The sequence below is a fragment of the Oryctolagus cuniculus genome, chromosome 7 (genome assembly GCF_051225735.1).
Source record: "Oryctolagus cuniculus isolate XC-2025 breed Fujian yellow rabbit chromosome 7, ASM5122573v1, whole genome shotgun sequence".
Classification (NCBI taxonomy): Eukaryota; Metazoa; Chordata; class Mammalia; order Lagomorpha; family Leporidae; genus Oryctolagus; species Oryctolagus cuniculus.
Window position 1 is genome coordinate 109,189,825 of NC_142873.1, and position 525,310 is coordinate 109,715,134.

The window sequence follows — 525,310 nt, forward strand, 5'->3', positions numbered from 1 at the left end:
GTTTTTTTGTAAAAACCAACTCAGCAGGAAAAATAAATCCCCATGTGTGGTCCTTCTACTATCTTCTTGGTAATTCAGTGGTAAATAGCATGCAGTCTCAGGACAGACCTGGGCTTAGCGCAGCATACCTGCCTTTTATTAGCCTGTTTAGAAAGCCTTGAAGAAGTTACTTAGCTCCCCTGAGCGCACATTTCCTCATTTGTGATATGCAGCCAATAATAATAGCTCACAGATCATTGCCAGTATTAAAAGGAGTAACACCTGCCAAGAACTCAGTCACTGCCTGGCATGGAGTGGTGGCTAACACCTGCACTTTTCAAGGCCTGGGCGCTCAGCTCTAAGTGCTTTGAGGGAAGTCATTGCATCCTCAGAAACAACTCCATGAAGTAGGAGCTCCTATGATTCTGATTCACAGTGAGGAAATTGAGGCACAGAGACATTAGATAATGTATTCCAAGTTACTGGAATACAGCAGAGCCAGGATGCAAACCAGGGGACCTAGGTCCAGAGTTAGGCTGTAGGGGCCGGTGCTTTGGTGCAGTGGGTTAACGCCCTGGCCTGAAGCACTGGCATCCCATATGGACACCAGTTCGAGACCCAGCTGCTCCACTTCCAATCCAGTTATCTGCTGTGGCCTGGAAAAGCAGTAGAAGATGATCCAAGTCCTTGGGCCCCTGAACCCACATGGGAGACCTGGAAGAAGCTCCTGGCACCTGGCTTTGGATCAGCACAGCTCCAGCTATTGTGGCCAACTGGCGAGTGAACCAGTGGATGGAAGACTACTCTTTCTCTCTGCCTCTCCTCTCTCTGTGTAACTCTGACTTTCAAATAAATAAATAAATCTTGGGGGAAAAAAAGAATCTAGGCTTTAACCACTAGGCTATCCTGCCTCACAAATGTCTCATGTCCTAAGAAGAGAGCTCTATGGCTTCCTTGAGTAAATTATTGCTACTTTCAATCATTGATGGGAAAATCCTTGTGTATCTTTGTTAGTTGTTTTGACTGAATTTCTACCTGTTAGTTTCTTGAGTCTCCTGCTCTTTTTTTTACCTTACTAAGCTGTAAATCCTGAAAGCAAGGCCACTGTTGCATAAAATAGCACCCACAGCAGATAATGGCAGAAGTATCTGGGCCCTTGTCATACATGTGGGAGACCAAGGTTGAGTTCCCCAGTGTCTGGCTATTGGCTGGCCCAGGCCTGGTTGTTGCTGGCACCTGGGGAGAGAACTAGCAGTTGGGAGATCTCTGTCTCTCTGCTTTTTGATTTAAAAAGTGAAAATAAATACATATTTTTTAAAAATTATGCCTGGATTTCTTGGATTTCTTGAAGTGTTAGATTTTTATTTATTTGTTTGAAAGTCAGAGTTACACAGAGAGAGGAGAGGCAGAGAGAGAGGTCTTCCATCTGCTGGTTCACTCTCCAATTGGCTGCAATGGCCGGAGCTGCACCTATCTGAAGCCAGCAGCCAGAGCTTCCTTCAGGTCTCCCATGTGGGTGCAGGGGCTCAAAGACTTGGGCCATTTCACTGCTTTCTCAGGCCATAGCAGAGAGCTGGATGGGAAATGGAGCAGCCAGGTCTCGAACTGGTGCCTATATGAGATGCTGACACTGCAGGTAGCGGCTTTACCTGCTACGTCACAGCACCGGCCCCCAAAATAAGTTATTTTTAAAAGTACTCATGTACATATCTGTTAACTAAATGTGCATCTTCTCTTTTCAATTATAAATTCATTCAGCCCTGAAGCTGACTTCTGCAACTTATGAATATGAGGGAGCTTCAAGAGAGTCATGTAAAATGTGCAGTGTTATCTCTGTATTTGTTTATTGATTCATTTAAAAGACACAGAGAGACAGAGAGAGCACTTCAATCAGCTACCTGGTTTACTTCCCAAATGCTTGTAACACCTGGGGCTTGGCCAAGGAGCCCAGATTTCAACCTGGGTGTCTTACGTGGGTGACAGGGATTCAACTACTTGGGCCATCACCTGCTGCCCCCCCCCCCCCAGGTGTGCAGTAACAGGAAGCTGGAATCAGAAGAGGGACCAGGACTCAAACCCAAGCACTCCAGGGAGGGATGCCAATGGGCCACGTGCTGTCTTGATCACGAGGCCAAACATCCTGCACTACCTTCATTCCATTTGTCTACAAACGTATATTTGTCATATTCTGTGTATATAGCATATTTGTCATATTCTGTGTATATAGTTCAGAACATACTAAAAGTAAGGTTTTTAAAAGATTTGTGTATTTGAAAGGCAGGAGAGGGAATAATTATATTGCCCTTTAGTACTTCATATTTTCAAGTAGCGAGTAGATTTAATTGTCTTACTGTCTGCTTTTGGGGGGCTTTGTCTCACAGTCCTTTCCCCTACAAATCGGCTTAGGGGTGTGAACAGACATTTGCTGTGTTGTTCTTTTACCATAGGCGAAATTCCAAAACAGCCTCCAAGAGCCTTACTCTGCGGAATCCTCAGCACAGTGACTGCGGTGAACTTGGCTCTGTGATTAAGTCATGGGACACGTTTGCCTGTAAGAAAAGGGTCATTGTCGGGGGCTGAGCCTGACCCAATCAGATGAGCCCTTACCTGGGACTGTGCTCTTCGTGGATCATGCTTGAGAGGGAGTCCATGAGAGCGAGACTCTGCAGCTGGCCTTGAACATGGGGCAGCCTTTGGAAGCAGAGCGTGGCCCGGCTCATAGCCAGTGAGGGCACTGGGACCCTCCATTGCAAGGAACTGAGTCTGGCAGGAGCACATGAACTTGGAAAGAGTTCCGGATCACAGCAGGAGCCAGCCACCACCTCGTGAGGCCCTGAGCAGAGGCTTTGTGGGCTAGGAAAGGGGCACTGCGTAGAGACGAAGCCGGTGGTGCTTTGTTAGGCAGCAGTGGATAACTGATACAACTTCCTAAGTTCAGAGCCAGGCACTGAGACGAATTACGTGGGAAAAGTTCGGTCACGTCCTGAGCTGAGATTATCTTGATTTTGGTGAGAAGAACTTGAAATGCTGTGACTTCAGACGAACGAAGGGTCCCCTATGTGGGTACAAAATCCCGGAACAGGGAAACCAAAGTGAAGCTCACAAACTTTCCTCGTCCTGGCTGAGCGGGACGCTCACTCATTATTTAACATTCGCGCTGTCTCTGAGGCTGTTTCCTGCTTTCCCAGGCAGGCTGCCCCTCCCCCTCTTTTTAAAAATAAGCCTTTCCCTCGGGACTCACACAGCTGTTTTCATTTTGCCACAACTGCGAGACTGTTTTCCCCCTCCACCAGGAGTGTGTGCCGGTACAAAGTGTTAACCTCGCTTGGATTTGAACCCCCATCCCCAAGAGCACAAGACGGCGGAGCACCGCCGCACGTCAGCCCGGCTGTGAGAAATGTTTTAAATCATATTTTGACGTATGTTACGCTGTTAACCAGAAAATGAAGTGTAGCACACATGCTTCTAGTAACTCCGGTTTCAAATCATACGCTCTCCCCTCTGTCTCCCAGATCTTTTGATGTGCGCCCCCAATATTGAGTTTCTCTGCTTTTAATCATCTTCTATTCCTTCCTCAATATAAATGTCATGAGAAATACCGAACACTAATCTTCAAAGATCAAACAGGAAGAAAGAGGTGGGCAGCACAGTTCAGTGACTTGAATTCTTCAGATTTCCCAACTCAAAAAAAATTTTTTTTTAATTTTAGCTTGTAAAAGTCTCTGCTTGAGACATGCTTGCTTCCTCTTTGGAAAGCTGGGAGCTGCCTATGCGTTGTCAGGTTTCTGAATTGTGTTAGTTCCCAAATAATCTGGTCTGTCCTGGTAAGGCACCTGAGACATAGCAGCCACTTCACTACTTACAGGTGTGTTCATGTCTCCCTACAGAGAGGAGCTCAGAATCAATCATTGCTGGCTTTTAGTTCTCCATCTTCGCTTTAGCTAGGATGCCCCACAGCCCTAGTCTGCCTGGGACAAAGGACTTTTCACTGCTGGAACTGTTAGGTAGGAAGTCAGTTATGAGCTTATGTGTGTGTGACATGAAGGCCTAAAGAGAAGACATCTATGTCCAGCATATGCATCTGCATCTCAGAGTCATCCCGACAATGTTTCAGGGGCAGCCCTGCCCCCTTCTACCTGATAACCTGCCAGGTGGGGGTCCCTGCCCCTTCTGCCTGACAAATCTTCCACAATCTCCCAGATGCAGCCCAGTGTCTGCATTTCAAACACCCTGCTCCGGATCCCCATTCTCCAGGGGGTCCTGCTCACCCTTCCTCTGAACCCAGGATGGTGCCAGCTAGGCTTCCTCCTGTCTGATACCTTCAAGAGAAAACTCAGATAGGAGCTTCTTAATATTTACAGCCATAAAATCCTTTGTTTCAGGAGGAGATGTGTGAAGACAAAGACCCATCTCCTTAAAAACCCCTGGCCTCAACCGGGCAGCATGCTCAGCCCTCTGCCTCTCTGCTGAGCTGCCCGTCTGGCCTGGTCAGGTGTAATCTCTCTAGTCAACCATGTAACCTCGCTCCTCCCTGCCCCCCCCCCCCCCAGTCCGAGCCACTGGGCACTCTCTTAGGCTCTGTCTGGAGAGGTGCCCATCCGTCCTTATGGATGTCCCTTCCCTAATAAACCTTGCTATTTTACCTCCCACTACTCTCTGTCTCATGCCTGAATTCTTTCTTGCACAAGAGCCTTTCAAGGATGAGAATTGTGTGCACCACTTGGTAAAAGTTGTTTACTTGCTTTTGGAGGCTGGTGTCTGACCGGCAGGTGCCCAGACCCCTGTAACCTAGATTATAAAAAGTCACGCTCAGGGTTTGGCCAGGAGAGAGTCCTAGTAGTGTCTGAGATGAAGTGCAGGGTGGCCAGGGTCCTTGACATGTGCCAGAGTGTTCTAGAAGAATCGGGTCTCCTCTCATTTCCCCACGGGAAAACACCTGTCGTGGAGTGAGCCTGCAATTTATAATACCTAAGTACACGTGAGGCTGTTCGTGCGCGTAAGGATGCTTCAAAGGCGTCGTCGCTCTAGGCTTTCCTCAACAGCCATCAGTTTGATCTGCCTTTTCCTAGTGCTCTCAGCTGGCCCCAGGGGGAGTTGAGAATGTCGCGGTGGGGGAGGCTTTGAGGTGGCCATCAACTTGGAAGCAGGGAGGGAGGACATGTGGTTTAGGGATGGCTTAGGGATGTGTCTTGAAGCTGGTTTGACTTAGCGCATGTTTATTGGGGGTGGTTGAAAGGAGATGATGGAAATTATTGAGGGGCTAAACCCGCCCCCAACCTTGGCACCACTGCTGAGTGTTCTACACTGTGGCATACATATGAGCACTTAAATAGAATATTTTGTACTCTATTTGCTGCATTAGAAAATAATTCATCCTTTTATAAAAAATGCTTAAAGCACATTGAATAGTAGCACTCTTACTCTGTTTTGAGCACCTACTATCTGCCAGTTACTGCTCATGTATTTATATATATCCTCACTAAATGCTCATACAAATTCTGAAAGGGAGGTATGATAGAAAAAATATAAAAATATATAGACTATTTCTAATTTTTTGAAGATCTATTTATTTGAATGGCAGAGAGAGATTTTCCATCCTCTGGTTCACTCTTCAAATACCTGCGGTAGCTGAGGCCAGGCCAGGCTGAAACCAGGAGCCAGGGACTCCGTCTGTGTCTTCCATGTGGGTGGCTGGGACTCAAGGGTGTGAGCCATCATCTGCTGCTTCCTAGGCACTTAGCAAGGAGCTGGATCAGAAGCAACATAGTGCGGACTTGACCCAGCACTCCAGCATGGGACGTGGGTGTCCCAAGTGGCAGTTTAACATGCTGTGTCCCAATGCCTGCCCCTAGACTATGGTTTAAAAAAACTCTGTGGCAGGTGCTCATCTCTGCAGCTCCCCTGATTGGTTCATTTAAACCCATAACAACTCTATAAAATAGATACGCAGGTGAAGAATCAGCAGATCAGGAACTTGACTCTGGTTACCTGGTGCTGTGTTTTGGATGTGGCTTGTCCCTGGAAGGTTCAGTTGCTGGAAGTTTGGTCCTCAGTGTGGTGGTGTTGAGAGGTGGTGAAACATTCAGGGGGCGGGGCCTACTGCAAGGTAATGAGGTCATGGGGGCATGGCCCCTGGGGGTTACTGCTAGCCTCCTGAGCTCTCCCGAGAGTGGGTTGTTACAACGCAGGGCTGCACTGCACACCTGGCTCCTCAAAGTGGTCAGTTCCCTTTCTGTTTCTCCACCACAATGTGGTGCAGCCAAGGAGGCCTTTGCCAGAGGCCAGATGCTGGGGCCTTGCATGTTCAGCCTCCCAAACTGAGAGTCAAATAAACCTCTTTTCTTTACAAAGTACCCAGCTTCGGGTGTTTTGTAATAGCAACAGAACAAGGATCAACCTAAATGGTTATGGGGTGGGAGTGGGCAGTCTCATATTGAAACCCGTACTTTTAACCATATGCCATTTCATGGATATGGAAATACAGACTGCCTTGCTTCAAGGCCAGCCAGCTGATGTGCAGGTGCAGCCAAAAAAGACTGCTGTCTACTCCTGTTGTCTTCAGCCAGGTCCTAGGAAGAAGGTGGACCTAGAGCGAAAGGGTTGTGTGCTATGCCTGAGGAACTGATAGACTTCAAGGTAACTTTTCCGGTATGTTCTGGAGCGAGGTCTTGAGAAGTTGCCATTTGCAGACTATCCCCCAGACAATGATCATTAATGATCTAGTTTGACAGTTATTGCTCCAGCACAAGGCTGGCTAAAAGATTTCAGTCATTTATGACTGAATGGGAGGTTGTCCAGGCAAGGATGTTGAATATTTTCAGGCCAAATCTGAGCTCACCTGGGAAGAGCACCAACTAGTGATGTCTGCCATAAATTCAAGTGGGAGGGGTGGGAGGGGACACAGGTGGCGAGGATTATGGACTCTAGCTACTCAGGGCTTCAGCTGGAGGTGGGGACTGGAGGTTCCCGACTGTTTATCCCCTTCCCTGTAAGAGGATTTTATAGCTCTGCCCAGAGCTCTGTGACCTGCAGTGCCTTTCTTTCGTTCTTTTTTTTTTTAAACTGGAAAGATATTTTAATAAGTCAGTGAAGTTTGCTCTCACTGGTAGGAATCACTGATGTTGCTTTTCCTGTTTTTTTTTTTAAACTTTCATTTAATAAATATAAATTTCGAAAGGACAACTTTTGGATTATAGCAGTTTTTTCCCCCAAACCTCCCTCTCACCTGCAATCATCCCATCTCCTGCTCCCTCTCCCATCACATTCTTCATTAAGATTCATTTTTAATTATCTTTATATATAGTAGATCAACTTAGTATATACTAAGTAAAGATTTCAACAGTTTGCACCCACACAGATACACAAAGCATAAAGGTACTGTTTGAATACTAGTTTACCGTTCATTCACATAGTACAACACATTAAGGACAGAGATCCTACATGGGGAGTAAGTGCACAGTGACTCCAGTTGTTGATTTAACATTTGACACTCTTCTTTATGACGTCAGTAATCACCCGAGGCTCTTGTCATGAGCTGCCAAGGCTATGGAAGCCTCTTGAGTTCACAAACTCCGATCTTATTTAGACAAGGCCATAATCAAAGTGAAAGTTCTCTCCTCCCTTCAGAGAAAGGCACCTCCTTCTTTGATGGCCTGTTCTTTCTGCTGGGATCTCACTCACAAAGATCTTTCATTTAGGGTTTTTTTTTTCCCCCCACAGTGTGTTGGCTTTCCGTGTCTGAGAAACTTTCATGGGCTTTTTAGCCAGATCTGAATGCCTTAAGGGCTGATTCTGAGGCCAGAGTGCTGTTTAGGGCATCTGCCATTCTACAAGTTCCGCAGTGCCTTTCAACACATGGAGATTCATCCATATCCTACAGTCATGTTGGGCCTTGGAGTCTGTGTTGACCTAGAGGATGTGGCAAAGGACATTTCTAAGCCTAAGTTTTACAAATGGTTATGTTTCAGTTCTGCCTTTTGCTTTTGTCCATCTGCCATGAGAACAACTTGTCCTTCAGAGACCTGAAAGTAAGGCCCCCAGGACAGATTCACCTCAGCTGAAACACCCATGAAAAACAAACGTTTGCTCTTACAAGGAAGCCCCTGAGGTATTGGGGTTAGTACTATAACCAAGATGACCAAGATGATCAGCGTTGGTCAATTTGAAATCAATCGGTTGGAATCATTCCAGCAAATCCTGGAAATAAAAGAAGTCCTAAACTGTCATTTTCCCTTAATATTAGTTTACATCTTACTAGATTGGTTTTTGGTAAACTAAGATCTAGATCATGCCATTGTGGAGTTTCAGTCTCTTCCATGTGATTTTAATGTGTGTGGACTCAAAAGAAGCCTCTCAGGGAGTTGTATTGGAGGGGTCCTAAATCATTACTGGAGTCATTATTTTGGTGACCAAGAAATGAACTAAGTGGGGTGTACGTGCTGTAGGGTGGAGCTTCACTCAGACTACTGCTGATGCAAGATTTATGTGCTCCTAAGGCAAAGAGCTTGAACATTAATGCAATTGTTTATTTCATTAGTTCTGTTGCTTTGTGTGTATGCGTGTATTTGAACCTACAGTCAAGAGCATAGAGCCACAAAGAGTGACACCGAAAGTGCCTTTTGTTCAAATTGAATATTCCTTGCACTATTTTAGTTTTGCACAGATTTCCTTTTTAAGATTATAAGTGATGTCCTGTCTTATGTTAAAGGGGGGGCCTTTCTCCTAACTTGACCGTTCTTGGGGGAAGAATATTTACTAACATCGTCCCTTTGGTAAGGATCTGTCTGCCAAGCCTGGTTGGCCAACGTTACAGCTCTCATTTGTGAATAAGCAATTCATAGGTGCTTAGATCCAACTAGTCATAAATATGTCAGCAGACCTTCGCCCAGTATGTCTCCATGTTTTTAAACCGTCCCAGCTTAATTTCCCAGAGGATTACCTTGACCCTGAGTGCTTTGATGGTTTGTAAGCCTCTCCCTCCCTGGAGTTAACGGTGTCCTAATACTCTTGGCATTTATGGTAACAAACTTCAGGTGCAGTCATATTTTGGCTACAGAAACACTTTTTTCCGTGTGCTCCCTGGCTCCTTCACCTCTAAGCTAGCACTTCCTCTTTGGCATCTGAGCTATTGGCTGAAAATAAAGTTCTATAAATTAGGAGAGTATGAGCTTCACCTCCAGCAACTCCCTTGGATCCCTCTTGCTGTCTTCCTCCAGCGCTCTCAGCCTTCTACAGGCAGTGGCGAGCAAAGCCTGAGCATGGAGTTGCACACGGCCAGCCAAGGGCTGATGGGCTGCAGCTGGCAGCGGCCAACAGCCGAACAAGACACAGGTGACTGCATCAGCCAGCTGGGTCAGGAGGGCGGGGCGGGAGCGCAGTCTCAGAGCAGTTTCCTGCCTGATGCTTACTAGGAGCTGGGTCTTTTGCTCCTCCAAGAAAGACCAGCCTATTCTTGATCTTAACCTTGCTAAGCTGCAACACAGAACGGAAGTTCTTTCAGTTAGCTCAGTCACCAGTACAAGAGTCACAATAGGTGCACTAAGAGAACAAGGTTTCTTGAACTTGTCCATGTGAAGGGAAAAGCTTCTGGCCCCCAACCAGGAATGTGGCTCTCGGGTGAACCAGATGAGGAATGTGTTCCTAGTGAAGGCTAGGGGCCGTCAGTTTTCCATCCAAGTGAACGGTCATAAAATACAACCAGTTGTCAAAGGGCTAACACAAAGTTTTTAGTGTTGAATTTTGATTAGGTCAATCTTAACTTTCTCTAAGGGGAATAAAGTGGCAAAATGTTTAAAATGCTGATGAGGAAACTTTAAAAAGTTTGTGGAAGAGGAGTGAGATAAAATTATGTTTTTAAAATTTTATTTATATTTTTGAGAGGGAAATAGAGAAGGGGAGAGAGCAGTGTTCCCAGCTCCCATCTGCTGGTTCACTCCCCAAATGCGCACAATGTCTAGTTGGGGCTGGGCTGGGACAAATTTCAGAGGGGAAATCCAATCAGGTCAGCCACCTGGGTGGCGGGAGCCCAAGTACTTGAGCCAAGGGTGCGGCCTCCCAGGGTCTGCATGAGCAGGAAGCTGGAGCAAGGAATAGAAGTCAGGTATTCTGATGTGAGATGTGCTCACCTTAACCACCAGGCTATGCACCTGTTCTGAAAATTACTTTGGTGCAAAAATATGTGAATTCCACACATAGCTTTTTCATAATATGTATTTTCTACAAACTTTTTGAAGACCTCTAATTGACATGGATTTCAAATTTCAAAATAACCTCTTTTAAGGGGTCCTCAAAACATTTATGAAAACTGTGTATCATGAAAAAACTGTAAGGGTTTGAAATTTTGCACCAAGATATACTTACCCTTGAATTCTATTTTTCCATACACTTTTCCAATTGCCCTCATAAATACTACACTACTGAGACTGTAATCACCACCTGCCTCCACCCCAATCCATGCCTTTAAATTGGGTTTGTTCCATGTTTATGAATCTTAGGCATATCATAATCACCTGAGAGCTTGTGAAAACAAGAATTGTTGGCTCCCAGCCCCAGAATTTGTGATTGAATATTTGGAAATGGGGTGATACTTTGCATTTCTCCGAAGTTCTGGGTGCTGCTGGTGCTTTGCTTTGGCAACCACCCTCCGAGAACCAGTGGGATAGGGGCTCATCTTCGGAGGTGCGTGGATAGGAGGGCTCCTCTTGATTCAGTATTTAGCGGATTGCAGTAGGCACTGCAGGAGGGTGACGCAGGGAGCCTGCAGATGTTGGTGATTAGGGAATTAAGGAAGTCAAGGGGATCTCAGAGTTGAAGGGATTGCGGGTGGCGGGAGGGGCAACCGCCTGGAGAGACATGAGAGGGAAATGGGTGTGAAGGGCAGATAGAAGGGGGGATTCAAGTGAGACACAAACCCAACCTGACGCGGATCTCACTGCCATGGGAAGGGATTGCTTTATTGAGTTTGATCGCTGAAGTGGTGACAAGAGCCGTACCTAAAACAGATGGATCAGGCCCTGAAGGTTTCATTGTACTCTCTTCTGTACTAAACAGCAGAAATGGACAAGTTCTTTGAACTTTCATAATGACACTCATTTTCCTTGACAGTGTGTATTAATCGCCAGATGGGGAACTTTTTCTTTGGGGCAAATAAGGTCATAAAGATAAGCTGTGACAATTACATGGCCACGTTTCTTTTATTTTATCAATATGGTTGGCATCTAAGTTGGACATGATAAGATGTATGCAGCCTTTTCTTCTTTAGAGACCTAAGACTGGAATTGTGATGTCTAAATATGTATGGGAACATCAAGGCAGAAAAGAAGGAAACTCTACTCTGAAAATGCACGTTTTGCATCTCCTTGGTTGTGATAATTCAATATATTATTTTGATTTTAAAAATTCAAAACTTTCATATCTAGGTGTTGAATGGTACTGGGTTATGAAATCACTGGGGTTGCCTCTCCACCTGTGGTTGCCAGCAAAACAAATGTCCAAGTCAATTTCAAAAGCCTACTTGGAGAAAATAATTCCACAGAAGTGACGGCAAGTAGGAATTGTGATTTCTCTTTCTAGGAAATGTCATCATTAGGAGAACCAAGTTTAAAATTCGCACATCTCTCTAGGATAGCTGTATTCAGGAAAGATTGTATAGTAAACATTTTTAATAAACAGCAGCATACAATAATCAGTGTTTAATATCATCTCTGGTGTGTGAAGTACAAATGCAATATATCCTCAGTATAAGATAGCCTTTTTGTCATTACAATTCCATGCTTGTCTATTTGAAATGCCCACCATAATAACAAATCAAACATTAAGTAATACAGCGATTAAATGCATGCAGTGAAAATAGGAAAGATATGGTAGAGTGAGATATCTGAATGTTGCTATTATATATTTGAAGAAAATCTATTTTGAGTTAAAAACAAAGAAAACAGGGAAACAGGCCAGATATAAAAATGCAGAGATATATTTTCACTTCTGTGATACAAACCATAAACATAGTTTTGTGCAAAGAAAAAAAATCTGAAAATAAAGTCATCTTACAAAACATTGTCAGCAAAGCAAAAGATATTTTTCAGGTTGTGAAAAAATACTATTTTAATACAAAAGGAACTGTGTCGTGTAGTATCACAGTGCTATTATAAAACACATTATTACAAGTGGTTTCAAAATTTAGTTTCCTCACTCTAATGATTTCCATTATTATAAAATGTTTAAAATAAATGCTATATAGTTCTTTATAAAAAACTAACTTGGATTTATTTCTTAACCGTAATAATGTTTTTCCAGCGTATTTTACTGGCTCATGGAATGCTAATTTCCCTTTAAGGGACTCCTGGAAAAACTCAGATTCACTGAAATTGTGTTTATTTAAAATAATAAATATTCTTGGAAAACAATTGATTGTCATATGATATACAAAATTGTGGTTTGAAGCTTCAACATTAAACAGTTGCATAGCAACAAAAGGATACAAATATTCTCCTCTACCTAAAGTTAAGAAATGTCACTTCTGAGTCAGCTTATTTAGGCCACAAAAGTATGTCTTAATTTATCTCCCAGTAAGTCTGGATGCACCCAATTCCTTGAGTTCACAGTACCTATAAGTTCATGTTTGTTGTCTGAAGATTCAGATTTCTACAACACATTTTGGTAAACATATTTCCTTGATTTCTCATGCTAGTTTTATTTTTTAAAAATAGAAACATCAACGTGTTTCTAATTCTCTTACATTCTCCTCATCAAATATCATTTTCAAGAATTACTTTACATCCTGAAAGTCTCTTTGTGAGACTTTTATAGCTTTAAAATAAAAACAAGGCTTTGAGACATTGTTCTTAGAATAAAGGAGTTATTTTTTCAACCAGAGACAAATCAAATATAAAATTCCTTTCTAAATAGAACTTGAAACCCACAAGAATTCTAAACTTGGCAAAAGATAGTTGGCAGGTAAATGCCAGAAGATGCACATTTGATACCTCCTTCTAATGCAGGCAAACATGATCTGGTTGCTTCTATTTTACCAGCTGAAGGAATTCAGTTCTTGGTAACCTTTGAAATGAGAACTCAGTACATTTTTAAAAAGAAATACTGTAAAGTTTTGCAAAGTAGAATTCATTATCTTTGGATGCCAACTAACCTTATGAATAAAGTGTTACATTTATTGGGGCTGGAATAAAATCTGAATTATTTCCAAGACAGAAAAAAACAAGTGAGAGAGACTTGGAATTTAGTAGCTATTGGTATCATCATAGGGATTTCTACTTGCTTGTGTCCCTTGATGATAATAAGCATCAAGCATCAACACCTTGGACAACTTGTAAACCCAGGGGTTGCCAGGGTGAGGGTGTGCTTGTGCGCAGCCACACCTCTGGTTTTCAATGTTACTGGTCCAGGGAAGCTCCTGTGGAGGCTGTCCCTATGGGGAAACTTTGTACTGCTCCCATGAGTGCTCCTGGAGGGTGAGGTGCCATTTTCCTGTGCTTCCGTGGGTGCCTCATCCCTAATGCAGCGAAGTGAACTGGCAATCACCAATCAATTCCAGCATCCACATCTAGCCTTCTCAGGGTCTAATGCCCTGTGTTACTTCAAAGACTTGTGTAAACACTCTGTGAACAGGGAAAATGTGGACCGGGCTGTCATGATCAGAGGAGGAAGTTCACAAAGAGGCACACCCTGCACCTTCCTGAAGAAGCTCCCCTAGGTAAGGCTCCAGGGGGCGCTAGACTTGTCTATGGCTCATTTCCATTTGGCCTAAAGTTGCCTCATTGATTCTGAACGTTGCTTCCATTACAAACATGCATAGAGTCTACATTGAAACAATACAATTCCTGAACATCTGTCCTGAAGAAAAGACAGCAGGTAGACAAATGCTACTGTATATACATTTGGGGGAGAGACCAGTCGTGGCCACTGAAGGCAAATACACCAAGCACCATTTGACTTTCCTTTTTGGTTGGAGATTGAATCACAAGGTTCTTTTCCTCTCCACTGGCTTGCAGTTTTCATTACCAGAAACTGTAAGTTCCAATCCCAGTGCCTTATCAGGTACCCTGATGGAGTGTACATCCCTCTATGTGGTTGTTGGTGGTGGTTTCTGGCTAGGGGCTGTCCTGCTTCGTATGACACAGTTAAACTTCACAGAAGATACCTGTTGCAATGTCTGCTAAATGAGAACCTTACTTTCATAAAACCATTTGAATATAAATCTTCTCTATGGCCTCCTAGTTTGTCCTGCATACCACATTTACAAAAGTCGTGCATTTTACAGTTCTGCAGAAATCATAGATTCGGTGTGTCCATGAATATTGGAGTCTCCTAGCAAAGATGGTTGCTTGGAGTCTATTTTGTAGGGTTTCTGAGACTTGTTGCCAAAAACGGTGATCCCCATTCCACCGGGATGATTTGGCATTGACATGTGTGGTAGTAAAGGGATATTTGCTTCCTGATTGGATCCTGACGAGGGCAGGCTGGTCACATGACCAGTACTCGTGGACCCACTGGCGCTGCTCGGAGACCGGCTCTTGGGAGGCGGGCAGTGCTGAATCACCCTGGGAGGACCTGGGGGCTGGTAGTGGGCAGCTGGAAACGCTGCATATCCCGGAGGTATCGGGTATCCATTGATGGGGATGAAGCGCTGGTTCTGAGGTATCGGTGGGCCAATGAAACCCGCAATCTGGCCCTGTGGAGCAATCCCCTGGCTTGGGAACATGTAGTTGGGGTACCTGGGGTTACTGAGGTTACTCACTGGGCTGGCGCTGAGGGAGGTGGTCTGCGTGGTGGCATTCCCCCCCGAGGGAGTTGTCGAGCTGGTGTGACTAGAGAGCCCCTCCCAGGAGCGGAGGCGGACGTGAATATCTTTAAATCTCGGTCTCCTGGAAGGAATCTCATTCCAGCACTCCGTCATGAGGCTGTACATCCTGGGCGGGCAGTCCTCGGAGCATGGTAAGAGCTGCCGTTTTCTCACCATCTCGATCACTTCCTGGTTACTGAACCCATAATACGGCTGGAGTCCAAAACTGAAAATCTCCCACAAGACCACCCCAAAGGACCAGATATCGGAATCGGAAGAGAATTTGCCATACATGATGGCTTCCGGGGGCATCCAGCGAATGGGGAGCAAAGATTTACTCTGCACCCTGTAGTAATCAGCAGAGTAGATTTCTCTGGAAAGTCCCAGGTCTGAAATCTTGACATGAAGCTGCTCTCCGATTAAGATGTTGCGAGCTGCCAGGTCCTTGTGCACGAAGAAGTGACTGGACAGGTATTCCATGCCGGCTGCGATCTGAATGGCAATGTGCAGAAAATCGCCATGATCCAGGCTGGATTTCACCGTCCCGTCTTCGTCACTGCTACAGCCGACATCGGAATGTGGGGAGCGCATGATGAGGAACTCATGGAGATCCCCCTGGTTCATGTACTCGAAAAGCATGCACACGGGTTGGTCCTGCGTGACAGCCCCCAGGAGGCACACGATATTGGGGTGGTGCAGTTCGGCCATCAGGGAGGCTTCTTGTTGAAATTCTGCCCATTGCTGGGGGTTGTTAAAGTCTTTCAAGGTCTTGATAGCAACCAGCTGAGCATGGTCCATGCCTGGGAGATAGAGATGCCCCTTATAGATTTTCCCAAAGGCACATTCACCCAATTCTTCCATAAAACGTACAGCAGAGAGAGGCAGCTCTTTAGCCTTGCTCTGTGTGTGAAAGATAGGAAAAGTGTGGGTTAAAACATTTTTTAAAGGCAAGATTTCTCAGTCTCTGAAAGCAGGGGGTGGAGCATATAGAAAAAGATTCTATAAATAGACTGAATAAAATATTGCAGGTCAATATGTCTTTAACATTTTTTGGCTGCAACTTAAAGGAGGCGCATAAGCAATTTTCTGTCACTCCCCCATCCCTTGCCCCAACCCTCAGCCTCCCAAATGGTTTCCTGCTGTTGCCTAGAGTCTTGCTACTCTAAGTGTGGTCTGGGGACCAGCAGCATCAGCATGGTCCACAGCTTCCTGCAAATGCAGGCTCTTGGGGCCGCCTTAGACCCACTGAGTCACTACAGGCATTTTGCAGGAACGCAGGCGATGTTTGATGACTGTGAGGGTGCGAGAAGCATGACCGAAGGACACACAGCCCGAATTCTTGCCCGGCACTCCAAGTTCTTCTGATGACCCTAACCCCTCCCCTGGCACCATCCCTGGCTCCTCTGCTCTGTGAGAGCATCGCTTTCGTTAATTAGGTCTCCTCAAAGGTCCACCCCCGAATCATTCTTGCCCAGTGCTTTTGTTCTTCCAATGCTCTCCCATTCTTAAGATATGCATTGTGCTGAAAGTCGGAGAAACCACAACAAACGGTTGTCTTTTTGAGCCTGGGAGGGAAGGAGTAGAACATGTTCACCTCTACGTATCAAATCAGGTCCTAAGGAACCTGTTCCAGGCTGTACATTCCATGACCACACCGCCACTGCTGCACAGCAGTGCTTTGGCTTTGCGGTCTCAGTGCCATCAGGAGAGGCAGTGTGGTGGCTGGTTACACGTACAGCTCCCACAGCCAGACTACCAGAGTTGGAATCCTGCCCTCTCCACTTATTAGCAGTGTGATCCCGAGTTCAATGTTTACCACCCTGTGTCTCAACCCCCTTATCTATAAAATAATTGACAATAGTTGTAGTTACCACATAGGTGATTGTGAACATTTAATACATTAACATTTGCAAAGTACTCAGGCCCATGCCTGGTCCATGTTAAGAGCTATGGCACTTTCAAATAAACTATTATTACGTTGATATTGCTGTTCTTTTCATGCTTCTGTTTTGTCCTCTCAATCAGACTTTGGTTTCTTAAAGGGAGACAATGCACTTTATACTCATTGACATCCCTAGGGCTTCCTCAGTGGACTGACCTTAAAGCAGATAGGAAAAGGCATCTAGCTCATCATGAAAATAAGTCTTACATTGTAGCATATGATCTTGGCAATAAACGCCTGTAATGCTACGTGGTTTTACTATTTTTGCAGTTCATGTTAAATTTTGCCTGATATTTAAGCTAATTTGATAGGGGAAAAAAGTCATACCAGCAATATATTTGTACCTAAAATTATGATTTTTCATTTCTATTTTTCAGAAGATTTCTATATTTATTAGAAAGAGTTACAAGGAGAGAGACAGAGGGAGAGAGATCTTCCATCCTCTGATTCATTCTCCAAATGTTTGCAATGTCTGGGGCGAGGCCAGACCTGAAGCCAGGAGCCTGGAACTCCATCCAGGTCTCCCACATGGGTGGCAGGGGCTCAAGTACTTGTGTCATCTGCTGCTGCTTTCCCAAGCACATTAGGAGGGAGCTGGATTGGGAGTGGAACAGCCATGTGGGACTCGAACTGGTGCCTCTATGGGATGCTGGCACTGTAGGCGGAGGCTTAATCCACTGAGCCACAATGCTGGTCCCTAAAATTCTGATTTTTAAAGTAATCTCTACAATTTAAATCATTATTTCTTTTTTTTAGAATAAGACCATTATTCTGAGTATCCAAATTGAAACTGACAACATTCAAATACATACGAAATTCAGAGCTCTCTACAGTTTAAAACAACAGTTTAGAAAATTAGGTCAAAAATTTCTCTTGTCCAAACACTCTAATTTAGAATTCATGATGATTAGCTCTGTTCTAGACTGATATTTTTCCAGGGCAAAAAGCCAACTAACCTAATTATAAATGTAAATAAACTTACAGCAAAATGTCCACTTAAAGGGATAAAATGGAGTAGGGGCTTTGGGAACATTAATTGTTTGATGCAAAGAATATTTCTCATTATACATTGGTCTCATTTGTTCATCAAAGCAGGTTTTGCAGGGTTCATGTTTGGAAAAGCTTTATAAGAAAGTTACTTGTGTGGAAAGTAAAAGTAATGCATTGCTTTAAACCTCCAGTAATGAAAAAACTATTGATCTAGTCCTATTCATTACAGTACAGTACTTTGTAATAACAAAAGATTAGAACTCATCTCCATGTCCCCTAGACAATGCTGGCTAAATAAGTTATGGTGGAGCTAGTAAATAGACTAGTCTGCACAACTGCCCCCTGCACCCACAGGTTCTGCATCCACGGATTCAATCATGGATTGAGACTATCTGAGGAAAACACTGCATCTGATTGAGCATTTTTCTTGTCTTTATGTCCTAAACAATGCAGTATAGCATTTTTAAATGATTGATTGATTGATTGATTGGAAAGGCAGAGTTACAAAGAGAAAGAGAGAGAGAGAGAGAGAGAGAACTTCCATCTGCTGGTTCACTCCTCAAATGGCCACAATGGCTGGGGTTGGTCCAGGTTGAAGCCGGAGGCCTAGAACTCCATGCAGGTCTCCCATTGGGTGGCAGGAACCCACGTACTTGAGCCATCTTTTGCTGCCTTCCCAACCACATTAGCAGGGAGCTGGAACAGAAGTGGAGCCGGGGAACTTGAACCGGTACTCATATGGGATGCTGGCATAGCAGGCAACGCTTAACCAGGGTGCCGTAGCGCCAGCCCCGAGTATAGCATTTACATTGTGTTAAGGATTATAAGTAACATAGGGACGATTTAAAGTGTACAGGAGGCTGTGGATAGGTTATATGCAAACACTGTGTCACTGTATATAATGGACTGGGATATTGTTGGATCTCGGTATTTGCAACCAATCCCCACAGCTACTGGGGGAGGATTATAGTTGAGAAAAAGAAGATAAAGCTTTCTATGTATTGAGATGGAAAGGGGCACCAAAATCCTCTTGCTTGGATAAAAAACATGAGACCAGTTCATGCTATGCTAATGCTAATGCTGCTTTTGTGAAAAAATGGAGGAGAAAAGGACAAATATATTCAGATTTCTTTGCATACACATAAAGAAGCTATGAAAGGATCCTTGGCTAACAGATAGCAGTGGTTACTGTGGGAAATGGAGGTGGGAACTAGAAATACGCGGAAGAGTGGAGATCTTCTCACTTCCTGCTTTTTTTTTTTTTTTTGATACTTTACAATTTTTGAACCAGATGAATGTTACCAGTCTCTTCGCGCCCCCCCCCCCCATTAATTAAATATAAGAGTATAAGGTCACTTTTTCCATCTGAATGAATCTGGAAATTTCTTTTGCAATTACAGGTCCATGCACGGTTTCCCTTTTGGCTTTCTAGGGTCTGGATTCCTCTCGGAGCTACTGGAGTTCCGTTGGGAGAGCAAGGTGTGGGTGATGAGAGCGGGGGCAGGCTGAGCTGACCCTGCTGTTTTCTTCTGCAACACTCTGATGACTTTACTCATGCTAGCAAGGGCAACCCAAGGGGAACTTTTTCCTGCACGGTACGATTGGGCATTTCCATCATAACTTTTCCTAATGATATTAAAGAACCCAATTTATGTGACGGTCCCTTTATTAGCAATAGTAGGTACTTATTTTTTGACCTAAACAGAATCCCTAGGGTTTTGGTGATAGGGAACAAAAAGGAACTGAGTATTAAATTTCTTTTGGGAAAATAGGAATTAGGAAATAAATCCATGGAATGTTAGACTGATATAATGAGCTGGAAACTCAACACCCCCGTGGTTCAACCCCCACCCCCACCACTGGAAACTGAAATAACCCAGTGTGGTATAATTCAAACTAAGCAAGCTTTGGATGCCAACAAATCTGGGTTTGCATCTTGGAGCTGCTGTTTTCTATTAATAATCGCTAATACTTATAGGACACTGACTATGTGCCAGCCACTGGCCTAAACACTTAACAAATATTAACTTATTTAACACAATAACCTTATGGTAGAGACTCTATATATCAAATAATAATTTTTTAAAAAATTGATGCTGAGGCAAGTATTTAACTTAGCATTCGAGATATCTGTGTCCAATATCAGAGGACAAGACACAAACTGGTTCCATACCTGTCTCCACCTCCTGACTCCAGTCTCCTGCTAACGCAGGCCCTGGGAGGCAGTGGTAATGGTTCAAGTCACTGGGTTTCTACCACCCATATGGGAGGCCTGGATTGAATTGCTGGCTCCTGGCTTTGGCCACCTCGCTACTAGTCATTGCAGGCATTTGGAGAATGAACCAGAACATAAGAGCTCTCTCTTTCTTCACTCTCTCTGCCTCTCAAATATATAAATAAATGATTTGATCATGTATGTCTAAAAATAGAAATCCACGTGTATGTGGGGTCTTTAAAAAGTTGATAGAAAATATAATAAGAAACTATGCATGAATTTCAAATCATTGCATGCCAAACTAAGCTTATCTTTTATTTTTATTTATCTGAAGCATCTTTTAATTTCAGTTTTCCATAACCATTTTGAAATACTCACGCGTAATTTCCCCTGTGTTTAAAAACATTGTGTTTAATTTTCCTCCACAATCTTTCTTTGTTGTTTGATAGTTGGCTGGCATTAAAAAAAATTCTTAAACACACACATACACACACCAGAATTTGTTTTGGAGCTCTGGGGATGGGGAGGAGGTGAGTGGCCTGTAGCCTGCTTATCTGCTTGTGAATGGAGCTGGGGTGGGTGACGGTGGGGCAGTCAGAACTCGGTGGAAGGGTGGATGGAAGCAGAGGGGCCAAAGAGGCAAGAAGTCCAAGCTTCTGGGGAGGGGACAGGAGAAGAAGGGGGGACAGGACTTTGGCACTGGCCTCACATTTGGCCCTGGGGCCTGGAGGCCGGCCGCATTCCCATCCACTGAAGTAAGCAAATTAGTTCTCTAGCATTCGCCTTTGGGAGAAGAATCTCTACGCTTGCCAGTTTACACGTGGAGACAGAGGCTTAGGGATAGCATTGAGAATGTTCAGCAGAGCCAAAAGAACTTGCAAGGCCTTCTGCTTTGGGCCACACCACTCTGTGTGAAACCAGAGAAGCCTGCTGGCCAGCAATCCCGCTTTGGTGCAAAATGTCTCTCCCTCTGAGGGTGGGCCTGGGTCTGACACCTTGCTGGGCTGCGAGGTCAGCCTCCAGGGTGTGGCCGCTCTGTGCAATTGTAAATGTTCTCTCTGTGTGTGCACACCCATGCAAGAGTACACTCTGGCTCAAAGTGTGCCTTGTCCTAGCTCACCAAGGCTCGCACAGCAGAGTCCCAGGGGTTCTCCAACAAGAGTTTGCTGGAGCCCCCTGAAAAGCAAATATGTGCATTTCCCTGGGAAAGAAGCATGGATAGCATCTAAAATGGCAGATTTCACAAAAACTTTTCCTCCGAACACCTGTGCAGCAAGCAGCACAGAACTGTCCAGAAAAAAAAAAAAAATTAAAAAAAAAAAAAAAAAAGCTCAGAGCTGAGTTTCAGGGGAACAATTTACACAGTGATTTGCATTTTTAAAATGTTCAAGTTACTCGGTACAAATGAGTCTTAACTACAGACTCATTTTCAAATTTTACACTAATCCTGAACTAGTTAAAAAATCATAAAAACCCTTAAAGAAGCAGCCAGTAGACTGCACGGTGACGGCAGGAAATTAGCTGTATTGTTGAGGAACAGATGGTTTACATTAAACAAACCCTTTAGGCTACACTTGTTTAGGTCTGGCATACTGTAAATTATATTTTAGTAATGAAAGTGAAATGACCTCTGCTTGACCCCAAGTGGAGTTTGTCTGTTTGAACCAATGTAGTGGAAAACTATGAAAGAAAATGAAGTCATAAAGTTTTGGCAGTTCAATTTTGGCTCATTTCAAGTTAAGGGGTTATAAATCTGTTTAGTTTTTGTTTGACAAGTATTTGTCATACAGGGATGTACAAAATGTAAAGAAGTGTAAAATACACAGGAGGCATGGTGCCAAAGTAAACCAAGTACAAAGGGAAACTGGAATGAATAGGGTCCCGGGCTCCTATCTCTTTATCACTCCCTCCATTAGTTGAATGACAAGATGGGCTCGGTTTATTATATGCTGTAAGGCAATTAAGTACCTTAAGGCTGAAACAGGCTTTCAGTTTAAATGTTAACATTTTTACTTCTCAAAGTAAACACACATCTGCCTCAGCGCGGTTTTAAAAAATTATATAATTTCTGATGGAGGGAGGTGGGATAAAAGTTGATGGAGAAGTCGGTGCATTATTTGAAGATCTGATCGAGCCTCTTTCCCTTAGGGATTTTCGAAGAGCAATGTTTCAGAATCGACGTGGACTCTTCACGGGAGGAGCATGAAGGAGGAGCAGTGTCTGTGGGACTCGTGTGGGCTCCGGGACTGTTGTGGTGATGTGAGTCAGACCCCAGGACTGCTGCACTGTCTAAGATGCTGAGGTTGATGAGTCCTAGGTGGGGAGGGCCGGGCCTCTCATTTAGATATGAAAATAACAAAATCACAGGTTGCATTTTTTAAAAACTGGAAGTAAATGGGGAGCTATAGATGGGTAAGGAGGGCAGAGTCAAGTGCTTTGTCTCTTTGCACCTTGGGGAAGTTGTACCGCGGGTGATGTGACATTTGAAATGGCTCTTCCTGGTAAAAAGGCTTAACCTACTATCTGTTGCTTGCTTTACAGGTGTGAGTATCATAGGAGATGAGGGAGGACTTTGTGATGCTCTCCAACATTTGTGTGATTTTTTTTTCTGCCTCTAACCTGAATGGGGTACCATTGCTCTACTTTTGAGTCTAACTCGAAGTAGACACAAAGATAAAAACTAGAGTTTGTTTGACGGTGGAGAGAATTGGGCCCAGAGCTATTCTCTGGGACAGATGGGTCTCTAACAGAAGATGTACCAAAGGATTTAAGTTTACCTTCTTACGGCCAACCCCAAACCTCCCCCTCTAGGCCCTGAAGTCCCTATCAGTCAAGTTCAGGTCCCAGTGTCCGAGCTGCACTTTTACAAAATGTTTATGCTGATTTTGAAGCAGATTCTAGTTGTCCACAAGGAATTGCTGGAGAAGAGCAGGTTCTATCGTGGTATTGGTCCCCACCCCATCAGGGGAATGATGCGACAGACTCGGGCCCTAATGGAAATTAGAGGGAGTACTTTTGGCAGTAAGAGAACACCACCATGTCCTTTTTGCTCTTTGGAAGCACAGTTTCCTCTGAGATCTGTATTCCTTGGAAACTGATTTTCCTTTTGAATCTCAAGTAGTGATCAGTATAGTCTACATCAGCCTGGCCATTGGACCCACCCGGAGGTCTTGTTACAGATTACTAGGTCCCACTCCCCAGAGTTTCCTATTTTTGTAGATCTGAGATTCTCTGAGAGCTCCCAGAAGATAACAATGCTCCTCCCTTTGAGAGGTGTTAGAATAAATGGACACGGCTTTATGGACCAGACAATTTCTCAGTGATCTGGGTCCCGTTCCCTGCATGATAAATGACCACTGTGAATCTGAAGAACCTGGCTGAGTGGTTCTGATTTACACAAGCAGAGAAGATAATACTGTGCTTGGAAGGATGCTCTGCAAATGTCACGTGGAGAAAAGTACAAGAAGCGCAGAGTGGCACTTACTGGATTTATGCTGTGCATGGCTACTGTCTTAGAGACTCAAGGTTTTAAAATGTAACTCTGCAGCTTGAGCCACCTTATCAGTCTCTTTTTTTTTTTTTAACATACAGCTAATCATCTGGCATTTTGTGAAAAAGATTTGTTTATTTATTTGAAAGGCAAAATTACAAAGAGAGAGAGAGAGCTGGAGAGAGAGACAGATCTTCTATCTACTGGTTCACTCCCTTAATGGCTACAATGGCAGGAGTTGGGCCAGGCCAAACCCAGGAGCCAGGAACTCTGGGTCTCCCACATGAGTGGCAGAGACCTAGGCACTTGGGCCGTCTTCCATTGCTTTCCCAGGTGCATTAGCAGGGAGCTGGATCAGAAGCAGAGCAGCCACAACTCAAATTGGCACTGATATGGGATACTGGTGACACAAGGATGCTTGCATATTAGGCAGTAAATACTTTGCACATATGAACCCTGGTCATCCTTACAATAACTCCATGAGATTGTGAACTATTCCTAGTGCCCATTTTACAGATGGGGTGAACCCGAGGAACAGAGTACTTAAGCAGGCCCACAGCTGGTAGGTGGTCAGCTCAGGCTCCAAAGCCTGCCTTGCTAATGACTTAGCTGCTTGGCTAAGAACTTCATGCATCAATTCATCTAATCCTCATCCCAGACTAGGATTTCCCCATTTTACAGATCAAGACCTTCAGGCAACTTGCCTAAAGCAGCTTGACTATCAAGGGGTGACGCCAGACTTCAGATTCAACTACATCTGACACCAAAGTTGGAGCACTTTTCTGGGAAGAGACATCAGAGTTTTCAACAGATCCTCAAAGTGTTCCCCATTTGAAAAGCACAAGGACCACTGGCGTAAAAGTGGACGGCTCAAGGGGCAGGAGTTCTCTGGTGTCTGGTTTTCCCTCTGCAGTATACTCCGCTGCCTCTTCAGTTGTCTGGTTAATGAACAAAACCTATCAACGGCAGCTTTGCCTGAATTGGGCACAAGAGCCCTGGAGAGCATCAGAAAGCGAGCTTTCTTAGTATCTGCACTTGGCTATTGACACGAATCTGCTCAACCCCCAGACCGATTTTCCTTTCTTTTTTTTTTTTTTTTTAACTTTTATTTAATGAATATAAATTTCCAAAGTACGATTTATGGATTACAATGGCTTCCCCCACATACCGTCCCTCCCACCCACTACCCTCCCCTTTCCCACTCCCTCTCCCCTTCCATTCGATTTTCCTTTCTTATGTCCCCCCCCACCGCCCCCACCCATGGCACTTAGGTAAATAGTGTTAGGACTGTGGAACAATTGACTCCGCTCATAAATGGAAAGGATTACATTTTAAAAGCTGAGAGGGCACAGCCATTTTATTTTGGGAGGTTATGGACATCTTCAAAGACTACAGCAGAATCAAGCGCCCCTGGCTTACACGATGGAATTCTAGAGGGAGTTCCAACCACTGTGTTGCCACATTTGCTCACAGCTCAGCTGCACTTCTCTGCAAGTGATTTAACTTCAGAAGTATTTCCCTTCTCTATAACCTAACTTTCTGATACTTAGTTTGAACGTCTGGTGGTGACCAGGGTGACTGTGTGGTGGTTATAGGTCAGTGGGAGAGGGTCTATCCTGCCAGCTGCTCCATAGAACACATGCCAGTAATTTTAATGTCAGCGTGAGCCACTGTGTTCTCATAATTTGGACTCATATGTTTTAGCCTGAAAATTAAGGCAGGAGAGTGAAATAGGGAACCTGGCCTCTGGACCTGGGCAGACCTGTGTTTCAGTTTTAGACTTTCCATTTGTTAGCCATATGATTTTGGCTACACTCTTAACTTCAAGCCTGTTTTCTTAGCTCCCAAATCAGGCTCAAATTAGGACCTCCTTAGGGGCCAGCATTGGGACTCAATGGTTTAAGTCGCCGCCTGTGATGCCATCATTCGGTTGCAGAGTGCTGGTCCAAGCCCTGGCTGCTCGGCTTCTGATGTAGCTTCTGCTAGTGCACCTGGAAAGGCAGCAGAAGATGGCCCAAGTGCTTGGGTCCCTGCCACCCACAAGGGAGACCCTGGTGGAATTACAGGCCCAGGCCTGGCTGTTGTGGCCATTTGTTGGGGGTTGAGGAGAACTGAACCAGTAGATGGAAGATTCTCCTCTCACTGTCACTATGCTATTTAAATAAATTAAATAAATCCCAAAAAAGAATAATTAGTAGCTACCTCATAGAGTTATTATGAAGATTCTATTGTGGTGATGCGGCATTATCTCACTAATGAAGTATTCTAGCCCATTCATAGTACCCATTTATAATGCATCCATACTAACGCTTCTTGTCCCCAGAGGTAAATTTTCTATAGACATAGATTTCAGCTGAGATTATACCCCAGACAGCCTCTCAGCCATCACTCTCAGACCCTCTCCACCCTCATGGACTTCATCCAGGGTAACAGGGTATGGAGCAGGGAAATTTATGAGATGAGGAATAACGAGGAGATGAGGAATACCAGAGCCATCCGAAGCACTGCCTCCATAATCTGTGTGTCTGTAATCTATTATCTCTACAATCTTTGCGGGGCTGCTTTTGCCACTGTCCTCAACCTAGTTACTGTTACGGGCTGCCGGTTCCCACAGCTGCCTTTCCAAGCAACATTGTCCTGTGCACAGCATTTGGCTTCATGAAAAGATTTGTCATCACTGTAGCAAAAATAATAGTAATTTCTAGCTGTTGAGTGCTACGAGGCTCTACATACATGATTTCAAAGTGTCAGAAATATCCCTGTTAAGTATTACTCTTATTCTTGTTTTACAGGTGAGAAGATAAAGAAACCAGAACTTAATTATGTTATTGTGTAAGATCTCCTGGCCAGGAGACAATGAAGCCAAGATTAGTAATGATACTTCTTAGTCTCTACTCCTATCTCTTGGAAGTAGATGACACTAGCTCCCAGAGATGTGCTATGAGCTGGGAAGGTAAGTTAGGCCCAGACAGGATGGGCTTCTGAGTGACAGAATGGACATATTTCTTCTTAACTTGAGATTGGTCCTTCCAAACTGGAGACTCATTGTACTCAAGTGAGAGCTAAAGAGACAGCAGAGAATGAAATCAGCATAAGAGAAAGAGGAAAAAGTACAGACAAGCATTAAAGCATGCTCCATTTAGGGAATCAGAACTAGTGAGGGTCATTAGTGAGGGGGAGAAAGGAGGAAAGCCACGGGGAGGGGAAAGTATTTCAAGTTGGTGGTTCGGTTCCAGAGGGAGTAAAGAGGATGAAGACCTGGACAAGGTCACCAGACTAAATCACAGCACTGGCCACCCCCAGGAGGGGATGCTCCGAGCCTTGGAAGACAATAGCTTTAAGGAGTAAGTGGAAATCTCACTGAGGATGCTTCAGCGGGAACTGTGGTGACATCCGATAAGAACAGAGGTTTAAAATAGGTGACCAGGGGCAGGAATTTGACTCGATAGTTAAGCTACCACTTGGGACATCTGCATCCCATTTCTGAGTGCTTGGATTTGAGTCTTGGTTCCACTCTCCATTCTAGCTTTCTATGTTTATTTTTTTTTAACACTTTGTTTATTTATCTGAAAGGCAGAGTTACAGAAAGAGAGATAGATAGATAGAGACAGAGACAGAGACAGAGACAGAGAAGGAGATCTATCTGCTGGTCTACTCCCCAAATGACTATGATGACTAGGGCGAGGCCAGGCTGAAGCTAGATCCAGAGCTGCATCCAGGTTTCCCATGTGGGTGCAGGGGCCAAAAGACTTGGGCCATGTCCCGCTGCTTTTCCAGGCACGTTAGCAGGGAGCAGGATTAAAAGCTGAGCAGCTAGGACTCGAAGTAGTGCCCACATGGGATGCTGGTGTCACAAGTGGCAGTTTAACCTGCTGTGCGACAATGCCAGCCCCTCCTACTTTCTACTGAAGTATACCCTGGGAGGCAGAGGTGATGGCTAAAGTAGTTGGGTTCCTGCCACTTATGTGGAAGACCTGGATGGAGTTTGGGACTCCTGGCTTTGACCTGGTCCAGCCTTCTACTGCAGAATGCATCAGCAGATGGGAGATCGCTCTTTCAAGTAAATGTATATGTATATGTATATGTATATGTATATGTATATGTATATGTAGCCAGAGCACACACAGAAGGGCCTTCTAGATGGAAGCCCGTTGCTGGTGAAAGGTTCAGGCCCAGAGAACATCATCAAGTTTCAGTACATTCAGCAACTATTTTGGCTGGAAAGGAGAAAAGAGATGAATTGCCTGGAGGTGAAGAAACAGAGAAGCTGGCAATGTAAACTGAGAAATAAAATTTAGCCACTAGCTTCAGAAAGCTAGGCAAAACCTGGTTCCTCCAACTTTGCCCAAAGGCCCCCTCGATCAGCCCGGGGCTGCTAGAGCTGGACCCATGGGGGCCATTCAGGCTTTGACTGCACCTCCTGCCCCTGCCTGCCTCTGTGCTCCCTTGCTCCTCTAACCCCTTAACTTCTCTGCGTGCTGAGCCCCCAGGAGGCCCCAGCTGCACCTGCAGGGCGATCCTCCCCTGCCCCCCACCCCCAAGCATGCCTAACAAATGCTGTTTTTCAGAGTTATGAAGGTTTGAGGAGGCAGAGGCAGGGGAAGGAAGGAGAAGCAAAGGAGAAAAAATCAGACAGAGGGGCCCTGAGAGTTTTAGGCCCCTCTGAGATGGGGCATTTTCTGCACTACTTAGACAAAACACCCAACCCATTCCAACTGTGCACAGCGAAGGGCAAGAGAGAAAAATCCTGCCTCGTTCAGGCCATCTAAATCTTTGGCTGAATGAAATAAAAGAGAAATAACACACGGTCCTTTATGTGGGCGCAGCCTGCTCCTTTCCCTGAACGGCTGAGGAAACGAAAGGACCAAAGCCTGATGGCCGAGGCACAGCCTAAGGAGCCTCCATCGCCCGACCAAGACCACACGGCTCAGCGCTTGGATGCCTCCCTGCTCCCCTGGGCCTCCTCCTTCCCTGCTCGTCGGAAGGAAACTTAGGCCTCATCAAAAGCACCAGCAAGGTCCTGCCTCTCTGGGGACCTGAGCCAGGCCTGGTCCGCCAGTCTGTCTGCGGCCGCCTTTTGTCCTCCCGGAAGGGTATCGGTTTCTAATCTCCCAGAGGAGCCTCTTCTTCTTAATCCAAACACTCAGGGGAATTTTAGCAGCTCAGCCAGTGAAGAGAGATGGAAACAGATAGTTTAAACCCCCGAAGGGCGCATTCATTTGGATAAATAAGAACCCTGGGGTCCCTGCCTTTGAATTGGCCTGGGAGAAATAAGAAACCGTGAGGGCAGACCAGCTGTAGGCTGTGTTCATCTGCGCTTCCCAATATCCTGATTTTGCTTGGGTGCAGCTCATGTGTGTCCCTTCCTTTTAGGATTTTATAGGTGCGTGTAAGATTTATGTGTGAGCCACCTTTCAAAGGAGTTTTAGAGATTGACTGTTTACATTCAGGAATTTTCTTTAAGGTCTACAAAGTCCTTTGTGCTTTTTCCAGGAAAGGCACTCAGTAAGAACCAAAACAAACAACTGAATAACTCGAATTTGATCGGAGCCAAATCTCTTAGGAGAGTAAGAAAAAAAAAAGTTAGCATTTGTTTTCGTTGTTTCTTTTTCTTGCCCCTCCAACCCAGTCAAGTATTCGCACCATTCCTGCTTCCAGTCTGGCTCCAAAGTACCCGTGAGCTTTGTAAGGCTACAGGCTAAGCCTTCTATGCTGGAGAAAGCTTGACACTGGGAGATTTTGCAAGGCACACTTCAGAAATGATCCAGAAACTAGGAAAACAATGTTGACTTCGCCAAGTCTCTGGGAAACCTCAGGCCAGTGTATTTTACGTTTGTTCCTTTGACCAAGGAGGATGGAGCACTGTTAACTGCTTGGGCCAAGCTTCCCATGTCCCTCACAGGGCCAGGGCTGCGTCATTCAGAGCTGTGACTGCTACACAGGCCTCTCAAAGGTTTGTCAGAAGCCAGCGAGATGCCTGTGGTTACTATCATGCACAAACTGATCAAGTGGAATCTTATCTAGTTGTGTGCCTGGCCCAGGGGGTCAACAAGAGCAAGAGCTTAATTTAGACTTGAAACTCCTGTCTTCACATTTTATCTCTTCCAGTGACTAGCCCTTTGATCTTAGGTAAGTTACTTGATCTGTTCTTGAGTTTCAGTTGCCCTGGTTGTACAACAGTGATAATATCCCTGCCTTATATAATTGCCACGAGCAACTGAACGAGATAATGGATCTAAAACTCCTGATATAGTTCTTGACACTATGTATTAGCCAATAAATATTCAATTTCTCTATTTCTGCCCAAAGCTCTCTTAGCTCTCCATTGGATATCATGTGCTGCAAACAAACCCCCACTAAAATGTAATTAAGATGCAGATTAAGGCTAACCTACAAAACTGATCTGTTTTTTGCCTTTCAAAAAGTATTTTTAATTTTCATTTTATATGGAAGGCAGGTACAGAGAAAGAAATGTTCCACCTGCTGGTTCACTCCCTAAGTGCCCACAACAGCCAGGGCTGGGCCAGGCCAAAGCCAGGAAGGTGGAATTCAGTCTGGGTTTCCTATGTGGGTGGCAGGGAACCAAGTACATGAGCCATCACCTGCTGCCTCCCAGGTGCACATTAGCAGGAAACTGGACTCAGAAGCAGAGCTGTGACTAGAACCCAAGTGACCCAAACAGCACCTGAACCACACACCAAAAGCCCAACTCAAAAGCGACACTTTTTCCCAAATGGAAACAAGAATTTCTCAGTTCCTGCCACAGGAATAGGGTGCCTATCATCCAGGGTGGTGGCTGCCCTAGTGTGTGACCTCTGTCTCTACACGGAGCTGGGTCTCCAGGCTTCTGGCATTTCTAAGGCCTCTGCACATTTAATAACAGCAGTGATAGGAAAGAATCTCACGGAATACTGGCTAACTACACTAGAGGCTTGAAGTCATGGGGTACATAAAAAGCATCTGTAAGACCAAATAGGTCTTCACCCAGTGGCAATACGGAAGAAGGAGCAAGTGTTACATTATAGAAAAACCCATAATGTATGCCAATCAGCCAGCTGGAGACTGTCATTCAAAAGACTTGAACTGCAACCTCCACCCATCTTCAGAATCATTATGTGAACTCTACCATCTTCTGGGTCTGTGGGTTTTTTAAATTTGTTTATTTATTTCAAAGGCAGAGTTACAGAGAGAGAGAGAGAGAGAGAGAGAGAGAGAGCTCCCATTCCCTGGTCCACTCCAAAATGGCTGAAATGGCTGGGGCTGGACAAGGCCGAAGCCAGGGGCCTGGAACCCCATCCAGGTCTCCCATGTGGGTGGCAGAGGCCTAAGTTCTTGGGCCATCTTCCCTGGCCTCCCCAGGGACGTTAGCAGGGAGGTAGGTCAGAAGAAATTATCCAGGACTCCAACTTGCACTCATATGGGATGCCCACATCACAGGCAGCAGCTTAACCCACTACATCACAAGGCCAGCCCCTGAGAGGTTTTTGATGGTAAAAATTCATGCTTAAAGAGAACAATGGCTTGCTTCACTATTTGAAAATGAATTTTTAGCATTTTAGGCATCACAAATCCTCACTAACAATATGAATTAAAGTAACTAAAATGTTTGCAAGACTTATTAAAAAATCAAAACAGCAAAGCAAAATAAAATGAGGGCTATGTGTCAGTCTATGTATGCTACTACATTTATTAGGGTAGAGGATTAGTTAATGTAGACGTAAAAACATTTTTCCCCCAAATTTTATTCAAAGTGGTGCATCTCCTTTTTGTGAGGATTAAAAGAATAAGAGATGGCCAGTACCCCATAGAGAAGATAAATATGCGTTCAGTGAATGAATATTCCACTGGAATTGGAACAAGAAAAGACAAGATTCTAGATATAAGAATCCTAAGTTATTTAAACAAAATCTGTTTAAATCTGTTATGCTGAGAGGCCTGGCTGTGGGCTTTCCTGAGAGAAAGCCCTGCAGTGTTTCAGCTCCAAGTGAGGCGCGGGTGCTCTGTGTAGGGTGAGGGCCTGTGACCCTGGGTTCCTTGCTAGGACCTCCAGCAACCCAAATGTTGAAAGATGTGGAGGAAATGCGGGGAGGAAGTGGGTGATTAAGCAGAGGGGAAAGGCTGAAGTTGTTTATCCCGCAAAAAGCACCCACAGGTTGCTGGGCGGACAATGCTTCTCCAAAAATGCTTAAACCGAAGAGAAAGGGGTCTAAGTTAGGCCTTAAAAGGATTTTGTTGTTGTTGTTGTTGTTGTAGAAACAAATAATGTAAAACTGTCTTAATCATGTCTAAGTATGCAGTGGAGCAGTTTTAACTAGATGTACCTTGCTGGGCAATACAAAAGACTGACAGTTAAGTTTGTGAATGAATGTTGGCTCTCCCTTTCTTGCAGTGTGGTTGGAAGAGGATAGAATTTTTTTATTTATTTGAAAGGTAGAGTGAAAGGAGATTTTCCATCCGTGGACTCACTCCCCAGATGACTACAACAACAGGGCAGGGCCAGGCCAAAGCCAAGAGTCATGAACTCCATCTGAGTCTCCCACACAGGTGGCAGGAACCCAGGTACATGGGGGCCATCTTCCATTGCTTTCCCTGGGGGCATTAGCAGGAAGCTGAATTGGAAGTGGAGCAGCCAAGACTCCAACTGGTGCTCAGATATGGATGCCAGTGTTGCAAGCAGTGGTTTAACCCACTGCACTACCACACTGGCCCCTGGAATTTCCTTCTTTGGAGTTTTGAACAATAACCTCACAGTCTGAGTCCTGTGGGTTGGCTGGGATGGTCTCCTACAGATTCCTGTTGGCCCTGCAACTCTAAGGGAAGGCAGTGATGTGGCTGGTCCACCACTGTTGAGCACATACTGAGGGAGGTAAGTTCAAAGCACCTTGGGCAAAGTTGGGCTGAAAATAAACTGCAGCACTTATAAAATTCTGATTCCGTATTATTTCATTTCTAGGCTTGGGAAGGTCATAGTGTTTTGCTTTCACCTGAAGCCCAGGGAATATATGCAGCTCTGTACTGCTAACTTTACCTTGGGTTTATAAGCATTCAGCATTGACATCTCCACATTTTGACCTCTGACGTGTTTTGGTTGCCTTTGGACTGGTGGTGACGATGACTTCTGGTTATTGCGGCAGACACAAATGAAAAAGAAGAGTAAGGCAATGGCCAGGGGGATGGTAACACTTGGCACCAGTATGTACAGGATTTCCATTTTATTCTTCTCTTTGGAGTCCTTTGAATCTGGATGGAGAAACAAGAAAGAGCAAGAGTTCCACTCATTAAAATACCATGTATAATATTACACTGCACAGTTTAAAATGAACTTCTCTTCTTCTATACACAAAAATCCACTGCAAGAAAAAAAAGAATCCAATGCTTATTACAATTTGCTTCTATCAAACTTTCAATGTAATTTATTGAAGTTTAAAAGTTTAAAGTTCAAACGTTTAAAAATTTCAGAGGGACATTATAAAGACTTTGTATGTGTGTGGGTCCTCTCGGCTGTTGCCTTACTCTAGCAGCAGACCTGCATTTCTCCAACACCTTCAAAGTTAAACGCCACGTGAACGGACTGTATATATCCAAGAGCCTTAATGCGGATCCCAGGGCTCTTCTTCCATTGGCTGCCAGCCCAGATCCACCGCTGCAACAGGGTGTTCTAGAAATCATGCTCTTGCCTTGAGTGGTTTGGACTTACAGAGCCAGTCCTACATGTTCCAGAATCAACACTGCTTAGGAATCCTGGTCCTACCATCCAAAGAGTCACTGGCCTGGCCACACAGGGGCTGGAAGTCCGGTCTGACGAACTGTGTGACCTGAACTAATCACGTGCAGCTGTAGGCTTCACAGTCTCTCATCTACAAGAGTGAAGTGTCTGTTTCGGAATGGCATCTACGATTTCCTCCAGCACAGCAGCACTCTACAGCTTGACACTCTTTTGAAACCCTAGAATTCTTCTTAAATGGTTTCATATGAACCCAATAATTATAAGTGCTAACACTTTGAAGTGTATTTTTGAAATCTTAGACATCCACTTTCCCATTGCTTGGCAAAGAACATAATATACATAGAAGGACAGGAGGTATACTTTTCCTTTTTATTGCTTGGCATCTGACCATTAAAACCAAATACTTAGGGCATATATTATTAATGGATTATTTGACTGGTAAAACAAATAAAAGAGTTACGGGATGTGGGGCCAGTGTTTTCTGTGATGCCAACATTGCATCTGAGCGCCTGTTCAGGTCCTAGTTGCTCCACTTCTGAGCCAGCTCCCTGCTAATGTGCCTGGGAAAGCAGAAGATGGCGGCTCAGGTACTTGTGCCCCTGCCACCCACGTGAGGCACCTGAATGGAGTTCACGTTCCTAACCTTGGCTTGGCCCAGCCATAGCTGTTGTGGCCATTTGAGGAGTGAACCGGTAGATGGGAAGATCTTTCTCTGTCTCTCCCCTTCTCTCTACAACTCTGCCATTCAAATAAATAAATAAATCTTTTTAAAAAATTATGGTTTAGTAATTAGAGGGGTGAAATAATGACTTGCCCTGAAAACCAAAATCAGCTAGTTTTTCTTTTCACTTTTTAAAATTGTTATTCATTTGAAAGGATAGAGAGAGAGAGAGAGAGAGAGAGAGAGCTTTCATGTACTGGTTTACTCCCAAAATGTTCACAATAGTGAAATTTGGTCAGGTCGAAGCCAGGAGCCAGAAACTCCAGCCAGCTCTCCCACACAGATATCAGGGAACCAAATGCTTGAGCCATCATCTCTTGACTCTTAGGCAAATTAGTGGGAAGCTGAATAGCAAGCAGACGTGAGACTTGATCCCAGTAATGTGGTGCCCAAATGTTGACTTAACCTACTGCACAATGCCCATCCCAGCTATCTTTCTCTAAGAAAACTTAGGCTGGGGGGCTGGTGCTGTGGTGTAGTGGGAAAAGCTTACAGCGCAGGGTCAAGTTCCGGCTGCTCCACTTCTGATCCAGCTCTCTGCTATGGCCTGGAAAAGCAGTAGAAGATGGCCCAAGTCCTTGGGTCCTGCACCCATGTGAGAGACCTGGAAAAACCTGCAGGCTCCTGGATTCGGATCGATGCAGCTCCGGCCATTGTGGCCATCTGGGGAGTGAACCAGTGGATGGAAGACCTCTCTTTCTGTCTCTGCCTCTGTGTAACTCTGCCTTTCAAATAAATAAATCTTTAAGAAAAAAGAAAATTCAAGCTGTAAAAATTCAGATTGGCACAATATCCGGAGATGATTATTTACTTTGCCAAAGAATGAATCTTGCATCCATGCAATTATCCTTCTACTCTTTTACTAAGTCAATAAACACGTGTTAAGCACTATTCCAAGTCCTGGGGATGTAAAATCGAATATGATGCATGCTCTGCCTTTTTATTTTCTTAAAATTTATTTATTTATATGAAAGTCAGAGCTACACAGACAGAGAAGGAGAGGCAGAGAGAGAAAGAGAGAGGTCTTCCATCGGATGGTTCACTCCCTAGTTGGCCACAAAGGCTGGAGCTGGGCCAATCAGAAGCCAGGAGCCAGGAGTTTCTTCCAGGTCTCCCATGTGGCTGCAGGGGCCCAAGGACTTGGGCCATCTTCTACTGCTTTCTCAGGCCACAGCAGAGAGTTGGATTGGAAATGGAGCAGCTGGATCTCGAAGTGGTGCCCATATGGGATGCCGGCACTACAAGCGGTGGCTTTACCTGCTATGCCACAGTGCTGGCCCCTTCTCTGCCCTTAAGAAGCTCATGGTTGGTATGGAAAGAGAAAATATAATTACAGTATGTTACAAATGCTTCAATGGAAGTATGAACTGGATGATGAAAGACCCACAAAGTTCTCTGAAATAGTGAGCTTCCCTTGTACATGTAACCGAGAATATCCTTGAATATCCTTTACATAGTTTTGACTTGTCCACGCCTTCTTTGAGACTTCTGTTCAAGTGAGAAATAGCAGTGACTCAGCACATTTTTCAATCTTACATAAACAGACTCTGCATGAGATGTTGGAAAGGAGCAGTACTGGCTGGGTGTTGGGATTCTGCTCCACGGGTTAGCCCCTCAGGAGAGTTTGGGGAAGAGTTAAACATGGTGATTGAAGATAATAAAAACACTACATTTGATACTTATTGAATGTTTTCTACTGGTCAAAACCACGTAAACTATTACTGTTCCCATGGACCAGGTACTCTTCATGAACTCATTTTAGTCTCCCAACCAATTCTGTGTTATAGGTGACATCATTATCTGTTTTTATGGGTAAGGAAGCAGAAAGAACAGTGAGGTGAGGTAACTGCCTGTGGACATGCAGCTAGTAAGTCAAAAGCTGGGATTTTTCATGCTGCCCATTCTAGCTACTAAACAACACTGCCAGTAATTTGAGACTCGCTGTTTTCTGCATTTGTTTTCTCAAGGTTCCTCTTAACACTGAACAGGCATGCTGCTTATGTATGCAGTACTTTGACAGGTAAATCCATCCTCCAGGCTTTGCTGGAGGGCACTGTGATCACTGGTAGGCAGGCACTGTCTGCATAGATGTACACATAGTCAACATGTGCATAGATAGGAAGGAAGGAATCACGGAGTGGTAGCCTGTGTGTGTGAATGCAAATATGCATATTTATCTATAGTTGGCCCTCCAGATCCATGGGTTCTGCACCTGTGGATTCAATCAACCACAGCTAGAAACTATCTGAAAAAAACCTTTACTATTATTTATCTGAGATGAAGGTGGAGAGACAGAGTGAGAGTGCACAAGGGCTTCCTCAATCACTTGTTCACTACCCCGGTGCACACAATGGCAAGGACTGGAGCCAGGAGCCTGGGGCACAATGCAGGTCTCCTATGTGGGTGGCAGGAACACACTTACTTGGGCCATCATCACTGTCTACTGTGGTCTGCCTTGGAAGGAGGCGGGAGTCAGAAGGTGGAGATGGGCCCACTATGCAGAAGAGTGCATTGTAATCAGAAGCCTCTGAATGCTCCCTTTGTCACTCTCCAGGTGACCTTCAGTAGACAACCTTAGAAAGCTCATCTGGAAAAGCGGAATAATACCTACTTCATAGAATCGTTGTAAGAAGTGGAGAGTATCTATTTTAGTTCCTGTTACAATTCACTCACTCAACGTTTACCTTTAGAGTAGAAGAGGATTCAGGGATCAAAGTTTTGGGCTGGAAATTCTAAATGACCTTAAGCAAGAAACAACCTCTCTGATCTCCATTTTCTCATTTATTCAGCTGGGCTAAACCCTGCTCTACCAATCTGATTCAGTTCATATGATAATCAAATAATATTCATGAAAGAACCTTGGAAAATTGAAAATTACCATGCTGTTGTTGGATGCGGGGATTATTATTAACATTATAAAACATTTTCAAGTTTCATAGTACCCTAGGGGGTAAAAATCTGTGTTGTTATTCTTGGATTTTCAGTGAAATCATAATGAGCGTTAATGATCACAAAAGCAATGAGGCTAATTTAGTACTAATGTAACACAAGTCATTTTCCAGTCTAGATTTTAGCAACAAGAGAGAGTAGGGTCTCACCTGTCTGGCACATAAAGGACTCTATTCTGTATTCATTCCCTATCAGGCTGTTCGGGAAGGCCTTTCAAACCCCCTTGTAGGTCTGCAGGAGAACAAACTTCAAGAAGCTAAATCCTTTAAACACAATCAAACTTGGCTCCTTCTGATTACACAGAGGATATGCAAACGAGCACAAGGGGTGCAGTGTCTCCTTGCCAAGTGCAATAATCAAGCAGAACAATATGTGGTCATGTTGGAAGTGACAGAAAACAAATTCAGGCCCATTGTAAGTCTATGATAAAGCAGGCTTCCTTCCCCACACAGCTCTCCATTTAGCAAGCAGGAGATTCAATATCTGGTTAAAAAAACACTTACATAAAAATAGTCCATAGAACAATTAGCGTTGCTAATAACAAATTTAAAACTGGCATCTATCCAGTCTCTTTTAAATGTCCTACATTTTTATTTCTATTTTTAACCTGACACTTTGGTTTATCTTGATTTTACACATTGGGATGTGAAGACTAAGAAAGCACAAATAATTTGCCAAAGCCAGAAAGTAGTAGAGTCTAGGTTGGGACCCAAGCTTGTCCATCTTTAATGTGTCTATCCTTCTACAATTACACTTGTGTTACTAATAAAAATGACCCTAAAATATTACACAGAAGTATTTTTTCAATATTCTCCTTAACAGTCCAAGGTTCTCTTTCAATGAGGCTAAAGTTTAGTCAAGATCAGACTATCTTAAAAAAAAAATCTCGGAACAATGGGCATTGTTCTTGGTGTTCACTTGAAAGAGTAATGGGAAACTCTGATGCATTGCAGAGAAAATTGCTGAAAATTAGAATAGTGAAGATTTTTAATACTTTGTATTAACTGTTTAGAAGTTAAAATGCATGGCACTGGCACTGTGGTATACCTAATAAAGCCACCGCCTGCTGTGCTGGCATCTCATGTGGACGCAGGTTCCAGTCCCAGCTGCTCCACTTCCAATCCAGCTCTCTGCTGTGGCCTGATAAAGCAGTGGAAGATGACCCAGGTCCTTGGGTTCCTGCACTCACATGGGAGACCCAGAAAAAGCTCCTGGCTCTTAGCGCCATCTGTGAGTGAACCAGCAGACAGAAGACCTCTCTCTCCCTCCCCCTTTCTGTAACTCTGCCTTTCAAATAAAATACATAAATCTTTTTTTTAAAAAAAAGAAGTTAAATGCACACATTAGTTACATCAAGCTAAATATTTGGGATTTTTGAACCAACAATTTAGTCTGGATCACATAATTAATTTCCTTTTAAAAATCAACAATTTGGTATCACAGTTCACATCTGACATTCCTATCTTATTTTTACAATGACATTCAATACTTTGATTAGCAATTAAATATAATGGAGAAAATACTCCTTTCTTATCCTGGGGCTTAAAGCAAGGTAAACGTCATTTCTTACTCAGAAGGTTCTTGTATAAAGTGAAACATCATCTGGGATATTAGTTTGAATTGAAACAAAAACATGCTCTTTTTAAATAAGGCAAAGATAGGAAGAAATCTTACAGAATCTTCAAGTTCAAAGGAACTGACAATAGTCCAAAGTATGATCTTGTCTAAAAAAATTCAGAACCATAGAAAGTGAACAGGAATCACAAGCATTTATAATTTGAAAGCTATAAAACATGTTGGTGTGTAGCAGATAGGGGCCTGTATGCTGATATTTAAGCTATGCCTGGAAGCCAACGAGGAAAAGGTGGTAATTAGGCTCTCCGAAGGCATGCTGGGCTCAGGTATTCCCTCTCTCCACTTGATGATGGAAACATTAAGTAGATGATCTATTGCTTTATGTATTCTCAAATGAATTCTTCAGAGAACATGAAATAGGACTTACATAGTGATTACATTTTTTTCTCTGCAGAATTTGGTTTAACTATCATGAGTGAGGGAGCAGTAACTCATTGGTGAGCACTTGAGAGAACTTATCCTCACTGGAATCCACATCCATTCACTTCAAGTTTTATAAACTCGTAGGGCCTCAGTTTCCCCTTCTATAAAAGGAAAGAGTTTGGCTAGCCTTTTTTTTAATCCTTAAAAATTAACTTTTAAATTATAGAAGTATAACATAAAATTTATCATCTTATCCCTTTTTAATTGTACAGTTCAGTAAAGTTAAGCAACTTGCATGTGCAACCAATCTTTAAAATTTTTTCATCTGGCAAAACTGAAGCTCACCTTGAATAAGTCCCATCATCTGCAGCCCCTCTCTCCCACTAGCAACCATCAATTACTTTCCATCTCTGAATTTTACTACTGTAGATTCTTCTTGTAAGTGGGATCATACAGTATACATCTGTGATTGACTGCTTTCTCTTAGCCCTGCTATGCTAAGTCCTCAAGCTTCATCATGCTGCATCAAGTGATAGGATTTCCTTCCTTTATAAGACTGAATGATTCATTGTATGCAGGGGGCACTTCAAAAAACTGGTGGAAAATAGAATTAAAACACAAGTTTATTTTAGTACAGAAGTTTTCAAAACTCATGTATACTTTTTTCCTAATATGGATTCTTCACGAACTTTCTGAAGAAAACTCAATTTTTTTTTTTTTTTAATTTTTTATTTTACTAAGGGGCAGGCATTGTGGTGCTGTGGGTAAAGCTGCCTGCAGTGATGGCATCCCATATAGATGCTGGTTTGAGTCCTGGCTGCTCCAGTCTGATCTAGTTCCCTGCTAATGGCCTGGGAAAAGCAGCAGAAGATGACCTAAGGTCTTGGGCCCCTGCCATCCACATGGGAGACCTGGAAGAAGCTCCTGGTTCCTGGCTTCTGCCTGGCCTAGCGCCAGCCACTGTGGCCATCTGGGGAGTGAATTAGCAAATGGAAGATCTCTTTCTCTCTCTCTCCCCCACTCTCTCTTCAGCTCTGACTTTCAAATAAATAAATAAATAAATACATTTTTCCACCAAAATAACCACCTTTTAATTGCATTTTTCCATGAATGTATTGAAGTAGTCTTGAATATACTATTATTCATTCATCCATTGATGGGTATCTGGATTACTTTCACTTTGTGGCTACAGCAAAAAATGCTGCAATGAACATGGGTGTGTAAATATCTTTTTGAGATACTGCTTTCAAATCTTTTAGATAAATACCCAGAAGTGGGATTTCTGGACCATATGGCAATTCTATCTTCTATTTAAAAGCTTTCATAACAGATGTACCATTTTATAGTCCCACCAACAGTGCACAATGATTCCAATATCTCCATGTCTTCACTAGTACTTTTTTTTTTTCCTTTTTTCCTTTTTCTTTTCTTTTCTTTGATAGTGGCCATTCTCATGGGTGTGAGATGGTATCTCACTGGGGTTTGGATTTGCATTTCTCAAATCATTAGTGACACTAATCATCTTTTCATATGCTCATTAGCTATTTGTATGTCTTCTTTGGAGAAACGTCTATTCAGGTCCTTTGCTCACTTTTAATTATTTTTATTTATCTTTAAGATTTTATTTGAATGACAGAGACAGAGACAGAAAGGAAAGCTCTTCCTGGTTCATTCCCCAGGAGCCAGGAACTCACTCAAGGTCTCCTACACGGATGACTCCAATGCTTGAGCCATTACCTGCTATCTCCCAGAGTGTGCATTGGCTGGAAACAGAGCCAGGACTTGGATTCAGTTACTCTGAAATGGGATGTGGGCATCCCCAGCAGTGTCTCAACCTTGCTTGACCTTGCCCGCTTTTCCACTGGACTAGTATTTAACTGCCAAAATTCAATACAGTGTAAAAATTAAGTCTGTTTGGTGTTCGATAGGATTACTTCAGAGTGATAGGTAAGGCACATTTAAAACCTCAGCCAAATGTCTCATCAAGTGGCTCCTGATATCCATGTGGACAAAATGGAGGGCTGGATGATAATACCACTGGGTGGATTTGTAATTCACCATATGTCTTTCCCTAACAGTGTTAATCAGCAAATCAACGTCAACTTATAGAGGGCTATGCTTGAGGGAACCTGCCTATTCAACATTAACATTAAAATATCAAATTATAGAAGGTTCACATCTAGGAAAGATGCCTGTTTAACTTTAGAATTAAAATTTTACATGTTCATGCACCACAGATTAAAATAATGAACCCAAACTGGCAACTAAAATTTTAGAAAAGCTTCCAGTTAGGAGAAAAAACCTTGCTTATAAAATAAATGATTAGACAAATTCAAATAACTGTTGATGTAATTAAGCCAAACAACCTCAAAAGACTACCAATAAATTTTAGTGGAGGCTTGAAGGCTCAGTTGCATCCAACAAATGAATAATAAAATCTTCTGAAAATTCCATATATGGCACTTACAGCAACATAATTGCCTTCATTGAGAAACTAGGTAATGGTCAAAAACAGCAGTAGGCTTGTTCTGCTTAAAAACAAACAAACAAACAAACAAACACTGAAAAGTGAGGCTGGTGCTGTGGTGCAGTGGGTTAAGCCGCCGCCTGCAGTGCTGGCATTCCACATAGGCACTGGTTTGAGTCCTAGCTGCTCCATTTCCAATACAGCTCCCAGCTAGTGCACCTGGGAAAGCAGAGCTTGGGCCCCTGCACCTAGGTGTGAGACCTGGATGGAGCTCCTGGCTCCTGGCTCCTGGCTTCAGGCTGGCCCAGCCCTGGCTGTTGCACCATTTGGGGAGTCAACCAGTAGATGGGGGATCTCTCTTTTTCTCTTTCTCTCTCTCTGTCTCTTCCTCTCTCTTTGTAATGCTTTCAAATAAATAAATCTTTAAAAAACAAACAAACACGGAAAAGCATCTTCTCTGCCAAGAGTCACATTTTTAAGAAAGATTCTGAAAGAGCAAGAAATATCTAACAGAAGCGGATGAGTAAGGAAAAATAGGAGGAGCTTTGTGCTTTTAGACCAAAGAGAAAAATCAAATGAAAGATGCAACAGGCGTCTTCAAAGATGGTTGACAAATTGCAACACAGGTTAAAAATGGAATCTAGTCTATAGGTGTGCTCCACAGGTTAAAAACGGAATCTAGTCTATAGGTGTGCTCCTTATCAGAGTTTTTTTTTTTTTTTTTATCTGAATTAGTGGCCATCATTTAAAAAAATCAGATTTCACATTTAAGTTTTGATTTCTATCTTAAAAAGGCAGCATGTTTGAGTCCTGCGAGCCACCCCATAGCCACTAGGAAATGGAACATTTCCCCTATCTCTGGAGATGCCTGGTGATGTTCAGGCAGAGATCAGATATTTTCTATGGCTCCTCCCAAGGTTGTCTGGTTTCATAAACTGAGTTAGTGTGACTTAGGCCCCTACTGCACTTCTGCCTGTCCCAAAGCAATGTAAAGGTAGTGACGGTATTTATCCTCCTTGTTCTCAGCCCCGCAGACCCAGTCTTGGCCCTTTTCTGTCCAAGTCCATGCTGAAGCTGGTCTTTATGGATATTATCAATGAGCACTCTTGGGCTCTGGCTTCCGGTTAGGTTTAGCCAGTGAGAGTCACGGGAGAGGAGACGGAGGGCAGGAAGAGGGCACAGTTGACATATTTGTTCCCCTGGCTTCCTCCTTGCTGGGCTGCTGGGGGTTGGCAGCATCACTCTATCAAATGCTGTCACAGCAGGCCCTCCACTATGCTCTCCCGGGTGTGGGACTAGGTCTAGGAAAGTACTATTTCCCATACGTGGTGACTCTGGGCCCTCTTCTTCTTATTGGTTCCCATTCATTTTCCCCCCATACCTTTATAAATAATTTTTCAATAAAATTTCCCTTAGTCTGCTTGCTTGTGCCATTTGTTTCATGTAGAACCTTGATGGATACAGAGACTGAAACAAAGCCAATAGTTTTGTACACCAGTTGGTTAAGATGGAACAGGGCACCTCCTGGGTGGTGGGCCTGAAGCGTATCACCAGAGCAGCTTACACACTGGGACACAACACTTGTGCATACATATTGGGACAAATAATAGTAAAAATCTTTGAGAGAAAACTATTTTCTGGTTAAAAATGTTTAAAGAACATGACTTAGCTATAAGTTTTGGGTCACTATTGTTCTTTACTTTGGTGAAAATGTGTAAAGACTGGAATCTAAAATACATCTTGGAAATCTCCGAAGCACAAAAATAACTTTCTGCAAGCGTCAAACTGTACAAAGCAGTCCTCTATTCCCTCCTCCCTTGCCCCTCCCCATCGTCCAATTCTCTGTAATGTTCAATTTTGGTTTGAAGAAATGGCTGAAAGACAAATTGCCTTACAACAGGTCTTCTATGAAATATGGGAGAAGGCTGCTGACAGAGTGAGTTAAAAACTGCAGTGTTCGCAATCTGGAAAACATCTGCCTTGCCCCGAACTGTAAACCACCACGCTGGAGAAAATGGTTTGTGACAAAGCAGAACCCAGGGTGGGTGTCTGCAGGGTTACGGGACAAGTCAAGGCTATTCAGGCATAGAACTGGGCACCGTGCCCTTTGGCAAACTGTTACAAGCCCAAGTCTTAAAAGGAAATACAAAAGCAATAGGCCAGGTATGAAAACTCCAAATGGAGCCAAATGGTTCACTACTTTTCGTGTTAATGGGCACTCTTCAGTGAAGCTGATTTAGGAATAAAAGCAATACTGCCGCTTGCTCGTTCTGGTTGTTTGGTAGAGGGAGAAACCTGTTGCAGGAGAAACAGACATCCTGGCATGGCTAGCGAAGAAGTACAGTCTCAAGATTTTATCCAGTAAAATAAAGGGCCAAGGTTTGACTATGAAAACACCAGTGTAAAAGGGTTCTGCCTCCGCCTACAAACTGAGAAAGAAACAAATAAGGGCTCTCAATTGGCAGGGGAGGGAGAAAGAACATAAGTCATGAGGTGGAGGATAGCCAAAGCAAAATGGCCAGATCATCACACAAGGAGCTCCAGAGAGATTTCCCACAGTGCCAGCCCCTGAGCAAATCCTAAGGGCTACAGTGAAATGGTGACCCTGGGAGGTGTGACTAGATGACAATTGGAAAGAACATAGGCAAAATGTTTCCTTTCAATTGAGTTTCCCTCCAACCCAAGGTGGACTTGAGGAGGCCACAGTGATGAGAGGAGAAAAAGCATAGTTTCTGAAGCTGTGCACGGGATCTCTGAGAAGATGGCTGACTGTGAGCACTGGAGACCAGGGCTCCGGGAAAGCAAGAGAAATGAGACATAATGGGCAGAGGCAAACACCATGAGAAGCAGGTGGAGCTGATGGAAGAAGTGGTCCAGGCAGGGCTGAATCTAGGCGGAGCCCCCTGGGGTCTCAGAACAAAAGTCCTTGTGGCTGGGGGCTCCATTCCTGGATGCCTTGTCCTCTGAGGAAGAAAAATCAACGCACAGCATGTCAGAGACACAAAGAATTTGTCATGATCAAAGGGGGAGGAAAAATTACAAAGAAATCATTATTCCTCTGCAATAGCCTAGAATTTGTTCTTTAAATAACTGTGGCGTGGCAGAGAAGCACCTAGACCTGGAGTTCCATGGACTTGGCTTGAGTCTTGGCTTTAGTAAAACAGCACTACCTCTGCTCTGCCATTGGAACAACAGAGATGATACTTGTATCTGTGGTGATTGTGAGGATGACATTAATTAATTCAACACATTTTATTAAGTATCAGCCAAGTCTTAGGCCAGACGGTAGTGAAGAGAACTCAGCAGCAGCCATCATGAAAACACAAACTGATCGTAGACCTACATGTTGGGCGATCTATGATGGCACCTCATGTGATTCATGTTTTCATCAGACTCTGTCACTAGATTGTAAGGCATGTGAGGGCATGTTGTGCTCTGCTTTCTTCAGAGACCAAATGTGGGGAGCAACCGGACTAGACTAAGTTACTGGAATTAAGACTTATTCTATGCATCTGCTCTCCCACAATATGGCGCTGGGAGAGAAGTAAACAGCTTCCGCACAGCTGCCTCCAGTTCAACCAATTAACTGTAGGACTTGCTCCTGATTGGAGAGCAGCGTACTCGGCGTGTGGGCAGCCGAGTTGGGATTGGCGGAGGAGGACTATAAAGGAGGAGAGAGACGGCATGCACCAGGAACATCTATGGGGAACATCTAAGGGAACCCGTGCAGCCCCCGAGAGAACCGGCCGGCGGTGTGCCGCTCCCCTGCGGAAGTGGGGAATGCGGCCAGGGGGAACTGCCCTTCCACGGAGGTGGAAGGGATAGTAGCCAACCCGGGAAGAACCAGCAGCAAACCCGGGGAGGGCCGAGCAGACGAAAGAACAGCGCAGGGTCTTGTGTCGTTCCTCCACGAAGACGGGGAGCGACAACCAAATCATCAGAGACGCTCAGTACACACACACACACACACACACAGGTTTCAGTGAGTGACTGAATAAATAATTAATCATTCTAATTGTTAGATGCCTGGGACATCAAAGAAAGGACAGTGAGGGTGAAAGGTCAGGTCTTGCCCAAAGCATCTTTTGTCTTTTTGTTTTGTTTTGTTTTGTTTTTCACTTTCCAGTCAAGCCAATTCCCAAAATCCATAGCCATCCTATTTTTGGTTGTTCTTAGTTTTATGTTCTATTCTATTTGAAAGTTCCAAGATAAAATAATCTGTGGCAGATTGTTCTTAATTTTATTTTAGAAAATACAACAAATGTTCACATTTTCTATTTAATTAGGCCTATACTTCTTTTAGCCATACTTAGTTGGAACTAAAACAGCTGGGACATGAGTAACCCCATGGAGATGTAGAAATTTCCTCAACTGTGACTTAACTAAAGAATGCAGCAACATTCCTATGAGAATCCATCCCACTTGGGATAGAGGAGAAAAAGGACTTATTTCAAATCTGTGCCCCACTGGGAGCTGGTGCTGTGGCTTAGCAGATAAAGCCACTGTCTGCAGTGTTGGCATCCCATTTGGGCGCTGGGTTGAGTGCCGCTCCATTTTCAATCCAGCTCTCGGCTATGGCCTGGGAAAGCAGTAGAAGATGGCTCAAGAGCTTGGGCTCCAGCACCCTAATGGGAGACCTGGATTTAGAAGCTCCTGGCTCCTGGCTTCAGATAGGCCCAGCTCCAGCCATTGTGACCATTTGGGGTGTGAACCAATGGATGAAAGATCTCTTTCTCCCTCTCTCTGCCTCTGCTCCTCTGTAACTCTTTCAAATAAATAAATAAATATTTAACAAAAGTTTGTCCCACTAATTTACCACTTATTGTAAGATGAAAACCTTTTCCTTTCCTTCCTTTTTTCCTTCCTTCCTCCCTCCTGTGTTTCTCTCCCCTCCCTTCCCCTTCCTTTCTTTTCTCTTTCTTTCTTTCTTTCATGGATCCATCTCTCTGTCTGTTCATCTATGTATCATTATCATCTCTACACACACAAACACACAGCCAGTCACATACATAATAAATAAGCTGGTTATTAGTCTGAGTCCTGGATCCACTTATTAACAACCATGTGACCTAGGACAAGTTACTTTCCTTCTCATCTTTCCTTCTTGGGTGCACTGAAATTCTACTCAGAGAGGTATGGACCTACTTATACTCAGGAGCCAATGCATGAAAATCTCAGCACAGTTTTTGGCTCAGTGTAAGCAGGTAGTACATGCTGATTACTGATTAATGTTATTGTCATTCTATAGTCTTCAACTGAATAGTGTAGAACAAATGTTCCTCAACCCTAGGAGTGCTGCCACTCGGGGCTGGATAATTCTTCGTGCATTTGGGTCATGTGGGGTGTTTGCAGCATTCCTGGCCTCTCTGAATACATGCCAGTAGCACCCCCTGGCTCCACCTGGTTGTGATAAGCAAAGTATCTCCAGACACTGCCAAATGTTCCCTGCCTCTGGTTGAGAACCACCGGTGTAGAACAGACGTCCTAGAGATAGGAGACCTGGTTCCTGTTAAGGAAGCTGCAACCTTAGGTAAATCTATCAACCCCCTGGGCTGTGGTTTTATGATATGGTAAAATAGTCCTGGGCATTTCTGCTTTATCTTCCATGGGTTTTGTAAGGAAGAAATAGAGAAAAAAATGAAACGCTCTAAAGCAGTTATAGAAACAGGATTCCATGGATTGTGCCGCTAGAGGTGGGCTGCTGAGGGGTGACCCCAAGAAGCCTTGCCTGGGACAACAGCTGATGCTGCCCCGCGCTCCTGGGAGTCTCACACCAGGGAGCCACTCCCCGCCCAGCAGCTTCTTATCGATTCTGTGTCAAGGAGTCCCCTGGCCTGTAATGGATGTGTCCACGGCTTGGCTTGCAGAATGCAAGAGGAACTGTTTCCTTTCAAAAATGAAATGTTCTTTCTAAAAATTGTAAGTGGTGAAAACTGCCCTGTCATCTGTAGATTCAACTTTCTTCTAAATTTATCGCTCGTATGTCTAGAACCAGTCCTCAAAATTTCAGCTGCGTCTTCTGCAGATTGATATTCAGAAAGAAATGTCCTGTGGGTTTCCAATATCACTATACTGAATAATACTATAATACTATGATAATATACTGACACATGATAGGTTTTTTTTTTTCATTAGCAAGGGAACATTTATTGATGTTATATCACATAGTGGGAACCAGCATGGTAGAATCCAGAGGTGGGGCCTATTGCTGTTCTTGGATTTATTTTTGAAAAACCTTTAAATGAGAGGTAGCGGAGTGTCTGGTAAAAAAGTCAGAGCTGTATGTAGACAGATGAGGTTCAGGGTCCAACCCCATAAATGTGTAAAGCACCACACATCATGCAAGTGCGTGGTAGCTGTCCTCTAGACATAGGTGGGCTCTTTCCTTCCACACACTCTGAAAGACTTCTCAAGGTCTCCTTTTATCCCCTAGAGCTTGTATAGTATGCATGTTTCGAAGGATCATTGAAAGGACAACCAATACTTTTTAAGTAAAATCTCTAGTCTTTTTTAAAAAAAAAAAAAAACATTATAGTCTTAAACTAAGTGGAATAGAGGTTGAATCCTTGAATCACAAGATCAAATTATTTTCCAGTTTATGAGCAAATTACCTTCTGATTTCCAGTGGGCATTAGTTGGAAAGTAAGGGTCGGAAGTTACCTAAAGGACAATGGCATTGACCCAGGATGGAGTAAACAAAGCATTTCTTTTCCTTCCTTAAAACAATTCACATGGATTCCTTAAGAACACATACTGGCCGGCGCCGTGGCTCACTAGGCTAATCCTCCGCCTTGCAGCGCCGGCACACCGGGTTCTAGTCCCGGTAGGGGCACCGGATTCTGTCCCGGTTGCCCCTCTTCCAGGCCAGCTCTCTGCTGTGGCCCGGGAGTGCAGTGGAGGATGGCCCAAGTGCTTGGGCCCTGCACCCCATGGGAGACCAGGAGAAGCACCTGGCTCCTGCATCGGATCAGTGCGGTGCGCCAGCCACGGCGGCCATCGGTTCTGCTAGCTGGGTGACTTTGGGGTTTTCTGTGCCTCAGCTTCTTCATCAGCAAAAGCAAAGTTAGTGCTACCCATCACAGAGCGAGGATGAGTATAAATAAAGCTATGAAAATGCCTAAACCAAGCCCTGTGTGTGGTAATGCTTGGTAATGTTGCTTTATCCCAGGCTCTTTGCAGATCTTGTATCTTATGATTGAGAAGAAAGGATGGGACAACTAAGCAAATGATTGCAACCTACATTATGTTTCTATCCTTCTCTTATCAATGTGGAATCTAATGTGGAAAAAAGTAAAAAAGAAAAGAAAATCAAGTGCAAGCCATTGAAAAGACACAGAATTTGTGTGGAAGTTATCAGTTGTGGCATAGCAAGTTAGATATTATCCTGCACATGCAAGTATTTCAAGGTCTGGCCACACAAAAGCCATGTGGTCAACGTTCTTAAATTTGGCATGTTCCACCATCTGCAAAACCATTTTGTGACAAAAGACACTATGATAACAGGTAACACAGAAGAATGAAATGATAGAATAACAGTTTCTGGAATTTTCATCACTAAGATTATTCTTAATATTTTTAATGATTTTCCTAACGGACCCCTTCAGTATGCTTAGCTCTTTTTTGTCCCTAACAATTGTGCCAGCTTCCACTGTATCATTCATACTGCACTGTAATTGACATGCTTCAAAATCATAAACCAAAGGTTTTTCTTTTAATCTCCCTACTGCATTGTGGATTCTCAAATAATAGTTGCTGGGGCTGGTGCTATGGGGTAATGGCCAAGTCTCTGTCTGCAGCTCTGGCATCCAGCATGGGCACTGGTGCCTGTGCTCGCTGCTCCTTTTCTGATCAACGGGTGGGACGAAGAACACAGCCTATCCACAGTTTGCCCCGGATGACTGAGTCGTGGCTGCAGTTTCATTCTGCCTGTGGGTGTTCATGAGGACATATTTTCTGCTTCCAAATTACCTATTATGCTCAAAAGGTACCCTTGCACTTGGACCATGAGGAGTACCACCTTTTTCTGTAGGAATGATTGTGAGAAGCTGTCTCAACTGTGTCTCTGAAGAGCTGGGTCCCTGTTTTATTCACTACTAGTGAAATGGCTGCAGGCACAAGAGTGGCTCAGGCCTTGATGGGTTCTGGTGCCCCACAGGTGTTTTATGTAGAAATGCAAGGCTTATCTGCCCTAGAACAGCTTGAGATCAGATGCACACTATCAATCTCCTTGGGCCCCCTTTCAAGGATTGTCCTAAGTGAAGGGGAAGGGCGATCTTAAAGGTGATTGAAACCATTAGGAGCAATGACTTCTATTTACCACATGCTGGGATGTCACACAGGTCAGACTTGAAGTTTTCATCCAAGGTGAAGCACCAGGGAGCTTCTTTCTGGTTCCCTGGGTTGCGGCAGTAGGAATGGCCTCCATTCAGCTCTGGGAAGCGGAGAGCAGTGAAGGTGTGCGTGTGGGGGTACTGAGAATTCCAGGGCTGGCACTGGCGCCCTGATTTCGTCACACTGACAGTCCCCCGGTAGTCCACACCTGTGCTGTTATAGCACTTGTGATCTGAAAAAACACAGAAGAAAAGGCCAACCATTAGAAAGGAACAGATGAGATGCAGTTGGGGGTGGAGGGAGGAGAATGCAATTAACCTCGTGACCAAGGCTTCCCGCGGTCAGGGGCCATGCAGGGCAGTCTTCCTGCTTGCTGGGCTGGGACCCAGGACCTGCCTTGCAGTCACATTCCTGGGAGGATTTAAAGCTCATGCTTCAGGGATAAAACCAGTCTTCCACCAGCATTTTCAATACTGAACACAGAAGAAATCAGAACTGGGGTGGGGGCTGGGGGCACAGGAGTAACTTCCTAGTGAACGGTTCAAGGAAGGTTCAAGCCAAATTTTCCCTTTCTTCTGATTGATGGCCTTAGACGTGAATCATGTGATAAAGAATCTAGTTGGTAATTCACAGAAAATGCTTATCGAGGGCAGTGCATTCTGGATTCTACGAGGCCTTAGGCCTATCTCTATGGGATGAAGTAGCCACTCTAGAGAAACAGGTCCTATTAAGTTGGCCCTCATAGGTGACCACAGGGGCTGTAACTTGGAAGCACTGAAGGACCTACTGAATTGAAAGGAATTGGAATCTGGAGAGGTAACACTAAAACAGTCATAATCATGATATTGAGATCTTACTATCTGCTAAGTATGGTTCTAAGTGTTTAAGGTGCATTGGTTTTTTTAAACTAATAAACCAGTATTAAGTACCAAAAGGAAACCAAAAAATTCCCAGGGAATTTAATTCTAGATGAAAAGGAAATGTTTTGCTTTGTGGTGATGAGAAGACAGCTGCAGGCCTCCATATACATTTATTTCAACTTGTAGTGCGATACACTTACCATGAAATTTATCACTGGGGCATTTAGTCCATTATCAAGGTTGTGTAATCATCACCACTGTTTGGTTCCAGAATACTTACATCACACCAAAAGGAAACCCCTCATCCATTAATCTGCTATTTCCCACTACCTCTGGCCCCTGTCCCTAACAACCACAGAGTTACAGAGAGAGAGAGAGAAAGAGATAGAGAGAGGTCTTCCATCTGCTGGTTCACTCCCCAAATGGCCGCAATGGCTGGGGCTGGACCAGGTGAAAGCCAGGGGCCAGAAGATTCTTCTGGGTCTCTCCATGTGGGTGCAGGGGCCCAAGCACTTGGGCCATCTTCTACTGCTTTCCCAGGCACAGTAGTAGAGAGCTGGATCAGAAGTGGAGCAGCTGGGACAGGAGCTGGTGCTGCAGGCTGTGGCTTAACCTATTATACCACAGCACCGGCCCTCTACTTTCCACTTCTATGGATTTACCTACTCTGGATTTTTTTTCATACAAATAGAAATTTTTTCATATAAAAACATCTGGCTCCTTAGTATGTTTTCAAGTTTCATCCAGGTTGTAGCATGCATCTGTATTTCAGTTCTTTTTTTTTTTTTTTTTTTTTTTTGACAGGCAGAGTGGACAGTGAGAGAGAGAGACAGAGAGAAAGGTCTTCCTTTTGCCGTTGGTTCACCCTCCAATGGCCGCCGCGGCCGGCGCGCTGCGGCCGGCGCACCACACCGATCCGATGGCAGGAGCCAGGAGCCAGGTGCCTTTCCTGGTCTCCCATGGGGTGCAGGGCCCAAGCACCTGGGCCATCCTCCACTGCACTCCCGGGCCACAGCAGAGGGCTGGCCTGGAAGAGGGGCAACCGGGACAGAATCCGGCGCCCCGACCGGGACTAGAACCCGGTGTGCCGGCGCCGCTAGGCGGAGGATTAGCCTAGTGAGCCGCGGCGCCGGCCCTGTATTTCAGTTCTTTTTATGGACAAGTAATATTTTACTGTGTGGATATGCCACACTTGTTTATCCACTTATTCAGACAGACATTTGAATCACTTCCACCTTTGGCTACCATGAACACTGCTGTTACAAACATTCTCTACTGGGTTTTTGTCCAGACACTGTTTTCAATTTTTTTTTTTATTCTATCCCCAGGAATGGAGTCGCTAGGTCAATGGCTGGTTCGTTCTATGTTTATGCTACTGAGCACCTGGCCCCTATATCTTCAAATTATTGTCTTCATGAAGCTTCCTGAAGGTGCTGGTATCTGATCTCCTATCAAACGCTCATGCACAGTGGCTAACCCACTAGAAAGTAGTCTACTAACGTGAATAATGGCTGCAGGTCAAGGTCCAGGCCAGTTCTGCGCTGTGCCCCAGGGATGCTGGCCCTGAGGGCAGCACAGAAGTTCGGGGGCTCCTGCTTACTTTTATTTATAGGATCTGCCATAGGGATTCCAATCCGGATGCAGCTGGCAGCTTCCGGGCTTTCGGGCTGGGGGAGATCTTCACAGTTGGGCAGCTTGAGCCTCATGAGAATCATGGGATTGGACCTTGCAAAGATGTACTCCGTCTGACACAGGACGTTCTCCAGGATTTCACACTCATCGCGACACAGGTCGCGCGGCTTTGGGACAGCGGAGGTCTCGTCACAGTAGGGGAAGGCGTAGTGGCACAGGGAGGGAATGGCGAACTGAGAGCACTTATCCGACAAGTGACTGGAGGTGCCAATCATGGTGAAGGCAGCTGAAAAACAAACACGATTATTAACTCCGGGAGGCCAGGGTTTATCTTCCCCGGTTATCTAGTCAACAGAGACCAGATCTAAACACACACGGGGCTGGAATCTGCCGTGCTGAAACACAACGCCCGGAGAAGGAGATTCATTTCAGATGTCTACGCAGCTTCCTTTCGCTGGCTTGGAAAAAAAAAAAATCCTTTTGACTACAAAGCTAAAACAAACAACAACAACAAAAGGATGAAATTACATATGTACCATTTCCTAATAAAAAGAATTAATTGGGTTAAAGTACAATCTATTCTTCATTTTTTACTACAAAGCAATAGAACTTTGTGCTTCATCCGGTATGTTTTATTAGTTTTGTGAGGCTTCTAAAACATGACAGCTCCAGGGCAGAACTTGCTCTGTGCGGCGGCTGGGCCTGGGCGCGGGATTTAGTTCTGTGTCTTACCAGATGGTGAGAGCTGACGCATGGATTTGGGTTAACGTGCTCAATTTCTTTGTGGCTTGGATACTCTAAGCCCATCTTCTGAAAGCAAGGCAACTCCCTTGCAAATTCTCCAAGAGCATGCTTCGATTGTTCCAGCGTGCATCATAGACTCTGGGTGGCTCTTTAGCTTAGCTTCATATCTAGTAGGGTCTCCGTGAACAAAAACATCACAGGGCAGCCTGGGATACCTCAGCAGACAGGAGCTCACAAGGCGGCCTGTGACATCACCGATACTCTGCTTCCCAAAGTAGGTTCCTCCGAACTTCAATCCCATTCGAGAAACCACGACTACACAGCCAAACAAATTTGGGAAATGCTGGGTTAAAACGTTAAATAGATTTTTAAAAAATCATAATATTTTCCTATAAGCTGATGCCCACTGACAATCTCCAAGCGCATATTACTGAATGTATAAGAGCTCCTATGTATTTTTGTGACTACTTAGCTTATGCTAGAATTCTTATATTAGGTCAAAATGTGCCTTCTCCTCCCCATCACTCTGACTTCTGTTGTTCGGCATTTTAGAATCCTCTTCCTCTTGAAAGCTTGAAGACTTTAGCCAGTGACAACCACACGTGCCTGTGGCTGCTTCTCCCGGTGAAACAGCCCCCCTCCCCCCAGCCTCCTCGCAGTCCCTTCAAATTCCTCACAGGACATGGCAGGAGAACGTTGCAAAGTTCATGGAAACGGAATGAACAGTTGTTTATTTTGGTGCAAACATGTTGTGAACTCCATGCATACTGGGGGTACTGAAAACGTATACAGAGGATGCATGTTACGGAACAACTAGGCATAGATTTCAAATTTTTTGGTAACAATAAATTTATCTTTTAATTCCAGTTTCCACAAACTTTTGAAGCATTCTTGTCATTTCTGGACCTTTTCTGTTCTGTGTTCTGGCCTCGAGTTTGTTTCTGCCTCTCAAATCCTGGGGTTGACAGATAAACTATAAGACCAAGGTTACATTTGCATTTCAGATACACATTCAGGACATACGTATCCTAAAATGTTATTCGTTTTCTGAAATTCATATGCAACTCGTTACCCTGTACTTTTATTTGCTACGTCCGTAGGTATACCAGCCACTGTGACGGAAGGGCCACGAGGCTGCTGTAGCCACCAGAACTAGGTGTGCAAAACTGCACAAGGTGACTTACACCACTGTCTCTCACGTGTGCCAGACAGTGCTTCACTGTTCATCTCCATCAGAGGAGCCTTCCGAGGACGAAAAACGAAGGGTCCGGTGGTGGACGCTGTGGCAGGAGGAGACCTGTGGTCATCTGTTTCCTCACTCGTCTCGCAGATGGCGATTTTCACGGAGAGTGAGCAGGGTCCCCCACTCCGACGATGGCTCTGGGGTTAGTGTCCGGCGCTCTGGACTCTACACGCAGTTCCTTTCCACCCACATCATGTTGCTTTCTTCCCAATCATAAGCTGTGTGAGGGCAGAGAGCTACCTGGACACCCTCGTATCCCCGGCGCCCAGCTCAGTTCCTGGTGTGCTGAGAGCACTCACTAATATTTATTGAGTGTTAGAATGAATGTGAGACTCCTCAAAGCTTCCTTTTCCTCTCAGAGCAACTTGCAATAAATTATTTTAATGTAGATTCCAGAGCTCAGAGATCATGTCTGATGCCTCTTTATGTTCCTCCTCCCGCCCCCCAAACCTAGCCTCATCCTTAGTCAAGAAAGGAGCTTGATAAACCTTTTGGTGAGAAAAAGAGTAATTTAAGGGACAAAAATCGTTTCATTGGTGTTACCTACCCGTGATCTGATTTTCTATTTCTCCTTGCATGTGCAAAGACTCCATATAGACGGTGCGGTTGCCAATAAATCTTGCACACGCTATGCCTCTGTATGGCTGGCAGAATCCATCTTCTTCGTACTCGTCTCTAGAAACAAAGCATGACCGTTAGCCGATGCGCCACATACGCTCGGGGAGCTCTACCTGCGCGATGCCCACATAGTCACTAGGGGGCGCAGTCGCGCACAGTATCTGAAAGACCCCGCGAAGGAGCCAGGCTTTCCGCTCTGTTCTTCAAACATCACTTAAAACATCTGTTGGTCACGTTGGTCAAGTTTCCTACATCTCTAGAAAATCATCCCGAAGCACAAAATCATCCTGAACTATGGGAGAAAATGCTTTTATTTTCGCAGCTGGTGGTGGGCTGAAAGCTGATGTCGTTATAAGAGGAAAGAGTCGGGAATCTGGGCACATGTTCTACAGTTTTTTTGTTTTTTAAGCACAGATTATTTCTGCTTCATTTGCTACAAAGGCGTGGGTGCATGAGCCACAAGACCCACTCCAACTGACATGTCAATTAGGGGGACCCACAGGGCACGGAGCTAGGTGCAGCTGGAAAGAAACCAGAGAACAGCTCTGCTGGGAGTCTCCTCGCTGCCTCAGACGCTCTCTCTCTGGAGGAGAGGGCCGGGGACAAACCACGGACTGGAGAATCTCAAATGAGTCACTGGACCCAAGGCAATCTAGAGAAAATGTCAGGGGAACTCTTGCTTTCATGCTCCCCTAACGTTTGGAAATTTTACAACATAGTCTTACTTCAAAAATGGGGGGCTGGGGGGGAGTGCTGGGGGGTAGGCTTTTACCATGAAGATGAAGGGACAACAGAAAGTGACACGAGTCGTTACATAGTGGCAAGCGATCAGACCGGAGACAAGGTTCACCTTGGAGGCAGGTTCACCTTGAGAGGACAGAGGACACCCCCATGCCCCAGAGGACGGAGCATCCAGCTGCAGCCAAGGCTGCTGCCCAGGTTTATGCCTCGACCTCTCCCCCGGATGCTCCTTCTCTGTTCACCAGGCTGCGATCAATACATCATCTCAACAAAATATCCTTTCTCCTCTTTGGTTTCTGCTAGGCTAAAATAACTCAGAGCAAAAGGCAGAAGAACAAAGTGTCTTCCTGGGTCTAAGAGGCGGGCATCCGTAGGCAAGCTGTCTGTGCAGTCTGAGCCATGGTTTTATCTCCCAGATGGAGATCACAATGGATTGGCTACTCTCCACTGCGGGTGGAAGTCATGACGATCCCATCAGACCATGAAAAAGATTTCGAAATCACAAGCTACTGTATGATTATCATGAAAGTATTTGCAATTACCAAGGAGGACATGTATTTGAAAGAGATTCACTAAGCTCTTGCTTTGTTAAGTGGGCTCTGGTCAATGCCACGGTGCTGGACTTCCCCACTTGGGGGTTCAGTGCAAGAGACTAGAAAGCTTGAGATGGCAGCAAACCAAGTGAACGAAACAATCTGAGAGCACGCTTACGTTCCGTGGCGCCCCTCTCCCCATTCACCCAAGCAGTCATGGGAGGTGGAGGTGGGGCAGTATCTTGGGTTAGCCCCCCAAAATAGTTTGTACTGCAAAGCTCTTAAGATCTTAACCTTTCAGTACACGTACAAATGAATATATCATATACCTGACATAAAGACATTGAAATTTTAATGTTGCACAATCCTGCAAGCACTCCACATGTTTACTTTCATAAATCCTGGAGTAATGCTGAAGCCTTTTTGGCTTAAATTTTACTTGGGTTGTAAAATTAACCCAACTTTTATTGGGTAACTAATACCATAAACCTATGGGGAGAAAGAAGGTTCTCGATGACCTCGCCTTGATCGTGGAAACCTAAGTACAGAGACGAGCATGCACCCCCACGCTACCCCATTGCTATTTCAGACGATGATTTTCTATCCCGAGGCATTAGCAGACCCCTGGAATTTTAAGGTGTCATTATGAGAACACTCCTTCCTCCCCCACATTAAACTCGCAAGACCTCAATTTATATCTCTTGGGAGGACAAAACCCTGGAATTACCCCAGATATAAATCCCCAATCTACTGGGAGTTCCCATATTTTATGTGTGAGGCTTAGGCTAAACTTCTTACCACCTTTCCAGTTGGAGACCCTTAAAAAAGACTCTTTGAGTACCTTTTTTTTCCCCCTGGACTGTATGGAATGCAATTCCTCAGCTGCCCATTTCTTATCAAGGGCTTAGAGCTGCAGGTGTACTGACTTTTCCACCATGCCCGAATTCCCGCAATTCTGGCCACTCTCCTTGGGGACAGATACAAACAACATGGAACAGTATGGTCATGTCATCTGCTGGGAGTCATTCTCATAGAGCATCTCTTCAGGACACTGTGAAAACACCGTGTCCCAGCCCCACCTCGGACCTAGGAAACCATACTCTCTGGGGTCAAGGCTTAGGTATTTATGCTTTGGTTTTTTAAATTTTTTTAATCAAACATACAACCTAGAACCACAGCACAAAGTAAAACAAACGTGCCCTAAGTGTCTGCCTCTCTGCACTGGTGCTGTGCCAGGTGCACCCCCGATGAGCTCTTCTTATCCTTATTTTAGGGAAGCAGGAGCTGGCGCTTCTGGGAAGGTGAGTAACTCACTCTAACTCACAAAGCCAAGGAGTGGCAGGGCTAGGATTTAAACAGACATTTCAAGCTCAATCCCATACTCTGCCTTGTTAGATCTATAACTGTGTTGTGCTTTTCAATACTGCTCAATTAAATCAGTCTTATGATAGATGAGAGACTTGATAATGAGTCTTTATCCCACACCAAGCAATGTTTGAGCCAGAGCCATTAGGCAGGGAAAAGAAATCAAGAGGATATAAATCGGACAGGAGGAAGTCAAACTATCTGTGTTTTCAGATCACATGGTCCTCTATATAGAGGAGCTAAAAACTCCATTAAGAGACTGTTAGAACTCCTAAGAGAATTTGGCAAAGGTGCAGGATATAAAATCAACACATGGAAACCAATAGCATACTTATACAACAGCGTTCTGGCTGAGAAAGAACTTTTAAGATCAACCCCACAGCAACAAAAAAATTTAAATACCTTGGGATAAATTAAACAAGGATGTGAAAGATCTTTACAGTGAAAATTAGAAAAGATCAATGAAAGAAATAGAAAAAGACACACAAAAAATGGAAAAATCTTCCATGTTCATGGATTTGAAGAATTAATACCATCCAAATGTTCATACTATCCAAAGTCATTCATGGATTCAATGTGACCCTAATCAAAATTCTAGGGACATTCTTCACAGAACTACAAAAAGTTTCATATACTTTATAAGATAGACATGAAGTCATTTCATTCTGACAACAATTTTTTAAATTTATTTATTTATTGGAAAGGTAGAGTTACAGAGATAGAGATGGAGAGAGAGAGAGGGAGAGAGAGAGAGAGAGTCTCCCATTCACTGGTTCACTCCCCAAATGGCTGCAATGGCTGGGGCTAGGCCAGGCTGAAGCCAGGATCCAGGAGTTTCTTCTGGGCCTCACATGTGGGTGTAGGGGCCCAAGCACTTGAACCATCTTCTGCTGCTTCCCCAGGCACAATAGCAGAGAGCTGGATCAGAAGTGGAGCAGCCTCGTCATGAACCAGAACCCATATGGGATGCTGGTGCTGCAGGTGGCAGCTTTTCCAGTTATACCACAGTGCCAGCCCTGGCAACAATCTTGTAAAGAAGGTGGAGATGTGATTATTCCCATTTTACAGATGAGAATATCAAAGAGAGAGAGAGAGAGAAATAGAGAGGCAGAGACACACATACACAGAGATCTCTTATCCAATGATTCACTCTCCAAATGCCTGAAACATCCAGGATGGTATCAAGCTGGAGTCTGGACCCAGGAACTCCATCGGGGTCTCCTATGTGGGTGGCAGGGGCCCAACTTGGGCCTTCATCTCCTGCCTTCCCAGATGCATTAGCAGGGAGCTGGATCAGACATGGAGCAGCCAGGGTAGGTTGGGGGTGTCCCCACCCACGGGGCCACAATGCCCATGCTCGGTGATGGAAGTTTTGACACTGCTCCTGGAGGCTTTTTGCTGGGAGGCGGTGCTGGTGTATACTGGGTGGCAAAAAGGTTTTCTGTTAAGCCTGAAGTCACAATCACCTTTCACTCCTTTCCATTCCCCTCCCTCCCCCAGCCTCTGCCTTTGGCTGCAGGGGACCAAATGCTCCCTCCCACCCCCCGCATTCATCAGCTTTGTGCTTTTTTCCATCTCACACTTCTTTCATCATGGATGTCTTCCTGCCTCGCCCCGCGCTCAGTAAATTAAAAACATGAAGCAGCACAACAGCGAAAGTGCAAGGGCACTGGCGATGAGCATGCCCGGGGCTGCATTCTATGGAGAAGAAAAGGGCATTGTGAAAGGGCACACGGGATTGGGCCATTCATCAAGGCGGCTGGCCCCGAGTGCGCGGGCTACCTCGCTAGGATGTCAGGGTGCGGGGGGCTTTGTGTTGGAAACTCATGTTTCTCATAAAGGTGATTCAGCTGCCACCTTGCCAGCCTCGACAGCCTTCCAGATTTGCTGTCATGGGATGGTGGGAAAGGCAAGTATGGACTGCCTGCTGTCTCCAGGGGCTCCCTGCTCCCCCGGGCCAGCAGCCTATGCAGGGTACTGATCTGGTGCTAAGAGCCACCCAGGAACCACAGAGAGCAAAGACAGGAAACACTGCTCTGTGGCAGCGTCATGGAGCACTTGCTGATTTTTCCAGCTTCATTCCCTGCCTGACAAGCCCATGAACCTATTGAGTTCCACCACGCTCATGACCTTGGTGGTCTCCAAACAGCCTGCAGATGCTTCCACGGCTTGGCCTATGTTCTTCCTGAGGCCTGGAATGCCTTTCACCCTCTTCTTCACCTTGTGAGTGCCCTGCCATCTTCTGAAAGCAGTTTTGTTTATTTTCATTTTATTTGAGAGGGAGAGAAGAACGAGAAGGATAGAGAGCTCCCATCTGCTGGTTCTCTTCTCAAATGCTCCCAACAGCTAGGGCTGAGCCAGGCTGAAGTCAGGAAGCTGGAACTCCATCTGGGTCTCCCCTGTGGGTGGCAGGGATCTTGAGCCATCACCGCTGCCTCCCAGGTTGCATGCTAGCAGGAAGCTGGAATTGGGAGCCAGAGCCAGTAATCAAACTTACATACTCCATTTGGGACAGGGGCATCCCAAGCAGTGTCTTTGTTGCTATGTCAAATGCAGCCCCCTTTAATCCATTTATTTGCTTGCCCTCTCATCTTCAAGGTCTGGATGCTCCTAACTCTCCCAGGAAGGTTACTCACTCCCCCTACTTCCAGGGCCTTGATGAAGCCATTCCTCCAGATCTCTGATTTCATATGGCATTTATCTGTTCAGTTCTCGCCTTGCCACCAGTTGATGGGCAGAAGGGAAAGATGGAAAGACACGTGCAGACCATCCTAGGCTAGCCCACCACTGTGGATACTTCTCTGTAGCAGAAACTCCCTCCAAACTGGAAACCATTTTCTTCCTCATCACAATAATCAAGGGCATGGGCAGACCAACAGACCTAATCAGCACAAGTGATTCTTGCTAAGGAATTTGACCCCCAAAAGTTCCCTTTCGGGGTAATAAAGCCAGTTACAGTGCATGTCTTTCCTTAGTGGCAGAGAATGAGGATAGAGATAGTCTGCTATTTGCAGAAGCTCACTGAAACCAAAGAATTGAAAACAGGTATTCCGGCAAGTGCTCGCAGTCCACGTTCACAGCTGCACTATGCACAATAGCCAAAGGGAGAGATAACTCCCTAGTCACTCACAGATGGATGCATAGATAGACAAAATGTGGCAGGTATGTGTGATGGAAGCTTGTTCATCCATAAAAAAGGAACGAAAGGAGCTGGCGCTGTGACACAGAGGGTTAAGCTGCTGTCTGCAGCACCAGCATTCCATATCACTGCAGGTTTGAGTCCTGGCTGCTCCACTTTGGATCCAGCTCCCTGCTAATGAACCTGGAAAAGCAGTGGAAGATGGCCCAAGTCCTTGGTCCCCTGCACTCACATGGGAGACCCAGAAGAAGCTTCTGGCTCCTGGCTTTGGTATGGCCCAGTTATGGCCACTATGGCAATTTGGGGAGTGAACCAGTGGAAGGAAGACCTCTCTCTTCTCTGTCTCTGACTCTTTCTTTGTAATTCAGCCTTTCAAACAAATAAGTCTTTAACAAAAAGGAAGAAAGAACCTCAAAAACATTATGCTCAGTGAAATAAGCTGGGCACAAAAGGTCATGTATCATATGATTCCATTTATATGAAATATTCAGAATAGGTAAATCTGCAGAGACAGGAAGCAGATTGGTGGTTGCCAGGGGTGGGGGAAGGGAGGAATGGGAAGTAATTGCTTAATGGGCATGGAAATTCATTTTGGGATGATGAGAACATGTTTAACTACAGAGATGGTCGTTGTACAACATTTGAATGCACAACTACTGCTGAGTTATTCACATTAAAAAGATTACTTTTATGTTATGTGAATTTCGCCTCAACTTGGAAAACCTCATTTCTACACAAGGGCCAAAGTGGAAGGCCCTTGGGAGAGGGCCAACAGTTGCAATTCAAGCCTCAGAGTCAGGGTGAGGTTCTGGGGGCAGCTTTGTGGGTTGCTTCCAGGCAGACTGATCTGATATATGCATTGGCAATTTATGCAGCATCAGTAGGTTTCTTTGTTCTGATTCTCATGCTCTTCCAATGGAATGTCAGGGAGAGTGGCTCTGCCAGGCCACAGCGTGGCGGCTTCATGAGCACGGACTGGAGTGAATTAAGTAACCCAACACTTCTGTGTTCGCCCTGCAGTCCCACTTCTAGATCCTTCTCGGAGGCACAGAGATGAAACCACACCAAGACGCTTGTGCCCTTTCCTTGTGGGGAAGCCGGCACACAGCTCAGAGAGAGGTGGTGTCCCTAGGTGTGCATGGGCGAGAACTTAAGCAAAGTGCAGGCAATAATTTCTCTTTGCCCAGGCAAAAATAACTTACTAGTGCCCTCCCAGAAGACCATCACAGCCATAAATGGGTAAGTATCCCTTTTTAAAGTTTGGAAACCAAGCCACTTATTAGCCAATCTGGTTAAAAGCACAGCCATAAAACAGCACTCGTAACCGCAGGCTGTGTGTGACAGTTCCCACTTCTCAGGGAGCCTTCTCCCTGGTGAAGTGCAATCCGATCTCTTCAGGTGAAATTAAGCTCTGTCTTTTCATTAAAAAAGGAGAATATGTGATAAAATTAGGCATCCAATAAAAGGATGCAGAATTATTCCAAAGTAGATGGAAGACCGGAGACATAGTCACTTCAAAAGCAGTTTATAAATCCCTGTGCTCTGTAAGGTTACACCTCTCCAAAAATATCTCCCCTCTCTTCTGGTGAAGATGTTGAGTCTGGAAGCATCCTTGGTTAATTGCCACCAGGAAGAAGGTGTTTAATTTCAGTCCTATCAGCTTTAACTGTACACCTTGGAATGAGAACCCTTAGAGAAGGGATCTATGGACAGATAGGGCAGAGGCATGGCAAGAACAGAGCAGAGTCAGGTAGGGTAGGTGAATGTTGCAGAAGAGGGGCCATTGGGGGTCCCAGAAGCAGACTTGGCTGTAGTCAAGGGCTTACAGGTGAAATATGTGGTCCTGGAGTTACTGTACCAACTCTGCTTTCTTTTCTTTTCTTTCTTTTTTTTTTAATTATTTTTGACAGTTAGAGTGGACAGTGAGAGAGAGAGACAGAGAGAAAGGTCTTCCTTTTGCCGTTGGTTCACCCTCCAATGGCCGCCGCGGCCGGTGCGCTGCGGCTGGCGCACCGCGCTGATCCAAAGGCAGGAGTCAGGTACTTATCCTGGTCTGCCTGGGGTGCAGGGCCCAAGCACTTGGGCCATCCTCCACTGCACTCCCTGGCCACAGCAGAGAGCTGGCCTGGAAGAGGGGCAACCGGGACAGAATCCGGCGCCCCGACTGGGACTAGAACCCGGTGTGCCAGAGCCGCAGGTGGAGGATTAGCCTATTGAGCCGCGGCGCCAGCCGATACTGATGCTTATTAACATTTATTCCCTTAACTGAAAAGTGCTTCTCTGTCTCACACCACTTTTTTTGCTTAAAAGAATTAAATAAAAATTTAAACTTCTTTCCTTGGCTATGAACCATTAAAACAAACAGCTGAATAATGTTCTGTCATAGTTTTCAGAGCAGTGCATAATAGTTTTTTGTGTCCAGTTTAGAAATGGGAAGGTATTGATTTGCTTCCACGTGATGTTTGGAAACACAAGGGTTGTGTTTCACTTGGAAAGAGGGCAGAACTACCCAGGCTTGTATCTCACAAATGAATTTGAGGGAAAACTGTGTGTGTCATATGTTTTATTCCTATTTAATTCCACATTTGAAATGATAGGATTGCCACTAGTACAGTATTTGTAAGAGGATGAAAGATCACTAATAAAAAGAATGAGTGACTTTTTGCTGTCTTCAATGGATTGAGGTTTTCGTGGGAGGGTGGCCTCACACCTCCTAAGAATGCCTTGGATGTTTTTACTTTTCCTCCTGTAAAAAGCCTACTCTGCCCCTAAGGTTAGGCTGAAGCTGGGAATGCATAGGTGAGACTCAGAGCCCCCAAGTTCTCGTTAGAAGCCTTTTGGATGTGCTTGGGCAGTTCTCCAAATATCAGGCATTTGAACTTGCCCTCCATTTGCCCATAGAGAATACCAGGACCTTAGAATAACATGGAATTCACACATACCAATCTGGGTAGATTTTCTCCCGCAAATATTACTAAGATTGCTTTGATTTTCTTCTCGTTTCTTTTATGCCCTTGGCCATGGAATGAAAAAAGAGGAGGTTTTGTGGAGAGAGTAATAAATGGAATTTAGGGACTTGTTAGGAGAGGGTTTAATTTCATCTTACTACTCTGCAGTGGGGGTGAAACCCAATCTCTGCTTTGTTTCCCATTCCTTGGGCTGATGGCGCTGATGAAAGATTTCCAGACCCCATCCAACCAATGTCGAGCTGAATGCCTGGTCCACCATCAATGACTCCTACCCCACCCCCCCTAAATTATACAGAGGTGCTCACAACAAACATAGAGTCTTACAATTTGAAACATTGTAGAAGCAGAAGTTCATATCAAACTTAAGAATGGATCTGTGATGCACTGAATGGGAACACTGTAAGAGAACAAGCAATGCCTGTTAGTCTCAGCTGGAGCTGTGAAAGCCAGTGGGCTCTTTAGGAGAAATGAGGACTAGGGTGGATCAGAGGGGCCTTTAACTATGGTGGGATAGTGCAGAGCAGAGGACAGGGTGGCCCAAAATCCTCAGCGTTCAGATGCCGGTGATATCATCTTTGTTTATAGTCTAGGAGGAGAAACTGAAGTGGGACACATACAGCCTCTACTCCCCCGTCTCTTCCTCCTTCCCTCGCTCTTTTCTATGTCCAATTCACAGGTGTATTGAAGCTCAGAGCTGGGAATAAATGAAGAGGGTTCTGGGGGCAGGCATTGATCCTGGTTGTTGAGCCCTGGCAGGTAGATCATCTCTTTCCTACAACCCCCAATGCCTCTTCACTGCATAAAGCCCACTGGCAACAATCACAGGTCCCTGAATGACGGGCCCCATCCATGTCTTCAGCCCAGCCTCCTACCATTGCCCTGGGCCTCCAGGCCCTGGCACTAAAGAACAGCTTGTAGCTCTCCATCGTACTGTACCATCACAGACTTTTGTGACTTGGCTGTTTCCTGCCAGGAAATCCATTCCTGCCTTCCTTTACCTGGCTCATTCTCCTTCATCTGTCAGTTTCAGTTCACCAAAGTCTCCTTTAAAAGACTTTCCTAGAACCCCCAGATCTGTCCAGGAGAAGACATGTGCTCTCCAGCATCCAGCGCTGACTTCATCCACTACGATTACTTGTTAGAAGCGTGTTCCTTTCCCAGGCTGAATGATCCTGAAACGCAGCAGCTGTTCTTATTTTTCTTTGTAGCCACAATCCATCCCCAATCTCACTCCAGAGCCTAGAACACACAGCCTGGTTTGTAGAAGGCATGCAATGAAGGTTCATGGATCTGCACTCTATGCTTCTCAGTTATGGCGGCATAGACGTCCTCTAGACTCCAGCAAGACCTTGCCAGAATATAATCCCAAAGGTGGAACACGGCTGCTCAATTCCTATCACTTTAGGTACACTTAGCCAGCTCCCATGAGCCCTGCAGCCCCAAATCTGTTCTCAGAGCTGGCACTCTGAGAAGAGTGGGCAAGACCCACTGCTCCCCACCTCCTCCCACTGATTCCTCTAAGCAGAAATGAAAAGACTACACAATCCCAGTGGACCAGGCTGCTATTGTACAGGGCACAATACTGTACAGAATCATATCTGACTCCATGAGGCTATTATTTTAAGCATTACTAAACACCCCTCACCTATCAACTCCTGACTTTGTAGTCATTTCCAGTTGGAATGTTTTTAGGCTGAAAAAAAGACAGGTTTGCGAAAAGACATAAACATCTTTGGTGAGAGGTGACATATGTTTTCTCCTAGTGAAAGCAAGGCACTCCCATAGATTCTGCAGTTTCTGAATGCTGCATCAAATATATCTCTTAGGCAATTAATCTCCTGGCAGGCTTTGAGTGAAGCAATTACCCCTGTTTTTCTGTGTCATTGTTTGAAAGTTTAACAGTGCATCTATCTACTTTATTTGCATCTGGAAAGCCAAAAACAGCCTTGCAGCCTCTGCAGCAAACATATGTAGAAACGCTTAGTGTTCACACGTTTGATTTAAATATTGACAAATTTTTTCATTAGAACATTAAACCCTCAGCTTTATTCATCTTAAATGCTTTCCAGGAGAGTGACTTCCCCATCAGAACGACTCCCAGTAACTCAATACAAACTTTGCAAGCGAGAGAACCATGGAATATGGTAGTCTATTGTATTCACATTCTGTGGCATGGCAGCTGTAACTGGTTATGAACCAGTGCTGGAAATGGTATTTGGAGCTTTCTTGGCAGATTTCTTACATCGTTACTCAATATGAACTGCAAATCATATGCTCGTGGTTATGAAATGTCAGGAAACCTGTAGTGTTCAGGCTTTGTTTGACAAAGCTATTTTTGAGGAGTGTTGGAAGGCACAGGCATCCAGCACTTGGGACGTAGAAGGACACCTCCCACCTGCACCCCCAGCAGGTTTTGAGAAGTTGGTAATTTGGTCCTATGTGACACAAGCTCAATTCTGAACTGATGGACGTACATTTCACACAGTTTTGATTAGTCCAGGATGTGTGTCAAGGCTACTACGGGTCTGGAAGGAAACGCAAAAAACTTGTTCACTTCTTGCTCAGTTTGGATCAACTGAGCTTCAGATCAGGGATAGCAAATGGCTTGACTCTTAATCCTAGTGGCAGCTGAGCAATGCCCCTTGGGCACATGAGCAGGACTAAGGTAGAGCCTAGAGAGAAAGGAGAAAGCAGAAAGGGAAGGAATGAAAACGGGGTTGATGGAAAGCAGGAAGGGGAAAGAAGGCTGGACGAAAAGGAGAAAGTATTAGAGAAATCAAAATCTGCACGAACATAATATCTAACTATAAAATAAATGTATTCATAGACAGTACTAAAGTAATACATCTCCACATACATATTATATGTTAGATGCTCACTGCATTCTTATTCTACGTTTTACAAAACAATGGGGGCTGTCAGGTGCAGCGAGTTAAGCTGCCACTTGGGACCTCTACACCCCATATTAGTGGTGTGATTGAGATCAAGTCTTGCCTCCATATCCTATCAGCCTTCCTGCTAATGCACACCCTGAGAGGCAGCATGTAATGGTTCAAGTGAGTTCCTGACACCCATGTGGGAGATTCATAGGGGCTCCTGGCTCCAACCTGGCCTAGCCCTGGTGTTACAGGCATTTGGGGAGTAAACCAGCATATGATAGGTAGATTCTTTCTCTCTCCCTTTCCATTTCAAATAAATAAAAGTAATTTTTTTATAGATAGAGGAAGAGACAGAGAAAAAGATCTTACATCTGTTGGTTCACTGCTCAAATGGCTGCAATAGCCGAAGCTAAGCTGATCTGAAGCCAGGAGCCAGAAGCCTCCTCTGGGTCTCCCACATGGGTGCAGGGGCCCAAGCACTTGTGCCATCTTCTACTGCTTTCCCAGGCCATAGCAGAGAGCTGGATCAGAAGAGGGGCAGCTGGGACACAAACCTGTGCCAATATAAGATGCCGGTGCCATAGGCGGAGGCTTAGCCTACCATGCCACTGCACCAGCCCCTAAAATTCATATTTTAAAATAAAAAAACAATGAGGTAAGCATTTGGTGCACCAGTTAAGAAGCTACATGGGGCCGGCACCGCAGCTCACTAGGCTAATCCTCCGCCTGTGGCGCTGGCACCCAGGGTTCTAGTCTGGACTGGGGTGCTGGTTCTGTCCCGGTTGCTCCTCTTCCAGTCCAGCTCTCTGCTGTGGCCCAGGAGGGCAGTGGAGGATGGCCCAAGTGCTTGGGCCCTGCACCCGCATGGGAGACCAGGAGGAAGCACCTGGCTCCTGGCTTCGGATTGGTGCAGTGCGCCGGCCGTAGCGGCCATTTAGGGGGTGAACCAACGGAAGGAAGACCTTTCTTTCTCTCTCTGTCTAACTCTGCCTGTCCGAAAAAAAAAAAAAAAAAAAAAAGAAAGAAAAAAGAAGAGGAAGCAGCAGCAGCAGCAGCTACATGGGATACCCCCACTGCATATCAGAGTGTCTTGGTTCAAGTCCTGGCTCTGCTCTCAACTCTAGCTTCCTGCTAATGCACACCCAGCAGGTGATGGTGCAGGTGCTTGAGGTCTTACCACTCACCACATGGGAGACCTGGATTCAGTTCTGGGCTGCTGGTTTCAGCCTGACCCAGCCATGGTCTTGTGGACATTTAGGGAGTGAACCAATGGATGGGAACTCTGTCTGTCTTTGTCTTTGAAATAAAATAAAAATAGAAAATAAAAATATGATGGAAAAATTGAAAAACAGAACCACAAGAGAATTAAAGCACATTTAGAACCCATAGATAATTGTAGTTAACATGTAGCAAATACTTGTATGCATACAGATAAACACACAAATGAACTCTTTTTTACAAATTGGGATTATGACATACTTTTTCTTAATTTGATAGATATTTTCCACATTATTAAACATTCTAGAAAATGAGTTTTAGCAGATGCAATTAAACATTGAGGTTGTATGCAAATTTTCAGTATTATGAAAATGTTGAGATGAAACTCCTTGTATCTGAATTTTAATTTTCTTGTGATATTTTCCTAGGCTTACAGCAGTAAGTGGAATCATCTAAGTCAAAGGTATGCACATTGTAAGGATTTGTATACATAATTCTCCTTATAGTCCTCTAAGAAAACTGTTACAATTTATATTTCTATCATCAAATTAGGACAGTACCTATTTCTATGCACTCACTGCTAATGAGTACCTGCAAAGTATCTACTGTATAATCGCTTTTTAAGATCATAGCTTCTGTTTTATGCCTATAGGATTTAAACATCTTTTTTTATATGTTCACATTTGTAAAACATTTGTATTAGTTGTTACCTAAACTGTGCATTTTATAGATTTTCTGTGTCCTTTATGCTATTGATATTATCATTCTTTATTAGATAATGAGACTGAGATTCTGATAAATTAGTCAATTTCCCCAAGATCACATAAAGTGGCAAAAATAAGGGTCAAATGTGGGTGTTCTAGGTTGGCTTTTTACGGTCAGTTTCATGTCATGCTAGGCACAATATTTTTTCCTAAAATGCAAGAAATTGTAACTCCAATAATAATATCATTAAATGTAATATGTCAAAAACATATCCAATGAACACCAAAACAAATATGTAAGATTAAGAACATTTGCAGCAGTACAAGGCACACTGCCCTTTCATGAGGAGTAACAAGCAACTTGGTGGTCTATTTATATTAAAATATTTGCAGATACAGTGGTAGCCTATTAACCACTTTTATAATGTATTTCATCTGAATGATGTTTGGTTTCCCTGCCAGGGAGGCGGACTTGGGGTAAATCTGTAGGGATGTTGAGGATCTCATTGCGTGTGGGGGCAGTGTGCTGACTGACGGTGTATTCTACTGGATCCGTGAGGGAGTGCAGCTAGGGGCAGGCATTTCCATGCAGCAGGTTAGCTGCCACTTGGGACGCTTGCATCCTATATCATGATGTACAGGATTGAGTTCCACTTTGCCTTCTAATCCAGCTCCCTACTAATGTGCAACCCGGGAGGCAGCAGAGGATGGCTCAAGTACTTTAGTCCCCGCCACCCATGAGGGAGACCTGGATGGAGTTCCCAGCTCCTGGCTTCATCTTGGCTCAAGAATGGCTTTTGTGGGCATTTGGGCAATGAACCAGCAAATGGAAGTGTGTGCACTCTCTCTCTCTCTGCCTTTCAAATAAATAAAAATAATAAACTGAAAACAGAAGGCTGACTGACACTGGGGGCATTCCTGACTAGGAACGTATTCTCTGAAATGAAGGAAGAGCCTCCTGACTTCCTTCTATCGGGCAAACCTCACCTGTGGCATCAGGCATCACTCTGGGTACCAGATATATAGCCCTGATTACGCCTCTCTGCATGAACTGCCATTCACAGAGAGCAATACGTAAGCTAGCACTGCAGAATACAGAGCCATCATTTTGTACAGAATAATGTAGAAATTATCATCCATCGAACGCAAAGAAACCAGGTTGGTGCAGAAAACTATGAAATCGTATCACCAGAGGAGTGACTGAAGGAGCTAGAGATGTGAGCCTGCACGGAAGATGACTCCAGGGAATAACAGAATGTTCTACAAAGGCTTCAGGGGCAACTCTGCATTCTGTAAGAGAGGTGGGCTCTTTGATTTCCTCTTTACCTCCTTATTTCCAGTGACTAGCATGGTGGTCAACCAGAAAACATATTTATTGGCAGTGTTCTATGTACCAGTCATTGTTCCTGCTTTTGCGGATATAGCCTGTCTTTCCAGCTTCATCTTTTGTTCTGACAAAATGAGGAGAAATGGGTAGAAAACATCTGTCTGGAGTGAGCTAAGAGCAAGCCAAGGGCAGCAAGAAGAAGGCAGCTTTCTATGCACATATAGGTTCCTTTATTATTTATTATTTATTGAGCAGGATGATATGGCCAGGATGTGGTAGATAGTGTCCAATGGGCTCATGGTCTAAAAAGGGAGAAATGGGGGCCAGTGTTGTGGCATAACTAGTTAAGCCGCTGCCTGCAATGCTGGCATCCCACATGGGTACTGGTTCGAGTCCTGGCTGCTCCACCTCCAATCCAGCTCCCTGCTAATACACTTGGAAAATCAGCAGAAGATGGCTCAAGTACTTGGACCCCTGTGCCCTTGTGGAGGACCCAGATAAAGCTCCTGGCTTTGACCTGGCCCAGCCCTGGTCTCCCTCTGTAACTCTGCCTTTCAAATATATCAAATCTTCTTTTTTAAAAAAGAGGGAGACAGTGGCTAACCATGATGAAATATCATAAGGACTACTACCTGTTGAGAGTTACCTCCTCAGGGAGAGAGTCAGGAGCAAATGGCAGGGGGGCCAGCACTATGGTGTAGCGGGTAAAGCCGCTGCTCGCAGTGCCAGCATCCCATATGGGCGCCGGTTTGAGATCTGGTGGCTCCACTTCCGATCCAGCTCTCTACTATGGTCTGGAAAAGCAGTAGAAGATGGTCCAATTCCTCGGGCCCTTGAACTTCTGTTGAAGACTTAGACGAAACTCCTGGCTCCTTGCTTCAGATTGGCCAAGCTGTGGCCATTGTGGCCATTGTGATTTGGGGAGTGAACCAGCAGATGGAAGATTCTCTCTCTCTCTCTCTTTCTCTCTCTCTCTGCCTCTCTGTAACTCTGCCTTTCAAATAAACAAATAAATCTTAAAAAAAAGAAATGGCAGGAAAGGATAGATTCGGTTCAGTCTACAGATAGTGGGGACTAATTATGACCAGCCACTATCAGTGTGCCAAGGCTCAGACTATAAAAAAGGAGATATCCAGTATGCCAGGCGTTAAGTGGATGCAGTAACATAAATCAGAGGTGGGGAAGAGTGAGTATTGGTGTATGGGGAGGCTGCAATGTCACTCTTGCTCTGTGTCCTGCATAGTCCAGTAGGGCAGCCACTGACCATAAGTGCCTGCTTTTGAGTATTTGAATGTGGCTAGCCCAAACTTGGCATGAAAGACAAAACTGGAAAACAGCTCATTAATATTTTAATATTGTTATTATCTAAATATTATATATGATATTAATATTTTGATATTTATATATTGTAAAATATGGCTTATACATTGAAATGATGGTATTTTGGATATATGAGGTTAAATCATATATACTATTAAAATTAACTTCACCTGTTTTTATGTTTAAAAGTAGGCCCTTAGGGAAAAAAAACGACAGGCATGACTCCCATGCCTTCCTATTAGACAACATTGCTTTAGGCTCCCACAAGCTATCCCTCATGGTGCCCCCAGCCAGGCCTCCCCAGAGCTTGCTGCCTCCTCCGTTGCCTCCCCCAGTCTTCCCATGGACCGGTTCGTGGGGGAGAATCCTATTCTTTGGCTATTAGGGTTTATTAATAATAACCATGATCATCCAGCAGACTCCTTTAAACAACAGGGAGCCCCTCCACAGAGGCAGAGGACAGAGCTGTCCCTTTGGAGGGAAGCTGAGAAGCACCCAAAGTCTTTCTTTGTCAAAAGAACACACCATTCCCAACTGGACTGCCACAATACAGGAAGCTCCGCCAGGAAGGTTTGCCTTTATCTTAAGATTTCTTGTTTCTAGAAGGCTCTTGTCAAACAAAGTGGCATTTGAGAAGCCCTAACCTGCAGTGTCCAAGATAAGGGCTTTGGAGTTGGATAAGTCAGACCTCAGACACTAGCTCTGCTCACCTTGGCCATCTGGATTTAAACAATTCTTAGGCCTCCACTGCTTCATTCCAAAGCCAGGATACTACACCTTGCACAGCTGCTCTGATCTCCTGTAGTTCGTTCCACCTTTAACATGTGCGCCTTGGATGTTGGTCAACTCTCAGATTATAGACCTCAGGCCCCCAGCCATCCGTCTTAAGAAGCGCTCAGAATCAGGGAGAAGGATTACGAAACACGACCACAGGGGTTTGCATCACATTTGCTTCCACTGCCTCATCCAAAACATTCTGCCAGCAGGAGTGGGCTGGGAAACGCAGTAAAAGGGGAACCACATTCCCTCAGAGTACAAGCAATAAATGTCAAAATCCCTTGCATGCACATAGAGCATTCTACCTAGAGGTGAAGGGGTTAGCAATATGCTGAAAAAATTATTGAAATGGCTCTTCTAGAAGGAGAGACAGAAAGGCAGCTCTGGCACGTCCTCACTGCAGTGTCCTTTTCACACTGGCCCTCAGGTGATGCCAGCCACACGTGGATCATCAAGGTGCTGCTGTCAGAGCAAGATGGTGTCTCATGAATACTGTCACGCCACGACAGCACTTATGGATCCAAACGCTAGCCCTCCACCTGTCACTCAAACATAAATCTCACTTGAATTCACATAGCAAGAAATGGTTGAAATACCAACAGCTTTCATCTCCAGAGTCAGAAAGGGGACTAAGTGCATTATTTCTTTCACTCTCACCTCAATCCTGGGGGCTAGGTGTGTTTAACCCTGATTTACCAGGGCTCAAAAAGCCTTCACAATGTTGCTCTGATCTGACAGTAGAATAAGTGTTAGATTTGGGTCCATCTAATTCTTAATCAGTATGCTATGGGGCTAAAAATATAGAGAAAGACCAGGATTACAATGTTTACATTTACTGTGACATAGTGAAGACTTATGCATTGGATGGAATTTACTTCTACAGAGACAATGCTGAGGAACTAATCTCCTTGACTAGGAAGCAAGCTGTGAATGTGTTTGCCATTGAAAATATCATGGGAGAGCAGTCCAAATATAAGGGAATGGGAGAATAAATGTGGCGTTGTGGAAAGAGGACAAGTCTGGAGGAAGGCAGGCACTGCGGGCCTGTTAGAGAGACAGGCAGGCATTTTTCAGACGTCCCTGAGTCTCAGTTTGCTCATCAACAACATGGGCATACACATCTCTGCACTGCCAATTGCCCACTTCATGGGATTTTTGTATGACAACAGGGGTAAAATGCTTCTGTGAGCTACAGAATCCAACTCTCATGTAACAGACTAAGATTCAAGTGTGTAGCATGTTGCCGGTGGGCTGGTTTGAGATAAGAGCAAAATGTGGGAGATCTAACTTCTTCCATAACCTGGAGCAATTCTGGAAAATGTGATTAGTATCATTTCTTCCTTCTTTCATTGGTTTAAGGAAAGAAATTTTTTTTTCATAACCCAAATCAAACTGGAACTTGAATAATGAATAACGTTGCACAGTGGGTTCCTGCACACAAAGCATTTTCCATCTGTTATCTCATCAGCTCCTCCACATTGCACCATCAGGCAGGTACTTCAGAGCTGAGGGAATGCACTTGAAGAGATCAAGGAGTCTGTATGTGATGATCTGGCTCCGAAGGGGCAAGGTGAGACTAAGTGCCAGGTCTATTGATGTCTTTTCTTCTTTACACATTCCCTATGACTGGAACCTCCATTCTCCCACACCCTCATTCCCTTAAAAAATGCAGAAGCAGGAGTGGGTGGTGTTGTGCAGTGGGTTAAGTCACTGCTTGGGGCACCTATATCCCATATTGGAGTGTCTACTTGAATCCCACTTGCTGCTAGGGTGCCTGGGAAGTGCAGAATGATGGATCAAGTCCTTGTGTTCCTGACACTCATGTGGGAGATTCAGGTGTAGTTCCTGGATCCTGGCTTTGGCCTGACCCAGCCCCAGCTGTCACAGCCATCTGGGGACTGAACCATTGATAAAAGATTTCTTACTCTGTCACTCTGACTTTCAAATAAATAAAGTCTTTAAAAATGTTTAGCAGAAGATAACTAAACATCATTGATCAGTTTCTGTTCTTAGGTCTTGTCCGAGGACATATTTACTTTGCAGCACCATTCTGTATCTCCGAGGGTTTGAAAGACATATTAAACTTGGCCTCTGTGTTTTTGGAGACAAGACAGAAAATGTTGAAATAACTAGAGGGGCGATGTGTTAAAATCACACAACAGGGAATCTAAGTGTAGTGGATTCAGTATAGGAGATGCTACTGTAGGTTGGGGTAATCAGGGAGAACTTCCTTAAGGAGCTGGAACTTGGGCTTCCCCTCAAAGTAATGGCAGAATAGAGGCCAGAGGCCAGATCTGAGTCTCTGCACGTATTCTCCCTACTGCACGGACTGGTGACAAAGGGAAGAGTAGATGACACATTTCTTCCTCTCCCTCTCTCTCGCTCTCTCTGTCTTTCATATCCGTGGTTGCTGGATCTGATTCCTGGTAGAGGGCCTTGTGAATGCTGGTCTTCTACAAGGTTGGTTCCTTCTGTGGGTCACAATGATCATCACAGTCACGGTACAGCCCTGGAGGGGGATGCTTCAGAATGATGTGCTGCTTTGGGAAAAGAGCTATGCTCTCGGAGATAAGGCTCATTTTTTTTTTTTTTGACAGGCAGAGTGGATAGTGAGAGAGAGAGAGACAGAGAGAAAGGTCTTCCTTTTTGCCATTGGTTCACCCTCCAAGGGCTGCCACGGCTGGCGCGCTGCGGCCGGCGCACTGCGTTGATCCGAAGGCAGGAGCCAGGTGCTTCTCCTGGTCTCCCATGGGGTGCAGGGCCCAAGCACTTGGGCCATCATCCACTGCCTTCCCGGGCCACAGCAGAGAGCTGGCCTGGAAGAGGGGCAACCGGGACAGAATCCGGTGCCCCGACCGGGACTAGAACCCAGTGTGCCGGCTCCGCTAGGTGGAGGATTAGCCTAGTGAGCTGCGGCGCCGGCCAAGGCTCATTTTTAAAAAGGCATTCTTTCATGTGGCTTTCCCAAAAATGCAGCCTGGCAATCTGAAAGCCCATGTAGTAAAGCCTCCCCTTTGGAACCAGCCTGATATCTACCATGTGCGGATTCACCAGGCCTAACATGTAAGAAACTAGGACACAGAATCACGGCACCGTCCTTTCAAGTTGGATGCAGCCAGTTTAATGTTCAATATGACTGATCACAGAAATACTTTTTGATCTGAGGATGTATGAAACACAGCCATCCCACAGCTGGGATGTGAGGGTTCTACAGTAGAGCACGGATTAACTTGAAAGTGCAGAGGCATGGGCTGGTCTCGTTGCCTTGGTGCCCAAGAGTGCATGAGAAACTCCCTATCTGTTTCAACACATTGTAAATCTGTGTTCCTGGTGCCAAACTCCATGTCTGGCACAGAGTGCGGACTCAAGACATCATTGCTGAATGAAGAGCTACTATCTCTGATGATCCTGCACTAATGGTGCTTTGAAAATCCTTTTATAAACATCATAATGCTGACTAGATATAGGCATGTGTGTGTCAAGCGCTTTGTAAATCTCTCACTTGCACCATACAATAATCAGGAGAGGCAGACATTACTACTCCCACTTTACAGATGAGAAAACTGAAGTTTAGGGAAATGAAGCAAGTTTCCCAAGTCACTCACACCTAAGCCCATCCTGACATCCTGTTTATAAAGTCACTCAATCTTCGTGTGCACCAGACAGAAACAGAGAAAAGAGATACTAATTGTAATTTTATAAAAATAATACTAAGATCTTTTTAAAGATGAATATGTACTTTGATGTCATTTAATTGTTATTACATCCATATGGGGTAACTTCTATTTATTCCTTTATATAGGTGAGCAAACAAATATATAAGAAGCTACAAAACTTGTCTAAGGTCATTTTTTAAAAAGATTTATTTATTTATTTGCAAGTCAGAGTTACACACAGAGAAGGAGAGGTGGAGAGAGAGAGAGAGAAGAGAAGAGAGAGAAGAGAGAGGAGAGAGAGAGAGAGAGAGAGAGGCCTTCCATCCAATGGTTCACTCCCCAATTGGCTGCAACAGTCGGAGCTGTGCAAATCTGAAGCCAGGAGCCAGGAGCTTCTTCTGGGTCTCCCATGTGGGTGCAGGGGCCCAAGGACTTGGGCCATCTTCTACTGCTTTGCTGGGCCATAGCAGAGAGCTGGATAGGAAGTAAAGCAGCTGGGTCTTGAACCAGTGCCCATATGGGATGCCGGTGCTTCAGACCAGGGCGTTAACCCGCTGCACCACAGCACCAGCCCTGGTCATTTGGTTTAAAAGTGGTGGAGCAAGGTACTGGGTACAAAGCGGCATGTATTACTTCAAATTACTTTTCTTTAAAAAAAAATAAGAAAAATTAACCCAGGGGCAGGAGCTGTGGTGAAGCTGGGTAATTCACCACTTAGGACGCCTGCATCCCATATCACAGTGCTGATTCAAGACCTGGCTACTCTGCTTCTGATCCAGCTTCCTGTTAATATGCCTTGGAAGGCAGCAGATGATGGCTCAAGTTGAGTCCCTGCCACTCCCATGGGAGATCTGGATGAAGTTGTGGGCTCCTGGCTTTGGTCTGGTCCAGTCCTGGCTGTTAATGGGGATTTGGAGAGCGAATTAGCAGAAGGAGGATCCATCTCTCTGTTGCTCTACCTTACAAGTAGATTAAAATAAATGAACATTTTAAAAAGTCCTAGCCATCTTGTTTTAACCTCATTTGCCCCTAAATAACAAAAATTGGATTATAACAATATAGAAGGCATGCTATCCTGATTAAGTGAATACTCCAGTTAATGGAGAAGTCATTATCACACATTCGGTGGTGTCCTGAGCCTCAGCTTTCTTGCTTGTGAAAAAAGGAGGTAGGACATGAAGAAGATGATTTGTGGTGCCTGTAGGGATCCACCTGGACTGTTCTATGATCTGCTCATTGTTCACCACTTTTTAGTGGCACTGAAAGGCTGTGATACCCACTTGAGTTGTGTCAGTCAGAAAAGGCTTTGTGCCAGTTTTGCTAATGCCACCCTAAACAACTTCTCAGGAGATCTGTCAGCACTGTCAGGGACCCTGGGCCTCGGTGCCTCACAGAAAAGCCTGGAAAGGTGCTGCAGGGCGTTCTCTCAGTACCAGCCATCAGGAGAGGCCAGATTTGTTGTTCACACCTGCCCAGGGCATCTCTGCTCTCTCCACTCCCGTCAGTCACTCCTTTGGAAGCTGCTCTCTCTCCACTAAAGTTAAGCCTTTAAGCTTTTGCTTCTCAACATTTCATACCGATGGTATCAAGTGGGTGTTAACTGTGTAACAAGTGGCATAGGAGGCTGAAGAATTTCTGAGGGTCCGATTTGGACGCCCCAACGGCATGTCACTCATGCTGCAAGCTGGGGATGGCCTTGAGCTGCTCCAACAGGGAGGCAATTGTGCAAGAAGCAGCTGACACTGCCCAGCGTCAGTCATTAACTTGGCCTTTTTTTCTGTCTCCTCCCAGTAGGTGAGTCTCATTTTGGCCCCAGATGCACTGGTCATGGTCAGACATGCAGAAAGAGTTAATGGCAGAGGCACAATTCTGGAGCACAGGAGCCATGCCAAACACTTAAAAATTTCTTTCAGTCTGCACATGTCCCTTGTGCGTGAGGGCATTATTATCTTCATTTTTATAGATGGAGAGAGGGTTGTTAAATGTCAAAGCTGGGCCTCCAACTCACATCTTTCAGATTCCAAAAGAGAAATCCTTGGATCGTCTTGAACTTCATGCTGTTCTTTTTGGAGACTAAAACCTGCTACGCCCCAGAATAACTTGGTATCCGGGTGTTTTCCAAGGTGAGTTACTCTTAGGAGATTCAAATAGAGTCCTTGAAAACACATGGAGACTGGGTGAGTGGTGGTAACACCCAAGGTACCAAATACACAGATTTATAGTTGTTCCAATGCAAGTCCTCTTCCCCATCTAAGGTTCTCTTCTCGCTCTCCTTCATTTTTCTCAATCACGGTAGGAGGAAGTCTTGACGAGGCAGCTAACCTACCTTCGGGTTTAGGGTTGTAAGAATGGCGTGGCAACCTAACAGCAGCGAGATTCTGAGCCATTAACAACCACACCAACCTTTAGCTTCTCCATCTGTAAAATGGGCTAATGCCAACTATCTATCTTCTTTCTACGTGTTCAGTGGAACCAAAGCAATGGAATAAATGAAAGCTGGACAAACTGCAAAGTGCCTGGTCTACTTTTCCCTGTTCTTTCTTTCAGTAGATACAAAGTGTCTCTTTGTGGAAAGCACTGTGGTGCTTAATGGATACAAATGAATAAAATATAGTTTCCCTCTTTAAAGTATGTACATTCTTGAAAAAATACTTGCATGAAATTAACAGAACACGTAGAAGCATAGGCATCAGAATAAACTAATCACAAGGATCTATGGGTCTCGAGGGCAGGGTGAGAGGAGATTCAACAAAAGGGAAGGTAGCTTAGTGAAGAGCAATCTGGTAGCCTAGGTACTTGGGTTCCTGCCACCCACATGGGAGACATTGATTGAGTTCCAGGCTCATGGCTTTGGCCTGGCCCAGCCCTGGCTGTTGTGGCCATTTGTGGGAGTGAACCAGCAGATGGACAATCTCTCTCTTTCTCTCTCACTCTCTGTCTTTCAAATAATTAAATCTTTAAAAAGAGCATCCTGGAAAATAAAGCCTATCGAACATGTAACTATTCCACTACATTATGCATTCTTCTGCACATCAATCGTTTATCACATGCCCCTATATGCTGGCTACTGTGCAAGTTACTGGGTCAGTGTAGAAAGGGGGAATGGGAAATGCTGATGGGCTGTCCAGATGGAAATGTTCATTGGAAAGCTAGAAATACAAATCTTGAGTTTCAAAAAAGGGTCAAGGTTGGGTGACAAATTTTAGTCATTTGTAGAAGATGGCAATTGAAGATACAGGACTTGATGAGCTCATCCAGGTACACAGGTGGCATTAAATCATGGGAGAGGGAGGAGGTGCAGGGAGAGAAACTTGTGGGGCAGTCCACAAATACAAGGTTGGAAAAGGAAGAACCAGCAAATGCATTAAATAGTCTCAGAGAAGTGGGAAAAGGCAGTAAATGCTAATGAAGAAAGGATAACCAGCAGCACTTCATTCTACAAAGCACGTGGGTAACTGAGAAGAAACCGCCGGACTGATCAACTGGGAAATTTTTGCGCCCCTTGAGTCGGCAGCCAGCCCCCTCCAGGCCAGGACAAGTAAGTGCAATGGTCTGGTTCCTGGCTACTATACTCATGATAGGATGCCTGGTTTGGAATCCCAGTATTGCTACTTCAAAAATTACGTTAATCGGACAAGTTAGCTTTCCTTTTGAAAGTCATTTAAAGCTAATACCTTTACTACTTCCTGTGATTATTATGAGGATCCAATAAGCTTATCAGAATAATATGAGGCTTCTTCAAAAAATTCATGGGAAAATGGAATTAAAAGATCAGTTTATTTGGGTGCAAAAATTTTTTTAAACTCATGCAGTTTTTTTTTTCATAATAATTTCCACAAGTATTATGAAGAACCTGTGTCCTTACACATAATGGCATATGGAAAGCACCCAATAGGTGTCACTTGTTACAAGACACCATCATATAGAAAGGCCTGCTTGCAAAATGTCCTGGCCTCTGATTTGAGTCCCACAGGTCAGATCACCATCTCCATCCCTTTGTCAGGCTTCCCTAAACTCTGGGCTGGTGGACTTGGGAAGACACATCACGCAAGTCACACAATTTTCTGGAATGGCTGCTGCAAAGCTGATGAGCCTTGAGGAAACATGTAAGCCAGGCTTAAAATCCATCACATTGAAGGGATTCCAAGATGGCTGAATAGGAAAAAGACATGCTGATTTTGACCAGGGGAAGGTAACAGAAGAAAAGCATAGGAAGTGTATTCCCAGGAGAGAGCTTAAGAGAAGTTTGCAGTGGAAATTCTACAGATGGAAGAGGTGTGCTGTGGAGCAGCATGGGAGGTGTGGACGCTCAGCAGAGAGGTGTCCCCACACCACCCACAGCTCCAGCAGCCAGGAGCTAGAGGAAATGCCAGCTTCTGAGAGTGAGGTGAGAGCAAACTGCGGCAGCCCATGCCACTGTGAGCCCTGTGGACCACACTGTCTTTGGGTCTGGCCTGGAGCCCAAGCTGGGGACAGAGTACATACCTAATCCAGTGAAGGAAAAGCACATCTCTTTCTCCCCAAATGCCCCACAAGAGTAGCTGGTGACCGGCAGGGAGAAGGCATCATCTTGATGCCAGTGGAGGCTATAGTGGCTCTCACACGCACATGATGAAAGGATTTTGCTCGAGAGAAAAATCTGAATTCCCCACTGACTTTGAGTCTAGCTGGGAGGGTTAGCAGGGGGCTGAGCACCCACTGAGGACTGTGAGGCACTTCCATCTCCTCAACCTATCACAGGCTCTGGGGCTCAAACTGCTAAGGCAGAGAACTCAAAGGCAGCTGGCTCTGGGAATGTCTCTGCTTTCTCCGTGAATGGGGAAGGCTCGCAGGGCTAAGAGGGGATCCTCTGCATCCCACGACTGTGGGAATTCTGTGACTGCATGATAAGATGTGGGATGTAGCGGGATCTCTGGGTGATCACTGTGTCTGGCTTCAAGGGCTCAGAGATCCCTGACTGCCTGGGGTAGGGTCATTGGAGAGGGTTCTAAGCTTACACGGAGGATCACACAGATCCTTTGTGCAGTTCCTGCTCCTGTGTGGGTGGGGGTGGTACCCACTGTGGGCTCACTGTTGGCACTGATCACCTTGAAAGAGAGGAGGTGAGGTTGTGATCATACCAACAGATGTGATCATACGCTCCCCCTTGCTGACAATAGAGGAGATTTACCAAGCCCAACTTGGGTGTCACCCTGGATTCTCACTCCACTCTTGAGCACTGACCAGAGCTCCCTGGGACCATTTGGCACACACCTCTTGATATCCACTGAAGGAGCAGACACTCCACTAAGCCACAGAGGAATAGTTCAAAGATAAAACCCATCAGAGGAGGAAACCAACAAATGTTTCCATAAATGCCTAAAAATAAATGCAGAAATACAAGAAATAAGAACAAGGAAGACAACATGACTCCCCAAAAGGATCACAACACTTCAATATTAGAATGTGAAGACGAAGAGATTGATGAAATGCCTGAAAATGAATTCAAACAAATGATCATAAAATTACTCATAAACATAGAGAGATAAATTCATAAGATATTCACACATGCTATCGATGAAAAATTTTGCTGAGAGTTTGAGATATTGAAGAGAAATCAAACTGAAATATTAGAAATGAAAAATTCAATATGTTAAATAGAAAATATGGTGGAAAGCATTAACAACAGACTAGGTAAAGCAGAAGAAAGAATATCTGGGCTAGAAGACAAATCCTTGGAAATACATCAGACAAAAACAGAAAAAAGAAGGAAAAATTAGAAAAACTGAAAATAACTTTTTGAGATTTATGGGAAACTATCAAGGTCTTAGGAGTTCCTAAAGGTGTGGAAAGATGGAATGGATTAGAAGGCATAATCAGTGAAATAAAAGCAGGAAATTTCCCTGATTTGGACAAAGAAAGGGACATTCAAGTACAGGAAGCATATAGAACTCATAGTAGACATGATAAGAAGAGATCTTCACCAGGACACATTTTAGTCAAACTTCCAAAAGTAAAACATAGAGAAAAGACCGTAAAATGTAAACAAGAGAAATGTGAGTATACTTTCAGAGGATCCCCATTAGAATAACAACTGATTTCTCATCAGAAACCCTACAGGCAAGGAGAGAATGGACATAGTCCAAGTCCTAAAAGAAAGAAACTGTCAACCCAGAGTACTGTACCCAGCAAAACTCTCATTTATAAATGAAGGTGAAATAAAGGCCTTTTAAAACAAACTGAAATTGAAAGAATTTGTCACCACTTGCTGCCTACAAGAAACACATCTTACAAACAAAGATAAACACTGACAGAAAGTGAAAGGATAGAAAAAGATATTCCATGCTAATGCAAATAAAAAAAGAGCATGTGTAGCTATCCTAATATCAGACAAAACAGACTTTAACAAAAAATCTGTTAAAGGAGACAGACAAAGAAGCGCATTATGTAATGATTAAAGGGTCAATTCAACAGGAAGATGTGATTTAGTAAATGTATATGCACCCAATACCAGGCTGCCTGGATATTTAAAACAAATGTTAATGGATCTAAAAGGAGACAGACTGCAATACAACAGTATTGACTTCAACACCTCATTTTCATGAATGGGCAGATCAACTAGACAGAAAATGAAGAAAGAAACAACAGAGCTAATCTACACTACGGACCAAATGGACCTGATATCTACAAAACATTTCATCACAAAGTTGAAGAGTATACATTCTTTTCATCAGTGCACAGAAATTTCTCCAGGATAAACCATATGCTAGGCCATAAAGCAAGTCTCAGCAAATTTAAAACAATTGAAATCTGTCTACAATGGAATGACACTGGAAATTAACAACTTAGGAATGTCTATAAAATATGCAAACACATAGAGACTGAACAATATGCTCCTGAATGACCAGTGGGTAATAAAAGAAATCAAAAGGGAAATTAAAAGAATACCTGGAAATGAACAAAGATGACAATACTACATATCAAAACTTAATGGGATACAGCAAAAGCAATGTTAACAGACAAGTTGATATCAATTAGTGCCTTTATCAAGAAATTCGAAAGGCATCAAATAAATGAACTATCAATGTATCTCAAGGACCTAGAGAAAACAACAACAAACCAAATCCAAAATTAGTAGGAGGAAAGAAATGATAAAAAAATTAGAGAATAACAAAATTTTTAAAAATACAAAAGATCAGTGAAATGAAGAGCTGGTTTTTTTTAAAAAAAAAAAAAAACTAAATAAAATTGATATACCATTGGCTCAACTAATGAAAGAGAGAGAGAGAGAGATCCAAATTCATAAAAGCAGAGATGAAAAAGGAGATGTAAAAATGGATCCAGAAAGAAAAAAGAATCATCAGGAATTACTAAATACATATATATGCCAACAAATTGGAAAATCTAGAAGAAAGATATAGATTCCTGGACTCATACAATCTACCAGAATTGAGTCATGATGACACAGAAAATCTATATAAACCAATAACCAATAACCAAGACAGAGAATGAATCAGTAATAAAGGTTCTCACAACAAAGAAAAGCCCAGGACTGTATGGTTTCACTGCTGAATTCTACCAGACTTTTGAAGAACTAATTCCAATTCTACTCAAACTATTCAAAACAATTGAAAGGTAGGGAATCCTCCCAAACTCCTTCTGCAAGGCCAGAATCACTTTAATTCCAAAACCAGAAAAAGATAGAACAAAAAATGAGAATTATAAACCAGTATTTCTGATGAACATAGATGTAAAAATCCTCAGCAAAATACTGGCTAATCGAATTCAACAACACATCATAAAGATCAATCACCTGGACCAAGTAGTATTTATCCCTGGATGCAGGGATGGTTCAACATCCACAAATCAATGTGATACATGACATTAACTTTGAAGAATAAAAATCATATAATTATCTCTATAAATGCAAATAAAGCATTTGATAAAATACAACATCCTTTCATGATAAAAATCTTAAGCAAGTTGGATATAGAAGGAACAAGCCTCAACATAATCAAGGCAATTATGACAAACCCACAGCCAGAATCATATTGAACAGGGAAATGTTGGAAGCATTTCAAATAAGATCCAGAAGCATTCAATATAGTTCTGGAAGTTTTAGCCAGAGCCATTAAGCAAGCAAAAGAAATCAAAGGGATACAAACTGTAAAGGAAGAAGTCAAATTATCCCTGTTTGTAGATGGCATGATTCTACATAAAGGGGAATCAAGAGACTCCACTAAGGGACTATTAGAATTCTTGAGAATGAGTTTGGGAAAGTTGTAGGGTATAAAATTAACACAGAAAATAGTCTTTGTATACAGACAATGCCATTGCTAAGAATAAGTTGTAACATAGTCCCATTCATAATAGTTTCAAAAAAATTTAAATACCTTGGAATAAATTTAACCGAGGAGGTGAAAGATATCCAATATCTATAATGAAAATTACAAAACATTAAAGAAATAAATAGAAGAAGACACACAAAAAAGGGAAAAATCTTCCATGTTCATGGATTGGAAGAATTCGTATCATCCATACTACTGAAAGCAATTCACAGATTCGATGTGATCTCTATGAAAATATAATGACATTCTTCTCAGATCTAGAAAAAGCAATGTTAAAACTCATATGGAAACACAAGAGACCCTGAATAGCTAAAGCAACCTTAAACAACAAAAACAAAGCTGGAGACAGCACAATACCAGATTTCAAGACATACTACAGGGCAGTCGTAATCATGGTACTGGCAGTTGTAGCATGGTACTGGCACAAATAGACATGTAGGCCAATGGAACAGAACAGAGACCCCAGAAATCAATCCATACATCTTACTATCAAATGATCTTTGATAAAGGAGCTAAAATTAATCGCTAGGGCAGTCTTCAAAATATGGCATTGGAAAATTTGGATCTCCACATGCAGAAGTATGAAACAAGACTCTTACCTATACCTTAAGTAAAAATCAACTCAAAATGCATCAAGGATCTAAATCTATGTCCTGATACCATCAAATTACTAGAGAAGAACACTGGGGAACCTCTGTAAAACATTTGCATAGGCCAAGACTTCTTGGAAAAGACTCCAGAAGCACAGGTAATCAAAGAAAAATTAAACAAATGAGATTTCATCAACCAAAGAAGCATCTGCACTGCAAAAGAAACACTCCACAAAATTAAGAGGCAACTGACAGAATAGGAAAAAGTATTTCCAACTATGCAACTGATGAGGAATTAATATCCAGAATCTATACAGAGCTCAAGAAATTCAACAACATCAAAACAAACAATCCAGTTAAAGGATGGGCAAAGGACTTGAACAGGAATTTTTCAAAAGATGAAATTCAAATGGACAATAGACATATGAAAAAATGCTCATGATCACTAACCAACAGAGAAATGCAAATCAAAACCAAAATGAGGTTTCACCTCACCCCAGTTAGAATGGCTATCACAAAGTAATCAAAAAACAATAAATGCTGGTGAGGATGTGTGGGGAAAGGTATCCTACTACATGTTGGTGAGAATGTACACTAGTACAGTCATTGTGGAAGACAGTATGGAGATTCCTCAGAAATATGAAAATAGATCTACCACATGACCAAGATATCCCATTCTAGGGAATTTACCTAAAGGAACTCAAATAAGCATATGAAAGAGTTTTCTGTACCTCATGTTTACTGTAGCTCTATTCACAATAGCTAAGATAGGGAGTCAACCCAGATGTCTATCAACTGATGACTGGATAAAGAAAATGTGGTATATATACACTATGAAATACTACTCAGCCATAAAAAAGAATGAAATAGTGTCTTCTGCAACAAAATGGATTAAACTGGAAACCATTACACTTAGTAAAATAAGCCAGTCCCAAAAAGACAAATATATATTTTTCTTGATCCATGGTAAGTAATAGAGTACAAAAAATGTATATGAGCAAAATTAACATTTTGAGATTTGATTATTGTTTGCAGTCCTTGTCTCTACTGTTTTTTTTTTTTTTTTTTTAAGAATTTAGACTTTTGGGGCTGGCGCCATGGTGCACTAGGTTAATCCTCTGCCTGCAGCGCCAGCATCCCATATGGGTGCCAGTTCTAGTCCCGGTTGCTCCTCTTCCAGTCCAGCTCTCTGCTGTGGCCTGGGAAAGCAGTGGATGATGGCCCAAGTCCTTGGGCCCCTGCACCCACATGGGAGATCAGGAAGAAGCACCTGGCTCCTGGCTTCAGATTGGCACAGCTCCAGCTGTTGTGGCCATTTGGGGAGTGAACCAGCAAATGGAAGACCTCTCTCTCTGTCTCTCTCTCTCCCTCACTGTCTATAACTCTACCTGTCAAATAAATAAATAAAATCTTTAAAAAAAGAATTTAGACTTTTTAGAAAGATTTATTTATTTGAGAGGCAGAGTAACAGAGAGGGAGAGACAGAGAGGCCTCTGATCCGTAGATTCATTCCCTATATGGCTACAATGGCCAGAGCTGAGCCCATCTTAAGCCAGGAGCCAGGAGCTTCTTCTGGGTCTCCCACATGGGTGCAGAGGCTCAAGCACTTGGGCCATCCTCCACTGCCTTCCCAGGCACATTAGCAGGGAGCTGGATCAGAAGTGGAGCAGCCAGGACTCAGCCGAAGGCCATACAGGATGCTGGCATAGTAGGTAGAGGCTTAACATACCTTGCCACAGTGCTGGCCCCTGTCTCTACTATTGAGGAACAATGTTTTTTTTTTTCTTTTGACTTATGGTTCAATTCTTTATTTAATGGAGAGTTAAGCTTATGATTATTAAATAAACTGAAAGTACATCACTGAAAAATTAAAAGAAAGAATAGGAAAGGAAGAAGGGTGGGAAAATGGGTGGGAGGGAGAGTAGATTAGGAAATATCACTATGTTCCTAAATCTATATTTGAAATACATGAAATTCATTTACTTTATATAAATAAAAATTATTTAAAGAAAAACCTAAAAGATAGGATTTTATACTAAGAAGTATAAAATATAGACCATGGTTTGGCATTATACAATGTACACATTTAATAAAACATTATATTGTACCCCTGAATATGTATAATTGCACATCTATTAAAATTAAAAAAAAAACTACTAGAGTTAAAAATAAACAACCATCACATTGGACTTCTTTCCAAGTTGGTAGCAAGAGAGAAGAAAGAAGGAGATGTCATTGCTTTTAATCACAAAACTTTACTCCACGAGTTTTCTGTCAATGGGTTCAAAGAATTTCATTCCACTTTTTGCCTCCAGGTGGGACCTCACTTGTTACTCGTGTTTTACACATGGGGACACAGGAATGTGACGGACCAGCCCCTGTTGACCCCTCATAGCCCACTCCCAGGCCTATCCTGGAGTGTGTAACTGTGGGGCCTTGCACAATGTGCCTGGACAGCAGCTCCCTAAGGCCCTCAGAGAGACTAGTAGCTGTGCCCCAGCTGGTCGGAGACCCAAGCTCTGGAGTGTTATTGAGAATATGGGAAGATTACTAAAGCTGCCTTTGAAATCAGTTTAGATTGTGGGAATAGGAACCTGGGGAAGCTAAATTTACTTGCAAGTCAACTGGATTAGCCCTAAAGGAATTTTCCTTGTGTAAACCCAATTTTAGGTAATGCATGAGCTAAATTTGGAGCTGGGGGCTGAGACGCAGATTTCCTGTGCTGTCCGCTCGCACAGATCCCGGCAGATAACAAAGCTCTTGTGCTGGCAGAAATGGAAGCATCCTCAAATCCTGTCAGATGGCAGTGGCTGACAAAAATTACAACCAAATGTACTTCTACACTGATTTGCTTTCTGAAGTCTGGCTCCTCAAAGCCAAACATTCTCTTCCAGGAGAAGATTTAGTAAAAACAGAAGAATGCTGCCGGTAGGGCAATCCCCAGGGAATGCCGGCGCCTGACAACAGAGGATTTCTGACCAAAGAGACAAGGATTTGCAGCGAGTTTCTGAATGGCAGCATTGTCTTTTCTCTTTGCTCCACTCCCATCCCCGAGTTTCTTAGCATTCGTTCTGGAGGTAAGAATTCGCATCAGAAATTGCGCACTGACCTGGGCTCACAGAAATACAGTGTGAGAGTATTTTTTGTTAATAGTTCCTTAAAGCCCTTCAGCCCGTGCCGTTTTGTGTGTTTCTCTAATCCGTCTCCATTCCTGGCCCCTAATGCACTTCTTTGCATTCTGCTTCCAGGGAACATGAGCCTTCCAAGGAACTGGTGAGAATGTTAAAACTCCTTTGCCTGGATTTCTCGCCTGATAAAATGAGGCAGAACACGTCTCGACCCTCACAAGGATAGAAAAGGAGTATGGAGTTAATAAACAGTGGATGCTTTTCCCATGAGGATACCCTTGGAATATGCTGAACACTAACCTTGAAATTAACAACAAAAGCAGCTTTCCTTAGTTACCTTGATTATATGGACAGGGAGCAAGCAGTAGAAACTTGAGAATGGGAATTAGAAGACCAGAGCTCTAATGCCAGGCGTGACACTCACTGCTTGCCTGTCCTCAAAGTTCGAAGGAGTGCAGCTCCAGCTCTATGGCTGACAGATTGTGTTAGGAGAGTTTCTTGCCATCTCTGACCTTCAGGTTCCTCACTGTCAAATGAAGAAGGAAGTACTGGCCTCTAGGGAGTCTCTTTCCCCATATTACAATATATTTACACACACAAAATCTGGTTTAAAACTGACAATGTGGATGGATAAGGAGAGAATGGCTTAATTTTAGAATTGGCAAAGGAGAGAAGTGAGCTGTCTTTGTCACTTTGGATATTAAAAGGATTTACCAGGGTGGGCACTGTGGTACAGCAGTTAAGCCACCACTTGCAAAACCTGAATTCCATATTAGAATGTTGATTAGAGTCCCAATTAATCTTTCCAATCCAGCTTTCTACTAATGCATCCTGGGAGGCAGTGGATGATGGCTCAAATGCTTAGGCCCCTGCCACCCACATGGGAGACCTGCATGGAGTTTCTGGCTCCTGGCTTCAGTCTGGACCAACTTTGACTGCTATGGGCATTTAGACAGTGAACCAGCAGATGGAAGGTCTCATTCTCTCTGTAGCTCTGCCATTCAAGTAGATCAAAATAAATAAAAATTAAACATTAAGAAACTTTTTTTTTAAAAAAAGGATTTACCCACTGACTCTAATTGCATTTTTTCCTTCATTTATTCTATGAATATTTCAGGGTTATACAATCCTATCTGTACACGTGGAGACTACTTGGTCTCACTGAATAGACAGTCTCGTGTAGTGTGAACACAGATACGGAGCCTGGGGAGTGTGGGGGAGGGCATGCAACCTAGCAGTGGGCCAGCCGGGAGCAGCAGGGGGTTAAGGGAGAGGGAGGTGCAGTGAGTTTCCTGGGGAAGAGATGTCTAAATGGACAGTGATCTCTGTTCTTAGTTACATCTGCAGGGAGGGCTGGTATGGTAAGATCTTCTGAGATCAAAAGCCCCCAAAAGATAACATATTCCCATCCTATCCCACCCTACCATTTACTAAAGGAAGGGAGGGAGGAATGGGAGGAAAGAAAAGATGGGAAGAAGGAAAGCAGGCAAATTCACCACAGCTCTGTTTTCTCCCATTGTGACTACTGCAATACTTGAAAAAGGTTACGTTCTCTCCTAGGGTATGCCCCAGGCTCGCGTGGGTTGTTATTTCTCCAAGGAAATGCTTACTTTGCCTATTGGGACATCTGGAACTGATTGTCGAGACTTCGAATGCAAAGAAATCGCCCTCTTCAGAAATTACTTTCATTTACTATTTCACATCCCCAGCGCTGTTAAACAATTTGTCTGTTTCTTAATTACAGTGACCTAGTCCTAGTGATCTTTGTATATTTGGTGCCTACTACAGTGTTGTGCATATAGAGGGTGTTGCAAAATATTGTCAACTGAATACTTTCATTGATTACATTTTGTAGCAGCAAGTGACAGTAATGTAGAAAAGGGTATGGGCTGAAAAATTTCTAAAATGTTTATTTTCTATTTGTGACATCCCTGAGGGCTGGAAATAATGTCTCTTCATCAACAATGGGGCCTTTCCTGAACCCCTTCCTTAAATTGCCCTTAGTCTAATACATGGCATAAGGTAAAGAATATAAAATTTGTTGCCTATCAAAGGAGTTTTGTTTTTCCCTTGATAATAACATCAATAAATACGGCAGAATTGTCCTTTGCTAGTTGTGAATCTTCTAGAGCCCATGGTTGTGTTTCTACATTTGCAATGAGAACCAGAATTTGTGAATGTCAATATCAGATCCATCAATGGTTCACAATGCAACTCTGAATGAGTTGACACTGGCTTAGCATCATACCTGTGTGGCCTCCTTTCTGGCACTCTTCAGTAGCACGGAGGAAGTCCTGAGTGGGAAAGGGCTATGCAGACACAAGGGTGGGGTATGGAGCTCAAGAGCTGAATGGAATCCAAACTCTGCCACCTGCTCAGAGTGTGTGGTAACCCTAGAGACCTTACTTACCCCTTCTGAACCCCATTTTCTTCATTTATAATTCCAGCAACAGCCACTTTAGAGCATCAAAGGAAACAGAAAATGTGCCAATTCTGGGAAGGCTGTAGCATAAGCTGTTGTGATATCATTGTTGTTCTTTGGAGCTGATGTGCAAGCTGTAGGAGATTGGAATGCCTCTGTTTGGATCAAGCTCAGAAGTATACAGGGTTTAGTGCTTCTGAAACTAGTGTGTCCCTAAGATGTCCCTAGAGGGTTGGCTGTTGAACCACCCAAGAGATCTGATTCCTTGGTTCAGGATGGAATCCAAGAACACACATTTTTAATGATCAGTTCATGTGACTGTTGCATACGGGAGCCCTACAAGACAGAGAGGCAACTCTGAGGTGCCCAACACCAGGCTGTATCAGAACCAGCAGTGGAGCTTTGCCCACATTCCTTGTCCCTGGCCCCAGTCTGAGATATTCTGATTCAGCAAGTCTGGGCAGGTCTCAGATCCCTGCAGTCTTTTCAAAAATTCATTTTCCCTGGCTTTTCTGGAGATTTGGATTCAGTAGGACTGGGATGTGGCCCTAAACACTATTTTAAACAATTTCCCCAAGGGATACTTAGGCTCCCGCGAGGGTGACTCACAAAACAGAAGCTTGTGGAAAGTAGTCACCAAACAGATCCTGTCCCTACATCAGTTCCAGGATACAGGCTGTCCCTCCGACACCTCGTCTCCTTGATCTTTCCCTTCAAAACTATTATGATCAATACCAGATACACAGTTTTGCCTTTTGATGGCATGTGTATGCTCTGCTCTGTGTGTTTGTGTGTGTGTGTGTTTGTGTGTGTGTGTGTGTGAGAGAGAGAGAGGGGTGGTGGGAGAGATGGTTTGAGCAGAGGCCTACTTGCTTCGTAACTGCCCACAGCTTGAATGTTCAGGATATGTGAGATTTGACTAGATCACAGTGACCTCATGTTTTATGACTTAGCACTTAACAGCTAAGAAACGACTTCAAAAAAGTAAAAACAACCACAAAAACAACAACTGATCATAAAAATATGATGCCTCAATGAAAACCAAAATTTACACAACTGCAGAATCCAGTAGACATGCCATTAGGATGCTATGACTCCGCACAGGGCCAGCGTGGAGCCTCACTGTGGAATATTTATGGCTGGCTCCATCAGGACAGAGGCAGTTACAGAAATAGGCTCTGGCTCTATCCAGCCTCAACTTGATGAATGATTGTTTTACTTAGTAATACAGTGAGTGAGAACCAAATTGGAAAACACCTCCGAGGTGAAGCCCAGTAAAATCTATATTCATAAATATAGGTTAGGATAATCAGCTCTAAATGGAAGGCTTAACCTAGAAATTTAGAAAGTGAAGGATGAAAACACAATGCAATGTGTACTGATTAAGAAAAGCACCCAACTTGCTGGAACCTTCAAGTATTTTCTGAAAATTTACTTCAAAAGCCAGATTTCTTCTTCTTCTTTTTTTTTTTTTTAAGTGGCTCCTAATTCCCCTATTTAAAGTTGGAAAAGGAAAAAAAATGAACAAAAGGTGAAATACAATAGGCATAGAATACATAATGATCATGAGGATCACCCAGTGATAGAAACAGGAGAGGCAGGGACACCTGGCTACATCTGGATACAGCATTTGGTCACAGAAATTGGGGCCAGCACTGTTACTGGCATTCAGTGGGTAGAGCCCAGAGAAGCTGCAAAGAATCCTTCCATGCACAGGGCAGCACTACCTCAAAGGTGCATCTAGACCCTAGTGTTGACACTGTTGAGAAATCCTGTTCCAGATCTTAGCTCCTTGATGGATTTAACCAAACAATCAACAAACTATTTCAAAATGCAAGGTCTGGGAGGGTGCTGTGGAGTAGCGGGTAAAGTCTCTGCCTGCAATGCCGGTATCCCATATGGATGCTGGTTCAAATCCCGGCTGCTCCACTTTCAATCCAGCTCTTTGCTAATGGCCTGGGAAAAGCAGCACAAGATGGCCCAAGTCCTTGGGCCCCTGCACCTATGTAGGAGACCCGGATGGAGATCCATGCTCCTTATTTTGGCCTGGCCCAACCCTGGCCATTGTGGCCATTTGGTGAGTGAACCAGTGAATGGAATATCTTCCTCTCCCTGCGTGTGTGTCTCTCTTTCTCTGAACTATCTTACTCTCTGTAATTGTGTTTCAAATAAATAAAACAAATCATTGTACAAAACAAACAAACACAAGAAAAAAAGCCAAGAAAAACACAAAGTTCATCAAGTCCTGGTTTTCTGGCTCTGAAATACACGCGGCATTCTAGAGGAAGCCATTTCTCATCTGACAGTCTGATGCTGTCCCTCCCTAGACACCACAGGCCTTTGAGCAAGTCCCCATCACAGCCCTTGCACCACCAGCCCAGGACTCGGTGGCCATGTGCCATAAGTGAACAAAAGAGCAGCCACGAGATCCACCAGCAGAGCTCTGGGGCTCCCCGGCCCTCCCTCGCTGGCCATAGTCCGTGGAGGCCCCGAGGGACTCAGAGAGACTCCTTGTGACAAGAAGGGGCGTGGGCGTGAAGGAGCTGCGTTTGCTTGTTTCACTCTTCCGCTGTCTGCACCAGGAGCTGGAGTTTATTTTCCTTCTTTGCCTCACTCTGACAGGAATATAGATTTGGTTTCATTAAACATTTTACTTAATCACCCGAGATGAACAAACACATCTACAACGTGCTTTCCACACTCCTTCTTGTGGGGCTGCTAAGTGGAGCTGTTAAAACAAACAAGAGAAATGTGGGGTCGGGGTTCTGCTACCTGATGGGAGCCCAGTGAGCCCGCATCCTCTCCGTGCTCTCCCCAGCCCTGCTCTGCACCCCCCGGGAGCAGGGCCTTCTTCTCCTCGATGCCTGAAGACAAGAGGTGCTACCACTTTTAGTGAGCAGGCTCTTCAGGTCAGACCAGGAACGATCTGCATACACCTACCAGCAGGGGGGTCCAATAAGTTAAAAAGGAGTTGACAGGAGCTGGTGCTGTGGTGCAGCGGGTTAAAGCCCTGGTCTAAAGCACCAGCATCCCATATGGGCGCCGGTTCTAGTCCCGGCTGCTCCTTTTCTAATCCAGCTCTCTGCTGTGGCCTGGGAAACCAGTGGAAGATGGCCCAAGTCCTTGGGCCCCTGCACCCATGTGGGAGACCTGGAAGAAGCTCCTGGCTCCTGGCTTCAGATCGGGGCAGCTCTGGCCGTTGCAGTCATCTAGGGAGTGAACCATCGGATGGAAGACCTCTCTCTACCACTCTCTGTAGCTCTTTCAAATAAACAAAATAAATCTTAAAAAAAAAGGGAGTTGACAGTCGATATTCAAGCTTTACCTGATTACTTTCTAAGTTTGATTCTGCCAAACATGTTTCTGTCAAGATGCCTTTATGCTGGCTGTGCCCTTTACCTGGGTTACACCTCTCTCTCTCTTTCTCTCGCTTGCTCTCTCACTCTTTGGCAGATAAACACATGGCTCTCCCATTTCATTCAAGCCTTTGCCCAAATGCCACCTTATCAGAGAGACCTCTTCCAACCAAGCTACATAAAGTAGCAGTCTCCTACCATGCCACTCTACTTCCTATTTTTTTTTTTTTTTGACAGGCAGAGTGGACAGTGAGAGAGAGAAACAGAGAGAAAGGTCTTCCTTTGCCGTTGGTTCACCCTCCAATGGCCGCCGCGGCCGGCGCACCGCGCTGATCCGATGGCAGGAGCCAGGAGCCAGGTGCTTTTCCTGGTCTCCCATGGGGTGCAGGGCCCAAGCACCTGGGCCATCCTCCACTGCACTCCCTGGCCACAGCAGAGGGCTGGCCTGGAAGAGGGGCAACCGGGACAGAATCCGGCGCCCCGACCGGGACTAGAACCCGGTGTGCCGGCGCCGCTAGGCGGAGGTACTTCCTATTTTTTTTTAAGATTTAATTATTTATTTGAAAAGCAGAGTTAGGTGGGGAGAGAGAGAGAGAGAGAGAGAGAGAGAGAGAGAGAAAGAGGCAGAGAGAAGGAGAGATTTTCCATCTGCTGGTTCACTCCCCAAATGGCCACAATGGATGAAGCCAAGAGCCAGGAGCTTCTTCTGGGTCTCCCACATGAGTGCAGGGGCCCAATGACTTGGGCCATCTTCTGCTGCTTTCCTGGGTGCATTAGCAGGGAGCTGGATTGGAAGTGGAGCAGCCAGGACTTGAACCAGCACCCATATGGGATGCCCGTGCGGCAGGCCACCACTTAACCCACTGTACCATGATGCAGCTCCACTCTACTTCCTTTTATTCTGCTTTCATAAACCATTGTCCCCTCCTGATGTCACTGGGTTCCCTCTCAAGGATGGAAGCTCCATCAGCAATAGACCAAGATCTTTGTCTACGGTTTTCACCATCATACCCTCAGTCCCTAGAACAGCAGCCAGCGTTTGGTAGATGCTCAGTACCTGTCTGTGGACAGAAAGAAAGTCTCCCTCATGCACATGTGATGAGTTATTGAATGCATGACTTAATCCCTGCTCTTTTAACCAGTTCCACATGTCTGCCTCTGGTTATTACTTAGTATTTACCAAAACAGCCGAACTAGGTGCTTCTGAAGACTCCCGAGGAGCTGACCAAGATCACAGTGCACAGCCTCTGTGGCCCCCGCCCCGCCACTGTCACCCTCTCCATGTCCTCACACAGGGAGTCCCTGAAATCCTGGCTTAAGGGCTTTGCTGTATCTGGGAAGAAAACCCTTCCCTGACTTCTGCACACAGAGCAGCTGAACTATTTCTTCAGAATCCTGGCAGAATGTAAAAATAAAGGAAACCTCCTATCTTTAAAACTGTGTAAAATACCCTCATGGTTTTGTCTGTGACCCTGAAGCCTTTTTTTTTTCCCCTCCCCAAACTCCTTTTATTTTTGTAAAAGAATGTGCTACGCATTGGCATCTGGCTTGTAAAAATAAATACAGTGACTGGTTTTCCCAAATAACGTGGCCTAATCATCGTGAGCCCCTGAAAAGATGTCCCCCGAGACATGGCAATCTTGCGAGCGATCTGCTCCCGGGTCCAGGCACAGAGAGGGCAGCAACACAGGCTGAGTTACATGCCCCAGAGTGTCTGCCTTGGGAACACGAGTGACTCGCGACTCCATCGCAGTAGATTTTTCCAGGCCAGGGTGGACAGCCAGTGCTTGCTGCTGGTTTAAAACAGACTTGTTAGGACTCAGCTAGTGTACGTTTGATCATCTGAGAGTTTGTGCCAGCAAGGGCTGTTGACATTTGTCCAGATTGCTTTTATAACTTTACCTAAAGGCAGAATGAAGCTTGGGAGTATTTGTTGGTCAAAATTAAGCAATGTTGCTATGAAGTCACTGGATATCAATCTTATTATTCAATCGAGTGTCAATTAATGTTTGGAGATATTATTATTTTTTAAAAGATTTATTTATTTGTTTGGAAGGCAGAGCTGTAGAGAGAGGGAGAGACACACAGAGAAATCTTCCATCCACTGGTTCACTGCCCAGACAATAGCAACAGCCAGGATTGGGTCAGACTGCAGCCAGGAGTCAGGGGCTTCTTCCAGGTCTCCCACATGGGTGGCAGAGGCCCAAACACTTGGGCCATCCTCTGCTGCCTTTTCCCAGGTGGGGAGCTGGATCTGAAGTGGAGCAGCCAGGACACGAACCGGCACCCATATGGGATGCTGGTGTGGCAGGAGGCAGCTTTACCTGCTGAGCCACAATGCGGGCCCCTTGGAGATAATATTTTAAAGTACTGAATTAGGGGCCACCATTGTGGTGCAGCAAGTTAAGTGGCTGCTTGAAATGCTGCTGTCCCCTCTGGGAGTCACAGGGTGACTCCCAGCTGCTCTGCTTCTGATTCAGCTTCATGCTAACGTGTCTGAGAAGGCATTGAGTGATGGTCCCCTGCCACCCACTTGGGAGACCCAGATGGAGTTCTGGTTTTTGGCTTCACCCTGGCTCAGCCCTGGCTGTTGTGACTATTTGGGGGAGTGAACCAGTAGATGGAAGATCTCTGCCCCTCTGCCTTTCTAACAAAAAAACAAACAAATCTTAAAAATAAAAAAGCCCACTAAATCAAGAGTCTGAACTGAATTTGATTTAGTTCAACACATAATTATTATTTATTGTGGTAACATTAAAATTTTTAATAAATGTTTTAAAATGGCTCAACAATAAACTAAACCTAATTTATTAGGTATTGATTTTCAACAATAAACCCACAAACTTATTTAAGCAAAAGAAGCATGATTGAAATTTTAATTATTGTACAATTATTAACTAAATTTATTGTAGGAAAATATTGCTTAACATGCAAACTTTAAAGCACCAAGTCTGGAAACCAATTTATTTTTAATCATTACTTCACTGTTTACAACCAACTAGAAAATAGAAACACTTTCTTTTTGCTTTCAATGCCAGCCTCTGCTTTTAGAATTTTTGGTTAGAATGCAAATGCTCCAGGAGCTGGCACTGCGGCACACTGGGTCAGCTGCCACCTGTTTCGCTGGCATTTCATATTGGAGTACTGGCTCAAGTCCCAGGTGCTCTGCTCCCAGTCCAGCTCCCTGCTAATGCAGCAAAGGATGGCCAAGTGCTTGGAGCCCTGCCATCCAAGTGGGAGACCGGAATGAAGTTTCAGGCTCCTGGCTTTGGCAGGGCCCAGTCCCAGCTCTTGTGGCCAGCTAGGGAGTGAATCAGCAGATGGAAGATCTCTCTCTGTCTCTCCCTCCCTGTCACTCTGCCTTTCAAATAAATAACATTGATCTTAAAAAAGGAAACAAACAACAATAACAACAAAACATTGCAAATGATCCAGAGCAGACTGCTCTGCATTCAGATGCTCAAGTAACTGCCACCATCTTTCTCATTCAACAGTGAGGACAGAGCACTTAGTAGCCATTCATTTTTAAAAAAATATTTACTTCTCTATTTGAAAGGCAGAGTTACAGAGAGGCAGAGGCAGGGGCAGAAAGAGAGAGAGAGGTTTTCCATTCACTGGTTCACTCCCCAAATGGCTGCAATGGCTGGAGCTGGGCTGATCCAAAGCCAAGAGCCAGGAGCTTCTTCTGGGTCTCCCATGTGGATGCAGGGGCCCAAGGTCTTGGGCCATCTTCAGCTGCTTTCCCAGGCACATCAGCAGGGAGATGGATCGGAAGTGGAGCAGCCGGGACTTGAACCAGAGCCCATACCCAGCAACGGCCCCAGTAGAAATTCATTTTTACAGAGGCATTTCTATGGGCTTCCATGTGCTTTACAACAAACCAATATACCAAAAAGATCACTGGAACTGAATACAGATCTGTCATATCATTCTGTGGGGCTTTGGCAAGACTCCTACCCATTCGGAGCCTTAGCTTGCTGAGCCTGGACACAGGTCGTAGTTTTGTCTGTTGTGAGGATGTGCACTGTGCATGGAGGAGAGCTGAGCAGTGGAAGTACATGCTAACGTGCAAAACTGCAGGTGCATTTCTCAGCAACCTCCTTCCCTTTGTCATCACACACGTGCACTGTCAGCCCTGTGAGAGCACAAACCAGGCTTCTCCTCCCGGGGCCCGCCAGTAAACAGTTCTTGATTAAGTGGCAATATATGTGCAAGTGCCTTGCGAATTGTAAAGCTGGGTGAAATGCCATTAGTGGTATAACTTATAACGTTCAATTCTCTGCAACAACCCATAGCCCTGATATTTATTTCTCATCAGTGTTGGGGGAACACTTGACTCCTGAGAGAAAATTCTTTCAGGCTGATGAAGTCCTGAAGTTCAAAAAGCCTCTGCTTCAGTTCTGAACCCAGTGACAAGACTGATTCTGCCCCGTGTACAGCTGGGCTGAGGCAGTGCAGCCTATAGCCCTGAGTCAGGCTAGACTCTGCAGGATGGGTCCTGATCCCCAGACACATGGCAGGGTGATCGCCAAGCTACACAGGGAGTCGGACAAAGCCAGCCCTGCGCCTGGCAGAATGTTTTCACTTCTCCGCTGTGCTGCTTTTAAGGAGCCTGGAGTCCCGGCTAGGGTGTGGGCTCAGTTCTCCTGAGAATGCTGGCATGCAGAGGGGGACCAGCTGAGGGTCTCTAAGCAACCGTAGCACCTCTGGCTAAGCCAGGTCGGGAACACCTCCTTTCTATCTCCCACTGCTGGGGCGCACAAGCTGACCCCTTCTTCCCCATTTCTGAGGGCTTTGGGAAGGAGCTGGCAGGAGCACAGCGCATCTGAAAGCAGAAATGCTTGTGAAGAGGGCCTTGCCCCCGGGGCCACAGCACACACCTCCACATCCAGTAAATCAGGGGCTTTCACTTTTTTTACATCGCTGCCCTGGGACCTTCCCAAATTGCCTGGAACAAATTTGAAAGGGCCCAGAGCAAGAGAAATATTGCTTTGTGACAAGCACATGACCCAGGCTGAAGGTTAAATACAGGGAACAGTGAAACAGATACTAAGCCTTCTAGATGAGTAGCAATTGTGTGTAAACAGACTGAGAATTGCAGCTCTTCCCAAAACTATGTCTGTGGAGTAGCAATTACTCCCTAGTAACAGCCAAACCTTCCTGTCTCAAAGCTTCCACATTTGAAGCCCAAACTACCTACATTCTCAAACTGCACACCACAGCTTAGGCCTGGGAGGCTCCAGGTTTGGAAATCTGGCTTCTACTCCCAGCTCTGCCTTAATCACCTACAGAAATGTGTGCAATTTGCTTCACATATTTTGTCTTGGTAAAATGAGAATAAGCATACCTAGACCATAATAACTTTGTTCTAGGTAAATAATTGGTTTGAAGCTTGAAAAAGAAAACACAAAGGCAGGAGGTTACAGGTGCAGCAGGTTAGGCCTCGCCTGGGACCAGGGTGCACGGGGTCCAGTCCTGCCTCCACATCCAGCTTCCTGCCGATGTGCACTCTGCGAGGCAGCAGTTGATGACTCAAGCACTTTAGTCCCTGCCACACACAGGCGAGGCCCAGATGGAGTTCCTGGCTCTTGGCTTTGCGTGGTCCAGCCCTGGCTCACACAGGCCTTTGGGTGAACCAGCCCAAAGACAACTAGAGGATGGAAGATCTTTCTTTCTCTCTCTTTCTCCCTCAGCCTTTCAAATAAATAAATAAACTGTAAGGGGGAAAATGTTTCAGAAGAATATTAAATGACATAGTAAATGATGGTAAAATTAAAAAAAATATATATATAAACGAGTAATTTGAAAAATGCTCTAAAAACAATTGTTCGGGATAAACAGAATGACGGCCTTCTAAAGATGTCCATTTTCTAGAACCTTTAAATTAAGGTGGGATGGGATCAAAATTAGTAATCACCTGACCTAAAAATGAAGAGATTATCCTGGATATCTGGGTGGGCCCAATGTAATCATAAGCATGCTTTCAACATGGGAGAAGGTGACAGAAAATTCAGCACGCTGGTATGGTGCAACACAAGAAAGACCCTACTGGCTGTTAGTGGCTTTGAAGGTGGAAGAGGGCCGTGGGTCAGGGCACGCGACAGCCTGTAAGCTGGAAAAGGCAGGGAAATGGAGTCTCTTCCTGGAGCCCCGGAAGGAACTTCATTTTAGCCCAGTGCAGTGACTTATAACCTCCCCAACTGTAAGACAGATCTGAGTTGTTTTAAGTCACTAAGTTTGTGTCAGTTTGTGACAGCAGCAGTTAGGAAATGTATGTAGTTCTCCACAGTCTGTACCATTGTCATCGCCCTTTATGTTACCTTCTTCCTTCCCATTGTCCTCATTACCTGCATCCAAGCTGTATTCCTTAGAGAGCCTACGAACGAGGTTTCCAACAATGCATAATTTGACAAAAATTCTCAGAAAGCAAAGCAGATGGCTATCGCACAGGGGGATTTTTATCTGTAAGAATGCTATCATATCATTTCTATGCAAACACTGCTATACAGTGTTGTTGACATTATTTTGCAAACCCTTTGTTCTTAGTACAAAAGCACACTTCAGGGGCTGGTATTATGGCACAGTTCATTAAGCCATTGCTTCTGATGTGGCATCCTACATCAGAGGGCCAGTTCAAGCCCTGGATGCTCTGTTTCCAATTCAGCCCCCCTGCTAAGGCGCCTGGTAAAGCGGTGGAAGATGGCCCAAGCACATGGTCCCCTGCCACCCATGTGGGAGACCTGGATGAGGTTCCTGGCTCCTGGCTTTGGCCTTGCCCAGACTTGGGTTGCTGTGGCCATTTAAACAGTGAACCAGTGGATGGAAGATAACATTCTCTCTCTCCAGCTCACTTGCTCTCACTCTCTGTTTTTTAAATAAGTAAATACATCTTAAAAAAAAAAAAAAAGCACACTTTGGGGCAGGCACCATGGCTCACTTGGTTAATCCTCCGCCTGCAGCACTGGCATCCCATATGGGCACCGGGTTCTAGTCCCGGTTGCTCCAGCATCTCCCACATGGGAGACCAGGAGGAGGCACCCAGCTCCTGGCTTTGGATTGGCGCAGCAATGGCTGTAGCGGCCATTTTGGGGGGTGAACCAATGGAAGGAAGACCTTTCTCTCTGTCTCTCTCTCTCACTGTCTAACTCTATCTGTCAAATAAAAGAAAAAAAAGCACACTTCAGAGTGAATAGATTTTATCATACTATTAGGAAGTTTATTTAGAATATCTCTTAACATAGATAAAAGATATGAACTGATCATTGATCTTCCAATTATAAGCTCTATAATTTATAGCACATCACTTCATTTCTTTGCCTCCAATCTCTCTTTCTGTCAAACATCTCATGATAAAACCTAAGAAGTCTTTCTTAGATCCTTTCCAGTCTTAAGAAGGTTAAGTTTAACTTCTTATTTTCTATGAGAGACCATGACCTAGATGAAGTAAGTTTTGTGACTGATCTATAGTCATGCTGAATTTTGGAGGATGAGTGTTTACAACTGAAGCATAAAGTGCAGTCATACACGAACAGATGCTAATCACAGAGGTCAGTGAATGTCTACAAAGTGAACATCTCCATGTATCCCTGACCTAAGAAAGATGGAGACCATTAAGTGCCTGGACACCTCCCCTGTGGCCCTCCCGGCCATCCCCCTAAAAGGGAACTGCTATTCTCATTTCCATCACTTTTATTGGTTTTTCACATTTTTGAACTTTATAGCAACTTAATTATAAAGTTATACAACTTGTACTGCTTTTTCTGGCTTCTCTTGACATCATATTTGTGGGGTTCATCCATGTTGCTGCCTGCCACTGTAACTCATGACTGTTTGTTTCTAGACAGTACTTTATTGCATGAATATATAACACTGTAATGTATTTTCTTAGCCATTGTTGATGGAAATTTGGGATACTGCCATTTGGAGACTATACTAACTTAGATTTTGCTTCTCAAATTAATATGTATATAATGTAAGTATTTTATTCTATTTAATTGAACTTGGTATTCCTATCCTATGTATTCCAAATATACATAGTTTTGATTTTCTGTCCAGAAAGAAGTTTTAAAAAGAGGCACTTGGGCTGTAGCAGATTGGCTTTCTCTGGATCCTATACCTTAACTTGTGTGAAAAGAGGATTTTTAGAGGCACTTGTTTCCATGCCAATGAAGAGGACTGAACTAGTTGATGACAGAGGCCTCCATTAATGCCAGTCCAGTGCAGTTTACATGTGGAATTAACCTGTAGCGTGAGTGTTCCTGAAGAGTCCTCAAACCTCTAAATTTGGAAACAGAGCCAGTGGGACTGCTTTGTTGGCAAGTACCATAGACTCGAAGATTCAGGCAGGAAACGCAGACTCTGTGACACAGAACTGAAAGGCAAGCACAGGACCAGGATGCAAGCCGGCATGAGTTTTCTCTCCATTTCTTTGGTTCTCTCCACTGCTCAGTCTACCTGGTGAGCGAACCTCTTAGTTTTAGATCTTGACTCTCTTTCTCAGCCCTCATTCCAACATGGCCCCCTCAAAACCTAAAGTGACCCAAAATTAAAATTAAGTTTCTGCACGGGGTGGGGTGGAGAAGTGACAGAATGCTTGGTTAAGGTTTGGGAAAACGTCCTCAAAGGCGCTTAAAATACACACAGAATAATTGAGAGAGGAGCAGTCTCTGGTCGTTCAGAATAATGACACAGCATGTCATGATGCTGAGAGTCGGGCTTTAGGAGCCACGGCTGCCACGTGAAGAGAAGGCTTTATTCACGACAAGCAAGAGTTTGCATTCTTTGTCCTACAGTATGGACAGAAAGGGTGGCTTTTGAAACCAAATAGGCCTAGCTTTTCTTTAAAAACATTTTTTGGCTGGCGCCGCGGCTCAATAAGCTAATCCTCCGCCTACGGCGCTGGCACACCGGGTTCTAGTCCCGGTCGGGGCGCCAGATTCTGTCCCAGTTGCCCCTCTTCTTGCAGTGGAGGATGGCCTAAGTGCTTGGGCCCTGCACCCCATGGGAGACCAGGAGAAGCACCTGGCTCCTGCCTTCGGATTAGCGCGATGCGCCAGCTGCAGTGCACTGGCCACAGCAGCCATTGGAGGGTGAACCAACGGCAAAGGAAGACCTTTCTCTCTGTCTCTCTCTCTCTCTCTCTCTCTCACTGTTCACTCTGCCTGTCAATAAAAAAAATTTTTTTAAAGATTTAATTTATTTGAAAGAGTGACAGGAAGAGAGAGAGAGAGAGAGAGAGAGATTCCATCTTCAGATTCACTCCCCAAATGGCCACAAAAGCCTGGGCTGGGTCAAGCCAAAGCCAGAAGCCAGGAACACCATCTGGGTCTCCACATGGGCCATCTTCTGCTGCTTTCCCAGGCTCATACCTGGAAGCTAGGTTGGAAGTGGAGTGGCCAAGACTCACATCAGCAGTCTGGTATGGGATGCCGGCATCCCAGGTGGCAGCTTAGCCCTCTTGGCCACATCACTGGACTCAAGCCTAGTTTTCAGTTTAATTTCTGCCATTTCTATTTGCATTTCTTTGGGCAAGTTACTTAACCTCACTTTATCCATTTCCCTCATCTGTAAAATGCGTATAATAATAATGACCACCTCATATAGTAACTCTGAAAGCAGATGTACAAGAATCAAACACATTGTCTTTTTTAGGCTGAAAGGTGAGGTGCCACTCAAATCAGAGAGGAGCGGGGGATGGGGGGAGAAGATTAAACTAGAATGAGAAGCCTCGTGTCGTCTGTTTCTGACATCTCTAGCTGTAGGATCTTAGGCAAATACTGTAGTGCACTATGTCTCAGCTTCCTGACAAACAAGAAAGAGGGGTTCAGGATTGGACTGCCCTTGGGAGTTCAAGGTTCCCCATACGTACGTGTGTGTTGTGGGACCTGGGTATGGGAAGGGTCAAAAGCAAGGAAGTCCAATTTGATAAAATTTCTCCTGCCTCCTTCCCCCTCTTAATTTTGTCTGTTTTATAAATTGAGGTTTGGCCTCAGATGCATTTTGGGGAGTGGAGTGGAGACTCGCTGCTTAAAACACTGGAAAGCGTCTTGACAAACCTCAGGGGAGATTCCCTCTCTCGGCTTTTCTCACTCTACAACATGAGGCTCTGTTAAATGCCTTCCATTGTTGAGGCCGGGCCACCTTCCCAGTCAGAAGCAGCCTGGACATTTTCAGCAAACCGTTAAGTCATCTGTCTTGGGACAGCAGGAAAAACAAACCCGACAAAGGGGTGGCTCACACATACAGAGACTCATCCAACTTGTCCAGAAAAATAAACCCGACACACTCTCTCAGAATGCCTTATTAATAGCATGTAGGAAATGGCACAGGACCATAAAGATGTCTTTAAATGTGGGTGAACGGCCTGTGCTTTGCGTTGATTATGGCCTGAGATACCCCGGCTTTATCAGAGAATGGCCCAAGAGCACAGAGCTGTACTGACTGGTTGCCCTTACCCAAACAGTTGGCTCTTGGTGGAAAATGTGCAAACATACATGCCTTTCTCTCTCTCTCTCTCTCTCTCTCTCTCTCTCTCTCTCTCTCCCCTCTCTCAAGGCCCACCACTGATGGACGAATCTAAACAGAAGATATTCGCGGGGGATGACAGACCTAGCTAGTGAATCCTGTGCTGCCCTGAGCCAGGTAGACCGCTGCAGGCCAATATACAGATTAGTCCCTTCATTACAAACTTGTTCTTAGAACAACCACCACGGGAGGAAAAGAAAGTCTCCATTCTTTCTGTAAGTGAAGTTCACTTACATATTGAAGTCAGTGATGCCAGAAAACACCCTAAAAATGATCTAGTTCGTAATTCTCAGATTTGGAGTAGATTTTCTCACAGGAGCCAAAAACGTGATGCAGCGAAAAACAGTTTGACCAGAATGTTTATTCTGGTTGAGGGAGGGATAGGGGCTGAGCCCTGCCTATTCCACATACCCTCTCCCTTCTCTATCACAACAGGCCTCTTGGGACGGACCCCTGAGACACCTCCATGACTCTCTGAGAGCTCCCAGGGCAACTTCAAATTCACTTCTTTGTCCAATCTTCCCCACTTTGAGATAGCAAAACTAGGTGCATCGTAGCCAAATGGTTTACCTAAAACCCAGGGCATGGTGAAAAGGTGGACTGGAGCTAAAGCGAGGCCTGATGTTCAGTCCCATGTTCTCGCCATTATGAACTTCGGTATTCTGAGAAGACATTTAGACCATCAGCTTGTAGGAGGCATGCACTCAGATATAAACCGCTCAGACACAATGAAGGTTTTTTTCTTGGCTTGGCTAAAGAATTTCTAGGAGGAAGGAAGAAAAACAGGAAGGGAGGGATGGAATTAAAAGCAGGGACGGGGCCGGCACTGTGGTGTAGTAAGTTAAGCATCCACCTGTAATGCCAGCATCCCATATGGGTGCCGGTTGGAGTCCTGGCTGCTCAACTTCCAATCCAGCTCCCTGCTGATGGCCTGGGAAAGAAGTAGAAGTTGGCCCAGGTACTTAGGCCCCTGCACCCACGTGGGAGACCTGAAAGAAGCTCCTGGCTCCTGGCTCCTGGTTCTTGGCTTCAAATCAGCTCAGCTCTGGACATTGTGGCCATCTGTGGCATGAACCAGTGGATAGATCGCTCTGTCTCTCTCTCTGTAAATCTGCCTCTTAAGTAAATAAATAAAATTTTTTTAAAAAAGCAGGGGCAACTAAGCTCACCCTCCATAAAGTCACACTCAAAACTGTCATTAGTAATTAGAAAGAGAAAAAGAGAGCGTATCAACTTAATTATTTGTGCACTAAAATTAACGACTTCAGTGAGTCTCGAAGGAATGACATGGTCCAAGACCCCGTCCTTCCATCCCATCAGCAGTCCCTATTCTTACACATCCATGGCTGCTGGAAGACGGAGGCAAATGACCCCAGACTGACAAACTCAGTTTGAGGAGAAAAAGACATGGATTGATAGTAAGTATTATGTTGGGAACAGAGTTGGGGAAGAAAGGCAAGGGCAGTGCAGGGTGGGACAGAGGAGGAGAGGAAAGGAGACTACAGTGGGGACTAGTGGTCGGCAGGGCTGGGGTGTGGAGAGGAAAGAAGGCAGGTGGACACCTGTATGGGAGGAGTTCTAGGCCCTACACAGCAAAGACCAGACTGGCAGTCAGCGGGCTGAGAGAGAGACCCTTGGGATCCCAGGGAACAAGGAAACCACAGACGGTCACTTCCTTCCCCCCCACATTAGCTACCTCACCTATAAAATGTGGTTACAAATACACTGAATCTTTAATAAACAAAGAAGAGTTTATTGAGCCCCTCATAGTCTATAATCCTCGTATTAGGTATCTGGTCAGTTGTTTAGGTTTGTTAGTGCAAACTGTGGAAGAAACATGTTTTTGTTTTATGACCGAGCACAACCTGTATTTATACTCCAGTCAGCCCCTTTCACAAACATCCCACCACGCTAAAGGGTCATGGGCTGGGGTCTGGAGTTAACCCCCCCCCCAGCCCAGGCCCAATATCTTCTTAGAAAATTGCAGGTGTGCATCAGAACCAGCAGCTTTACATGTGTGGACTCTGTGCCACATGGACTTAAAGGTTAAGATGTGCCCATCAGACCCAGACAGACCGATGTTTGATTCCCAGCCGCTTCTAGCCATCCACAGCACCCGCAGAAAAGCACTTAACTCTTCTGTCTCAGTTTGGGGCAATAATGCGAATGGTATCGAACTGTCAGTGCATTAGGGCAACTTTGAGAATTACAATGCATACAAAAACAGTCATGCATACAGGGCCTATATGAGTGTGGGAAGTTGATGGTAGGCTCCTGGATAGAACTGAGGTCTCTAAGCTATATGTGTGTGTTTGGAGGGGTGGGGGTGGGGGGTGATGGTGGTGGTGATGGTGGCAGGGAGAGAATCTCTACCAAGGACAAAGGGAGAACTTTAGCGATATTGAAGGGATAAATAGGAGTCCTTCTCCCATCTCTCACTCCTTTCTCGGGCCTGGGAATAAGATTTCATCGTGCTTCTCAGTCAGGAAAACCATACTAAGCAATATGATTCTCACCAGGACAATGTATTTTTTCTTTCTTCTACTGTGTAATTAGGTGCAAACAAAATTCAGTTTCTAAAACACTTAATTCTAGAACATTGTGGGATCATTTCCTATCAGTCTGAAGACAGCATATCCCAATTTGTTTATTCGTTCATTTTTATTTTTTAAATTTTTTAAATGGGCCGGTGCTGTGGTATAGTGGGCTAGATCTCTGTCTATGGCGCTGGCATCCCATATAGATGCTGGCTCGTGTCCTGGCTGCTACTTTTTCCATCTAGCTCTCTGCTACGGCCAGGGAAAGCAGAAGATGGCGCAAGTGCTTGGGCTCCTGCTCTCACATGGGAGACCCAGAAAAGTTCCTGGTTCCTGGCAATGGATCGGCCCAGCTCCAGTCGATCTGGGGAGTGAATCAGCAGATGGAAGACCTTTCTCTGTAACTCTACCTCTCAAATAAATAATAAAATAAAATCTTAAAAAAACATTTATTTACTTGAAAGGCAGTGAGAGAGAGAGAAAAAAAGAGATTTTTTTTTTTGACAGCCAGAGTTAGACAGTGAGAGAGAGAGACAGAGAGAAAGGTCTTCCTTCTGTTGGTTCATTCCCCAAATGGCCGCCACAGCCGGTGCACTGGGCTGATCCGAAGCCAGGAGCCAGGTGCTTCCTCCTGGTTTCCCATGCGGGTGCAGGGCCCGAGCACTTGAACCATTCTCCACTGCCTTCCTGGGCCACAGCAGAGAGCTGGACTGGAAGAGGAGCAACCAGGACAGAATCTGGCACCCCAACCAGGACTAGAACCCTGGTGCCGCCACCGCAGGTGGAGGATTAGCCTAGTGAGCCTCAGCGCCGGCCTAGAAAGAGATTTTCTAAGCGCTGGTTTACTCCCCAAATGGCCACAATGGCTGGGCTAAGCTGAAGTCAGGAGTCTGGAACTCCATCTGGCTCTCCCACGTGAGAGAGCACTTGGCCATCCTCCTATGCCTTTCCAGGTGCATTAGCTGGGCACTGGATTGAAAGTGGAGCACCTGGGACTTGAAACGGTGCCCATATGGGATGACAGTGTTGCAGATGGCAGCTTAACTCACTATACCACCACACTGGCTGCTATTTTTCAATTCTAATTGCTGCTTCATGTGTATTTGACAGCAACCAGAGGTGCTTATGAACTGGCTACACAGAACATCAAAGAGCTTTTATTAACTAGCACAGCTTAGAATTCATCCAATAATTAATGTCTCAGTGAGTCCACTAAAATTCACCCAAATCTGACTTTTTTTTTTTGACAGGCAGAGTGGACAGTGAGAGAGAGAGAGAGACAGAGAGAAAGGTCTTTCTTTTCTGTTGGTTCACCCCCCAATGGCCGCTCTGGCACCGCGCTGTGGCCCACGCACTGAGCCGATCCGAAGCCAGGAGCCAGGTGCTTCTCCTGGTCTCCCATGCGGGTGCAGGGCCCAAGGACTTGGGCCATCCTCACTGCACTCCCGGGCCACAGCAGAGAGCTGGACTGGAAGAGGAACAACTGGGACAAAATCCGGCACCCCGACCAGGACTAGAACCTGGTGTGCCGGCGCCGCAGGCAGAGGATTAGCCTAGTGAGCCGTGTCACCGACCCCCAATCTGACTTTTGAGATCTGCTTTTTTCAGTAGATATTTATCTGTGAAAATGATTGTTTCTTCTTCCCCAAATGTCTACCACATAACCCACTGTGGGTATTGCTTGAATGGACCAGGAAATTACCCCCAGACTTGGGATAAATGCAGTTAATCTGGATACTGAGAACACAGCAGCCTGTGTGGCATGCTACATTTTCTTTCTTCCATTGTGAATATCATGTATTTTCCTGTGTTTAACAACTATGTTTTGGCCAAATTTTCACTTATTTTTAGTCATTTTATTTCTATTGTTTTAGCTGAGGTTTTCTTTAGTTTTTCCTTTCAAAATTTTTTTTCGTTAACATATAATACTTGTACATTTTTATGGGGTGCTGTGTAATATTTCATCACATGTATAGAGAGTACACTGATCAATTCACATTACAATTTCCTTATCTTTTCTTTATGTTTGGAGCCTACCAGCTCCTCTCTTTCAGATCTTTACATACTATGTAATTCATGATTGACTTTCTCACCTATTTTTTTTTTCCTGGCTTATGAAAAGTATGGATATAGAGAGATGTACCATGTTATTATCAACATTTTCAAAAAGATGAAAAATCAGTTCAATGTGTATGTTCCAGCCAGTTTATTCTCTGGTTCATGTCCCTTAACAGAGCTTGGCCAACACTTTTAACCTACTGGTTTGATTATTTAACTGTTCTTATCAAGGCCAGCTAAAACGATAACCATTAACTTAAGAAACAGTGTATCAGAGGTGCAATGTACCACAAGTTTGAATTCAATAATTTCTTACCACTTCTGGAGTAACACTCCAGGAAAATACCAGTAAGTCTTACAATGTTATTTATCTACCATGAAAAAATATTTTCAAACACAGTAAAAAAAAAGCGTTCTAAGAAACTACTGTCTTCAAAACCAACTGAATTTGTCATGTGAAAGCCTTGCTCCAGAAGGTGGGTGATGGATTTTCAGTTCTGCAGAAAACCTTGCACAGATTCGATCTCCCATAAGAATTACATTCCACACTCTGTATTTCTTTCCCAGGATTTCAAAGTAGCCCACATTGTCTGCGAATCCACTGTCTTTTGCACATGTACTCTTTTGTACGTCATTTAATTGATGGCTTGTCTGAATGCTTTCCCTAATTACCCGATTCCTAAGAAGGTCACATTTCTCTAGACTGATCTAATCATTTGGATCACTCTTGGCTCTTTTGGTTGCAAATGACAACATTCCAACTTGATCTAGATTGGGCAATAAAAAGAGATTTATTTGAATCACCTGTCAAGGCATGGGAAAATCAAGGGTGGAGCTGGCTCAGGGAAGACTGGATCCGAGGAATGAGATACAGTCACATGCTGTGGTCAATGATGGATTCATATACAATGGTATGCACCATACAGCCTAAGTGCGCAGTAGACTTTCCATCTAGATTTATGTAAGTACACTCTATGAGGTTTGCAAAATGACAAAATCGCCAAACAATGCATTTCTCTTGAAGGTATTACAATTGTTAAGTGACACATGACTGAAACCATATCTTTCTGTCATCTCGGTTTCTTGGTTTCATGGCCACAGGCACTTCCAGATTTATCCTACAATTTTACTACTCTAAACCACAGAAAAGATATTTTGCCAGCTTCATTATTAGAAAAGTTTTATGGAAGGATTACAACTGGCCAGGCTTGGGTCATCTGCTTACCCTTGGGCCATTCTGTGGTAAGAAGGCAAAACACTGTGTTCAGTATTCCCAGAAGACCCTAACAGTTGGAGAGATGAGAAGTCTCTCTTTTAAAAAAATTAAGTTGCTGCTTGGTGTGCCCACATGCCATATAAAAGCACACTAGTTCAAGTCCCAGCTACTCTGCTTCTGATCCAGCTTCTGCTAATGTGCCCAGGCGAAGCTTATGATGGCTCAAGTACTTGACTTCCTGTCACGTGTGTCAGAGACCAGGGTGGGATTCCTGGCTCCTCTCTTTGGCATGGTCCAGCCCAGTCTGTTATGGGGATTTGGGGAGTGGACCAGCAAACGGAAGATTGATCTCTCTCTCTCTCTCTCAAATCAGTCAATCTTTTTATGAAAAAGTAATAGAGCTGTTCTGGACACAAAACAACATGTGCCCATGCTCCCTTTACTAGATGTAACACTTAGAGAGCCCTCCTTGCTGGACCATTCCTTAGATTGCCTCCCTCTCAGCCCTATTGTTGTCATGTGCTTTTGAGTAAATACACTGAAATGAAATGGTGCCCACGTGCAAAAGACAATGGATTTAAACTCTAGCACATTTTTTTTTTTAAGATTTATTTTATAGATCTGGAAGGCAGAGTTAGAGAGAGAGAGAAGTCTTTCATCCACTGGTTCATTCCCCAAATGGCCGTAATGACCCAGAGTGGGCCAGGCTGAAGCTAGGAGCCAGGAACTTCTTCCAGGTCTCCCACATGGATGCAAGGACCCAAGCACTTGGGCCATCTTCCACTGCATTCCCAGATGCATTAGCAGGGAACTGAATAGGAAGTAGAGCAGCCAAGACTCAAACCAATGTCCATACGGGATGCTGGCATCACAGGCGGTGGCTTTACCTGTCACACCACAATGCTGGCCCCCTTGGCACAGAAATTTTAAGTCATGTTATCTCAAAACTCTGGAATGCAGCTAGGCAAGGTACAGTCACTCTTCCAACAGCTCCCAGAGAAAGCTAAGATCTTCCATCCACCAGCCTGCTGCTCTCTGATGGGACTCATGCAGAAGCCAAACAAAATCTACTCATACATCTAACAGGTTTGTTATCAAAATCTTCATATGCAGACATTATTTGGCTGCCTATTGACAGACTTACTGATAAGAATTCCAAAGGGACCAGCATTCCTTTTCTTCAAAAAAAATATATATATATATATATATATATATATCATCTTGGTAAAGTCTGGCATGCTGAAGGGCTCTCTTCCCTACATATTAGTGTCTTTTCATCCAGACCCTGGAACTGCCTGTAGATTCAGGGAGCACTGATTTTTATTAACATTATTGCTTATCACATGACTATAATAAATAGATTTATGGGTAGAATGAAGAATGTAATGAAGATGAAGCCCACATTACTTAAAGTGGAAACTATGTCACAGACACTGAAAAAAAGGATTAGGCTCTCCCTGGTTCCATGGACCCATGGTGGCTCCAGCTGGGTTTTATTTTTCAGCAGCTGGTTCTTGCTCTGGCTTTGAACCCTTCATCTCTTCTCACAATGGATGCTAACTGCTGATGGACTGTGGTGGCCTCCATCCCAACCTACTGTGCTGATATTTATGTTTTGAACAAGCCAGTTATCACAAGCAGGTGTGACTCACCCATCTCCCTGCTGACTTCAGTCTTGGATTTGACACCTTTCTAGAACATGGAGATTCCACCAAAAATTTCTCTATTGAAAAAATAGATGCTATAAGAAGACCATAAGATAGAGGGTGGAATAGGGAGCCAAAACACAAATGATTTTGCTAGGAAGGTCCAAGTGTCTGGGTGAATCAGCGGCTGGTAGACTTAAAGCGATTCAAGTGGTTGAACCTACCTTACATATCATGTTTATCATATAATAGGGCCTTCCGACATTCTTCATGTGTTTCAGGGATCAAGAGTTCCTTCCTTGCTCAGGCCTAAGTACATGGTGTGCAGAAACTGGGCTTTTGAGTCAGACCACCGTCAGGGTCCATGTTCTGCTTCTCACAGACTATAAGAACTTGAGCATGCTTCTTGGCATCTGTAAGCCACAACTCCCTCAACTGTAAAACGGGGCTTATCATTGGGTTGTTGCAACCTTAATGAGACAATGAGGGTATAATATTTAGCAAAGCGCCCAATAACTGAAACTGCAATGGCTAACTAAGCTCTAAATAAAACTAAAAATGGTCTGAAGATCAGAGTAACAAAGATTTTCTGCAGCAGAGAAAAGGCCAGATGCTCTTTCCTTTTTGGATTGAACTAGATGGAGCAGGAAAAAGAGAAGCATTAGATAATAGCCCTGCCTTCACAGGGCTTGCTGTCCAGTCGGGGTGCCAAAAGCAACACACACGCACAATTCCCCACAGCAAAATAAAATACCAACTTATAGACATTGAGTGTGCATGAGAAAGTAGCTTAGAAGAGAGAGCAGTTATTTAAAGCTAGGCTAATCCTCTTTAAAATAAAGGCTCCACTGGCAGGATTGGTTTTGTCCCTTGCTCTCTCTCCAGGACTTTGACCAGTGCTTGGTTCTTGGTGGGTGGTCAATATACCTACTGAGTGGATAGATAAACAAATTGTTTGAATAACTGGTGGAAAACAGCACTGGACCTGAAATATGAAGACCTGGGTTAGTTCCCTGCTCAATAACTGGAACAATGGAGAACTTTCTTAACCTCTCTGAATCTGAGGTGTCTTATCTATACAATGACTGTATTATCCTTGCCTTTTGCTTCTGGCTGTCACACAAATAAATAATACATTTTGTCTGAAAACAACTGATTCACAGCAGGTACTTGAAAAATGTCAGGCAGTAAAAATGTATTTGTAGGAAGAACTGGAGGCTTCAGGAAGGGTACAAATTCAGACAGGTGGAAAGAAGCACTTTTAATGTTTCATTTACCCACATGTCCCTTAACTTGGGCTCCCCAACCAATAATAGTGTCCACAGAATAGCAGGATGGATGGCTGTATTTTTTCCTCCTGCCATGGTAACCAACGGCACATGCTCCATTGCTGTTAACAAGATCAATAAACTTGCCACATTCAGAAATCGACAATTAACCCCTTTTACAACACTTAAAGTCACAGGCCTCTCTATTTTTTATGGCCAGGCAGGCTGCTGAGCACATGGTTTTTATTATTGCCCTCCACCCACTTAAAAAAAAAAAAAAACCTCCTAGTAATAATTTAGCACCTTCTAGAACCTGTCCTTTTCTTAATGATTTTGCAGGGAAGCTCTGGGCACTGCGGCTGTCTTTGCAAGGGCCACCTTCGGGTCTCCACTCTGTGCTGCTTGGGGGAACTCTAGCTAGTATCTTTAGTCCTGCTTACCTTTCTAAATGTTTTATGGTTTACAGCTGTGGTGAAAAGCATTTTGGGGTCGGTAGAGATTTATTCCCCTTTTTAATGTTTTTACTAGGCTGAATAAACACATTCTCAAAGAATGAAACCTCTGGCCATGTTGGGAATATGGAGAGCTGGGCTCCGCTCCGTAATGGCGGTGCTGTCGTGACTGACACTTGCTCAGAACAATGAGGGCCATTGTCCACTCTGAATGGGGCTGTGGCCAGGAGCCCCTCAGTGAGTTCCATGGCACCAAACCCAGGAGCCGTTCTATCACAGCCCCACCTAAAATCACCCTCCTCTTCACAGGATCCTATTAACACCTGTAGGAAAACACTGCCTTTTAATGGTTCTGGAGAGTCTGGAAGGCTGAGAATGTGTAACTGATGCTATTTCTTTGGCGCTTTTACATCCAGCATGTGCTCATTTAAATATTTTTGGCAAATGAGTTCAGATAAAGTGAGCCTTTCTCCCAAATTCAAGCCAACCCTTAATTTTTATGAGGTTTGTAAAACTTCACCAAAATGATTTCTTAAAAGGGGGAAAAATTATTTCCTTAAGCTTGCTCACTCCGTTGATTTTGGCCAAGACTGCTTGTAGAATTACTAATACACTATGAGAAAGATTATTCATATAGTGATTTGGAGCTGGGTGGAATCAGAAAGTATTATAAATCTCTTCTCATGACATTCCTGCAAACTTTGCCAGTGCTGGAATGAAAAACAGGCCCAGAAGTCAACAGACAGCACCTGCACAGCCCACTGGAAGGCCAAGCTGGCCTGTCATGGTGACCTCCTCAAGGTGTCTCCAAGTTATGCTTCAAAGTCAGTGGAACAAAGAGCTTGGCTAATTAAAAAGGGGACCTCATAATGTCACACCATGTCTCTGAACACTCAGGTTATAGCTGAGCTAGGAAAATTCAAGCTGTAAGACAAATGCCATAAGTTATTAGACCTCCCCTGCCAATTAGAGTCATGGTCCCTTGGAGCCGAACTTTCACAGAGGCCTACCTTCATGCCTTTCAGACAAGGGTTGTCCTTTGCCCCATCACATTTCTTAGGTGATAAACTTAGTATGCTCACCAGCTCTTATCAACCTTCTCTATTCTCTTTAAACCTTTCCCCTTCTCAATCTCTTACTCTCAGAGGTGGGCCTTGCCCCTTTGTTCTTGGAAGACAGACTGAGGATGTAGTTATTAATTTTCACCCACTATATCTCTGCCATTCCGGCTGTCTTCTTTCCTCCAAGTTCCAGAAAAGAAGTCTCTATCTCTTGCAATCTAACTGTTCCCTCCACCTGGGCTTAGTAGTCTTTTCTTCCCACTGCCAAGTATTTTATTCCCACAATAGCTATCTTATCTCTCTAGCACCTTTAAAGACCTCTGCCGGAAATGGTCAGTTAGGTCTTCCTAAACACACACACACACAGACACACAGCATCTTAGATGTTGCTACTCTGATTGCTCAATTTTCCTTTTCTCATTCACAGTCAAGCATTCCAGGTGTGGTGTCTACTGCTTGTTGCCTCCTGTTATTTCCCATGTAGTTTCTTCTTCATTCTTGAAGTTTGGCACTTAATTCCCCATTCTTTCCCTGAAATGATCTCTTGAAGGCCAACTAAACAATTTTAGTCACTAAAATCAAGATCTCAGTCCATGCTCATGGTTCCTTCTAGGACATCTGACCTGTTGCCACTTTAACTCTCTTCTATAATGCTTCTCAGCTTTATCATTCACTCACACTACAGGTTGTTATCTCACACTGATTGCTGCCACAGGCTCCTCTTCCTCACCTATTCCTTAACTCTGGAAGCTCCCTAGGGCTTCATCCAGGGCTCTGTTCTCTTCTCAGACTACAGGCTTGTCCCTAGATGACCTTATCTATTCATCAATCTGCTGAAACATCCATGACACCAATACTTCTATCTGTAGCTCTGTGTCTAGAGCTGCAAGTCAATGTTTGCTCATATTTGAGAGAGATTTATGCTCTGCTTTTAAAGGAAACAGAATGAGTGTATACCTAGCATCAAATTATTTAATTAAAGATGTTACACATATTTCTTTAGTAACAACAACAACAAAAAACCCCGAAACCAAACAACAAGAAAAGACATTCAGGTAATAACATGAAGCTAGTTAAAAGCTCTTGGTAACAGTGTGGCTTCCTTCTGGAATTTTTTACACATATTTTCTATAGCTGAGACCATTTTATGAGTAAATATATGTATATGTGTGTATTTATATGTGTGGTGTTATATTTTGCTTATTCTTCTCTTTAAAGCACAAGCATTTTTCTTCATCAAAGTCTGCCTGAGCATTATTTTTCATGGGTACATGGTATTTCTTCTGTAGATATGTCACAATCTATTTTATAATGGCATCTAATATTCAGTAATGAGCAATAAAAAGCCTTGTACATAAAGTCTTGTCTGTACTTGAGAGTATTTTCCAGAATAGATTCCCAGAAATGGGAAAGCAGATGTCTTCATTTCAGAGATGGGAAAACTTAGGTTCTGGGAGTTGGAATGGTTTTCCCAAGGCCGTCCAGCCTGCAGCATGTCAGGGCTGAGGGAGGGAACTGCAGACTTGGGTTACTTGTGTCGGGTCTGGCTACCAATGCAGGCTCATGGAGCATAGTAAGGGATGCAGTTCTCCCATTCTTCAGGCTACAGAACTGAAGCTGAAGGGCTAATTTATGATCTCATTCACTGAAACTGCAGTCTAATCTGATCTCGGAGGTGCAGGTACAAGTAGCATGCTCTGTGGAGTTCTCAGGAAGTCATAAGATTAGGAGAAATCTAGTCAGCCTCCACAAGCGTACTTAAGAAAGTTCATGGAAAAATGAAATTAAAAGATAAGTATCTGATGATACAAAAAGATTTGAAATCCACACATATGAAAGATCTTCAACAATTCATGAAAAAGTCATAGCATGAAGAAACTATGTATGGATTTCCAAAAATGTTTTCACCAAATGAACTTCCTTTTTTAAAAATTTTTTTAAAGATTTATTTATTTATTTGAGAGGCAGAGTTACAGAGAGGCAGAGGCAGGGAGAGAGAGAGAGAGAGAGAGAGGAGAGAGAAAGCTACCATCCACTGGTTCATTCCCAAATGGCCAGAGCAACTGGAGCTGTGCCAATCTGAAGCCAAGAGCCTGGAACTTCTGGGTCTCCCGAGCAGGTACTTGGCCTAAGGACTTGGGCCAATTTGTATTGCTCTCCCAGGCCATATCAGGGAGCTGGAATGGAAGTGGAGCAGCTGGAACTCGAACCAGTGCCCATATAAGATGCTGACAGTACAGGGAGCAGCTTTACCCTCTATGCCACAGTGCTGGCCCCATGAACATACTTTTTAAAAATAAAATTTATTTATTTATTTGAATGTGTGTATATGTGTGTGTGTGTGTGTGTGTGAGAGAGTGAGAGAGAGAGAGAGAGAGAAATAGTCTATCTGCTGGTTCATTATATAAATACCTACAACAGCCAGGAATGGACCAGGCTGAAATTAGCAGCCAGAAAGCCCATCTGGGTCTCCCGCATGGAAGTCAAGCACCCAAGTACTTGGGCCATCATCTGCTGCCTCCCAGATGCATTAATGGGAGCTTGGATCGGAGGTGGAGATGGACTTGCTGTCAGACGTTCCCATATAGAATGTGGGCATTCCAAATGGTGGCTTAACAAACTGCACCACGATGCACATCCTTGAACTTATCTTTTACTCCCATTTCTCCGTGAAGTGCTCTCATATTTCCACAGTCGGTATTTGTGCTGAAGTCCTATTTGTATTAGTATCACTGGCCCTTCCCGGGTTGGAGAGGCTGTAGGGCCCTTTCACAGCGGAGCTGTAACCCCATCTTTTAAATGCAGTGTCAGCTCTGACTCAAAAGCAAACACGGGGTACCACGCAGCTGCATGTGTAGCTTGTCTTCCACTCATGCCCTTGGCTCAGAGCTGTCGCCATTAGGAAGTAGCTGATGCTGTTTCCTGAGAGTTACGGCATCCCTGCCTGGATAAAGTTTCTTGTTTGCATTCTAACCAAGAAGTGCATTTTCTTGCCAAGGAAGTTAAAAATGTCCCTTTTATTACTACAGCATGAAGACAGTGATGGGCAGGGTATGCAGTTCACAAAGGCAGAACATTCATCCAACAACTTTTAAATTACAAAATGAAAGTCGGCATGTTGGGTTTTAGACTGTGTGAGTGGCAGCTGATCTAGAAGGACATCTTAAAAACATTTTCTCAGCGATAGTGACATTTGTGAGGAGCTGTCCCAGGCATTGTCACTTTGAGTAGCTTCCCTGCCAGCAGGAAGCCCCTCCCATCATGCCAGTCAAAACTGTCCCTGAGGGTGGGCATTTAGCCTAGCAGTTAAGATACTGGCATCTCGTAATGGGGTGCCTGGGTTTTATTCCTGGTTCTAGCTCTCAATTCCAGCTGTCTGCTTCCATGAGAGAGGCTTGAATTGTTTCAGTTCTTTGACTCTAGCTGTTGTGGGCATTTGGGAAGTGAACCAGCAGATGGGAACTTTATCGTTCTATTTCTCTCTGTCTTTCTGTATCTCTTTGCTTCTCAAGTTACAAATTACAATAAATAATGTTTTAAAAGTCTCTGGATGGGGCTGGCCGGCCCAAGTGCTTGGACCCCTGCACCTGCGTGGGAGGCCCAGAAGAAGCTCCTGGCTCCTGGATTCAGATCAGCCCAGCTCTGGCTGTTGTGGCCATTTGGGGAGTGAACTAGTGGGCGGAAGACCTTTCTCTCTATCTCTTTCTCTGTCTGTAACTCTGCCTCTCAAATAAATAAATAAATAAATAAATCTTTTTTTTTAAAGTCTCTGGACATGGTCAGATGTCCTCTGAGGGTCAAAATCACCTCTGGTTGAGAACCACTGAACTAAGATTCAGAGGTCCCAAAAGTAGACAATCTCAATGCAATGGGCAAATGGAAAGGAAGGTATGGGGAGATGTGTGGGACATCTTGGGAGAGCATGACTCCAGTGCAGACAAAGACAGAGCACCTGCTCTGGTCATTAAGCAAGGGTGCTCTTCAAATCCATAATGAGAAGGAACAGGCATGGATCTAGAAAGATGCTCTCTCCATTGTTGGCACAGGTATTACAGATACATCATGCCTGCTAACTAGGTCACATGCACTGTTCTCAAAGGTGGGACAACCTGTAAGAATGCTGGAACTGGCTTCCCTGTATTTTGATATTCCTAATGTCACACATCTATAAAATGGAGGTGCCAAAAGAGATTGAGGAAGCCATCTAAATAAGCTTGTTGAAACCCTCCATAAGGCAGATTATTCCATCACTGGGCAGCACCACTTACTTAGACATTTTCATGTGGGGGAGAGAATCTGCCTTCTGGTAATGACCACACATTAGACCTGGTCAATTCCCCAAGTAACATAGAACTTAGACCTCTTGTTCAGAGGTCTGAAGCAGAACCTGAAGTCCTCTATTACATCTTGTCCTCATCTTGTCTCCTCCATTCCAGTCAACATTCTCAACTGCTCTTCACAGGCCCCCCATCCACTTCCTCTGTCCCAGCCACCCTCTTCTTCCTTCGCTGAAACTCCACCCTCTGACTCAGGAGGGGCTCATGTCATTAGCAGCTCACCACTGACCACTGCCATCAATAATGACTCCAGACCCTCATCCTTCTCATCAAGGCTCCTAAAATGCCCATGGGCCTCTCAACTCTCCTTGCTGAACTTGTCTTTGACCTTAGAGAAAGAACAGGCCTCAGACAGGCACAATTCTCAAGGTCACATCCTTTCTGTCTACCCTCTCTTAATCTGTGTTCCCTCTCCCAAAACCTATTCTTACAAGCTTACCTATGTCTTCAGGTCTCTCATTGTTCCTCCAACTGGAGGAGGGCAAGGACCTGTCTCCACTAGTCTCACCCTCTGTTCTGTGTTTTTAATTTCTCCTTATTGTCTCCTCATCTCAGAAACCACCCAACCAACACGGCCATCACTCTTCACTTCAGTTCTGAATGTCCGTCCTCCACTTCTCAGTCCTGCTAAGAATCATCCACATTTGAAGGCTTATGCCCTTTACTCAGTGGCAGAGTCAGTGTTCTCCCCCAGGCCTATGCATGATCCCTTGTTTCACATACACCAAGGGATCTGCAAGTCCCCAGACAGACCATTTTGTTTCTTAGGCCAGGAATTATCTCCCCCACCTGTCTTGTTGGCAAATTCCTAGTCTTTGTTAAAAGATTTTCAGTTGCTATTTCCTTTGTCTACTTCTTCCTAGAGTGGTAGGAAGAGAATCAGATTAGTTTTGTAAGTGTGTTTTAAGGATTAAAAAGCTAGTAAACACCAAATGCTTAGCATGGCGAGTGGTGCACAGTAAAGTCTTAATAAATGATAACTATTATTACTATTAGCCCCTTAGGTAGACTCATTTTCTTTTCTCCAAGTCTCCTTATAGTTTCCCCAGATATTAATGTTCTATTTGCCTCAGCAGGTGACAGTTTCTCCCTGAGTCTACCCAATAGCTCAGGGCAGGGATATCTCACCTTATTTATACGTCCCTACCATGGAGTCTCTTGCCTGGCATGTAGAAGAAACTCAGTATGTGATGAATGAGCAAATTACTGCATAAATACAAGGCCATTATTGTATCTCCTAGTTAACAATGAGATCCCAGTTCAATGCTGATGGCTCCAGCCTTTACAGTAATGAAATCACATTCCAAACCTCCAACTTATTGCCATGGCATTGGAAATGGTTTACAGTGCCACAGGGGGTGGGGCTGTTCCCTGAGGCTGATCCCCAGTGGGGAGAACCACACTGTGCAGGATCTCAGGGCTTGAGTGAACGCTTGGCTCCATTGGGAGTTGTCTGCCCTTCTTGGGCCAGGGTTCCCTGAGCAGTCAGCAGTCTCTGGGTTCAGCTGAGGGCCAGACCCTGAAAGTGGAACAAAAGAGGCATTGATGCTACTACTCACAAAGCAGGCCCTTGGGCAAGGATCAGAGAACTTGCCTGTCAGCTTCTCTCCAGACTCAGCTCAGCTCCACCTCTGCCTTCGGGGCCTGGGGTAATGTCAGCCCTAGAGATTCAGGGAGAAAGGACACCTAGGCCAGGTGTGAAAGCACTCCAAAGAATTTTGCTTGGTAGTTACAAAATGGAGATTTGTCCTGCATACTTCATTCTGATGACAGAGTTGCTAATTATTTTGTTTATGTCATCAACATTAGTCATTAGTCGGGGTCAAAGAACTGGGAGTCAACCTTGTTTTAAGAAAGACTCCTTTCTTAAAAATGTTACAGCTCTCTGCCCCTAAGGACTCACAGTTTAAATATCTTTTTGTCTAATACTTACATCTGCAGATTTTAAGGGTAAAAATATTTATCCATTGCAGCCTAATTGGGTGCCAGGTACTTCCCCTCTATACTCTGAGCTTTGCATATCATGTCTTTTATTCCTTATTACAACCCACTGAGGTAGGAAAAGTATTTCTATGTTACAGATGAGGAAACTGAGGATCAGGTGATATTTGCTAACTAACTGTAGGAGTACTTTGTCAGCTTGCCTGAGGTCAAGTGGCTTTTAACGTGAGCTCCGTGAACTAACAGCAGGGTAAAAGCAGTAACTGCTTCCCTATTGCTATTAAAATAACAACTATTTTTTGTAAAATATAAGTTAACCCAAGCCTGTTAAGCTTTAATATACTCTTAAAAATATATCAAAATCTAACTGCCAACCTAAACTTCTAATGAAGGGTGAAAATGCAAGTTTTAAAATTTATTTGATGTCATTTGAAGCAAAAATAAAGAAATGAGTTGCTCTAGTTGTCCTGTGCTGGTTTACAACAATTACTAATAGTTGCCAGGCAGGACTTCTGCAATGTGATAAATGGCTCCGGAGCTTCCCATCATTCCTTCCAAGTGGTCTGGAGGTGTGAGACTTCCAGAATGGGGCCTCCACTTGCTGCATGCCAGTGTTGTTGCTGGTAGCCTTCTCTAAACTCAGGCAAGATTCCTTCTATTTGGAAGGCATGTGTAGGTCTTCCCTTTGACCTGGATGCTTATCTGGAGAAAACACAATTTTAGGATTTCCTCAAGCTGTTTGCATGATCCCTAACGGAGCAGCTCATAAAGATTTCAAAGGAATCCTGGGACCTGGAGAAGAAATGAAAAGCTCACCTTTGCCCTTAGCTTTGTGTGTCTGTCAGTCAGGGAATCCATGGGCCAGGCTTACTGGTGAGGCCAGGTGTGTGCAGGAGGGTCCGATTTCAAAGTCCTGGGAGAATGCTTCCTCTAAGACCCAAATAAGTGGTTGGGCCTTTGATTTGTGACAGAAAGACAGCCTCAAATTATTCTGCAGCTTCCTGGCTACTCTAAGAAATAAGATGCAGCAAGACCAGGGGAAGAGCTTCGAGCTCAGAGGTGTGGGCACTTCCCTTGCTCTGTCAGCAAAAAGGGCAAGGAGACTGAGCTGACAGAGACCCACAAGGAAACCACCTAAAAGGTGAGGCAGAGCACAACACATGGGAGGAATGCAAACATATAGAATGGAAAAATGACAATCACATCTTCCTCCAGCAACCCGCACACCAGCACAATCACAATTGGTCAAAGGCCTTGGCTAACTTGGGTTTCACTCATTCTCACTACTTTCTAAAAAGGTGTGGGCAGAACCATGATCTGAATGCAGTGTACAGAAACTTGAACTCTTAGAGTGCTAAGTATAAAGGTGTAAACTTCTGCATTATTTATAAATAAAAAAGACATGTTGACAAAGTGGCTTTAGGAGAACATATACCATAAATAGACCATATTACTTCTGGAAAAAGATCTAAATACCTATGACACAATCTTATATGAAAAAAAGAGGAGGAAGCAGCTGTATATACATGGTGACTGCAATCATATGGAGCACGTATGAAGACAAGGACTGAGCGGCATTAATAAGTGCTAACATTTATCGAATGTGTTTATGTGCCAGGTGCTCTATAAAACATAAATTATCTCACATAATCCTTACCAAAAACTCCACAGAGAAGCTTCTAGTGAGATCCCATGAGGATGGATAAGGAAGCTGAGGTTGAGAGAAATTTAAATAACTTTCCTAAGGTCACAGTATGGTTTACTGGTGACCTGGAGGCAGATACTTGTAACCCTCTGAGAGTCAGAAAACATGGTTGTATTATAGGTAGTGAAGCTATGTGCGCATTTTTTTTCTTTTACTCTATTCTGTAAATGTTCTGAAGTGTGGCTGTATGAATTTAAAACGTTTCAGAATGTACATTCAGAAATGAGAACTGGAATATTGGAAAACACCCAGATCTCACTGGCCAGTGCACTTGAGCTCTGGTAAAGCCTATTGTTGGAAGTGAAAATGCCATCCTCAACCAGATTCAGGAAATATTTTCGAAAGCACCAGCGACTGGGAGAACGAAAGGAGGTGAGGCCTGTCAGGAGCCCAGCGCAGTGCCCAGGGGACGGTCACAAGCCCTCCACAGAAATCACCTACTATTATCGCATGCCAGGTGCTGGGCTCCATGCTCCCCACAGGTTATCTCAATTTATCCTCACAAACACCCTGAGTATTTATCTGTCATTATCTACACTGTGCAGATGAAAACAGTTTGAGAATCCAAGAGGTTAACTCACCCCTTGTCACTCAGTGGTAAAGCCAAGATCAACAGTCCCTCCCTTCCCTGTATGAGCCCCAACTCAGTGAAACATAGTGCCGTAGACTTGCCTAAACCAGTAGCATAATCTGATGTAGATTTTCCCCATCTGCACAAAAGGCTGCCCTGCAGAACCGTCCAGATAAGTTCAAACTTCTCTTCCTGGGATTCTAAATCCTCAGGCCTCCATCTGTCCAAATCCACTTCCCATTTTTTGTCCATAGGAGTCCTCCATTTTCACGGAGTTCTCCCATTCTCCCAGTGCATCACGCAGGTACTGTCCTCTCTTGGCCTCACCTAATTCTAGCCAGACTGTAGGAACTCGTTCAGCTTTGGCCTCTGCCAGGAGCCCCACTGCCCCAGCCATTTCTCCCTCTCTTCACTTCCCACATAACTGATTTTCTATCTCACTTAATTATACTACACAGCATTGAATGCTTGAAATAGTTAATGTACCTATTCTACCTGGCAGAAACTTAAGGCAAAAACCCAAACGTGTGTGTGTGTGTGTGTGTGTGTGTGTGCGCGCGCGCAAAGGTGTTTGCAGGCTCCTGTAACTGACGAGTCTGGTGGCTCTGGGGCATAGCTGGACCCTCAGATGCACCAATGGGGCCGGGCTGCTCATGGGGTGCCCTGATCTGTAGAAGAGTCAGCACCACGTGCAATGCCAGCGGGCAGGAGGCAGATTTCCCCAGTGCACACTGGACAAACAACAGGAGCAGATGTCCTTTTCCCTACTGAATCGAATTCCTCAGGGCTGCAATAACAGTAGTGCTGGGCCCTGTCAGCACCAGGCAGCGGCCGCATCAGCAACAGCCTTGCTGCCATAGAACTCTTACTAACAGGAGAGGCGGGCGCGGGGCAGGGCTACGCAGGACGGCTTCCAAATCTCTGACACAGCATTCTCGTACCCCACGGGACACTTTTCCCTCTCCCACACACTGTGTTAACCCTTTGGGAGCACAGCGGAACCCCAGCGTGGAGGTCATTAGTGGCTTTCCTTCAGAGCTCTTCAAAGAGACCCGGCACTTGCCAACGTGATTTTTAAAAATACTGTGTAGACGGCGGGCTGATCTATCTTCAAATGATCTAATTGCATTTAAGTTGCTCTTAAGAAACACTGCATGGTGTTGCAAAGTCTTAATTGTGGGGTGTATCCCTAATGTCTTCAAGATTACAGAGCCAAGCTCTCACGCCAGAGCCGGGGAATTCCAGTGGAAACTTTCTGGGGGAGAGCAGCGACCGTCAATGTCATCAGGTCTGCCTCTCAGGGCCTGGGGTTCATCAAATTGCAGCGAGAGCCACTATATTCCTAGAGTTGTACTTATGAAATGCATGAAGTCTGTATTCCTTAAATAAAAGGTTTCTTTGGGGGGGGATAAAAAAATAAATCCAATGGGTTTAAAAAAATTGCAGCGAGGCTCCAGTTTGCTGGCTGAAAATTTCCATGCAGGGCTCGAGCTGGTTCTCCCAGTGCCCCCCACTCCATTCACTGTGGAGAAAGAGGGTCAAGTAAAGTGGTGGGTGGAGAGGGAGGGAAGGGGCGGGTGGAGTTGGGAAGGGCACACAGCAGGTGAGGTTGGTGTAAAGACCAAAAGTGAGCATTTCCTTTCAGTCTTGTTTATCTTGTGTTGTTTGTTTGGCACAGCTATCCTGAGGAGTTCAGGTGTTATCGGAATTTACATGTGGGAAAACCCAGGCTCCCAGCTGAGGCCTAGCAGAAGAGGGATCCAATCCTTGTCTGTTTCTGACTTCCCAGTGGACAGCATTCACTAAGGCCCTCCCCACACATGCCAGGGTGGGTCCTGGGGGCTGGGTCAAAGTTATGCGCAGGCCACCCCCACCCCCAAGGTTCCTGGCGAGTGTAGGTACAGATAACTCTTGCTCTCCCATTCTCTGCCAGACCTGGGGGAACTATTATTTTTACTAAGATGAAGTCATGTATTAAACACTAACATGGTTTTTGTCAGCATCAGGCCTTTAAGCTTTTGTTCTGCCCTCCTCACAAACATATTTATATTGGCCCCGGTTAACAATATTCCACTTGCCATTTGCATTCACAATCCCATTAGCCTCATCTGGTGCACAATTTGCTGGAAATCAGGCTGCAAATGAACTGACGGCAAACCTAAGGCACTTTATTAACTCCACTTTCAAGTCCCTAGTGATGAGGAGAACTGGTAGGGCTCATTCAGGTCCCTGCACCAGAGCCCTTCCTTCTTGGAGACTGGCCACACTCCCCTCTTATTCCAGGGTCCCCAAAGAGTCTCCATGGGCCATTTATCTTCAGCAACTCTAATAGAAGAAGCCACAGGAAGCAGAGCCCTAATCATTGGAATCACAGAAAACTTCTCTCAAGGGCTTGTTCCATGCCAGGCACCACGTGAAGTGAATGACACACATACGTCACCTAATCCTCATGATCTTTGTAGTGGATGCCACAGTTACCCCATTTTTACAGAAGAGAAAACCTTGCAGGCTCCTATACAACCCCAGAAGTCTGGGAACATCGGGGTTTCCAGCACTCGTGTGTTTGGATATTAATCAGTGTCCTCTGTGTGCCAGGGTTAGAGGTTACAGTGAGGGATCCTGCTTCAGGAACTAAGCTATGGACCACAACGTAGAGTAACACAGGGAAGCACAGACACTGCAGGGGAGCAGAGGACAGGAGCTCCCTGCAGGTTAGGGCCTGGCAGTCAAGGCAGGAGAGGATGTCCTCTTCCCCTAGAGTGCGGCCAACTGCTCCATCCCCAGGGTCCCGCTTCAGCAGCCCCCCTGAAGGCCACGGCTTCATTAGAGAACAAGCATCCCAGAGGAACTGAAGCCAGTAGACGCCATTACTCTCTATCCCACGAGAATCAGACACATCCATGCCCATCTCCCGCCATCCCCCTCCAGTGGGAAATTCCAGATCAGGATGGAATCCCTAACGTGCTTCCCCAAGGGGAAGGACATGAGGTAAACATCAGCTCTGACCTAAGCTCCATTAGGCATCTTGCAGGCATTTGCTCAGTGGCTTTCATTGATCCTGTTTATTTCTCTTAATTGAATTTGCCCTTTCACACCTGCCTCCTGCCCAAGCCACCTCAGCTTCTCTACAGCTCCCCCTCTCCTGCCCTGATCCAAGCGACCTGCGCAGCTGATTTTCACAGTTGAGCTGGTCCAGCCCCTTCATTACTGCTCTTCCAGTTTCTGCTTGGAGCCTCTCCCCAGTCCCTGCCCCACACAGAGGCTAGGGGGCTCCTCTGCTTGTGAATTAGGGCATGTCCCTCTGTTAGCTGAAATCCTCCCATGGCCTCCACAGCTCTCAGGACGAAGTCCAAAATGGTCACACATTCTGTAAGGTATAGCTCCTGCTTAACCTCTCTAAGCTCAAGCCATGCCTTCCACCCTTCGTCCATCCAAGTTCAGCAACAGGGACCTGTCCTGTTCAGTGATCATGATAAACCCGTCCTCACAGTAGAGCCTCTGCTTTTGCTGTTCTGTTGTCTAGAACAGTCTTTCTACTCCACCTCTCCACAAGGCTGGCCGGGTCCATTCCTCAGAGGTCAGATCAAAGGTCAGTCTTGGAGAAAACCTTTGTTCTCACCACGCAGTTAAAGCAGCCCTTTTCTTACCCAATCACTCTCTGACACACCACCCTAGCATCTCCTCATTTGTTTCCATGTTTCTGGACCATTTCTTCCCCTAGGACCAGGTTCCAAGGGGACAGAGAACTTGCACAACACTGCCCACCACTCCACCCTGAAGCCACGCAGAGGCTGCTCAGTATTTTTTGAATTAGCAGGTGACCCCTTCCAAATACTCAAAGCCTCATTGCTTGCATGTGGTAGCTCCAGCTCCAGACACTGAAGCCTAAAGGTGGGTGGGGCTTTACCCCCAGGTTGGCCTGGCTTTAACGTCAGGCACTTTGTTACTATGCCAGGAAGTCTCTCAGAAGCTTCCAAACACCAGGAAGACAGAGGCCACAACATGGATGGACTTTGAAAATGCCGTGCTTGGTGAGAGAAGCCACATTCTATATGAGTCTATCTATATCATTGCCATTGGCATTCTGGAAAAATGCTGCTGCAATCATTGGCTTTTGTATGTTCTCAATAGGCAAATCCAGGCATAGAAAGCAGGTTAGTGATTGCCAGGGACTGGGGACAGGGAGAGTTTGGGGAGTGAGCACTTAATAGGTACAGGGTTTCTTTCTGGGCTGATAAAAATGTTCTGAAACTGGATACTGGTTATAGTCACACAGCCTACACACTTTAGAATGCCTAAAATGGCAAATTTTATGTTCGCATATTTTTACCACAATAATAATAATAATAATAATAATAATAATAAAAGCAAGGAAGATTTCCCAGGACAGTCAGGTACCCGCAGCTATTTGCAGACTGGGCCAGGAGCCACAGCCCTCCCTGGCTGCTCCACTATGTGGGCTGCAGATATTTGAGCTGTGCTGCCTCCTCCCATTGTCATGAACCTCTGCAGATCTGCCTGCTAGAGCCATGGACCATTTCAAAATTAACTCTAATCTAAAAGAATAACATTTTACTTTGCAACTTCATGGTGTTTCTCTTTGCAATTTACCCTTTCTCTTTAATCAGGATGATCACCCAAACAATCACACGTGCATGTACACACACACACACACACACACTCATTTAATTCAAGAGGAAATGTAGCCTGCTGGATACTGCTTTGAAATCCTGACTGCTGCTCCTGTTTTCTGAATTTCTATTTTTAGCCCTAAACAGAAAACTGATTCAAACACGTCCTTTTCTGGAGAAGTTATGAGTTCTGTAGTGCTTTGGCCAAAGAAAATCCCCCCAAAACAGCGGAATAATGGAAAAAAAGAGACTGGAACAAAATCCGTGCCAAGTTTCATGATGAATATCAACTGGGTAGAGCCAAACAAACAAAAAAATGTTTGGTGTGTTAAAAAATTAGAAATAATAAAGTAGAAGATATTAAAGAGGTATTTTCAGTAAATACATAGTGATTTTGATGTAAAAAAAAATGATCCCTCTTAATAGTCAAAAAAGAACCAACGGGGCTGGGCACTTTGGTACAACAGGTTAAGTTACTATTTGCAATGTCCAGATCCCATATTGAAGTACCTGGGATGCAGTCCCTCTGCTTCTGATCTGGCTTCCTGCGAATGTGCCTTCTGCGAGGCAGCCGGCAGTGGCTCAAGTACTCCCACCCACCTGGAAGACCTGAATGGAATTCCTGGCTTCTGGCTTCAGGCTTCAGGTTGGTCCAGCCCTGGCTGTTGTAGGCACTTGGGGAGTGAACCACCAGATAGAAGCGCTCTCTCTCTCTCTTTCTCTGTTTCACTGTCTCCCCCTTTCAGATAAATAAAAATAAACTTTGAAAAAAAGATTAAATGAAACTAGTCACCTGAAGTCAGAATTAAATGTCCTACAAAAATATTTACACACTTTTAACAGAATCTAGGCTTGTAATATTGAACAACTATAAACTACTTTTACATGAAGAGATGGAAAGAGAAATGATTGCTTTAGGTATGGGTAGCTTATAGAACAGAAAAATTTTTCTAACAAATGAAAGATCAATTGATTCAAAGTTTGAAAAATTATAGGTACTTTTCCTTAGCTTTAGATGAGATAAAAGAAATGACTGGGGTCGGTGCTCTGGCGCAGCAGCTTAAGCTACTGTCTCCAGTGCCAGCAGCCCATAAAGGCGCTGGTTTGAGTCCCAGCTGCTCTACTTCTGATCTGATACCCCAAGTGCTTGAGTCCCTACACTCATGTGGGAGACCCAGAAGAAGCTCCTGGCTCCCGGCTTCAGCTTGGCCTAGCCTTGATAGCTGCAGCCATTTGGGGAGTGAACCAGTAGATGGAAGATCTCTCTCTCTAATTCTGCCTTTCGAATACATAAATAAGCCGGGTGCAGTGGCGCGCGCCTGTAGTCCCAGCTACTTGGGAGGCTGAGGCTGGAGGATCATTTGAGTCCAAGGAGTTCTGGGCTGTCATGCGCTATGCCGATCGGGTGTCCGCACTAAGTTTGGCATCAACATGGTGACCTCCTGGGAGCGGGGGACCACCAGGTTGCCTAAGGAGGGGTGAACCGGCTCAGGTTGGAAACGGAGCAGGTCAAATACATAAATAAATCAATCTTAAAAAAAAAAAAAAAAAGAATGACATACTTCGGGCACATTTTATTTTAAAATTTAGCTTCAAAATTCATAAAGAGGGACCAGCACTGTGGCATAGCGAGTAAAGCTGCCACCTGAAGCGCCAGAATCCCATGTGGGTATTGGTTCGAGTCCCAGCTGCTCCACTTCCAATCCAGCTCTCTGCAATGGCCCAAGAAAGCAGCAGGAGATGGCCCAGTGCTTGGGCCCCTGCACCCACGTGGGAGACCTGGAAGAAGCTCCTGGCTCCTGGCTCTGGATCAGCCCAGCTCTGGTAGTTTTGGCCATTTGGGAGTGAACCAGAGGATGGAAGACCTCTCTCTCTGCCTTTGCCTCTCTGTAACTCTGCTTTTTAAGTGAATGAATAAATCTTTAAAATCTGTTCCTGAACACGTGGCTCTCTCTCTCTTCCTCTCAGTCTCCTGACCTCTGTCTCTCTCTTACACTCTCCTTCTCTTTCTCCTTCTTTGCCCCTTCCCTCCAGTCTGCTGTGTTTCCTCCAATAAACTCTTTCCCTTAAAAATAAAGTAAATGAATAAAAATCCATAAAAATGTTAATTCTCATCCCACACCATCAGACTTTAAATCTTTTGTATCTTTCAAAGAATTTCAGCTAGGTATGAAAACAGTTTCTATCTTAATGTGTCATTTTCCAGTCAGATGAAAATTCTAAACTTAGTGGGATTTAAAATCAATATGGATGGCTCCCTTATTGCCATATTCTACTGTGTGACACATACTGACAAGATCTGCACTCAGTTTTCTGAAGCAGAGTTTGTGAAAAGTGCCATGGATACAGTTGTTAAAACTATTTCATACGAGCATCTGTGTGCACACAGAATCATTGCTGGTTTATAGAAATGCTGAAAAAAAATCAAAACAATGAACTCCATGAATTTTGTGTTCTTTTCCAGTGCTGGTTGACTGAATTTGGAAGAGCTTTAGAAAGATGGACTGTACTGTTAGCTCCAGTCCAAGACGAGATGCTTGCCAAACACTCAATCATGAAATACAAAAATAAAAGGCAGTCTGAGCTACGTTTTCTCGTTGATACCACATACTACAAGAACAGGCTAAGCCTGCAGGTATAAGAAAGGGCATAGCTTACTACTCTAATCCAGGTAGACACAACATAGGAATATATGTTGTGGTAGATGCTCCTCACAATGCAAATCAATAATCACAATTTTTATAGTTTAACTTGAATCAATATGCAATTATTTTAAAATTTGATAGTATTTTGTAATGCTGATAGTACAAGAAAAATTAGAATACTTAGTGTTGCTTTTCAATTTATGTAACATACCTTAAAATTTGATAGCCATAGTTTGGAAACTGATAGGTTTGTTATTCAAGCATGAATCAATTCTAAAAATGAGGAAGCAGGTTTGTCAATGTGGATGTGACTATTAAAGAAAAATGATGTTTTGGTATTAGATTAGGTTACTAGAAAACTGAGTATGTTTAAAACAAATTGGGAATGTGAATCTATGTTTTTAATCATTAATTTTATAAAATATAAGAACAGATCAAGTACTTCTGATGAAATTTAGCACTAAGATGTACTATAAGTACAAAATATGCACCAAATTTTAGAGAATTGCAAAAAAAGAACATAAGATATCTTACTATAACACTCACTTTATAATGTACATAAAATGCAAAACATTGTATACCTTAATAATATACAAATTTTCACTTGTCAATTATATCTCAATAAAGCTGGGAATGGATTTTATATTGGTGTCATGTTGAAATGACAATATTTCAGGTATGTTGGGTGAAATAAAATACATATTGAAATTCATTTTTACTTGATTATCTTAATTTTTAAAAATCTGGCTACTAGTGAGTTTACCATTATTTATGTGGCTTGCATTATGTTTCTAATGAATAGCACTTCTCTAGAGACACAGCCATTTTTATTCTAATAAGCTTTAGGGAAAGTTAGTGTGTGATGTGGACACATAGGACTGATACTTAGTCAGTTTTGCAATAAGTAGTGGATAAAAGGGATATTAGAAATTGGCCATAAAAATACCATACCTCCAGTGTTAATAGCAAGTATCTGCATTTGGGTTACTTCACTAATGTCCAAGTTCCTGACTGACAAAGTAAACAAGGCTAAGAGATCTGGATAGCATAGGTTAATCTCAGCTTCCCTGTATTGAACCCAAACTAACCTTCAGCACCACTATCCATTGGCAATCATTAAGAATACGTTTACTAAAGACACCTAGGAGTCTACAAGTTGTTTGGGGCAGGCTATATTGGCTGGTCAGCGTTAATTAGTAATAGTAATTGGATTTATGATTTGCATCTGGCTTCAGTGGAGTCTTTGGGGTTTAACAATTGAGGTGTGTCACACCACTGGGATGTGTCTATACAACCACTCTACTTAAGAGACCTCCACTACAAACTGATGTGGTACTGCTTGGAAACCAAGTGTTTCCTGTGCATGACAACAAGGATTTGAGATCCGCAGACAAACTATGTCCTGTGCAAAGAAGTTTGTTTTTGAGATCCTTGGGCCTCCTGCATTGCATATCTACACCTCCTGCTGTGGCTGTCCTATATTTCTTGCTGCTTGAGAGCTGAGTCTTTTCAGCAGCCAAACCATTAAGGTGATGAAATGTGCAATACATGTAGGACTTCATCAACTGATCACCTCCCCATAACAAGGGGAGACCATATAGCAGAGTGGCTAAAGTCTGAACTCAGAAGCCCACCTGCCATGGCTCAAAGCAAAGCTTCAATCCATTGCCAGCTTGCCCGCAGTGTCTACTTATGTGAGATGTTATATTTGTAAAATGGAGACCTAATAGTGCTCACTCTAAAGCATTCAACAAGGCCATCCTTGTACCATGTTTTATAAAGGTGCCTGGCATGGAGTAGCACTTAGTATGTGTTTACCACAGCATATTCTCTCCTTAGAGTCTCAAGAAGCAAATTTCTAGAAGTCTTCTGTGTTTAACTTTCAAGAGTTCATACATAGGGGCCGGCGCCATGGCTCACTTGGTTAATCCTCCACTTGCAGCACCGGCATCCCATATGGGTTCCGGGTTTTAGTCCGGTTGCTCCTCTTCCAGTCCAGCTCTCTGCTGTGGCCCGGGAAGGCAGTGGAGGATGGTCCAAGTGCTTGGGCCCCTGCAACTGCATGGGAGACCAGGAGGAAGCACCTGGCTCCTAGCTTTGGATCGGTGCAGCGCACCGGCCGTAGCGGCCATTTGGGGGTTGAACCAATGGAAGGAAGACCTTTCTTTCTGTCTCTCTCTCATTGTCTAACTCTGCTTATCTAATAAGAATAAAAAAAAAAAGAGTTCATACATATTGAAGACTAGATTCAGAGGCTCCTTCTATACAATTAAAAAGTACTTGTGATGGTAAGAAAGAGAGTAGGCATGATCATTTATCAACTTTTCCATTTTGCTAAACAGGAGACCAAAACATCAGGCTATCTTGTCAAAGCTATCAGACAGCTGTAAGATCAAAAGAGATAAGAAAAATGTTCTTTACATTACAAATAGCATTACAAATTTGAAATGACATCCTATTCTTGTTTCTCTTGGGGATTTCATCACCTTCAATGCCTTGCCTATCAACTTGACCTTTGCCCCAGGCCTCTGTTCCATACCCAAGCTGTCCACTGAATGTTTCCACCTGATGACTGGGCAGGGATAGCAACTTTGAATGTATTAGTTTTTCCCCCAGTCTGCCTCTATGCCTGACACTCAAATGACCTGAAAATCAAATTGGAGTGTTGGTGCTGGTGCTGGGCCTGTTTGCCCACAGATTCATGTCTTGCCATTCTTCCGTTCTGCTCAGCTCCCATAAGGGAGATGACCCCTGCAGGCTGCAGTTCACAGGCTCCCCATGTCATACAGCTTCTTGTAGGGTTCCTGTAGTGGGAGACAATGGCTGGCATTTAGATGTGGGGAAGAAGGCAGAGGCCAAGTTGTTTCTCCCCTTTATTTCTGCCTTGGGTGATGACCTCAGCATTTTTCCAAGGCTCCAGCTCACACAGAACAGATTTGCCATCATTCCAGGCCTCACAGATGATTGTACTTCTAGGCTTGGGTAAAACTATGTCATCTCTTTGTCTTTCTAGCCTAGGTGTTGCTTAGGTTCCTGTCTGTTTTTCTGATGTGGCAGCAATATGCTTTGATTGGATTTTCAGAAAATTTCATAGCTGACTGAATTATAACCAGTTCCCTACGTTAAGTTCCCTGTGTTAATAATCAAGAGGTGGTTCTGCTTTCCTGATTGGATCCTTGTTTCTGCAACTTCATATCTCCTGGTATCGAAAATATAGTGTTGGCACAGAGAAGCAGAACGGGGCAGCCTAATGCAAGTGCTGTTCAGGTGAGGAAGTGAGGAGGTGAGGAGGGGGAGGTGAGAGTATACTCCTGAAATTTGAAATCACTTGGAGTGGTCTAATAAAATACCAGGCCTGGGCACCACTCTATGTGATTCTGATTTAACTCATCTTGGGTGGAGCCTGAGCATAGAGAATCTACAGAATTCTCTGGGTGGTTCTAATAGACAGTTGAAAAGTGCTGCCCAGTAACAACCTCAGTTGTTGCTTTTGGAGCATAGGTGAATGTGTCCATGTGTGAGTACAGGGGTACTTCAAAAGGTTCACAGAAAATATGTATTATGAAGAAACTATGCATAGATTTACAATTTTTACATCAAAATAAACTCATCTTTTAATTCCATTTTTCCACAAACTTTTTGAAATGTCCGTGTGTGTGTGTGTGTGTGTGTGTGTGAGAGAGAGAGAGAGAGAGAGAGAGAAAGAGACACAGAGATAAAGAGAGCAAAGCAATGAGATGAAATTATCAACACTGACACTGATTATAAAAACCAGAGACTTTGGGGCTGGTGCTGTGGCGTAGCAGGTAAAGTCACCGCCTGCAGTGTGGGCATCCCATATGGGCAACGGTTAGAGTCCCAGCTGCCCCACTTCCTATCCAACTCTCTTCTATGGCCTGGAAAGCAGTAGAAGATGGCCCAAGTCTTTGGGCCCCTACACCTACTTGGAAGACCTGGAAGAAGCTCCTGGCTCCTGGCTTCGGATTGGTGCAGCTCTGGCCATTGCAGTCATCTGGGGAGTGAACCAGTGGGTGGAAGACCTCTCTCTCTTTCTCAGCCTCTCCTTCTCTATCTGTGTAACTCTGACTTCCAAATAAATAGATAAATCTTTTTAAAAAATGGTATCACACCACATCACATGTTACATGCGAAGGAAGACTCAACTGATGTGGCAAACATCAGATTTTCAAAAAAAAAAGTTGGGAGGGGGGAGAGAGAGAGAGACTTAATGAGACCCTGAATAAAAGGGGATATTAAATATGTCACCTCAAACTCTGCCATGTTGTCATACTGATTATTATTATATTTTAAAGATTTACCTATTTATTTTGAAAGAGTTACAGAGAGAGAAAGAAAAAGAGTTTATCTGCAAGTTCTCCAATAAAATCATTCTCATTGACTGACTCTAACAAGATCTTGCCTGAGATGGGTATGATGGAAACATGTGGCAGACAAAAGAGGACTAGCAACACCTCAGGACAGAGAGAAATTTTTCAGAGAAAATTGCATGACACTCAGAACAATGGGAGATCTTACCATCATAGAGAAAATGGTAAATGGACTGAATTAGTCATCAAATTCAGTCAGGAGAAATCTTAGAAGCCATTTAGCTCAAATTCCTCAGTTTGCAAATAAAGAAACCTGGGGCCCAGAAAAAAGTTAGCAATTTGCCCAGCATCACTGGCTAGTGACATGTTGAACCTATAGTAGAAGCTGATATGAAAACAACAAATGCAGGAAGGAAAAATATCAATGAAGCAGAATGAGGACTTTAAGAACAACTTAACCAAAAGCCTAGTACATAGAAAAGACTTGCTACAAATGGGTTAAGCGAATGAAGAAACTCTCATCTTCTATGTAGAAAAGCTTTCAGGACAGAGACTTTCACTGCTGATTTTAATACACATAGTAGATGTTAAGCACCTACTATGTGCTAGGTGCTGTGCCACGGTTGGAGATACACGCAGGACTAACACACAGACCGAGGAGCTCATGGCTGGCTGGACAAGCTTTCAGATGCAGGTCTTGCCAATATTCACAAGTGTTGGTGTAACTGGCAGCTTTCCACACCCCATTCATACAGAGGGGATTGTTGAGTGATGAGGGTGGATTGAGACTTAAGAGCTTGGCTTCTCAACCCTCAATACTTTGGATTTCTTCCCCCTGGGATTGGGAAATCCTTCTTATCTAATCTCTCTACATTCCCTAAGGCAGTTTGATGAAGAGACAGAGTTAGCTGCTTTGCTGGAGCAGTGGCCCTCCGCAAGTCCTGGCTCAGCAGCCCAGTGACCTCCTGGTCTCCTCCACACAGGATGCCTTGCCCCTGAACTGCCTGAGCAGCTGTGAGGAAAGTTACCCTGAGTTTATCTTGGGTTGAAAATTATATTATCACTTCCGGTGTTGGGCCGGCACCCAGCTATACTTCTTCACGGAGTCTGAGACTTGGAAACAGATAAAAGAGGGAAAAAATTCATTAGAAGTTAGTCACTGTTTTTTTATTTTTTATTTTTCTTGGTGGGAAGGGACTTGAGCCAAAGGCCAATGAGAAAAAAAAGGAAAGAAAAGTTTCAAGGTCTCTGGTTGGGTTCCCAGAAGGGAACACTGCCCAGCAGAAGGACTCGCTGGGAAGAAGCCACAATGAAGAGCATGATGATGATGTCAGCCACGTGAGTAAGCTGCTGATGTGTGCCAGGCATAGGGCTGGGGACTGTATGCACATTATCTTATTTCATTTCGTCATTTCAACAACCCTATGAGATGTTTTTACCACAGCCTTTCAATAGACTGATTATGCAGGAGACCTCAGAGGATGAAAGAAAACAAGTGCAACTTAAATTCATTCAGTTATAATTATAAACCAAGCCCATGCAAGAATTTCTGGTATGTCGTAAGACAGGTGAGAGAATGGACAGATAGAAACAATGCTGAAATTTGTTAAGAATAGCCTTGTGTGGCATTAAAAAAGATTTATTTATCCACTTAATTATTTGAAAGGCAGAGTGACAGAGAGAGAGAGAGAGAGAGAGAAAGAGAGAAATCTTCCATCCGCTGGTTCACTTTCCAAATGGCTGCAAAAGCCAGGGGTAGGCCAGTGTGAAGCCAGGGGCCAGAAACTCTGTCCTGGATGCCCACATAGCTGGCAAAGGCCCAAATATTCTGGGTCATCTTCCATTGCCTTCCCAGGTGCATTAACAGGAAGCTGGATCAGAAGTGGAGCAGCCAGTACTGGAATTGTTGCTCTGATATGGGATGCCAGTGCTGCAGGTGGTATCTTAACACACTGTGCCACAATGCTGGCACCATTTCATGACATTTTTTAGAAACGATTTTATTTATTTATTTGAAAGGCAGAGTTACAGAGAGGCAGAAGCAGAGGCGGGGGTGGGGTGGGGTGGGGGTGGAGAGAAGGTCTTCCATGTGCTGGTTCATTCCTCAAGTGGCTACAATGGCCGGAGCTGGGCTGATCTGAAGCCAAGACCCAGGATCTTCCTCCAGGTCTCCTATGTGGGTCCAGGGGCCCAAGGACCTGGGCCATCTTCTACTGCTTTCCCAGGTCATTGTAGAGAGCTATATGGTAATTGGAGCAGCCAGGACACGAACCGGTGCCCATGTGAGATGCCAGTAATGCAGGTGGCAGCTTTACCGGCTATGCCACAGTGCTGGCCCCATTTTGTGGCATTTTTATCTTGTCCTATTCCTATTTCTTCTCCTAAGTTCAGTGATAGCCTTTAAAACCAGCAGCCTGGCAGTCACTGAGGAGGAAAAGGGGGTCTGGAGCTTTGCAAAGTCCCATCTCCAGGGAATTAGCATGATTTGCCCGTCTGGCACTCTCTGGAAAAGCCCCATTCACAGGAATTGTCTTTGTTTGACTAGACTGGGAGCTTCTCAGTGGGAAACATCCTAGCCCCAGAACACTGATTGAAAAGGAAATCCTATTTGCCTGAGGTGTCAATACCAATTGGAGAACACAAGAGTCTGGTCCCACACCTCAAAAGCTCCAAGTGAGTATCTAAGGAATGAGATGGCCACAGGGGTCTGAAAACCTCTGACCCATTCCTAGAGATACAAAAGGGCATACTCATGAGCAGGCTAGGGCGGCTAGCCCAGGAAAGACTGGAGAAAGCCCCCATCTCTCCCCTCTGGCTTTCTTTGAAACTGCAATGGCAGGACGTGAAATCACAGGTAGGCCTGCAAACTGCTGGAGTTCTGAAGGCTTGCCCGTCAACTTATGCATGGATTCATTTTGACAAGGAGTGGGAGTCTTACCAGTGTGAGGGAATTTCTGTCCAATCACTGGCTGAGCATAACACTAACAGAGCAAGGACTTTACTAGCTGTTCAAGTCAGAGAATGTAAAGTATACAGGATTAGTTGAGGAAATTCACTCAAAAAATGAGGTCAACAACAGCATACAATACTGGCAAGATGGTTTGCAGTGTTGCCACTTTACATTATTTAAAAAGCCAATTTTTAACAAAAGTTAATTCTTTCAAGAGACTAACAAAATTGACAAGGCTTCAGATTAGCTAGTCTGGCTAGGGGAAAAGAGACACAAGCTACTAAAATCAGAAGGAAGAGATGGGATATCACTACTAATGTTACAGAAATTAAAAGAATAAGGGAAACTATGAACAACTATATACAACAATTAGATATTTAGATGAAATGGAACAAACTCCTAGAATAACACAAACTACCAAAACCAAGTGATAAAGAAATAGAGAATTTCCATTTCTAGTTTAGCAGTTGAATTAGTAGACTTAAAGCTTTCTACAAAGAAAAATTAGCTTAATTGGCTAAGTTATATAAAATATTTAAAGAATTAATATAAGTCCCTCACAAACTCTAACAAAATAGAGGATAAGGAAATACTTCCCAATTCATTCTAAGAGGCCTTTATTATCCTGATACCAGAACTAGAAAAAGATACCACAACAAAACTACAGACCAATGTCTCTTACAATATAGTATCCAAAATGTTGAACAAAACACAAGCAAATAGAATTAATAAGCAAATAAAACTGAATAATAACCACAGTCAACAGGGATTTATTAAGAATGTAAGTTTGATTTCACTACAAAAATCAGTGTACTACCCCACATCAACATAATAAAGGACAACCTCCCATCCCCATCCCCATGATAATCTCAGTGGACATAAAAAAGTATCTGACAAAATCTAACACCCTTTTATAATAAAAACACATGACAAAATAGGAGTAGGAGGGAACTTTGTCAACCTGGTGGAGGTCACCTACAGAAACCCCACGAAACAATATCATACAATGGTAAAGACTGAAAGCTTTCCTCTTGTGATAAGGAGAAAGGCCAGGGCATCTGCTCTTGCTGCTTTCTATTCAGCGCTGTATTTAATGTTTTAGCCAGGACAGACAGGCAAGAAAAAAAGGAACAAAAAATATTCAAATTGAAAAAGAAGAAGCAAAATAATTTCTATTGGCAGTTGACATGATCTTATAACATAAAAATCTTAAGGAATCCACAAAATAACTACCAGAGCTAATAAATAAATTTAGCAAGGATACATGAAATAAGATCAACATAGAGATAGCAACTATATCTCTCTGAATTAGTAATGAATAATATAAAATGAAATTAAGAAAATAATTATAATAGCATAAAAATAATAAAATATTTAAGAATAAATTTAACATAAGAGCAAAACTTGTACACTGAAACTTACAAAACATCACTTAAAGATATTAAGTAAATTGAAATATATCCCATGTTCATGAATAGGAAGACTTAATATAGTTTAGATGGCAATGCTCTCCAAATTGATCTACAGATTCAGTGCAAACCTTATCAAAGCCCTAAATTTGAACCAAATCCCCACCACTTGCTGTATGTGCCTTTGGGTTAGTCACCCAACTTCTTAAACTTCAGTGGTCTTACCTGCATAATCAGAACAACAGTAATTACTTCATGAACTAGTTGTGTGGACTGAGTAAAAGCAAGCACAAGAACATGTCTGGTGGGTTCTGGTAGCAAGTTGAATAATGGTCCCCGATGACATAAGGTTCTTTTTTTTTTTTTTGACAGGCAGAGTGGACAGTGAGAGAGAGAGACAGAGAGAAAGGTCTTCCTTTGCCGTTGGTTCACCCTCCAATGGCCGCTGCGGCCGGAGCGCTGCAGCCAGCGCACCACGCTGATCCGATGCAGGAGCCAGGTACTTATCCTGGTCTCCCATGGGGTGCAGGGCCTAAGGACTTGGGCCATCCTCCACTGCACTCCCTGGCCACAGCAGAGAGCTGGCCTGGAAGAGGGGCAACCGGGACAGAATCTGGTGCCCCGACCGGGACTAGAACCTGGTGTGCCGGCGCCGCAAGGCGGAGGATTAGCCTAGTGAGCTGCAGCATCGGCCGACATAAGGTTCTAATACCTGGAAACAGTATGTATTACCTTTCATGGGAAAGTGATCTTTATAGATGTGGTTATGTTAAAGATCTTGAGATGGAAAGATTATCCTGGGTGGGACACAAATGCAATCATAAGCACCCTTATTTTAAAAAAAAGGCAGAAAGGGATTTGACACAAAGAGAAAGCAATGTGATTAGTGGACACAGAGACTGGAGTGATAAGGCAAAAAACCAAGTGATTTCAGTAGTCACTGGAAGGCTACTGGAACAGCTAAGGAAGGACTTCTCCCTCAGAGCCTCTGGCAGGAGTGCAACCATGCTGACACCTTGATTTCAACCCATTGAAATGGATTTCAGACTTCTGGTGCCAGAACTGTGAGAAGCCATAGGACACTAATAGTGCTCAATGAATGTTTGTTAATTTGTTTTTTGTGTCTTTGAACAAGTTTTCCTTTGTCTTTACTTGTAATGCCCCACTGGGACTTTCATTAAATCCTCATCATTGGAAACAAGACATCATATTCCTTATCATATAATTCTGCAATACAACTCTTTCATATAGTTGCCATGGTTACTCAATACATTTATTTAGTGAAAAGAAAACTCACTGTGGCTTTCTGGAAGAAATTAATAAACTGATGATAAAGTTCATATGGAAGTATAAGGAATTGAGAATAGAAAGGAAAAATAGTGAAATAGCTAGAGAGTGAGTGAGAGAGAGAGAGAGTTATTTTTCACTCATTTGTTTACTTCCCAAATGCCTACAATAGCCAAGGGCTGGCCCAGGTTTGAAACCAGGAGCCAAGAACCCCATCCAGTTTTCCCACATGATCTGTCATCTGCTGCCTCCCATAGTATGATCAGGAAGCTTAATAGGAGCCACAATATAAACCAGGCACTGTGATATGAGATGGGGGCATACCACATGGTGACATGACTGCTGTGCCAAATGACCACACCGAAAGACTTTATTTAATAGAATACCACCAAGGAAATGAAGACAATCCATAGAATGAGGAAATATTTGCAGAACATCTATCTGATAATTGTACATATGCAAAATATATAGAGAACCCTTACAACTCAAGAATAAAAAGACAACTCAATTTAAAAACAGGTAAAGAATCTGATCATACGTTTCTCCAAGGAAGGCATACAACCAGCCAATAAGCTCATGAAAAGACACTCAACATCATTTAGTCTTTAAGAAAATGCAGGAGCAGGCATTGTGGCGAAGGGGGTTAAGCTATCACTTCAGATGCCTGCTTCCCATATGAGTGCCTAGGATCAAGTCCTACCTCTGCTTCTGCTTCCAATCCAGCTTCCTGTTAATGCTCACTGTAGGTGGCAGCAGGTGGTGGCTCATGTACTTAAGTCCTTACCACCCACATAGGACAACCATATGGGACTTTGGGCTCCTGGCTTCAGCCTGACCCAGCCTTGGCTGTTGTGTGCATTTGGAGAGTAATCCAGTAGATGGAAGATCTCCCTCTGTCTCTCTCTTGCTCTGCCTTTCAAATAAGTAAAAATGAATAAACATTACACATTTTAATTGTTAAAAAAGAAAATGCAAATTAAAACCATAATAAGATATCATGTTATGCCATCTTTTTTTTTTTTCAGATTTATTTTATTTATTTGAAATGAAGAGTTAGATACAGACAGAGATTTTCCATCCACAGGTTCACTCTCCAAATGACTGTAATGGTTAGGGCAGGGCCAGACCAAAGCCAGGAGACAGGAACTCCATCCTGGTCTCCCACATGGGTGGCAGCACCCCAAGGACTTGGGCCATCCTCTGCTACCTTCCCAGGCCTATCAGCAGGGAGCTGCATCAGAAGTGGAGCAGCCCAGACTCAAAGCAGTGCTCATAATGGGAGGCAGGTGGTGGCTTACGCTGTGTGACATATGTCGGCCTCCTATGTTATACCATCTAAGATGGCCATAATAAACAAACTAATAAATACATAATTAAATAAACATCTTTAAAGAGAAATAAGTACTGGGGAGAATGTGGTGAACCTGGAATACTACATGTTACTTCTGCAAATATAAAAGGTCCAGGTCCTCAAAAAGTTAAATAAGGAATTCCCATAAGCCAGTTCTACTCCTAGGTATAAAACCTGGAGACAGAAAACTCTTACCCCATGAAAACACACACATTGCAGCATTGTGCAGTATAGGCAAAATACAGAAGCAATCTAAATGCCCATTAACACATAGATGGATAAAAAGAATGTGGTATAGCCACGTAGTGGAGTATCATGCAGCCATAGCAAGGAGCAACTGATAGATGCTATAATGTGGACAGATCCCAGAACAATTATGTTAGTGAAAGAAGCCAGTAACAAAAAAGACAAGCGTGGTGGGATTCTAGTTGCATGGATTGTCTAGTATAGGCAAATTCACAGAGACAGAAGGTCAGTTGGAGGTTACACAGGCTGGGAGGACTTTCTTTCTGAGATGATGAATAAGTGCAAAAAGAAGATAGTAGTGAGGACTATACAACTCTGGGAAATTAGTAAAACCAACTGAGTTGGGGCCAGCACTGTGGTGTAGCAGCTTAAGCCACCGCCTGCCACACTGGCATCCCATATGGGCACTAGTTCATGTCCTGGTTGTTCCACTTCTGATCGAGCTCCCTGTAATGTGCCTGGGAAAGCAGTGAAAGATGGCCCAAGTAATTTGGACTTCTTCCACCCATGTGGGAGACCCAGAAGAAGCTCCTGGCTCCTAGCTTCTGCCTGGCTCAGTCTCAGTGGTTGTGGCCATCTGGGGAGTGAACCAGTAGATGGAAGAGCTCTCTCTTGATCTCTCTCTCCCTCTCTCTCCCCACTCCTCACTCTCTTTGTATAACTCTGACTTTCAAATTAAAAAAAAAAAAATCTTTAAAAAAAAAACAACACTAGGGCCAGCACTGTGGCATAGCAGGTAAAGCCACTGCCCAAAGGGCCAGCATTCCATATAGGCGCCAGTTGAGTCCCAACTCTTCCACTTCTGATCCAGCTCTCTGCTATGGTCTGGGAAAGCAGGAGATGACCCAAGTTCTTGGGCCCTTGCATCCATGTGAAAGACCCAGAGGAAGCTCCTGGCTCCTGGCTTCTGATTGGCCCCGCTCCGGCCGTTGTTGCCATTTGGGGAGTGAACCAGCACATGGAAGATCTCTCTCTCTCTCTTTGCCTCTCTGTAACTCTGCCTTTCAAATAAATTAATTAAAATTAAAATACTAAAACTTTTAAATATTAAAATATTACAATTAAAATATTAAAACACTGAGTTGTACATCTAAGTAAAACTGCCATTAATAAAAAGTGTGTGTGGGAGGCTGGCATTGTGGTCCAGTGGTTTAAGTTGCTGCCTGTAACACCAGCAGTCCACATCAGTACCTGTTCACAGCCTGGCTGCTTCTGATCCAGCTCCTTGGTAACGTGCCTGGAAAGGTAGTTGAAGATGGCCAAAGTACTTGGGCACCTGCCACCCATGTGGGAGACCCAGATGGAGTTCCAGGCTCAACTTGGCCATTGTGACCATTAGGGCAGTAAGCCAGAAGATGGAAGATACATCTCTCTCTCTCTCTCTCTCTCTCTCTTTCTCTTCCTCTTGGTCTATAACTCTGTTTTTCAAATAAATTAATTAAAAACAAGCAAACAAAAAAATCCACAAAAGAACAAACGTTCCTCCTTGGGCCCAAATACAAAAAAGCCACAGAAACGAAATTTAACAAGAGAAAAGAGTACACACAGGCCCTTCTGTCTCTTGGGATATGAAACTCAGAGCTGGCACAACATAATCCAAATCTTAACCACCTGCTCCTGGAACTAAAGCTGCTCTGGGACAGGGAACACCTCTCTGCTTCTCTTGCCCTCTGTTTGTAGGATGCAAGTTGACCACATGGTACACCATGAAGGCTTTGTGTGCTGTGGCCCTGTCTGGAATGCAGGAGCACAGCAGTGGCAGCAGCACTTCAGCCTGAGGACAGACACAGCTATGAACCTGTTACATTCCTCCTCCCAGTTGCAATGCAAGAGTTTCGCACAATAACCATCATCCCAACATCATCAAGCACCCATTTTCTGGTTTTCACTTATTTCCAATCAGTGCTTCTAAAAGTTCTTACCAGTTAGACGAGTTTCACATGGCTGAGACACATCATGCAATATTAAGATTATGAGTTAAATAATATCCCCCTCAAATTCATGTGGGACCAAATTTCAGAAGGGACCTTATTTGAAAATAGAGTCCTTACAGAGGTAATCAAGTTCAAATGAGGTCATGTGGGTGTTTTTTTTTTTTTTAATAAAAATGTGTACAGGGAGAATGCCATGTGAACATCAAGAGATCAAGTGATACATCTACAAGCCAATGAATGCCCAAAACATGTTGGCAATGCAAGAAGTCCTTTTGCACAACTTTTGTAAGATGCCGATCCAGTTAGCACCTTGCTGGCTTTCTAGCTGTGAGATGCTCGATTGCTGTTATTTTAGTCAGGCAGTTTACAGCACTTTGTCAAAGTAATCCTAGAAGATTTATACTGTAAACACTTCATATTACTCAATATTACACATACCGAGGAACATGAGTAAAGCATAATACTGATTCTTATCATAAAATTATATTGTGTAAATTATTCTATCTTTATGTTGGAACTTGACATATCAGATTCTAAGTTGATTTCCAAATTTAAGTGTTACTTCAGAAATTTTATTGCTAGCTATAGTTGCTACTGGCTTAGGGGAGGAAGTTTCTCCAAATTAGGTTTTTTAAAAGATTTATTTATTTATTTGAAAGTCAGAGTTACACAGAGAGAGAAGGAGAGGGAGAGGGAGAGGGAGAGGGAGAAGGAGAGGGAGAGGGAGAGGGAGAGGGAGAGAGAGAGAGAGATCTTCCATCTGCTGGTCCACTCCCCAGTTGGCTGCAATGGTTGGAGCTCTGCCAATCTGAAACCAGGAGCCAGGAGCTTCTTCCAGGTCTCCCATGTGTGTGCAGAGGCCCAAGGACTTGGGCCATCTTCCACTGCTTTCCCATGCCATAACAGATAGCTGGATCGGAAGTAGGGCAGCCGGGATTCAAACCGGGCTCACATGGGATGTTGATACTGGATGTGGTGGCTTCACCCATTATGCCACAGCACCGGCCCCCAAATTAGTTTTTTTTCTAAGATTTATTTATTTATTTTAAAGGCAGAGTCGCAGAGGGGTAGAGGCAGAGAAGGAGGGAGGGAGGGATGGGTCTTCCAATTGCTGGTTCACTTCCCAGATGGCTGCAATGGTTAGAGCTGCACTGATCTGAAGCCAGGAGCCAGGAGCTTCTTCCAGGTCTCCCATGTGGGTGCAGGGGCCCAAGGACTTGGGCCATCTCCCACTGTTTTCCCAGGCCATAGCAGAGAGCTGGGTCAGAAGTGGAGCAGGTGGGACTCAAACTGGGGTGTACATGGGATGCTGGCACAGCATGTGGTGACTTTACCCACTATGCCACAGCACCAGCCCCAAAATTAGCTTTTTTTTCCTAAGATTTATTTATTTATTTGAAAGGCAGAGTCACAGATGGACAGAGGCAGAGAGAGAGAGAGAGAGAGGTCTTTCATCCAATGGTTCACTCTCCCAGATGGCTGCAACCGCCAGAGCTGCACTGATCTGAAGCCAGGAGCCAGGAACTTCTTCCGAGTCTCCCATGTGAGTGCAGGGGCCCAAGGACTTGGGCCATCTCTCACTGATTTCCCAGGCCATAGCAGAGAGCTGGATCAGAATTAGAGAAGGCGAGACTCGAACCAGTGCCCATATGGAATGCCGGCACCACAGGCAGCAGCTTTACCTGCTGTGCCACAGCACTGGTCCTCAAATTAGTTTTAAAAGCAAGAATTACAGTGATTGAGAGAAGGTTGTATAATTTGGCATTATTAATAGAACATGCACTAAACAAAGTTGTGGATAAAACAACACAAGTAGTCACTCTGCTGAAATGGAGGAAAAAATTTATAGATCTAATATACAAGAATCTATGAACTATATAACATTTCTGGCCCATAAGCAAAACACCCAGACACACACACTAATGATTGAAGTAGACCATTTTGATAGTTCCCAGTTTTCAGTTGTAGAAAAACCACAGACTTGACATGTATTTTTTATTTTTGTCGTTATAAAGGTGTATCTGTCAATGTGGAAGGATAGAACATATTTCACTTAATAGTTTTGATTACTTGATTTATAACTTTCAAATATTTGGACATATGGTATGTGGGCCTCTGCTTACTCTCATGCCTCTAGCTTTCTAATTTGTTAGAAGTGGGCCAGGAACCAGCAAAACAGAAGAAATAAAGCCTGAAACTATGAACAGAAGCCAAACTAGAATCGTAAACCTGCTCCTGGTACAAACTAGCACATTATCTTGAAATCTTCACATGAAAACAGATGCAGTCTCAAGGGGGCGCAACAAGTGCCTCCCTGGGGCATAGTGCTGAGGGCCTCTCAGCCCACGCCAACTCTAATACACTGAACAGTTTTCACTGTTATATATTCTGAATCTCGGGGCTGGCACTCTGGTGTAGAAGGTTAAGCCACCTGTGGTTACGGCATCCCTTAAGGGTATTGGTTCAAGTCCTGGCTCTATTTCCAATCCACTTTTCTGCTAATGTGCCTGGGAAAGCAGTAGAAGATCGCCCAAGTGCTTGGGGCCCTGCACCCACGTGGGAGACCACGATGACATTCCTGGCTCCTGGCTTCGGTCTGGCCCAGCCCCAGCCATCGAGGCCATTTGGAGAGTGAACCAGTAGATAGAAGATTCATTCTCTCTCTCTCTCTCTCTCTCTCTGCCTTTCAATTAAACAAATAATTGTTCAAAACAAATTTCTGAATGTCAGGATCATGTCATAAGGTTCTTTTTATTTCCTTTTCAGTAATCTTGACTGTGTCACTTTCAGGTAAACATCCCTTTTTCAGAAAAAGCAGTGTACAATTTGACAACAGTCCTTTAGAAGGTTCCTCAATGTTATGATATTCCCGTTGCCCATCCCCCATTTATAAAGATTTTATTTATTTATTTGAGAGGTAGAGTTACAGACAGAGAGAGGGAGAGACAGAGAAAAAGATCTTCCATCTGCTGGTTCACTCCCCAAATGGCTGCAATGCCTGGAGCTGAGCCAATCTAAAGTCAGGAGCCAGGCTCCGGAAGTTTCTTCTGGGTGTCCCATGTGGCTGCAGGGGCCCAAGCACTTGGGTCACATGAAAAAAAAAAAGTCAAATCACTCAGTTCTAAGAGAAAGATAAAAAAGGTACCAAAATGCCAATGAAGAATGCCAGAAAGTGCATGGAGAATGAACTGCAGAAGGCCCTGTAGGATGTGCAACTTGGAGTGGATTTTATTGTAATTCCTTCCATACCAACACTGCAACTCTGTATCTCATGCCTCTACTCAGCAACATCACGAGGCAGGTGTTGTGGTGCAGCAGGTTCAGCCTCCACTTGGGAAGCCTCCATCTCATATTGGAGTCCTGGATACTCTGCTTCCAATCCAGCTTCCTGCTAAAGCACCTGGGAAGCAGCAAGTAATGGCTCAAGTGCCTGGGACCCCACCATCCATGTGGGAGGCCTGGATGGTGTTCAAGGTTCCTGGCTTTGGTCTGGCCCAGCACTGGCTGTTGTGGGCATTTGGGGAGTGAACCAGTGGATGGCAGATATCTCTCTCTCAATCTCTCCCCACCTCCCTCTTCCAATCCATCTTGCTCTTTCAAGTAGATGAAAATAAACCTTTAAAACAGCAAACAAACCAACAAACAAGAATCCAACATGAAGGATAATCAGAGATACAACAAGAAACAAGGGCCTCACACCAACGGATATTTTGAGCTGTGGTTGAGCATCATTAAGGACCTTCAATACCCTCTCCAAAGATGTCAGTTTGCAAAAATGGCATGTTATCTTTGTGTAAAATTGAAAACTAGGAGAGATTTAAACTGGATCCATTAGAAAGATGTCAGCAAAGAAATATTGAAGTAAGAGCATGCATTATTCCCTAAACAGAATAGTAGAATAACTATTTACATTGCATCTACATTGTATTTGGTCTATAAGTAATCTAGAGATGATTTTAAGTATACAGAAGGATGTGCATATATTTTATGCAAATGCTATGCCATTTTTTATAAAGGACTTGAGCATTCAAAGATTTCTGGCATCCTCAGTGAGTTCTGGAAGCAATCACTTTTGGACACCAAAGGACAACTGTATATTATTCTAGACTTAGAACTTAACCTTTTTATTGTATTTTGTGCTATGCATCCTATACATGCTCTAATATGGCTGTCTTATGAAATAAACTTTTTATCGTTATCCACTAAAAAAAGACATATAAGTGCTTAAAAGTAATTTTGATAATAGAAATGTAACTCTTTGAGGTAAATACAACTGACAGAAAGTCAACCCAGTACTTTACACTAAAGGCAGATTTGTGAACCACATTAATCAATCTGGGATATAGATTATCAACTACATCTGAATCATAGATTAACAGGAACAAATAGGCATCAGGGTGGAATGCATTTTTACAACAAGTAACACAAGTTTTAATCTTTGTTTAAGTAAGACTTCAAAAGGTTTCCACATATAACCAACTGTGAGACCATTAAAAAAAAAAGATTAGCTTCAAGAAATGCAAGGCAGAGAGACCAACTTCTGATCTGTGTAAGATCAATCAACATTTTCTACCTGAGCAAGGAGAATGCAATTAGCACTTGGGTGATTTTAAGGACTCTTTTACAGTTGCCTTTAACAGGCTGATGAAATAGCAGAACAGTGTGGCTGAAGGCCAATGTTTATTTTTACCCATTACCTATTTTATTAATGGGATTGTGGGCCCCTGGGCCTCAGGGCACACAAAAATGTATTAAAATACCCCACACTGTAATTAAGTGGCACAGAGGGGATTTGAGCAAATTAAATGGGTGTTCTATTTGTCATGGGTATAGTCTGGGCCACAGCAGTCATGGCAGAGCCTAGCAAAATGTACTTCATCAGCCTACAAAATATGGAGGATATTTTCATGCAGAGCAAGGGTTTTAATAAATGGGTCTTTCCTCCCAAATAAAAGTATATATAAAGAGAAAATGCTCCAACTGGGTACTCTTACAGTGAAAGATGAGAATCCCTTCGCCAGAATAAAAGACAAATGCACCAGTAACCGTACCAGCTAAAGAAATGGGATCTTTAGACTCCATTAGCAAGGGACTAAAAATGAATCAAATGTCTATGTACTTCTCAACCAAGCACGGGACTTTCCCCCTCTGTGTGTTAGAACTTCTGTCTCCAACTTCATTAAAGGGAATAGAAAGTGCAGTGATCACCTTACTCTTGCCCTGTTCAGTAAGTAAAGCACCTGACATGCTTGCACAACGGTAGAACAGTGACCTTTCTGCTTAAAGTTCCTAGAGCTGCACTCGATCTCTGTTGTTGTGGTTGGATTTCACCAAAGCTATTGTTGTCACTGAATGTTAGATTCTTTTTAAAAAGAGGAAATTTATGAAGCGCTTCACTTTGATCACTGAGATTACTGCCAATGCTGGTCTCTGTGAATCTTTATGTCAGAGGACAAGCAAAACGAAACGAGGCCAGGGCCACGTGGAATGACATCTGGAAACACAGTGTTTGGTCCAAGCAGGAGACAACACTGCCTTTGTCCCAGAAACCTAGGGAGAAAGGCTTAGAAATGGCAAGAAAGGAGACACAAAGTACTTACGAGGATCCTGGACTTGCAGTGGGAGGGGGGCCTGCAGAAATGAAAGACAAACAAAGGAAGCAGTCAGTCTGGGCTTGAGGAGGGTGAGTGCGGGTACAGTTGAACCATTACAGATCAAAGTTCTCAACCACCCAGAGGGGATATTTATTTTTCTGGGATTTAGTGTTTTGTTCCAGTTCCCCCCAACCACTTCTATGAAGAAAGTAGACCACTGAGACTGTGTCTAGATCCCACAGTTCAGGGACTGAGGAATGCTGAGACAAGTGCTGAAAATGGGCTCAATGGAACATGCATCCTCACACTATGCCAGGAGTTTGAACACATGTGAGTGGATGGACACGAGGCATGCTTGTGCCAAGTGGTCCCACATTCTCTGGACAAAGAGCATCCTGGTTCAGAAGAACTCAATAGGGTGATGGTTTGGAGTAGGGGATGCAGGGTCAAACAGCTCTGGGCTCCTCCAATCCTATTACTAGCTGGGCAACCCTGAACACAGCAACTAACTATCCAAGCCTTGGTTTACCTACTTGAAAAAGAAGTATAATTGTATCAGCTTTAGGGTTGTGGGTACCCAGTACGTTTTGATAAGTGCTCATTCCCTCCTTCCTTGCCCCCATGAACCTTTGCCACCCCACTGCACGGGGCTCAGGTAGGTCCAAAGCCAGCCCCAGTAGGAGGTACTTACCAAACTTGACAAACAAGACGCCAGTGGTAGAAACCACTTTCTTGCCATTTGTTGCCACACACTGGAAGTAGCCCGTGTCCGTGGTGTCGAGGTTTCTAATCCTCAGCCTAGAGCCATAGTTGGTTGCTCGAAAGGAGAGTCTTCGGGGCTCCTGGACTACTGGTGCATCGTTTTTGAACCAGCGGATGGTGGGAGGTGGGTTCCCAGAGACTTTGCAGTGCAGCTCTGCGGTCTGCCCCAGGGATGTGGTGATGTTATTCATTGGTTCATCCAGCGTCAGGTAAGAATCTGTGAGCACAGAGGAGACACAGGCAGGTGAGAGGAGCAGAGTTGGGAGCACTCCGCTCGTATCGCTGGGTCACAGAGACACTCAACAGGAGAGGCCAATGGAGGTGGACAAGGAATGAAGTGATCACATTTTCCAAGAATCCACAACTACTGAACAATCACTCACAGAGCCTGGTGCTTGCAAGGAAATTGGTTACTCTTCAGAGGATAAAATTCGAAGTCTTCAAATGACTTCATGACACCCGTGGGTAAATGTATTTCTTATATTAAGACAAAATGGGCTTCTGTGCTTCAAATCCTGAACACAATACACACTCCCTGCTTCAATTTCCAACAGTACAGAGAAGAGAGGAAAAGAAAAGAAAAGCAAAATTCACCTCAATCTCTCTACCCCAAAATAACACCCCTCTGGCAAACATCCTTTCCTCTCTTGATAACAGAGAAAATATCAAAACTAGAAAAGGCAGGAGCAACACATTTACAAGCACATGGCACAAGAGGAGGAAGAATGCCAGACACCTTTCCATTAGTGAAGACAGAAGGGTCGCAAAGACCAGATCCCTGGTGGATGAAGTGTCAGGGCAACAGACATTTCCACAATGTTCCATACAGTTCTTTCCGCTGTATACAGAGCTTCAGCTCAATTATACTCAGATTTTGAAATGTGAGTTACATTCTGTGCAAAGTACACATTCTAATTCTGCAGTTCCATGAGGACTGACAAATGCATATACCCATGAAACCATTGCCCTGTCCGGATAGAACATCACCAACACCCCAGGAAGTACCCCCCAAATCCTTTGTAGCTAATTCCTGCTGCCAACCACTCCATTCCACCCCACCCACAGGCAACTACTGTTCTGATTTCTATCATCACAGATTAATTTTACCTGTTCCAGAATCTCTTATAAATGAAATCACATTGTATGCACACTTTGCATTTAGCCTCTTTTGAGGTTTATTGCAGTAGAGTTTTATTTGAGCTTATTTGATAATATTTAAGCATCATATTAGTATTAGCTGTGGAATCCAGTTGCAGAGAATAGGATTTATTTTATTTTAAGAAAATGAAGTTTAATATTTTAAAAAATGCTCTGTTGTTCATACATATGGAGTTTTCTTTAGTTTTCATTTCCCTGACAACCTATCCTTGGGTAGCTACCCATCATACCCTCTTACTGTCCTCCACCTTCTCTAGCCCTATGCTTAGGATGGCTGGCTTAGCTGCTGTCATTACTGCACGGCTACAAGCCCTAGAACATCGGGCCTCGGAAGGTCTGGGTCTTCACTGACTGCATTATCAGGGTGTACTATTGTCCCATGGATCTTTCCTCAATGATAGAAATATTCTAAAATCTGCATTGTCTGATTGGTAGCCACTAGCCACACATGGCTTTTTGAGAAATAGGGCTAGAGCGAATAAGGAACTGGATATTTAAATAGCCACATGTGGCTAGCAGCTCCTGTACTGGGCAGCATAGGTAGAATACAGTAAATTTGTTGAGTTTAATGGAACCATAGTTTAAAAAGAGCCCTTTTCTGAGCTACTTAACCAGGAAATTTAACTAGCCAAATGTCTGTAAAATGAGTTCATAAATGTTAAAAATAAATGATTTATTATTTGCTTTCATTTCCCACAAAAAATTGGAAAGGGTATTGTTAGAGTCTGGGAAGCCACAGGAGGATGTCACATGTGTGAATGGCATTTATTATGTGTTTACAATAGAAAAGAGCGTCAGGATGACCATCACTCACTTTGTTACCATAATGCCACTCTTCATCTCACTTAAGTCAGTGAATAATTATCCTTCACAACAGAATCATGAACCCATAGTGATCCTGCAAATGCCTTGCTTCCTTACATTTCTGTTCTGGTTTCTATCTTTGAGCATGTTACTATAATCTACATTCATCTATGCTTGATCTGTGAATGTGTGTGCTCATGAATGCGAGCACATGTGTTCCTAAGATGTCTGTGGTATGCCCAGAAAGCAGGGAGATTAATTAACAGATGAATTTACGGAGCCACCATCATTGCTGCACAGCCACATCTCATGCCTTGAGAATGCGTAACTATGTCCCCTCTATAGATGGAAATATAGGAATAGCAATCATATAACACTGCGCTGAGTAGGTTCTGCAACTGGAATGCTGAGTTTGAATTCACCTCTGTTCTCACCCCACCCCTGCCCCTGCCTATCTGTCTGACCTACAACAGGTCATTTAACCTTTCTGTACTTCAGTTTAATCAATGAAAAATAGGAATATTAAACAGGGTTCCACATGGCAAAACTGTTAGAGGAAGATTAAAATGAAATCAAGTGGAGTGGATGTTTAGCTTAGCAGTTACCACATTCCACATCTGGGTATCTATTCCTGGCTCTGGCTCTGGACTCCAGCTTCCTGCCAGTGTAGACTCTTGGAGACAGCAGTGATGGCTCAAGTTATTAGGTTCCTGGTACCCAGAGTAGGAGTCCTGGGTTGCATTCCCAGCTCCTGACTTCAGCCCCAGCCAGGCTTTGGCTATTGAAGGCATTTGGGGAGTGAACTAATGGTTGTCTGTCTGTCCCTCTTTCACTCTTTCAAATTAATTATTCAATTAGTTAAACCAGGTGACACCAGTGAAGCCTTACATCAATGTTTGATAAAAAGCAAGCACTCACAAATGCTAATTTATGTTGCCACTATTACATTTATAATAACTTCAGTACAATGCTTTTCAGGCTACACAATGTTTTCGTGGCTTCTGACCCTGTCATCCCCAACAATCCAGCAAAGTGGGAAAGGCACATTAATTACCAAGATCCCCATTTGTAGATAAGGAAATTGTGTCTCAAGGGCTGGTGGATTTGCTCCAATGGTCACGGTATAAATTTCCCGAAGCTTCCGTCACTATTGGCCTTTAATTCTTAGGCTCGGCCTAGCCCCTAAACAAAGTCCAGTGGAGGTAACCAGCCAATCCAGTAGCTGGTTAACAGACTATTTTGAAATCTTATCATAGGCCAGGGCTTCACTTTCGTATTTACTGACACAAGGACCCTTGCAAGGAAGAAGCTTTTATGACTGTTTTGCAATGAGGAAAGCTAGGATCAGAGAGGTTACAGAACTTGCCCACGGCCTTGTGAGTGATATGTGGCCCGATTCACATCTCTCTGTTTCCAAAACCTAGCTCTTTCCATTCTACCAGATGATTTGATGTCTTGGAGCCCACCAAGGGCTGGGTATAGAGTTGGAATTTCTATCCCAAACCAGGCTGAGTCCTGGACACACAGGTACCCGTGAGGCTACGTAGTCCCCCTACCTCCCACCAGGACTCTCTTCTTAATGGGACTAAACTCTGGCCATGGGTTCTGGCTGGGGTTCGTTTCCCTCTGGAGACCAGGTGCCTCCTCTGACCTGTGTTCTCTGATATCTGCACAGCATGGATCTAAAAAGAAAAATGAAGAATGCAGGGCATCTTGACATCAGAATGCTGTCATAGAGAACAAAGGAAATGTAAATGTATCTTGGTGTTTACTGAATAAAGAAGCTTTGGCACCAACAGAGAATTTGGTTTCAACTTTTCACTAACATAAAAAGCAGGTTCAAATTTGTTTGCCATCTGTAGCTGCTCATTTAGTAAGCAGCAGAACTAACAAATGGTTTCGTCCTTGATTTGGCAAAGACCAGAAGCAATGGGGCGGCATTTTGCCTAACAACAAAAAAGCATTCTGCAACTGGAAGGGAATAAAATAAAATAAAAACGCATGTCTGTATCACTGCTATCTTTCTTGTTGCTAACAAGGCCCTGGCCCGGATCCATTCTTTTCCCAGAAGCAGCTGGATCCTTCCGTAGCAACCTCAGGGGCCGTGCTAGGGGACCCACTCTGGTCACTACATCCAAGGCTTGGTGGAACCCTAGCTAGCAGGTTCTACAGTATGCATCCAAGTCAAGGGACACACTGCCGAAGAAATTCTCAGAGTGGGCTCAAGCACCAGGTCTCCACCAAGCAGCTGTGTGCATCAGGCAGGCACTGCACCTCCCTGGGCTTTGGATTATCTGGGCCACAGGGGTCTGCTCTTTCTGTGGCAGATCATAGAGGCAGCTGTAGAACCACCGGATGGCAGGCAGCAGGTGCCCACTGGACTTGAATGCCAGACCAGGCCACGTGGCCTTGACATTTACACCTGCTGTTTGTAGTTCCTTCAGTCGTTTGCTTCAGCATCTCTGACAGTATGTGCTCCAGCTGTAGATTTCTCATCCTTTTTTTCCTAGACTACAAGGTTTGAGAAAGGAGACTAGGGTGTGGGATAGACTGTAATTTCATTTGAGAGAGAGAGAGAGAAAAAAATCCCGTTCTACTGACTCCACATCTAGGTCTTCATGCCTAATAAGCTGTCTCCCAGTGGTAACACGAGCAATAGCGACGATGATGACAGTGACTATAGTGAGTACATAATAATGACAGGGATAATAGCCCATGCCAAACAGCACTTACTATCATGGCAGGTATGAACATGTTACACCTGAGAAACCCAAGGCACAGAGAGAAGAAGGTTGTCCAGTAAGTAGAAGAGAGTCTCTACAGCAACAGAAGTTCTCAAACATTTTGGTCTCAGGACCCCTACCTACACGCTCTTTGACTACAAAGAGATAATTAGTTCATTAATTTATATAAAAATAATTCCATGACTTATATAAGTTTCTAAAAAATCTTATTTATTTATTTTTACTGTATTTGAAAGGCAGAGGGGGAGACAGAGAGAGAGGGAGAGAAAGAGAATCTTATATCTGCTTGTTCCCTCTGCAAATGCCCAAACAGCAAGGTTAGGCTAGTCCAAAGTCAGGAGCCAGGAGCTCCATCTGGGTCTCCCATGTAGGTGGCAGGATTTAAGTAGTTGAGCCATCATCTGCTGCCTCCCAGGTTGCCTATTAGCAGGAAGCTAGATCAGAAGTAGAGTAGCCAGGGGCTGGCATTGTGGTACAGTGGGTTAAGCTGCCATCTGTGACACTAGCATCCCATATGAGTGCAGGTTCGAGTCCTGGCTGCTCTACTTCCAACCCAGCTTCCTGCAAATGTACCTGGAAAAGCAGTGGAAGATGGTCTGGGTACTTCAGACCCTGCCACCCATATGGGAGACTTGGATGGAGTTCCAGTTCCAGGCTTTTGGCTTTGGCCTGGCCCAGTCCTGGCTGTGTAGCCATCTGGGGAGTGAATCAGCGAACAAAAGATTTTTCTCTCTCTTTCTTTATTTCTCTCTCTAACACACATACACACACTCACACACGGGTCTCAGTTGCTCTACTTCCAATCCAGCTCTCTGCTATGGCCTGGGAAGGCAATAGAGGAGCCCAAGTGTTTGAGCCCCTGCACCGTGTGGGAGACCTGTAAGAAACTCCTGGCTCCTGGCTTTAGATTCACCCAGCTCCGGCTGGTGTGGCCATTTGGGGAGTGAACCAGCAGATGGAAGATCTCTCTCTCTCTTTCTCTGCCTTTGCCTCTGTCTCTCCATAACTCTGTATTTCAAATAGATAAGTAAATTCTTTTTAAAAAACATTGTAGTAGCCAGGACCCAAATCAGGCATTCCACTCAATATGGGAGGTGGGCATCCCAAATGGTGATCTAAGCCACTGTGTCAAACGTCCACCCCAATACAAATATTTTACTGAAAAATATATTTTTCACCCACACAACAGGGAGAAGGTTAGTACTGTTTTATGTGGTTGTGAATCACTCATTTCCTTAAGAGTAGACAACTGGAGTCTCCTGTTTCAGCATCCAATCTGTTGAGATTGTTGTACTAGTTGAAGAAAATCTGACTTCCTACAGTTGGGAAAGGGAGCAATTTTTCAACAGCCTTTCAGATAATTGAGAATATTCTTTGATACCATATTAAAATTTAACAAATGATGGTTTCTTTAAGGTTAGCTGCAATATGAAATCTGAAACCCTATCAATGAGCTTTCCATAATCAGTTACATTGGAATGAACTGATTCACCTTGCACTTTGAATGATCTTCCAGGTATTTTTTGTAACACCATGCATTGCCCATTTAGAATACACTGGTTCAGGGGGGTGGACATTTGGTCCAGATGTTCAGAGTGTTGGTTAAAGCCCCAGCTCCATTTTCAATCTAGTTTCCTGCTACTGGACACCCTGGGAAGGTTGTAGATGATGGCTGAAGTACTCAGGTCCCTGCGATCCATGCGGGAGAATCAGATGGAGTGCCTGGCTTCTGATTTTGGCTTAGCATAGCCATTGTTGTGTGGGCATTTGGAGGATGATTCAATTCTTTCAAACAAAATGAAAATGTTATAAAAGTAAAAATAAATAGACAAATTATCATTAAAAAATAAAGCAAGCACTGGTTCATTCTGTTATGTACATTTGCCAAGTATGGCCACATTCAATTAAATAATATAATTTATGTTTATTGATTTTTTTTGACAGGCAGAGTTAGACAGTGAGACAGAGAGACAGAGAGAAAGGTCTTCCTTTTTCCGTTGGTTCACCCCCCAAATGGCCACTACGGCCAGAGTTGTGCCAATCCAAAGCCAGGAGCCAGGTGCTTCCTCCTGGTCTCCCATGCTGGTGCAGAGCCCAAGCACTTGGCCCCCCTCCACTGCCTTCCCAGGCCACAGCAGAGAGCTGGACTGGAAGAAGAGCAACCAGAACAGAATCCAGCGCCCCAACCAGGACTAGAACCTGGGGTGCCGGTGCCACAGGCAGAGGATTAGCCTAGTGAGCTGCGGCACTGGCCTGTTTATTGATTTTTACCACCAATCACATCAGTGAAGATTAGGAAGTTGTCAAGCTCATGGCAGTACCTGAAAGTTTTCCAAAGTTCTGTTTTTTTGTTTGAAAACTAAAATTTTCTCACATCCCCTATTTCCTTGAAGTGGCAGGCTCATTTTGATCACTTTCAAGAATATTCAAGAATAACTAAACACAGTTTGTTGGTTATTCTTTGAAGTAAAAAGTGGTGAGTTTAGCAACGAATACAAATATTTTTCTGTGAGATATTCATAGAGATAGTGCTTCAATATCCAGGAGGAGTGCTTCAAGGGTACTAATCAAGTGGTCATATGGACTATTAAAAATTACATGTTCAAGGACAATATTCAATAAAACTAACAATTTATACTGTTGCATGGAAGACATTCTTAAGTGTGAGAGAGACAGAGAGAAAGGGCTTCCTTCCATTGGTTCACCCCTCAAATGGCTGCTACGGCCAGAACTACGCCGATCCAAAGCCAGGAGCCGGGTGCTTCCTCCTGGTCTCCCACGCGGGTGCAGGGGCCAAGCACTTGGGCCATCCTCCACTACCTTCCTGGGCCACAGCAGAGAGCTGGACTGGAAGAGGAGCAACCCGGACTAGAGCCCGGGGCCCATATGGGATGCCGGTGCTGCAGGTGGAGGGTTAACCAAGTGAGCCACAGCGCTGGCCCCATGACTGACTTTCTTTTTTAAGATGTATTTATTTATTTGAAAGTCAGAGTTACAGAGAGAGAGCACTATCTTTTATCCGTTGGCTCACTCTCTAGATTGCCACAACAGCTGAGGCTGGGCCAGGATGAAGCCAGGAGCCAGGAGCTTCATCTGGGAATCCCACTTGGTAGGGAGTGGTCCAAGTACTAGGATCTTCTGCTGTTTTACCTAGGCCATTAGCATGGAGTTAGATCAGAAGTGGAGCAGCTGAGACTCAAACCAGCACCCATATGGGATGTTGGTGTCTTGGGGCTGGCTTTACAGGTTATGCCACAATGCCAGATCCTCTTTCTTTTTTTCTTTCTCTTTTTAAGTGCAAATGTTTGGCAATGAAGAGAATAATGACCACTGGTCAGTACAGCTTGGTGCCACTGTCTTTTTTTTTTTTTTTTTTTTTTTTTTGACAGGCAGAGTGGACAGTGAGAGAGAGAGAGAGACAGAAAGGTCTTCCTTTTCCATTGGTTCACCCCTCAATGGCCGCTCTGGCAGTGCGCTGTGGCCAGCGCACCGCACTGATCCAAAGCCAGGAGACAGGTGCTTTTCCTGGTCTCCCATGCAGGTGCAGGGCCCAAGGACCTGGGCCATCCTCCACTGCACTCCCGGGCCACAGCAGAGAGCTGGACTGGAAGAGGAGCAACCGGGACAGAATCCAGCGCCCCGACTGGGACTAGAACCCTGGGTGCCAGCGCTGCAGGCGGAGGTTTAGCCTACTGAGCTGCGACACCAGCTGGTGCCACTGTCCTGTCTTGATGTCTGGTAGGCCCCAGCAGCTTGTCGCATGACCACGGTTGTATAGTCATGATGGGTAAGATGCAGTTCAAGGCACTTAAAAACCTATCTCTGAGTTCACAGCTAATAAAAGGCAAATTTGGGGTTTGGACTTCAAGGCCATCACTCCCCACAGCCGCCCTCCTTCACTTCTCTGGGTCCTAGTCTGGTATGAGGCTCTCAGAACAAAGTGGTTCAACCCCAACCTTGAGTAGCACAAGCCAGAGGGCAGGGCACAGCTTGCATGCCTGTGTTCTATTCCTGAACAAATAAGTTGGGGGTTGGGAGGTCCCAAGTGGGCACATCAGATTTCGCCAATGTTTGGGACTCTGGATGAAAAAGGGTTTGGGGTTTTTTATGAAGCAGGAAAATAAAATGCCAATTTTGAGTGCCCCCCCCCCATTGTTCATAGAGAGGGCTACTCATAGCTAATATTTTTTTAACAAAGATTTGATAATTTGAAAGGCAGTGTGACAGAGAGAGAGAGAAAGATACACATACACAGAGATATCTTCTCTCCACTAGTTCAATCTCCAAATGGCCACAACAGCCAGGGCTGGGCCAGGCCAAAGCCAGGAGCCATGAAGTTCATCGGGGTCTCCCATTTAGCTCATCAGCTGCTGCCTTCACAGATACATTAGCAGAACTGGATCAGAAACAGAGGAGCCAGGACTCTAACTGGCGCTCAGATTTGGGATGCCCACCTTGCAGGCAGGGGCTTACCCCACGGTGCCACAATGCCAGTCCCTTGTGGCCCCACAGAGCTAGCATTCTTTCTGAGGATTTACCAGGTGCCAGGAACCATTCTGAGCATCCTACACACATCGACCTCCTTACACTTAAAAAGAATCCTGTGAGGATGATTTATGCTCTTTTACCCTCATTTTGGGATGGAGAAGACGGATTGGGTTAATCCAGAGAGGTGAAGTAGTTTCATGAAAACCACATAGCCAGAAAATGGCAGAGTTAGGACTCATACCCAGTGTTTTGGACACCAGAGAGCATACGATCATCTGAAGCTACACCCCGAGTGCACTTTCCAGTGGCCTTGCCACTGCCACAACCAGGGCTCCAGAACATTCCTGCCCTTTGTGTGAGTCTCTAGCCCAGGAAAACGCCCACTGGTAATGAAAACAATGAAGTCATGAGTTCCTTATGATGTAACTGGAAGTCATCATTGAGAAGGAGCTTTTAAAATACAGCACAGCCATCGCTTCTACTGAGGCTTAATCAACCTAAAAAGTGAACTGCAAGAAAAAAGAAGTTGGTTTATGAGCTCTCTGGGAATTGAGACTATTTCCGCCCTTTTCCCTTTTCCCATTCTCCCCAGCACTCCATGTGTTATTATGAACTTCGTAGGCCTTTAATAAATGCTGGTTGATTAAGTCAATGGAAGGCTCCAGTGAATTTCCGGTAAATTAGCTGCAGAGACACTCCATGTATCACTGACCCGCTTGACAAGATGTCACATCCACAAATCCACAAATCCCTCCCAACATTGATTACTTAATTTTCCTACTGCCCTCCCATCTCCCCGCAGGGAGGCGGGTAGGGCCAAGAGTTACAGTCCCATTCTGACAGGTGAGAGAAACTGAGATATAAAAAGTTTAACAGGCCTTTGCCATGGCAACCCAACCAGTCAGCCGAGGAGCCAGTCACAATTAGGTTTAGGGCCTGGGTCTCAGTATCAAAAGAGGCAGATGCCAAAATCCTAGCCTCCTACATGAGCGATCCTTTTTAGAAGAGGCAGGAGGCTCCCGACATGAAATAAAATGCTTAGCTAAACATAAAGGAAGGCTGCCAAACACAGTTAGGTCATCGCATTTGACTTTGAGAGAACATTCTGTTCACGCTATCAACCTGCATTCACTTTCAGCACACTTCACCATAAATACTTCTGACTCACTATCTCGGGAAATATTTTTTATCTTAATAAACTCAATGCAAAGCATAATCTAAATCAGCTTGCACATTCTTGAGTCAGAGCCACAAGCTGCGTTTAATAAAAATCAGCCGCAATAACAGGGACTTCTGAATAAGCACGGTTCATTATCAGATGCGGGGCTGGAGGCAGGAGCAGGAGGTAGGTAGGCTGAAGGCACAGACGAGGCGAGGACAAGGGGTGACCCACTTGCTGCACCTTGGTTCCCAGGGCACAGCCTCACTGCAGGCACGGTTTATGATATAGACTGTGGCACAGTAACTTGAGGTGTGCTGTGATGTCAGACCCCTTGGCTTTAGGGCTCAATACCACCTCTTACCAGCTGTTACTAAATCTTCGGAAGACCCAGTTTCCTCCACTGTAAAATTAGGCTAATTGTTGTACTGCCCTGTAGGGGTTAAATGAGACGATCAGCTCTGGAACAACAACAACAACAACAGTGTCCCAGGGGGCAGGTGTTTGACACAGTGTTTAGGTCACCACACCCTATGGAAGTTCCTGAGTTTGAGTCCCAACTCCCCTGCTTCTAATCCAGATTCCTGCTAATGTGTACCCTGGGAGGCAGCAGATGATGGCTCAGGTGCATGGGTCCTTGTCACCCACGTGGATGCCTCAGATTGAGTTCTGGGCTCCTGACTTCGGACCAGCCCAGCTCTGGCTGTTGCAGACATTTGCGGAATGAGCTAGCAGATGAAAGATCGCTGCCTCTGATTCCTTGCCTTTCAAATAAAATGAAAACAGATAAATAAAAATTTTATAAATGTGTTCTAGAAAACATACTGACATATGGGTCCTTCTCCCACCCAAAGATTCTATTTTAATTATGTCTCTTAAGATTTATTTATTTATTTGAAAGGCAGAAGGACAGAGAGAAATGCTCAGGGATAGAAAGATCTTCTAGCTGTTTCACTTCACAAAGGCTCACAACAACCACGGCTGTGCCAGGCTGAAGCCAGGAGGCAGGAACTCCCTCTCTCCTCCACATGGGTGGCAGGAACCCAACTCCTTCAGCCATCATCTGCTGCCTTCCAGGTGCATTACCAAGAAGCTGGATTGGAAGTGGACTTGGGACTTGATTCCAGGCACTGTGGTATGAGATGCGGGCATCCCGAGCAGTGGCTTAACCCTCTGTATTGCAATGCCTGAGTGATTTTAATTTAATTGATCCAGAGTGGAGTCCAGAACTAAGCCTTTTTTAGACCTTCCCCAAATGATTCTCTGGCACAGTCAAAAGGAGAACACTTGGCCACAGTAATTATAGCTATCACTTTCTGACCATTAGTTATTGCCTGTCTTCTTGCTAAACCCTGTAACTAATTGACTCCCCATAAATAAAATAAAAATGCAGTGTATACATAAGACTACTTTTTTTTTAAGTCCTCAGGATTGTTCCCCACTATCATCCTGGTTGTTCAGAAGAAACCAGAGCTGAGACATCAAGTCTGTTGCTGAAGGTCACGTTACCGACAAAGAGGAAAGGTGAAGGTCTGCAGGCCAGACATTTGCCTTTAACCCTCCAGTATCAAAGTGTCCTCTGGTAGGCACAGTGATGGCACAAGGAAGATAAACATTTTGCAGTTACGCAAAGCTGCCACCCAGGGTAGATGATGGTTAAAAGGCAAAAAGAGAGGTGCTGTGTTGGCCTGGGTCCTGGCCTAACACTCACATTTGAGAACACAGCACTAATGCAGCAAACAGCCTGGACTAGCGACCTCTGAGTAGCAAGAGTGGATCTGAAGAGCATACACTGGTTGGGTGGATGTTGTGGTGCATCACATATAGCCACTAACCGGGATTTAACCCCCAACCCACATCAGGGTGCCTGGGATTGAGTCTTGCCTCTGCTCTCTGATGTGTCCCCAGGAGGCAGCGCATGATGGCCCAATTACTTGGGTCCCTGCCACCCATGTGGGAGACCCAGATGGACTTCAGGGCTCCTGACTTCTGCCTGGCCCAACATCAGCTGTTGTAGGCATTTGGGAGAATGAACCAGTAGATGGAGGATCTCTCTCTCTCTCTCTCTCTCTCTCTCTCTCTGTGTGTGTGTGTGTGTTGCTCTGTCTCTCTTTCTGTTGCTCTGCCTTTCAAAGCAGTAAAAATAAATAAATGTATAGAAAAGAATGTTTCCGTTTAAAAAAAATAGTATTCACTGGAGCAAAGACATCATATGGCCAATGATATAGTTCCTTTTTGGGTAAGGAACACACATAACATCAGAAATAGTTCTGCAAATGTGCACTTAGAGCAAAACCCCCTATAAATCTGAACTAATGGGGAAAGACAGCTGCCTTTATAGGTCTTTCCTTAGGAAGCCTGGTAAGTACACACAGCAACTCAAAGGAGTTTGAGGAAACTCTGCTACCTAGAGGCTTGTTTAAATGAATAGGTCATTTTTATAAGTAGGCCAATTGTATGTAAATGGACTCTTAAAGCTCAGGGAAACTACTTTTTCCTCTTAAGTAGTTAAGATCCATATGCAGCCTAAGCATGGCTGGTCTCCAGCATTAGATGACGGCTCTGGATCCCTGCTACAATTAATGAGGGTGGGAGGAGAAGGAAACATGTGTTAAGAACTGATTCTATCAGGCACTTTGCATATATTGCTATATTTTATCCTCAGCAGGATCCTGTGAAGCGTGTAGTTTTTTCTAGCCACATTTTAAGGATGATTCAAAGGCATCTAGAAGTTTTAGTATAGCTAGGTCCATCACGGCTGCGACTGGAATTCAGTTGTACTGGGCACCCTTCTGCAACTTGTGCCCTCCCAACCTAGTGCTAGTAAGAACTGTTTCTACCATGCACTCACTTGAGTCTGCCCAGATGACACTTCTCACACCAAACATGCCATGATCTCTACCAGTCCTTGTTCTGAGCCTCAGTGCAGGCTTTCTAATGGGGTCATTGGCAATCACCAACAAGGTTTCTGGTTATCAGAACTGTGGATGTTATGGACCCAATGTGGTTGGCCTCCTGAAATTCCTATGTTGAAATCCTAACCTTCCATATGATGATGTCAGGAGGTGGGGACTTGGGAGGTGATCAGATCACAAGAGCTAAGCTTTCCTGCAAGGGATTAGGACCCTTATAAGAGGTACAAGGTGATGCTTTGCCTCTCAAACCATGTGAAGACACAGCAAGAAGACACCTGTCTGTGAATCAGGAAGGGAGCCCTCACCAGGACCTGGCCATGCTGGCCCCTTCATCTTGGACTTCCAGCCTCCAGGACTGTGGGAAATAAACTACCAAATCTGTGGTAGCTTGGTCTAGCAGCCCCAAAAGACAGACAGTGCATTTTTATGGTTTAAGTATTCCTTTTATTTCACCTTGATTTTCAACCACCTTTACTATGGAGGGGGCCATCGTTTTGACACTTCACATTTATCATGTGTGCATGTTTCATTTAAAATTTAAAATAATAGGAATACAGGGAGTTGTAAGCAGAAAAACCCCAACCACCAAAACTATTTGATTTTGGTACAAGCAAATTCTTTTTTAGACCAATTATAGTATTGTTAATGATTTTAAGTTTACAAAACAAAAACTGTGAGGTAGTAATATAAGTTCCCATATACCCCTCACTCCATTTCCACTATTAGCGTCTCATGTTAGTATCTTTGTCATAATTAATAAACCACACCCAGCTTCCTCTACCTTTTTAACCAAACTACCTTTATCCCTCCCACTCTTTAGTAATCAACATTGTGTGTTGAGATTGAGTTTTGTTTTCATTTTAGTTCCCACATACAAGGCAGAATGTGTGTTATTTGTCTTCCTGTGTCTGGCTTATGTTGTTTAACTGAAATTTTGTGAGACAAGGTTTCTGGCTCCAGACTTGGTCCCTGAGTCAGAGGAATATTCCTCATCTTGTTTCTGACTTTCTCAGCCTTATCTATCTTAATTTTAACTCACACATTTTTAAAACTCAATCCCCATTTTCAGCTGAATGCTAGGAGAATAAGTAAACTCTAGGAATCCTTCAGGTATTAGGAAGCTCCATACCATGAAGTCACTTGTAGCTTTTCCCAGCCCTGCAACACCAAACTAATAAATAATAACACCACCCCCATCTCTTACTTACCCAAATGGGAAGACCCTGCCCACCACACCACAGCCTGGACATTGCATCCTGCCTGTCTCTGGTTGAATTATAAGCCTTTGAAAAATGCTGACAGACCCTGCAGTTGCAGCAGGACAGGATGAGAGGGTCCGCATAATGAACTTTTAAATGACTGGAGATAGCATCTAGAAGGCCAAGCCTGAAACGCGTCTCTGGCTCGGGCTTTGTGCCAACACAAACAGAACACACCATCAGTCACCTCTGTGCTTTCAGTACCACGGAGATGCCTCGGTGTTAGCGTGGTTGGTGCAGGATCGTTGCAATGGAGGCCGCGGCGGCCTCCATCCTGAGCAAAGATGAGAGCTGTGCTCTCAGGTCCGTGCGAGAAAGAACCAGGCCTCGCTCAGGGCCTTCAGAGGCGAAGTCAATGTGTATTTTCACTACTCTGGCCTGACAATGTGCAGCAGCAGCTTGCCCAGTCATAATAAATTCTCAAGCATTTGATGGCTCTAAGTGGAGCCTGGGTAGCTTTCAAAATAAAAGTGTGTCATTCTGGTCAGTGAATTTCTACACCTATGTGGACCACACAGTTACAGCCACTCAGCTTTCTTCTTTTTTAAAAAAGATTTTTTTTTAAAAAAAAAATTGTTTGAAAGGCAGATGAGAGAGAGAGAGAGACAGAGAGATAGAGACAGAGAGAGAGAATCTTCCATCCACTGGTTCTGAAATGGCTGGGGCTGGGCCAGGCCAAGTCTAGGAGCCTGGAACTCTATCCAGGTCTCTCATGTGGGTGGCAGGGCAAAGTCTGTCCCTGCTTTCCCAAGTGCAGTAGCAGGGAGCTGGATTGGAAGTGGGGTAATGGGACTTGAACCAGCACTCATGTGGGATGCCAGTGTGCAGGCATAGGCTCAATCCTCCATTCTACTACACTGGCCCCAGCATCTCAGCTTTCTACATCTTGATTGAGCAGGACCTGAATCCCATGTGTTCCAGTCAGTATTCCAGCTCATTCCACAGAGGCTAACATTCCAGTTTTGGAAGCGGGCACAAACCATCTTTTCTTCCCTCCTTCACTCATGGTGCAGGATTTGCGTTTCAGAACTTGAAAGAATCTACTGACCTGGCCACATCTCAGGTCTCCTAATCACAGAGCAGTGCCTTGGTATAGTCTCTCACCTTGATGTTCTCTCTTACGAATGGGGTGGTTTTGCTCTCAACATTTCAAGGTAAATTCAGCAATACACCCAATCTGCTCTACTGTTTTTGTGAGAAAGCAGGAAAGCACTGAAGAACCTGGAGATTAAACTGAAGTGAGCGCTATTTTCTTGGTGCAAGAGGCAAAAGGCAATCCAACACTCAAGATTGTTAACTTCAGGGATCTGATCCTGCCCTTTTCATTGCTGAGCTACCTGAACCTAGCACAGGCCTTTGCGAAGGCTTTGCTACCTGAAACCTAGCACAGGCTTTGTGGATGTGGAACATGCTTAACGGACAGATGAATCAAGTCTCTGTACTCCAAGATCTCTTGTGCCACCTGTAGGGTCAAGCAGATAAAGGCAAAGTCAGAGTAGAGTGTGACCTGAGAATGTGCAAGGTGATGAAAGGCCCTAGAGGAGGAAAGCAACCCAGCTCCTAGGCCCAAAAGGAGGTGATATGGCCTCTGCCTTTCAGAAGCTCCTTAATATCTACAAGGATTCTGAACTATTCCACGGATCTCATTGGAATGTACCAGTCAGAATGAGAGTCAGAGCTGAGTGTGCAGTCAAGATGTTGAGAATTAAAGCAAGTGTGTGTGTGGGGGGGGGGCGGGGGGCAGGGAAGGGTGAGATCAAATGAACTGGCTGGGTTCACTGTGTAGGGGTGGCAGAGGGGGCCAGGCCATTCTTTGCTTACCACAAGGCCAAGTGGGCAAGACCCAGAGCAGAGTGGACAGGGAGAGAAAGCCCAGACTTCCTGTTCTGTTGCTGGAATGTGCAGGAACTCAGAGGAGGGTGCAAGTAGACAGCAGAGGGGAAGCAGAAGAAAAATAAGCAAACACTTATGAAACACCTGTGAAGCCACAGAGGGGATACCTGCCCCGGCTCTCCTGGACCTCACAAAACACTGATGACAAAGAAACCTATAATCAGAACAAGGCGAAGGCGATCAAAGGGCCGTTTCCTGCCCGAGATGGCGAGCATGTTCTGTGTAGAAATCAGGGGAGGCTGGAAAAGGAGGATATGCCTGGACTGGGCCTTGGTGGAGCAGAGGCACAGCCTGGCCCTGACATCAGTGGGAACAGAGCTGGGAAGAGGGGAGAGGGGAGGTTCAGGAGCTGTGCAGCTGCTGGGGGAGTATAGGGTGACCTTGGTGACCCTCTGACGCACCCCACCTGCTAAATGCCCCACAGTGCTTCTCCTACAGCTCCTTGCTTCCTCTGTCCCTCAGCAGAAACAGGGAAAAGCTTCCCCTCCTGCAGGAATGCCCTGCACATAGCAAGGATTTAATATCCGAAAGCCCCTGCTCAGTAAGTATCACCCCTAACTCCAGGGACAGCTGAAAAGAGCTCCTCTGGCATCCAGCCCCACTGAGGAGCCCTGGTGCCTCTTCCCATCATGGTCTTAGTTATGGTGTATGGTCATGTTAACCACACACCTCTAAATTTTGTTAAGAAGAAGCCACTTTGGGGGATATGCTCATGCACACTCCCAGCCCTGTCCTTTCCAGGTCAGATTCCTAAAGGAGGTGGAGATGGAGGAGATGGCATTCCATGGAGAAAGGAATGGCCTGAGCAAAGGTTGAAAGGTATGAGCATCCAGAGTGAATGAGGGCAGTGTGGAGCAAAGCGTCCACACTTGCTTTGGGGAATGGTTATGAATAGAGAAATCACGGGCAAGAAGGCCAGAGAGATGTCAAACAGTGATGAGGAATTCTGCACGCCCCGTGGCCAGCAGCTGGCAGTTTCCACACAATGTTCAGCAGAGGGGACCTTGTGCTCAGAGCTGAGCACCAGGACAGGGAGGCAGAGCTGGGGAGGAGCTGTGGATGAAGAAGGAAGTTTGTGAAGGTTCTGATTTTGTGCTCCCTAGCTTCTTCCCCAAGCAGGCGTGGCTGCAGAAATCCGGGGCGAAGCAGATCCAGGTGTCTTGTGAGTGATTTCCATCAGAGGTAGCAATAATCCAATTTTCTCAGTAGCTGAATATGTAACTCCTCATAAGCAGAGTATGCAGGGATTTCCAGGACTTCTTACACCACAACATTTTTTAAAATGTAATAATTTCTTTTATTTTATGTATACAAAAGGCAGAAAGACAGACAGACACACACGCACACACATCTCCCCCATCTACTAGTTCACTTCCCAAACACTCACAACAGTGGGGTAAGGGCCAGGCCAAAGCCAAGAGCCGGGAACTCAATCCAGGTCTCCCACATGGATGACAGGGACCCAAGTACTTAGGCCATTATCTGCTGCCTTCCAGGGTGCACATTCAGAGGAAGTTGGAATTGATAGCAGAGCTAGAACTTGAACCTAGGCCCTCTGATATGGGATGTAAGCATCCTAAGTGATGACTAGACCACTACGCCAAGTGCTGCCCCAAAAGAAACATATTTCCCTTGAATTTCTGGAGCACACTTGTATTTCTTTACTGTAAGAAAACAACACTTCAGTGTATACCTTTATGCATAAATCTTTTCTCCCCTTTCACATTATTTCCTTAGCTTACTCATCTGCAAGCACCCTTCGCCTTTTCATTTTTAAAATTTACTTATTTATTTTTATTTATTTGAAAGACAGCATGCGAGAAAAAGAAGAAGGGAGGAAAGGAGGGGGAGAGAGAGAGAGATTCCATCTCCTTCCATCTGTTGGTTTATTGCCCAATGTCTGTAAAAGCCATGGCTGAGCCAGGCTGAAGCCAGGTGTTCTGAATTCCATCCAGGTCTCTGGATTTCAAGGACCCAAGTACTTGGGCCACCATCTGCTGCTGCATCCCAAGGTGTGTATTAGCAGGAAGCTGGATTGGAAGGAGATATACTCACTGTCTATTTCTCTGGAGTGCCTAAGCACACAGGAAAGTGTGACCTGGTCCCTATCTACTTTCCCACACTAACTCCTAACTAACCCAAGGCCAGGGATAGAGTGTTCATTTCCTTACATATCTTCCAAGTGTGAACGCCAGATTCTGTCCCGGTTGCCCCTCTTCCACGCCAGTCCTCTGCTATGGCCCAGGAGTGCAGTGGAGGATGGCCCAAGTCCTTGGGCCCTGCACCCCATGGGAGACCAGGAGAAGCACCTGGCTCCTGGCTTCAGATCGGTGCAGCACACCAGCTGTAACAGCTATTTGGGGGGTGAACCAATGGAAGGAAGACCTTTCTCTCTGTCTCTCTCTCTCAGTCTAACTCTGCCTGTCCAAAAAAAAAGGCTTAGAGAGGCAGGTGTTGTGGCACAGTGAGCTCAGCTGCTGCTTGCACTGACTGCATCTCATATTGGACTTCTGGTTCTCATCCTGGCTCTGCTTCCAACCCAGCTGCCTGTTGATGCGCCTTGAGAAACGCAGGTGGTGACTTGAGTGCTCAGACCTCCACGTTGGAGACTAGGGTGGAGTTCCGAGTTCCTGGCTTTAGCCTGGACCATCTTCTGACTGCTGTGGGCATCTGGGGAGTGAACCACTGGACAGAAGTTCTCTCCCTCTCACTCTTTCTTTCACTCTCACTCTCACTGCCTTGCTCAGTCTTTCAAGTAGATGAAAATTTAAACAAAATGCTTATGGCTATCCCTCTGGGATCTATTAGCCAAGAGCTATCCTGAAGTCACCATGCAGAATACTTGGAAAGAGAGAGAGAGAGAGAGAGCGAGCGAGCCTGGAAGTCCCAGTTGTGTAAGCCCTCTCGGCCCAGATACAGAATGTTGAAGTCTTCAAGACAACTCCAGCCCCAGCTGCCACGTGACTGAGACCACGCGAGACTCAGCAAGAACACCCTACCTGAGCAGGCGCTTGAGAGAACCCACGAGAGATCGCAGAACCACGAGAGATCACACTAATATACAGTTGCTTTTTGAAATCACTAATTTGGAGTGATCTGTTACTTAGCAATAATCACTGATATAGTCTCCATTTAAGAATCTAAAGTGTGAATATTTATGTCCAGAATAGTGGACAAGGACTGGAGCTGTACCTTGTGAGAGACGCACTGCTAGGAAGTAAAGGTAAAAATTCACACAGAGTCCTTGCCTTTAAGGAGCTAACAAGAGAGCTATGATATAAAAGTGGATGAACACAGGTTTAGAACAGAGTGGTACGTGAGGGGCACAAAGAATATGCAGTGGAAGATTCTGAAACATATTCTGGCCAAAGGACTGGAAGGCCAGGGATCAAGTTCTGGCTGTGTGACCCCGGGTAAAGCTCTGACTTTGCATCTATAGTCTTCATTGTCTTTATCTGTCTAACGAGAAGACAGGGTCCAGCGATCTCTGAGGGTTACTCCCCACTCAAACCTTTTACGGTGCCAAAATGTGAGTGTGCACACCAATCTATGTTTACTTGGCCATCCCATAGTCAAACAAACTCTGGAGAGTCAGCCTTTGTTAAGACTCTTTGATTGCAAGTAACAGACATGAACTTGCCTATTTTTGAGAGTGAGAAGGGGCAGATAAGGTGAACAGGGAATTTAACACAGGATGCAAGGGTTTCTTATGGAATTCTGGCCATGTCTCAGGAAGAAGGCATCTAAGAATTGGAAAGCTGCCTGGAGCCAGGTCAGGAATTCCCTGAACCCACAATCTCTGACTTCAGAAATCTGCTTCAATCTCTCCTTGCACACCAGCCTTCTTTGCTGCTCCAGGCACATAGAGGAAGTTGATCATTCCCCCATTATTCCCAAGTTGTTCTCATGCCACTACCAGCTACTCACAAACTCTAACCAGCTGTGTGTGAGTCCCAGTCCCAGAAAAGAGACTCTAATTGGCCCAACCTGAGTAAGGTGTCATATCCCCAGCTCAACCAACTCTCAGAGGGACAGGGTTACATGATACAAACTTGGCTGTCGAAGGGCCATTTTGATGTGTCATAGGAGAAGTTTTTAGACAAGAGGAGGTTATTATTACATGGGCAGCCTTCCTGAAAGGTCTCTAACACTAACTCCAAAACCCCAAAAAACCATTTTTGTATGGATTACTGATAAGGATGAAATCTCTCTAACTTAAGCTTCCTCTTTCATGCTCGTTGAAATCCTTTCCAAAATCACACTGCAAACTAGCAAGTGTCAGGAAGACATTAGTTTTTAAACTCTTTTAGGTCCTACACATGCAACACTATTTTCTAGGACTTCTAGGGTGGTCCTCTAAACCTTATGACAATACAGACTCATGAGGAACCTCTAGCTGAGGGCTGTTCATGCAAAACCCCTTTATCAAAAACTAAATGCCTCCACTGAACTCCCATGCCTGTTCCTGAAAGCTACTGAGGATTTGGATGTCATTGTAGAAGCCATATTTGTGGACGGCCCAGCGAGAGAGGCAAGTCAAGCTATTAGGGAGATTCTACATAAAAAGATTTCTCATGATTGATGCTACTGAATAAAGAAAAGAAGCCACTTATTGATATTTTGACAATCACTTTAAGGTCTGGTTCCTATTAGTCCCATTTTTGCCTTTTAAGAGGATTTTTAGGCCTGAAAATGTCATGAAATTTGGAACAAAAACTTATAATAAAGCACGTCCCCTGACCCCCAATCTATCAATCTTTCAAATAAACAAAAAATACTGATATGTCTGGAAGAAGGCATGTCTTGGTGGTTACCTAATATTAGCTACTATATTGGGCATTACCTAGCAATTGCTTCTGGGAAATGGAGTAAAACAGAGGGAATGGGAGAGAACAGGAGAACGCAGTGTGTGTGTGTGTGTGTGTGTGTGTGTGAGAGAGAGAGAGAGAGAGAGAGAGAGACTCCATAACTCATTTTCACTATAAATGCTTTAAAATCTTACAGATGTCAAACAGGATATTCTCCTTCATATTTTTCTCCAATCATTCTATTTTGCAAGTCATATTATTCACAAATGAGATATTCAAGAAACACAAATTCTGAAATAAAAATGTGCACACCACCAGTGGAAAAGCAAACAAAAGCAGCTAATGTACTGTGGCTAAAAAAATGTTCAAACAAAGTGGCAGTAATTTACTGCTCTGGCTCTTAGCTGGACCCCGTGAACATAATCAGAACCCCCAGGACTGATGGGAAAGCGCGATCCACAGTAAGTCTCAGGATAATAAAAGAAAGTGAGAAAGCAAATTGCGCATGAGCATGAGAGCTGCATTTCTTCCACTTGCAGCAACTGAATCAAGTTTCCAGCCAGAATTTCAGGGCGAAATTTAGAAGTCCCTCGAGAAGCAAACTATGAGCTGATGAACACTCACACTCAGACACTGCTCCAGTCATCTGAATGACTTAATTAGTATCTAGAGATGACCACAAAAGATACACCGAGGAGCAGCAGAGAGGTTAGCAGACGTGGGCTTCATTCCTGGAGGCATCACTTGCTGTCAAGTGTCCTTGGGCAAACGGTTTCACAGTTTCAAGTTCTGCTACTACCTGTTGCCTCAGACTGCCACCTGGATTAAGTCAGATAAAGTACCTGGGAGGGTGTTTAGTGCATGTTAGCTTCAGTAAATTTCATTATAAAGTTAAATGAAAAAGAAATTGTGTATTTTGATAATTGAGTTCACTTAATTAAGGCACTTAGAACAGGACCTAGTATCCAGTAAAGTCCTGTGTAAATGTTTGTCATTATGATTACTATATAGTACAATTTCTGTTCATCTGAATGGTCAGAAAATCAGGTGACTAAATTTATTTTTACGTCAAAACCTCCAAAGTACTTCAGTACTCAAAGTTCTTGAAATTCTTTCTAAAATATACATCAACTTTCCAGGGCTAGTGAGTATAATATGTTAAATAGTAATTCACAACATTTTACACTGGCTTGTGCATGGCAAACACAAATCAGAAGCCCTGCATTCCAGTACCAAATCTATTACCGGTCAGCCCTGTAATTTCTGGCCTCACTTTGCTCATCTGTGTAATGGGGATAAAGAGACCTGCCTCTCTCCCACTTTTGGTGATGATCACATGAAATCATCCAGATGAGATGACTTTGAAGATGATAAAACATGAGGGAGATAAAGGATGACATGCATTTGTTGTTCTTTAGTGCATATCATGGACTATTTCTGGAGGTGTATGGGCCCAAGGGGTATGGAGATTCCAGATATATCAAGGATTCTGCTTTTTGATAAACTGTAGTAAAATACAAATAACAGAAAATTTACGATTTTAAGCATTTTCTAAGTGCACAGTGCAATGGCACAGAGTATACACACATTGTTGTGCAACAGTCACCACCATCCATCCATAGGACTTTTCTCAAATTCCCAGATTATAACTGTAGACACATTAAGTGATTAGCCATCCATTCCCCCTTCCGCCCAGCCTCTCCAATTCTGCCCTCTCTCTGAATTTGACCCCTTAGTTATCTCATACAAGAGTATTGCTTGAAATATACAGAGTATTGCTTGAAAAATAAATCCCTTGGCCATTTGATTTGAAAACTGGTGCAGAAAACAATGGCAGTTAATTGAGGATTTCAGTTTGTGGGTTCCCAGTCCTGGAGGCTGCGACAGGACTGTGATTAGGGAACTAAGAAGTACAGCCCAGGTAGCATCCTCCAGGCCCTGATGGGGCTGATGACTTAGTTCATTCACATCATCATTTTGAAAGACTCCTGGGAAGCTGTGATGATAGATGGCGTCGTGTTGGGGACCCAGGATGGGGTCTGACCTTTCTACTGCCACCAAGGTGCTCTGATACGGAGTGGATTGTTTTCTCTTGAGCACGTCTGCTGAACTCAAAAGGGTGAAGTGATCTCAAAGTAGTGTCTACTTCATATTCAAGTGTTCTGATCACATTTCTATCTTGCAAGATACTAAAAAGTATCATCCTTTCCTTCCCCTGACCCTCATCAAGAACAATACATTTTTGCATGATAGAAATGGAAGAGGAGGTTACCTGGAGCAGATATTTCGCCTGGGAAAACAAATCAGGGGCAAGACAAAAATTGTGAACTCTTTTTGGATGTTCCTGGCAGTAGATTCAAGTACTGCCATCTCTTTCCTCTGACCAAGAAAACAAAACAAGACTGCAAAGAAATTTGATAGCAGAAGATAAAATGTTTTATCTCTCTCTCTCTCTCTCTCTCTCTCTCTCACACACACACACACACACACACACTCACACACACACACACAGGCAGAGATTGTGCCCAAATTCAAGGCTGTGCCTTCACAACAGGAAAGAGAAATATTGAGTTAAACTTCTCACATTGGAAAGATAGGAATACATGATCATTTTAAAGTTATCTCTCAAGTTACGCCAAAATGTACAACAGCTCTAGAATGCTAAGGCTTACTTCTGTTGAGTGCAGAAAGCAATGTAGCCAAATCTAAGATGCCACAGACGAAAGGGGTTACGTACTTGGGGTGAACAGCTATACTTCACATTCATAAACTTCCCAACTGGGATGCATTTGTATGAGGAGACACTTCTGGTCTGATAAGAGCCTGGCTCTAGGAGGAACAAAATGACTTGCGTTCTTATGGAGGAGACACTTTCACACATGAATCACCCAAGAAAAATGGCAGTCGCTTTGGAACGTTGGCTGCTTGCCTCAGAATCTGACACGGCGGGGCTCCGTCTGCAGGGACCCACCTCTAGCGTGGAATGTAACCAGAACAGCAAGGCTAAGTACCTCATCCATCTGACTTCGAGTCAGGTGACAACTCACGCATATTAACAGTTTTCCCGGGACAGAGTAGCCCTTGGTTGAAAAGTAGGGCCTCTATTGGGCAAAATCAAGTCGATTTCAGTAGTATGCATTTCCAAAACAGGGTTCTCCAAATAGCTTCCTAAATACTAACTGAAAGAACCAATGATAGGTGAGTAAATATAATAACTTATAATAATATTGAGAGTTTATAACATATCTTTTCTACAAAGGGATGAGAAGGTGGATTTTATGGGTCAATTCCCATTCAACTGACGTGCAGGACTGAGAATTCCTGAGTTGTAGATTGTGGAGTTGGAAGAAAACGGAAGTACTCATTATGCTACCATGCCTAGAGCATTCCTGATATGGTATTCCTGATAGGTATTCCTGAAAAACAATCATGCACTTATCTCCAATTCTGCAAGAAATAGGGAGAAACAGGTAAAGGATATCAACTATGTGACCTTAGCTTTGTTGGAACCTTGATTTTCCTCATAGATATAAAAATCTGGAGCTATTCTATAAGAGTGTGTGGGAATAGAAATAATGTCTATAAAGCTGCAGTTTAGCAGTCAACCATCAATGAATGTTAGCTTTCTTCTATTTTTTTTTTAAAAGATCTTTCAAATATTGGGTTGAATCCTGCTTCTTTGTAATTTTTACCCAATAGTCAGAGTCCAAATCCCACAGCGAACAGGGAGCCATTTTTGCTTTCTTCTGTAAGGCATCACATCCAACCCCGGGAGAAAGTCACAAGGCTTCCTCTAGTCTTTTCTTGTCCAGCCTAAACCCATCCAGTTGCCTTTATCATTCCTCAGAACTAATAAAAGATTCAAGTCATAAACTTTACAGAGTACCACTAGCATGGGGAACAGACAAATTGGAGCATTTTAAGGCAGGGTCCTTGCTTTCAAGGAGCTTAATGTATAATGCAATAGAGGCCAAAAGGGGGCTGAATCAAAATGCAATGAAAATTATCTTTATTGTGTAGGAGAAAGAGCAACTGCATTTAACTGGAAAACCAGAGGGGGTTTCATGGGAAATGCCATTAGACTTGGATTAGACTGGAAGGATTCTGAGAGGCAGAAAATGTGCACTGGGAGAACAGCGTAAGTTAAACCAGAGAGCAGTGAGAACGTACTAACTGCTTCAAGAAGGGTGTTCTATATCAACTGTGTCCCCCCAGACTGCATATGTTGAAGCCCTAACCTCATGAAGCACTTGCAGGTAGAGTTTTTAGGAAGTAATTGAAGTTAAATAAGGTCATAAGGGTGGGGCCCTTAATCTTAGGAAGTCTTTCTGAAAAGAGGAGGAATCTCTCAATCTCTCTCTCTCTTCCCTTGTCTCTTCCCCCACTCCCTCTTGCCATGTGAGGCACAGCAAGAAGTCAACAGACACCTACAAGACAGGGAATCAGCTCTCCCCAGAAACCCATCCCTGTTGAGCCTTGACTTTGGACCTTGGACTTCCAGCCTCCAGTATTTTAAGGAAGTCAATTTCTGATGTTTAAGCCACTCCATCCGGGTATTTTGTTATGGCAGCCCTTGCAGACTAACAAAAAAAGGTAACCACAGAGGAGAATCAATGGATGAAAACCAAGGAGGAAAGCCGGTGTGCATACTGACCAACTGGCCAGAGAAAGAGACATAAAGGTTAGGGCTTTGGCAACAAAGAAACCAAGGTTCAAGTCTCAGCTTTGCTGTTTCATTGGTAGTGTGACTTTAGGCTAGTGATTCAAACTTCTTATCTTTTAATGGCAAGACATAATATACATATAAAGTACCAGAAATATGGAAGGTACTCCCTAAATTATTACTGTATTTTATTATCATTATAATTCAAGCTTACCACAAAACTGGTACTGGGGCAAGATCTCAGAGTGATACAGCATGTTCGACGATCTCAATATTTCTCAGGGATGTCCTCAAGCTAAAGCATGGTGAATATTCTTTCTTCTTAACATTCCTAGATGTCAACTGCATGTTCTAGAGTGCCAAGAATAGAAGTCTAATTCTGAACAAGCAAACATGGTTTACAAAACAGCAGGGACTATGAGAGAAAACGGTCATTTGATCTTGACACTTAGGTGAACCAAGGGGAGGGGATCTGAGACATGGCCAAATGTGTTCTTCACCTGCTTCCTAGCTAGCAAGTTCCCATGCACCCTGTGATGCCAGCTCAAATGACAGCACCTCCATGAAGCCTTTTTTAAAAAAATGATTGATTTATTTGAAATGCACAGATACAAAGAGGAGGAAAAGGGAGAGAGAAAGAGACAGAGAGAGAGAGACAACAGACAATGAATCTTCCATCTACTGGTTCACTCTCCGAGGCAGGGCCAGGCCAGAGCCAGGAGCCAGGAACACATCTGGGTCTCCCACATGGGTGCAGGGGTCCAAAACTTGAGCCATCTTTTGCTGCTTTCCCAGGCGCATTAGCAGGGAGCTGAAACGGAAGTGAGCAGCCAGGACTTGAACTGGCACCCATATGGGATGACGGCACTGCAGGCAGAGGCTTAACCTTCTACGACATAGTGCCAGCTCCTCCATGAAGCCTTATTCACAGTTCCCCCATGCCTCCTATTTAAAATATTTAGCTCTTCATTTATCTATTTCTCCCACTAGATGGTACACATCTTAGAAACAGATGCATGTTATTTATTTTGGTACCCAGCACCTCAATGTCTAGCACATAGCTCAACAAATGCTTATTAATAAATTAATGAGATAAAATAGTAATGATGCTCTTACAATTTTCAAAGAAATATAAAGATGCTAAAATCTTTATGTAGACTCTCAAAGACAATATCTGAACCATATGTATCTGTACATTTCTCCACACTAGCAATAAGAAAAGATATAATCATGATGATAATCAAATTAATAGCAGACAAAAACAACATTGATTTTGATTCTTCTCATTTCTTTCCAAAGTATTTGCAAATTTATCTAGAGTTGTATTTTAGCTTTCTTTCTTTATCATAAATAAGGCTATAAGACACTGTTTCAAATACAGCATCTGAATTGGAGCTTAGAACTGAAGAAAAACTTGAGTCACAATCAAGTCTGAAATGACCACACGCAACTGATAAGTGAGGCAGAGGTGATACCCATTTGCTCCTGTATTTAGGTTTAACTGTATCAAAATAATGCAGCAATAGGAATTTGTGGATCCCACTTTTATAGATGACAAAACTATGGCTAAAAGACAAATAATTTACCCATTTCGTCTACTGGGTGCCAGAGTAGAAACCCAGTCCAATCTGACTCCAAAGTCCCATGAACAGCCTTTGGCTTCCAGCCACTTCTGGGAGGAAGAGTGAGGGAGATACAGAAGTGAGAGAACAAAGACAAGTTGGTTCATCATAAGATTGACCTTCCTTACCTTAGGGCTTCTTGAAAAGAATAGATTAACCTTGGGGCGGGTACTGTGGCATAGTGGGTAAAGTTTCCATCTGCAGTTCCAGCATCCCATACGGATGCTGGTTCGAGTCCCGGCTGCTCCATTTTCAATCCAGCTCTCTGCTATGGCCTGGGAAAGCAGTAGAAGATGGCTCAAAGCCTTGGGCCCCTATACCTGTGTGAGAGACCCAGAAGAAGCTCCTGGCTCTTGGCTCCCAGCTTTGGATCGGTACAGCTCTGTCCATTGTGGCCAGCTGGGGAGTGAACCAGCAGGTGGAAGCCCCCCTCCCCTCTTTCTCTGCCTCTCCTTTTCTCTCTGTGTAATTCCTCAAAATAAATAAATAAATATTTTTTTAAAAAAAGAATAGACTAACCTTGTGTGGTGTCACTTAGCAAAGTGTTAGGACAAGCAACAACAATTTATGAGGCTTTTAGAAGAAGTGAGTCATATAACAGCTGGAAGGCTTGGATTAAATGACCTTTGTGGATCACTCAACCTGGAGATACTGAGTGCAGGTTGTGCACAAACATTGACTGACACTGGCTTCATTTGCTGCCCTCTCTATGGCTAGAAATATTTCTCAATTCAATCCAGACTTTGAAAAGGAAGTGATCACTTATAATACCTTCAAGAAGGGGCTGGCACTGTGGCATAGTGGGTAAAACCACCATCCCATGTGGGTGCCATTTCTAGTCCCAGCTGCTCCTCTTCCAACTCAGCTATCTCCTCATGTGCCTGGGAAAGCAGCAGAAGAGGCCCAAGGGCTTGGGCTCCTGCACCCATGTGGGAGACCTAGAAGAATTCCTGGCTCCTGGCTTTGCCCTGGCCCAGCTCCAGCCATTGCAGCAATTTGGGGAGTGAACCAGCAGATGGAAGATCTCTCTCTCTCTCTCCTCTCTGTCTCTCTCTCCCCTTCTCTCTCTATAACTCTGCCTTTCAAATAAATAAATAAATAAATCTTTAAAAAGAAACACCTTCAAGAAAATAAGTGACTACTATTTCTTCACTTGATCTTAGCTAAAAGGCCGAGAAGCAATGTGAAAAGAAAAGTCTAAGCAGGACACCAAAGTAAAAAGCCATAAAGGACAAAGTTGACAGATCTGGTTTCATAAAAGCACACTTCTCCATTGTTAAAATACACACATATGCTATAAACAAGATCAAAAATTAAACTAGAAAAAAATTGCAGATTTCTAATTGGTAACAAAAAATCAATACATTAATAGTGGAAAAAAAAGAAATGAGTATTCATTAGGGCAAAAATAGCCAGTAAACACAAAAAATATTTCAGCCTTAGTTACCGAGTATGTGGAAGATAACAATGACATGTTATTTTTGCTTTTAAAATTGACAATGACTGAGGAAATGAAAATACCTAGTACTGGTGATGACAACTAGTGGACTAGACATTCTGCTGCAGTTGCTGTAGACATAAATGTGCACGTAGATTTATGACAATATCATGTGGCAAGTACCTTCATGAGGCCAAGGTACTGCCCTAGGCCCTCTAGGCCAGCACAATATTATTTATAACAACAACAACGAAACTGGAAGAATTCTACTTTTTCAAAAATGAAAACTTTAATAAATTACTAAATATCTCTGCAATGGAAGATATTCAATATAGTCAACAAAAATGATGTTGTTAGGGGTGGGCATTTTGTGCAGTCTTTTTACCAGTTTTGGATGCCTGGATCCCTTATTGAAGTGCCCGAGTTTGAGTCCTGGCTCTACTTCTGGTGCAGCTGCACCTGCTGGGAGGCAGCGGAGATGGCCCAAATGCTCAGGTCCCTGCTACCCACGTGGGAGACCCACACTGAGTTCTGGGCTCCTGGCTTTAGCCTAGCCCGGCTCTGGATATTGCAGGCATTTGGGGAGTGAACCAGTGGGTGGATGTTCTCTTCGCAATCTGTCTGCCTTTGAAACACAAAATGAAAATAAATTAAAAAAAAAAAACTTTGAAGCAGTAATATTATTAAAAAACACTTAATGAAACAGGAAGATCATGATGTTATGATTAAAACTAACAAGAGAATGTCCCAGAGTGGTTTCATTTTGGTAAATCTATGTGTCTAACTATAAGCATAAAAAAGACAAAAAGAAAGTGAGTGCATGTTGGCAGTGACATAATTTTGGGTTAGTTTCATTTTCTGTAATAAATATATTTAAGTTCTATAAACATTTTAGATCTAGATTTTTTAAAAGCAAGAAAGTTATTAAGGAAAGGGGCAGTAGAAGGTACAGGAGATCGACCAAGTCCTCCTCACCCCAAGCGCTGAGCTGTGGATTCCTGTCTTCCTAACAGAGGTTTCCTACTTCTACTGACCCTGGGATGGAGGATTTGAACCACGTAGCTGCATTATTTGCAGATCCTCCCAGGGCTTCCCTGGATCTCTAACTCAGCAGGATGAGGGCTGTTGAAAAGAGAGGGCCCTGTCTAGCAGACCACCGGGTGAATGGCAAGAGGTTCCAGCACCCTTCTCCCACTCTGCACAAAAGCGGCACTCATTTGAAGGCCAGTATCTCACAATATGCCCGGGATTCACCTGTGCTCTGGGCTCTGAGTCTGACTGGACTGTCACCATCAGCCCTGGATCCTACTGGGAGCCGGCAGCAGACAAATGCTCAGCACCAGCACCAGCCTCTCTCTGAGCCATGGTCCTCAGCGTGTGGTTGCATCATTAGAATTTTCCATTGCCTCAATCTTCCCCCAGCCCCAGTCCCAAATACTCCTTTCTACCCGAATAAACTTTAAGTAAAAAACAAAAGCAAAAACCCACAAATTCAGAAACAGCTATAATAACAACAGAAAGGATGGCCTCTAAACATAACGTTACTGAGATTGTACTCCCTGCTCTCACAGTTCCTTTAAACACATGGTCTGGTGAGCAGTTAGCGATGACTGCTGATTATTGAGCATTCTTGATGTAAAACTAAGCATCAGAAAAACACACTCGCGTCACTCTGTTGTTTACAAAGCACATTATTAGGATCTGGGACAAACTGCAGTGATATTTTCACTCCTGTGTGACAGCTGAGAACTCAGAAGTCCAGAGAGGCTAAGTGACTGGCCCAAGGTGACTTCATTAGTTGGTGAACCTGCCAGGCTCCTACTTGGATTTGGGGCCACAGCACCAAGTAGAAGCAGTTAGTATTCAGATGTTAAACCCAGTTTTGTGGCCTTCACAGCACTAGCAGTACAAAAGTATAGCACAACAAATGCTTATCGATTAGAATATTTTATTTATTTAGAGTTTTCTCATTTTTGTTTATTTAGGCAAAATTCACATAAAATTAATCATGTTAAAGTAAACAATTGATTGGTATTTAGCATGCAATGTTGTATAAAGATACTTCCAAAAGTTCATAGAAACGAAAGAGGAAGATGTTTATTTCGAAGCAAAAGTGATGTACATGTTTGCATATTTCCATGGACTTTTGAAGACCCCTCATACAATACCCCTATGTTGTTCAAAGACAGGTCCTCTTCTCAAAAGGAATCCCCTCCTCCTCATTAAGTGGTTACTCCCTACTCAGTCCTCTATCCAGACCTGGCAGCCAGTCCAATTCCTTATTCAGCATCTTTCACATGATGAAATCATACAACATGTGGCCTTTTGTGACTGGCTTCTTTCACTGAACATAAAACGAGGCTCATCCATCTGTGGCACGGATCAGGACTTCCTCCCTTTGTACGGCTGAATAACATTCCACTGTTTGTCTCCACAACTTTGCTTCACCATCGTCCACTGATGGACATCCAGGTTGTAATCTATGACAATTTAATTTTGTACAAATCCAAGACTGAGATTTGGTTTAGGAATTATTTCTGCTAAAAACCTAAAAAATTGCAAAAGAAAAAAAAACTGACACACCTCTGATAATCCTATCAGTGTGAAAAAATTGGTATCAGCTACAGGCACTTTTTTTTTTTTTTTTTTTTTTTTGACAGGCAGAGTGCACAGTGAGAGAGAGAGACAGAGAGAAAGGTCTTCCTTTGCCGTTGGTTCACCCTCCAATGGCCGCTGCAGCCGGCGCACCGCGCTGATCCGAAGGCAGGAGCCAGGTGCTTCTCCTGGTCTCCCATGGGGTGCAGGGCCCAAGCACTTGGGCCATCCTCCACTGCCTTCCCGGGCCACAGCAGAGAGCTGGCCTGGAAGAGGGGCAACCGGGACAGAATCCGGTGCTCCGACCGGGACTAGAACCCGGTGTGCCGGCGCCACTAGGTGGAGGATTAGCCTATTGAGCCACGGCGCCGGCAACACATATTCTTTTAAACCAGAATATTCTTGTATTACACAATATCCATGCATTATTAGCAAAGTTCTAATAAGCTATTTTTTTAAATTCAAGACTATTCTAATTATGGCTGATGTCTAATTTAGTCAAAGAAAATTGAAAGAGAAGGAGTACTTGTTTTAATTCAGAGATAACTTACTAAACAGAAGAGAAAATAATGAAAGCTACCACAGCTGTGAAATTAACCCCAGACTTTTTTTTTTGGCAGTGCCCTATACCCAAATTCCATGTTCTTGTATCAGCAAGATTCTATTAAAATGCATCCAAATTAAAGAGTTTTAAAAATTGATTTATAAAACCACATTTTAGTGTTAGGCATTGATAAAGACAGTATGGAAGACACTTTAGTTACAATTAAAAATTTCTCTTTCGGTGGATCTATTATGTAGATGTAGTCATTCACTAAAATACATGGTTTAAGAGTTTGAGAAAAGTAATGACATTTTAAAATTTGTAATACTTTTTCAAGTAAAAATATAGCAGGTTCCTTCCTAAAAAATTTCTTAAGAAAACAAGGAACTTTACACTATGGAGTACTACTCAGCTGTAAAAAAAAAAAAAAAAAAAAAAGAAAAGAAAAGAAAACCTATATTTTGCAACAAGATGGTCGCAACTGGAAACCATTATGCTTAGCGAAGTAAGCCAGTCCCCAGAATACAGATATCATATGTTTTCTCTGATCAGAGGTAATGAATAGAGTACCCAAAATATAATGTATTGAAGTGAAATAGACATTTTGATAATCAATGATGGTTTATATTCTTGTCTCTTTTGTTGAGGAATTGCATTTTGTTTTCTCTTCATACTATCTGTTGAACTCTTTTACTTAGGGTAGCGTTAACTATACAAGCATTAAGCATACTTAAAAAAAAGATCATTGTAAAAATTAACAGTGGGAATATGAGAGGGAGGGGGAGGAAGGGTTGGAGCGTGGGGGGAAGTGCCACTATGTTCGAATAATGGTATAAAGGAAATATATGAAACTTGTATAGCAAATAAAATATATATCAAATATATATCAAAATATATATCAAAAAAGAGCAATACACTAATAATCTAACAAACTAGCTACCTCCAGTTACACATGCTGAAGAGAAGTTCATAAAAGAGAGCAGTGGATGAGCAACAGAATTTCCAATACTTATATATAAAGTATAACAATGCATACAGAATATAACCACACAAAACACAGCACAACTGGAAACCAAACAACTTTAAGTGTGCTTTCTTTTATAATGGCAAACCAGAGGAATCCTAAAGTAGGCTAATGTGTCATTTTATATCTTGTCAAATGGTTTTCATGAAAATGTTTATCAAATACTGTCCCGTATATATATATTCTTACTTTTTACATATTGTATTTTTTAATCTGACTAAAAGAGTATAGAATGTTTATTGAAGAATATGAGAAAACTAAAAGAAAAATCCAGTAAGAAAAACTATCTAAGGGTAGTCAAGAATATCCTGTTTTATAAGAAACCTTCTGCCGTAGTGGGTAAAGCTGCCGCATGCAGTGCCAGCATACCATATGGGTGCCAGTTCGAGACCTGGCTGCTCCACTTCCGATCCAGCTCCCTGCTAATGCACTTGGGAAAGCAGTATAAGATGGCCCAAATCTTTGGGCCCCTGCACCCGCATGGGAGACCTGGAAGAAGCTCCTGGATCCTGGCTTCAGATGAGTGCAGCTCTGGCCGTTGTGGCCAACTGGAGAGTGAACCTACCTCTCCTTCCTGCTATGTGTAACTCTGACTTGCAAATAAGTAAGTCAATCTTAAAAAAAAAAGGGATCTTCTATCAGCTAAAAGGCATATAATGTTGTTCCTTTTTTCCTCCCTATTGTCACAGATTATTAGTCAAGAACTAAGTTGTTGTATTAGATCATTTTCCGTTGCTACCACAAAATGCCCAAGGCTGGGCAATTTATAAAGAAAGAGGTTTATTTAGTGCACACGTTTGGAAAATGAAAGTCCAAGACTGGGCAGTTTCAACTGTTCAACTTGTGATGAAAGTCTCTGACTGGTTTCAACATGGCAGATGGCAAAAGTATGGTGAGAGTGGGTGCAAGAGGGAGAGGGAGAGTGCTCTTTTTAGAACTCATTCTTTCAAAAACTAACACACTCCATAAGACCAGCTTTAATTCTGTAGAGGGCAACATCCCCGAGACCTAATTACCTCCTACTCAGACATGCCTCTTCATGGAGCCACCATCTTTCAACAGCACTGGGCCCCAGGCTTCCAGTACATGAGTCCTTGGGGAACACACTCAAATCATAACAGTAGTCATGGAGAATACGGACTTGGAAGCCAGATAAACCAAGATTTCGACCCTGGCTCTGACATTTGGTAGCTGAATGACTTCAACTCAAATTTGTTTAACTGTCTGTAAAATGGGCACAATAATATTGACCTCCTAGGGGTTTTATGACAAATTACATGGTGTTCAGGAAGGGTTAGCTATAAGATAGTACTCCCCATACAATAATTAGCCAATTCTATCAGAAAGCAATGTTGTTGAGAGAGGAATTTTGTTTTGTGTTGTTTTTAACCACTGAGTCCTCAGTGCAGTGCCAGGTTCGTGGTTGGTGTTCACTAAATATCTGTCTAATGAATGAGTGACTGTAACTGCTGAGGGCGTGTGTTGAAATAAGAGACCTGGGAAAGATTTTGAGAAGAACCCAGTGCTCTGGGTTCAAAAGAGAAGCAGAGGTCATGAACAGGAAATTCTTGCAGGTCAATTTGCATTCTACACAACCATATTCCAATGGCCAAAGTTGGTCAAGTCCGACTTAAGGCTCACAAATAATGGGCTCATTTTTGCTGAAAATAGTTAGGAAATAAGCTAGCATTAGTTGCAGTAACTGATGGCAAAGCTAGGAGCCCTCTAAGGCATGTGGAGATTTGAACTTCCTAAGCTGCTAGACCAGTTAAGGCTTGGGGCATTTTCTCAAAGCAAATCAGCATTTGATGGAATAAACCCAGGCAACGAGATATTTAAGCATGGAGCCTTGACAGAAACTGCCCTAAAGTAATATTACTTGGAACTAAAGAGATGATTAGTGAGCTTCTCATGGCCTTACAGGAAATCTTGCTTGGCGCAGGAATGCAAAATTTTCCAATCTTGTCTAAAAGAAATTTCCCTACACTCCACTGAGTCATAATGATGTCTGTAATGGGTTGCAGAGCTCACGTCTGCTGAAGGCTTTACTGCCTTCCTCCTTTTGTGGGTCCTCACCCCCAAATAAGAGACTTGCCCTGTTGTAGACTAACTTTTGCAAGCTGCAGAAGGCTTACGTGGAATCACAACACCCAAGCTCCCAGGGAACAAACCAGAGAGAAGAAAGGCTGAGCCTTATTTCACATGGCCATCAGCTGCTCCAGGATAAGTCTTACAATTTTATACTCCTCCTTTGCAGCACCTATCACTGTGGACTAAAATGATTTTGTGTATATCCGTATATGTGAAAGTAATTTGAAGTCTCCCTCTTTTATTAAATTACTGAATGTCCAAAGGTAAGACTGTTTCTGGCTTGTTCATTATTGCATCTTCAGTCCCCAGAATAGGCCTCATCCAGGGTTAGCACTCAATAAATATCTGATGGGCATATGGATCTAAAGTACTTTATGACAAACTTCAAGTCAGTTCAGAGGTAATGTATATTGGTTAAGCACATGAGTCTGAATTCTGGGATCACTGCTTTGTGACTTTGGGCAAATAACTCAAATCTCTTTTATTAGCTTCCTAATGCTACTGGAACAAATTATCACAAACTTGGTGGCTTAAAAGAGCAGAAGTTTATTCTCACACAGCTGTGGAGGCTACAAGCCTAAAATCCAGCAGAGCCACACTCCCTGTGCTGGCTTCAGAGCAGAATTCATCCCTTGCCTCTTCGCCTGGGAGCTGGCCGGCTTTCCTGAGCTTGTAGCTGCATCACTCCAATCTCTGCCTCCACCTTCATACTGCCTGCTCCTTGGATCTGCATGTAGGCTTCCTTTGCCTGCCACTATCTTAGAAGGACACCTATAGGCATTTAGAGCCCAACTGAATAATGCACAATGGTTTCTTCTCAAGATCCTTCATTTAACGCATGTGCAAATACCCATATTCCTAAGGGTAAAATTCACAGATTCCAGGGATTTGGACATGGATGTAATTTTTTTGGGAGGTCACCACTCAACAGATTATTTTGCTCTAAGACTTAGTTTTTCAAATAAAAGGGATACATCATCTTTTTGACTTATGAGGATTAAGTTTGACCATCCATGTTAGTCACTTAACACAGTGCATGGTATCATTGCATGGTACAAGGAGATATTATTCCTGATGTCCATATAGAAAAAGTGATGGAGTTGTGCCAACCCACTCAGAAACTTAACAAACGTTAATCCCAAGGTCAATCACTCTATCTCTATATGCATTCAAACAGGGCTGGGGCCTGAGCTCAGCCCTCTTACATCTATCATTATAAATTCCACACTCACAATGATAGACAAAAACAACAACAACAACAACAACAACAAAAAACCTCTAAAGCTCACCTTTTAAAAAGCCTGCAGTTAGCCCAAGAGCTTAAATATAAACCAAGGACTTCTCACTCCAAGCCCAGGGCTTTCCTGTATTACCTTAGAAAATGAAGGACTGAGATGGAGAAAGTTCTAAGTACCCATCCCTAGAAAAACCACCTGTTAGAATATTACAGAAAGAGTTGAACTGCAGGACAGATAAGCCTGGAAGGAGTCCAAGCAGTGGCGCCCACATTTTGTTGCATATTAGAATCACTGGAGAGCTCCTAAATCTCTCAAAGCACACAAGTCGCCTACCACACCAGGAAAGCAGAGCAGGGGTGGGGTGGGGTCACTCCAGACTTGGGCATTAGTAACTTTTTATACTCTTCAGGTGATTCTGGTTGGAAGGTGTCCTCAAACTTTGGTGGTCATCAGAATCACTCGAAAAGTTGGCAAAAATCGAGACACCTGGCTGTCTTAGGTGATCCTAATAATTGTCAAAGTTTGAGGACAGCTAAGCTATAGCACCTTTCAGCTCTCATGTCCTGATTTTCACAACTCATCCACTTCTTTATTTATTCAAACACTTGTACGAGGTGTTGAAGACTTAGGGATGCATACATAAGATGTAATTCCTGACCTCAAGTGCTTACAGCCTGGCAAGTTATCCTAACCCTCCTCAGAGCCCTCTTCGTGGCTGATGCTCCTTCTAGAACAGGAGATCCACGAGGACTCTGCTTGAACTGAGGATGCCCAGTAAATGAGTCTTGTATGAGAGAAGAAGAGGAGGAGGAGGGACAGGAAGAGTGAGTCTATATGAAAATAAGCCCTGCCTACAGTGTGTGAGGAGCAGGGGTGGTTACCTGCGGGAAAGGTGGGGTCTCCTTGGAAGCAGAGAAGCATGAGCAGGGTCTGTAGGGGTGACAGAGGGCTGGCTGGGGAGGGTGTTCTCATCACACGAAAGTTTGTGCAGATGCCTGAAACAGGGTGGGGAATGTTGAGTAGTTTGGCTTCAGAGCATAACCAGTAGGGGTGGTGGAGGAGAAGCAGTGGAAACTGAGGCAGCGGCTAGATGGTAAAGCACTTCCTTAGGTTTCTCTTCCCCCGCATTAGCCATGAGGCATCTAAGTCTGCAAGTCTTCAGGCAAGGTTGGATCAAAGCCATGGGTACAGGGCGAGCAGGGCTGCCTGTGACCTTTAAGAGCACAACCTCAGTCTGCAGGCTTCTGGAGGCACCTTCAGCCTAGCTCCAAAGCCACTTCTGGAATGGCGACACGAGGCAGTTGCTTCAGCAGGAGGCAGGTTAAAACCCAACCTAAAAGACAGACAAGGAAAAAGACAGCCTGGGAAAGTCAAGACACTTTCTCGGCCGCTTCCTGATTTATGAGTCCAAAAATGTGCCCTGTTTTAGCTAGGAATTGCCAAAAATAGCACAAAGGGAGTAAGGAATCTGAGACCTATAACAGCTGGTAGATAAATATCTATCCCAAATCTAAATGGTAAAACCAGGAGCACAAAAATCTCCACGTTTGCTCCATTGTTCTTCTGTCTCCACTGGAGCTGTGATTGCTGTGGGGGAAGGTGCTGGGCTCTGTGCTTCTCACATAGCCAAGTTGGCCATTTGCAGAACACCCTAAGGGTCTCACGCCTGTAAGTTGAATGTCCCACTAACAGCAGGTAGGGGAGGTGAGGAATGATATGAGGCATTGAGTGCCAAGAGCTGGAACTGGGACGACCAGCTGGAACAGCCACCAAGTATAGAGGCAGACCATCTCTGTTCTAGCCAGGGTGCCTGGCAGCAAGCTCTCTCCAGTGAGCAGGCTTTGAAGAATCAAGGGGACCATGGAGTTGGAGTAGGGGCTTTCCTATTAATTCACTTCTACCTATTAATAGAGGATAATAAAACAGCCCAGATACTAACCCTATACTTAGGTGCTATTATTACCATTTTTACAGTCATCTTGCTCTCAAACGAAATGATACCACTCCCCCCAAATCATTGCATTTTCCACTTCAAGTTAATTAGGACTGTTAGAGTTGCCATTGGCATTAGCCAGCTACACTTAACATTTCTCCATATCTGTACACAAATGTTCTTCAAAGCATTTTATACATATGCTCTGGATCCATCATTCATAATCTCGATGGTGAACAAGCTATTCAAGAAACAGGAGGCTTATCGCAAGCCCTGCCCTATCCTACTTCCTCACTTACTACTGCTATCATTTTCTCTCTGTGTTCTGACAGATTCCGTAGCCTTGTCTTAGTGGGTCCTTTCCCTAGAGTGAAGAGACTTGTCAAGTACAGAGGATTAAGAAGGGCTCGAGAGAGAGCTGCCAGGTTGGAGGGGACTGAGTTCCCTGTCATAGGCTTCCAGGCTGCATTCCAGGCCAAGGGAACAAGAGCCAGTTGTCAGCGACGAATAAAGCAGACATAGCAGAGCTGGCAAGACATGCCCCAGTTACACCCCGTCCCCTGCTTTCCTAGCAAGAAGGTGTTCTTCTCACTGCTTCTAGGCCTCGACTTGGAAAAATGTAAATATTGCTATAACACAGGGGTGGGGGAACATCCAGCCCTCATGCTCTACAAGGCCCTGCCAAGGCAACTGCAGACAGGACTCAAAATGCAATAAATCTATAGCAGGCTAATTTTTAAGTTGATAATTTTATATGGCCCACAAACAGTGTTATAAATATCCAAAAGGCCCACGGCAGAATAAAGGATCCCCATTCCTACTATAAAGGAAGAAACAACTGACAGTTGTGCTTAACATTGGACTTCAGAGAAAGTTTCTCTGAAGAGATGCAATGACATCAGGACCTGAGGAAGGCAAAGAGCATGGAAAGAGGATTCCAGGCCGAGGGAAGAGCATCTGCAAACTGCCCTTGGTCTGGGAAAAACTCGGCTTGCTGGAAGAACCCAAAGGCAGCTAGCTGGTATGGCTGCATATACCCAGCCCAGGACACAATGCAAGGTGCAGTCCAAGAGATAAAGGCCACAGCCGGGCCATCAAGACCTTATAGGAACGTACTCAGCTATTACCCCAAAGCTGGATTCCCTGATATGTCCTGTGGTTCCCTTGCTGTCCTCCAAATAAAACATTTTCAAATGATAATCCCTTTGGGCTTTTGGCTTTAACCCACAAAATTCTTCCTCACAGAAGAGAAATTACTCCAGTTAATGCCATTCTCTGAAAATTAATGGTCAGATAATAATCAGTAATTATAAGCTGCTACACATAAAATACTTCACATACTTTAAAGCTTTATATATACCCACAAACATATATAATCTGTTTTTAGAAAAATGTCTTTTATACAAGGCAGCTCTTAGAATGTCGAAGCTAGAAAGACAAGAGACCATCTCCTCACATGGCAAGGAGGAAACTCCGGGGAGGAGAGCAAACCAAAGGCCCCAGCTATTGCTTCACAGGCATAGCACTTTCCAATAGAAGTACGGGGTGAGCCACAAATGTAAGCCACATGTGGGGTTTGTAATTGTCTTGTGGCCACATTAGAAAGGGGCTGGCAAATATTTTACTAATGTATCTCTTAATTAACTCAATATATGGTAAAAATATTGTCATTTCAACATGTAATCAGTGTAAAAATTAATCACATGAAATTCTTTTTTCATTAAGGCCTTGAAACAGTTTTTTTTTTTTTTTTTTTTTTTGAGAAGCAGAGAGAGAAAGAGAGACTCCATTCATCTACTCCCCAGATAGCCTCAACAGCTTGGGCTAGATCAGGTGGAAGTGGGAGCTGGGGCCTCCTGCATGGATGGCAGAGAAACCCAAGTACTTGAGCTATCACCTGTTGCCTCCCAGAGGGCGCTGGAATTGGAGGTGGAACTGATGTTTGAACCCAGGCACTCTGATATGGGATGTCAGTGTCCCAGCAACATCTTAACCACTATACCAAATGTCCAGCCTTCAGGGTATATTGTACATTTACACTATATTTCATTTCGGACTGACCACATTCCATGTGGTCAATAGCCAGAGAGAGCTAGTGGTTACCGTGGTCATCCATGCAACATTAGAGCCTCATTGGGTGAGGCAGCCAGAATAAGGATTGATGCCTGCCTCTTTACAGATGAAGACCCAAAGCTGGTGCCGTGGCTCACTAGGTTAATCCTCTGCCTGCGGCACCGGCATTCCATATGGGCGCCAGATTCTAATCCCGGTCGCTTCTCTTCCAGTCCAGCTCTCTGCTGTGGCCCGGGATAGCAGTGGAGGATGACCCAAGTCCTTGGGCTCCTGCACCCGCATGGGAGACCAGGAAGAGACTCCTGGCTTTGGATCGGTGTAGCTCCAGCCGTTGCGGCCATTTGAGGAGTGAAATAACGGAAGGAAGACCTTTCTCTCTGTCTCTCTCTCTCACTGTCTGTAAACTCTGTCAAAAAAAAAAAAAATGAAGACCCTGAGGCCCAGAGTTTAACAGATTGGCCACTGTGCCAGCAGGGGAGCAGAGTTGGGACTACAGCACGGATTCTTCTTCAAGTGCTGTCTCCTCAGATCATGTTGCCCTCCTTTATGGATCTAGAAAGAGAACTGAGGACAAGAGGACTGCCAATAGTGTGCACCTGTCTATGCTGCAGACTGATAGGGTTTCTCCTTTATTTAATCCTTACTACAACCCTTTGAGGTCAATAGCGCTTGTCTCATTTTCCATACAAGGTCACAGAGGTGCCAAGTGCTTTGGTAGTTGATGATGGTAAGGTGACATCCTTTAAAGAAAACGAAGCTATCAATATTAGACTTGCTTAGGGTCCAAACCTGTTCAACTTGGGCAGCCTTAAATGTCACATGGCCACCTCATGAATTCCACAAGGGATTCTTGCAACCAGCTACCACTTTTAAAGATGGACACAAGACAAGATAAGGTCTTAGTGACCCCAGTCTCTGGAGGTTTATTTGTCAGCTTGCCAAGCAGCAAGGGGCCCGATCTAGTCCATTCCTACCTTGCTATCCTCCCCTCTGCCACTGCTCCAAATATATACAATTAGGAGCACAACAAAATGACTTGGCTACACCATTCAGACTAACTGAGAATCAAGCTTCCAACTACAGGTAGTCAATACCATTGCAGCGGACTGTGTGCCAAGCACACATCAAACAACAGCGATGACGGACGAGAGGAAGCAAGCAGCCCTGAACTAGAGAACTGATCTCAGTCCCTGGTGGTGACGCTCTGAGGGAGGGAGTGGGCCCTGGGCTGGGATAAGGACATATCTCTTTTGTGCGACCCTCCAAAGAGCTATCACAACGTGGATGTGTGCCCCACAGACATACTTGTCAGAGATCAGCCCGTGGTGACAGGCAGGCCCGCTCAGAGCTCTGATTCAGGTCACTCTGCAGCCAGTGCTCGTAAGAAGCAAGCTGTGCTCTTGCCTACTGTGTGTGAGGCTGCAGTCAGGTCAAGACAGGCAGTTCTCCGTTTAGAAAAGCCAGCCAGGACCAAAAGACCCGCACAGCGAGTCTGCAGGCACAGAGAACTTGGTGCACTTGGAAGCAGGCCTCAGAAGTTTTTTTAAGCAGTAGGCTCCTCCCTTTCTGCTACCCACGGGTGCAATTTCCAGTCCTTTCTCCAAAAGAAACATTTGGCTTTCTATAGAGAGCCTCTGAGATCTCTTGTGCCTGAATCTGGAAGAGGGGGAAAGAGGCCCTCACCATACCCACCCTAACACCCCCTGGGGAAGCTGAGGTTGAGCCCCTGTAGATCAATTTATTTTAGGCAGTACAGGCCTCTGAAGCATTTGTTTCAGAAATTACCCCCAGGACCCATCAATAGTAGCTTTCAAGGGCTCTTCCCAGGTGGCCTTGTCTCTTTTAAAATTCATTTCCTGCTGGAAAGGATAAACAGGTAGCTATTTAATGCCACTGACTGGCCTCCTTTAACAGAAAACTGGGGGCTGAGTGAGGCTGGGAAGCCAAAGTCGGGTGGGTAAATGGAACAGCATGCCAATTAATGGATTTTACTTTGCTGCTACTCCTCCATGTGCAAAACCTGCCCAATAATAGGAAGGATATGAATGCAAGGGAGATAGTGCACTCAGCTGGCAGGTTGGCCCTGGATCCTTGGACTTGACCTGGAGGCCTTGGTGGGAATCCTGGCACTGCCACTCACCCTGTGATGCTCAGTCAAGTCCTTTCACTCTCGCTATGAGCTTCAGTTATTGATCTGTTCTACCACACTGCAGGGTATGAGTTCAAACAATGCATACAACATAGTTAACTGGCACACACAGCATTTATGAATTGACACAGCTGAGATTTGAAGAAAAACAACTTAGAAGCATATTTCTGGGGCCGGTGCTGTAGTGCAACAGGTTAACATGCTGGCCGGAAGCACCGGCATCCCATGTGGGCCCTGGTTTGAGACCCAGCTGCTCCTCTTCCAATCCAGCTCTCGGCTATGGCCTAGGAAAGCAGTGGAAGATGGCCCAAGTCCTTGGGCCCCTGCACCCACGTGGGAGACCGGAGGAAGCTCCTGGCTCCTGGCTCTGGATCGGCACAGCTCTGGCCATTGTGGCCAACTGGGGAGTGAACCAGCGGATGGAAGACTTCTCTCTCTCTGCCTTTCCTCTCTCTGTGTAACTGACTTTCAAATAAATAAATAAATCTTTAAAAAAAAAACATATTTCCTTCCATATGCCAGGAAGGGATTGTGTTAGGCAATAAAGGCACAGTGATAGATAAGAGAGATCTTGACTTAAGAGAAGCTGGCACCAAACAGATAGTCAATATCACATAGTAACAGTTCTGATCAAGATCGACATGCGTAATATGCATATTATGCATAATATGCGTAATATCTGGGGAACTGTTGATGGCATGGACAATGGGGTTATGGAAGGATTTGCCCATTTCTGACTATCTCTCCCTCTAGAAGGTTTACCATTGCAGGAATACTGCCTGTCTTATTTAGCAGTATGTCCATTAGGGCCACTGTAGGGAAAGAGAGGGGTGGTGAGGAGATGTTAAGGTGACATTTAAGTGAAGAGGGACTAGACAAATGAAGATCAGCAATAAGGATGCCCAGTCTGAGGAAACTGCATGAACCATGCAATAGAGAAGAAAGAGAGAATGACACATTCAAGGAATTGGAGGCAGAGATCAAATAGTATAAGGACTGGGACTGAAATGGAGTATCAAGCCCCAGGAGTAGGTCTCTAACCACGACTAGGTACGAAGAGTCAGTAGGAGTAAGACCATACAGAATCTTGTTTGATAAGTGGCCCTTGCACGGGTGAGTACTCAGGTGTGGAAGGCCAGAGTGGGCAGCTGGTAGCATGGGATGACTTAACAGGATTTGACTTCTCTGCCCCCAACCCTAAAATAAACCTGCCATACCAGATTGCCAAAGTGCCCAAGATTTGTTAACTATCAAGTCCAAAAGAAGGACTATATTAGCCAAAGCCAGCTGTCACTTCTTACTCTCCAATTACTTTATCAGATTAGCTAGTTAGATGAATTTTCTCAACAACCCTATGAGGTAGGTACTATTATTATCACATTTTTCAAATGAGAAGATCAAAGCACAGCAGGTTGAGTGATCCTCCAAAAGTCACACAGTTAATAGGTAGTAGATTCAGAATTCAAAACCAGTCAGATTCCTCGGATCAAGTCCGATCTCTAATCCACTGAATTTTCTCAAATCTATCTTCCAGTTCATTATGTCTCTTTTCAGCTGACTGCATCAACTGTTTAATCCATTTGATGAATTTTTACTTTTCCTAACTTTATTTTTCAACCCTAGAATTTCTATTCAGTTCCTCTGGAATCTGGCTACATTTTTGGCCATATTATTCTATATTTGTCCTATAGGTTACATTTTCTCTTTCACCCTGAAACTTTTTTTTTTTTTTTTTTTTTTTTTGACAGGCAGAGTGGACAGTGAGAGAGAGAGACAGAGAGAAAGGTCTTCCTTTTGCCGTTGGTTCACCCTCCAATGGCCGCCACGGCTGGCGCTCTGCACTGATTCGAAGGCAAGAGCCAGGTGCTTCTCCTGGTCTCCCATGGGGTGCAGGGCCCAAGCACTTGGGCCATCCTCCACTGCCTTCCCAGGCCACAGCAGAGAGCTGGCCTGGAAGAGGGGCAACCGGGACAGAATCCGGCGCCCCAACCGGGACTAGAACCCGGTGTGCCGGTGCCCCTAGGTGGAGGATTAGCCTAGTGAGCCACGGCGCCGGCCGAAACATTTTAAATATGTATATTCTCTCAAATTGGTCTGCTGTCTTCAGTTCCTAATTTATAAACCCCTGCCTGTGTTACGTCTGCTGACTCTTGCTAATGGTGGCTTTCTCACCTCTCTTGCATGCATAATAATTGAAAGTAAACTCCAGCATCACCAAAAGTTTGTCATACTTATTTTTACTTTTCTTTCTTTAAAAAAAAGATTTATTTATTTATCCGAAAGGCAGAATTTAGAGAGAGAGAAAAGGCAGAGAGAGAGAGGGAGAGGGACAGGGAGGGAGGGGGAGAGAGAGAGACAGGGGGAGAGGGGGAGGGAGGGAGGGAGAAGAAAAGGGAGGGAGGGAGGAAGAGGGAGAGAGATCTTCCATCCGCTGGTTCACTTCCCAATGGCTGCATCGGCCAGAGACTGGCAGGTCCAAACCAGAAACCAGAAACTTCTTCCAGGTCTCCCACATGGATGCAGGGACCCCAGTCTTGGACCATCTTCTGCTGCTTTCCCAGATGAATTAGCAGGGAAATTAATCAGCAAATTAGGTCAGAAATGGTACCCATATGGGATGCCAGTGTTGAAGGCACCAGCTTTACCCATTATGCCACAATGCCAGCCCACTTTTTTTTTTAACCCACTGGGTTACTGAGACATTTTAGGATTGCCACTGTCAAGTCCTCATTATGTACTTAATTCCACACCAGGCAGAGGATTAACCTACTGCACCATGGCACTGGCCCCGTACTTTAATTCTTAATTAGAAAAATAATGCCCAGGTGAAATTTGGCAAATTGGAAAAAATGATCATGTGTGAGGTATAGAGAAGGAATAGGTTTTTTTAAAAAAGTTCTTTTGCACAGCATGGTGAATACAGCTAATAGCTGAATATTGTATACGTCAATTTTGCAGAGAGATCTTGAATGTTCTCATCACGGGGGATGTCACATGTTTGATGGATGGGTTGGCTGGCTTGCCTTGGTCATTCCACATTGCATTAAAAAATTTTAACATACTTTGTACTCCATAAATATGTACAGCTACAATTTTTCCAATATGTAATTAAAAAAGAAAAATCCTAAATATATCCTTTGATTTAAGATGAAAAGGCATCTCATTTCTTCCTGCCACCCTAACATGCCTACTAATGTATAAGTAGCAAAATAACATGTCTCATCAGAGGGCAAGTACAATTTCCAGGGAATATATTAGCAGACAAAAGAGAGCTGATCATAAAAGGCAATTTTTGACAATAACTTTTCAGTTCCTTTCACCACTATAATAATCCCAGATCCAAGAATCAAGTCTGAACTGAAGTAGAAACTCTGTAAATGTGTTGGTCATATTTGCACACACGTGTAAGAGAGGCCCCTCACTAGACAAAGTATGACATAATTTCACACATATTTATTGAGGATGTCCTATGAACAAAAGTCTGCATTAGAGTGATGAAGAAAACAAAAAGCAACATAGAAATCCTACCTGCAAGGAACTTCCAGGCTCAAGAATGAAAGTGAGATAGACGGATACATGAATCACCATGGTGTAATATAGAAAATGCTGAGGGGAGAACAGAGAAAAGCAATATGGGAGCTCCAACGAGGAAAAGGCCACTTTCTGCTGAGGGATTGGACAAGCCCGTGGATAATAGGGAATTTATGCCCAGTCTGAAAGGGGCAGTCACTTACAGCCTCCCAGAAGAGAAAGAATAGGTGCTGGCACAAAAGGAAGGGCCATGCCAGGTGAGAAGAATGCCAACAAGGGTCGGGGACAGAGAAGCATGTGGATACCTTGAAAGCTTCGCGCAAAACTGAGTTAAAAAACAAGTTTATTTCGGTGTCCAAAAATTTGAAATCCACGCAAAGTTCTTTTCATAATAGACATTTTCCACAAACTTTCTGAAGACCCCGGGTATCAGAAGAAATAGAAATGTGGCTAGAGATACATAAAAGGCATAGCGAGGACTACAGGAGACTACAGAAAAATAAGACTGGAAAGGCAGATTGAGCCAGATTGCAGGGACTGTGAGTGCGATCTGATTGACCACTCCAAGATACAGGATCTCTGCAGAGTAGCCGATGCTTAGCATACAGCGGGGCCTAATTAATAGGAAACAATAACCTCGAAGCAGGAACCTGCTCCCCACGTGCACACAGGAAGCTGCCATCTGCACACACAGGCAATTACAAACATTCCAAATACTCGGTCCTGAACCCTGCAAACACATCAAATACTCATTGTAAAAGGTCACCCAGCAAACAGCTCTGATCAATCCTGGCTCAGGCTGAATCAAATCCCCTAAATAAGATCCACTAGAGGCAGTGTCAAGAAGGTCAGAAACCACCCTATTCCACATCTTGAAACATTTTTACCATGTGGAACATTTTAGAGGAAGAAGGGAAAGGAAAGGGGGGGAAAAAACTCTCTAGAAATAATAGAATTCCAAGTAATTAAACGTTAAGCAAAGTAAGCTAGGAATTTATTTTGGCCACCACCTCCCTGTAGTGGTCTGAAAACCAGCAATCGCAAAGAAGGCCATGCCAGGATTAAAAACGGAGTTCCTCACCTCCCTGCCCACCTGCCCTGTGTGTCCCCCACTGTGTATACCTTTGTCGAGTTCACTTGAAATGTTCCATGATGAGGTAGGCACTAACTCAGCAGTGACGGACAGCTCTGTTTCTGAAAGGAGAAAGACAAGGGCATTATTAAACATACTAACTTATGGGCTGTTAGAAACATTACAGGACATTTCCAAAGGGCCTGCCTTCAGAGAGAGACCACTGCGATCCCAAGGCTTATTAAATTGGATTGGCTGCTCCAGTTACTAGAGACAGGCGCCTGCATTTTAGAGACCAACCCATGGGTTACTAGACAGATTTGAAGACTCTACTTTAAAACACTGGTTTGCAAATTAAAATGACAAATATTACATTAACAAAAACAAAAACAAATTCCATTAACAAAGCCACAGAGCTCCTTTTCTTGTTAAAAAAAAAAAAAAATCTTAGACTAAGCATATGTTCAAGAGTCTAGTTGCCCAAAATCAGAACACCATTGCCCCTGCCATGGATTTCATTGGTGGTTGTCTGTGAGTGGGTAAGTATTTGAATGCAGGGAGTTGTCTGTGATAACTGTAAAAGTAACTTTCAAAAACATCATGCATTAAGACAAACATGCAAATCAATAACTTAAGGGATAGATAGTACTCTAAGAAGATTTTTAAAAATTTGAAATAGACTGTAATATATAATGTTTTGTTGTTTGTGAAAATTTAAGCCATGATATTATCCTATTAACATGTTTTAATAGGGTTACACTAACTTCCCTTTCAGCTATGTCTGTATACATACACTCCCACACTCACTCACTGTGCAAGTAATAGAGAACACAGTCATCAGATATATGGCACACATCCTCTCAATCCAGTGCAGATATCATTAATCAATTATGGCTCTTTTGGCCTATACACCTGAGCTCTGCTATAGGCTTTTGATTTTTTTTAACATAGTGTTCTAGGTAGCCAATAAAACTGGGTATGCTTTAGAATGCAAGATGAACTGTAATATGTGGAAAAATCAGAATTCAAATTAAGGTCTCTTTGACCCTACCACCCACACACTTCCAAGCAACCTACGCTGCCTAGAACTCAAGTCTACGACACCTGTATTTGTCTTCACTTTACCTCTGGCTTCACCTTTGTACAAGGATAAGCACATGTTCTACATTTCCTTTTTCACGGATGGTGACTCTGTGCCAAGTGCCCACAGAAACCACACATCTTCATCACTGACTGAGCTTTGCCAAAGACAAGATGTTTACCATGGAGACCTTGCAAATGCCCCTGCCTGGTCCGCCCACCATGCAATACTAGAGACAAAGGGGCTATTTGCTTTGTACAGATCTCCTAGGCTGACCTCTTCCCTTGGCCTACAAGCAGGTGGGGGAAAAGTGGACAAACTACACATACGCTCCCTATTCGTAAATGCCCCAGACTCCTTCTACATCCTGAACCCAAACCAGCAGAGATTCCTCTAAGGGCACCTGAAGTCAGATGGGCAGCACAGCAGGCATCTAAAAGCATATAACATTGGTAACCATGAGACCAAAGAGAAAAACTGACTCCATTAGGAAAAACTGCTTAACACAGAACTACAGGGGAAGGCAGTACTTCTGTTAGCAACCTGCTATGGTTCCAGTGTGGTTTGTCCTCCAAAAGTCCATGTGATGGAAGCTTGACCCCCAGTGAAATGGTATGGAGAGGTGGTGGAAATTTTGAGTTGCACAAACTATTTTTCTTTATAAAGGACCCAGCCTTAGGTACTCTATGATAACAACACAAAAGATTGTGACACAGCCCCATATCCTAGGGATGGATACTTCATGTAGTGACTTCACCTGTAAAAGTGAATTGTCCACACTTTGGTGTTCTCTGAGTATGACTCCAATTGCAGGTCCACCCTGACCCCTACCCTGCTGCCACTTCCCTCAGCTTTCTCCATAATGATAGCCCTTGTTTGCAGTATTCTGGACTATTGTGGCTCACCTTACACAAAGGCTCATCACATATTCTCCCTCCTAGACTTCAGGGAGCTTGGGAATAAAAGCAAGGCTGCTGAGGTGGCATTCCATGCAAGGAAGCAAAGAATGGGGAAGTGGCAGGATTAAGACAGACTTTGACAGCTTTTATATTCAATATTTTCATAGCTTCATCTCACTGCTGCTAACAGTTACATTGCCAGAAATACAGGTCTCACTTTACAGTATTAACTTTATAGAAAGTTAGCTTTCTGTCACTTGGTTTTTCCAACCTGAGTTTGAATTGCTGATTGAACATAATTTGGGACCAATGACAAATGAATACATTTTTGGCACTACGAACAGGGAAACTGTTCCCTGTGTGTCCCTGGACACCAATTACCACTCAGTTCTTGGTCAATAGCAAAGATAATTTCAATCTGCAAGTCCATTAAGCAATTATGCTGATTCTCAGGAATTTTATCCTCAGCTTCAAGATCCATTCCTTTAGATAACCACGTGTTCAGCTTCTTAGATAAAATGATAATAAAAACAGATAAAATATTTTGACATGTGAATGACTTTCCTGAAAAATATTATTTCTTGAGACCACTTTTTTTAAAAAAAGATTTTTTTTGGTGAAAAGTTTAATATGAGCAACTCCTCTCACAAAATGATAATTATTAATCTGTTGTGTTTCCCTGAACGGTGAGTGAGAACAATTAAGCATATCTCAACTTGAGCTCCGTCAGTCTCATGATCACCAGCAAATCTGGAGAGAAACAGACACTGGTCCTGACTCTGCAGGGTCTCTTCTGATGGATTCCATGCCTTTCCTATTCTCACTCTGGCAAAAAGATGAGACACTTCCAGGTAGGCTCACTACCGGACAGCAGCCTCTCTGTATAAAAGCATCGCAGTGATAGCAAATAAATATGTGCCAGGCAAGAGGCAGATAATCTAAATTAAAATATTAATTTCTGCCACTTACAAATATTGTGGTCATGAGCAAGTTCTCAAACAGCTTTTGACATCTGTTTTCTCCTCTGTAAAATGGAGATAATAAAAGCCATCTCAGCTTTCTATGAAGTTAATACTGTAAAGTGAGGCCTATAATTCTGGCAATTTAACTGAGCAGCCGTGAGAAGCAGCCGTGAAAATGCTGGATGTAAATGCTATCAAGGTCTGTTGGAGTCCCACTGCTTCCCCATTCTTTGCTTCCTTGCCTGCAATGCCTCTTGAATGGTCTTGCTTCTATTCTCAAGCTCCCTGAATTCTGGGAGCTGTACCACGTGAGCAGCCTTTTTATAAGGTGAACCGCGGTAGCCCAAAATCTTCCAAAGAAAGACCCAAAAGGCTCCTGCGTGGTGCCCAGCTTCGAGTGGAGACTCGAAATCTTCTGTGCCTGCTCTGCTGCCTGGTCAGGCGGATGGCAGTCATCCTCCACGTGGCCATACTCACAAGCAGACAGCTGCTTACTGTCTGCATTTACAAAACTGCATTCCCCATGCTTTCACATGCTGCATCAATCGAGGCAATCTTTTCATTCTGTGAGGTTTTCCTGAATTGGTCACCGGTTCTCTAAGAACTTAAGTGTTTATATGTGGTTTTCTCCCATTCAAGCCAATCAAGAATGTTTCAGGAAACTACAGACTCTTTCTCTACCTTGGTAGGAGGGCAAACCTCAACTGCTCTCCTCCCAGTGTGATCAACGGCAGCTATTAGCTCTGCAGTTTCTCTGGTGATTGACTTTTGGCATTGACTCTGTGCACCATAAGGTTTTGGTATTTAAGTCTGAACAGTGGGAGTATTATTTGGAAGGAAGAGGGGGGAAAAAAGAAACCTCAAAATCCTCCTCATTGATAAAAGTCTGTGCTCTCTGAAAGGATTGCTGGTTCATCTCAGCAGTTGGCAGGGAGAGACCCCACACTCACAGGATGCAGAAGTTCTCCCAGGAAGCAGTTGGTCATGCCTGCATCCTGCATGCCTGGTCCAGTGACACAGGAAGTAACACGGGCATCCCATGCACTCAGGAGACTGGTGACCGGCCCAGTGGCCTCAAAGGATGAGTGTAAGAGAAGCAGGTGGCTACGCCATTGCCCTTCGTGATCAGAATCACTGAATCCTATTGGGTGGGCCCTGAATACCCAGGACTTAATTATCAAATTATAGTCTTTGGATCTGTAGGATTTTTTGGGTATATCATTATGGGAACATCTGGGGGAGCAGAGGACAAAAGGACAAGGCTCTAGGCCCTCCTTCAAAAGAAACAACTCTACTTTTATCTGTTTTGGGTGTTTAACTGTTGTGAAAAAGGCCCCAATGCTTTAAGTTTAATTATGTTACAATTTCCTCATTTTATAAGAAAGCGAGACTTACTCTAGACAAATGGCTTTGCCAAAATCACAGAAGATCTAAGACAGAGCCAGGCCTAAGAAATGGCTTAGAAATAAACACAAGCTGACCTCTCATGGAGTCTCATGTTCGTCTGCCTGGACCCCTAAGATACAGTATGCATCCTCAGAGCTGAGTTCTGAGACACGAAAGCAATTCCCCAGCAGCCAGGGTCAGTCCCACATGTTCTTGCTGTGTCAAAGAAGGTCTCTGTGGGATCGTTCGGGAGTGGGTAAGGGGATGGGGAGGCAGACACGCTGGCGGCCCTGACACTTCTGGCAGGTAGCATTATTTTAGACATTATTTGGCAAAGGCTCTTAGCTTTGTTTCCTTCCTCTTGTTAGTGGAAGTGGAAATGCTCCTTCACCAACCTCTTCAGGACAGTAACAGTCTTCAATGCAAGCGCACTGCTCCAGCCCTGGGTTCACAAGCACCCCACATCCAGGGTCCTGAAAGAGGGGCCCTCTCCACTGTGGGGACTCTGCCTACTTACTGAGGTGAGGGGAAAGTTACAGCCCCCTCAGTCTCCGAGAGACTGTCAGGAGTAGCAAATGCCATGCTCAGTGTCTACAACGACTTCATAATCCTCCGTGATCTCAAATCCAGAGGGCTGACGTAATCTCTATAGGAAAGGATCAGTACAGTCACAAATGGCATGGCATGATCCTGCAACTTTGGCCCCCAGCTCAATTTCCCAACCACACTACCTATATTGTACCAGTAAATCAGAGTTTTTTGGAAAACACGTAATTAGTTTGTATGCAGCACAATGATCGTACATGTGACAAAGTCATTAATTTGAAGACAAATTTTAAGTATTCTAAAATATGTGCTATTCATATTTTGACATAGTAAGAACTGCAAGAAAAAAGAAAGAAGGAAGAGAAGAGAGGGAGGGTGGAAGGAAAAAGGGAGGGGAGGAGGGAGGCAGGAAAATAGGGAGGGAGGAAGAGGAGGAAGAGCATCTTGGTTTTTTCAATGTTTGAAAGGCTCTGCTTGTGCATGGAAATTTGCCCAACAGGGATGTTCAGGCACCTGGCCTTGCACTTGCAGGACTAGGAGTGAGGACTGAGAAGAAACCCAGGCAGCCTGGCAGCAGAGCACAGGGACGCTCCCTGTGTAACCAGAGGCTGTGACAGTCAGAACCACTGGCTCTCTGGCTTCAACCTTCCCTACCCCCACCCCACAGTCCCTTGAGAACCAGAATCAGAGGCCAAATTTCTTCCCAGGTCAACTTTAGGTTGACTAATTCTAAAACCCAAAAAGGTGGCAGAAGACATAGGCAAGAGAGGGGATAGTTCTTGAGTCACATTGACATACTCTTTCCTTCTTTAAATTTGTTACGTTAATCTTCTAGATAATATGTGGTTCTTGTATTTCAAGGAATTGTGCTACACAAAGCATCACAAAGATGTACATCTCCTTTAAAGTGAATAAGAACAGTTTGCATTCTTTTTTTAAAATATTTTATTTATTTGACAGGTAGAGTGATAGTGTGTGAGAGAGAGAGACAGAGAGAAAGGTCTTCCTTCCATTGGTTCACTCCTCAAATGGCCATAACGGCCAGAGCTACGCCAATTCGAAGCCAGGAGCCGGTGCTTCTCCTGGTCTCCCATGCAGGTGCAGGGGCCCAAGCACTTGAGCCATCCTCCACTGCCTTCCCAGGACACAGCAGAGAGCTGGACTGGAAGAGGAGCAACTGGGACTAGAATCAGCACCCATATGGGATGCCAGCGCCACAGGCGAAGGATTAACCTAGTGCACCATGGCGCTGGCCCCAGATTGCATTCTTGACAACTATGTAACTTAAAAGTCATCATACTTGGGCTCTCTTCTATGAAACTAGATTCACTTACTAATTCATGCTACATGTGCATGTAAAACCATGAAAAGTCTGACCTGGTCCCAAACTGTCCCTAAATGGACAGTCTAGTGGGAAAGAAGTGCAGAAACATGGCTGATTATAAACAGTGTGACAGAGCAGCATGGAACCCTACAGAAATGGCTTCCCCATCCCTCTAGCCAACCCCCACCCCCAACCAGGTTCAAAACACTGAGTGTACTAAATGAAATACCATGACAAAATATGGGGCATTGGTGGGATCCAAAGGAAAAAAAGTTCTCAGGCACTCAAAAGGACCAGAAAAGTAATTAGAAGCTGAGATGGAAGGTGCCCATGAATGTGGAGTGAGGGTGCAGTTTTATTGCTGATTTGAAAATCAAGGACATGGCCCTAGACCAGAGGGAGACTTGAGCTTCTCGTCCAAAGCCTTGTTTGAGCCTGGGAGAGCTGCCCAGTCTCCTTCCAACAGTCCTGAGGAGCAGCGAGAGCCTTGTACTCCATCCAGGGTGGAGGGGTGGAGGTGGGGTGAGTCTCCACAAGATATCAGAAGGGGGTGTAAAGACCAGAGAGACCCCATGTACCATTCACCTGGGTTCTTCCAATAACTACAGCTTACATAATTACAGTACATTATCAGAAGTAGAAACTTGATGTTGTTATAATACATGAATCTAGGTTTCTCATTTCACCAAATGGGTAGATTCATGTAGCCACCATCACAATCAATAAAGAATTATTTCATCACCCTAAAGATCTCCCTTAAACTGGCTCTTTATAGGCTCACCCATTCCCCACTTCCCAATCATCCTTATCCATGGGCAATCACTAATCTCTTCTTCATCTCTACAATTTTGTTGTTTTAAGAAAGTTATGAGACTGACTTTTTTCATATAGCATAATGCCCTTGACATCCATTCAATCTGTTGTGCGTGTTGACAGTTTGTTTCTAGGTAGCCTTGCCTACTCTTCCAGAGCAGGATGGACTGTACTTGATTTAATCATTCACTTGGATGTTTGGTGGTTTCTCTTTTCTAGTTCTTACAAATGAAGCTGTTATGAACTCACTCACAGACATCTGGACTGCACTACTTATTTCGAGTGAGAAAGAAACTGAATTCAGAATGAAAGAGTTGTTTACAAGGAAACCAGTAATAGGCAAATAGATTGGGAAATAAATATGCATTCTGAGGTACAACAGGGATAGGCAGAGGGGTCAAAGTTAGCCCAGAGGGAGGAGGAACCTCCAAGGACAGACATGGGGAGAGTTCAGGATGAGAGGAAGATTGCCTATTTGACTATGACACATTGGGGAAGTGGAAATAGATCAATAATTGTCATACTCAGCTATATCAATAGCAACTTTTCCCAACCTAAGGTCTTTAACTTATTTTTTCTTGAAGAGAAAAAAGAAACATTCTAGCTAGTTGAGGAGGGAGGATCGCCTTAGGAGCAGTGCAAAGACCAAAGAGAAATTTCAAACTGACTCAAAAAATGAAAGAAGAAAGAAGAGAAGGAAGGAAAGAAGGAAGGAAGGGAGGGAGGGAGGGAGGGAGGGAGGGAGCGAAGCAGGTAGACAGACCAAAAACAGTGTCTCTTCCCTAGGGAGAAGTTAGTGAGTGGACCCAAAGTTAGAATATATTCACTGACCTCCCTTCACCTGTTGTGCCATCACTATATAGTTACTCAACGGATGCTCAGGGCACTGAAATAATTAGTTTATTTCTAGCTTCAGGGCAAGCTGGCAAAAACAAAGTATACAAGGTTGGGGGGCAGGGGGTGAGGTGAAACACTGGAAATTGCTTAGCTCAGCAATCGGTCTTATTTCCCTGTGCCCGTACCGTTGTTGCAGACACCTCAGGTTTCTGGTGATACGAACAAGCTTCACTCTTTGATTATCTTTCCACTTGATTCTCCTTCCTTCTACGCTTTCCCCCTCAAGACTGCCTTCCAGCAATTTTTCCTTCTTACTCATCCTTCCGTGACCTCTATACTGGTCTTGGGGTGTTTTCCATTATTTTTCTCCTTTGTAGGGGCATGTGCATTCACTTTACATACTGTAATATTAAAATATATTACCTGGTGATTTTGTCTGGCCAATTAAAAGTCACCTGACGTTCAAATAAAGAGATCAACATAAGATTCTACAGCTGCAATGCTATGACAGCAGTTTGGAAAACTACATGGCTACAAGGAATTAAAAAAAAAATCTTTATATTCACCTTGAGTTCAATGATCATTCATTTGTTCATTGATCCATCCATCCACCCATCCACCCATCTATCCAACCAACAAATATTTATTGAGCACCTACTCTGTTCCAGGCTACCTCAGTGCTGCCTGGGAGCTAGAACACAGTGCTGAACAAAATCAAGACCCTTAGTTCTTGGAGCTCACTGTCTGGCAGGGACACAGAAAAGCAAACAAAGAACTAAAACATGGTATGACAAATGCTAGGATGGTGGGGAAGGGCAAGGGCTTAGCATGCTCCTGGAGGCTCCAGGCCTGACTGAAGGTTTTGGTGATGAATCTAATATAGTTCCTGGCAAGTCAGATGTTTAGCTAGACATAGGACTCTAGATAATTGAATGTTCTTGTTTGACTACAACAGGATTTTCAACAAGAAATGGACAATGAACTGAGACCTGGGGAGGATATCACCTTCGGTGAAAGCCTCCTGTCATCATGGGCAAGGCAGTCTTATAGCGGTATGTCTTCACCTGTTGGACTCACACAGCCATCATGGTCTGAAGAACTCCAGTGTTCAATAGATGCTTTTGTCAGAAAAAGGAAATGCCTCTCCCAGCATCAGTGATTTGATCCCAGTCCTATATACAAGAGATCTTCAAAAAGTTTATGGAAAATGTGCATTATCTTTTTAAAAAATATTTTATTTATTTATTTATTTGAGAGGTAGAGTTACAGACAGTGAGAGGGAGAGACAGAGAGAAAGGTCTCCCTTCCATTGGTTCACTCCCCAGATGACTGCAACAGCTGGAACTGCGCCGATCTGAAGCCAGGAGTCAGGAGTTTCTTCCCAGTCTCCCACATGGGTGCAGGGGCCCAAGTACTTGGGCCATCTTCTATTGCTTTCCCAGGCCTCAGCAGAGAGCTGGATTGGAAGAGGAGCAGCCGGGACTAGAACCAGTGCCCATATGAGATGCCAGTGCCGCAGATGGAGGATCAACCTACTGCACCAGGGCACCGGCCCCACATTATCTTTTAATTCTATTTTCCCACAAACTTATTGAAGTCCCATTGTACTTTTTAAATTCTTCCTCAATCAGGACTTTGTTTTGTGCTTTTTACCCTTCTAGCAACATAAATATCTTCTAGGGATGCAAAGTTAGTGTAATGTATTTGTCTAAGAGGTTTCTAATTGGCATGTGGCCCCTAAAAAAGAGAAAATAATGGTACAGTTTAAATGATTTCTGCTCCAGGCTATGTGGTTAGAGACTGATGATATAAAGTATATATAACAGAATATTTTGATGCATACATTCTATCAGTGTCTAGTGTTAACACTGACATCAATAAAATCTCATGTTGGAACCTCAGGAAAAGAATATTTCTGTTTCAGAATGATACTATTCAACAGGAAAAGCAAACAAGCCTGAGAATTCGGTGATATTCAGTTTACAACTGAACAAGCAAAACTAGAATTACTCACATTTTCTGCTTTACAGTTTTTCTAGTTAATTTGGCATCCCTTCATCCGTCAGTGAGTAGGCATTCTTCCTTTTCATTCTGATAAGACAGTTAACTTCCTGAGAGCAAGGATCAGCTCTTATGTGTCCTGTCTGATGCTAATGAATCCTGGAGATGGCAGGAAGTACTCCAGAGGATGAAAGGTACTGACTTTCAAGTTAGATAGGTTCAATTCCTGTCTCTGTCACATCTGAGCTTATGACCTTGGGCAAATTACTTCACATCCCTAAGCTCAGCTCCTCATTCATAAAAGGGGCATAACAGTAATGACCTTGCAAGACTGTTATGAGGCTTAACTAGGATAACATTTGGAGATGTGCCCATTGCCCAGTAAATGTTAAACCTCCAGCAAAATAGCAGCTGTCATATTGACTAACCATACAGACAACCTAATGAGTGTTCAATGCAGTGATTTGCAAACCCAGCTGGCGAGTATGTTAAACAAATACATCGATTTCCTGAAGCCCCTCCCCCATCCCCATCTCTAAACCACTGAATCTCCCTAGGTGAGTCTTACATGATCTATAGCTGAGCAACGGCTTTCTACAAACCATCAGGGTACCAAAACTCAAATAATGATGTGCTTGCAAGATAATGATAATAGAAACACAAAATGGTTGAAATGCATTTATGGGTTTAATTTAAGAATCCAGGGGTAGAGGGCTGGTGCTATGGTGCAGTGGGTTAAAGCCCTGACCTGCTGTGCTGGGATCCCATATGGGTGATGGTTTGAGTCCCGGCTGCCCTTCTTCTGATCCAGCTCCCCGTTATTGTGTTTGGGAAAGCAGTGGAGGATGTCCCATATCCTTGGGCCCCTGCATCCATGTGGAAGACCCAGAAGAAACTCCTGGCTTCGGATGGGCTCAGCTCTGGCCATTGTGGCCATTTGGGGAGTGAACCAGTGGATGGAATACCTTTTTTTCTGTCTTTACCTCTCTCTGTAACTCTCTTTCAAATAAGTAAAATAAATCTTTTTTTTAAAAAAAAGGATCTAGGGATAGGCAGTGGAAAACTAAAATTTTACTTTTGTTTTGATCATAAAATTCAGACATGGACAGTAACCTCAATAATGAGACAGTTGAGTGAAAATGAATCAACAACAAAATTAGTACTTCTTGAATATCTTTCAAAGTCAAATATTTATGCTCAACTTGAAGATTCTCTTAATTGGTTAAGCATTGATTTGGTCAAATAGATTTCAGATGGCATATTATTAACACTTAAAGAGCAGTGCAGTATTTTCTTAAGCGTTATCAAAGTTACATAGGATCTCAATGACTGGGATGTATATGGGGTCCTCCATTAAATGAGTAAATTGGACAAACTCTAAAAATGTGTAGCAATCGTCCTCTGCAAATAGAAGGAGAGAGAAACAAACCCCTTTTCAGCCTTGATTCTCAGCCACTTAAAGCATTTACAAAGAGAAGCCTGCTTTGGATGCAGTTGAGAAAGCTATTAAGATTCCAAGCACCTTACAGCAATACAAGTACCTTGTATTTAGGTAGCACTTTTCCTTTCAAGAAAAGTCAGTACACAGAACAGACATTAGCTCATGACTCCACATGCGAAGGATCAAGGCCTGAGATAATCATACCCTGGGTGGATTTGAAGAAACCCAGACCCGGGCAGAGAACTTGCCTACAGTCCCCTGACATGTCATCAACTGACAGAAGAACAGAACCACCATCTCCCCTCCCCCACGCCTGGACCCTGCAGGCTCTCTACACTACAGCCAGGGAAGCCCCTTCTCCAGTTTTAAGGTGGGTTTTTGTAACCTCCCCTAGCACAGTTCATTCAACCATTTCAATGTTCCTAAGGTTGGGGGGGGGGGAGGAGGGGAGACATTCTTTCAGAAAAATCTATTGAAAGTGTAATTTCTACCTTCTAGCTATCCCTGGAAATCAAGTGTTTAAGTTAATAGGGTTGGGGACTCCTAGTTTAGTAGAAATTATTTTAATCTTAGACGTCCATTTAGGAGTATTACTATCAATCTGCAACATAGTAGGATGGTTTTGCTCGAGCCGTATTAACCAGGGCATGTACAATCTAGGTGGCCGGTAATTTTCAAAGACTTAACTTGCCGCAAATTACTCCAGTTTAAAATGCTTCACCAGTCTGGACTGGGTTTCCTGCACCATGTCATTATTGATAGCCTGGGGAGATCAATAATTAAAATGAAATACAGGGAAACATCAGACAGAACATACGTTAACACCAGAATCCCTTCCCAGAGCATCTAAATTAACCCCCCCCTCAGAAATTCCATAGTAGTTCACCCATTCCTCTATTAAGACACTCTCACTTCCTATGATAACCTGCAATCGTGTCAGTATACAGCTGTTTTACTAAGATCATATGCTTCCTGAAGCTCAGAATTGAGGTTTCATTTATCTCTACATTACTCAGAGCATGAACTGATGCATTGAATACATAGGAGGCACTCAACAAATTTTTTTCTGAATACTTAGTTGATATAACGGCTGCACTCGATATTACCATATTTCTATAAGATAGTGTGGAAGGTTGGCAAATAGCCAGAATTCATTTCTCCATGTATCTCTATTTTTCGACACCTCCTCTAATGAAGAGACCATCTACCTCCCCACCACTGAATTTGGACTGACCTTGTAACTTGCTTTTGTTCCCAGATCAAATTGGCTCAGTCCAGATCAGAGAACTACTCCCAAAACTGATTTGTGAGCTAAAGAAATGCTTTCTGTTGCCAGCCACTACATTTTGGGATGGTTTGTAACATAGAATTATTTGCACATAATACATATCCATTTACAGACAAGAACACTTAGGCTTAACCAAGTTAGGAAACAGCCTAAAGCCATCGAGTGACAAAGCATGGTTTGAATCCAGTCATTCTGATTCCAAAGCCCATTGTCTTTCCATTTAATAAACTGACCAGATGCAAAGTCCTTGTGTATTCTAAGAAAAGGTTTAGAAATTAAAAGCAGAAGACAAGTGGAGGGCGACACTTCCTTTCATGACCATAAAGCATGAAAGGGGAGAACTGTGTCCTAGACTGGGTCATCCCCATCTGACAGGGTCCCCTGTTGGAAGCACATTTGCCAGATTTAAGAGAAGAGCAGAAGTATACACCTCTTTCCAACAGTGATCTGGAAACAGTGACAGTCTCACATCCATAAATACTCAGAGCTCAACTAATAGCAATAGCTATTCAAACTGGGTGATTTGGTCATGACCTTATCCAATGTATTTTTTTCATTCTCTTATGCAAAAGAAAAATAATTTTCCACATATTTAATTTCCTCTGGCCATCAATCTGCCAAGACCCTTTTGGTTTTCCAACGGGAATAGTTCCCAGGTGTTGATAACAGCACCCGCAATGAAACTGAGTTTTATCTGCAGCCTTTCAGCCGCCTAGGTGTCCGTGGCTGCAGGCATGGGAACTTCTCATAACAACACGGGGCCATGCTTGGAGCTGCCAGAGAGTCGCTCACATGTGACAAGTGAGGGGAGGGTCTGTGATCCTCCCAGCACTGTCAAAGGGTGGCGTTTGGGGAGGCCTATCCGGTCAACTGCAGCGAACAGGAGCGACCAATGCTACCGTGCACATGATGGATGGGGCAGCCTGCTCGCTCATGTGTGTCACCTACCAGGATAGGCAATTTGATCCATGGCTAGTGGGAGAACGCTCCTCACCGTTCCTCTGCTCAGAGGAGGTAGACACCTTCCCCCTGTGGAATGCAGTCTTCCATTTTCAGTCAGGGATGACCAAGGTATTTAGGGGACATTGTTGTGGCTGGTAGAAGTGCTTAGGAGACAGAAGCAACATAATAGGCTTTGCTTTCCTGCATCTCCTCGTGTTCAGTCTCTGCCCACACTTGGGATCACCCTTTCAGAGGACACCCTCTTCTGCAGGCCTCTCTTCCAAGCCGTCTCTGCTGTCCTCTCTTCCCCTGACCTGCTGTTTCAGGTTCCCCATTAAGCAAGTGTATCCCCAGCGTTGGGGAGAAATGGATTTAACAATCCTGTCGCACAACGGATTTTTCAAAGTTTGACAGAAAATCTGAAAGCCATAAAGAGAAAGATGATAAACTTCACATTCAGAGGATTCTGCAAGGAAAAATAGCAAAAATAAAGACAAATAATGTTAGGAAGAAAACAACTAGTGCAGCTTACAAGGCAAGAGACTAGCTGCCATAACACAGTAAGCAAAAGCATCCACAGATTAGTGAGGGAAAAAATCCAGGAATGTGACAGAAAAGCGGGCAAAGGTTGGGAAGAGACAATTTAGAGATAAGGAAACATAAGTGATTCTTAAATATGTGAAAACATGCCAACCTCACTGATAATACTCAATGCAAAATGTAAATTAAAACTGGAGTGAGATATGAAATACAAAGTTTGATAACTCACTATATTGAGATGGATATAAAGAAATAAGAGCCGGGTTATAAATTGATACAACTTGGCAATATCTAAGAAAACTTAAAATGCAAATATTGTGTAAACAATTCTCCTTCTAGGAATTTAGTCCTACAGACATTCTCAAAACATGTATGAAATATATTGGTACAAGATTTAGAAAGCAGTATTGTCTCTAATAAAGTTAGAGGTATGGGTATTATAGTGCATTGGGTTAAGCTGTCATTTAGGATACCCACATCCCATATTGCAATGACTAGTTTCGAGTCCTGGCTACCATACTTCCAATGCAGCTTCTTGCTAATGAGTCCAGGAGGCAGTGATGATGGCCCAAATGTTTGGGTTCTTGCAACCCACATGGGAGACCTAGATGGGGTTCCTGACTCCTGGTTTCAGCCTGGCCCAGCACTAGGTGTTGTGGGCATTTGGGAAGTGAAACATGGGATAAATGATCTGTCTCTCTCTGTGTGTCTCTCTCTCTCAAGGTCACTTTGCCTTCAAATAAATAAATAAATAAATAAATTCTTTTATAAAAGTTTGGAAGCAATGTACTTGTACAACAACAGATGATGTATAAAATAAATCATAGTTATCCAAAATTCACAAGGGAACACAGTGTTACACGAGAGTAAGGAAACTGCACATACTGACTTGGAATAATCATCAAAATATATCATTATGTTTTAAAAAAGGCAAAATACTGACAGTGTGAATAAAAATTGTGATTTGCAGAGGCTGGCATTGTGGCATACCAGGTACAGCTGCCAGCTGCAATGCTGGCATCACATATGGGTGTCCATTTGCCTCATGGCTGTTCCAATTCCGATCCAGCTCCCTGCCTAATGCACCTGGGAAAGCAGTGGAGGATGGACCAAATGCTTGGGCCCCTACATGTACATGGAAGACCAGGAAGCTCCAGGCTCCTGGTGTCGCTCCCCGTCTTCGTGGAGGAACGACACAGGACCCTGCGCTGTTCTTTTGTCTGCTCGGCCCTCCCCGGGTTTGCTGCTGGTTCTTCCCGGGTTGGCTACTGTCCCTTCCACCTCCGTGGAAGGGCGGTTCCCCCTGGCCGCTTTCCCCACTTCCGCAGGGGAGCGGCACACCGCCGGCCGGCTTTCTCGGGGGCTGCACAGGTGTTCCTTCAGCTAGATGTTCCCCTTAGATGTTCCCGGTGCATGCCGTCTCTCTCCTCCTTTATAGTCCTCCTCTGCCAATCCCAACTCGGCTGCCCACACGCCGAGTACGCTGCTCTCCTCCAATCAGGAGCAAGTCCTACAGTTTATTGGTTGAACTGGAGGCAGCTGTGCAGAAGCTGTTTACTTCTCTCCCAGCGCCATATTGTGGGAGAGCAGATGCATAGAATAAGTCCTAATTCCAGTAACTCAGTCTAGTCCGGATTGCTCCCCACATCTGGCTTTAATCTGGCCCAGTCCTGGCCATTATGGCCACTTGGGGAGTGAACAAGTGAATGGAAGATTTCTCTATCTCTCCCTTTCTCTCTGTAACTCTACCTTTCAAATACATAAATCTTTTTATATACATATATATAATTTGCATAAAAACAAAAAACTGTGTGTTCTAAATATATATGTGTACTTACATTATCAGCATATGTATACTGTGTGTATGTGCATAAATGTGTGTGGGTTTATATATCTTCTCACCTATATAAATATATGTTCTTATAAAATATCCATAAAAAGGATACCCCAAAATGGGAACAATGTCTGCTGAGAAGGGGAACTGGTAGTTGCACATCAGGGGTACATTCTTTTCTTTCTTTAAATTTGTATACTATGTACAAAGAGGAAGAACTAAAAAAAAAAAAAAAAAGAGTTCTCAATGATTCTCTTTCAAATGGCCAATGTGTGTTTTGAGGTTTGCCCAGGGTGTCATGGGACCCCCAAGGAAGAATATCTTTTTGTGGCATGTAGGAGGGGAGAAATTTCAACCTTTAGGGTGTCAAGGGCTGTTGACCCTTGAGTGAAGTCCTAAAGGATGAGTAGACACCAACCAGGGAGATCCCAGGTTTTTCCGTCTCAGGAAATTGCATTGTCCATTATGCATAATGCATTGTCCAATAATTGTCCATTATATATTGCTGTCCATTAATGTTAATATCTTTTTTTTTATTTCTTTGAAAGGCAGAGAGACAGAGATCTCATTTTTTCTGGTACACTCCCCAAATTTCCACAACTGCCAGAGTGGGCCAGGGTATAGCCAGGAGCCTAAATTCAATCTAGGTCTCCCACAAGGGTGGCAGGAACCCACTGTAGGGAAGCCATCACTGCTACTTCTCGGGGTGCACAGTAGCGGGAAGCTGGAATTGAAAGCAGGGGTGCTGGGACTTGAATCCAGGCATACCAAATGGCATTTTAACCACTGTGTCAAATGCCCACGCCTCACATATTTTGAATACTCATCTTTAAATGCTTCAGTGTCAGGCACTTATTAGACACCTAATATCTGCTGAAATTGAGTGACCCACAAGCAGAAGAGGACATGGATCAGGGATTCTCAACCTACTCTAATGGTTCACAGATTAATTGTGTGCAGTATCACAACATTAAGGAGCAGGAGGAAGAGAGGCAGTGGAACAGGAGGAGGAGGAGTTTAGTAAAGGCTCTGCTAATTAGCAGAACAATCACACTAATAATGGATGTCAAAAATCTGTCACAATTCTCAAAGCACATTTTCACAAATATTATGACCGCCATTCTGGGATAACGAAACCAAGGAGTAGAGTGATGTATCCAAAGTCACTGCCGACAAGGGGCCAAACAAGACTCATTGTTCCTTCCCCTGCTCCACAATGGCTTCTCTTTAAACCATCACACATTAAAGCCTTTTGCTAGGACGTGTGTATATGGTCCATCTCCTTCGATACAAAAACTTTGAGCAGAAGCCTGTGTGATATAATCAACACATGACACACACGTGTGCTCCATTCTCTGCCATTTAATGTATCACACTGCACTTACATTATTGCCTCTGTTTAACATATGTAACTGTCGTGGTATGTGCGTGCATGTGTGTGTGTGTGTGTTTGTGTGTAAGTTCACACCAAAAAAAGAAGTATAAGTTCTCCCCAAAAGTTACAAGATTAAAATATAAGCCAGAGAATTCTGGTCTCTCTGGGAAGACGTTACTCTTCACATCCACCTCTCCTGTCGTCCTAAGATCTCCATCCTGAGATGTGCGGTGTGCATCAAGCAGGCAAGACCCAGGAGAGAAGTGTCATTACATCTAATGACAACCACATTCATGATGGTGCATTGGTTTCTCTCATACCCTTGAAGGCTAACAGCTACTTTCTTGGTTGCAAAGGCCTTACCTTCAAGAAACCCAAAAGATTAACTCGTGATGTTTTCAAATTTCCTCAGGTGGCAGATCACAAGCAATTAATGTAACAAACATGACAAACCGATCACAGCTGAAATTAGACATGGTAGGCAATGGGGACCACATGGGCAAAGAAAATCTGCCTCTCCCTACCTTCCGCTGATGATTGACTGGCCTTCTATAGTGCCAGGTAATGCCTGTAGAGGGGTGTTCACCACCAGGCAGCATGGCATCCATCCAAGTGCATATATGTGGCCAACAGGCAAAGTGAGAAGGGATTACTTTGCCTTGACTTTGCAAACAGAACACCTGCGTATCAGCTCTCTGACAACTGCAAGTATTTGAAACATGGCTGTGAACTATTGAAAAATAGTTCAAGGTTTTCAGCCGTAAAAGCAGAAGTCATAAGACTCATGCCATAAAGTTCATGTATGTCAATTAGAAGTCAAGCTGCCAGTCCTATACTAAAGACAGAGTTTTTGGTTTACACATGGTTTTAACATGCCTTTCAACCACGATAGCATCTTATGTTAGGGAGACTCTGGGTATCCTATTAAAATGCCAAGAAAGTGACTTATTCTCACTCTCTTGCACTTTTTTTGTTTGTTTTTAAAGAAGGGAAGAGAATCTGGCTTTTACCTTTTTTTATGTAAACATATGACATGTGCTTGGGAGGATAATACATGAGGAACTGGGTTTTCAAACACACAGTTGATGAGCTGGGAGAACACTCCATTCAAATATTTTATCCTTGACAAAATTACAACTTCCCTTCTCAGGAAAAGAGGTTTGGGATTTTTGTTTTTAAGGGTAACAGGGTTCATAATAAAACCAAAAAGTCTTCTTGGATGTCAATGAGCTCATAAAGGAAAGACATTTAGATGAGTTAGGCATGTAAATCAGAAGCATGCAGAATTCTTCCAACTACTTGAGAACTTTCAGAAACAGCACTAGTATTTCCAAGACACCCTACTTACACTCCTAAGGGCAAATTTGGAAACTGGCAATTTAGCTTGGCATTGGAGAGTCAAAGAATTACAGGACAGGGTAGGGTGGGGTGAAGCCCTCCCTAGACTTTCATGTCTGAAGACCCAAGTTCAAAGTACACCTTGGAATTCCAGCCAAAATATCCTCCCATCCTGGCCTTCTCTTCTGGGGCAAGTCTTTAAGTGCTCATGTCAACCAAGAAAAAGGCTCAAACTGTACCCAATGCTCTCAGTGTTCCTGTGACCATGTCAGAAGTTACAGCTCCATGCCTCAGAGTGCAAGCCAATTTCATATAAAACATATGGCCCTCATGCCCCCAGATGAGGGCACCACAAGGAAGGTATATAGGAGTGGTATATAGGAAGGTATATAGGAGCCCCACTTAAGGAGCTGACAATTGGAAAAGAGAAAATAAAATGGAGGAAATTTGAGGTGATGCAAGACTGATTTTAAACTCAACAGAAACAACTGTATGGCCAAAAAGCATTTGGGGCAATGGGAAGGACAGGGGGCTAGGAGCACGGCAGAGTGCTCATTGTGTTAAGCTGATTCACCAGTATCCACATGTTAGTCCCTCCACGTGGACTTCACTGTTAAGCAGGATTGCCAACAGAATGGGAGAGACAGGGTGATATCCAGTTACCTCCTCCTACCAAACTGCTGTTCTGAGCTGGGTGATGTGCACGATGCGAGAGCCAGAAATGGCATAAACTGAGAAACTGTTGAGGGAAGCAAATACTGTTATGATTCCACTCATTTGCGGCACCTAGAGTAGCCACAGTCATGGGGACAGAAAGTAGATGTTGGTTGCGGGGGGCTGGGGAAGGAGGCAGAGGGATTCGTAGTAATAGGCACAAGAGTTTTAGTTAAGATGGAAAGTTCTGGAGGTGATCAGTGGTGATGGTTGCACAACAATGTGCAATGTACTTGAGATCACTGAACTGTATGTCTGAAAATGTTTAAGATGGTAATTTTATGTTATGTATATTTAACCCCAATTTTTTTTTCCCCAAGAAAGGGGTGGGATTCCCATGGCTGGAAATGTGCAGAGACTAGATGTCCCTGTGTCAGAGACTCTGAGGGAGGGATGATTATCCTGGGAAGGGCTGGGTTAAGTGAACTGCAAATCCCTTCCAACTCTAAAGTTGTATGACAAGATAAGCACGTCATCAATTACAGAAATAAAAAAAATTGTTTCATTCTTACATAAAAATACAGACTACCTTTTATCCTGGAGCTTCCCAGCCTGGACCCTGAGACAGCTGGGTCCCGGAGTTGATTTACAATCAGATTCTCTTATTGTTTGCAAAGCACATTACCAGAAAACCATTTCCAGCTTCATTTTAATGAGGACCAATTTGTTACCCTTTTTTTCCCTTTTTTGCAAACCCCTGACTTCCATTGTTATAGAAAAGATACAAGACAAAATCTCAGTCTTGCAGTTCAAGAATTAATGAAGGCCCTGAAACAATTATGCCTTAAATATACAGAGGTCTCCCTAATGTAAATAGACTGTATTTCACAGCAAATCTTCTCAGAACAAGGGATCCATTTCAGCATGACAGAGTGGGCAGTGCAGCAGGGCTATAGTCTGTGCTCAATTTGTGATTTTACTTCCGTTGACGTTGACTAATGTACAAATAGCCTGGCTTAAAGGATCTGGAAAACACTAGGTCACAGTGTGAAATATATGCTAATATAGCACAATTTATATAAAAATAAGGAATGTAAATAGCTAGCTGAAGCCAGAGGTAGTACTCCAGCCAAGTGAGGACTGAGGAACATTGAGAATGCAAAGAGAATGTTGTTCTTGCTTAAATCTCTGGGCACACTACCTTCATGTTCCCTTTAGCTTAAACGCAATGATAAACTGAAACTGAATTTCTGCAGCTCTCTGAAAACATGTGTATATTTCTGCATTTCTGATCAGAATGACAGGTTTCAATGATCTCAATGAAAAGTCAGTCTGATACAAAGATTAGCACTCTGTTCCCACAGTGGAGAAGCTGAGTCGTGAGGATAAGCTGAGTGCACACATCCCTTCAACAAGGACAACAAGTGTTCAACCAGCAGACAGCATAAAGAAGTAGAGTAGGCATGGGTAAAAGCAACTGCTGTTTATTCAGCGCTATGAGTCAGATCTATCTGAATTTCACACTCATGATCTCAGGTAATCCTCACGAAGTGGGTTCAGGACCAGTACAACCTGGGACTTCATGTAGTCAGTAATCTTTCACTGAAATCATTCCATAGTGAAACAATGGTTGAGTTGTTCATTAGCCCATACCCAGAGTCAGGTACTTTGCAGGTTCTGATTGGTTGAATTAGCATAGTAGCACTCAATGGAAAAGAAGAGCAGAGGCAGAAACCACACAAAGGCTGTTAAGAAAGTCTGGGTATGGGCACCATGGTGTAGTGGGTAAAGCCACCGCTTGCAGTGATGGCATCCCTTATGGGCGCTGGTTTGAATCCCGGATGCTCCACTTCCAATTCAGCTCCCTACTAAGGTAGCTGGGAAAGCAGTGGAAGTTGGTCCAAGTCCTTGGGCCCCTGCACCTGAGTGAGAGACCCAGAAGAAGCTCCTGGCTTCAGATGGACCCAGATCTGGCCATTGTGGCCATTTGGGGAGTGAACCAGTGGATGGAACACGACTCTCTCTCTCTCTGCCTCTACATCTCTGTAACTCTGCCTTTCAAACAAATAAATAAATCTTTTAAAAAAATGAAATTCTGGGTAATTAAGACAGAAAGCCCAGAAGTTAAGGTCTACAGGTAAAGTTGAAAACTACATATAATTTATTAGATACTGTGAGTTTGGTTCTCTGTTGCTTTCTTCTTTCATGCCACAATTCATCCATCACACAGCCTTGCTTTTCTGAGTCCCATGGTCAGAACCTTTGCTGGTTATCTCTTGAACAAGAGATAAAATTTGAAGTTCTCAGAAGAGCATGCAAAGTCCTTTCCAACCTCATCTCCCATCTTTCAGTGGTGCTAAATTATGGCTCACCACTCCAAACATGTGCTGCCCTTTCATTTAATGATTATCTTTATTGGGATGCCAATTCCCTCCCCTCTGCCCCTCCTCTCTATCCATTATTCAATATTCCAGTGAAAAGAGAGATCACATGTATAATATTCACTACTGTAATATGTATTGTATGGTTGGTGTCAAAAGAATATTTACTGAACGTAGAAATGAGAGAAATACAGAAAGATAGAAATTAAATAAAGGCAGGAACTAGAGAAATTGTCTCTTACTGTCCTTATCCTTCCAAGTAGACATCATTCCCTCTTCTGAGCTAATAGAACATAGTCATAACACTTTTACTGTGTTTTCAAGTTTATCTATTTCTGCGTTTTTCACCATCTAGACTTTGCCTCCTCAGGGCAGGGACTACATCTGTCTAGACAACCAATGCACAGCTCAGGGCCTGGCAGGAGACAAGGAATAACGGAATGAATCTTTTTTAAGTCCTTTTGTAAAATCCCACTTAAAGGAAGCACATGGGTAGCAGCAACTTGGACATTCCAATCAACATTTAGATTGTCTTCTGGAGACTCCAATTCAGCAGACTGGGTAAACAAACATCTGGCAAAATAGAGTCCCAGGTTAGGACCTGGGCTTTCTGTCCCGGTGACGCCAACCTAGATGAATGCATTGAAGCTCTCACTCCTTAGAAAAGCTCACAAGGTCTTATTCAGAAGCTGTTTATGTGCACTTTGCACAAGCTTGGTGATCAGATTTCCCAGTCCACAGCTGACTAGACACAACAAATGGAGAGCAGGAAAGGAGATGGAGGCAGATAAAACAGAAACTGCTCTGAGGCAAAAGTGCAGAGACCAAAGACGTGTAAAGCTGCACAGCTCAGGGTGATCAGCCCAGGGTTCAACAGCCCCTGGGTATACACCATTGGTAGCTCTCAATACTGATCTCACAGGACTGCGACCAGGTGGCCCTCCTGAGGAAGGCAGAGGTGTGTGGGCCATCCATTAGGACAGCTTCCATTAAATAGCAAGCCACTTGGCATTTAATGGGGAATGTCTTGACTAGCTGGAAAATTCACTTAGATGGAACAGTTAATGACCTGATCATGCCAAATAAATAATATGTTACTATAGAAACAAAGGAGACTTCATATTGTGCATGTGTCCATTTCCAGCTATCCAACACATGGAAAAGGATCACAAGAAACAGCAGAACCAAAAAACACAGTAAGTCAGAATCCTAAATACATCCCCATACATCCCCAAGCCAGCTTTGAAGGCCAACTGAGCCCCTCAATGGCCTTGTGCACAGGAACTCTTTAAGGGGCTATGTTTGACAAAAAGACAGTCAATGGGAAGACAACAAGAGCTATGAGCTCACACACCCTAATAATATTTATAGGAGTAGCCAGAGAAAATGCTCTGTGTGAGACACAAAGCAATCACTATGCACTTAATTCTATCCATGGGGTTCCCTTTCCAAGCATGGACTAACCATAAGCGTTAGATGTGACCGGCTGTGGTCTGGCTTAGAGGGGGTGGGGGAGACAGATATTTACTTGGAGGAGAGCAATATGCAGGCCCCAGAGCTCTGCTTCTCACAAATTAGATCCACTCTACTCCAATCTTCCATACAGGCTCTCTGGAATTTGAGGTTCCCAGGAAAGTTTTGGGGACTCCTCTAGAGGAAACACTACCAACACCTTGCTAACATGCCCTCATTCATTCCACTGATTTACAGCCCTCTGCATCTGCCCAAATAAATTGAGCAGAGTAGGGGTTGTGCTTGCTTTGGGGCACGGGTTGCAAAGGAAGGGAGGGAGTGCATGACTCCCACAGATGAAGTGCTAGAGCCTCAGAATAAGCAAAGTAGGTGGGAGTCTCTCTGACAGCCCAGGAGCCCTCGTTTCCATGCCACAGATCTTTGCTCTCTAAGCTGGACAATTTCACAGGGATGATCTCATTTCAGTGGCCAAACTGGGAAAGTCATGCTTCAATTTGGTCTTCATGAACCACAGAGGTCATCCAGAGAGAGAGAGAGAATATTAATAAATACAGGAAGGCCTGTTTTGAAAGGGCCATGCGTGTCTTGATACGAGAAGGAAAAGCAACCAATGCTTAATAGTCCCTTACTGGGAAGTACCCAGGCTGTGGGGTACTGTGCCTCTGCATCCCTTTGTACTTGACTTGAACTTCACAATCACCTGGCAAGGAGGTCTTGTTCAGTAGATAAGGAAACTGTGGCTCTAAGAAATTAACCTCAGCTCAAAATTGTGCAGCTGATTAATGACAGAGCCAAGATTCAGACCCCAGCCTGTAGATTTTTGGAAGCCAAGTATCCTTTACTTCAATCATCACATTAAAAAATCAGGATGTTGATCTTTTGGAAGTTTTAATACTGTAGGCTGATTTGATATCACTTTAAATCAACTCAGTTGGAAATTGGACCATTTCTGCAGTACTGCACGGTACCAATCCACACTCCAGGACTACTGAATATTCCTAAAGACTTAAAATCTGGTTGAAAGAAGCTTCAAGAATAGCTCTATCAGGTAACTCTAGAATACTGAAAAGGTATAGAAAGGCCAAGCCCAACTTGTCTAGCCATTGCTTCTAGAGAATTCTACATGACTTTCTTGCCCATCTCAGCAGTATAGGCTAAGCTCAAAACATTAGCCCATCTTCCTAATTCTCAGCCTCAGTCAGATTCAGGGACAGAGAACTTTTCACCAGCTGTCAGGCCCTGGGGGTCCAGAGAAGTATTACACAATAAAGAAATCTCAGAGAGCAATTCAGATTATCAAGGAATCCTCTAGACTTCAGATTCCATATCTGTAAAATAATCAGGGGTGAGGGATAAAATATGTTTCTGACAGTTGTTATGGTGATTAAAAGGATAATGCATATAAAATGAGATGCATAATACCTTGCACATCTGACGCCTTAATTAATAGCTGAACTTAATATCTTTAGCATTCTACTCCTGAATTATTCATGAATATTTTGCATGCTTAATAAACACAATAATAGCATGAGGTAACTTTTATCTAGTGCTCTCTATGAGCCACATATCATTCCAATTACTCAATCATGCCAACAGCCTCACAAGGTAGAGGCTATTATTAATTATTCCCATCATACCGATACGAAAACCAAGGCAGAGAAAGATTAAACAGTTCCCCAGCTCCTATCTAGTAAACTAGGACTCTGGTTGGATCATGGATATTCTTGACACTGCTCAAGATGTAACGTAATATAATTATATTATCATTCTGAATTATTATAGCTCCTTTGAGTACTGAAGAGATGTCCATTCACCTTCTTAAAAGCGGATCCTAGGGATAGTCTAACTTATCAAATGCATATATTTTCAACCCCCCAAATCTGTGAGAAGACATTTAATTCTCTGACACTTAATGCAGTCTCTTCAGTTTAACTTCCTGGCTTTTTAAAGACTTCTTGAGCTTGCTCCAAGTTTGCTGAGCCTACCCAGAAAACAAAACCTTCCTAATGGCTTTGGTTTTGTGGACTTCATAAACATTCTTAGAATGATAAAAGGATCACATGTGGTGTTATCTTATTGAATAATGGCCTGGTGTGTCTTCTCTTAAATGAAATGTTTGAGCAGTGTTTTTGTAGGCCAGTGATACATTAGAATAATACCATATATTTATATAGTGCTTTGCAATTTTCAAAGTGCTTTCCCAATTACTGTCTCATTTGATCCTCACCGCAGGCTTGCAAAGCAAGCAGGGCAACTGTTATTACCATCCCCATTTTATAGGCAATGTGGTCAAGTAGAAAGAATCCCTAGCTTTGAAGGAAAACAGAGTAAGGTTCTGTTCCCTGCTCCTTGATGTTCTAGCTAGGTGACCTTGCACTAGTTTCTTAACCTTTCCAAGTTTCAGTTTCTTCATCTTCCAGTTGGGGACAATAATTTATAATGCTATACAGACAATCAGTTAAGATCATCTCTTTAAAGCAACTACAATGGTGTTTGTCACCAATTATTATTAATAGTATTACTTTACTATTTCTTTTGTTTTTAGTACAATTTGCAACTAGGACGAAGCATCCCCAAAAAAGAGAAAAGCAAAAGGAAGGCAACCAGGGCAAAGTACTGAAAATAAATTGAGCAGAGTAGGGGTTGTGCTTGCTTTGGGGCACGGGTTGCAAAGGAAGGGAGGGAGTGCATGACTCCCACAGACGAAGTCCTAGAGCCTCAGAATAAGCAAAGTAGGTGGGAGTCTCTCTGACAGCCCAGGAGCCCTCGCTTCCATGCCACAGATCTTTGCTCTCTAGGAGCAAGTTTCAACCCCTAGGACCCGTGCAGCCCTGCTCTGCCTTTCACCACCTTTCACCCCAATGGACCAGACTCAGCCTCCTGGTGCAGCTAAAGGATTGCAGGATACCAGGCCCTCCAACTATGGTGAGGGAGCACCCCATCAGCCAGGTGTGCAGGATCTGTGTCCCTCCCGGCTGCGTGACTGGATGAACTCCTTCACACCTGAGTGGTCCTTTCAAAAGAGAGCACAGGAGTTCCATCCAAGCAAGGGGACAGCAACGCCAACGAGAAAGCACTGCTTTTGAGACAAGCTCCAGGTGAGCCTCAGAGAAGTTTCTTAGTCCCTCCTGGGAAGCTCCCACTGTTCTGGCTTCCACCCCGAGACCTGTCCTCATAGTGAGGGGAGGCTGGTGGACCTGGCTCACCTTCTGGCACTGCACTTGGCTGAGCGAGCTGCTCAACCTACTTGACTTCAGTCTCCTACCAGCAGAACACAAAGTTGTTGTGAAGAGCAAATGAGACCATGGTTTTCAAGCTTCAAGCTCTGTGCCTGTTATAGAGTAGGTAAACAAAAGGTGGTGGTAGATTTTTTCATTACTATGATAGGCTAAGTATGCCTTATCTGAAATGCTTGGGACAGAAGGCTTTTGGATTTTGCTTTTCTTTCGGGGCAGGGAGGTTGAAGTATTTGTATGTATATAATGAGACATTTGGGGGATGGGACCCAAGTCTAAAGACAGAATTAATTTATGTTCACATGTCGCTCCCCCTCTTCATGGAGGAACGACACTAAACCCTGCCTAGGCTTCATATCCGAGTCATGGCACCATTATGTCGCTCCCCGTCTTTGTGGAGGAACGACACAGGACCCTGCGCTGTTCTTTTGTCTGCTCGGCCCTCCCCGGGTTTGCTGCTGGTTCTTCCCGGGTTGGCTACCGACCCTTCCACCTCCGTGGAAGGGCGGTTCCCCCTGCCACTTTCCCCACTTCCGCGGGGGAGCGGCACACCGCCGGCCGGCTCTCTGGGGGCTGCACAGGTGTTCCTTCAGATAGATGTTCCCCTTAGATGTTCCTGGTGCATGTTGTCTCTCTCCTCCTTTATAGTCCTCTTCCACCAATCCCAACTCTGCTACCCACACGCCGAGTACGCTGCTCTCCTCCAATCAGGAGCAGGTCCTACAGTTTATTGGTTGAACTGGAGGCAGCTGTGTAGAAGCTGCTTCTCCCTTCTCAGCGCCATATTGTGGGAGAGCAGATGCATAGAATAAGTCTTAATTCCAGTAACTTAGTCTAGTCCGAGTTGCTCCCCACATTCACATACATCTTTTACAAATAGCCCAGAGGTAATTCTGTACAGTATTTTTTAGTGTGCTTATGATCTGACTGTAACTTGTCATACAAGGTGAGGTGTGGACTTTTCCACTTATTTTTATTTAAGATTTATTTTACTTATTTGAAAGAGCTACAGAGAGAGGTAGAGACACAGAAAGGGGTCTTCCATCCATTGGTTCACTCCCCAGACAGCCGCAACAGCTGGGGCTGTGCCAATCTGAAGTCAGGAGCCAGGAGCTTCTTCCAGGTCTCCCATGTGGGTGCAGGGGCCTAAGGACTTGGGCCACCTTCTACTGCTTTCCCAGGCCATGGCAGAGAGCTGGATCGAAAGAGGAGCAGCCAGGATTAGAACTGGCGCCCATATGGGATGTCGGCACTTCAGGCCGGGGCTTTAACCCACTGCGCCACAGCGCTGGCCCTGACTTTTCCACTTATGACATTCATGTTTAAAACTCAGGAAATCTGGGGATTTTTGGATAAGGGATGCTCAACTTGTACTACCCTGTGGTTGTTAAAAATCGCCAATTCGGATTTCGCTGATCTGGCAGTGTGAGCAGCCCAGACTAATGTGTATTTTCTAACAATCCCCAGAATCCCAAGCCTTGCTGTGCCCTTGCACAGTCTGCTAACAAGATCACTCTGGCTTGGTGGCACTGTTCCCATCCCTGCTGTCTCCTGGAAACCGAGCCTTTCCTCCCTTCCTAGCTACACAGGGGAAAGGAGTACGTCATGGGGGACACAGCACTCCAGCCCCAGAGACGGGGCTCCTTAGTCCACTTGTACAGAGCCCCAGTTTGGATAAGGCTACCACCACCTCCTTCCCTTCCAAAGCTCGGCAGCTGAGATCATGCTGCACCCTCTCTGGCTAAATCCAAACTCCTTTTCTAAGCTTCTAAATAAGCCGAGTGAGGCTCCTGTTGACTTATGTTAAAGGGAAGGAAAGCTACCTTGGAGATAACAGCTGAGGCTTGTCTTGCCCAGACCAACTAGACAATTACCTTGCCAGTAAAACGAGGCTATTTATAGAAGCTTAGGCTAACAAGAGCTACAAGGCCAATGGCAGTACTTTCCTAAAGTCAGTCCTCAAACTCAACAAGTGGCATGTCAGTATTTGGAATTCTTCTCTGGTTGCCAGGGAAAAACACAAAAATGATTACTGTAATTTGTGGATCAAGTGTCTCAACAAGGTGGGCTCAAGGCAGTGTCACTGAAGACAGAGGTCTACATCAGAATGTCCCTGGTCTCTCTTTTCCTCAAAGGATCCCCCACTACCTTCATACCATTGGGCTGGTTCCTCAGACTCCTCGGGCCTTAGCTGCTCCATCTGTAGGAGTATTGTTGAGTAATTAATGCAAACCATGTATTTTCTGTTTTACATTAAAAATTTTATCTTTTAATATTTTATTATTTTATTTATTTGAAAGGCAGAAAGATGGAGAGACAGAGAGAGAGTCAGAGAGATACAGAGAGTTCCTATCCATTGGTTCATTCCACCCAATGCCCACAATGGCCAGGGCTGGGCCAGGCCAAAGTCAAGATCCAGGACCTCAATACAGATTTCCCATTTGGGTGGTAAGCACCCAACTACTTGAGCTATCACCCACTGCCTCTGAGGGTATGCATTAGCAGGAGGCTGGAATTGGAAGCAGAGCCAGGATTCAAAACTAGGTACCACAATATGGGATGCGAGCATCCTAAGTGAGTGTCTTAGCCACTATACCAAAATGCCTGCCCTAAAGGATGGATCTTTGATACAGGGGATTCAGTTATCACTCTCCGATCGCTTAAATTTTGTCCACATTTGTAAATAGTACCTTCATGACTTTTTATTTTTGTCAGGTGAAATCTTATGAGAGTACCACCTCTTTCCTCTTGGGCACATATTTGACACACTATCTCAGAGTCTCAGAGTCAGCATCCATTAAATTTCATCTTATAATCTTGCAGGGATGACATGATGGTTAATTTTATGGGTCAACTTGGCTGGGCCACAGGGCCCAGATAATATGGTGAAACATTATTCTAAATGTTTCTGTGAGGCTATATTCAGATGAGTTTAACACTGAAATGGGTGTAGTTGGAACAAAGAAGATTGCCCTCCATAACATGGGTGGTTCTCATCAAATCGGGTGAAGCCCTAAGCAGAGCAGAGACTCAGCTCCCTGGAGCAGGAAGGAATCCTGCCAGTGGACAGCTTTCCAACCTGAGCTGCAGCATTGGCTCTGCCCTGAACCTTCAGTCTGACAGCCCACCCTGCAGATTTGAGACTTCCAGCCTCTGTAATTGCATCAGCCAGCTCCTTAAAATAAATTCTTACCACCACCACCCCCCCAACAGGTCCCATTGGCTCTGTGCCTCTGAAGGGTCCTGACTAATAGAGATGGGTGCCCAGATTGCCTCTAGTCCCCAGCAACCACCAACAATGTTGTGCTGACCACACACACTTTCCCTTACGGGACCACATGAGAATATCTTTAGTTTATATATCCAGTGTAGGATACTAACTTTTGGTGTTATAAGCACTGTGCTAAAATAAATTTCTAACATTTTACAATTATTTACAAAGGGTTCACTAAGTGCCAGCCACAGTGTTTGGAAACTAGAGGCAGAATAGCCTGCAAAATCAATGTGACCCACATTGAACTTTAAGCCAAAAAGTATATTAATGATCCGATAAATGGTTAGTTCCAAATAAAAGCATAACTCTTTTTGAAATCAAAATTATCTACTCCACACAGCTTACTGCCTATATTAATATGACTTTATTATTCCACTATCATAATCAACATGACTTTACTATTACAGGAATTTCTTGACCAGGGAGATAAAGGTTGCAAATAATTTCCTGAAAATCCCTGTCAAGAACCACTGAGTGGATCGATTTTTTTCCATAGATTCTTTGAACAGCCTATTTGCATTCCTCATCCCCTCCCTAGGTGCAGAAGTAAAGAGGTGGTTCAGGTTGAAGTTAAGAGTCCTGGGAGCTGATCTTAGCTAGGCTAACCAGATAACCTCTAGTGTACATCCATCACTCCAGCACTAGCAGAGGAGGAACATCTCCACACCTGAGTATTCTCACTGTAAAATGGGGGGACTTTTGCTGAAGATCCTTAAGGTACTCCCAGTGGTGAACCATATGGAAATCTGTGCACTGTAATCATGAGCGATAAAATTGGTGTTTCTTGGGAGGCTGAGCTTCAGTTTGAGTCCTGGCTGCTCCACTTCTGATCCAGCTCTCTGCTATGGCCTGCAAAAGCAGTAGAAGATTGCCCTAGTGCTTGGGCCCCTGCACTCATGTGGGAGACCCGGAAGAAGCTCCTGGCTCCTGACTTTGGATCTGTTCAGCTCTCACCTTTGTAGCCATTAGGGAAGTGAATCAGCGGACAGAAGACTTTTCTTTCTCTCTGCCTCTGGCTCTGCTATTCTGTAACTCTGCCTTTCAAATAAATAAATAAATCTTAAAAAAAAAAAATGAAGATACTGGGGCCAGTGACATGGCAGGTTAAAGTGCTGCCTGCAATGCCAGCATCCCATATGAGCACCAGTTCAAGTCCTGGCTGCTCCACTTCCCATCCAGTTCCCTGGGACAATACAACACCTGGAAAAACAACAGAACATGGTCCAAGTGCTTGGATCCCTGCCATCCACATGGGAGACCTGGATGAAGCTCTTGGCTTCAATCTGGTCCAGCCCTGGTCATTGCAGCATGTGCAGCATGCAGCATGGAAGATCTCTCTCTACCTCTCTCTCTCTCTTTTTCCTCTCTCTCTCTTTTATCTCTCTTTCTCCTCTCTCTCTCTCTCCTCTCTCCCTCTCTCTCTCTCCTCTCTCTCTCTTTCTCCCTCTCCCCTTCCTCTCTCCCTCTCTCACTGTAATTTTGCATTTCAAATAAATAAACAAATCCTTAAAAAAAGAATGAAATATGAAAAAGAAGATGTGTTTTCCTTCCATAAGAGAAGGAAAAAGAATTTTTGGTACAGATGTGCATGCAATAACCACACGGCCTGAGGGCTGTGCGTGTTACAAGCTGGGACAAGCAAGGCAGAAGCACAGGCTGATGATGGCAGAAGTGCGGAAGGAGCCAGAACAGACTGAGAATGCCACAGCACTAGCCCTGTACCTGGTGTCCTTTCTAAGTTTCATGCACTCACTTGGTTCTCAAACCCATCCTACAAGGCCTGCACTCTCACCATCTCTACTTCACAGATAAGGAGATTTGGTGAAGACAAACAATTCTCCAGAGCTGCAGAATGACAGCCCACTTGCTGGTGTTCACTGAATCCCTTTGAAGGAGGTGCTGAATAATAAACTAAGTGGCTGATAAAGGGAAGAAGAAAAAAGAAGACACTGAAAAATCAGGGATATAGATTCTCTTCATGCTAGAAATTTCCTCCAAATAGTGGAAAGTGGATGATGGTGTACAGTACCATGGTTTAACAACAGTGTGTGTGTGTGTGTGTGTGTGTGTGTGTGTAGTGTATATATATATATAATATATAATGTAGATGATATTGGATTGGAGAGATGTATATCATATATATTCCGTCAAATTGTATCTCTGTTTCTATGTATTTTCTGGAATACTACTGGCATAGTGATTTTTTTAAAAGATGTATTTATTTGATAGGCAGAGTTGCAGAAAGAGAAAAGGCACACACACACACACACACAGAGATGGTGGTGGTAGGGGGTGTATTCCATCCACTGGTTCACTCTCCAAATGGCTGCCCATGGCTGGGGCTGAAGCCAGGAGCCAGGAGTTCCAGGTTTTCCCTGTGGGTGGCAGGAACGCAAGCATATGGGCCATTTCCCCTGCTTTCCCAGGCACAGCAGTAAGGGAACTGGATTGGAAGTGAATTAGCTGGGAGGTTAACTGGTAGCCATATGGGATACTGGTGATGCTGCTGGCTGTGGATTAACTGCTGCTCCACAGAGCCAGGCCCAGCACTGTGACTTTTAAAGTGGGCAACTCTTTGGATCTGGTATTGTACAGCAATAGGTTAAGCTACCTGCTGTGAAGTCAGCATCCCATATGAATACTGGTTCAAGTCCTGGGTGCTCCACTTCCAATCCAGATCCCTTTAATATGCCTGGGAAGGTAGCAGAAGATGGTCTCATGGGAGATCCAGATAGAGATCCTGGCTCCTGGGTTATGGCTTTGGCTTGACCCATCCCCAGCCATTGGAAACCATTTGGGGAGTGAAGCATCAGATGGAAGATATCTCTCTCTCTCTCTCTCTCTCTCTCTCTCTCTGTTTGAAAGGCAGAATTACAGAGAGTTACAAGTAAATCTTTAAAGTGGGCCATTCTTCCCCATCTGAGTATCTGTAATTTTCTGAAATCAAATTCTATGCTTAGAGGAAACAGTGAAAAGCACACGAGGTGTTTTGCATTCAAGCCTCATCAAGGGTCTTCTCTACCCTTGTGCTTCAGTAACTTGCTGCAGGCTTAGCAGGAGTAGGGAAGGTTACCAACCAGACTCAGACTCATGGCATGGCTTTCTGTCGGTTCTATCCCTAGTGGTTTGCAGGCGTGTCTCGTTTTTGTATGTGTTGTTATTTAACTTACACATGCATGTATTGGCTCTTGAAAGGACAGTAAATTCCTTGAGGGCAAAAGTTGTACCATATACTTTGTTTTTGAAGCCATATAAAATACATTTTTTTAATTCCCTACGGCACTATTAGCCCAGTGAATGATTATAAATACTTTCCAAGTGAATGAATGTACCATTGCAAGTTGTAATTTACTCTTTAGCCAATAAATGCTGTGTGTTTCAGCAATCCCAGCATGAATTTTGGAAGATGGCAGGCTGCTGGGTGTGGACGGAAAGGATGGGAGTTTCTGACTTGATGCCAATCATAGGCCTCTAATACTGACAAGATGTCACTCACCGAGGAAGTGCCTGGTACAATACAATCTTAGCAGATTCGACCATACCGACCTCAAGCCAGCATCACGAGATCTCACAGCCAGGAAGAAATTACATAAGGCTCAGAAATTTGCTTTGGCACAAAGTGAGGACACTGTGGCACCACTCCGTGTGTGTTCAGCTATTTCAGCATCCCATGATTTTTCTGTTTTATACTTCCGGGCATGAAAAAAAAATAAGATTTCTGTATAACTGCTTAACTGGGAGACAGCTGACCCAAAAGAAAAATTGATTTCCGCAAGCTCACCAGGGTAGCTAATTATGCCATCTTAGGTTTCAATAATTCGTTCTTTCAAGATGGAAGATCTTCCACTTTAAAAATCCAGCTTTCCTTTCTATTTCTATGGGAGGAAGACATAGAAGCAATTTAATTATGGATCTGCCTCTCTGTTCCAGTGCTAGCATGATTCCATTAACAAGATATATGGTATGGTCAAACTATAGTCCTGTAAAAACATTATCAACTTTTATTCATTTGGAAGATATTTCTGGCTTGAAAGGAATCCAGATTCCTTGCTCCAGTGAATTCTTCTTCCTCTTCTTTGTACAAGCCATTTGGTTTAACTGCTCATCAGCACCTCCAAGGAGAGGTACCGAGAAAGGGAAACCAGTAAACTGGGCCCCTGCTGAGCAGTTCTGGCAAATGGACTACTAGGCTAAAATGATACTTCATCTTGCCCTAACTAGAATCCATTTATTATCGACAATGAAGAGATGGCCTGGATGCAAATAGCAATGTTGCAGTTGGGTGAAACCTTGTAACTCTTTCAGTGTAACCCTACTTCACTGATTTTAAAACTGAGACACAATGAGTTACAATATCTTGAACAACTTCACAGAGTCAGAAGCAGGGTACAAACACAAGTCTTCCCACTCCTAGTTCTGTACTCTCCCCCCTTCTATGTGAGAAAATAAGAGCGTTCATTTCTAATTCAAGCACTGCTCACCTACAAGGCTTTCATGTTCAATTAAGATTTTAGGAAGAGTCATGTTCATACTCAGCATTTCTTGACCACTATTATATGCTCTTTATGTTTTCTTATATGGTCTTCAGCGCAGCCCTGCAAAGTTCATTTTAGTGTTTCCATTTTGCTGACAGCAAGGCTAAGGCTCAGAGAGGCCAAGAGATTTGCTCAAGTGCACATAGCTCATAAGGATTTACTTCCAGATTTCAATCCAAGTTTTCTGGCTCGCTACAGAACTTTTTCACTGTTCTCATTGCTTTGTAAATGTTACTAATTCACATTCTTCCTTCATAGTTTTGGGTTCTAGATTTACTATTTACTTAACATTACCCTCTAAGTAGATTTAATATTTTTATTTAAAGAAAGGTAACCTTTACATAAGTAATAATATGCATGGAATGATGAGTTTAAACATGTGAGTTTTATATGTAAGTCAAACACAAAACTTAAAAAAGCATTTTTGTTTTAAGTTTCTCCATGTGGCTCCGAAGATACCAGTTGGGGACAGTGATATCCTACACTTTGGGCAACAGGCACCTCTTAGACATGGTGTAAGGAACGGACTCTTAATACCCACATGCACCAGAGTCCTGATATACTCATTAAAGCACCTATGATCAGATGCCATGCCTGGAGCTGGGCTGGGGTCCAGGAATGGATGTTTTTAAGAGAAATCCGGCCACTTTGTCGCTGATGCGCCTCAGATGGTATGTCAAGCAGCTCCGTGCTCCACCACAGGGGACCACACGACCTGCTGCAGCACATGTCACCTAGAACCACTACACTCACTAGTATTTTAAATGAGTACTGTTACTAATTTGTAGTCAGCAAATCGCAGAGCTAAAGAGAAACTTCCAAACGGGTTGTCACGGATTCTGCTCTCAGAGGTCTTGCTTTGGTTGCTCCTTTACAAATCTCTGTTTCCCCGCTGGGACTGGGTAGAGGTCTCCAATGGGTAGAAGTTCACTCTCCACAGGCCCCACATTATCATGGGTGGAACTTCCCAAAGCGGCAAAGTCATAAATATGCTCCCAGCGGCTCAGGGGGAGCGTTTGATCTTCTGCCCAGTGATCTCTGCTTGTCATCTGCCCAGCCTCATTCATCACAACAAAGACAAGGAGCTCAATTAGAGAGCAAGCTCCAGTGTCAGGGACCTCTGTGAAGGAGACAGCACAGCCACCACCCTTGCCGGCAGGGAGGGAAAGTGAACGGGCCAGGAGGGCCAGGGGCCGGGAGAGGCCTGCAGGTGAGCGAGACCTGCGTGGAAGACTACTGCCGCTGAAGAAGGAAACAAGGAGCCACCTTGGCCTCTCCTTGCAAACCGTGGTTCCATGGGCTGTGTGGTTAGCTCAGTTCTCAGCCCCTCAAGGTGGCAATCTAATCATGAGCCCTGAGTGGCTTAGCTGCAGCCTTCTTAAAAAATTAAAGTCGTTGCCAACATTGATGATAAGGAAATTGCACAAGTCTAGATTTCCAGTTTTCACTGAAAAAAAAAATATTGAAAACCCCAGCATAACAGGCCCACATTCCAATATGGCAACAATTGGCTAATGTTAAATTGTGGTCACTTCCATCAGACAGAATGTTGATGCCCAGTTAGCATGAGTTCCCATCACACCTCAATTGATTATACCTAATTTTTTTTTCTTTTTAAAATTTTTATTAACATAAAGAGGGCAGGTTTCATGTATTTCATAGGTACAGTTTTAAGAGGATAACTATACTTCCCTGCCTCCATCCCTCAATCCACCTGCCTGGACCTGGTAGGCATTTGGTGTGTGAAGCTTATGCCATTGATGTTGCTAAGGAAAACAGAAACCCTATAATCACAGCACTTTCTTTCTGCAATTTTATAAGCATCTCCATTTGTTTAATGCCAGTGTCCAAAACCTAATAGTTTGTAATTTGAAGGAAATTGAATGAATAGAGAAATTTATTGAGCCTAAAACCAAGTGAGGCATGGCGAGAGAGAGAAAAAACCATGCAAGATCTGCTGCTTGACTTCAAGGACGGTGTCTGGGGCAGAGAAGGCAAAGCTGAGGCCCTAGATTTGTGGTGTGACTTGGCTTTGTGGCTTTAGGCTAATCATTTAACCTTTCTGAGTCCTGGGTTCTTCAGCAGGGAAATGAGAATGTCTGTGATAACCACCATGTAGGCTGCTTTAAGGGCTAAATAAAAGAATGGATGTGAAAAGTGGAAATGTTGGAGAGCAACAGGCAAGAGGGGAAATCCCCTACAAGGACAGCAAAGTTAAACATGAGAGGTAGGCACAGGGAAGAGAAGGAAAATGTAGTGAAGAGGCTCAGAGAAAGCTTCTAGAAGGAATGGTTTAATCCAAGCCTTGAGATACAGACAGGTTCAGGCCTCACTGAGTTATGGGTGGAGAACAGTGCTGAATATACAGTGGAAAGGTGGGTTTTGACCATGACATGGGTTGCAATCAGGCCCACAAATTCCAGGCTATGGACTGAGAAGCAATGACATTCATCATACTGCTCTCCAAATGCTGGCATAGGCCAGACTGAGGACAGGGACTTTACCCTCTGCTGACTTGCCTTGAGCCTGGGCCAACCCCTCCTACTCACACCCATCAGGTCGGGAAAAGCCCAGGGTTCTGTGACCACACACACACCATCAGACACACTGTCCAGATGCTCCCTTTCCTGGCATCCCCATTCGAATGTTCACACTGAAGGGCTTTAAACCAATTTAAGCAGCGGTCTTTAAACTTGGCCCAACTTTTAGAAGATTTATGAAAACCTTTCAAGTGGGGTTTTGCAGATGATTTATTTTCATCTCCTTGGGTTTCATATTATATTTATGTATGCTTTTAAGCCTATAATGAGATGAAAAACCTGTAGATTTTAGCATCTCGACTGGTAGTCAAGCTATCTTGGTTATTTTTATTAAAATCTTATTTATTTATTTATTTGAATAGTAGAGAGACAGAGACAGACACAGACTGACACAGATCTTCCATTCACTGGTTCATCTTCTGAATACCTACAACAGCTAGGGCTGAACTTGGCTGAAACCAGGAGACTAGAATTCAATTGAGTCTCTCCAGTGGAAAGAAGGGGCCATCAAAGAAGGATGTAATTTTCTCTGAAGGGAGGAGAAAACTTCCACTTTGCAAATGGCCCTGTCTAGAAACCAATGGAGTTTATGGACTCAAAAGGCTTCCATAGCCTTGGCAGCTCTTGTCAAGAGCCTTGGGTGATCACTGACTTCATAAATAAGAGTGTCAGTTGTTAAATCAACAGCAGGAGTCACTGTGCACTTGCTCTCCATGTTGGACCTCTGTCCTTAATGAGGTGTACTATGAGAATTAATGGTAAAACTTGTCTTCAAACTGTACTTCATACTTTGTGTGTCTGTGTGGGTACAAATAGTTGAAATCTCTATTTAGTATAGAGTTGGTCTTCTGTATATAAAGTCAATTAAGAACAAATCTTAATGGAAAATGGAATGGGAGAGGGAGTAGGAGGTGGGATGGGAATGGAGGTGGGAGAGTGGGAATGGGGGAAAGAAACACTATATCCCTAAAAGCTGTACATATGAAAATTTATAGTCATTAAATAAAAATATTCAAAAATAAACAAATGAATTATATAAAGTATCTTGTAAATAAAAAAAAGAATTAAATCAGACCTCCCACATGGGTGACAGGGATCCAAGTACTCAATTCACCACCTGCTGCCTCTCAGGGTATACCATTAGCATGAAATGGATAGTGGAGCTGGGACTCAAGTATAGGTACTTTGATGTGGGATGTGTACATTCCAAGTGGGGTATTAACCACCATATCAAATACCTGCCCCTTGTTCTTAATAATCAAATTACCCCAATACCAGCTTTAGTAAATATTAATGAAATTATTTCAAACTGCAAAAATACTAATGCAAACTTAGCACTTATTATGTACCAAAGCCTTGTTCTCATTCTGTTAACCCATACAACAGCCTATTGGTTATGTAATAATATTATCCTCGTTGAACAGATGTGGAAAATGAGGCATATGGGGACTAAGTAATTTTCCCAAAACCATATACGTAGTAAGTGGCAGAGCTGAGGTTTGAGCCAAGGGAGTCTGAGTGCAGCCTTCTCTTTTAAAGCTTTATGCTGTATTACCTTACAACAATGAATGCAAATATCCACGCAGGAAATAAGCACAGGTTCATGGAGGGCTTCGACGTGAGTACTGACCCCATCAGGGCCAGGTCCTAGAGCAGCCAGGGGTAGTGGCTACAGGAGCGGAAGCCTCCAAATGGTGAATGCCTTGTTGACTGCAGATCTCTGCTTTTGAGAATCAAAGACAGAAGGCCCAAGATAAAGGTTCTTTAGAACTCACCTAGAGAGGCAACAAGTGTGGGCCCCAGAATCAGACTGGCTGGGTTGGTTCCACCACTCTCTCTGTTCTATGCCCTCAGCCTGGTTACTGAACTTCTCTGGACCTCAGCTTTCTCATAGGTACAATGGAAATCATGATACTTAGCTCACAGAGGAATTGGGAGGATCAAAACAATTCACATAAAGCAGTTATTGGGTGCCTGACATGTAAGAAGTTCTCAACAAATGTTAGCTATCATTCTTTTTTAGGCACCCCTCCTTTCTGAGCAGACTCTTACACCGCAGCCCTGTGTAAGATTATTTTTATTCTAGTGTATCAGTTTCTAAGTATGTTTGGTGTTAGAGTTCAGTCACACCCAGGCAAGGCCTAGATGATGACATGAGCAGAAGGCGGGGAGTCCAGTGGCAGGGAAACTTGACAAAGGAGTTAGGGTAGAGAGTACGGGGCTGGCATGGGCAATCTCTACAAAAGAGGGGCAGTCACCACAACCACATGGTTCACCGGATATGGAGGGCAGGAAGGCAGAGGAGCAGAGATCGCTGGCTTGCACACTGGGTAGAAAATGGGGCCATCATTGGAAATGGGCAGCACGGCCAGAGAGGTTGGCATGGGGAAAAAAGAGAGTGGATGACAGCAACCTGGCTTTGGGACGAGCCAAGTTTTCAGTGGGTATTTGGGTACTGGACTCCCAAGGGGAACTGCCTGGCTGACTCTTGGCTCTACAACTCTGCAGCTCAAGAGAATGCCAGAAGCTGTACTTACTGATTGGAAGCCATCACTTGTAAGCAGTACCTGGAGGCATGGGAGGAACCAAACCTCTGAACCTCTCGTGTGAGGCTGTGGGACTTATGGCAAGAAACCCTGGAAGCAAACCTTCAGGAACAGCAGCATTTAAAGCAAAACAGGAGTTGCAAAGAAATGAAATAACATGTCTGCATCTCTCTCCGTCCACTAAGGGCATTAAATTTCAGGAGGGCAGGGCCTTCACCTTGTTCGTTATTTTATTCCCAGCACCTGGCACAAAGCAGCAATTCAGTAAATAACTCTTGACCAAATGAGCAAGGTCACACAACCAGAAAGTGGTGCAGCCACCGTAGACTGGATGACCCCCCCCCCCACCACCAGATTTCTCCTCTTCCCCTGACCTCTGTAGGTTAAGAGGATTTCAGAAGAGGGGGTCCCTGCTAGCTTTACAACTGTGCTATTCCAAGGAAGTCCCTGAGTAACATTCCCCTTCATAAGGGAAATTAAACTCACTCATTTTATTATTACCTGGGTCTGCACCACCTTCTGTAAACACTGAACTCCACGGCGAGTAGATGCCTGCAGGACTGGATATACACTGGCTGTGCTGCCCTGGTCACCAGCGGCATGGGGCACAGTGACCCCCTCTCTCTGCTGCAACCTCAGTGCCAGGGCATGGATCCCAGCCAGGCAGCTCAACAGACAACACAGTTAGCGCCTTTCAGAGATGGTCCTGCTGCCAACTCCGAAACTACTGGGTGTGTACAATAAACCTGGGGACAGAATAGTTTGATTCATCTCACTCTTTTCTGGCATGGTAGTTCTCATGCAAAAAATCAACACTGCTGTTTGTAGTGTTCATTACAGGAATATCTATATGTTGGATAAAGTTTACATACAAAATAACAATAATAAATATGTTCATTATTTTAAAATCTTAGAAATGTTAATAAGATAATAAAAATACTTCATGATCCCACAATCTATAAATAATTGTGATCATCATTTGGGGTTATTTCCTCTACCTTTTATATTTGCTATTTTAAATAGCTGAGATTGAACAAAATATTTTTGTACATTGCTCCTTAATATTATATTCCATTTTATATACATACCAAATTTATATAATCAACCCTTAGTTGCTGAACATTTATTTTTTACCCAGGTTTTTGGTACTATAAATAAGACTGTTAATAACTTTATCCGTAAGTTTTTATCTACCTTCTAGGCTACTTTTTACAAGATATTCCTAAAAGTGAACTACTAACTCAGATACAACCATGTAACTTTCTTGATCTGATAGGAAAATTCTTACCATCTACATGTAAATTATGCATAAGTATGCACAGATACACACACAGAGATATACATACACATCCTACCAATTCCTAAAGGCCTTTCAGGGTACACAAATATTATGAGAACAAAATGTAATGAAGATTTTATCCATCAGTTCTAAGAGGAAGCTCTTAAACAAGCTATTATGCCTAATGCATTTCCCAGAATAAGAAAAACTTACATAAAAATATATTTCATCTTCAGTGAACATTTATACATAAATTGCTATAGCACACACCACCCACCAGTCAGCAGAAACTCAATTGCCAAATGGGATCACAAAATTTCAGAGCCTGAAGGGACTCAGGAGGAGCTCTGGTCCAATTCCCAGGAGCAAGATGCATCACTGACTTTAGTGCCAAAGTCACACAGTCATTGGCAACATCAGGAATGGAGTGGGTCCCTGTGGGTCAGCTCAGTGCTAGCTGGATGTCTTCCACACATTAGGTTCTGCAAAAGTGCTGGTTTGGTGATAGCTGGATGGGATGGAGAAGGAGAACTGACAGGAGGAGTGATGAAAGGTAGTTGTTGTCCTTGGTGAGATGGTACCTCTGAAAGATCACCTTCCATCAAATGCAGAATTTGCTTTTTCCCTCAATCTGGATTCTAATGATGTCATGACTCAAGAAGGAATGGAAATTTCCACAACTGGGTAGAGGACATAAATAACCGATCCACCAGGTTTCATAAACTGACGGAATAATGACAACCACCAGCACCACAATTGCTAACATTTATTAAGTGCTTACTATGTGCCAAGCACCATTCTAAGCCCTCTACTTAGAGTAATTCATTTAGTTTGAACTTCTCTTAAACCATAGCAAGTTCCCTTAGGATCTAATTTTAGAAAATCCCAAATCAGATGATGCCAAATAACTAAATCTCATTGAGCCTGCAGAATCCAGTCTGATGAGGCAGCACCTAATCAACATAGAGAATTTGTACAACCATGTAAGTGGGGAAGATAAAGGTCATGAAAAACCAGATGTGAAGGCCTCCTAGAAAGGTGATATCATCTGGCACAGGAAATTGATCCAAAGTCAGAACTTTTCAGTTCAACTGGTTCAGTGCTTGGTCATTTTCTAGTTAGGAAGATTAGCCTCACCTTATTCAACGCCAAGTTCCCTCAATTGAAACAGAAACTTCAAAGTTGACTAACCTGAAACAATACTATCTTATTTCTCATTTGGGAGGTTTTCAGAGACAGTGAAACAAGCAGAGAAATAGCTAATTACAAAAGGACAAACAGCAGAGGCTCCAAATTAGTAGCGCTTGGTTGAGAAGGGGAGAAAATAGTCCCTTGGATGTGAGAGCGGAGGGCACAGCATTTGGGCCTCATTGCAAGAGAGATACATTGAGCCCTTCCTTATTTCCTTCTGGTCTGAAATCTCACCTTAGACAAGGTTGACATTTTGGAGTCATCAAGTAGATCATACTGCTCATAACAGGTTGCCCAGCAGGGAATTATGCAGACCTTGGCATCTGTTCATCTCTGTGCAAAATTTAAAAGCTTCAGGATAGACTGGATTGTTCTCAGCAACAGCCACAGCAGTGGTGTTATGTCAACATGCAGTGCTGGGGAGTGTTCTGCAGGCCATGATGGCTGCCTGCAGGGGACCCAGGAGGCACCATCCTGCCATGCACAGCTGACAGTCAATGACTGTGGCTTTGATGAGTCTGCATAATTGAACCAACAGAGCAGCATCTCCCATCACTCAGCATTTCATGAGTGCTTGTTCAACAACTTCCAAAGGAGCTAACTGGTTCTAACCACATGTGAGACATTCTGTGACAGGGCCCAAAGATCAGAATGATAATACATCGTGAGCAGCAGGTCCTCAGCATAGTCTTAGCCTAGCACGTGCTGCTATAACAAAACAGCACACACTGCGTGATTTATAAATAGCAAAAACCATGTCTCAGGATTCTGGAGGCTGGAAAGTCCACTATCAGGCTGGCAACATCTGTGGAAGCCTTACTGCTGTGTCATCCCAACGCAGAAGGCAAGGCAGCAAAAGAGCAGGTTTATGTGCATGTGCACACGCATGAGAGAAACAGGGAGAAAGAAAGGGGGACCAACTCACTCTTTCATCAGAAAGCCACTCCAAAGATGACTAGCACTAATGATGGCTTATTAGTGGGATACCACCACCCTAATCCAACATTGTTGCACTGGGGATTAACTGTCCAACACAAGAACTTTGGGGGACACATTCTCACCATAGCAAGGGTTTATCCTGTGCCGGGCTCTGCACCTAAGCTTTAGCATAGGGTTTAAGTGTCACAACAGTAGGCTGAGGAGTTACTATCAGCAGTGGTCCTACAGGTATTGCCATTTTAAAGAGGAGTAAACTGAAGCCTATAGAGTTGCCCAAACAGGTAGTCGGAAGATAGAATCTAGGTCAGGGGCTGGCATTAGGCAGAGCAGTACCACTTGGGACACCCACATCCCATAGTAGAGTACCTGGGTTAAGTCCTGGCTCCTCAGCTTCCTATAAATGTGCAGACTGGGAGGCAGCAGAGGATGATTCAAGCACTTAGGTCCCTGTCATCCACCTGAGAGATCTGACCTCCTGGCTTTGCTGTAGCTCAGCCATGGCTTTTGCAGGCATTGCAGGAGTGAACCAGGGTGGCAGATTCTCCCTCTCTCTTTCTCTTTCTCTGTATTTCAAACAAAGTGAAAATAAATAAAAAATTGAAAAAAATATAATCTGGGTCTAACTCCAAAGCCCCCATAGCATTCACTGCTTCAATCATTGCTCCCATGTTTAGTTGAAGAGTTCCTAAAGCTTAGTCATTTTGTCGACTAATCTGAAACCCAATAGTCTCCAAGAAGGGGCTATCCTCTTTCACATGTAACTGATATGCGAAGGTCAAGCCCCAAGACACAGGAAATAAAACTCCAGGCTTATACCAAATGAGGCCCTATCTGCCCGATAGGATGAAATAATCTCTCTAAAGACTTCAGCTTCCCAGAGACCATGACATGCAACCATACAAGCCTCTTGTGGAAAGAACTCTTGAATCATCTTTATAGGCTTTTCAAAAAAGAACCCAGGATTTGATTTTTCTTCCTTTAAAGAAAATATTACAAATTGTGGTGAATTTGCTCAGAGGTTTCACAAGTTGGGTGTTTTCCTAAACAAACGTAATGTCTGGGAAAATGTTAAATGTAGGAACACTATTGGTGAGGTGGCCAATAACAACACTATTTGTGACAATAACCAGCCAGTCCCAGCCACTCTTGCCAAGAGCAAGTGCTAAGAGGAAGCGAGATGGCCTGACCCTTCCTGTCCAGCCTCAGTGGCAACAGATTGTGAGTGTGGCCCTGCATCTAAATCACTAACAGGGGCAGGAGAGTTCAGTGGGAAGCCTTGGAATCACTCAGAGCTAGATTTGAGCCCAAGCCCTGCCATTTACTAGCTGTGTTAACTCTGGGCAAATTGTTTAGCTTCTCCAAAATCTGTCTCTTCATCTGTAATATACAGATAATGATACTTCATGGAATTGTTAGAGTGGTCTTTACAGAGCATAGCATACTGTGAGGTGCTTACTTACTAACAGCATAATTGGAAATGTTTGTTTATGAACAGTAGCAATCAATAATGAACTCTATGTTTCCTGTGCCTGTTGGGGTAGACAGCCATGGCAAAAGTTAACATCCAAGTAGATCCTTAATGAACCCCTGGCCTAGGATTTCGATCATGAAGCCTCTGAAGGCCCCGCTTAGAAGCTTGCCCTTAGGCATCAAACAATTGCCGAAGATCATGTAGCTTTCAGCTTCAGCCTTTGGCTCATGCATGGTCACTCCTGTCCCTCATCTGATTGATGCCTGATTATTATTTCAGAAGTGGTTAAATCATCACCAACTCCAGAGGGGTCTTTCTAAGCCACTGTCTCACTTCCTGCCTCTGCACTGGAGGTAAATGCCCACCCTCTCCTGATCTCTTAGCAGCCCCTCTGCATACAATTTCCTTGTGCTAATGTCTCCCCATGGCAGTGAACTGTCCACCTTTTCTCTTCCAGATTTTGTCTTTTGTCTCCGCATTCCCAGTGCTGGGCACATCATAATAACATTCATTTCTTCACTCATTCACTTGAAAGGATCTCTACTAACAAGTTACATCCACCTTCTGCTCTCAGACCTTTTAATCTTAAAAGTGCCTAATAGAAATTAAAAGAAAAGGAATCAAGAAAAGAAAGGATGGAGGAGCCAGGAGGACAGGGGAAAAGGAGAAAGTTAAAGACAAGAAGAAGGAGGAATGGGAAGAAAAAAGAAAATGCTAGCTCAGCCATCTGGTGCATCAGATTGCTTAGCCTCATGATACTCCTTAAAATGTTTGAAAGCTGCTGTCATATTCTTGTGAATTCTCCTCTTTTAAAAATATTTTAGACTTTTCCTCCAACACATTCTCTAATGTTACTTCTACACGTACTCTCTTCATTTGGAAATCTCCTTGCTTCCCAAGGTTGGTCTCCTAATAATAAACATTTCTCCTAGAAAATCTAATCCGTTTTGTATTTTTTAGGAAAAATGAAACTTAAGCATATCAGCAACTGGCGATGAATGGAAAGGCTGGGAGTTCAAAGGTTTAAAGGAGCCTTCTGAGGGACTCTGTAACACAGGACCCTTTTAAGGGGCCTGCAGAGGAATGTTAATTACTTAAGCAAAGTCATGCATGACACACACTTACACCAAGTGTCTGGTCAAACTCTAACAACAAATGTAACTTGAGGTCTCCGGCTCATCTTTCTGCTAAACAGAGCTCTGGGATTCAAACAGGATTAGCGCCAAGGACCCATTCCTATTCAAAAATAAACCATTATAGAAAGCCCAGCATTTTATTCAAGTGGCTGGTAGGATCTAGTAAGCCCCTTCAGCTGCACAAACTACAGAACCTTCTCACTTGATGGTCTGGACCATGGAGTTTAATATAGAAGCAATTCCAAACAGGGTTGATGCTTTGGTGAAGGAAGGAGACACCATCACCATTATATGACTATGAGAAGCTCTCTCATCCCCAAAAGGATCAGCCCACCAGAAAAATTCGGCTACTTTCTCTGTGGATCTAAGCACCAAAAGGTGTCATTCATTCATTCATTCAACAACAAGAAACAAAGTTTCTTTGCCTAATAAATTCATTGTCTAGCCCTGGAAGAACTCAGGGTCCAGTCGGGTAGGACAGGCTCATACATTAAGACGGATGAGACAAACACTGTCCCAGCAGTGTATTCCAGGGACTCTGACCTTGGAAGAGAGGGGAATTAGGAACACTCCTTGGGAGAGGCAAGGCTTGAGTTCGGTCATTTAAACTGAGCAGCGTATGTCAGAACGAGTCTGCAGAGGAGAGAAGTGAAAAGATGTGGAGGACAGTCCAGGCCACAGGGGCTGCTGTGCAAGCCTCTGGACTTACGAAAGGATGAAGTAGAAGATATGAATTTGGAAATGCGATGGTATAAGAATTTGGACCAGGCAGAAGAGCTTACAGTTAGAAATCTTCCTCTCATTTTCCCCCTACTTTTCAGTCCTGTTTCTTAAAAGTCAAAATGGTTACCTGCACACCCTTCCAAATTTAAAACATAATGACTATGCAAATGTCATGGAATTGAACACACTGTCTTTCAGATGTGCTAAAAAAATGCAATATCTTTTATAATTAATTGATTAATGGGTCTTGCTCAGAGCTACCTCCTTCCTAGTTGGTGTGGGTCTGTGGAAGTGGGTAACAGGCTTGAATTCAGCTCTGCCCTTTATACTTTTGACATCCCCTGCAGTGAACTTTCCTGGGCTGTTCTTGGGCTGGTGTCTGTTAAGGAAGTCCACACTTGGGAACTTGTGGTAGTTCCGGTGGAAGCCTCATCCAAATCATATGTAGTATGCAATGCCACAGGGTAGGAGTAGAGGGGAGAGGGGATGAATATAGAAGAAATGCATGCAGAGTCAGAGTCATGCCCTCCCCATGTCTTTGGAACATCTGTGACCGCTCCCTTCCCTTAGGTCCAGTGTGTGCTGAAGCTTCCAAGGGCCTCAGACATCCTCTGGTATGAGCTCCATGCTGCATGGTGCTCTAGCAGCACCACCAACACAAGTCATACTGTCCGTGGGGTCAGACCAGCAGAGAGAGTCACAAGGGTGAAGGCAAAGTGCTGGGGATGCCCCTGGACCTTCTCTTCCCAGTCACTCACTGGGCTAATCTTCATGAGGATAATTCTGAATTCAGTGTGCAGGATCAACAGATGGCCCTCAAAACCTGGCTCAACTGTTTTTGTAACTAAAAGAGCCCTGAGCCACAACTCCCTTCTCAATGGACTTAGGATATCAAGAATTGGAAAGGTGGGTATATGACACAGTGGTTAACATGACACTTGAGATGCCTACATCCCATATTAGAGTGCCTGGGTTCAAATCCCAGCTCTGCTTCCAATTCAGCTTCCTGTTAATGCATACCCTGGGAGGCAGCAGAAAATGGCTCAAGTACTTGGGTCCCCGCTACCCATGTAGGAGATCCAAATTGAGTTTTGGGTGTCTCACTTCCAGCCCCAACTGTTATAGGCATTTGGGAAATAAAACACTAGATGAAAGAGATCTCTCTCTTCTCTTTCTCTGTTTCAATAAATTACATAATTTTAAAAGAAATAGCTATGCATGGATTTAAATTGTTTTGCACCAAAATAAACATCCTTTAATTTGATATTTTCCATGAACTTTTTTGAAGTCCCCTCAAGTGTCTGCCTTGTCCACAGCCTTGAACACCAACTCTTCACCTAGCTCAGCCATGGCAGGGGTGGCAGGACTGTGAGAAGACCACAGTGTTCCTCATTTCACTCCAGGTCTGCTAAGGAGGGAAGCTGCGCTAAGCTCTCTTCTGGTCCTGAGGGAAAGATGGAATTTTGGCATTTTTCATTTCCCTCCAAAAAAAAGAAAATGAAACACAAAAACAGGAAGCAGCTGAATTTATTCCTCCTATTTTGATTTACACCCCCTTTCAGCTCACAATCATTGTTTTTAAATTAATATTTTAACTGTCTCTCCCATGAAAAAGGAGGGATAACTTATCTGTTTTTAAAAAGAAAATAAGTCCAAAGGGCAAAGAATCTGCCCCCTTTGAAATAATTCTATTCTGAAAAGCTATAACTAAGATTTCTGGTTCGAAATTGAGATAAGATTATCTGAGAGAGATGAGGGGGGAGAGGAACTGCCAAAGAAACAAATTTATGCCCACATTAACAAACTCCCAGAAAGGATTCATTCCTTTCAGTATAAGAGGATTTTTTTTCTTTAAAAGCTTCTTCCCAATTAAAAAAAATATAAAAGTAATATCTGTAAACCCTTTCAGACACATGAACTTCACTTCACTCAACCTGGCTGGCCCCTGTGAATGCCGCCCTCTTCCATGTCCTCCGCCTGCTTAACCTCTCCCAGGTGACCCACACTGCCTGCACTTGGCCAGCCTCGCCCTCCACAGATCTGCCTGTGCCGGGTCCTCCCCAGGCTCCCCACGCTCTACAAGTTACTAATCACCAGATGCAGCTCTTCAGGATCTGATACAGCCAACCAGTGCTGCATCTCACAGCCCACATCTGCCGGTTTTGCTTACTTGTTGATCTTTCATGTTTTTCTTTAACTTCTTAGATCCTTCCTTTTACCACAACAGAATCTCATATGAGTCCAACTGATTATTGCTGTAACTTTTACTTCGTGATCTCACAAAGTAAGTCTTTAAGTAATAGTGCAGTCTTTATGTAATGGTGTATGTGTCAGAGACGGACAACTGTCTTGATCACTTATTCTTTGCCTCTTCAAAAAAAAAAAAAAAAAAAAAAAAACCAGAAATGCAGCTAGGAAACAGATTTCCCAGAATAAAGACTACATTATCCAGCCTCCCTTGCAGCTAGGTGTGACCATGAAACCAAGCCTGCAGGATGTGAGAAGTGGTAATTGTATTGTCTAAGTTGTGCCCTCAAAGAGGCTGCATGCACCCTGTTTTGACCCTGTTTGCCCTCCCTTGTGAGTGGAATACAGGCACACTGGACTGTTGCAATGAAGTCTACCCATTAATAAAGGCAGAGCAATAGGACAGGAATCAGAAACCCTGGATAGTGTGTGTTCTGATTTCTCCCTTGTAGAGTGATGATGGTACTAAACACGTATGCTTAGGCCAGGTCTCACCTGTCACATCTACTGTCTCTCTCCAAATCTAGAGATAACCTCCTTTGGCCGCCATCTCAGATTCCACCTAAACCATGATTTCTTTCTCAATCCACTTTATTTCCAATTGCCCTTTTTTGGGGAAATCTAGTTTCAGACTCCTTCCTGGTATCTTTCAGTATACTTCCTTCAGGTCTCACATGCCATTCAAAGGTTTTTTTTTTTTTAAAGATTTATTTACTTATTTGAAAGGCAGAATTACAGAAAGAGGGAGGGAGATAGGAGGAGGGAGGGGAGAGAGAGAGAAAGAGAGAGAGAGAGAGAGAGAGAGAGAGAGAGAGAATCTTCCATCTGCTGGTTCATTTGCTAAGTAGCTGAAGCCAGGAGCTTCTTCCAGGTGTCCCATGTGGGTATCAGGGACCCAAGCACTTATGCCATCCTCCATTGATTTCCCCAGTGCCATAGAAGCCATTACTCAAACCAGAGCCAATACAGGATGCCAGTGATGAAGGCAGTAGCTTTACCTGCTAAGGGTTTTTTGTAAGCCTCTCAAAACCACCTCCAGCACTACAGAGTCCACCTTTACTCCTACGAGGACCTTTATTGTGGCAAGTCTGCCTTGTGATAGTAACCACTTTCTGCCTACTGTGCCTCTCATTTATTGCAACTCCTTAAGAACCACCATCCATTGCACAACTAATGCCTGCATATTACACTGAACCACAACAACTAGTGAGGTAGGTGTTGGTATTCCTCAGATCAAGAAACTGAAATTCTAAGTGATTAAACAAAGCCTTTCCAAGGTCACACAGCTTTTAGGTGGTAGAAATAGTTTGGACACAGGAATGTCAGTGTTGCACTCTACCACTTGGTATGTTGGAGCAGTCAATAAATAAAAGTCCAGTGAATAAAAGGGTGAAAGCATGAATGAAGGATTGCCTCTCCACATGCATTGTTGCTGAGCTTTCCAACTCACAGCTTTTGGTCCACAATTTTCATTCTCCCAGGACAGAGCCAAGCACTAGGCCCCCATCATTATCATTGTCCCCTCTGCCCTTTATCCAAATAGGATTTCATCCAAATAAAAGCAGTGTGCTTGCCCTGCAATGGAGCTTCCCAGCAAGACCTTGAATCTTTACCACCACCTTCCCCTCCCTAAAGCCACCCCCAATGAACACATGATCCATGGAAAACTCTGGCTCGCTGGTTCTAACACAAATCCCCTGTACTTCCGCATCACTCCTACCTCCAACCAGACAGCAATCCTCCAAACACTCACAGACAGAAATTTTGGAATTCACCTCTATTCTACTCATGGCACCCAAGGATTCACATTTATAAATATTAAATTATAGGGTGGGTATTAACGCTGGTGTTTAAGGCACCTGTGTCCCACGTAAAAGCACCTGGGTCCAATGCCAGGCTCTAGCTCCTAACTGTAGCTTGCTGCTAACATGCAGTGATGGCTCAAGGAGTTGGGTTCCTGCCAGCCATGTAGAAGACTAGACTGAGTTCCTGGCTCCCACTTTTTGGCCTGGCCCTTCCCTATCTGTTGTGAACATTTAAGGAGTGAGTCTGTGGATAGGAGCTCTCTGGCTGTCAGTGTCTGTCTCTGTCTCTCAAATAAATATTTTAAACTGTACTTTAAAAACTACTAATGAATATCAAATTCCCCTCACTGACCTTGCTTCAGCTCTCCATGACTCAGGCCAGCTTGTCTTTGCAACTGCATCCCCAGTCCTCTCCTACAGAGTACTCTGGCTCCAGATGGTGCCTGGCCGCCCCCTGGCCCACAGTCAGGTCCCGTTCTCCGGCAGTGGCCCCTGCTTGGCCTTCTTTCCATGCTGAGCTCTGCCTAATCTACTGGCCCAATCTGAAGTCAGTTCTCCTCCCCTAGATTTCTACAGCACTGGTTGTCCAAAGGCTGCCCATTGCTCTTAGGAGAAAATTAAAACTACTTACCTAGAGCCTCCATAACCTCATCCTGCTTTCTTCTATATCTAGTACTTTTCTCAAAAAAGGCCCACATGCTCCGGTTTGGGGGCCTTTGCATTTGTTGTTCCACTGCCTTGAGTGTTCTTTTTCCACATGGACTACCTTTATACCTCTACCAGATCTCGGTTCTCCTGGGAACTAGGAGAAATCTTCCTTGTCCACCCCTTATAAAACAGCAAACTCTCCCTGTCCCACCCAACCTCTGACACTGCATTCCCTCCTGGCCTACTTCATTTTTCACCATTGCCACCTGGCTCATTATCTATGTGTTTATTTATTTTCTGTGTCTCTCCACTAGAATGGAAGCTCCATTTGGACAGAAACTTTATCTGCTTTTTTGAGTACCTGGCACTGAATAAATGAGTGCTGAATGAATGAATAACAAACCAACAGAAGAATGAATGAGCCAAGTTCCACACTCCATATGCAGCTCTCACCATATCAGTTTTCTTCTTTAAGTTCTTAGAATGCACCAAGCTCATCCCTGCTTCAGGGCCTTTGTACTTCACAATCTCATGGGCAGATTCAGGTTCTATGGGCCTGAAGCTTCATGGAAAAATGGAATTAAAAGATAAGTTGATTGTTGATGTAAAAATTTTGGAACCCATGTATAGTTTTTACAGAACGTGCAATCTCTGTGAACTTTTGAAGACCCCTCACATAACTCAGAATGGGTGGCGAGAAGAATGTGTCTTCAAGAAAAATTACAAATACAAAATAGCTAAGGTCCCTCCCAGGGCCTTGGAGAGGCTATGTAAGGTGAAGCCAAGAATATCAGCTTTATGGCTCCCTGGGAAATTCTCCTGCACACATCTCCAGTCCCTTCACTGCTCTGTAAGACTCCTCTCTCCCAGCATTTAACATGGCACTTGCCTTGCCAGCCAGGCCTCCATTCAAAGTTGTCCTCTGCTCAGAGAAGACAGACTAGACTCCCTCCAGCACCCTGTAATATTTTCTTCATATCAATTATCATTAACTGGCATGAACTTTATTAATATTTCATTCCCTTGTTTATTGTCTGTCTTTACCACAAGAATGTCAACTCTTAAGAGACTTGGCCTAGTTCAACAGTGCAGGGTGTCTGGAACAATGTTAGCCACATAGTCATGCTTTAAAAAGATTTGCTGCTAAACAAGAATGGGCCCGACAGCCACCTCCCACGTTCTCTGAAAATCCAAATGATAAACAGGATTAGGGCTTCTTCTCATTGCTTCCCTATGACCTCTGAAAAGGTGGGCTAGGATCATTGCTAAAGACCTAAGACAATGGCTCACCTATTGGCTTTCAAGGTGTTCCTTCTGGCTCTAGCTCTAAAAAGTTTAGCATTATTTGAAGAGAGCAAGCTTTTTGCTCATAAAAGATAGAGTTTGGGGCTTTATTTGGCATGTTATCTTTGGAGACACTAAGACTTTCTAGTAAATTCAGCAATGTTTGCTTGTTTGAAGGCTCTGGGTTGTACTTTCATCATTGTTTCCTAGGATGAGTGGTGATCTCGCCCTCCTACCTCCAAGGCTTTGATGAAATTCCAATGCTATTTTCTGCTTCCTTCACTGTGGTTTCAAAATTGGCTACCCCCCACAGGGCATCCCTCATTTATTTCCTTTGAAAGTGTTGGACAGCCCACTGGCTCTTGAATCCGGCTGCCCTCACTTTCATCTACAGTGCTCGCTATCAACAGACATTTGGGGCTCAGCCCTGGGTCTACTTCATCCAAATCTGTTCAGAGACTGTCAGGGCATCCCATGTCTAGTAAGCACCCCAGGGGACTCTGACCTGCAGTCAAGATGGGAACCACTGTGATTCCAAGAAATTCTGATAGTAAGGAACGAGTTAAGATATTTACAAGATAAAGGTCAAAACAAATGAACTGGGGCAGGATTGTGGCACAGTGGGTTAAGCTGCTGCCTGCAAAGTAGGCATCCATATGAGTACCAGTTCGAGTACTGGCTGCTTTGCTTCCAATCCAACTCCCTGCTAATGTGCCTGGGAAGGCAGTGGAGAATGGCCCAAGTCCTTGGACCCCTCTACCCATGTGGGAGACCTCGATGCAGTTCCTGGATCCTGGCTTCAGCCTGGTACAGTTCCAGCCATTGCACCCATTTGGAGAGTGAACCATCTGATGGAAGATCTTTCTCTCCCACCTCCCCAGCTCTATAACTGCCTTTCAAGTAAAATAAATAAATCTTTAAAATAAAAAAAAAATTCTCACCCCTCCCCCACATTCCCAATGTTCTAAGGCTGCAATGAGGAATTCAAGAAGGAGAAAATCGCAGAAGTCCTCAAGTTCCCATCCTGCCTCCTTGAGAAACTGAAGCCCTTCTGAAAATGGTGTGAAATCCTTGGTTTTGAGCGAGCCAAGCAGGTCACTGATGGGGTGAATCACTAAGCCCTTCACAGCTGGAAGAGGTCTAACACTAGCTACTGATCCCAAGAATGCTGTCTACTTGGAGCAGAGGGCAGCAGAGGAGGTGTGCACCAGAAACTAGAAGACCCAGCGTGCTATCGCCTGCAAGCTGCCCCAACACTCCAAGCCTCAGTGTCTTCGTCTAGAAAAAGTAACTTAAAACCAGGCTTCCTTGCAGAACAAAACAGGTTCAAGGGCATACATTCAACAGTATGCAAATGTGGCTTCTCTCCTCCAACCTATCCAAAGCTAGCCTCAAACCTTATCAGCTCAGGCAAAAACCTGCCTTTCTCTTGGGAGATGGAATGGGAAAAAGCAAACTTGCTGACCAGCGAGCAGGTCATCTGGAAAAATCACCTCATGAAATTAAACTTGCACCTAACTTAATTTACTTTAGCTTTCCCTCCTCCACACTCTTGCCTTGGGCCTCCTTTCTCTAGCGAAGTCTCCCTGCTTCCTGCATTATGTGGAATAGTTTTCCTGCTTGTGTAGGGACTGAGGGACGCACACCACATTCACTGAAGATTTGCCTACCACACTGAGCTATGCACCATTCATGAAGAGGAACTTGTGAGATGTGTTGGGCAAAGTCTCTAAACATAGCAGGAATTCTGGTGTAATTGCCCTAACCTATATATTACACATCTTAGTCTCTTCAGGCTACCATAATGAAATACCATACACTTCATGGCTTGTCAACAGCAAAAACACACTGCTCACCATTCTGGAGACTGAGAGGGGCCCCTCAGGCAAGGGAGTTCTCTGGGGCTTCTCCTACAAGGGCCCTGACCCCATTGGTGTGGGCTCCACTCTCAGCATCTGGGCACCTACCAGAGGCCTCACCTCCCAATACCAACACAACAGTGGATAAGATTCCAACACGTGAACCAGGGTAAAGGGGTGCAAACATTCAGTCTTTACACTTATGTGCGTCCACCTACGTTCCCAGACTCTCTCATCACCTTCTCTAGCAAATGTCTACTGGCACTAAGCCTCAATCTGGGAATATGCTGGTGAACAAATCAGACCAAAATATCTGCCTTCAAAGACCTAAAATTCTCAGGAACTATCAGATTTCTTATGACATTATCAATACCATCTACTTAGGAGGAAGAGAGTGGTTAAGTACAATACACTCCCAATTTGTTTGAACCAAGAGCAAAAAAAAAAAAATATTTCATCATATAAACCTCTATTATGAGGGTACTTGAAAAAGTTTGTAGGGAAATGGAATTAAAAATATGACATTATTAGGGCTGGGTTTGTGTCACAGTTGGCTAAACCATCACCAGCAATGTCACCATCCCATAGAAGAGTCTGTTCATGTCCCAGCTGTTCCACTTCTGATCCAGCTCCCTATTAATGTGCCTGCCTGGGAAAGCAGCAGAGGATGGCCTTAGTGCTGGGGGCCCTGACACACAAGGGGAGACCTAGATAAATTCCTGGTTCCTGGGTCTGGCCTGGCCCACATGGGGTCATCATGGCTATTGGGGGAGTGAATGAGCAAATGGAAGATCTCTCTCTCTCTCTAACTCTATCTTTCAAATAAATAAATAAATAAATCTTAAGGAAAAAAAAAAGTATGAGCTTGGAGCCAGTGTTGTGGCATAGAGGATAAAGCCACCTGTGAAAATGGCTTCCCATATGGGTGCCAGTTCATGTCCCTGTTGCTCCACTTCCAAGCCAGCTTCTTGCTAATGGCCTGGGAAAGCAGCAGAAGATGGCCAAGTGTTTGGCCCCTGTCACCCACATGAGAGACTGGATGAAGTTGCTGGCTCTTCGCCTCAGCCTGGCTCAGCTCTGGCCGTTGCAGCCATCTGTGATGGAAGATCTCTCTCTCTCTCTCTCTCTCCTCCTCCCTCCCTCTCTCCTTCTCTGTAACACTGACCTTCAAATAAATAAATCTTAAAAAAAAAAAGGTATGGGCTTATTTAGGTTGCAAAGAAAAATTTTGACACAAAAATTTTTTTCATAGTATATGGAAAATGTGTATTATAAAAATTATGCATGGATTTCAAACTTATACTTAAATAAACTCATGCTTTTACTTGCATTTTATGCATCTTTCTAAGTATCATCATATATAAATTCACATACATGAACTTCTAATCTATTATAATATATACTGTAAAACACACATAAATAGAAATATAAAAATGATGAAATTAAAAATAAGTACAAAAATAAGTCCTAATACTTTTCTTTTTCGTCATTATCCATGTGAATCACTTTACATAGCCCTAATCACATTATTTTAAAATCTCAGGTCAGCCATTTACAGCCTGTGTGATCTCGGACAAGTCATCTAACCAGGCATGCTCTCGATTTCTCTCTAAAACAGACATACAGCAATATCCATCTCGTAGTTATTACTAAAAGGGACAAAAGGAGATAATTTAGGTAAAGTAGTTAGTCCTGGCTTATTACGAACCTCATGATGGTGGCAATCCTTATTAACATTGGATTATCATTTCTAAGTGGTATTTGTTCACAAGCACGATTTCACACGACAGATTGTGTCCCCTGATACAAAACTCTAAATGGCTTCTTAGCCATTGGTATCAGGTATCAGGAGGGCCAAGGGTTCAAGACCCCGCTGGGGATCATATTCTCCATTGGAACAGATGCAGATAGGACATGACGGTATATGATATGGGTCCCCATTGTAAATCTTCTTGTTTTAACTCCCAGGAAGGTGCTCTAGCTGGGACCAGTTCACACAAGTCTCAACTGTCACCTCTTGCCTGCCGCCCCGCCTCCATCACAGGCAGCCCCACCCCTTGATCCATGGGGGGCCTGCCGTGGAACTGGCAGCCACATGCATTGCAGGCTATTAAAGGGCATGGAAAAGCGCTCAGGCTCCAACGTAGATCCAAGAGTAGTTTTCAGATTTGCCTGTTTGGATGGGAATGCTTTAAAGCTGAAGTATGTTTTCCTTGGCAAAGGTACCCTCCATTAGATGCAATTTCTTCCTGACATTTCAAGAATTGTTTTATGTCTGTGTTCTCTATAAGGACTGTCCATGGAGGTCAGAATGGAAATTATAGTTCTAAGAATGCTCACATTAGCATAGAGGGTAATACACAAGCCCCAAGCTAAATCTCTCCATCCTGGCCAGCCTGCCAGTGTTATGATTAACAAGTTGGGCTGCCACACAGGGGACTGCACTGGGCGTGCTCCCGGACTGCTGCTCTCCAGGCCAACACGGGCAACGTGTGTTTAGTCTATCAGAGTATTTATTCAGGACGCCTATCACCGTGGAACCGAGACAGCCGTCTGAGAGAGGACTCCCTGAATCCCCTGGAGAGTGCAAGAGGTAGATCTATTTTTCCACTAGATTCCTTTCCCAGGGTAACACAGCCTCCACTGCCAAGAAGGACTTGTATGTCGGTCAATCATGGCAGCCTCAGGCAAACTTGACCCCTAAAGATAAGGCTTCAGATCTAGTGAAGGGAGAGTATTTTCTGCAGGTGAGTCAGGCACTTTGGGGTACCCCTCAACTCTCCAACCCTTGCCAAGGTCATGGCTGGCATTAGTGCTTCTTTGTTTTTCCAGTCTTTTGATCTTGGATCCAACATGCTTTGAGGAAACCAGGTTCACCTGTGCCTATCACACACATGCCTGTACAGAGCCAGCATGTAGAAGAAAGGGACCATGACTTAGAAGGTAAAGACCTGGGTTCGAATCCTCCCTCTGACACTTAATAGCCATGTAAGTCTCACCATTTTCAGCCTCTATTACATCCCCTTCATATAGTAGAAACTATAGTATCTGTCTTTAAGATTGCTTTAAAAAATTAAGTGAGAATAACAAAAGCCAAGATGTGTGTTGAATTATGTTGAAATTTGATTTTGCCATTCCATAATGTGTTTTGTGTGTGTGTATATATACATATATGTATATACATATATACACACACATCAAAACATGCTGTATTCAATAAATACATGTCATCTTTATTTGTCAATGAAAATACAAATTACAATTGATTCAGTGCCATTGTCAAATAAAAGTAAAGTCAATAGAGCACAAATTAAGCAGACAAAAAATAGGCATTGGTGAAAAGCACTGGGGAAATCTTTTAGAAACAGTTGTACTAGGAAGAGAACCTCCCCATGGCAGTAAAACAGAGAAAGAAGCAGCAGGCATCTGATCAGGTTGAATGTTACAGAGTACATCCTGGGGGAGAACCACGAACCCTGTGCACCCTCCCACCATCACACTCCCCTAGCAGGAGCAACAGTGAGCCAGGGCTAAAGAATATAATAGAAGATGATTCTGGACTGTGATAGTGAAACTCTGTAAGGGTGCGGAGTCAGAGGCTGAGAATTCTCTGTAGCTGAGGTAACACCACTTAGCAACACGAATGGCGACAGGGACCAGAAGGCACAGAAGAGGAACTGGGCAGAACAAGAGGGACATGGGTCCCTTCAGCAAATCTGGCCTAGAATCCCCCTTGCCCCCCGGTCTCTAAAGAGGAGGAACTGGAATTTTCATCAGCACCACATTGCAGCTGGAGCTATCTATTCATTGTAAATGCTTGCATTTTTAGCAAAGAGCCTCTTTAGTAAACTACATAGGATTCAACTGGCAATGTGAGTTCAGTTTGTTTCCCAAACCCCATATGAGGTCTAGGTATAATGTACCAGATCTACCATTTCAGGGATTAGAATGTGGAAATAAGAGCAAGGCTCCAAATCACCCAGTGAAGAGCCCCAAATGAGTTCACGACCAGGCAGGCTCTACTGGGCATGTCTGACATGGCAAGCAAAGATGAAGGAAGAGGGCAGAAGGTGACCAAGGCTGGAGGAGACTCAGTCTGGAACAAGAAGGAATCAACACCAGAGAGTGGTGAGCCTGCGCCCAGACAGAGGCCAATTCTCTATAGGTTTTATTCCAGCTGTAGGTCAGAACTCACTCCCAGCTTACTAATCAATCCCATGATCCTCCACCAACATGAGGATAAGAAAAAAATGAGACTATTGGTCTAACAGGCGATGAAATAGCAAAGAAGAAAAAAGAGTGAATCAAAGAGAAGAAAGTATTGTTCTGTAAAGGCTGGATTTACATGAATTTCTTATTTTTGCTTACATGCAAATGAATATATTTAGGTGTGACTCACTGTATATACTGGCATGTGATTTTTTTTTCTTTTTAGGTTATTGTAATAAAAGTGTTAAGTCCACTGCCTTACCAGTCCTTTCCAGGTTTCCATGGGACACCATTTAAAAACCATACAGGTCCATACTAACATGAGTAGTTTTAATCTTTGCTTATCACTTGCTTTCTGAGGCTTCCCAACATATTATCTCCTTCATGTTCAGTGGTTTACAACCCTGATTACAACAGAAATTCTTAAGATATAAAAATTACCAACAGCCAGGTCCACCTCCCTAGATTCTGATCCCATTGGTCAGAATGCACTCCACAAAAGGTTTTTTATTTTTTTGCAGTTCCCTCCCTTCCCCAAGGTAATTCTAATGTGCAACCAAGGTTGAGAGCCACTGGATTAGGTCATTTGACACATAGAAGATCCCCGTGGGAGAAGCAGAGAAGAGATGATTATCCCTACTTTCCAGACAAGGAAATTAAGGTCCAAGGCAACTTGGAGATTTGGCCAAAGTTGTATCCATTATGTCAGTGTCAGAACTGGGTGAGAAGCCAGGTCTCCTGACTCTGGGGCCAGTGTGGTCTCTTCCCAGCGTACCATACTCACCACTTCATCCAATACCTCTCAGCTTCAAGTGCAGTTACCAATGAGAGCACAGAGGAAAAATGATTAGAATCTCAGTATGTCTTTGCACAATCATTCTCAGAAATGCATCAACAAATGCAAGCCCCTCCTTCCTGGAATAATGAACTAGACCACTTAAGTAAATCAAACCATTTGATGGAGGCCAAGAGAGCTATTGATACTAGTTTGCTTGTCTCCAAGGAACAAAATACTGAAAGGAAAGGGCTTAAAATGAATGAAAATGTATCCAATGCACAATCAAATGAAAATGTTGTGGGCCCATGGCCAAGGATCATCTGCCAATTGGATCTCTTTCAGCGCCCTAAATTTAACCAGCTGGGATTCTTTTTTCTCCCTCCCTTTTTTGTAAGTATCATCTTTTTCAACCTTCAGAAAGGAAGAGATTTTCCTTTTAATGGGAAATCTGTATTTCATCATAAATATGGAACACAACGTGCTTAGTTTTGCCAATCTCCTGGGAAGTAGGTTCTTTGTGTATTGTATGCTTGGCATAAAAGAAAGACTCACATTCCAGCAAGGTTTCAAGCACTACAGACCAGAAGCATGTATCTGTGGAATTCAAGGTGTAATCCCACCTCCATTCCTAACCTACTAATAATACTTTACATTTGTAGATTACTTGATTGCCCTCACAAATTGAGATAATCTCTAAATTTCCAAACCGTTCCAAAATACAGTGAATAAATGGAGGTAAAGATGTGTATGTGTGCATGTGCGTGTGTGTGCCTGTGTGTTGGGGAAGGGAGGAGGAGGTAACAGAAAGAATAGACCTAGGTGTTCACAGTGCTTAAGTATGAATAGGATTACTGATATTATTTACTTTCTTTTTGTTTGTTATTATCACAGCTTTCTTGCAACCAATACTTAGTACTTTACAATTGTTTTAAGATTTATTTATTTGAAAGGTAGAGTTATGGGGGGGGGATGGGGAGGGAGAGAGAGGGAAAAAATATATATATATTCTATGTGCTGCTTCAACAGCCAGGGCTGAGCCAGGCTGAAGCAGGAGCCTGGAACTCCATCCCAGTCTCCTACATGCATGGCAGGGGCACAAGTCCTTGGGCCATCTTCTGTTGCCTCTGTAGGCACATTAGCAGGGAGCTGGTTTGGAAGCGGAGCAGCCAGGACTCAAACCGGCACTTACATGAGATGCCAGAGTCACAGGCAGCTGCTTAACCTGCTATGCCACAATGCCAGCCCTATACTTTCCAATTTTAGAAGAAAATTGTTTTAACCAAAAAAGAATAAACATAAATCACAAGTGAAAGGTAAAAATGGCTCTACCCGTGAGCAAATGACAAGGTCAAGGTTCTCTTCACCTATGTGACCAGCCAGCTTGGGGAGCTGGGTAACAACATGTCTTCAAATCCAGCCTGCAGAGGCTGAGCCATCACCTGGTGTCAGTGTTGCTAAGGCCAACATTTACCAGAGGAGTTTTTTTCCCTCCATGCACCTGAGGAAAGTGACTTCCCAGGAAAGACTTGGAGAATCCATTAGGCAGGGGCTGGATCAAGGCTGCAGAGCTTACGGGTCTGCCCTGAGCAACATCCATGACAAGACCATCTGCTCTATCCTGAGCAGGGCATTTGGAGTGTGAGTGTGACGCTCTGGCTCCAGCTAGACCTCCATGGGCTCCTGCCCTGAGAAGCATCCACGCTTCCCACAATCCAGAAGCAACCTTAGTGGCACAACACGTACAGGGATGAGAGGAGTCCAGGAAGGGATGTGGCTACCTACCCGTTTATGTAGCAAACATTTCCCAAGTACCTGGTAGGCACGGCTGTCACACATCATCACTTAGTTGTGGACAAGGCAACATGATAAGCTGCAGAAATAAAGCTCCATTTGCCAGCAACTGGGTCCCCAGGGAGAAGACTAGTCCTCTAAGAAAGGGGTTTCTTCTTCCCCTGAAGGTATCTGCTGACCAACTGTGTCTGCAGAGCTGCACCTGGCTGGAGGAAGTGCCTTTTTTTGTTAGCAATGATCCTAAGGCCAGTGTACTGGGCAATAAGGATACAAATATGAAAATGGCACAGCTCTTTCCCATAGGAAAAATCAATATAAGTGGAGGCAGAAACAAATAAATAACTATAATAAAGGCATCACAATAATTATAAAAGCAGACATTTGGCTTAGTGGTTGAATTGCCTGTTGGGATGCCCATGTCCCACACCTGGCTTTGAATCCCACCTCCAGCTCCTGATTGCAACTTCTTGCTGTGCAGACCCTGAGAGGCAGCAGTGATGGTTCAAGAGACTGGGGCCCTGAAATCCATGTGGGAGACCTGGATTGAGCTCCAAGCTCCAGATTCAGCCCTAACCCAACCAGAAATCATGGGCATTTGAGGAGTGAACTGGTGGATAGGATCTCTCTCTGTCTCTGTCTCTGTCTCTCTCTCTCTCTCTCTCTCTCTCTCTCTCAAATAACTAAATTAGGGGCCACACTGTGTTAAGCTGCCGTTTGCAATGCCAACATTCCATGTCAGAGTCCTGATTTGAGTCCTGGCCACTGCACTTACAATCCAGTTACCTGCTAATGTGCCTGGGAAAACAGCAGATGATGGCCCAAGTACTTGAGCTCCTGCCACCCATGTGGGAGACATGGATGGAGTTTTGGGCTCCTGGTTTCAGCCTAGCCCAACATCAGCCCTTTTGTTCATTTTGGGAATAGCCAGCAGATGGAAGCACTTGCTCTCCCTCCTCTCTCTCTCTCTCTCTCTCTCTCTCTCTCTCTCCCTCTGTCACTCAGCCTTTCAAATAAATATTTTTAAAAATTAACTTAAAAATTTCATCATTTAAACAAATGGTAATATATAATAGAAGCCAGAGAAAGAGAACACCCAGTTAAAAACAATATTAAAGCTGTCTGCAATGAAATATTTAGAAGATAGGATAAGAAGAAACAGATGAAGGAGAGAAAGGAGGAGAATCGCAACCACTTATTGAGAAACTCTTCAGGGCCACAACTGTTCTCATCAAACATAAGAACTGAGGCTCAGAAATGTTCAGTGTGGATTCTAAGTCAAGTCCCAGTAGTTCCAGAGCCCTTGCACTTTCTAAAACACTTTTCTCCCAATACTCAATCTGCAGACATTTACCAGGCCTGGAGCAGGCCATGCCAGGTAGGATGCTGGGCACAGGAGAAGAGATGTCTGAAGTACTAACAGGTTCTGATTGAGAGCATAAACTGAGAGCAGCCTTTTGCTCAGTCCCCTTCTTGGTAGGATATAGTTAACAACAACAGCACAGTCAGCTCTCCCAGATCCACAGGTTCCCCAGCCATGGATCCAACCAATCAAGGACTGGAAATGTTTTTTTTTTCAATTGCATATGTACTAAACAGATACTTTTCCTTGTCATGATTTCCTAAACACAACAAAATAACAAATTTTTGCATAGAGTTTACATTGTGTTAAGTACTATAAGTAATCTAGAAATGATTTAAAGTATATTGGAGGATGTACATATATTATATGTGAATGCTAAATCAATTTATATAAGGGACTTGGCCATCCAGAGGTAGGGGTTTCCACAAAAAGATGACTGTCTCTACCTAATACGGTTTTTGTAAGGATTAAATGATAATAAATATGTAAAGTACTTGAAATAATGCCTGGCATACAGAAAGCAGTATAAATGTCATAGACTACTATAGAGGTGTTGAAGAGTGCAGTAGTAGTAGTAGCAGTATGATAACCTTATAATTTATAAGTTCAAATTACTGGCACTTAAGACAGAGGACCAGTGCCCCAAGATCAATACAAAGTCCTACAGGTTTGGGAGCATTTGGATTAAAATATCACTAAAAACATCTGAAGCTCTTTGCCATTAAAAAGCCTGTCACACACCTCAACTTTATAAAGCAGAAGGGACTTGTATCATGTTAGCTTCTTTGAAATACAAGAAAACGGAGGATTACAACTTCTCAGTTACTTGTCTAAATGAAGACAGATAAGTGGTGGCAGATGGGTGGATTCCAACTATTTACTATATTCCAACACTTTTCAGAAAGTTTTATTTTGAAATTATTTTAAATTTGCAGAATAACTTCAAGACTACTCCAGATGACTTGTGCAAGATTTGTCAATGTCAACCTTTCACCAAGCTATTGTATCATTCTGAGAACATGCGTTTAATTTTTTCTGAACTATTGAAGATTAAGGTATTTATGTATATCACTTCTTTGCATCTTAATATTTCAGCACCTATTAATTAATATTGCCATATATCTAACCCAGATACCCTGTTCCAGGGCTTTCAATAGTATTCTCCATAATATTTTCTTTCCAAAACAGAAGCCTAGTGCAGATCACATATTAAATCTAGTAGTCATGTCTCTCCAACTTCCTGTAACTGATTTTCATGGCATTGGCCTGTGAGCAGTATAGGCCAGTAATCACACAGAATGTTCCTCACTTGGAATTGCCTGATATTTTCTTACGACTATGTTAAGGTTATGCATTCCTGGACAGAAAACCACACAAGTGATGCTGTGCCCTTCTCAGTGCATCACAAACCCAGACCCAGACATCTTGATATTTTAGGATGTCTGTCTGCTTCTCACTGGTGATATTAATCTTATCAGCTGGCCGGCCATTGGAGGGGGAACCAACGGCAAAGGAAGACCTTTCTCTCTGTCTCTCTCCCTCTCTCACTGTCCACTCTGCCTGTCAAAAAATAAAAAAAATAAATAAATAAAAAAATCTTATCAGCTGGCCAAGATGCTGTCTACTTTGTCACCATATAGTTATCAGTTGCCCACTGTCAACCAAGGAGCAATGTGTGGTAGGACCACACCAATATCCTGTTCCATACCAATCCTTTCTCCCCCAGATTTAACATCTATTGGTAATTCATGCCCAAAAAATTCTAGGGTGGCAGAATGCCAAACTGACAACTTTTCAAATCTACTTCTGCTTCCATATCTATCAGCTGACACCATGCTATAAGAAAGAACCCTACCTTTCACCCCAAATGTCTGTCTATTTATCTATGGACTTTCCATCTATCATATCTACCTACCTACCTACCTACTTATATGCCTATCTATAACAGAATAGGGTCATGGATTCCTATTTTATGCAATATATTACAATGTATTTTGGCCCTTATTTATTTTATGATGCAAATTGTCCCAGATTTGGCCAGCAGGAACCCCTTCAAGATGGTTCCTTGTATCTTTCTGACAGCACTGATCATGTTTCAGTACTTTCTGGCAAAATAAAATGTTCTAGGCTTAATTTGTACTTTCCCTGCCCAAGCCATGGAACTGTTTTTCTTTTTTTTTCTCAAAGATTCTCTGGTTCTTTATAGTGGAAATGGTATAATCTGATACTTCTATTCTTGGTCTGGCACATAGTTATTTAGTGAATGACTGAATGGTTGAAAACCCGCCTTTCCCTTGGGGCTCATGAGTTGCTGTAGAACCAGAGAATTGTCATCTGACTCTTTGTGAATGACGGACATAGAACAGTACACTCCTAAGCCACACCTACTTCAGGGCACTCAGGTCCAACTCCTAACTCCTTCCCTTCCCACTCACGCTTACATATTTCACAAGACTGAGTGCAGAAGCCCACCAAATCACCGTAGTTATTCAGAAAGCACTCTTGGGGAATTAATCTTCTAAGCCTGAGATCCCTGCAGCAGGCCTATCTCCTCTGGTGACAAGTTTAGGAAAGGGAGCTGAATCCATTAACTCAAACCATGTAGGAAGGGAAGGGAAGGGAAGCCAACATTTAATACTAGGTCCTCCTAGGACACTACTTCTAATCTTTCCAACACCTTCCCATTTAGTTTTTTTCATCCATTTTCACATATGTAACTGAGAGAGGTATAATGTTCCCTGTGTAACGTCACACAGCTGGTGAGTTGGTAGATATTTTCCTTCCATTGGTATCTTTTGATTTTAACCTATATGGTTTTTATGACTATCCAAGTCCTCTTTCTGTTGCTATAACTAAATGCTACAGGCTAGGCAATTAATAAAGAATAAAGGTTTACTGGGTTCATAGTTCTGGAGGCCAGGAGGTTGAGGGGCCACACTGGGTGAAGGCCTTTTGCTAGTGGGGACAGAGTTCTCAGGCAGCTCAAGGCGTTGCATGGCAAGAAGGGTACATGCCAGGGACAAAGCCAAACTAGCTTTCATAAGAGACCCACTCTTTTTGGTTAAAATTTATTTATTTATTTGAAAGGCAAAATTACAAAGAGGAGATACAGAGACAGAGAGATCTTTCATTCACTGGTTCACCCCCCAGATGGCCACAATAGTTGGGGCTGGGCCACGCCAAAACCAGGAGCCAGGAGCTTCTACTGGACCTCCCACATGGGTGTAGGAGCCCAAACACTTGGCCATCTTCTACAGCTTTCCCACGTGCATTAGCAGGGAGCTGGATCGCAAGTGAAGCACTGGGATTTGAACCAGTGCCCACATGGGATGTTGGCACTATAGACAGTGGCTTAACCTGCTGCGTCACAGAACCAGCCCAGGGACCCACTCTTGAGATAACCCTTTAATCCATTCATGAAGGCAGAGTCCTCATGACCTGATCACCACTTACAGGTCCCACCTGGTCTCTTAATACTTCACAGTATTAACATGCATTTTGGTTGGAATCATTCAAGTCAGAGCAATGATAACATTTTTTTCTGATATGTTTGGATACTTTCTCTTTCAGTAAAATAGAAAGCAGGCTGTGTTCTCAAAAAATATTCATTTGAGTTTTCTTTCTTTATATTTCAAGAAAAAAAGCAAAGTTTGCACTCTTTAGTGATTATATATCTGATTACACTGCCTTCACAAAAATATAAAAAAAATACACTAGGATGCCCTAACTTTGTTGCACTTTGGGGTCACTCAGGATCCTTTAAAAACTGCTGATGGCAGTACTCCTACCCCCTGATATCTGATTTAATTGGTTCAATTTGAAGCTGACCTGGACATCGGGATTTTTTTTAAAGATCCCCAGATGATAGTAACATTCAGCAAAGGCAGGGAACTACTGCCAGAGACAGTAAAAAAAAAAAAAAAAAATGGGAAAAGCAAGCACTTTTCAATTCTTCAGGGAATGACCAGGCACTCTGGAAATCCACCTGACCCTTTTTGCTTTGGACAACCCAGGATATTCTAGGAAATGAAACTAAAGCAGAAATTTGCTTCTTAATAAAATCTTCAATTTTAAAAATGAACAAAATAAAAACTAAAGCAAACTTTAGAACACAGCTTAGTGAAAGATGTGATTATCATTGTGGGCTGATCTGAGACTGCATTGAAAAACTGTGCAATCCCCACTTATGGAACAATGCATCTTGTAAGGCACACACTTGGGGCCAAAAGGAGTCCTGACTAAAAAGACAATGACCATAAACAGCAGTGGGTGCTGAGGAAACTCACCAAGGGGAGGGACAGAAGGTTCTGAGAGCACAGAGCCAGCTATATTCCCTAGGGGAGTTCAGGGAAGGCTTTCTGAGGAAGTAAAATCTGAGCTGAGGCCTGGGGCAGGGATGGCGAGAAGCTGCTAGTTTTAAGTATTTTGGAAGAAGAGCATTGCAAGGACCCGCTGTGAGATTTCTCAATGTTTGCTCACCCTTGGGCCTGTCTAGATGGCAACAGGAACTACATCAAAACTGGAATAAGCAACTTGTAGTTTCATCCTTTGAAATCCACATCATATGAACACACCAACAGGGACAGGCACTGTGGCACAGTGGGGTAAGCTGCCACTTGGGACATACTTGTACCCCATTTTGCAGCACTGATTTGAGTTCCAGCTACTTCGCTTCTGATCCACCTTCTGGCTAATGCGCGTGGGAAGGAAGTGGATGGTGGACCGAATATTTGGATCCCTGCCACCCAGGTAGAAAACCAAGATGGAATTCCTGGCTCCTGGCTTCAGCCTGGCCCAGCTCAAGGTGTTGCAGCCATTGCGTGGAGTGAACCAGCAGACAGAAGATCTCTCATTCTGTCCCTCCCTCTCTCTGTATCACTCTGCCTTTCAAATAAATAAATCTTTAAAAAGTAAAATAAAATAAAAACACACCAACAGAATACTAACTTCCTCCTCTAACATATTTCTAGCCTCTAGGCTCAGATAATCCTCATGCCCCAGGAACACAGGGGACTCTGATTCACAACCATAGCCAGGTGACCAGTCTCTTCCTCTATGCAGGTTTAGGAGTACCCATATCTCTGTGCAAGCCACGACCCAAATGGAGCAGTTTGCACAAGGAAATGAAACACAGACACCATTCATGTGTAGGTGATACAGTCATGCGGTTTTTGGTCTCAAGTCTTCACTGACATCTGCAGAAGTTAGAGGACTGTCTGAGTGTGCAATCAGAGATTATACAATAAACATGTCCCAGAATGTGGAAGGTTCCACTTTGTGCAGTGTCGGCACTATAGAGTATCTGCAGAGTGGAGGAAGAGCAAATGCACAAACCTGTGGAAGTTCAAATCAGAATTCAGAATGGGAAGTGGCAACAGGTCTAGGACGGCAGCAAAGGGGTGGCCCAGGACTACCGAAATGCCACCCAAAAACATTTGCTCACTGACAAGAGCAAAACCTCATACTTGGCCCTGGTGGCTAAGAGATGGAAATATGAATGAGACATGACCCTGCCCTTGAGAAGCATGCAAGTAGAGTCAAGTAACAGAAGCAGAAAATAGATAAGATCTTGCCCATTTCCTGTGCCAATTATCAGGTGTTTCCTGATTAAGAGACTACATCATTTGCTCCTAGATTTGAAAACTATCAACCAAAAGCTTCAGGAAGGAAACTAGGCCACTGACAAAATGTGGTTGCCTACGTGCTGACTGCTTCATTTATTCAACAAATGGCCCTGTGTTTGACAATGGGAATACAGAGGGGCTGAAGCAGACACAGCCCCTGCCTGCAGGGAGCTTACATTCATGACAGTACATTTGCTTGACACTTTTGCTTTCTGTATACCACAGAACTCTTTTTTTTTTTTTTTTTTTTTTAAATTTTTTGACAGGCAGAGTGGACAGTGAGAGAGAGAGACAGAGAGAAAGGTCTTCCTTTGCCGTTGGTTCACCCTCCAATGGCCGCCGCGGCCGGTGCGCTGCGGCCGGCGCACCGCGCTGATCCGATGGCAGGAGCCAGGAGCCAGGTGCTTATCCTGGTCTCCCATGGGGTGCAGGGCCCAAGCACCTGGGCCATCCTCCACTGCACTCCCTGGCCACAGCAGAGAGCTGGCCTGGAAGAGGGGCAACCGGGACAGAATCAGGTGCCCCAACCGGGACTAGAACCCGGTGTGCCGGCGCCGCTAGGCGGAGGATTAGCCTAGTGAGCCGCGGTGCCGGCGGCCACAGAACTCTTTTTTAAAAATATTTATTTTATTTATTTGAAAGGCAGAGTAACGGGGTTCGGGGGAGATCTTCCATCTGCTGGTTTACTTCCCAAATGGCCACAATGGCAGAGCTGGGCCAATCCAAAGCCAGGAGTCAGGAGCTTCTTCCTGGTCTCCCACGTAGGTGCAGGGGCTCAGGGACTTGGGCCCTCTTCTACTGCCTTCCCAGGAGCATCAGCAGTGAGCTAGATCAGAAGTGGAGCAGCCAGACTCGAACCGGTGCCCATATGGGATGCCTGTGTTGCAGACAGTGGTTTTACCCACCAACCCACAAACTGACCCGATGAGAGAACTCTTATACACAGAACTTCCTTTGTTCATGATAGCAACCTTGTAAGGAGCTAAAAGAGGTGCTTATCATTCCACAAGGCACAGAGTCACATCACTTGTTCCACACCCCCTAGCTAGACATGGCATTGGTAGGCTGCAACGTTTCATGGCCACTTCTCGGCTCACTTCACAGGGGGTGTGACTTGCATGCACAGTAGCAGACAAGGAGAGAAGGAAGAACAAACAAATCCGGGTAACGCCAAATACAATTTCTTTCTTCCCAATTAACTTCTTTTCCAGTGTCTATAACTTAAGTGGAAAAAATGACGCTTAGTTGTGTATTGTACAGAATGCTAACTTTCCAGAATATTTTTTCAAAAGTAGTCACATTCCCCCCAAACTCTGTATTTTATTGTTGAATAAAACAAGGATTTCCTTGTAGGGAGGTGTAAAAGAAATAAAATAAAAAAGAATTCAGCAAGCAGCTGAATCCGGGGTATCTACATTTCCACTTTAAAGCATCCGTTTCTTTCTTAGTTGTGATAAGCTGAGGCAGGAAATTAATAGATTATGAGTGCTTTGTGATAATTCATTTGGAACCAATTGATTTTTTTCACTTATTTCCAAACAATACTAGATCAGCTGGAAAACACTGGTCGAGTTTTCCATAGCAACTCATGACACAAAAGGCAACCCATTGGAAGGCTGGGGCATTAATCCTTTCTCCATGATAGCCTTTCAAATCAGCAGTTGACACCACTGTAGTCCAAGTCAGTACTTCAATGGTCTACCCTATTTGATTCCTGGCTAATCTCCCTTTCACTCTCTCAGAAATGCCAGCAACATCCAACTGGGGCTTGTTACCAAAGCCTTCATAATTTATAGGACTTTTTTTTTCTTTTACATTAGAAACCACAGCTACCTCATAAATAACTCCTTTTATCACAAGTGTAGATGTTCCTGTAATGCTACCTGCAACACGTCAAACTTCTCCAAAGTTATCTAATGTGCTAGACAGAAACTGCTTTTGACCTCTGAGTTCAGCAAAGCTAACCAACAAATCTGGCTGCCTTAAAGGCTCCCTCCTGTCCCAGCTGCCACTGCAAGCTATAAATTACTGCCACTCAGGGCAGTGACAAGACAGGGTATCAGGACCTGTTCTGACACTGTACAGCTTGTGATTAAATATGACCTTGGCTTCCTGGCTCAGGCATCGAGTAGGTGAACATTATATATAATCCTGAGATGCCTTCTTGGGAACCTGACCACAGAAAACCAAGTAGCAAAGGAACAGAACAAAGTCATATTTTAACCAAGATGAGGGTTTCCATTGGAGAAACTTGCTTTTCCCAGGTCCTGACCACTTTACCGCGCTTACCAAGTGCCATGACGTCTCGTCAGCGGCATCTTGGCTCCGGCTCTGCCCCTTTCCCTTCCTCACCTTCCATGCTCAGTGTAAGTGAAACTTCGTTAGGAGACTGGGCCCAGCATTCCCGTGGGAAGTGAGCTGCTGTAGTTGGTCTTCCCGGTGCACCTGGGACATCTGTTTGAGCGCATACTACACTATATCCCAGTGAGCCCCTTAATGGGCTGCCTTAATCACTGGGTGGCATTGCATCATGGTTTGGAAAAGCAGAACTGAGTCTGAATCCCAGCTGATCTGCTTGCTCCTTTGTGCAGATTTGGGCAAATGCTTCCTATCAGGGTCCTTTCCTTACCATATTAGTAAGAGATTTAAAAAATAAAAACCTAAAAAAAAAATAAAAATAAAAAAATAAAAACCTACTATAACCAGGTATTCATGGTCTTGATGATTAAATAAAGGACAGAAAGTGACTGGCACAGGTGCTGCACAAATGGTACTTTCTTCTCCATTCCCTCCATCACCATCCTCATCATCAAGTCCCAAGACCCCATCAGAAATCCTGTCGTATACTCCTTATTGTACTTTCAGACCCTAGAATTTCAAATATAATATTAACTACTCAGCAGTGCTTGCTGAATTTTGAAGACAACACAGTTGTACTACTTGTTACCAGAGCCTGGTTTTTAAAAGTTGAAAAAAGGCTTCTTAGCCCATCTGAAGCTGGCAAATGATTGCTGGGCTTGCAGAGCTAAGTTATAAGCATGAAGTTCTCTCCAATCTGTTTCCTTAATTAGAGGCTTGGGGCCAGCGTTGTGACACAATAGATTAAGCTACCAAGTACAACACCAGCATCCCATATGGAAGCTGGTTTGAGTACTGGCTGCTCCATCTCTGACCCAGCTCCCTGCTAATGTGCCTGGGAAAGCAGCGGAGGACGGCCTGAGTGCTTGGGCCCCTTTACCCATTTGGGAGACCAGGATGAAGTTCCTGGCTTCAGTCTAGCCCAGGCCCAGCTATTACAGACATTTAAGGAAAAAACCAGAGGATGGAATATCTCTCTCTTTCTCTCTCTCTCTCTGTAACTCTGCTTATCTAATAAAAATAAAATAAATATTTAAAGCAAACAAAAACCCTAGAAGCTGAAAATTCATTCTTACTGTTTAGGAATATGGACATTATTTTTTTGTCTCTGGTGTATGGAGGTTGGAGAGATGGTGGATTATTTATGAAATTCACATTTCCACAAACAAATGAGTTACTTTTAAATATGAGTACACAAAAATTCTCCTCCTCCACCTATGCTCCCTGCCACTGCCACCGCTCCCAAATCACACAGAGCTGGAGATGGATGTCAGATTGCTAAACTCTTGCCAAGTCAAAATGTAGAAGACTCATGACAAATTGTTTCTTGGCTCCCTCATCTTTCCTTTGAAAAAATAATTTACAATGTGAGATGGGCTAACTCCCCTTTACATCATAAATCCCCAGAAAATCTATGGCAGGCTCTGTCTGAAAGGCCAATTTAACCTGGTAGGCCTGACTCCTAGAAGATTTTCTTAGCCCCAGACATTAGACACGGGCTGTCCATCCTTCAAGACCCTGGTTTCTCAAAAGCAAAAAGTTGTAAATAACTTTTGTGAAAAGGAAACCCTATCCAAAGCCAGCCCATGTGTTTTCTTACTGAGAAATTAAAATGCATGCTAAATCAGATTCTGTCCAGCAGTCCTTATCTATTTATGTAGGGGTAAGAAGTTAGTAAACAGATATATCTGTCAAAATCATCCCTCAAGATCCATTCAAGAAATAAGTTCAGAGTAGAATGTGACCTTTTGGTCATTGATCATCACATTGATAAACACTTGTTGTACATTTGCTATAGGGGCCGGATACTATGTTGAAGATTGTACTGGTCTAAAATAATTTTGATTCCACCAAACAAGCCAATGCAGTTGGTGTCAATATTGTTGCCACTGAATGGATGAGCAAACTAAGTCTTAAGGAATATAAGTCTCTTGCTTGAAGTCACATAGTATGTGAATACCAGGGCTAGTCCAAGTCAGGACCCTCACAGAGAAGCTTCAGGGTTCCTTGCTCCATAGCATCCACCTGGTTCCATACCCATAGAGTTCACTCATGGGATCTCAAGCTCATCCTAATCATTGAATCCTTTATGTCTGAAATCACTGATGCTTGCTTCCCCTGACCTTGCTCCTTGCCACCATCCTGAGCACAAACTGCATCTCCAAAGTTGCAGTTAAATGGAGGTAAAGGCTGAGACAAAGCCTGGCTCCCCAAAACTGGGGCTCCCATCAGCCCTCACCCTGCTTCTCTCACTGTAGCTCTATATGAAAGCCATACCTATCCCATATGCAGACACTAGAGTGTAGATCTTTATCTGGGTCTTATATGTTCAGGTCAGATAGATGGCATGTCTCATATGTGATATGTGGACCCAACACTCTCATCTAGTTTGCATTCATTGTTGGAAACACAGTCTGGAGTCAGCTCTGGATACAGATTCCAACTCTACCACTTAGGTGGGTGATCTTGGTTTTCTCACTGAACCTCTCAGAACCCTAACTTCTTAACTTAAAATATAAGAATAATGTTTTTCAGGATTGTTGTCATTAAATAAAACATGTAAAACACTTAGGAGCAGCTGGTGTCTAACAAATGTTAGACCTTTGCCCACTGAGAGGCAGGATCCTAATGGCCTCTTATCCTTTCTGTGATGGTGCTGAAAATTTTCTGAAAGAAAGCAAAGCAACCACATTCATTCATCCAACACATACTTCTTGAACATCTATTATGTGCTGGAAATTTGAATGAGGGTTTGAAACACACACTAGGCCATCAGTGTTCACTTCTGTGTATGGAAAGAGACATTGGGTAATTAAGCTCCTGCCTAGCAATAGGAATTGAACATGGAGGATCTTGCTAATGGTCACACCATTTGAAGCCAATGGATGTAACTGCTGTACAAGTATGAAAATTAGACTCTGAAAGGCCTGGAAGCTTGGCCAAGTTCCCACAGCTATGAGAAGTTGTCCCACTATTCAAGTTCTATTAGATGCCAGGTGCAGGAATCTTGGTCATTCCCTATCATCTAATCCTTCCCCAGTGTTTAATTTAGGGCAAATTAAAGAGAGGATCAGTTTTTGTAACTTTCAACACAGTTGATGAAGGCTGGCATGGTCCCTGGCCTCAACCTCAGGCCTTGCAACTGGGTGGTGAAGGCATTTTTCAGGACTCTTGGTAATTCCTGCAGAGATAAAGGGCTGCCAGACAAATGGACAAAGAAAGCTCAGAACTGTCACCACCCACTCCAACAGCTCTTTTTCTGGGTCCACATCTGCCCATCCAGCACCTGAGCCCAGTCTTCAAGCTTCAAGTACAAATCCATGGTGTGAAAACCCAGCAGACAGAATGAACACCCAGCGAGGCAAAAGGCAGGAGGGGCAAACACCCTGGCATAGCACCTGCTCCATGGCGAGAACTATCAAGTCAGTGGGATGAAGGTTCAAATCTTGTCATTGTTATTGCTGGCCAGAGGACTCAGCTGCCTTCTCCAGGACTGTAAAGTGATGAAGAGGATGCTGAATGATGAAGACAGCATCACCTGGGGGCCTCTACTGAGAAAGAGGCACAGTCTGCCCTCAGCAGAAAGCGCCATCAGAAGGCATTTTCCTTTGCTGACTTCAGTAGTGGTCAGAAATGCTACGGACCAGGCCAGGACAGTGGGGAATGCGTGATGTAGGGACTCACACTGCCAGGTCTCACCTTCCATGTGGTACCCTGCAGCTGGAAGCAAGGGAGGCCAGGCTGTCCCAGCCAACATGTCGGTGCCCCCTCTTCTCCCCACCTGCTGCCTAAGCAGGACTACCAGGACATCAGAACGCTGTTAGGCCCGTCACATAGTGGCACTGCCTAAACTTTACATGCAATGATGGCAAGTGGGTCTCAGAAAGAAGAGATTCCATGAGGACAAGAGGTTTATGGTGAGTTTTATGCTCCCTGGCTAACAAACGTACTTGTGAACAATGCAGCCCATATGACTCGCTTCCATTGTAACATGGGTTATACTCAACAGAATGTGACTGTAGCTGAATGCCCAGTGATTGGGTCAGTTCATAGTAGAGTCCAAGAAGTCAGAGCTGCTCCCTCCAAGAGGAGAACCCATTAAAAAGCCCAAAGCTCTCCCTGAAGTCTCCCAGGGAGATGCTGCCTAGTGTCATTGCTAAGGGACCAGCTTCTGAGTCCCATGGCCAGGCTGGAATTCCAGAGCGAGTTGTCACCTCATCTATAAAGTGGTGATACTGATTATATTTCCTCAGCCACTAAGGAGAGCACACGTGGAACAAAAGGAAGCCCTCGGTCAATGTGAGCTGTCATGCCGGCAGAGGGGAACAGGCAGTGCTGTTCAAGCACACAGAGGTAGCCCTCATTTTATCACTTGCCATTTTCTTTTATTCACTTTTATTTGCCATTACAAATCAACAGAGAGCCCAAGTACCAGGGCAGATGGAAACACATGAGAACTACCAGGTATCCCCTACACTGCTGCCCTCAAGGGGCTGCTGGTCTAACACATGAGTCAGAAAAACAGACAGTCACAACCCTAATAGGGTTAAAGGCCAAGGTGTTTGGGGAAGCAACCAGCAACAGGAGAAGCAGGAGGAGGAGGAAGTGAAGAGGAGAGGGAAAGGGAGGGGAGAGGATGAGTGGTGGGGGTGGGAGGAGGAGGAGGAGGAGAAGGAGGAGAAGGATGAGTGGTGGGGGTGGGAGGAGGAGGAGGAGGAGGAGGAGGAAAAACTGCCGGCTACATGGGGAGAATTCTGAGAAGGCTCCTAGTGGAGGTGATATTTCATATGGGTTTAGAACACGCAAATGGGACCTTGCCAGGCTAAAAGCTCTTCATGCTGCAAAATTTCCCAAGGTCAGGAACCACGATGGCCTCCAATGGATAGGTGCTTATTATTTAGCACTTACTGACAGACAAAAGAAGAAAAATTACATCACACAGAAAGAGGGAGAAAGAAAGCACACATTGATGGGCAGCTGTGAAGGGCAGAAGCCACACCTTTGTGAGGCAGGAAGTGCCAATCCACCCATTGGCGTGTTTGCCGGTCTAAACGCTAGTGTAATCCTTTTTATCTGGGACGGGCCAGCTGTGGTCAATTTCCAGACCTTTCTCTCTGACTTTTACAAGCTTCGCTCTCTAACAGGGGCCAATCTGAGGGCACGCTGTGTCCTCCCATTGTTAGGATGAGGTGAAGAGCTGTGGGCAGTGTGGCTCAGATTCGGGCGTGTCCCGACGGTTCTCCCAGGGAGTCTCCTACAGACCTCGCAGGAGCAAACAAGGGGTGAATGAGGAAGGCAAGATCTAGCTGCAGGTTGGTAGCAATGCTGAGAATCAGTCTGTTGAGCATGATGTGCTAGACACTCTTCCCAGCGCTTGACCTGCCTGGAGCCACTGATGACACCGCTCTACCAGGGACACGCCATCTAGGAGAACAGGGAACTTAGTCATGGGATCACACAGGATCCAACCACCTTCCCATGTGACTTAGCAGAGACTGACAACAGGTCTTTCTGGAAGCACGCCTATGAGCCAAGTCGTATGCACACATTAGAAGAAGGTGAGCTACGACGTCCATAAGTTGGGACTTCTGCAGGATGCTGGGTATATCAGCTCCACTTCCTCTAATAATCACATTAACATCTTGAATCTGCATGTCAGGCACTTCTGCCATGCCTGCTGTAAAATGACTAAGTTGCTAATAAAAGCAATGCCTCTCACTATGACCGATGCCAACTCCACTTCTCTAAGTGCCAGTGGCCTCTTGGCTTTTCCCACCAACTTTTCTGGATGGCCCTAAGCAGACAAACCACCCAGACTGCAGCAAATGTTACTTGGAGATGAGCATGTGCCAGGATCAACAGGAAAGAGGGGCCCACCCTCATTGCAGTTGGAACTTTCCTAAGTAAATCCATCCTCCAAAATAAGTTAATTATTCTTACTCGGGACTCTGACAAAGCTCGCAATTGCCAAGTACTTCAAGATCAATTTCATGAGCATTTCCCCAACCCCCTCTATAAAACCATATTGGCCATTTCACAAAGGTTTTGGTGGCTTGCATGCGTGTGGGATGCAGGTACTCAGAGGCAGCCTCCAGGTTCAAAACCACTCAGCTCCAGTGTGCCAAATCATTAGGCTGCCTGGCAAGAAGCATTCGCTTACATTTTGGTTTCTCATTTGCTAGGAGATTTCAAAGGCCTAGGGATGTTGAGACACTGTGTTAGGATGGAAAGGGGCATCAGCCAACTTTTTAACTCCTTAAAACCCGGAGCTGGCCATGTGGGTGGAAGAAACAAAAGCAACAGGACAGAATGGCCCAAACCTTAAATTCCTCACAGTCACATTGGGGCAACATCTCATACCTAGTACATGTGGGCGACTTTATTAAAAAGACAGAAAAAGAAAAAGTTGTCCTCTGGGTAAAAAAAATCCCAAAAAGCCAGCCCCCTTGCTGGCCATCCTGTACAACCTTGCCCTGGCCTCCAGGGATGAGTGTGAGAAGTCTATGAGAAAATGCAGGCAAAGTCAGGCATTCATCAGATTTACTTTAAGTGTCACTTCTTGTTTTAGTAAGTTTCTTGTTGCTATAACAAAACACCTGAGGCTGAAGACTCTCTGAGGAAAAGAGGGCATAGCAAGTTCATAGTTTCAGAAGCTGGAAACCCAAGATAGGGTGGCCCATCTGCCCAGCTACTGGTGATGGACAGATGTCAGGAGCACTCATGGATGAGACTGCATGGAGGAACAGGAAACCAGACAGGCTCTGGAGCCAGGCTTGCTCTTTTTATAACAATCCACTCTCACAGGAACTAAGCAGGGTCCCTCAAGAAGACATGAATACCTTTCAAGTGCACAACTCATTGAAGACACCATGAGACACCATGCCTTCAAGCTTCTACCACCTCTCAACATGGGCACACTGAGGACCCAGTTTCCAGCACGTGAGCCTTGGGGAACACTCAAACCATATATCCAAACCATAGCGCTCCCTTAGAGAGTGAACCTGATCTCCCAAAATAGGGCCGGCTACAAAATGCCCCCAGGATCTCCTCGTTTCCCTGATTAAATCCATGTGCTCATTGCATCTGGTAACGGCTGTGCTCGATGCTAGTCCCTGCTGCCCAACGAGGAGCTCGACGAAGGCAAAGCCCGAGTCTTTCCTGGTTAGCAGCTATGAGTTCAGCACACAACAACCTCTTGTTGATTAACTGAACAACGAAATCAAAGCATTTGCAGGCAGGGGTTGAACAGATGGCCTCTTGTGACACCCCTAATGCTTGGACAATGGGCTGTGCCCTACACCCACCCTTTCCCATTGGGACCATCCATGACCACCAGATCTCAAGCCACAAGTTGAAGAAAAACATTGAAAGTCTCCCATCTTCTTTTTTAAGACATGTTTATACTCAGGTTTACTTTAGAAAACTTATTATAAGGATAGCATTGATTCAGTCAAGCCATCTGTTTGCTGAGTGCCTCATGGAGGCCAGGCACTTTGCTCAGAAGCAAGCAGGAGCAGAGCTATTGCGTTCACCTTCTGGCTGGGAGAGAAGCACTACAAATAAACACAGGAAAAGACAGTTTCAGGCAGTGATGAGTACCTGAAGAAAATTAAATCAAGGAAACATGTAAGAATGTAATTGGGTGACAGTATGTGGTGACTTTGTATGGAGAAGTCAGCAGGCCTCTAAAAAGGACCATGCAGAAATCTTGGGGGAGAGTGTTCAAGGCCACCAGGACAAACAGCAGGGGCCAAGATCATTGGGCCCCTGGACTCAGTGCATCCAAGGAACAGAAAGAAGGTCAGCATGGTTGGACCACAGTGAATCTGGATCACAAGGCATCCTGGGAAGGTGGGGAAGTGGGCAGGAACTACAGCAAGTAGCAACTTGTAGGGTAAGAAGTACAGATTGCTTCTAAGTGCAATAGGAAACTGCTTGAGGATTTTAAGGAAGGGAATGGATGGTCCAGTTTATATCTTAATAAAATCACTCCAGAGGCTCCAGCATACATAAGTACAAGCCAGAGACCAGGTGGGAGGTGAGGGCAGAAATCCAGGCTTCAGATGAGCCTGGCTAGGACTAAGATGGTAGTTGGGCATGACATAGATTCCTTCCAAGTATAATTTAGAGGTAAATGCAGAATTTGGTGACAGGTTTTAAGGGGAAAGAGAGGGAAAGGAAGAATAACCAAGGATGATATAACCCAGAAGAAAGCACACTGCAATGATTCTCGTGGTTGTGTACCTACTGTGGATGGGGCACCACTGGGCCCATAAACCCCGCATCACTCTGAAAGGGCAGCTCTCTCACAATCCCCACCTAGATGAAAACACTAACCCTCAGATTAAGTAACTAGTCCAAGCCAATAGGACTTGGTGTCTGCAGTGCCATTCAAATTCACAGGATCTCACAGTGGGCCCCTGTTCCAGTGGAAACTAGAGTTACACGGCCCGCAGGATGCCCTTGTGGGGACCCCTATTACCTAGCTGGCAACCTAGTGATCTCTCCCCAGCACCATGCTGGGAAACCCAATGGCAGGTGTCACATGCAATGTGTTTTACATCAGTTTCCCAGGCTTATTTCAGCTCTGTGATCTCACACACTCTCTGATGTGATGGGATGTGACAGGGCCAACCAAGGAGGCCTTCCTAGCAGCAGAGGATGCTGGCAGGTGTTTTGATCATCATTATTATTACTAGTTTAAGAGCTTTCCATTGTGAGCCACTTCTAATTTCTAAGCCAAGTGGTCACTGACAGTGGTGAACCCACTGGGTAGGGTGGTATAAGGGAATCAGCAGGAGTGATGAGCTAGGAAAACCAGAACCACAGTCCAGGCTGTCCCACTTGGGAGGTGTCAGGCCTTGCATATGTCTCCTAACTCTCTATGTCTCCAGTTTCCTCTTCTCTTAAGTGTAGGTAATGGGGCCAGCACTGTGGCATAGCAGGTAAAGCTGCTGCCTGCAACACCAGCATTCCATATAGGTGCCACTTCATTTCCAGGCTGTTCCATACACCTGGGAAAGCAGCAGAAGACTGCCCAAGTGCTTGGGGCCCCTGCCACCCATGTGGGTGACCCAGAGGAAGCTCCTGGCTTCAGCCCAGCCCAGCTCTGTCTGGGTGGCCTTCTGGGAAGGGAACCAGCAGAGGAAGGATCTCTCTCTCCCTCCCTCCCTCCCTCTCTCCCGCTCTCTCTCCTGTCTCTTTCCTCTCTCCTCTCACTCTGTATCTCCCTCTCTCTGTGTAACTTTCAATAAATAAATCTTTAAAAATAAATAAATAAAAATGTGGGTAACAAAACCACCACTTCCTAGGGCTATTTGAGGATGATGTGGGTGATCCGTGCACATGAAAATTACTCAATAAAACCCCATCATCATCATCACCATCAGCACTTAAAAAAATATAAACCTGCTGTCTTTCGTTCCAACTCTCTCTGCTCTTAGGAGAGTTGCAGGACTCTTTTTGAAGGCCTGTGAGTTCTGAATTCAAAGAATTCTGAAAAAAAAAAAAAATCCTCCAATGCTGTGGCAAGAAGAGAAGTGGTCAGTGCAAAATTCTTAGCTTCACCTTAAGCTCATGATATTGATCTCTGGAATAACAGACAAATGAACTGTTAACCAGAAAGCAGAGGTTCTACCTTTATAGTCCTGTGAAAGGGAAGTAATCACAATGTTAGGGCTTCAAAGTTGGAGAGGCCTCCCTTTTACAAAGAGGAACCAAATGAAACTCCAGCAATGGAGCTTTATGTGCCTCCTCTGTGAAACTGGGGTAATACCTTCCTCCTAAGGGTGTTGTGAAGATTAAGTAAAATAACTCACATGAGGGACCAGTGTTGCAGTGCAGCAGATTAAAATGCTGTGTGCAACACCGGCATCCCCTATCAGAGAACACCGTGGCCCAAGCACTTGGGCCCTGCCACACACGTGGGACACCCGGATGGAGTTCCAGGCTCCTGGCTTAGGTTTTGCCCAGTTCTGGCCTTTGTAGACATTTGGGGAGTGAACCAGCAGATGGAAGATCTCTCTCTCTCTCTCTCTCTCTCTCCTTCTCTCTGCCTTTCAAATAAATAAATAAATCTTTTAAAGAAAGCTCTCTTGAAATGCTCAATAAATGTCACTTTCTCTCTGTTGGTGCCCATCCCCAGCTCTGAGCACACCTTCACTCTTCAAGCATTTGGTACAGGGAAGAACAAGCCATGATAATCTGGGGGTTTCTATTGGCCCAGCAGAGGTTAAAGTGGCCTGTTCTGGAATACCATCGAAGCTAGCTCCCCAAAAGCTGTGCATATCTCATGAACATAACGTATGTTGAGAACTGTCAAAACAAGACAAAACAGGAGACAAACCAGAACTCATGAGATACCCTCTGTCTCCTGCCTACTGCTGAAGACCCTGTACTCTTTCATTGTAGACTTGCATAGCTGTAACATTCCTTTGGTTTCCATGAGCTTTTGCACACCCTACCTGATCTACTAACCTCCACCGTCCTGGGGTGGGCAAGGCAGATGCTGCAAGTCTGCGTCACAGATGAGGAAAGCAAGACACAGAAAGGCTCAGTGATTTAACGAAGGTCACACAGCAAGTAAATTAGCCCTGACACAGACACAGGTTTCCCGGCTTCAGGTCTACTAATTTCAGTGCCCATCTCATAAATTATGTTTCAGGACAGCTCTCATTCTTCTTTTAGGAGTTATAGGCTGTGCCACTGGGCTTGGAGGGTGCAGTCTCTTAGATTCTTGCAGGTGCCCGTGGAAGTGACAACAATGAAAATGATCACACTAAGCTGAGATCATGGCCAAGTGCATGCTGGCTGCGCCTTCTGTTTTGAACATGACATTGTGTTTCTACCTTTTATTTTTCTTGTTTCCTTTGCTACTTATTTAGTTTTCTAAACACTGCTGCTTCAAGAGGTCCCTTGGATGTGCACCTGAATTTCCATCCCCTAGAGCTTGCTGGAAATGCAGGCGCTCAGGCTCCACCACAGTGCTTCCAAATCTGAATCTGCAGTTTAACACGATTCCTGGGTGGTTCATATATACACTAATGCTTAATAAAGCACTGTTCTCACAAACTCAAAATGTACTGAATAAACAAGTAGTCAATTCAGAGTGTGGGATGCTGATAAAGTATCTGTACTGGTAGTTAGGATTCAATTACTGAGTTATTCCAATCATTAATTTCCTGTTCATTAATTTTGCCAGCACTTAATAAGGCTGCCTAAGGGCCAGCATTGTGGTGCACTGAGTTAAGCCATTGCTTGCGCCAATGGAACCTCATATCAGAGTGCCAGTTCCAGTGCTGGCTACACTGCTTCCCGTCCAGCTCCCTAATAATGTGCCTGGAAAGGCAGCAGATGATGGCCCAAGTGCTTGGGGCCCTGCCACCTATGTGGGAGACCTGGATGGAGTTGTTAGTTCCTGGCTTTGCCCTGGCCCAGCCCTGGCGCTTGCAGACATTTCAGGAGTGAACCAGTGGATGGAAGCGCTTGCTCGCTCTCTCTCTTTCTCCCCCTCTCTCTGTCAACTCTGCCTTTCAAATAAATAAATCAATAAATCTTAAAGGGGGAGAGGGTAACTGGGCATAGAATAGGCTCTAAACAAATATTTATAGGCCTAATTGATGATGAATTATTCAATAAATCAATCTTTCTGTAAGGTCTATCCATCTCCCTTCACTCCTACTATGCCTCCCTTCTGGTGAATGAAATGAATTTGCACATGGACATATTAAAGGACTTAGTGCCCAGCACATAGTTAGTGCTCAACAAGTATCAAATATTAGTGTTATTAATAGGCTGTTGGAGGTGGCTGCATTTATGAGGGACCACGCTGGCTTTGAGGAATAGGGAACACAGGCCAGTTTGGAGTTGTGTGGGAATGCCACTTGGTTAAAGGAATACAGCCTTATCTCAAGGAACAGACCCTCTGAAGTATACTTAGCAATGCACAGAAAAATTATTCCAGTGGATTCCAGGGAAATGATTAAGTGTCCAGGAGAGGTGGGCTGACAGATTATCAGTGTTGGTATGTAAACTATGTTTGGCATAGTAGCGAAAGGCAAAGTACTTCCTCCTATCCGTATCTGCCTCTTGTCTTCCTTCTGATATGAAGATAAGAGACCCTGGGGTAATGAATCATGGTGGGAGAGAATGGCATGATGGACAGGTCTACTCGATCCAGCCAGCCAGCCACTTCTGGTTCAAAGGCAGTCGTCCATGTTAATGAGCCTTCACTTGCTAACCACTTTTCCTCCCTGCTGCCTTGTTCGTTCCCACTGCACCGACTCTGCTATTGCCATTAATCCACATCTATAACAAGAGGCTTTCCTGCTCTTTTCTACTCCTCCCGTAAACACCAGCACAAAACCATGGCAACTCCCATCACCGATGCTTCAAGCTCGGGGTCTTTCCTTCCCTACTCATTGGCAGCTAGATGTTATTATGCTATTTTATTTTTTCCATTTAATTTCCCAAGTTACACTGAAAAACCCACCAAGGCATGGATTGTATGGTAGATTTCTTTGACCTCTCCCATAATGCCTGTGCCCTTGCACCAAACAGGTGCTCAGAGTTTATGGATCAACCCAGCTATTTTCACAGAGAAAGACTAGAGATTCCAAAGGACTTCCTGTCACTGTTAATAAAATAACTGCATTTCTATACCATTTCAGAGAGAAAATCAGCTTTCGGTGTTTTAAGCTACATTTATTCTACATTTGTGACTCTTAACATTCGGTGGTTCTAGATAGCTGAACCTTCTTAACTTTCTGCTTACCCCGACCACCGTTGGATCATAAGAAGGCAATCTTCAGGGCTGGTGCTGTGGCATAGCAGGTGGGGTTGCTACCTGCAGTGCCAGCACATCCCATATGGGCACCAGTTTGAGTCCCGGATGCTCCACTTCTGATCCAGCTCTCTGCTATGGCCTGTTAAAGAAGTAGAAGATGGCCCAAGTCCTTGGGCTCCTGCACCCATGTGGGAAACCCAGAAGAAGCTCCTGGCTCCTGTCTTCAGATTGGCCCAGCTCCGGCCATTGCAGCCATCTGGGGAGTGAACCAGAGGATGGAAGACCTCTCTCTCTCTCTCTCTCTCTCTCTCTGTCTCTGCCTCTCTGTAACTCTTTCAAATAAATAAATAAATAAATCTTTAAAAAAAAAAAAAAGAAGGCAATCTTCGAGGCAAGCTTGAAGTTACATATAGCTGTGCCTTGCTAATATTTAGTGAATATTCAATAAGTGCCAAGGATCGGTTCTGAATTCTTTAGGTGCAGTAATCATTATGACAACATGACGACGCTGGCATGGTTACGATCCCCAACTGAACAAAGAAAAAGGCTCTGGGAGAAGAATTTACTTAAGGTCACAGAGCTAGGAAGTATTGGGCCAATGGAACTGATCTTGTCTTCAAAAAAAATCACAGAGTTCTCCCATTACATTCTGCTGTCTTGGTTTAAGTTTTCTTTATCCTTCTGAAACACCGAAAAGGTAACCTAATCAATTGATATTGGGTTGTTGTCTTATGCAAAAAAGCCAACTCAATGAACACTGCTCATAGGAAAACTCTACCTTTAGGCCAATTCAGCTCAGGCCATAAAACATACTCTCTAGGTTGATTTTTGGCATAAAATGTCAAGGACAAAATAAATTTTTTGCTGATTAAAAGAAAAAAAAAAACCTCTCAGTGGCGGCTATTAAATTTTACAGCCAAAGAAAGAAGGCATTCATCGGCATTGGCTCTTTTTGGTCCTTAATCATAATGCCTAAGCTCCTATTAGTTTTAGAAAAACAAAAAGTAATTTTTTCTCAATGTGTCAATATAATGCAGTCCTCCCCAGAACAATGCTAAATACAAATGAGGCACTTGAAGAAATGCTTGAAGAGAACCAGTTCTAGCCTTTGACCCCGTGCACTGAACCATCATTTCAAAGACATTTCAAAGCATTTTACTCTCGAGATACTCCTGCCCTTTATAGGAAGTGTCGGGTTTTTAAAAATCATCAAGATACGCATTATCAGTAGTTTATACTGACTTTTATTTCCTTAGCAAATTGATCTTTTTAAGATGATCTCTTCCTGCTGGTCACTGTCTCCTGGGGACAGCACCGTCCTGTCCTGACAGTGCACGGAGCCCCCCGGGCCAACGATGAAACCGTTCCACACGCTCAGCCTCATGCCTCACTACTTGTGTGGGCAGCACTTGGCCTTCTCTCTATTTACACAAACTCCCTAACGGTCTCTGGCACCACTGACGTCTCAGAGGGAGGCACAGTACACAGAGTGTTTCACGAGAAAATCTTTAAACAAAAGGAATTAAAGAAAATCCCTGTTTAATAGAAAGTTTTTACCAAGCTCCTAAATTCTCGAGAGCATGTGAAATATTAACTTTCCCCAAATGGGAGCACAGAGCCTGCCTTGTTTCCAGTCGTACTGTTGGGTCACTAACGCCCTAGAGAGCAGTATGACTGCTTCTGAGAAGATGTTCATACACAGTGGTTTAAAATAAACCACAGGGTCTGGATTCAGACAGACACGTGTTCAGATTCTGGTTTCTACACTGTCCAAGTCCCGGGCACCTAAGTATAAATTAGGGCTGAGGGCTCTAACTACTCCTTTGCTTTGTTGTGAGGCTGGTAAGAGTATAAGGTGGCAACTCAAGGATCTGATGCTGTTGGCGGGGAGGGAGGGTCACACGTTGACATGCAGTCAGCTTGCCCCCCCGGAGGGACAGAAAGCACAACACTGTGACCCTCGAACCCAGCTCCTAGAGCATATTCCTGGTGCAGTCACCCAAATCCAACCCACATCTGCCCGTGGTCCCGGGCAGGTGCCTGGGTGCCCAGTGAGGCAGAGCAGCCAGAGCAGCCACAAGGGGGCACTAAGCCAAACTCTCAGAGCCCTCCCTCTCCCCAGGGCTGGCTTTTTTTTCCCTCTGGGCCCCAGGACTAGGCTGGAGAGGGAGCGCTAAGGGATTCCCTCCCCTCCTGGAGTCACCACTCATCAGTCCCCCAAGCTCTCAGAAAGTCCCAAGGCAGCCACTGTGCTTGCTGCCACCACCGCGCCGGCCGAGGTCCTGCCACAATGCCCCTGCGGCTTTCCTCATAATATTTGCACCCCACCAGGAGCGGCTCTGTAATAGCCCCTCCACTTTCTGTGTGGCCAGCCACAGCCAATTCAGTGGCCAGGACTCTCCTCACGTGGTCTGTGACTCCCTCTACCACATGTCTCCATTTCCCTGGGCAGTCAGTCCTGACTTCACATCATCCATTCCTTTTGGATACGGTAAAGTTCTGATTGGGTCAGAAAATGGAACAGATTTTCTGATACTTTTGATATTTGGGACTAAGAATAAAGGATTAGTTAAATAGAATGGTAAAACACTAAGTGGATATTTAATCTTGTCCACATTATTGAGAAAGTCTTAATATTATTTTATAGAAAAGGAAAAAATTAGAAAATGTGTACATAAAAATCAGAAGTGAATTTTTTTGGTTGTAGGATTACTACATTTTTTTCTCTTTCTCTTCCTCTTGCTTATCTATATTTTCTAAATTATCTGTAATACATTCAATAATTCATTCACTGAACAAATACTTACTGAGTACCCATCAGGCACGTGCAAAATGCCAGGATCACCATGGAAAATGAAGTGGCTGTACCCTCCCATTGGCAGAAAGAGACATTCATCAAGAAATCACACAGATAATTCCAAACTGGCACAAAGGAAAAGGTAGGGGCATTGTAACCAATGTCACAGGTGACCCGATCTCCTGGGTGTGGGGCAGGTTCAGGTGAGCACCCCCCAGTGAGTGACAGACACGGCTGATTCGTGGAAAGACTTGAAGGGTGAAGGGGAAAGGAGGAGAAGAGCTTTTCAAGCAGAGGATGAGTAAAGGCCCTGAGGCTGACAGTGCACAGGAACAGCCCAGGAACCCAAAGCAACCTTGGGCAGCTACAGCTGAGTTTCTAATGAGAGAAGGAAAAAAAAAAACAAAAAAAAAAAAAAACCAGGCAGGGGTTTGGGGGAGAAACTCAGGGTTTCCGTCTCCACCCTTCATGTAGGGGGACACTTTGAAGCATGACAGTCACATGCTGTCCTCCAGCACGAGCGAGCCTTCCTCCTGGCCAACCATCTCTCCTGCCTGCTCAGTGGGCAGCCAAGGGGTCCCTAGGGAAGGCCTGGTAGCAGCAGCACCGGCTGAGGGAAAGCAGGTGAGTTCCCTCCTTCCTTCAAGCTGCTCGGACACCCCTATTCTGCTGCGGGGGACTGGTTGGGAACAAGGTGTACAGTCCGTGCCCAGGCAGCGGCAAATCATACTGGCGCAATGCTCAAAACTCTGTTTTGTCGGAAAACCTGTAAGTAGCACTTGGGAGAGCAAATGGCAGGTGTATTTACATTAAACACGAAACTCATTCAAGCCTGTGTTTGTGAAGCGCTGGCCTCTTTTATTCCCAGCGTCAGCGGGGTTTTGTGGTCTGTTATCTCCTATTACTGTGTTATTAGGCTCCCCTTCCACCCCCCACCCCCCAATCCCTCCTTTCAGACTCTGGGCAAGTATGCACCACCAGGTCGCACCTTGCCCAGCCCTGCTGAGAGCTACAGGGCCCCCTGAATGCTCTTTTCATCCTCTTCCCTATCACAAGAGTTGCCAGATCATTTTGCAGGCTTTGTTCAGGCAAAGAGGAAGGTTACAACAATCTACTTGGGCTGCCTTAGAAAAACAGGGTAGGAATTTTTATTTTCACTTCTAAGCTTTGGGAGCAGCTTGTCCTGGAGCCCCAAGGGTTAGGGCCAAAACAACTAGACCATCCTAGAGTGTCTGGCAGGGAAAAGGTGCCAGGGACACAATCGGGCTTTCCAGAGGGCCACTGCAGAGGCCGGGGGCGGGGGGGGGGGGGGGGGGGAGGCATGCTTCCCTGGCAGGCCTGACCCAACAGTGCAGGATATGTCATCCTGTGGTTCAGGAGGCACCAAGGACTGATAATAGCACACTCCTTCACACATGCCCCGCCTATCCCCTGCCACTCACTGTGACCATCAAAAATGTTTCCAAGCCCAGGGAAGCACTGGTACCCGAGGGGAGACATACTGGAAGGGTAGCTGTCCCTGTATGAGCCTGGCTACTGTCTTCTGTTATAAAGGGCCAAGGGCAGGGCCACAGGAAGGGCTGTGTAAAGAGCCCTAAGTCCTCAGTAATAACAGGAGTGACTGAAGAACCCCACCACCACACCCACACTCACCTACCCACACCCACACCTACACACCCATACACACACACACCTACACACCCATACACACCCACACCCATACACACACACACACCCCTCCACCTCATACGCACCCAGCCACACACACACACCTCTACCCCATACATACCCACACCCATACCCATACCCACACAGACACCCATACCCACCCACCCACCCCACCCCCACACACACCACTCTCCCTGCACTCCCCCAGGCCTCTACTCACAGCATTTCTTCCACTCCCTTCCAGTCTCCAACTCTGCTGTAAATTCCACAAGTACAGAGGAGGCAAGCACTGACCACAGGCATCTCGATGTCCCCAGGAATAACCCAGATCTCACATTGCGTGCACCTTTGGAGGGCCCCCATCCCATCATACTGCACACACCAGCTGGCAGTGACTGGATGAGAAGCTGGGACACCAAAGGCCCACGTCTCCTTCCCAGCCGTGTGCATGCCTGCCCTCTGGCCCCCTGCTCAACAATATGGTGTCGTGGGTTAGGACGGTGGAGTCTGAGCTGGGCTTAAATGCCAGATTCTCCACTGACTGTTTAACATGGCCTCCAGCAGCTGCTTCTTAACCTCTCGAAGACTGGGCTTCTCTAAAAGGAAGATGGCCATTAATACCTGCCTTCAAATGGTGGTTGGGGCGTCTCCAATAAGGGGCGTCAGGAACAAGTGGCTTTTGCACATGCTCCCACTTAAAACCCTGTGCCAGTTTCCTTCAGGGGCTCTCCCAGGCCCCATCTGCCCTCCACGCTGTGCCTGTCCACTCCAACGGCACTCACCAATCGAGTCAGTCACACAGAAGCAACACACGCACAAGACCGATTCTGCTGCGGGGGTGGGGGTGGGGGCAAGGAGGAAGCCGGCCAGCGTCAAACCAATTTCTTTTTTTAATGGCTGACTTCGTTGATCACTTCTGAACTCACCAGTAGAAGACTTGTTTGCAAAGTAGAGAAGAGAGCTCTGAGGGTGGGATATGAACAGACATCTGCTCTTGGCCCGGTTCACGGAACAATCTGGAAGAATAAACTGGGATCATCTCAAGAGAGCTCACCTATCTTCCTACCTCAGTTCTCAGCTTTGTCTAACAGCTCGCTCCTGCTCTTTCTCTCCCTCTCCTTTTCCCTTTCCCTTTCCCTTTCCCTCCCTCCTAAGAAGTCTTTTCTGACCCCAGGCAGGAGCTGAGATTCTGGGGCGGGTTGCGTCCTGAGCTCACACAGCAGTACCAGCGGATGCTACCTTCTCTCTGCTGCTGCCTGCCCTCTCTCCCAGGAAGAGGAGCCATCCTGTAACCGGAGCAGGGGTTTTCTGCTTCCCTCCACGGCTGCCGTGAACATTCTCTAAGTCAGCACAGCCCTGTGCATCTGCACCTATAATTTGTCACAACGAAGAAACCTGCTTCCAACAAGATATTAACACTGTGCTTCACTTTTGTGAATACGCAAGCTCATTTTAGAGCTTCCGGGTATTCGATCAGTGCTAAAGTGGAGAAAGAGAGCTAGTGAAGAATGATTTTTTAAAGCTTTTTCCCCCTTTCAAAATACCTATTCTTAAAACATGGATACAAGAACCTAACCTACAGCTCCTGCCTCAGGTAGGGGGCATCTCTGAGATTTATGTGCATTCCCAGAAACAACCAGAGCCTTCCCTTGAACTTGAGGCTGCCTAGCAAGGGAAGGCTGCGGGGGCAAGGCTGGCATTGAGAGGGCCGCTGCCCTGTGCAGACATGGCTTTGAACTGCAGATAATAAAGTGCTCATCGTGTGTGAAAAGCCATTAAGAACCGCCAGCAGGAGCCACCTTGGCCATGCCATCCTCCTGGGTTTATTATTGTCTTTCCCGGCTCTTATCCAAACAGCCTGGACGGTTTGTTTATGGAAGGCTCTGGAGTGGCCCCACAGGCACAGAGGCGATGACAGAATCACAGGGTGTTGTGGCCACACGGGGTCCAGCTAAGAAAATCTCAGGGAAAGCAGCGGGAACAAGCCAGGGATTGGCTTTCAGGCCAAAATAAGCCTGCCTAGAGAAGTGACTGGTTGCTGAGTAGTTGCTCAACCAATACCAGCTGAATGAATAATAAAGCAGCCGTGAGGATCCTCACCAATCAGCGAGAGTTCCCAACAAGAGAGAAGCCAAACTCTTTCCAAAACACACAGCCTACCCCGGATTCTACCTCTTCCCTTCCTCCCAAGAAATCTGTTTTTGTTTCTGAAGTTGAGCACAGGGATTATACTGGGAACTTCTGTTGAGATTTAAGATTTATTTGCTCTCTGGAAGAAAAAAAAAATGTGGAAAATAAAGAAGAAAATCTTGTAACCTAAAGGGTATTTTATGTTATATATGCATACATGGTTTTCCTTTTATGAAATTCAGAACATGTTGGAGATATGGTTTTGTGACCTACATTTACACACTATGCCCTTTATCAAGCACAGAAATATCCAGAAGCTAAATTTTTCTTCACTTTTTACCAGAAGTAAACCCACATTGCATTCCTGGAGATGAAGCCTTTTTTTCTGCAACTTACTGGAAATATAAGTTATTAAATAGAGGGAAGAAAGTAAAAATAAATGGCCCCAGCAAGTTAAGATAGGGAAGATGTGGGATTAACAGGAGCAGCCCCAGTAGAACTGGCCCACTTCTTATCTGAGGTGCTTCTCCTCACACCACTGGTGAATTTGCTTTGTCAGTCCCTACCAGATACAGGCTAGCTGTGCAGCCAGCAGGTCTTCCTGTGCCCTGTAGTAGCAGCAGTTCAACTCAAAAGAACAGAGAGAAGGCGTATATCAGAGGGGGAGCTGCCTACACTGTCCATTCCTTAAGAAGGGCCATGGCCTCCTCCAAACTCAAGAGAGACACTCCAACATAGCCAGCAGCACAGAGATCTGTCTGCAGCCCCGTGTGCTGTATACAGTCCCTCTGCCTCCAGCCATAGCCAATAGCACATCTTAGCATGTTTTATCTGCCATCCATCCACTTCACTCCCCAATTGGCCACAACGGCTGGAGCTGCACCGATACAAAGCCAGGAAACCAGGAGCTTCTTCTGGGTCTCCCACGTGGGTGTAGGAGCCCAAGGACTTGGGCCAACCTCCACTGCTTTCCCAGGCCATAGCAGAGAGCTGGATCAGAAGTGGAGCAGCTGGAACTCGAACCAGCACCCATTCGGGATGCCAGCACTGCAGGCAGCAGCTTTACATGTTATGTCACAGCGCCGGCCCCCAATGATACCTTAATTTACCTTGGCCCCCCCACCACAAACACACATGTGCATGCATGCACACACACACATGGCCTGTGGGAGGGACTCAGGAAATGTTTGATGAATGAGTAGAAAAAGCCAGTCTCATTCTTATGGCCCAAACCTGATTCTTGGAGCTTGGGCAGGAATTCCTTCCCCATTCCCCCAGCATATCCCTTGTCAAGGTCAAAGTGTTTCTTCTAATGTTTTATGGCCCAAACTTTGTATTCATTCAACTTTTTGTTTCTTCCTTTCCCTTGAATAGGAGCATTAGTGATTTCTTTGGTCTAAAGAAACAATGATCCAACACTACAGGTAGCAATGCCTACTAACAGACCTGCTATCCGAACAACAACCCTTGAGAGATAGCACCTGTTATATCTATTTTACAGATTGAGGAAACCGAGGCACAGGGCCAGCAGGCCATGCTAGAGGAGTGAGCAACAAAGTCAAGACTCAGACCTGAGTCTGTTTAACTCCAGAGATTATGCCATAGACTTCCTTGGTTTAAAAACAAACAAGCAAGCAAGCAGTACTTGAGGCTGCAAGTTTTGAAATATCGTGGTGAAGGAGAGTTTTCAAGTGGCTCTAATTTCACTCTTTTCCCCAAACATCTGAAGGCACCAGAGTTTGTAACCAGCAAATAACTTCCCTGCAGTCACCAGGTTGTAGAGAGAGTCAGAAACAAGCACGTGGGGAACGGCCCTGTGGCACAGGGAGTTAAGCCACTGCTGGAGATGCTAGCATCCTGCATCAGAGTGCTGGTTCAAGTCCTTGTTGCTCTGCTCCCCGTCCAGCTCACTGCTAACGGGCCTGGAAAGGCAGTGAGGATGGCCCTACTGTTTGGGTTCCTGCCACTCAGGTGGGAGATCAGAATGGAGTTCCTGGTTCCTGGCTCACATGACTCTGCCCTGGCTTTGATAGGCCATTTACAAAGTGAAGCAGTGGATAGATCTCTATCTGTAGTTTTCTCATTGAAATAAATAAGTAAAGCTTGAAAAAAGAATCACTTACATAAAATTAATTGACACCCCTCTGATATAAAACTCCAGAAGCTCGCAGTCCAGGGCTGCTGGGAAGGGATGTGCACCTGAAGTGATGGAGCCACTATTCAACCCACTGCACCGGATGAATGTCCTCATCCTTCTGAAACTCTGGGTTGACAGACACTCTACAAAGAACCCTGGGGGTCACACGGACACAACAGAAAGTGACCAGGCATCTGTTTTGGCACAGCAAGTGAAGCTACCACCCACACCATCAGCATCTCTTATAGTGGAGCACAGATTGGGAGTCCCAGTCACTCTGCTTCTGATCCAGCTCCCTGCTAATGAGCCTGGGAAAGCCGCGGAAGATGGCCCAAGCACATGGGTCCTATTACCACCCACTTGGGAGACCAGGATGGAGTTCCAGGCTCCTGGCCTGGTGCAGCCCTGGCTGCTGTAGCCATCTGAGCAGTGAACAAGCAGACAGAGATTGATCTCTTTCTCTCTCTGTGTCTCCCTGTCTCTGCCAGTCTGCCTTTCAAATAATTTAAATAAATTTTGGGGAAAAAAGAAAAGAAAAGGAAGAGGCCAGGCTACGTAGACTTTCCTTCACAGTCCAGAGAAGGCTACCAGGCAAGAACACAAGTGGCCCTCCTGGGGCAGAGCCAGGACAAAGGTCTCCCAGGGGCCACAGATCATAGGAGGTCCAATAACTGATGCAGAGACCAGGAAAAGCCTCCCAGAGGCCTCAAAGACGGGACCAGATTTCAAGAGGCCAAGACCAGCATTCAGTTTTCTCAGTCCATACGTCTACTGCTTCACACTCCTCCTTCCCTAGGGGACCCTGGACACCGCCTCCCTTCACCATTCCATCTTCACAGGTCTCTCTCATCTCTGTTTCTAGCTAGGCCAGCCAAGCAGCCTTTTCTGTGGACACAGAGCTCTGTCTGAAAACAGGAAGTTGTGCAAACAAGTACATCATCCCATTCACTAACTGTTCCTATATAAACCATGTTTCCACCATGACTGAGTCAGCCAACTGAAAAATTCGCCGTCTACTTCATCATTCAAAGAGTTTGCACAGGACCTGTCAGACGTAGCACTGCAGGAAAACACGACGGTGTGCAGGAGGATATCCCAGCCTTGGGAAACAAGAGGGAGCCAGGGGAACACTGCTCAGTTCATTAAGTGCCCTGAATTACGGACTAGATTAAGTGTCTCTTCGAGAGAACTGTAATCAGCAGGCAAGAGGCGGCTCTGTCTGCTGAGACCGGTCCCCCGCCCCTTCCCTGCCCTCCCACACTCTTGCAAACCAGGAAGCACAGTGTAAAAGTTCCCTCACGTTAGAGAACACACCATATTTTTTGCAGCATGCCAAACAACTCCTAAAGATTGCTCAAACTCTTTGAATGCTTTAAAAATAAGCCCAGGAAGTGAGACCAGAGAGAATAAACAAGTGCAGATCACTTTCTAGCATTTCCAACATATTTATTCCATTTTCTCCACGGTTTTATGTAGCGGTTACTCACACGGATTGACTTAAAAAAAAAGAAAAAGAAAGAAAACTGGAATAAAGCTGACCCAGATGTGTACAGCGCCTCGCCCAGAGAAAATGTGTGCAGACTTCAACCCTCCTGGCACACACACAAACACACACACACACACACACACACACAAGGCAATAGGAGGAAGAGGCTACATGGGTGAGGTTTATGTCTGAGAGTCTAACTGCAACAAGAAGGTCAAGTAGAGGGTAAAACAGCCGTAGCGAACTGTATCGCTGTAACCTGCACGACCCAATGGTGGCTTCTAGACCTTGAGGACAAGAGGGTAGGGAGGGGCGGGAAGGGGCTTCAAGGGGTCCTTCAAGCCACCTATCACCATGTGCTATCTGAAGACAACATCAAACACGACTCGCTTCAAGTGCATACAGATGCTGTTATATTCAATAAAACCCACCTCCGTTCAATGACTGCATTTTAAGTATTGCTTTTCATATGCGTTCACTGAACAGAGATATCATAAATGTAATGACCTACATCTTAGCTCAGTTTCCTTGGTGAAAATAAGAAAGGAAGGGAGGGAGGAAGGGAGGAAGGAAGGGAAAGAGGGAGGAAGGAAGGGAGGGAGGGAGGGAAGGAAGGAAGAAGAAAACAGAACCTGAGGAAAAGTATATATGCTAAAATTTTCCAAGAGGCAGGAGGGTGCAATGCAGGGTACAGGCAGTCAGAGAAGATGGGAGGTGAGGCAGCAGAGGAGATAAAACAGTTCCAGCACACTGATTTGGTCCCCAAGCTGCCAGAGCATCACGGAAACTGTCTGTGCCAGGTCACCAGAAGGAAGCTGTACAGAACTCAGCTGGCTCAGAACCACCTGTCCCTCCCCTAACTCATCTTGGTCACAGTTCACTCATGGGCCTTAAGTCCCTGCACTTCTGGTTGCATCAGCCAGCCCCCATGAAGACTGCTGGAGACGCCATGCCCACCCCCAGCACAGTCTTCATCGGAGACTAGCACAGTGGGAAAAGCCAGGGCTTCCATGACCTGGGGCAGGTCAGGCCTGGGAGCTGGCACTTCTGGGCCAGCTACATGGGAGCTATGCAGGCTGAGCTGCAGGCCTGCCCTGGGGAATAAGGTGGTAACAGGTGCCAGTAATGACAGCTCTCTGTCCACCAACAAGTGGCCAAGAGTCTGAGGGGTGGGCAGTTGAACCACTCAGGGGAGGCACAAGATTCAGGTCCCCTACAACCACCTGTGGGCAAGTAGGCATGCCATACACTGTGACTAAAGTGAGTCCCACGGAAGACAGCTTCTGAATACACATGCACATCATTCAACAACATGTACATTCATAAACAGGGCCTGGGGGAAGTATCTTAAAACTTACTGCACCAAAATATGAGCACTGTTTATCTGCAAGTACAATCAATTTTCAGTGTCTCCTGCACAAATATATTTTGCCTACATAAACAAGGAAAAATCGTTTCCTTGGAAAAATATGTCTTTCTATAAAAAGATGTGGGAAATCCCGGATCCCAGCTTCCAATCCTGTTGTGACCTCTGTCTGTGTCTTGCCTTGTTTATATACAAGAGCTCTGGCATTTCAGCAGGAGCATGCTTCAGTAGGAGAAATGCATGTTTCTGTAGCACAAGACCTGCATATGAACCCTGCATCTCACAACTCTTAGCCACCCAGCCCTCAGTTTCCTGATCTGTAAATTGGGGGCAATATTAGACCTATCCCGTAGAGTTGTTCTGAGGAGCAAGGGTAATAATACAGATCAAAGTACTCGAGAGATAACCGTGCACCACTATGTGTTAGATAATATTATCACAAAGGAGTCAGAAAGCTCCGATGAGTTAGAGGTACAGGAAAATATAGATTTTGGATATGGGAGGACCATATAAAGACTAGGGAGTAATAAAAGAGATTTCTTTCTCTTGCTTTGGTACCAGGATCAAGAGGACTGCCTGAGATGCCAGATTCACTCTAAGTGGCCCTAGAACACATCTTAACACCGTTCAGAAGATGGACTGCATTGAAATCCACAGGTGAGAAGTGTTTCCAGTTCTAATAGCCTCCTGGCAAGAAATAGAAGCTGAATTCTGGCAATTCTGCCCACTGCTAGGCATAGAAAAGACTCTTAGAGTAAACCAAGGTTTAACAAAACTCAGCAAATTTTACAATTAGAAGAAACTACAGCTCAAAATTTCATATTTTATACATGATAAAACCAGCATCCTACCCTGGTGACATATTTTATACATGATAAAACCAGCATCCTACACTGGTGACAAATCCGAAGTCACATATCTGGATCTTGGCAAAGCTATCTTCCGTAATAATGAAATATCAGCGACCATTTGAGTGCAAGGTGCCAGGCATGAACCAGACCATGTACACACCTTTAGTTGGCTTCTTTCCATCTTAAACCAACCCTAGGAGGTGGGTATCAATGCCAGAAGGAAATGTAGGGTCAAAAAGTTTCTTCTGCCCAACAGAATCCCAGTCTGGCACAAACACCCATGGCAACCTGGCAGCAACACCCATCTCCAGGGGCACAGCCAAGTCCCTCTCTGACAAGCGTCTACTGCACTACACTCCCGAGCAAGGGGGAAACCAAGTGATCTAGGATGTTCCATGTCCTTTCTAGCATAAGTGAGACCTAGAGTACTTGAGGGCGGAAATCATGCTATTTATAATCTGAACAGTTTAATACATTGATGTTTAAATAACTCTTATTTTCGACCCATCAAATTCAGCCAACAAACAACCACTGAGTTCTCATACCTGGGGCCATCATTTTATTTGTCTCCTGGTCTTCCCTGAATTTGCTTTCCACACTTTTATCTCCTGCCTATCACTCTGGATAAAGTAACATTTCAGTATTTACTTTTATTTAAATTTGGGAAAACTTGTGGCTTCTCTTTGGAAAAAAAAAAAAAAGAAAGAAAACAGAGAAAGAGGAAGAGGAAGAGGAAGGGGAAGGGAAGGGAAGGGAAGAGAAGGGAGGGGGAGGGAGGGAGGGAGGGAGGGAAGGAAGGAAGGAAGGAAGGAAGGAAGGAAGGAAGGAAGGAAGGAGGGAAGGAAGGAAGGAGGGAAGGAAGGAAGGAAGGAAGGAAGGAAGGAAGGAAGGAAGGAAGGAAGGAAGGAAGGAAGGAAGGAAACCATGTGTAACCAAAAGAGGATTTTCTGTATTTTGCCTATGCCTTGGTGGTGAGCAAAATGGAGAATGTTAATCCAGAACTTGAAAATAAAATGAAAGTGCATATGTTCTGTAAAAAGCATTGTTTGACAAGCTTGAATTACCACAGGCCAGGGAAGCAATTTCACTAACTGTGCCTCTTTGGCACATCTAAATCCCTCCCACCCCCTGGGACTCCACTGGAGAGAGTGGGGATGCAAGGGGTTAAACCCCACCCAGGTGCATCTGGGTAATTACCCTCTGGACACTTGTTGAAGAGCTGACTGCAATGCTTAACCTCCAGCAGACACAGGAGGGGTTAAGGGAACTGACACAGCTGGATTTGCGTTTAAGCAAAATCCAGGGAACAGGCTTGTACAGCCACAAGCTGTGTGAGAGTCTTGGAAAGGTCATTCAAAGGCGTACATAAAGTGTCTTTTATAAACATACGCATGCACACACACACAGGTCTCGATAGCACATGTGTGTTTCTTCCGTAAGACCAGATGTTTCCAAAATGATCCTTGCTTTCTACAAAAGAGGTCACAGGAGGAGTGATCACTCCTGTAATAGAGACGAAGGCATGGGTCTGGGGTTATCAGAGCCCCGTCTTGGAGGGGCTCGAGGGGGATGGGTTTTCATCACCAGTTTTTTTTGGTGGGTGCCCTAGAAGAAGATCACTAAGCAACCCCACTGGCCAAGGATCTGTGCTTCTCCATATTCTGAGTGTTGGGTTTCACCTGTGCTTGTAAAATGACTATAGGAAATGGCAATAAAAATCCTCATGGGAAGGCATGATCCCATTTGGCAGAGGAATTGGTAAGAACTGTGATAGTCCCTGATCTACATAATCCCCATAATCCCAAGAATATTACTGTATTCCAATTATTAGCAAGTTAAATAGCAACTTGCTATCCCTGTTACTTGAAGAATTAAATGGTAAATTATAGTGACATTTTCTCATTTTTCTTATGAGGTTATTTGGGTACAATTTCTGAATCGCGTTCTGTTTTTCCTAATTTTGAATTATACGCTTCGTCATCTTCTTTCCAAAGCCAAGCCAGAACCCCAGAATCCAGGAGAAACACATCATACTCAGGTTTTCTGTATAACAGCTTGTCACGTCACATTCCTCCCCAAAGACTCACACTTCGGTGACACAGTCAGGGCCCCTACATCCACACGGGGCCTCCCTGGGCTAGGCCCTCCTCTCCTCTAGGAATGTCAGGAAAAGCCCTCCCATTCCAGCCGTAACTCCCATTTCTAAATCCCTGCTGCAGTGCATCTTCCTTCCAGAGCCTTCCTTAAGCAGAGGTGGTCTCCCCCTTGTATTGGTTTTACCTTTTACAGAACATTTGTCATTTTCCCTAGCTTCAGCATTATTTCTTTTCTTAAAAAAAAAAAAACAACCTTTTAATTATTTATCTATTTATTTTGTTTTTTTTTCTTCTTATTTTATTTTATTTTTACCTAGAAACCTTTTATTTAATGTATACAAACTTCATGCATTTCCTATATACAAATTTAGGAACATAGTGATTCTTCACACCCTCCCCCCTCCCCCCATTTTCATTTGAAAGCCACAGAGAGAGACAGACTGATAGAGATCTTCCAGCTGCTGGTTCACTTCCTAAACATCCCACTCACAACAGCCAGGCTGAGCCAGGCCAAAGCCAGAACTCCATTCAGGTCTCCTACGTGGGTGGCAGAGACCCAAGTACTTGAGCCATTACCTATTGCTCCCCAGGGTGCACATTAGCAAGAAGCTGGAATGGGAAGCAAAGCCAAGACTAGAACTGGGCATTCAGATGTGAGGTGCAGGTGTTCCAAGTGGTGTCTTGACCACTGAGCCAAACTGCTGCCCCATTTCACTTCTTATAACTACCTATGCAGACCCTTGTGTGTAAGAGAATCAATCTATAGTATCCGACCTATCGTGTAAAGAAAAAAGGAGAAGTGAAGAAACTTGTATATCTAAAGCTACACAGAAAAACACAGGAAGGTTAAACCAGAGCTAATAAGATGGGCTGCCTTTGGGGATAGAGGAGAAATGAGGGGAAGTGGGAGAGTGGAAATAGAGTAAAGGGATATTTAGGGTGGAGATGTCTTTAAGTGTTTCTTTCTGTATAGTTCTGACTTAAAATCACATTCTTTTGCACATACACAGAGCAATACACAAGTAAATAAACCATTAAAAATGGGTCAGTAAACAAGCATTCTGCCTAGTGTTTAAGATGCTCACATCCCACATCAGAGTAGCTGGAAACAATTCCCAGCTCCTGATTCAGCTTCCTGCTAATGCAGACCCTGGGAGCAGCAGTGACGGTTCAAATAACCAGGTTCTTGCCACCCACATGGGAGACCTGTGGTGAGTGCCCAGCTCCTAGCTTTAGCCCAAGCCTGGCCCAGGGGCCTTTGTGGCTATGAGAGGGGGTGAAGCAGCAGATGGGGCACTCTCTCTCTCTCCCAAATACTTAATAGTAAGATGGGTTAAAATAAGCCTAAAATGGACTACAAACTAAACAAATGAACCCAACTATATTTCAAGTGAATATCACCAAGAGATAGGGAAAGAGGGAAAAATAACGCTGGCACTGGTATCAGGATTCCAAATACAGAAAATACACTGCTACCTGGGTATGGTTCTGTGAAGACTTAGTGGAGAAAAGGAAAGGAGGGTGCATTCAAGAAAAGTTAGGTGACCTCTGACTTAGTTCATTTAGATCCCAGCTTCTAAGCAGGACTCTGAGATTCCTTCCCAATATGCAGCTTCCCCTCTTCCTCTTTCTTAAGAGAAGTCCAATTCCACAGGTAACAGCGATGTACTAAATGAAGACATTTTCCCAGCTTCCCTTGCACCTGAGGGTGGTCATGTGACATGGTTTAGCCAATGAGGTGAACTTGGATGTAACTATTTAGGGTCTCTGAGCAAGCTTTATAAAAGGGCCTGGTTCAGCTCGGGGGCTCACACTGTTGTTTGCCCCCTTCTTCTTAGACAAGAGGCAGACGGGGACCAGCCACCTTCTGAACACAAGATGACAAGCAAACACTATGAAGACTGAGGGGAAAGACTAATGGTGCCTGGGTCCCAGAAGACATCATGAGATGAAAAATCTCTTTTTTTTCTATTACCTGTCTCATCCTTGCAGTACACAAGGCAATGAAATAACATGCTTCTCCAAAACTTGGTAAGGTAATATTTTTCAGTCCTCTATAATTCTCTGCTGGATACAGACTGTGACACAGCTGAGGCTACCGACAGAACTAGATTTGGAGTCTTCACCTCTGAACTCCCGGTTCACAGAACTTTCAACCACACGTGCTGCCTTCCAGACCCCAGTAATCCCTATGCTCCTGTCATGGATCCAGCACTGCACAGATCCAGCCTTCCAGTTCATCCAAAGAAAGGGTGGAAGAAAAATGGTCTGACTGCACTGAGATGGGGAATTTTCACTAAATGTTTATCTCACTAATTCACGTGAAACTCTGGATTTCATTTAAAACTGAGCATATGACAATTCTCCCCTCTTTATCTCTGGAATAGTAATAAACAGAATTTTTTAAGGTTGAAAAGAAGCTCTTTCCCCACACCTATGGAGTCAGACTGAATATATTTACAAAGGCTTTAAGGCCTAACCCTTGACTATATCATGGTTATGATGTTTCAACAACATCTCATCATAAAAACATGTTCTCCTATTCCCACCTTCATACTCAACCTTCCTCTACTGACCACTGCATTCTTTGTTTATCTTCCTTACTAGTTTATTAGGGCTTTTCCCCAGTATTTATTTATTTATTTCAAAGGCAGAGACACAGAAGGAAACAGATAAAAATTCCATCTGCTGGTTCACTCCCCAAATGCCCACAATGGCTGCAGCTGGGTCAAGCTAAAGCTGAGAGCCAGGAACCCAATCCAGGTCTCCCATGTGTGTAGCAAGGACTTGAGTAGCTATCGCTGCTGCCTCCCAGGGTCTGCACTGGCAGGACGCTAGAGCCAGGACCCAAATCAAGGACCAAACCCAGGTACCCTGATGTGGGTTGCAGGCATCTTAACCAGTGTCTTCACTGCTAGGCCAAATGCTTGCCCTGCTTACCAGTTTTTGGAGGTCAGGTCTAGTTTGTCAATGAAGAGCACAATCTCCACCTCAAGGGAGTTGTATACATTAATCAGCAATGGGAAGAAGTGCATATAATGCTTATAGAAGGGATTATGCTGGACCCTAGAGAAACAAAATACATAGTTAAAAAGCTTAATTTTGTGCCCTTCAGAAAAAATTTGTAACAAAAATAAATTTCACTCTAAGTCAGGAGAAGTATATTTACAGGTTTTTTTGGATGTAAGATATTCATTTTGAGTCACTGATTCAGTAACCTCTCACAGGAATATTTAAAAGTTTTTTTTTTTTAATTATTTGACAGATAGAGTTAGACAGTGAGAGAGAGAGACAGAGAGAAAGATCTTCCTTCCATTGGTTCACCTCCCAAATGGCCACTACAGCTGGTGCTGTGCCAATCCGAAGCCAGGAGCCAGGTGCTTCCTCCTGGTCTCCCATGCGGGTGCAGGGACCCAAGCACTTGGGCCATCTTCCACTACCCTCCTAGGCCACAGCAGAGAGCTGGACTGGAAGAGGAGCAACTGGGACAGAATCCGGCGCCCCAGCCAGGACTAGAACCTGGTGTGCCGGTGCCGCACACGGAGGATTAACCAAGTGAGCCATGGCGCCGGCCCCAAAAATATATTATTTTTATAAGCTTATTTTTAAAAGTTTTTACTTATCTATTTGAAAGGCAAAGTGAAAGAGAGAGAGAGAGAGAAATAGATATCTTCCATCCACTTCCCACAAAAGCCTACAACAATTGCTGCTGGGTCAGGCTAACACCAGGAGTCAGAAATTCCCACGTGGGTAGCAGGAACACAAGCACTTTTAGCCATCATCTTCTGCCTCCCTACATGCACATTTACAGGAAGCTGGATAGCAAGTGGAGGAAGGACTTGATCCCATGCACTCCAATATGGGATGTGGGCATCCCAAAGAGGGGCTTAACCCACTGAGCCCAATGCCTGCCCCCTAAAGATACTACTGAAATCTGAAAAGCAAGATTAATTTTTACTTAGCCCACTTGGCTAGAAATTCCAGAACACATCAAGGAGCACGCTGGGCCCTTCAGTATACTGGTGTTACATCCGCTATTACAGCTACTGACTTAGTAAAAGAATATAAATTGGGTTCAAAGGGAGTCATCCAACAACACTCCATGTTAAAATCTTTCTACACCTGCAGGCCAATAGCTGCTGCTTCATAATCCTGGCTGGCATAGAGCTCTGCAGGCCTAGAACCTTCAATGAATAATTCACAGTTCAAGTATGAATGACTAAATTCCCCATACCAGAAGGACCCGTTCTCATTCATCAAGTTAGTCTCCTAAACACTGACACTCATTCAGTATGCAGGGTTGCCAGCTTACTGCAGACCAGGCTACATCCCAGGGGACAGAGAAGTCACACAAACAACATGGGTGACTGTTCTGGCTCTGCCACTTTCTTACCATGTGACCCCATGGGTTAGGTGACCCCTCCAGGCTTCACCGTCCTCATCTGTAAAATGGGGATAATGGTTACAATTATGATTGTAAGGATAAATGAGTGACTGCTTATCATGTGCATAGAAGTGTGGCTGGTACTTAGAAAGAATCATGTTGAGTGATTGCTATCTCCATTACTTGTTGAAGACAGGAAGAAAGAAACAATAACATAAAGAAGTGTTCATGATATATTTAATTTTTTAAAAATTACATTTTCAAACAGGTATGTACAAAAAGATGTCAAATTTACATACAATGGACACAAATAAAAAATGAATGGACAATAAAATATTAACAGTGATTTTGTCTTATATGTGGGATTACAAATCAGTCTTCGTTTTTCTACAGTTTTGTATATGTCTGAGCATAAGAAAAACAATAAAATCCTAAGTATTAAATGTAAGCTTCAGTTTCCTAATCCATGGTATGGGTGCAGCACCGCCTGATCTCTAAGACGGCCCTTGCACCTCATTCTCCGATACAAACACGATGCCAGCTTCCTAGCCAAAGAAAATGAAGTCACATACACAAATTAACTTCTTCCTTGCCTGATGGGAAGAATGACCTCTTAGAAAGATCTTTTCTCAAACAGAATCAGTGGTAAGCATGGCAATGAGTATCAAGAGTACACAGACTTGCTTTAGAAAGTGAATTCCAGCAACGCCAGTCTCACTAACTCCTAAATCCCTCGATACCCTACTTCTCCCAGCCTGGGATTATGTGGTGACAGATGGTTGCCGAACTGGAGAGGGAAGAAACAGCACACTGTCTGCAAAGAAAGGGGTGGGGGTGGGGGGACCTGCAGGACAGTGTCTGCTCTGCTACTCCAGGGCTTTCCCCTTCCCTAACACCGAGACATCCTCCCCCACCTTCACCTGGCCCCATACTTGTTGTCAAGGGTAGCAATGAATGTGCGGTTTTAGCAATATTATAACCCTCCCAAACTGCTTTATCCAATCCCATGTAGAAATTGGAAGAATTCTGTAAACCTCAGGCCAGCACAAGAAGTTAGCCATATACAGAGCAAAGAATATTTAATTTACAACTCTGAATGCCAGTGTGACCCATGCCCACGAGTGCTCTTCTGAATCCACAGCTACATCTTTGAGAGCATGGTCTTAAGGCTCTAAAGAATTCAGACTGATAGGCTGGCACCGCGGCTCACTAGGCTAATCCTCCGCCTTGCGGCGCCGGCACACCCGGTTCTAGTCCTGGTCAGGGCGCCGGATTCTGTCCCGGTTGCCCTGATGGCCCAAGTCCTTGGGCCCTGCACCCCATGGGAGACCAGGAGAAGTACCTGGCTCCTGCCATTGGATCAGCGCGGTGCGCCAGCCGCAGCACGCCAGCTGCGGTGGCCATTGGAGGGTGAACCAACGTCAAAAGGAAGACCTTTCTCTCTGTCTCTCTCTCTCACTGTCCACTCTGCCTGTCAAAAAAATAAATAAATACAAATTTAAAAAATTAAAAAAAAAGAATTCAGACTGATGCGGGGCACTATGAACAAAGCACTGAACCTGTCTGAGCCTCAGCTACCTTATCTATAAAAATGGGCATGTTGATATCACCTTCACAGAACTGCTGCAAAACCTGGTGGAACCGAATGCAGTCTGTAAAAATGCAAATTTAGGGGGAACAGAGGGGTGACATGTGAAAGGCACCAAAGGAAACAAGGTAGAAGGTGGGACAAGGCTGCAACTAACCACGGGCTGGGGGTGTGGGTGTGGCCTCCTGTAGGCATCCAAGTACGGTGTCTCCATGCCCCAGTGCAGCCACCATCAATCACATCATGGAAACACAGAAGTGGATCCTGTGGACCAGCTCTATGGATCAGGAGCTAAAGAGGCTGATTAGGGAGGCAGAATAAGCACAATATTCTGGGGCCCTCTGAAGCCCTCGAGTCCACACCCCAAGTCTGAACAACTGCGTCTAGTGGTCTGAAACCACTGCCAGTTTCTGGGAGCCACCTTCAGAGGTGGTGGGAAGGATGCAGTGAGTTCCTGGCCTAGCTCACTCCTGCAGTGGTTGGTTCCCGCACTGTGAATACCCCACCTGAAACCTGACCCTGTCTTGAAGGTGATGGCCTGGACCATCACGTGCCTCCAGGAGCCAGCGGCTGCGCCTGAGGCTCTGCCCCTGCCGCTGCTTCTCACTGGGTGGCAGGGGCACTTGCTGTGTGTTTCCATAGAGAAGCACACACTTTGCGGGAGATTTATGCACTTCATCCGGGAGACATCTGTGGGCAGATCATAAAGTTGCAGAAATTAGGCCGAAGGGTTGGGACGGAGGGAAGCCAAAGCAAGAGCTCTCTGGGAAGCCTTCCCAGCCTCCTAGCTGGACAGCCCCGCCCTCTTTAGAGAAGCAGGGGCCACACAAGGGCCTCCTGTGCTGCCCCCACCCCTCATCTTCCTCCCTCTCCCTTTTCCTGTCTTCCTCCTTTTCCCACCCCCACTCTATCCCCCATCTCTCTCCTTCCGTCCTCCTCTTTCACCTCATTTCCTCTCAATTCTCTTCTTCCCCTTTCTCCTTTTCTTTCTTTCCTCTTCCTTTCTCTCTCACTATCGCCTTTTTCAATGAGTGTTCACGGAACACTTACCATGTTGGCATCTCATGCCAGACTCAGTGCAGCTTTAGATACCAACTGATTTCTTCCTCCTTTCTTCCTTTCCTTTTTAAAAATCCCTTCTGCTGCATCTATTGTGGTGTCAGGCACCTAACTGAAAAATGTTTATTTCAACTCAGAGAACATTTGTTGGACTGTTGTACCATGCTGGGAACCAGGAATACAAAATCGAGAGAGATGGAGCCTCGGCCTCCAAAGAGCTCACAGAGCATGGGAAGTACACCTGTGAACAGCAAATAAGTGGCATGCAGACTAGAAGGTAGGATGCCCAGCTGCCCACGTCCAAGCACCCATTTCTAGTTGCAGAGTTGTTACTTAGAGGTGACCAGCAAGGGTCTGTGTTTTCACCCCACCCACAACTGGTTATCTAAATGCGGTCAGGTCACACCCTGATCTTTGGCCAGCAATACCCTCTTGTGTAACCCTTCCTACTCTCCCTCTCCCCAGTGTCCTGGCTGAAGACTGTCTAAGGTAAGACAACCAGCAAATTCACACACTGTGATGGCAGACCCCCTGTTAGTCTGGGTCCCGGAATGGCTGTGTGCAGCAGAATCTCCAACCCACTGCAAATCGGTCCTCATAGGAGTAACAAATGCACATTTACTGAATGAATCCACTGGACTTGAGGATTTTCAATTACAAAAGCTAGTTTACCTTAACTAACACAATGTGGCAGTTCATTTGACAACTGACAGGAACCTCTCTTTGCCAGATCCTGTTCTTGGCTATATCTATGAGCAAGAGAGACAAAGACCTCTGACCTCCTGAAGCTGAAGTCTCCTGAGTACATGGCACCATGGTAGGTGCAAAAAAAAATACTGGAAGTAGAACTTAAAGACTCATGGAGCTTGCAGTTTAGACAAAAGATAGAGGAACTGCTACAGAAACATAAATAAATAGAATAAGGACATTTTCAGAACACAGCCTCAATTTCACAAAGCCAGAAAAGCCTCCCTCCTCCTCAATCTGTTCATTCAGAATAAACCCTGCCACTGGTCTGAGGATCCACAGAACCTGGCACGGTGTCAAGCATCTCATAGGTCTCAATAAATGTTGAATAAAACACAGTGTTATGCTTTAAAATGTATATAGGTTATGTCTATCCTTTTATTTTATCAAAGATTACATTTTTAAAATAGTACAGAATTAGATAAAAATATTAAAACTATCAACTTGTTGGGGAGAGCGGGGCTACCCAGGGGAAGAGTGATGAACACCACAGATGACTACGTGGAAGGGCCACAGGGTAGTGCCAATGGTGACTGTTGAGAAAAGAGAAATTCTGAGCTGCAGGAGCCAGGAAAATTTTACAGAAAATACCGTTAATAATAACAGTTCGATTTTTTATGACCTTGTAGTTTTTACAAAGCATTCCCACACCTATTACCTCATTTGGCACATTTAATAGCTCTCTGGGGGTAGTTATTATTAACCTCAAATAGATCAAGGGATTTCCCCAAGCTCAACAGCTAATAATTAATAGAAAGTCAGAACTCGAACTCTGGTCCTTCTATTCTGCATTGGGAATAAGACCCTGAGGGGCGGTGGAAAGTGCAAGGCCTACTGACAGAGCTCTGCAGGAAACAGCCTTCCTGGAGCACTCACCATTGCCAGCAACTGCTTCCCTCTGCTGTTTTCAGGCATCTCTTACTGAAATAACCAAGGGCAGGTCAGTGTCTCCCCAGCACCCTGAAGGCAGTGCAGGAGCTTCACCAACGTCACCATCTAAGCCTGATCACCTCATTAGGAAACAGAATCCAGCTCCTTGGTTGGATGAGGGAGGAACACTTGAGTTCCTTAGGTCCCCTGAAAATGATGGGGGAAGTGGAGACAGCAGTGCCTTCCCAGTGTGATGGGAATCTTTCAGGGTAAGAGGAGGGGAGTACCATTTATTTTGGAAAAAGCTTCAGAGAGCATGGATTCAAGCTATTAAACATAAATTGGAAAAACCTCGAGGGTTCACTGGTCTTTTTTCCAGAAACGCCATCGCAGTCCAAACAAAGCCCTCCTGACCCAGGTACCAAAGACATCACCTAAAGATTCCACCTGCTATCCAAAGAGCCATCAAACAATTTCAGAAAGAGCATGCATGTTATTTATCTGAATATTTCCTTTCAACAGTATTGCAGAAGTTGCTGAGTGAATAGGATATAATATGAATATATAATGAGAGTGGCTGCTTTGAGTAAAGAGGAAGCACCCTGTGAATTAAGGATTTGAGGTAAGTAGCCACCTATCTAGGACACGGTGAATAGAAGCACTCACCACAGAGGAGGTTGAATTTTGTGGTCTCTAAATCCAGTTAGAGACCTGCACACACTTTCCTGAACAGAAAGCATACAGGGTTCGCAGGGGTCACAGTTCAATCTCTGAGATGCCATCTCCAAGACTTCTCTGGATATTAGTTCTTGAGCAAAAAACACCAAGTCTCAAACAATAGAATAAAAATGGTGAGACAAAATAGAAAATCATCATGAATCTAGAAGCAAGAGAAAAAAGTCCTAAAATTTTCTAACAATTTCCAAAGGAGGAACAAGTCTACTTAACAGCTGCTAAATGCTCAGAGCCAGTTATTTCAACTCCCCAAGCCTTGTTTCCCTAGCAGTAACGGATGGAGTGAAAGCCTCGAAATTCACCCTTAGCTCAAATGGTCTGTGATTCAGCAACTTCCAGAAAGACTATTGATGCACTGTATACCAAATTGAGATGTGTGGATATCAAGCCTCAAGCTTCATTTTTCCTATTAGAGAAACTCAACCTGCTAAAACCTCTCTGACTCCATCAGCCTGAAACTCCAACTCGGTCAAGAGGGTTATCCCTTTCTAAGTTCTTCAACCATCTTCTTACTGAGATCATTTTGTTGAGTAAATGTTAGCCTTTCCCCAAAGATTCAACTCCATGAATCTAGCCAATCTAAAGACAAAATTATACCCATGTGGATAATTTGTTTGTATTTCTTCTATCTGCAAATCAATCCCATGTTCAGAAAAGAACAAAACATGTAACAAGAATGCAACACTCTACTAAGTCTGTCCAAGGATCTTCATCAGGCACCCGCCATGCTATTGAATGCCATCTCTGTCTCAAAAGATTATGAAATTTTATCTAAAAAGCTTGATAACTATTCCCTAGGCAAATCACATACTTAAACAAAATACAATCAAGCCACAAGACTCTTGTCAGTGTTATATGTCTCCCAAATATGGCATAAATAATGTGAACTAAAAGCTCCCATATTTCACATTCAAGAGTTTTTCTACACTGAAGGAAAGTAAGTACTACAGCATTTCCAACACCCTTGTCAAAGACTTGAGGGCCTTAGTGTACTTGGCAGAATGAAGAAAGTGCATGAAGATATATGGCTCTTGCCAGAGAAAAAGTGTGCTGACCTTCCGGCCAAGCAGATTCCAACCAAATGGCCAACTCAAATGAAAACCAGCTTTTATTCTACAATGTAGAGAATATTTGTAACTACCATTCTGTTCCTTCCATTTAGCCAGCTAAGAATCCAGTACCACGAGGCAGAGGTTTCTGTGAATGAACAGTAAAGAATCACATCCTTTTTGCTGTTCCTTCCTTATGTTCCTCTTCTGCACATAGCCCAAAACTTCCCCCTGTGCTATGGGAGCTGCACCTTGAACATGAATAAACCTCAGGCTCACAAAAGTTACATGTATGTGCTATGCAGAGAAGATGGGAGGCTGTATGTGTATGTGTATGTGTATGTAGAAAGGAGGGAACAAATGACAAGTGTTGCCACAAAGATGAACACAATGGCATTGCCATCAAATTGCTTTCTCTTATAAACTTTCAGAATACATCTTTTGGGAGCCAGAGTTATAGCACAGTGGATTAAGCTGCTGCTTCTGATGCTAGCATCCCATATCAGAGTGCCAGTTTGAATCCTGACTAGTTGGCTTCTGATTTGGCCTCTGGGTAATGTGCGTGGGAACGTAGTGGAAGATGGCCCAAGTATCTGGGCCCCCGCCACCCATATGGAGTACCTGGCTCCTGGCTTCCGCCTGGCCCAGCCCTGATTATTGTGGCCATTTGGGAAGTGAACCAGGGGATGAAAGATTCCCCCCCCCATCACTTTGCCTTTTAAATAAATAACTAATTTTTTACAAGACAAGAATACAGGGGCCAGCACTGTGGCATAACAGATAAAGCTGCCACCTGCAGTGCTGGCATCCCATATTGGTGCCAGTTCAAGTCCTGGCTGCTCTACTTCTGATACAGCTCTGCTATGGCCTGGGAAAGCAGTGTAGGATGGCTCAAGTCCTTGGGCCCCTGCAGCCACATAGGAGACATGGAGGAAGCTCCTGTTTCCTGGCTTCAGATCTGCCCAGCTCCGGCCATTGCAGCCATCTGGGGAGTGAACCAGCAGATGGGACCTTTCTGTCTCTCCCTCTCTCTCTCTGTAACTCTACTTCTTAAATAAATAAGTAAATAATCTTTAAAATAATACATCTCTTGACTCACTTTAGATATTACCACCCAGAGATGACCAATATTTTTAATGTCATTAATTCATGGAGAGACTGCTGCTTCCTTTATTTCCTAGAAACACTGAAGCCTGTAAATCCATGGGGAAGGGCCAAGCGAAAAAGAAATAAATATTTACATTGAATCCCTATTCCGTCAGTAAAATACAGAACAAAGAAGTTCACAAAAAACAAAAACCTTTTTTATCTAAGGTGGTGGAAGTTACACCTGAAACAGAATTTACATATCAGGCTTCTTCCATTCACTTGGCAGAAAAGCAATCCTTGAAACAGATTAATAATTGTCTTCCAGGCCAAACCTGACAGCTGTCCCTCCGTCTCCAGGAGGGCACCTCCAGGAGTTGCGCTGTATGCTGACTGCTCTGTTTCCCCACGTGTCTGAGCCAAGCTTGAGACGCAGACGCCTGAGCTGGGGAACCCTGGCAGCAAGCCCCTGACATCACTCTGGTAACAGGAAGTGCCACAGAAGGCTGAGGTTTCACGCCTCACTGCCGGCTCCATACAAAATCTTCCCAGCAACACTGTGTCCGGAAGATGTTTCCTGCCCAAGTGCACAATCGCCCCTCAAAGACACATAGACTGTGCCCACCACCGCAGAGACAGGGAACCAGACACTCCATGGCCAACGCCGTAGAAATGAATCCATCTGCAAATCTCCCCCTTCTCCTTTTTGCATTCACCTGCCAAGCTGGTCCTTCGTCAAGCAGCCTGAGGAACCCAGGCACGCCCAGTTTCACAGGCCTGGGAAAGGGTGGGATGGGGAGGTGAGGGCGGAGGAGAGGCCGTGCCTTGGGGAAGCCAAGCTGACCACAGAGTGAGTCTTGTTCTGTTTCCACAAAGCACAGAGGGTACAGCTGGGAGGGTCTCGAATCCTACTCTCTCCATGCTTCAGATGAGAAATGGGAAGTTCAGAAACTCTTGGCAACTTGTCCAAGTTCAGGGGGCTCATTAGTGGTGGCAGGGCTGGGCCAAACCCAGGACTGCTGGTTCTAGTCCAACACAGACTGGCCCAAGCACTGGTTTTATAGTAAGAAACAAATGACAGGGTTTAGTCCTGGAGATGTTACTCCCTAGTTGGTGGCCTTGGGGAAATACCATTTACCTATCTATGCCATCTCACCTGTAAACTAGACAATAAGTACAGCTACAGCGCATTTTATGGATGTGCAACTGTTAGATAACATGCTTCAAAGAACTTACAGGCATAAAAAAATATACTGCTGTTTACGCAAATCATACTTTGCAAACCCTACTCAACTTCTGGGCTTAAAGACCCAGTAAATCCCTGGGGCAGATGTTTCTTTTTTTTTTTTTCCTTTTTAACAGGTAGAGTGGACAGTGAGAGAGACAGAGACAGAGAGAAAGGTCTTCCTTTGGTTCACCCTCCAATGGCCACCGCGGCTAGCGCGCTGAGGCCAGCGCATTGTGCCAATCCGAAGGCAGGAGCCAGGTGCTTTTCCTGGTCTCCCATGGGGTGCAGGGCCCAAGCACTTGGGCCATCCTCCACTGCACTCCCTGGCCACAGCAGAGAGCTGGCCTGAAAGAGGGGCAACCGGGACAGAATCCGGTGCCCCGATCGGGACTAGAACCCGGTGTGCCGGCGCCGCAAGGCGGAGGATTAGCCTAGTGAGCCACGGCGCCGGCGGGGCAGATGTTTCTTACTCATCTTTTCAGACTCAACTTACTACTGAGAGCATCCCCTGTCCTACCAGATGTAGTGAGCTGTACACCCTATTTTTGCACTATAGAACAATGATTCCTTTTCTCTTTATCCTGTTTGATCGTGAATCTCAAGAAAATGGACCAGGTCCTAATCATCTTTGCATTTCTAGCACCTAGGACAATTCTTCGCCCATAAGAAGTGAATTAATGAATGCTTCTTCAATCAAAGTGTAAGTGAAGGGGCCAGTGCCGTGGCTTAGTAGGTTAGGCATCCACCTGCAGCACTGGCATGCCATCTGGGCACCGGTCAAGTCCCAGCTGCTCCACTTCTGATCAAGCTCCCTGCTGATGGCCTGGGAAAGCAGTGGAAGATGGCCCAAGTCTTTGGGCCCCTGCACCTGCATGGGAGACCTGGAGGAGGCTTCTGGCTCCTAACTTTGGATTGGTCTACCTCTGACTGTTACAGCTGTTTAGGGAGTGAACCAGCACATGGAAGACCTCTCTATCTGTAGCTCTGCCTCTGAAGTAAATAGATAAATCTTTAAAAAAAAATAAAAAAAGAAAGCATAAGTGAATAAAATCATGAAAAGAAAGAAACAAACTGAAGGTGACTGACTACCTTCGTCTGTTGCCTTGTTGTATTACTTAGGATTCTCCAGAGAAATGGAATCAATAAGATTTATACAGTTGTGGAAAAAGAGATTTATTATGGTAAGTGGTTCATGTGATTATGGATGCTGAGCAGTCCCACACTGTGGTGTCTGCAAAGTGAAGAACCAGGAAAGCTAGTTGTATGATTCAGTCCAAGTCCTGGAGCCCAACAGCCTCGGGTGGGGACTACTGGTGAGCATTCCAGAGTCTGAAGAGCCGGAAGCCAGGAGAAGTAGGAGCTCTGATGTCTGGAACAGGAGAAGATGGATAGCCCAGCCTGAGGTGACACTGAACCCATCGATCACTTGCTTTTCTGTTCCACGGGGTCCTCAGCAGGGGAGGGTGGACCTTTGTCATTCAGGATACTGATCCGAACATGAATCTATCCAGAAAACATCCCCATAGACGTAATCAGAAATCTTCTTTGAACAGCTATCTGGGCATCCCTTAGCCCGGTCAAGTTGGCATGGAAAATTAACTCTCACACTTAGAAATGCTGAAATGACATTCCTAGGCAACCACTCACACCTGCAAGTCTGCCTTTGCGGCACACATTCAAAAAGCAGATCTTCAACAGCTCGGCGTGCCTCAAAGGACTCCTCACCACCACCTGCAGGCAGGCAGCTTGTGACAATTCTCCCAAAGTGTTTTCACACATCACTCTTTTGTCATTCTCTAGCATATTTATAATTTATCACACAAGAAAAGAAAGACCTTTATCTTCCTATTTCTTTTAACCAGGAGGTGGTATGATGCAAAAAGATGGAAACCACAATGTAATCAGGCAAAGGAGAATCTCTTACCAAACTGGAACGTGTGTTTCTGTAAATCTCAGGAACCCCCAGAGAATCAGCATTTGGTGATTTGACTAACAAAAGTGGTTTGATACGAGAAGTTCCCATACTGGCTCATGGCGAGCCCATGTAACATGTCATAAAGATGTCCCCAAGGATCATGAAAAACACCAAGCAGAAAATGTGGTTTGAAATATTATTAGTTATGGCAATGAAAAAATAATAAACTCTGCCAATTTGAGTTCCTTTTCATGTACTGTATCTTTGGGGATAAATAATACAACTTTTGGAAAAATCATTCAACAGTCCTAGAAAAACCCAGCATTCCAACTGCTGAGAATGTGGAAGGTACTGGAACGATCGTCTCTTAAGGCCCATATAACTTGTTGTTCTCAAGCGGCACAGGCCACCTGTGCAAATGATTCCTTCTATCTGGAATTCCTCTACCACTATCCCAACCTTTCGTTTTCACTCCCTTGCTTATTTTGAGAATTCCTCCTCAACCTGCTACACTCCATCTGGGCATCCTCACCTCTGAGGAATCTTCCAGCACCCCTTGTCCAAGCAATGTGCTTCCTCCTCTATGACTTCAAGTAAACCAAAAGGTATCTGGGTTGTCAGCATCTTCTTTTGATTGAGGTTCCCATTGGACACTGAGGTCTCTGCAGGCAGAAAATTTGTTTTTCTTTTTATCCCCAGTATCTATTATGAAATTTTATACCTATTACTTCTAGCACATGTCTAAAATAAATGTTAAATGAATGAATAAGCAGATGAACAAAACTTCTCCTAACCTGGGTAGGACAGATTGGCAAAGTAACAATAAAAAGAAGGAAATGGTGACTAGGACTAGGAAGACGACGTATTCCTGTTTCTGTAAAATATTCCAAGATCTCTAAAGAAAAGGAGCTTGAGAAGCCTGTGTAATTTTTATTATTTGCTTGATATGGACATGTAGAAGTAGATAAATGTTTACATTTTTAATGGGCCAGCTAGAGACCATATAATCTCCCCCAATTTTCTCACTATAATGAAACTCACTTAAGTAGGTCATGACAGGAAGATTTATCTTAGTGGTCAGGTCCTCTTGCAGTAGAGGCAACTATAAAAACGCCCTTTGCTGGATGTGGTAAGCCAGGGTGGCTTGGGATGGTCTGGGAAAACACCATCTACACACTAGCCACCTAGATCTGAAATGTAACTAGACTTTCACATGGTTTATTAGTGTCCTTGTAGATCTCAAAATATTTTTAAGTGGGATATAATTGCACATTTACTCAAGCAGAGGAAAGTCAAATATTGCCTTGAGGGTCCTTTCATTCATGTGCAGTTAGAGTACTATTGATGTACTCTACTATCTGAACAGAGGTTTAGAAACACAGAGGGAAATAGGAAGATCTAAGCAAAAGTGATTTAAATATTGAACTTACGTAACATATCTGACATCAATTCAATTGGCAGGTCTTTGGTTGTACCCAGCTCCCTCGGGACCACAGTTATACAGGGTAGCTATCTATGAGGACACCCTCAGCGCACGGCAGGAAGCAAGCCATGGCAGGAGCAAGGCCAGACGCACATGTGGTTTGTTCCCACTTCAGGCTTCCCTGCACCAGGCATTCACTCTGGAGAGCATATAGGCAGTGCAGTTAACAGATCACTGTTCATATCCCAGCATACATCCTGCTCTTCACACCCTTGTGTGGTTCCCTCTCGTGTTTTACCGTTTCACAAGAGTCAACCTCTAGGACCAGCAGCAGCCACCAGACAAGACGGAGTGCCATGTCTAAGGTTAGGGTATAAAGGACAGTGCATCCGCCTCGGGCTCTCTCTTATCACTCACTCTGGAGAAGTCATGTCATGAGCAGCCCTAAGGAGATGCTCCCAGATCAAGGACCTGACACGTCCTGCCACATCACAGAGTGGGCCTGCAAACACAACTTCCACCCCTAATTAACCCCTCAGAGACCACAGGCCTGGCCAACAGCCTGACACACCCTCATGAACCACTCAGCTCAGCCACTCACAGTCACCTGTTCCTTAGAAACTGAAATGTTTCTTGCTTTCACCTGCTAAATTTTGGGATTGTTTGTTAGACAGCAATAGATAACTAACACGACACCCATTATGGACAGTTACAGTAAAGATTAGAAATAGTATGTCCGATACAGTGCATCTACTTGGCACATATTAGGTACTCAAATGGTAGCTATGAAAATTAAAATTATATTATTAATAATTATTATCTTAATCAATAATCAGTCTTATAATTAATTATATAAAGAAAAATTTATTGTAATCATTATGCTTTTCTGCTTAATGACAGGTTTTTTTTTTTTTTCTGTATTTCCTGTTGTTAGCACAAGGTCTAATCTTGACACCCATCATTCTAAGTTGCAGTGTCCATGAGAACAAGCATTCTGAGTAACTGCAGGCTTTTATCTATATAAATATTTAAACAAGGAAAAAAAAAGATGAAAAGGAAAACTGTAATTTCTGACCAATATAAGCTGTTTTTAAAATAATAATGCCCTCTTCTTAGCTGTGCCATTAGTTAACAAGAGCCCATCAGCCTAGGCCAGCTCTTGGTTAAAGCCCTGGATGCAAGGCTTCTGCTTTTCCACCACAAGTGACGGTTCTGTGGTTGAGAGTAAGTTACTTCACTGCTTCGAGCCTCCGTTGAGTCTTATGCAAAATAGGGAAACCAGAATTTATCTTAGGGTGTCGTTTTTGAGTCTTAAGTAAGATATAGAAGGAAAATGCTTAGAAGAGTGCAGTGTAGGAACCAGCACTATGGTGTAGCAGGTAAAGCCGCCGCCTGCAGTGCCAGCATCCCATATGGGCGCTGGTTCGAGTCCTGGCTGCTCCACTTCCTATCCAGCTCTCTGCTATGGCCTGGGAAAGCTGTGGAAGATGGCCCAAGTCCTTGGGCCCTTGCATCTGCATGGGAGACCTGGAGGAGGCTCCTGGCTCCTGGCTTTTGATCAGCACAACTCTGGCCATTGCAGCCAATTGGGGAGTGAACCAGCAGATGGACGACTTCTCTCTCTCTGTGCTTCTCCTTCCCTCTCTGTGTAACTCTAACTTTCAAATAAATAAGTAAATCTTTAAAAAAAACAAACAAACAAAAAAGAGTGCAGTATAGCCATCAATGAAGGCATACATGTATTATTACCATTATCTGCTACATGGTAGGAATTTTTTTTTTTTGGACAGGCAGAATGGACAGTGAGAGAGACAGACAGAAAGGTCTTCCTTTGCCGTTGGTTCACCCTCCAATGGCCGCCGCGGCCGGTGCACCGCGCCAATCGATGGCAGGAGCCAGGTGCTTCTCCTGGTTTCCCATGAGGTGCAGGGCCCAAGCACTTGGGCCATCCTCCACTGCACTCCCTGGCCACAGCAGAGAGCTGGCCTGGAAGAGGGGCAACCAGGACAGAATGCGGCGCCCTGACCAGGACTAGAACCCGTGTGCCGGCGCTGCAAGGCGGAGGATTAGCCTAGTGAGCCGCGGCGCTGGCCAGTAGGAATTCTTATTACACCCACTGAGAGATGAAGTCATCGAAGATTTGCTCTCGGGGAAAGCTGCCCCTAACTTGATCTTCTTGGTTTTCAAAACAGGGTCCTGAATGAAATGTAACCTTCACACATGTACACAGATCGCAGTGGATCTAAGTTTTTCAAAGTGGCCTCGTGTATAATCTGTGCTGAGAGAAGTTGGGAAGAGATGGCTCCTAGGTGAAGGTGTGGGAGAGGACTGCAGGGCAGTGAGGGGCACCAGAGAATTTCTGGAATGAAGAGAACATTTGATTGCTTGCTCCAGGTAGTGGTTTCACAAGTGGACACAAGTGTTAAAACAGATGGAACTAAACACAACTAATCCATGTTAAGGATGCCTCAATAAGGGGGTAAAAGCAAATAGAAACTAAAAATACCACCTTATATCGTCAAAAAAGTGTCGGTCTTCTTCATGACCTCAAACCCACTCTCTTCATCTTGTTCCTACAATCTTACGGGCAGAAAGTATAGTAGCTATAACCCGCTGCCCTTCCCAACACCCTCAAAACCCCAAAACAAAATAAGAAACAAGAAGGCAAAGGTAGGTGAGCTCCAAAACGAGGCCCTCAGACAAGTTCCTCTCTCTCCCTCAGAGGTGGTCTGTGCCCACCCTCCAGAGACACACTCCATGCCATGCATGTGGGCCATCACCCAACCTCTCCCAGTGGAGACAGAAGGCCTCCATCTCCTGGGCTGTCAATCTAGCATCTCCAGCAAACCGGAAAAAGCATGGAAGGGTCAGGGTCTTTCCATCCTTCTCTTCACTGGACAGAAAAACACCAGATCCCCAGTTAACTGCAACAACTCCGAGCTGCTCCTTTTCCACTCCTCTTCCCATCCCACTGGCTCAGAGTTCCCCATTTAGGCTGGAAATGGGCGAGAGTAGAGGCAGGTAGTTGAGTACAGAGGATTTTTTTTTCCCTAATTTTTTTTTAATCAAAGTGTCTTTTGGAGAAAGAGGAGTAACAGCCTTAGGGAGAAGATGGTTTCCGTCTCTAGATATGAGGGGAGATGGTGCAGCAGATGACTCTCAGCACTCTGAGACCTTCGCATCTCCAGGTCACAAATGCCACAAACAGAGAGTGCGGGTCAGGTGGCCAGCAAGGTTTCCTCCCCAGCGACATGACTCATGACTCATTCGTGACAGATCCCGGCCTCAGCAGAACCATTGAGGACCATGAGCCACAGCCATGCCGAAGTCCCCAGCACACGGTGAAAACAACGTGTATACAATCCACACTGCGGAGGCCCCCGAGAACAGCAATGTTAGATCCACTAAGGACCTTAGGAATCAGCCACTGCCACTAGCTCTTTTTCCAAAACAGAATGCAGCCCATGAAGGGATGGTCTTTCTAACATACATGAAGTTTCACATCCAGAGGACTCAAACCTGCCCTGCTGCATTGATTCTCTATCCCAAGGTATCTCTGGGCACCTTTTCCTGGGGAGCAGGAAAGTAGGTTAGGGATGCTAATGAGACCAAGAGAGACAACTGGAACCAGGTAACAACATCCTCCACTGTCCAAGGCAGCACCTCAGGTCACAGGCATCAGCAAATACACCCTCCTCACTAAGGAGAAAGGCTATTTCGGAGCAAGGGCCAAGGCCAGAAACCATCATTGGTCTCCCAAAGCACTACACACTGACAGTGCCCCCTGCTTGTCCAGTGGAATACTCCTCCTCTGTGGTCCCAACTTGGACAAAGCCATGAAAGGACTTCCTTCTTCCCCAAATCTCTCCAGGTTGTATCTGGCACTTCCACCCACATGCCTGGTTCCCTGGGAAGGAACCCCAAGCAAGACCACCACCTTCCTTGGCAACCATGCTGATGTTTCTGTATCTTTGGTCACCAGCGAAATATGCAGGTTGTCTACTACACAGCCTACTATGCAAATACAGCTTTTTGCCAATAATAATAATAACAGATGTTATATGAGTTTGCTCCCATAAGATCAAATACTTTTTAAGGGCTTTGCATATATTAACCCACTGAACTCCTGCAATAAATCTAGGAGATAAGTAACGACAAATTTTTCTACTTTCCAGAGTAGGAAACAGAGACACAACGAGGTGAAGCAATGTGCCCAGCAGGGCAGAGAGCTTGGACTCGAGCTCAGCCTGTCTGGTTCCAGGGCCCACCCCCTTGGCCACTCTGTATTCTCTTTCTGGATTAACTCGGTGCCTCTCTGTCCCTTCTCCCACAAAAATCAGCCAGGCCCTTTCTCCTCTATGCTCCCCTGGCACCCCCTTCTTCTCTCCATCTGCCAGCACTTTCTACACACAGTCAAAGCTATCTGCAAAAAGGTGTCCCCTCCCCTGAACTAGGAGTTGATGCACAGATTTCTTTTGTCTTTCAATGCATTAAATGTTTGCTGGATGTCTGAATAAACGGTTAAGCGAGTGAAATCTCCATTTCAAAAGGGGCAATGCTTAAACCCAAGAGAGAATACACACCCTCAGAGTGTGCATCCTTGGGCCAAGGTTTCAGGACCAGGGCCTGTCACCACCTTGCTGTGTGATCATGATCAAGTTCCTTCACTTCTCTGGGTAGGCTGGACAATCTCCAAGTTCCCTTTGAAGCTGAGACATCCTAGCACTGGGCCACTGGGGTGGGCAGTGAGAGGAGACGGGGAACATGCCAGTTTGTCATCTGGACGTACAAATTCCACCAGTCTGACTTTGCAGTCACCAGGAACAGAAGGCAGAAGTGAGCACTGGGAAGGGGTGAGGTGAGAGAGCGCAGACAAATCCGGTGGCACTGCCCTGCACATAGGAACTCCCAGAGAAGGGACATCAAAGCAAAGCAAAGCGCCCAACGGGGGCCGCTGGCCATCAGTGCGAAAAGAATGCAACCAGCCACTCTGTCTGCACCAAAGCCACCGAAATGCCTGTAGATCAGGAAGGGATTACTCCACTTGAGCAAAACCTATGATGTTCCTTTCACTGCCCTCCACCCCCTCCTTCCCTGCTCGAACCACCATCATTACCCAGTGGAGCATTCTTGGCAACAGTAACAGGTGATTACCAGGCAGGTTTTGGAAGAAACCAGTAGCAGGAGCTACACGGGTTGCTCGGGGTGTGCTTCTGCTTGTCCCTCCCCTCCGCGCTCTAAGAGCTGAACCAAGGATGGCCCTGGGGGCCCCAGTCATGCTGCCCCAGCAGCTGCCCAACCCTCTGGATGAATTCTTCTCCTGGGCAGGGGAAGGCGCCTCGTGAGGGTGGGAACCTCTATTCAGCAACAAGATGAACCTGGCATGAGCAATCAGACTCAGAATCGAGCCTGGCAAAGCCTCCGATGGGTGCTGGCGGCCAGAGACAACATCGCATGCTGCCCAGAGCCACAAACGGCTGAGAGCGCCAATCAGCCGAAGACTCTCTGTGTTTTCTGGCTGTTTCTCTGAGGCCAGCTCATTTCACTCAGTCATAACACAGGTTTTAACAAAACTTCTGAGTTGGGAAATGAGGCTTTTGTGTCTTGTCCTCCAGGTTATAGGTATTTTTACTGAAAGGTTCCTTTTCTTTTCTGGGCAAATACTTTATTATGAGATGTCTTTGAGTGAAGTGGCTCAGAAAGTAGAGGAAGGAGGAATTTTTTATTAAAAAAAATTAAAAAGAGGATGAGGACTCCAAGAATAGTACAGCAAGGTCTTAATAAAGGACAGGGCAAGTCAAGATACCTGTCCTAACCAGATGTCAACTCAACCAAGAAACTCAAAGGTTGGGCTCAAATTTATAGATTTCATTTCAGTAAAAACAATACAGTATTCAGCTATTTTTCCCTCTAAAATGAAAAAAAAAAAAATAAAGCTTAGAGTTGGAAGGGCCTTTTGGGCCCAAACACCTATCTGGTATATAAATCCCTTCAACAACATCCCCAAGCGCTAGCCGTTCCCGCATCTTCAGTTCTGGAACAGCAAACTTACTGTCTGCCCTTTCCCCCTTCGCAGAGACTGTCACCAATGCAGACTTCACCCAGAAACTGGGCTGAAATGTGCTTTCCAGAAATGTCCACCCAGCGTTCATCATTGCATACAACAGAAGCCTATTCTTCAAAGGTTGAACAACCTCCAAAATCACCAAACAAAATATCTCATCATCCCAATTGTTTTCCTCTGGACACATGTCACCTGATTTTTAACTTTTTTTTTTTAAGATTTATTTATTTACTTAAAAGGCATAGTTATAAAGAGGCAGAAGCAGAGAGAGAGGTCCTCCATCCACTGGTTCACTCCCCAAATGGCTGCAATGGCTGGAGCTGCGCCAATCCAAAGCTAGGAGCCAAGAGTTTCCTTCAGGTCTCCCACATGGGTGCAGGGGCCCAAGGACTCAGGCCATCTTCTACTAATTTCCCAGGCCATAACAGAAAGCTGGATTAGAAGTGGAGCAGCTGGGACTCAAACCAGCAGCCATATGAGATGCGGGCACTGCAGGTGGTGGCCTTACCCACTATGCCAATAGCGCCAGCCCTGATTTTTATCTTTGAATCCCTCAGAAAAATGAACATTCCTTCTATGGTCTGACCGTGACAGAAGTGGACAGGATTATTATGTCTTTTCTTTTTTTTCTTTTTTTTTCTTTTTATTTTTTTGACAGGCAGAGTGGACAGTGAGAGAGAGAGACAGAGAGAAAGGTCTTCCTTTGCCGTTGGTTCACCCTCCAATGGCCGCCGCGGCCAGCGCACTGCGCTGATCCGATGGCAGGAGCCAGGTAACTTCTCCTGGTCTCCCATGGGGTGCAGGGCCCAAGGACTTGGGCCACCCTCCACTGCACTTCCTGGCCACAGCAGAGAGCTGGCCTGGAAGAGGGGCAACTGGGACAGAATCTGGCGCCCCAACTGGGACTAGAATCCGGTGTGCCGGCGCTGCAAGGCAGAGAATTAGCCTAGTGAGCTGCGGTGCCGGCCTATTATGTCTTTTCCAGAATGTATTATGCCCATCCATCATAGCTGTTGTCTCTGTGTAGCCATACTATGCTGTGGACTGCTGAAGTTTGCAACCAAAACCTGATCCTTCTCATACATATTATTGCTAAATCAAGCATCTCTCCAGACTGTGCTAGTGCAAATGGTTCTTTGAGCAACGTACAGAATTTTACATCTTCCTCTGGTAGATATTCTCTGGTGGGAGTCACTCAAAGTACCGAGACCTCTGGTTCCAGCTGAAGTCATCCACAGGATCACAGATCTTCCAAACATTAAGTCTACTCATCTGTTGGTGGAATACAGCTCAGAGGTGGGGGCTCTGAAGACCACCTGTAAAAAGCCTTCTTTCCAGATCAGCATGTTTCCAGGAGCTGCTACTGTCTGTTGCTGTCTCATCCTCCTGCTGGGCTTTCCCATGCAAACCCCTCAGTGTGACCTGGCCTTGCAAGGCTGTTCATCTTTCCTGAGTAATTTGTCTTTCCCACACATATCCTGTGAGTCCTGACCCCCAGGAGTCCTTTGCTTCCTTGGCCTAAAATGCTCCTTACCAGCTTGTTCACCTGGTGAGCTCCTACTAACTTTTCAGGTCCCAGCAAAAACTTTCCCCTGCTCATGAAACCATGCTCTGCTCCTTGAGTACTATGTATGATCTCAAAGCTAAAATCGTTCATTGCAACTGCCTGCTTGTCTCCTGGAAGGCAGAGGCAGAACAATGACAGCCTATCTGCCATCCTTAGCCCTCTCCTAACCCTCAAGAAAGACTGTGCTAATCAATCGGTGCATCCACACAAAGCCTCAGAATCCTTCTCTACACAACCCTCCACGCAGCCACTACCAATTAACTGATTAGATCTGACACTCAAGTCGAAACTCTATGCTATTTTACATATTTCCTTAAGGGCAGAACCCTTTGTATTCCTAGGCCTCACAAAGTATCTGGCATAAAATTAACTCAATAAATGTTTACCAGTTAACATTTAGAAAAGGAGTTTCCCCATTTATTTATAACATCCTCATATACAAAATACTGGTAGTCACAGAAGGTGGCCCTTTGTATTGATTGTGATTACCACTGAAGAGGATTAACTGACACAGCCTAAGAGCTTGCCCTCCATCCCCCACTGCCCGACTGTGAGAAATGGAAGAGCCAACCTGATCAGTCCGGGTGTCCATAGCCCTTGTCTGATACACACACATGCAAGGCCTAAGAAGCCTGGAACCTATTTGAGTGCCTTCCCAGCTTCATGTAACCTGAACATCTATTAGTTGATGGTAATTTTAGGAGTCTGAATGCCAGGGTCGCAAATGCATCTGCCAAAGTTTTATCTATAAGAAATCTGTATTATGAAGATTGCTTCCCCATGGAACACTCTTCGGAGACAGCTGCCTGAACGAAAAGGAAAAATTTCTTGAGACTCATTTATTATCACATTCCAGCGTTGTTAAAACAAACCATTGGTGGGACTAGAGGCAGCCGTGCCCAGGTAAAGGTGACAAGAGGGCCGGCCCCACCACTACTATTATTCACCTAGTAAGCAGCCTTTGTATGGAAAGGAATTTTAGGTTTTAAGCTTAATCTAATCTCCAACATTAACTTTGCAGAATCACAATGTTCACAGAACAGAAGTGAAGACTTCAATTCTGTAACTTGCAGCAGCCTAAAGGATTCCTAATACTATATTCGGACCACATTCTGGGGCTTTGTGTGGGTGTTCTGTAACATGGAAGGGTGAGGAGTATTTGGCTACATAAATGTGTGTTGAATGGACAGATGGGTGGGCGGGGAATGCAACTTTGTATATGGAGCAACCAGAAAGTTAGACATCCTGTCTCTGGATTCGACTGCCTGGAAACCAAAAGGAACTTGGCATCATCAACAAGAAAGGCAACACCTCAAACAGAGCTCAAATTAAGACATAGGCAAACTTAATAGACGCAAATTCTTTTGTAGGCGAAGTCTCATTTAAGGCAACAATTTTAAAGATTATAAAGCATGCCCGTGGCTCCTGCTGTCGGGGCTAATGATGATTGCTGACTTGGATGTCCTTGCATGCAGCATGATTCCACAGCAGCGTCCTAAGAACACACAGTGTGGTCCTCTCTACTTGGTGCAGCCTCGTGTTTTGCTCCAGCTGGGAACGTACTTCCCATCAGCTTCTTCTAAACACATTATCACTCACCTCAAGCTGGAAAAGGCCCCACGAGAATATTTTAGCTGTCAGATGTTTCTGGATTTTGTTATGAGTAAAGGCCTCTGATCTTTCAATGCTGAATAATTCTTGGGAATTGTTTAATTGATAATACTATTAGCCAACACTTATTAAATTCTTGCTATTTACCAGACACCGTAAACTGCTTAGACAAGCACCATTGCACCAAAATCTTAGGAACATCATCACTATCACAACTCACATTTCACAGATGAGAGAGCAGGCACAGAGATGGCAGAAGATACCAGCTGAGACACGGAAGACCTGGATTCACACCCAGCAGCCTGCCCTCCTGACACCAGAACCCTCCATTAAGAGTGTGGCCCGCACCATCTCCATGAAAGGAAGACTTTGACCCCTCACTGCACTTGCCGGACATCCCACTCTCCACACCCCACTACCAGAATAAAGGAACAAGACAGAATTCTGTTTCAATGTCCTTCTTAACAAAGGAAGTAACTGAATCTGATCGAATGGTAGCGCTTTCTCTCCTCAACTCCTAAATGAACATTTCCCTAGGTCTGTTCTGAGGGATTCTGTACGGTTTCTGGGGTCCAATCAGTTTGAAGATGGTGGATCTGACTGCTAACCTACATCTGTTCACAATAAGACTTCTCAGGGTCTTTATTTGTAGCTGTGCATTACCTACCTTCAAGAGCAGACCAGGAGGCAGGCATGTGGCACAGCTGTTAGGATGCTGTTTGGGATGCCAACAGCCCCTATCAGAGTGCCTGGGGTTGAGCCCCAGCTCCACCTGTGATCCCAGCTTCTTGCTAATGCATACCCTGGAAGTCAGCAGGTGATGGATCCCTACCACCCTCACTGTGTTCTGGGCTCCTGGCTTCAGTCTAGCCTAGCCAGGGCTGTTGTGGGCATTTAGAGAATGAACCAGTGAATGGGAGTGTTTTTCCTTGCTCTCTCATTTTGAAATGAAATAAATAAAAATCTTTAAAAAAAAAAAAAAGAGCAGGACAGAATATAATATGCAATATTTCATAAACTTATCAGGATACTTTGAAGTCCCACAGAACACACATGAGAAACGCAGCCGGAAAGAGAGGCAGACTGGACCCTCATCTAAGGGCTCATCTCAAACCACAGCATGCCTCCAGAATTGCCTTCAGTTGTGTATAAATTATACACAGGCTTTCACCTCCACGTCATCACAACTCACTTCCTCTCACAAATACTGTCACTTTGGCAAAACCAAAACAGAAGACATTGTCCACAATGGGAGACAGAGGGTTTTGTTGGGGTTTTCCATTTGTTTGTTTGTCTTTTCCCTTATGGATTCATTTTTATAATTTTCAGGTCATATTTGGTGCCAGGCAACAGGCATCACTCCAGATGAGCTTCCTTTCACCAGATAACAGGTGCTAAGTAATCCAGTCAAGTTTCCTTTCTCTCCTTTCCTTATTACTAGGCAGCAACAGAAAGATGTAAGTACTCATATCTATGATATCAAAAGTTTTTGCACCAAAAGCTTTTTGTATCAAAATTGTATCTTTCTTAATGCAATTCTTCACAACAGCTTTGAAGTACTCTCATATAAATAAATTTATATAAAAGAAGTAGACAATAAGGCCAAGCATTGTGGCACAGAGGGTGGGATAAGTGGCTGCCTGTGAGGCTGGCAACTCATATGAGCACCGGTTTGAGTCCTGGCTGCTCTACTTCTGATGCAGCTCCCTGCTGATGCGCCTGGTAAAGCAGTGGAATGTGGCCTAAGCGCTTGGGCCCCCAGCCGCTCACATGGAAAACCCACACTGAGTTCCTGGCTTTTGGCTTTGGTCTGGCTCAGCCCTAACTGTTGCAGCAATTTGCTGAGTGAACCAGCAGATGAAAGATCTCTTTCTCTCTCACTCTCTCTGTCTCTTTCTTCTTCTCTCTTCTCCCTCTGTTGCTCTACCTGTCAAATAAAGCTTTTTTTTTTTTTAAAAAAGAAAAAAGTAAAGAAATAATACTTTCCTCAAATCTTGCATCCTGCTCAACTATAAGACCCAACTCATTCCAAGGATCTGTAGGTTCTATTTCTCCTTCCTCTGATGGTTAATTTTTTTAAACTTGTCCTCCCAACACAAGTTTTAATATTGTAGGCCGTCAAACCCTTAGGGAAAGGAGTCATTCACTAGTTAAGTTATTCCACAAATGGATGTTGAGGACCTGTGATGTGGCAGGCTTCCCATACTACAATGACTGAAGAAACTTTGGCCTCTAACCTCAGGAGTACACAGTCTCATGGGCAAGATAGAAAAAAAAAAATAAACACATGACTCTAGGAGGCTACTTTAAAAAGTTCATGGAAAATGGAAAAAAAATTTATTTCAGTACAAAATAAATCATAGAAATCTACACATAATTTTTTCATAATATGCATTAGCCATGAATGTCCTGAAGACCTCTTGTACAAACAGAATTCAAAAATTTTTGTACCAAAATAATTATCTTGCAATCCCATTCTCCCATAAACTTTTAGACGTTTACTTATTATTTTTATTTACTTGAAAGGCAGATTGAGAGAGAGATCTTCCATCAGCTGGTTCACTTCTCAGAAGGGAGCAACAGCCAGAGCTGGGCCAGCTGAAGCCAGGAGTCAGGAACTCCACTTTGAGTGGCAGAGGCCCAAGCACCTGGGGCAATGGCCTGAACCAGCAGGAAGCTGGATGGGAAGTGGAGCAGTCAAGGACTCAGACAGGCACTCTTAGGTGGGATGGGGGTGCCCCTATGCCTGCCTCTCTGCAAACTTCTTGCAGTACCCTCATACTATAAGGTACCCTCATCACAAGTTGTGATGAACACTTATTAATGCTTACACAGAAAGAATGGAAGTCATGAGTGAGAACAGGCAGGGCAGCAGAGGAGGGCAGAGGGCCATTCTGGTGAAGGAGGAATGATGAAAGTTGAGAAAGGCCATGTTATGAAGCAGGATTAGAAGAGGCCAGACCCACAGTGCTCTGTAAGCCAAGACGCAGGCAGAGTTTCAGCCCTTGGCCATGAACAAGAGTAAAGGAAGAAGCCGGCGCCGTGGCTCAATAGGCTAATCCTCCACCTTGCGGCGCCGGCACACCGGGTTCTAGTCCCGGTTGGGGCGCCGGATTCTGTCCCGGTTGCCCCTCTTCCAGGCCAGCTCTCTGCTATGGCCAGGGAGTGCAGTGGAGGATGGCCCAGGTGCTTGGGCCCTGCACCCCATGGGAGACCAGGAAAAGCACCTGGATCCTGGCTCCTGCCATCGGATCAGCGCGGTGCGCCGGCTGCAGCGGCGGCCATTGGAGGGTGATCCAACGGCAAAGGAAGACCTTTCTCTCTGTCTCTCTCTCTCACTGTCCACTCTGCCTGTCAAAAAAAAAAAAAAAAAAAAAAAAAGAGTAAAGGAAGAGTAAAGGAAGGTGGCTCAGGGGCTGGCGCTGTGGTGTAGAGAGCTAAGCCTCCACCTGCAGTGCTGGCATCCCTGTGGGTGCCGATTCAAGACCCAGGTGCTCCACTTCCAGGCCAGCTCCCTGCTAATTCACCTGGGAAAGCAGCAGAAGATGGCCCTGCACCCACATGAGAGACCTGGAGGAAGCTCCTGTCTCCGTCCTGGCCCAGCCCCGGCCGTTGTGGCCATTTGGGAAGTGAGCCAGCAAATGGAAGATCTCTCTCTCTCTCTCTCTCTCTCTCTCTTCTCTCTCTATTTCTGCCTTTCAAATAAATAAATATATCTTTTTTTAAAAAAAAGGCATTACTCTACATTGCCAATTAATTACAGAGAGACAACAGTGCTAGTTTCAGCTACTTAAAAAAAAAGGAAGATGGCTCATGATCAGATTTCCATTTCTGAAAAAAAATAAATCATGCATGTACAATGTGGTGAATAGATTAGGAAGGGACAGAGAAAAGTGCCTGGAGACAGCCGTGAGGCTGCTGCAATGCACCGTAGGGCTTCAGTTGTTCAGCCATCACAATCAGGTTTATTTCCAATCAGTGCTTCGTGGCCAAGGGATGGCAATGGTGTTTGCAAAGCCAAGGGTACACAGAGGCATAAGCAAAGGCCCAAGAATACACAGGTTGGTTTGGAAATTAAACATCCCCAGCATCTCACACACATCTCCGAGGAATCCCTTCTGCAGGCCGACCCTACCACACGCGCCCTGCTGCCTAGGATATGGGACCAGGACACTCAGCCGTCCTCAAGGTCACATGGTGAGGGTTGTGAGCAGGGCAGGAAGGTTCTCACTAAATCCACCAGAGTTTAGAAACTTTGGGCAGGTTCCATTCACTTACTGTCCCCCCTCCACCCCAAATGTTTAATTTATCATTTATCCTGAGTTTAGGAACTGATCAATTTTCCTCAAGATCCCTTAAATTTCCTCTAGAAACAGTAAAGAAAAATACCAAGGACTCCTCTGGCCTGCAGTAAGAAGCAAGGTTTTCCAGAGTCTTCAGAACACTTTGTAAACCTCGCCACACCTGCACCTCCTTCCCACAACCACCTCCACCACAACCCTTCCAGGACCAATCCTTCAAGGGTAATTTTACAAATGAAGACAGAGGAGCCAGCGCTGTGGCTCACTTGGTTAATCCTCCACCTGCAGGCGCCGGCATCCCATATGGGCGCCGGGTTCTAGTCCCAGTTGCTCCTCTTCCAGTCCAGTTCTCTGCTGTGGCCCGGGAGGGCAGTGGAGGATGGCCCAGGTCCTTGGGCCCTGCACCCGCATGGGAGACCAGGAGGAAGCACCTGGCTCCTGGCTTCGGATTGGCGCAGCGTGCCAGCTGTGGCGGCCATGGAGGGTGAGCCAACGGAAGGAAGACCTTTCTCTCCATCTCTCCCTCTCACTGTCTAACTCTGTCAAATTAAAAAAAAATTTAAAAAAAAATGAAGGCAGAATGAAAATTAACAATGCATTTGACTCTTACCAGGGTCCAGACTTCACAGTAGCGCCTTATAAGCATACACACTGTCACACTGTTAAAAAAAAAAAATCATCTGGTGTGCATTGCTATCCCCATTATACAGACGAGGAGACTGAGACTTGGGTTCAGCATTTTGCCCTAGTTACACGTTGAGCCGCAGAGCCACAATGTGAATCCTTGTCCATTTGGTGCCAAAGGTCAAGTTTTCAACCACTCTGACTTTCCACTCCGAGGAATGTAGTGCACCTCCAGGAGAATTTTTCTTTCCATTTTGGGCAAAGCTAATAGCTCTTTGGGCCTTAGTGACTGAATAAGAACAAAACAGGAAGCCACTGCTCTCTCCACTACATCAAATCTCCGAAGGAAAATGACCCTACTCTATAGAGAATGCAAAGCCAGACGTCTGAAATAGAAAAGGAAACACCAGTCCTGGCAGCCCTTCATATCCTAAGAATATTTTTCAGAAGAGAAAAAAAAATGCTACTTTCTTTGCAGAAAAGAGTCAATGCATTTAAGCCAAAGCTACCTATTCCCCCTTTTCTGGCAACCTCGGTGACAAGCACAAGAGCAAGACTTGAGATTCTCACTGGATGAGCTATGCAGTCTTCTACTTGGTTTATTTTGGGTATAGAGGGTGAAGCAATAAGACCTCATTTTTGGAAAACCAACCTAAAACACAGCCTTGAGACTACAGCAGAAGAGAAGAAGAGACAGATAGATCAGAAGAAAGAACTGATATAAACACAGGATCCCTCCCCCTCTCCTTTCTCTCCCTCTCTTCCATGGAAACAGTTTCCAATTTGCTTCACAATTGCTTTGCAGGATCTAGGCTAATATTCAGACCATTTCACAAATTCACTATGCCCCTTACACACAGGAAAGAGGCATTTAAGAAAATTTCTCTCCTCTCCAAATAATCTCTTTCTTTTGGGCAGTTAGAGGGAGTTTGAAAGGAGAGGGGGCAGAAATTTTTGGAAATCACAATTGATGAATTGCAAACGTGTGCAACTGATGCAACTGATGGGAGGGAGTAAAAAATGAAATTCTTCTGTGAAAATAGTGCACATGTCCTGGGAAAATCAGCCACACATTTTTTTACGAATCACTTTCTTTATATGTGCGCCAAACTGCATTTCTGGGTAACAGTTCCATGTCTCATGAGGTGTAAGCCACTTCACTCCATCTTATTAGAAACATTCAAAACAAGGCAAGGATTTTGAAACCCATAAAATTTATGGAATTCTAAGCACACCAAAGACAGAATGGACGAGGGACTCCTCTATTTAACTGGTTTTCATTTAGCAGTTTAAATCACCTTTAAAAACCAACCAAAATTTGAAAACATTAATAACTATAAACCATTCTTTAAAATAGTCTCCCACTTTCTCAACAGCCTCACAGCTCACTTGCTTAAACCTTTAAGGACACAAGAAAAATGAATCCCAGAGTCCCAGGAAAATTGGCTGTAACCTTTGTCACTCACCTGATTATTTACTTACCTCACAGGCCATTTCAAAGACCAGTGGGCAATGTATCTACTGGCCTCAATATTCTAGACAGCAATTAATGAGGAGAGAAGTGATCAAGCAAACCTCTTGATCCTGAAGTGCAAGTAAACCAGACAGGGCCCAATGGCCAAAAGAATACAGTGTTCCGAACAACAATGGAACAATCACAACCTTGTGAGCATACACTTTTAGGGAAGGGCAAAGAATTTCATTTTTCCACAAGACCCTCAAAGGGAAAATTCAATTTAAATATTTACTCTTTTAATTTAGCAGTGCCTCAGTGTCCCTTTCTGCAAAACTGGGGATACTTGTAGTACTTATGTATAAGGCTATTTTAATGAGTCGATGAATTAGCTTATGCCAAGTGCTTACAACAGTGCCTAGAACAATATAAATATGCTGTGTTAGCTTTTGTTGACCCTAACGATGTAAACCATCTCTGGCTTACTATCTGAAATTCACTGAACTTTTTTCACTGAGGTTATAGAATTGGGGCTATGTTTAAGTCCTAGCTCTGCCACCACAAAGTCCGGTGTAAGTCATTTTACCTTCCTAAGCATATATTTCCTCTCCTGCAAACAGGAGATAAAAGAATAAAATCATTTGGGCCAGCGCCGTGGCTCACTAGGCTAATCCTCCACCTTGCGGCGCCGGCACACTGGGTTCTAGTCCCGGTCGGGGTGCCGGATTCTGTCCCAGTTGCCCCCCTTCCAGGCCAGCTCTCTGCTGTGGCCAGGGAGTGCAGTGGAGGATGGCCCAAGTGCTTGGGCCCTGCACCCACATGGGAGACCAAGAGAAGCACCTGGCTCCTCCCATCGGATCAGCGTGGTGTGCCAGCCGCGGCGGCCATTGGAGGGTGAACCAACGGCAAAAGGAAGACCTTTCTCTCTGTCTCTCTCTCACTGTCCACTCTGCCTGCAAAAAAAAAAAATCATTTGAATGTTGAAATCCCCGAGGGCAATAGTCAAAGTTTATTCTTTGCCTTTTTGAAAAAACAAACAAAACAAAAATCCTCTACCTAGTATGCCCTGTGTATATAATCACTGCTAAATTAAAAGAGAAGAGAGTCGGAATGCAGAGACAGCTGAATTCAGGATGTTCTCTGCCACTCCACTGTCTACCTGTCTAAACCTGGTGGCCCCAAAGGTCCAGACAGTGCTAGTTCTATTAATAGTCCAACAACAATGTTCAGAACCATAAGCGAAGTGCTTGGCCATACTCTGTGCTCATCAGCCTGCCCTTGGAGCATTTCATTCCATTACTTTTATAGCATTTTAAGAAAAGCACTGGGTGTCCCAGGTGCTTGGGCCCTGCACCCCATGGGAGACCAGGAAAAGCACCTGGCTCCTGGCTCCTGCCATCGGATCAGCGTGGTGCGCCGGCCGCAGCGCGCTGGCCGCGGCGGCCATTGGAGGGTGAACCAACAGCAAAGGAAGACCTTTCTCTCTGTCTCTCTCTCTCACTGTCCACTCTGCCTGTCAAAAAAAAAAAAAAAAAAAGAAAAGAAAAGCACTGGGGCCAGCATATATGTGACATAGTAGGTAAAACCGCTGCCTATGATGCCAGCATCCAATATGGGCGCCAGTTCATGTCCAAGTTGCTGCACTTCTGATCCAGCTCCCTGATTATGTCCTGTGAAAAACCAGGGAGGATGGCCCAAGCGCTTGGGCCCCTGCCACCCATGTGGGAGACCTGGATTCAAGCTCCTGGATCCAGGCTTCTGCCTGGCCTAGCCTGGCCTTTGGGGCCACCTGGGGAGTGAATGAGCAGATGGAAGATCTCCCTTTCTGTGGCAATGACTTTCAAATAAAAATAAAATATTAAAAAAAAAGAAAAACATTGACAAATTGGGACTTGTCCAGGGGAGAAAAAGTTCTGAGAGTATGGGGCTGTTTTCTGGACAAGGCAACTGCAAGGGAACACATTTATAATCTTCTAAAAATGTCAAAATGGCCTACAGATCCTAGGAAGAAGTAGGAAGCAGCCCTGGGACCTGACTCATTCATCATTCATTTGCACATTTATTTACTGAATGGCCATGGAGGCCACTTCCCACGCAGGAAAGGCTCCCTGTGCTAAGAACTGCATTTCAGAAGTAGAAGTGCAGCTCACTTATCATCCTTTTTCTGGACTGTACCCAGCAGAGGTGAGCAGAACAGAGAAGAAAGCCCAGCCCCACAGGTGACCGGTGAGACCCTGCTAATAAGCAGCTGTGATGACCTGTCTAACTTGTCCTGCACATCCTCAGCCCAAAAACGCCCAGAAATGCTCATGAATTACCACTCTTTATCATCTTCAAAAGCCCAAAAGAAGCCGCTCCCCCATACTCCCCAAGAAGAAGAAAAAAAATCATTTTAAGTGGGTTTTACAACGACAATCTGACATTCTGGAGCACAGGGGAAATATGCCAATGTTTGAAAATAAGCCAAGATAAGAGAGCTCTAAAACAAGAGCAGATATTTGGAGGAAGACCCAATCTCTCTCTCCTACTTGCATTCCTCAAGCCCTCTCATTAATGAAGTCATAAGCACACCTCACCAATAACTGCACTTCGAGAGCATCTTGTTTGTTTATGTTTTCACTGACACACAACACTGCCATTGGCATGGAGCCTCCATGAATTCCAGCAGCAACGTATGCCCTTCAGGCCTGGACCCACCTTGCTGCAGTAGCAATCACCACAGGGTCCTCGAGCAAAACATCTTCCAGTGCTGGAGTCAGGAGAAACAGCAGAGGGCAAGATCCACAGACACAATGCAGAATCTGAAACACTTCCCAGTGAAAAGAACAAAAAAAGCAACCTGCAATGGCCTTAAATTTAAGCCCTGCAGCCGGTGTTATGGTGTAGCAGGTTAAACTGCCACCTGCAGAGCTGGCATCCTATATGGGCTCTGCTCTGTGTCCTGGCTGCTCTGCTTCCAATCCTGCTACCTGCTAGTGCACTTGAGAAGGCACTAAAAGACAGCCCAAGTACTTGGGCCCCTGCCACACCTCCATGGGAGAACCCAAAGAAGCTCCTGGCTCCTGGCTTTGGCCCAGCCCAGCCCTGGCCACTGCAAACATTTAGGGAGTGAACCAGTGGATGGAAGATTTCTCTTTCTCTCTGTCTTTCCCTCTCTCTCTCTGAAACTCAGGTAAATAAATAAATAAAATCTTAAACAAAAATTTAAGTCACACAATACTTCCTATGAACAGCATTCTTTGTTAAAATTAAGATCCACACTATTTTCAGTATTATTACTATTTTTAAAGATTCATTTATTTACTTGAAAGTCAGACTTCCATAGAGAGAGAGAGAGATCTTCCATCTGCTGGTTCACTCCCTAAATGGCCACAACAGTCAGGGCTGGGCTACACCGAAGCCAGGAGCCAAGTGCTTCTTCCAGATCTCCCACACGGGTGGAGGGGCCCAGGTCCTTGGGCCATCTTCTACTGCTTTTCCGGGCACATCAGCAGGGAATGGGATGGGAAGTAGAGCCACCAGGAATCAAACCAGCACCCATATGGGATGCTGGTGGGATGCTGGTGTCACAGTTGGCAGCTTAACTCACTATGCCACAATGATGGCCCCACTCAGTATTACTATTAATAAGAGACTTTTTTTGGTTAAATATTTTTAAAATTTCCTTTTTTTTTTTTTTTTTGAACAATGTATAGTGTGAGAAAGACGGGATAAAGATCTGCAGCTATTTTCGGGCATCATTCTAGATAAGACAATGATAATGATATTTTCTCCTGAACGAATCCTGGAAATTTTTAGGGTTACTTTTAGGGGTGGGGGTGGGGTGGATCTTTATCAATAGGACTGGGAGATTTCCATGAATCAGTCTAAAACAGTTGCAATTAGCCTGCAATCATGTGGTAATAGGATTCCACTGTGTCAGGAAAAGGCCTCCTCACTGCTTCTGGATGCTACTTTATTTGTTTGTTTTGTTTTGTACTTTATGGACTGGAATGGAGGAGCAAGTGTGGTAGATGCACTAAGAAGTGAAACATGCTCTCCTAGCAAAATTATCTTTCTCTGCAATTTACATTATTTGAAACAGAAACACCATTTAACCAGAGCCAGAATCACTCAACCCTGAATCCAGAAGCAAGCATATCAATGGAAGGCACAAGTCTTCTTGCAGCATTTGGTGAAAGCATGTCTAAGCATGGATCTCTTATCGCTCATTACCTTTCCAATAGAAAGAGAAAAAGCGGGGGCGGGGGGTGGAGAATGAAGTTACTTCTCTAAAGGAACTCCCTCTCTAAAAAAGTAAAATCATAACTATACCCTGATAATCTTGGACTGTAAATCACCTCTCAGATTATCTTCTCCCACCCTCTCACTATCTTTATCTGGATTGGGTGTGGGGGAAACCAAAACAGATCATAAAAACACAATAGACTCTTGCTCTTGTGGGATTCAAAGAAACTAAGAGATTATGACTAACAAAGTCTAAGAAGATAATTATAGCTTCATTAACACTGCTAATGAAGGGAAGATGTGAAAGATACATAATGGACAATTCAAAAACCATTTGTATTTGATCCTGCAGCAAGATAGATGGGATCTCTTATGGTAGGATTGCCTTCCGAAGTATTCCTAACCCCCTCACCCCCAAACTGAGCCATGATAACATCAGACTGCCTTCAAGAACACACACTGACAATGGCAGAGAAGGCCAAGAAAGGCTGGGTGGCCTTGGACAAATATGGGAGAAATTTAAGGGGGTGGAATGCTTGTCTTTAAATCTACCCTTTAGTGAATACCACCTCTGTGTCACATGTGTTCCAGCTACTTACATCCAAGAATTTAGGTAGCACAATCCTATAAATGCTATCACTCCCAGGTTTCAAGTAAGACAATCAAGGCAAAAAGAGGTTAAGGAATTTACTTGGCCACCAACTGTGTAAGAAGAGAACTGGAACCCACCTACATCTGTTTGGCACGTGCCTATAGTCTTTCCACTACACCTTGCTGCTTCCCATTTTTAAGAGACAATTCTCATAATTTATAATCCACAGGCAGATAGATCATCCAAAGACAACGTATACAGCAGATACACAAGCATGTAAATTTATCAGAGAAGGGTGATACATAATTGCTTACTGATGGCATCTACTATAGACCACCTTGGTAAAATATAAAACATTTTTACAATGAATTTCTTCATACAGATATATGTTGACAGCTTCTGTTGAAACTAAGCAGTTTGTTTGTTTCTATTTCTCCACCAAGTTTAACACACAGTATTCTGCAAAGCCACACTTCAGGTTGGATCTTACATTTTGGCAAACACAATATAAGGCTGGTGTTTAATCTTGACAGCAGCTCATTAGCGTAAATTAGTGACTCAGTATTAAAACTAGAAAACAAATGGTTAAGAGGCTCCACCTAAGACAAGTTTCATTAAAACAATGACTTAATACACCCTGTGCCTAGTTTCAGAAAGCTTCACATTCCCTAATCATTTTCTGGATGGCTTCCATTCCAACCAGCTTCTATCTTGATATAAACCCTTCAATTCCTAGTGAGGAGGAGCATGGGAAAATGAACATAATGTTAAGTCTACACAGACCTTGTTGCAATGTCAAAACTCAGTGACGTCAGTTTAAATTACAGCTTTAAAAAAAAAAAAAAGTACTGTAAAGACAAATGTCTCTTGGAGCCTGTCTGGCTGCCTGGAGCGAATGTTCTACCAAGCTGGGTAGGGAAACCGGTTTCCATGTGCCTGGCAGTTTTCTCACCGCTTTGAGTCTTCCAGGTTTTCTCACTGCCTCCAAAGTGCTTGGCAGCGTGTCACACTCTTCAGCGTCACTGAGCACCTGGGACTCCAAAGGGTGTCGGCTGCTGGTGCTTCTCAGGGCGATGGTCACTTGCAGCACTCAATCCAGTCTTGTGCTTGTAACACCCCTCTACTTACTCCCGCTCTTACTGGAAATCCAAGCTCTGACTTTTTTTCTGGCACCAAGGAACTCTTGTTTCTTTTCCCTCAACGGGTACCGTATGCTTACTATGATGACCAGCTACTTCTCTAAGATTTGGAAACATTGAAAGTTTATCACAGACCCCATTGCAGCCTGGCCCAGGGTTACCAGTATGGAATACAATAAAGTTATCATGTAAAAAGCAGTAAGTAACCATAATGTTTCACACTTATTGAGTACTTAACTGCTTAGGCCAGGCATTGTGCTCCGAGTATTGTTTACATCATCCAGTTTAATCCCCACAACCACCATGTTCTGTGGACACAGTCATTACCTTCCTTACAGGATTCAGAAACATGAAGTAATTTGCCCAAGGCCACCAAGCAAGCAGCAGAGCAAAGATGTGAACTCTTTCTGCCTGACTTCAAAGCCAGGGCTCCTCACCGCACAGGTTGCCCTGCCTCTCACTCCCAGCAGCGTTTCCAGCTCCTTTTGGGGAAGGTCAAATGCACTCTGCCCACATGGATACTTTCGCAAAGGTTCATCTCATCATCTCACCCCCCTAACGCCTCTGTCCCTGGTCCGAGAACCAATGCTGCTCATCCTCAAAGGACAATGATAGAGAGAGGGAAGGGCAGACAGAGACAGAGCCTGGAAGAACACAGAGCACCCAATGCTGTCAGCCCAAGGAGCAGCATTCCAGAATAAACCAAGGTGCTGAGCATTGTAGTCACTGTTTACCTGCACCTAACTTTCTCCTAAAACCAACAATGTAGGGTCCTTTCACCTCATGGACACCGCAGAGCCTTTCAAATACTTTCTTCTAAACTCTCTTCTTCGAACCTGAAAGGCGGAGTGGCTTCACTCTGACAATGTCTCCAGATGTCTGATGAAATTACCAAGACAACCTTGAACAATGAACTCTGGGCTTTCGTGCTACCATCCCTACTTCCTACACTCACTACAAGGAGAAAAGAAGGCACCTGAGTAGAAAAGGGGTGGGAGCTTCCTCTGGATGCTCAGAGTTCAAATCTTGAGTTTTCAAAGTATGGTTAAATGTCTGCATGCAGATACTAATTTTTGGAGATCACATGAATTATATTACAGTATGCTTGGCAGATGGACAGAATAACAAATGGTATCTACAATAAGACTTCCACTGACTGTAAAAGCAATGGATTCTCAGACAGAGATTATTAGTGAACCCAAAAATATATTGAAAGTTTGGTGTATACAAATGGTGAGCCCACACACACATTTTTTTCTTATGTTCTAAATTCAGTTTCTTTTGTAATATTTGTGCAATAAAGGATAATTTAAAATTCATATACAGAGTGTATGTGGCACGACTATAACCAAATTAGCTTTATAACATGGCAGCCAAGGTTTAGCCACTTTGGAAAATAATAGCCAGGCTGCCTATCTGGGGTCACTAACTTATACCTCTCCCTCTCTCAACAGGAACTAGAGCAGCCACAAGATTCCTGTCAAGCACTCTCTGTGCTTCTAGGCATAGATGCTGTGGACAGTGTTCTACCTCTACTAGGAGCCCAACAAGTGTTCTACAATAACAGAATGACTCTCAGAAAAAGACTAGCACGATGGCAATTACAGGGGATGCAAGGCAGGTTCCTAACAACCCAGCACCACAAAGCCAAGTTCTGGGCTGGGAAAGAAAGAATATTTGTGAAAAAGCAAGATTCAGATTAGGAAGTGCAGAAAGGCAAGAGCACTGAGAATCAGATTTTGGGGAGGATCTCCTGTTTTTCCTCGTTCTGAGTCACACATGCCCCCCACTTAGCAGGCCTAAAACGAGAGAACAAGGTGACAGTTATCTCAAGGCTTGATAGGCTGGCACAGAAGCTAGGCACACAGACACACAAACGGGTACAAAGGCCAAAGTTAGCCCAGCCAAAGGGAGCTTCTAGCCAGTGTGCAAAGACACTGGACTGGTGCCACTGTATTCAGACTCATCAAGGAGGAATTCTGGTGGCTGTAACAAACTAAAACCCTGGATTGTTCAAAGTTGCAGATAATTGATAAGAAATACAACCATCACTCTCCTTGGTAGGGCTTGTCATGTGTGTGAGGACATCCTGCTCCAGCATCATCCCCCTAGGCTGTCACCATGCTGAGAAACAAAAAAGGCCTTGGGGTCTGGACACCTGCTCCACAGCACCTCTGATTACAATGAGGAGCTGGAGGAAAACCCCGCTGAAATGCAGAGAATTCAACAGGGCCACATCACGAGTCTCTGCAATCATTCAAGTGATGCTGTCTAGAGAGGGACATGGAGGGATGGGGCAACAAAAGAAAACAAAAGAAATACACAGTTCCTTGCATTGGGCATCATAGCCAGACCTCATTAACCTCAAGATTTGATTCACAACCTGCAAATAAAATTGAGGCAAAATGACTGCCAACTAGCTAAAAACAAACCAAAGATGTAAAAATACATAGTATTCTTGAATAGTTTCTTCTCTGTTCTCCCTCACCATCTCCTACACCCTGCTCCTCCCCCCAGGCACAGATGTATGTCCCCCTTGAAGCTCCTGGTCCCTTCTCTGATCCTCTCACGCCTGTCCCAGTGGTCCAGGGGTGTGGAGACCATGTTCTGTGAACTCACAGTTCTCTATACCTTGCCAGAGACAACAAAATAAGAATTGCCATTTACCCAGTGTCAGCTCTGTGCCAGGTCTTTTTCTCACCTTATTTCAAATCCCATAACAACACTTCTAGGAAGATATGTATGAGAATACATTACAAAGTTCATGGAAAAATGGAATTAGAAGTACGAGTTTATTTGGGTACAAAGAAAATACAGTGCAAAAATTTTTTTCTTTAAAATATAGACAATGACTATTCTAAAAAAATAATGGGTATTTGTTTTTTGCACCCAAATAAATGCCTCCTTTTAACTCCATTTTCCATGAACATTTTTGAGTACCCTCATTATTATTCACAATATAAATATTTAAAAACTGAAGTTCAACAAGATTAAATAACATGCCAAAGACAAAAGAGCTAATCAGTGGTACAGGCTGGATTCTAACTCAAATCTATCAGACCAAAGAAGCCCTTTGCTCTACATACTATGGACTGGCTTCTCTCTGCCCCTACTTCTGTCTCTTACTAGGTAACAGCACCCTGGAGGACCAGACTTGTGTCTGAGTCACCACTCATTTATGAGCTGCTCTAAGTGAGCTTTCAAATACCTGGTAAACAGAACACACACTAGATACTTAATAAACACTTGCTGAGCAAATGATAAAATGACAGAAAACAGCTAAAAGGGGCAATCATCAGTAAGATGGCAACAAAAGACCACCCTCCTGTTTTTCTGGGTCTTTCATTATGGAAAATTCTCCTTTGCACTGGACCCAAGTTGATTTCTTAGGAACAACTACCTCTGCATTAACAGCCTTACTCAGCCACACCCAGGGCTCTCCATACAGAGAGAGTAACAGCCTGAGTTTCTAAAGGGGCCTGACTCCATTAAAGCCATTCTCTGCAGCAACCTCCACTCCCAGGGTTTTATATCCCCCAAAGAGCTGGATTCAGGAAGTGATAAACAAACCAAGAAAGGTGGAATATTTGGCCCCTGCCTGCCATGTACATTGTCCAATAGTAACCTATGAATCTTACACTAGATTTATTTTTTTTTGTCAAAACATAAAGGACAAGTGGTCAGGAGCAGGCCCATAAATTTTTTCTGACTTTTATTAGATGGCGAATATTTTTGCCTGAGAGGTCACCAAAACTTGGATGAAAAGGCAAAAAAACTCTCCCAAAGTGAATTACCATGATACCCCTGAGGTAACACAGTCCTGCTGGCCACTGACAAGTGAGTCATGTGATGTTCTGCACACTTAGAACTCCTTAAAAGTTATCGAAATGGGTTAACGTTTCCCATTCAGTGTTATCTTTCCCTGTGGTTCACATCTCATACAGATTCTATGTGGAAAAGAACATGACCGGAAGTATCAAGTAGCTAACTTCCTTAATGACCAAAGAAACTGGACTCACTACATAGACCATCTCATAAGATGAAATGAAGCAGTGAAAGACATAGGAGCAAGGGCCATAAGCCTACTCTAGGGCTTTATTTTGAAAAACCACCTGGTCTAACACTCAAATGTCTTATCCATTCATTTTTTAAAGTATTATGTGTCTAATGGGGTGCTATGAACCAGAATACAGGATTTCTTCAAAACCTCTATGGAAATGGCATATTATGAAAAAGCTATGTATGGACTTCAACTTTTTTTGTGCTGAAGTAAATTTATCTTTGAATTCCATCTTTCCATGAACTTTTTGAAGTTGTCACATACAAGGATGAATAAGCCTTTGTCCTGGTCTCCAGAAGTGCGCAGGTTGGCAAGAATGAGATTGTCTAGGAAAACAGATCCCATTCAGTGTAAGTGCAGGGCAGAAGATTGTACCAGCTGCTACACCACACCATTCAACTGCATAACTGCCAGTATAGCACACTGTAACTAAAATTCATTAAAATAATGGTTTTCATTATGCATACCCAGTGATCTTACCTATGTTATCTGATTTCATCCCCAATTAATCCATCACAAGAAAACATTCTCCTGAGGGGGAAAAAATCTGATCTATCAAATCCATTCCTTTCAAGTCTATGTAAAAGAACACCTGGAATTTCACAGAAAATAAATTTCTGTACAGAAAGGAAATAGTTTATGACAAACTCAGATATTTCATGAGATAAACCACAGCTTCTCCATAAAGCCTTCTTCATAAAATAGTTTCCAGCCACTGTGCCGGCCTACTCTAAATCAGTAGACCCCACAACCATAACTAATGAAAGATACCTTTTTATTTCAGAAGGAAATTTATAAGGAAAGGAAGGGAAAAAAATCAAAAACTAAGGTCACCAGAGCTTCAAGGGAAGGAGAAAACTGCCCTCTCTTAAATTTGACTGACAAGTGGAAATTCAACCAATTCTCATTTGCTCTGGGTATAGGAAAAGGAGGGTTCTTATTTTCAAAGGAAACCACTTATCCGAGATGATCAAGTGGAAGTAACATTCTACGTCATTTGGGGAGACGTGGTAGACACCTTGGTGGGTTCTGCACTGAGCAGTCACATTCTTCTTGCCCATAGTTCTTAATGTTTGATACTTGGATTACCCCAGCAGGAAACGAGCAGTCTTTGAATGGAGGGTTTTGTTCAGAATTCTAATAGCTTCCAGCATTTGCCCCAGACCACAAGAAGCACACCAAATTTACTTAGACATCCAGGCCAGACGTGAAGAATTTCTCTGTCAGATCTCGTAAGCTCCACCAATTTAACATTTTGGCTTCTCTTGGGCAAAGAGAAGACAGCCAAACAGCACTGGTGCCGGGGGGCAATCTGGTGACATGTGGCAGTTCTTGAAAGAAAATTAATGAACACAACCAGTAACCTTTCGGCCCCTCTCTGCTCTCCTCATTCAAAGGAGAGAAGCAAAATCTCAGCCACTGGAGGACAGGCAACCGGTGCTCCGTAACACAGCTTCAGAGCTGCTGGGCTCCCCAGCCCCGCCCCCCCAGACTTGCCATATTTCATTGTTTGCCTTCAAGATCACCTCACTCTGAAGTCTGTTGACTTAAAGGTAGAGCCATCATTTGTTCTCTCAACAATTTCCTCCTTGTTAATGTAATGAATAAAAAGCTACTGCTGGCAATATTGATTCAATCACCAGAGCTAACTGTATACAATCAAATCCCATAAAATGTTTGTAGAGTGCCTACAATATGTCAGGCACAGTATCTGGCATATTACACATATTAACTTGATGATGATTATAAAAATCAATAAAAACAGCATCACCTATTAAGTGTTTGTTCTGTAAAAGCAAAAACAGGGCTGAACCAACCTCGCTCCACCTAATGCCTTGAGCAACACATAATTATTACTTTCCCCTTTACAAGGAAAAAAAGGACTCCAGCAGATTATATATTCTTGCCCAAAGTCACACACTTTGTAAGTAATAGAGCTGTGATTTGAACCTGCATCTGTCTCCAGAGGCAATGCCTGAACTGTAATAAAGATTTCATGAAAGAAAATAGCATTAAAAGCTTCTTTGTAGCATATGACGATGAGATCGATGGGAAAAGATTGCCAGATGACAGCAAAAGAGACATGCTGGTTGTATTACTTATTTGGTCCAAATCATAACAAAACTACTTTGTAGTATAATTTTGTCATCTCTCTAATATTTGAGCAAGTACAATATGTGTGATCTATTTTCAGTCCCAAAAGGACCTACCAGAGTAATGAACTCAGAGACTGGAATAGATTAGGCAAGACACAATAATAAATTTGCAACACTTAAGAAAAAATTTTCCTTGTAGATACAATCAATTTCTGTGAACAGAAGGTAAACTGCCTTTGAGAATGTGTGTGTGTGTGTGTGTGTGTGTGTGTGTGTGTTTCCTGTGGATCTTCTAGTTTTAACACTGGATTCTTATGTTAGTATATGGTAAAACATTCTTTACAAGGTTTTGAAAGGACTTATCTTAACAAAGAAAACATTCATAAAAGTTAAATAGGAAATTGAACTCATGGACTGGATGAGTAATAAAAAGCTTATGAACGGCTGATTTCTGAATAAAACCAGTAAGGAGGAGGTACAACAAAGCAGAAGAAAAAACTTCCAAATGCTGAGGTTCCAAAATTTCAAGGGGGAAAAATGATTGAAAAAGTTGGAAAGCTTCAAGGAAAGAAAATGGCATTGTCCAACTGCGCTTCAACAGAAAAGCTCCAAAGAGCAGAGGGACATTTGGGAGGTCTGGTTCTTCCAGGTTCCCACAATCACTGTTCAGTGGGTGGCTATGTACTAACCTCCAGCCCCAGAGTACTCTTCCAGATTTAAGGCTGACAAGGACTTGTCTAGTTAGGATGGTGCCAGTGACAGCAGAGGGGGCCCTTCAGATAAGGCACAGGAAACCATCCGAAACAGCACACACAGACACATAAATACAATTGGCACACAATTTCCAAGGTTCATGAATCACCTGAGACATGGAATCCAGACCAAGAACACTTTTGCATAGTAAGAATCCTTACAGCTGAGAATCGGGCCAAGTGGAAAGCCGCAAGCGAGATGGTTCGGCTGCTTTCTAAGTCTGTGGCCTGCTCAGAGGCCCGTTTCTTGGGTTACTCAAACATGAGCTGAGAGCGAGCAGCTTTTTCATTTAGGAGCTGCTCTAGCCATTAAGGGCATGGCTGCCTGCAACCAAATCCTGCCTCTACCTCTTCATAGTTTTGTGATTTTGAACATGTTTTCATTTAATTTCTTGTGCCTCCATTGCCTTATCTCTAGAGTGGAGAAGATAATAACACATGGTTCAAAATGTTGCATTGCTTAAATAAGTTTTCATAGAGAAAGCACTTAGAGTGTCTACCTGGCTTACAGGCAAACACTAAATAAATGTTAGCTGCTAATAAGCTTACAGTCCTTTTCGGGGAAAAAAGGAAATTGACTTAATACAAAGAATCCCACCCAAAAGGCACAGCAGAACTGCAGGGGACAGCAGGTAAGGTCAGCATTTATATCACGCCCTACACTAAATCACCATCAGATGTCCATTTCTGCTGTTTCCAAAGTTCATCACTAAGTTAACTAAGTATGACCATCCTCATTCCAAAACAGTACAATACAATGCCAGAGTTGAATGTGAGAAAATGTAATTCGCCTGTGAAAATAACAATAAAGAATATAGGACACAGGCCAGCGCCACGGCTCACTAGGCTAATCCTCCGCATGCAGCGCCAGCACCCCGGGTTCTAGCCCTGGTTGGGGCGCTGGTTCTGTCCCGGTTGCTCCGCTTCCAGGCCAGCTCTCTGCTGTGGCCTGGGAGGGCAGTGGAGGATGGCCCAAGTGCTTGGGTCCTTGCACCCCATGTGAGACCCGGAGGAAGCACCCGGCTCCTGGCTTCGGATTGTCGTCATTCCGGCCGTAGCGGCCATTTGGGGGGTGAACCAATGGAAGGAAGACCTTTCTCTCTCTCTGTCTCACTGTCTCACTCTGCCTGTCAAAAAAAACAAAAACAAAAAAACAAAACAAAAAAAAAGAATCTAGGACACAAATAACTACGAGAATATCTCATTAGATGGATAACTTTCCTTCGCTTTGTGAAGGTCTGGCAGGCACACAGCTTTGTATTACCATAGACTCACAGATGATGACAAAGTAGAGGAGAACTCAGTGATGGCGATCATTTGGTATATCAAACCTAGGCCCTCACTGGTGCACTGGAAACACTGAGCTCAAAGACATGCATACTTGCCCAGAAAGACCTCATTTGATAGTAACAGAGCCAAGAACTCCAACTCTTGGATGCCTGTTTGCTCGCTTGTCTCCTTCCACTAGACTGTCAGCCCCCAGGGGGCAGAATCTAGTGATATTTATCTTTGCACCTTCTTGCCAGCTTAGCACATGTAGACACAGAAGGCTATAGCAAAGGAGGGTTGCAAAGAATCAAAGGAGTACAGCATTAATTTGCTTCTCCTATGGTACCATTTTTCCCCAAGAGAGGAGAGACTGTTGATGCAATGGTAAAACAGAGGATAAAGTGCACCTGAGCACCATGCTGGTCTACAAGCAGGGGAGCTGAGCCTCTATACCTCCACCACCCCGACGTGTTGTGGAACACTGAACAGGCACTTAACTCTTCTAAAAGGAGCTCACTAGGCAAAATGCTATCCTTGATAGAACTGAAACGAAGAAAAATTTTTGAGGTCACAAAATGGAATTCAATAACAAAGGTTATAATTAATTGTATGCCATTCTATGTTAGTAATTCTCAAAAGGCTTCTTTGTACATTACCACTTAATCTTCAGAGTAACATTAAGTAAGTTGGAAAATATCTTACAGTTCCATTGCACAGATGGTGATATTGAGGCTCAGATAGGACATAAGTTATATTAGAGTTAAATATGAGAAAAACCACCTACGCCAAGAGACACAATTCACACAAATTCACACACCTTTGGTGGTAAGGTAAGGTCCAAGAAGAGGCAGCACAGGGTTCAAGCTGAAATTAACCAGAAACCACAGGGCCTTCATCCTATTCTAATTTCTGGATTTCTTTACTCAAAATTCTACTTTCAAAGAGAGGCCTCTCCCACAGCCACAGGAAGATCAGATGGGTTATGGGAGATACAAAATCAAGACATTTGGTAGATAGATCAAACCTAGAAAGGGAAGACATCTTCTTAAAATGTATCCTATCTGCAATAAAGCAAAATGTATTTTTTAAAGATTTATTTATTTATTTGAAAGGCAGAGTTACAAAGAGGGAGAGGCATAGAAAGAGGTCCTCCATCCGCTGGTTCACTCCCCAAATGGCTGCAACAACTGGAGCTGCACTGATCCAAAGCCAGGAGCCAGGAGCTTCTTCCTGGTCTCCCATGTGGGTGCAGGAGTCCAAGGACTTGGGCCATCTTCTACTGCTTTCCCAGGCCATAGCAGAGAGCTGGATTGGAAGCAGAGCAGCCGGATCTTGAACCGGCACCTATATGGGATGCCAGCACTGCAGGCAGTAGCTTTACCTGCTATGCCACAGTGCCAGCCCCTCAAAATGTATTTCTAAGCATTTTATTGAAACTTCACAGGAAGAAAGATGCTGGAATGGGAGAAAGAATTATAAATGTGGGGCTGGTGCTGTGGCGTAGCTGGTAAAGCCACTACCTGCAGTGCTGGCATCCCACATGGGTGCTGGTTCGGGTCCCGGCTGCTCCACTTCCCATTCAGCTCCCTGCTATAGCCTGAGAAAATGGTAGAAGATGGCCCAAATCCTTGGGCCCCTGCACCCATGCGGGAGATCCGGAAGAAGCTCCTGGCTTCTGCCTTCAGATTGGTGTAGCTCTGACCATTGCGGCCATCTGGGTAGCGAACCAGCGGATGGAAGACTTCTCTCTTTCTACCTCTCCCTCTCTCTCTATGTAACTCTGCCTTTCAAATAGAAAATAAATCTTAAAAAAATAATAATAAATGGAAAGTATGTGATATTCATTATTTCTTCCTTAAGCTGAGTTAAAATGCCATTAATATTCACTTTCTTTGTAGAAGACACCATTTTAAGTCTTAATTTTAATAAACCTTAGCAAATACATACAATCAACCCTAGATTAGCAGGGAAGGGCTAGCCATCTCCAAAGCCCCTCATTATCTCAGAAAGCCAAGACTGACCTACTGGCTAATTGAAACAGACATTTGATTTTCAAGACGTCCTTAAACCTTTGAAAGACTTTCTCAATATCCTGACAGCTTGCTCCTTTATTGATGAATGCCATCATCTCAAGGTAGAAGCCTAGAAAACATTATTTCCCAGCATTCTGACAGTAAAACAACCATATGCCCCTTTGCAAACCATGGATGTAGAAAAAAGTAAAGCAGAAACTCCCTTCGGGGAGGCAGATCACCCAGCAAGCCCCACTGGTATCTTGTTCCTGAGCAGTGTTAGTGTGCTGCACACTGGTGTCATGACATTTTCTCCAGACCAGTTTCACAATGTTAACTAGACGTTGCTACAGAACGTTCTTAGTTATGTAGCATCCAAACCTGGCTTTCTGGGGTAGGCATTTGGCACAGCAGTTATGTCACTGCTCAAGAAGCCTACATCCCATATCAGGGCTCCTGGTTCAAGTTCCAGCTACTCTGCTTCTGATCCAGCTTTTTGCTGGTGCACATCTTGGGAGGTGGTGGGTTATGGTCCAACCCACATGGGAAACCCAGGCTGAGTTCTTGGCTCCTGGATCTGGCTTGGGCCAGACTCAACTTTTGAAGAACGAACTAACAGATGGAAGATCCCACTCCACCTGTCTCTTTGTCTCTCTGCCTTTCAGATAAAATGAAAATAAATAAACAAAATTTTCAATCAAAGGGGGGAAAAAAAACAGAAAGAAAAGAAACAAACCGGCTTTCTGGCCCCCCTGAAGATGTAGCACTCATGCAGACTTGACAGAGCAATACTCAAAATGAGAAAGAAAGAAAATCCAAGGGAAAAAAAAACCAAAGGAGTGACTATTAGCGAAATGGAAAATGTTACTCCCAATTTACATTTGCAACATTTAATTATTTCTCCCCAAAACACAAGAGAACCATAAAGATTAAAGTGCTGGCAGCCATGTCTCTTGGGCAGCTTTGTTCCATCACAGGCTTGTAATAACATCCTTTTTCTGCAAGTGAAACACTGGGGACAGGGTGGGGAAGGACGGGAGTTCTTGGACTCAGCAGCCCAGATTCCTCCTGGAAAGTTGTTCTCTTCCCCTGGAGTAAAGCAGAGTCCCTTCCCAGAGACTGAAAACGTTGGATTGTTCTGGACCAGCTATTTTCAAGCCAAGTTAGCCAAATTCACTCCAAACTTCATCAGGCGAAACAGAATCTGCTGGCTGTTACCAGCCTGGTGTCAAGGTCAAGCAAAGGATGACAGAGGACAGCTGAGACTGCATACCCTCCTAGTTGTTCATCATTATTGTAGGGATGGCCGGGGAATGGAGGCATTTGTCATCTCTATTTCTTTGCTCAAAAGCACTATCTGCCAGCAAGAACACTTTCAAATGCTGTCTACCACCAGACTGTACCCTTCAATTTGGTTCAGCTTCTTTCCAACTTTCCAATACAGAATTTCATTAACTGGTTTGCCCCTCTGGCTGGTATTTTCTATGTTCCTAACTTTTCCCATTTTATGAAAGTCTGCTAAGCATTTCCCTATACAGACAGTACAATCACCCACCTTCCCTTACACAAAACCCATAACCAATTAAATCCAATAAAAGTTTCTTGGACATATGACTCACTGTTAGTCATTATAGTAGGAAAAGGTATGAGTTTTAAAATAGCTACTATTGTGTGTCAGGGATCTCAACATGTTTGCACATGTGACATAGCATGATCCCGCAGAAGGGTAAGGAATGTGGTCTCTGCTCCCTGATGGGCCAGGGCCTCGATTCCTAATAACATGTGGCAACTCTCCCTATTATCCCCATTTGAAGAACCTGAAGGCGAGAGCTAGCACTGAGCGCAGCTGGGACTCAGATCCACAGAGACCCAACGTCAAAGCCCTTGCTCTTTCTCTTGCCTCCCCTCAACCAGGAACATTGAGGGAGGGCACACTGCAAGCCTGGAATCCAGCGCATGGGAGGCCATGCAAGGTCTAACCTCCCACCACAGCATCTCTGAGAAACTGACAGCCAACTGACCTTGCTGCTTGCACACACACTCACAGCCTCAACCATTTCTGTATCCTCAGACCTGGAGCAGCACCAACAGACATGCATGGTGAATGCATGGCTAAAAGCAATTTCAATGAAATCATTATAGCCAAGTATTGAGCACAAACTATGTGCAGGGCACTATTCTAAGGAATCAGCCTGTCCTAGAACATGTATTATTTAACTTAAAAATCAAGAAGGAAGGGGTGGCGGCATATTTTCATTGAAGAGCAGCTACTTAAGGTGACTTAGGGGACAGGAAGCATTAGACAAGCTTGTAGAAGAAGTGAAGTACATCCCAGAAGGGAACCCCATGAGCAAAGGCCAGGAGGTGGGAATGGTGAGCAAGGTGTCATCAAGGGCTTCAGGGTAAGAGCAAGGTCAGGTGAGAAGGTGTCTGTGGGGACATGGAAAGAAGTGAGAGCAGATGACAGAGGAGAGCCAGTGCATGCTCAGCCTCAACACCATGAAGGTAACCAGCCCTGACTCAACCAACACAGGGAAGCTCAGCAAGCTGCCCACAGCAGAAGGACTCAGCATTCTACTCTAAGGCTTCACAAAAACAGACAAGTATCTCCAAGAATCTGAATCGGATTCAGAGGCAGACAGAGGCATCACAAAAGAGTCCCAAAGACATGGAGGTGGCACTGTGGTGCAGTATCGGCATCCTACATGGGCACCAGTTCAAGTCCCGGCTGTTCCACTTCCCATCCAGCTCCCTGCTAATGCAGCTGGGAAAGCAGCAGAGGATGGCCCAAGCCCTGCCACTCATGTGGAAGACCTGAAAGAGGCTCCTGGCTCCTGACTTCAGCCTGGCCCAGCCCTGGCCATAGCTGCCATTTGGTGAGTAAACCAACGGTTGGAAGATCTCTCTCTCTCTCTCTCTCTCTCTCTATATATATATATATATATATATATATATATATCTACCTCTTGCTCTCTGTAACTCTGCCTTTCAAAGGAAAAAACAAATCTTAAAAAAAAAAGAGTCCCAAGACAGAACAGAAACACTGACTAGGATAAGCACAATTCCCTCCCCAAGAGCAGACAACACAAAAACCCATAAGGATCAGAAAACAAAAGACAGGATTCTCCAGACCATGGTGTTGTGGTCCTGCAGAAGAGCATACAATCCACAGAGCAATCAAGGACAAAAATAGACCCAGGACTCCCCCAGCTCACCAAGCATCGAGGCATGGGACAGCACACATCCAACAGAAGGGGCATCCTTCCAAATTGTACAAAACACACTGTGAAGCCTTTGCTTGTTATAACAAATGCAGCCAAATTCCTTATTCAATTAGTTCATCTCACGATCCAAGACACACACATTTAAACTAGTAACTTGGAGAGGCTTAAATCAATAATTATGTAAATATACTTATTTGGGCAGTCTTATATACATAAATTTTTAACATACAGGGTGCTATACTCAGTATAGTGGGAGACAGCAGAGTTTACCATCAAATGAACATAACTACAAGTATCATAAGTGATAGGGCAAAAGGGGGTGGGACAGGCATTTGGTGGGCAAGCTCCCATCCCATACTGGAGCACCTGCCAGTCTTGGCTCCTCTCTTGATTCCAGCTTCCTGCTAATGTGCACCCTGGGAGGCAGGAGATGATGGTTCAAGTTGCTGGCACCCTGTTACCCACATAGGAGGCCCAAATTGAATTCCCAGGCCCAGGCTAGATGGCCTAGTATCCTGGCCATTCTGGGCATCTGGGGGAAAGAACCAGCAGATGGGACCTCTGCCTCTCAAATAAATAAAGGAAAAAAATAATAGGGCAAAAGAAAATAAATATCTTAAGAAGCATGGTGAACAGCATCAAGAAACCTGCCACCCTGGTCCCTGAGACATTAGAGTTCAGGACAGCTCTACCAAGCCAGCAAGGAAAAAATTCTCATCTAAACAAGACAAAAGGAAAAACAACACTATCATCAGATTTAAACACAAAGTGCACTTGAAAGTTAAACTCAACTAGTAGTTTCAGAGGCAACACAGTTTACTGTTTAAGCAGAAAGTCAGATTTTTTAAAGTAACAGGGTCTAATCTTGGTTTAGCCACAGAATCACTGTGTCATTCTAGGAAAATATGCAAAATGCACCCAGCTTTCATTTGTGCACCGGGGAGAGGTTTAATCAATATCTGAAAAGTAGAATGAGAAATTGCTTAGCTAATGCAGAGTGTTCCTAAGAATTAAAGCCACCCTCTGCCTGGGTCACGGATTTGGGAGGAGGCTGACGCAGAGGATGGGGAAAGATGGCGATGTCTTTGAACACCTCTATCACCAGGCAAGAGATGTAAAAAGAAAGAAAAGAAAAAGAAAAAAACTTGTACCTTAAGTCAAGAAAATACCATTTCAGGAAAATAGGCACTTGGCCTCAAACCACACATGGATCTCAAAGGAAAAGCTGATAAGTCAGAGACACAGATAAAAATCACTCCATGTGTCTTCAATATTGGGAGCCAGTCAGTACAAGGGTCTTCAAAAAGTTCTTGAAATGCAAATGAGAGAAAAAACTGCATATGGATTTTGTAATTTATTTGCATCAAAATAAACTTTTTTAAACTTTTTTTTTTATTTGACAGGTAGAGTTAGTGAGAGAGAGAGACAGAGAGAAAGGTCTTCCTTCCGTTGGTTCACCCCCGAAATGGCCACTACCACCGGAGCTATGCCGATCCGAAGCCAGGAGCCAAGTACTTCTTCCTGGTCTCCCACGTGGGTGCAGGGCCCAAGGACTTGGGCCATCCTCCACTGCCCTCCCGGGCCACAGCAGAGAGCGGGACTGGAAGAGAAGCAGCCGGGACTAGAACCCGGTGCCCATATGGGATTCCGGTGCCGCAGGCAGAGGATTAACCAAGTGAACCACAGAGCCAGCCCTAAACTTTTTTCTTAATTATATTTTCCCATGAACTTTTTGAAGTACCTTACACATATCCGCTTGAGAGGCAGATGGCTATCTTTAATGTTATGTAGGTGGGAGAGGAAGGAAGAGACATTTCCTATGTGCCTGGAATTGTGGTAGAAAGCTAACATTTATTACTTCATTACTCCTCATAGCCATGTGGCAAGTAGATCTCACTGTCCCTATGACTCAGATGAAAATACTGAACACAAGCCGTAAGCCACTTTCATGATGACAACTGTACAGGATTGGGATATGGAGGAGGGGCTCAATCACCTTTGGAACTAAGAGCTGCGGAGGAAGTGGAGCAAGATAGTCTTAAAAGCCTTACCAAATATAGTTCACTCTACTGACTCTCAGAGATCCAAATATAGTATGAACTTGCACTTGATCATGGCCCCAGTGGCACATATCCTCTCTTCATTGTCTGTGGTTGGTTAGAATGCACAGACTCACAACTATTTGCAGGCCAGCTGCAGTCTGCTTGGATAAAAGACATCCAAGTGCATCCCACATGGAAAAGGCACTTGAGATCAAAACAACCCTCTCGGTAAATTTCAGATTTCGGATATACCACACCTGGGAGTTCAACAGAAAACAGGTAACCAGAAAGTCAGTCTTCATAATATAGTTATCCTGTTCTTAGTTCCTTCACTTCCACAAATGATTTCAAGTATCAGTTAGGTGGATTTTATTAGCCATCTTCTAATGAGATGATTCATGAAATAAACAGATTAAAAAAATAAACTAAGCCATCAAAAAAAATTGAGCATCTAGAATTTGAAAAGAGACATCAATCACATGTACAAAGATACACATTTAATCTCATTTCTGCTTAAAAAAAATGCTTTTGAGAGTTGTCCATAAACTCGTGTTTTGAAAATGGAACCCTATCTGTTCACTCATTCATTCAACAAATACCTATCGAGCAGCAATTAAATGCTTAGATTATGCTAGATATAAGAAATCCAGAGATAAAATAAGAGGAAAAACTAGAATAACAAAGCAGGGAGATGAGTACTGTGCTGACTTGCTGTGAGACTAGGTATCGTGGGAGACCAGAGAAAAAGCTCCTGGAGCAGGCGATGGTAATGTGGTTCCAGATGTCACAAATAAAATGGATCACTTCCAATTCTGGCCAAGGTGGGTAATAGGATGATTGTCAGGAGTAGGGTAACAGGTAATGAAACACTGATCCCTACGTGAAGGAAAACAAAGGACAGGAGTGCTGCGAGTTCCCTAGCTCACTGCCTCAGAGTGTGTCCAGGTCGCGGTGTACGCGGACAGGAGGAACGCAGGCAGAGCTCAGCGAACTCCCTGCATTGAGTAAGTGAAGCTACCAGTCCAAGGAGTTCACAAGACAAAGCACCAGCGAGGTGAGATTCCCACAGAGAGCTGTACGAGAGCCACACTCTCCTCAAGTATTCCACAGAGCAGTGGTCAGAGTGTGCACACGAGGCAACTGCCACAGGCTGGGGAAAGAAAGGATGTCTCCAAACTGGAAAGCCTCGCGATTGCCAAGGCCGTGGCAGAGTACAGGGAAGGAGTTCTTCTCTGTCCTAGCGAAGAATCAGCACCAGAGGGGCACTCTGTTCCACATCTGCGTCTGCAAGGCAACACCCACGAGGATGAAACTGCTTCTGGGCAACGAACTGCAGCCCAGGACAGAGTTCAAGAACATTTACAGAGATAACAAATACCCAGCACCTAACAAGTATAACTCACAACGTCTGGCATTCGATCAAACTACCAAGAAAAGCAAAAAGTGGGAAAATCTGACCCTTGGTGAGAAAAAAGAAAAAATCCTTTGAAACTGATCCAGAACTGACACAGATGTTAGAATTAGCAGACAAGAACATTAAAATTATTATAGAACATTATAGTTATTACCACTATATTCCATCTGCTCAAAAATCAAGTGGAGACATTGAATATAAAAAAAAAAAATCAAACTTCTAGGGGTGCAATTTACAATGTAGGCAAAGAAAAATGGTCTGTACGGGAGTAATATCAAATTAGACACCGCAGAAGGTAGAGATTCATGAAATTGAAAATGCAAAAGTCAAAACTATCCAAAATGAAACAGAAAAATGAGAAATGCTTATAAGAGAAATATGAGAAATGCTTATAAGAAAATAAGCAGAGCATAAGTGAGTCCAGGAACAACTTCAAGTGATCAATATACATGTAACTGGAGCCTCCAAAGGCAAGGAGAAAATTAAGTATGAAAAAGTAATACTTGCCCTTACCCTCAAAGAATCCACAAGCTGGATGAGGCAACAAATTCAAGTTTTTTAAAAGTCATAAAATATTTGAAAAGCAGAAACTATTACAAGAACACACAAAAAAATGTCATTAAGCAATTCATAATTAATCACCAAACAAACAGAACACCTAACTGTTGAGAAGAGAGGAAAGGATTACTTCATGCTGGGGAGGTCAAGAATGATAAAAAGAAGAAACACTTCAACTGTTTCTTTCTTTTTTTTTTTTTTTTTTTTTTGACAGGCAGAGTTAAGAGAGAGAAAGACAGAGACAGAGAGAAAGGTCTTCCTTTGCCGTTGGTTCATTCCTCAAATGGCCGCTACAGCTGGCACTGCGCTGATCCGAAGCCAGGAGCCAGAAGCTTCCTCCTGGTCTCTCCTGCGGGCACAGGGCCCAAGCACTTGGGCCATCCTCCACTGCCTTCCTGGGCCACAGCAGAGAGCTGGACTGGAAGAGGAGCAGCCGGGACAGAATCTGGCGCCCCAACTGGGACTAGGACCCGGGGTGTCGGCACCACAGGTGGAGGATTAGCCAAGTGAGCTACGGCACTGGCCTTCAACTGTTTCTTTAAAATGTTCATGTAATTTTTCATGTAACTGCTCATTATATCTACAACTTTCTTCCTTATTCATCCATTCAGCATTTATCGAGCAGCATTTATCTGCCATGTACTAAGCACAGACGTGTTGTCTGTACCCTTGGTGGGTTTATAATCCGGAGACACAGGGAGAAGTGGATACTAGCCACCATGCCGGTCTGACTCTGAAGGAACTACAGGTGGAAGGTCAGCAGGAGGAGGCAGGTAACTCCACTAGGGAAAGGAAATAGAGGAAAAATTCATGAGACACAAAACCATCAGCTATTGGTGAACTCTCCATGCTGTCCTGTTTTCAGATATGGCTGCCAAAAAGAGCCGCTGGGAAATAAATGGAGAAGTCTGTCCTGGGAGGAAACAGGAGGCCATGCAGGTTTTCTCTCTTGATTTCAATTCACTAATATGCTTGGGGAAGCATTCATCTTTCAGGGCAAGGAGCTACACCTCAGTGGTGCTGGGATTTAAATAAGCCCCAACAAGTTAAAGAATGCCTTAAATAGATGGGCAAGGTCAGGCGTTGGGGCACAGCATGTGAAGCCACTGCTTAGGATACCTGCATCCAATATCAGAGTACCTGGTTCAAGTTCCAGCTACTCCGCTTTCTGATCCAGCTTCCTGCTAAGGTGCCTGTGAGGCAGCAAGCAATGGCTCAAGTACTTGGATCTCGGCTACCCATGTAGAAGACCTGGAAGGAGTTGTGGGCTCCTGGCACTGGCCTGGTTTACATGGGCGTTGATGGAGTGAACCAATGGATGGAAGATCTCTCTCTTTCTGTCTCTCTCTCTCTCTCACTACCCCTTAAATAAACAAATACATTCTTTAAAAATCAAGGGCAAATGTCTCACTATGAACATTTCATACTGGGAAAATCTTCATTGACTTCTCGTTTACAATGAAAGATTCTTAATGTACATTGTTTAATGTTCAACTTACAGTCTATTTTTCCAAGAAAAGAAATAAATACAGGAGCAAAGCATGAGCTAAGCTGATTTCCTACACCTAAGATATATGCGCTTAAGTTAACCTCAGTGTTCTCACCTGTAAAATGAGGCTGAGCACAGTACTCACTTTCCAAGTTTTGAGAATTCATTGTAATCACTGATATAAAGCACATCACCAGATACATCACAGGAGTCCAAAAACAGTAGCAGCAGCATGGCTGTAGTGGTGACTCTGATGGCAAGGGGAGAGGACTGTTATTTTTATTTATTTATTTATTTATTTGACAGGCAGAGTGGACAGTGAGAGAGAGAGACAGAGAGAAAGGTCTCTTTTTGCCGTTGGTTCACCCTCCAATGGCTGCCGCGGCCGGCGCGCTGTGGCCAGCACACCACGCTGATCCACAGCCAGGAGCCAGGTACTTCTCCTGGTCTCCCATGGGGTGCAGGGCCCAAGCACCTGGGCCATCCTCCACTGCACTCCCGGGCCACAGCAGAGAGCTGGCCTGGAAGAGGGGCAACCGGGACAGAATCCGGCGCCCCGACCGGGACTAGAACCCGGTGTGCCGGCGCCCCTAGGTGGAGGATTAGCCTATTGAGCCGCGGACCATTATTATCGTTCATAGCTTGAGATTCAAATATAGTAGACAGCTTCTCCATTCTGCTTCTCAAAGAGAACTCAGGAAGATAAATATGCCAAGCTCTAACAACGTTATGCCATGTTGCTGTTGGGTGTCCTCTCCTTAAGAGTTTGTACCTTCCCATGAAGGTAAACCTTATATGTAAATAATAATGAGAGTTCCTTTTCTGAGCTGAGCAGGGCTGAGTTATTTGCCACCTTATGCTGTGAGTAGCAGGCTACGGAGCTTGATCATACAATGCAGGCACATCTTAATCTTCCACCTCTGTAATGTCCTTACACAAAGGCTGGGCTGTATTACAAGTGTCACCTTGGGTTTCCCATGGCTAAAATGTGTTATTATACTCAACTGCCTTGCCATGGATTTGTGCTAAAAGTAGACAGTGCACTCAACAACAATGTATAGTCTCCTTACGATCTGGTACATTTCTGACATTTTTTTTTTCTTCCATCAGTACCACTGGTTTGCATTAGTGAGTTTTTTCCACTTCTGGACAATTAATTTACATCATGTAAGACAAATCTTGGCACGCTGGGGCAAACTCAGCATGAGTCTAACATCCACATTTCCAAGGCATCTGTGAATAAAAACCCCTCGCCAAGCGTTTCAGAAAAGACAGCCTTAAGAGGAGAGGCGTAGGGAAAGGGACACTATCTTGCTCTACGCACATCTGAAGGCTGCCGCATGCCAGAGGGGGCAGACTACAGACTACGTGGCAGAGGCAGAGCAACGCGCAGCGGGCAGCTCCACGGACGGCAGATTCCCAGTGCGAGGGGACAAACACGTGCCTGTGCCAGTGGAGGGAAACAGGCTGTGGGGACGTCAGGCAGCACCAAGTAGCTCCTCACATGGGGCAAATTTCTTTTTTATTTATGCATTCATTTGAAACGCAGAGTTATGGAGAGAAGAAACAATGGAGAAATCTATCTGCTGGCTCACTCCCCAGATGGCCTCAATGACCACGGCTGGGCTGGGCCGAAGTCAGGAGCTGGATCATAAGTGGAGCAGCTGGGACTCAAACCAGAACCCATAAGGGATGCTGGCATTGCAGGCAGCAGCTTAACCTATGAAGCCATAATGCCAACCCCGGGGCAAATTTTTTAATCCATCTGCACTCTCAGCTATCGCTAGAATAGCTCCTCCGGCATCTCATAGTGTTCTCCAATTGAGGGAAGATGTTCAACATGTGGCAAACATTATAATTACTTCTACTCTTCTTATTACTTCTGAGTAAACAGGATAAATCTGTCCAGGGCCTTTAGATTAGGATCATCCACATGGCCTAATGGTTACAAATCTCCAGTTCTGCTTTCCACGTTCTTTTCTCATCCTAAAACCTAGGGAGAGAAGTTCAAGTTGAACTCTCTACTTTGCCGCTGCTTTGGTGCAGGATGACAGTCTAGCTGTTTCCGTTCTCCTTCGATCTTTGCAATAGCAACACATAAAGAATGACACTTAGCATCCACCAACTTAACTCGGGGAAGGATTACAAGGATTATCTCAGAAATTATTACAAATCACTTTTCATATACAGGTGTTCTCCACTTTGCCCAACATGTGTTTTGTGTAAATCACCTTCGTTTTTTCCTACCAAATGAGCTTATAATTGTTTGCATATGCTTATTATTTTATTCCAAGAATATTATTACATGGCCATTAAAGAAAATTTAGAAAACAGAAAACTGGGGCAATGATGGGGGTAATCACCCACAGTCCATAGACATTGTTATTATTTTTTCCTATCATTCCCATGCATGAGTGAAAGTGATCATTCTCTACATGATTTTAACTTAGATGGCAATTTTGAAGGTAACATTTTAGGATCTCTAAGTGCTGGTCACGTAGAGGTGGCTCCTGTATTCAGTGTCTTTGTTTTCAAGATAAAGTACCCAGGGGCATTGCCATTTACAAACATGGGATTTTTAAGCCAGAAAAGAAAATCAGCACCTGAAGATGGGAAGATTGAAGCAACCTCTCACGTTAGCACTGAATTCACTCAGGCCCAAGAGGCAGGTGAGCAGCAAGCTGCAGGAACAGAGCACTGGCCGCCTGTGCTGCGTGGCCCGTTCACGAAGCTGCTCTCATCAGGCCAGCGTGCCTTCGGCAGCCCACTCCCGATGCAGGTTCCATGGATTCAGATTTCCTATCTTCACTTGCCTTGAAAGGTACATAATGAATGCATTGTAAGCACGAAGCAAGCTCTGAGGATGACTTGACTCCATCAGAAACTCAAACCTTTCCTACTGCATAGATTGAATGGAAGAAAGAAAACATCTCAGTCTTTGTTCTAACATCTTTAATCAACTTTTGACATATGTCTATTCATCTGAATTATGATCATTTCATATCCATTACATAAACAAATATAAGAAATATTTCTAATGCCAAGAGTGGTGAAGAATGAACTGCAAGAAGCATGTATATACAGTTTGAGGATGCCCTAACGGAAAGCTCAGAAGCATTTTGGATCTTGAGATTTTTCAGACTTCGGTATATCTGCATACACAAAATGAGACACCTTGGAAATGAGACCCAAATCTAAACATGAAATTGATGTTTCATATATACCCTAAATGCATAGTCTAAAGGAAATTTTAAGCAGTATTTTTGAATAATTTTGTGCATGAAGCAACATTTCATTGTATGGAATTTTCCATTTGTGTGTCAGGTTGGTGCTCAACAAGTTTCAGATTTTGGATTTTAGACTTTCCATTAAGGATGCTCAAAATGTACGGTAGGGCACCAAGGAGCAATCTGCAACATCTAGGTAAGCAGAGGACAGTTTATTCCTAGATGTACAGCTTGGAGAGTTTTTTCCCAGGTGCTCACAAACAGGTCAAAACTTTACATAGCAGCACTGTTTATAACATAAGAAAAAATGAAAACAGAAGAATGGGCAAATTAATGGTGAAGTGAATAGTTACTGCAGAGGCTGGCACTGTGGCATAGCAGATAAAGCTGCCACCTGCAGTGCTGGCATCCCATAGGGGCACCAGTTCGAGTCCCGGCTGGTCAACTAACGATCCAGCTCTCTTCTATGACCTGGGAAAGCAGTGGAAGATGGCCCAAATCCCTGGGCCCCTGCACCTGTGTGGGAGACCTGGAAGAAGCTCCTGGCTCCTGGCTTCGGATTGGCGCAGCTCTGGCTGTTGCAGACATCTGGGGAGTGAACCAGCGAATGGGAGACCTCTCTCTCTCTCTCTCTCTCTCTCTCTCTCTATCTCTATCTCTTTGACTCTGCCTCTCTGTAACTCTGCCTTTCAAATAAATAAATACTTTAAAAAAAAAAAAAACATGTGGGTGCTGGGTTCTAGTCCTGGTTGCTCCTCTTCCAGTCCAGCTCTCTGCTGTGGCCCTGGAAGGCAGTGGAGAATGGCCCAAGTGCTTGGGCCCTGCATCCGCATGGAGACCAGGAGAGGCACCTGGCTCCTGGCTTCAGATTGGCGCAGCTCCAGCTGTAGTGGCCATTTGGGGGGTGAACCAACGAAGGAAGACCTTTCTCTCTGTCTCTCTCTCTCACTGTCTAACTCTATCTGTCAAATAAATTTGAAGTAAAAAAAAAAAGGATAGTTACAATAGTTTCTGCATACCAGTTAAAATAACTTCCTGGATTATCATGCTGTTCCTGGATTAACAAGATTGAATGTCAAATGTTGAGCAAAAAGAATACATACATATAGTATACTATATATTTTATATATCTTATATTTTATATAAAAATAGGGAAAATAATGCCATGTGATATTAGTGGATTTACATATGCATAGCCAAAGTATAAAGACATGCAAGAGAATGAAAAAAAAAAAAAACCATTTGGTTTGGTTGAATGATTACTAGAAAAGAAAAAAAAGATTAGGGAGGACAGCACTGGGCTTTAGCTGTATCTATAATTTTTTTTTCTTTAAAAAAAATCTGAAGCAGAATATAGCAAAATGTTTGTATCTGAAAAGGTTTTTTATCATTTTTGTTTGTTTTTCTGTAAAACTATAATATTCAAAGATTTAAAAAACAAAACAAATTGTCATGGCTTAGCCATGGCTTGGTCTGGGTATCCAGAAGTCTGAGAAGGAAGAAGTAACAAAGATTCATCCCCAGTTTCCGGTATTCTTAACAAACTTCATGGCATAAAAGGTTAAGTCGCCACCTGCAGTGGTGGCATCCCATATGGGTGCCGGTTCAATTCCCAGCTGCTTGACTTCTAATCCATCTCCTGCTAATGCACCTGGGAAAGCAGCAGAAGATGGTCTAAGTGCTTGGGCCCCTGCCACCCATGTGGGAGACCCAGAAGAAACTCCTGGCTCCTGGCTCCTGTCTTCAGCCTGGCCCTGCTTTAGCCATTGCAGCCATTTGGGGGGTGAACCAGCCGATGGAAGACTGATCAACATCTCTGTCTCTCTCTCTCTCTCTCTGTTTTTCTCTCTCTCTCTGTAACTCCACCTTTCGAATAAATAAATAAATCTTTAAAAAGAAAAAAATCATGGTCATCACAAACTCACTTGTGTCCCTGTGCCCACCACAGTGCCTGGTCAGAAGTGCACAGAGCTAAGTGTTGAGTGAGTGAACAAACACATGAACAAACAAACTGAATGTGTTGTTCTAGGTGTCTTTGATTAATAAAAATTGGATTATATAATTATTACTAATAATTTCTTTTTTATTTTTTGAAAGGCAGAGTTAGTGAGAGCGAGAGACAGAAAGAAAGGTCTTCCTTCCGTTGGTTCACCCCCCAAATGACCGACACGGCTGGCGCTGTGCCGATCCGAAGCCAGGAGCCAGGTGCTTCTCCTGGTCTCCCATGCGGATGCAGGGCCCAAGCACCTGGGCCATCTTCAACTGCACTCCCGGGCCACAGCAGAGAGCTGGACTGGAAGAGGAGCAACCAGGACAGGATCCGGCGCCCCGACAGAGACTAGAACCCAGGGTGCCGGCGCCACAGGCAGAGGATTAGCCCAGTGAGCCGCGGCACCAGCCTATTACTAATAATTTCAAACACTAATTATAAATATGGGCCCATGGAGACTTCTTAAAGGTGTCACTAACAGAAAAACATGTTTAAAACTAGTGGGCAAGGTAACCTTTGAGGATTTTCTATCCCTAAAATCCAGTGGTTTTTATTACAGTCCAGCACAGCACACTCATTCCCTTCTAGTTACCAAACAGAGCAGGGGTTCATCGGGAAAGCAGACCCCAGGACGTTGCCAAAGTCTGAAAGTCTTAGAGCTCTTCTAAGCCTCAAGCAAAGATAACTGCATTCATGCACTGTTCTCTCACAGTCATCTAAATGCTAGAGCACAACTCACCCAGACCAAAACTTGCCAGAATCATCCTCATGATTTCATATTCCTGACTGTTATAAAGAAACACATAGCTTTGGTAAAGCTCAGTAAAATTCTACTGTCATAGAGTTTTGCTACTCTTAACTTTTCACAAAAATTCAAGTGAGTTTAAAAAGAACCAAAATAAGATACATGATACATTCACCTAAGCTCAGCAATGAAATCCAAAAAAGCAGTTTACAATGGTTGAAGCAAAAAGAATAACTGTAAAAGAATACCCCAGGTCTCCCTCCACTATCTGAATGAAGCCAGTATTTTTTAGTTCCTTTTTTTTATGTTATCAAAATATTAATTTACTTTTAAATATAATCCTGAAGCTTCCTTCAAAATGCCCCCTCCGAGGAGGGGGCCTTAGATTTATAGTGTCCCTTTAAAGTTTAACAAAAGAAGGATTCAGAGGCAGTTAGCTCCACCCTGCAGCTCTTTTTCACACGTGTAATAGGATCTTACTGCAGTCACTCGGTCTGGTCTCCACACAAAGAAAGGCTGCAAAACATTTGTGTTGTGCTCCTGGAGTTAAAAATGAAGAAGTCTTTCCCTTTCCATCAGTTCTTTTTTATTAATAAGGTGGCCATTCCATGTCAGAAATTATAACCATCTGCTCTAGCCATTAAATGCAGATTCAAAGACCTAATGATAAAGCGACCTCTTTATTAATAACAGAGAGCGACAAGTGGCTTTTTCTGAGTGTTCAAGGAAATAAATCAGGCTGATGGCCCACCTCAGTAGTAAGGCCTCCAGTTTTTCTCTTTCTATCTGGGCTTTCTTGTTTTTACTCACAGGGGAACAAAATGAGCTCCCAAAGTACCTTTTGCATGGATTTTGTTCACCTCTGTTCTTGATGAGATGCCACTTACCACCTCACATAATTTGCAGTCAGTATCTTGTATTTCCCCATCACAAAGAAGCCTTGTGTGCATCATGTAACCCCTGAGTAAGACACATGGGACTTATTACCTGCAAGGGAGTATGTCTGACTGGGACAAAGGTACGGGAGAAAGGCAGGGCTCCAAAAGAGGAAACAGTCGGACCCCCACAGCTGTAGTCTAATATTGCAGGCACGTGGCCCCTTGCTTTCCCTGATGCATACATCAGAACTGCAATGATCAAGTCACTCAAGTATGTTCCACTGAAGTGGGCTTTACCGAACCAGCCTGGGAGGGCAGACAGAAGCCCTTTGTTGCAGTGCCAAATGCATGGAGGCTGGCATGCCACCCTCCACATCCTTGGCCTCTGAGCCTTCTGGCAGGAAGCCTCTGCCACCTCCTACAGCCCAGGCATCTCTGGGAGAAGACACTCCTTGGCCATTGTCCAAGGGGCTTAACTAGTGGGAGGACCAGAAAGACCTCTTCAGCAACCTGCTCTTCCTCCAATCCACAGGTTCATACCCAGAGAAACGGCAGAAGAGAGAACAGGAGGCCTGAGCCAGGTCAGCAAGGAAGAGTAGGGGTTTGTGGGTAGACTACTCAGTAGACAGAGTGTGGAAACCATTCCCCTCCCCCACCATAGGGGGAAGTCCCCAAGCCCACTTCAGTTTGAGCTCTTAAGGGGTCTACCAGCACCTCTACCCCCACACCACTGGTTCTACTCCCTTGCTTGGTTTCCCTGGCTCTCACCACAGTGAGAAGGCAGTCTCCACCTATCACATAGAAGGAGCCTGCCACAGGGCACAGGCAGGAACACAGGACAGGGAGCACAACCAGACACTGTGGGCGGCCAGCTGGGAGGAGCAGCAGGAAGCTCCTGTAACCAGCCAAATCCTACACATACACTCCATCGACTGGTGGACAGCACCTGGCTGCCCACCGGGCCTGCAGTCAGGAGTCTAGAAAAGAGACCAGATAGGGCCAGTGCTGTGGCATAGCAGGTAAAGCTGCTGCCTGCAGTGCCAGCATCCCATATGAGCACCAGTTCAAGTCCTGGCTGCTCAATTTCCAATCCTGCTCCCCGCTAGGGAAAGCAGTGGAAGGTGGCTCAAGTGCTTGGGCTCCTGCACTCCTGTGGGAGACCTGGAAGAAGCTCCAGGCCCCTGGCTTCAGATCAGTCCAGCTCTGGTTGCTGCGGCCATTTGGGGAGTGAACCAACGGATGGAAGACCTTTCTCTTTCTCTTTCTCTTGCTCCGCCTCTGCCTCTGCCTTTTTGTAGCTGATTTTCAAATAAATACATAAATCTTTAAAGGGGGGGGGGGGCGGGAGAGACCAGGCTGTGTGCAGCAACAAGCCATGAAGCCATGCAACATGCAGACTGTCAGCGAGCTTCAGGTGGCCTCACTGTTCGTCCCCGTGAATAAGCAAGCAGGGCTAGGTCGTGTCCCTGGAAGCTCTGACTTCTATAATGTGAAATCAGTTCCCTTGTATGTCAGCTCAGTCTCCTCAAGTATCAAACAGAGCGGTTGGAACAGATCAGTGCAAGGCCCTTTCCAACACCGAGGTTCTATGATCCACCTGATGACTCCAGATCACAAGCAAGGATTATTCTATTAATCTCAGCGGCTCTTTCCCTGCCAAATAATGATCGGAATGTGCTTCAGCTGAATGCCCCATCCCAGCTACCAGTGCATCTGGCTGGGAAACATACGGCTACTCTATCTGCCCGCTTGCCAACACGGAAATCTTCAAACTAAGGCAGATGATTAATAGCATCTTTAATGGGGCCCCCACCTCGACATTAAGTCTTGGGCTGAGGTTATCAAAAACAGCAAGTACACAAAGAACGTACTCAGGCCTTAAGAGCAAGCCAGGGGCCTTGCAGGTGGCTGGAAGGGAAACTGACATGAATTACAAAGAAAAGGTGCATTGAGTTAATAGAAAATAACTCTGCTATTGAGGGATGGGGGTTGAAAACAGATGTGAGAGGCTGGTCCCCTCATCACCACGAGGAGTTAAAGGAAAGCAAGAGCCACAAGTTTTCTCAATCACGAACACACACTTACATGCTTCTCTTCCCGCCCCCATCATTTTGTCTTTCAAATAAATAAGTAGGCCTTTTATAAAAATAAGTATCTATTAAGGTCAGTGTTGTGTTGCAGAGGGTTAAACCACTGCAACACATCCCATATCAGAGCTGGCATCCCATATCAGAGCACCAGTTCAAGTGCCAAGTCACAGCTGCTTCATTTCTGATTCAGCTTCCTGCTAATGCACCTGGGAGAGCAGCAGAAGATGGTCCAAGTACCTGGGCCCCTGCCACCCACATGGGAGACCCAGCAGGAGTTCCAGACTCCTGGCTTCAGCCTGGCCCAGCCCTGGACATTGCAGACATCTGGGGAGCAAACTAGCAAATGGAAGATCTCTCTTCCTCTTTCACTCTGCCAGTCAAATAAATAAATCTTTAATAATTAAATAAACAATGATGTTAAGGAGGCAAGAAACCGATTGCTAGATGACTAATAAAGGAAGACCTCATGTTGAGGAGGAGAGGTTATAGAGATATATTACAAATACCAATAATAGGTATGATTGCTAGGGCTATTTTAGGGTTTTTAGTTTAATTGTTTACCAATGTTTCCCAAATGATTTTATACACACACATACAGACACACACATAAACTCTGTTTTTTTCCTGTTTCAAAGGCAATAAAATCTGCATATTAAACATTTTAAAATATGCTGTTACAGTACTTGCTGTAACAGAGAACTTGAAGTCCTGGAGAAGATCATTGGCATTCTGACATTAAGGCTGTGTTCTAATTATTTGAAAGTTGTTATAACATTTATAGGAAATTCCCGTCGGTCCATAAACAGATAGGGAGAGCCTGCCTAAATCAAAAACAAGACATTAAACATTTCAGGGGGAAAAAATCCAAATTCCCAAAGAACCTCGATATTCGTAAAGGAATTAGACATGCTCACAAAAAATTGCAATTCCTCATGCAGGGTGCACCCGTGGGACGGTGAATCCAAACAGGGTGATCTGAGCCAGGCCTCGGAGATCTGGGGGACTCAAGGAGGAGGGGTATGATCACTTTCTGCGGCAGAGACAATTTAATTAAAAAGAAGCTCCATTGGACCCACTCCCCCAGGTAACAGAGAATTCATTGTCTTTTGAGGAACTGAAAAGCTTACAGGAAGTCAGATTCCATGACTTGCCATTTGCAATAGCTTCTTGCAGACAAAGGAATAATTAGGATCGCACAGAATGGGCCCACTTTATTTCACTGAGCAGAGAACTTCAAACAGGCCCACATGAGCCACACTCAACAAGCAAACTTCCTGTGCTGGACTCCTCCAGGGCCCTGCTTTCATCCCAGTCTGCCACTCACCAAGATTCCCTTACTGGTTAGCAAGCTGGTTAAGTGCTGCCTTCTGCTCATCCCCAGTCCCCAAATACCCCAGCAGATTGTCACCTCCTGGAATTCTTTCATGCACGCATTCACCACTTTTGTCAACACATGCTGTGTGCCAGCAATGCAAAGAAAAATGACAGCTCCAATCCTCAAGAAGTTGATGGTCTAGTCGCAATAACTGCCTCCTTTATAAACACCTAAAGCCGGGTGGCTGAGACATGGTGGAATCCAGCACAAGGAAGACAGGATGTGCTAAACTGCATGAACCCAGGCACTACGGACTGGGGGACATTCCAAGAAGAGGGGCTTGTAGGGACAAAGGCGCTAGCTGTCGTGAAAAGGGACACAGAGTGAGCAGAAAACCAAGTGGCCACATCCAAAAGTGGGGGATACAGAGTGGGAAGATACAAACAAAGCAGCCACAGGTTACTGAAGGTCAACTACATAAGAGCTGAATTAATTAATCTCACAGTTATCCCAGGAGGTGAGGACTATCCTCCTAACGTTATAGATGAGCAAATGGAGGCCATGCTAGTAACTTGGACAGTAACAGGCAGAACTGTTTCCGATGTGCTGCTTCCCAGGGTTATAGAGGTCAGCGGGGGCTGGGCTAAGAACCCCTATGGTGCCTGGGCTTTTTCCACAAAAAGGAGGCAGGAAATGGTTTTAAGCAGCACAAAGACAGAATCAGATCTATGTCTCAGGAAGCAACTCCAACAAGGTGAGGAAGACCAAGATCAAGAAAGACCCAACCAGAGTTAGAGAGATCAGTTAAAAACTGGTTTCAGGGGACAGCATGGTATAGCAGGTAAAGCCACTGCTTACAACTCTAGCATCCCATATGGATGCCAGTTCATGTCCTGCTGCTCCACTTCTGATCCAGCTCCCTGCTAATGCACCTGAGAAAAGCAGCAGCAGATGGCCCAAGAGTTTCAGCCCCTATCACAACATGGGAGACCTGGATGAAGCTCCTGGCTTCTGGGTTTTGCCTGGTCTGGCCCTGGCTGTTGAAGCCATCTGGAGAGCAAAACAGCAGATGAAAGATATTCTCTCTCTCTCTCTCTCTCTCTCTCTCACTCTGTGAATCTTTAAAAATAAATCTTAAAAAAAAAAATAAGTAGTTGCAATATTCCTGTGAGCAATGGCTCAGCCTCACCTAACAGCCTAAGGAAGGAGCAATGGGAATGGATTCAAGATTTATTTGTTGGGAGACAGTTCTTGAGTCTCTTCAGCTTCTGCATAGCTTGTGAACAAAGCACCTGCTGCCCTTGGTTCCATGTTATCTTTGCAAAGATGTCCATAAGGAGAACAGTCAGGAAAGAAATGATCTCTCTCAGGAGCAAAGGGAGAGCAGGTCTATGGCTCAGTATAAAAAAAAAATGGGTTCCTAAGCCCAAAGTTCCTTGTCCGTAACACAATTCACCGCCTGTGTAAGTGTCACCTGGCCCTCTTCATGACACCCTATGGAAACCAGTTTCCATGGTCTGGGAGAAGTAAGAAAATGCTGACGCTCTGGCTGTTGGCTGCTACTGCTGTGAGAAACAATGCCCTTTGTCTCTAACTGAGGAGTTTCTTATCTTCTGTCAGTGTCCACAAAATTACCACAGGCTACCTTGTTGTTTACAAGTAAAGTATCAAATCCTTTTGTTTAGGAGGAAAAACCAGCAGTATTGCTGACTGACTAAATGTAGAAGGCGAGAAGAACAAAGAATCGGATTATATTTAACGTCTTGGATTGGGTAAAGACGAGGACAATGGTGCCACCAACTAAGATGAAAGATGCAATGGGGCAAAGTGGAGGCACAGGTGTGCTGGGGCTTGGATGACAGGCTCAGTTTGGAAGTCTATAAGATATCCATGTGGAAGTATCCAACACAGAGCTGAAGAATGGAGTCAAAAGGGCTGGGTTAAAAATACAATGTGAATCATTAGCATCAGGGGTAGCTAACACCACAAGAGTGCAGAAATTCTCCTAACAGATAAAAAGTTTGCCAGGTCCTCAGTGAGCTAAGGGCAGAGCATTCAAAGGCAACATTACATCCTTAAACTTTAAGTGCCCTGCAGCAGGCTTGTCACAATGTATATGCCAAATAGTTTGTTAAACAAGTAGCCAAAATCAGATCTAGAAAATTAGTTAGAACCTTTGTTTAAATTAGAGTTTATCAGCAATCACCCATGTAATGATAAACCATATTTTCTCAATTCAGGGTCTCAAATACATGGTCTCTAGATTTTTATCATATGAAATACAGTCAGGCTCACACGCAAATCATAAATTTATTGTTGTCTCATATGCAATACAGAAGCAGAACACAGTTCCACAACTTATAATTCCATGGTCACTGAAAAGCAGTACTGCTGTTTTCTTATTGGAGAGAAGTTCCACATATCCATGGAATCATGTCTTCCTTCATTCATTTATTTAAAAATTGTTCTCTGAGGATCTACTATGCTGAAGGAATGTACTAAAAGCTGTAAGGGACCTAGAAAGTACCAAAATCCCCTCCTTAAAGGAACTGTTAAATCATAGAGGCAGCAAATTTGCCAGACCAGAATGTCGTTCCCCACAACCAAAATTAGCAATTTTATGACTTTGAGCAAGTTAATTAACCTCTATGACCTTTATTTTCCTCACTTGTGAAAGGTAATCATAAAAAAATGCACACCTCATCAACGGGATGAGACTATATTTTATACTAGAGAGAGCACCCGGCACACACTATTCGCTAAAAAGTGGTAGCTGGTATTCTCCCCATCATCAAGAGCCAGATAGGAAAAGAGTACTCAGAAAAGCTCTCTGAGAGACGGTGCAGAATACTACCAATGCCACTGAAGTGGTCCAAGGCAGTAGAAACTCAGAACTTTAGGAGTCTGGTGGTGAAAATAATAATAGTTAACAGTATTGAGTCATTCCTGTGTTTAAACTTATTTAAACCATTCTAACAAAGCTATGAATGAGTAGCATTATCCCCATTCTACAGATGAAAAAAACCCAGGCCATCCAGCAGGAAGCAGTGAAGCAGAAAATAAACCCAGACGAGCTCAAGTCCAATGCCAAACTGCCTCTTTGGAAAACTGCAAATGCATTTTTTATGACATATTTTTAAAGGAAGGGAGCAGAAATCTTTGGAAAGTTTTGGAAACCCACAATTACAAAAACCATTCAACTCAGTATTGAAAGATGATTCATAGATATCTGAACAGACAAACTGATAGATTTCTCTGAGTTGGCTGGGGTCCTATGTCACAGGGTAAGAGTACTGAGTTAGAAGGCTCAGTACTCCATGGTGAACAAGGTGCATCAAGGACTGACCCATAAAATGCAAAATGACTCAAAAGATTGGAGCTTCAAGCCTTGAAGCACCTTTATGAGACAAAATCCCTCCATTAATCTGTGGGCTGCTCATCAACACTTCCGTAATTTGAGTTTAACATACACTCCTCTCAAATGCAGACAGCAGTAACACAGACTGGAGAGGCATTGTGTTGAGTCACCCTGGACTTCAATCAAATTTTGTTCTCTTCAATTTTCTAAGACAGTGGAAGTGAAATAGCCTAAATATGCAACTAAATGGATTACGTAGGCTGTGACCATTCCATGTAATACCACACAAACATCTAAGACAATGTTTGGAAACGACTTGGGGGACAGGCATTTGGCCTGGCAGTTGAGATGCCTCTGTCCCACATCAGAGGGTTTAGGTTCAATACCTCCAGCTCCTGACTCGAGCTTCTGGCTAATGCACACATCAGCAAGCAGCAATGATGGCTCAAGCAACCGGGTTCCTGCCACCCACACAGAAAACCTGGATTGAGTTCCTGGCTCTTGCTTTCTGCCTCAGCCCAGTGCCAGCCTGTGGGCATTTGGAGAGTGAGCCAGTGAATGGGAGTTCTCTGTCTCTGGCTCCCTCCCTTGCAAATAAACAAGTAAATAAAACTTTTAAAGACTTGGAAAAAATAATATGTCAAGTTAAGTGAAAAAGCTTAAAATAAATAGCGTGTATATGATGATCACATTTATGGAATTTAAAAAGACGATGAATATAGCAAAAAAGCAAGGTTAGATGGAAAAATATCAAAATATTAAAAGCTTTTACTTTCATTTGTAATATGAGCCTAAGGGAAATGTAACAATTTTTCACTCAATATTTCTCTATTTTCTAAAGTTTCTTTGATACACATTATTTGTACTTCTTTTTGTTTGTTTGTTTCATTAAACTAATTTACAAACAACAACAACAAAAGGGTAATGGGGAGAAGGCCAGACTAGATCACAAGACCAACTCTAAAAACTTATCTCCACTAAACCCTTTCTAACCTCTTTCTTAAAGGATTGATCGTTTTCAAGATCTGTAGGTATTGTACTCTTTAAAAGTCCAGTGTGCTATCCATTGCACCTAGAACCTACTGATACTTTCTAAATATTGGAAATACTTGCTAGATTGACAGATAATATGGAACCAGCCATTGTTTTGCCATAAACATTCCAGAATATCTCCTCTTAGAAATACAGATTTTGCTCTGCCATCCAACTCAGTTGTCTCTCTTTGTTTTCTCTTTTTTTAGATTTTTTATTTATTTATTTGAGAGGTAGAGTTACAGACAGATAGAGGGAGAGACAGAGAGAAAGGTCTTCCATGCGCTGGTTCACTCCCCAAATGGCTACAACAGACAGAACTGGGCCAATCCAGGAGCTTCCTCCAGGTCTCCTACATGGTTGCAGGCACTTGGGTCATCTTCCACTGCTTTCCCAGGCCATACCAGAGAGCTGGATCAGAAGAAAAGCGGCTGGGACACAAGCCAGTGCCCATATGGGGTGCCAGCGCTACAGGTGGAGGCTTAGCCTTTCACTCCATAGCACCAGTCTCAGATGTCTCTTTCTTTAAACCCATGAACTGTCTGTTTTTTTAGGTCAAATTTGTTGACACACATTCTAGACATACATATCTGGCCTCTGAAATCCTGAATGGAGGATATAGGCAACCTATATATGTATGAACCAGTTACTCTACAAATGAGATGGGAAGAATAACTTAGCTCATGCACAATTAGATACAGCCACAATTAGTTTTCAGTACAAATCTTAATATGACAAAAATAAAGCTGCTTTTCACAAAAGGTCATCCAAATTTAATTTTGTTAAAGAAAAAAAAAACTACTCTGCTAGCCAGAAATTATTGAGTTGAGTCTGGTGAAATGAGTAGAACAGCGACACAAACTATGTAATGAACTTTAGTGGCTGTTTACATCTGGGAATGTACATCACATACACATGACTCCATATGCATCCAGTAATCCTTTAACCACTTTCAAAATACCAGGCATAACACAACCTAAAAAAGAATAATAGTATGCACATTAAAAAAAAAAGAATACAATTATTGGAAGAGCTTTGGGAAATTAACACAGCCCTACCGTGGAGGTCAAATTCATATGTAGTATAAAATGAAAACAAACCTGACATACTGAACATTTGTCATATGGCTCTCACTGCCAGAGCAAGCCAAATTTCAAAGCAGAATGGAAATTGGAATTCAGTGGGAAGTACAGATGCCTGACTACCTTTCTTTAAAAGGAGCAGAAACATTCTATTAGCTCCCTGCTGCTTTAACCAAGTTAAGCCCAGTCTCCCCTGCCACTCACCCAAGACAGGGCTCTAATGACCTGATGCTGGTTAACAGAAATTTTAAACACACTCACACTCTCCACTGCTGGAAGAGTTGCCTATATGTAGGCAAGCGACTGGCCCAAAAGCTTTTTACAAAATAAACATAAATTAATTGGAAGATAAGAAGGAGGAAGAGGAAGGGGACATTCTTAAAAGGTGGAAAGTCAATTGCATTAGTGGTCACAAAGGAACCAAAGGGTGTTTTTGTTTGGCTATGGAATAGCTAACTTCAGAATTTTAAGCTCTTTAAAAAGGCCTCAGTGACTTTGAGAAATTAACTTCAGGTTTGATCTGTGCCAAGTGCAAAATTCTGCAAAAACTGTTGTGGAGAACAGGAAAATTTACAGTGTCAGTTCCTCTTGCCTTTTACAACCTCTGGACTGTGGTGTCATTTCTTGGACTATCTGCAGAGGTCTTTTTATATTCATCTGTTCAGAATTCCCCCTGTGATTATGAATCCTAAGAAACTGGGTGTAGGAAAACATAACTTTCTTGATCGTAAATTTTTTTCCTCCTTATATCCTGATTCACTTGGCACCTATACGCCCTATTTATTGCTCATAAGGTCAGCTTTCCCACTGGTTCAGATATGCAGGCCCTAAAAATGATTCATAACATGTGTCTTTCCTTCAAACTGTCTCAAATCCTACAACAGCCTTCAGATACCACAGGGAGGGTACACTGTGGAAGGGGCACGGTGTCAAGGCTAAGAGCTTGGACTCTGGAATCAGACAGACTTGAGTTCAAATTCTAACTTTGTAGGTCCAGTTGTGTGACTTTGAGCAAATCTCCAAGGCTCGCAATGGTCCTAACTCCAATGGAGCTGTTGGGAGGACGGACTGAGATAATTTATACAAACTAAGCAGCCCATCTGAAATTTTACCTCTTGGGGCTCCCTAGGAATAATATTTTCAAATTATAAAATCTCTGCAGCTACTGTTGACAATGGGATCAAGAAGAAAGAGACAGCACTTTCAGCTGTAATCACTACCCAAATAGAAGCTGCTGTGTCTCAGCTTTACTTTTACCTAAAAATATATGAGGTATTAACCCTTCCAGGGCCCCATAGCTGCTGCTATAAAATGAGAGGGCTGTCGTGGTGAGGCTCTGAGTTTTGAGATCTGAATACTTGGAAAAATGCAATCCATGTTACTGTAAGCAGCCTAGGTTGACCAACATACAGTTGCCTCCTAACAACCAGATCTTTTGTCTTTCCATCCACTTTACCACGTTTAGATGTACCTCACTGTGCGGTGACCTTCAAAGGAAGGGACGGTATTGCGTGGTTTTTTTCTACCCACCATGCATGCACGTGTGTGTTTAACAATATCTGGTACTCAACAGACAGCCTATGAATGAATGAGTGATGGAGTCATCTCAGTATCTTCCCCAAGGGCACATGGCTTTTGCACACAGTAGGTTTCAAAACACGTTTCTTGATAGTATAGAAGTGACTAAAACTGGGAGTGCCTTTATAAGGAGCGGCTTCCTGTTCCTCATCTGTGCAACTCCTGGGCCTAGCACAACTAGGAAAAGCAGAAATCTGTGTTCTACAGACATGTGAATGGGGACTAAAGCAACTGACCTACCCAAGAGAAGCGGGGTGGCGGGTAAAGCTTGCATGGACTCCGGTTCTGGATGGCCTCCTGTGTGCCTAGCACTGCACTAGATGCTTCACGTGCTACTTTCTCAATGGTGCTGGTAGTTAGAGGTGATTGATGTCACTTTTAAAATGAGCAAGTGTTCAGAGTGATAAAGTCACGTGTCCCATATCACAAAGCTGATAAATAACACAGCTAAGATCTAAAGCCAGGATTCTGGAGCCCAGGCCCTTTCCTCTATGAGAGGCTAAGGAAGAGGGAAACTCACTGAGAGAGATGGGACCACCTTATCTGGAATTCTATGAGGGCACTTCCAAAAGTTCATGGGAAATGAAATTAAAGGATAAGTTTATTTTGGTACAAAATTGTTTTAAAGTCATGCGTAATTTTTTCATAATACACATTTCCCACGAACTCTTTAAAGACCTCTCATATGCATGGATTTTTTAAAAAATGTGCAAAGGAATAAACTTATCTTTTAACTCCATTTTCCCATGAGCTTTTTTTAAAGATTCATTCATTTATTTGAAAGGCAGAGTTGATAGAGATGTTGCATCTGCTATTTCACTCCCCAAATGGCGCAATGGCAAGAGCTGGGCCTATCAGAATCCAGGAGCCAAGAGCTTCTTCTGGGTCTCCCTAGTGGAGGCAGGGGCTCAAGCAGTTGGGCCGTCTCGTGCTGCTTTCCCAGGAGCGTTAGCAGGGCTGGATAGGAGTGGAGTAGGCATGCAGCGCCGCAGGTGGCAGCTCTACCCCCTGAACCACAGCACCGACCCCTCCCACGGACCTTTAAAACTGCCCTTTACGACTTTAGGGTAGGAAGGTGGTGGAAGCAACTGGTAGAAGAAACTCAAGAAGGGAGGCTGACCAACGGAGGCCACCTGCCCCAGACAATTAGCGAGCACAGGCTTGCCCCCTGCAGAGCTGGAGGGAAAGCATGCGGGTAAGAGCTGCTTTCCAAACAGGATTAGCCAGGCCGCTGGCTGAGAGTAACAGCAGTGCCAGTCTGATTCCCTCCTCATTCACTGCAAGTCCAGGCCAGCCCACCAGAAGGCCACAGGCCTGGAGCTCAGAACCACCGGTCCATTGCCCACCGGTCCTTAGAACCAATACACAGCACAGAGCTCCTGCGTGGAAAGACGATCCACTCTTCGGGCACAGAACTGGATGAAGAGGAGGCCAGAGCAGTTTGTCTCTGGGAAAGAAATGGAATGACTCTCGATTTGGGGATATATCAATTTAAGAGTCAGCCTAAATTTCATGTGCTTTTCACAAAAACAAAAAGAGGTAACATTTTCAAAGCACCAGGGCGGGAGAGCTGCCATTTTTAATGACATTTTGCTAAGTTTTGTAGAGCTTTGTTAATATTCAGCATGTTAAGCAGAACCTTTTCTATGATTAGAGGGGAAAACTAATTTAATGAAATCAAATATGTTTGAAACAACTTCTACTCTTAATAAAAACATCAAACAGAAACCTAGAATCTGTACATAAACAAAATACTCAGTATAATTAATTTTGAATGCATCCAGGGGCCCAAAAATAATCCTTGGATACCTCCAGCTTGCACACTCAGAGCATTCCATTTTAAATACTTGAGGCAGACCCAACCATTCCTCCCAGTGTCCTGTGCTTCCTGCTGCCTCTCCACCTTAGTGCTACTGAGAGAGTCTGAGAAAAAAGGGTCACATCCTCCTTATTACATGGACAAAAAGCTATTCGGGATGTTACAGAGAAATTAAAGCCAGATCAGCAAGTAATTGAGCTTTCTCCCTGATTTGAAAAAAACAAACAAAATCAAAAAAAAAGCAAAAGGGAAACAAGCACTCTGGATGGGAAACACTGATGTGATTTCACTATTCCTAAGTATGCCAGAAGCCATAAATATTTGTAAAGCAAAATCTTTATATTTTCAGTGTTCAAGGCCGTAACATAAATATGCACATGTGCTAACTATTCTAAAAGAAAAGGCAAGCGGAAGACCCAGGACTGAGGGAAAGATGGGGCTGTTTCTATCTGAAATGTACTCTGGCCAGTGCTGTAGTATCTAAAAAACCAGCAGAAGTAGGGGCCTGCATTGTGGCGTAGTCGGTTAAGCCACTGCCCACAACCCAACCATCCCATATGGGAGCACCAGTTCAAGTCCTGGCTGCTCTCCTTCTAATCCAGCTCCCTGCTAATGCATCTGGGAAAGCATCAGAGGATGGCCCAAGGACTTGGGGCTCTGCCACCCACTGAGAAACCCAAAGGGAATACCAATGGGTTCCTGGCTTTGGCCTGGCCCAGCCCTGGCCAATGTAGTCATTTGATGAGTGAACCAGCAAATAGAAGATTGATCTCTCTGTCACTCTGCCTTTCAAATAAATAGTCTTAAACACAAAAATAAAATAGAACATCCAAACCCAGCCTTGAGTCCTCTCTGCCTCTACGTCCCCAAGCAGCCAGGCGGAGCATGGAGAACAGAGAACATATCAGTCCTTAGGGAGCACTCAGAGGTTCTGGGTGCTGAGCAGAACCCTGGCCCTGGGAGCTTCTCCTGCCAGGCACTGAAAACCCCATAAAGCAAAGCAAGGCAGCCCTCTCAGTGTTGAAGCACATTCTCGTACCTCCTCTTTTGCTGCCTTGCTCTTTTCTGGACCTGCTACCCCAAGAGTGATCTAATCAGCAGATAGTTTAAACAGAAAAAACACCAAAACCCTTCTAATGAGGTACTCCATTTCACTTACATTCACAATCAAAGCCATTAAAGGTCTCAACTATGTGGATTCACATTGATAAAATGACAGCGACCTTTTACTGACTATCTGTACCTGCCAGGAACTGGGTTAGATGCCTTAGATAGCATCAGTTCTGTTATAACACCACATGCAAGTTCCAAAAACTCCCCCATACTATGCAAAACCATATGTAATAACGAAAAACAGAGCTTATGGAAAACTGAGATGGGGCATACCACTCAAAAACTGCATCCGTGACACAAAATAGAAGAATCGGATAATAATGGTAACATCAACTTATACACATTAAATGGTTAAGAAATAGGACACAAAATATGACACTTTATTTTTGAAAATGAACTGAAACTGCCTCGTGGAAGTGACCATCAGAAGAGCTGCAGCTTGTTGCTTATCATGAAGCGATAGAGAGTTCTCAGAAATCAGACCGAAAACTGTAACGTCAGATGAGGATGAATGTGGCTCCCAGTTCACAGGTGGCCTCAGGATGGTTCAGGTGTGTGTGTTCTATGCCTTTGCTATGCAGCTTGGTTTAGCTGGGTACTGACTTCTGAGTTCACCTATTGTTTGTCATAGATAAAATTGACCACAAGTGAACCCCAAATCAGTGTTATCCTCAAGTTTTCCCTCCTATATCAATCAAGTTAGAATAAATTTTATTTACAAAATGAGCATTAGAGCAGAACTGACTCTATTTACCTCTTTGAATCCTAGCAAGGCCAAAAGACAGGTAGCCTTAACTCCATTCTAAAGACAAGGAAACTGAGGCTCAGAGGGGTCGGGGGATTTCCAAAGCTGCATCACTGGAGACAAGGAAGTCACAGAGCAAGGACAGGGCCAAGGTCTGCTGGGTCTCCACTCCACCAGTTATACCCTAAGCTGCCATTGCTTCTTGGATTTGGCAACTAGCACTGGGTAATACATACGCTCACACCTCTGGGGCTAAAGGCAGATCAGAAAGTGTTCTACTCCTCCATTCTGTTTCTCCCACAGGGATGCAGAATATTGGTGCCTGCACTATGACCATGCCCCAGACCTCAAGCCATGAGCTATGCCCTCAAAGACCACTAAGCCTTTTTATGCAGAATTTTTCTTGCCTCTGGATTCACTGCTGTGACACTCACTCACTAGTCAAAGTCAAGAGAACTTCTGCAGATTTCATGGGGCCTAAGGATTCACGTTCTGGGAGCCCCTCTTTCTATTTTTACAACCTCCGTTTCCAGAGCTTGTTTGAGTTCCTTGGCGAGAGAAAAATAGCTGGCTCACTCTATAAAATGAGTGCTGTAAAACGAAAGACTGACCAAGCCACTGCTCCCCAGGATCCTTTCCAGGGCCCCATACTGCCCCTAGGATCAAATCCAGGCTCCTTGGCATGGCCTGAAAAGCTCCCCCTGATGGGTCCCCACATGTATCGCAAGCTACATCTCTGACCACTTCCCTGTCTCCACATGGATGTTCCAGACTGAATTACTTTCAGTTCCCCCTTCCTCCATGGCTCTCATTTCCAGGATGTGTGCTTGTTACTCTGGCTGCCAGGAATCCTCTCCACACCGCCTGTGCCTTCACCCTCCCTCTGCCTGCGAACACCTATCTATCTCCAGAGTGCAGCCCCCAGGTTCTTTCCTTCTGGAAGCCTCCTGGGGCCCTGTTCCCCAGATCTGGATTAGGAGTCCCTGGTAGGTACTCCCACAGCTCACTGTACCTTCCCCATGACAGCTGCTACACGATTTTTCTGACATTACTCAAACATTTGTCCAATCTTTAAGCTAAGCAAAGGCAAGGACTGTGACTGGTTGGCAAAATTAATAACTGAACAAATACACTGGTATAATAACATTTAAGATGAAAGAGCTTCCATGGGCAACACTGTATCCGATCCACACTTGCCATTTTATGAAATAAATGAAACTCAAAGGAAGGATTCAAGGGAAGAAATGCACTAGCAATTGCCACATAGCTAATAGGTGGCAGGACACTTATTTATTTACTCTCTTATTCAACCAAGTTATAGCAACGATTATGTTCTTGGAAGTGGGTATACAGCAATGACAAATGCCTGCTGTCATGGAGTTCACACCCTAGTGGTGGAAGGACAGACAATAACCCAAATTGGTTAGACAGTCCCTCGATGTACCAGTTTACCAGATGGTGATGATACTATGGATAAAAATAAAGCAAGGAAAGGAGATAGTCGGGCCTCGCCAATATAGTATAAATGGAGAGAAAATCCTGCAGCAGGTGAGGGCATGATCCATGCTACAAGTAGCAAGTGTGGAATCAAGAGCAGGCCTGGCAAGTTCAAGGAGAAGCAGCAAGGGCAGTGCAGCTGGAAAACAGTGAGCTGCATCTCGGACTTTGGGGGTGATAATAAAAATAGCTGGAACTGGGGTGAGCATTTAGCCTAGCAGCTGACACCAAATGGAAAGCCCATACCCCATAATAGAGTGCCTGGGTTATAGCCTGGCTATTCCAGCTTCCCTCTAATGCTCACCCTGGGAGACAGAAGATGATGAGGCAAGTGGCTGGGTCTTTGACAACCATGTGGGAGTCCTGGATTGAGTTCCTGATTCCTGCTCTCAGCTTCAGCCTGGCCCAGCCCTGGCTGCTTGGGCATTTGAAGAAATGTCCAGCAGATGAAAGTCCCCTCCCCTCCCCTCCCATCCCCTCCCCTCTCCTCTCCTTTCCACTCTTCTCTTTCATAAATAAAATCACTTAATTTTTTAAAATAGCTATAATTTTCTAAGTACCTACTATGTGCCAGGAGAACAGAGTAATGAACCAGAAAGAAATGCTCTCTGTTCGTACACGCCTTACAGCCTATCCACACAGGCTTAAACATGCTGGCATCAAAGGTCAACTCACTTTTGGTCTACGAGGACAGTGCTGAGCCCTTGAAGACTGCTTTGTCAGACCTCTTTCTGAATGAAGAAACAGGTGGTGAAAGTTGCCCCGTCAGTCATTTTTGGGCTGGCTTCTTTGGATGAGCAGGAAGTCATCCTCGGTCCATAAACAGTACCAGCAGCCACATCACAGGGGCTTGCGACTTGTGGCTTTCCGATCAAACGGATGAAATTAGCAGAAAAAATGTTTTAAAATGTATTATTGCAAGGAAAATTACATAATAAAGACAAAAGCTTCCTTACTACTTAAAGTAATGAAAACAAAAATCAGAATTTGTAAGCTTCCCAGCTCTGGCCTAAATTTGCTGTGCATTATTTTGCTACATCGCTTTCTGCTTTAGGAAAACCACTACTAATTGCATTCACATTACACAGTATCAACCAAACCTGGATTGGGTTTCCTCCAAGACCACCAACAGGCTCAAGTTACAGCGAGCTTATTAAATGGGAATTTTTTTCCCTCTTTTATGCAACAACTAGAATGAGGTTACCTTTTGGGGTAACTAAACAGATAGATGCTTGATAAGTAACATTTTAAGAAAATCCCAAACGTATAAATAAGGAGAGTATGCACATTTTTTTAAACTCACAAAATAATAAAGGATTTTTAAAAGCTTAGAGTTTATTGGTGGCTGGGAGCCTGGAGCTAATGGAAAAAACGTTTATGAGTTTGGTTTCCACAGCTTTTCTTTTGTGTTCTCTGAGTACAGACACTCCTGGCTGCACTCTGAGAAAACCTGGAAACAGAGAACGCAAGGAATCGGGGACAAGTTCAAGTTCATCCTGTTTCAACTTGGATGCAGGGAACAGCACGGCAGCTCACCCTCAGAAGGCAGCATGAGAATCTGTTACTTTCATGGCCATGTTGCTAAACTCTTGGCCCTAAACATACTGCCTGCCTCAGTCTTCCTTTCATAAGCACTACCCTGGTACTTCAAAGCACAAAACCTAGATGGTTTCCTGGTGCTTCAGTCACTGGGAGTGTGGGTCACAGGCACCCTGGCAAGTGCCCAGGTCAAGCACACCTCTTCCCACTCAGGCAGTCTCGTGACTAGTGCAGTGTCTCCTGAGTCCCCTCCAATCCCTGTCTCCTTTTGGGTAAATGATCCCTTCAGAACCCCACACACAGGTCTTACTGACTTCCCACCAGCACCAGAAAGGGGGAGGGTGCACTGGGGACAGGGCTAAGTCATCAGTCACTGGGCTCATATGTTGGTTCAACAAATCTTGTTACAGCCATGCCTACATTTTCTATTTCCATTCTCCCATCTCCTGGGCCCAGTATCTCCTTGTGTGCACCCCTCTTCTAGATTTTACAGAATGAAGTAACTGGGACCCATCCAACTGGAGGCAGAGCTGAGAGCAAAGGAGGTTGCTTGATGGCCACATCAGGATTCTTTCCACCGAGTCATCCTTATTGATGTCCAGTGGCTTAAATCTAACCTACTAATATGGATTTGGGTTACAAAGGAAATAAACCCTAAATATCTCTCCCAAATCATAAAGGATAAAGAAATGGGACATCCATGCAATGGAATGATATGACTCCTACAAATTTAGTTTTTAGGGGCAGGAATTGTAGCACAGCAGGCTAAGAGACCACTTGGGACACCTGTGTCCCATAAGGAAGTGCCAGTTTGTGTACCGGGTCCTCTGCTTTTGTTCCAGCTTCCAGCTAATTCTCCTGAGTCACAGCAGAGGATGGGGGCAAGTATTTGGGTTGCAGGCAGCCACGTGGGAGACCCAGATAGAGTTTCTGGCTCCTGGCTCCTGGCTCCTGGCTCCTGGCTTCTGGCTCCTGGCTCCTGGCTCATGGCTGGTGCAGGCACAGCTATTGTGCACATTTGAGAAGTGAGCCAGCAGATGAGAAATCTTTTTCTATCTGTCTCTCCCTCTCTTTCTGGTGCTCTTTCAAATAAATAAATAAAACTTTTCATAAATTCTGTTTTCAAAAAATATTTTAACAGTTAGATTGAAGTATAATTTACAAACCTTAAAATTCACTTTTTTAAGTGCACAGTTCAAGGATTTGGTGTATAAGTCAATGGATTTAGTAAACGTATACAACTGTGCAGTCATCGCCACATTCCATTTTTAGAACACTTCCCATCACCCCCAGCAGTTCTGCTGTTCCTGTTACCAGTCACTTACCTCTCCCCCTCCAGCAAAGGCAAACACTGACCTGCTTTCTATCTCTGGCCATTCTTTGCTTTTTCTAGAAAGGTCATGCAAATGGAACCAAATCACAGGTTGTCTTGTGGGCCAGGCTTCATTCCTTACCATCAGGTTAATGAGGTCTGCCCATGTTGTAGGTAATATCAGCATTTTGCTCCTTTTTATTACTAAATAGTATTCTATTGTATGACTCTACCATGTTCATCCATTAGCTGATGAATCTCTGGGCTGTTTCTACATTTTGTGATTATCAGTAATGCTGCTTTGAACAATTGAATCCACATCTTGATATGAACGCATGTTTTTACTTCTTTTGGATACATACCTAGGAGTGGAACTGCTGGATTCTATGGTGAATTTACAAACAATTTTCAAGAAACTGCTAAACAGTTGTCCTACATGGCTTCACAATTTTCCTATCCCACCAAAAATGAATGAGGGCTTCAGTTTCTCCATCTCCTCCCCAACACTTGGGACTGATATTTAGTTTTGATTATAGCCATTTTGTGGGTGTTCTGTGCTACCTTTTAGTTTTAGTTTATTTGAGAACATTCAAGAACACTGAGAAATACTCACAGTATAATATTAAGAGATAAAAAGCAGGATTTAACATTGTTTTTGTAGAATAACCTCACACATATGTGAACCATTCAGATATGGAAAGCTAAAAAAATATATTAAATATTGATCAAGGATGACAGCAATTTTTCTTCTTTACTCTTCAATGTAAATTTTTATATAAGTATATAATAAAAATATATTTTAGAAAAATAAAAAATAAAAATTAAGATATTGCTAGAACACCAAGAATTATGCATTTCAACTCATTAAGAGTCAGGTTGTACATACCTAAATTTCAGCTTGACTGTTATCTAGTTGTGAATTATCCATTCTGGGGGTTGTTTGTGGCAAATCTGCAAAAGCAGACTGGCTTCTCTATGCCACAAACTATGCTTCTGAGCCCCTACCCTAGGGGTTAGGAAACAATAAACCCCAAGCCAAATCCAGCTCCCTCCAGTTTCTACAAGCTTAACAGTTCTTATATTTTCATGACTTTAAAAATCAAAAGAAGATTTTGTGACAAATGAAAGTTGTAGAAAATTCCAATCTCAGTCCTATAAAAAATGTTTATTGGAACACAAGCCATGCTTGTTTACAAGTTATCTGTGGCTGCGCTCCTGCCATTACAGCTGACACGATGAGTGACAACACAGACTTTCTGTCCTGAAAAGCCTAAAATCTTTACTACTTGTACCTTTACAGAAACTGTATTGATCTCTGCTTACCCATCTCTGATGGGTGCTCAGAACAGACAAGCTCAATTTGCTATCCTAAGGAAAATGGATTGGGAAGGGGGAAAAAACACTTTGGATTTAAGATTCTGCATTAATATGTCCTTTCAGAAGTGTAAGATTTGTAGTTGACAATAGCAATATCAAAAATTTCCAAAGCACTATTTAAATGTAAAAGCTTTATATTTCTCTGCCTGACACCTAGTAGGTCCTCAATACTTATTTTTTAAAAAGGTCAACAAATAAATTAATGAATGGATAGAAAGGTGACTATGTGTATGTGTGGATGGATTGAATTAATTCTTATTTGGAGCTAAATTTGGGCAAAATGCCATAGCAAGTCCTATCATGGGTTGGGAGAAAACAAGAAAAAAATATTTCTATTCAGAAATCTGAGTAAGACAATGGATATAAACCAGTAATTCAAAATGAAAAGCTACAAATAATTAAAAAAATGAAAAAGATGTTTAACGTCATCAGCAAATCCAAAGTATATTAACTTAAACAACAGTATTTTCTTTTTTAACCTAGAAGATAGTCAAGTATTTCTCTTTTTTTAAAGATTTTATTTATTTATTTGACAGGTAGAGTTACAGACAGTGAGAGGGAGAGACAGAGAGAAAGGTCTTCCTTCCTTTGGTTCACTTAGCCAGAGCTGTGCCAATCCAAAGCCAGGAGCCAGGTGCCTCCTCCCAGTCTCCCATGTGGGTACAAGGGTGCAAGCACCAGGGCCATCCTCCACTGCCATCCCAGGCCACAGCAGAGAGCTGGACTGGACGAGGAGCAGCTGGGACTAGAACCCGGCGCCCATATGGGATGCCAGCACTGCAGGCGGAGGATTAACCTAGTGCACCACGGCGCCAGCCCCAATAGTCAAGTATTTCAAAATGACAATTTACAACATCAGCATACATGGGTACTTCACAAAGTTTTTAGAAATAAGTTTATTTTGGTGCAAAAATTTTTTTTGAAATCCACACATAGTTTTTTCATAACACATATTTTCCATAAACTTTTTAAAGTCTGGTAGGAAAAGAAAAAAGCCTCTTTCTTTCAATAGAATTCAGAAAGAGGTATACATTTTCCCAGCTTCTACTGTGGGCACTATGACTATATATCAAAAGCCTTTGCCCTTTGACCCAGTAATTCCACTTCAAAGAATCATTGCCAAGAAAATAATCATGGATATGTACAGAAAGTTATAGGTAATCACAGCATTATTTATACTGGGGTAGGCGGAGGCAGTAGATTAAAGGGGGAAGAAAAACCCAAATGTCCAATGATGGGAATTAAGAAAATTGTGATCCAATCACACACAAAGTTAAATGTGTAATGATTAAAAATTGATGATTCGAAAATTATGTATTTTGATATGAAAGCTGTTCACAATAATTCTAATAAGTGGGTGCAGGGAAGCAAATAATTAAAATCATCTTACAAGAATACATGTTTTTTTTTTTTTCTAATTTTTTTTAGTTAGCTATTTGAGATGCAGAGACAGGGAGAAGGAGGGAGCTCCTATCTGTTCGTTCGCTCCTCAAATGTCTGTAACAACCCTATCAGGCCCGGAAGCCAGGAACCAGCAAGCCAGGTCAGGGCTCCGATCTGGGTAGCAGGGAACCAGTCGCTCAAGGCACCACTGCTGCCTCCCAGGATCTGCACCAGCAGGATGCTGGCGTAGTCAGGAGCTAGAGCTCAGAATCGCCATGATACTCCAGTGTGGAACACAGGTGACTTAACCCTTAGGCCAAATGCCTGCCCAAAATGCTGGTTCACTTCTTAACAAAAGGATTCGTCACAGCCAGCTTCCTAGTACATTTACTACACATTTTTTTATATTCACCCAGAAAACGTTTACACTAAAAACAGCTTTTCCCATAACTGCCTAGTGTGCAAAGCGGGGCGAACCTGGAATGCTAAAATCCAGTATGAGAACACAGATTCCTGGGGCAATTCTGACTCAGTCCCCAGCCACGCCAGGAGAGGGGAAACTGTCAGATAATATTTCATGAATAGCTGGGCTTAAGTTACTTGAACCAGCTGGGACTTTTCTTAAGCTACATTTTCCTCTGGCCAAAATACGCTCACGGCTGAAGCTGCCTGTTCAGTATCACGCCACAGAGAAATGGCTCTCTCTGTTTTCCTCATAACTGCAGGCACGGCTGCTTTCTCAGCAGAGGGAGACCCACAGACCTGGTATTCAGCTTATGTAATAACCGGCTCCCGGCTGAGGGAAGCCACTGAGAGACCTGCACTCAATTCCAGAAGACAGATTTCTCTCCTATTGGCCGGAGTCGTTCATGAAGTATTGACCTAGAAGAAGCACACAAGGGTGCCTTGGGTTTCGTTTCCCAGAAGCCCTGAATCACTAACACGTCAACTCGCTGCGATCTTTTTCCCCACAGGGCAGCAGGGAAAAGTTTTGGCAGTTTCCAATGGATACTGAAGAGATCAACCATGCAACATGTTAAGGGTCTTTGAAATCAAAGCCACAAACCCCATCCTGTGACTGTCAGGTAGAAGTCACTGAAAACCCACCAGGGAGGCATGCTGGGGTACTGAATCTCATTCCCTCCCTCGGCGAATTTAGGGGACATGGAACTTGTCTTCCTGAAATTCATCAATAAAATATGGATAGTGGTTGGCCGGCGCCGCAGCTCACTAGGCTAATCCTCCGCCTTGCGGCGCCAGCACACCGGGTTCTAGTCCCGGTTGGGGCACCAGATTCTGTCCCGGTTGCCCCTCTTCCAGGCCAGCTCTCTGCTGTGGCCAGGGAGTGCAGTGGAGGATGGCCCAAGTCCTTGGGCCCTGCACCCCATGGGAGACCAGGATAAGCACCTGGCTCCTGCGTTCAGATCAGCACGGTGCGCCGGCTGCAGCGCGCCGGACAAGGCGGCCATTGGAGGGTGAACCAACGGCAAAGGAAGACCTTTCTCTCTGTCTGTCTCTCTCACTGTCCACTCTGCCTGCCAAAAAATTAAAAAAAAAAAAATATGGATAGCCGGCGCCGCGGCTCACTAGGCTAATCCTCCGCCTAGCGGCACCGGCGCACCGGGTTCTAGTCCCGGTCGGGGCGCCGGATTCTGTCCCGGTTGCCCCTCTTCCAGGCCAGCTCTCTGCTGTGGCCAGGGAGTGCAGCGGAGGATGACCCAGGTGCTTGGGCCCTGCACCCCATGGGAGACCAGGAAAAGCACCTGGCTCCTGGCTCCTGCCATCGGATCAGCGCGGTGCGCCGGCCGCAGTGCGCCGGCCGCGGCGGCCATTGGAGGGTGAACCAACGGCAAAGGAAGACCTTTCTCTCTGTCTCTCTCTCTCACTGTCCACTCTGCCTGTCAAAAAAAAAAAAAAATATGGATAGTGGCACTGTGGTTTAAGGTGGGGGTTATGCAAAGCACCCTGCTTTGATCCAGACACAAAACTAGGACTCAAAACACAGCAGCTGGGGCCATGGCATTGCAGCACAGCTGGCTAAACCACTGCCAGCAAAGCAAGCATCACATGTGAGCGCCAATGGGAGTCCCTGCTACTATGTTTCCAATCCAGTTTCCTGATAGTATGCCTGGGAGAAGCAGCAGAAGGGCCCCTGCCACCCAAGTAGGAGACCTGGTTGGCGTTCCTGCCTCTTGGCTTTGGCCTGACCCAGATCTGGCTGTTATGGCCATTTGGGGAATAAACCAGTGGATGCAATCATCAATCAATCTCTCCCCCCGCCCTGCCACCCCGTCACTCTGTCTTTAATAAGTAAATATATATATATATTTTTTTTGACAGGCAGAGTGGACAGTGAGAGAGACGGACAGAGAGAAAGGTCTTCCTTTGCCGTTGGTTCACCCTCCAATGGCCGCCTTGTCCGGCGCGCTGCAGCCGGCGCACCGTGCTGATCTGAACGCAGGAGCCAGGTGCTTATCCTGGTCTCCCATGGGGTGCAGGGCCCAAGGACTTGGGCCATCCTCCACTGCACTCCCTGGCCACAGCAGAGAGCTGGCCTGGAAGAGGGGCAACCGGGACAGAATCCGGCGCCCTGTCCGGGACTAGAACCTGGTGTGCCGGCGCCGCAAGGCGGAGGATTAGCCTAGTGAGCCGTGGCGCCGGCCAATAAGTAAATATATCTTTAAACAAAGGGAAAAAAACAACAGCAGTTGCAATGCTTCTTCTCCCCAATGTAATTTTTTTTTAATTATTTGGGGCTGGCACTGTGGCATAGTGGGCTAAACCTCCCCCTATGGTGCAAGCATCCCACATGGGAGCCCATTGGAGTCCTGGCTGTTCCTCTTCCAATACAGCTCTCTGCTTATGGCATGGGAAAGCAGTGGAAGATGGCCCAAGTGCTTAGACCCCTGCACCTGCATAGGAGACTGGGAAGAAGCTCCTGACTCCTGGCCTCAAATCAACTCAGCTCTGGCCGCTGCGGCCATTTGGGTAGTAAACCAGTGGATAAAAGAACTTTCTGTCTTTCCCTCTCCCTGCCTGTAATACTACCTCTCAAATAAATAAATAATCTTTGAAAAAAAGAAAAAAGATTTATTTATTTATTTGAAAGGCAGAGTTAGAGAAAGAGAGAGGTCTTTCATTTGTTGGTTCACCTCTCAAATGGCTGCAATGGCCAGACCAAAGCCGGGGCCAGGAGCTTCTTCCAGGTCTTTCATGTGAGTGCAGGGGCCAAGCACTTGGGCCATCCTCCACTGTCTTCCCAGGCATATTAGCAGGGAACTGGATCATAAGTGGAGCAGTTGGGACATGAACCAGTACCCATATGGGATGCCAGCATTGCAGGCAGCAGCCTTACCTGCTTGGCCACAACGCAGCCACCACCACCACCACCACCACCCCACGCTGCTCCTCTGCACGCGGAGGAGCCACACTGGATCGGACGCTTGTTGTTCCCTTTTTTTACAAATCTTTTCTATAGTAAAGTAAGAATAAGCAAACAGCGAACTCCCAAAGCAAGAATGAGTAGAGAGAAACGAGAAAGAACGAAGCAACGAACTTCCCTGCGAACTCTCCAACACACTCTCCAACCAACCCACACCACCGTGCCGTCTCTCTTCTCCTTTATAGTCCTCTCCACCAATCCGTGCTCCGCTTGTCCACGTGTCGAGCATGCCGTTCTCTTCTACTGAGAGGATGAATTGGCTCCTGCGGCTTCTAGTAGTCAAGATGAATCAGCTGTGTAAGAGCTGGTTACTCCTTATCAGCGCCATATTATGGGAGGCGGGCTCCGCCTTCCGCAGGAGACGGATTCTGCCTCCCACACTCCCCCCTTTTAATTTTTATTTGTTATCATTTTATTTGAAAGGTATAGAGACAGACGGAGAGATCTTCCATCAGCTGGATCACTCTCCAGATGCCCATAACAGCCAGGACTGAGCCAGGACAAAGACAGGAGCCCAGAACTCCACCTGGGTGGCAGGGACCCAAGTACTTGAACCATCAACCACTGCCTTCTCCCACGGCATAATCTTAAGCATGAGGCCTGTATGGATGGAAATGGAGCAGTAAGCTGTCTTCCTCTTCCCTTGCACCCTGGGGCTCAGTGTGTGGTAGCAGCACTGTTTGCTCTAACAGCAACCCTGGCATGGACAGAGCCTATTCTTCCACCATTAGGAGGAAGGGCTGTGTGTCAGAGATCTGAATCCAAACCCGTCTCTGCTGCTTCCTAGCTAACCTGCCTCATGCAGGTTGTTGAACCTCTCCATTCCTCATCTGTTTCCCCACCTGTACAGCAGCAATTAAAAAATGACCTATAACAAAGGTTTGTTCCGAGGATTACAAGTAAATACTTATAAAGTCCCAACACTGACATTACACAACCACTGCAAGCGGGACATGCATCCAGAAATGTATCTGACCATTGAATTTTACTGTCAACTCCTGGGATGTTTGCATTATTGTATCCATAGGCTCCCCAAGGCCATAGAAGAACTAATTGTTGTGACACTCAAAATTCACATGACACCTTAATGCCTACACAACAAAGATGCATGTGAGTTAGCAGAGAAGAAAGAAAAGGCAAAATTCACCCTTTCCAGGTCCCAGACCAGGACTTCAGTTCCACAGAGGCAATATCCCCCCTCCTAGCCACCCAGGAGTCCACTCTAAGCTAAAAATAAAATAATGACAAGAGTTTTCAACTGCACAATAACAACAATTACCAAAGTCTACCTTACTGAACACTGCTTCTCTTTGGCCCACAGCAATACAGGGCCCAGATTCCATTAACTAATCAAACAAGTGTATAGAAATAGACAGGCAGATTACAGGAGTAGCAGGGGTGGCGAGAGATACCAGCCTCATAGTGTGTTTTGTAAAGGTCACTAAAATATTACATTGGCCTCAGAGGTTCAGCCAGGGACAGGTGTATGGCACGGGGGTTAATTCGCCGCTTGAGATGCCCACAGCCCATGTTAGAGTGTCTGGTTCAAGTTGTGGCTCCTCTTCTCTATCATCCACATGACAGTTCTCAAAGAGTTCCTGGTTTCACCCTGGTTCATTCAGTCTTGACTGCTGCATACATCTGGAGAATGAACTAGCAGATGGAAGACACTCTCTCGCTCTCCCTCTCTCTTTCTCTCTTTAAATAAAAGATAGGGAGTAAAGCTACTGCTTGTAATGCCAGCATCCCATATGGACACTAGTTCGTGTCCCAGCTGCTCCAATTCCAACCCAGCTCCCTGCTGATGGCCTTGAAAAAGCATTAGAAGATGGCCCAAGTATTTTTGGGGCCCTTCCCACCCATGTGGAAGACCTGGATGAAGCGTCTGGTTCCTGGCTTTGGCCTGGCTCGGCCTTGCCATTGTAGCCATCTGGAAAGTGAACCAGATGGAAGATCTCTCTCTCTCTCTCTCTCTCTGTGTGTGTGTGTGTGTGTGTGTGTGTGTGTGTGACTGGCTGGATCCCTCACTGTAATTTTGACTTTCAAGTAAATAAATAATAATCTTGGGGCTGGCGCTATGGTATAGCAGGTAAAGTTGCTGCCTGCAGAACTGGCAGCTCATATGGGCCCCGATTCGAGACCTGGCTGCTCTACTTCCAATTCAGTTCTCTGCTATGGCCTGGGAAAGCAGTAGAAGATGGTTCAAGTCCCTGGGCCCCTGCACCCGCGTGGTGGACCCGTAAGACATTCCTGGCTCATAGCTTTGGATCAGCTCAGCTCCAGCTGTTGTGGCCATTTGAGGAGTGAACCAGTGGATGGAAGAGCTCTCTCTCTCTCTGCCTCTTTATAACTCTGCCTTTCAAATAAAATAAATAAATCTAAAATATATATAAAGGTGTCACCCAACTTAGTAATTCCATACTTGGGTCTTCATCAAGTTGAGCTCCAATCAAAATGACATGTGACATTCTGATATCTTACCAATGACATTTTAACAAACAACCCAGAAATTCTGACTATCATTGTCATATCATGAGAAAGAAGTTTTGGGTGTAACCATGCTTCTTCATGCCTACATGATATTCCGTGGTGATATTTGTAAGATTCATTCAGAACAGGATCATATCATATATCCAAATCCCACTCAGACCTCAAGCTCTCCCTCAGTTTCCCTATTTCCTGCTTACAAGATATCTCTCTTGGCCAACTACAATGAACTGCTGTGTTAGAAAACTTACAGAGGCCGGCGCCGTGGCTCACTTGATTAATCCTCCACCTGCGGTGCTGGAATCCCATATAGGCGCCGGGTTCTAGTCCCGGCTGCTCCTCTTCCAGTCCAGCTCTCTGCTGTGGCCCGGGAGAGCAGTGGAGGATGGCCCAAGTGCTTGGGTCCCTGCACCCACATGGGAGACCGGGAGGACGCACCTGGCTCCATGGGGGTATTAATAACCCCATTGCACGATGTAAACTTGTAGACAGAAGAGGCTAAGCTGGTAGCACTGGGAACCTTCTTGTGAGCCCCGGGCTGGTTTTCACTCCTGCATGCAACCACTCCAAGCAACAGGGAGTTTCCCCTATGCCTTCTAAGGCCACTCCTGTCTCCACCATGTCTGCATCTGCAGCAGATCCTTGTGGGCATGTGCCTCAGCTCCTTCACAAGTTTAAGTTCCTGACAGAAGGAACTCTACCCACACCTTTTCTCTATCCCCCTCATGACAATGACTATTGCAGGGAGACCCAGGGTTTAAGGAACTTATGTAGGGCTGGGCATCTGGCCTAGTGGTTAGATTGTCATTTAGGATACCCTTGTCTCACATCAGTGTGCCTGGGTTCCATACCCATCTCCACTCCTAGCTCCAACTTATGTGGACCCTGGGAAACCACAGTGATAGCTCAAGTGGTAGAGTCCCTGCCACTCACATGGGAGACCCGGATGGAATTACCAGCTCCCAGTTCCAGCCTGGCAACCATAAGCACTTATGGAGTGAACCAGCAGATGGCAGATTGTGTGTTCTCTCTCACTCACTCACTCACTCTCTCTTCTCTCTTCTCTGTCGATCTGACTCTCAAATAAATATTTAAAAAGTTTAATTAAAAAAAGAAGCTAATGGGACTTGCTCAAGATCACACTTGGCAATGAAGCATGTTCAAGCATAAATATGCTGGAAAGCACTAAATTCTTCAAGTTTGGTCTCCAACAAAAGGTATGTACACACTTGCCCCTGCTCCCACGAATCAATGCCTACAAACACCAGCTTCTTCCCCAGGAAAGAAATGAGGGGAGTACAGGTGATATCAACATAGAAATGTTTCACTGACTGATGACCCTAGGTAAGGGTTTGTATTTTTTTCTTCAAGCTGTGAAAGTGAATTAGTTGGGGGCCAGCACTGTGGCGCAGCGGGTTAAAGCCCTGTCCTGAAGCACCAGCATCCCATTTGGGTACCAATTCTAGTCTCAGCTGTTCCTCTCCCAATCCAGCTCTCTGCTATGGCCTGGGAAAGCATTAGAAGATGGCCCAAGCCCTTGGGCCCCTGCACCCTCATGGGAGACCCAGAAGAAGCTCCTGACTCCGGATCGGTGCAGCTCTGACCGTTGCGGCCATCTGGGGAGTGAACCAGCAGATGGAAGTCTTCTCTCTCTGTCTCTGCCTCTCTTTGTAACTCTGTCTTTCAAATAAATAAAATAAATGAAAGGAAGGGAGGGAGGGAGGGAGGGAGAGAGGCAGGGAATCAGTCATGAGAAACTCCGAAAGGTAAGAAACTTCCCGTGACTCTGAGAACAGCAGAACTTCTCTCCCTTCCCAGGACACCGACCAGGGTCCTCGGGGGAAGCAGGCCTCGTCTCTCAGAATCTTGGGAAGCTTTCCTAGGACTCTAGCAATAGTGCCTTATCAGTCACATTCTAGAGCCTCCCATGTAGACCCTGGAATAGAAATTCAGGGAACCATGAGCTAAAGAGCATGGGTAGCACACCATGGCCTTCACACAGAGTTTCAAAGCCCAGCTCAGGAAGGCAGCCTCTCAAAGGTTCAGCTTGCTCACCTACCCACTGGCAATGCAGAAAGGAGAAGTGAAAGTGAATCAAGCAATTAGCACCTGTCCTGGTACACAGACAAGAACACAGGTCTCAGATTCATCATCATCACCACTGTTTCTAACAGATCATTCATACAACAGAACCAGGGAGGAAAACAAGTACTAATTTGGGGCTCTACCTAAGCATATGAGCAATGTTCCCATTTTCCTATACAAAGACTGTTAGGAAAAAGTACTTCTCCTCTGGTTTTACGAGCTACCCCTAGTTGGGCAGGGCAGGGAGGATGGGACTCAGACATACACAAATGCACCTGGGGTGTGGGGAAGATGGGGAGACAGGCTGCAAAGCAGACAGAACAAGCAGTGATTGTAGAATCTACACGGTGGACAAAAGGGAATTCTCTATATAAGGCTGTTAGCTCTTCAAAGTCTGGCCTTTTTTATTTATTTATTTTTTAATTTCGTTGAATGGTTGAGTGAGAGAGAGAGAGAGATCTTCCATTCCCTGGTTCACTCCCCAAATATCCACAACAGAAAGTGCTGAACCACACCAAGGCCAGGAACCCCATCCAGATCTCCCACATGGGTGGTAGGGACCTAAGTACTGGAGCCATCTCCTGCTGCCTCCCAGGGTCTGCTTTAGCAAGAGACTGAAGTCAGGCACTTCAATAGAGGATGCAGGCATCCCAAGAGGAAGTTCAACCTCTGTGTCACCACACCTACCTCATGGACATTTTTCATGATACAATATTTGAGGGGAGAATAAAACATATTTCTGTATGCAGTCTACCAAACAGCCGACACTGAAGGACCCCTACAGAAGAAAAACAGGACTCACGTGGCAGAAAGCATCAAACAGGAATGCACCAAGGTTCAATTTAGGGAAATTCTAAACTTCCTAGCCTTCCCTCCAAAAAGACACAACCTTTCCCTCCCCAGAATCCTCCTGAGTGTAGATAAAAACACACAGAAGGAGTAAGGACTTTTTTTTTTTTTTTTTTTTTTTACAGGCAGAGTGGATAGAGAGAGAGAGACAGAGAGAAAGGTCTTCCTTTTGCCGTTGGTTCACCCTCCAATGGCTGCCGCGGCCAGCGCACTGCGGCCGGTACACTGCGCTGATCCGAAGGCAGGAGCCAGGTGCTTCTCCTGGTCTCCCATGGGGTGCAGGGCCCAAGCACCTGGGCCATCCTCCACTGCACTCCCGGGCCACAGCAGAGAGCTGGCCTGGAAGGGGGGCAACTGGGAAAGAATCCGGCACCCCGACCGGGACTAGAACCCGGTGTGCTGGCGCCGCAAGGTGGAGGATTAGCCTATTGAGCCGCGGCGCCGGCCCAGGAGTAAGGACTTTCTAAGAAACAAAACCGGGTTCTAAGCCTAACACAGATACTCACTGGCTACAGATAACTTGATCTCCTTGCCCCTCAGAAATCTCATCCTCCAAACAGCAAAAATAGCACATCAGTACATATTTCATAGGTCTATCGTGAAGACTGGAATGAATGTGTGTTAAGGGCCTCCCTCTTTAAGGCAGCATCAACAAACGCCCACTATTATGACCATGGGCTCAGAGGAGACCCTCTGTGGTTCTCTGTGGACCTGTGGAGGTAGGGGCTTCCATGAACACACAGCTACGAGGGAGGAAGCTGAGAAGCATAGGGCCTTAGATCAGTACATTCCACAAACTAGCCAGCCTTAGCCTCCAAGCTCTCACAGAGTCTACAGAAAAATAACCCAAACAAGTGAAACTCCAACAAGAAAATGGAGTTCTGCCCTCCTCCTAACCCTCTCCCGAGTGAGTCCCAGTAACTGCACTTTGGTTTTGATTAGAAAGCTCTGCTGTGCTTCCCTGCACCCTCGCAGCCCCCGAGCCCCATCCTAAACAGGGATGGCCTCTTACTAAAGACAGTCGTGCTTTAATCTATGTACCAGAGCATGCTAATGACACCGGACTGGGTCTTGGCCCTTTGCCAAAGAGCAAACAGTGCCAACATTTGTAGACTTCCAACAGGAAATTAAATAACTGCCCTGCTGGAAATATGAACCAATTTACGGTGGTCAAACTCGAATCTTCCAAAACACTGGCCTGGTTTACGTGTATCAAGGAGACTGGGAACACTTGAGGAAGGAGATGGGGGAGAAATTCAAGTTCAAGCTCCACAAAGTCTTCCAGGGAGACTTGGAAATGGTCCTTTCACCCACTCTGCCCCAGGTAGAGCCTTCTTGGAGGTGGAGACCACAGCGCGTTTGTATCGCACTGCCCTGGGAACCAGTAACTAATGAAGCCCCTGGCAGGGCAGCGCTACAGCCACAAATTCACAAGCACAGGCAGACAGGAAATGCAAAACTCCCATTTCTTCCCAGAAGACAGGATCCACATCTACCTACTGCGTTATGAAAGACACATCTAGAAGGCTTTCTTAGCACAAAAGCTTTCCTCTCCTACACCCAGGGAAGGATAATGCTTTGAAAATGCTCGCTCAGGGGCCTTCTCATTGTTGAGCTCAGTGAGGTCAAGAACCACGTCCACCTCTTTCCCCCATAGTACCTGTGCCTGACACGGCACCTGGCTTGCAGGAAGCACTCACCAGAGACCGCGCCTTCTCCCACGGTTTGCAGCAGCATTTGCTGCACACCCAGCAGGAGTGCAGGGCCTGAGGCAGACCCTTCCAGGATGACAGCTGGGCCTTCCACACACCCCCGCCAGCCACCCAGACCTACCACGTGGAGCCACGGGACTGGGCATTGGCAAGGAACTAGGCAGGGTGCGGGCGCGTTTTCTGATATCGCCAAGGCAGGCAATCCCCATGACATAGGCACCGTGATCCTCATCCGGTGAACGAGGACGTGGCTACAGAGGGAGGCTTTGTGAACCCACAGAGGCAGCACATAAGCCCATCTCTGTCACTTCAATAACTCCACACCATAGACAAAGAAAGTGAGGTGGAAGAAATTCCCACTGGTGAAATCCATTCAAATCCCAACCCCCAGTCCTCACCGCCTGAATTCAGCCAAAGGCCCATTTCCTTCAAGGGCTGGTAGCCTATTTCTTGGGGAACGTGACTGGTTAAACAGGCACAAGATGGGGATGATCTGTGGGCAGAGTCTCCATCTAGCAGCAAATGCCCTGCTGCTGTTAAAACAATTAATGAGGCTCAGCCTGTGGCCAGCTGCTGAGAGGGGCTGTCTCTGTGACTTCCACACCATCTCCCTACTGGGAATGGCTCTGCCCGGGTTCCAGCCACAGAGGCATGGCAGTCTCCCCAGCCAGATGTCCACAATGCACTTGCCCAGTCCCTGCAGAGTCCCAGGCAGCTCAGTCCTGAACTGTCTGTGTCTGGAGGTCCTGAGCAGGACTTGGCATACGCCATTCACTGTGGCTCCCAGGTGATTCTCAGCCCCAAGTCCTGAATAATAAGAGTCACAGGGACAGCCTTTCAAGGCCACCGCCTGCACAGGCCAAGAAGCTCCTGCAAGTCTGTTGTCACTGCAAGAGGAAGGAACTGAAATCATCTTTCATCTTAAGCTCATGGGAGGCACTGTGCTTTGCAAGTTAAAAACATTTCACTATTGAAGGTATTGTTAGGATTAGTTTCTTCTTCGTACATAGGGTAGCATATTATTAGGCCAAAACATTCACTTGGTTTCCTTTCATGAATGTTCAAGAAAATACACAAGGGACTGGCATAGTGGCATAGCAGGTGAAACTGTTGCCTGCAAAGCTGGCATCCATATGGTCACTGGTTTATGTTCTGGTTGCTCCACTTCTGCTAATGGCCTGGGAAAAAGCAGAGGATGATGGCCCAAGTGTTGGGACCCCTGCACCCACGTGGGAGACCCAGAACAAGCTCTTGGTTCCTGGCTTCTGCCTTGTCCAGCTCTGTCCACTACAACAATTTGGGGACTGAAGCAGCAGATAGAAAATATCCCTCCCCGCTAGCCCCTGCCCCATCTCTCCCTCCTCTCCCTCTCTCTCTCTAACTCTGGCTTTCAAATAAATCTGTAAAAAAAACAAAAAAAGAAAAAAGAAGAAGGAGGAGGAGGAGGAGGGGGAGGAAAGGCAGAGAGCAAACACACAACGAGTCAACATGTAACATTTTCCTCTTAATACAAAATCACAGACCACCTCCCAAGAAACAAAGACAACCAAACTTCAAAGCCAGCAGAATTGCTCATCTAAAAATGTATAATATTTGGAGAGGCAATGCTCTCAGATGAGCATGATTACTGCTGTCCTCTGGACTCTGCTATTCTGCATATCCAAGAAGGTTTCATCACATGGAGACTCACACTGACATGAATCAAAGAAATAGACAACTCCACTTCTCCCATAAAGCCACCTGACGGCCAGGTGGTCTCAGCCTCCCCACATGTCCAGCCATGAATTACAGCACATTCGCAGAACCAACCAGCCAGTAGTGAGACTCCAGTGCCCTGGTGCTTCTTTCCAAAGCAACCAAAGCTATAGGCAAAAGCAAATTAAATGAGAGGAAAAGAGCAGGTGGGACGGGGAACTGGACAACAGGATCTAAACTCCAAGCAGAGGGGAATACAGCCATGACAGCAAAACACAGAAGGACAAAAGGCTGGGACCAGCCACTGTCCCGGTCCCTTACACAGCCTGAAGAGCTGTATGACAGGGGCTGCCTGAACCTATCCGCAGCATCTCCAGCAAAGAGTGGACTGGGGACCCTGTTGTAAGAGGTCACCCCAGGCTGGAACTGTGACAGCTGACTTCTGCATAGCCTGGGGATGCCAGAGAGCATGGAAGGTGCGGATCTACAGCTCCAGGTCAGCTTCTTCCAGGCACACAAAAGTGGATGAGCATGTGGGCCCTGGCCCAACTCAGGCCCCTGCATAGCTGCCTAACTCGCAGAGGCTAAAATATTTCATAGGAACTATTTGGGTGTTGCTACTTCAGCAACCCCCCCCCTCCAAAAAAAAAAAAAAAAAAAAAAAAACCAAGCAAAATAATAGGTCAGCTATAAAGGAGATAAACAATGAATTGGCAACAGAGGAGGCTGAAGGAGAAAAACAAAATCTGCTTCAGGGCCACATATGAGAGTTTCACTAAAAAGCTAAGTACAGGCGTTAAACCAGCCCACGGACTGGCAGAAAAGTAGGAAAAAGAAATAGCTCAGTGATCTCCTGTGAATACATTTTCCAGAAGAAAAGAAACAAATATGCTTTCTTTCTAAAGAAACAAATATGTTTTGCTTTGTTTTCACTGGTTTGATCCAACCTCAGCATAGTTGTGGGTCTAAATCATCACCTCTGTACAGAGAGAAGGCCCTCTGAGCTCCACACCGGTTTCCTCTGTGCCGCCCGCTCGGTGCACACAGCTCGAAGCCAGACTGTCCATCACCATAAGTGCACAGATGTTCTCCGAGAATCTACTCAGTGGCAGCCCCCATGCTAGCTGTCACCATAAGGGGTACAAAGATGTGGACACGGCACAGGTGCCCTGCTGCTGCTTACCCCATAACAGGCAAGGGCACTCATGCACATGTACACACACACAATGTAATGAGGGTACTTTGAAATATTTGTAGGAAAATGGAATGAAAACATATGTTTATTTTGGTGCAAAAACTTTCAAATTCATGCAACATGGCATAGCTGGTTAAGTCATTGCATGCAATGCCAAAATCCTACATGAGCACCAGTTCATGTCCCAGCTGCTCTACTTATGATCTAGCTCCTTGTAATGCACCTGGGAAAAGCAGGGGAAGACGGTAGGAGTACTTAAGCCCCTTTCCCTCCCAACGTGGGGGATCCAGATGAAACATCTGACTTTTGACTTTAGCCTAGCCCAACCCTGGCTGTTGCAGCCAGCTGGGGGGTGAACCAGTGGATGGAAGATCTCTCTCTCTCTCTCTCTCTCTCTCTCTCTCTCTCTCTCTCTCTCCTCTTTCTGTAACTCTGCCTTTGGAATAAATACAGAAGTCTTTTTAAAAATCATGCAGCGATTTTTCATAACATGCATGTTCTGTGAACATTTTGAAGACCGCCATGGATGTGTTGCTAAATAGAGAAAACAAATTCTCCAACTCTTTAAATCTTACCCAAATCTGCCTTTCCAGCACCTTTTCCCATAAAACACACCTGAGCTAAAGTTCAACAAGAGTTTTTTCAAGTACACTTCTAATGGCAAGTAACTTCATAGTTTTCTAAATTATTTAGATTGTTAAAAAGATTAAAGAACCAACCAGCTTTGCTCATTTTACTACTCTGTGTCTCCCAAGATTGAGAACTGCCTCTCATTAAAAAGAGAGCAGGGAGCACTTAACAGCACTCAGAGGCAGTGGGGCTTGGTAGAAAGGGTTTGGAACCAGCTGGACTCTCAACTCAATCCCTTTAGCAGCTGTGTGACCTCAACAAGTATGTTAGCCTCTCTGGGCTCAGTTCCTTCATCTATAATCGAGGGTCTCCAATTCCTCCCACACAATGGGTGGCCATGAGGAGTAAATGAGTAATAAAAATAAAATCCTTAATAGAGTGTTTGACACATATAAATGTTAATAGATGGCAGTTACATATTTGATAGCATTTTAAACACTGCAAGTTTTACTCATATTATGGGAAATAATACTAATAAGTACTACCCATTTTACAAGCACCACTGTTCTTATTTTATGTAAAGGGAAAATGGGGCTTGAAACACATCACAAAAAGTTGATTGTCAAGTTAAATTCAGATTCCATGTCCATCCATGCATGCATTCATTCATTCAACAAAAATTTACCAAGCACCTTCAATGAACCCAGCACTCTCAAAACATATGATCTATGACAGGTGTCTAAAAAAATGCTTCCATAAAGAGCCAGAGAGGCTCTCTGGTCTCCGTTGTCACTACTCAATTCCGATACAGTGGCACAGAAGGAGTCACAGGCTACGTGCATACGAATGCGGGTGGCTGTGTTCCGATAAAACTTGATTTTTGAAAAACAGGTTCCAGACCAGATTTGGCCTGTGGGTCTTTGTTTGCCAACTCCTGACCTAAAATAATCTGGTTCTATTTCCCAAACACCTTCTTTCGTTATTGGACGTGGAGCTCGAGACACAGAGCCACAAGGAAGGCAGCTCTTCTTGCACACTTACTGCCGAGCTACTCAGATCTTTCCAGAAGGCATGTCACTCAGTGAGTACACAGGCAGAACCCACAGCAGGCCAGAAGGGTGAGTACAACCTTACCTTCCCAGGGTCTTGTGGGACCTTGCGTCTCTGACACCTTACCCCGGAAAAGAAGTGGCCTTCTGTGTCCCTACTCACAGGTGACCACAGAGCAGGGCTGAACTCAGCCTCGGTCCCCAAGGCCAGAGTCCTTCCTTTCCAAAAAGAAAATAGAAAGATGGGGGATTCCCTGTAAGGTCCCCCAAAAGCAGTCACCTGCAGAAGTCTACAGGATTCTGCAAAACAAGACAGGCCGTTGGTCTCCCGTTTTCCCACTCACTGTCTTGAGGGGACACAAAATCTTGACTTAAAAAGTAACTGAGGAGCAGCAGTTTCGCCACCACTTGAGACTCCCACATTCCATATCAGAGCGCCTGGATCCCAGTCTCAACTCTGCTTCTGATTCCAGTTTCCTGCCAATGCACTCCCTGGGAGGCAGCAGGTGATGGCTCAAGTACTTGGATCCCTGCCACCTGTGTGGGAGACCAGGCTGGAGTTTCTGGCTCCTGGCTTTGGCTGGACCAGCCCCAGATGTTGCAGAAATTCTGGTGTGGGCCGGCGCCACGGCTCACTAGGCTAATCCTCCACCTAGCGGCACCGGCACACCGGGTTCTAGTCCCGGTCGGGGCGCCGGATTCTGTCCCAGTTGCCCCTCTTCCAGGCCAGCTCTCTGCTGTGGCCAGGGAGTGCAGTGGAGGATGGCCCAAGTGCTTGGACCCTGCACCCCATGGGAGACCAGGAGAAGTACCTGGCTCCTGCCATCGGATCAGCGCGGTGCGCCAGCCGCGGCGGCCATTGGAGGGTGAACCAACGGCAAAAGGAAGACCTTTCTCTCTGTCTCTCTCTCTCACTGTCCACTCTGCCTGTAAAAAAAAAAAAAAGAAAGAAAGAAAGAAAAGAAAAGAAATGAAATTCTGGTGTGAACCAGCAGATGGAATATATCTGTCTCACTGCCTTTCAAATAAATAATAAACTCCTTAAAAATTTGCTTCAAATAACCTGACTGGGACCAATTACGCACATTAGCTGCTTATCTAATAATTTTAGAGGCACTGGGGGTATCCAGCTCAGTGCCTGGCTACTCGTAATCCAGGCTTGTTAGGCACTGCCCTGACTGCATGAAGTGACGTTCCTTGCTTTCCACATGCGGCCCACTTTAAAGGAAAAGGTGCTCCACACTCAATTATCATCAGATGAGCACAAGCTTATATTTTAACACTATCCCTACTTCAGGCTTCCCCAAATGAAAGCAAATTATGTATTAACCTCAATCCCACGGGTCTCTACAGCTGGTTGGTTCTGCAGCCTCTCAGTTCTTCCTATTTCTTGGGTCAATTCCAGACACAGTTCAGGATCCTGACACCTCAGGGGAAGCAAGGAACAACCAGGCAATACATGTGATTCCTTGGGGTCCTCTTTCAGGAGTTCTAGTATCTTTAGGAAACATATCTTTCTCTATCATTGACTTATTTTCCTACAGAGAAGTGGTTTGCTTCCTACAAGATTAAATGGAGTTTCTGTAGACCAATATATCCAGCTCTTTTGTATCCCTTATTATGTCCCAAAACACCATGGGCCCCCCACAAGTCTCGCTTTAACTAAATGATGCTCCAGCCATCCCCCGGAGGCACCACCTGTCTCACGCCCATTCCTCTGCACGTGATGATCTCTCCACCTGCTCCTCCCCTTCCGCCTCTTTTCCTGGCAATCATCTTCAAGACCCTTCAATATCCAACTCAAATACCATTTTTCTGTGAAGCCTTCTTTGATGCCCTCAAGATAATCAGTGCTTCTACTCCAAAACCAGACAACTTCACACAATCTATGGGACTACATTACAGTTATTTGCTTATCTGGGTGTGCCCCTTCCCTCTGCGAGTCCTTCCACGGCTACAGCTGTGTATTTTCATCTCCAGAACTCAGCACTGGGTCTGGACACACAGTTAGGCTAAGACATGATGCATGCCTGCCACTTCTGTGTGATTCCCTAATGCACATAAGAGATTCAGGGCTAAAAACTCAGAAGGCCTGAACCAAAGGAGAAAAAGAGAACACTCTAGAACTTTCCCAGCAATATCGCTTTTGACTTCTCTGGCCACTCTCAAGAAGTAACTTTCTTCCCCCAAATCCACTCACAGGCTTTGTGACCAAATCTATTCACCTGCTGATAATTTCCCCACATACCCATAAAATGAACAAATGCATGAAATTCTCAAAACGGGTTTCTCGTTTCTTAATTGAATTTATTTTTCCTGAGCAGAAAAATGTTTTTCCTTCCTCTGCACAAACACCTGGCCTTTAAACTCTATCAAACCTGGGCAAGTTGCCTGCATCCAGCCTGCATGGAGTGTTGGAATCCAAGGGTTAGAGCCACTGATGAGTTTCCTTTGTTTTCTAAAAGTTCTCCAGTAAAATGAGTTAACCAGAACTGACCTCTGTGTACTTTTCTTTGTCAGCATCTCAAATCACTTCTTTGATTTTCTTGTGTGCCTTGCTTTAACAAAATCCAAAATATAAAAAGGCAATGTCCAAAAAGTCTTGACTTTGGAAAGCTGTATAAGGGGTCTGCAAAGGGTTCATGAAATGTGCGTATTATGAAAAAAAACACTATGCATAGATTTCAAACTTTTTGCACTAAAATAAACTTATCTTTAAATCCCACTTTTCCACAAACTTTGTTGTGTGCCCTCATAGACTATTTTAGCTTGTAAAAATTTACTTCTGAAAAAGAATTCAGAATTTCTATGGTTTGTTGGTTTCTTTTTAAGTTTATTTACATTATTTTTATTTATTTGAAAGACAGAGCAACAGAGAGACAGAGAAATATTCCATCCAGTGGTTCACTCCTCAGATGTCCACAACAGCTGGGGCTGGGCCAGGCCGAAGCCAGGAGGCAGAAACTCCACCTGGGTCTCCCACATGGATGGCAGGGACCCAAGCACTTGGGCCATTGTCAGCTGCCTCTCAGGGATTGCATTAGCAGGAAGCTGAATCAGAAGTGGAGGTGGGACTGAAACCCAGGCACTCCAACACGGAATGCAGGCAGCCCATGCATTGGCTTACCCGGCTATGCCACAGTGCAGCTCCTGAGGATTTTCCTAGGCAGATATTTTCAGGATCCCATACCTGTTTCCTGAAGTGACACACACTTCTCAGTAACTTTCTTTCTTTAGTCAAAAGAAGAAATATTGGGGACATCTGTTTGATCTAGTGGTTAAGACACTTCTTGGGATGCCCACAGCCCACATCGAAATGCCTGGGTTCAAGTCATGGCTCCACTCACGATTCCAGCTTTCTGCTAATGAGCACCCTGAGAGGCAACAGGTGATGGCTAAAACAGTTGGGTTCTTGCCACCAAGTGGGAGACTGAGATGGACTTCCTGGCTCCAGGCTTCAGCTTGGCCGAGTCACATTTATGGCAGGCATTTGGGGAATAAATCAGTGGATAGGAGAGTTTCTCTCTCTCTCTCTCTCTCATTCTCCTTCAATAAATAATTATTCTAAATGTACATTTTTTTACAAAAAAGGAAAAAAACTTATTTGATGAAACTTGGCCCTCCCATTGTCCCTTTGCTTTGTGACCTCCAGCTTCCCAAAGCATCCTCCTTAGACACAGCCCAAGACAGTGCCTGGACTCTAGGCTTCAAAACTTCCCATTCGCCCACAAAGGAACAAAAGTAATGCATGTGTGATACACAAGCTGTTAATCCCAACACAATCTGCAAGCAGCCGCACTGACTCACATTCTCTTTAGCAAAGAAATGTAGGCTTCAGCTCAAGTCACCTCCTGCTGCTCTTCTTGGAGTCTCTCTGTCTTGTTTCCCCTTTGTCCCAACACTGATGACAAACACTCCATCTGGCATCCATCACACAATGAGGCACTCATCAGCTCACTTTTCCATGCTCCTCTTGATGGGAAATAGCTCAGTAATAGATCCCCAGTATCCAGTTTGGCCGGCTCACATAAGTACTTGCTAAGTATCTGCAGAGTGTTTTCCACTGCCCGAACACACATTTCTCGGGTCACCTGCAGACTCTGGGATGGCCATGCCTGGTCATGCCATTGACCTCAAAGAAATCACTAGAGACACTGAGGCATCAGGTGGCCTCCACATCAACACCCTTTTGTAGTCTGTCCCAGATGGCCACAGACCAATTTGTGACAAGATGACTTCTTGTATCCCCAGGGTCCCTAACCAGAATTATCTACACTCTTTTCAAGACATCTTGCCTTTCCAGAGTCTGGTTTCACTGGGATAAAACTACATCTATCCTTGGCAATACTCAAATTAGGTGGCTTATATTCTTTTTTGAAAAAACATAAACCAAAGCTGATTTTCCTAAATGCAACAGTTGACTGGCACTACAGACTGGTTCACTCCTCATTACCTTTCCTACCCCTTTTCTGCCTTCTCCAACAGTCAGGACTGGAAAATGAAACCCAAATTCACAGCCTTCATGCAATTGGCTAGAGCGTCTCAGAGGGCACAGTTCTGGACAATGAAATGTAGTTGAAAGTCACTCGGGAGGCATCCCTTCCTGATAAAAATGGCTGCACTGACTGCCATAAAGCTACCAGATAATAAAGTGAGGCAGAAATCCATGCAACTATTTTATAGACATTTACCAACACCTCCTGAATTAATGAGAATATAGACTAGGCTGCTATAACAAGAATCCCAAAGATATAAAAGCTTAAAGTGCTAGAAGTATATTTATTGCTCATGTTTTTACATAAAAACCATTCAGGTATTCCACCAAAGGTTAGGATGGCAGCTTGGTGATGACAAGGACCCCGGCTGCTTCCACTTGTTGCTCTGCCATTCCAAAAGTGTTACTTTATTCACCTGGTCAAAGGTGGCTCGCCTGCACTCCAGCCCAAGAGGAGAAAAATTAAGAGGTGGCCCACTCCTTTCCTTTTGAAAGTGCAACTCGGAAGTTATACATACCAACTCTGCTCATGTTCCCCTTGGCCAAAATCTCACAGGACCATATTCAGCTGCAAGGAAGGCAGGGACATAGGTCCAGCTAAAGCTCCTGTCACAGGAGGAAAAGGGAGAAGAAAATTGAGGGGAGGAGAAAGAGAAAGGAGTTCTCTCACCATGGGGGCCCTCTGCCACGTTATGATGCAGGAGGCAGGTCAGCACCTGGACACTGGACTGCACACCCTCCAGAACTGTGAGGTACACATTTTCTCTCTTTCTAAACTAAACAACAATAGACGAAAAGAAGAAGAAAAAGAAATGGAGAAGAGAGAGAGGAGGAAGAGGCCTATTACGGCTATAAATAATAATATGAGAAGAACAAGTTGCAGCTCTGCCACACTTCTACATGCCAGGCACTGGGCTGGGTGCTGGAGCTAAGAGATGCACACATCTAAGTCCGCTCCCTCCAGAAGCTCACAGTTAGCCCTGCAAGCTGAAAGTGCCCATGACCCTGGCATCACTGACACCAGCACAGATCCCTGACCTCCACCGATGCCTGGCACGATGATACCAATCAGCAGCGGCACTGGATATTCCCCCCTAAACAACAGGTACCTGGTACAGAACTAAGAACTGAAACAGCCATGGATGCGGCATCATCCTGGCCCTCGGGAAACAAGACGGGAGAGGTGAAGCAGCAAGGAATGGTGAAGCCCAATGCCAAGTGAGGACACGTCTGGGACAGCTACAAATGGCTCTGAATGAGGATAGGTGACGGCCGATGGCCTCTGTCAGCACAGTAGATCTTAGGTGATGGGCTGGGGTAGGTGAAGGCAGGGAAAGCAGAAGATGGCTGCCAGTGCAAGCGGAGCACAGGGAAGGACCTGCTCACCCCAGCCACGTGCACAGGGCAGCTCCTCTGTCATCAGACGGAACCTGCCCTAGACGATCCCAGCACTCAGCTGCTGTGTCCCCCAGAGACAGACACTGGACCGCTACACTCTAAACACAAGGCAGCCACCCCACCTAGCCCATCACGAGTGATTTCATGGTCCCGGTTACAACACCATTTCCCTAAAGCAATTTTCCCAGAAGTGGCAGAAGGGCCGAGATTAACTTCAAGTTGCCATGGAGAGCCCCAGAAGACCATCTGTCCCGGCTGGTTTAGACTTTCATCTCCCACGAGGTTACTTCCTAGGATCAGATGCTCTCAAAATTCTCTCCCTGCTGCAAGATTCGGAGAACCTAAATCGGATCCAGGAGATGTGAAAACTCCAGGATAAAAGTGAGGAACACCTTGGTCAAATGAAGGAAGAAATCATCCAAGCAAAGGACAGACAATAAGTCAACGATAAACAATGGTTACACATTCACTTAGTTTGGCTTTTATTCCTTTTTCTATATCCATAGCCCACCTCAATCCAGAGAAACTTTCATATAGTGAACAATACCGACGATGAGGATTTTTAAGCCAAGGCCAAGGAACCTGTCAGTAAGACAAGGAAAGAAAATCAGGAAAGCATAGTATGCAAAGCTACAAAGGTCACAAAATTCTGAAATGGAAACTAACCCTGAGCCACAAGTTTTTCCCTGGTTTCCCTTGAACTCAAAGCAAAAATAAAATATCTATAAAAATGTGTATTATGAGAAAGCTGCAAACAGGTAGCGCAGTTATGGCCACTGCAGCCAATTGGGGAGTGAAACAATAGAATGGAAGACCTCTCTCTCTCTCTCTCTCTGCCTCTCCTTCTCTCTCTGACTTTCAAATAAATAAATAAGTCTAAAGAAAGAAAGAAAGAGTGAAGAGACACAAACTCCTGCATCTGATGCACCAGGCGGGCATTTCAGTAAAGCATTGAGAGCCCAGTGTGCACTCAGATGGGGGTTTTAATGGACATGAATATGGGTCCCCCATTTCTTTTCCCACTACATCCTCTCTGGCATACTTTTGAGTAGAGGGCTTCGTGGGGGTGGCCTTGCTCCCACAACTCTTCTTGGTGAAGGGCAGATGAGACTCCCCCAGATTTCCCCCAGGAAGACAGGTGACAAGTTATAGCAAAAGATCAATCACTTTAGGCATGGAATCCCCTAAACAAACCCCTATGGGTGATGCTTACTATCAAGGCTCCTAGCTGTTGGAGAAGCAAATGACTCCTTCAGTCCAGTGTCGGGCCGGCTGTGTCACTCTCTCAAGTCAGTTCATTCCCTTTGATAAAGGACAGGCAAAGAACCCTGGACTAAGGGAGACAGACAAGAGGCTGGGTCCTGCATTCAGGATTCAATGCAATTCTTTAAAATTTCTCATTTGCTTCAGCTCCTCTTATACGCATAGGCTAATATCTATCCTCCTGCCTTAACAGCTTAACCTGCTGCACCACAATGCTGGCCCCTCTTGCCTTTTTTTTTTTTTTTTTTTCAGAAACAAGGACAGTTGCTTATCTTCCTGTCTTCCCTTTCTTAATTCTGCCTTAGAAGTATTATTTTAGGTAATGCATTATAAGCAATCATAAAACAAAACAAAAAATTGCATGCTGGTGATGTGGTGTAGTGGGTTAAGCTGCCACCTGCAATGCCGGCATCTCACATGGGCAGTGGTTCAAGTCCTGGGTGCCCCACTTCTGGTCTAGTTACCCGTTAATGAGCTTAGGAAAGTGCATGGGCCCCTGCACCCATGTGGGAGACCTGGAATAAGCTCCTGGCTTAGGCCCGGCCCAGGTCCAGGTCCAGGTCCAGCCATTGTGGCCATTTGGGAGTGAATCAGTGGCCAGAAGATCTCTCGATCTCTCTCTCTCTCTTTCTCTCTATAACTCTGCCTTTCAAATAAATAATCTTTTTTTAAAAATAAACTGCACAAGGGCATTTTATATTTCTCAATGGATTCCCTCCGTCTCTCTTTTATCTGCACGTTTCTGGATGTAGGAAGGATCTATATATCACCTCTGCTTTAAAAGGATGAGAGAATAAATCAACAGAGGCTGACGCTAGGGTCATCCCAAGTCAATGGCCGAGCTGGTCCCAGGGCAGAAACTCCACAACTCCTGGCTACAGACGGCAAGGCCTGTCCCACTCCCTCCGGGGTCTCTCCCCTCCCTGATCAGGTGCTGCTTTTATCTTCTTGTGGGTCTGCAGGTGGGTGGCAATGCTGCCGACTCCTTTCTGGCTCCATTTGGGCCTTTTTCTTTCATCCATTAATTAAGTCATGCGCTTTTCTCATGGGGGGGGGGCAGAATCTTCAAAAGAGGAAAAGGAGCCCTCCCTTTCACGGCATTCAGGGATTAAAGTTCATCTGGCTATGGAATGCTCACCAGGGACCAAATGCATTACCGAGAGGCAACCGCTGAAAGCTGGTGACACATTAATATGAAAACGTGCAGACAGAGCTCAGTTGAGACCAGCAAGGTCTCAGGCTTGGCATTCCCAAGGCAGCGCCAAGGAGCCCTGTGGCACCTCGGGGGACAGAGAGGTGCCAGTGCCTGGTCAGGGGCCCTCAGGATGACCATCAGTGGTAGCCTTGTCCACTGTGTTGACCTCAAAAGCAGAATGCCCTTGGCAGTGTTCATCCCGGGGTGCCTCCCAACTCTGGGGGTCCTGGAGCTGGGCCAGGATCCTTCCCCTTCCCACTGCAGTGAGGCCAGCCCTGAGCAGTAGAAAAGCAGCCTGTATTCTTCATCCTCATTTACTCAGCTTCTCTGGGCTCCCCTCCTTCCCCTAGGAGTTCTGGGCAGCAAGCCTTCCATGACATAGAACATCCATTCGGGCATCACACTGGTGCTTTTTTTTTTTTTAATTAGAAATAATTACAGATGTATAGTGGAGACTGCAAAAATAGAAGAGCGCTCATTCACCTTTCACCCAGTTTCGCCCGCTGCTAACACTGAACATAACCACAGCACAGCAGAAAAATCAGAAAACTGACACTGGAGCAGCCACAGGCCTTACGCAGGCTTTGCCAGTTTGACACGCACTCAGTTTCTGTGGTGTATACACTCTGTGCAATTTGGCCACATGTGGATGCGTACAACCACCGTCACGTCACAATCCCAGAAGTGTGCCATCGCCACAGCCATTACAGAGACACCTCGCTCACTGAAGGACCTGTGGGTTGTCTCCATCTTGGGGCTGGTACAAACAAAGCTGCTATGAACAGTACAGGCATCAGTGTAGACCTAAGTTTTCACTTTTGTCAGACAAATTTCTACAAGCATGATTGCTAGATCTTATGTCAAACCTTCTCTATAAATGTTGAGGGAGAATTTTCTAAAAATATGTATTCCACACACTACTCTGCCTCTTCATATACAGTACACTGAACCAAGCTGTGCAATAATGAAAAATACACACCTGACATTGAATACTTCATATAAAATAAAAGAGCAAATATCTCAATGATGATTTTGTGGGTTTGTTTTGTTTTTGTTTTTTTTTTTAAAGATTTATTTATTTATTTGAATGTCAGCGTTACACAGAGAGAGGAGAGGCAGAGAGAGAGAGAGAGAGAGAGAGGTCTCCCATCCACTGGTTCACTCTGCAGTTGGCCACAATGGCCGGAGCTGCGCCAATCCAAAGCCAGGAGCCAGGAGCTTCTTCAGGGTCTCCCACACAGATGCAGAGGCCCAAAGATTTGGGCCATCTTGTACTGCTTTCCCAGGCCATAGCAGAAAGCTGGATCAGAAGTGGAGCAGCTGGGACTTCAACTGGCACTCATATGGGATGCCAGCACTGCAGGTGGTGGCTTTTATCCACTATGCCACAGTGTCAGCCCCAATTTTGTGGGTTTCTTAAAAAGGTAGAGTTTCAGAGAGAGGTAGAGACAAAGAGAGAGAGGTCTTCAATCTGCTGGTTCACTACCCAAATGGCCTCAAGAACCGGAGCTGGGCAAGGTGGAAGCCAGGAGCCAGGAGCTTCTTCCAGGTCTCCCATGTGGGTGCAGGGGTCCAAGGACATGGGGCAGCCTTCGCTGCTTTCCCAGGGGCATTAACAGGGCACTGCATCAGAAGTGGAGCAGCCAGGACTCGAACCAGCACCCATATGGGATGTTGGCATTGCAGTCCAGGGCTTTAACTTGCTGCACCACAGTGCCATCCCATTTTGTGTGTGTTTTCTTTTTAAATATTTACTTATTAATCATTTTGGTGTGTGGAGTTTTTCTTAGCATGTCATTATTGAAAGTGAATACAAATAAACTAACAGTAATAACTCACAAGTGCTCAGTGAATATTTTGCTGTTTGATATGTTAATTGTGGCTTTCAAATGCACTATGGTATTTAAATTGTAATGAATTAATAAAAAAAAGTAATGGCTTTCATAAAAAAAGATTTACTTATTTATTTGAAAGTCAAGCTACAGAGACAGAGAGAGAGGGAGAGACAGAGAGAAACAGAGATCTTCTCCAGATGGCTGGGCCAGGCCAAAGCCAGGAGCCAGGAGCTTCTGAGTCTCCCATGAGTGTGCAGGCTCCCAAGGACTTGTGGCATTTCCCGCTGCTTTCCCAGCACATTAGCAGGGATCTGGATCACAAGTGGACCAGCCAGGACATGAACCAGCACCCATTATAGGATGCCGCCTTCACAGGCAGCTGCTTTTACCTGCCACGCCACAATACCAGCAGCCCTGTTGTGAAAATCTAATGAGAGAGACAGTTGTTTTGAAAGTGCTTTGAAAACTATAACATAACCAATGAATACAGATGCAGAGGTCTTTTTAACCAACTCCCACATAACTAGGGCAGTGGACAGGGTCCCTGACTCCACTGGAGTCTTCATTCCCTCTGTAAAGTGTCCTGCACTGTGGTCATGGAAGTGTGAGAACTTCTGCATGCTCCTGGACACAGCATACACTCCCGTTCCCACCTGTTGAGTTTTATGCTCCAAGAACCAGTAGAGTCTGGTCCCAAAGCTCATTATACAGCCATATAGCAGTCATATTTTTCAGAAAATATGTAGTTTAACTCTACAGAATATAAATTGATGAAACAAGATCATTAAGGAGAGTTATTACTTCTATGAAAACAGTCAAATTCTTTGGAAAGGTGAAATAAAAATAACTATCCCAGGCCAAAACAAAAAGCTACTGTATAAGCCCTGTGATGAGGATAAGCAATTGGGGAGGCAGGGTTTAAAGGAATTTTCCATTTTGAATGCTTCATATGTTCAAATTTCTTTTTGTTTTTTTAAGATTTATTTTATTTATTTGAAAGGCAGAGTGACACAGAAAGAGGGACAGATAGAGAGAGAAAGATATCTTTTGGGGCCGGTGCTGTGGCACAGCAGGTTAAAGCCCCAGCCTGCAGCACTGGCATCCCATAGGGGTACCAGTTCTAGTCTTGGCTGTTCCACTTTCGATCCAACTCTCTGCTAATGCTCCTGGGAAAGCAGAGGAGGATGGGCCAAGTCCTTGGGCCCCTGTACCCCGTGTGGGAAACCCGGAAGAAGCCCTTGGCTCCTGGCTTCAGATCAGCTCAGCTCCAGCTATTGTGGCAATTTGGGGAGTGAATTAGTGGATGGAAGACCTCTCTTTCTCTTTCTCTACCTCTTTCTGTAACTCCTTCAAATACATAAAATAAATACTTTAAAAAAAAAAAAAAGGTAGAAGGTTTCGGGATGGCATTGTGGCATAGCCACTGACTGTGACATCTGCATCTTGTATCCAAGTCCCAGCTGCCCCACTTCCAATCCAGTTCCCTGCTAGTGCACCTGGGAAAACAGTGGAGGATGGCCAAGTGCTTGGATCCCTGCCACCCACATAGGAGACCCGGATGGAGTTTCAGGCTTCTGGCTTTGATCTGGCCTACTCCCAGGTGTTGCACCCATTTGAAAACTGAATCAGCAGATAGAAGATTCTCTCTCTTTATCTCTCTGTGTATCTCCCCTCCCTTTCTGTAGCTCTGCCTTTCAAATCAATAAATAAGTATTTAAAAAAAAAAGAGTAAAAGATTCAACAACGGATAAAAAGGAGGAAGTTTTAAAAACTATTGATTCTTGGCCGGCGCCGCGGCTCAACAGGCTAATCCTCTGCCTTGCAGATCCGGCACACCGGGTTCTAGTCCCAGTTGGGGCACCAGGTTCTGTCCCGGTTGCCCCTCTTCCAGGCCAGCTCTCTGCTATGGCCCAGGAGTGCAGTGGAGGATGGCCCAGGTGCTTGGGCCCTGCACCCCATGGGAGACCAGGAGAAGCACCTGACTCCTGCCTTCGGATAAGCGCGGTGCGCCAGCCACAGCACACTGGGCACAGCAGCCATTGGAGGGTGAACCAATGGCAAAGGAAGACCTTTCTCTCTGTCTCTCTCTCTCACTGTCCACTTTGCCTGTCAAAAAAAAAAAAAAAAAAACTATTGATTCTTGAAGGCCACTAACTAAATCATACAAGACGTAAGTCAATGTGACATTACAACATTGTAATGATGAGAACATAGCACTTCTGCCATTGTAACAAGTGACCAAATCCCTGTACCAGGGCTCATATAAAACAGTAATGGTATTAGCAACTAGTAATATTTATTAAGTTACTACTATATGCTAAGGGCATTCCATTATTTCATGTATTACTCACCCCCACCAACAAAAAAAGGATGGAATATATACATCTTATAGATGAAAATATCAGAGGAGGACCTAGTAACTCTCCCGTAGCAGGAGTTGGGTACTCAAGGTCAGTCCAACTCCACCACACTACATCCTGCAAAAATCCAGTCTACTGGGCCTCGAGGTGGGGAAAGTCTGGGGGCTTTGGAAATTCCACTGGAACGGTGTATCTGCACCACCTGCAGCATCTGGTTCAGTCTCTGAGAGCTCGAGTTTCTAACCAGCTCCAAGACGACAGGTGACAGGGACACACTGCAAGGGGCCACGTCCCACCCTAGAAGAGTATGTACTCACTGTCCTTCTCTACAATCCCACCTTCTTCAAAAAGCAGAGGTCACACAGCACGTCAGTGCCCTTCCGCCTCCCATGGGCCTACTGGGCCTCAGCAGTGTCTTCCACGCCCACCAGGCTGACCCAGCTGTTGCTGAGGGCTAGGAACGTGGGCATCACATCTATTAAGGGCCTCTTCCGGGCCATGCACGGGAGTGCCAAGGAGAGTAAGGGAAAGACCCACATGCCCCAGAGCTTGTAACCTTCATTACACAACCTACTGCTGCAAAGACAGGCACATGTCACCTAATAATGTGTCAGACACCAACGGCCTGTGGCTATGATGGTGGTCCCATCACATGATAAGGGGCTGGAGATATCTATCACCTAGTGTCACTGCAGCACCAAGCACACTCACCTGTGTGTGTGGAGGCTGAGCTAACACGTCTACGGCACTGCCAGCTGTGTACACAATACATACGGTTACACACAGTACAAACTTGGCAATGACAATAAATGGCAGCATTACTGGCTTATTCATTTTTTAAAGATTTATTTATTTACTTGAAAGTCAAAGTTACAAAGAGAAAAAGAGGGGGAGAGAGAGAGAGAGAGAGAATCTTCCATCTGCTGGAAGATGTGCCCAGATAGCCACAACAGCCAGGGCTAGGCCAAGCCAAAGCCAGGAGCCTGGAACTTCATTTAGGTCTCTCACATGGGTAGCAGGGGCCCAAGCACTTGGGCTATCTTCTACTGCTTTTCCCAGGCCATTAGCAGGGAGCACAATCAGAAGTGGAGTAGCAAAGACTCAAACAGGCACCTATATGGGATGCCAGAGCTGCAGACCATAGGTTTACCTACTACGCCACAACTCAGTCCCTTATGTATTATTTTAGAGTATACTCCATCTACTTACGAAAATAAAAAGCATGTGTAAAATGACCTCAGGCAGGTTTTCCAGGAGGTATTCTGCAAACAGGCGCTGTGTAAGATTGCCTACAGTATGCAGCACAGGAACACCCTGTACAGGTCTGCAGCCTAGGAGCAACAGGCTACACCACTCAGCCTGGGGTGTAGTAGGCTGTCACATCCAGGCTTGTGTGTAAATCCACTGCAGGGTTGTTTACACAACAACAAAATCGTCCAGTGACCCGGTCCTCAGAATGTAGCCCCTTCATGGGAGATGCAAGGCGGTACCCGATTACCACAATTTCATGAGCTTGTGGTAACATCATAGAGAACAGAGCAAAAGCATCTTAAAGGGTCCACACGGTCATCAGAGTGTCTTAAAGAAGTTACTCCACATTTCCCACAGCAAACACTGAAACAAAGAGTGACCAAGAGTAACCCCAGGACTCGGCCCTTCTAACTCAAACCTTCTTATCTGGCTTTGCAGCATCTCTGTGTTTGCACCTGGCTGGCTGCCCATCTTCTGGGCCAAGGAAAGGAAAATATTCACAATCCTGCCTTCCTTACAAGGGGAAATGTCAGCTTCTGCTTTTAATTAAGCATTTTATACTGATTTTCGTCTTTGACCATAAAAGATACCCAACTGCATATTTTTTAATGATCCATACAGATCTAATAAACAATGTTTTTCCAGTAAAAAGGCGGCTCCCACTGTCTCCCCTGTTCGCCATAAAAATTTGAGCTTTCCAATACGCACTAAATTGACAAGTATTTAATGGACGCCTCTTTTATCTGTGCCAGGCTCGATGTGTTAGGCACTGCAGATGTGAAGGGGAATGAAACACCATTCTTCCCCATCCAGAGTTCGCAGTCTAGAGGGAGAGGCAAATATGTAAAGAAATCATCCCAGTAGACAGCACTGCAGCAGTTTCAAAACAAAAAACAGGGACTGGTGTGGTGGCCTAGCAGGTAAAGCCACCACCTGCAAGCCAGCATCCCTTATGGGCACCAGTTCCAGTCCAGGCTGCTCCACTTCTGTTCCAGCTCCCTGCTAATGGCCTAGGAAAGGCAGCAAAGGACGCCCAAGTGCTTAGGCCCCTGTCATCCATGTGGGAGACCCTGTGAAGCTTCTGGCTCCTGGCTTCGGCCCATTCCAGCCCTGGCCATTGAGGCCTTCTGGGGGGTGTAGTAGAAGATGGAAAATTTCTCTGCCTCTCCCTCTCTCTCTGTAACTCTTTCAAATAAATAAATATTTTAAAAAACAATAACAACAACAAAGCAGAGATTTGCCGATTCAGATGCAAAACCATAATCTATTTCCCGTTTGAAGGAATGAAGAGGTATAAATAAGCAGAGTCCCACTGTGCTCCTGCAGTATATTGTGGTCAGCCAGCAACAGCCACAGACACACAGGCCAAGCATTCTCCTAGGCACTCAGGGGACTATGGAGGATTCCGTAGCCAAGGAGTTTACAATACCCTTAGGGAACACTGAGAGATCAAAAATAGCAACTGCCACTGGCATTCTAGAAGTTTTCGGACACTAGCGAGAGAAGTCAGCGTAGAGCAGGTCTGGTTCATACATCCTTGATGCTCCACAGCCATGGGCCCTGAAGAATTTTTGAAGAAGGGAAATGACGGGATAGAAACTGTTCACATATCAATTTTATATTTTACTAATGGGACTCTTCTCAGAACACCTGCTCTGCGCCAGTCATTATTAGTCTAAGCATTTTACATGTATTATTTGTCATTTTCCTATCAGCCCTTTATGGGAGACTGAAATCTACCACCCTAAGATATTTCAAAAGATTTCAAGATGGCTGTTCAGAGAAAACGTAGACATTGGACTCAGAGGCTTTAATGAGGCCTCCTAACCACCTCAAGAGGATCTAGAAAGATCACACTTCTAGAGGTGCAGCCCCCAAACCACCCCATTGTCCAGGGCTGTGACACATTCAACCAAGGACAGCACTGAGATTACCTACAACATGTTATCTGCATGTTTCATTCACTGTGCACTGCCCTCACTCCTGCTTCCAGAAGCTCCGAGCCCCTATTCTGGTGCTACATAAACTTCAACCATCTGGCCCTTCTTTGAATCTCACACTCAGTGTGACCCCCATAGGTATACATGCAATACACTTGTTCACCACTTCTGTTGGTCTGTCTGCTGCCAATGTATTTCAAAAATGCAATTAAGGAACATCGGAATGTAGAGGGAAAATATTTTTGGAAGATATTTTTATTTATTTGAAAGACAGAGTGACAGGAAGAGAGAGAGGGAGAAACAGAGAGAGGGAAATCTTTCATCTGCTGGTTTGCTCCCCAAATAGTAGCAATGGCGAGGACTGTGATAGGTAGAAGCCAGGAACTAAGAGCTTCATCCAGGTCTCCCACATGTGTAGTAGGGGCCGAAGGACTTGTGTCATCTTCTGCTATTTTCCTAGGAACATGAGTAGGGAACTAGATTGGAAGTAGAGTAGGAGGAACACAAAGCAGCACCCACATGGGATGTCAGTGTCTCACGTGGCAGCTTAACCTGCTGGCCCCTAGAAGAAAAATCTTAAATGGCCCCCCACCTTCAAGGCAGACATGATCATCCCCTTTCTAGAGATGAGGGCAACTGTGACCCAGTATGGGCATCTAAGTATGGGCATCTAAGGTGATGTACCTAATAAGTGCCGTGGCTGAGCGAGTTAATTCAGCCGGTTGGATTACTGAAAGGAAGATGGGAGGCATTTGGGGCAGAGGTTAGGTCATCTTTTGGGATGCTTGCATCCATGTCAGAGTGCCTGGGTTAGAGCCCCAGCATGCTTCCAACCCAGCTTCCTATTAATGTGCACTCTGGGAGGCAGAAGGTAACAGCTCAAGTATTGGGTCCCTGTCACCCACATGGGAGACCCAGGTTTAGTTCAGCCCTGGCTGTTGTGAGCATTTGGAGATTTGGAAAGTGAACCAGTGGATGGAAGGTCTGTCTGTCTGTCTCTCTCTCTCTCTCTCTCTCTGCCTCTCAAATAAAATAAATAATAAAAGCAAAAGTAAGAGAGTCCGGGCGAAAGAAGTAATGGAAAGCCGCTGGGTATTCTGGGCCTGAGGAATGGTAGCAACACCCAAAAGAGGAAAGTTTATCACACGGCTCTCATAAAGAGCTTTATCTGCTTTTTCAAAATTATCCAATGGCAGTTCTCTGTAGGACAGCAATAAAGGTACTGAGTACCTACTAAGTGCTGGCGACTACACATCAACAGGGCCTGCTGGGCAGAGGAGACATGGAGAGATTTAGTGACCGGTCAGTGCTCAAAAAGGCAAAGTGACAGGACAGTGAGAGAGAACTACTGGGTTTTCCTTCTTGCCTATGGCAGCTGGCCACATGCTGTCGGACTCAAACTCATGCACAATACAAGAACCCACCACAAGGGGTCAGGCCTGTGGCCGCCACCGCCTCCTCCCTCTCCTCCTCCTCCTCCTCCTGCACCCCTCCTCCCCCCATGTTCTCTATCCGCCCCCCCTTCTCTTCCCCTGCAAAGGGCTGCAGCTCCTGCCCCTGCAGATGATTTGCTCCTTAAGGGCTCTTAGTCCTGATTCTGGAATATTCTAAGACTAACTACAAAATGTACAGGATCTAGTTCAAAATACAAACCCAGGGCTCCTTGTTCAAAAGAAAATTACGAATTTCAAGACAGCAAGAGCAGAGCATTAAACCAACAGTGGGGCCCAAGCACGGGGAGGGCTGTGCAGTTGCACAGTCACACACCCAGAAAGCTCCTACTCCCCTGCACTGGTAACAAGCGTAGGACTGGCTCCTAGAGGATGCTCTTATGTTCTGATTTTCTGAGGAGCAGGATACCCAGGGCCAAGAAGACAGCTTCTCCATTCTGGGAGGGCCGCGCAGTGCAGGCTCACAAGACGAAGGAGGAAGCTGCTCCAGGGCGCAGGCATCTCCCTTTCCATTCTCACATGGTTTCCAACGATTATGTGGTACAGTATTCAGTGCAAAGGAATGTGGTGGTCTACCCTCCCAAAGGTTATCCTTAAGGCCAAGTGTACAGGGAATAAGTCAAGGCTGCAATCAGCCCTACTTTAAAAGAAACAACTCTTCCTGAACCTCATATACAAAGCTTGGTAAAAATAATAATAATGGCAATAACGAACATGATTCGAGTGTTTATACCAGTGACTATGCTAAATCTTCTCAAAAGATACACAATCCTAGGGCAGGCTTTGTGGCTCAGTGGGCTAAGCTGCTGCTTGGGATGCCAGCACCCCAAATGGGAGCTCCAGTTTGAGTCCTGGCTTTTCTGCTTCCAACCCATTTTCCTGGGAAGACAGCAGGTGATAGCCCAAGTTCTGCCCTGCCACTCAAGTGGGAAACCTAGATGAAGTTCCTGGCTCCTCGTTTTGGCCTGGCCAAGCCCCAGCTATTGTGACCATTTGGGGAGTAAACCAATGGATGGAGGAGCCCATCACTCTGCTTTTCAAATAAATAAATAAACCTTTAAAAATTAAAATCCAGAACATACACAATCCTCACAATATCGAGAAGGCAATGTTAGAAATCAGGCTCATCCGCTTTCCTAGAAGGGTTTGTTTCACTCATCTACCTCTCCTATGTATGAAATCTCAGAGGAAAACCAAACCAAACAAACAAACAAACCCTATAACTGTCCCACCTTGGGCAAGTCCGCTTCCTTCCTGGGCCAGGCACGCTCCACTGTAAATGGAGCATTTGGCCTGCCTTCTCTCAGGTCCTCCGCACCCTGCTAGTATGCTACCCCAGAGCGGGAACCCAGGGACACTCGCCCCACCCCGTTCAGCTTTCTCACACATGCTGCTCCAGAGCACAAGGCGGACAAACCACCAAGTCCAGCACATCAGAAAGAAAACCAGCCTGGCAGCCAGGACACCTGGATTCTCTCTGGGGATTCATCAGCCACCCCCTCCCAGTGTGACTTGCAGCAAGCCACTTCAACACTCTGAGCCTCAGACCCTCACCCAGAAACTGGTTAGCAGACCCCTAAGGTCCCTCCTGATAAGTAGGGTACAGGGCAAATCAGCATCCGTCAGTGATTGCTATCAGTATCACTATTCCTGGCCATGACCTATTCCAATAGTGTCCTGTGGCTCAAATAAGACCCCTTTTCATGTAAAAACAAAATAGACTCCTCTAACTGGGAAAATGCAGAATGCCAAAAAGTCCTTAATTTTCACCCAATTCATCAAAGTTATAGTCGCGCATCCTCAAATAATCGGAAGCCTTATCGCAATCACTGATGACCTTGATTCACAGAACCCTTGCGATGATGCTGAAGACCCTGGGCAGGGACCCACTTCTCTGCACCCCTGGCAGCTCAGGTCTCAGTCCACTTCCATTTCCATCTCCTACCACCTTGACCTTCCAACTCCTCCTCCCCTCTCTCACAGCTGCCCTTACCATACTGCTAAGGCCTAAAACACAGCACAGGAGGAGACATATGTATCCAAAGCATTGGGAGCTGTGTATCCATGCATCCTTCTGAGTTTTAATCTTCTTTCGCAAAGAGTACAAGCCTTTAAGGGAAAGAGAGGATGCACACGTTTCGTGCATGTAGAAAGCTTGACCCAGTCTCAGATAAATCCTTCATAACCGTATTTTAATATATTTTTGGAAAAACATGAAATACTAGAATATAAGAAAAGCAAGGCTAAGTGACTTTAATTTGCACACAGATCACCTGAGAATCTTGTTACATTGCAAATTCTCATCCAGTGTGTGTGAAGAGGAGTCTAAGACTTGTTGGCAGCAAGCTCCAAGGTGATGTTGATGCTGCTGGTGCACAGAGGTTGGCCCAGGGGAAAACTGAGGGTCAGAGAGGCAAACGTTTTGTCTAGAATCACACAGAGGCAGAGATAAGAGACGAACTCAAGTTTGTGAGCTTTCAGTTCAGGGCATCCTTTCTCAGGGAGGTAGGGTGGGATGCTTCTAAATACACACACACACAGAGAGAGAGAGAGAGAGAGAGAGAGAGAGAGAATGGGGACTACATTGTGGTCTCTGTACCAGTTTCCATTAAAGAGTCTTACCAACAAAAGTTATTCAAAGAAATACATGTTAATTTGTTAGGGGAGGGAGGATTCGGATTACAGTAACACTGTAACCTTTTCAACTCCTTAAAGACACCTCTCTGATCAGCTACCCCTTATCACCCAAACTTCTGTACCGCGACTATTGTCCACAAAGGCATTTTCCAAATTACAAATTAGTGTCTTGGAAAAAGTTCAAAACAAGCTATTATTCCAATTCAACATTGAGGGAGGAGATAAAGGGTCTTTATTCCAGCATCATTAGGACACTTCATGTACCGGAACATCCTTTGCCCGGAACCACTTAGGGCTCACGGAGTGTGTGAAGAGTCGCACTTGGCAGTCCAAGCTTTCAGACAGGATTCAGAGCCTCCTGGCCTCCCACCGCTCAGAACCACTCAAAGGGTTCCTGAGGCCTGGAACTGAGTTTGCACAATCTTAAGAGTTTGAGAAAGCCTGCTCCAAGAGATGGCTTTGCCCAAGCAAGGCACGCTGCAGGTCCACAGTGTGTTCCTGACTCAGTGTCACAGCCACTACCTGAAAGTCACAAGTGTTCCAGATTTTTGACCAAGTTTTCTTCTAAAAGTCACAAAGCATACCCTGAGGGGTCAGCATTGTGGCACAGTGGGGCTCAGCAGGTTAAGCCGCTGGCTGTGATCCCAGCATCCCATAGAGCACCCCTCCGAGTACTAGCTGCTCCACCTCCAACCCAGCTCCCTGCTAAAGCACCTGGGAAAGCAGTCAAAAATAGCCCATGTGCTTGGGCCCCTGCCACCCTCGTGGGATCCCCAGAAGATGGAAGACTGTCTCTCCCTCTCTCTTTATAGTTCTGACTTTCAAATAAATTAAATAAATTTTTAAAAAGAAAGAGGGAAGCATTTCCTGAAAGGAAAGATCAACTGGCTGGTGAACCTTCTTATTCTAGTCCACCACTATGATAAAATGAACAAATTCACTGCGACTGCTCTGGACTTGGATCTTGCCATGTTAGGAAACCCAGAGGACAGAGGGGTAACACTTAAAGGCAAAACTAATGTTTCCCCTTGCAGGAGGAAGCGCCAACATAGCTCCAAAGCCACAGGAGCCTTCTCAGTGGAGCTTCTGGTGGTTTCTAAGTGGAGGAATGCAATCCATCAGCCCCCTGGAGCTCTGGTCTGGCTGCCAACCCTCCCACCAGACCTTTCCTGAACTTGCATCCCGACCACAAACTCCCCTTGCCTGCATGGAAGGTTCTGACTTCCCCTCGCTGTGCACCAATCAGGGTTCAGTAAGCAAGGCAGCCTCGCCTGGGGGCCGTGTCTCTCTCTAGGCACGCGTCAAAGTGAATTCTATCTCCTCTTTAATGTGTCTCTCCCTCCTCGCCCAAGTCTGGGAGCCCCTCACAGATAGGGAGGATGTTTGCTCCCTGGGTATCCCTGGCACCCAGCATAGTCCGTGGCTCATCACCAGGAATTACAAAAGGCCAGCTATTATTGCTACATAACGACGCAGTGCCTCCACTCTCGCTTCTTGGACTTGGCGTCCTGTACTGTGCTTCCTAAAAAACAGCTAGGGCTGGAAGGCACACACAAACCTCCTCCCCATACAGAGGAGGAAATCAGACAGACAGGCAAGTGCTCTGGGTGGTGGCGGTGCGTTCAGTGGTCTCGCAGAAAGGAGACACTCTGACCTTAGACAAGTGACTCTCAGCTACCCCAGCAACTCCTCAGAGCCAGGCCAGCACCCATCAGCGAAGGAATCTGGTTCCTTCCTGACCTCATGCCAGAAGCCAGAAAAGCAGATCTCTACCGCAGACCCCAGCGCTGAAGAATTCAGGGTGGGTAACGCTGGGCAAGGCAGGTGCGAGCCTTCGATTCCTCACCTGTAAAACACGGGCGATGGCTTACCACGGGCACTGGCGACCTGCCCCCGGCCCAGAAGCACCATCTGCTTCCACCTTCACCAAAAGGTAAGGATGTAGCCACGAGAAGTGCCCCCAGTGTTTACAGTCGGGGAGACTGGGGCTTCAAGGTTTGCCCAAAGGCACTTGGAGGTAGGTGAGTGGCTTCAGCTCACTCCCACAGCCAGTATTTTGACTTTGGTCTGATTGGCTTTCCCAACAAACCCCTTCCCAGCCCTAAAAAAGCATCAACAGTGAGAAAAGCCTTGCCTGAGAGCAAGCAGGAGGCTCGCCCCATGCTCCGGTTTCCTGGCAACCAGGGCTCGCCTTACCTGATTGCACTGGCGGCAGCTCTACTAATCCTAGGTGCCCACAACAGAGACAGGATTCTTTCCCTGCGGGCCCCACTTCTCCTGAGATTAGCCACAGGCCCCAGGAGGCTGCTATCCCAACCCCAGGGCAGGAAGGCAGCACAGCCAAGAGGGAGCTTACCGCAGGAAGCCACCGGCTCACTGAGAGAAACAGCGTAGACTGGATGGCGGGTCTGATCACAAGCAGCAGAGGCAATGCCAGCGGGATGGACGCATGCGTGCCAGTCATCAGCAGGGCCCCTGAAGCACCCCCCACCTCTGTGCACTTCCTGGAAGGGCTGGCAAAGGCATCAGGCAAGCATTCAAATTACAAAATAGATGCTGCATCTCCTAAAGGGATTCCCTCGGGCGAGCACCCAGGCCTCTGTCTCGTTCACCTATGTATTCTCAGCACCTAATATTGTGCCTGGCACACGGAAGATGTTCGATAGATCATTGGGTTGGCAAACAAATGAACTTATCATCCACCACCAGTGAGGCAGAAGCCAAGGCATGCATTGCAGACTTGAACTCACCATTAATTATTTAGTTTGGGATAAGTCTCTTCACCTAGGTTTTCCATTCTGTAACCCCTAAATAATAATACCTAGGTCTCCAAATCCCCCTGAGAGTTAGCTATTTATCCCACAGGACTCTGAGACAAATGCACAGGGTAGCTTAAAAATGTAGCATTAGTTAGGACTATGTACTTAATCTTTCTTGAGCACCTATCATCTATACAATGCAACATTAGAGAAAGCAACCATTTGGGGGCTGGAGATTACAGGTAGCCTGGTATCATAGAAGAAAGGAAACTGGAAATTCTAGGACCTTGAGTGAGAATCTTCAGAGCCGGCTCTTGTTCACAGTTCAGAAAGCTGCTGGCCAATTCAACTGGGTCCTGTAGTCAATTCTGCCCTCAGAAAATTAGGAGAAAATACATTTTCAGGCAAAAAGTAAAGGAAGTTAAATCAGTTGCAGACTCCATTTCTCTCATTCCCTTCCTGTTTGCAAGAGACAGGGGATTCCAGTCGGTATAAAAATATCAATAACCACACAGTGGCATTTTCACAGTGCCATGCAGTTCACAATGTCTTTTCACCAGGATTTTCCCCTTAATACACATAACGATCCTCTGAGGTTCTATTAGCCCATCTCATGAGTCAGGAATCAGACACCCAGACCAAGATCACACAGTAAGTGAGAAGCAGGCCAGGCTCAGAATTCTCGTTTTCCAAACCATGCATGCTGTCCTCTCGGCACCGCCTCCTGGGAGTCAGAATGCTCTTTCTTCCCCACACCCCGATGCCTGGCTTGCTGCAGAGGCTGCCTTAGCTTCCTCATCCATGATACAAGCCTGACACTAACGGGGTGCACCAAGTAGGGTTGGTGTGCGGGTTCAGTGTTGTTGAATACTGGCCACACACAGGCAGTGCTCTGTAAACAGTATTACCGGCAGTAGAAGCAGTAGCAATCATACCGTTAACTGACAGCCCGCTCCCACTTCCAGGCTCATGCACAGTTTGCCCACCTCCTGAAAAGCTCTTCCCAGACAGACACAGTGCTCTCCCTTCGCTTCCCACAGTCTCTGCTCACAGTCACTCCCCAACCCACTCCATCACTTAGCCCAGCAAAAGTTCTTTACTCACTTTATTTTTCTTAGCACTACCACCTGACACTACACATACAGGGAGACTTCTTCAAGCTTGTAGAAAATGAAATTAAAAAATAAGTTTATTTTGGTGCCAAAAGAAAACTTGAAGTCCGTGCCTACCAGAAGTTTCAAAAAATTCATGGGAAATGTGTATCACTGAAAAATCTATGTATGGATTTCAAAATTTTTCTGTATCCAAATCAACTTATCTTTTTTCTTTTCCTTTGTTGGGGAAAGAGAGAGAGAGAGACAGAGAGAGCGAGCAAGCTCCCATCTGTTGGTTCCTGCTCAAATGCCTGCAAGGAGCCTGGGCTGGAGCCAAAGCAGGGAGCTGGAAATTGAGTCCAGGTCTCACATGGGTGACAGGAATCTAATTACTTTAACCACCACTGGTCCCTCCAAGGGTCTGTGGTAGCAGGAAGCTGGAGTCAGGAACCAGAGCTGGTTATCAAACCCAGGCACTCGGTGTGGGGAGCAGGTAGCTTAACCACTAAGCTAAATGCACCTCCCTGAATTTATCTTTTGATTCTGTTTTTCCATGCACTCTCCAAAGTACCCCCTGTATTTCTTTATTTCCTGACTCCTCCTTGAATAGGGTCTTTGTTTCCTTCGCTGCCTAGCCTCCAGCATCTAGAACAAAACCTGGTACATAGATATTTGTTGAATGGATAAAGGAGGCCTCCTGGATCCATTCACCAGGAAAGGAAGAGAAACTCTTGCTTTCTGTCTGCCCCTTGGATCTCAGATGAGACTTCAAAGTTTACAAAGTGCTCTTACATCCATCATCTCCTGTAATCTTCCATAATCTCCAGGGAATGAGTTTTGCTCCCCAGTGCAAAGGTGAAGAAACTGAGACCCCCCCCCCCAGACTCCCAGAAAGAGCACAGCAACTTTCTGGAGAGGCAAAGGTAGGGGATGGGTCCTGAGCCCCACTCCAAGGCCCTCCCCTGCCCCAGCAATTAGACACGGGGGGGGGGGGGGGCGGGGGTCTGCCTCCCTCTGCGCTTTGGTCTTGGTGCAGCAGCTGAGGTTCCCAGAGGAAGACTGGCCTACAGAGAGGCCTGGGAAATGATCTTATCACTCAGTCAAGAACCAAATATCACAGACAGCAGTGTTTTGTGAACTGATTTGTCAAAATAAACCCATGTGCTTATTATCAATATTATGTTTTAAATGCATAATGCCCACCCCAATGAATGGAATTTTTCTGCACCAAAATTAACTTATCTTTTGGGGCCAGCATTGTGCTGTAGTAGGCTAAGCCTCTGCCTGCAGTGCCAGCATCCCATGTGGGTGCCGGTTTGAGTCCCAGCTGCTCCACAGTAGAAGATGGCCCAACTACTTGGGCCCTTGCATCCTCATGGGAGACCCAGAAGAAGCTCCTGGCTCCTGGCTATGGATCAGTTCAGCTCCAGCCATTGCAGCCATTTGGGGAGTGAACCAGGGGAAGGAAGACCTTTCTCTCTATCTCTCCCTCCACCTGTCTGTAATTCTGCCTCTTAAATAAATGAATAAAATTTTTTTAAAATAAAAATCTTATCTTTTAATTCCATTTTTCATGAACTTTTTGAAGTAGCCTCAAACATAGAAAAAGAGGAAGAGGAGGGCTCTCGGGGAGAATCTAAATTTGCTGCCCATCGAGAGCAGAGTGACCCTCATCTAGAGCACAAACCCAGAGTTACCATAGATTTTTCCATCTTGGAAAGGCAAACTGCCCACAGCTCCCCTGCAAACAGAACCCTCAGCAGGCTCAACTTCATCCAGACTGACCTTTCTATGGAGTTGGATCCCTCAACTTCTGCAAGAGACAGCCTTGAGACGTTCAATAGTTCAAAGATGCATTTTTCAGTTCCTAAATAGTTATACTAAAGCAAACCTAGGTCATGCCAACCCCTACGAGGTAAGAATGAAGCTTAGTAAAGGCAGGAAGGTTCATACCATCGACCACCAAGTGCTCTACTGGCTGAGATGATCCAGAACCAGACAGGACCCTAAGGGGCACCCAACAAGTGACAAAGAAGGGATTATAAATATAACCATTGCACAGGTAAGTATTTAATGACCAATGATAATGAATGCTATTGCAAAGCACAGGGTGCTAGGAAAGCAAGCAAATAGGAACCCATGGTCAGTCAGTGTGGTCATAGGACCATGGTCAATGTGAAGGGGAAGGGTGTTCCCATGGGAGGAGTAGCCCAGGAACAGAGGTACCAGGTGAGGACTGAGAGCAGGCTGTCAGCAGCATGGGGGCCCTGGCTGAAAGCCCTGTCCGGCATCCTCAGTGATATTTGTGGTTGTGTCTGTCTCCTCCTTCTCAGTCCCCCACTGCAGGTGGGACTTCACAGGTCTTGATTTGCTGAGGTCCCAGTACCTGTCCTTTTCCTTCTATACTCTGCGGCTCTCCTCCTCTGCATGCTTTGTCATGCTTGCATAGGCAGTTTCACTTCGAATTTTGCATTTTCAGAAGAGCCCAAAAGTAATCACTGTCTTAGGCAGTGCCCAGAACTGACAGCCGGGAGCACTCGGGCATCTCGAATCGTGTGTGCAGGGGTGTGACCAGCCAGCTACGCAACTCACCTGGAGCAGGCAGATCCTGTTTCTCACATAACACACAGTAGTGTTCCAAAGGGAGAAGACAGCAAACTGGTGACTACTGGGTTAAGCACTGATTCTCGAAAGTATGTGTATGCAAGGCTAATATCTCCCATCAACACAAGTTCAATGAGAAAAAAGACAACTGATCAATATCCTCCGGGGAGTGTGAAAACTATATAAAATTAGAAATCCCTCAGTTGGAGTGAAATCTAAGTACCAGGGATATAACATCCCTTATGGAGAAAAAGAACAAGCTGCTTTGATGTATGTCTAAACCCACCTGGGAAATGGTGTCAGTTGCCCGCGAGGAACAGATAAGAGTCTTTCAAGGCTATCTAGGATTTCGGATAGCAAGGTCTATTTTTGTCTTAAGATGTTTAACCTTCACAGAGCTTAAGAAAGGCCCCCTATCCTTGAAATTAATATAATTATAACCTAAAACTTCCAGAACTAAGAAAGTCATCCCCAGAGATGACTGTATATAAAATCAAGCCTAATGAGATCCCGAGACCTAGAAGTCTGGCCTCATCCCATCCTGTGAAAAATCACAAAGGAGGGACTGCTGTTCTCCATTCAAATCACAGATGGGGCTGTGATGGATCACCGCCCAGAGCCCAGACCCTGCCTCCTGTGGTCCCGTTACGTCTCCCATTTTACTGGTGAGAAAAACAAGTCCCAGAGAAGTTAAGTCATTTGCTGAGTTGCCAGGCAAGGCAAGTCTAGTGTTACAGCATGATCCATCAGACACCAATGCTTCTCTACCTGTTGCCATCACCAACCACTTAGGATACTCCTTGTTTTTAAGTGACTGCTCTCAGCCTAGCCACAAATGGAAATTATCTTTGGTTACAGGAATCCCAGCTGTGGGCCCCAACTACAGAGGCCTCACAACCATTTCTAAAGACCAAGGGCTAATGTGAGGATTTTTTGGATGAAACTATAAAAATTAGGCAAATCAATTTGCTGGTGAAAACAGTCATTTATCAGTATTGTAGAGTCACAAATTCCAAACCCAAGTTGTCATTTAGAACAGAAAGCTGATGGGCCTGCAGTCACAGAGGCTGGGTTTCACTTGGCTTGGCCAGCTCCAGAGTGACTTCGAGTGAGCTGCCAACGTCACTTGGCTCATTTTAAAGGGGAGAGAAAAAGAAGTCCCATTTCACTGGATTATCTAGAAAATTAAAGGTACTATTTCACATGAAATAATTTTATAAGCTGCAAAGCCCTATACAAATGGAGGATTTAATTATAATTATTTCAACTCAGGTATTTGGCTAGGATCTTTTAGAGAATTTGAATCATCAAGAATTTTTTTTAAAGGAAAGCTGAAATGTAGTGTGGCATAAGGATTAAGGATAAAGCCGCAGCCTCAGGACACCCAGGTTCAAATCTTGGCTTTTCCCACCTAACTGGTTGGGTGGTCTCAGGCAGGTTAGTTCCCTTCTCTGTGCCTCAGTTCCCTTTTCTGAAAACCAAGAATACAGTCAAAACCAGTACCTCTCTTATAAGGCTGCCCTGAAGACGGTGTATGAGTTTAAAACACTTTAAAAAGGTGCAGTGCTACTCAGCACCCAGTGCGCTCAGTGTTATCACTGCACTCTTGGGATTTTCATCAAACAGGCAAAATGAGGACTGGGATTTAGTAGCTTGAACCACAAAACTGCCACCCAAAGTCAGCAGAGGGAAGTCATAATCAGGCACCTTTGGCAACCAGGTCTGAAATGTAGGATTTTTTTTAACCCTCTGGGGTACTCTTTGGAAAGAAATGTTAAGTCTTCATGCCCCCAGAATCACCCAGGGTCCTTCTCCCTTCCCTCCCCACTTCATATGCAAAAAAAGCCTCTTTGCTTTCCTTCAAGCTCTCATTCCCTGAATACCTGCTTGGCCCCTAAGAGCCTAGGATGGCCTGGGCCCCTGCTGGAGACAGGGCAGCTGAAGCCAGCCCTTTGGCAGCAGCTCCTCTCCCATCTTCCCATCATCCTCTCAATCCCTCTCATGCTTCAAGCTCACTGCGTATCCCACTTCCTCCCTGAAGACCTCTACCTTCTTGGGATTCTGTATATTTAATTGCCAACTCTGTACTCACAGGGGCTGTATAATTATTTCACAAGTGCCAGTTTTATTGCCCTTAAAAGGTGAACCCCCCAGGGGAATGGCCCTAGTTCTTCTAGATACCACACATATGCTCAATGCAGTGTTAGAAGCATCTTCAATGTCCCAAATAATTCTGGAAAGAGTTTAATTCACTAGAGGAAACCTCAGGCTCCATGTGAAATGGTCAGACCCAAACCAGGTTTCCTATTTTATTCCATCAAGAAATGCTGGTCCTGATCCACTAACTGTATCTCAGTATATATGCTTTACAGTCTTCTGTTAGCTAAGGTAACATTAGCAGCTGCAAATGGAAAACCCCAGAAGTTTGGTTTCTGGTAAATGTTAAACCTAGGCAAGGGTGCACCAGCAGGTAGCTTCCACCATGTGGCGATTAAGGGAGTGTTCCAGGCTGTTTCCATCTGGTGGTATCTTCAAAACTCCACCCCTTTACGTTGCCAAGCGACAGAAGGATCACATGTTCTTCCCTGGGAGCCTACAAATTACTTCCAACCTCTTCCCATTGGCTGGTATCTAGTCACATGGTCTCGCCTAACCAGGAGGCAGCTGGGAGTAGTCTAGCCATGGACCCAGGAAGTGATGAGGACAGATTTGGTGATCAGTTAGCAATTTTGGGCTCCCCATAAATCTGCCATCTGAAACGCCACCCTCCACACACACAACGGCTTAACCTTATTCACCTTTCTGTAGCAGAATTTGTGCCTCAGAAAAATAGTATAAAAGATATAGGACTGGAGTAAATCCTGGCCAGAGTTCCAGTTGTGTTGGAGTCCATGGTTAGGCGTCATGATTCACTCGGCCTTCACACCTGTGCAAGCCCCTCCCGGACCCAAGGCCTGGATTAGGCAGGTGGGGGAGGTAGAAGAGCAACTGTCCTGGTTGCCTTGCATTTGGCCACTGCACAGTTACTTGCTCTTCCAACAAGCACGTGTCAGTTGAAAAGCTGCCCAGTGGAGCAACAGCACACAGGCGTTATAGCAGATAAACCCTGGGCGGGCCTCCCACTGGCTACGTAACAGTAACAGCGTACTGCCTAAGCACGGTTTCCACGTTTTATTTCACTGAATCCTCACAGCCAGCCTGTGAAGGCGGCCCTCGCGTTCTCCCCCGACCCTCCAATCCCCCAAGGATCTCCGTCTCGTAGCCCTGGGCCTTCTCAGCCCTTTCCTGTAATTCACTTGCAGAAGACATGGTTGATGGGTGGAGGGAACCTGTATGCTCATTGATCTCTTCCCAGTCACTCCTTAAGGCAGTGGAAATAGCATACACTTGAGAATCAAAACACTGAAGTTCAAGGCCAGCATGTGGCGTAGGCAGTTAAGCCACCACCTGCATCACCAGCATCCCATATATCAAAGTGTGGGTTTGAATCCCAGCTGCCCACTTTCAATCCAGTTCCCTGCTAATGTGCCTGGGAAAGCAGCAGAAGATGGCCCAGTCCACCCATGTGGGAAACCAGAATGGAGTTCCAGGTTCCTTGCTTCGGCCAGGCCCAACCTGGCCGTTACAACCATTTGAGGAGTGAACAAGAGGATGGACGATCTCTCTCTCCCTCTCTGTCTCTCAAATAAGTAGATCTTAGAGAAAAAACAAAACAAAACAAAACAAAAACCTGGGGCCACCACTGTGGCGCACCTGGTTAAGCAGCTGCCAGCCGGCATCCCATATGGGTGCCAGTTCAAGTCCCAGCTGCTCCAAGTCTGGGAAAGCACAGAAGATGGCCTAAGAGCTTGGGTGCCTGCACCAACGTGGGAGACCCAGAAGAAGCTCCTGGCTCCTGGCTTCAGCCTAGCTCAGCCCCGGCCATTGTAGCTATTTGGGGAGTGAACCAGTGGATGGAAGATATTCTCTCTCTCTCTCTCTCTCTCTCTCTCTGTAACTCTGCCTTTCAAATAAATAAATAAATCTTAAAAAAATCCTACTTTCAGGGTGGGTGTTTAGCATAGTGGTTAAGGCCTCTGTTCCCACATCAGAGTACCTGGGTTTAATACCTGGCCCCAGCTCCAGACTCCAGCTTCCTGGAAATGCAGACCCTTTGAGCTCAAGTTGGTAACTCCCTCCCCTCAGTGTAGAAAAATCTTAACTGAGCTCCCAGCCCCTGCAGCCAACAGCCATTGTGAGCATTTGGGGAATGAACCCATGCATGGGAGCTGTAGCTCTCTGTCTCTCTTTCTCTCTCACACTCATTAATAAATAAGATATTAAAAAACAAATAAACCTAAGTTCAAATCCCAACTTGACTGTACGAAGTTCAACCAACATAACTTATCTCTGAGCCTCAATTTCCTTGTCTGTAAAATGGGATCAGAAGTCCAACCTCCATGGGCTACTGAAATGGATGCAGGCGCTCAAAAAAGTGAGAATTTCCCATTCTCCCCCTCTCCTTGAGGGCAGTGATAAGGATTTATTCCTGGCCACTAACACTAACACAATAAATACATAATAAATGAGGGTTTGAATGCATTGAATGACAAGCTTTTCTGCTGAAAAATAAAAATAATAAACACAAACTCTTCCTTTAGAAGTCTGTTTTATCTCCCCTCCCCCTTCCCACACACTCCATTACTCTTCTCTCTTTGGGTAACATGAACTTTTTTTCTTTGTCCTCAGAAACTTTAAATGGCTAACAGAGCACCTCAGGATTCTTTCCCCCGGCCAGTACCCTTCGCTTTCAAGTCGTGCTCAGCAAGATTATTCGGATATTGGAGCTAAAAACGGTCAGATTACAAGTGGAGGTCCCTGCAATGCAACATTCCCCGTTGCAGGATTCTGGAATTACACCAAGCACCAGGGAGGGAGGCTCTTCCCCAAAGGGCTCCAGGTTTGAAAAAAGCCTTTGTTTTAAGATTTTGCAAAACTGTGCTGTGCAGTCTCCTCTCAGAGGATCCCCAGCACCAGCCTGGGCTTGGCTCACACCCAGAGGGTCTACGTGCCCCACTGTTGGGGGGGTCCCCACATACTACAAAACGGGCTGTTCTTTGTGCCTCATTTGCTGTCTCCTCTGACAGCAACCAGGGATGTGGAGCCTGACCTTCTGTTCTCCAGGGAGCCCCTGATCAGATGGTGGCTCACCCACTCTATGCTTACCTGGTCCATGGCACTGCGCAGGTGCTACTTGTCCCTGAAGTTCTTTATTGTCACAAAATCTCTGTAGGTCAGATACGTGGTTTTCCCATTTCACAGGTAAGAAAACAGAGGCTGAGCAGATAAGTAACTCTGCCCATGTAAACACCAGAGCCCCTGTTCAAACCCTGGTCTATCAGGTTCAAATCCCAGTTTATTTGCGTTACTCCACGCCACCTCTTTACCAGAATATCAAAGAAAGTCCATTCTGTATGGAAATACTTGAAAAAATAAACAGTGTGGACTGATGGATCTTGTAGGTCCCTTCCTTCTCTTTTAAAGAAAAAAAAATTTATGGTTCTATGAAAGGAAGGGGGAAAAAAAAGCAAGAGAAATGCAAGGAGGCCAAACATTATGAGTCCTGGCTTATCAGTATTTAATAACAGCTTTTGGATCAAAACTGCATAGAACCTTATTTATGGACAGACAGTTACCGTTCAGCAGGGCCTTTTTATACAACCTTTTCATGTGAGGATGTTGTAGCCTTCTACTGCCTTTCTATTAGTGAGAGATGGGGTGTGAAATGTGCTGGCCCTGCCAAGATGATCCCATTAAATTATCTGCCCTCTTCCAGTGTAATTCACTCAGGATAACAGTTGGGGCCTGGGCGTTCTCAACCGCGGGGTGGGGGTGCAGCAAGACATTCAGGTGGTGGCAGCATCCCAGTGACATCACCCTCCTGCACGTTCCACTGCCTCACCAAAATGAAGGGGATGCCACAATTACCCCATTCCTAAGCACACGGGAAACCCCAACCGAGCTTACTGCAACAAAGAGAGAGCCTTTTTACTGCTGTTTATTTTTATTTTGTATTCGTTAGCTTTTTAGATATTCCTGGCATGCGAGTCAGGCTCCGTGTAACAAGCAGCTGCATTTAGTTAAGGATTTTCGAAGAGTTCCCCCACCGCCACCCCTCCCCCTTCAGCTGCGGAGAACTTTCTCAGACTGGTGAAGAGAGTTCCTTTCTCTTCGTCTCTCCTGCCACCCCCCGCAAGTGGCTGAGGTCCTGGTGTTGGCCAGAGAGCGGTCCCCAGGACTTGCATGTTTTCCGGCTGCAGGGGCTGGATTTGCCGGGGTCTAGTCTTCACCGGGACCTTCAGCTGGCAATCGGCTCTCACACTAGAGAGCTCACTAATAAATCACCCCTTCTGGGCCTACAACCAGCGTCATACAGCAAGACCCAAATACAAAGGCACTTCATCAAAATATAGCTCAGCGCTCCTTGGAAGGAACTGCCAGACACACTCCTCAAACCGCATCAAAGTTGCAGCTCATTATAGAAATGTAACTCTTCCAGATCCTGGGGCCAAGGCCATCCCAGGAGCTTGCAGTCTATCTTTGAGTTACAGCAAGACCTGCACAGGGAAGTCCATCAAGGGAAGGAAAATTGAAATTGGCTGTCTTCAGTCATCTCTTACAACCTCTAGATTACTGCTAAGAAAAGTGTCCTCTGGGGCTGGCACTGTGGTGCAGCAGGTTAAGCCGCCACTTACAATGCAGGCATCCCATATACGAGTGCCGGTTCCAGTCCCGACTTCTGATCCAGCTCCCTGCTAATGCACCTGAGAAGTTAGTTGATGGCCCAAAGTACCTGGGACCCTGCCACCCATGTGGGGGACCAGGAAGCAGTTCCTGGCTCCTGACTTCCATCCAGACCTGGCTGTTGTGGCCATTTGGGAGTGAATCAGTGGATGAAGATTTCTGTCTCTCTCTGTCTCTCCCCCTCTCTCTATCGCTGTGTCTTTCAAATAATTACATAAATCTTCAAAATAAGAAAATTTCTCTTTGCTACTCCTGGAAAACCTGGGAAAATGTCACTTTGGGCCCACACATAAAAAGAAATGTCAACTGTAAGAAAAAACCAGCAGAGACTGTGCAGGACAGCTGTTCAGACCAGAGCATGAACTGTTCAGCTCGTAGGCCCAGCAATGGCACTTCCTAGCTTTCTGAGCTAAGAAAGTAACTTAACTGTCCGTGCCTTAGTTTACCCATCTGTAAAATGAGCCAATTATGCCACCTTCCCTAAAGGCTTGTAGTGAGGAGTCAGTGAGTTAATACCTGCAAAAGGCTGATAACAGAGACTGGCCTCATTAGAAAGATAACACAAGTGTTTGTGAAATAAATTGCAAATGAGCATCTTGGAATACTTGGGTTCAGGGGGAAAAATTCTTAATTGAGGTCACAAAGACTTGGCACCGTGGTCACACAGATTTGGCACCATTAAGGTCACAAGGACTTGGCAGTGTTCATCAGCTTCTCTCAGGCCCAATTAACAGCCCTCCTGATGAGAGGGAAACTGGGAAGTGAGATATCCAGGCTCTATGGAGTGTGCCGACCTGGGCTGAAGTCCAGAACCCACCACCAACACTCAACCCCTTTCAACCTACCCCGGAAGGCGACCCATTGCCCTGGGCATCAAAGGCTCCAAGTCAGTGGTTCCTATCCTTTGGGGGTTGCAGTTTTCTTGGAAAATCTGATTGTAGCTATAAACATACAACCAAAACATGTGCATAAAATCTTTTCTATTATTTCTGGGGATTCACAATCCTGGATTTTGTGCACCCCAAATTAATTGCATGCACCCACCTGAGAAGCTGGGTGCTCTTCTCTAGTCCTTGGCATGCATGGTTTTACTTAAATCTCATAAGACTCCTGCAAGGCTCAGAAAGCCCATTGACACACAGGATATGGACAAGAAAAGGCTCAAATCTAGGTCTGTCAAATACCAAAGTCTGTGCTTGTGACCATTAAGCTGTACTATTGATTGTTGCTATACTCCAGATGGGGTGTAAAGGAAAAATCGTTGAAAATATGCCATGTTGCATTTTTACTAAGAAAAGCAAATAGCAGCACAATTCTACCTACAACCAAAGAATTTATCCTCCATTCACTCATGGACCACTTACTATATATACATAAGCCATTTACAAGGATGCACATTTACAAAAGTACTTCAAAAAAGGCCATGGGAAAACAGAATCCAAAGATACCTTTTTGGTGAAAAATTTGAAATCTGGGGCCAGCACTGTGGTGTAATGAGTTAAGCTACCACCAGCAGTGCTGGCATCCAATGTAGGCACAAGTTTGAATCCAGGCTGCTCCACTTCTGAATCAGCTTCCTGCTAATGCTCCTGGGAAGACATCAGAAGATGGCCCAAGTCCTTGGTCCCCTGCAACCACATGGGAAACCTGGATGAAACTCCTGACTTCTGGCTTTGGCCTGGCCCAGCCCTGGGCCAATCTTTCATCTGCTGGTTCAGTCTTCAAATGGCTACAATAGCTGGAGCTAGGCCCATCCAAAGCCAGGAGTTTCTTCCGGGTCTCCCACATGGGTACAGGGGCCCAAGGACTTGGGCCATCTTCTACTGCTTTCCCAGACCACAGCAGAGAGCTGGATCAGAAGTGGAGCAGCTGGGACTCAAACAGGCCCCCATATGGGATGCCGACACTGCAGGTGGCAGTTCTACCTGCTAAGCCACAGCGCCAACCCTAACAAATTTTTTTTAAAAAAGGACTCCAAGCTAAATATCAGGCAGATAATCCCAGACATCAGCCTACCAGGTCGAGGCCATTTAACCACAGCCTTTGTCTGCCTCACCTCTGTGTGGTTCTCCCTAGCCAGCCAGGAGAGATTTTCAGGCATCTCAAGGTTTCCACCAGGAAAGCTGACAGTCTCAACTGCCTGAGAGAGACTCAAAAGAGTAGGTAGGATAGACACCTATTGAAAAGGCAATGCAAGGTTTACAAACTTAGAGTGATCACTGTAGCTAGCCACCTCCCTCTGGCTTCTAACAGCCAAATCACAGAAGTCATAGAATTCTGAGAAAGGCCCAGGTAGGCTCCTACAGCCCTGAGGCTACAAGGGCTTTGGCATCCTAGATGCCTTAATTCTAGGTATCTAGGTACATAGAGAATAAGTGGGCAGAGATCAACAATGAACAGACCAGAAAAAATTAATCAGAAGGTTTTCTCCTCTTGGCCAACAAAATGGAAAAGTGATGGAAGAAACGCTGAGCATTTAAAAAATAAATAAATAAGGAAACCTGTCTCCCCTTTGGCTAATTTCCTCCGCCATTTGTTGTGTTGCCTTAGGAACCATGGAAGAGAGTTTGAGAAAGTAAGTCTGAGTTCTTCTAGAAGCCTTATCCCCAGGGGGGGTAAAAAAATCAAACATTCACAGAAATGGAAAGGGCTTTATGAGACAAGAAATAAGACAATAATAACAGATGTGAGCTCATCATTAAAGAGTATAAGATAGGCCATATGCTTTTTAAGAATCTTTGAAAACCTTTGAAGAGTTAAAGGAGATAGACTTTGAGCGGCTGCAGATAATAACATTATCTTACGCTCAGGAAAATCATTGCAAGGACATTTATTTCAAGGCAAGTAAGCAAAAAAGGTGAGTGCCCCCCCTCTTCCCTCCCCAGGGACCAGAATCTGCAAGCAGCCACTGCTGAAAGGTTAAGTACAAAGAAAAGGAGTCCACACAGGAAATCATGGCACTGACTCAAGGTCCCAGGCTAGGAGTCCTACCTTGGCTGGAATCACCCTGGTTATCTGCACCTCAATTTGCTGGGCAAACGGACTGGAGAAGGATGTTTACATTCTGCAGGCAACAAGGCCCGCGCCTTGCTTTTCATCCAGGTGTTGTGGCCCTGGGCCAGATGTTCGGCATCACCAAGCAAAACATCCATGTGACCAAGCTGTTTACATTTCATTAGGCTTTTTCATCGGGAAGGGGCACTCCCTGCTGATGTACATTAGATGACAATTAGGGGCTGTATTTACCCGGAGGATCTTCCAGATTAGCACAACCACACTCCAGGATCAGTTTCAGAACTATCCTCGGAAAAATGCTGCCCTCCTTTCCCAAAACTCGTGTCTAAGAAATCAACAGGCACACACAACTTCCTTCCCGGGTGTGTTTTCTACCAGGAAAGCGACTGGCTAACTTTCAGTTTAAAAAAAAAAAGAAAGAAAGAAAACAACAACAATTCTCCATTCGCACATCTTTTTCCCCCTCAACTGCTCAGCAGCCTGGACGCTTTCCTTTTCCTGAAACAGCGCTAACTTGAAAATGAAAGATGCATGAGAAAAGGGCTGGAGCCTATTTACCGCACAGGTTCGGGGGCTGGGAGTGGGGGAGGGAAGAATCCGATGGCCCCAGCACCCCCTCATGGGATGCATGTTAAAAGTGAGGCCCAAGACCCCGGAGACTTTAATCAACTTTCCCCCTCCAACCTCCAAAGAATGAATCGGTTGTCTCCGCGGGCGCAGCCTGGCTCTTCCCTCTCATTGTGTACCGGCTCGGACGCAGCAAGGGTCCAAGCTCCCCGCAGCGAACTAAGGCGCTCGCGCCGGCGGCGGAGTCTTTCTCTAACTGTGGCGATTGTCTTTGGAGATTACCAAAATCAAGTATGCATTAGATGGCTTTTCCCCCTGGATTGTAACACACGCGCGCGCGCACGTGCACACCCAAAGCCCTCGGGAGCCGCAGGACGCCTCTGACAGCACGTTTTGCACAAAGTGGCAGCGGCGGCGGCAGCGCACACGCTGTGGCCTGCGTCGTGACCCTTTGGAGGGCCGCGGGAGAGGGGGTGGCAGCGATGCGAGGCCGCTCGAGCCCCTGGAGCACCCGGCTTTTGTTTGGGGAGGTTCACGCATCGCCTGGGCTCCCGCAGGCACTGCGGGGCACCCAAGCTCCCGGCTGGACCGCGCTTCCCGGGACGGCTCGCCCGGTTGGGCAGCAGGGACGCCAGGACACCCGCCCTGGAGCGTGAAGGGGCCCGAGGCAGCGGCGGAGACGCCGGCACAGGGGTGCCCAGATCACCCCCAAGACTCCCACGCCCCTCCAAACTTCCTGTCACCGCTGACAGCCGCTGCTGGGCGCCCACAACGAAGTCCCCGGACGCACCCCCGGCCCGCAGCGGGCTTCAGGGCCAATCCACGACCGCCTCCGCCGGCAGTCCGAGGCGCGCAGGCAGCCCCCTGGCCAGTCTCCGGCCACCCCGCGAGGCGGGCCCAGGCTTCCTGGGTGCCCAGCGCGCGGTCGGCTGGCTGGAGGTGGCGGGGCCCGGGGTGGCGGGCGCTCCGCGCGCTCTTACCTTGGGTAGCAACCCCGCGCGCCGCCAGCAGCAGCGCGGCCAGCAGCGCCAGGAGCGGCGGGCGCGTCCCGCGGCGGCGCGGCCGGTGCATTCCTTCCCTCGCGGCGGCGGCGGCGGCGGCGGCGGCGGCTCCCCGGCCGCGGGCTGAACATCCACGGGCTCCCTCCGGGCGCCCGGCCACCTCGTCCTCGGCCGCGGGCGTTCGCTGGAGGCCGGGGGCGTTTGCACAGCTCTTTGTCCCTCGAACCTGCTCCCTCGCCTCCGCCTGGCCGCCTCTGGAGTGAGTGAGCGCGGTCCCTCCCCGGCCCTCCGGCTGCAGCCTCGCGTCGGCGGGCCGGTCAGTCTCGGGCTGTCCCGGTCGCGCTCGCGGACTGTTGGTCTCCCCGACGGGGACTCCGGAGAGCGCGCCCTGTGCGGGGCTGCCGTCCCGGGGCTGGCTCGGTGGCGGCTGCGGCGCCTCCTCACGCTCTCCGCGCTCGCTCTTTCGCTCAACTTGTCACTTCGCACCAACTCTGCAGCCTGGCGCCTGAGCCCGGACCAATGGCAGGCGCGGCCCAGGCCGGCGACCCAGCGCCCTCTGCTGCCGCGTCTCCACACCCGCACCCTCCGCGGCGTATCTGAAAGTGCTGGTCACTCCCGCGCTTCCCTCATGCCCAGCTCCCCCTCCCGCACCCACGCCCGCAAACTCGCATCCCTGCCCAGTCCGGGGCCCTCCAGGCTACCGGATGGGAGGGGAAATCGAGGCTCAGGGACCCCTACCCTGGGTCGCAGGTCAGTGCGTGGCTGAATGGCTCGGGGACCCAGATGCTAACAGTCTCTGTTCTGCTGCTGTTTGCCAGGTGACCCTTGGCCACGAGACTTCTACGGATACCAGTTTCCCTTTTGAGTTCTTGCTGAAGAGCCGGTTCTTAAAACAGGTGACTTATATTCTTCTCTTTTGTTTTTTATTTCTACCTTCGCTGTGCTGACACCAGTGTACTGCTTCCTTTTGGGGACTTACGGAAGAGTTCTCTGTAGTCAGTTTGTGTCACTGTTCTGTGGTCAATTAAACAAGGTGTTTCTCAGCAGAGAATGAAGATAGGATACTCTTTCAGTTTTATCTTCTATAAAGATTAATTAATTAATTTGATAAACAGAGTGACAGAGAGGAAGAGATTTTTTTTCCACCTGCTGATTTACTCCTTAAATGGCCACAACAGCCAGGACTGGACCAGGCTGAAACCAGAAGCTCAAAACTCCATCCTGGTCCAAGCACTTGGGTCGTCTCCTGTGTGGCAGGAGCCTTAACCCACTCTGCCACAACACCAGGCTGATCTTTACATTCTTTTTGTTATTTGGGCCATCTGTATCTCTGCAAATTTTTTTGTCTGGCTGCTCTGCCATGGGCCACAGAGCCATTAAAGTCTCCTACTAAGATCGTCTGTGTCCTTGTCTCTAGGCTTAGCTGTGTGCATGTTGTAATTCATAAATACTCATGAGAGTTTGACTTTCCCTGTGGAGTGTCCCGGATCTGATAAAGGAGTGGGTACCTGCTGTGTTTCGGGCCCTGCTCTAGGCTCAAAGAATGCAAAAGCCACCTGCCAATCTGGCCCTAGAGGAGCACAAAGCAGCCGCCAGTCTATGGATATGCACATGGTCACTTACTAAATACCTTCTATTAGCAGCTGCTCAGAAGTCCTCCACTAACACTAAGAAAGTCATTGCAATCTTACACTGGTTTGCTCTTTTGTGTATTTTATCCCCATATTAGTTTTTTTGTTTGTTTGTTTGTTCATTTGTTTGTTTTTTTGACAGGCAGAGTGGACAGTGAGAGAGAGAGAGACAGAGAGAAAGGTCTTCCTTTGCCGTAGGTTCACCCTCCAATGGCCGCTGCGGCTGGCACACTGCGGCCGGCGCACTGCACCTATCAGAAGGCAGGAGCCAGGTGCTTCTCCTGGTCTCCCATGGGTGCAGGGCCCAAGCACTTGGGCCATCCTCCACTGCACTCCCGGGCCACAGCAGAGAGCTGGCCTGGAAGAGGGGCAACCGGGACAGAATCCGGTGCCCCGACCAGACTAGAACCCGGTGTGCCAGCGCCACAAGGCGGAGGATTAGCCTACTGAGCCACGGCGCCGGCCCCCATATTAGTTTTAAAATTACAATGCAATAAGAGAGTAAATGACTTGTCATAGTCATACAATAAGTAGCAAAGCTAGCACTTGGGCTCTTTCTCATGGGGAGACTAAAAGTTCTTCACTGGAGCCTGGCATATAAAAACACTCACTAGAGTCTGGTGCTGTGGCACAGCAGGTTAACCACAGCCTGCAATGCTGGCAGCCCCTATGAGCACCGGCTGGAGTCCCAACTGCTCCATCTCCAATCCAGTTCCTTGCTAATGCACCTGGGAAAGCAGAGGAAGATGGTCCAAGTGCTTGGGCCCCTGCCACCCATGTGGGAGACCTGGATGTATTTCTCTCTCTCCCTCTCTCTTTCTCTCTCTCTCCCAATCCTGTCACTCTCTTTCAAAAAATAAATAAAAAACGCAAGGTGGTGGTGGTGGTGGTGGTGACAGCCGCTGCAATACCCTCTGAGAACCAGCTTTCGGGTGTTAGAAGGAACAGTCACTTCAGTGAGTGTGAGGACCCTGTCGCAAATGTCTGGGTTTCTTAGGTGCCTCATCTAGTGCCCGGAAGACAGTAGAAGCTCAGAAAATCACTGATGTTTAGGTCACCATTTGGAGAATTTTTTTTTTCTCATCACATTTGGTTTTGGGGTGGAAGGTGCATGGAGGAGAAACAGAATTCTACCTCTGCTTTCTGGCACCTAGGAAAGCAAACCTCTGCAAGCTGACACAGAAGGGGGAGTGAGGAGGGTTGCCCACAGAATGCCCCAGCAGGTCTTGGGCTGTAGATTTGCAACCTTCTGCCTTCAGGCAGGTGAATGAGTATCCCATCAGAGACACACAGACACTTATTCTTCTCCAAGACTTTAGTGCAGGAGCCTCCCCAGCTGCCTTGGTAGCTTCCCCCCTTTCTGTCACTCTGACCTGAGGTCAAGAAATGATAGACAGAGAGGCCTTGGGTCAACCGGTTCATCCCCCCAACAGGCCTGTCCTCCAAGTTTCTCCGCCTGAGACCCATTCACTCCTGTCTCAGTTACCTCCAGCCACTTGCCCGAGGAACATACCGCACAGGCTTCTCTTGTTGGGAACTTCTCTTTGATGATCAGCCTCAGGATAGCAGGGCCCAGAAATCAGAGAAACGACACTGCACAGCCCTGAGAGTCCACCTACTGTGCCCCAACCCCCTCCCCATAGCTGCCAGACCCAGGTATCTTAGGTAACTAAAGGCTGCCAGCGCTGAGTATACAGAACTTAATGGCACTTTTATCAGTACTTAAACCTTCCAAGAACTTAATCACAGAATCACAGACGTGAGGAATGTGAGAGCTGGAAAGGGCCTTGGAAATTAACTAGTGCACCCCCCTTGACATTTTCTACAGGAGAAACGTGGACCTTGGAGGTGAAACTTCCTTGCCCAAGGTCACAGAGCTGGCCAATGCCCAAATGAACCCTTGACCAACCAGTGTAGACCTGGGTAAGGACTCCTACAGTCATCTCAGATCCCTTTAGGTTTAGTCTAACATGCTAGTTCCCAAGGACAGGTTAGAAAATGTTCTTCCTATCTAAAAGAGGGGGTTGGGGTGGAGGAAATGCAAAGGAAATATTTCTACAAGTTCAACATATGCCAGGCCTTAGGAAATGGGCTGGGGTGTCAGGCTGCCTGGGGTGAGGCTTTGGCTTCCCCAGTTTCCACTGGGTGACCATAGACAATCTTCCTCACCTGTCTGTGCCTCGGTTTCTCCCTGTACCATAACCCGCTTGGAACCAACATTATGGATCAGTGAGCTGGCTGCCTCCCTAAAGCCCATGTTCCATAGGAGCTCCACTTCCGATCAAGCTCTGTGCTAATGCACCTGGGGAGGCAACAGAAGATGTCCCAAGTGCTTGGACCCCTGTCACCAACATGGTAGACTTGGATGGAATTTCAAGCTCCTTCTGTGTCCATCTGGGGTGTGATCCAGTAGATGGATGATGTCTTTCTCTCTCTGTCTCTGCCTCTCTAATTCTGCCTTTCAAATAAATCTTTAAAAATAAATAAATGGGGGTCAGCATTTTGGCATAGTGGGTAAAATTGCTGCCAGCATGTTGACATCCCATGTGGGCACCAGTTCAAGTCCTGGCTAGTCCACTTCGGACCCAGCTCCCTGCTAATGGCCTGGGAAAGTAGCAGAGCATGGCCCAAGTGTTTGGGCCTGGTCAGAGACCCAGATGAAGCTCCTGACTCTTGGCTTCAGCGTGGCCTATCCCAGGCTGTTGCTGCCTTCTGAGGAGTGAACCAGTGGATGGAAGATCACTCTCTCTGTACCTCTGACTCTCAAATAAAAATAAATAAGTAAGTAAAAAAGTAAAATATTCTTAAAAATTGTGAATGGAGAGAGACTCATTTGGGGCATTTGCTTGATTCTTGGAAAATTTGCTTGTTCTTGGAAAAAATACCATGGTGACTAGGGAGGGCTCAGGAGCCAGATTGCAAGGATTCAAAACCTGGCTCTACTCTTTTTTGTTTGTTTATTTTAAAGATTTATTTACTTAAAAGGTAGAATTACAGAGAGATAGAGAGATCTTCCATCTGCTGGTTCACTCCCCAAATGGCCACAACAGCTAGGGCTGAGCCAGGCTGAAGCCAGAAGTCAGGAGCTTCATCTAGGTTCCAGCTGGGTGCAGGGGCTCAAACACTTGGACCATGCCCTGCTGCTTTCCCAGGCCATTAGAGAGAGCTTAACTGGAAGTGGAGCAACTGGCACTTATATGGGTTACTGGGACTTATATGGGGCTCATATGGGTTACTGGTATTGCAGGCAGCAACTTAACCCACTGTGCCACAACAGCGGCCCCGTGGCTCTACTTTTTTTTTTTTTTGACAGGCAGAGTGGACAGTGAGAGAGAGAGACAGAGAGAAAGGTCTTCCTTTTGCTGTTGGTTCACCCTCCAATGGCCGCCGTGGCCAGCACGCTGCAGCCGGCGCACCGCGCTGATCCGATGGCAGGAGCCAGGTACTTATCCTGGTCTCCCATGGGGTGCAGGGCCCAAGGACTTGGGCCATCCTCCACTGCACTCCCTGACCACAGCAGAGAGCTGGCCTGGAAGAGGGGCAACCGGGACAGAATCCGGCTCCCCAACCAGGACTAGAACCCGGTATGCCGGTGCCGCAAGGCAGAGGATTAGTCTAGTGAGCCGCGGCGCCGGCTCTACTCTTAATAGCTGTGAGACCTTGGGTCTCAGTACTTCAGTTCTCTCTCATTTGTAAAGAGGCATAATAGCTACCACAAAACCTATGATCTGGGGCTGGCGTGGTAGCATAATGGGTTAAGCTGCAGCCTGCAGTGCTGGCATTCCATGAGTGCCAGTTGGAGTCCCGGATGCTCCACTTGCAACTCCCTGTTCCACTTCCAATCCAGCTCCCTGTTAATGTGCCTGGTAAAGCTGCAGAAGATGGCCCAAGTGCTTGGGTCCCTACACCCACATGGGAGATCAGGATTAAGCTTCTGGTGACCTATCTTTATCCTGAAGATTCAACTAGTTAATATCTAAACGGAGGGTTTAGCACACTGCCTGCCCAGAGTAAGCAGCCAATATTTATTTTTTCTTTTAAAGATCTATTTCTCTATTTGAAAGAGTTACACAGAGAGAGAAGAGGCAGAGAGAGAGAGAGAGAGAGATCCTCCATCTGCTGGTTCACTCCGCAATTGGCAGCAACGACCAGAGCTGCACCAATATGAAGCCAGGAGCCAGGAGCCTCCTCTGGATCTCCCACACAAGTGCAGGGGCCCAAGGACTTGGGCCATCTTCTACTGCTTTCCCAGGCCACAGCAGAGAGCTGGATCGGAAGTGGAGCAGCTGGGACCCGAACCAGAGCCTCTATGAGATGCTGGCACCGCAGGCAGCAGCTTCACCTGCTACGCCACAGCACTGGCCCCAACAACCAGCTTTTATTAGCTATTATTATTAGTGATGAAGACTATAGAGCCTATAGAGCCCTATACAGACCTGACTAGATGACCTGAACAAGTTATTTAACTTCTTTATGATACAATATTCTCAGCTGTTAAAAAAGAGAAGTGATAGAACCAATCTTATAAAATATTTTAGTATAAAATACTAAACTTTATATCTAAAATATAAAGGTCTCAACACAGTGTTTAACATGTTATTATTCAATAAATTGTTACTATCATTCTTTTTCTCCCTAACTTCCTAACTTAAAGAGGAGCGTAAGTTTGGTGATCTGACTGCCTGAATTTCTAACACAGTTTTGATTTCACATGTTTTATTCTATCAGCCTCCCAGCTTCATTTGTATAAGAGTAAAAAAGAATATAAAAAGACAAGACATCTAGTGTTATCATCAGAAACACATAAACTAGAAAGCCAAGAACAATAAAGGACTGTTAGTAAAGCTGACACCAAGACATCATAAATTTTAATACTTCTAAAAGAAAACTCAGGAAAAAAAATCTTAGTGATCTTGGATTTGGCCAAAATTTCTTAAAGAAGTCACTAAAGGGGGCTGGTGTTGTGGCATAGCAGGTAAAGCCGCCGCCTGCAATGTCCGCATCCCATATGGGCGTTGGTTCGAGTCTCGGCTGCTCCACTTCTGATCCAGCTCTCTGCTATGGCCTGGGAAAGCAGTAGAAGATGGCCCAACTCCTTGGGCCCCTGCACACACATGGGAGACCTGGAAGAACTCCTGGCTCCTGGCTTCAGATCGGCACAGCTCCGGTCATTGCAGTCAAAAAATTGGGGATGGAAGACCTCTCTCTCTCTCTCTCTCTGTCTTTCTCTCGCTGTGTAACTCTGACTTTCAAATAAATAAATAAATAAATATTTTTTAAAAAGTCACTAAAAGGCCGGCGCCGCGGCTCACTAGGCTAATCCTCCGCCTAGCGGCACCGGCACACCGGGTTCTAGTCCCGGTCAGGGCGCCGGATTCTGTCCCGGTTGCCCCTCTTCCAGGCCAGCCCTCTGCTGTGGCCAGGGAGTGCAGTGGAGGATGGCCCAGGTGCTTGGGCCCTGCACCCCATGAGAGACCAGGAAAAGCACCTGGCTCCTGGCTCCTGCCATCGGATCAGCGCGGTGCGCCGGCCGCAGCGCTGGCCGCGGCGGCCATTGGAGGGTGAACCAACGGCAAAGGAAGACCTTTCTCTCTGTCTCTCTCTCTCACTGTCCACTCTGCCTGTCAAAAAAAAAAAAAAAAAAAAGAAAAGTCACTAAAGCCTTGAACTGTAAAGAAAATAATTGATCAATTAGACTTCCTTGAAATTAAAGTTCTATGCTTTTCAAAAAACATTATTCTGAAGATTAAAAGGCACCCATTAGACTGGGAGAAAATATTTATAAAATCCATGTCTGACTAAGAACCTGCATCCAGAATATACAAAAAGCTTTTATAACCCAATGATAAGACAACAACTGAGTTTTTAAATGGCAGAAACATATGAACAAATACTTCACCAACTAAGATATATGGATGGCAAAGAAACACATGAAAACATGTTCAATAACATTTATGATCAGATAAACCCAAATTAAAACCACAATTAAAAACCACTGTATACTTAAGAAACTGATTTACGTAAAAAAGATGAACCATATCAAGTTTTGGCAAGGATAGGGAACAACTAGTACTTTCATATATTGGGAATATAAATGGTAATATAAAATGGTGAAGCCATTTTGGAAAACAGTTTTGCAGTTCAAAGTTGAATCTATATCTACCGTATGATCCAGCCATCCACTCCTAGATATTTACCCAAGGGAAATGAAACAGATTTCCATAAAATTCAGTACAAGAATTTTGGAAAAATAGCGAGGAAGTTCCTCAAAAAAATTGGAAATAGTTCTACTATGTGACCCAGCAATCACACTATGTGATAAATAACCAAAGGAAATGAAGCCAGTATGTGGAAGAGAGACCTACACTCCCTTGTGTATTGTAGCCCTTGCCATACTACTGAAGACATGGAATCAGGCTAAGAATCCATCACAGGATAAACAAAGAAAATGTGGTATAGGCACACAATGGAGCACTATTCAGTCATATGAGATCAATTCCTGTCAAATCCTGGAGGACATTATGTTAAGTGAAGAGTCAGGCATAGAAAGATAAGTCCCACATAATTTCACCCATATGAAGATATAAAAAAGTTGATCTCACAGAAGTGGAGAGTAGAAGTGTGATTGCCAGAGGCTAAGGTGGATGCAGGGGAGGAGAGGGGGAGAGGTTGGTCACAGATACACTGATTCAGTTAAATAGGGAGAATATATTCTGGTGCTTACAACACAGTGGCATGATTATCATAAACAAAAATGCATTGCGTGTTTCAAAATAGCTAGAAGAGAGCGTTTTGAAAGTTCTCATCATGAAGAAATGACAGTTGCATATGGTCATAGATATGTTAAATCCACAGTGTTTACATTTACTGAAATACCTTGTGGTACCCCATATATACAATTATTGTGTGTCAATCAAAAATAAAATAAAAACAAATAAATTAGTCACATGAATAGTAGTTTTTTTGATGGCCAAAATGGAAACAACCCAAGTATCCTTCCAAAGGTAAATCCATAAAATGATATATCCATATAATATTTATGTATATCCATACAATGATATATCCATATATCATTTATAATATAACATAAAATTATACAACTCACCAATAAAAACAGATAAATTATTAATACATATATTATGGATACATATCAAAAGAATTATGCTGAGTAAAAGATTCTATGTTCTTTTATTTTTATTTTTAAAAGCTATTTACTTTCATCTAGTTGAGTGACAGAGTGATGCAGAAGTGGAGGAGGAAGACAGAGATCTGCTATCCACTGCTTCACTCCCCAAATGCCCCCAACAGCCAGAGCTGGGCCAGGCTTAAGCCAGCAGCCTAGAACTCCATGCAGGGGAACTGTGTCCAGTTCTCCCACACAGGTATCAGAAGCCCAAGCACTTGAGCCCTTATCTGCTACCTCCCAGGATGCATCAGCAGGAAGCTAGATTGGAAGCCAGGGAGCCAGTACTCAAACCAGCACTCCAACATGGAGGTGGGCATGCCCGGTGATGGCTCAACCCACCACACCACAGCACCCACCCAAAAGCCATATTTTTACAAAGAATATGTAGGTGTGATACAATTTACATAATAGTCTAGAAAATACAAAATAGGCTATAGTGACAAAATCAGATCATCCTTGACCTGGGCTTGGGGAAACATAAGCAATGACAAATATGAGGGGTGAGGAATGTGTTCATGTTCTTTACCATGGTGATGGTTTCATGCATGGGCATACGTCACAGCTCACTGAAGTAGTCTGAGTGCAACAGAGAGACACCACACAGTAATTAAGCAGGAGAAATTTAACAAATCTTTAAAAAAGGTTTATTTATGTGAAAGGTAAAGGGGGAGGGAGAGAAAGAGAGAGAGAGAGGAGAGAGAGAGAGAGAGAGAGACAGATATCTTCCATCTGCTGGATCACTCCACACATGGCCACAACAGCCCACGGCTGAGCCAGGCTGCAGCGAGCCAGGAACTCCATCCAGGTCTCCCACACGGGAGGCAGGAATTCAAGTACTTGAGCCATCATCTGCTGCTTCCCAGGAACATTAGCAATGAGCTGAATTGGAAGCAGGACTCAAATCAGCACTCTGATATGAGATGCGGGCATTCCAAGCAGCAGCTTATCCTGCTGTGCAACATGCCCATCCTAGAGATAATTATTAACTGTGTCGAAACTTTTCTTAAATCTTCATAAAATATAACTACCCATGGAACCCTAGGGCTGAGGGAGATGACCTGAAGTATGGCAAAGTTGGATGGGGTTCAGATGTAATTGCAGACGATATGGTTCAGCACACTGGATGGTAGAGAAGTGTGCTGGTTTTCCCAGGCTGAACCAAGCATTGGCCACTCTCTGGAGTGCAGTCAGGGGAACAGCGACTAAGGCATGTGGGAGTCTGGGTGCTGGGACGGCAGGAGGAGTTTAGAACACGTGGCCAGGGTGAGGCTTGCAAAAGAGACAGCAGCTCTGCATGTACCTCACCAACCTTGGGTGCCACAGGGAAACTGTGAGGACTTAGAGAAGGAGCAGCGGCTCAGTGTGTGGCCCTCTAAGCCACAGGTGACTGCATGAAAAACTCACTGGGGTTTGGTTTCCACATTCAGAAGGACTTGAAAAAGATTCTCATTGTGCCAAGGCTGGAAGATTGCAGAGAGAGTGGGTTTGGGCTTGTGGCTAGGATGGCTTCCACCAAACATTCTCATGGCCCCATGTCTTGGCCTAGGCTGGAAACTGCAAGATGCCCCTTCCTCCTGCAACATCCCTGCGAAGTCTTCAATTGCAAAAGTTCACTTTCAAGGAGAAAAGACTAGAGAAACTCCATTGCTTATTCTAGAGCATATATCAAAAGGTGAACTTAATAACCAATGTACTCATCAAATTGTACGCTTTAAATATAGTCATTTTATTGTATGTCAGTTGTACCTTAGTAACACTTCAAATTAATATTCGCTGACAGACAAGGCTGTAAACACGAAAGACAGATAAAAAAATAAGAAAAAAGTGATTTGTAGGAAACAGACTATTTAGATTGAGGAAAATACAAACACATTTCCTATTACTCATACATTCAGAGAGATAAGTGAAAATACTGCTTTTATGAAATACAAACAGGATGGCGGGGGGATGAGGAAAAAGATTCAAAGAACAAAACAGTCCTGGAAATTAAAAATACTGAGGCTGAAATGAAAAAGCTCAATATAAAGATTAGGGAAAAATAAGGCAAAGACTCAACAGATAGAAATAAGGAGAGTATATAAGAAATTGCAAGATCACTACAAGAGGAAAACATCTAAACAGTAGGAGCTCTAGAGAAACATAATATTTAAATAAGATGGAAAAAAATTAACAGCAAAATCATTAAAGAAAATTTGCCTCAATAGAAGGATATGGGTTAACATATTAAAAGGTCCTACTGAAGGCTTAGCACAGTGGATGAAAATAGATTCTTACGGGGCCGCCCATGGCTCACTTGGTTAATCGTCTGCCTGCGGCACCAGGCATCCTATATGGGCTTAGTTCTAGTCCCCGTTGCTCCTCTTCCAGTCCAGCTCTCTGCTGTGGCCTGGGAGGGCAGTGGAGGATGGCCCAAGTGCTTGGGCCCTGCACCCTCGTGGGAGACCAGGAAGAAGCACCTGGCTCCTGGCTTCGGATCGGCACAGCGCCGGCCATAGTGGCCATTTGGGGAGTAAACCAACAGAAGGAAGACCTTTCTGTCTCTCTCTCTCACTGTCTATAACTCTACCTGTCAAATAAATTTTTAAAAAATTTAAAAAAAGAAAATAGATTCTTACACTTTAGAAAAAGCATTGTGAAATTATAGAATAAGAAACAAAAGCTTTCAGAGACTTTAAAAAGATAAACAAAAACACAAAAAATCTAGAATAAGAATGACATTTGATCTTCCTAATAATATTACTGGAAGAAGAAAAGCCTTTGAGAAATGCTTCCAAAATTCTGAATAAAAAGTATGCTCTACTTAGCATTGTATACCCAGTTAACCTATCATTTAGGATGTAATAAGAGGGGCCTGCACTGTGGTGTAGTGAGTTAAGCCTCTGCCTGCGATGCCAACATCCCATATGGGCATTGATTTGAGTCCTGGCTGCTCCACTCCCTAACCAACTCCCTTCTAATGCACCTGGGAAAGTAGTGAGAGATGGCCCAAATGCTTGGGCTCCTGCACCCGTGTGGGAGACCTAGAAGAAGCTCTTGGTTCTTGGCTTTGGATCAGCCCAGCTCCGGCTGTGCAGCCATTTGGGGAGTGAACCAATGGATGGAAGATCTCTCTCCCTCTCTCTGTCCATAACTCTGCTTCTCAAATAAATATAAAAAAGAAAGAAAGAAAAAGAAAAAAAAACAATGTGATAAGAACATCTGCTGGGATGCAGAGCCTCAAAAATATGTCCTATGCACCCTATGTTAGTTTCCTAAGGCCTCTGTAACAAACTACCACAATATTGGTAGTTTAAAACAATACAAATGTATTCACTTAAAGTTTTGTAAACTAGAAGTCTGAAATTGCTCCACCTGGGCTAAAGTCAAGGTGCAGACCAAGTTAATTCCTCCTGGAAGCTCTAGGGGAAGCACAGGATAGACCTCTAAGGTTCTGTGTGGCCATGGCATGTATAGTGCGCACTGGTCCTAAAGCAGCATCTGCCTCCTCATGATCAAAGCCAATCACCGCTTCTGGGATGGTAACTTCCTTGCTATTGGTCCTTTAGAAACTGGTCATCAGCTGTAGCTTTACATTTGAATTGCAGGGTCCCCGGTTAAGTCATCATCTGCAGTGCTGGCATCTGGTATGAATGCTGATTCAAGTCCCAGCTGCTCTACTTCCAATTCAGCTTCCAGCTAATGTGCCTGGGAAAGCAGTGGAGGATGGCTCAAGTCCTTGGGCCCCTGCACCCATATGGGAGACCCAAAAGAAGCTCCTGGCCTCTGACTTTGGCCTCACCCAGCCCCAGCCATTGTGGCCATTTTGTATGTTTATATGTATGTTCTTAATAACAGAGCTCACAAGCATATGGGAAGCAAAAACTGGCAACACTAAGGGGAGAATCGGATGTGAACAATCATGGCTGAAGACTTGAATGCTTCTCTTTCAGCTTTTAATAAAGAATATAACAAACCAATAAAGACATAAGATGTGTACACTATCAACCAACTTGATTTCGTAGATATTTATGGAACATTCTATCCAACAACTGAAGAACACACATTCTATTCAAGGACCTAGAGAACATTCATCAGGATAGATCATATGCTGAAATATGAAATGAGTCTCAGTGAATTTCAAAAGATTTGAATCACACAGAGTGTATTCTCTGACCACAAGCCAAGTAAATTAGAAATCAATAATAAAAGATATATAGAAAATCCATATACATATGAAAATTAATCAACATTTTAATAACCCTGGAATAAAATAATTTACAGATAAAATTAGGAAATATATTTAAATAAATGTCAAGGAAAACACCACATTAAAATTTGGAGGCTACAGTTAAAGTGATATGAAGAGGAAATTCATAATATCACATGTTTATGTTACAACACAAGAAAGATACAAAGTCATGATTCAAGTTATCATATTGGGAAGCTACAAAAGAAGAGCAAACTAAACCCAAAGTAAACAGAAGAAAATAACAGAGATAAGAGAATTCAGTAAGCTAGAAAACAAATAAATAACAGAAATCCACAAAGCCAAAAGTTTGTTCTTTGAAAATATTAGTACAAGTATTAAAATAGTAACATAAACAATACAATTGGTAAAGCCTGGTAATAGTTATCAAGAAAAATAATAGAAAAAAAATTTACCAACATCAAGAATAGACACTATATTCACAGGTCTTACAGATTGCTGAAAGATAGGAAGGAACTGTTTGAACAACTTTATGCCAACATATTGAACAATGTAGATAAAATGAACAAATTCTTTGAAAAACAAAATATACCACAACTGATGGAAGAATAAATGAACATCTATGTACCTATAAAAGAAGAGTGAACTGTTCACACCTCTGCACAGAGACAACCTCTAATCCAGATGACTTTATAGCTGAATTCCATCAGAGATTTAAGGAAGAAATAATTCTAATATTACACAAAGTCTTTTACAAAAGAGAAGAGGAGGGAATACTTCCAAGCTCATAATATAAACTACCAAACCCTGATATCAAAACCTGATTAAAAAAAAATCCAAACCAATATGTCACAGGAACTTAATATAAAACTCTTTAACAAAGCATTAACAAATTAAATCCAGCAACATAAAAGAATAATATATCATGATCAAGTTGGGTTCATCTCAGTAATGCAAGGGGTGTTGATATTATAAAATCAATCGATGTAATTCACTAACATAATCAATGAAATTATTAGGTTTAAAGAGAATATCATCCAATGAGCTCAAGAGTTGCAGAAAAAGAAAAACATCCACTTATGATTTTTATAAAGTTTTCATTAAACTAGAGATAAAAGAAAACCTCAGTATAAAAGACATCTCAGGAAACTACAGTTAGTGTCATAATTAATGGTGATATATTAATTATGTTCATCCTAATGTGAGAGGTAAGGCAAAGGATTATGATCTCATCATTTCTGTTTAATATTGCACTGGAGGTAGCAGCCATGCCACACAGCAAGAAACATAAAAGCTATAAGTATTGAGAAAGAAGTAAAGTTGTCTTTATTTGGAGGTAATAAGTTGATGGACATTAAAGAAGCATACACACACAACAAAAAACAACATGACAATTTTTTTAGATTCCATTATGAAATTTAATAAGTGAATTTAGCAAGGTCTCAGGATACACAAAAATTCATTTTAAGTCTACATATTAGTAATAAATAATTGGAAATAAAATCTTCAAATAATTTCCATTTACAACAGCACCAAAAAATTTTTAAAAATGAAGAAATTTAATGTAATAAATAAAAAGACCTTTACTCTGAAAACCTCAGAAACACTAAGGAGAGAAATCAAGAAGATGAAGAGCTATAGCATGCTCATTGATTGAAAGATTAATATGAAAATATGTCATGAAGACAAAAAACCTATCAATGGAATTAGATACAAGTATTAGTTGGATGAATTTAAGCCATGAGCTGGGTAGGGGGAATATGTATTGATACATTTACAGATTTGAGGGTGAGAGGAGTTAAGGGCTTGCCCTAGATCTTCCAGTTAGGGAAGGTAGAGTTGGCGCACCTAGTCTCCCAACAACCAGTCCGGGATCTTTTGTGAAAAAGACTCCCACCTAGGTTCCCAAAGAAACCGCTGGGTGTGGAATGCGGTGGGGGAGGGGCAGGAGGAGATGGGGTTTCTTCTCTTCTGAGAGAGTCACTTAATTCAGAGGTCTCAAAATGACAGCCTAGTGGCCAAACTTAGCCTTCCAAAGTGTTTAGACTCTAAGCAGTTAGTGTTTTTAAAAATGCAAGCCAATATTTCAAGTCTGAAAGATTTCACATGAAAACCTGAAATCCTGCTTGTTAGGAAAAAAAAAAAAACTTAGCAGATCTGGCAACACCCAAGGCCTCCTGGAGGAAGGGCAGGTGGAGCTGGAGCTGGGAGTGAGGTAAGAAGCTGGTGCCCCTGCAGCAGAAGGTCCCATTGCTCCCTCAGACCAGGTCTGCGACAAGACAAGCCTGGCCCCTGTGCGCATGCATGGCTGTGACCCAAGTTCTCTACCGCTGTGCCCCACACGGTTAACCACCACTTCCAGAGGACCGACTGTGTTTATGAGTAGCCATCTAGAAATGCCAATTAGCTGTGTTGACATTCTGACAGTCATTCAACAGAGTGGACTCCCTCTAAGCTGCAGGTGTAAGCAGTTTTCACACACAGCAAGTAAAGCAGAGATCTGGCAATCTTCCAGTGTGTTGGAGTCATGAAGATATTCAATCTGGACTTTTTTTGGACACCAAAGTAGACTTATTTTGGGAGCCCAATCGCAAATAATCCAACCTGACATTCCACCTTGATCAAATTTACCTACCAGTTGCCCTGTTTCCGTAGACTAGGGCTCCCATAGCCACTACTTTAAGCAATTTCATAACCTCCTCAAGTTTCCTAAGAAAATTTATGGGTGTAAAAACCGATGCTGCCCAGAATGGTAAAATAGCACCATATTAAACCTAAAAGGAGCCTGTGAAGTAAACACAAACCATCCCTAGGACGAGCGAGGGGAAAACCAGCAGTGATGACACACAGAAACATGGTTTTTATACGCAAAACTCCCCAACCGCCTACACTCAGTGAATACAGATCACTTTTTGGCTCTGAGATAGTTCCTCACAGCACACACATGGAAGCTAAAATGGATGCTGGGGACCTCGGAGTACATCTGCTCTTGATCTTCTGTCAATACAAAATATTTTCCCTCTTTCAACCTAAACACGGAATCAGGAAGCCTGCTATGACACCATCCAATCGAGAAACATTTTTGAAAACCAGAAGCCAGAAACAGATTCATCTTCTCATTTGTCTCTCCTCACCACTACAAAATACAAATAATTTGAAGTTTTAAGTACTCTGATTACCCCAGACCTTGCCTCTATGAAACACAGGTCTCGATGACAACAATTGTCCTAAACAGTTACATCCAGCTACCAGAGAATCAGCTGTGTGTCTACAGTTTGTTTTGTTTCTATAAACAGTGAGATGCTTGCGGTTAATATTTCTGTGAATTTCACCCCCCTAGGGAAAATGCACTATACACAACTCATTTTGCTGTTGCTATTTTTTTATTAATGAAGTTAAAGCTCTATTGTCTGGTGCGATGTGTAAACACCGTCAAGCCAAAAAGGGAGCCCTCCGAAGACAACGATCGATGAATCGCTGTCTTAAGACAGGATGTCTGCGTTTTTGTTTTTTGATTTTTTTTTGACAGGCAGAGTTAGCGAAAGAGAGACAGAGAGAAAGGTCTTCCTTTTCTGTTGGTTCACTCCCCAAATGGCCGCTAGGACCGGCGCTGTGCCCATCCGAAGCAGGGAGCCAGGTGCCTCCTCCTGGTCTCCCATGCAGGTGCAGGGCCCAAGCACTTGGGCCATCCTTCACTGCCCTCCCAGGCCACAGCAGAGAGCTGGACTGGAAGAGGAGTAACAGGGACAGAATCCGGCGCCCCGACCTGGACTAGAACCCGGGATGCCGGCGCCGCAGGTGAAGGATTAGCCTAGTGAGCTGCGGCGCCAGCCAGGATGTCTGTGTTTTGAAGGCGATGACACAGGCAGGAGCGGGGATCAGGGTGCAGGAATGTCCCTGGTTTCCTCTGCTCATCTTCATGTCCACCACTTACTCCAACCTTCCTTATCTCTCTAATAAATACCAGATTTTATTGACACATGTCATCTGCTCCTTGCCATAGACACCAAAGCCTCAGGAATAGGGGGTGTCTTTCTCAGCCATCGTTATCTCAACACATTTGCAGCAGTCATGGTTATAATTCTTGACTTTGTTTTTAAAACCCAGTTCCATCACACACCCGGTGCATCTGTTTTCCTCCTCCCAGAAGAGAGGCATTCTTGATTGCTCTGCCTTTTCCCTTCAGAGAAATGAACTACACACAGATGACATAGATCTTTTGATCAACAAGCTGCCAAAGAGATACAGATTTGCTTGCCACAATCAGAAAGGAGCTACACTCGTTTTTTTTTTTTTTTTCCTTACTATATTATAAAGGGGGGGGGGCTGGAGGAGGGAATTCTTAAAAAACCACAATGGAGGAGCACTTCCTTTATGGAAAAGAGTAGAAAAACATTTGCAGGATCACCCCAGGAAGTCGCACAGAAATTGATCCTCAACATTCGCGCACAAAATACCACAGTTGGAGCAGAGAGCACTTGGGGCTTTGCTTCTTGGATGCTGGATCTATTTATTTTTAATTTTTAAAAATCATTTCATTGAACGCTGAGCTCTAGATTTGTAGCAACGTTCGGCATGCATTGTCACTACAGGATGTTGCATCTCGGTGTAACTTTCCAGACTAGCTCAAAGACTCCCTGGGCTAGAGGGAATTATTTGGATTCCTGTTTACAGCTGAAGAAACTGAAGAAGAGAAGCCGAGTTTCCCACTGAGATACAGAAAGAGTCTGTTTGAGGGCCCAGTCTTGGGGTTTCAGAGTTCAAACGCCCACTCGAACAATACAACAGGGGAACAGACAGCCTTCTAAATCTAGCATGAAATGCTGAATTTTGCTCTTCTCTCTTATAATGCAATAGAGCACATTTGCATGGGCAGGCTCTGCAACAACAGAAAAAAATGTGGTCAGATGGTAGCTATATCCCAAATAGTCTTTATTGCACATGATTGAATGTGATTTAAGAAATAGAGTCATTCGCTCCTGCCACAAATATTCTTTAAGCCCTTTGTGCCAGATACATCAAAATCCTTCCACTTTACAGTGTATTTGATAGCAGCTTGTGCTCACCACCTAAAAATAAATCTCATGGTTATACTTGGACTATGTGCTGCATTTGTCTTGCAAGATGTGATGGCCAAAGTTTTTTTGTTCATCAAAACCAGCTATGTTTCTTGGGCATCTGTGTTTACAAAAATGTCCACTTATAATATTTCTTTCATGTGCAGAAAACCCTCATAATGGTGATTTATTAATTCTACTGGAAGCAATCAAGGCTAATAGAGAGTTAGAGAGCCAGGATGACCTGCTTCTAGTTCTGATGAGTAATAATGATAGTCGTCATAACTACAACTTGGTGACTATTTTATGTGCATGTTCCGATTGAATCCATACAATTCTTTGAATTCACACTATTGCATCCATTTTACAGATGAGAAAATTGAAGCTTAGAGGAGTGCAGTAATTCCCTGATGATTACATTTAGTGCCAGTGTGGTTAACAAGCAGTCATTTTGAGTCAGGAAGACTTAGGAGTCTACAGAACACTTACCAGTCCTAGGGTGAACAACCCTCCCAGTTTGCTCGGAACCATCAAGACGGAATTTTCAGTGCAAACCATGATGAGGGGTCACTCCGTGAGCAATGTGGCCTTCGAGAAAGTACTTCCCCTCCCAGGGCCACGCAGGTGTTTGGAGCAGAATGATCTCAAAGACTAAGTGGAACTCTGAAGTCTGGTTTCCCACGCTGCAACATGACTTAGGACCATGTACTCATGACCCAAGGAGTCCACAGTGTTCCTTCTGCCCTTGCTTCTTTGTGACAGCACAGTTGTAAGAGAGCTCTCCTGGCTGATTCTGGAACGCACTCTCCGACTGAATTTACATAGAATCAATACTGCCACATCACAACTTGTAAACCAGCCTTCCCGAGCACACTAAGCTCCTCTGGCATCTTTCTTACCATTTTACTTTATTTATTCAAAAGGCAGAGAGAGCTCCCCTCTACTGATTCACTCAACAAATGCCCACAATAGCAAAGACTGGGCCAGGCCAAAGTCAGGGGTCCAGGTATCCCATAGAGGTGGCAGGAACCCACTGCTCGAGCTGTATCACCTGCGGCCTCCAAGGGTGCACATTAGCAGGAAAGTGGAATTGGGAGGGGGAGCTGGGACTCACATCGAAGCACCCCAATATAGGATGCAGGCCATCCCAAGTGGATCTTAGCTACCTGCCTCTGCCTTATCGTTGTAAAGGGCCCTTCACATTTGTCACATCCACTCAGTGTTTCCTCAGCAAAATGGAGATAATAAGCTATGGTATCCCACAGAGTTAGTGGGAATCAACCGAGATCAAAGACAGGAAAGCGAGATCTAAAGTATGAAAATATTTTCTGGTCGTATTTTATTTTATTTTTTGACAGGCAGAGTGGACAGTGAGAGAGAGAGACAGAGAGAAAGGTCTTCCTTTGCCGTTGGTTCACCCTCCAATGGCCGCCGTGGCCCGCGCGCTGCGGCCAGCGCACTGCGCTGATCCGATGGCAGGAGCCAGGTGCTTCTCCTGGTCTCCCATGGGGTGCAGGGCCCAAGCACTTGGGCCATCCTCCACTGCACTCCCTGGCCACAGCAGAGGGCTGGCCTGGAAGAGGGGCAACCGGGACAGAATCCGGCGCCCCGACCGGGACTAGAACCCGGTGTGCCGGCGCCGCAAGGCGGAGGATTAGCCTAGTGAGCCACGGCGCTGGCCTTTATGGTCATATTTTAACTCCAAATTCATGCAGGAGGCAAGCAGAGCAGTCATTGCTAGTTCCATTTTGTAGGTGAGGAGATGGAAGTGTGGTGAGCCTGAGACTTGGGCCTGTAGTCACACAGCTGATAAAAAGAGAAATTCTCTCCCTCTTTTCTTTACTCGCCTACTCACTAATGCATCTGCTCATTCGCCCCACATAGCACTTGAGCACCTACAGTGCAGACACTTAGACCAAGTCCTCTGGATGCAATGATGAGTGAAAGCACAGGCCTGGCTGGCGCCGCAGCTCACTAGGCTAATCCTCTGCCTGCAGCGCCAGCACACTGCGTTCTAGTCCCGGTCGGAGCGCTGTCCAGTTGCCCCTCTTCCAGGCCAGCTCTCTGCTATGGCCTGGGAGTGCAGTGGAGGATGGCCCAAGTGCTTGGGCCCTGCACCCCATGGGAGACCAGGAAAAGCACCTGGCTCCTGGCTTCGGATCAGCGCAGTGCACCAGCTGCAGCAGCCATTGGAGGGTGAACCAACAGAAAAGGAAGACCTTTCTTTCTGTCTCTCTCTCTCACAGTCCACTCTGCCTGTCAAAAAAGAAAGGAAGGAAGGAAGGAAGGAAGGAAGGAAGGAAGGAAGGAAGGAAGGAAGGAAGGAAGGAAGGAAGGAAAGCACAGGCCTGCCTTGGGGACTTCACTGTGGGAAGTCAGGAAGGGATCTTGTGTGACAGAGACTGCGAGGTAGCCTCCAACACTTGCCCTCCCTTTCTTCATGGTCATAGTTTTTCAGTGGAATATGACTGCCCAGCCAGGGACTTCAATTCCCAGAACCTCTTTGCATCTAGGAGCAGCCATGAAACTGGGTCCTCCGCAGTGGAAGGTGAGGTGTGGCTCATCCACTGCCCCCAAAACCTCCCCTGTCCTAGTGGCTGTGATAGTGCTAACAGGGCTGCCTTCTAGATGCAAGCAGCAGTCTTGGGAGGCACACGCTGACGATGGCCAAGCAGCCATCAGCCCAGTTCCCTGAATAACTGCAGCAGAACCACCTGCCAGCCTGAAAGACAGTGCAGAGTGTCATGTTGGGAATAACATCAGAAGTCTTTTATTTTTAGGAGGATTTGTGGGTCCGGCACTGTGGCACAGAGGGCTAAAGCCCTGGTCTGCAGTGCTATCATCCCATATGGATGCTGGTTCAAGTCCCAACTGCTCCACTTCTGATCCAGCCCTCTGGTATGGATTAGGAAAACAGTAGAAGATGGTCCAAGTCCTTGGGCCTCTGCATCCGCGTGGGAGTCTTAGAAGAAGCTCCTGGCTCCTGGCTTCAGATCAGTGTAGCTCCAGCCATTGTAGCCATATTGAGAGTAAATCAGCAGATGGAAGACCTTCCTCTCTGCCTTTGCTTCTCTGTCACTCTGCCTTTCAAATAAATAAATAAATATCTTTAAAAATTATTTGTTTGTTTAAAAAAGCAGATGACAGGGGCCAGCGCTGTGGCACACTAGGTTAATCCTCCGCCTGCGGCACCAGCATCCCATATGGGCGCCAGTTCTAGTCCCAGTTGCTCCTCTTCCAGTCCAGCTCTCTGCTATGGCCTGGGATAGCAGTGGAGGATGGCCCAAGTGCTTGGGCCCTGCACCCGCATGGGAGACCAGGAGGAGGCACCTGGATCTTGGCTTCGGATCAGCATAGCTCTGGCCGTTGCGGCCATTTGGGGGGTGAACCAACAGAGGGAAGACCTTTCTCTCTGTCACTCTCTCTCACTGTCTGTAGCTCTACCTGTCAAATAAATAAATAAAGATGTTTAAAAAAAAGCAGAGTGACAGAGAAAGAGGCAGAGATCTTCCATCTTCTGGTTCACTCCACAAATGCCCACCACAGTTGTCCCAGGCTGAAGCGCTTCTGCTGCTTCCCTGGCCTGCTTCCCTGATCTTCTTAAGTGCTTGCACTTTAGGATTTGCCCCTCATGACTTGCATCCATTTGTGAAAATGCTCCTTCTTTCTCCATCTTTTTTTAAGAGATTTATTTATTTATTGAAAGGCAAAGTGACACAGGCGGCGGGGAGGGAGGTCTTCCATCCACTGGTTCACTCCCCAAATGCCTACAACAGCCAAGGCTGTGCCAGGCTAAGGCCCCTAGGCAGGAAGTCCAGGTGTGTCTCTTACCATTAAATTCCCCTTGTCGGACTCTGTTGCTGCCTCTCTTTTACACATGAGGACACTGAGGCTGGGATGTGAGCTTGGATTTTCTGACCATGAGTTTGGGTTTGTTTGCTTTCACCACGCTCCCTTCCTTCCAAACCTCAATTCCTATCCATCTTTCTTGGAAATGACCTTGCATGTCTTTGGTGTCTAGAACACAACAGGAGGTTCTCTTGCAGGACTGCCTCGTCGCTCTGGGCTATTTCCAGTGTGTGCAGTTTACATGGAAGCCAGCAAAATAGGATGATTCCAAGCAGGAGTTTTAGAGTCACGCCCTAGCTATGTAACACCAGGCAAGTTGACATCTCAGAGCCTCAGTGTCCTGGCTGGAAACTGGAACTGACTTGGAAAACGAAAGCTCTCCCTAGGAGCCTTACAAGGACTGTGGGCGATTCCGCCTGTCCAGCATTCGGTACCCTGCCTGGAATAAAACTGGGCAAAGAAGGTCTAGCTACTGTCACTCTCGGATCAACCATGCAGGTGGTGAGAGGCAATAGAACATGGTAGTTCCAAGTGTGGAGTCTGAGAGTTCAAAGCCCAGCCCTGCCACATAGGGGCTGTGTACCTTCGGGAAGTCACTCACCCTCTCTGTGCTTTCATATTCTGATCTGTGAAAGGGGAGCTGGTTGTCAAAATAGCACCTACATCGTAAGCCTGTTGTGAGAAGTAAACAAACAATTGCACTTGAGCTGCTCTGATCAGTGCTTGGCGTGGAAGAAGCCCTCCTACATTCTAGCTATTGAGATCATCCTCATAGATTCCACCCTTTCTTTCCTTCAGCAAATTCCAAACCCATGGTTGTAAGCAATTACGAGAGCACTTTGGAATATATCGCCATTTGTTTCGTACCCACATCGAAAGAGCCGGCTCAGGCTGCTCTCTTCACCTCTGCCTTGGGGTTTAAATCCCATCTGTTTTGATGCATGGGCTGCGATTGTCCCTACTAACTCAGATTAGTAGATTGCTGAGGCTGGGGTCCTCTCTGGAACCAAGAACCCCCCACTAGGGCAGAGCCAGCTCTGGCATGGTAGCTGGGTTGCCAAGTCGAGCTGGAGTGAGCTGAGGCTTGAGCTGCCAGACACTGTGCAGTCACAGTGAAGATCCAGGGGTCCTTGACCCCCTGGAGGGAGTTAGAGAGGAGCATGCTTCCTGGGTGCTCTTGGGATTCCTCTTCGAGGCTCCTCAAGAGAAAGCTGCCTGGAGGGTGACGTGAGGGGTTGCACAGAATGCAGTCTCCGTGTCCTGTCCCTTCAGCAGCGCTCTCATACAACCTGTGCTTTCACTCCGCTTGCTCACCCCTTCTGGCTCCTGCTTGGACTGCATGCTTCCTACTCTGCAAGTGCACTCGTGCATCTGGGAATGTGCAAAAGCTCCTTCCTCCAGCCCCTCAGATACTAAACATACCTTACAAACATGTGTCTTTCCATTGTCAGAGAACACAGATTGGAATGCTTGGGCATATGGTGCAAAGGAAATCCCAGCCAGCAGTGCTAATTACAAAATCACATTCGCATTGAGGCAGGGGCTCCAATACAGCATTTCTTCAGGTTGCATGCTCATCTTCCACACTGCCCGGAACAAACCCTGGAAGTTACCAGGGGTTAAGCAAAACCATCGTCCTGAAACAGCTATTTTATCTGAAGGAAACCAAAAAGAGAACTTTATTTTTACAATTATATTAGGAATATACAATGTATTTAATGTAAATATTACATAGTTAATGAAGTGACTCACATTTTAAATGAATTTTTAATTTTTTAATTTTTAAGAAAAATGTATTTGGAAGGCAGAGTGATGAGAGAGAGTGAAAGAGAGTCAAAGAGAGAGAGAGAGAGAGAGATCTTCCACCTGCTTGTTCACTCCCCAAATGGCTGCAATGGTCCAGGCTGGTCCAGGGAGAAGCCAGGACCCTGGAACTCCACCCAGGTCTCACACATGGGTGGCAGGAATTCAAGTACATTGACCGTTGTCACCTGCTGCCTTCCCAGGTGCATTGGAAGGGAGCTGGATCAGAAGCAGAGTAGCTGGGACTCTACGTGGCACTCTGATACGGGGTGCTGGTATCCCAGGTAGTGGCTTGGCTCACTGTGCCAAAATGCCAGCCCCTGAATGAAGTTTTTGATAAAACACAAGATCTAGCAGTAATTTCATGCGTTGAGGTGGTCATTCACACTTGGAGACATTCATTCTGCTCTGCCCTGAGGGATGTTTCTATGGAAAAGTTTTCCAAGTGTTGGGCCTAAGTCAAAAGCATGAAACGCAGGAGAAGGCAGGTTAATACTCATTCGGAGTGCGGATATGGGTGCGAGGTCTAGGGCCCTGGGCGTGGCTTGGTCTCTGTCACTGACTTGCTGTGTGACCTCAGCTCTCGCCTACACAGTGTGACAGGGAGTTGGTCTAAGAGAGATGTACATTCTGGTCCCATCTGCCTCCCGGAGCATCTGTGCAACTCAAGTTAGACAATGCATGCGAAAGGCGCATTCAGAACTGCAGTGTTCCCCAAATGTAAGTTATTATGATTCCGCCTTGTTGTTTTTGGAAAGCATGTCTCATTTTCTATATCTCATGTATTCTCCACCCCACCTCCCCTCCAATAGTCAGATCAAAAGTGTTTGCCTTTCCCTTCAGAGTGAGGAACCTCTGATCTGACACAAAGCAATGAAGTCACCAGGCTCACTCTCGCGCAGCTCCGTGTCCAGGCTGTGGGACAAGCCCGCTCCCCACAAGGCTGGGCAGCCCAGCTCTCACCACCCTGCTCCAAGGGGAAGTTCGTCACCGCTGTCTGAATTTCATTATGCCGGTCTCCAGACAAGCAGAGGGGAAAAGTGCAAAGGCGCGGGTCAGTGTCTGAAATGTGAGAGGGGCAGCCGGCTCTGAAGTGCATGGGAATGGGAGGAAACTTAATACTGTTCCAGAGAGGAGAGGGAGCATTGCATCATGTGAAAATCCTTGCAGGCGGTCAGCAGACCTTGGGGGTTTGGGGAAGGGGCTCACTCACTGACCCCCTTGCAAAAGGGCATTACTCTGTTCATTTCATGCACTGGGGGCACTCCAGTATATCAGTCTGGGTGCTCCCAGGGACTAGAGGCTGGACCCCAAACCTTAGCAACCAGATTCCTTGGGAGTCGTGTGTGTGTGTGTGTGTGTGTGTGTGTGTAGGGAGTGGAATGCATAGAGCAGGTGATTTGAATGCGCACTAGAGTCATTAAAGGGAGCCCCCACATTTGGAACTAGAGGGAATGAGGCTGGATAATTCACTAATTACTCAAAACTTCCATTTATGGAGCACTTCATGCATCCTAAGCACACCTCACCTAGTTCTCATAATAACCCTGTAAATAGGGATTGCCTTCCCCTCTTCATGTCCAAAGAAGTTGAGACTCAATATGTTAAGTGACTTTTCCAAGTAAGTGGCCAAGCTATGGTTGGAATCCAGATCTATGCAATGCCAGATTTCATGATTCTAAACTCTTTGCCATACTCTTTTCTAAACAGGAAGTAGAATCATGGTTGGGGATTGAATGAAAAACAGATCAAGGTACATGCACACTAGAAATGAAAGATTTGAATTTCTGACACCTCAATGACTTGCTTTTCGGGAGTGTGGCTTCCTCTGTCCATTTGGTTTTTTTTTAACTTTTATTTAATGAATATAAATTTCCAAAGTACAGCTTATGGATTACAATGGCTTCCCCCCCCCCATAACTTCCCTCCCACCCGCAACCCTCCCCTTTCCCTCTCCCTCCCCCCTTCCATTCACATCAAGATTAATTTTCAATTCTCTTTATATACAGAAGATAAGTTTAGCATATATTAAATAAAGATTTCAACAGTTTGCACCCATATAGAAACACAAAATGAAAAATACTGTTTGAGTACTAGTTATAGCATTAAATCACAATGTACAGCACATTAAGGACAGAGATCCTACATGAGGAGTAAGTGCACAGTGACTCCTGTTGTTGACTTAACAAATTGGCACTCTTGTTTATGGCATCAGTAATCACCCTAGGCTCTTGTCATGAGCTGCCAAGGCTATGGAAGCCCCCTGAGTTCACCAACTCTGATCATATTTAGACAAGGCCATGGTCAAAGTGGAAGTTCTCTCCTCCCTTCAGAGAAAGGTACCTCCTTCTTTGATGACCTGTTCTTTTCACTGGGATCTCACTTGCGGAGATCTTTCATGTAGGGTTTGTTTTTTTTTTTTGTTTTTTTTGTTTTTTTTTTTTTTTTTTTTTTTTTCCAGAGTGTTTTGGATTTCCATGCCTGTAATACTCTCAAGTCCTCTGTCCATTTGTAATACAAGAGTCAGCAACCTTTCCCACGGAGGTAACCGTGGCCTGACCCCAGATTTCCTGTGGGGCAGGGTGAGGGTAGAGCTGTAGCACTATGAGAAGAAGCTGGCAGAGGAAACAGGCAACGATATAGGATTCTGTGGTTAGAAGGGCATTTGGAGGTGGGGCCATTGGAAGGTAATTATAGCTAGATAAGGCCATGAGGTTAGGATCCCTGGGATGGCATCAGTGGCTTTATAAGAGGAAGAGGGACCTGAACTAGTACACTGGCTCTGTCTCACCATGTGATGTCCTCTGCCATGTAAAATGTAGCAAGAAGGCCCTAACCAGATGCTGAGCAGATGCTGTGTTATGCTCTTGGGCTTGCCAGCTTCCAGAAACATGAGCTAAATAATCCTCTATTCTTCATAAATTACGCAGTCTGTGGAATTCAATTATAGCAATAGAAAACAAGTTGAGACCAAGGGGGAACTCACTTCCTATTACTTATGAGATTTGCCTCTGGTGCTTTTGTCGGTTGTCCGTTGCCATAACACTGCATAACAAACCACCCCAATATTTAGTGGCTTAAAACCGTAACCACTTATTATTTCTTCTGCGTGTCAGGGGTAGACTAAGCACTGTGCTGATCTGTGATGGGCTCCAATGGTGCCAGTTGAACTCGCGTGTGTGTGTCTGCCGACGGTTGGAAGGTAGGTTGGGGATGCCTCATCTAGAACGGCTGCCATTGGGAACACTCAGCTCTGCTCCACATGGGTTCTCATCGTCCAGAAGTCTAGTTCAGGATCATTTTCAGGATAAAGGCAGAGCCACAAGAGAGATCATGGAAAGGTTCAAGAAGTCTTCATCTTAGGGCTGACCAAGAGGTCTTGGTTCAAGACCTAAGGCTTCGAAAAGACATACCACCTCCTCTGCCACATTCTGCTGGCCAAAGTAAGTCACAAAACAGCCTAGATTCAAAGGATAGAGAAATATACTCTAGCCCACGATGGAGTTATGGCAAAGTTGCATTCTAAAAATGCTTCAAGAATTGAAGCCGTTTTTCGCAATCGATCTGCCAGGAGGCTCAGTCCTGGTGCCCAAAGTAGATGAAACGCAGGGGCACTTCCCAATACTCTGGACCATGCACACTTGTCTGCCAAAAATACTGTTTTCTTGCCCAGTTTTCTGTGTTTTGTGGTCATTAGATGGGGACAGAAAAATATAGTGACCCTAGAACTGGGCACATAAAAGAATGTGGCTGATTTCTCTTTTCAGACTATTACCCACTGACTTCATCTCTGTCGGTTTTATAACTAACAAAATTTCATCGGAAAGTATACTTAAGTGAGCCATCCAGCCTAGCTATACTTGTATGAGAATGCTGTCACATTCCAGGAAACAGATGTTCATTTAATAAGATGAATTTTTGCTAATACTTCCACCCCGCTGTTAATACTATGTTTGTGATCTGAATTTAAGACACTAAACTCCTGCAATTTATTTCCTACAATGTGGCTGAGATCATAGGCTCCCCAGAGGTATACTTTTGAAATCCTTTACATATGAATTTATTGGCATGATATTTGACATTTTTATGCCAAGAACCGACTGTTAGAATATATTGGAAAGAGCAATGGGCTTGGAATCCTAAGACTTGGCTGATGCAGAAGTCAATGGAACATCAAGGTCAAGCTCATGTGTTGTCAGACAACCTGGACTTGAATTTGGGCACCAGCTAATATACTAAGTAACCTTGGGCAGTTTAGTTAACCCCTCCATGTCTCAATTTCTATGAAATGGGGATAATACAAGTGCCAATCTCATAGGGATGATGTAGTTCAAATCGAATACCAAGAACAATGCCTGCAGGAGTATACACCTCCAGAATGTTGTCTAGCATTTTTTCCTCTGATGCTACGCTTGCTGCCTGGAGGACTTTGAGCAAGTTTCTTAACCTCTCTGGACCTGAGTGTTATCTGTATAATGGGGGCAATATTACTTGCCAAGCCTACAGCCCTCATTTTACCGGATCCTTCAACTTCAGACCTCAGATGGGCTTTCCTGCCTTTGAAAGCTGCTTGGAGCCAAGCCTTGGCTCAGGTTCATCCAGAAAGAAAGGGCATTTCAAAGAAGAGAGAGAGATCCAGTCATTCCTCTACCAGACTTCTTTTATGTCCTTATCTGCCTCATTGATTTGATGCTGGCATACTCCTCTGCTTCCTGCCAGGTGCTCTGCTCAGCGAATCCTCCCTGCTCTCAGGAAGCCAGTAGAGGTGCACGGAGGGATTCCTTCTGGCTCTCTGACCACTCCCTGTTCCATCAGCCGCCATCTGAAATGACAAGATGCCCAACCTAACTGACTGAATGTGCAAGAAGAAGTCAACGTGGGTATGGCTCCCCTGTCCTTGAAGCCACTCCCTCCTAATGCTCCCCCTTTCTCTGACCCCTGGCTTGGGGAGACTAAACACCTTCCCCCGAGGCTGAGAAACAATCTTTCTGACCCCCAAAAGGAGAGGCATGGGGGACATGGGGGCCATCAAACACAGTAGTGTGCACTTGGATGGGACTTAAAACCAATACAGTGCTTCATAGGTACCGTTGCCAAATCCCAGCAGTCCAAATTAAACTGGTATTTGTTCAAAGCAGCGTGTTCCTCTCCATCCCTATGACAATTTCTTTAGTTCTGATCTCATCCTGATTTGCCTGGAACACACAAGCATTTCCTCCCTGCTCTGTTCTCTCTCTTGATGCCAGAGAAATTTTGTTAATTACTTTTCCATTTTTCAGTGGTTCTGCAGCCCCTACAGGATAGTCAAAACCTTGAATTTTGATCATTTAAGGCCCAGCTGCAGCATTCTTCTATGTCCTGACACAACCCCATACACAAGTCTTGCCACAATCAATGAAACCTCTCTTCATTCCTCCCTCGCACCATGTCTTTTCCTTGCTTTTATTCTCTGCAAACTCAGCCATTGAATAGAACTTAAATGTCACCTCCTCCAGGAAATCTTCCAAGCTCTCTCAAGGAAAGATTAGTTGCCAGACTCCACGAGACTTTGTACTTGCCTCCATCAGCACAATTATGTTGCATTGCAACTGTGTGTTTCTATAGGTTATGGTGGTTTGGATAGGATATGGCTCCTGAAATCAGGCAGTCATAAGTTGATGATAATAAGTGGGTGGAAATTTAACCCAATTATAGTGTCTGGGAGCTGAGTCCAGTGGGAGGTCCCTAGGTCATTGACAGTGTGCCCTGAGTAGGTAGTCTCATGAGGGGCTTGGTTACAAAAGCCATGTTGGACCTAGTCATGCTCTGCTCCTGGCTAGCCATGTGGTCATTCCTTCACACACTCTCTGCCAGTGCCATCCTTCAACTCACCAAATGGCAAAACCAATGCAGTCCACCTAATCTTGGACTGTGAAGCTCCAAAACCGTGAGCCAAGATAAACCTCCTTGCTTCAAAGTAGCTTGTATTAGGTATTTCCTTATGGTAATGGAAAACTTATGAACACATAGGCCATCCCAATCTTAGTCACACAGAGTTGGATAAGGTCCATTGAATCATACTCTATACCATGCAAAAATCCAAAGTCTTTCATGAACTCCTAGGGGTCTTCCTGGTCCCCCATCTCCAGGTTTTGTTTGCATGTCTGCTACCTCCAGCCTGTAAAATGTTGACCCAAGTACATGTAGTGCCATTGTCTAGTAATATTTGAATTGTGCCCTGCTCAAGGACACGAGGCTAAGGAGGCAAGAGGGCCTAAAAATCCATCCTGTGCTCTATCGATCTATCGCATCTATGCAGAAGGAGATGCTCTTTTAACGAATTTGTCCAAATGTATGGCACAGGCTAGAAGCAGCCCTGTGCCCATTCTATTATTTAATAAAAATCCCTCCTTTATAGCAAGCTTTTGTGACACAGAAAACCTTACTGAAATTCTGGGGGTAGAGGAGATTGAGGCAGTGAGATTTCCGTCCTTAAAGTATCATTTAGTTTCCTCTCCACCAGGGAAATTTTAGTACCATGTAGTCCTACATTATCCCCAGCCTCGCACCAACTTACTGGCTCCTCTCATCCTTCCTATTTCCACTCTGCACCTTTACTCTCCCCTCTCCTCCCCTTCCCTCCCCTCCCCTCCCCTTCCCTTCCCTTCCCTTCTACTCCCTCTCTATCTTCCTCCTCCCCTTCCCCTTTTCCTTCCTCTCCCTCTTTCACTCTTCTTCCTCCTCCTTCCTCTCCTGCTCCTTCTCTTTCACCCTCCCCTTCCTCATTGTCCCAAGAGAAGTCAAATCGTATTATTTGTTCTTTCAACCCACACACAGCTTCACCTTACCCAGTAGCTTGTAGACTTTTTTTTTTTTTTTTTTTTTTTTTTGCAAATAATGTCCCTTTCCTGAGTAGATGCCAGTTCCTATCATCTGTGGTGATAACCCTCATTTCATCTTATACATTCATCTGCCCTGTCCTCCATTCCCATGTCTGTCAATTCCTTAAGAGTCCAGGCAATGCATCCACAGGGGATCTTTAGTCAGTATTTAGTAAATAAACTGAAATCACTTGAGGCTGATCAAGACCAGGTACTGATTTTTGCTTTGCCACCTACTAGTTAAGGACCTTCAATAAATTAACCTTGTAGAACCTCAGTTTCCTCATCTGTCAACACAACAGGAGTAGGGTGAGGTAAGTAAGGTGCTTAGGTGCTTTGGCAGAATGTCTGGAGCCCAATCTTACACCCTGGGCAATTGCCTGCACTATTCTGATCCAGGTCTAAACCACAGGGATAATATGGTATCTCTCTCACTGGACTGCTGTTGGAAGTATTTGAGATGAAGTGTGCAGTGTGCCAAGCATATTTACACCATATTTGTAAATGAATGTAAATTTTACCTCAACAAAGTTAGCTCATGTTCTATTTTCTATCTATAATTCACAGTAATCACTAAACTTAATAATCATTTGAAACTAAAGCCTAGAGTTGTAATAATCCAAGCAGGATTCAAATGATACGTTGGTTTTGTAATAGTTTTGAGCCACACATGTGTTGCCCCACTGTTTGGAGCATGTGTAAATATGTCTCCATGTCTTCCTGTTGAAGATCACTGACAGAGGCACCATTTGAGAAGCAGCTTCATGGTTACAGCTCGGGAATCTGCCCGCAGGAATGTAGCCTCCTATTAGAAACCATTGCGAGTTTTATATGTCCCTGGCAGCTTAATCCAACTGAAGTCCCAGATGGCCCCTCGGTGGGTGGGTGGGTGGTTGTCAGCTTCCTTGCTGTGAGGGATGAACGCCCATCAACCTGGCTGCTTCGACATTTCCAGGATGGAACCTGCTCCCAGTGTCCCTGGAGAAGTGGGCTGCTCTTGGCCAGTCACCATGAGAAACCCCATTGCGTGTCTCTTCCTTGGGCCTCAAATATCTATCCCATTCTTAAAAAGAAAAATGTATGTATTTGTTTGAAAGGCAGAGAGAGAGAGAGAGAGAGAGAGTTCTTCCATCTTCTAATTCACTGCCCCAAATGGCCACAACTGTCAGGGCCATGCCAGGCTGTAGACAGGAGCCAGGGACTCCATCTGGGTCATGGGTACCAGGAACACAAGCACCTGGGCTGTTATGTGCTGCCTTCACAAGCCCATTAGCAGGGAGCTGGACTGGAAGCAGAGCAGCTGGGACTTTAAATGCTGCTCTGATCTGCGACACTGCAGTTGCAAGTGGCAGCTTAATTTGCTACGCCTCACTACTGGCTCCACTCTGAGCCCTTCTGCTGACGCTCTAAACTATTGAAAAGTCCTCTTTTTAAAAATCTCCTCCTGCCATTGAATTAATGCCTTAAAGGACACTCAGATAAAATTTTTATGTTAGCTCATTAGGGAGAAAATGATGATTATTTTGAAATTCAGTGAACCCAAGGAGTTTCTCCATCCATAAAATCAGAGCGAACTTTTACAGATGTAAATGTCGGGGCCGGTGCTGTGGTGCAGTGGGCTAAGCCTGCATCTGTGGTGCCAGCATCCCTTATGGGTGCCGGTTCATGTGCCGCTGCTCCTCTTCTGACCCAGCTCTCTGCCATGGCCTGGGAAAGCAATGGAAGATGGCCCAAGTGCTTGAGCCCCTGCACCTGAGTGGGAGACCGGGAAGAAACTCCTGGCTCCTGGCTTCAGTTAGGCCCAGCTCCGAGCACTGTGGCCATTTGGGGAGTGAACCAGTGGATGGAAGACCTTTCTCTAGGTGTCTCTCTCTTTCTGTCTGTGGCTCTGCCTCTCAAATAAACAAATAAAAATATTTTTTAAAAAATGGAATGTCTGAAATTCGGCTCAGTGAAATCTTCAGAATAAAGCTCACGGTGCGCCCTCTGGAAGGAAAGAAAAAATCAGAGGCTCCCCCTGGAGAAATTCTCATGTCACATGGCCCGTAGTTGAAGTGGAGCCAAACTCAAATACCATTCAAACTGGGTGAAAATCCCCCCAGCTGTTTTCACATGATGTGATGCCAGAGACACAGGACCTGCACATGTTGCATGCTGAGGATGCTGACGGTGCACAAGGAGCCAGCAGACGAGGGAGAGGGGCTTAAAGGATTCCAAGGCGTGGCAGACACTGCCTGGCACCCGGCAAGCCTTTGGTAACTGCTATCACCTGCTACGCGCAGGACCCGGAGTGCAAAGCTGCGCACCCCCGCCACTGTCTCCGGGAAGAGCCAGCAACACACATTTGCAGGGCACAGAGCTTGCTGCAAAATACATCGCACTCTAGGTAAGAGTTGCGTCTGGGCACAGGGATTCTTTCCCTGTCTCCCTTTCAGCTTTTCCTCATTTCTCTGTAGGAGTAAGCGTTCTACTGATCACGAAAACATCATACTGTATTCTTAGGTTTGGGAAGAGATTTTTAAAGGCTCTCTACTTTGTTTATGGTTAGCCTTTGCAAATTAACTACTCTCCAGACCTTCAAAATGTTCTGAGGGAAGGCACAGGAGAAGGACTTCAGGGAAACTGATGTACACTCACGCTCTGGTCACAGGCTGATTCTCTCCCCTCTTTTTTCTTCTCTCTCTCTCTCTCTCTCTCTCTCTCTCTCTCTCTCTCTCTCTCTCTCTCTTCCTGTAGAGCCAAATCAACGATTTACAGCTGTGAGAGCTGCCACATTTATTTCTTCAATTATTTTGTTTCTGGCCCAAATTCCCATTGCTGCAACTGCCTGTGCAAAATGAAAACATATAAACATTTAAAAGTTTGTTATTTTTTTGAAGCAAAACAAAAACGAATTTACCCTAAAAGCAACCAGACTGTGTAGGTCCTTTTTTTTCCCTTCAGTTTCTTTTTTTACACCAGCAGATTTGGTAGCCAGAAACTGCTGGAATTCTCTTTATAGAATCCTAGCAACGTAAAGGCATTGACCTCGGTTAAACTCCTGACCACCCCAACTAGTGAATAAAGTAAACAAAAATCCCACAACTAAAGCTTGATTTTATGCCCCAGCTGTGAGACAGGATGTGGATGTTTTAAAACAAACAAACCAACAACAAAATGCAACCAACGCCACCAACTCCTAAGCACGAGGGTGCGGCCCCCATTCCTCTGAGCGGCAGGAGCCCTTCCTTCTTAAAGCTGGTGAGTCCGAGGGAGGGAGCTCACCTGGCAGGAATTAAGGGGCGGTGCCTATGGAGGACGTAGCACAGGCCGGTTGGGCACTGACAGTCTTGAATAGGGAGCGTTATTGCGCAATAGGTGCAGTCCCAATATTTGGTAGCCAAGAAAGCAGAGCAGGGAGTTACAAGGATCAGACCACAGGCCTGGTCCTCTCACTGACTTGATCACTACCTTGTTTCATCTGCACAGCAATCCTGCGAGGTGAGGGGTTTTTGTTCCCATTTTGTAGATGAGAAAACTGGGGCCTCAGGAAGCAAAGCAGTTTTGAATGTGAGTCACCCATTAAGTTACTGGGACTATGGAAATCCGAATTTCCTTATTGAGCAATAAGGATGAAATGGGAGTTCCATTATATATTTTAGGAATCTCCTTTTTTTAAAAAAAAAAAAAAGTATTTGAGAGGCAGAGAGAGAGAGAGAGAGAGCGCCCTCCCATCTGCTGGTTCGTTCCCCAAATGCTCAGGAATCAGGAACTCAATCCAGTTCTCCCACATGGGGGACAGGGACTCAGCTGCTTGAGTCGTCACCTGCTCCCACCCATGCGTACATATTAGCAGGCCCCTGGAATTGGGAGTGAGTTGGGACCCAAACCTAGGAACTCCGATGTGGGAGGCAGACATCCCAAGCAACATCTTAACACTTACTGCCTGTCCCAGATGTCTCCTGCGTTAGGAATTCTCAGGCCTGTTCATTACTCAAAAGTTCAAATACCTTAACCTGCCCTTGTGATGAAGAGGGTTTCTGAGTCGTAGCATCAGGCAAGGTGGTGTACCCTTCTGGATGGCACTGTGGCTGACAGCAGCCTTAGGTCAGCCTGTCCCTATAGCAACTGCACTTTCCCCGTGCTGCAGCTGGTGGCCAGGCCTCAGGAATTGAAGGGGCTGATTCTGTCTTGTTTCTGACTCTTGTCACTCGATAGCACAACAGCCAGCTCTTCTGGCCTAATCCTCAAATGGCCCCAGTTCCCTGGGCAGGCTTTATTTTAATTTGCAGGGTTCTGGGTTTAGGAGATACTGCATAACTATTTTAGGACTAAGTCCTCATAAAAGGCAGGGCAGCCTGGGAGAAGGCCTCCCCCAAGCTAATTTTGCTCCTGGTTGGACAAGCCCTTCTTTAGGACTATGCCTGTCAGAAGACTGCCCACTGCCAACTTGTTCTAGTTCTCAATGCAGTGTTCAGATCAGAAAAGGCCTTTTTGAAAAAAGAAGTATCACAAGCAGATTGTTACAAATTAAAGTACATTTGAAGGCCCTCAAATGATTTGTCTCTTTGGAAGCCTCTCATTTTTTTAAAAGATTTATTTATTTATTTAAAAAGCAGAGTTACAGAGAGAAAGAGAGAGAGAGCAAGGTCTCCCATCTGCTGGTTCACTCCCCAGATGGCTTCAACAGCCAGAGCTGAACCATTTCAAAGCCAGGAGCCAGGAGCTTCCTCCAGGACTCCCACATGAGTGCAGGGGCCCAAGCACTTGGGCCATCCTCCGCTGCTTTCACAGGTGCATCAGTAGGAAGCTGGATCAGAAGTGGAGCAGCTGGGGCATGAACCAGTGTCCGTATGGGATGCGGGTGCCACAAGTGGAGGCTTAACCGGCTGCACCACAGCTCTGGCTCCCAAGCCTCTGGTCTTAACTGCTGCATATCCTTGTGTCACTCAAATCTTGGCAGGATTGTCACTTGGGCACTAATTAACTTAGGAGGGAAAGGGTCAACATGGTTCATTTAGAGGAGACAGAAATTTAGGGGTTTTTTTTGGTTTTTAAGAGAAAGGGCCACAGTGAAAATAGATGACCTGAAACAGACGTACAAACGTCTGTCCCTTCAACTGGGCTTGGGTCCCACAGCTATTCTGCTGATTCTGCAAGCAGCCTTCTGCTTCCTACAAAAATGACCGCTTTGTTTTGGCTCTCATTTCCTTTAGTCATAATTGCCTGTTATTATAATAATCTTACCACCACAATACAAAACTCTGGAGGATAGAGAAATATAAAAATCACCACTAATCCTATCACCAACCAGGAACAGCATTGTAGAGGTCCTGCCCGTTCAAGGCTCACTCCCTCTGTATGGGCTTCACTCATCCATGGAACTGAAACCCAAACCCTCTGTAAAGTATCTGTAAAACCATAGGCAAGTGGGACTCAGCCTCCCACTCTTGGCCCAAGGTTTCCTTGCCCGTCCCTTAGGATGGCTAAAGGAATTCATTGGATGGAGGGAGTCCAGTTGGCCTTTTGAGATTCTAATCATTTGTGTCTCCAATGGATAAAAGCTCTGCTGTCCATAGAGAGTTGTTGAGGGGAATTCCAGGTGCAGACAGGGAAATTCCAGGTCTGGGGCAGAAGGTAACTACCACTAGGGGTCGGTGCTGTAGCGCAGCAGATAAAGCTGCTGCCTGCAGTGTCGGCATCCCATATGGGCACCGGTTCGAGTCCCAGTTGTTCCACTTCCAATCTAGCTCCCTGCTAATGACCTGGAAAAGCAGAGGAAGATGGTCCAAGTGCTTGGGGCCCCTGCAATCACATGAGAGACCTAGATTCCTAGCTTCAAATTGGCACAGCTCTGACTGTTGCAGCCATTTGGGGAGTAAACCAGCAGATGGAAGACTCTCTCTCTCTCTCTCTCTCTGTAACTCTGCCTTTCAAATAAATGAGTAAGTCTTAAAAAAAAAAAAAAAAAAAGTAACTGATCTTGTTTGTGGCCTGCAGGGTGTGCTTTTTTCGCTGCTTGGGGAGCCACGCTGGTCACTTAGCCCTGAGCAGGTCCACAGCCCAGTCCCCCATGAGCCCTTGATGGGGAAGGAGAAGTGCCCCTAGGGGGTGGGTGCAGGCCTCCCCACCACCCACACCTTCGCTTTCCTCTTCTGACCTCAGGCGGGGGCAGCCTGATAGCCTTCAATGCTTTGTCACAGGAGAGAGCACAAAACCTCAAAAATAGTCTGTCCTGTGCCTCCAGCCCTTGGGAGAAGCGAGTCAGCAGCTCCCTCGGCACCAAGCCTGCCCCTGGGATAGTCGGCCTGGAGCTTCTCTGGGCCCCTGCACTTGAGGGCATGCAAAAGCCACCCAGCCTGGAGAGAATATCGAACAGTAGGGAGTAACTTTCTGAAGCCCAACGGACTTTTTACCTAAAATCTAAATTCCATTAGAACCTCTGGTTTTGTGTGTCCCCTCTCCTGCTTCCCTGTGTCACATTGCAAAGAAGAAGCATTTTAGGGTGGGAGAGACCCATGATGCAAGCAGATAACGCCTTCTAAATGCAGTCTTGTGGGGAGTGGGGTTAGTTAAGTGAGATAATGCAGGGAAAGCACACTACCTGATACTAGTGTCCAATCAGCGGCAACAATGCGTGATGATGAACAGTAAGTATGAGAACCATGATGCACAGGCAGGGTTTTCTGGTGCCAAGTGATTCCATTCTGAGGTTATCATAAAATGCCCCAGTAATGAAATCAGGGTTCCTAGCTGAGTGACAGAAGATTGCATGCTGTTTGAAATCTTTGTTTGCTTTTATTGGGCATGCCTGCAGTGCTGAAAAATGGAGACCTTTTCTAACTTTCCAAAAATGGTCAACTTCTTCTTAGTAGCCTCCTAATCACAATGTTGCTACAGAGGTTCAGTAAATTGGGTCCATGGTGTGACTTCAGTGATTTCTTAAAAAAAAAAAAAAAAAGATTTATTGATTTATTTGAAAGGCAGAGAGAGGCCGGCGCCGCGGCTCACTAGGCTAATCCTCCACCTTGCGGCGCCGGCACACCGGGTTCTAGTCCCAGTCGGGGCGCCGGATTCTGTCCCGATTGCCCCTCTTCCAGGCCAGCTCTCTGCTGTGGCCAGGGAGTGCAGTGGAGGATGGCCCGAGTGCTTGGGCCCTGCACCCCATGGGAGACCAGGAGAAGTACCTGGCTCCTGCCATCGGATCAGCGTGGTGCACCTGCCGCAGTGCGCCGGCAGTGGCGGCCATTGGAGGGTGAACCAACGGCAAAGGAAGACCTTTCTCTCTGTCTCTCTCTCACTGTCCACTCTGCCTGTCAAAAAAAAATAAAAAATAAAAAATAAAGAAAGGCAGAGAGAGAGAGAGAGAGAGGTCTTTCATCCACTGGTTCACTCCCCAAATGGCCACAACAGCTGGAACTGAGCTGATCTGAAGCCAGGAAACTGGAGCTTCTTCCAGGTCTCCCATGCAGGTGCAGGGGCACAAACACCTGGGCCATCTTCTGCTGCTGTCCCAGGCCATAGCAGAGATATGAGCTAGCACACGGATTTCACAAGGAGGGGCACGCATGAGTCCTGCAGAAGGTTCAGTAGCCAGAGCAAAGTTTGGTCAATGCACAGAATCTTTGTTGCCTAGCACTACTCTTTCTGTCTTTTTCAATTTCTGTAAAACAAATAAGGTCATTTCTTCCATGGTGGTCCTCTAGGGAGGAAAGCAAATCAGCTGGCCCAGCACACAAATCTCAGGGGTAGCTGCATTAAAAATAATGCGTAAACTTTTCAAAAATTTGGACACAGTGGAAGGATTTTGAATTGTGGATGGAGATAATGGCACAAACAACTGTTTCCATTGCATCCATCTGACTCCACTTATAAATCAGGTTGCCCTTGTAAGTAGCTCCCAATTTTTTTAAAAAAATTATTTATTTATTTGGAAGACAGAGAGAGATAGAGAGAGAGATCTTTCATCTGTTGGTTCACTCCCCAAATGGCTGCAATGGTTGGACTGGACTGATCCAAAGCCAGGAGTCAGAAGCTCCTTCCCAGTCTCCCACATGGGTGTCAGGGGCCCAGGTATTTGGGCCATCATCACCTGCTTTCCCAGACACATTGGCAGGAAGCTGGATAGGAAGGGGAGCAGCCAGGACACAAACCGGCACCCACATGGATGCTGGTGCTGCAGGTGGAGGCTTTATCCACTAGCCACAGCACCAGCCCTGAGTAGTTCTTAGCTAGAGTATAGAGGAAGAGAAGGGAGCCTGGTATTGGTGAAAGTAGCCTTGGCAACTACTAGTTCTTTGGCTCTGGATGACTCTTAATTCCTCTGAGCCTGTTTCCCTATCTGTAAAAAAGGGGGGAAGCAATACTCAACTGCTAGTGCTGGTGAAATAATGGAGCGGGAGGCACTGGGCACTGCTGAGACCCACATCCCATACCTGGAGTGCCTGGGTTCCAGTCCTTGTCTCACCTCTGATTCCAGCTTCCTGGTAGTGTGCACTGTGGGAGGTAATAGGTGGTGGCTCAAGTACCTGCATCCCTTACACCACACGGGAGACCCAGATTGAGTTCCTGGATGTGGCTTTGGCTTGGCCCAGCCCAGCTGTTGAAGGCCGTTTGGAGAGTGAGCCAGCAAATAGGAACTCGCTCTCTCTCTCTTCTCTCTGTCATTTTTTTGTTTGTTTTAATTTTTATTTTTTTCTTTTTATTATTTAATAAATGTGAATTTACAAAGTGCAACTTTTGTATTGTTGTGACTCCCCCCCGCCACCAACCTCCCTCCCTCCCACGGCCCTCCCCTCTCCCACTCCCTCTCTCATCCCGCCCTTCATCGAGTTTCATTTTCAATTACCTTCATATACAGATCAACTTAGTATACACTAAGCAAGGATTTCAACAGGCTGCCCTCACACAACCACACAAGGTATAGGGTATTGTTCGACTAGTTGTGTTGTCTTTAAGTTTCATAGTAAAACACATTAAGGACAGAGATCCTACATGGGGAGCATGTACCCAGTGACTCCCGTTGTTGATTTAGCAATTGGCACTCTTATTTATGATGTCAGCAATCACCCGAGGCTCTTGCCATGAGCTGTCTAGGCTATGGAAGCCCCTTGAGTTCACCAACTCTGAACTTGTTTAGTCAAGGCCATATCACATTGGAGTTCCTTCCTCCCTTCGGAGAAAGGCGCCTCCCTCCTTGATGGCCTGTTCCTTCTGCTGGGGTCTTGTTCACCAGGATCTTTCATTTAGATTGTTTTTGCCACCGTGTCGTGGCTTTCCATGCCTGTGAGACTCTCATGGGCCTTTTAGCCAGATCTGAATGCCCCAAGGGTTGATTCTGAGGCTGGTCTCTCTCTGTCATTTAAACAGATAAATCATTTTTCAATTTAAAAGAATGTAGCAGGCCTTGTGGCCCAGTATGTTAAGCTACTGCTTAGGATGTCCACATCCCATATCAGAACACCTGGTCTGAGCCCCAGCTACTCCGTGCTTTAATCCAGCTCCCTGCTAATGCTCCTCAGAGGCCCAATTACTTGAGTTCCTGCCACCCACATGGAGACCTGGTCTGAGTTCCAGGCCCCCAGCTTTGGCCTGGCCCCGTCCTAGCCACTGTGGCCATTTGAAGAATGAACTGGAAGATGCAAGAACTATCTACCTATTGATTGATCTCTATCTCTTTCTTTCCTTCTCTCTGTGCCATTCTGTCTTTCAAATAAATGAATCATTAAAAAAAATTAGAAAATAAAATAACATGGGTTGGTGTTGTAGCATAATGGGTAAAGTTACCACTTGTGATGCTGGCATCCCATACAGTCACTTTTTTGAGTCCTCCAATCCATCTCCCTGCTAATGTGCTTTGGAAAGTAGCAGAAGATGGTCTAAGTCCTTGGGCCCCCTGCCTGCACATGGGAGACCTGGAAGAAGTTCCTGGCTCCTGGCTTTGGCCTGGCCCAGCCAAGACCATTGCACCCATTTGGGGAGTGAACCAGTGGTTGGAAGATCTATCTCTCTCTGTCTCTGTCTCTCTCTGTAACTCTGACTTTCAAATAAATAAATCTTAAGAAAAGAAGCAAGCAAGCAAGCAAGAAAGAAAGAATGAAAGAAAGAAAATGGCAAACTTGAAAGCACTTTGAAAACCCTGGCCAGCAACAGAGACATGAGATGGAGCTGTGAACTATAGTAATTGATATCTAAGTTGCCATTGTTCCCCATAATACTATCATTGACCTCAATTTGTATTTAATTTCTGGTAAAAAGCACTTTCCAGGATGGCATCCAGCTTTGGTCTGAGGTCATACAGTTTACTGGTAAATACTTGTGCACGGGTGGCAAGCAATGTCCCCAGATGTATCGAAACCAACAGTAACACCAGACGGTCATCATTTCAACATCTGATTCCCTCTCCCTGGAAAACAGGAAAAGGGTTTTAAGGGCTAGCACACACCCTGTATGTATGAAGATGGCAAGCGAGCCAGTACGGCCAGTGCTGCGTGACGGAGGGGGAAGGTGGCAGGAAATGAAATCAGAGAAGCTGTAGGAGCCAGGCCAGTTGGGTCGTCCAGAGGAATTTGACTTTTCCTCTGAGAAGGAAGGGAAGCCCCTGGAGGGCTCTGAGCAGAGAAAGAGACGGTGCAGCTCGGGTTTTAATCAGATCATTTCAGGGTGAGAATGGCGGGGAGGCCACAAAGGAGCCCTTTGCAAACTCTGACCAGGGAGCTGTAGGTGCAGGTGGTGAGAAGTGAGTGGATTCTGGAATGTTAAAAAAAAAAAAAGGTGTGTTGGAGAGAACAGTGTCAAAGCTCATCCAAGAGTTTGGCCTGGAAAAGAAAACAATGTGCAGGTCTTAGAGAAGCCAAGAATTCTATTGGCAACTTTGTTTTGCTTTTAGAATGTTTGAAAGAATTACACTTCTGAGTTTAAGGGATCATTTTTTCGTATGTGATTTTTGAAAAAGACACACACACACACTCACTCACACAACACGGTACTTTTCAAAGCAATTTCTCATCCATGGTCTCATTGGGTCCTTAAAGGAATCTTGGGAGGTTGCTGCTACTACCCCCATGGTGTCAGAGTCTGAGCAGAAAAGTAGATTCATAATGACTGTTACAGAACAAGGGGGGTTGATACAAATTAGGCCTTGTGCAATTGTGCAGCCTGCCAGAGACATTTCTGTGTTGGGCGTTGGACCCAAAGTTGATACAATTTAGCAAGCCTGGAGATCCAGAAGGAAAGCTAAACATAAACGATTGTCCACATGGACCCACTAGAATCCATATGGAAAATACAGAAGCCACGCAGATGAACCGGAACCTGCATTGTCTCCCACATCTGAGGCCTCCGTGACTTGCAGGAGAAGCCATGCCCTCTGCATGCGGCTATACACACTCCAGTCCAGGACTTGAGAAGCTGAAGGTTCCAGCAGGAGCAGAAGGAGGCACGGGTTTGAGTGCAGCCCCACACCAACAAGCTATGCCGGCAGATCAGTGACAGTGGGGGCATGCTGCCACCATGCAACATAAAAATGGCTGCTCTATCACTTCCACCTTCCAAATCTAGCACAGAGTCGTCTTGTGCCCAAATCCACTGAGAGACGTGATTCCCACTTAGCTAAGCTGACATGGTATAGAGCTACCATACCCACGTCCCAGATGAAGAAAATGAAGATCTGGAGGAGCCAGGTGATTTACCCAATATCTTGCAGACATTTGTCACAGACGTCTTTTTAGCACGCGGGTTTGATGACCCCTGTCTCAGTGGCTTTAGTTAACATTTTTTCAAAGCTTGTAATGCGCCGGACACTGCGCCGTCTCATCCACAGCAGCACCATGGAGAAAATGTCCGTGACCCTGATTTGTGGGTAAAGGAATGGAGCTCAAAAAGGGGAGGCCAAGGAGTCAACAGCACTTGGCTAAGGTGAAACTTAGATTCAAAGGCAGATTAGTCGACCTCTGGTGTGGTCTTTCTCTTCCCAAACCCCATGGCCTGCAGTTTCCCGGTGTGGGGTATCAGAAGATGGCTCACCCTAAAAGAGGCCCCAGCATGCCAGTTCCCCTTGTGCGGTCTATGATGCTGGCCTGGAGTCAGTCCCCTCCCACTCCAGGGAAGTGGAATCCCATGGGAGTGGGGTGGGAGGGAATGCTTCAGTGTGTGTTGTTGGAGCTGTACTGATGGCACATGTGTTTCAGGCGTGGTGGCGAGAAAGCACCAGAGCACAGGCCGTGCCGTGGAGAAAACCTGCTAGCCCTTTTGCCACAGGCATAGGAGCATGGAAGTCAGCAAGGCCCCCTCGATGCTGCCATTTCCTACGACTGCACAGGGACCAGGAGTAGAGCTGAAACAGTGGTCTGAGGACGGGGCAGGGAAGGGCCCATTACTGTGCTGATGAAACCAGAGATCAGTGACTCAGGGCTGTCACACAACTCTGCATTCATTCAAATCTCTCTATAGTAGTAATAAGAGCTGGGATTACTTACTGCAATTGGTTGGTTATTTTGTGCCCAACCTAAATTTTTCATATTAAATAATTCAGCTAATCTTTGCTGTGGGCGTAGATGGCAGAAAGTTATTATTGACCATTTACATGCAGGACAATCGAGGCACAGAAAGGTTAATACACCCACAGTTAAATGAGCCGGGCAGGGGAGAGAGCTGTGGTGCAGCGGGTTAATGCCCTGGCCTGAAGCGCTGGTGTCCCATATAAGGCACCAGTTCTAGTCCCGGCTGCTCCTCTTCCGATCCAGCTCTCTGGTATGGCCTAGGAAAGCAGTAGAAGATGGCCCAAGTCCTTGGGCCCCTGTACCCACGTGGGAGACCCGAAGAAGCTCCTGGCTTCGGATTGGCACAGCTTCAGCCATTGTGGCCACCTAGGGAGTGAACCAGCAGATGGAAGACCTCTCTCTCTCTGTCTCTATCCCTCTCTGGAACTCTGTCTTTCAAATTAAAAAAAAAATCTTTAAAAAAAAATGAGTCCAAGGTGTCTGCCTCCAGAGCCCAAGACTCTCCAGCTCTGTGAGGGAAGGAGAGGGGGATGGAGGGTGGCAAGATGATTGTTCCCATTTTGTAGATGAGAACACTGAGACTTGGCATGGTTGACTAAGTTGCCTAAGTCTTGTTGCCAAGTCTGGATTCAAAGCCAGAGCAGTTGAACTTCAAAGCCTGGGCTCTTTCCAACTCTGCCACTCAGCCCTGTTAAAATAGTGGCCCATGTAGGACTCAAAATCAAGTCTTCTGATCTCTAATGCAAACCGAGCCACAGTGGCCTATGGTTTGTTGGAAAGACATTGCACCAAATGCCCCAGGAAGCAGTTTGACTGAGGTCAGCGCAGAGGTCCAAAGTCATCTGGGCAACAGTCAGGAAAGGACCAGCATCGGCCTTTCCACCTTGGAAACATTGCCTCGTGCTCTGGAACCAGGAGAACCAAATATGGTCTGATGCTGGGAAATCAGGCAACCCCAGCTCTGGCCTATGGCGTCTCTGCGGTCTCCTCAGTGCCCAGCCTCTGTGTGGCAACAGTATACTCATTCACCCATGACCCAGCACAACTCACCCATGCAGCGTCAGTTTACCAGGCATCCCCTCCATGTGCACACACAGGGGAAAGCCTTACACATAGACGCTCATGCACACTTCCTGTCTTCAGTGACTTTCTTGAGTAGCTGAGAAAACTCCAGTTTCCCTCTCATCTCCTTGTCCTCCTCCCCACATCTCTAATTAATATCAAGAAAGACAACCCCAGAAATGAGCAGAAACTAGTAAGAAAATGACTGACAGAAGTTTCTTCCATCATTCTCCCAACTAACCATAACTAGAGGTTGAATTTCTCGTCAGGCATGGTGCTAGGCCCCTAGGATGTGAATCGCATTTCATCTCTTGACTCCCCCATCTGGTAGGTATTTGCTACGTTTTGAACAAGATTCGGCTTCCCAAAGTCTTGTGCTACTGGTGCTGAAAGAGTGGAGACTTAACCCAGTACGCTATCTGAAGCAGAAGTGATTGGATTGAAGTTTCGAGCGCAGAGCCTCCGTGGTTGAATTGTGGTGGCTTTGCAAGGAGAGGCTGCATGGAGAAGCATGCTCCTTGTTGTTGCTTCCTGGCTCCCATGCTTCCTTCTTCTGCCCTCATTCCACCATCCACCACCCTCATCAGACACTGGGCCGTTCTTGGACTGTGAACCTCCAAAATCGTAAGCCAAAATAAACTTTCCTCCCTCATAAGTAACTCTTCTTGGATATTTGTTATATTGACAAAAATCTGACTACTACAAGCATTCTGCTTTTATTCCACATGTGAGAACATGAAGGCCCATGAGGGGAACTGACTGGCTCAGACCATCTTGTGAGATGCAACACACAATCAGTAGGAGCCGGATTTTGTTACTGTTGCTGTTGCTGTTTTTACTATTGTGAGGCATTGATTATCGGTGTATACCTGAAACTTCTCATACTTGCGCTTTCTGTTTTTCATTCCACAGCAAGATGATGAAGAGAGCGCTTAAAATATTTATAAATCAAACCTCAACTAGGTTGGAAATGAAATATAAAGGGAATTAAGTCTAGACACGGTGGTGCTGTAAGAGCATGGATGGTTTTGGCTGTGAAAGCAGTGTAGCTCATCTCAGAAACAAAGCAGGTGCTTTGTTAATGGAAACACCAATTATTTTTAGTTTTCCTCTTAATTGTTTTGTCTCCTGATTTCTTGTCTCCTGTGCATGAATCTTGAACAGGAACCACTTGAGGGGATGTCACTGATAAATTAGCCATGGAGGAAGTGTCAGCAAACACAAAAAAGGCAAATCCAGCCATAACTTTGTACACAATCCACCTGAACCATTCAGCCATAGATAAACCCAACTATTGCAGAAAAAAGAAAAATTCCCCAAAACATCTGTTCAGCCAGCTTATGGCCCATGTAATCCATCTGTGTGGGTAGCATGCTCAGACATCCACAGGTGGGTGGCAGAGCAAGGGGTGGCCAGCACTCAGGGACTGGAGGATACCGCTCACAGCCTGGAGCGCCTGCCCAACTGCAGTGTGTGATGGCTGAGACCATGGAAGCTGAAGCCACACTTTGATTTTAGAAATCCACCTATTTGGCCGGCGCCGTGGCTCACTAGGCTAATCCTCCACCTGTGGCGCCGGCACCCCGAGTTCTAGTCCCCGTTGGGGTGCTGGATTCTGTCCCAGTTGCTCCTCTTCCAGTCAAGCACTCTGCTGTGGCCCCGGGAGTGCAGTGGAGGATGGCCCAGGTGCTTGGGCCCGGCACCCACATGGGAGACCAGGAGGAAGCACCTGGCTCCTAGCTTCGGATCAGTGCAGCGCCCTGGCTGCATCGCGCTGGCCATAGCAGCCACTTGGGGGGTGAACCAACAGAAAAAGGAAGACCTTTCTCTCTGTCTCTCTCTCTCTCTCACTGTCTAACTCTGCCTGTCAAAAAAAGAAAAAGAAGAAAGAAAAGAGAAGAAAGAAAGAAAGAAAGAAAGAAAGAAAGAAAGAAAGAAAGAAAGAAAGAAATCCATCTACTTGAAAGGCAGCTAGAGAAACACCTAGACACAGACAGACAGACAGCTTCCATTTGATTTACTCCCCAGATGCTCACAGTGGCCAGAGCTGAGCCAGGGTGAAACCAGGAGTCAGGAACTCAATCCAGGTCTCCCAGATGGGTGGCAGGAACCTGATTACTAGCACCATCACCTGCTGCCTCCTAGGGTCAGCAATCACAAAAAGTTGGAGTTACGAGCTGGAGCTGGGACTTAAATCCAGGATCTTTAATATGGGATGTGGGTGTGTTAATGGTTGGGCTAAATGTCCACCTCTAAATTTTGAATTTTGATCATTTCCTGGGCTAGCAGTGTGCAATACCATAGTCTCTCTCCTGAGGCTGCACAGAAACATTGAGTCAAAATTCCCAACCAGTCTTTTGATCATGGAGGAAACAACCGTACTTATTATAGAGCTTACTGCAGTCAATAAATTACACAAGACATTCAACAGTTTCCTATAAAATACTCTGTGTTACATGATTTTTCCCAACCATAGGCTAATGTCAGCATTCTAAGCATATTTACAGTAGGCAAGGCTAAGCTACTCTGTTCAGTAGATTAGGTGTATTAAATGCATTTATGACTGATGGTATTTTAAATTTATGATGGGTTTATCAGGATATAACCCCATCATAAATCAAGAAGAATCTGTAGATGAGCGAAGCAAAGATACAAAAAGGAGGGAGTCAGGCAAATCAGTGCACAGATAAGAAAAGTGTTTTAGCATGCCAACAGAAGGCAGACATGAGAGACAGTCAGCTGTCCCACTGAGGTTCATGTCCCTTTCCAGAGTGGAGAGAGAAGTCTGGAGAGTGATGTCAAGCCAGGGGTGCCCTCTTTCCTTGCAGCTTGGTATGACCCTGAGATTTGTTCTCACCAGTGGAACACGAACAGAAGCTAAGCATGTCCCTTTGGGACCAGAGCAGTTATGAAGTGTGTGTGTCTTCTCCACTTTGTCCAGCACCTGCTGGAAAGCAGCGTGTCCTTCAAACTCCAGGCTCCTGTAGCCTTGCCTGGAGAACACTAGTCTAGTAGACAGAAACATACGTGGGCTTGACAGGAGCAAGACATGAACTTCTATTCTGTTTGTTTCTTATCCATGAACCAGGGGTGGGGGCGGGGGGCAGTCGTTTTTTGACCCCTAGTATTGCCTTGACTAAATATGGCAGAGGAGGTGCTGAGTGATTGTGGAACATGATTCATCCCATGTCACAGACAGTAAACCAGTACAGTGCATGCAGGCTACCAGCCTCTGGAGAACAAGAGCAAGAAAGGCTCTTGCTCACGGGGGAGCCCTTCACTAGGCGGGGACCACCTGCAGGGCTGAGACCTGCCCGCATCCTCACCATCTAGCAGTGCCTGGCTTGGAAAAGACCTTCAGGCTGTGCTGGCCGGGGATCACCTCCCAGGTCCACCCTGCCCCTGGAACACAGTGATCGGCCACAAGACTGGAACTCAGTGGACTTCAGAGAGTGTTTCTAAAATGATTAGATGAGGATCTGAACTAAGCCTTGAGATTCTCCCACCAGAGAGACCACACAACACTCAGGCAGATAGCAATGCGGAAATATTTTGGACTTAAGCAACACTGTCCTTATCCTAAGATAAAAGAAGAACCCTCTCAATAGAAAACCCTTGCAAAGGCCACACCAGGGAAGGACTCTGTATGATGAACTGAGGTGTTTCAGTCCCACTCCTAATCCACCACCCTCCTTGGGATTCCTAGGTTTCTGGGGAGGGCCTTGAAGTGCCCTGAGAAAGAGTGGACAGTGAATGTTCTAACAGGGTACAATATGATCTACAATACGACCATTGACGTAAAAGAAGCCCCAGATGGTGGTTGGGATGTCAGGAAACACAATTCTCTATTCTATCTGGGCAAGTTTCTTTCCTGAATTCCAGAGCCTACAGCGATCTGGCCACAGAGATAGGCGGATTTGAAACCGCAACACGAAAGGAACTCTCTCTACCTGGTGGGGAGGGAGTCCAGAACACTTAGCCGCTACACCAAGTTGTGGCGGAATTCAAAATCTTCGGCTGAGAATGAAATTCACTCATCGGAAGGTGCTTGGCTGACAAACATGAATAAAACGACCAGGGCCTATGTGAGAGGACATTACTCACTACCCAGGATACTTTGAAGATGTTTAGCTTCTTGTCATCACTTTACAAACTTTTCCAAGGCATGCCAGTTGTCCAGCCAGGAAATAGCAGGGGCTGGCTTCAAGTCCAAGTCGATGACCCTGGAATCCACTGTGCACTACAGATACAATCAGGTAATTCCCCTCCTGACTCCGGGTCCAGCAGGTTCCCACCCACCCACACACACACACATCGCTACTGCCTGGGGGAAGGGAAAGACATTGTTGTCTCACATCTCACACGGTGTCTCTGTATCAGGATTTTGCTTTGCTGAAGGGTCAGGGTTAAAATCTAGCATTCAAATATCAGGCACTGCCTGGTGTGTGTGTGTGTGACCTCTCAGGAAATCCTTAGCTCTTTGCTGTGGAGCCCAGTTAATTCCCCTGCCGCCGCCACCACCAAAGGCAATCACACGGGTTCCTTCTAGTTTGCATCTGTCCTGTCTGAGCTCAGTCCTAACTGTTCTGTAATTTTTTTTTTTTTTTACAATGATGGGTGCCTGAAATCCAACGCTCTGGGTAGTAGAGAACACAAGACAGAGTTGAACACATTGTGGTACATTTGGGGATTCAAGCCCCACAGAAGCAGGTCAGGTGCAAGCACTGAATTCAGCGGGCAGAGCTGCACACCTGAGGCTGCCTTTACACTCCAACCTGTCCCACCTCCAGGCCCGGCTAACCTTATTTCCCCAAGCCTCACTGCTTGGGGGTGCCGAGCTCATTCTGGCTGGAAATCAAGCACAATTTCCTGAGTTCAGATCAAAATTGTTTGCTCCAGAACCCCTTGACATGCCTGTGTCTCTGGCTCCCTTTCCTGGGCCCCTCCAAATTCCTCTGTCTCCAGACTAACATGTTTGCTCTTCACCCAACCCCTGCTCACGTGCTCTGGCTTTCTTGTTTCTATCTTCATCTGGCAGTAAAATTATTTTTACATTTTGACATCCCTCAGGCATTTAAAATTGACTACTTATCATCGTCATAAGACAAAAAGCATCGTCTGCAGCCCCACCACTTTCCCCCATCCCTGTTCATCTGCAGACACGGGAGCTATAGAGTCATCCAAGCATACCTCACAACCTCACATACGGTTTGGGTGGTTGCTATGTTCCTTTATGATCGGGATGGCAAACGGGTCCCATTGCTTGAGAAAGAAACTGGGCTCATCAGGTGACTATGTGAACTCAATTAGTGATTCCTACAGGAGCTCACATCATGGAGGAAAATTTGCGCGGGAGCACACACCGCAAGCTTGCTCTATTATATTGTTAGCACTGGCCATCAATTGTAAAAACTATGGCCTTCAAAAATTCCTTCCAGTCCTTGACAAATAGGTCCACACTGTTCCATGCCCCACCCCCCCAAGCCCCTACCTTGAATTTGGGCTACCTTTTGGATTGGTTTGACCAATCCTTAAGAGGCTATGCTGTCTTGGGATCCAGCTACCATATTAAGTTCAGGTAGACTAAATGAGAGACCTTGTGGAGAGACAGAGAGGTCCAGTGAGCCCCAAATATTCCAACCACCCCAGTGGGGCACCATGCACAGACATGAAATCATCTTGGGTATTCAGCCTACACCAGATTATTAACCGAATGCAACCACATGAGTGACCATACCACATACACCAAAAGAACTGTCCAGCAAAGCCCTACCACTTAGAATCATAAGCAATAATGAGGGGCAGTGCTGTGGCACAGTAGGTTAATCCTCCACCTGCAGCACCAGATCTCGCATGTGTGCCGGTTCTAGTCCTGGCTGCTCCTCTTCTGATCCAGCTCTCTGCTATTGCCAGAGAAAGCAGTGGAAGATGGCCCAGGTGCTTGGCCCCCTGTACCCACATGGGAGACCTGGAGGAAGCTCCTGGCTCCTGCCTTTGGATCAGCCCAGCTCCAGCTATTGCAGCCATTTGAAGAGTGAACCAGTGGATGGAAGATGTTTCTCTCTGTCTCTCCCTCTCATTGTCCTTAACTCTACCTGTCAAATAAATAAATAAAAATCTTTAAAAAATAAGTAATGAAATGTGATTTCAAGCACAATCATGGGATATTTTATTATATAGTAAGAGATAGTATGTACAGTGTCCTTATCTTATACCTGGTTTTCCTAACTTCTATTTAGATTCTCAAGTCACTATTTATATAACATCTTCCTTAGCTCTTTTTTTTAAAGGACTACATACTTCATATTTCATAATTACAACTTTAGGAGCATGGTGATTCTTCCCACCTTACCTGCCCTCCCACCCACTCTCCCACCCCTCTTCCTCCTCCCTCTCCTATTTCCATTCTTATTTTTTACTAAGACCAATTTTCAATTAACTTTATACACATATGATTAATTCTATTTTAAGTAAAGAGTTTAACAAATAGTATGGAGAAAAAAACTGTCCCTCAACAGTTGAGACAAGGGCTATTCAAATCATTGCTTCTCAAAGTGTCAATTTTACTTCTAGTTTACTGCTCTAGTCTAAGGGAAGATAGTTTTTAAAAAGTGGAGAGAGTGCAATCTCAGGGCAGAGTTAGGGAGAAAATGGCAGAGGAAACGTATGGTAAACTAGAGGAACGCTGTGGGCTACGTGGAGGGTGTGGACGTGCACCACCATCTTCCTTAGCTCTTCTCCAACCTGCAACTTTCTGGCTTTTGTGTTACCTCTGATTTCTTACTTCTCATCACATGTATCAGTTTGCATGTCTCTCTCCTCTGTTGGACAGTGGACTGCTGGAATTGCTGTCTGGGTTTTACTCACATATATGGTACCAACTCTATAAGAGAATGTCTGCCATAGTGGTGGTAAGCACTTAGAAGTTTGATGAGTGAATGAACTAAAGGAATTGACCGCGGCACTGAGTCTTCCCTTGGCCGCGGTCCTGCCTCTGCTCCCACTCCCATGTATTGGCAGCTCTCTCACTTCATGAAGTCTCTTAGCAGTGAGGACTTTCTCTATCACCAGCTCCAAGTAGCAGCTTCCTCTAGCCCTCCCCAGCCTTTTACCATCTTTTACTATCATAGCCTATGCCACCATTTGAGAGTTTAGAAAACTACCTATTATTTGTCTCTTCTGGCTCATGATGCCAGGTGTCGCTCCCCCTCTTCATGGAGGAATGACACTAAGCCCTGCCTAGGCTTCATATCCGAGTCACGGCACCATTATGTCGCTCCCCCTCTTCGTGGAGGAACGACACAGGACCCTGCGCTGTTCTTTTGTCTGCTCGGCCCTCCCTGGGTTTGCTGCTGGTTCTTCCCGGGTTGGCTACTGTCTCTTCCACCTCCGTGGAAGGGCGGTTCCCCCTGGCCACTTTCCCCACTTCCGCAGGGGAGCGGCACACCGCCGGCCGGCTCTCTCGGGGGCTGCTCAGATGTTCCTCAGATGTTCCCCTTAGATGTTCCTGGTGCATGTTGTCTCTCTCCTCCTTTATAGTCCTCCTCCGCCAATCCCAACTCGGCTGCCCACACGCCGAGTACGCTGCTCTCCTCCAATCAGGAGCAGGATCAGCTCCTGGAGGTCATCACTCAAGTTGGCAAGAGGCAGCTGCGTAGAAGCTGTTTTCTCCTCTCCCAGCGCCATATTGTGGGAGAGCAGATGCATAGAATAAGTCTTAATTCCAGTAACTTAGTCTAGTCTGGGTTGCTCCCCACAGCCAGGGACAATTTTTATTCACTACTGTGCTGTGTCCCAGTGCCTACAGCAATGTTGGGCTCCTAGTAGGTGTTCAAGAAATATTTATTGGATAAATAAATAAAAGAGTATACACTCACAATAGGAGGACAAACTTTGACCATTTCCCCACTTTTCATTTGCACTGCCTTGCATTGTAACTTGAGCCCTTGTTCGGCATGCTTACTGCACACCAGTCCTCCCCTCGTCCCTGGACACCTGGAAAATGACTCTTCCCAGCAGCCTTGCAGTCGAGTGCAGCCACATGACTAGCTCTGATCCAGAGGCTCCGAGGGGAGGGAGGGCGAGAACTCTTCACCAGCTCGTGCCTTGCCTTGTGCAGAGATGCCGGAGCCTGGGATCGTGAGCCAGTCTATGGAGAACAGCTGTCTGGAGAATTGCCCGTAGCCACAGGGGAGTTTGCATGAGTCAGAGTAAACTTTTGTTAAGTTAAGCCACTGAGATTTTAGAGCGGGCTTTTACTGAAACACAGCCTAACCCATTCTGATTTTGAAGAAAGCCTATTTGGTTTAAATTCCTTTACATTTGAGAAACAGCAGAGGCCGATGCCGAGGAAAGCGGGACAGCACGAGGTGTTTCCATCACGCAAACCCTAATTCACAACTCCTGAGTGCAGAAGTGCCTACTCTGTGCCTGCAGGCCGCCAATTACGGGAGAAGGCCCTGTGGGAGCAGGCATGAATCAGACTCGACCTCTCTCGTCACAGAGTGCACAGAGCAACAAGAGACAGGCGCGTTACTACAGTATGATGGGGTGTCGCGTGGTTGTAGTTACACTGTGCACAAAGTGCTCGGAGCACACAGAGCGTGCAACACTTCCTTCTGATGGATCAGACTCTGTTTCCAGATTTAGACCGCTGTGGGCACAGCCAAGCAGAAGCACTCCTAGGATACTCAGAGGAGGGAGCCCAGGTCCCACTGGGCACATGGTGGTTCAGGCGGGCAAACAGGGCAGGCAGCCAAGTTCTCCCTGCTCATTGGTTGTGTTCGTTGTTGGCTCCTGCACACCAGTTCTGTGGAAGCCTCCTCTAACTCTGCAGGTCCTCCCCTAGGGCTTTTCTCCAAAATCACAGCCTTGAGTTGGTGACATTTATCCTGTTTTCTCTTTTTTTTTTTTTTTTTTTTTTTTTTTTGACAGGCAGAGTGGATAGTGAGAGAGAGAGAGACAGAGAGAGAAAGGTCTTCCTTTGCCGTTGGTTCACCCTCCAATGGCCGCCGCAGCCGGCGCACCGCGCTGATCCTGGCAGGAGCCAGGAGCCAGGTGCTTTTTCCTGGTCTCCCATGGGGTGCAGGGCCCAAGCACCTGGGCCATCCTCCACTGCACTCCCTGGCCATAGCAGAGAGCTGGCCTGGAAGAGGGGCAACCGGGACAGAATCCGGCGCCCCAACCGGGACTAGAACCCGGTGTGCCGGCGCCGCAAGGTGGAGGATTAGCCTATTGAGCCACGGCGCCGGCTTATCCTGTTTTCTCATTGAAAACATTGGAAGCAGAAAGGAGAAGGAAAGAATCCAATTGATCAATGCATAACATCAACAGAAGTAACTCAAGTAACTCCCGTTAACACAGCAAGATGTATTAATGTGTTAGACTCATTGTATCTTCATAACAACTCTGCCTCCTAGGAAGAATTAGCCCCATTCTTCTTTTTTAAAAAAAAAAAAAAAAGATTTATTTTATTTGAAAGACAGAGTTAAGGAGAGGCAGAGGCAGAGAGACAGAGAGAGAGGTCTTCCATCTGCTGGTTCACTCCCCAGATGGCCACAAGGACCGCAAATGTGCTGATCCAAAGCCAGGAGCTAGGAGCGTCCTTGGGGTCTCCCACACGGGTGCAGGGGCCCAAGGACTGTTTTCCCTGGCCACAGCAGAGAGCTGGATCAGCAGTTGAGCAGCTGGAACTTGAACCAGCGCCCATATGGGATGCTGGCACTGCAGGCAGTGGTCTTACCTGCTACGCCACAGTGCTGACCCAGCCCCCATTCCACAGATGAAGAAGATCAAGGTTAGAGAGGTGAAGTAACTGGCTCAAAGTCACACTGCAAGTAAATTGTATTTTCTGGTGGCTCTTAGGGGGATCTGTACAGCATGGGCTACCTCTTCTAAAGTCCTGCTCTGTGAGCAAGTTCTGATTTTAATATCGGAATTATTCTGTCAACTCCTGACCTATAGGGTTATTTATTTCTTCTGTGTTTGCAATGACAAAGTAAAAAATCCCAGCCATCTGCCCGTTAAGAAGGATGTGGTCTGGGGCCAGCATCTTGGTGCCTCTGCCTGTGATGCCAGCACTCCATATGGACACCGGTTCAAGTCCCAGCTCTTCCACTCTGATCCAGCTCCCTGCTAGTGCACCTGGGAGTGCACTAGTGCACTGATGGAGTTCCAGGCTCCTGGCTTCAGCCTGGTACAGCCCAGGCCAATGTGGCCATTTGGGAGTAAATGAGTGGATGGATGATTTCTCCCTTAATGTGTCTTTCCCTCTCTCTGTGTACCTCCACCTTTCAAATAGGTAAAATAAATCTTAAGAAGAAGGAGAAGGAAGAAGAGGAAGAGGAGGGAAAAAAGATGAGCCAGTGCTGTGGTGTAGTAGGTTAAGCCATTGTCTACAGTGCAGGCATCCCATATGGGCACTGGTTCGAGTCCTGGCTGTTCCACTTCCTACCTAGCTCCCTGTTAATGCAGCTGGGAGAGCAAAAGAAGATGCCATTGTGGGAAACCCAGAAGAAGCTCTTTGCTCCTGGTTTTGGATCAGCCCAGCTCTGCCCATTGCAGCCACTTGGGGGAGTGAATCATCTCTGTAACTCTGCCTTTCAAACAAACCCCTGCCACTGTCTTCCATTACCAACCTCATCTAGCTACCTCTGCAAGGTCTTTGAAGGAACAGCTTCTAGCTCTGAAGAGCAGCTGAGAAAGATAGTTCAGAAGCTCATGTGCTGATGGCAAGGAGTCCCTTGGGTCTACTGCCCTTGAGCTTGAAGTCTCCTACCTTTCCTTTGCCTGGATTGATTTTATAGTTTCTTTAAGACCAAAAAACAGTTCCAAGCAGCCTCTTGCCCTCTATTCATTGGCAAAGCCAAGCATGTGATCCAATTGCTTCTCCAGCCGGGAGCAATTAAGCGGAAGGTGGTGAAGTCAGCTAGTGACTGTAGGTGCTGGTGGTTGGTCCTGGGGGGTGGGAGAAGGGGGCGGAAAGGCTGCTACAACTTTGCTTTCAAGTGAGAGAAGACAGAGATCAAAGTACAAGCATCAGCCAAAGAACAGAAGACCTTCAGGATTCAAATACTTCCTATGCTTAGCTTTTGTGGAGATATTTTAGCCTAACAACCAGGTTACTTTCTTGGTCACAAAATTCAGCTTTATTAGGGTAAATAGTAAGGTAAGCATGCCGTTCTAAGTGTTTTTAAGGACATACGGCGGTGGAGAGTGTGTGCTTAAAATCTTACCTGCAACTACAATTGAATCCAAATCCCCATTATTCCAAAATCCACCAAAAAAATCATGCGCTTCCATGTTTTCCCATGCCTCCTGTGTCAGCAATGTGTTGAGAATGAGAAAGTGCTCACTCTTCCCATCCATGTCCAAGCTCTTGGGTTTTCAATGAGATTTTTTGAAGACAACACTTTTGCCACTGATTCTCAGTCTTTGTTTCTGGCTCCAAACCAAAAAATATAAATAAATAAATACTCCCATTTCTACCAAGAGCAGTAACTCATAACACCACAGACATAGTCTTAGAGTTTCAATGCAGGGCAGGGGGTAGAAGAAAGAGGGCTGAACACATCCCTTGGGTGATTTGGATACACAATGAGGAGAAAATTAGTGCAGGTGTCTTCACTGCGCAGATTTCATTTTTTAAAAAAAGTTATTTATTTATTTATTTGAAAGGCAGAGCAACAGAGAGGGAGAGAGATCTTCCATCCGCTGGTTCACTTCCCACATGAACATTACGGCTGGGGTTGGTCTGGGAGCAGAGCAGCTGGGACTTGAATCAGTGCTCTAATGGGATGCTGGTATCACAAGTGGCAGCTTAGCCTGCTGAGTTGCAGCTCTGGCTTCCAAATTTCTCTTGTTCTGGGGTCAGCACCATGGCTCACTTGGTTAGTCCTCTGCCTGTGGCGCCGGCATCCCATATGAGCACTGGGTTCTAGTCCTGGCTGCTCCTCTTCCAGTCCAGCTCTCTGCTGTGGCCCAGGAAGGCAGTGGAGGATGGCCCAAGTGCTTGGGCCCTGCACCCACATGGGAGACCAGGAGAAGCACCTGGCTCCTGGCTTCAGATCTGCGCAGCTCTGGCTGTGGTGGCCATTTGGGGAGTGAACCAAAGGAAGGAGGACCTTTCTCTCTGTCTCCTTCTCTCACTGTCTACAACTCTACCTGTAAAATAAAAAAAATTTTTTAAATCAAATTTCTCTTGTTTGATGGAAGGAGTGATCAGAAGCATTGTTGTCATTGAGAAGGACAGTGTGATGCAGTTTTCGCAGGTATTTTTCTGCTAAAATTTTGGCTAACTTTCTCAAAATTCTCTCTGAGTAAGCAGATGTTACTGTTCTTTGGTCCTCCAGAAAGTCAACGAACAAAATACCATTAAATCTCAAAACATTGTTGCCAAGACTTTTGCTCTTGACTGGTCCTTTTAGCTTTGACTGGTTCACTTTCACCTCTTGGTAGCCATTGCTTTGATTGCGTTTTGTCTTCAGGATCTTACTGGTAAAGTCATGTTTCTTCCACTATTCCAGTTTTTAAAAGAAATGCTTCAGGATTTTGATTCCACTTATTTAAAATTTACATTGAAAGCTCTCATCTGCAGCTGATCTGGGTGAAACTGTTTTGGCACTGGTTGAGTGGAAAATTTTCTACACTTTAATGTTTCAGCCAAAGTTGTGTGAGCTGAGCCAGTTGACATGTATAAGATGTTGACTATTGTTTCTCCTATTGATTTTTTTGTCCTCTTTAGTTAGAGCAAAAACAAGAAAAATGTACTCCTTACAAATTAATGGGATGATCTAATACTGTGGGCTTCATCTTCAACACTGCCTCATTCTTTAAAAAAAAAAAAAGATTTATTTTATTTTATTTATTTGAAAGGGAGAGTTAAAGAGAGAGAGAGAGGGAGAGAGAGAGGTCTTCCATCCACTGATTTACTCCCCAAAAGGCTACAATGGGTGGAGCTGAGCCGAACTGAAGCCAGGAGCCAGGAGCTTCTTCCAGGTCTCCTATGTGGGTGCAGGAAACCAAGTACTTGGACCATCTAGTACTGTTTCCCCAGGTCATAGCAAAGAGCTGGATCTGAAGTGGAGCAGCTGGGACTCAAATCGGTGCCCATATGGGATGCTGGCACTGCAGGCAGCAGCTTTACCCACTATGCCACAGTGCCATCCCTTCTTGATTCTCTTTCTAATTTCACTGGGAAACTAGACACATTTGGAGCTACAGGTACTGGGTGATATAAGCCTTGAGATCAAAGAGACCTTGGCCTGAATTCTAGCTCTTCTGTGTGTAGGGCACTTAACATTTTGAATTTTAGCTTCCTCATCCTTAGAACCAAATAATTCTATCATCTGGAGAGTCTTACCCCCCATAGACATTCAATGGTGAGTGTGCTGGTGTGCTGTCTCATTCATTGAATGGCCCTTCACAAGAACATATCCAAGCATGGCTTAGTGCATACAATTATTTATAACAGTTGTAGAGTATTCCATTGTGATAGTGTCATGATTTGCTCTGCCATTTTCTGGATTATTTCCAGTTTTCCTTCCATATGAGTTGAACTGTTATGAACATCTTTAGAGAGGTAAATCTTCCCCCTACCCCAAAGTTATTTCCTTGGAATAAATTCCTAGAAGTAGAATTATTGGGTCAACGAGGAGGAACAGCTGTGTAGCCCCCGTTATTCGTTGCCAGATGAATTCTCACTTTCTGAGAGGGCTGTCAGCTGGAGACTTGCACACGTGGTAGATATTATGGGCTGTTTCTGTCTCTCACTGCCGTTTTCACCATGCTGTACTAAAAAAGCCAGCCCCTGCCTCTCTCATAAAAAAAAATGGCACTAAGTGGTAGGAAGTGGGAACTCAAGAAAGAAAACTTAGAATATGTAAGGATGTAAGGTGGTGAGAGTAAAGATGGATAAAACCTTTTGCATTTAAGGATTAGGATCTGGTATGACTAAGCACTTAGGCCCAGAAGCCGGGAGAAAACCCTTCCGTTCCATTTATAATTGTTGTTTTTATTCTACATACATTTACAAGCACTTATCTGACACATCCCAGGCACTATCCCTATCTCTTGATCCCTTTTGTAGTGTGGGGAAGGTGAAGAGATTAAAGTCTAGCCCTTTTGTAGTGTGGGGACTTCTCTTCAGCTAGGAAAATACTTTAAGAAATTGGGAAAGCCAAACTGGGAGTAGTAGTAGCTGCCCAGACTGCAGGCAAATAACAATCTGCAATGCAGAACACAACTCAAGGACAGACAAACGACACAGTCAGGAGCAAGAATGATGGAGTGAATGTGGTGTAAAGGCAAGAACTGGAAGGAGAGGATGCGCCAAGGCAGTATCCTAAGAGCTTTCGAATTGGGGTGTTCACATCTTAAACACCTATGCCAATATTAAGCTTTGTACTTGATCTGTCAACTAAGAAAGTGTGTTGAACTAGTGAAACACTCTATAATGAATCTTCATGGATCAAACTATCTTTCCTTAAACACTTTGAAGCTGTGCAACAGCTGTGCAACAGAATGTAAGTTTTCAATTATCTTCCTGATAAATGAAACTTCTTAGCATCATGTAGGAATTCTCATTATCTTTTTAATGTGTTTTTCTTCAAAGTCTACTTTGTTTCATATTGATTTAACTTTACCTACCTAATTTTGGTTAATTTTTCCTAGAACAGTTTTTTTCCCCCAAAGAAACTTTTTATGTAATGAGTACAAATTTCATAAGTACAACTTTAGGAATACAGTGATTCTTCTCACTGTACCCACCATCCTGTCTCCACTCTCACCCCACCTCCTCTTCCCTCTCCCATCCCCAATCCCATTGTCCATTAAGATTCATTTTCAATTAACTTTATACATAGAAGACCAACTCCATACTAAGTAAAGATTTCAATAATTTGCACACACATGTGCACACACAAAACTGAGAACAAGTTTTACAGTTATTTCTCATAATGCAACTGGTTGAAGACAGAGGTCCTGCATGGGAAGTAAGTACACAGTAACTCCTGTTGCTAATTTAACAATTAATGCTCTTATGTATGATGTCACTGATCACCCGAGGCTGTTGACATGAGGGGCCAAGCCTATGGAAGCCTTTGGAATCCAAAATCTTCATCAGTATTTAGACAAGGCCATAAGCAAAGTGGAAGTTCTCTCCTACCTTCAGAGAAAAGTACATCCTTCTTTGTTTTTTATTTATTTATTTTTATTTGACAGGTAGAGTTATAGACAGTGAGAGAGAGAGAGACAGAGAGAAAGGTCTTCCTTCCTTTGGTTCACTCCCCAAATGACGGCCAGAGCTGCACCAAGCCAGGAGCCAGGTGCTTCTTCCTGGTCTCCTACGCAGGTGCAGGGCCCAAGCACTTGGGCCATCCTCCACTGCCCTCCTAGGCCACAGCAGAGAGCTGGACTGGAAGAGGAGCAACCAGGACTAGAATCCGGCACCTATATGGAATGCTGGTGCTGCAGGCAGAGGATTAACCTAGTGAGCCACGGTGCTGGCCCCAAGTACCTCCTTCTTTGATGGCCACTTTTTTCCACTGGGATCTCACTCACTGAGATCCTTCGTGTAGGACATTTTTTTTTTTTTTTGGCACAGTGTCTTAGCTTTCCATGCCTGAAATGCTCTCATGGGCATTTCAGACAGAAAAGAATGCCTTAAGAGCTGATTCTGATGACAGAATGCTATTTAGAGCAATTGTCATTCTAGGAGTCTGCTGTGTGGACCGCTTGCCGTGTTGGAACATTCTCTCCTTTTTAATTATATCTATTATTATTATGAAACACTTGATCCTGTTTATACGATCCCTTTAACACTTAATCCTATCTATATGATCACTTTAACTCTTAATATGATCACTTTAACACTTAAGATGGCATTTTTATATCCAGCTTAATGGGATTTGGGGTCCCATGGTAAGTTTTTTAACTGTACCCTTAGAAGTAAGTCTGTAGGAATGTATGTAGATCTATGCCATTTTATAGTTACAAACTTCCTCCTCCCTCTCTTATTCCCACTCTTTTTTTCTGAGATCTATTTTCAATTGACTTTATATACATATGATTAACTCTGTGGTAAGTAAAGAGTTCAACAAACAGTATGAAGAAAAAATAACAAAAAACTTAACTGTTCCTCAACACTTGAGGACAAGGGCAAGGCAAGGACAGCTCAAGTCATCCTTCTTGAAGTGTCACTTTAACTTCTACAGATTTTGTTTTAGGTGCTCTATTAGTTCTCACAAATCAGGGAGAACATATGGTATTTGTCTCTTTGAGACTGGCTTATTTCACTATTATTTTTTCCAGATTCATCCACTTTTTTGCAAACGACCAGATTTCTTTTCTTTTTCTGTGTGTTGTGTAGTATTCCATAGTGTACATATCCCATAATTTCTTTATCCAGTCTTCAGTTGAAGGACATTTAGGTTGATTCAATGTCTTAGCTACTGTGAATTGAGCTGCAATAAACATGGGGGTGCAGATAACTCTTTTATCTGCTGATTTCATTTTGCTTGGGTAAATTCCCAGGAGTTGGGTGGCTGGGTCATATGGTAGGTCTATATTCAGATTTCTGAGGTATCTCCAAACTGTCTTCCATAGTGGTTTTACCAGTTTACATTCCCACCAATAGTGGATTAGGATACCATTTTCCAAACATTCTCGCCAACATTTGTTGTTTGCTGATTTCTGTATATAAGCCACTCTAATTGGGGTGAGGTGAAATCTCATTGTGGTTTTGATTTGCGTTTTCCTGACAGCTAGTGATCCTGAACATTTTTTTCATGTTTCTGTTGGCCATTTGGATTTCCTGTTTTGAAAAATGTCTATTTAAGTCCTTTGCCTACTTCTTAACTGGGTTGTTTGTTGTGGGGAGCAACTCGGACTAGACTAAGTTACTCGAATTAAGACTTATTCTATGCATCTGCTCTCCCACAATATGGCACTGGGAGAGGAGTAAAAACAACTTTTACACAGCTGCCTCCAGTTCAACCAATAAACAGCAGGAGCTGATCCCGCTCCTGATTGGAGGAGAGCAGCATACTCGGCATGTGGGTAGCAGAGTTGGGATTGGTGGAAGAGGACTATAAAGGAGGAGAGAGACAACGTGCACCAGGAACATCTGAAGGAACACCTGTGCAGCCCCCGAGAGAGCCGGCCGGCGGTGTGCCGCTCCCCCGTGGAAGTGGGGAAAGTGGCAGGGGGAACCGCCCTTCCACGGAGGTGGAAGGGACGGCAGCCAACCCGGGAAGAACCAGCAGCAAACCCGGGGAGGGCTGAGCAGACAAAAGAACAGCGCAGGGTCCTGTGTCGTTCCTCTGCGAAGAGGGGGAGCGACATAATGGTGCCGTGACTCGGATAGGGAACCTAGGAGGGAAGAAGCGGGAAGAAGTTAGGATTGAAAGCTAGGATTGAAAGTGAAAGTGAAAGCAAGAAGAAACTTAGACTCGGATACGGACTGTGGGGAGAAGCCAGGAGAAATGAGAGGGGAATATTGTTGGAAGAAAAGTTAGGAAACATACCGGGTAGAGAAAAACAGGGAAAATGAAGCCGCGGGGGCAGGCTGAGGCGGAGACGTAAGCTAGGTTGGGATTCGTCAAGTCAGCCCGGGGAACAAAAGGTGAAAAACTAAAACCAGAGGCAGAGACGTAAGCCAGGTTGGAATCCGTCAGATTAGCCCGGGGAGCAAAAGACGGGAAGCCAAACTGGGAGCGGAGACGCAAGCTAGGTTGCATTTCGTCAGGTTAGCCCGGGGAACTTAGACTGAAAACCAAGAAGCGGAAACGTGAGCTAGGCTGTGTGATTCGCGGAAGCCACCGCGCACATAGCGCGCGGGGCGCGAGTAGATAGGAAGTGCGGGGCTGGCGTGGGGCCGTGGTGCGGGCGCGAAGGGCGCGGAGACCAAGGAGTGCGCGCAAAGCTGGGAAGCCACGCAGAGTCGGGAACCCGCCGCAGGGCGGGCGCCGGGAAGCCACACAGATGAGAGACGCGCGGGCTGAAGCGGCGCAGAGCCGGGAAGCCGCTGCGGGGCGAGGCGCCGAGAAGCAGCCTCAGGGCGGGCGCCGGGAAGCCGCAGGGATAAGAGAAACAGAAGTATAGAAGTAAAATGAGAGAAATAGGAATGCTGGCAGATAGAAGTAAAATAGGAGAGATAGGAATGCCCAGAGATAGAGAAATAGAGAAAAATAAGGCCTCCCCACAACACGGCAATGAGAGAGCTTGGATTCGGTCTGCCTGATTAGGCAATAAGCACCAGCAGGCAGCTCGACCAGAGTATGAGCTGCAGGTCACCGAAGATAGGCACGAATCAACATCAATAAATCTCCCCACAATACGGCAATGAGAAGGCTCGGATTCGGTTTGCCTGATTGGTAGGGCTTGTAAGCACCTGCAGGCAGTTCTAGCAGAGCAGAGCATGCACTGCAGGGCACCGAACACAGGCACGCATCAGCGCCTAAAAACCTCCTCACAACATGGCGAAGAGAGGACCCGGATTCGGTTTGCCTGATTGGTAGGGCTTGTAAGCACCTGTGGGCAACTCCAGCAAGCAGAGCAGAGTGTGCGCCGTAGGGCACCGAAGACAGGCGCGTATCAACGCCAAAAATAAAAAGAAAGGGGGAACTGTGGGGAGCAACTGGGACTAGACTAAGTTACTCGAATTAAGACTTATTCTATGCATCTGCTCTCCCACAATATGGCACTGGGAGAGGAGGAAACAGCTTCTACACAGCTGCCTCCAGTTCAACCAATAAACAGCAGGACCTGCTCCTGATTGGAGGAGAGCAGCGTACTCGGCATGTGGGTAGCAGAGTTGGGATTGGTGGAAGAGGACTATAAAGGAGGAGAGAGACAACATGCACCAGGAACATCTGAAGGAACACCTGAGCAGCCCCCAAGAGAGCTGGCCGGTGGTGTGCCGCTCCCCCGCGGAAGTGGGGAAAGTGGCAGGGGGAACCGCCCTTCCATGGAGGTGGAAGGGACGGTAGCCAACCCGGGAAGAACCAGCAGCAAACCCAGGGAGGGCCGAGCAGACAAAAGAACAGCGCAGGGTCCTGTGTCGTTCCTCCACGAAGAGGGGGAGCGACAGTTTGTTTTGTTGATGTGGAGTTTTTTGTTCTCTTTATATATTCTAGTTATTAATCCTTTGTCAGTTGCATAGTTTACAAGTAATTTCTTCCATTCTGTTGGTTACCTCTTCACTTTCCTGAGTGGTGTTGTTTTTTTTTTTTTTTTTGCAGTGCAGAAGCTTCTCAATTTGATGTAATCCCATTTGTTAATTTTGGCTTTGATTGCCTGTGCCTCTGGGGTCTTTCTCAAGAACTCTTTGCCTATGCCAATGTCTTGCAGAGTTTTCCAAATGTTCTCTAATAATTTGACAGTATCAGGTCATAGATTTAGGTCTTTAATCTGTTTTGAATGTATTTTGGTGTAAGGTGTAAGGTAGGGGTCCTGCTTCATACTTCTGCATATGTAACTCCAGTTTTCCCAGCACTGTTTGTTGAAGAGACTGTCCTTGCTCAAGGAATTGGTTTTACCTCCTTGGTAAAATATAAGTTGGTTGTAGATGCTTGGATTGATTTCTGGCATTTCTATTCTGTGCTATTGGTCTATCCATCTGTTTTTGTACCAGTACCAGGCTGTTTTGATTATAACTGCCTTGTAGTATATTTTAAAATCTGGTATTGGTGGTGCCTCCAGTTTTATTTTTGTTACATAAAATTGCTTTACCTATTCGAGGTCTCCTGTGCTTCCACATGAATTTCAGCATCATTTTTTTTCTAGATCTGAGAAGAATGTCTTTGTTATTTTGATTGGTATCACACTGAATCTTTAAATTGCTTTCATAAGACTGGACATTTTGATGATATTGACTCTTCCAATCCATGAACATGGAAGTTTTTCCATTTTTTTTGTATCTTCTTATACTTTTTTCTTTAATGTTTTGTAATTCTCATCATAGAGATCTTTGACATCCTTGGTTAAATTATACCAAGGTATTTGATTTTTTGAAGCTATTGCGAATGGGATTGATTTTAGATGTTCTTTCTCAGCCATGGCATTGTCTGTGTATATAAAGGTTGTTGTTTTCTGTGTATTGATTTTACATCCTGCTACTTTACCAAACTCTTCTATGAGTTCCAATAGTCTTTTGGTGGAATCTTTTGGATCCCCTATTGTCGCTCCCCCTCTTTGTGGAGGAACGACACAGAACCCTGCGTTGTTCTTTCGTCTGCTCGGCCCTCCCCGGGTTTGCTGCTGGTTCTTCCTGGGTTGGCTACCATCCCTTCCACCTCCATGGAAGGGCGGTTCCCCCTGCCACTTTCCCCACTTCCGCAGGGGAGCGGCACACTGCCGGCCAGCTCTCTCAGGGGCTGCACAGGTGTTCCTTCAGATGTTCCTGGTGCATGTTGTCTCTCTCCTCCTTTATAGTCCTCTTCCACCAATCCCAACTCTGCTACCCACATGCCGAGTATGCTGCTCTCCTCCAATCAGGAGCAGGTCCTGCTGTTTATTGGTTGAACTGGAGGCAGCTGTGTAGAAGCTGTTTCCTCCTCTCCCAGTGCCATATTGTGGGAGAGCAGATGCATAGAATAAGTCTTAATTCCAGTAACTTAGTCTAGTCCGAGTTGCTCCCCACACCTATGTGTAGAATCATGTCCTCTGCAAATAAGGATAGTTTGACTTTCTTCTTTTTTTTTTAACAGGCAGAGAGTGGACAGTGAGAGAGAGAGACAGAGAGAAAGGTCTTCCTTTTGCCGTTGGTTCACCCTCCAATGGCCACCGCGGCCAGCGCACTGCGGCCGGCGCACCACGCTGATCCAATAGCAGGAGCCAGGTACTTCTCCTTGTCTCCCATGCAGGTGCAGGGCCCAAGCACTTGGGCCATCCTCCATTGCACTCCCGGGCCATAGTAGAGAGCTGGCCTGGAGGAGGGGAACCGGGACAGAATCCAGCGCCCTGACTGTGACTAGAACCTGGTGTGCCAGCGCCGCTAGGCGGAGGATTAGCCTATTGAGCCGCGGCGCCGGCCGACTTTCTTCTTTCTAATTTGTATCCCTTTGATTTCTTTTTCTTGACTAATGGCTCTGGCTAAACTTCCAGGACTATATTGAATAGCAATGGTGAGAATGGGTATCCTTGTCTGGTTCCAAATTTCAGTGGGAATGCTTACAACTTTTCCCTACTCAATAGGATGCTGGCCATGGGTGTGTCATAAAGTGCCTTGATTGTGCTGAGGAATGTTCCTTCTATACCCAATTTGCTTAGAGTTTCATCATGAAAGGGCGTTATATTTTATCAAACACTTTCTCTACATCTATTGAGATAATCATATGGTTTTTGATCAGCAGTTTGTAATATCACATTGATTGATATACAAATGTTGAACCATCCCTGCATACCAGGGATAAATCCTACTTGGTCCAGGTGAATGATCTTTCTGATGTGTTGTTGGATTTGATTGGCCAAAATTTTGTTGAGGATTTTTGCATCTATGTTCATCAGGGAAATTGGTCCCTAGTTCTCTTTCTCTGTTGTGTCTCTTCTGGGTTTAGCAATTAAGGTGATGCTAGCTTCATAGAAAGAATTTGGGAGAATTCCCTCCCTTTCAATTGTTTTGGATAACTTGAGAAGAATTAGAGTTAGTTCTTCTTGAAAATCTGGTAGAATTCAGCTGTGAAGCCATCTGGTCCTGGACTTTTCTTTGTTGGGAGGGCCTTTATTACTGATTCAATTTCTGCCTTGGCAATGGGTCTGTTTAGGTTTTCTATGTCTTCATGGCTGAATTTATGTAGGTTGTATGTGTCTAAGAATCTATCCATTTCTGCTGTTTCCCAGTTTGTCGGCATACAGCTCTTTTTAGTAGTTTCTGATGAATCTTTTTATTTCTGTGATGTCTGTTGTAACATTTCCTTTTTCATCTCTAATTTTATTGATTTGGGTCTTCTCTCTCCTTTTTTTGGTTAGTTGGGCCGATGGTGTATCAATTTTGTTTATTTTTTCTAAAAACCAGCTCTTCGTTTTGCTAATCTTTTGTATTTTTTGTTTCAATTTTGTTTTTTTTTTAATTTTTTAAGATTTATTTATTTATTTGAAAGTCAGAGTTACACAGAGAGAGAAGGAAAGGCGGGGGGCGGGGGTCTTCCATCCACTGGTTCACTCCCCATATGGCCTCAACGTCCAGAGCTGACCCAATCCGAACCCAGGAGCCAGGAGCTTCTTCCGGGTCTCCCATGAGGGTGCAGGGGCCCAAGGACTTGGGCCATCTTCTGCTGCTTTCCCAGGCCACAGCAGAGAGCTGGATGGGAAGTGGAGCTGCTGGGTCTCAAAATGGCGCCCATATGGGATGCTGGCACTGCAGGTTGCGGCTTTACCCGCTATGCCACAGCCCCGGCCCCAAATTAAATAATTTTTAATTAAGAAAGAAAACCCTGTTTCTCTACTCACATAGTACTTTGGACACCAACTGTGTGGGTTTTGCCCTGATTCTCCAGACACCACCTGGTGTCCAGCAGTTCAGCTCAGTCCTGGCACTGCCTGCCCAGTTAATGCAGACCCTGCAAATGAAGGACCCTTCTGACCCGCCAGCTGTAAAGTGGGGGTGCCAGGGAGCCCCTCGTGGGTGCCATCGTTGGCCAACAGGACCACGGAAACACTTCACTGGCCCTTGCCACTCGCTAGAAGAGAGGCACCGGGCAAGCTGTGCCGGGGGAGGGAGGGTCCATGCCCTGCTCCCGCCCCGCCTCACCCGTGCTCCAAGAGGGATTGGAAGGCACACGTGAAGCCCCTTGACCTTTGTAAGCTCCTCCCCTGACCCCAGATTTTCATCAGCAGTGGCCTAAGCCAGAAATTACTTCTGAACGTTGAGCAGAGGCCTGTGACGCAGTCGTAGCCAGAACTGTAAGGTCGGTCCTGAGGTTCTGAGGTTACGGGCAGGGCCTCCTGCAACCCAGCACAGGCTGCAGGGCAGCTCCGGCCGGCTGTGCCCTTGCTGCTTCGTCCTCCTGATGTTTGGTCAGCTGCCTGGGGCTTCATGTTGTTTGCTTGGAGGATGGAAAGTTGTCGCTCCACATGTTATTTCTTGTTTCTCCCTTTTCTTCTTCCTTTTTTTTTTTTTTTTAAAAAAAAGATTTATTTTATTTATTTGAAAGAGAGTTACAGAAAGAGAGAGAAAGAAAGAGAGAGAGGTCTTCCATCCAATGGTTCACTCCCCAAATGACTGCAATGGCCAGAGCTATGCTGATCTGAAGCCAGGAGCCAGGAGCTTCTCCAGGTCTCCCATGTGGGTACAGGGGCCCAAGGACTTGGGCCATCTTCTACTGCTTTCCCAGGCCACAGCAGAGAGCTGGATCAGAAGAGGAGCAGCCGGGACTAGAACCAGCACCCATATGGGATGCCGGTGCTTCAGGCCAGGGCGTTAACCAGTTGTGCCACAGTGCCGCCCCCCCCCTTTTTTTTAATATTCTGTGCATCCCTTTGGCACCTCAGACCAGTGAGGGGACTTCCTTTTTCTCATTTACATATCTATTTTTATTCAAAAGACAGAGAAAGCTTCTATCCACTGGTTCACTCCCCAAATGCCCACAACAGCCAGGGCTGGGTCAGGCTGAAGCCAGGAGCCAGGAGCTTCTTCTGGGTCTCTGCCCTGGGTGCAGGGGCCCAAGCACTCTGCGGCTTTCCCAGGTGCATGGGCAGGGAGCCACACTTGGACGTGGGATGCTGGCTTTGCATGGTGTGGCCCAGCCTGCTGCGCCCTGACCCGGGCCCTGGCCAGGCTCTTGCTGCTGCATAACACACTCACCTGCAGGGACGCCCTGGCTCCGCGTGCACCTGGACCGGCCTGTGCTCCTTGTTTCAATTTTGTTGATTTATTTTCTAATTATCTCTTTTCTCTTACTAGTTTTGGGTCTGGTTTGCTGTTGTTTTTCTAGATCCTTGAGATGCACTGATAGCTCATTTACTAGTGCCTCTCTAATTTCTTAATGTAGGCACCAATTGCTGTAAACTTTCCTCTTAACGCTGCTTTTGCTGTATCCCATAGTTTTGATATGTTGTATTGTTGTCTTCACTTGTTTCCAGAAATTTTTTTATTTCTCTTTTGATTTATTTAATGACCTACTATTCATTCATGAGTATGTTGTTTGGTCTCCATGTTCTAGAGATTCCTGAGTTGCTGATTTTGTTGGAAAATTTTGAGTTTGTGTTTTTCTAAAAATTTCTTTATTTTGCTCTTATTTTTGACTGATAGTTTTTGTAGGTTTGGAATTCCAGGTTATTTTACTTCAGCACATTAAAAATATCCTTTCAGCATTTTTAGTTTCAATATTTTCTCCAGAGAACTCAGCCATCAGATAAAATGCTGATTGTTGGGGAAAAGTCCTATCTTTTTTTCCTGACTTGTCTTCTTCTCTCCACCTCTATATATCTCTTGATTTTCTGCAGTTTTGCCATATTTGTGCGAATGTATATTGTTGCGTGTATGCATATTTGTATTAGCTGTCGTTTGTTTGTCCAAGTTGGAGCTTCCTGTGGTTTTGAAACTGAGGATTGGCTGCTGAAGCACGCTTCCCTCTGGGAAAGACCAGCATGCAGGAAGCACATGGGGCGGACTCTCAGGATCAGGGCAAAGGAGTAGGGAAATCAAAGAAGAGGGTTGGGTGTGGGACGACGTCGGGCTGAGATACAGCTGTAACCAGCGCCTCCTCCGTCGTCCCCTTGGGAAGCTCCGAAGCATTGTTCCGAGTTGGGGCAATGGGGCTGAGCCTTTTCCCCCTCAGCAATGACTCACCAGCTGTCCCCAAGAGAGGTGTGTGCCATTGGGCAAGGCGACTGTCTTCAGCTGTGGCTATGCTGGCGAATGGCTCAGCGGCTCTCTTAGTAGTGGTGGTGGTAGGGTGGGTGGGGATGAATGCTGTGGTCCTGAGGACGAGGGCCAAAATTTGGCTGCTGCACCACAGCGTCCACTCCAGAGCTCTGCATGCTGCTCGGACCCACATGTTTAGTACATATCGCCAAAGGGCGCCTGTCTGGAGACGTGTACAGTAAGAAGGCCCACAGTGTGAACCACTGTGCTGCCTGAACACCTGGTTTCAAGGACTACAGCCTCTCCTTCCTCCATTGCCCAGGCCCCTCAGCCTCAGCTACAACCACTGCAGCTTTAATGTGCTGACCTGGGGGTGGGGAGGCACCCCAGACTCCTATGTCTGAGATATCTGAACTCTGGCTCACCTGTCCTTCTCAGGTAATGATTTATACCCTCCCATCTGTTTCCCATAAAAACTAGGCAAAGAAGTACCAAGAACTACTCAGATGGATTACCTGGTGGCCAAACATGCTCTGCCCTGTGAGCTAACGCCTCCAAAACCATAGAGCCCAGAGTCGTTGAGGGGAAGCACGCATCCCCAGAGTGAATAACTGGCAATGATGGGAAGGGGCCTACTTGTACATAAACCCCTTGGTTCCCAGACCTGCATATTCTACCTACTGAGGACACAGTACCATCTCCATGGCATTCTGAAGAATGGGCTTTTCTGTCCTGGCATTTATTAAGATCATTGCTCTGCTTCACTCTGGTAGTTAAATGCTACAACTTGTCCTCTTTTCTGGAGGTCTTACCAATCCCATCTCCCAGCATCAGCTCTGATCTACAGGGCAGAGACATCACACAGCTTCTTGGTTCTGGTGATCTTCCTCGGGTCTGCGTATTCCTTATGGCTGGGGCAAGTAGAGTGTCTTCAGAGCCCAGCTGTGAAACACAGCATTTGGGAAGATTTTCGGGCCTTGGGTAGCTGTTTGTTCTAGTACGCACACTTCTCTGAGCTAATTGCTCTCTCCTTCCAGTGTCTTCCATGGCAGCTATATCATTTCAGCTTCGCTCACTGTGAGTCACAGCCTTCCCCAACCTCCTAAGCATGAGCTTGGACGTGTGTTAGCCTTGTGTCTCAGGGACAGTGCTGCCATCCCTGTAGACTTTCTCTCGCTCAACTTCATGGTCTGCCCCTCCGTGATCCAGCGCTCTCCACATGTGTTTATTATCCCAGCTTCTGTTGGTTCACATTGGCTGGATGCTACCGCTCTTCAGAAATAAAGTTCCCACCTTCCTGCAACAGGCCCAGCAATTTCCCACCTAGAATGTCTTGTGATGTAATATTTTTTTTTTGGCCTCATGGCCTAGAGGGGGATACAGGAGAGTGGGGAGAGGTCATGTGTTATATTGCAAGGCACAAGCTTCTGCTTTGTCTACAAGCCAGGAGGAAGAACTAGCTTTAACTGGGAGTGGTGGGTGACCTTGACAGTGACAGAGAATTCAGGGGAATCTGGAGACCCAAGATGTCCTGCAAGGTCTCAGGCTTCCAACCCATCCCAATCACAACTCGACTCTGGCGGAGTCGTCCCACCGGGTTAAGCTCGCCACTTATGATTCAGTCTTGAACCTGATCCTCAACCCTTTCTATTTCAGACTTCAGGAGACGAGAATCTCTTTATATGCTGCTAGATATCCACCCTCAGCCTTTCATTTTCTTTCTCCAAAGCAACAGTTTCTCTCAGCCACACACATTCAATTCCTCTCTCTTTATAGCTCCATATTGGGCCAGCACTGTGGCATAGCAGGTTAAGCTGCAGCCTGCAATGCTGGTTTCCCCTGGGAGCACTGATTTGAGTCCTGGCTACTCCATTTCCTGGTGAAGTGTCTGGAAAAGCAGAGGAGGATGGCTCAAGTACTTGGGCCCCTGCACCCATGTGCGAGACCCAGATGGAGTTTCAGGCCCCTGGCTTTGGCCTGGCCCAGTCCCAGCTGTTGCAGCCATTTGGGGTGTGAACCAGCAGATAGAAGATTCTCTCTCTCTCAATCTGCCTTTCAAATAAATAAAGAAATCTTTAATATATGTATGAACTCCATATTACCCCATCCTGACCCACCACTTATTCTTTACACTTGTATATCTTTCTTGTCCACTGTGGCAGAAACATTAACAACTGCACTGTGACCTTGTACCAGGAGCCCTCTGTGTCCCATTTCCCACCAGTGATGGTGTTATTATTTTCAGCTCAAAAGTGTCCTGCAAACAGGTGCTTTCTTGGGTCAGATTTCCTGGGAAGCAGATTCTGAGGTGGACATTGGCATATGGAAACCATTTTGGGGACCCTCTCACACTGAATAACTTGATGGGAGTGAAGGGAGAGAACTGGGCAGATGGAGAAGTGGCATGTTGAAGTCAAGGTCTCAGCTAATCCCAGGTGGAGCCCTGGAGCTTGGGCGGACCCGCAGAGTCATTGCGAATGGAGCAAGAAGGCTGGGTCCCTGTGTGCTCACTCCACGTGGATGCAGGCAGCCTCAGGAGAGGTGGAGACGCTGCATGTGCTCCATGTCATAGAAAAGTTTAAAGTCAAAGAGGAAGGGGAAAATGAGGCCGTGACCTGAGTAAGAGGCATAGGCAAGGCAAGACTTTTTTTTTTTTTTGGACAGGCAGAGTTAGACAGTGAGAGAGACAGAGACAAAGGTCTTCCTTCCATTGGTTCACCCCCCCCCCCAAATGGCCGCTACGGCCGGTGCGCTGCACCGATCCAAAGCCAGGAGCCAGATGCTTCTCCTGGTCTCCCATGGGGTGCAGGGCCCAAGCACTTGGGCCATCCTCCACTGCCTTCCCGGGCCACAGCAGAGAGCTGGACTGGAAGAGGAGCAAGCGAGACAGAATCCAGTGCCCTGACCGGGACTAGAACCCTGGGATGCCAGTGCCGCAGGCGGAGGATTATCCTAACAGCACCGGCCAAGACTTTTTTAAATAAAGGAGACTCTAACACTTTTTCAACTCAAGGGAAGAAATTAAAGCAAAGCGATTTTGTCAGCCATTAGGTCTTGGCCTTGCGTGGAAGATGCAATGCAGGGAGGTGATAACACAGAGGACCTTGTACTCCTCTGCCTCTGCTGAGGCTGGCCACACAATGAGAGCAAGAGCCCTGCAAACCAGGGGCCGTTCGGGAAAAGAGTTCCAGGTATGCGTGGAGGTGCATGTGTTTGAAAGTTACTCATTAAACAATCATGAGAATGACGAGGCATGCCTGGAACTCACGCCGATTTGGACATCTTGAAGGGAACCAGACCTGGAGGAGAATCTGCTTGGAGAAAACCCGCACTTCAGAAAGTCTGTTGAACTCCTTGCATCAGTATTTCCCCAACCTGTAGGACCACGTAACTTTGAATGTTTCTGGAATGCCTATTGATATGTCTCAGGGCATTCCTCAACACACAATTTGGGAAATGATAAACTAAATAATAACCTCAAAACTTCAAGCAAACTCTTATTCAGGACATTGGTTACTGATTCCTGATCATAATCAGAAAATTGAATGAAGCAGGAGGATGGCGAGAACCTCCTCATTCAACATTGTTCCAGTATGGAAACCATTGACACGAGCATCACCCATGAGGTGTAGCCTTTCCTGGGTGCTACGGACACAGAGATGACAAAAAGTGAACGTGCTGCCCCAGAGCTCGTAGCCTGCCTATGAGGGACTCACAGGGCCTATATGTAAATCTCTCTCTCTCTAAAGATTTTTATTTATTTATTTATGTGAAAGGCAGAGTTACAGAGAGGGGGAGAGAGAGAGAGAGAGAGAGATCTTCCATTCACTGGTTCACTCCCCAAATGGCTGTAACAGCTGGAGCTGGGTCAATCCAAAGCCAGGAGCCAGGAGCTTCTTCCAGGTCTCCCACATAGGTGCAGGGGCCCAAGCACTTGGGCCATCTTCCATGGATTTCTGGGGCCATAAGCACAGAGCTGGATTGGCAGAAGAGCAGGGACTATAACCAGTGCCCTGTGGGATGTCAGGCAGCAGGCAGAGTTTTAGCCCACTGCGCCACAGCGCCAGCCCCTATAAGTGAATCTCACGTTGAGTAGTAGGTTCCTGAACAGGGAGGAATCCCAGGTGGCCATCCTGGAATCTGCATTTATCCAACTATGGCCCCGGGTGCTTCCCTTCCTTAGAACAGTCAAGGCCAGCAGTGGGCTTGCGTAAGGGAATTTAGAGAATTGCAGAGGGAGGCCAGGCCTGGGGACAAGGGTTTACCTGGACTGACCCTGCTGCTCCCAGCTCATGTCCTCTTAGCCCAGGCCCACGTTTGCACAGGGCCTCTGTGAGGACCCACAAGGAGAAAAGGATCTGAAAAAAATTACGCCAACTGTAAAGCACTCCACAAAGAGGGATCTTATGACTGACTTGTTCCTTCACAAAGTACATTTCAAAGAAAGCTAAACAAACGCCCCCAAACTTTCCACTCTCAGGGCTATTTTTATTTTGTGATTTTCCAAGCCTCAAAATGAAATTGAAAAAAAAAAAAAAAAAGAACAAGAACTTTGGCGGCTGCTTTTTATATGGTAGTTTATAAGAGTCAGGATGAAATAGAAATCATGATAGCACCAAGCCCCAAGTTTACATTCTCAGAGGGAGGCCGAGAGCTGGGAGCGCTGATGACTTGAGGCAGGGCAGCTGAAATCACTAACGCCGGCCGGGCTGTAACTAGCCTGTGTAGTTTTAAGTGGTCTAATCAGCCCTGCTTTTCACAAACACAAATAAATAAAAATTGACATTACATCGGGCAACAATATGGCATGCCCTGTGCAATTAGAACCAGCTGAGTTTATGCACCCCGCGGTTTACAGAGAAGGCAGCCATGCACTGCTTGCTTGCGCTCTGGGGACAGATGTCTACGCGGCTTCTTAACGCACATGTTCCAATGCAGTGGTTCCCCACCCTTTGGGGGATCCATATGTTACAACAGCCATGCCCAGAGGCTGCGAGACTGGGGCTCCCACACACACATAGGCACAGTTTGCAAGCACACATACATCCACGGCATGCTTTGTTCTTTAGGTATTTTCTCAATTAACAGATACTAAAAGCGTGACGGCCATGACGTGGGGCTGAAGCCTCTGACGTCACCAAGGGGTTCTCGAGCTCACAAGGGTTGGGCCCCACTGTTCCCAGGTGACAAAAGCCCTGGTGTTTACTGGGATCAAGTTGGAGATGGCTCTGGCCACATGAGAAAAGAGCGAGTTGGGTTTGAGAAGGGGCAGGGGCTGTTCCCGAGGCTCCCACACTGCACTTGCTCTTGGCGTGCAAAGCTGCTCCTGCACTATTCCTTCCCTTGCCCAGGCGCCCGCTCTCTGGTGTGTCCAGAGGGGGCGCCGCACTCTGCAGGGGGAAGTGATCTTTCTAAGATACAAATCTGAATGTGGCCCTCCCAGCTCTGGACACTGCCCACCGGCTGCACACAGACCCAGACACTTCCCAGGGCTCTCAGGGCTCTAGGCAGGCCCTTCCGTCCCCGTCCTCGCCCACCTCCCCTCCCATGCTGCTCCCTCCTGCTCTGCACTCTGGTCCCCACCGCCACCCTGGCCTCTGCATTACCCCCCTTTTACACCCTCAGCCTGGACCGCTTTCTCCCCCTGATCTTTTTCACAAGAACATCTACTCCCCCAATTTCAGATCCTGGGTTAGGTGCCACTTACCGTGGACATAGCTGCCTGTTTGAGGGTACTTCAAAGAGTTCATTGGAAAATTGGGCTTAAACGTTGTTTATAGGTGCAAATACTTTTTTGGAAATTCATGCTGGTTTTTTTTTTTTAAGATTTATTTTATTTATTTGAAAGAGTTACAAAAGGAGAGAGAGAGAGAGAGAATCTTCTATCTGCTGGTTCACTCCTCCAAATGGCTGCAGGGGCTGGGGCTGGGACAGGCTGAAACCAGGAGCAGGAATTCCATCCGGGTCTCCCACATGAGTGGTAGGGGGTAGTGGTAGTGGTAGGGGCCCAAGCACTTCTTCTACTTTCCCAGGTACATTAGCAGCGAGCTGGTTTGGAAGTGGAGCAGCTGGGACTTGAACCATTGCACATATGGGCTGCAGGCATCACAGACAGCGGCTTAACCCTCATTACCACAATGCCAGCCCAGCTCGTTTTTCATAGTAGACATTTTCCATGTCATGGGAGCAGGAAACAGGGCTGGTTCCTTGACCACCTTTCCAACCCCAGACCCTCACGAGGGCAGGGCTGAGCTTTGCTCGCTAGCGCGTGCTGCTCAAAAGGGGCTCCATGAATCACAGTTGAATGACCGTGTTCAGAGAACACCTTTCCCACCACTGAGTGCCAGGTTTAGACCCAGAGCCTCTCCATACCTCCTCTGCCACATCCCGCCACGCAGCCCACCACTGTACCACAAGCCCACTCTGTCCCACATGCTGAGACTGCCTGTGGCTCTACACAGCAAAAGCCCTCAAAGCGTGTGGCATTGGTAACAAGCTTTTGGGAAAATAGATGCTAGAATTGAGGGTAAAAACAGAAAGAAGAGAGTTGGCTCCTTGGAACAGACAGAAGAAGGAAGAAACAGCCTAAGCACCCACAGCCTCCATTCCTGGCTGTCCCTCACATTCGAGCCATTTGCTAGCCAGAAAGTCATCAGCGGGGCCGGCACCATGGCTCACTTGGTTAATCCTCTGCCTGCGGCGCCGGCATTTCATATGGGCACCAGGTTCTAGTCCCGGTTGCTCCTCTTCAGCTCTCTGCTGTGGCCCGGGAAGGCAGTGGAGGATGGCCCAACTGCTTGGGTCCCTGCACTTGCATGGGAGACCCGGAGGAAGTACCTGGCTCCTGACTTCAGATCGGCGTAGCTCTGGCCATAGCGACCATTTGGGGAGTGAACCAACAGAAGGAAGACCTTTCTCTCTGTCTCTCTCTCTCACCATCTAACAATATCTGTCAAAAAAAAAATCAGAAAGTCATCAGCATTCACTCTCAGGCCTGTCATTTCAATTCAGAGGACCAATGGGTGCAGATGGCAGCTGGTAAGCCAAATCTGTCCGATAGGTGAGGACAGGGTTCAAATGAGAACCCAGGTCTCTCAGGCCAAATTGCCTGTGCTTTTCAGGAGTCCAGGGCGCCAGGCCTGTGTGCACGCCTCCTGGTAGACGTTGTGCCAAATCCAGAGGCAGCATGTGTGCCCCTCAGCTGGAGACTGCCTCGCTAAATATGTATGGTTTCCTGGCTTGCAAAGCAAATATTGACTCAAAGCCCACAGGGAGTGGCGGGTAAGTTCCTGACAGCCCCAAGCGGTTTCTAATGCACTTATCAATTATTTTTAATTTGTTTGTTAGTGGTCTGTACTAAAAAAACCATAGTCTCTCCCTACAATCCCTAAACTTGATTTTCTGACAAGTCCAGGAGCAATATCAACTGAGCTTGGAGTCCATGCTCCACGTAAGTGCAGAGCTTCAGGCAAATCAACCTGCTGCTCCCTGGGAAAGGGGCAGAAGGCAGAAGGCAAAATGAGTGGCTCCCAGCACAACATCACGTGGAAAATCACCGTGGGAAGCCACTGAAGCAGGCCAGGGTCGCAGGCTGGGAGAGGAACTCACAGGAGGAGAGAATGAGCAGAGCCAGTAGACTTAGCCAACACCCTGCACAGAAGCAGTGGGCAGGCAGCTCAGGTAGGAGCTGACACCTGCCACAACCCAGACTGTATACCTATAGTGGCAGTTCCTTCTTAGTTAGGGTGGCTGTTATCCCATGTTAGTAACAGAGCAGTGAGGCTGTCCATCTATGTGTTTACTACAATCGAAGAAGCATACTTGTAGCTGCAATACTTGCTCAGTTAGGATGAATTTTTTGTGTTCTATGAGATTCTCCAAGGTAGGTGAGTGGAACCGGGGAACCTGTATTCCCCCTTTGTCTTTCCCAGATGGATGCCCTGGGACCACCCTCTACAGGGTCTGGTTATAGTCTTGTCTCTAATAGTGGGTAACCTTCAGCAACTCAGCTCTGAACTTCAGTTTCTATTTCTGTGTAATGTGGCTAATGATAACTTCCTACCTACTTCACTTAATATTGACAACAGATCAAATTAAAGGTCAAGTCCAAGATCTATCTACTCTGTATTTGTTAAAGGCCCACTGAGGGCCATTTCAGGAACTGAGCAGACAGCAGGGGACAAAACAAATTGCTGGCTTTACGGAGCTTGCATTCCAGTGGGGGAGAAAGCCGATGATTACCAAAAAGTGAGCAATAGGTCTAGTACTGAGTTCTCAATAGAAGAATTTCCATGAGCAGGGAACGGAGTGTGGCGGAAGTGGGTCGCTGTTTTCTAAGAGTGATCAGCAAGGGGCTGTTGGGTGAGGAGGGAGGTCCCAGAGGAGGAGGAGTGGGAACAGAGGCTCTGAGTAGTAATGCTTAGAGCTTTCAAGTAGAAAGACCAGGGAGGGTGGAGCAGAGTGGGTGAGGTGTGTGGGGAAGGATGGATTCAAGAAGGAAGGATGAGGTCCCCAAAAGGCAGCCTGCCTGATCTCCCTGGGGGCACCCAGAAAGGCGATGCAGAGATTCTGCTCTGTCACAGGCATGCAACTGGAGTCTTGCACAAGCCAAGGGTTCCCCAGACCACAGCAAATGCCACCCCAAGTTGACTCAGGAATGCAGAATGCTTCTGGTCGGCCACGAACATGTTCGTGCTCACACCAGCTCAGTCCATGTCGACCACACAAGTTGTGCCTGACTTTTAGCCCCCCCCCAACACACACACACCAGGCCTGTGACACGGAATAGCCCATCACAGAACTGGACATGAAACCAGACATAGTGGATGTAGACATGGGGCGGGGGGGCTAGCCATGACTGCCCGTATGCAGGAGCAGAGTTTGGTTCTCCATGCAGGGTTCACCAGGCATTCCCAGGCTTGATCCCCTGCCTGTTCATTCTTCCCAAGAATCCTAGAATAAGTCCTTTGAGCTTGGGTCTTGATCATAGCCTGAAAGTGGTTGGAACCCCTGTCATACTGGCTGGAGAACCATACAGACCAGGGCAGCGCAGCAGGAGCCCATGTCGGTGGGCAGACCACTCTGGGTGGGTGCTGTAGGTGATGCAATGGGCTGGTCCAGGGCCCCAGTATGTCAAGGGGAGACTTAAGGCTGGCTGCAAGAGTACGGAGTAGGGCTTGGGGGAAAGGCAGGGGGAACATTTGTATTAAATACCACTACTTTCTGAGCAGTGGGTTAGACTCTCTTCAAGCACAATCTCATTAAATCCTCATGAACATGCAAAAGAGGAAACTGAGGCCCAGAGAGGCTGCCTGAACTGCCCAAGGACGTACAGCATCCAGAACTCAGACACCAAAGTGTGAGCCATGACTACTACTTTGAAATGAGTCACTTTGTCACGCAACAGGACCTAGTTAGGCAGCTGAGGCAAGTCCTCCCCCTCATCTCAGGAGTCAGGAATGATGACCAAGTCTGCAGATAGACTGGGGGTTCAGACAGGGGTGTCCATGTTCCCTGATGGCTGCCCTGAGCTGGTCTTTGGAAGAAGATGCTCGTCTCCTTGCCATCATCATTCTCAGCCTTCTGTCACCCGTGCAGAGCTTCTGGCATGGGGACCCCCTACCCTCTCGGCTGGCACCTGGCACCCTGCTGCCCAGCCTGCCGCTGCTGCCCTGTGCCAGGCTGAGTGAGTCAAAGATGTGAGCCGCAGCCCTGTGTCTCCCGCGAGTCTGAAACACTGACTTGTTCTACAAACTCTGGGCCTCTGCCTCCTTCTTCCTTCTCGGGCTTGCTGGCACTCATGCGCATTCACAGGCACCCTTGCTCATGCAATATCATCTGCAAATATGGGAATCTCTGCACCAGCCACACACTGTTGATAGCTCTGTGGTTGTTTATAAAAATAACCCTGGCATTCTCTGCCCGACATGGTTCCACGTCATGCTCTACTTGCGGGCGGGCTTTGCCAGCCTGATAAGCAACTCTTCATTCGCCCTTTCTTTGCCCTTTAGGGAAGTTATGGCTCATGTTGCCAGCTTTCCTTCCCTTACTAGAGTTCACGCTAGCCTTTAAAGGTCCTGGGGAAAATTAATCCCAGGCCTGGGTTTTAAACATTCTCTGTAGAACAATTGAAACGGTGGTACCTTGTGTCATTAGTTTGATTAGGAACTATTTACCTTCAGCAGGGGCCAGGTAGCTCAGTCAGTGACTTGTTGGTTTTGGTACTGGCTAGTTTAACAAGAGGCTGGGTCGCTTTGGAAAAGCTCTGCTTAGCACAATCATAAGCTAGGAATCTCATCTTTGGATTGAAATTGCAGTTGGGTCATGCACTTGCTGGCTGATTAGCTAGACTTCTTACAGCGCTGGTCTTTGGAAGACCCTGATCTATGTCTGCATCACTCTGCCAAGGTTTGCTTCAGGCCTAACTGCAGGTACAGAGATGCTCAATGGATCCCTGACCTCATGTAGGCTATGAGGTCCTTGTCATCTTTGAACCTCCAGTGGGGCGCTGGTGGAGACAATAGTGGTGATGAGCAAATGAGATCGCACTCCACCTGGTGTTTATTCAACAGTGCTTACTGGGCACTCACTCTCCTCCAGGCACTGTGCTAGGCACTGGGGTGTGCACAAGACAGTGCCATGCCCACTTGGATGACCCTTCCCTGCCTTCCTTGCGGTTAGGAGAAGTCACATCACTGATGCTTGGCCAATGGAAAGTGTCCAAGAGTGATGGGCAACAGTGCCTCCCCGAGTGGCCCCAAAAGCTTCCCACCCAGCCCTCCACGGGTTTCGACCTTTTCAGATTCACCAATGGATGCAGGAGCTCTAAGGATGGACTTCCAGGCTCCACAGAAACAAGGAGCCATAAAAAGGATAGACGTTTGCTCCTTGATCACCGCCTGGAGTGGAGGCCCCCCCAGTCCCATGCTGTTTGGACTTGATGTGAAGAGAAATAAACTTTCATTAGAGTAAGTCCCTTTAACTTAGAGAGTATTGCAGCGTTTAACCCATCCCCATCAATGCACCACCCTCACCTGCTGACCAGTACACTCTTGGCTTATTCAGATTGCTAGGACAGAATACCTTAACTGAATAAACACCAGAAATGTGTTTCTCACAGTTCTAGGCTGGGAAGTTCAAGGTCAAGGCAGATTCTGTGTCTGATGAGGGTAGAATTTCTTGCTCACTAACAGTACCTTTCTGCTGTGTCCTTCCATGGTACAAGGGACAGGGTCCTCTACGGGACTTCTTTTATCAGGGGATGAATTTCACTCCTGAGGGGATCTGCCCCATGAACTAATCACCCAAAGGGTCCCATCCTCTAACACCATCAACTTGAGTTGAGGACTCAGACATACGAATCTGGGACACGGGGGACACGAACATTGAGACCACAGCACTTCACAACCTGATTTCTGATAAACTGGGCAGGTACTCCTTCAATCTTATCACTCATTGATTCTTTTTTCTTTAAAAAGATTTATTTATTTATTTACTTATTTGAAAGGCAGAGTTACAGAGAGATGGTAGAGAGAGAGAGAGAGAACGAGATCTTCCATCCACTGATTCACTCCCCAAATGGGAGTCAGAGCTGAGCCGATCCAAAGTCAGAAGCCAAGAGCTTCTTCCCAATCTGCCACATGGATGGCAGGGGCCCAAGCACTTGGGCCAGCCTCTGCTGCTTTCCCAGGTTTATTAGCAGGGAGCTGGATTGGAAGTAGAGCAACCAGGACTTGAACCGGCGCCCATATGAGATGCCGGCACCAAAGGCAACAGCTTTACATGCTATGCCACAACGCCAACCCCCCCACTGACCCTTTAGCCCAGAGCCTTTGGCTTCCTCTCCTGCTGCCATCTCGTCATTTTCCACTCAAGGTCACTAATGAGCTCTAACTGTAGCTTCCTCAAGACTCTGCCCGTTTACTCCTTCGGAAGCACTTGACATGTGACCAGCCTCCCCTCTAACTCACTCCACGTTCACAGCCCTTCTCCCTCCTGGCTCTTTTTGGTAACTCTAAGTGGAGGAGTCCCCCCTCTTCTACTCTCAGCCAACTGTGTCCCCTCTAAATTCTCCTCTTTGGCAAACAGATCCATTACTATGATTCCTACCACTGATAAATAACATATAGTGAATACCAACTGGATGCTGCTGAGTGCATCACACGCGTTAGCTCACTAACCCCAACAAGAATCCAGTGAACTTGGTGGTGTGATACCCTCATCCTCCAGACAAGGAGGTCAAGGCAAAAAGCAGGAGGAAGCACCTGTGCAAGGCCACACAGCTGGCAAGGGGTGGAGCTAGATGAGGCCAGTGCATGCCCACGGTGCCAATTTTTACTTCTGTGAAAGGTGTCCCCTTCCTGTGGTCAGCAGCAGCCGCATTGCGGAGTGGTTGGCTTTGGCAAGCAGAGGGGGCCTTGAACTCCACATGCACCCTAGCCAAGCCCCCTTAGCCAAGCCCCCTCATGCCGGGCACAATGTGTAGGAGCACACGAAGTGCTGGTGGAGCCAGGATGCTGACCCTGGCCTCTCTGACTGCAGACACGTTATACCTCCCCAGTCCCCCAGGCCCCCACCTCACAGCACGTTGGGAAGATTAAAACTAAACAGATCGTGGATGTATAGCGCTTGGCTGGGAGTCTGGCGTGTGAGAAGTACATGATATAAGGTAGTCACTGTTATTGTCACTATTATTCATATCACGGTTCTCCTCCACTTCCAAAACTTCAACAAACTCATTCATCAAATATTTAATGATCTCGCACTTGCCAAGCAGTAAGCGAGGGGCTGAGGTGCAAAGATGAATAAGACGCTCTTCCTGCTTCACTGGATTGAAAACCTACTAGGTGAGAAAGCTGCCCAAATAATGAGCTAAAATAGAGAGCAACAGGTGCAATTACAAGGGTGGCGCCCAGTGTTACGTAAGCACAAGGGAGAGAACATTGTGCCAGTGGGGCAGGGGCAGGAACTGAGCTTCAGAGGGGAAGGGGCATCTTAACAGTGTGAATCGTTCCATGCAGATCAGTCGAGACCACTAGGAGGGACAATCTGGAGAGGAAAAACTGAATGAACATAAGCGTGGAGGTGGGAAAGTGCATGGTGTGTGTGGCCACGAGTTTGCCCTTGGCAATGAGAAGTCACTGAAAGTATCCAAACAGGACTGGATCAGATCTTGGTTTTGAAAATAAAGCCCTGGTATCTAGAACAGTGTTTTGCACACAGTAGGTGCTTAGCAAACATTTGACGGATGAACACATGGATGTAAGTATACCACAGTGGAAGAGTGGATGAATGACTGAAGGGAACCTTGCTTCCGGGTGTAAGCTTGCCCAGGAATTTCCAAGTCCTCTGGGCTTGGGTAGACATGTGTGCTTGCATACTGATTTTCATCCGCTGTGCAATACCTTGGCTTTAGATTGAAAATGTTGGCCCTGAAAGAATCCCTGAAGAGGAATTATTTCTGTTTGACCCTGGCAATGCAGAACTGAAGCCCAGAGACCCACGTGGCTTGTTCAAGTAATTGGTCTCACGGCCTAGGCACAGTTTTGGCTGCTGCAGTGTTAGTTTAAGGATCTGGCTGAGTTTCTGACTTGGGCAGGTGCTCCATTAAGGATTCTGTGTTCTCTTGGGCACACCTCTCATATTCCTCCTCTGTGCCTTGTTTGCATGTCTGGATTCCTGCTAGGAGACTGCTTCTGTATTCTTTCTAAAGACTGTCCATTTTCAAGGCCCCTTTCCTCCAGGAAGCCTCCCCTGACTACACTGGCACAAAGTGATCATCTCTGCTACTCACTAACAGTAGTTCTTGAATACTCAATAGGTACCAAGAATCACACTCAGCAATTTACTTTCTTTGTTCCTCACCCGTGATAATTCTTACAACAGCTCTGTAAAATATAAGCCATTGTTGTCCAAAGTTTATAGGGAAGGGAACTGAGGCACCATCATGTGCTGAGAGTTAATCACGCCCCAGACGGTGAGCTCACTGCTTCTGATGGATTACACAGAGTAGCCTCACAACAGCCCCGCTCAGTCGGTACTGTTATTTCAATTTCCGTTTGATTGAGAAGAAAACTGAGACTCAGAGAAGTGAATTTTTCCCACATCCCCATGGAGGTTAGGTGCCAGTGTCAGGGGCAAACCCAGCACTGTGTCCCTGGGGTCCCCCCGACAGTTCCCAGTGAGGGTGATGAGCGTCCTGACGTAGCCGTGCAGCACAGGCAGACAAGGTGCCAGGCGCCTGCAAACCCCACGCTCCATGCCCCGTCTGACAATCGTACATGTCCTTGAATATGCCCATGGTTGTATAACTCAGCAACACACAGCTACATTGCAGAAGCAGTGATTGAAGATACCAGTTACTTTTCAAACCTTATCACGTGCATTTAAGAATAAGGTCTTAAACATATTGCCATGTGCTCAAATTAAACACACATACACGTAACAGCTTGAAATGTGGATTCTGTCTTGAAGGCCGATTGTCTACTTTGAAGACCCCTCCCACCCAGTCTCTAATGGCATCAATAGTTGCCCTATAAATGCTTCTGATCAATTGGTCCATAAAGACACATTATACCTTAACACTGAGGAATATTTTTGCTAGGCTATTGCTCCCCCCAGACTCTTGTTATTTTTGTCTAAATCCCACTGATTTTACACTGGACCTGATTTCTGTATGTGCACTTCCTCCCTAACTAATATAACGGCCTACTCCCTGAGAACAGATTGTAAAGTGTTGAAACTGATTTCTACAAGAGGAAAAAAAAAAAAACACACACACACACACACACAACAAAGAGGATTTTATTGCCAGACTTTACTTTTCCAGTTCCTGCACAAGGTTAGATTATTTCCTGTAGGTTTCCTTCGTCTAGGATCCGCTTTAATCCATTGTGTTGTCGCCCCCTACTGGTGGCAAAGGGAAGGTGACTTGCTCTGTCAGGTGACTTTTTGCCGGGAAAATCAGGGATGCCTTTGCTGCTAAGATCCTTTACTTTGCATAGTGAATGTTCCAGCCAGAGGCACGTGTGCTCCACCCACTATTCTCAGAGGTCTCTGGGATAGTGATACTGCAACTCCTAGCTTTCCCTGAGCCTCAAGCACAGCCCACAACGTCATCTGTATCAGTTCCTGAGGCATTCCATTTGGTTCCATCTTTGTTTCCTCTGCATTTTGCACAGAGACATAGTAGGCACTCAATAAGTGCTCATTGGATGCACGTGTGCATACATTAATGCCAACATGAAAAGAAGGAAGGGGGAGGGAGGGAGGGAGGCTAGCAGCCTTCTGTCTGCCCCTCACCTGGTTTACAGAATCATTTAATATCATCAAGTACTTCAGAACTTTCATCAGCAGATTCTAAAGCCAAGGGAATGACTTTTTGTCTCCTTCTCCCTTAGATTTTCAAGCCTGGCATTGTTTAAATCGGCATCATTAGGCTCTAGACTCTCAGTCTGTGCTTCTCACTGTTTTCTTTGAAGTCCTCAGTAACAGCAGGACAGCTGGAGCAGTTCTCTTTACTGGAAGGCAGGCTAAAGGGAACAATCTGTGCTAGCCGAGGTGGACCACCTCTGCAGGTTGTGCTGTCCCCGCTTCTGCGAGGGGATTGCTTGCTGTGGGTGCCTGGGGCGGGGGCAGTGGGAAGACTGCACAAGGCCTCCTTCTCCTGGTCTCCTGGCAGCCACAGACCTGGCGTGTGATCCAAGATCAGCCAGTGGAACTTGTCCTCGATGCAGACTCACAAGAGGATGGTGAAAAATGAATGGTTAGAATTCCTGTTATGAAAGTAGTGACGGGGGTGCGGGTAGATGGCGCATCAGCCCAAGCACGAGTGGCCGTGTCGACATCAGGAGGCAGGGGCTACGACACAGCCCCTTCCAGACCATGGCAGTTGGGCTTCGAGCTCCTTGGCCCTGTGGGGCTGTCTTGGTTCCAGCGACTCCAAGTGTGGTCCTCCAGACATTCTGGAAACCCTGAGACTTCCAATCAAGTCCTCTTTTAACTCAAGGGAACCAAAATCAGTTTCTGTGACTTCATCTGAAAAAAATGTTAATGAAAAGTGATCAAAGAGAGAGAATGAAACGGGGAAGAGAGGAAGGGAGGGAGAAGGAGAGGGGAAACTAAGGAGGAGAGGAGAGAGGGGTGAGAAGGCAAAAAACCCGGAGTCCTTTCTGGTAAGCAAAAAGGGGCCTAGCATGTGCTCAAGGCACAGGAGACACGCAACAAAGTTGGGCCAAAGGCAACTTGCTTTATAAAAATAAAGGTAACACAGGAGTCTTGTTTGGCAGTCTCCTTAACTGATCCCTGTCTCAGCTCTAGGAGTCAGATCAGCCACTCAAAGTGTGTGGTCTGTGGGCCAGCAGGAAACATCTGGGAACCAATAGAAACATGGGTCTCCAGCTCCCCATTGCATCTACTGAGTCGCTGTGTGCTTCCACCAGTTCCCCAGTGAGTCCCAAACACACTGAGAAGCATAGGGCAGAGATGTGGGTTCTGTTACTCTCTCAAGTCTCTGATTTTGGTGGTGGGGGGGGGGGTGGGGTGGCGGGATCTGTTCAATGATACTAATCCAAATCCTAAGACAAAACTCATATGTGGGGAGAAGCAACCAATTCCATCCGATTCAACCTAAATAATCGCTTTCGGGATTCAACAAAATTTTCCACAGAAAGCATCGCCACAGTGCTGGCACACAGGTGACATCAGTAAATCTGTTTCCAGTCTTGGTTGTAGCAGAATTTTTTTTTCAATTCAAGTTTTACGTGCTCAGAACATTGGAAGTCACCTCCAATATCTCTTGGGGAGACAGGGAAAAGGTGATGAGTTTTGACTTAGGGAAGCTCCTGGTGATTCAGTTTAATTCAGCATCGTGCCCCATGCATCTGCTCTGCTCCAGCTCCTGTGCCAGGTGCTGGGGATACCGAGGGAAGCCCACCCAGAGTCCCTGCAGCTCCATGTGTTCAGCGTTTAACTTGCAGACACCACGGAAAGTCATTTGCGATCATTCTCTCATTTCATTCTCACAAGGTCTCAAGATGGGCTTTAGCTCGCTGTGTAAACAAGAGAGCTAAGCTGCGGGTTTAGCAAATGTCCCAGGCCAGCAGCCAGTACATGATGAAAGCAGGCTTAGAACCTAGATGAGGTTAGGCAACCAGTGTGTCTGACCACCACAGTATGTCAATATGGTGCATTGGAAGCTTCCAGAAGGCAACAGAGCTTGGATACCTTCTTTCTCTCCCCCACCTTGTCCCTTCCAGCACCACCCCATCACAGTCCTTCTGACTGCAATCCTAATTTCATAAACCATGCCCCCCACTCTCAGTGGCTTGCTTCTCCAGTGAGGGACTACGTTTGATTCTGTTCTCGGGTGCAAGCCCAGTGCTCTGACAGCTCTCCCTGGACATGTGTGGAAAGCAGTCTGGCCTTTGGGGAGTATCTTCTTCCCTCTCCAGCTTCACTTTCAGAACTTCTTAGAGTTTTCAAGCTTTATTCAACTCCATCACAATGTAGACCCAAGACCCAAAGTCAACATTGTCTTAGAAGCTGTCTCCAAAAGCCCAGGGCACCGAGAAGTTCTGTACTGGGGAGTCCTGCCGTGGTATGCTGCTCCCGTGGGTTAGCTCATGTGGCTTTGCTATGGCCACTAAAACGAATGCATTCACTTAGTGGAAAACTACAGAGTACCTGCTAGGGCCAGGCCCTGCGCTAGAGGCTGATTCCACAGCAACTACTGTCCTGTCCCCTCAGGTCTTCCCATCTCAAGATAAGCTGGCCCTAAAGACTCTCAGCATCTGAGTCTCTTTGTGTTTGCATCTTTTTCTGCTTCGTTTTGTTTTCAGCAGTGAGACCCTGCTTTGCCCAAGTGCAAGGCTAGACAGACAGGTCCTAGAACTAACACTTCCGGCTGCCTCTCTCCACGGCCAAGAATCTTACACTAGCTCCTGGTTTCCCCAGTGGGGCCAAGCTCCGACTCTTCACAATCGTAAGGAGATGAAGCACATTCTTACTGGCTGCCTTCCCATCCCTGTCTCCCCTCTCCTCCCAAAGCTGCCCAAAATCACCTTCTAAAGAAACCACTTGCACTTGATCTGAGGCCAGGAGTCTGACTCTGAAGAAACCCCAATCCAGGCAAGCTGTGTACGAAGCTCACGTGAGAATTTCAACAGATTGGGAGTCTCACAACAACACAGCAGAAATTGGTCTGGGCCAGCAAGTGGTTTTATTCCCACCGACAGGTGTCCTCTCCCTCACTGGGAGCAGGACCTGCTTGTATTTTGCACTGCTAGGACCCTTCTCAGGGTCTTGCAGGGGTCAAGGCAAGGAGGGGCCATGAAGCTTGGGCTTCATTAACCTCATGGTACATCTACCTCTAACAGGTTACCCTCATGGGAGATGTACTTCTGCCTGCTCATAAGACTGGGTTTACTCTCATTAAATGCCATCTATTCTTGCATATGGACCTGTAGAACCTCAGGACTGAAACATCCTACAGAAAGTATCCATCAGGGGGCTGGCGCTGTGGCACAGCTGGTTAACGCACTGGCCTGAAGCACCAGCATCCCATATGGGCGCCAGTTCTAGTCCTGGCTGCCCCTCTTCCAATCCAGCTCTCTGCTATGACCTGGGAAAGCAGTGGAAGATGACCCAAGTCCTTGGGCTCCTGCACCCATGTGGGAGACCTGGAAGAAGCACCTGGCTCCTGGCTTCGGATCAGCACAGCTCTGACCGTTGAGGCCAGTTGGGGAGTGAACCAGCAGATGGAAGACCTATCTCTCTCTCTCTCTCTCTCTCTCTCTTCTCAGATTAATAATTTCAATTTTTTCTCTTTAAAATGGTAATGTGTGGGGCCAGCACCATGGCACACTAGGTTAATCCTCTGCCTGCGGCACCGGCATCCCCTATTGGCACTGGTTCTAGTCCCAGTTGCTCCTCTTCCAGTCCAGCTCTCTGCTGTGGCCTGGGAAAGTAGTGGAGGATGACCCAAGTGCTTGGGCCCTGCACCCATGTGGGAGACCAGGAAGAAGCACCCGGCTCCTGGCTTCAGATTGGCATAGCACCAGCTGAAGCGGCCATTAAGGGAGTGAACCAACGGAAGGAAGACCTTTGTTTCTGTCTCTCCCTCTCACTATCTGTAACTCTACCTGTCAAACAAATAAATAAAATCTTTAAAAGAAATGATAATGTCTACCCTTCCTGCTCATTTCACATGTGGGTAGAACAAGGAGTAAAGTGCTTTAGTCAAGGTCCCACAGACTGGAATACTTACAGCCTGACAGGCAAATGAATTCCATAAGCGAGAACCCACCTTGGAAATGTTAAGTGCAGTATGCAAATCTCAGTTATGCTTTTATAAATGGAGACTATCCATCTAAATGAGAATTTATAGATTTAAGTGGAACAGCATAATGAGAACATACATAATGTACACACGCAGTTGGGAATCGCTTTAATAATATTTTCCAAGTACATGGCAGGGAATGCTTCTTAAATTGCTTTGAAATTGTCTGCTGCAGTTGAATCATTTAGGCCTCCAACAACTATTACGCATTATCTTAGTCTGGATGGCCCTGAAAGCAGAGCCCGGGACAGTGATTTTGGATGTGCATAGTTTATGTGGGAGGCGAGCCAGAGAGCGGGAGGGAGGGGATGGAAGAGTAAGATGGAGAAGGAGGAGCAGTGCACAGAGATGTGAGCCAGCTACTACTGTGGGCACCCCGCTTCACTTCTGCAGAGACGCCCTGAGAAACAGCGTGGGACACACCCAGAGCAGTGCTGCCTTCTACCCATGAGCACCCACCTTCCAATTGCTGAAGGGTGTCCCAAGGGCCGTGAGCTCCTCAGCTCATCTAAGCTGCACCTGTGCGCTACCCTTCTCTTCATCTCCCATCACCTTCCCTTCCCATCCTTTCCCCTCTTTTTTCTTTCCAAAAACTTCAAAGAAAGCTCAACGAGCAGTCCACCCACAGCCTGCCACAGTTGCAGCTGAACTCAGTAGGCCACGGGGATGCGACATGGGACATCAAGACCGCTTGCTGCAGGTATCAGCTGTGGACCAGGAGCTGGGGCATCTGGCTGAGCCATGTGCATACATCTCACAGCCACATGTTCGTCATTCTGCAAACGCCTGTCACACGCCCACCATGGCCCTGGCGTTATCTTAGGAACCGGATATCAAGTGCTGAACACAGCAGAGCTTGTTTCTTATGAAGTTTATGCTTTTGTGAGCAGGAGGCGATAAAGAAAGAAATGAACAAATAGAAATGCAGCGGGCTTGTCTGCTAGCGGTAGATCTTCCTCCTGCTGACCACAGCCACCCACTAACACCACAGTGACTAAGTCGCTACTCGTCGGGGAGAGCGTCTGTGAGGAGGTGGCATTCGCATGGCTCTGGACATCCAGGGGACACTCAGGGGGTGAAGGGGACTCTAGAAAGAGGGGGAGCTCAGGCGCAGTCAGGCCTGGAAGCCTACAGGAGAGGATGGAAGAGCAGGGAGGCTGCGGAGTGGGAGGGTGGCATTGAAAGGTTACTGGGGGTGAGGTCCCGGGGCTCTCTGAGCCTGCCCTCATTGTTTGGGTTGAAGTCTAAATGCGTGTGAAGCCACTGAAGGGTGTTGAAAGCAGAAGGATGTGGGGTTTGTTTGTTTTGTTTTGTTTTGTTTTGACAGGCAGAGTGGACAGTGAGAGAGACAGAGAGAAAGGTCTTCCTTTGCCATTGGTTCACCCTCCAATGGCCGCCGCAGCCGGCGCACTGCGCTGATCCAATGGCAGGAGCCAGGTGCTTCTCCTAGTCTCCCATGGGGTGCAGGGCCCAAGCACCAGGGCCATCCTCCACTGCACTCCCTGGCCACAGCAGAGAGCTGGCCTGGAAGAGGGGCAACCGGGACAGAATCCAGCGCCCCAACTGGGGCTAGAACCCGGTGTGCCGGCGCCGCAAGGCGGAGGATTAGCCTAGTGGCTGCGACGCCGGCTAAAAGGAGGGATGTGTTATAATTCAAGGTTTGTTAAAGAAGTTATTTGAAGGCAGAGTTACAGAAAGAGGGAGAGACAGAGAGAGAGGTCTTCCGTCTGCTGGTTCGTTCCCCAATGGGGAGCCAGGCCAAAGCAAGGAGCCAGGAGCCTCTTCCGGATCTCCCATGTGGGCGCAGGAGCCCAAGTCTTGAGTCATCTGCTGCTGCTTTCCTGGGCACATTAGCAGGGAATGGGATTGGAAGTGGAGCAGCCGGGACGCAAACCAATGCTCATGTGGAATGCCAGTGTGTCAGGCAGCGACTTAACCCCCTGCGCTACAATGCTGGCCCCATGATTTAGTTTGTAAGAGTGCATTTGGGCCAGTGCCGCGGCTCACTAGGCTAATCCTCTGCCTTGCGGCGCCAGCACACTGGGTTCTAGTCCCGGTTGGGGCGCCGGATTCTGTCCCGGTTGCCCCTCTTCCAGGCCAGCTCTCTGCTGTGGCCAGGGAGTGCAGTGGAGGATGGCCCAGGTGCTTGGGCCCTTCACCCCATGGGAGACCAGGAGAAGTACCTGGCTCCTGCCATCGGATCAGCGCGGCGCGCCGGCCGCGGCGGCCATTGGAGGGTGAACCAACAGCAAAGGAAGACCTTTCTCTCTGTCTCTCTCACTGTCCACTCTGCCTGTCAAAAAAAAAAAAAAAAGTGCATTTGGGCTGCTGTCAGGATGGTGGGGGTGAGGCAGGAGTGGCAGCAGCAGAAGCCTTGAATGAAAGCCACCAGTGTCATCCGGGCTGGGAGGCCGGTGCCCAGAACTAGGGGGTGACAGAGGTGGTGAATTCACGATGTGATGCTGAGAGGGCGTGGAAGACACTCGCAGGTGCGTCGGATGGAAGCACTAGAAGGATGACTCCGATGTTCTTAGCGCAAGTATCCAGGCTCCTAGGGGTTATTCCGTGAGATCAAGATGGGGAAAACCATGTGTACTAGTCTGGGTTCTCCAGAAAGACTGATTGCACACATGGGTTCTATTTAACACATGTATACTAAATAAGTGTGTGTGTGATGGGGGGGGGGGGGGAGAGAGAGCATGCTCACAGTTGTCAGGCTAGAGACTGAAGCTTAGCTGTTGTCATCGTTCCGAAGTGGGGAGTGGGAGTGAGGGCATGAATTTTTTATTACAGGCTCTTTCCTCATACCTAGAGAAACATACTACGTACAGGCCTGCATAAGGTGCACAAAATGATAGTTTTATTTAAAAGATGAGAATGCAAGCACCACCCCCCCACACACACACACACACATGATCATGGGTTGCCATCCAGAGAAATGCCCATCAAGAGTGGGCTATGGGCCCAAAAAGAGAAAGGGGTGTGGATAGGGAAAACAGAGATAGAGTACCCCGGCACCTACTCCAGTCATGGTCTCCAGCGGAAGAGAGAACTCCTCCCAGTTCTTTGTCTCTTTCATGAGGATGGAGGGGGCTGCCTCTACAGGCGTAAGGCCATCTGGGAGTTTTATGATATCCCACACATTCCAGGTGGATCTTACTAGAGGTGTGCCCATGGCATCTTCCCCCAAGTCCCAGATGAAACAGATGCATCAGTGACGGCACTTTGATTGACAACTAGAAGAATAGTGTTACACATGGGGTGGGGGCTTATGATTTGCAGGTACCTCCTACACAAGTTGCACGCCTATCCCATATCAGTTCCAGTCCGAGTCTGCAGGTGTGAGAACCAGAAGAGCCCATGGTGTATCCAAATCCAAGTTCAAAGACAAGAGAAGACCAATGTCCCAATTCAAAGACAGTGATAAAGAATTCTTTGTTATCCAGACTTTTCAGACTGAATGGGGCCCACCATTGGGGAGGGCAGTGGACTTCACTCAGTCCACAGATCAAAGTGTTGATCTCACCCAGAAACAATCATGGATATACACAGAAATAATGTTCAGACAAATACCTGGGTACCCTGTGGCTCAGTCACGTTGACACTAAAATGAACCACCACACCAGGGAAAGAAGAAGACCACGACAGTGCAGGAGATCAAGATTTCTCTCTCAGAAACATTGCTGTGAAATTCCTAAAAAATGTTCAAGTAGGGGCCAGCATTATGGCACAGTGGGCTAAGCCATTGCCTGTGATGTCAGCATCCCATGTGGACTCTGGTTTGTGTCCCAGCTGCTCCACTTCCAATCCAGCTTCCTGTTAATGCACCTGGGAAAGCATCAGAGGATTGTTCAAGTGTTTGGGCCCCTGCACCCATGTAAACGACCCAGATGAAGCTACTGGCTCCTGGCTTTGGCCTGGCCCAGCCCTGGTTGTTGCGGCTATTTGGAGAGTGAACCAGCAGATGGAAGATCTTTCTCTGTCTTTGTTTTTCTGTAACTCTGACTTTCAAACTCAATAATTAATTTTTTAAAAAATGTCCTAGTAAACAATACATGGAAAGATAGAAATTTGGGGAGAGCCCAGGGAAGAAATAGCAAAGATTTGGACAAAATGGGTAAAGCAGGATTTTAGGGATAGCGGTGAAGGCTACAGAAGGAGAAACCCCGGATGGAGTCACAGATATGAGTTCCCAGACTTGCTCTGCAGCTAACTTACTGGGTATCTGGTAGAATTCACTCTTTGGGGCCAGCACTGTGGTGTGGCGGGTAAGGCCTCTGCCTGCAGTGCTGGCATCCCACGTGGGCACTGGTTCAAGTCTCAGCTGCCCCACTTTCAATCCAGCTCTCTGCTGTGTCCTGGGAAAGCAGTGGAGGATGGCCCCGGTGCTTGGGAACCTGCAACCACATAGGAAGCTCCTGGCTCCTGGCTTTGAATCAGAGCAGCTCTGGCTATTGTGGCCATCTGGGGAGTGAACCAGCGGATGGGGGAACCTCTCTCTCTCACTCTGCCTCTCTTTTCCTCTTTGTATAACTCTGACTTTCAAATAAATAAATAAATCTTTTTTAAAAAGAATTCACTCTTCTTTATTTTTTAAAGATTTATTTATTTATTTATTTGAAAGAGTTACACACAGAGAGAGAGACAGAGACACAGAGAGATAGAGATCTTCCATATCCTGATTCACTCCCCTCATGGCTATGAAGGCCAGGGCTGGACCAGGCAGAAGCCAGGAGCCAGGAACTTCATCCAGGTCTCCCACATGGGTATCAGAGGCCCAGGCACTTGGACCATCTGCTGCTGCTTTTCGCAGGCTATTAGCAGGGAGCTGGAACAGAAGTGGAGCAGCTGGGACACGAACTTGTGCCCGAATGCGATGCCAGCACTGCAGTCAGCAGCTTTACCCACTGTGCCACAACACTGGCCCTGCAGAGCTCTTCTTGAACCACACTTGCTTCATCTATAAAATGTGAGGTCCACTCCAGGCTGAGCTACCTGCGATAACAAGACAACCCTGGAAGTTTGATCTTTAAGTGACAGGAAACAGATGCAGGTAGAAGGGTTGAAAATAAAAGTCTACTGGGAAGCCGGCGCCATGGCTCACTAGGCTAATCCTCTGCCTGCAGTGCCGGCACCCCAGGTTCTAGTCCCAGTCGGGGCGCTGGATTCTGTCCCGGTTGCCCCTCTTCCAGGCCAGCTCTCTGCTGTGGCCCGGGAAGGCAGTGGAGGATGGCCCAAGTGCTTGGGCCCTGCACCCCATGGGAGACCAGGAAGAAGCATCTGGCTCCTGGCTTCAGATCAGTGCGGTGCGCCGGCTGCAGTGGCCATTGGATAGTGAAACAATGGTAAAGGAAGACCTTTCTCCCTGTCTCTCTCTCTCACTGTCCACTCTGTAAAAAAAAAAAAAAGTCTACTGGGAGTTATGAGATGGGGTGGACCAGAGGTGGGTGAGGGCAGTGGAAATCAGAAAGACTATGCCCTCAAGTATCCACCGAGACACTAAAAGGACGCACACACAAAGCACAACTGGGCTCTGTTCCTAGGCACTATGAGATCCCTCTGCACTGGGCTGGAACACTGAACAACTAATAGTTTCCCCCG

The 525,310-nt window shown here is 45.1% G+C and overlaps 1 protein-coding gene, 1 long non-coding RNA gene, 1 other non-coding gene and 1 pseudogene across 5 annotated transcripts; 2 read left to right on the forward strand and 2 right to left on the reverse strand.

The window, feature by feature from the left end:
• Positions 1-11,654: 11,654 nt before the first annotated feature.
• On the reverse strand, positions 11,655-432,026 carry ROR1 (ROR family WNT receptor 1). Of its 3 annotated transcripts, none has more exons than XM_008265125.5 (9): positions 431,438-432,026; positions 196,856-196,927; positions 149,534-149,821; positions 148,849-148,879; positions 54,630-54,757; positions 52,064-52,381; positions 49,590-49,835; positions 32,439-32,650; positions 11,655-15,673 (listed from the first exon to the last, which is right to left on the reverse strand). In XM_008265125.5, the coding sequence occupies exons 1-9, from the start codon at positions 431,526-431,528 to the stop codon at positions 14,246-14,248; spliced, it is 2,814 nt and encodes a 937-aa protein (XP_008263347.3). In that variant the 5' UTR covers positions 431,529-432,026; the 3' UTR covers positions 11,655-14,245. The 3 variants fall into 3 exon arrangements, with proteins under 3 accessions (XP_008263347.3, XP_089156647.1, XP_089156648.1); XM_089300521.1 differs by lacking the exon at positions 431,438-432,026 and adding an exon at positions 415,482-415,949; XM_089300522.1 differs by lacking the exon at positions 431,438-432,026 and adding an exon at positions 393,896-394,331.
• On the forward strand, positions 128,397-128,694 carry LOC149125681 (signal recognition particle RNA). The gene has a single exon (XR_016211453.1).
• Positions 431,583-444,259, forward strand: LOC149125682 (uncharacterized). Its single transcript, XR_016210979.1, has 3 exons — positions 431,583-431,717; positions 432,277-432,354; positions 443,860-444,259. It is a non-coding gene; the product is annotated as an uncharacterized LOC149125682 (long non-coding RNA).
• A 32,390-nt stretch (positions 444,260-476,649) lies between these two features.
• LOC127493674 (signal peptidase complex subunit 1 pseudogene) lies at positions 476,650-476,944 on the reverse strand (annotated as a pseudogene).
• Between the last annotated feature and the right edge of the window lie 48,366 nt (positions 476,945-525,310).

What these genes read in the sequence shown, in the direction of transcription:
- ROR1 (XM_008265125.5), bottom strand. Translation starts at nt 431,528, where the DNA reads ATGCACCGGCCGCGCCGCCGCGGGACGCGCCCGCCGCTCCTGGCGCTG. An exon ending in AATAGAAAATCAGATCACGG is followed by an intron (nt 52,382 to 54,629) that starts GTAGGTAACACC and finishes TTTGTTTTTCAG; the next exon opens with CTGCCTTCACCATGATTGGC. An exon ending in TGAATGCTTATAAACCCAAG is followed by an intron (nt 15,674 to 32,438) that starts GTAAAGTTAGCA and finishes TTTCACACACAG; the next exon opens with AGCAAGGCTAAAGAGCTGCC.